Consider the following 466,509-nt stretch of genomic DNA (forward strand, 5'->3'; position numbering starts at 1 on the left):
GCGCGGCCGCTCCCGCGCTCCGTGCCCCGGCGGCGGAACCCGGCCCCGGCGCGCCAGGCGCCGCGCGAGAGAGACCACACTTTTCGCAAACTTGATCCTCCGCTCCCCTTCCTCTTTCTTCTTTTCTTCTTTTCTTCCTCTCTCCCTCCTCCCCCGTCCCCGCCCCTTCCCTGCCGGCCTCCTCTTCCTCCTCCCCCCCGCGCCGTGGGATGTTTATTCGGGCGGCTGCGTGAGGCGCGGGCGGCGGCGCTGAGTTTCTCTCCCCCGGCCTGAGGAGTTGCAGGCGCGCACACGCTCGCCCGGCTCCGGGGGAGAGAAGGAAACAAAATGTCTGCCAGGGCCGCGGCGGCTTCCACGAAGGTAAGGCTCAGCCCCGGGGCGGCCGCGTTCCCTGCCCGTTCTGATCCTGCGGTACCCCCGGCGCGGTTTTCCCATTACCTCGCCGAGCCCGCACCGCGGCGGCCGCGGCTTTACCCCCGCCCGTCCCGGCGGCACGGGCTAGCGCGGACCGAGGTGGTGGGCGAGGCGGGCCGGAGCCTCCCGGCCGCGTTCCCTGCAGAGCTTCCCCCTCTGGCTGCCGGGAGGGGCGCGCAGGTGGCCCGCACCCCCACACCCCGGGCCGGCCCCGCTGCCCCGGCCGGCCGCCCACCTGTTGGACTGTGGGCCCCGGGCCCCCGCGGCGGGACGGGCCCTGCCCCCGGGAGAAGCCCCCGCGCTCCCGCCGGTGCGCTGGCCGTGCCCTTTTGTTCCAGGCTGGAGCCGGGTAGCAATTAGGAAAGGTTCAACCGGGAGAGTCCAGTACTGCAGGATTTTTTCTGTGGCCGCTGAATCAGTCGGGGATGATTGTTGCTGACATAGGGTAAACAGCTTTGGGGCGGCAGTAATCCGTCAGAAACTTGTGCCGGTCCTCCACCTGATCCGTAGGTGTTGCCGGTGCAGGTGCACGTTGCGGGGTGTGTACTCTGACCTCCCCCGGCACTGCGCGGCCGTGAGTAATGCCGAGCGGCCCCGAGGGAGAGAGGTGGAGTTAGGAACGCTCAACAGGTTATTTCTCCTTCGTGTAAAATTAAAGGTTTGCTTTGCAACTTGTTTGAATTTGAATTTCGAACTAATTTTTAGCTTGTGGCGCCTGAGTAGTTGCTCCGGCTTCAGCGGGACGAGTTCCCGTCGTGTGTGTTAGCTGGTGTTACCGGAGCTCGGCTTAGTGGTGTTTGCTTTCGAGTGAAACTGTGTGGTTTCGGTCTGATGACACTTGCTGGTATGCACTTACTCAGAAGTGGTATTCTACAGGCTAAAGTGAAGTGTACACCTTACTGTATTACTAACGAAAGACTTCAGTACTTGAGCTACTAAGTAACAAACTTACTAGAGTTGTAAGATACTGTGAGCCGGCGATTTTACCAACTCGAGAGTCTTGCTTTCGAGGTGTGTTCAAGCCAACCTCGGTTTCCAGTGTGGAATTTACAAAACTTAAAAGCTAATGTTGTCTACTGAGTTTCATACTTCGTTTTAAGTATGCTTCCAGAGGTATTAAATTGCATTTTAACATATACACAAGCACTTTTCAACAATAAATGTTTGTTGTTGGACGAGTAACTTACTTTGAAAAATGTTTCACACTTGTGTTGTCACTTAGCTCTTTTTAGCCCTTTTCAAATGCATTTATATTAGCAACAAATAGGAATTGAAGATAAATCTTGTCTTGAATAGTGTTCTGTTAGAATTCTGCTGTGAGAAATTGCATCAACTAAAATTTAGCAGATTTTTTTTTTGGTGTAAAATCAGGGTATAAAATTCTCACTTCTGGTTCAAAACACTGTCTTAAAATACAGCTATTTTGTGAGGCCATGGACAAATTTTGCCTTTCACACATGCATGTACTGTCTTGAAGTGTTTTTCTATTTTTAAATATGGAAGTTTATTTAAAGTTGCAGAAGTGTACAGAAAGTGTTTCTGTTTTGGCTGTAGACTGGTGTACAGAGTGTGTTAATTGGAAGTTGTATCTTGCCATAGCAGTTATTTGAAACTCCTGCTCACGGTCATATCACATTGGCTCTTGGAGCTTGCATACATGCATACAGTATCAGCCAAACTAATTATACTGAAAGGTATGTTAATTTAGGAATGTTGCAAAATATAGTCTCACTAGAGTTTAACTCTTCACTGGGGTGCTTTCAGATTTATGGAAGTCATGTAATTGAAATAGCGTATCTTTCTTGGGGGAAAAAAAGTCATTTTATAAGTCCTGTGACTGTCAGTGAAAATTCTTAATCTGTGATAGCTTTTTATCAAAATTATTTTTTCTTTTTATCTTGATCATAGAGATGCCTTTGGAGACTAGAATCTGATGCATACAGTTCATATGAGTTTCACTGTCAAAACAGAATTGCTTTCAGTCAATGGATGACGTTACTTTTATTTCAACCGTTAGTTCCTGGGCTGCTCTCCATGTAGTTTTAATAGTTATAGACAAGGAGATTTAAAAATATTTTAGAAATACTAGAATATTGGGGGATTTCTGTGCTCACATTCTGGATCTTGTTTCCTTTAGTTACCTCTTTGGACATGGTATCTGGTTTCTCATTTTTGGGGTTGTAATGCATTACAAAAGCCTCTGTGAGTGGTTTTCTCTTAACATTTACTTAATATACTTCTGAGCTTTATGTCCATATCCACAAATATCTTGGCACACTTGACCAGACAAAACCTAAAAAAGAAAAAGAAAAAAAAATATTTTTGATTAGTTGAATAATTCTTATTTGTACATGAGATAATCTAGGCTGCTGTGATTGATTGTGTTACGCCCTACTATCAACAGTCTTTAACAAACAGTTTCACTGCCCTTCACTTTTGATTACTTAGCTTTTTCCCCTGCTGTGCTGTAAAAGAATGTGGTTTTATTAAGGTGTTACGTGATTGTTGTAGCTGTTGGTACTATACAATAGAAAATGGTGGAGAAATGAAAACTTGCTGGAAGTTTAATCTGGTTGTGGCTGTTACTGCAATATTTAAGGTACCTAATCTCTTCTGATGTCTTTTTGAACAGTATTGATGGATGATATGGGAATGACTGTGTCAGGGTCTTAGTAATGGGATGTAAACTTTCTTTTTGCCTTTAAGTTGGAAATTCGAATACAGTCCACATTGGTAAAAAAATCAAGCCAAACAAACAAACACAACACCCCAAAAAGCTTTTAAATTGTAAATGTGGGGACAGAACTTATTGAATCCCTGAGCCGTTTTGAATGTTGAACCTAAGTTCTTGAGACTTTATTTTTAAGTACATTCATGAAGAGTATTTCAGTCTTTCACCTCAGTCCTGTAACTAATTGAATTTTGGTTATTCTTACTGGCTTTCTAGCTGCAGGCATGTATCTGTTAACTGCCCCTTGAATCAGAAGATGGGAACAGGGCTGTGTTAATGGTTCAAGACATGCTGATTGCAAGGACTCCTTGGTTTTCTGTTTTAGAGGCAGTGACCTGTGGTTTTCCTTAGTGTGGGTTAGCATTGGACCCAAAATCGTACTTGGAAACACAAATGGATTTGTTTCTTGTGGAACATATATGTGCAAATATTTTTAGAGTGGTTTTTAATTCAGTCTGTGAGATAGCTAAATTTGGAGCAGTATTTTATTTTTCCCATGTTAGTCTATATATAGGCGCTATAAAGTTAGATCAGTTCTTCTTTGGTTGTTTGTGAAATTCTTCAACATAACAACAAAGAAATAAATTTATAGAAAACTTAAATGGGAAAGTAACCAAGAATTCGGTTTAATATAAGAATCTACCTCCTATATGGAAAATAGGCCTTTAAAATACTACATTTAATTTTGCTAGTGTTTCTGTAAGTTGTATTTGGACCTTAGGAAATATTCATTTTAATGTTCTGATAGGTAATTTTCCAAGAATAATTTATATGAGTAACTTGTATTTCAGGCTTGGATTTTCTTGAATTCATTGCTCCAGTTAGGACTGTCAGCAACTTCAACTACCAGATGATACTTCAGGTGCATTTTTCAGTATGACTTTGGCTGCAATGTGGAAGAGCTGTAAGCTCCACACTCTGTAGGTCATTATGGAGTGTGTTCTGGAGTTTGCTTCTGGTTCAACGTGCAGCGTAAAGATTACTGTAATGTAAACAGAGCTTGAAATCTGACGGTGCCTGGCAACTGGCTCCACCTTTATAGAGTGGAAAATCAGTAAGACCTTATCAGTGACCAGCTAGCTAATCTTTGTGTCAAGGAAAACATCCAGAAATGGGTTATTGTACTTCATAGGTATTCTAACATATACGTTGTGCTACTACTTAGGTTCTATGGGAATAGATACTGGGCTTCTTCTGTGCTCAAAAAAAGCTCACAAAGAGTATTTTGAATTTGTGCTTGAAGTCGAGTGGTTATTGAGCTTGAATATATGTCAGTATTGACACTGCAGTGTACCATTGTTGTCAAAACCTTCTGGGTTCTCATGAAAATACTTGGTTTTTAACTACTCAGTATAAAGCTACTGAGTTGGAAACAGAACCGTAACTAGTCGACTACTTAAGCTCTGAATTGTGCTAAATATGTTGTGTTTATTACTTGAAATGCTATGCAAAGTGTTGTCTATCTCAGGTCAAAGCGCTTATCCAAAAGCTTTGTATCAAAGTTGAAGTTCTTACCAAGGACTGAAGTGTTCACCCATTTTTTTTTTTGCCAATAAGCTTTCAGTGTGAAATAGGATCCTCCTTTCTGTTTTCTTCTCCTGTCCTCTATACCCAGTGGAAAGGCCATGTCTTATGTACACAATGGAGTGGCAGGGGAAAATCTGATTAGTCACAGTGTGGGGGGAGTAAAGCCATGTACATTTCCATTTCAAAATTAATAGTCCCAATATTTGGTTTGTAACACTGTCAAATTCTAAGTGTCAGTTTGAGTTAGGGGATAGTATTTGAAACAAAGCCTTTAATTGTTTTTCTTCTGGGTTAAGAAAGGCATTTGTCGTTTATATACCCACAAATATTTCCATGTTATCATGGTATAAGTACAACAGAAATAATTATCAAACTATGCCCAGTGTTTTCTCAGGCAAATATATTACTAGTGACTTCTTCACTGAATGTACTGATTAAGCAAACAGCCGTAGGGAAGTCTTAAAATGAATTCCATGAGTCTGTGCAGTGTATTTATGCTGAGTCCAAAAAGTCCTGAAATGAAAACACTGTCTTGTCTTATAATTATGCTATTTTAGGGACAGATTATTCAAATATGCGCTATACAGTCATAAATAGTAGGGGTGCTCTTGTTTCAAGGGGCTGTGACGTTCTTGAGTGAAGGAGCTGAGAAAATGGAGGGACACATTCAGCTGAATATTTAAGGTCCAGCGTGGATCCCTCAGAGGCTGCAGAGTAACAAGTGCTGCTGAGGCCACAAGTGTGGTGACTTGTCCAGGGACCATGGTGTCTGCTTGGTTATCCATGGGATTTTCCTGCTGTGGTTGCTCTTAGACAGCTCCTTAAGCCCCAAGCTCTGTGGGCTGTTTGGGTTATGTAGATGGGCTACTGCAGAGTTGGAGAACTGCCCCAGTGTGTGCAGGACTGGGCATTTGGCTTATGTTTACTATTCCTGACTCTGCAGGGTCTTCAGTAGTTCTTTAGAGGTCTTTCCTGCATTTGCACATCAGGATTTATTTGGATACTTGGAAAAACTTGCTGTTTTGTTGGTGCTAAAAATTTAAATATTGGCTGTACATTAAAAAAGTATTTATTTTCTCAAGAGTATTTGGTAATCTCTAATAGGATTCTTGTTTCCTAATCCATTATAAACAGATGTTCTTCCCTTTTGTGGTGGGGGAGGGCAGCCTAAATTCAGTAAGATGATAGCAGTAGGGAGTGTTGTGTTGGAGAAGTTCATGTTCTTAGGAGAAGTGGGAAAATGTGACCTTTTTGGCCTACGTAACTCGTCATAAGGTGTATGGTTAACTTCCCATACCAGAGGAAGCAACAACAGGGCTTGGTATGGCTCTGATGGGCTTTTTGTCTCCCCACCCCCACACATACAGAGTACTGATATGCTGAAAATAGAAATTGAGCAAAAGTAGGCAGTTTGTTTGATTTGTAGTTCCCAAGGCTTTTTCCAGTAAGTACTGCACTGCAGAGCAGCCTTCTGTCTTCCTCACATTTGCCTTTTGCATTTGACTTTTTCTTAGGAACTTAATTATAAAATATTCCCCCACCCCTCCTGAAAAGGCAGTAATTAGTTTTCAACTTGTGATCCTTTGGGACTGTATGGGCAGTTCCTTGCCTAGTTTGAATGGGGTCCAGTAACAGTGTTTTCCCCTCTGCCCCACTGGGTCAGCAATCACTTTAACAGATGGCCCCCTTCTCTGTATCCAGCTTAAAAATTTTCTTGTAAATATTAAATGGACCCATTCCAGTTATTTACACTCTGGGCTGGTGACTGTTTCTTAGGATGTATCCAGATGGGAGATAGAATGAGCAAGGTGCTTGGAGACTTGTTAATACACTTCAGAACATATGGTCAAGCGTTTGGACATGGCTCTGGGAGGCGAGTTTGCTCAGCTGAAATAACATCCACTACCCTTTCCTGCAAACCTTCTTGGGTCTTTTTCTTTAGACAGCCATGGCGCCCTTGCAGTGGCATTAATGACTTAATTATATTCACCATGAATTCAATAATGCAAAAATTACTAAGAAGTAACTTGTGGCTGAAGAGACACTGCTCAATTTTTCAAGTTAATTAAAAGGAAGTAATAACCTTAAATTATAACCAGAAGCAGTAGCATAGTGAAACAGGACAGATTGTGAAATTTGAGCAATGATGTCAGTTTTTCTATTAGTTAAATTACGGCAGTGGTGATATAACTTTGACAAAGGACTGATCTGGCACATGTTGCTATAAAAAGGTATATAAAAACATATTTAAAAGTGTAAAAAAAAAACCAAAAAACAAAACAAAGAATATGTACACAGATACTTTCAGCTTCATTGAAAATATAATAGGCGTAAATTATGCAATCTAGAGATTTATTGGTTTTTATAGAAAGTAACAATTCAATGACTGTGGCTCTAAAGCTCTAGAAGTAACTTTGAGGTGCTACTTGACAATGTGGTATCAATTAATTAGTTAGTTGTAATTTGCATGGAATCAGGATAGTACCTGGGGCTAATTCTACCAATTATTGTTTATCTGAACAAATTCCAAGACTTGTAATAAATACGTAGTTCATGTTCATTTTGGATGACTGCCTTCCCCAGAATTACTTCTGGGAGAAAGCCAGATCATGTTAACCCTCTCATCACAGGATGCTTGTTTAAAAACTTTTTCGTGTCACTTGACCCAGGATTGTTCCTACATGATATTTGAGAAAAATGTTCCTTTGCCCATGAATGCCTTCACATGAATTAATTTCTCAGCACAGTGTTAGGTGATGGGGTACTGGCTTTTCATGTAAGCCTGGACTCCTGAAATAATTTTTTTTGGTGGGTATTAGATCTTTAAACCAAGCTTAAAGGCATGGCTTTCTGACAAAAGAACTTGTGTTTCCTTCAGAATTGAAATTAAGTTGTGGAAAGTGATTGGCCATTGCATACAGGATAAACCCCTCTGTTAATAACCCAGCTATGTAAGAATGGAAATTCCTGGAGTGTAATCTCATATGAGAGAACTAAATGCACTTGCATTTTGATTGGGTTTTGCTCTCTGGATAATCTAGGCTGGATTAATATTCCTAAAGCAGGGAGCATTTAGCTAGGAAGTACAAGGAAGGTATACAGGTTTACAGAAACAATGTTGATGGCTTGAATGAAGAACATGTTTCATCTGCATCAGATACAGTGCTATAAAAGCACTCTGGGGTTATTTTTTCCTATGCTCATGTAGTTTATTGTGGTTTGTTTATTGCTGGTAGTTCAATGGTAAATCCACCCTAGAACTGCCCAGGAGAGTGCTGAGTTTTAAATGAGGGGATCTGTCATTTCAATTGTTTGAATACCAATGCTAACATTAAAGTTTTCTTTTTTGTGTTTATTTGCAGTCAGTAAATGTCTCTGTCTTGGGAAGGTGTGTAAGGAATAGCAAGGAGCCAGTGGTTGAGAGTTACTGAGATTAGCTTCTCCTTTAGAATGACTAGTGGTTTACACAAGTCATTCTAGTGGTAATGTTGTTTTTTGGTTTTTTCCTTCCTGCATGATGAGGGCACCTTTTAAGTCAGTTGCATTATCGGTAATACTAGGATTGTCTTTCTAGCTGTAAACTTAGTTTGGTTTACAATAATGTGAGATTTATGTCCTGCACTTAAAGTTGTGCTAGCATTGTAGTTTAAACAGGCAGGAGATGCCTTTTAAATATGAATGTGATATTTCTGCAGCATGTGTTTTGCTAGCCTGAACTTCTGACTGCATTTATTTTCTCCATTAAAAAAAAAATCAGCCATGCCTTAAAAGGACTTTAAACAAAATCAAGGAGTCAGAAAAAATATTGCATAGGCTTTTATTCTTTCTTCTTTATGATAGAATTAAAATTGAGAATTTCTGCCTTGTTCTTTGTATTTGGTTTTTCTCCCTCCTGTGTGAATGATGGATGTTGGAATTTGCCACTAGTGAAGTAGAACTAGATTTATTGGTGACGTGGTGGCAGTGGAAGCAGAAGGTGCTGGTGGTGTGCAGTGAAAGGGCTGCACAGGACAGGGTGAAGGAACGTGGGGAGCTGCCAGGACAGATCCTGTGCAGGGAGCTTTGGCTTGGTGACTGCATTCTGTGCTTTGGGGCACCACAGGAGCACCAATCAATAGTGGATTGAGATAGTTCTGACTGTGCCTGATTAGGCTGTTGGCAACTAAATGCTACATTTTTAATCTTGTGAGGTAGATTGACTGTTAGATCTAATTTTGCTTTTCTGTTTCTTGAAAAATCTGTTAAAGTCAATGACTGGCCTTGCTTAGCTATGAGTAAATTACTTGGGGTGTTTATAGCTGGCAAGAATAATTTTTATTTTCTCTGCTAGAAAGCACTAGTTTTCAACTGGAACTAAATTCTTACTATGTAAATTGCATTTTGCTTGCTCTACCTTTTAATTTCCAGAACAGGACCTTTTAATTTACTCAGTAGTAGTTGCAGTCTTGCTGTATTTAAAAATCAGTTTTGTAGGAAGTAACTTCAAACACTTTGGATCACTTGTTAAGAAATAAAAAAAGAGAAATCTTCAAAGATATTTCTACTTCATAAACTACTATAGACAGTTACAAAACTTTGTCAATAATTTTCCCTCTATCTGAGGAGCAGACTTTGATGTTTCAATGTTCCTTTTTTAAATTTGCACATTATTCTGAGTTTCCTGCATATGCTTACAGTGTAGAGGTTAGTGACCAAAACATAATACCTAAAATCTGTCTTTACTATCCTAGCCCTTCAAGCAATGTAATTATGTTGCTCCCAAGTGATAAGCCAAGGCAATTTACAGATTATTGGAATGCTTGAAAACACTGACCTTTCAGGTCACCCAGAGCACTCCTATTATGCAGAGATTGCTGTGGCACTGTTGTAATGTGCTGGCCTGTCACATGCTGACTAACTTGCAGAAAGCTTTGATGCAGCTGTTTTAAAAATGCTTTTGCTGACTGATAGGCACTTAGGCTACTGCCTGTGAACAAAGCCGGCTCTCATTCCATGCTTTTAGCCCCCATTTTCTATAACAACACTCCTTCCCTGCTGACTACACACACAGTTCTTATCTGGGCCCAATTGTTGACTTGTCTCCATTTAAATTGTATTTGTGTTAATTTTCACTTCAAAAATAGCCATGTGTGTGAGAGAGATGCTGTTTGTGGGGTTTATTCAGAGCTGCTGCAAACAAGCAGCCTTGAGAAGTTCATGCGGTGGCTTTAAAGAGTGGGTGGATTAGGGAGAAGAAAGTATGACCGGGCAGAGCAGGGGAGAGGAGGGATTAAAAAACAATGCTCCTTTATTGATGAAGAGTACAGTGGAAAGTAGTTTACTGCAATGTAGCATATATTCTATAGTTTGAGCTCTAATGTCTTTTCTTGAATTGGTTTGAAGAATAAGAAGGATTTCACAAATGTTTCCTTTTTAGTGTCTGATGCTTAATGGACATCATACATGGAAATTACGTCAGTACCTTCTTCCTGTGTATCAGACACAGGACTAGAGCATGAATAGAGATTAGGCTGACTTGATTTTTTATTTACTATCTTTACTTTTATTTAGTTCTATTAATAGTTGTTAGATCAGGTAGTGCCTGAATTGCAGGGATCATGGAAAGAGGGGAAATAAGTACAAAAGAATAAGATCTTTAATTCCAGTAGCCTGGTGTGACTGTTGAAAGGATAAATTGGGGGTTTTTTTCTTCTGCAAAACACAGAATCCATATTCTCTCTAAAAATAAGGTGCTGAGTGTTTGGGAGAAGTAGACATCTAATTCAAGTAAGAATCTACTTAAGAAGCATGATAGCCTATTACCTATGAAGAGCAAGTTTAGCAATTTACAATTTAATCTTTGTTTCCAGGGAATATGTTTATATTTAATATAGTCTATAAGTTGTCTGCATCTCACATTCTAAGCCTGTTAGAGTTCAGTGCATTTGCATCAAAAACTAAGCATCTCTGTTCTATTCTGCTGAGAAGTGGAAAATAAAGAGGTAACATCTGATTGATACTGTATGTATCATGTATGGCACTTTATATAATTCTGAGCTTCTGTTGTACAGCATGGCAGCATTGTCTCCTTGTTTGGGGGAAGTGTGACATCAGGAATTCACTGTTTACTGCAATTTCAGTAACTGCAAAATGTGCACAACCTGTGCCTAAAATATCTTGAAGCAGTAGGGTTATGTATGCAAGGGTACGCACTGGTTTACTTAAAACTGCCTTTGCTCTTTGACCACCTACTGTACAGTGACAATGCACTAAAACATGAATTTCAAGTTGTAAAATAATGTAAAATATATTTTTCCTGCTATAGCAATGCAATGAAGAGAATAGAATGAGTGATGATTTTACAGCAGGAAACTGAATGATGTAGTTACATAGTGAGTGTTTTCTTTTTTGGATATGAACTCTGTGGTGATTGGTAGGACAAAAATATTAGGGTTTGTATTTATTTTCTTATGCACTTCATAGTTGCACCTTAACTTTCCTAGAAGAAAACAGTTTCCACAGCTCAGTTCAACATGTGTTAATCTGGATCAATTTAAATGGCACAGTGAGGCAAAAAGGATGCATAACTTACGTGTGTTGATAACATTACGGTATCTTTGAGAGGATTACATTTCAGAAGAAGTGACTTCTGGAGGTGAAGCTACAAAAATGAGTAGAAAATATGCAACTAAATCAAAATATTGCTACAAGTGGTACAGATTTAGATATTGTCACTGCACTTAATTTTCTCCTGCAAATCATTAGAAGTTGCATGATGTGAAGATATGGCTATTATCAGTCAATCTTTGAAAGCATTCCGGCAGTAAGTTTTGTTTTGCTGTTCAATTCTCCCTTTAATGATAAAATTGTACTACAGCTATCTTGGCTGGAACTACTCTTCCATGTCTCACCTTTCTGATGAAGTTTTTCACTGTTTTTTATTCTCATTTATTTAGTCTTCAGGATTTTTTTTCCCAAAGAATACTCTAGATTGAATGGTTGCTCTGCAAGCTGTGGTCTCCTGATAGGTTTTTCCATTGAACTGACTCATCAGATAGATTTGTCTGTCCTGAAGCTAAACTCTTCTGGTTTCTTACTCATTTAAGGGGATGCTCCTTTGAAAAGACTATGGCTTGCTGAATATGCAGGTGTGTAGATAACTCAGTTGCTTTCTTCCACAATATCTCATTCTCAGTGACAGGAAACTTGATAGTTTTTTGGGTCACCAGTTGAATGAACTGGAGCTATAATCTGGGATAAACAGGTAATTCACCAAAATTGTAGTGTCTTTTCAGCTGTTAACCAAGTGCTTACCGAGTTTCTTCTCCAGCTGGTTGGACAAACAACTCGAATGTCATTCATACTTTTCCATTTCAAAAAATGTGCTGAGTAAACCAAAAAGACATCTGCCCATTAAGCACAGATGGGAAATACTTGCTAAGAGGTGGATTTGATGGGTAGCATCTCTCAGTAATTATGTATAGACTTTTATTTTTAGTCTTTGTGTTCAGAGTTCCTCTTCTGAAATACTCTACATGCTTCTCATCTTCACCATAGCTTGGCTTGCAATCAGGGATTAATCTTGATGAAATGATGATGACTGAGAGAGAGAGCAGCTTCTCAAGCTGCTCTGCTTGAGTTACTGCATTAGCTGATTCATTTCAAAGTTGAATTGAAGCCATGCCATCCACTATTGCATTGTGGACACATCTTGGTGTAGTGATTAGTTTGGGATTCTTCACTTGCTGTGTTTTATCTGTGCAATGTACTTGAACATAATTCATTTTTCTGTTTCCGTTTCTAAAAGGTACCGAACTGACTGCTCTAGTAAATAATTTATGATGTGTCTCTGTATTAGGTACCTAGGACTGAGAGTAAAGGTAGTTCTCCAGGCCTGCACAGGCAGGGAGACCACCAGCAGTTTAGCTGTATAGGCAATTCTAAAAATGCCACAACATTCTCCTATTCAACCTGCCCACAGAAAGCTTTCGGTATTACCGTGCTGCCGTGTCTAGATTATCATTGTTGGATATACATGATGGCTGTCAAACTTCTGCCAGTATTTACTGGGCTTTATTTATAGCTTTCTTTGATACCTCAGTTTTTATTTTTTGTTAGTGAGTGCTTCTAAAGTATGCAACTTTTTTCTTCCTCTTCTCAATATTGAAAACAAATCCATGAAAGTAATGGACACACATTCAAATATACTTTTGGTCATGTTGAATGATGTTTTTTGTGGACTGGTGTAATTGATTTAGACTAAATGTTCTTTTAACTTGCACTGGAGTAGACTAATTTGTTTGATGGTAGGGAAAAGACCCTCTAAAATGTATTATGGAACAAATGTAAAGTTCACTAAAAAGTAAAAATGCTTTGCAATTTAACTTTACCATTCTATCTGCCTTGTTTAGGCTGAGTTCCAAGTGCAAGCTTCAGATACTACAGTTCTCTGTGTGTTTTGATGCTTATCTCTTGCTTACATGAGAAGCTCAGATTTCATCATGTAAGAAGTGTGTATCTAGCGCTAATAGCAGTAGCAAAAGAAAAACCAAACTGCAAATATGCTTGTATTGTATCCTACAAATAAAGAAAACCTAAAATACTGCTTTTGAAGATTATTTCAAAGTAGTACTGATGTTTGCATTTAGTAGTACAGATGCAATCATGTGTTCTATGTAGGTATGAGGGGCTGTAGGTTATTTGAAGTAATGATGTTAATCTATTCCATACCTAATGCTTTACTAACAGCCTTCCCTCCAGTTTGGAGAGAGGAGCTGAAACTTTCCACTTCTGTGAAGTGTCGCTGCCACTGGTCTCAATATTTAAGTCAGTAAAGTATGTGCGTCAATAATCCGCACTATTGTTATGGTAAAGCATGCCTTGTCTTTGATCTTTTGAGGGTAAACATGGCTTGGAAGCACTGACTCCTAAGCTGACAATGCACTGTCAAGGAAAATGTTACCAGTCTGATAAATGCATGCAAACTGATAATTGGTATGTGCTTGTGGAACCTTAGTGTGTTTAATTTGCCAGAACTGAGCAGCTAAAATCCTTAGTTTACTGTGTAGTTGCAAGATGTAAAGCAGAGATGGAATGGGAAAAGAGCTTTTAAGCACTTTTTTTTTTCCCTGTATCACCTTGTAATAACTTAGTTCCTCTTAAAAAGGTCATGAAGCAATCATAAAAATATGTTGCTGTTTTATCCAAGGCCCATGTTGTCACAAAATTGGCCTTTCACATCCTCTATTTGTAGGTGTCAATATACACCTGATGAGTGGGGTGCTGGTGGTAACATCCAAGGGCAAGAGTGTGGTACAAGTGAAGTTCTTAAGAGAATTTGTTTAGCTGTAAAATTAAATGACATTGTTTTATGTGCACCTTCCCTCATGAGTCAAGGTGCTGACTCACATCAGGCAAGAGTAGAGAAGCTCTTCTGTCATTGATTTCCTTTTTTGTGGAACTGATTGGAGTTAATGCACAGCAATGTGAGTGAATATTTGCAGAGGCGGAAAATACAGCTAAATGGGATTTCTGTTCCTGCTTCTTTTTCAACTTTGTCACTCTTGAAGTGAATTTGTTCCCGTTGTCAATTGAAGTCTTAACTTGCTCTAGAATGTAAAACTTAAGGTAACAGATGGGGCAAGACTTAAATGTCTACACTAGTTTTTTCTCTTGGTCTGTAACCTATTTGTTATTTTCCTATAATTTATTGCATTCAGAATGCTGAAGCTCAGTAGAGCTGCTTTCTGTAGCACAAGGAGTGCTGGGGCTATCCAGGGATGAGGTAAAGGTTGTATAAACTTGACTGTTTTCAGGTTGCAAACTGGAATGTCAGGTTATAGTTTTGCAGCTTTTCCTTCTTGCACTTTTTGATGTGAAGTATAATCTGAACAACTTCAAAAAAATAGAGAAATTTGTTCTTGTTTAAGGGCTTTGGGTTTGCCAACTCCATTTTTAAATATGGTTCAAGGTAGCTAGGAGATGCAATTCTGTAAAGCCGAAGGCATATTTTAAAATAGCTTTTCTATTAAATAGATAATTTCTGCCTGCATAGTTGACTTGCATACTTGAGAATGTGCATTCCAGAGTGATGATGAATGGACATAATGCAGTTTTGGTCAAGAACATAATCTTGTATCATGGATGTACTTGCAGCTGTGGGAATAGAAGTTAGTGGCATGTGGCTAAAGCTGTTGGTGAGGCAGTTTGTTCCACTGAAATTAGTTTAAATTGCTGATGTAAATACAAAAGTAGCTTTTTGACCATTTTTATATAGTTAACCTTTGGCTTTCTAGGTGTGGCTCTTTTTTTCCCCTTTGAAGGGACTGTGTTTTTAGGTCTGAATGGGCTTTCTGTCACCTTAAAACTGAATTGGGGGAGTGGAAGGTCAAGTTGAAACTGCAAAAATCAGGCCTTGAAGCTATTTGATCTGCAATATTGTAATTTTAAGTAATTTAAGCTTTCTGGATTTACATACTGGGTTTTATGTAAAATTCAGTGTTAGTTCATCTACAATGGTGGAAATAATTGTAAGTCTACCAAATGGATTTTCATGAGAAGAATTGCTTTTGAAGTGTGCTGTTCTTCATGGTATGCATAAGGCAACTTGCTGCTAGGAAGTTCTAATCTGGTCAACAATTATTGCTCTTGAACATGTTAGTGAATTCCCTTGTTCCATTCCTCTACTTTGATGTGCAAACAGAATAGAAAGAAATCCCAGCTGCATGTCTGTAGGGTGGGATGGGAAATGTGATGGTTGTGTAAATCGGAATACCTGCAGAGGCCAGATTGAAGCCTTTGTACAGCCTCTTGTCCAGTAATTACTGTGCCATTTTTTCCCAGTGACTGTAGCCAATGTCTGTTCTGCCCTTGCTTCATGAGGGGTGGGAAGGAGACTGGGTGTTGGCTTCTGACTCAGTGAGTGAGAAATGGCTGGGATAATTTTTCAGCCTGAGGTTTATAGGAATTCAGCTATTTGGAGTGGGGTAGGGATGCAGTCTACAAAAGAGAAAATCCAACCCTCAAAAAACAAGAACATGGTGTTTCTAAAAAGTGCTTTTCTTAAGTTAGTGTGTAGTGGTTTGTATCCAGCTTTTCTGGAGGGGTCTGATCGTGAACAACTGGTATAGTGAAAGGCAGTGGTGGGACTGCTGCCAGTAGTAAATCAAAGAGGAGAATTGTGATCAGGGCAGCTGATGGTGCTGGGCAGTGTCTCAGGCCTGCTTTTCGTGCCTCTTGTCCAGTCTTGGCTCCCTGATGGAGCTGGTTTCATTGCTGCTCTTCAAGAACATGAGTTATGATTGAAATAAGATGTTTTGGGTGGCAGGGTCATCCTTGCTGCTGCGTGTCCTTTTAAGGAAAGGGAAGAAAGTGTGGACATGTCTTACTGGTTCTTCCTGCTTGCTGATTCTTCTGGAGCTGCTGTTATATTCTCTTGTGCTTGTTAGTGGCCTTGGCTTCTAAAGAGAAGGGAATAGACCACTTAAAAAAGGAAAACATTAATAAATTGTAAGGTAGAAAAATGTGTATGTGTTTTTTATGAAGCATGCTTATAAGTCTTTGGTAAAAATGAGGTTTCTTTTGCCTTCTAAAATGAAACATCCACATTTCGCAAATACCTTAATAGCATAGTCAGGATTAAGAGTAAAAAAAAAAAAAATCCCACTCTAACTGGCTGTGAATAAGCAATTGTGTTACCCATGAAAGCAGCAGAGAGGGTTATCATCAAAGTGTCTGCAGGTATGTTGTTATATGGGCAGTATTTCTGTGTTCATAGTCAATGAATAACCCACCTGAGTAGTTTCTTCTTTTTATTTTGCTAGCTTCTCTTCTTGGTTGGTCCTTTTCCATCCCAAGAAAGCCATCATCAGTGCCAGGCTGATTTCTTGTTTCAGTTCAGAGTAGTTTTTTGAGTAGAGGAGATCCTCTGTGCTGAGTATGAAAGTAGCCTTAAGCTTTAGGCTGTTGCTGCTCCTTAACTCTTTGTATTGCAGAGTAATGGCTTTGAGGTGCTGTTTTAAGGAGATATTCGATGTACTTGGTCTGACAGCAGACTTTGCTCCAAGTCCCCCTGGCTGCTGTGCCTTGCCTCAACCTCTGCACTTGGTTCACACAACTGACCTGCTTTTCCTTACACCCCATTCACCCCTTTGCACCACTCTTTGGAAACTGAACCTTCACAATCACTTTGATTTTTCCTAGCAGTAGTATAAAGGTATAAGGGATACAAAGGACTGAAGAAAATGAATTGAACAGCTGACTGAACTGTAGGAAGATGCTCTTTGGGATATGAGAGTTCTTCTGCAGGTCTGTGGGCTGCTGAATGCAATGGAACAGCTTAGCTTGAAAAAGCAAAGGACTTTTTTCCCCCATCTCTCCTCCTGCATTATATTGTTCAGAGTTTAAATACTGGTTTCACTGACTAATACATCTCAGTGTTTTTTTCATTCTACACCTTCAACTTATTACCTGGTTTTGAGTTCTGTCAGAGCTATGTTACTCAGTTTTGAGATTGAATGCAAGGGCAATTGTAGCATGCTATTTTTTTTCTGTAACACTTACTGATAATGTGTTAGCTTTAGAAACAGTTTTTTCAGCAGGAAAATCTTGGAACAGACCAATGTGCATATAAGCAAGCAGAGACTGACACTTCACTACTGTCTTTCAAAGTGTAGTAGATTGTCTGCTTAAACAGATACTTCTTCAAGGTAGGTGTTTTCAAAAAATGGGAAAATCCATTTCATGGTGAAGTAATATGAAAGCTAGATGCTCCTTTTTGCTGAGGACAAATTAGGTGTTTTCTGCTTTCCACACTTGCCTGATAAGAAGGTTTAGGTATGTTTACCTTGCTGATAGCTGAATAAGCCTTTTGAATGCTGTGGTGATGTTTGTTAGCTCATCCTCCCAATCCAAGTCTCATATCCATCTCCTGCCAGGGGGGAATGGCTGCTCTAGTTCTCATTCTCTTCTCTCCCAGTGACTTCCTGGACTTGTTTCTCTTCCTCTCTCAATTCACAAGCACTGCATTTGAAAGTAAAACAGAACCCTGCTGTGTTCCCTGTAACAGTGCTTTTTAAACCAAACTATTTCTTACCATTGTGTCCTTACTCCAAAGTCACTAACAACTTCTAACACAAGAAGTTACTCTTTTTCAAGAAGCTGTAAGACTTAACATTATTTACCCTCTTTTCCTTTTTAAACTCCTGTATTTCTGTATCCTTGATTTGAGACTTGCTTTCTTTGGATGTGTGAAGTTAATGTGAGCTCAGAGTTGTACTGTGTTCTGAAGATGCTGTAGTAGCCATGTGACTGCTAAAATTGAATCTTCTTAACTGACAGTTACTCAGGTTGAGGGTGGGAAGATGCCATCTGGGTGTGTGGTTGTTCGGGGTAGAGAAGGACACTTTTCCTGAAATTTCTTACTAAGATTGGTTGGTTGAGATTCAGAGGAAGAAATTCTGTACCTACAAGCAGGGCAGGGGTGAAAGTCTTACTGCCCAGTGACATATTTCTTCATACTGAGATTTGAGGAATAAAACATCAGGGAAACAAACTCCCACTCTGCCGATCCTGCTACTACAAAAATAGTTGTAAACTTCTTCCATGAGGCAAAATGTAGTGTGTGTGTTTGTGTGCATGTTCAGAACACCCGCATTTCAAATGTTAATTTTATAAGAATTTGGTAAATTAACTGTAGAATGTATAGTTTTGCTGTGGCTATGTTGGCTGTAAAAAACAAAAACAAAACAAGCAACACCCTCCTCCCCCCCTTCCCCCCAAATTTTAAAGATAAATTAACCTATGTAGGTTGCTCTTTTATTGTCACAATGGAAGATGTCAAGGCCTTTACTGTGCACCTGTAACTGGAATTGTAATGCAAGCCTCTTAAACATTTATTCATACTTGTAAGCTCTGATCTTGGAAAATCAACCCACCTCTGTCTTGGTGAGATACTGTTGCCTGTCCTGAGGCACTCATTTGACAGATCTTCAGACTACAACGATCTAAAATTTATATGGTGCAGTGCTTGGTAACTGGATTATGATGCTCTTGATTAAAAACAAGGTGAGAGGCAGTCTATCTTCAGGTGAAGTGCTTGAATGCTTTGATTGCTGCTCTGATGTCTACATTCATGTTGGTGATTTCTTGGTGGATGTATCTTTTACTTGTGTGCATTTTGGCTTTGTATTTTTTAAATAAGAAGCCACAGTCAGAGAAAATATATTTAGGCTTATATAAAGCTAATACAGTATCATTTCACTTTCTTTGATACTGATACTGTGTTTTTCTACTCTCCCAAGGGAAAAATCAAATTGGAATAACTCCAGTTAATGTTCTTTATGAGTGATAAAACACTAATGCCAAGCTGTGTATAAGAGTAGAGGTGGAGGTTGTGTCTGCAATTGGATGATTTGATTTGCTTTCAGAAATGCGCTGGAAATGTGACTTACATAGAATCACACAGCAATTAAGGTTGGAAGGGACTCTAGGGATCAGCTAGTCCAAGTCTATGCTCAAAACAGTTCTCACCAAATGTGATTTATAGAAAAATTGCAGAACAGTGAGCTCAGATTGACACAGCTCAACAGAGCTCTGGAGATCATCTAGTCTAGCCCCATACTCAGAGGCAGCTACAGGGCAGCCCAGGATCTCATCCAGATCAGTTCTGATCACCTCCAAGGATGATATTCCATGGCCTTCCTGGGCAGTCTGCACCACCATTTGAGCACCACTGTGGTTTAAAACAAACCCCCCAGGTAGGTATTATGTGACTGGAATTTGCTGCTCTGTGCTCTTGCTGTGAAACTGGTCCCAGCTGTGCACACTCTGAGCTCCACTGGTGCACTTCAGTAGGGTTTATTTTACCTTGGTGGGAGGCTGTAGTTTCCAAACTGTACCAGGAACAGTTGCTGTCATTGGAGTTGAGATGAAGTGGTGGGGATACAGGTAACAATGGCCACATAAATGTGTGTAACACTTGCACAAGATATGAGGGAGGGGATGTTTTTGACGATGGAAACTATTAGGAGGGCAGTGTGTACTGCCTAAGCTGCTTTTATTACAGTAAAATAATTGCTTTTAAATCCCAAGAGTTAAACAATTGAAATATTACATGAGTTCCTTGAAGATCTTGGTTTTGAAATGACAAAAAAAAAAAAATCTGAGGTAAATAATGAGAGAATAAATCCTTACATGTTAAAATTTATACTCTAAATTAGGAATCTCTAGGTCCTGATAATAGTGACCTAGGTCGTATGGTAGAGAAATGACATAAAGCAAAAGCAAAGTGCAAGTGGTCTGTGCTTCTCTGTGGCAACGTCCCTTTCCAGGGGGAGAAATGTGGCTTGCCTCTTTGCTTTTTTAGCCTCTCTTGTTCTGTGTGATTTTGCTATGTTTTGCTAGTGTACTGGCCTGGAGTAGTGATCTGTGAAACACTGCTGCCAGCACTTCAGGGTTTGTGATCCTACGTGGTTTCACTGCCAGCTGGAAAGCAAAATGGAAAGAAGCAAAACAGACAAGGAACCCAAATTCTGAAGCGAAGTTTTCCCACACCTTAGCCATCAGGACCTAGCAAGCTTTGCTTAGCTGCTGGCTGATACTGTTACCAGGGTGTTTGAGTGGTATTCTTCATCTGAAGTAACTTGACCTGAGATCATTTGAGATGCATCTGTATGCAGGTCTTGCACTCTGGTTTGTTTTGCCTTATTCCTGAGTGTCAGCCTTCTGCCTTTCATGGATAATGTGATTTACTAGGCCTGTGTCATAAACACTTCTATAAATACTCAGATTTAACTGGATCTGTAATCCAGTATTTAATTATTTAACTAAAATGCAGCATCCTTCCAAATTTGTGCATACTGTTCTTGATTAGGGCTTTTTTGGGAGAGAGGTCTAACATTTTTTGCGTTGAGCAGCAGTACCACCAAGCGAAAGGTTTTATGATCCTGTCTGTGATGTGTGAAGCTCAGACTTGAGAGGCCATTCTGGAAAAGTGAGTCATGCTGAACAAGCTGGGTAGTACATGGATGTGGTGAGTTAAATACTGAGCTACTTTTTTTAGTTTGGAGACAACAGCACCCAGAAGTCAAAGCAAAAATGTCCCTTGTAGAAAATTTTGTCAAGAAAACTAGTGATTAGGGAATGTTTTTAGATAGATGCAGTATCTTTCTGTTCAAAAGGTAGCCATTAACCTTTGGAATTCTAGATCAGGAGGCACTGGAAATTGTGTTTAGTAAGGTAGTGTCTTGCAGAGTGGATTGTGGTTTTGGAAGTACAGTGAGAATTGAGTGGAATGGTTAAACAGCCTAGTTATTGTTAAAATGTGTATGTACATATTTAGTCCTAATTTTTCCTTTCAAGGTTGATTTTTATGATGTAAAGATGACTTGTATTGTTCAAACTGTCCATGTATTGTATACTGTTGTAGAGACTTTGTACTTCCAGAGTGACCTCTGTAGCTTCATTTTACTGACATGCAGTGTTGAAGTCTGTATTTTTTAAAAACTTGGATTGTGCATTGTCATCTGAAGAGCAGTTTTAATCATGGTTTTCCTCATACAGACTTTTCATGAGGTGGGCTGTTTAATATAGGTGAATGTTTGGGAGGAGTGGAACTCTTCACTAGAGCTTGGAACCCAGGATATCAAATGGAAGGGAATTACAATGAGCACTGCTTTACTTTTCGGTGGTTAGTACATATGCTTTGGAGAATAAGGTTATTATTTCTGTTTTAAGAGATGGTTGATGTCACTTCTGTGGATGTACTCAGACAGAAGGTGAGACTAAAGACTGGCTTCTCAGCTTCAGTGATTCTGTGAAGTTTTTTTTTATACACATCTCTAAAGAGTTGTTTAGTGGGTGTTTTCTCCTGCATTTCCCACTGCTATATAAAAGAGATAATAAAATAGACAAACAACATGCATCTGATGCTCTGTGGCAATCCCTGAGTCCCTAGTCTGATCTCTTGAATCTTGTCTCAAAAATATGTTCAGATCCTTCTCCTTGGAAGGAATGATGATGAGTTGAAAAACTGAAGATACAGGCTGTTTGCAGAGTGTAGAACAGACATTGCAGGGCTGTGGGTGGGAATGTAGCTGTAGCAGTGTGCAGCTTGCTGTGCTGACCCTGCCTTAGTGCTCTCCTCCTCCTGACTGCCTGCACTTGCTCCAGGAGTTGGCTTGCCAGTATTAGGAATATCTCAAGTAACTCTAAGGCTCCCTGTAGAGAGGCTGTGGTGCATTGTGTATGTGTTAGACTATGGAAGACAAAGCTCTCCTTTCAGTTGATAAAATCAGTCAGATAATGGGATTCTGACCTCATTGCACTAATTACTGGGGAACAACTGTTAAAAAATGGGTCCCCTGCCTCCAGTCAGCTGCAGGCTTTTATGATAAGACAATTGGAGGGAATCTGTTGGAATTTAAGGTGGCTGTAGTTTAACTAGGCAAGGACAAAGGTGAGTATCTGTAGGAAGTCATCCTGGTCAGTGTTGGAAACAACACTGCTGCATCTGAGTGCTGAAAGATGCTGTGTGTAGGGAAATGACCTCTTCATTCCTTGTTCTGGGCTGGCTGAGGAAGATTCTGTTTTCTTATACTTCCTCAGGAAGTTGTGTGTTTTGGATATTGACTTTGATCATGTCGATTTTTTTTGAAGTGAATGATAAATATCACCCCCTAGATACATAACAAACTGCAGAAATTCTTATAAGAGTTTCAAATTCTGATTGTTCTGATAAGCAGATTTCAATTTTTAATTCTTGCTCCCACAAGTGCAATCAAAATGTATTGATTCTGCATTTAGCCTTTAGAACTTGAAGTTCAATAACATCCTACTGCTGAACTAGACTTCCCCAAGAATAACGGAAAATTAATTTTAGAAGCTAAGTAGAAATGCAGCAAGGTGGGTGAGGTGTATGTATGTCTGGTGTGTCATTCTAAAGAGTAACTCTCACTCTAAGTATAAAATTACAGATAATACTATCTGTAATATAGTATTCTATAGTATATAGAGAGTAAATATAGTCTTTTTTCCCTTTTTTGACATGGCCCAGTACTAGTTCTTCCTTCTCATTTTTTGTGTCGTGAATAAGAACACTGTCACAGTTGTTATGGTTTTTCCAGGATACATAGGAATGTTTTTTGACATGAACATTTTATTATAAGTATGGTAAATACAAGACTGCAAGCTTGAAGCAAAGCGGGTGTTCTTTACATGGGTGAGTTTGTGATCTGACCATTCCCTTCCTGTTGTTTGCTTGCTGTGGATGAAAGAGCTCACAGCTGTCAGACACCTTTCCTCTCCCCACTGTGTTCTGTGGAGAATAGGAGCAATATGCCCCCTGAGGTAGCAGAAGCAGTTGCTTCATTTAATTGTCTGTACGACAGCTGTCAATGCTGATCTGCGAAACCAGGCTGGTAAAGATGCTAAATGCAACTTAGTGCTTCCCACAGGAGGTTCCTCTTGTGTAGTCCAGAGGAAAATCTGTTTTAGATGGATATCTAGATATTACATTCTCTGAAAATGGAATAATCTCCTTGACCTTAATGAAGAAGGTATGGAAACGGATAGCAACTGTAGATATTTAACACTTATATTTCTTTATCAAAAATTACTGTTACATTTTACTAAGAGGTAACATGGTTAAAAACTCATTTGACCTTGTGTCAAAATTTGATCACAATTGAGGAAACAATTCCTTAAAATTGATCTTGTCATTCAGAACACAATTCACTTCCTATGGAAAGAGTTGAGTTAAAAAGGGAACAATAATTCCTCTACTAAATCCCCCTAGACTTGGAAAGAAACATTGGGAAACTTTTTTCTGGCTTGGATTTCAAGAATGTGTAGGAGCTCTGGCTTTAGTCTGAGCTGAGGTGTAGAAGTCTAAAAAGTGTTAATCTGCAAGAAACCTGCCCTTGGGAACTTGCATTATTTTAAGGTAGATTACTAATTTCTGTGGCTGTTGTTTGAAGCTTTCCAAATGTGAACTGGAACTGTCTTCTCAAGCCTGTGGATGGCTTCCAGTGCTGCTGCTGGCAACAGCTTTTTCACCTGCAGTGCAGGTAAACTGAGTAATGCTGTTTGCAGCATCACTGAATTGCTCAGTTCAGTAGTAGCCAGTGTTTTGTTAGTTTTTTTTCCTTCAGAATGCTTGAAAGAAAAGCATATGTGTGCATGTGCACACACACCCAGATGTATATGAGAAGGTAAAAGTTGGATGAAAAAAGGCATGGTATTAAAAAAACCCAAAACAAAACACCCAACCAAAACCAAAAAACAGCCCTTGAGAAAAAGCAAAGAAATATGTTGAGAAGGGGGAGGAAAAAATGTTGCTTGAAGGAGCCTTATAAGCCCACAGAAGGAGCTTTCTGAAAATATATATACTTTGAAATGTTTATTTCTTAGGTCAATTCCAAAGATGAAGGCGTTGAACCAAATTTGATGTTTCCAAGATTTTGAGCAAATTATAGTTCCATATTGATGAATTGCAACGTCATGTATGACTCCATCCTTTAAACAGTAATAAATCACTCAACCCACAAACACATACATTTTCCATATAGTATTCCCATAGCTGGGAATACTAATTGTCTCTAAAAAGGTGTTTAGCATGAGCTTAAGGAAACTTTTCACTTTAATAAAGCAAAAGTGTAAAATAAATCACTGGTGTCATAATGTCATCATTCTTTCTATTATTTTTATTCTTAATATATGTGCTCAATTCTGGGCTCCTCAGTACAAGAAAGACAAGGAGCTGCTGGAGAGGGTCTAGCATTGGCCAGATAAGATATGATAAAGGGTCTGGAGCATCTCTTATGAGGGAAAAACTGAACCTGTTGAGTCTGGAGAAGAGAAGACTGAGAGGGGAATCTCATTAATGCATATAAATAATCTCCAGGCAGGTGCCAAGAGGATGGTGCCAAATTCTTCAGTGGTGCCCAGTGACAGGCCGAGGAGCAGTGGCCATAAACTGAAACACAAGAACTTTCACCTCAGCATGAGGAAGAACTTCTTTCCATGGAGGATGGCAGAACACTGGGAGAGCTGCCCAGTGAGGGTGTGGAGTCTCCCTCTCTGGAGACATTCCGAACCCACTGGACACATACCTGTGTCACCTGCTCCAGGTGACCCTGCCTTGGCAAGGCTCTTGGACTGGATGATCTTCAGAAGTCCCTTCCAGCCTTAAAAATTATGTGGTTCTGTGTGATTCTGTGTTGTAAAGTCATTGGTAATATATCAACGTTGTCCATGTGCATTTCAAAGGTATTAAATTCTAGGCTGGAGCGTCTTAGTATTCTCCTATATTCCTAGCTTCTGGGTGTTAGGCTGCATATATTTCTCAGTTCCTGCTGAGTCACCTTGACTTCCCTTAAATTAGTGCTGGATAGCATGAAAAATAGAACACTTTGAGTACAGCCTAAGAGCAGCATCACAACAGGGACCTTGGCTCATGGTCCCATGATGATCACAGGCTCATTCTTCTGTCTCAGTTGTCAGTGCTCAGTGGGGTGAGTACCTTCACAGGTCTTCTTCAAACTTCTCTTGGTCTTTTGTGAGTGAATGCAGTTCTTTGCAGTTCAGAAACTAACCCAAGTAAGCAGTTTGTGTCAAAGCCAACACTCACCTCAGACTGCCTTTGAACTGTTTTCACTGTTCTTGATTGGACTGTTTGGGCATGCAGAAAGAATGAAAATAACATATTACTTGCTTTGCTGTGTAACTAATGGATATTTGATGTTTCCAAGTCTTGTGCATTTGAAATGGTGTATCAGTAAAATCTAGGGGAGGTGATAGCAATAGTGTGAGCAAAGAAAGAGAGAACAAAGTGGAAAGACTGAGTTTCTGCAGAAAGGAGAAAGGCTTTAAAAAGGACAGCCTCAGTCTGACTGAGCAGCGACTGCCATGTCCAGTTTTAGAAAGGCTGGTGAGTTTGTGAGGTTGGTTTGGTTTTTTTACATTTGTCTTGGTTTTTTTTTGTGAGGTAGTAAGTCTTCTCACAGTTCTCAGAAGCATTTTACATAGAGAATTTCTTTTCTTACTCGAGGCTTAGCTCTTATCTTGCCCCGCTGCAACTCTGGGTTTGCCAGCTCTCCGAGACCCAGTGGGAGCAGTGCTGAGCTGGTTAAACTGGGTTTCATCAGTTCATGCCATATCCAGAGCCACTGGTGTTGTTTGCCCTGTGCACCGAGCTCCAGCAGGGAGGCACAAGGACTCAGAGCCATGGAAATCAGGCACCCTGTGAGCCAAGGAGCTCAGGCTGTGCTGGCTGCCATGGGGCTGCACCTCCAGAGCGCTGCCAGGACAAGCGCAGTAAATGAGCAGGGTTAACTTCTCTTGCTAATTGCAGGTAGAAGAGGCAGCCTGTTTCAATTACAATATAAATTACAACTTTTCCAGTCGTTTATTGGATTCCTGTTGCACTTTCTTCAGCTACTTAGAGCTTTTTTGCTGTAAAAATTTACTTGCAGAGATAAGTCTTCACTTGTTGATGAGATGTTTAGCCTAAGAAGCTCTTGCCAAAACTGAGACAGAATGAGAACATCAGAAATAGGGAAGAAAATCAGTATTCCTTGACCGTTTAGCAAGCAAAACGTTTTGTTTCAAAGCTGGCTTTGTGTGTGTAAATTGTTACTGTTTTAGTATATATTTGGTATGAGTTGAAAAAGCTGGAGAGAAATAATCTAATTCTGAGGTAGAGTTGAATCAATTTTTAATGCAAAGGAGCAACATTTGGTACTGAATTGAGGAGAATTGCAGCTGTTTGAATGAAATGCATCCCAATTAAGTCACAACAGCACTTTGAAGAGAAGTGAACCCTGAAAGAGAAATGAGCAGTAATGTGGCACATCCTAGTGCTTGAAATTCAAGCACAAAATGCAGAGCTTTTTGGCATTATGAGAAGAACTCACTATTTGAATCCAATGGCAAATTCCAATGTTCTGAAATTAGATAAAGTTTTCAGAGGTATTGTTTGTGAGAGTAAACACTCCTACTGCTGTTCCTTGTGATACAGGACTGGATTAAAAGTTCTGAGTACTTTTTGTTGTAGTGTCTGAATTACTGTAACTGAAACAAATTGAAAGCAAAGTAGATTTTCAGAAAAACAGCACCACCGTGTTGCAGAGATGTTTGTGTTCTGATTCTATTCTTTAATTAGTGGATTGCATGCCTATGGAGGAGGGGCAGGTATAGAGCAAAACACGGGACACTCCCTCTGGAAAGGTAGAAAATGTAGCAGCAGGATGTTCTCTATGCATTTCCTGCTGCCTTCCTGCCGTTTTCGGGCCTTGGGCTCTGCTGCATTTTCCTCCCTCATGCTATTTTCTACTTTCTAAATGTTTGCTTGTCAGGGCACACTAAGTAGTGCTCTTTTAAGCAGAAATGCAGGTATGTCAATATTGTCATAATGTTACTGTTTAATCTAGTAACCTTAGAGAGGACCTTGTTATTTCTGCAGTGCTACTGTTCACCAAAATAATTAGCCAGCACTAAACTGAAGTCCATTAAATGTGACCTGTGTGCATAACACAGTAGCACAGGTACTGTAATCTGTAGCTGGGTGTTCATGAATTAGTGCTAATCTGCATGCAGTTAAAACAAGCCAAAGGAGAGTGTAAGTGCAAATGTTAGGATATAAATACAACTGACTGGACGAGCTACACCTACTACAATCTTAACAAGCAACCAAGAGAGCCTATATCACAAATGCTGCTTGTGTATAGTAAATGCTTTTAAGTGTTGTCTGCTCTTGAAACTTCTTTATAACTTCAAACTCTGTAATCTATTTTGCCTATTCTTCCCCCTGCTCCCTTCACGAGGAGCACAGGAAGTTCAGCCGTGACATATAAAGGCAGGAAATGTGTAATGAATGAGCCAGGCCAACTCCTTCTGTAGCTATTCTATATGAATATTAATGTTACTTTTGAATCTAAGTTTCTGTTTGTGGTATTATACAACTATTGAAAGTGAAGTCTAATCTTTGGGTTTTTTTTTTCCTCCTTAGAGCACAACAATGGAAGAAACAGCTATATGGGAACAGCACACAGTGACTCTTCACAGGGTGAGTTCATACAATTGGCTGTGTGTGCCTAACGCAGGATACTGGTAGTTTTTGAAAACAATAGGAAAAAGCCAGATGTCAGGAAGTAAAAGGAAAGGAAACTGTCATATTCCCTTGTTTAAATTTAGAAGTGTTGTAAAAGCTTCATGTGATAGCTCTATTTGTTTGTTGGGCTTCAGAGATAAGCCTGCCTACGAATAACCACGCTAGAAACAAAGCTTTAGATTACATCTGTACCTAACTGAAGGGAGGTAGAAATCTGTGTTCATTCATGGTAGGGCTGTAACTATGCTTGAAAGTTTTAAAACTTTATTTTCAGTGACATAGAACAATGTAATTGCATATAAATAAATGTATTCAAAGCTGTCTTACTTGCTTGCTGCTTTCTCAAACCACTGGCTGGAAGCAGTGATTCTGGGTGGTCAGAATGTGTACCCTGCACAAAGGAATGTGTGCTGGGAACCAGTGAATAGCAAGACCGCTTTTGCATTTAGACTCCTCTTGTTTGAGTTACTCCTAAATTGAGTTCTGATGTAGCTATCATGAAGCTGTACAAGAGAGTCAGAAAGGAATTAATTGCTTAGGAAAAGTCAGAGTGTGATGCCATTTCTGGCAGCAATTTAGTATTAAAGCAGCCACGGAAACATGGTCCAAATAGCTGCATTCATCCCAAAACCAGGGAGATGTGGAAGTGTTGTCTCAAGGGAGCAAGTTATACAATTTGCCTTCAGTTCATCATAGAATAAAGGCGTTTTAAAATTGTGGCATTGGTGGGATGAATGGACCTTGGACAAAAATGCCCATGTGTAGGTCAGCTGGTCAGATAAAATGTTAATTCTCTGTCAGACCTGTTAACTGTTGATTCTAAAGGCTTTAATGTTGTTGATTCAAAGTAACTGTTCGGGTAGGTGCCCTTTTGTGAACACTCAGTTTGACCAGAAGGCTGACAAAGTGTCCCATCTCTGTCTGTAGCCACATGATGAAAGGGAAGTATAAGAAAAAATTACAATGTGTAGTGATGTTTATCTAATTTATCTAATATCTAATATTCTTAATATTAGATATTTTTAAGTCAACAAGTTGTTGAGCAAGAAGTGTTATTTCTATATATATAATTAACTGCCCTTTATATTTTCATCTTGAAGCTGTCCAGTCATCCCTGTAATCTCTGTAAACTTCAGGTTTTTTACTCATATTACTGATTAAATAAGTACTGTTTTATAGTCAAACAAAAAATGCCATGGTAATATAAGGATGGCTCGTAGGCTTGGTGATAGCTCACTTTCCCTTGAAGGGCACCTTTTCCTGGTCAATTGGAGCAGTAATTTCAGTGACACCAGAAGTGAGATGTTTAGTGCATGCACAAAGAAATAATGAAATGCTGTTACTTATATGGTGTTATGTTGAACAAAATTTTAAATAATTGGAAGGAACCAGAGATCTCATTTTTGGTTGGACTTGCAGCATAGTCAGAGGTTCTTTTATAGCACTGATGTGAAAGTATAAGTGTAATTACAATTTCAGTTGTGATCTTTTATGTGCCAAAATTCTGCCAACTTTTCTGGTATGACTGTTTTGTTACCTGATTAAGTAGCTCTTACTTAGGTGTTGAAAGCTGATGATACGTACTGTTAATAACTTCAATAGCATTAATTTAGTCAGTTAAAAACAGTTATTTCCATCTGCCAGAAAACAAAACTAAACCCCTTATGCTAATATGAAACAAATATGTGCTTAGAATTACCCTTAACACTGGGAAGAGGGTTTACTGCTGAACTCCAGCACTACTGTCAAAAGGCTCATTAGAAAGTTTTTTGAGAAGTAGAGGCTAGAATTTCTCACCAAGAGGTTTTGTTGCCTTTCTTTACCACCCTTCCAGCTTCCTGGACTGGACTGCTACTTAACTCTTAAGAGACTGCTACTTAACTCTTAATTGAGACTTAATCTTAACAGTCTCAAACTCAGTTAAAGCTTATCAGATAGCTACAGTTACCTTTTTTTGAGAGATCTTCTGATACTTAATTGCAAAGTACTTGAGGGAGGAACCACGCACTTTGTTTATCACTTGGTTTTTTTTCCTACTTGGAGCTAAGCTCTGTGGGAGATGTGTGTCCTTCCCCCAAAACACACAAACCATGTACCTGCCTTTTTGACTGTCCCACTCTGCATTACTGTGAGAAAGTTGAATAGTACAGCTCTTTTTTTTTGTGTTTTTTCTGCAACATCTGAATACTTTTTGTTGTAGTGACTGAATTATTGTTATGACTGAATGACAGGTGAAGTTCTGATACAAGGATTTTTTTTTTAATGCTGTTTTACTTAAAGTATATATTAGTATCTCGTCTAACCTGTAGTGATCGACATCTTGCTTTTTCCAGACATGTCTAGGAGCTAGGCTCAGTTTTCAGAGAGCAGTTCTGATAATCAGTTGTCTCTCAAGATGATGGTAGGCAGCAGGATAAAATGGAAAGTAGGTAGGCTGTATTTTACTGGAAGGTTTTTTGTGACCTTTTAAATTTTCAGAAGAATTTAGGATTTCATTCTTGACTTTGGAGTGTTTCTGAAGACCTTGATTTATCTTATTAGAAACTCTGTATCTGACTTGTAGGGCCTTTTAAGTGTTGTCTGTATATGAGACTGCATTGTTTCAGGGCTTCTGGAAGAGAGCATTAAAGTATGAAATGTAGTCATCACCATACTGCTGATTTGATTTGCAAATACACTTTTAAAATGCAGTATGGCAATCAGCAAGATAAGATTTGCAGTGAGTTTCTGCCCCCCTTAGCTTGATTTTTGTATTTCTTACCATGAGTGGAGAATTTAAAAAATATTTTTATTTATGGTGAAGGAAAGATAGAGAATATTTAAATTAAATTTGACATAAATGTCTTTGGTATTATCTCTTTTCTCCCTTTCCTTCCCCACCCAAATATGGTGCAAATTAAGTTGTGGTTGTTAAAATAATGGAAAACTAAAAGCAGGAGTGTCATGAGAGGGGAAATATTATGTTTTGATAGGGGTTTTAGTAACATTTTTGTGTAGGCTATATATATTCTCTTTGACTTTAAAAAATAAAACTGAAAAAAACCCTCAGCTCTGGTCATGAGTGGACATTTGAGATCCTCCTTCATGGCACCAAGTTTCACATAATTCTTGAATCCCAGCCATGATTTCTGGTTGATCTGTCTGGGATGTATTTTGAAAAGAAGTCCATTCATTCTCTAATGAATTAAAATGGATATAAAAGAAGCAGTAAGGTGTGCCCTTCCCCAATCCCCCACACTTAGACTGACTTACTTCTTGGCAACAGCATGGACCAACTACTCAACTCCATTTCTGAACACTGAATCTCCAAATCTGTGTTTTAATGCTGTTCCTATTCACTTCTCACAGGCAAAACTGAAAATCTTTTTGTGACCTCTGTTTTGGGAGGAAATAGGAAACAAGTGGGTTTTGGGCAGTAATTGATGTCCAAAAAGCTGAACGTCATGTGTCTTGAAGCCAGATGCGGACTGCCATGTTGCCTCTGCTGTCACTCTTGGGTTATGAAACTCTCTGCTAAAGCTGGGTCATGTTTGTTAAAAAGTCTGGAAAAGAGAAAGTGAAGTCTGCCAGCACAAAGTGTGTCCTCTCTGAAATAGAGGAGTGAGATTGACCCAAACCTGATCTTTTCCATCCAGTGACTGCATTTTGCATAGTTGAAAATTGCAGAATAAATTCTTGAGCAAAAGACAGCATTTAAATAGTAATATCCTCAAAATGTTTTCTGGGCAGTGATGAAAGAGCTAGATGGTTTGCAGATCAGTTATATTTAGAAAGCTTATTTCCCACCCTTGCTGCTTCCAGGCAGAAATGTAAGCATCATTGTTGTATCTTGAAATATCTAACAGGAATAACTTTTCAGAGGCACTGACCTTGCTGTAGTGGCAGGTCACCCTAGAGGGAAAAGATTGAAGCAAATTACTTTTGTTAAGATGCAGATGATTTGCAAGTGCTGACAAGGTTTTGATGTATTTAATGGTACAAGTGATCTTGGTATTATTTGTAAGAACTGAGCCTGCAGTCATACTACTGTGTGCAGCAATCCTGTCAGTTCCTGAGCGAAGTGAGGTCGAGCTGGGTAAATACCATCATGGGAAAACTCAAAGAAAGTGTTGCAGGCAATGATATAAGGGTTTGAGTTAGAGTTGCAGCTCAGTGGAATGGTTTGTTGTGCCTACTGAAGATTGAGGTCTTGCTGATGACCACCTGAGGTCTAGGCCATAAAAATGCAAATGAGAACTCTAGTGTCTCGGGTAAGACTGAGTAGTTACTCCAAAAACCTCTGCCTTCTGAAAGTGTTTATTTTTAATCTATCCCCTCTTACTGGATTGCATAGCATTGATTGGTTCATTGATCCTGCTTTTCTTTCAAAAACTTGTATTCATCTCATGGGACCTTTTTGCGTTTGACATGGGAATGCAAATTGTGGCCATTAGATGTTGGAAAGTGAAAATCTTTCTCTTGTTACATTATAGGCCCCTGGATTTGGATTTGGTATTGCAATATCTGGAGGAAGAGATAATCCTCACTTTCAGAGTGGTGAGACATCAATAGTTATTTCTGATGTGCTGAAAGGAGGCCCAGCAGAAGGACTGCTACAGTAAGTGCCAAACTATACCTGGGTTCTGATTCAGGGGCATTCATTCATCTTTGCCCGTAGTAGCTTAACCTCCTGATTGCTTTGGGCTCAAGTTGTCTGTAACTGTTGGTGTAGTAGGTTTGTAATACAGGCACTTTGCTCAGGGGCACCTATTCACCAATATTTTCTTCTTGGCATAAGATATTTATACTGTACATTGTGATGTTTTTCATGTAGAGAAAATGACCGTGTTGCAATGGTTAATGGAGTTTCAATGGATAATGTCGAGCATGCATTTGCTGTTCAGCAGCTGAGGAAAAGTGGGAAGAATGCCAAAATTGTAAGTGAATGTCTTGAAGATTTAAAGTTCCATTACAGAGTAAAAGTACAATAATGTAATGTCTGCTATAAAATATGGGCATGATGCAAGGTACTTGAATAACACCTGTGTGATGTTTCAGGTTTAAGTGATAATTATGGCATGTTTATCAAGTGGGTCACTCAGAATGTTTTTTGAAATGTGAATGATGATGATTGCATAGTGTAGCATGGGATAATTCAGACTCCTTTTCTTTATGGTAAAGGTCCTCTCAGATTGCCAAATTGTGGCAAGTCAGCTTTGTTTAAAATTTGTTTGCTTTGTTGGATGCACTTTTACTGAGTTTTTCAAAGGCTGGCGTATGCTAAAGGACAAGCTGTTCAGGCACTTAACACAGTTCTTTTTGTGTTCAGTAAACAGTTTGCCAAAATAAAGTATAATTAACTTAATTCCTATAATTTTGTAGGCTTATTCTAAGTGGTTGGTATTTGAACTTTTGCAAAACAGAACAGGTCATCACCAAAGGGTAATCCAGCTTTCTGTAGAAGTTTGGGGGTTATGTTACAGAAAAATAGCACCAAAAATGCACAATGTTTAGAAGTTTCTTAATGAAAACAGACTTCTGGGGCTTGTAGAAAAGCTTTTCTGCTGACAGATTTTTAGTGCATTTGTGTGCTTTAATGCAGTTGCAAAAAAAGTGTGATGTTCTGCGTTTGTAGATTTGGCAGCAGTTCTTCAAAGCTTACAGAAAGCAATGTGTGGCAAGCTGTGCAGGGCTTTCAGTGTGTTAAATATTTGGTGTGTAGATTTATATTTTAAAAAAAAAGTAATTAATGAAAACTTTATGGTAGGACTTGGTTTGGTTCTGTAATGCATAGCAAAGAAATCTCTGAGCAAGGCCTGGCTCATATTCTGGAACCAGCTAAGTTGTACAAACCAACTTTGAACTTCCAGAGTGACTGCTCCCCTTCCTCTATGTCTTGCATAAACATTTCTTTGGAAGACTGGGAGACTTCAAAGTTGAGGAGAATTGCTGTCAAGAGCATACTGAGTATACACTAGATTACATGTTAGCAAAGAAAGGGTTTTAGCAGTGCCAGTAACTGATTTTGTGGTTTTAAGCAAAGAGGGCATTCAAATATGTAGCTCTGAAGACAGAATATTGCGTTGTGCTACAAAGTCTGTTGGTTGTTACCCTTTTGCCACTTGTACAAAAACATTAAGAAGTACTCAAAGAACTGTAAAAACAGGTTTCTAGTTTCTAGTAATCTGTATTGATTGGTCTCCTGTATTAATTTGATATAATTTTATAATGCAGATGCAACCATTCAGAGCATCCACAAATGCATCTGCATGTTTTGAATGCTGGGATTATCTTGGCTTCTGACATTTAGTAGCACCATTAGCATTACACAGCCAGAGGCTGATATCTGCTGTTGGGTTGTAGACTATCCGAAGGATGAAGAAAATTCAGATTCCAGTGACTCGACCAGACCCTGAACCAGTGTCTGAAAACGAGGACGACAGCTACGATGAGGAAATCCGGGATCCAAGGAGCAGCCGTGCTGGTCCCAGTGCCAGCAGGAGGCACGAGAAGAGCTGGGTCAGAGATCGCAGCGCGAGCAGGGAGAGGAGCTTGTCTCCAAGGTCAGACAGGAGGTCTGTCACCTCCAGCCAGCCTGCAAAGCCCACCAAAGTCACTCTGGTTAAATCCAGGAAAAATGAAGGTAACTTGTGTGTACATCTCTTGCTAAAACTTTTGCTGGTGTTTAAAGGCCAGCTGCTTCACTTGGTGTTGGGTTAAAGGCTGTGTGGGCCGAATGAACTGTGCTGTTACCAGTTTTCCCATTTTACCAGTAGCTGGCTCAAAACTTATAAAGTGCTATTTTATTCCAAAATCTGTGTGCTTAGTTAAGGGTGAAGTATTATATAGTGTAAACAAATCCCAACTGCAGCCAACATCTGGTAGTCAGCAGCTACATAGCTACACGTTAGCTGTGTCTTCAGTGGGTGTCTTGTTTGGAAGAGGGAAATTTGTAGATAGCATCTAAGTGAAGCTGTTGAACAGCAGTTCTGATTATAGGCAGTGTTAGAAAAAGATTGATATAATGGTAAAGCTATAACATATTCTGCTACAGCTCTTTGTGTGCCAAGTTCACTCTCCTCTTTGTGTTGCCTGTGTAAATACTGTATAAAGCAGTCTGTGAATCTCCAGATACCTCCCTCTTTTCTACTTTAACTTCATCGGTTTTCTTTTTTCTTTCATTATACAGAGTATGGTCTGCGGTTGGCAAGTCACATATTTGTGAAAGAAATATCACAGGATAGCCTGGCAGCAAGAGATGGCAATATCCAGGAAGGAGATGTTGTACTGAAGGTACAGTATATGGTGGTGGTGGTTGTTCAAAGGCAAAACTCACTGATACAACTCTGCCTAGAACTGGCAGTAACATGATTGGACAAAGAACAAAGATAAGTAACATGATTATAGTTAATAAAAGGTGTGTCACTTTTCATTACAAAGATCAAATTTAATATGAATCCACTTCCCTAAGGAGAGGAAAACTACGATGCCTTTTTGGTATTATTCCTTAAGTTATTCAGACAAATAATGCCCACTGTAAATACATAATAAAGATTATTTGAAAAAGTATGAAGCTTTACTTAGTTATAAGTAAAATGTTGTGGAACATTAATACTTGCCTTCAGGTAAATTTTTTTGTTTGGTTGGGGGTTTTTTTAGAAATAAATATACCCAGGGGTTAATTTTTTATGCCCCACCTCTAGCAGTATCCAAGGCAAGTGGATGGGGCTTTAAGCATCCTGGTCTAGTGGGAGGTGTCCCTGCCCATGGCAAGGTGGTTGGAACTGGATGGTCTTTGAGGTCCCTTCCAAATGAGGTCATTCCATGATTTTTTAATTTATACTAACAGTTTTTATTTCAAGGTAGTGCTGTGAATGTGTTGGTGCAAATAAATGGACCGTTCTTAGCTCAGTTGTGTATAGCAGTGCTGGTTCAAAAAACATAACTAATCTTTTACAAGTTTTCTATTAGTGTTAGAAGCTTTGACTTTGAAAACTGAAAATAATTTTCTATATTATGCAATATTTTGGATGAGCCTAATGGTCTTCCATTGTATTATGGTAATTTGATATTTTAACTATTTCTAAATATCATCAGACAGAACACCATTCTTTATGCTGGAGATTCATTGGGGTTTTTTTATGAAGTTTATATCTGTTCTTTTTTCCTGCTCTATTCCAGATAAATGGCACAGTGACGGAAAATATGTCCTTAGCAGATGCCAAAACATTAATAGAAAGGTCAAAAGGCAAATTGAAGATGGTTGTTCAGCGAGATGAACGAGCCACGCTGTTGAATGTCCCTGATCTTTCTGACAGTATTCATTCTGCTAATGCTTCAGAAAGAGATGGTGAGTATAAAAATTTGATTTCTAAAGAGGAAAAAAACTCCCTGTGTTGTCAAGATGAGAAATACCTAAGTGGGATGAGAGGGTGGGAAGGAGAAGAGTTAGGAGTAAGATTGTAATGTGGGTAAATTTTTGTTTGAATGTGATTGAAATCCACACCTTCAAAAACTGTAAAGAAAATGATACAGTCCCTATTCTTGTGGCTGTTCTTTCAGGAATATTAAATTTGATTTTTGTGTAATAATAAGCATATAGATTTAACATCTTCATAAAAATTCTCTGCAAAAGCTTATTCCCATTTAAGCAGGTCATGCCACCATTTAAATTACAGTCATTTCATGAAAAACAACTTTTATTTAACAGACATTTCAGAAATTCAGTCGCTGGCATCAGATCATTCCAACCGATCACATGACAGGCCCCGCCGCAGTCGTTCACGATCTCCTGACCAGAGGTCAGAGCCTTCAGACCATTCCAGACATTCTCCACAGCAGCCCAGCAACGGCAGGTGATGGCAGCATTGTATTATTTTTAAATCAACTATTTAATGTAACATATAAGTTGTAGGAGTGCTTGGATTTAAATGGTGTAACAAATGTGAAGCAGAGCTATGAGGCAGTAATATGACGTTCTTTGTCTCAAGAGATGCAGATAATAATGATCCAAATACTTTAGACTTGAGGAGAAACCGAACCTTTCTTTATTGTTACATCTTTTTTTAAACATTATCATAGAGCATGGTTGTATGAATGGCAATGTAAGTTTGATAGCAATATGTGTTGCTGAATAATGTGTAGTTGCATTTTGGTTTTGGAAAGCAGTTAGCTGTGAGGAGATTTGAGATGACCTGTAGCACAGTTCCTGTTGCATGTCCAGTCTGGGTAAACTTGTTGATATTTTGCTTTCTTTAGGCATAGGAGTTATCTTATGTCTCTGAATACATTTAATTCCTACAAAACAAGGTGTATTGCACAGCAGATTTAACTTTTGCAGTCTACTTTTTAATATTTGAACTTGGTAAAGGAACACTAATCATAATTCTTCAGTATGTGAGTCTAATTTTATATGAATTCAGAGACAAGTAATGTACTGTATGGTTTGGAATTTTTTCTTCTGCCATATGAAACTTTAGTCCTGAATAACAAATCTGGCCAGTTTTGCATTTCCACAGTTTGGAAACAGACATTCTAATTTCTTGAAATAGCATTTCAGGGTTGTATTTCAAATTCTACTAAATATCTAAAAGAGAAAATTTCTCTTGTGACTGCTGATAATATGCTAGAGCAGTAATTACAGTTGATCTGTGCAAATTCCAAAATCAGAGCCTCTATCTGAAGGTTTTTAGATTCTGTTCAAAAACTCTGAAAAAACAAATTGCAACTGGCCATTTCATTAAAGATATATACCTGATTGCTTATTAATAAAATTGGCTTCCCCAAGGGGAAAATAACAGACCTTCAAGGCTCTTAGAGGCTTTTAAAGGTCAATACAACTGCAAGAGAGATTGTACCTGCGCATACACCTGCTTGGGGTTACGGGTTACAGACATTTTTGCTTTTCTTTCGTGTGCATTGTTCAGAGGGACCACAAGGCATGAAAACTTGTTTTCAAGCAGGAGCTGCATTCATGGAAAAAACTTAAAAGCAGGGTCCCAGAGGCAGGATTTTGATTGTGAAGGTTGTGAGATCTCTGTTATATTTCAAAACTGTATGTCTTGACATGCATTTCTAGTGCAGTCTGATAGGGCTTGCTGGAGGGAGGAACAAAAAAAGAAAATCTATCAGAACTGTGACTGACTTAGCTTAGTGTTAGTGCTTTCCTGTCCTACTGCAGTGGTTTAGGTAGATGGTCACTTCCTGTAGACCAAACTGTTGGAAGAATCAAATCCTCCCCGAGAGAGAACTTTGAAGTTATCTCAACTCTGAATGCATCCGTTATATCTTCTTTATGAGCAAGAGCTACTTTGGCATGGCTTGACTTCCTGTGCAACATGTCCCTTTCAAGATCAGAAAATCTGGGCCCTGGGCCATGTAAAGAAAAACATGTTGAGAGCAACTTCTCTTTGTGATGGTTGTTTGTGTAAGTTTAAATCTACTGTAAGATCAAATTAGTTGTTAACTACTTATTCTTTTTTGAGTTTGGTGGAAAATCTGGAGGAAGAAAAAGGCTTGAGAAAGGGCTGAGGAAGAAATGTGCAAAAAGTCTTCCAACTAAGCTTAAGGAGGATGTTAAAAATGTATTGATGATAATGAGTCTTTATTTAGATACTGTTCTGCCAAGTGTTTGTATGTTAATGAGGAGGGAAGTTCCAGGGGAATCCTCTTAGTCCTTTCATACAAGCTTAAGTGCAGACTGACATTTGTGCCTGTGCACCAGAGTACAGAAATCTACTAACAGAGCTGCCTTAGTATTGCTTTGGGGTCTGGCAGGGTCTTCAATGCTGTCCACCTTTCAGTATTTGTCACTGGGATGTGCACCAGCCTGCTTGCAATGTTCCTGGATATAGGCTTTCCATAACAATTGGTGTTTGATCATTCCGTCAAAGCATTAAATAGAGCTTTAGTTTTCTTTAGTCTAAAGAAAGTTCATAGATGTCTCTTGAACCGTCTTTTAAAAACTCAAATTCTAAAGCATTTTTCTTAGTAACAGAAAGGGCTAATTGTGCTTTCTGTATAACCTCTGAAGAGTTGTACTTAAAATGTTAGAATGAACAAAAGAGGTCTCTGCACTTAAGCTGGAGAGTACCTCAGGACAAGTTTCACACATCCTTTCTTAGCTATCTGGTCTTACTGCTGGCACTAAGAAGCTGCTGAGCTGGGTAAGCTTTTGGTGTGACCCATCCTAAAGACTGGCATTTAAAGCCAGGTGCTGCCAAACCTGCCAGATGGTATCTCTGGGCTGCCCTTTACTAGTTGAATGAACCCCTGCTTAGGAACTCTGTCTCCTGTGCTGACTTCCTCACATTGGTATTGGAATAGCAAAAACATCCCCTGGTGTGTTTAACACTTCAACCTCAGCAAGAAAGATGTGTAGTTTGAAGAAATCACTGTAGAGATCATCATTATTTGTGGAAGGATGAGGCTGACTACTGTAATACCATTGACAATTTATATGTAGCACAAGAGATTGGTTATTCTGTCCATTTTCAAAACAAGCTGAAAAATTAGAATGTAAGATAAAAATCAGCTCTATTTTGAATGTCTCTAGGAAGGTGCTATTTTGCTCTTACCCTTCTTGTGCTAAAGGGTTTGAGATATGCTAAAAATACATTTGGAAAGATCCTGCATGTTCATATTTTCCATTATTTTCTGTAGAGACAAACATTGTGTGTTGCAGGTCATCTCTTGTTCTGCAGTAATAGCACTAACATGTCGCTGATTGTATTTTGTAATTTAAAATTGTTTCTGTTAAACACACTTTGAAAAAACGTCAGGGAGAGGAAGTGAGGTAAAGGGGGCCCTGACACAGCACAGATGTTAAACAATAGTGTCACAGTGCACACAGTGAACAACACTTCTGTCTCTTGGGAAGTGCAGCTGTCAGTTTTTAACAAGTTTCCCTCACCTAGAACCAGTGGTGGCATCAAGTTGTTTCCTTTATCATCCTGAAATGTGCAATATTCAGAGCTTACTGGACAGTTTAAGCAAAGTCAAGGAAAAAAATCTATTCCCTTGCTTTTCTGGTGTTTCTTTTTTGTTCTATCAGCTTTTTCCCATTTAAACTTTCACGTCTTAGGTGGAGTAGACCTGACCTTTTGCAGGCTTTTAAGTTGGCAGGGTCTATTTGCCTGCACACATAGCAGCAGCCCAGGAGCCTGTTGCTTCAGATACTCACCTGACTATTTTGTGCTGTGCCCTCAGTGTCTGTATTTTAGTTATTGTTCTTGAGAGCTTCCACATTTGCATTCTCTTGATTTGTGCGGGACTCAAAGCAGAATAAAATTGCATTGGGTTTGGATTGTGTAGAGGAAATGTAAAATGAATTTTGTCTTTGTGTAGTAACTATAGTATTTTTCGCCTCATTTTTAGAGCAAAACAGATATTCTTACTTAGGAATAATGCTCCTTTCAAATGTTAGGAGATGCTTGGAAACAGGTAGAGAGGGCTCATGGGGAAATGTATCTTATTAACTAATGCACATTGTCCAGAAATCTCTGGGGAATGGAATTGTTTGCAGCTTACAACACTACAGAACTTTTTTTTTGTTTTAAGGACACTTACCATGCATTTAAATAGCTAAATATATGTATCTGTTTTTAACAAGCCAGGAACTATTTTCAAGGGAATGACCAGTCCAGTCATGTTTTAGTCTGGTACTGTCTAGCTTATGCACCTAAACTGGAAATTCAAGAGTAGCAGGAAAACATCTATCAGTGATGTTTGGGAATGAAGTAGAAGGATAAATGCTTGCTGTTCACTTTCTTACACATAGTGGTTTTAGAATCCTTTTAATTAGCTGTGGGAGTCTCCAAAAGGGACTTTATCTGGATAAAAGGAGGCATAAATAGGGATTTTAAAAATTAAACTACTGTGCTTGTTTTTATCAATGACTTAAAATAAGATGACTTTATAATGCGAAAGTGCTTCTCTTCACAGTTTGTTGTGGTGATTGGAGTAATTTTCTGTATTCTGTTTGGCTGCCTTTGGGCACATGGTTTTAAAACTGGCAGAGGAATGCACTGAGAAGTTGTAGTAGGTCTTGGCTGAATAGCTAAGCTTTGTTTCTTACGTATCAAAACTTTGTTTTGCTTCAGGAAAGCACTTTCTATTTGTGTTTTGATTTTTGTGATTTCTTTTATTCTTTTCTGTATGTCTTGGATGAGAAGACTTGCTGGGATCTGTTTTCTGAAGTGATATTTCCATTTCTTGAAGCATTATTTCTGATTAGGATCTTAACAATCTTAACCCCGATGATGGGGATTAGATCCATTTGTGCTTTATGGGCAGTGATGCTCATTATTACCCAGTAGCACCACCTAGCTGTTGGTAGTGCAGAACTTCTCTCTTTTTTTCCCTCCAGTACAGATCTCTCCTTTATGAGAGCAAATGGGCTTGCATCTACTGACCAAGCCCTTGTTATCCTTGAGAAAATACCTTTTTGCCCCCCACTTGGCAAGTCAGTCTGGTGTTATATGAAAGGTTGCTATTTGTGTCTGTCATATTTCAAATATTCAAATATTTAATATATATTAAATCCTTGCTTATTTGCCAACTCCCAGGAAGAAAACTTTCTTCTTTTAACTCATTATTAATATTCATCTGTTCCAACCCTATTAAATTATTCAGTGTTCATCAGATAGCAGCGTAGTGGTTAACATTTCAACATGCAGCACATGTTCAGTTCTGCTGTGGTACAACTGCTAGCTGTATCTCAATACGACAATGTAAGAATACCTGATTTTTTGAGCTCAAGGAATAGAAGTTACCTTCTGTAGAATTTTCCTTGCTTTCATCATTTGAAAGCAAGAAGTTACTTTAACTCATCCTAAATTACTTCAGTTTGCACTCAAAGTGTGCATAAGAAATGCATAAGGAGCCACAAATTGTCTTTTGACTAAAATGTGAGGATGAGAAGCGCTTCCCTGTTGTCAAAGCTGTGGATTGAAGGTCTTATCCTCTCTGAGGAGATGAGAAATGAGGAACGTATTTCTGTGGGCCTTGGCAGGACTTTGCAAAGATAAAAAATGCCACACCAGCAGCACTTGTGTTTCAGGGCAGCTGACAAACAAAGGAGCAGATAATTTAGCTTGGTCACAGCAAAACCTAAGAATTAAGTCTAAAAATCTATTATTTCTATAGGAAGGGGTGAGGAAAATACCATTGTAGTGGATTTTCTTCCTTTCTTCCCTTTGCTTCTCTATTCTTTATATATCTATCAATATCCAGCAGGTGCGTGTGACTTGTGTTTGAAGCAGAGAGGGGTCTGTGTCTGCTGCTCTCTTAACTGCCATTCCTAGGGAACTCCTTTGTTAATGTGCTATTAGGGACAAAACACTAGGATTTAGAAATGGTAAAAACTATTAATAATGTGATAGTCTAAGAACAAAACCTTCCTCAATAGTAATGGTGATAGCTTACCCTGAACTTGATGAATGAAAGTATTTATCCTTTAGTCTTAATAGACTGAGATCATAGAAGCGGTTCTGTATGCAGAGTGGAATTTTTTTCTCTAATATAGTCATCGAAGCAGAGAAGATGAGAGAATAACTAAACCAGGAGCTGTCTCTACACCTGTAAAGAATGCAGATGATATTTCTAAAACTGTGGAAGAGGTGACAGTTGAAAGAACTGAAAAACAAACTCCACCACTCCCAGGTAAAAATACTTAAATATATTAATTATGCATGTCATTAAGAATGGATGACCGGTAAAGACTTAATGCTCTTGCATATTTGTGGAATGACTTTCAAGTCTTAAAACAAACCAAGTCCTAATTATTTGTATTTCTGAATACAAATAGTCTTTGTAACCATAATCCCATTTATATCTTAAAAGTTTTGTCCTGAAAACCTAAGTTGTGGGGTCTGTCTTTATATGGGAGTCAGATTTCCGTGTTTAGGATTGTAGTTGTAAGTGATGGTTGTAGTTTTGTGCTGATTTCTCAGGCAAGGTTAAAATCTATCATTTCTGAGTGTTCAATAGTGAATGTGTTCTTATAGGTTACTGTAGCAGTCTATAGCAATGGTGTAGTTCAGCCTGTTTAGAGCTACTGTTCCCAAGATACAACTCAAAAACACTCCCAAATGCTTTGTTCATGTAGCACTTAACTACAGTCATGGACCAAGAAGGGAGTTTAAGAAATGCAGTACAGCTAATCAAACCAGAACAAAATCTCATTCCTTTTCCCAAAAGGGAAGGATAAGCTAAATGGCAGCAAATAAAAGCCAGATGGTGTAAAAAATAAAACAAACAAACAAACAAAAGATGCTACAGGACACTGTTCTGGGCAGGCTGGCACTTACAAGATTTTTGTTTACACAATGAGGCACTTCAGTGAAGTTACAAGTGGAGAAAGGAGCTGTGCAGATGGTTTAGAGGGAGCTGTTACTGAAGGGCTGGGTGCAATGAGAGAAAGCACATTCAAGCTTGAAAATATTTGAGGACCTAAGGGATGAGCAGTGACACTTCTGCATGTAGTAGTCAGTAGATTAGTAAAGAACTGGAAGAGTTGTGATGTTGATAGATTCTGAAAGATCTTGAAAATAAGAACAGTAGGTTTTCTGATGCAGCAGACATTATTACAAAGATGGTTATAGGAGGTGACCTTTTACAGGAGTGTTATGAAGAGAGGCAAATGAAGTAGTTTTTATTTGCCAAGTTGGAAAAGGATGTGGTAGTGAGATTAGAAAGTTGAATTCTGCATTTCTGTAAGATACTGAAGATTAATAATTGGCATAATACCAATCAAGCCAGATCAGTGACCCTTAAGATGGTTCTTAATCCAAAATAATGTACTGATAATTGGTCTGAGGGGCTAGCAAATGAGTGATAGTGTGGGGGTTTTGTTGGTTGATGGGGAAGGAGAAATGTTCTATTCTTACATGAATGGGAAGAGACACATGGAAATACTTAGTTTAGGCGGAAGGAGCTGTAGGCCAGTACATAAAGCTAATATTTAAATTAATGTCTGCAGATACAATTCACTTGCCCAAGATAAAAAAGTGTACTAAAGGGCATAATCCTTTAACAGCCTCATGAAAGTTCTAGGGAAATGAGGATCCTTCCAAGACTGTAATAAAAATGTTAGAGAAGTGATTGGAAGAATCTGTGATGGTTTGCTGCTTAGACAAAAGGCAAGGGCAAGATGACTGTCATAGCTGATTGTGTCAAAGAAGGGTGAGAGGAAATTATTTGTTGGGAGGAATCATCAGAGGCTTAGCCTAGGAAGGGTTAATTATACACTTAAAGAAAAATGTTGTGCTACAGTATGGGAAGGACCAGAGTTACATTAGAAAAAGGCATAATTACCCAACTGTTGCCTGAAATTCCCAATTTCAAACTAGTCTGTTCTGTGATTTAAAAGGAAGATGGTGCAGTTGTAATATCAGGAATATTAGACTAGTTTAAAGTCAGCCTTGTTTGAAATCAAAATTTTTCCAGTGTGCAAAAATGAGCCTTACATAGAAATTCTTATAACACGGCCAAGCCTTTATCAGAGAAGAGCCCCTGCCAGTGCTCGCTGCTGAGGGAAGCCTGCAGTGGCAGTTTCCTCACAGGAACTCCAGAGAAGCTCTACAGCAAAGCCATAGTAAGTGCATAGCCCCAAGGACCAGCAGCTGGACCTCAAGGCATGTATATTAGATTGAAGATTTATGCTATTTTCATTTCAAAAATTGAATTCTTGAGTGAAGAGAACCAATGAAAAATTAAGAAGTTAGGGAAGAGAAATCAAGGTTAGAAACAGAAGGATTGAAAGTGATCTTGGGAGCATGAAGCCTTCTAGTTCTTGCCATTTTGCAGTGTACAAAGTACTTGATGAAGTGCAAAGAAAGTTTGGGAACCTTTACAATTAGTAAAGTACTAATTAGGCCAGTAACCACAGTGCTCTGAGTGGCATGATGAGAATGTCTTCTGTTGTAAGTTTTCTAGTATTTTACTTTGAATTTGAGTCTAAGTGGTATGGAGGGAAGGCTACTGAAGAAGTCATTAACTAAGTTAAACTTCACATTTTCATCTTAAAATGACCAAATGGACGTTGGAAATCTTTGGTATTTTAATAGAACCAAAGCCAGTGTATGCACAAGGAGGTCAGCCAGATGTGGATTTACCAGTCAGTCCATCTGATGGTCCTTTACCCAATTCAACCCATGAAGATGGAATGCTTCGGTAATGTATCTCTGAACTCTCTTTGAACCTGCCTGGTCCTTAAGCAAACCAAAATTTTATCCAGGGTGGTCAGTAACTTCTATCTGTGCTCTGATATCATGTCCAGTATCCTGTCCTGACCCTTCTGTTTACAAATGATTAAGATGTGAGATTTATTCCTGAGCCTTGTTGGCACTTACACTGTGTAATATACCATTTTAAAATCTATTCATTTCTATGGAAAGTAGTCCTTAGAATAATCAACAGGTAAAAGGGATTTGCTGGGTTTGTCTCTCCCTGGGCACTCTGACTCCTCCTTTCCTGTCTCCATCTCCAAAGAGAGGAAAGTTACTGTAGTATATTCTTTACCTTTCATAGTGATTGGAGAGCAGTGAATAAAGGTTACTGCAGAAATGTGCAATGTCCCAGCATGCAAATAAGTCAATTTCAGCTGGGATCTCCTTGATGGACATTAGTGTACATGAGAATAGATTCTAGTTTGGTTTGACCTCAAATTCATTTTGATCTCTTCAGAGCCAAAATAGATCTGTATGCCAGCAGAGCTCTTTAAAAGGAAGAATGTTTTTGGAAGAGAGTGTCAGTGTCTCACATAAACACTATGAGTGTAAGACAAACAAGCCATACTAAACATGTACATGCAGGTGGGTTTTTAGAGTGCTGCTGTTGAGCATGTTGTAATGCTGCAGCTGATAAGCAGTTAAGGGTATGTATAGCAAAATAGCCACTAATTGACTAACAAGCAGATTATTTCTTTGCATGTTTCAAATTTACCAGGATATTTTATGCTATTACATGAGTAAGTAGGATATTTTCTAAATTTCTAGGCCAAGCATGAAACTGGTAAAATTCAGAAAAGGAGATAGTGTGGGCTTGCGACTAGCGGGTGGCAATGATGTTGGCATATTTGTAGCTGGTGTTCTGGAAGACAGCCCTGCAGCAAAAGAAGGATTAGAGGAAGGGGACCAGATTCTCAGGGTATGTCAAAACTGTTAACATTACAAATATTTTGTTGTGCCAAAGTAGATTTTCTTTATGTAGGATTGAGTATTTTGCCCTTGTAGTTCATACGTGGTTTCTTCTGTACGTATTTATTAGATTACTTACTAGGAGAAAAATCTCTTTTTACTGTACTGTTGCTAGAAGTTTAGTAAGGTTTTTACATTAAATGTTGTAGACAAAATTCAGTTGATAAAGTTGTTTCATTTCATGCTGGGTGACTAAGTTGTCAGAGTGCTTTGTGGGCTACTGATATATATATATATATACTGATATATATAGGTGTTCCATAATGCGTATAACATGAACAGCTACCTAGTATCCTGGAAGCTGTGCTTTTATTGAGAAATAAAGTGTGACTCTTTAGAGGGACAAGAGGCATTTTGAAATACATGCACTTGGTATGTATGAAATTGAGTAAGAAAAAAATCATAGCAATAGATTCAGATTACCTATTGTATAATTATATCTCTGTAATAATATCATATGCTAAATCAAACTGATTGCTTCATTGATACCAGGTAAATAACGTAGATTTCACAAATATCATCAGAGAAGAAGCTGTCCTTTTTTTGCTGGATCTTCCTAAAGGCGAAGAAGTAACCATTTTGGCACAGAAGAAAAAAGACGGTAAATATTTGTGTATTGGAAGTGATGTAGTAGACTGCTTAGAACAGCATTAAAAAGTCCAGTGACCAATAACTAACTGCTAGCTTGCAGGAAATTGGCACTTTAAACTATTAACTCCTTTTGGCTTTGGGGTAGGTGGCCACTACAAATGGAATAGAGACTGATGGTGTGCCAGTATGCACACACACACACACCCTAAACAAACAAAATGCCAAACAAAAAAAATCCTCTTCAGAAATAACCCCTACCACCTAAGTAATGTCTTGGCATTATCCTTAGAGGAACTAGAGGAGTCAGTTGTAGTGATGCCATTGAAAATGAGTGATTATGCTGATGTGTTTGTACATACAAACTTTTCTCAAGATTAATTCCTTCTGGGGCGAATTAAGTAAGCTTGCACTAGGCCCAAACTTTTGACTATAAAAGTTGAATTTATGTTAGGAGAGTTTACTATAAATAGTTATGCTGCTTAAAATAGATCATCTGTGAGACATTAAGGCTTCTCAAAGTAATGTACATTTAGAACAAGGAGAATTAAGGTGAGGCATTGCTTTGTGTAATTCTTGTGAGCATTATAACATCACTTGAATTTATGTAACACTTGATATTTTGGGGGTTTTTTCCTTCTTTCAGTTTATCGTCGCATTGTTGAGTCTGATGTAGGGGATTCTTTCTATATCAGAACTCATTTTGAATATGAGAAGGAATCTCCTTATGGACTAAGTTTCAATAAAGGTGAAGTGTTCCGGGTGGTGGACACTCTGTACAATGGCAAACTGGGCTCGTGGCTGGCCATTCGAATTGGGAAGAATCATAAGGAAGTGGAAAGAGGTATCATACCTAACAAAAACAGGTACGATTCTGCAGTAGTTAAATTGCTGGTTCAAACCCACAGTTTTAAATGGTATCTGTATAATGAATGACTGGACTTCCTTTCAGGTTTATAAAATTGGTTCAGTTAGAAAAAGCGACAAACTGTAAAACATACTGAATTAACATATCTGTGGATTTGCTTTTGACTTTGCACAGTCCTTGAATAAATTTTCTTGTCAATACAAGAGACAAGGATATAATAAGTTTTAGAAATGTGATACCAGGCTTAGTAGTTGTCTTGTAGTTCATAGTACAACAAAATCTTGGCTCAGCCAGTGGCAGAGATTTTTTGAGAGCATAAGCTTGTTAGTCAGGCTTTACTTCAGAAGCTGACTTCTTGGTAACTGGGATTTGTTGTCACCTCAGAGCTGAGCAGCTGGCTAGTGTACAGTACACACTTCCAAAGACAGCAGGAGGAGATCGAGCAGACTTTTGGAGATTCCGAGGCTTACGAAGCTCAAAAAGAAATCTCCGGAAAAGTAGAGAAGATCTTTCTGCCCAACCTGTTCAGACAAAGTTTCCTGCCTATGAAAGAGTTGTTCTTCGGGAAGGTATGGCTGTACTCTTAACTGCACATTACAGGTTTGTGTGGTTTGGTTTGGAAAACCAAATGTAGTTAAGCATATCTTCCATTTGGTTTAAGCAAACAATATATATTGACTTTTCTTTTTCCTTCAATTCTAGCTGGGTTTCTCAGACCTGTAACCATTTTTGGTCCAATAGCTGATGTTGCACGGGAGAAACTTGCTAGAGAAGAACCAGATATCTTTCAAATTGCAAGTAAGTGTGAGATCAGGTTTTTCTGCAGTTAGGAAATAGTCAGGTTTTTTTGTCTAGATTGTTTCCACATTATTTCTTTAGTTAGCATATTTAACAAGACATTGACAATGTAAAGGAACAGACTAAATGTAAATGCTTCTACTACAGTGCTGCTGATAAGTCTCTGAAGAAATATTAGTTCTATTTATAGCACCTCAAATTTCATTTTAATTCTGTATTTTATCCTGTTTCTACGTGCTTTTGTAAAGATATGATTTTTATGGCCATACTGTATTCATGTATGATGTGTAATCAGAAGTGTCTTCAAGTTTGAGCTATGAAATGGTTTGTTTTATCTTAATAAGGGAATGTAGAATATGTTGTAAATTTACAGTAGATTTTTACTGTGTCCTCTTTACCAGAAAGTGAACCAAGAGATGCTGGTACTGACCAACGTAGTTCTGGCATTATTCGTCTCCACACTATAAAGCAGATAATCGATAGAGTAAGTCTTCTACTGTCACTGGACTTTTAACACAAGAAAAGTAAAACTGATAACATGAGGTAGTGTTGGGTGTTTTAAATGTAGAATGGTAATTTACTGTGTTTGCTTTAAAAGTAACTTTCTCATTACTCTGTTGGCTAATAAGAGAAGTCCCACCAGCCTTCTTCTCCATATTAATAACTTCAGCCTGGATGTACTTCTAGGCCTTGTTCCAGAGTTGTCCTCTCTCCATTAAGGCTCTTTTAAGCTGTTTCCTCTTTCATTTAAAGCCATGGTGTGACATTATAGCTAGAGATGGTTACTTTGTGTGGAGTTGTCTGTTTTGCAGCACCTGGGTGTACAAACTGATCACTTGACTTAATTCTTTTGTGTGAGGATTGGAAAAGGTTCTTCCACCTCCCTTCATTAATATACTTAAAACCTCTACTATTAGTGCATTATATGAGGCTTACCTATTTATTTCCTTACTTAAAAACAAACTGGAAGAGTTTCAGATGCTGAAGTATGAGAGGGGAAGAAAGCTATTAAAGCAGCAAAGTCAGTATGCTTCATGCTGTGTGCCTGATTGCATTGAATGAAAGCTGGCCAAGTTCTGCATTCACAGTGTTGGGGTTTTTTGGTAAAAAGGAAGATAAAAGTGTGTAATGTCTTGTGTTTCAGTTTTTGGTTTTTTCCTATTTACAGAATGCTGACAGGAAACTGCTTATTTTTATTTCAGCATCTGCTTACTTTGAGGAAATTTTTCAAAAATAGAATTAAATATAAAAAATCCTAGAGTTATACAGTGGTCCTACAGTTCAAAATGTATATGCCTATTTAGGCTGGTATTGGAATTGGTTTGGTTTTTATTAAAATAGGAGAGGGATTTATGTCAATACTTTGAAACAATGAATTCTGTAAAAGTAATGCAAAATCAGTTTGTGAAGTATGTTTGAAAATTTTCATGTAGGACACAAATAATTCACTTTCTTGCCTCTATCCTTTTTGTCACTACAGGACAAACATGCTTTATTAGATGTCACTCCCAATGCAGTGGACCGTCTGAATTATGCCCAGTGGTATCCAATTGTAGTGTTCCTAAATCCTGATTCTAAGCAGGGAGTAAAGACCATGAGAATGAGGTTGTGCCCAGAATCACGAAAAAGTGCCAGGAAGCTGTATGAAAGAGCTCACAAGCTCCGCAAAAATAATCACCATCTCTTCACAAGTAAGTAATTAGACAGACTGGATTAGACTTTCTGACAGAGAAGGGGAGGCAAGATGAGAAAAGCTTCTACCTCCAGAATTTTCTGCAAATGGAGCAGGTCAAGCAGTGATGGACTTGTTCAGGCTTCCCCATTCAATAACCAGTAGTTAATTGGTGTGTGCATCATTTGCACATGACTGCACAAATGTGAAGCAATCTGAAACATCAAAATGACATTTCTAATAGGTCTTGTGGCTTTGCAGGATCATCAGCCAAAATCAAAACTTGAATAAATAGGAAAATGATGTAACTTTATTGTTTTAGTCTGGCTAAACTCAAGCCTCTCTTTATTCTAAGCTACTGTTAATTTAGCATTTCCTGTGCTAATTTCCACGTCCGAAACCACATCAGGCCTTAAGGTTGCTTGGATACTAATGTTTACATTACTATTTAAATCTCATAGTTTTAACCTACCAGTTTATATTGCTTTTATTACTCATGGTATAAATCCTTGTAGTTCTGCAGAAATCATAAGTCAAACTAATCTGCTGTACTTCTAGCTACCATTAACTTGAATTCAATGAATGAAGGATGGTATGGAGCTCTTAAGGAAGCAATTCAGCAACAGCAGAACCAGCTAGTGTGGGTTTCAGAAGGAAAGGTAAGAAATAATGTTTGGGGGGAAATGGCAAAACAATGCTCATGAGAGGTTTTCTGTGAAGATCTAAAGCAGTAATGCTTCCTGGCTGTGGGAGCTGCCTAAAGCTGATTTCTCTCTACATTAATGCACTTACTCTGTTAATGAGAGCTGTACATTTGTCCTTATGCATGTAGCAGTGTAGTAAGGGAGCATTTCCTCACTGGCATTGTTAACTGGAGGATATATTAATGCTGTCAAGATTTTGCAGGGATTGGATGGGTTTTTGTCAAAGAACATCTGGGAATTTCACTGCATGGGTACTCGGGGCTAGGATTGCCTGATGATGGAATGAGTTTTTCATTATTATAAAATCAAGTGGCATATTCATGTTCTTTCTGAGAACAGTTGTGAGAAAACACATGTGAAACCACAAGTTAGTATTCTACGTTCCCCACTAAAACTCCACTTACCTTCTTGAGCTGCATGTTACTCTATGCACATTAGATCCATCCTCTTGAAGAACTATTATCAAGTCTCGTGCCAACTAAAAGTAAGCAAATGATGAATCACCTATCGCTATGGGTTTCTTAATTAGATCTGGATTAGACCCTAGCTCCTTATATGTACCTGCAAAGTGATGATTCCGAAAGCATAATACCGCTTTAAAGTGCAGCTCTGTATTTTTGCAAGCACTTTGATCTCTGTGGACACTGCACTGTCCCCTGCTCCCTTACACTGACAGTCATCTGGTCCCTTAGTAAAATGATTCAAAGAGCTAGGCTGCAGATAAGTCTTTTAGGACTAAGCTTAACATATTCAGTGGTGGAAACCAGATTTCTTGTCCCCTGTGATGATAATAATACTGAATTTGATAAAACTCCCACATTCTACATTGCAAGAGAAGGGTGTTCTTGAAAAGGTATTTCAATAAATGTGTACCCTAATTTTGTTTGCCACAGGCAGATGGTGCTACAAGTGATGATCTTGATTTACACGATGACCGCCTTTCTTACCTCTCCGCTCCCGGCAGTGAGTATTCCATGTACAGCACAGACAGCAGACACACGTCTGACTATGAAGACACAGACACAGAAGGGGGTGCTTACACTGATCAAGAACTGGATGAAACTCTGAATGATGAGGTTGGGACTCCTCCTGAATCTGCTATTACACGCTCCTCTGAACCCGTTCGAGAGGATTCTTCTGGAATGCATCATGAGACTCAGACTTACCCTGCTTATGCATCTCAAGCTCAGCCACAGCCAAATCTCAGAATAGACTCTTCAGGATTTAAACCAACTACTACTCAGCCGGTAAGAAAGTCATTTTATACACTGACCACTGTACACTGACTTCAGGTTGCAAGTTCTCTTGAATAAGAAATGTCCATTTATATTCTGCTTACCAGTGTTGTGTGTGCATACAAGAATCTGTCAGCAGCAACAGTACATTACAGTGAATTGGAGAATCACCTTGCCCTGCCTGTTTTAGTGACTCATTGACAGGAGGGGGATTGAAGTACCATTCTACTTTGATTAAATGTTTTGCTTTTATAATCCTCAACCTAATGAGTTTCTGGAAGTGCTAGTGCATGATACTATCAGTACATTTCATTCTACATCTAGCTGCATTGGTCAGAGCATCACTTAAATTATTTTAATATAAATCAAAAAGTCATACATTGATTCAATAGCAGTATATTTAAAATATTTTAAACACTTCACAGAAAGCAGAAGCCTCACCTGCAGTCCCTTACCTTTCCCCGTCGCCTGAATCAAACCCTGCAACCTCATCAGCCTCTGCAGTAAATGCTAATGTAAACCTAAGTAATGTCAGACTGGAGGAGCCTACTGCTGCTCCTTACAACTCTTACCAACCACAAGCGGGCCCCTTAAGAGCACCGAGTACTGAGGGAGCTCATGTAGTGCTAAGAGACCAAGAGCCATCATCCTTATCGCCGCATATAGATCCAGCAAAGGTACCTGTGCCACATTGTTGTGCTGATTTCCTGCTATACATCAAGCTAGCATATGATCTTTGTTTTGCCCTTATTTGAAGAATTCCTTCTAATTTTTTGTTCGTCTAAGAGAATCATGCAGGTTACAAAAACCAGTTCATCTGAATTGCTGAGCATCATTTAATGTTTTGTGTGCATGGCTTCAAACTCTGTCCTTTTCACTTCTCAAACACCTGACCTTTTAAAAAAGGCTGCATTCTGTATTTTGATTTTACTTTACATGTGACTTCCTTAGACTGTCAACGTTCTCCTGTTAATGAGGCCTCGACAAAAATCTTATTTCCCTAAAATTTAAATCGTGCCATATCGTTGATCATGAGGTTGAGCACTATTTGTTGAGTGACTTTATATACTACTTCAGCAATGCTAGAACTATCCTAGTGTATTTATATATTTCACTTCCACTCTTTCCACATTCTGAAAAAAAGCGTGCTTTTTTTTCCCCTGACCACCAAAACCCAGACATGAAGCTATTACCTTGGTCTTTCTCTTTAATCTACTCTTCTAATCTAGGCTTCTTAAAAACATGACTAAAAGGGATATCTTGAATCATCAAGTTCAGCTTCCTCTGGTTGCAAACCATCTGCATCAAATTACTCTGCTTTTAAACAAAATTAAAGCTAATATTTAAAACTTGTGTTTGTTTCAAATACTACCTTTCAACTGCAGCTGAAGTTACTCTTCATTTTAGCTGAGAAGTGTCTCTCTCTAACAGGTGTACCGGAAGGATCCATACATTAATGAAGAAGCATCCAGACAAAGCTATGTCTTAAAACAGCCAGCAATTAATCACCCAGTACAGAGACAGGAAAGAGACCCAAATCTGATCTATGAATCCCAGGCTCAATATGCAGAAAAACAACCGAGTAGGGATTATGAACAGTCAACATACAGGTATGACTCTACAAACTATGTAGATCAATTTTCTCGTGCTTATGACCCTCGCCTACATTATGATGACCGTGTGCCTCCCTATGAGGATCACTGGACATATTATGAGGACAAGCAGCCCTATAACCAAACAAGAACAGCTTATGAAAACCAGCCTCCTAGGGATCTCGATTCCAGACAAAATCTAGAAGAGAGCACAGAACGCAGCTATTACCCAGCACAACCTCGTTTTGAGGAGCCCCCTGCAATGAGCTACGACAGCAGACCTCGCTACGAGCATGCACCCAAAAACTTCAGCTTGCCACAAGTGCGATACGAGGATCAACACACGGTTGGCTACGACACCCACGGTCGATACAAACCAGAAGCTCAGCCATACCAGTCAGCCATATCTCGGTCTCCTGAACCCAAGCAGTACTTTGATCCACACATAAGAGGCTATGAACAAGGACCTCCTCAAGCTTATAATGCTAAAGCTGGACAGTATGAGCCTTCTCATAGCACTTCAGGTGTTTCTCTTCCTCCTCCCCCTTCATCACAAACCAAACCAGAAGTTTTGCCTTCCAACAGTAAACCACTGCCTACACCACCATCCCTAGCTGAGGAAGAGGAAGATCCAGCCATGAAACCACAGTCTGTGCGAAGTAGGGTTAAGATATTTGAAAGGAGAAGATCCCCATCTTTGGAAAAAATGAAGGATACAAGTGATACATCAGCTGTCAAGGTAAGTCATTTGAGTATTTTAGTTCCTGCTTTTTTGCTAATGAAACTGCACTGCAAGAAGTAAAATATTGTTTCAGAAACAAAGCTTCACTGCTTGTGAAATATTGCCTTTTAACAACCTAAATGGGGTATGTTTTAAAAGCAGAACCTGAGCACTTCTTGTGAAAACACTGCCAGGGGTCTTGCTATGCTGGAAACTCCTCTAATTCTTCTTTTGCTAGTAGTTGTTTTTTCTTTTGGAGGAAGGGAAGGTACTCTTAGTTTTCTTAATCGTAAAGTGCTTTATCTTTCTAAATGTTAGAATTTAAGCGAATATGCTGTGTTTTTCTTTACAGCCTCCAGAACTAGCACCTAAGCCTGCACTCACAAGTGTGAGTGGTCCAAAACCAACTACTCAAAGCCAGTATGAGCACGAGAAAACAACCTACAGGTAGATGCACAACTGATAAAATTTAGTTTTCATGATGAGTTTAGAATATTCAAAAACACATCTTAGTGCTTCAAATTGGAAACTGCAGAGGAGTCAGAGTATGTCAGTATGGTTTGTGTATCAATAGTAAAGCAGGGCATGAAATCAGTTCTCATGGGTGTGACTGCTGGGAGGTGGGGGAAAAATACTCAGTTTCTTCCTCAAAAATGCTGAGAAATCATTGTATCTCTGTTCTACTTTCTTCTATCTTTAATTGAGCTAATTAGAAAGCAAAACAAAAGGGAAAAGGTAAGATATAAGGGAAATAAGGATTTTCTTTCCTTATGGTATGTCACAACTTCTAATTTCCATGCAATATAGGTAGAAAGGCAAGGTATGCAATTATAAGAATTACGTATTCATTGCTTTATTACTAGCTAGGTTAAAAAATAGAATTGTAATTTGGGCATTTACGCTGGTTCAACTGGGCAAGGCAACTGTATATTATTCTTCTTGGTTAGGGCCCCAGAACCACAGAGACCTCAAGTGAAGCCACCTGAAGATATTGTGCGTTCCAATCATTATGATCCTGAGGAAGATGAGGAGTACTACCGGAAGCAGCTCTCCTACTTCGATCGCAGGAGTTTTGAAAATAAGCCATCGGCGCAGGTTCCTGCCAGCCATCATTCTGAGCCCACCAAACCAATACATTCACAGAATCAGCTGAATTTCAGCAATTATTCTAAGTAAGTTTGGGTTCTTTGTTTTTTTAAATTTGAAAAAGGAGGGGGGCATCTGGGACTAAAACTGAAATTCTGCCCGTGTTCAGTGGAGTCAGGGACTTGTGGTACTGAAATGAAATTTTGTATTCATGAAGTCCTGAGTTTCTGTTTAGGTGTAGCATTACTTTAAAAACACATACCTCTATAACTCCTAATTTTGGTAAATAAATCACTTTTGCAGGTATCAGGACCTTCAACATGTTACTTTTACTTACTGCTTAACTAGCATACAATCCTAGAATTGTTTAGGTTGGAAAAGACCACTAAGATCAAGTCCAACCATAATCTAGCACTGCCAAGGCCTACAACTTATGTCAGTCCCTAAGTGCCACATCTACACATCTTTTCACCTCCAGGGATGGTGACTCCACGACTTCCCTGGGCAGCCTGTTTCAATGTCTGATAGCCCCTTCAGTGAAGAAATATTTCCCAATATCTGACCTAAACTCCTCCAGCACAATTTGAGGTCACTTCCTCTTGTCCTGTCCCACCTGGCTATGATCTTCTTTTAGTGAGCTGTGGACTGATAATGTTTCTCCTGAGCCTCCTCCAGGCTGAGCTCCCCAAGCTCCCTCAGCTGCACCTCACATGATTTGTGCTCCAGACCCTTCCCCAGCCCTGTTTCCCTTTTCTGGACCTGCTCAATGTCCTTCTTGCTGCCAGGGGCCCAGAACTGGACACAGCACTCAAGGTGTGGCCTCAGCAGTGGCCAGCACAGAGGGATGGTCACTGCATGGATCCTGCTGGACACACCATGGCTGGTCCAGGCCAGGTGCCTTTGGCCTCCTTGGCCACCTGGGCACACCTGGCTCATGTTCAGCTGCTGTTGAGCAGCACCCCCAGGGCCTTTTGCAGCTTTCCAGCCCCTCTGCCCCAGCCTGTGGCACTGCAGGGGTTGGTGTGAGCCAAGGGCAGGACCCAGCCCTGGGCCTTGCTGAACCTCACACAGTTGGCCTCAGCCACTGATCCAGCCTGTCCAGACCCCTCTGCAGAGCTTTCCTACCCTCCAGCAAATCAACACTCCTTAATTTGGAATCACCTGTGAACTTATCAGGGGGGTGCTCTCAATCCCCTCATCAAGATCATTGATTGTGGTCTGTTTATTATCATAAGCAGGACATAATAAAGCATTTTCTTAGTCTAGTAGTAGTGCTTACGCATCCTTCAAAACAAAGGTTTTGATTTATTCCAGTTCTGAATGCATTTGCTCTTGTGCATGTTAGCCATGTTTGACATTAGGAAACTGAGCCTTTAGGGAATATTGCTGAGGCCAGAATTTAATCTGTTGATGGAAACATCTGTTTCCTGTATAGTTTTGTTTCCTTGAATTGGAACATTTTGATACAGAAATTGTGTGAAAGCTCATACAGAGATTTTGCTCAGGTAAAGAGCTGGCTATTTTGCAGGATAGTTTCACAAACTTTTTTAATACTATCCACAGTTTAAATTTGTTTTGAAACAACAAGTTTTGTTTTGAAATAACAAGATATTTGTAGCTGTTACTGTGAAAAGCCACCTTGGCTTGCTGCATGCAGCCTGAAAATTGGGTGGTTTTGAGGGCTTTGGTTGTATTCCTGCTTGAAACATGGACTATTCAGGTCAAGCTGAAAATATGGCAGCCTTAATGTAAATGAGATCTTTAGAATGAAATAATAAAAAAACTATCTGTAGTTTTACAATGTTGAGCGTATGTGCAAGGTATCTTCCATGTACTTGATACACCATGTTCCAGTGCTTGTCTTAAAGGATTTGAGCTGGGACTTGGGAATCCAGTTATTATTTGTTTGGTCATTGTGATCTTCCACTGTCTGTCTTTGTGACCTGAGAATGTTGGAATGCTCCAAAAAGCTTGATAGGTTTTAAAGGTTTCACTTTTTTTCTCCCTAATGATGTGTATATTGGGTGTCTGTAACCAGTCCTGATTCTCAGGCAAGGATGCTTCATATCCTTCCTTTTCACTTGCCCAGTGTCTTCTGGTGGAAAGATTAGAGCTTAGCTGTTCTGCTCTCTGGGCATCATAGGCACAGACCTAAGAAAGCTGTCCTGACTGGCCTCATAGCAGTAATTTTCTCAATTCCACTCTCACATAAAAAACCCAGTGTTACCCACAGATGATCCATTTTGGTGTTGCCATTGAAAATGCAAGTCATGCATTGGGAGAAGTGTTGTGAGCGTTCATCAAGTAATTGTGAGGATTGTAAAATTTTTCAGGTGGAGAGTGTCAAAAGCTTTCATTGTACATTTGTTATTCTTCAGTGTTGTCATGGTGAAAAGCATGAGAGACAAACACAACCTCTGAATTTTTGGTGCAGAACAGCTCATGGTTGAGAGAGATTCTTCCATATTTCTACCTACTGCTTCTGTCTGCAGTGTCCATTGTATTCTTTGGCTGCTCAGTTGTGGTTTTGTTTTGATCATGAGTTAGTGTATAACTTCAGGGCTTGTATGTATGGGAAGGTGACCTCTTACTGCCACAGAGGAGTAAGATAATACTGGTTTTAAGGCTGACAATTTCATGTATCATGTGGGACAAACATGTGTTGTGTTTTTGCTTTGTGAAAGAATGTAACCCTTAACAGGAAGGGCCAGACATGGGAAAGAAAATTTACCCAGCGTAGTCCAGTGCAAATAGACAAATACTAAAATATTAATGTAAGTGGAAAGAGATAAACAAGAATGCTGCTCAGTTGGACAGTACTGCCTCTAGTACACTGCAGTGTCCTTGTGTGGAAACACAAACCCATTGCTATCTTGAGAAAGCGTTCATGTTTAGGACTTTCCTTTAACCAGCTTCCACGTTGTTCCTGTTACTTGCTCAGTATTAATCTTTTTTCCCAGTGAATTTATATGGTAATTGCTATTCTGTGAATAACTCTTCTAAAAATAAACAGGACTAAATTTGGATTATACAGGAACTGTTGATTATGCAATCTCTTTCTTCTGAATAATCCATATAATGTATTCTGGGTACAGAGGACAGATTTTATTTATTCATGAGCAATAGCTACAACTTTCTTGATGTTAAATATTAATGTGAAACATCAAATTACGTAAAGTTCTTTGCCACTGAGTAAAGATGGTGACAATCCATATTTTTCCCACTACAAATTATTTTACTGTTCTATTTTGTTGGGGGTTTATTTTCATAAATTAAGAAATTTATGCCATTGCTAAAGCTGCTTTGTAGGGATAATGCCACATCTGCATGTTGCAGTTGTCAGGAACTGCAGAATAAGGGATAGTTTCTCTTGCTGTGAGAAAATAGTAGAACCTGTAAATGGGTGTGTTTCAGTGGATCTAGTTGAAGCAATTTGAGGCAGATATCCCCATGGCTGAGACTAGTGGATTTGTTGCTGCTTGGATCAATGGCGTTACCTGCTTTAGCTGCTTGACATGCTGCAGAGTCAGGTAACTTTGTGGATGTCTGTTCTGAGCAGGGTTAAGAGTGCTCACAGAAGCAGCTGCAGCCTCAGCTGGGGAGGCAGTGAGGAGCAGCATCCAGACTCCTGAGTGTCATAGCTGGAGTCTATGGAGCACCAGCAAAGCAGTTGCTGTTGCACCCATAGGCTTATAACCTGGGTCCCACTGGTTCATTCTAGGGGTTTATTTCTGCTTCCTTTCAAATTAAAGTAGTAAATTTGTAATGAAGGTGAAGTGGGAGATGGGTTAGAAAGCAGCCTATCTATAATTAGGGAAATTTTGATTTAGGAGCTGCAAGGGATCACTTTGGCTGCATACAGGTTCTGAGAAGTGAGGATGGGATTGTGTCTGACACTTGGTCAGGAGCCTGTGACAGAATGTGCTTCATACTAAACACAACTTTGTGTTCTCCTCCCTTCATCAAAAGGTGTACTACCCTTCCCCATTTGTTTGTCCCCTGGGACGCTGATATGCACTTCTGATCAGTGTGGAGTGTGTTGGGCTTTTTCTGTGGGCTTTTGCAGGGCTGCCCTCCCCTGGTTGCTGTCTCCCTCTGGGAAGCAGTGATTTCAGGTGGGCACTTTCTTGAGAGAGCAGCTGTTACCCACCTGTAGTAAAGGCAACAGGGAGTGAGCATGCAGTAATGGCTCCTGTTGCTGGATAAATGGCTTTAGATAAAATCAGTGGGAATGGAAGCTTTGAGATAGATCTAAAATAATCTCTTCTTTGCAACTCTGGTTTTAGAGGTATGTTCATACAAATGCTGTTTAGATCACTGATCCTCTCATTCATGTGATGATCAAGCAGACTTTCAAAAGTTTCCAGCCTTTTTATAGTTTCATAGCATACTCCTCTAAAGTGCCAAGATGGTTGGTGTCTAGAATTGTTGCCTGTTAAGTATTTGTGACCATAAGAAAGTGAAGGAATGAGGGAAAGCTGTCCTCATGTACAAGTACATGTATTTTCTTGCTACATGTAAGCAAGGTAAGTGTTAAAAATCTAGGGAAGTCATCAGTATACTTATGGTTCTCTGTCTCTCCTAGTATTTGGAAACAGTTCTAAGATGTCCTTTTAGATACTGTTGAACACAACCAGAAACATTTTATGGTGTGGGCTCTCTACTGTGTGAGCTGATAGTGCTGGAGAAACAGTTGCTGTGAAAATACCCTGCGTACATGATCTGCAGTACAGTACAAAGCTACTGTCATTCTGTCAGTGTTACGACTGAAGAAGTTGTTTCAAACTGGACTATGTGAGAGGTTGTTCATTTCTTTCAATGTATTGAATAATTTTGTTTGTTCAGATTGTAACAAATGGCTTAGTGTAATCTCATTCTTACTTTTAATACCTGCCAATACAATATCTTGACTACCTTCTAATTCACTGACCAAATCTCATACTGAATATAGTATGTGATGATTGTAAACATGCATATGGTAAAGGTTTTATCAGAAATATCTCTGTGAATAGTGTCTCTGTTTCAACAACCTTGTCATATGACAGCTGCTAGGACTAACATAAAAAGTGTGAAGAAATAATATGCTCAAGATAGAATGACTATTTTCTTTCATTCTTCTATTGCTGTTTGCTTTGCCATCACCTAGATTTCTTGGCTCTTACACTAGCTATGACTACTTGAAAAGGAACATCAAGTGGTAAGACTGTTGTTGATGTGAGGATGTTTTCAGGTGTCCTCTCACTGTTACATTTCATCACAGGCATTATGTGCACTTAAAATTTGAAACACACAAATTCTGGAAGTGCAATAAATACTATTGCGGTCCAAAATTACAAAGGTGTTTGTGAAATCAATCATTTTTTGAAGTAAACCTGTGGATAAGCATTTCTAGCATAAGAAAAATGCTTTGAAAATAAGATTTTTAAAGTTACATACACTATGCACATAAAGCTAGTGAAGCTTAAGCTGATTACATTTCTAATTAAGATGGCATTGTTCAAATACTAGGTGTATTTAAAGAAGTTATACTAGAATCCATTGTCCTTTTGGCTAATTATGCTTTTCAAAAAAAAAAAACCTAAAAAGAAGTGGGTTTACTTTTTTTTCACAAGACCCATGAAATTAGAGAACACTCTTTCATTGAAATTACTCCAAATGAAGTTTAAAAATTAATAAAATTAATAGGCAATTATGCAAATACACCTGAAATGTCATCTGCCTTTTGTTTGCCTTGGTTTGTGTTACTAATCTTCTAAGGGTCAATGTTGTCTGAATCTCTTGTGCTTATCAATAAATGTTTTTATACTTGAGACAGGCTATTCAAGAAAATAATGTTTTGATGTTTATAGGAAGAGATGGAAATCAGGTGATCATAGAAGACAAAAAATATCAGTGAATGCAGGAGCTGTGAGATAACCAAACCGTCAAATGTTTGTTTTTTAATTCTATTTCAACAGGGGGAAACCAACTGATACTGAATCACTGGATAGACCTGTTGGTGAAAAACGCTATGAGCCAATCCCTCAAGTTACAACTCCTCCTCCTGCTCCTTCAGTCCAGTACACACAGCCACAGTCAATTAACAGTCCTGTCCTGTCTCTCCCAGCACACCACAAGCCTGCACTTTCTGAAGGTGAGCAGTTACAAAGCTGACCTTTGTGGGAACAGCTATTGCGTGTCAGGTGCTAATGGGGTTGCTTCAGCACATCTACATGGGTGACTATGTTGTTCTCTAACTGAAATGTGGAATAATTATTGTTGAAAATAGTTTTTTTTGTAGTGAGATTGAATTTTATGAAATTATTTTGTGATTCTCTCTGAAACCAGGTAGCTTCCAGGTATTAGTAATACCTGTAACTGTCGCGCTTGTCTCAGCAAAGATGAAGTAAAACTCCCTGTGCTTTGGACCAGAATTCTTCTGACATGAGTAATAGTTGTAGGCTTCTACAAACAAAAGAAAAAGTTGTTTTCACTTTCACATTGAGGGGATTACGCAGTTCAGTTGAATTTTCTGGTTTGTTCAGCTACACAGTGATATTTCAGTACTGCTTTTCTGGAGGTTTGATCATGATATAAATTAGTCTAACCTTTTCATTGAAAGGTCATACCATTGTCTCTAACATTTATAATGAAATGTTAGATAACTTGCCCATATGTACAAAATGCAGTAAGAGGAGAGATGATCTAAGAGAGCTAAGCTGAACCTGTATATATTTTATACTGATGATTAAGAATTGACTAAAATGTGTTCATGTGCCTCGGTGTACGTGACCAGACATTTTTGGTGGTTACTGACAAGTTTGGGTATTTTCATTTTCATTGCAGTTAACTCTGTGTCTGATCCTCCTCCACCTCAGAACAAGTCAGCAATTTTCAGATCCTCTAGAGAGGACACTGTGCAGTCCACTTTTTACCCTCAGAAAAGCTTCCCTGACAAAGGCCCTGTTAATGGAACTGAGCAGATTCAGAAAACAGTCACTCCTTCCTACAACCGCTTCTCAACCAAACCTTACACGAGTGCTGCACGGCCCTTTGAGCGCAAGTTTGAAAGTCCGAAATTCAACCACAATCTCTTGCCAAATGAAGCTCAGCATAAACCAGAGTTGCCATCAAAATCTTCAAATTCTCCTCAACCAATTTTGAAAGCACACAGCTCATCGCAGCCTCCTGACTTTGAGAGTGGAACGGACACCTATGCTGTACAGGTCGACAAGCCTAAATATCAACCAAATAACGTTAATGCTGTGCCTAAAGCCATTCCTGTAAGGTAAGCTGCAGCTCCTTCCCTTTCCACGTGTACATCTACAGGTCATCTGAAAATGAAAAATAAAGTTGTTCTTAAATTCTCCTTTGAATTTCTGTTGGTATTATAGTTGAATATACTACTGTTTGCAGTAGTTACTGTTTTGCATTCTGTTACTAGGAAGTGGCATGGCTTTACTTCCTATTTCTCATACTAAATTTTAAATTTTCTAGTAGATAGTAATAATTTGTCCTCACAATTCTTTCCAGAAGATGGAATTAATTTCTAAAGATAGCTATTGCAGCAAATTGTATTCATTTTGTGCTTAGAGAGACCTCATGGGACCTGTGAATAAGGGATACTTTAAAAATACTTGTTAAAAGAGAAAGTAACTTTTGCAGTTTCATATTGGTATTCTTTACTGCGATGCAAACCAGCAGCTGCTTATTTGCAGCTCATACTTGCATAATATGCTTTAACCTGTAAGAACTATGTCAAGAGTAACAGATACTGTTACAATCTTAAGCTATTTGCTTTTGCAGAACAGTGTTTTATTAATATTTTATTTCAACATAATAATAACACGTGAACCTTAAGACTTAAAATTTTGCTGTTTGTCTTATATGTTCTTAAGCACCTGAAAAGTGTTTTATGCTAGGTAGTTCTGTAGACTGCTACACTTTGGAGTTACTGGCTCTTTGAGTGAAATTCTTTTGAAACTGTTCTGAAAACTTCATCAAGGTACCTTGAAGTTACAAGTTTCTCTTTAGTTATAGCCTGGCAACCTGGAAAAACGTGTGTAATTTTTTTTTCTTGCAAGCTTTGTTTTCCATATATATGTTTGTAAAAGGGCTCACTATCACTTGAATAAGGATTAGTAATTCTTCTGGTAAAAGATTCAGAATGGGGTTTTGGGACAAAAAATAAACTTTCTGTTGCATTCACTTTTATGAAGCTGAATGTGTAGCTGGGGTAAGATCTTCCTGTATAATGCCAGAAGCAGGCAGTTGGAAACACAAGATTCAGGTGGTTTGAATTCTTGCTTTAACTACTTGCTGAATTGTCGACACTGAATGCTTTCAGAGTTGGTGAGAGTTGGTGGGGGGTTTTTTTTTGTTGTGTTGTTTTGTTTTTTGTCGGGGGGTTTCTTTCTTTGTTTTGGGGTTCTTTTAGGGTGGAGCTGGGCTTTTTGCCACAGAGTTTCAGGAGGAAATATTGATAAAACTGCTAGGCTTTCTGTCTTTTCAGCCCTACAGCACTTGAGGATGAGGAGGAGGAAGATGGACACACTGTTGTAGCCACAGCAAGAGGTGTATTTAACAGCAATGGTGGTGTATTGAGCTCCATAGAGACTGGAGTTAGTATTATTATACCACAAGGAGCCATTCCAGAGGGAATAGAGCAAGAAATATATTTCAAAGTCTGCAGAGACAACAGTATACTTCCACCTTTGGATAAAGAGAAAGGTAACAGCTGGAACTGTACACTGTATTTAATACAATTATTTTCTAACATGAACAAAACAGAATATGAAAGTAACCTTGATATGCTCCAATAGTTTTCATTTTGAGATTGTGGTGTGTCCTACTGAAAAGCCAATTGAGTGAGAAACGCTCTTGTGCCTTTCTATACTGAGAGGTCTAAACGTTTGTATTTTTCTCTAAATTGAGTTACTGAGTAGCTCTGCAGTGTAATTGTGTAATACTTTGAATGTGTTTCATGAAAAGTAACAGATTTTTCATTCTCTTAACTCTAGGTGAAACACTTCTTAGCCCCTTGGTAATGTGTGGGCCTCATGGACTAAAATTCCTGAAGCCAGTGGAGCTGCGCCTGCCACACTGTGCGTCTATGACCCCTGATGGTTGGTCTTTTGCTCTAAAATCCTCCGATTCCTCGTCGGGTATGCTGTCCTCCCTCTGTCCTTTTGGGGCTTTTGGGTGCTATCGTATAATTTAAGTTATTTTGGCTAAAGGTGATGCTGTGTAATATAAAAACTCAATCATTGTATTTGTGTCAAACTCTCCCATTTCACTTTCATTACAAATGTCTTTCTTACATTTACTCATGGTGCAAATTCATAGCTAGAACCATGATAGCAGAAAAAGAGTAATATCTCTAGTCTATTAAATATTACCGTATTTTTCTATTCTGTCTTCTTTCTTGAGGACTGCTACAGCTGAATACACTTGAAATGATAGTCGCACTAAAATTGAGAGGAAATGAATATGTACCTCTGATTGGCCTTTGTAACATAACTGGTGTTTGTCTGTTGCTTAATTAACCATATAGGACTCTGGCAAATCTTAACAATCTGCATGCTCATAAATCATGATTTAACGCTTGTTAACTGTTTCCATGTGTGCAAGTTGATGCTAACAATTGGGTCATTTAAGAAAACTATAGTGTTCAGTAAAAGCATTTACAATTTATTCTAATGTAGCTGGTTTTTCCAAAAGACTTTTCTTGCTTGCTCCTACCTATCTCTCCTCTACTGCCTTTATCCAGAAGTCTCTGGTTGATAGTAAAAGTTGCAACTAGGTTGCAATTTTATTTACCTGTTCATTTTTACCTCACTGTGGCTTTCTGGGATGAGGGAGAGAATGTATTGGCTGAAATTGTCAGCGAGGAGCCTAATTGAGAATTCTGGGCAAGTTTCAAGCAATTTCATGAAACGGCTGTGAGGTTACAGAGATTTAAAAAGGAACGTTTGCACATCTGGGGAAAAAGTCTTAAGGTTTTATTCAGCTACTTTCAAAATTTATGGTGGAAGATTCAAGCCATTAATGTGCACATGTGATCTGAGTACTGAGTGAAAAATGTATTTCTGTATACAGCATTTAAGCCACCATGTATGCATATCTTCTTTCACCAATGTATCTATCACTGTCAACACCAAAGCACTGATGCTTTGAAAAATTAAAGCATCAATCCCCTTCATGGGGAATCAATAATCTAGAGGTATTAATGGCAATAATTTTTAGTTGTTTTTTATAAGCTATTCTATGCATGTGTTGCATGCATCTATTTAACAATGTGTGTATACATGGCAGTGTTAAAACACGGGCTCAGAAACTATAGGGTCCCAAAAGATATGACAACTATGTACAAAACCAACACAGCACTTCCTTTGTAACTAATAGCACCTGTTCATGAACTTACTTGAAGTGAAGGGAGAGGACTCAAATGATCTAAACAATAACTGAAGTTACTGAGACATTTTCCTCCCTTTCCAAAGTGGGATGTGTGTGTGCGCGCATGTGTGGGTGAAAGCAAGAGCGTGTATATTTAAACCCTAACACTTTCTGTACTGTAAATATAACACCACATTCTGTTAATCTGAAATGGGATGTATATCATAACATTGCTCTTTTGAGACAAACTTAAAAATTAGGCAATTCTGTCTTATGATATGTAAGTAGACCATACTGTGTCTTAAATAAATTATTGTTTTCTCTCTTTCTAAATTAGTTGGTTATGGGACTCTGATTCTTGGGGTGGCTTTATTATAACAATTTATACAATTCTGGGGTTTTTCTCTCTTCAGTCGTCTGCTCTACCTCATCTTTTCTCAGTGTATCCATGTTCTGTCCTAAAAGTGACATTCATTTGCACTTACTAACATCTTTTCTGCCACATTTAAGCCTCATACATTGGTATTTTACTCTTCAACCCCTGCAAAAGCTTAACTGATTCTGGTATTAAAGCTGACTGGGAGAAAAAGTTGCCTTTTATGGCCATACTGATTAGAACATAAAAAATACTGAGTGATATCTTTATTTTCCTTTTCAAAGCAGTTGTATGGGAAAATATGGGAAAAACATCCTGTATCTTTACTATGTATTTAGAAGGAAAGGTTGGAAACAAGTCTGCCTGTCTCATGTGCAAGACTAGGACCCGACCGGCTTACAGTTTTGTTCTACTCTTTTAATACATTTGGTCATATGAGTTTGGAATGGAATTTCCTGAATCTGTAAAAGGAAAAATTCTCCAGCATTATTGAGGTTTTTGACTGAAATAAGCAGTCTCAGCTGGTTGCAGTAAATTTGTTTGTTTTCTCTGACTATACACCAGCCACTTCTATTCTTTGTCACTACGTTAGATGTTGCCATCTCTCAGTGCATTGTGTACTTCATTTTGTTTTCATGAGTTCAAGAAAACTACATGGAATTTGTATCATTCTCACTTAATACTGAGGTGTCAGATGTTTGCTCAGGTGTGTGACTGGGTTCTTTATCTTGTTACCCCTTTCTCCTCAAGGCAGATTTATTTGGCCAAGCTATTTAATGTCATTTATCTGAAAGACTTAAGAGAACTTCAGTGCATTTTTCACTTGCTACCATAGTGGGATGATCACACCTTTTGTGTAGTGGCAACACTTGGTAGTTATTTTAGGTGGGTAAGTGAAGAATACTGTCTACACTTAAGAGACAATTGACTGTGCAGAGGGAATGTAACCTTTGATCTGGTGAGACAGCAGCTGATGACATTCTGTTGTAACAGATTGTTACCCAGAACCTTTGACCATGAGTAGATAAGATTTGTTGTAAGGATTTTTATGTACCAGTTAACTGGAATACCTTTTAGTATTTCAGGCTTTTAAACACATATACTGGATGTAGCTGCAAAATGACTACAATCCTGTCTACAATTATTTTCATCATAGAAAATAAAACTACCAATGTGTCATAGCGCTTAGTTACAACATGACTTCTGATTTGCCTCATCTATGCTCAGAACTGTTCCAAGACACTTCAAATGCATCTTACCCACATTAGCTTCTAAAATTTTTAATTTTTTTTTTTTTTTTTGGTCAATGGCAGTTTAGGAAGGAGCCGGTGACCACCTGATTCACTGTTAACAAGTCTCAAATGGGAAGCACTATGTTGGTGCTGTAGAGTAGTGTGAGTTATATTTACCAGTTCCTGAGTGCCACAGCATCTGTTTTGAATAACTGACCTATCCTGTGTTATATGAAAATGAAGGGGTATTTTTTTATTAATAACATGCAAACTGCAGGGTTTTTTAAACCATCAAACAAAACAGCAACAAAGAAAAGAAAAAAAAAACCAACAAAAGAGGTGTAGCTTCAAAACTTAAAAGCTCCTGTCCAAAAGCTTGGTTGTTTCAAGATGTACACTGTGTGACAGCAGATACTAAACACCAGCATTGTGTTTTCCTCCCACAGGTGACCCCAAAACCTGGCAGAACAAGTCTCTTCCTGGGGATCCAAACTATCTTGTTGGAGCAAACTGTGTCTCAGTCCTAATTGACCACTTCTAAATATTAAGTTAGCTGACTGAGTAAATAATATGAAACTGAGATGGACCTTACATATAAACTGAAACACTCTATCAAGTATTAACTGTTCTATAAGTGATAATGGATCTTAGTGTTTAAGCATCTTGCTTTAACTAACAATGAATTAGCAAGTACATTCTTTGAACCATGGTCACAATACATGCCACAAGCAGGGAGTGTACAGGGGGAACAAGGGTTTTGCAGGTCCTGTATGCTTTGGTTTGGTTGTTCTTGTGTGTTGGGTTGGGTTTTTTTGTTTTGTTTTTGGGTTTTTTTGTTCATTTGTTTTTTGGGGTTTTTTTTGTTTTTGTTTTTTTCTGTTAAATGACACTACTAGTATTTTGCTGTTATCTGAAAGTACCAATGAAACTATACACAGAGGAACTAACTTGGTTTCATACTTCAGTGTCGAAAACGCAGATTTTGGCCTGCATTTTTGCGACTGTGTGTTTTTAACTCACAAGACTACCTTTTGGTCTCTGGTTTTTAAATTACTTTTGGTGTACATGTCCAGTGAAATGGCAGTCAGCTTGGGGTAGCACAGTTCAGGTGTTTTCCTCTGCTGGGAGGTAATGCAAACACATCTACTTGCTGTATATGGAAACATTGTCCTGAGAACAAGAGGGAGGGGGAAAAGCATGTGGGATGACTATGGTTCAGATGCCTCTGTGGATTTGTAAATTAACCACATTATTACAGACCTATTAACCAGCAGGGATGCCTTACCCTCATGTTTTTAATAGTCTTAGCTCTCATAGTTCTCTGTATTAAGTTTGTATGGCTTTTGTGCTTACTTAGATATTATTATATCATGAGAGACTGGGGGGGGGGGGGAACAACAACAAAAAATTGTGAGTTTGGTTTTGAGAACGAGCATTGTTTGTGTTCATCAGCCAGAAGAGAACCAGAAGAAAATGATGGTATGTTTTCTGCTATGCATTTGAAAATTTATAGATGTTATAGACCGCTTGTATATAATGCGTGCATACCACTTTTGTTTTTGGTTTGTAAATTAACTTTTATAAGCTTTACCTTTTTATATATATAAATATATATAAAAACAAACGAAGTTTCTTAAGGATATCTTTGTATTCTCATACCTTTTGAGCCTTGAACTTTGACATCTGCAGCAATAAAGCAGCATTTCTACAATATACGAACGAGGACATTTTTTAAAAATGCACAAAGTTGTTACCTTTTAAAGTGCTGCATTTAAAGAATATAACTCGGAATTCTCTACTTTGATTAAATTCTTGAAAAGTATCCCTACTGTAATTTGTCATAAGGATGCTGTACTATGTGCCCTGAAATGTATTTTTTTACTAATAGACAATTTATTACGGCACAATGGCACTACTACTGTTTAGATAATATACCACTGCATTCTGTTAATGAGTTATTAGCTATTCAGGTGTGGCTGATTTTTTTTCTCTGCAGTTATTAAAATTACACGTTTCTAAATATACAGAATAAAACTGTTTTTAAAATAATAAAGATGATTGTAGTATCTTATTGTTTCTGAAATGCATTTATGTGTACATAACACAATTTTGATTTTATTTTTTCTATGTAAGTAGAGAGCTGGAACTGCCATACATGTTCATACGTGTAGCAGAACTCCATTGTGTGGAGTCAGTTGGAGCTGTGTACAGCAGGGCTTCTGAAATGATGAGCTCCAGTGTGGATCCATTGGAATTACTCAGTACAAGAGTAGGAATGGTAGACTTCCCTCTTGGCTCATGACGTTAGGCTAGTTTACCTGGGACACCTAATCTTCCAAAATCCTTGGTAGTGTTCTAGCATGTAGATGTACACACAGTATAGCTCTACTATTTTAAAGTTATTCTTACAGAATCCCATTACCTGCTTGGAATATTCCATGGCTGACTAGTATTATCCTATCAGGGAAAATAAGTTCTTAAAGATAATTTTTTTTTTAATGCTGGGAAACAGTGTGTAACCTTAATGTTTCCTTTCTGTACTTCTACTTACAAGTAAGCTTTGTTTCTCAGGCATGACTTAGCCCAGAAGATGCACTTACTATTGTTACAATTCCTCCTCATGCCTTATCTCACTCACCAGCAGAGCATGAAACACTGAAAAGTCCTTGGCTTAGGGTAAGCACTACTTGTGAAAACGAAAACGTCAGTGTTACCAGCAGTGATGTAATGAAGTTCAAAGCACAGCACAGTACTATCTGCTAAGGAGAAAATAAGGAGATCTATCCCACCAAAACCAGGACCCTGTGAAGCACTGCAAAAGGAGTCAGTCAGTCACACTTGAGGCACCCTGGTATTGCACTGCATGGACTGTTTACAGTTTGTGTCGTGGGCATCTGGAGTCCAGCATGCTTTAAGATTTAACTGTCCTGTGTTGATTTTACTGAAGTGATCCAGAAAACATCTCTCTGCTCTTCTGTTTTTAAAGAGTGTAGGGTTATGTCTTTCTATCAAAACAACAAAAAAAAATTAACAGCTTTTGCTCTGTTGTCATTTCATAAGTGAGATGAGAAACTGATCCTGTTCAAAAATGTGGCAACTCTCTACTGTAAAACAGCCTGTTGGAGAAATTGTCTTTTGCTGTCTCTCTGTAGGAATGTTTGTCAAAGTGCCTAATGTGAGCCAAGTGCATGCCTTCTTTCTCGTTAAATCCCATTATTTTAGGTTAAAACATGACTAGTGAGAATAACTAGGCTAAAATAACAAATTTATTTTAAATTAATAGTGGTTTTGAAATCTTTATCCTTGCAAGTGGTTGCATTCCTTATATGTTTTATATAGGCTAGGCTCTGCAGGAGGTAAGTTCACCTGTAACACTGTAATATTGTTTCTATTTACTGTTTAATGTGAAGTTCAAAAACTGGATCTCTTAATTCTTCCTGTTTGTCTCAGAGGTGTCGTGGTCAGCTTCGGCCCTACAAATTATGCAGAAGTGTTAAAAATGTAAATCTCAAGTCTTGTGTTCATTTTTAATAAGGACCTTCAGTGCTGGAAACAGGCAGGGGATACAGAATTGCTGTTTCTATCTGATTCAGGATTTTTATAAAGATATTTTTTATTATTATTTTTTCAAGAAAATTAGCAATACATATTCAGTGATACATACACAAATACACAAATAGTTACATTTGTAAATGTAATCCATTCCTACAAGCCTGGGTTAGGTGAAGCAAATCAGCAATGGTGGGGTATGGCTGAAGATTCTCTGCTGCAATGTAACCTGGAGCAGGTGGTGGAAATTAAAGCCATACAGCTTGGAGAATGGATTTGGTAAGCATATTTGAAAAATATGTTCTTAGTATCTAAGTCACTTGAGGAAGGCAGTGTATGGACTTCTCTGGCTACTGGCTCCATCCACTGGCAATATCAAATGATTGGGTAAAAATATTTTTCATTATCTCCAAACTGTGCCTTAAGATCTTGTAAGCAAGGATCTGAGAATAAATACACTTACTATTACATTGTCTTTACAGAATTTGCACCACTTGTCTGTTTTATGCAAAAGTTGATGAGCACAGTAGATAGGCTGGGAGAATCAATTACAGCCTGTTAAGGTAAGTGTTGGTTGAAAACATTTTAGTTAAGGTATTAGTTTCTAAATTATATTAAAAATAATCAGCATTTTCTCAGAAATATTTTGGCCTGCTTCCGTTTCAGCTTTGGGGCTTAGAATCTGGGGGAAGATCTAGGAAAAAGGCTGTAGAATTAAAGGAAAATGAGATCAGGTATTTGGTCTGATAGGTTCTTTTATATCTTTGCATACTAACGGTGATACTAAATTACATACATCTAAAAACCTTGCCAAAGATTTCGATGATCTTACCAGAGTGAAACCTGGCATTGGAAATTATTCCTTGCAGAAAGAAGATGAGAAACATCTTTGCTAGAAGGATCATTCATAGTGCAGAGCCTGACAGAGAATTTCCAGTCTAGATGGTGTAACAGTGAAACTGACTGCAGTGATTTCCCTCCTGATTTTACTCTTGTCCTCCCTGAATTCATGACCAAATATTTCACATTGCAAAATAAAAAGGTAAGGTAGAATTAACATTAACTAATTACATTAGTGATACAGAAGTTTACATATTTGTTTACTGAAGTAGCATGTTAGTAAAGCACTACATCAGGGAAATCAGCTTAGTGCTCAGGAAATAATTGCTTAAAATTAAGCTTTAACAGTATTGGCACCACTTCTTTTATTTCTGTCAGCAACACACTGAGGGCTTTTATAGCCCTTCACATGTCTTCTGAGAATTCAGGAGTGATGAGAGTGGGCTTGTGTATCTTTCAGATACATTTCATATACAGACTTTCCTTTTTTCTTAATAATTGACATCTTCATGCTTCTAGGCAGTTTCAGAAGGTGATTCAGACAAGCTATTGCAGTAATATCTATGCAGCTGTGTCAGTCCCACTGAAATAAAGCTGACTCATCCCCCAGTCCCTCATCCTTATGTGGGCTCTGGTTTAGAAGCCTGTGGGGTTGGTTTGGTTTCAAGAGACTGGGGACTTTTTGTTTTCTGTTTTGGTGGCATTTAAATATAATTTCCATAAATGTAATTTCTATTATTTAATGGGCATAAATGGTAAGGAGTCTTGGCCTGTGATAGTAACAGCTGCCCAGTTTTAAACCATGCCACTAAGAGGAGAGAGCAGTTTTTCACAAATGCTGAAAACTGTCACTAAGCAGGAAGAGTTTCCTGAGAGCCCATACAGCTGCTGCTGCTGCAGTGTTCTGTTTAACAACACCCTCAACTCCAAAAAACACTGGCAAAGTTCCCCGAGAAACTTTGTGTTTTCTGATGAATTTGTGTATAGGATGCAAAACTGTCTATCCCCCCATGAAGGTGAGGGAGGCTGGCATTGCTCTGGGAGCAAGAAATTCAGAATTCACCTTTCTGCAATGTGAGAGTAGGTGATGAGTAAGCACAGAGTCTGTACACAAAGGTACTACATTTTGTTTAAATGAATAGCAAGCACTGTCCTGGCATACCCATAACTTTCACAATGTTTTCTGTTTCTTTCTTTTGATGAGATAGTTCTCTTTGCTGATGACCTTGCTCCCCTGGTCTGTAGGCAGTAGCTCTCTAAAGTGTAGCATGGTAGGTAGTGAGCTGTGAGGCCAGCATGCTTTGTACTGCTCTCTGTATGTGGTAGTGTCTCTCTGTATGTGTCTCTTCATTTCTTCTAGACGTGATCCTTTGGGTTTTTAATATCAAAAATAAAAAGCACCTTGCTGAGGCTTTCTAGTGATTGAGCCATGTATAGAAAATACACCATAAATAATGTCATGCAAAAATACCTGCATGGAGTTCAGGCCAAAATGACAGAAATGGAGATGGAGGAGTGCAAGTCCTTGTGTGCATTGGTCCTTCAATTCCATCCTATTTTAAGAGAAAAAGGTATTGTTTTATCATAGACAAGTAGTTCTACAATGGTAGAAACTGTCAGTAAGAACCACTCTGAAAACCCTTCAAGAAAAGAGAAAATGTATCTGAATATAAATAACTGAAAACTAGAAAACTATCCTACCTATCCAGTGAATATTTCAGTCTGGTTTTATGTATACACACGTACACACCTGCCACTGGTGCAAAGTCTGAGCTTTGCAGGTAACAGGGGAGGTGTGCTTGTGTATCTAAGTCTTGTTCACCTCCCATAGGATCCATTGGACATTCTGGGGTGGTCAGAATTCAAATCTGGAATGTGTACACTTTGAACTTTTACTGGATTTTCATAGCAATTAGAAGTAGTTTTACCATATTGTTGAGGGTCTTGAAGCTGTTGATCACATTATACTAATAATGTGTATGTAATTGGACTACTCTTGGCAAACAGGAAAAACAAAAGTAATGACCTGTTTGTGAACAAAAAATTTCTTCTTAAATAAGAAGTTTGCTTTCTCATACCGTGAAAGAAAATGAATATATTATTAAAAACACTTCAGTTAAAAAGGAGTAATTCAGATCAGCAATTTGTGTTAGATTGATTCCCTTTGTGCAGGCTTCTGCACAAAGGGAACTCCATCTGAGCTCCTGTGCAGTGTATGCACAACACAGATTGGTTAATACAAAATCACAACTTCTGATAGCCTCTTACCACTCTTTTGGTTCATCAAGCTTAATACTGGGCAAGTGCTACTGGTTTTTTTCTGCAGGCTGAAGAGCTGTGGCAGCCTTTGAGCTCACATGTGAGTGAAAATAATAACCACTGGGGGGGAGTCTTACCTAAGAAACAGCACACAGCTTTAGAGGGGGAAGGTGTTGGGGTTTTTATTGAGTGCCAAAAGATGCTGCTTAAGTGTGGTGGCCCTTCCTTTTTATTCTTTCTCCAGGCATTTTCACATCAGACTGTACCAGTGGCATATATTCAAACTTACTAACAAAGAGTTCATTGTGTAATTGGTCTTTTCAAACTTGTGTGGCTGCTTAGAATGCTGCAGCCCTGCCCAAATTTGCCTTCTCTGAGCCTCAGGAATCCATTAGAGGTCTGATGTCAAGCACTGACTGGGCTGTGAATCCAGCTGTGCACAGATGTGTGGCAGCTGTGCCAGTGCTGTGCCCACCATGTGAGCCCCGGGTGCCCAGAGCTGCTGGCTGCAGGCAGCCGTGCCCTGCTCGGGAACAGAGGAGCTCCATGGAATTGCTTCTGTTTTATAGGGAAAGGGACATCAATGCAGGACTTCAGATGCCTCAGCTGTCATTTAAACCTTCTGTCAGAGCTCGTGAACAAGGGGCATGTTCTTACAAAGGTGGCCAAGGGGAAGAAGTTGAGAGTATTCATTCAGTCATCAGAAAGCCTGCCATGGCCTTCAGTGGTGTGGCAATTGGGAGCCCAGAGCTGCTCATACAGCTAAAGGATGTCCATGTTCCCTTCAGTGTAAAGGACACTTGCAGAAATAGTCCTTTATCATCTTCCTTCTGCAGAGCAGATTGGCTTAATTTTTTTGAGACTTGCTGCTGCTTTCAGAAAATAGTGGTTGCTTGAAGACTGCTTTTGTAGTTACAAAACAGATGTTCTTATTTAGAAAGCTATGGAAGCAAAGAGACAGTGCAACAGGAGTCTCAAATTCACTGTGGCCAGCTGCGTTTGTGCCATCTCACTTTGCTACAGCACAGTATTTTTGTCATTTTTCCAGGACTGGGTTTTCTTTATAGACTAATAAACTGAAAGGGGAAGTGTCTGAAGGATGTCTGATGTAATATACCCAGCAAAAGATTATGAACTTTTATAGACTTTTTTAGTCTGCAGTTAATCCATTTTTCATGTTCTCTTTGCATAAACTGTTATCTCTTTCTAACCAAATTGCAAACGAGCCTTAGGAAAGAATTCTGTGTAGTACAGAATAATTTCCTAAAGAACAGTCTATGTAAACTGTACTGCTAGGGGTTTTTTTACTATCTCAAAATGTTTTTTTCATAGCAGTGTGATGTCTGTGTAACAGTCTGGAGGGTGTAATCTGGATCAAATTCTGAAATAAAAGGATTTTCTATGTCTTGAGCTTTTTTCCAAACTGTTTTTCTTCAGGAGAAGGAGATGACCTTTGTGCCATGGGAATATATAACAGAATTAATGTTTAGACTGTTGGGTAATTATGTATATGGAGTTAAGAAAATTAAATTTTTAAAGGCCTTCCCAGCATTTGAGACTTTTGCTATAAATAGATGATTCATTATTAAGCCCTTTTTAACTCCTTGCTTTCTTAATTGTCGTAAGAAAATAGTTATTTGGACTATAGATGATAATTTTTCTACTAACAAACTAGAAGTTAAATGCCAAATGATGTATGAATACCTTCATGTAACTTCACGGACTTTGGAAAAATCTGCATGAAATTAAAAAAAATATTTTAATGCAAGAAGATCAAAGATTTACTTATCTCTAGTTTTCTGTCAAAAAGTACTAATTTTGGGTGGTGAGATCAGGCACTTCTTTCAGCAATCACAACTGAGTAAGAAATCTTTCTGTTAAGCAAAAAAATTGATGTTCCAAAAATGCTTCTGCTCTTGACTAGAATGAACAGATATTTTAAGGGTTTAGTGAGGCAATGAAATCCAGGGATCCATCTGTGCATCATTTTATTCTTAGTGAATGTTAAGTTCTAAAAATACATAGGAAAGGATTCTGGGGTTCTGATGCAGAGTTATGTAAGGATAAATATAACTATGTAGAATAGTATTTGCTTATGGCATGTGTAGAATTCCAGAATGCTATGCCCCTGTGTTTATGGGCATGGCATTTGCTAAGTAGTTTTGTTTGGATGTTTACTTTACATTCAGAACAGCTATTTTGGGACCAGTGAGTGAGGAGAGAGACCCAAAAGAAAGGTGGTGTAAGTAATTTCTTCTGTATGTCTTAATAGATAATGAGCTTAAATACAAAGTGACTCTTCATAGTAAAACTTTAAATTTGTGGACAAGTTTTTAGGTGAATCACTTGACACGTAACTAAAGGTAATTTCAGGAGGAGAAAACAAGTCCACAACAAAGTTACCTCCAAAACCTCCACAATGGTCCAGGTCTTGCATGTAGTAGATGCTCCAGGTTTTCTTCAGTGTCAGTTCAAATATGCTCCCAGGAATATCCTCAATGCATTTGAGAAAGGAAAAGCAAATTAAAAAGAGGTGGATCAAAAATGTATCCTGTGCAGTCATAGCTCTTGTGGAGCAGTAGTGCTGCTCTGCTGCAGTGTAGCTGAATTGAGCTAAGTGCAGAAGTGAAACCAGGACTAATTTTCAATCCCACTAATAGGAGTTGCACTGCATACCTTTATTCAACATCTTAATTTTTTATTTTAGTGCACATTGTTTGTGATCCTTATGTAGAAATTGTTTCCCTCAGCATTAACAGAAGGCAAATTGCTGTGGTAAGGAAAGGTTTCACTGTGGGTACGTGACCTCATGAAATGCTGTGTGTCTCTTCACTCTTTGGTGCTGGGGCACGTGGAAACCTCCCTGCTCTGCTGTGTGTTGCCATCACATCAGAGCATCTTGTGAAGGTCTTGGCAGGAATCACTGCGATTCACTGAACTTCAGCTCCCATTCTGGCAGAGTGCCCTTGCAGCAAAGGCATCTGCAGTGCTCTCCTGGGCTGCATCAGGCAAACTATTGCCAGCTGCCCCAGGAGGGGATCCTTCCCCTTGGCTCAGCACTGCTGAAGCCAGGCCTGGAGGTCTCCTCAGTACAGGAGAGGTGTGGATGTGTTGGAGAGAGTGGAGCCAAGGGGCCCAGAGTGGTGCAGGGAGTGGGGCAGCTCTGCTATGAGTAAAGGCTGAGAAAGCTGGGGCAGTTTAGCCTGCAGTGAAGGCTTGGGGAGTATCTTTTATTTTAAATATATGCAGAAACCAGCTACCACAAGGAAGGGTGCAAAGAAGGTGGAGCCGGGCTCTTTTTAGTGGTGTCTGGAGGCACACCTGGAGAGAGAGTGGGCACAGAATGGAATCCAGAGGGTTCCTTCTGAACATCACAAAACACTTATTTGCTATGAGGTTGCCCCTGGAGGTCATGGACTCTCCATCCTTGGAGCTATTCAAAAGCCACCTGGCTTTGGGTAACCCTGCTTGGACAGTGAGGGCTGGACAAGAGTGACCTCTGGACATTCCTTCCAACCTTAACCATCCTATGACTCTGCTGACCAGATAGCATAACCTTTGTGCCAGCCCCAGTGCAGCTGTTCCCTCAGTTTTAAGAATTTAGGTGACTTCTAATCTGTGAACTGCTCTGTCCTACTTATTTATGGAGCATCTGATTGTGTCCAAAAGAAGTGGTGACAACAATACCATACTTCATAAAGACCCATCTCTAAGACACCAGTGTGGTTTAAAAATTAGCTAAGAAAATTGCTCAGTTGCTGTTACTCCTCTGTTCTGCTGTCATACTGTTTATGGAAGAAGATTGGAAGCAAATAAACATAACAGATCTAGCTCAAAATCCCTATGTGTGGGTTACATATTTTTGTTGTTAATTGAATAAAATGTACTTGTAGCTGTCCATAGCTTTACTTTAATCCAGCTGAATTGTTTGTGTTCAGTGAGGCTTCCTGAATGAAATGCCTGCAAAGTTGCCACAGTATAGTATGGATGTTGCTGCTAGTGCTTTTATCCTATAGTGTGATCTTCTCATGTAATACTTTGAAATTTTCACTCTGCAGACATTAATGCTGTAAAGCTTTCCTTATTTACACAGTATTTGCCATATTTATAAGGTAAATTAACTCACCTGTGTTTGGTGCCCAATGTCAAGAAATATTAAAAGCTTCCAATACTAGAATTGATGTTTTTTGCAGCAGTAGTAGCCCTGCTGGCATCAGTTGTTTCCAGCTGGATAATGCTGTAGCTGCCTCTGTCTGCCTTGGAAGTCATTGGTTTTGTGCCTGCAAGCAGCAAGGGCACCGTGCCACGTCGTGGCTTGGGGGATAGGCACAGTCAGAACACCGTGGGTCATGAAGGTCTTCAGCTGCTCTGGTCTCTAACTTCAAGGTTCAAGCTACAGCTCTGTTCTGAGTTCCATTGTTCATTTCTCACCTGAGTAGTTTCTCACTGAACATTCCCAGGAAGGTTTCGTGTTTGACAATGAAATCTGTTCTTGCCATCCAATGAACCTTGGAATGCCTTTGAAAATAGAATGAGGCTAATGGAGGAGGTAACACTTTATTCTTACTACAATCTAGAGCCTCCTTTGTCTCAGTTAAATATTTACAACCCATGCTCTATAATTCAACAGGAAAAGGTTAGAGAATTCAGACATTAGAGTGTATTGCTGTAGTACTTCTAAGATTCAGCACATGACAAAAATTATTTTAGCTTCTAGAATATTGCTTTATTTATGAGCTGTCCCTGTCAGGGATGTTCATTTGCACTTTGGTCACAGTGCAAAAGCTGCCAGGCCAGCTGTTGGATGCTGAAGCAACCTATTTATATGTAGACCTCCAGAGTAGAAACTTTTCCTGGTTGTACACAGTTAAGATTTAATTTGCCTCTTCAGTTTTTGTGTGGGATCACAATTGTGGACTGTTTGGCTTCAAGTGATGACTGAAGTTGGATTTTATTTGCATTTCTTTAAGAAATAGTTTTCATTCTGATTTAGGAAGTGACTTGTGTTTTCATTTCAACTGTTCCCCAGCACTTGGGATGGCAGTTTAGAGCTAATAAATGCTGCAGATGTGTGTTTGTAGCCATCACTCCATTTAAATGACAGATCCTTCATAACATGTAACACGCTGCCCACTGTGTCTGACTAATAATTGTTAATGTGATCCTCTGTTGAAGCAGAGAAAAGCTACAGCCAGCAATTTGAAAAGTGTGTGCACATACTGCTAATCCAGCCTTTGTGTACACAGGACTGGTGTTGAGTGGTGTAAAATTTACATGATGTGTGAGGAGTCATGGTTTTCAGTAAAAGAAAGGAAAATCAGGCTTTGGGTTTTTTCCTGGGGGTCACAGGAGGGTTTTGTTATGAACGTAATGTAGACATTGGGATACTATCAGAAGTGACTACAGTAAGAGACTAGAAGTAACAGTAATAGCAACATAATAAGTACAAATAGTTCTTTATAAGCTGGATATGAAAAAAAAAACCCACAAAAAACAAACAAACCCAAAACCATACTTTTTTTCTACCCTTTCCAGCCTCAGGTTTCTAACAGGTGTCCAAAACCTACAACAGAAACTAGCTTTACTTCGCTCAGAGATCACAACAAAGCCTATTGTGGACTTGGAATGAGCATTAGGAACAGGTGGGAAACAATAGCTCTATTGCCTGAATGTAGCAATTTTTTACATGTCTAGCTTCAACTTTTTAAAATCTGCTCTTAATTTGACACTGCAGTTGGTGAAATTTTCAGCAATTCTATATCTACAGACTTTTTTTGGAATACCACAGATGAGCCACACTTACTCAAAAGAGAAGGACAGTGAAGGCAACAGACCAGAAAATGGCAGACTGATGTGCATAGAAGTATTATCATACATTGCGGGTGTGAGTTCAGCAGTTCTGAAATGCTGTGCTATGGGCACATATGGTGTGAGCTGTGTGATCAAGTTGTTATGCCTGGGTAAAGATTGCTTAGGAGAGGAATGATGGATGCTGCAAATAAGCTCTTGCCTGATAATCCATGCAGTTGTTGAAGGATCCATGTTGCTCTGACTTGTGCCTGGCACACACAGCCCCACCTCCCAGCACTTGGTCACTGCTGCTCTGGCTGCTCACTGAGGAATGCTGTGGGAAACAGAAATCATGCTTAGGAGTTCAATTTGCTGTAAGACACCACAGGAGGGGAAAAACGAGCTATAAATGACCATGGCAGATACCAGCCAAAAGTTTTATTTATTGTTTCAAGCATTGCTTCAAAAGGGTTTCAAGCAACATTTTTTGCTGAATCTTCCCCTGTTAATGACTCTTCCCCTCCACAGAGAGTCATGAAGACACCCAGATCTGAAGATAGCGACTTCTGAGAGAGATTAATGATTTTTGTTCCATTTAATATTTGTAGGAATGTCAGCAGTTGACTCTCAAAAGGATAATTACTTCATTACCAAATGTAAAAATTATAAACAGGAACTTGTTTAAACTGTCTGTCAGGGAACTAAAATGTCCAATAGTCTGTGTAGAGCCCATTACCTCTGCAAACCTGCTGTGTCTAATAACTGTTGTATGAAGGACATGTAGGGAAACAGAGCTCAGTAACAAAGACCAGCAAATCTCCTGCACTTTGTGGCAGTGATTAATTTTGTTTCAAGTCCTTCATCAGAGTCTCTTTGAATATACCCTTTCATGTGGAGATGATCAGGAGACTGCTCTGTTGGAAACCTTCCCATGTGTGAAGAAGGGCTCATAAGAGCCCTGAACTTGGGTTGAGGAGGACTGGAGTGGCTGTGCTGTACTGAAATGAAATTGCTCTCTGATGCTGGCCAAGAGGATTTGTTCAAATAAACACACTTATGGAGTTGGGTAAGCTTTTGTATGTGGTAGCTTTGTACACATTGCCTTCATCAGGTGGTGTACTTCATAAGCAAGCTGCAATCTACTAACAGACTAAACATAGTTAGGAACAGTTCCAATTCAGGAGGGGTAACTTAATGGGTACCATAATAAGATCAGCTCCTAGGATATTAAAAATACTGGTTTGTACTGTGTTTTGGTTAGTGGCAGCCCAAAGCTTTATTATGGGGTTAAGTTTGCTCATCTTCCACCTTTCACTAATATCAGGGTCTTCTCAAAACCCAGGAAATGGAGGAGTTGAGAGTCATTCCCATATATATGGCTTTGGTCCACTGTGTTAACTATGTTTTTTACCCTACACAGTCCCATTTTGTATGGGGGAATCATTTGTTGGTTGTTTTGAATGGAGTATCATTCATTTGTGGGTATTTTTAATTCCAGAGTTTAAATATCCAGGCTGATTTCCAAGCTCCCAGCACCACCCTTCCCAGCTCCCTGGATGGCAGCTCCCAGTGCCATGGTCTCAGGCTGTGGTGGAGAGACAGCTTCTCTCCTGTTTTGTGTGTCTTGAAATGAAGGCTGCAGATGTGCTCTGGATTCAGCCTCTTAATTCTTCCTGCTCCATACAACAGCTTGAATCTTTCACCTCTGTTTCTTCTTAGTCCCTTGTAGTCTTTCCCTAAATAATTTTAAAAATGATCAGTCCATCTCCTGTTACAGAATGGAGATCACCTCTTCAGGGAGCCTATTGCAGTGTTTTACTACCCTCCTAGTAAAAGTAAAAAATTTGAAAGAAATACTAAGAAGGTCATATACTCATTGTTGACCAATAATAAATGCTCTGAATATTTACTGTATCCTGTTCTATACCCCTATTTTGGTAAAGCCAAATCATCCTCATTCCTTCAAATCTGTTCTCTTCAGTTACAGCATTTCCTCTTGCACAGAACCATCTGATGCCTGCTATTGTTCCTCAATGGTTGTAATGTCCTAAGATCTGGAAAAAGAATCAGAGCAGGTGAGGAAATGGAAGCTGTCAGGCCATGAGCCCAGTAATGTAAAGGCTACCAACCATAGCATTTTATATTGTGAATCAAAGAATCAAGTCCTACTCTTGTTGGATCATAAAATGTTATTTTTATGGGATAGAAAATATTAAAAAAAAAATATTTTTTTTAGTATATCAAACCTGTTCTTTACTAATGAGACTTCTGTGTCTTTAATATTGCTATTAAAACAGACTTAATTAAATAAAATGCTCTGTGATTTATTGAAATAGCCTGTAGTAGCTCCATGTGCTTATACCTTCTTGAAATGCCCCAAACACATTGTGCTAATGCAGCTAATGGCAAGTCCATCACTGCACCACCTGTCTATTTGTGATTTGCAAGGCCTATTAAGTCTACTTATCATTGAGCTGATACGAGGCAGAGAAGAAAGAATGAGGTTAGAACAATTTTCGTAGAGGAAAACGGCAAGAGGAGGTGGGCAAGGTGAAATAATTCTTAAAAAGAGTGCACAACTTGTTAAGTCATGGCTCTCTAATTCTTCAAATTAGAATGTTTCCTGAGAAGTTGATCAAAGAAGCAGTTTTAATGGGTTTCTAAAGGAAAAATACTGTGGTAGGCTCTTTGAGGGTACCCTGACAGACATCCTTCCCTTTGAGTTGTGATAACCAAAAGGAGGATCTGGCATTTACCAAAGTTCTGAGTTACACAGAGTAGGTATCTGTTTTGGATGATTTTTTGTCTTCTTACAAGTGTAGTATAGATTTTAGTTTAATTTCGAGTTTACTTTCCTCCAGGGTAACACCTGAAGCTTTTAAGCAAGTTCCACAGTGGTCTAGGCTACATATTTAATTCTATACTTACTAGCAATCAACTGAAAATATAAAAAATAGATTTGTATACACACACAGCAGAAAGCAAAGTAGCTTGTAATATACGGAAATAAGAAGAAATTAGAGAATGTTATAAAATCTCATTAAAAATGATATATTGTTCCAGTAGCTTTATCTGGGGGAGGGAGTGGGGAGCTGTAATTGTTTTTCAGTTGCACAGATCATATTGGAAACATTATTTAATATTTGTATGCCAGAATGGTTTTATTTCAGTCCTGCCTTATGTGAACAATATGTTATTTTATCAGCTTCTATCTCTACATTTCAAGTAAAAATGTTCCTTATCTTTAATAGCAGCAGAACACTTACAGTAATGCTTTTCTTAAAAACAAACACTGAGTATAGCCATAGCCTCCCCTGACAGGAAGCACATTAAACACAGTTTTCTGAGGATGCCAAGTGTGGTGCCCCAGAGCAGCAAAATGCCTAGGGATGAACTTTATTGACAGTGTCTGTAAGTCCTGTGGGAATTAAAGGGATGACTTTCCAACAGGTACCAACCTCCTTAGCTGGTAATGCAGAGCATCACTAAAGAAAAAGGATTGAGAGGTACCTGTAGCCTTCAGAACTCTGAATGGCTGTAAGAATTCATCAGGGTAAGAACACAAGCAGAATAGCAGATTTCCCTCCATTGTTTCTCAATTTTTGAAGCTAATAAAGTTACTTTTCCAAAGCCAGGAATGTTTCACCCTCGTAATGATTAGAGACTGTGTGATACTACTCAGAAACTGTTCAGGCAGAAATGTGAGGAGAACAGGGAGCATTAAGTGGTTGTTAGGTTGAAACAAAATCTTCTGAATTACTAAGAGATAATTAGGCTTTCAGTGGGGAAAGAAAAATATAATTTAAAGGCCTTTACTAAACTTGGTTTTTCCTGAAGTGTTTACCTAACATCTGTTCTCCTAAGGGACTCCCTTCTGAATTATTCAGTTCCACAGTACAACATAGACTCCTACCCAGGGGCCTGAAATACTCAAAGAATAACTTGAAATAATAATCCAGCTCTCTCATATTCTGTGTAATGGAGCAATTGCCTCCAAATTGCTCTTGCTGACTCAGGCCCTGATGCCCTTTCAGCAGCATCTCTTTATTGCAGGAGTTCTGTGTGAAATGGTACCGGTTTGAGCAAGGGGTGACTCTGGGCCTGCCTCTGCTGGTGCCAGGGGGAGCAATGCTTTTTGCTGCAGGGTGAGCAGGAGGGCACTGAACAGGCTGGCAACCATCAAACGGCCCTTTGGGAAGAAATGCTTTAATAAGAGGGACATTTAAAAAAAAAAAAGTATTAAGAATTGTGCTAAAATACCGGCTGAAGAGTAATCCTAGCTGTACTCAAGCTGACCTTGTTAATTTTCCTGGTTCTTAGAGAAAGAAGCACAAAGCCTGAATGAATTTTCTCACTAATTCTTTTGTTTGAAGGGTAGTGAGACAATCTGCTTAATTATTTTTGGCAGTTGAGATAAGTCTGTTTTTCAAACACTTGTCATAGTAACTAATATTCTGTTAGAGTAATTGCTTTTTCTGTATGTACACCTCTCTGTTCATTGCTTTTGTATTATTGTTTTTATTATAAATCCTGCAGGGAATTTTTCTCACTGCCAAACCATTTTATATCTTTGGTTTACATTCCACCTATATAGTTTTTGCCAAATTTCCCTGTATTAGTCACTAACAACCACCATAATATAAGAGGGATGTGTAAGATTTTTGTTTGTTTGTTTTTTAAGTTATTACCAAAAATTACAATTAAGATATTAGAAAAATAGAGATTGGCATCAGCATACAATTCTTCAGCACATCAAATCCTTCTCATCTTGGCATTGCCAAAGCCAAAGAAAGACTTTCATTCCACCTGTCATTTCCACAGACCTCAGGCCACTGTGGTGAGTGATGCTGCCAGTGCTGTTCCCTAGGCAGCCGCAACAGCACTCTGCTCATTATGCACTGATATTCCACAGGGATGTGTTTTATTTCCCCTCGGGCCAACAGTAAGCTGCTTTGGAAAATACACAGGCAGTATTCCTTTAAAAAGAGCAAGTGCCTGTCTTTCAGAAGAAACACTGTATGGGAAATTATAGAAAATATTTATTTTCCTTTTGAGGAAACCATCTTCTAGAAATGTCACTGAGTGCAGTCACTTGCGTGGGTAAGATTTACTGTTTGTAGAACCTTCTAAATGCACAAATAATCAGCCAGTATCTGTCCCATTGCCTTGGCCACAGCTAGCCTGTGTATTTTAGGAATCCTCCTTGGGGTGATCTGTTCCTTCTGAGCTGGAGATCTGCTGAATCATAGGTCTCATCATCTTCTTTTTTTGCACCTTCCGACACAAGAGTCTTAATTCTGATAGAAATTTGGCCGTGTACTTTCTGACCAAATAAAAACTGTTTTAGGGAGTGCCACCTATCTTGAATGAATGCCCTATTTTAAAAGCACTTTAAAGAGCAATGAAAGCTTTGCATGCTGTTAAATAAAAGCAAACCCAACCTTCAGAACACTGTCAAAAATGGAGTATTGCATTTTTATACCGATTTAAGTAGACAGTTAAGAGTAGCTTTTCACAGAACAAATGTAATTTCTTGACTTGCTCCATATTTTTCTATGTTGAAAGGGAGGTTATAGTTTTGTGCATAAATGAGCCATGTAGACTTAGAACAATAAAGATCGAGATTCTTGGTACATATTATAACAAATTTATAAAGGCTTTTCCATATATTGATTGTACCTGAATCATACATATATAATAAATAATTATGCAGAAGTTATCTCTTCCTGAACATGTTTTTTCTGAAAGTGTACAGTAAGAATTGTCTCAACTTAGTTTCTTTTATAGTAAATATATGTATATATATTTTTGCCATTCTGTTATCAAGAAAGGAGTCCATATAATGCCTAAGAACTCCAAATACCTCAGAATTTTATTCAGGTATAATATTCTACATGGGTGATGCATTTCAGAAGAAATAGCTTCTCTTCAGAGATATTTATTTTAAGGAAATTGTATTCTGTTCTACCTCAGAAAAAAATCCACTTCTTTCCAGCCAGTGTGTTGAAGATAGAAAAACTTCATTTGCAATGCCTGGACAGAGATGACCAGTAAGTTTGACTTAAAAAATAAATCTTAAACACATGTGTGTTGTAAAATGCAAGTATTTTTTTAAAAGTCAAACAACTAAAATTCAAAAGAGATTCAAGGGGTTTAGTTAATGACTATGAAATCTGATTCTCTAAACTTTTTAATCCTTAGTCATCCTCAGCAGCAGATTTGGCCATGCCATTCTGCAGAGGGGAATGTTGTGTGTCTGGTTGACTGTCCTCAGGGCAGTGGGTTTTCAACCTTGCTTAATTTAGGGCAGCTATCTTGGGTTTGATCCTAAATACATTCTGTATTTCATCAGCATTTAAAACAAATGGATGCTACAGTAGTGTGTGATGCTCAAATAAATGAATGGCAGCATTTTCTTTCCTGAAGTCTTCTGCTTTCAAAATGGACTTGGCCAGAAAAAAAAAAAAAAAAGAAGAGCAGAAAGGTTATAATAGCCTAATAAAATTTCCAGTATACTCTGCAAATATAGATTGCTGGAGAATTATGTAGTTTTTCTCCTTTTATTCTGCATGTTGTTGCTCTGAAAACCTAATACAGAACTCTATGTGGAGTTACTTAGGGAAGGCTAGAGGTATTTAGGAAGATTAGAGAAATGCAGAGGATTATGAAGGCTAGGTAACCAAAAAGGAGAGTGAGGAGAATTTGTAAATGTCTGCAGAAATACAGCTGTGCTGGTGGAAAATACGAGACTGGAGAAGAGGGTATGGATTAAAACCTGTTATCCCAATATATTATATAAGTATACTTCTATCTGCAGGTTTCTGCTTGCAGTACAGCCCTGCTGGCTCCCTGTCTGGAGCAAGGGGACAAAGTGGTGCAGGGGCTTGCGTGTCACCAGAAAGTTCCTTCTGCTTGAGGTCATTTAGTGGCCAGGGGAGGGGATGAGTTTCACAGACACCTTTCAGGCTGCAGCTGGATTGGACAGGGGTGGGTGGATGGTTCTGTGGAGCAAGATGCTTCTGTGGCCTTTGGGCATGGAAGGACAAGCCCTGAGGGCTGTTGCAGCTTACCCATGGAAGTGTTCCACCAAGGGGACAAAACCATACCACTTCTGAGTTGTTTCTGCTCAATACAGTCCTTTTGGTGTGTTAGTGTGCAGTTGAATCCTTTTACACCTGGAAAAACTGCTGCAGTTCACATATCTAACCATGCATGGTCAGTTACTGCAAAAAATACTTAACTATGCCTTCCATTAATTTGAATGTGTTTCAGATACATCCAGACAGCCATTTTTGCTTTCTGATTTGCAGCTGCATTTCACAAAACAAAAGCTTGAAAAAATTATCCAATATGTTGGAGACTTATTTCATAAATCTCAGTAGCAACTTCGTATAAAATAAATTCCCTATATGAATTATAATTTCATCTAAGAACCAGAGTCTCTTTAATAATCCTTAACTTTGGCTCACCTGAGTTCCATGATGAATAGGTCTTTCTAATCCCCTCAGTTATGCAAAGTAAAAAAGCTGTGTTCATCTATCAGGTTTTAACTAAATTGCTAAGAGCAGGTAAGCTAGCTTTGAATTATTCAAATGCCTACCCAATACTTCTGCAGAAAACTGGAATGTCTCTGCCACCAAACACCAATTCCTGATTCTCCAGGGAAGATCCTTTTGCCCCATTTTACAGCTTTTCTCATCTACTGATGACAACTGGAAAGACTGTGTGCTTTTAATAAGCTATTTCCTAGAAAGTGTCTATCTAAGTTTTATTTCCAATTATTTTGATGGTTTTTGCTTGGTGAAATTTGGATTGGAAATATTTTTGCTTTTCTCCTTTATCGTCTCACGAATACGTTCATGTCTAAGAAGAATAGGTAGAATTCCACAAGCAGATTCTATGTGCTTTACTGGAAAATCCACAATCTCAGCAAGATACTTAGGGAGGGACTATGGATATCTTTCTTTTTCATTCTAAATACTTTAAATTACTTGCCTGTCAATCAAACGAATTATTTTATTGAAAATTTTATTTTTTGAATCATGTAAGAAGTTAAGAGGTGCTTTCCTCAGAAAACTTAGTCTTTGACTTACAGTTTTTAAACTGTAACTCACTTATCCTTCAGTAAAGAAAATAAAAACCTACTTGAGAATGCACAAAATGATTCTTCATTTAATATTATATCTGGATTTTAGTGGTTTATCTAAAAGGTTGATTTTGTGCACTATTAAAAGTGATTCTGTTAAGTTTTATTGGGGAATTTCAGCTACTTAATTTCTACAGTAGAAACTATTTTTCTAGTAGCTTCTGGCCTTGTAAAGTCTAGTTATTTTAAAAGATGGTATGAACTGGCTAATTCTACCACTTTTTTTTTACTCTTGGCAGTGGGATCAATAAGGAATCTGATCACTGTTATTTTATATACGGAAGTGTTGAACATTTTAAAGTTTTACAGAAGAAAAGTGATATGATTTAATGCACCAAAAAACTGCTGTCTAAAACTTCTTGCATAATATATATATATATATTATGCAAGATTATATAATTTTTCTATGTTTTAATTTCTTAGACTGAAGTCCTGATTAAAATAGTTTCATTTTTGCTAAGGCTTGGACAGAAAATACCAGGTACTTTGGTTTATGCTTTTTGGGGTTTTTTTTTGCAGGGATTGCATTTTATGCCAGGCCAAGGGTAATCATCTGGGAAAGAAATCTGTCTCATTTTAAAAAATCTGGGTTCTAGGTGGCCTTTTGTGAAACCACAGGGCAATCTGCTTTTCAGATCCAATCACATGTACCCAATGTGAACTTTTAAGCAGCCATAAAATGCAGAGCAATTAGCTTGATTTCAGTGGTGTCTGTAGCACTCCAGGACACTCAAGTGGAAGAAGTCATTCTGAGGTAGGTATTTCTGAAGAGCAGGCACACACTCTTTTCAGATTAAAGCATGAAAATTGAGGTTTCTTTCATTGTTTTATCTGCAAAGCTTTCTTGTTTAAAACCCTTTTAGCTTACATACAGAAGTAGATCCTATGGTTTTATAAATGCTTAGATCATGTTGTTAAAGGATGCTATTTTTGTGAAACCAAGTAATCTGTGGTTATGCTCTATGTAAAAACATGAGGAACCACAATAATGGCTGTAAAGTAATGGCAGATACTTTTCTTTGTCTCCTTCGTGTCGATGACTGGTTGGGGTAAGAGAGCAATTCATAGGTAGTAGATGTTGCAGAAAAGCTGAGATATTCAGGGATCCACACAAAACTCCAAGTCCTGAAAGAGAAAAGTGGGAGAAAGGTTCCTCTGTGCACAGTCACCCCACCATGGATAGTGTTTTGCAGCCTACAGGGGTGATGTGACCATTCCCTTTATTTGAACCAGGCATCGATTCTTTACAGGGCTCCTGATGATTGTGAGGTAGATGCTCCTTTTTAATATATTCTTTTAAAAGCTTTCATAAATAGGCACTAAGGTGTCAAGCACAGAAGCAGGGCTTAGTCAAACTCTGCTGATCTTTACAGTAATTTTTCAAGTTTTTATTAATAATATTTTTGTAGACAGAATTGGTGTGCTTTGTGAGCTCTTCATTCACTTCCACAGAAAAATTGCTGTCAAAGATGGGATTGGGAGTGTCATAGTGCATCTGATTTACCAAATGAAAACACGGAGGATACTTTTATTAATATAAAAGTAGGGAGGTGGAAAGAGGATTTTTATTTTTGAGGTTCATTGATTAACTACTAGACTGTCAGAGGCAGTTATCCTATTTTAAGAAAATTGTTGAGTCATCAGGAAGCAAAATAATACCAAAGATAGCAGTGCCGCCATAATGTTTTAAGTCTACAAATTTAACTTTATGATCCCTTCTTATACTGGTGGGCACTGGCATGTATTGTTTTGTTGTCTTTGACACATTTTGGTATCTGCTACTATGAGGGTTTTTTTATATTTTCAAAGCCTAAGGCTAGTAAAGCAGGTACTTCCTGCAAGATGTTGATTACAATTGGATGTGGCATATAGATAAAAAAAATCTTTATTATTTGCTGTCTTGAGCTCCTTTCTGTCCCTGCCCAGTACAATTTTTGGAATTTGACTGTCAAGTGTGAGAAAATGTAAATTTCTTTTTAAATGAACTGAAATAACAGCTTCTGTTGCTTTTGGAATCAAATATCCTTATATGCTTAGAAGTTGGCATGTGAGAATAAGTTGCTCTTCAGTTCTGCCAATGATACAGACTTTATATTTAGGTAATTATATCTGTAAACAAATTTCATTACTTCTGTAAAAATTAGATATACTGGGGATGGTTTGTGGTAAACTGAGATAAAGTACTTTGGAGTGCCTTACAAGTTATTTTTAGAACAGGGCAAAGTGAAGCCATGGAAAAAGAGAATTAATTTTTTTATATACATGCCAAGAAATTATTATATGCTTCAATTGAACTTATCCTGATGTTGTGGTCTGGATACTTGATTCCCTTTGAGGAATCAATGAGCAAGACAAAGGAAGTGGAATTACTACTGCCGGTGTTGTAGGGATGCAACGACATCTGAAAGGCTGAGGAATGACTTGTTAAATATTAGACTAATAAATCTATTTAAAGTCAAGATATCAAAATGAATGATGAAGGTTGCATGTGGAAGAAGGTAAGTTTTGTGGAGTTTTCTCATTTTGTGTGTATGTGTAGATAAATTTTACATTTTATTTTTCAGGACTGATATCACATTTGACAATTGTGATATCACAATTTCCACTGCATCTTTAGGATGTACATTGTGTGGAACAGCCTGGTTTGTTAAGTCCTTAAAGCTGCATACATAGAGAGGGGCTGCTTCAAATAATGAGCTCCTGAAGGGATGCAGATTTGAGCCATGCTGTATGTAAGTGGCAGTGGCAGGGCCCTTGGACATGCTTTCAATATCTATACCCTGTAGGGCACCTTTGTAATAGCAAGAGTTGCTTTACTGTAACTGTGAATTTATGTCTCTTTGCTCCTTTTCCAGTTCTGTCATACTTGAAAATGCCATTTTCTTCATTTCAAGTAACAGTTGAAGAGACAGATGCATTAAATTCACTTGAGTATAAAGTGAGGTGGAATAAATACAAACTTCTATCCACTAATACAGTCCTGAGTATGAAGCTGCCTTCTGAACTGGTGTTAGCCAGTAAAGGCTGACAGTACTGACACAGTTACCATAGAAGTGGCATCATTATCATACTGGCTGCTGAGTTTTGATGGGTTTTAGCAGGCTAATAATAAGGTCTGATATGTAATGCCCTTTCTTGCTGCCTTTAGGAAATAAGTTATTTGCTAAATTAAAAATTAGTAGTTTATAGTGTTCCCATAGAGACACGGCTATTCCAAAGGTTTTGTGGCCACAGTTCTGGAAGAAATTTCAGTACCATATCCCACTTACAGTTACACTCAGTGGTCTGGCATTGAAAAATTCCAGTGGAAGTATTGTGAAAAGATCTCTCCAGCAAAATAACTTTAAATTAGGGACAATACTTCTTCCCAAATTGCTCTCAAATACTTCTCAAACAAATCCAGCAACTAAGACTCTTCAAAGAAAACTAAGAATTGTATCTAGAGCAAATTCAGATCTTGAACACTATCTGTCTACATCTAAATGCTTACAAATATTGAAGTGACAAAATGTGATATAAAGTCCTGTGAAATCCTACTGGAAGCCAAAATAATTGTTTTCTGGCAGCCTTGGAAAGCCATATTGGAAGTGGTGGAAGTACTGATTACCTGAGAGCTTACCCACACATGAGGTTCATGGACAGCAGATGAGCATGTGGATTTGCAGATTCTTTTCTGGGTTACCCACAAACGTGGATTATTAAATTTTTAAAAATTTTTTTCTTTTTTTTACATACAAGTTAGAAAGTCCTTGGAAATGAAGGTAAATTGCTTTGCATGTAATGCATACAATAATATCAGCACAGGGAATTAGTGAGATGTAAATTCACACCCCAGTGTAATGTGTCCTAATTTCTGCAAGCCCTAGAGCCATCTTGCTCCTGAATGAGAGCACCCAGATAGAGGTTTAAATGCATTTATTAAGGTTTCTAATTGTCCTGCTGTTGAATAACCTAAAGCACTTCTACCTTGTTGGAGAATGAGCTACTTAATCATGGAGACTGCACAGGTTCAGTTTGCATCTGGCTTTGGTTTTGTTTCTTTTTGCTAGAGCCTTCCACTCTATTTGTTGGAACACTGGAACACAGACTCTTCCTTGACTTTGAAAGGGGTATTTTGAGGTAATATTTCCAGTGCTAGACAGCAAATAGTTCTACTTAAATAAATACAAGTTAAGGAAGTTAGTTTTAGTGTGAACTGATATAAGCAAAAATTCGGTGTGATCTATAACCATATATTCCCATCTGCCTTCATTTATCTGTTCTGCCTGGGCTTTCAGATGAGAGGTAGCACACCTGTGCCAGCAGTCAATTTGGGAATATCAGTTGGGAATGTGTAGTGGTGTGTTATTTCTAGCTGCCTCACATTTGTTATCAGGTCCAGTCTAACTATGTCATTGTAAGCTAACTCTTCTTTTGATTATGAGCAACGTTAATGTAATATAATTCTGCATTTGACTAAAAACTTCTAGCAAAACAGCTGTTTTTCCAGTTAGAGTCTTGTCAGGTGCTTTTGTCTCTGATTAAAATATTGCTTGCACATGTGCTGGAGCAGTATTTCAGCCATGTTGGGGTGACAGCAGCTGTTATCCTGTGATGTTTTGTGACACAGACAGTGAATTAGGCTGAAAGCAAAAAGCTTTTTTGTTTTCTTCTGTTAGAGTAAAATATCTGGATGTTGTATGAAAAGAGGGGAACAATTCTCTGACACTTTCCTGTCAAGGCACACTTCCTCACTACTACCTCCCCAGGAAACTATTTAACGCTAAGAAAAGTTCTTGAAAGAAAAGAGCCTCAAACACAAAGATTTAAGCATGGTGTACATGTGATGTTCAGGTTTGGTTTTTTTATATGATGGTCACAGAATTACAGATATGTAGACTACATGTACCAATTCCTGTATTTAAAAAATACTGTTTTAGCAGATTATGTTACTACAAACATGTTAATCTTGGCATAGTTTTACTACCTAAACTATCCTGCAATAGAGTGAGATGATTATCTGGGGTTTGGGTTCTGTTTGTGTGTTTTTCATGAGTAGGCCAAGTGGTTTGCAGTTGATACCTAATCAGTGTGATTTCAGTTCTGCAGAAAAGCGGCTTCAGGTGCTGTGGGCAGCCTTGCCATGCTAGACCCTGTTGGCAGCAGCAGCAGGGCTGGGAAGTTTCTATAATTGGAAGCTTGATACGTTTCTGCTGCTGGGGATGCTGTGCCTGAGACTTCGTTATGGTTTGCTGTGAGGAAAAAAACCCTAAAAAATAAAAAAAACGTTTAAGATGTCTTTTGCACAGCGCTGAGACCCAGCCGTGCCCTTCCTCCGCCGCTGGACGAGAGCACACAGAGCGAGGGGGGAGGCTGCCAGGTGCCGCTGCTGCACAAAGCCCAGGTGGGAGCGATTTTGCCCTCAGGGCCCTGGCGGCAGGAGCGGGGCCGGCTCGGGGCGCTGCCCGGGTGCTGGGGATCCTCGGGCCGGGCCCCTCGCCCAGCGCTCGCCTCGCACACGGCGCTGAGCCCGCAGGGCCGGCGGCCGCCGCTGATGCTCCGGCCGCTGCCTCCGCCCGCCATTGGCCGCACGCCGCCCTCCCCCACTCCCCTCCCCTCCCGGAGCGGCAGGCGCCGGGCGGCGGGGCTCGGGCGCTCCCCGGCAGCGGCGGCAGCCGCGGCGAGCCGGGCGGCGGGGCTCGGGCTCTCCCTGAGCGAGTGCGCCCGGCCGGGGCCGGGCCGGACCGGGGCCGCCCCCGCCGGCGGCTGAGGTTGAGCCGCGCCCGCGCGCTGCAGCCCCGCAGCCCCCCCCGCCCCGCGCCTGCAGCGGGGACAGGAGGCGGCGGCGGCGGCCGCCCCTCGCCCGCCGTGTCCCGGCCGGGGCCGCGCGGGTCGCCCCGGGCGCAGGGCGGCTCCTCCTCCATGCGCCGCGGCTGCCCGCAGCGCCCGCTGCCCCGCGGAGCGCGGGGGCGGCCGGAGGCGGAGCGGGGCCGCGCGGAGGATGCCGGCGGGCGGCGCGGCAGTGCGGGCCCCCGGCGGGGCGCGCTCCCTCAGCCCCACCGCGCTGTCCCGCAGCCTGTCCCGCCTGCGCGAGCAGCGCGCCCGCTCGCGGGCCATGCTGGCCCTGGGGGTCACGCAGATGGTGCTCGGCTGCCTCATCGTGGCCGTCAGCTTCGCCGCCCTGGCGCTCACCACCTCGGCCCGCGTCCGCCACTCCTGCCCCTTCTGGGCCGGCTTCTCGGTGAGTCGGGGGGCGCGGGAGGGGCCGGGCGGGACCGCCGCTGCCGCCTCAGGGATGCGCGGCCGCCCGACAGGTGGGAGGCGGGCGGCGACTCCGGGCCTCGGCGCCCTCCCCGCCGTGAGGCGGGCAGGTGAGCTCCGAGATCGGCCGAGCCGTGTCCCCCGGCCCCGCAGCAGCGCGGTGGCACTTCCACCCTTGGAAGGGTTGGCCGAGGTGGATTGGCTCTTATCAACAGCGTCGGGTCAAAGTTGGGACGACAAATGAGCCTCTGGTGTTGCCTCAGCCGCTGACACCCGTTCCATCGGCGCTGGCTTGGGCTCACCTTGAGATGCGGCCGCCGCTCAGGGTCCGGCGCGGTTGCAAATTCAGCTGCGAGCCGTGTGGTGCTGGAGGTGACCAAACGAGCATAGTAGAAGTGGGATTTAAGGGATTTAAAAGAGGGCATGGAAGAGTTCTGCCGAGGAGAGCGCGAGTGCGCCGGGAGGGCTGGAAAGGCCGTGGCTTTGGGGCACCCAAAGAGAGTCCTGCCCTGAGAGAGGCTGGGGCTCGCCCGCTGCTCTGAGGGAAAACTTGTTTGTTCTGAACAAACAAACAAATTGGGGTCCTCTTGATTCCTTTGTGATAGTCTTGTTCACTTTCCATTGTGTCCTGCCAGCACAAATTAGAAGAAAGAAAAAAAAGTTGATAGTCTGATTCAGGTGGTCTCATTTAGTGCTGATTATGAGTGGCTGCATCTGTGTGTGGGCGCAGTGCACACATGGACACGTTAGGATAATACTGCTTCATGAAAGCTTTTCTCATAAGCGGTGAAATGGGGCTTGACATTTATGAAGAATTAGGCATTTCTAAGGGCACTGGTAACAGACTCTGTGTTATTGGTGAAGGTTTGCTCCATTTAATTTAATGCGTTACTGGTTTCAATTATGTCTCTTCAGCTCTTTTAACGGACCAGAGGGTTTTCAACTTCAAACATGCTTGTTAGAAACCAGAACAGTTAGATAAAATATTTTGGGTTATTTATTTCTGAGCATGTGGTGGAAATGGTGTAATTTTTAATAAACCTTAAACTATTTAGTATGTTCTTATGCAGATTATTTTTTTTTTTTCCCTGAGTCCTTCAGAGCAGAAGAATCATTCTGGATAAATTATTTAGATACTTTCTCTTGAACTTGTTGTATTTTATTCTAGTCTTGAAAAGAAATATGAGTTTACAGTAATAGCATTGATGTTATAATAGTCATTCTATTGAATTTGATCCTCTGCAACATAATATGCAATTATTTGTTGATGAGGTGTGAATTTTAGGTTCAGAATCTGGCTGCTTACATTTTCATGTGCTACTAAACCAACACGGCTTAGGCAGCCTTTGTTTCTTACCTTGACAGAGTGAACAGGAATATGCATGACTGCTTGTGGATTCCAGTAAGCAGAACTTTTTCAGTAGTACCTTTTCCCCCACCTCCTGTGTTCTGCCAAGACACTTCTGGTGGTTGTTATGCTCCAAGACAGGCTGCTTTCCTTACTGTGGATACTTTCTACTCTTCTCTCCGTGCACTGTATTTCACAGAAAATGTTTCCCACTTGGATTTCATGCATGTCAGTTGCTCACCAGAGATACCAAACGTGTGATTCCAACCTGTGGTAGAAGGGATGGAAGGCTCAGAGAGTTGCAAGGCTGTTGACTAGAAGGCCTTGTTTTCCTGTGTTATCAGAATGAGGCAGGTGTACATTGCTTCCTAAAATAAGAGTTTACTTTTTGAGAAAATAATTCTGCCTTTTAAATGAGCATTAGAATAAACTTCGTTTCCTCCTATTACCTTTACCTCTGAGTCTCAAGACCTAAGATAAAATAGAGCAGTTTTTGATCAGCCCTAAAGAATTGTTTGAAGTTAGTTGATTACACAGCCTTTTCTAAAAACCTTTTGAGGTGTTTAGTGAATTCAACAAACACTAGATAGATCGTCACTCACAGCTGAAAAATGCTTCTGTGGAAGAGTAACAGTCTTTAGCTTGCTTCTGTAAGATACAAATAAAGAGGTGGGTTTAAGAGACATGAGAGAAAAATAATGGAACTATCCTTCCCCTCTTTATTTGGTGCCAAAATCAGACATAGATATTCATTGCCTTCACACTACTTCCCCCTCACTTCTTGGAAGTAAATAACTGAGTTGTTTGATATAAAAGTAGCAATTCTGAGTCTATTTTTTTGTGTATATTTATGTAATATACCGTAGTTTTTAGTCATTTAGAAATGCACATCCTAAAAGAGAGTAGTCTTGGTGTTGGTATTTTTCAGCAGTTTTTGACACCAAACACCCTGTCAATATAAATGAAGGTGGCAAAAATTCACTAAGAGTATTTCAAATGTTTCTGAAAATAATTTCCTAGTATTTGAAACAGTCTAGCTGGTTGAAAAATATTAAAAAATAGATCAGGCTACATATTAGACTCACAGAGTTCTGTAATCAAATGCAAGGAAAGGTTCTGATTTCCCACTTTCTTTTTGAAATCTAATCAAGTGACCATATAAGTGAGAGCTTATTTAAAGAACAAGGCACCATAATTTCCATAAAACTTTGAAGAGTTCAGAGCTTATTTAAATATCATCCCATACCTTAAACAGTTTATCTTTCATAGCATCATATTAGGAAGATAAAAAGTATCTTCATATATTTCGTTGTAAGAAATTTTTGAGGTAATTATTCAGATTCAACCTCACACTGAGCAGAAGGAAATTTGAGGTTTAGATAAACCGGTACTAGTTAATTCTCTGCATAGGCAGCAGTCATTGGCAAGACCTTGCAATCTGTGTGCTGAAATGCTTGGCAGCTTGTTCCCATTGCAGTTTCCTGAGAAAATGGTTGTTTCTTCTTCACATTCTCTCAAGTGGATAAAAAAAATGTTTTTTCATATAAGGGAGATGAGCATAAGTGTCTTTGATCCTGTTAAGAACATCAAGAACAGAGTACTAGCCTCCTTTTAATCATGGAAGGATAGGTCTCAAAATAAGGCTGTTCTGGTAGCTCACTGAAAGTGTAAGCAGTGACAGGGTCATTTGTCTCTCCTGTAGGTCCATAGTCGCTTGAATATGAGAAAATATTTGTACTCCCTTTGCCCTTTAGAATGCAAACCCTACACCAGTTTGTAGTGTGTTGGTTCTGTACATGCCCAGATGGAAGGAAATGCTTCTGCTCAGTGTGCCTGATGTTCATTGCTCCTGCCAGTGTTGGGACAGTAGCAAACCACAGGCTGATGGAGCTGTGGTTGTGTGGCTGCAAAAGCAAAACTTGCTTTGTGAAGTCATTTCATGAAATTATTTAGAAGTTTGCAGAAAGTTGTTTATCTTGCTACCCCCCATCTTGGTCCCAGCAATTTAATAAAATTACCAGGCTTAGAGACCAGAGTTCTCTCTAGTAGAGCAAAGTATTAATAAAATAGTAAATTAAATAATAAGATTACCCAGGTTTCTAAAATTACTCTGGCATTAGAAATCTTAGCATGTACATGCTGTGTGTTCTTCTATCTCCTTTTTTATGTATAGTTACTTGACAGTCCTGCTCTTGTGTAGAAGTCTGTTGCTGGAAGATCTCGTGCTGCCTTTCCTTTCTATTAAGTTTCTTCTCAGTTTTGCCTCTTTTCATCCATATCCCATGATCAGAGGAGATCAGTTCTGGCTTAAAAGCATCTTTAAGTAGAATGTTTTCAAGGTTCATGACATACATGCTTTTTTGTGTCCTTTGAAAAAGGAAACAGATATATAGGGAGATTGTTGGTGTGAACTCAAACACAGCTTTTATGGAAAATGGGAAATAAGTTACACACTTGTCTACGTTATTAACTGAAAAAGCTGAATCTAAGAGTCTTTTCTGTGTTCTTCTATGACATTGTTCAAGATAGGTTAAAAAACCTCAGGTGATGCTTAAAGGAGTTAACTTTCAAAAACTTCTACTTGTCTGTGACCATGGCTTTTCCTCACATGCAGCAGGTTGTCCTGGCATGTTCCTATACAGAATCATTGTGGAGGTGAAGGGGAGATGACAATAAAGATGATTTGTTAGCAGTTGTGGCTTTCCCTTCTTCTCCATTTCAACTGAAGGTTTTGGGGTTTTTTTCCTTCCTCCTTTCCTCTGTTCTGTCCTCTTCTGGTATTTTCCTTTATTGCCTGTGGATAGACAGGAGGAATAGAGCAATAGCTGTAGCTTGGGGCGAGGAACTTTAGTTTGCCAGCAGTGTGACTGTGAAAGCAAAGCAAAGCTCCTAGAGAGAAAGTGACCTTACTGCTCTTGTTGTGTGATACAGGTTCACTGAACAGGGACAACCTGTAATTTATTTATTTATTTGTCTTGGAGATGATAATTTCCTGTGTAGGACTCAAAAGGCAGCTTTCTTGTCCACCTGCTGTAGTGAAACTCTAACTCTATGGTTATCAGATAGTTTTTCTCAGAACTGTAGTTCTGAGTGTTCTCTATGAGAGCTCTAGAGACTCTCTGAGAATATGAGAAGCCATAGGAGGGGCTGCTTGGTTGAGTACTCCTGGTTAACACACACAGCCTGAGAGCTGAGCCTACAACTTTCTTGGAGGAAGCACTGTTTTGGTGAGGGTATGTGACCAGATCCCTTCTCTGCAGAGGATTGTTCTAATAGCAGATTTCAAATCTGTGGACTCACAGCCATGATGATTAGTTTTATTGTGGACAATTTGTTATCCTGTGAAGTTGGCTGCTGGTTCAGACAATGTTCTATATCTCTAAATATTCACTTTCAGGCTTCTTTTGGAGGAGCTTGTATTGCTGGTTTGGGAGTTGGGTAGGTAAATTTCCACACAGAAAAAGTTTTCAGGAAACTTTCCAAACCTCTAATGCAGATTATCCAATAGTCAGGCCCAGGGAACAAATGAAACTGATTTCTCTATGTGGCTCTTGAAGATCCTATGTCATTCCTGAAAGATGTATCCACACACTAGCGCAGTTACTTTGATGTTCCTTGCTTCAATTTGAAGTAATTTAGAACACCAGGAAATGGATCACTTCAAAAATCCTACAGGTGACTTGGTAATCTTTTGCCTCTTCTGGCTAATAAGTCATGGTAGGTTTTTGCCAGTATGATAGTCACAAAATAAAGGCAGCTCAATGGGATGATACATTTGAGAAAGTAGTACCGTCACATTTGACTGATTGCTGTTAACTCCTCTGTTATGAATTACAAGATGCAGTCACAATTTTAGTTACAAATAGTGGAACCTTCAGTTACATGTGCTTGCAGAAGAATTACATTCACTCTGATTCTTTAAGACATTGTCTGTTACTGTCTCCTGCTGTATCCTTTATTAATTACCATTCCTGCTTTTTTTCTGACTTCCTTTTGGATTTGCTAACTCCTCAGGCACATCTTTCCTTTCCTTTGCAAGTTTGTCAGGGCTTTGAAATGTGAGCAGTCTGTGGAAGGAAGTCAACTGTCTGGAACTTGGTGTCTCAGGAAGCCTGCTAGGGATGGATGTGTGTTACTGGTACCCAGTGTTGGTAAAAAAATACCAAGGTCACCTGCACAGGCTTGCTTCTCACCCTCATAACATGCATGAGGATTGCAGTGTGTCTTGTCTAGGTAATGGATCATTATTAATTTTATTAGCATTCTTGGTTTTTACATCCTGGCAATATTGTGTGACAGACAAAAACCTGAAAACATCCAACCCAGAAAACCCATGAGGCTGTTAAAAGATGTCAGTTAAAACCTGTGGCACTGGTGCACAAGAAGAGGTCATACACATCACAGAACATAAAGAAGCCTTGGGTGCATCCTCTGTGCTTTATGGAGTCTGTGGTCAGACAGGGCATTGATGGGTGAAAATGTTGTTTCCATATCCTGATGGAATCATAGCAAATCAGACAGCTGGACAGAGGAACAATTAGAAAGATGACAGTGTTCCTTTTTAATTCTTTGAACTTTGGATGGTAAAATAACTGCTTGTAATTTCCTGAGGATTTGGGGCTAAGTACAACCTTGTGGTCTTTTCATCTCCAATGCACTGGAGAATAGCAGACCCATGGACAGAAACATTATTTGCTTTATGAGGCACATCAGCTTTTATTGCTTCTGAGCTATATATTCTGTTGCCTTAGCCTCAAGAGCAATTTAATTAAAAAACTTCCTGTGTTACAGGAAGGAGTAGTGGAAGAAAGCAAAGATAATTATGATAAGAAGCAGCAGGTGTCCAGTCTGTAGAGAAGAAATGGCATCATTTTTACTAATCCCATATTATAAGTGACCTGTATTCTGAAGTCTTTATTTTTTGTAGGCAGCCAGACTGCAGAACAAAAATATTATTTTGAGTATGTCTCTTACTGTTAGCATACAATTTTTAGTTAGTTTGGGTTTATTTTTGGTTTTGTCTGTAGCAGAAAGATAGGTGTATGTTTCAGTCTCTTTAGGAATGAAATATTTCTCCTGGATGCTGGTTGTCTTTTCCAGCCATTTTTTATGCTGGACATGTAGGAGCATTTCCTGTAAAAGACAGCAAATACTGCTCAGGAACTTATGAGAACTAGCTGTGAGGGTAAAATCTACTGAGAAACTTGGACAGAGGTAAGTACCTTGTTGGAAGTGGGAATTTCTAAGGCAAATTTAGTTATTTGCAGCTGCTGAACTTATTACACCTTCATTTTAGTTGTATGTTGTGACTTACTAAAGGAATGAGTTGTGAATTATCATGTTTAATTAGCTATTCTTTCACAATTCATTTTTCTGCTCACTCCTGCGCCTTCTGGGATCCAAGGGCAGAAGAGATAATGGGACTCTGTAAGGTGTGAACTGTCTGAAAATATGTAACTTACAGGAATATAATTATTTCAGTGGTGTGTTTAGAGAAAGCTACTCTTCTAGGAGCAGGTGGTGTGGTCATTACCTCATCTCTTTGGGAGCAATCACATTGCTTTAAAGGAGTGTTATGCAAATGTGACGAACCTGGGGAATTTATAATTGAGGAATATTTATACATTGAGCATCCTAGCTTACATCAGACAACCTTTTAAGATCAAAATGCCCTAAAGCTTTGTCTTCCATCTTTGGCAAAGTCGCAGATTCACTGTTGTCTACGTCATAAACAGAAGCTACAATCTGTTTGTAAGGACACTATGTTGATAATTCCTTCAAAGGTTCTTGCTTGTGCTTTTTGAGACTTCAGTCCTGCCCCAATTTCATCATTGTTATTTTTGGTGGCCTGTGGATGTAGCCATATCAGTGTTCTAGTTCTGGTCATGTGTGTGCTCCCACTCACTCTTCCTGCACACCAGGGAGCGTTCTCAGAGCACACAGACTCGACTCCTGGGGGATAAAATGAAGCCAAAAGATGAGCTGCAAGAACACAGTAAGTGGAATCTGACTGCTGGGAGAAATGAAGTCTCTGGGCCAGACCAGAATGGTCTGAATAATCATTCATCCATTGAGTGCATGGTGTGGAAGCTCCCAACACCAGATTCTTTTGCAAACAGATTTGCTCATGTTCTGTTTACTCATGTTCTATTTGCTCTTTGGTAATCCAGGTAAAACCTGTAAGGCCAATCTGAAAGCTCCTGTATTGTGCAGAGGGTGTGAACTCCCTTCAAATTACTGGAAATGCTTTGTGCTGGGCAGAATTTTCCTCCATCCTGGTTACATCTAGACTGGTAATTTGATGCAGGTCTGCAGATTAAAATAGCCAGTTCTGAGGAGCAGATGCCAGTGCTTGGTGTGTTACTTTTAAGGGCCTTGAGTAGGTGGAGTACTTCTGAGCTAATTTGCAGTAAATGAGAAATACTTACTTGAATTACTGCTGCATCACTTATAATGAGACATTGTTTTCCAATTGATTGTGATTAAGAAACAACAAAGGAATAATTTCACAATATTCTAAAAAGTTTAGACTTGCTTGGTTTTATTACTTTATATTCTGATAAAAATAAGAAAATGTAAGCACTTTGAAGAATATGTATTTTTTGCTTAAAGAAGGCAAACTGAATTTAACTCTTGGATTTCTGATCTTTATAACAGCTTGATTTAAACATGGATAGTTGAAACAGCAGCACAGTTTTAAACTTTTGGGTCTAATTTACAAAATAGGAGTTACCCTACTTTGCAAACTTGCTTTGAGTTTTGTGTATAGACTTTCCTCCTTTCTAGAAGCCATCATCATGGGTAACTTCTGTTCTGCAGAACCAGGAAATAATGTTCTGTCTGATCACTATACAGGTTTGTTATTTCTCTCACTTAAAAAGAGTCAGTCTCAGCAGAATTATTTTCATGTGTGGGGTATAATGTACTTATGAGATTTTTCTTTTTTTTTTTTGCTACTGTTTTACCAGGAAAGAACATGGATTAATCTGAAGATTTTAGATAAGCCTTCAGTGCCAGGCGAGATGAAAATAGGTGGTTTTAAACTGAACACACTTAATCCAGAGGCACTGAGAGTTAATAAACATGTAGCTTTATGCTGTCTCTTTTGTATTCACTCTCTCCAGAGAAGAAACTTTTTTTCGTATGTGAAAAATTGTTTGCAGCTATTTTTCAGATTTGTGACAGATTTTATTGTCTGCTAAAGAAATTAAGATTACTCTCTAGTTTAAAAAAAAAACAAAACAACAAACCAAACAAGCACTGAGCATTCAATGTAAAGAGCCAAGGGACAGCATAATTTATCAATAATAAACACAAGTCATTATCTCACTATTATGCATTCTAGTGAGTGTGATTCTATCAGAACAGTTAAACTCAATGGTTTTCCTTTGTTAAAGCAATGAAAGCATTTGTTGACTAATGCTACTAAAATAAGAGGTTTTCAAGTTCTGACTCTAAACAGTCATCAAGAACTTCGGTGCTGTGAACATGTGTGACACTGCTATGTCATTCTGAAAATAACATTGGTAGAAAGCAGTTTTTTCATACCTTGAAAGTAGCTGTAATTCAAACAAATTTTATCTTTCTGGAGGCTAAATACAAAACCTTTTGAAAACTTGTGAAATATATGGCTAAAAAAAAAATTACACTCTCCACTGCAAAGGCTCCTGTCCTGTGTTTGTGTTGATGTAAAGGGAGCTCAGTCTGTTTTATGTGTCTCAGGTCACCCAGAGTATCAAACTATAGACATGACTCTTTACATGCTCCTACTTAAACAGAAATTTTCTGGGGGGGGTGTAAGACAACTTACTCATTCTTTTGGCAAATTTCAGTTTTTATGTTTGTGAGCTGAAAGTAAAAAATGCATTTAGAAAACTCCTAATGAAAGTGTGGGATCTTTAGATGAAGAACAGATGAGCTTCCTCTTGCTTGCCTACACAGACATGATTTGTATCTGAAAAGTTACTGTGTCTGTTGCAAATGGGAATAAAGCAAATGGATGCTGCTGTAGTCCTTTCTGCCTTGAAAATTGCTTTCCAAAAACAATGTTAATTCAAGAGGTGCTAGATTCGTGTTTTCATTTTGCAGTGGTTTTAAACATAATTGAGTTTTCATGTGAAATAAATTTTCATTATACATAAAGAGTAAAAGGGAGGATCAAAAAAGAATATTTCTGAGTTTGTCACAAGTACTTGACTATAAAGGATACTTGAAAAATGTTGACTTAGGGAATGGAGATTTATTTAGATACATCAGAGCATTATAAATAATTTTCATGTTCAAAATAAATAAGTTTTCATGTTCAAAGTTCAGAACAAAGCAAGCCACAAAACACCACTGGAGTGGGGGGGTGGGGAAGGAAGGAAGATACATGTAGGATAATGGCTCATGCCCTTGAGACACATTATCATTGTGTCTGTAATTGCAGGACTCCCTTACAGCTGCACCACATGATTTCTCTGATGCATCTCTGCCACTCCTACTGCAGAACTTGCTGCATGGAACCAGGGAGAATAGTGAGGGCAGGACAGATGGGGTGGCAGGTGCAGTTTGTCTGCCTGAAAATGCTGCACACTTCGGGTATGATGTTAACAGCTCATCCATGTTGCCTTTTACCCATAAACCAGCAATGGTTTTCCTCTCAGAAGGACAGAAGTCATGTTATGGGAGGTAGGAGTCAGATTTAATGTATAGACTTAAGTCCTTCACATAAGCAATTCTTCACATTTGTTCTGGTACAAGAGGAGACATTAGCTTTGTTGAGGAGCCCCTGACAGGTACACCTCTTGTCCTGCTTACTCTCATGTGACATACATTGTTCTGGGCTTAAGGAATTTATAATAATTTAAAATTAGTTCTTTTTGTCCCTTAAAAGTTTTCCTTCATTCCATGTGAAATTTGGAATAAAGCTTCACAGTCAGACCATACTTTGAGATCCTGTGAAATATCACAGTAAGTAGTAACTAGCAACAATACTAAAACAGTGCTCTCTGTTTTTGAAGTTCATGTTAATTCAGTAAACATTTTGTTTCCTACCTAAATAGCTTAAATCTTCAATGCAGCTTTTCCTTTGAGCTTTTCAAATACTCACACTGTGATTTGACAGACTCATTTCTCTTGGCATGTAATATTTGCCTTTTGAGTGGAGAAGAACCTTTACTGTAAAAGCAATAATGACAGTACAAACAATGAAGTGTTGTACTAGATGGTAAGGATAACCAATATCAGAGCAGTATCTGATGGCATTTGGTGTCCACCAGAGACCATGTGCTCATCTTCCTTCACTAACCTTCCTGTGAATCAAGTGTCTGAAAGGCCAGCTATTAGGAAAAGTGGTCCCCAGTGACAGCACCTGTCAGTCCTAGGTGAGGATTGTCTGAAGAGTTCAATCATACCCATCATTGGTTTGTCAGCCTAAAGTAATAGGCAGGAAGGCAGGAGGAAGCAAAACCATTTTCTACTTCTGACCCTGCAGCAATGCCCTTTTTGCTTGTGGGACTAGAATTCATTATTAGGCAAATTGTAATGTCTTTCCTCTTGTTAGTTCCTTCTCGTGTCCTGACAGTTTAAAAATTTGCCTTCCAGTATGAATTGTTTGGGGTTAGCTTGAGGTTTTGCCTCAATCAGCTGTTTTGGTTCCTAACTATGGAAGTAATTATCTTGTTAATTAACCTATTTTGAAAAATTTGAGAAGATAAGAAATAATGGGAGGAAAAGGAGTCAATTTGAGAGTTACAGTTACTTTTCAATCTTGAATATTTCTGCAACAACCAATTTTTTTATTTTTTTTTTTTTTGGATGTTAGTTACTTTGGGATTCTGAAGATTTCTTCCCTTCATCAGTGTCTGATTTGATTTTTATAACATCAATGAAACAAGATAGATCTGTGAAGAATGGAAAAGTAATTTTATATGCACTAACATTTAGAGCTCATGGAAAATAGAAATCAATTGGATTTTTTTTTGTTTATAGTTAGGTATATTATATTTTGGAACTGTATGGGAGTCCCCAAACAATATATTTCCTTGGAACTGCTGTATTTCACTTAATCAAGAAAAAGAATCTGATACCAAATTGAATGATCTAGTAATGAGCTATAGCCCAAATTCTTGAAAACTAGATTGTTTAGAAATTAGAGCAATTTTTTAAACAATATTTCCTGGATTCAGAAAGGTCTAAAAATGCTTCTGGTGTCTTGTGTCTGTCTGTTAACCATATAACATCAAAAATTTTAGACCTTCTTTGTCTCCAGCCTAAGTGCCTCAGGAGTCAGTGTTTTAGGCACTTTAGCTGTTATTGATGTAAATCTTGTGTAGAGTTCGAGAAGGTGAACGAGACCAATGTAAGGAACGGCTTTTTTGCAGCTTGTTTTGGTTTTGGGTAAAACATTAGAGAATTCAGCACTGAAACTGATCTGTTTCAGCCAGCTGGCCAGGAAGTTCCACCTGTAAGCCAGGAGTGTGAGGGAACATCTCGGGAGTGGCAGCTGCTGCAGAGGTGTCCCACAGCCTCAGTGGCCAGCACGGCCACGTCCAGCCCTGCCCCTGCTCCCTCAGCACCCTGCAGGAGCAGCCAGAGATGGGCTCTGGGGGAATTATCTCAGATCCTGCCTCACTGGAGCTCAGCAGCACGGAACAAAGCTGATGGATGTGGAGTTCTGACTTACGGCACAGAACGTGCCAAAGGTGAATAGGATGTGGAAAGCTTACACTTAAAAATAATACGAGGCTTTGTGAAGTGTTCTGTTTTCTGAAAGCAGAAAATTCAACAGTCAGTGTAATTATATTTGTTAGAAGCCCACAAGAAGCCTGTGGATTAACAATAATGCACAGTGATTACATTAATCAGTAGACTCTTGTGGAAATCAGAGGTTTAATGGTATAAATACATATAATGATACTTTGGATGAAGTAAAAAATACTTTCTGAAGAGATCATCCTGAAGAAGATGAGAAATTATAATTTTACAAACAGATCTGCAAAAAAGAATTCCTTTCTTTTCCGATGAAATTGCCAGTGAATAGCTTGAGAAAGAAAAGGTAGGCTTGTATATTAAAGAAGGTGGTTTCTCTAGCATGGAAAAGATAGCTCATATAGCTATTGCAGTTAGTAAAGTTATAGTTGGCTGGAGTGTGGTTTACTGGAGTTCTACCTCTAATGCCAGTGTAAGGCAATAAAATGTATCAAAAATCAATGTATTTGGTGTCTGCTAAAGAATACCTTGGTCATTGTACTGGGAGAAATGTTTACTTCCCCAGTTGCCACTTGAAATGCCTGAGGAGTGGGAAGATGAGAATAAGCAAGTAGTGTGTTCTCAGACAAGATTCACACCTCCTCAAGCCCCAAAGAACTTTCTTAAGAAATGTGCTATTTGTTCCCTCTGTGTTTCCACATCTGACAAGTGATGATCTGTTACTTCAGTAAGCTCTAAATATGCCCTACCATTGGATAACAAGGTTGTACAAACACGCTGAGGGAACTCTAATAAACATAATAGTGATGAATAGTTCTTGCCCTTCTTTGCCTGAGAAATTAAAACTTTTTTTAACATTTAACCCACCAATGTTTTTAAGAAATAACTGGAGCATGTTGTGGGGACAATGAATTCTGTCATTTCACTGACCCAGTGGGCTGTAGCAAGGCTTTAAGGAATGTTTCCTAGAAATCTAAGATTGTAATAGTAGCATTAGTCAAGGTATAGATTCACAGTTTATAACCCCCTAAACATAGAGAAGTAACCCTCTAAAATATAAATGGAAATTCTGCACAGATATATACTTTTTGTTGTTGGTTTGGTTTTTTGTTAATTTGTTTGGGGATTTTTTTTTTTGCTTAGTGGGGATTTTTTTGTCTTTTTTTTTTTATTTGGTTGCTGGGATTTTATGTTTTGTTGTTCAAGCTGGGTTTTTTAATATCTATTGTGGGGATTTCATAATATGGTGTTGAAACAAACTAGAACAGAGTAAGCTGGCAGCTGATCTTTCAAGGATGTACTGCCTGTAGGGGTTTGTTTGTTTGTTTGTTTGTTTTCCTACAAAATTGAGGTCAGTTATTCAGGAGAAAAAAAGTGAGAGCCAGAAAATCATTTTGCTTGATGAGGTAATGATATCACAGTTTTGACAGTGACCTTTCTGTCTGTGTGAGGGTCTCCAATTCCTGTATTGAGCAGCTGGGAGCTGTGCCATGGTGCTTTTGTCAGGTTGCCTTGGTTCCCAGCTCACAAAAACCTTTGTGCTTGAATGCAGCTACCGCGTGTCCCTCCCATCAGTAAATTAAACACTGCCTGGCTTTCTGCCGTGTTCTGTAGGCCTGGGATCTCTTCCTCTGCTCTCTCTCATTTAGCTCCTGAGTAGAAAGTATTGATCAGAGGAAAGTTTGCAGAATCCAGTTGATTCTTGACTGAAAGCAAAAACATGGTTAAATGTGATTCTGTGTGGTTTATTAACTGGTTAGACATTCACCATAGGGAAACAATCAAAACCCACCAAAAATCCCCTTAAGTTAGAAAGCATTACATTTGTAATAGATCTTAATAATGTTCCTCCTAGTTGAATTGTTTGAGGAAGAAACAGCACTTAGTGCTTACAGTGTATGATGGAAAGGGCAGGATTATTTAGTGGTCAAAATTGTCTTCTACCAATAGAATTATCTCCTTCTGCACCAACACAAGTGAAAGGCTGACTTCTAAATGACATGGATTTGCTAAGGGTGTAAAAGTAATGTCCTAAGTAAAAACGGAATCAAGCTGGAGAAAACACACTGTGGAGATGATGTTTGTGGTTAGGAAGGTATTTAGAGTCTTCTCCAAGTTTGTTAAATAGTATAATGGTGCTACTTGGGCTGGCTGGGCTGCCCAAGAGTAAGTACAGGTTTGGCTTTGAAAGCTGCAAATCACAAGTGTGATCAGTGATGAAAGAATTAGGAAAAGGCTGCTACTATAAGAAATTCATAAAAAACTTTTTGAACAGTGATCACATACTAAATAATATTATCTTCATAGGCTCTAAATAACTGCCAGATAAGTGACTTTCTGGATAAATGTCCTTTCTGACAGTTTTTTTCATTTACCTGTGTTGACCCACAGAAGCAGAATATCCTTCTGATTCTTATCAAGAATTTCATTTTACAAAAGTAAAAATTCACTCATCAAAGTGTAGGTATATAGCAAAAACTTACTTCCACTATAGCAAAACAATAAAAACTTAGCTGTGATATAGCAAAAGGAGGTTGAAGTAAATTAACAGGACAAGTAAGACGACATGGATTCTAAAATAGCACCAAAGGCTGATTGTTTTTCTCAGTTTATCATTTTGTCAGGGGCACAAGCTATATTGCACTTCATAGACTCAGATGGTAGGATTTGACTCATGAGTTTTACTGGTGTAAGGCTACATTTTGAGTGTGTTTTTTGCTCCTCTTTTTTTGTTTGGGGTTTTGGTTTGCTTTTTTTGTTTTCTTTTCCTGCAGCCTAGTGGCCTGCATGAATTTAATACCTGATCGTGTGTAACTAACTGGGCAGCAGCAGTAGCTTAGCAACATCAGCTAGTGCTGGTGCCAAAGAACAGTGTTGGCTTTCATCATTTTAAAATGCCAGCTGGTCCTTTAATAGTCTTTCTATATTTAGAGATTAATTGACAGTTGTGTTTTAACTTGTAGACCTAGGCTGGATTTCACCATTAAATTGTTTGATAAAGAATTTGGGAGTCTCAGAAGTTTTAACTGTAGGCATTGATATAAGATTTAGGAAGGGCATGGTAATAACTAAATCCCTGAGTGAGATACTTGGTGATGGAGAGTACACAGAAACCTTTCTTGCTTCCAATTCACTTTGCACAAGCAAACCTGCCCAAACGTACCAAAGGAGTGGTAAACTGCGCTCTCTGAGAATTATTATGTTCTCTTAATAAATACTAATATCCAATAAATATATGCACATTTTTAATATAAGTAAATTAGAAAATAAATTAGTATTACAAACATATTCTGATTCTGTGCTTATATGTATGCACACGCTAAAAATAAAATATCAATAATGTACTTTTTTACAGAAATCATAAAATAATAGAAATGTGCATTGGTCTTAACAGCTCATCTACTCTGTTTTCACTGTGAGATCCATCTATAAAAATCAGCATCTCCAGCTGAGTGTGTTTAGATGTTCCTAAAGCTAGGTAATAAAAGAAACTCTCTAACCTTTATTACATCTTCCAGCACTTAACTACTCCTGTGCTACTATGAATCTCATACATTAACTCTATATGTCCTAATACGGAATGTAAATTTTTTTCTGCAAGTTAAGCTTCTGATATTTTTATATGCATATATGGTGGACACAAGGGCAAGTGATTTTGTTGCTATTCATTTGCTGAGGTTTTTTACCTACCAGAAAAATGCCACTGTTCTTTAGCCTGGGTAAAGCATACAGAACTTTCTAACTTCACTTATAAGTAGTTTTCTAAATCTCTTTGCATCTTTATTTCTGACTTAGATTCTGTACAGTAGTTGGGTATTTTTTATGAAATGTGGGCAAGCTGGGCAGAGCATTCTTGCTGAGATTCTTCACCAGTGCTTATTGCAGCAGAACAGACACTGTGCAATCTGTATGTATGACACTCCTGCTAATTTATTCCCAGATGCTGTGTCCCTGTGTTCCTCTGTCACTTTCTTATTTATACTTTGATTCCTGGTTAAACTAATCCACAAGTCCTTTTTTGCAGTTTTCCCATTTTCTGACAGTTAGGGCCCCTTATGTACTGAAGTATTAATTCCTTACTACTCTTGAGTTTGTTACTTTTCAGCAGTGTTAGAGCATCCTCATTTGCAAACATTTTTTTAATTTCCTGTTTGAAATCCTTGCTTTTCATTTTTCCAGGTTCTTAGGTTGGTTGTGGTAGCAGCATGTCTCCCAGCCTCAGGTCATGTGTGGATGGTTATCTCAGCGTGTCTCCACAGAACTGTATGGATTCGGCTGTGCACTTTCAGAATGAATTATACACTGGGCTTTGATTCATCTTCTGGAGCTCTCTGAGCTTGCAGACTGGATAACACTAAACTGGAAGTGTGCATCTCTAATGCTGTCTGGCTCTGGATGGGCATTTAAATCCATGGGCTCAGACTAGAGCTAGATCTTGTTTCTAAAGGCTCAACAAAACAACCAGAATGTCCCCCAACTAACAACAAAAAACCAAACCAAACCCCCACACTCTACCACAAAAAAAACCCCAACAAAACAAAATGAAACAAGCAAGCAAAAAACACAAACAAACAAACAAACCCCCACAACACCCAACCAAAACAAACCTTGCCAAAGAAATACTCCAGAACCGTGGATGGTGTGGATGTCAGCTTCCCAACAGCATCTGTTCCCTCGGCAGCTCAGTTCCTGTTGGCCTGCACTGCCTGTGGGTGTAGACACTGTTGTTACAAACACCTTGTTTTGGTAAGCTGCACATACTCCCTGTGCTAATCCCACATCACAGGCTTTTTGAGGGGTAGGAACTCTTAGGTGATAACTGAGACTTGGGTGGGTTTGGTGCCTCTGTATGGTGCTGTGTGTTTCAATGGGCCATGCCTAGTTGAAGGATTTTTTAGTAATTCTGATTTGCATCCATACCCTGGAACTTTTATAAGTAGTGAATAAAAAATGGTCATAAGTACCATTTTTTGAAAAAGCCCAAAGTGTATTTTCTGTGGAGCAGACTGGAGAATTTTTCATGGCAGGAGCTTTCCTGATAGCAAATGGACAAATCCTGGGACTTTGTGTTGCTAAAGCAAGCTTTACATGTCCTTCTTTGGCTTCAGCCACTTTTGTCTTTCTGGTTTAGTTATATGATCCTCTTGCCACTCTGTAATAATCTGACAGCCTCTGGTTCATTAGAGCTGCTTTTGGTAGTAGGTGTAATAGCTGTCATTGAAATGATTTTTTAATAAGTATGTAGGATGTTTCATGTTTGTAAATCTGCCAGTTATTACTACTTGCACGTGTTTTCTGCTTCTATTCTCTCTCTTATTGTTCCTCAGAGGAATTCTGTAAAATACTTGGGGGAAAATTACTTTCTGTTATGTTTATATAACACTGCTAAAAGGATTTATAAAGTGGAAGCCAGCACTATACAACTCAAGTCATGTTTGACTCGAGCTATAGCAGAAAATTACTTGGAATATTTAATTGTTTTCTAGTTAAAAGTCTTCTGCTTTGATTTTAAAGGTATTTGGTGTGCAACAGAGAACAAATTATAGCCTTTTACTGACAGGTAAGTGGTATTGTAAAATTATAAATGGATATCGTTTGTCATTTTCAGGAGAATGAAAAATGAAGATGCAAATTTTGAGTAGTTTAGAAGCATTAATTACTGTGATTTTCTTTCAGTGTTGAATCTTATTTACTTCATCTGCTTTGAAAATTCTAGGCTAGGACTATATTCCAACTAATATCAAGGTTTGATATGTTAGTGATTTCTTTTCATGTATAAGGTGGAGATGGATTTTATAGCTCAAAAATGACAGTTTACTGCCTCCCTGTTAAACACTAAATACACAATAAAAACCAAGGTTTTAGTTTCCAGATACTGACAGTGAGTTCTAGGAAAGCAGTGTGGTATCCTGCACAGACTGGCTCGCTAAAATGCTCAGTATGAAGGCTTCCCTAGAGCTCAGGATTTCTTTACTGTTAAAAGCACATCCTGCAGACTGCAAAGAAGTAAGACAAGGTGAGAAGTTAGGGGGAAAGTATCATTGAGATGTTGTATATGTGAGGAAAATCTCAAATCAGTCACTTGCATGATTTTAAAGCTTCTCTTGCTGATCACCTCTCTTTGAGATCTTGAGGTAGAAAAAGACAGTGTTTCTTTGGCTTACTCAAGATGTAAATCAATTTGAACAGAAAATTTCTGTTCTGTTCCTACTATTTACGGAATTGTTTGATTGATTAGAGAGTATTTATGAATGTGGCAAACTGCTTTTTCTTTGAGTATTTAGAAACCAGCACCATCACGTTTTTGTGCCCTGGGTTACAATTGCTAAATAGATAGTTTATTGCCAATTCCAAAACTGTACATATGATTTTATTAACTTTTTTTGAGTACTCATAACCTTTCTGTCAGGAAGGGAGACAAGAACTTCGGTGAATGCAAGAGTAACTGTGATATATAGGAACAGAGTACCAGATCCCAGCTTGTAACTCTCTTATTTCAGGAAGATACTTGAATGAAATTGATGACTTTTTATGTGAGTCTGCTATCAGTGGAATAGTGAGAATCATGGATTCTGGAGCACAGTGTATGTAGTGGAATTACAGAATGGCCTGGGCTGGAAGGGACCTTAAAGCTCATCTCATTCCATCCTCCCTGCCATGGGCAGGGACCCCTTCCACTGTCCCAGGTTGCTCCAAGCCTCGTCCAACCTATCCTTGAACACTTCCAGGGATGGGGCAGCCACAGCTGCTCTGGGCACCTGTGCCAGGGCCTGCCCACCCTCACAGGGAACCACTCTACCCAACCTAAGCCTGTTCTCTGCCAGTTTGGGGATTTCATTTTGATAGCCATCTTCTAAACCTATGGTGTCTGTAGTTAGTGGAAGGTCCAAAAGTGTCTTATAAATTTTAAAATGGCTCATTATCTTTGAATGTGCAGTATTTTGATGTGTAAAATAAAGGTTCAGAATGCCCTTTATTGTATTTAGTAATAACCTGAGTAACAAACTGTGTTCACTTCTATCATATTTTGAGATATAGCAAGGGATTTTTTCTGTGTTTTAAGACCATCGATCACTGAATTTTTTTCTCTGCTGAGACAATTAAATAAGATGTTAATTGGGCAGGCAGCAGCACAACGTTTCATTGAGCATGGTCTGCAGAACTGCTGGAGCAGGAATGAGAAAGTTTTGTAGTCTGCATCACTTGGCATCAATTATTCCTCTGTGAATGGTGCATTTGTCATGCAGCATCTCTGTTGCTTCTCCGTAGTTTCATTGATCCTTCAGACATTTTCAGAAGTTTATAGAATATATCTGCAAAAGAAACAGCTTAGTTTTCATGAGTATTAAACTTAAAGGGGATAAATTATCAGCTCCATAACAGAGTATTTTTAATTTTGCTATCATATTTTTATATCTCAAGTGCTTTATTTCTTTTTTGGCTGCTTGCTAGAGAAAAATTATACACTAGTCTGCACTTATATTAATAGTTACAGTATTGCTTTTGGTTTCAATGTTTTTAAATTTGGTTTTCATTACATTTTTCTGACTTTACTACTGACTTCTGACAGTTTTCTGACTTCATTTCTCTGGCCCTTTCTTTTTCATATCCCATTTCCCCAGTGCCTGCCTGCTGCAGAGCTCCCTGTTTAGCAGTTATCTGATTTTACTCTTTGTGTGTGTGAATTTAAAATCAAACAAACAGTAAAGTACTAAAACAAAACCAAACCCCACTGAGGACTGACAATGCTCTCTACCTCCTGTCTTGATAATCCACTTGATGCTGCTACTGATTTCCGAGTCTCAAGATGGGAAATAGCATGTCTAGAGGGAAGAGACAGGACAGATTTTGTATTTTTTCCTTCTTGTTATGAACAGCAGTAATCATTTTACTGTCTCTCCTGCAGTTTTTTGGTGCTCTAACCCAGCTGTTCTGCAAAATAATTGTTAATATTTCTCAGTACTGTTTCTTGTGAAGCTGTACTGGAACTCTGGAACAAGTTGGGTTTGAGGAATTTCTGTAAAATAAAGACAGAAAAAAATGAAGGATGCTTCTCTGTCGCTTTCACTTGTTGTGGATAAAGAAGTCTTGTGTCCTTCAAAGCAGTTATTAGCAGTGTAAGAAGTTAATGACAGCAATTAGAACATGAGTGAGGGTCCCTATGTCACCCCCAAATTTCTGGGGCAGTTTCTGTAGGGGTGATATCAGGAGAGAGAGATTAAGAGGTAACTTCTGAGGTAACTACAACAGGGGTGAATTCGGGCTGTCTAAGGGTGACTTTTCTGAAATGATTTTGTAAAAGTACAGTAGAACTTGTTTATTACAATATATTACAGGCAGAAGCTGACATGCTGTATAAGATGTTCTGAGTTCATTAAATTTTGCAACATTACAGTGAATTAACAAAGAGCTGTCTTAATTTGCAGAGTCTGAAGCATTGAAAGATGAGATGACCTACTTAAGTGAAGAAGATTTGTGCTTTCCAGAATCAAGAAACCTCTTCTTTTCAAAAAGACCCAAGCTCTCCAGCTTTTTCCTTTGTGTCTTCTTTCTGAGTCTGTTACTTTTTGTTCTATTGATGTCATTAGACTTGCCTTAGGTGATGTCTTTAGCCATTGGGAGTCTGAGTGTTTGTAACCCTAAAAAAACATTCGTGGTACTATGGTGTGTGGTAGTGGTCTGAAGCACGCCTCAGTGCTGTGTGTGTTACGAAGGATCTGTAATGTCTGGGAAGTTTTACAATGAGTAGGAAGAAAATTCTGAAGGAAGTGGGATGAGAAGACGTAGATGAAAGTTCCTTTATAGATGAAAGTTCCTTTATATGCTGAAAGACAAAAATGACTGAGAATATGATGATTACTTTCTATCCCAGGGTACAAAATCAGTGTCATTTTAAGAGAGTAATTGAAGTTTTTTGCAAGAATTATTTATCGAGAGAATTGTTAAAATGAAAAAGATTCCCAATCCACATTAATACTTACTGAATGCTGGATATTATTGTCTTTTGTTTTTGACATCCCTCATCGTGCCTTCCTATTCAGTTTCTTTCTTCTTCTTTCTTTAAGGAGTGAAGCAGAAGCTGTGATTAATTGATGTTCATGCCACCTTCGAGATCAGAATGAATTTCTGTTATAATTCCCTGTTTTTGTGTGTCTCAGGTCTCTTCTCCTGATCCCTTTGACTCCAGAATCAGCAAAAGTGTGTTTTGTTTGATACTCTGATCTCATTTTCTGGGCTAATGTTGTATCCAGTCCTGCAGCTGAGAAGTGCTGGTGCTGCTGGACTGGCTTGGGATAACAAGGCTCTGAATCCGTGCAGGTGCTGTCCAGCTCTGGCTTGACTCCTCAGCTGGGACTCAAGACACTGCAGTTTGGGTTGCTGTGAATTGTGCTGGATCCTTTAAAGTGATTTTGCACTGAGACATTTAAAATCTCCTAATGTTCCACTGGCACTCTGCTGGGGTGTTTCAGCAAGACTGACATATGCCAGGTTTAGATGCTCTGGTGAAATTCACTCCTCTTTTTTCCCCTTTATTTGTTCTTGCAGAATGAGTCACTTGGTATTCAGGACTGTCTTATATTCAGGCCAATTTAGCACTTGTCAGCTTTGCAAAATGCACTTAACAAAAACTAAATACAAATGCCAAATTATGCCTGTGCACCCATGGACTGGTTTAAGGCTCATTTATTGGAATTTTCTGTAGACTCATTTTGATTCTTTGGAATCAGGAGCTGGATGAGTTTTTTAAAAACTGATTTACAGATTGGTTTGCAGTTGCTATGTTTTATTCCTGCAGCAAGATAATTTCCCTGGGAAACTATACAGTGTGCTGTATAAATAAAGGTGAGCTCTAAAGGGAAAATATCTCAGAGAAATATACTGTACAAGTTACTCATTTTCTAGCTCTAGGATGATGCTGACAAATGCTGTCATGGTGCTGTTTGTTAGGATCTCTGCTCTCCTTTCTGTAGATTAGCTCTGTGGTTTTGATTGGATAGGAATGTAGCTGTAGTTGTATATAACTTGGCATATAGTCAGCAAAAATTTTTGATAAGATGAACTCAAATTAACTGACTCAGAACTCAGGAACTCAGAAGTTCCTCTCATTTTTAAATTTTTCTAGTTTTAGATTTGGTCATAACTTTTTTTTGGTGTAGAATATTTTTCCTTGAAGTATCAGTTAAGTTCCTTATTTTGGTGTTTAACTTCATTATGAAAAGAATACTGTAGTTGGGAATGAGTTTGCTTTCACAGTGAGAACATTGTTCTCACCTGCATTGCCAAGAGAAAAAGGCTGCTGAAAGATTCATCCTGTTGGGACTACTGAGTTACCCTAAAATCAGTCAAAGAGAAGGTTTCTTTTTCCTTTGTTAAAGTTTACATAAAAGAAGAAAAAGCTTTTTTTTTTTTTTTTGTGTTATAATTAGATATTTTATATCTTCTTTGAACTTCTTGATCCAACAAGCAGCTAAGGGAGGAGGGGAGAGAGGAGACAGGATGTTCTGGCTGTGCAGACTTTTCCTTTCTGGTGCCTGTGTGGTCTGAGTGATGTGGCTGCATCTCCTTGGTGTCTGACCTGGAGCCATTGGGTCCCCTGAGCAGTGTGGGCACACAGGGCACGCTGTCACCCCAGCTGTGTGCATGCACAGCACACAAACCCTTGCATGTGCAGGTCCATCAGTGTGAGACTCACCTTCTGCTGGGGTCTGTGTCAGGAGAGCAGGAGAGTTCCAGCTCTGGATTCCTGATCTAGCTGGTACGTGTGAGCTACCTCAGGTAGCTGAGGCTGATTTGAACTGGGATCTCTTGGATACCTCTGTATGGAAAAGCTGTGGAAGCACTACGAAAACAGAATCCCATTTAGCAAGCTTTGAATCTTTTAACTGGCTTTTTTTCTGATGAAAATCAGTGGTATTCTAGATGCTTTCTAACATCTATGTTTCCCAAGTTAATGAATGAAACAGGAATAGCAAACTATTTGCATAATGCAGTTTCTATTAATGTGACTTGCACATTTTTCAGTGCCTTTTTTTGTGTGTGTAGAGCTATTCTTTTTATTGCCGTACTGTTTTCTCTTCCCTTGTCCTTTCTGTCAGCTTCCTTGATACTTGCATTGATTTTTTTTTTTTCCTATTAAAAAGAAAAAAACCCCACAACAACAAGCAAAGAAAACGCAACCCTAAAACAAAGAAACTGACCCCCTCTTCCCAACCTCCTAATTTTGTAGGGGATTGCCAAAGTTCTGTGGTCTTTATGTTTAGTTGTGATGTGTTTACTGAGGTACAAGATAGTGTGGAATTGCTACTACAGATTGTCCTGTAGAGAATATTTCCCAGTTAAGTCACCAGAATCTGATATATCCCCTAACCAGAGGCTCCTTGAAGCACCACACAGGTCATCATGTTCCTACAAATCAATAGCAATAACTTGAGAGAGTCTTCCTTGGCAGCTCTGAAGTACTGAGGCTGATTTTCTTCACATCAGCTGCCAGCTCGGTGTTTGAGGTGAACTCAATTTGAATTTCTCCTACCCATTAATCAGCAAGCTTCAGTGTGGCCCTTGGTTTGTTCAATATGGCTAGAAAGCCAAGTTTCTCTGTCACAAGTTTGATACTTGTGTCAGAACAACCATTGTTGTCGTTGTTTTCCTCTCAACTTTCTGCGTGTGTACAAAATAAAAGCTCCTGGCCAGAGCAGAAGTCTATCTGTCTGCATTCTTCAGCTTAAAAATAAAACTTTTGCTTCTCAGATGGTGATTCTGAAAAGTTAACGTGGAAAGATAGTGAGTAGATGGTTCTAAAACCTGATATTGTGTGCAAAGTCACTATCCCATTCTATTATAAGCCTAAATTCCATAAAATCAAGCATGTTTTTTGAAAAGACAAGTGACACCTCATATTCTGGAATACCATCCCACTCTCTCGGGTTTTGAGAACTAATTTTCAAAATAATTTAATTAAGATTGAATCTAAATGCCAAAGTTACAACTTAAAACTTTTTAGGCTGTTAGTGTGCATAAAATGTAACAGCCCTAAATAATTTGGAAGTAAGTACTAGTCTCTCTGTCTTGTTTTTAGTTTATCCTGTCTTAATGAATAAAGTATCTCCAGCTGAAGAAGGGATATAACTGCTTTTATGAAAATCAATATGTTAGGCTTTTGTTGAGTCTGTGGTCAGCCAGGCTGCAGTAACACAAACATTGAGAGTGTGGGAATCTTACTGGGATGGTTATTTGAAAGATTCTTTGTGAGCTTTTTGCAGGCAATCAGAGACAAGTAGAACAAACTAAAGAGGCCCTGTCTTTGAAATATAATTGAGTTTGATGTACTGGTTACTCAGTTTTCTTTGCCTTTGACTCTGTGGAATTTTTTTAAATGAAGACATCTGACTGTGTGAAGTGGGAAAATGGTCATATTTGAGCTTAGCCATTTAATATTAGATAAGGTTATAGTGATTTCTTTGGTGGTATTTAAGAAGGTGTTTTAAAGAGAACAAAACACTACTCAGTCTAATGCCTGTATGTGAATAGCTCTACCATATGAAATTAACATTTAATTAATTTTTGGTCATGATGGTGGATCCACCTCTAAAGGTCAGACATAACACTGGTTAATCAGTAGTCCTTGTTAAACAAGCATGCTTCACATGGCAGTGGGAATCCCTTTTTCTGGATTTTTACTTCCTCCACAGGTGACAAATCACATGTATCTTGTACAATGCAGGTTTTATTTGATGCAGTAAGGAACCAGTTTCTGCAGGTCAGAGTTCTTCTGATGATGAATGATTCTGCAAAACCCCAGGAATAAATTTTTAGAGTAAAGTGTTTCGATCTAGCAGTAATGTAAAAATGGAAAACCACTCTTTTAAGACCATGATGCTTTTCCTCTTAATCTTGACACAAAGTTCCCATTATATTAACCAGAAATACTGACCTTAGCATAACGTGGAGTAAGTCCAAGCCTTTGGACTCCTTCAGCTTAATTTTTCTGTGGGAAAAGGTTTTCTGTAGAGTGAGTGTGATTTGTGGATGAATGGCCATTAAATAGTCCTAGAAAGCAGACCACCAGGATCTGACAAATGGGTCTGGTGTGAGATGAGGACTCTTAGGAAGGTTGTTTTTTTTATTCTCACTTATTTCCAAATCAATATGGAAAGCATTTCAATTTGATGATCCAGCTTGGTTTTGTCACAGGTATTACACAGGATGTTTTTCTGTCTGCAGTGTTTCAGAGTTTGTCTATTTTGACCGTATTTATTATAAATTACAACTTGCTGTGCAAATGAGTTTAGTGTTACACATCAGTAATCTCCTTGAATCTCTCATGAAGACAAAATAGACATTTTAGTTGCTCTGTAATGTTTATAGAATTCCCTCTTTTGCATTCTCCTTGCACTTGAAATAGCTCTGGGCTTTGATTTGAGAGCTAAGGTTATGCTTTCATTCAGTTGGTGTTTGGACAATTATTGCCCAAATAATCAATTGTATTAAAATTACTGAAAGAGCATGTCATGTGCTCCCAAACCTATTGCCTGCTGACAGGTTAAGAAGATTCTACAGTAGGGTTAGACTTTGATTACAGAGGTTTTGGTGCTTTTACTTCTTGCCCTGTGCTTGGCTTGAATTCTGGGGGCATGTCACTTACCAGATTTCACTAGAAACCAACTATGCTTTGGCCAAGAAGTTCTGCAGTCTTAAGCTACAAGTCCATGCCACTGTGCTGCCCAGGAGCTTGATGTGAGAAAAGCTGCTGCCTGTTCCCTAGATCATTCCAGTAATGTGCCTTCTTTAAAGCTTGATGGCTTTCATTGCTCCATGGGATGGCATTGAAAACTCATTTTCTTGTGGGTGCATTGTACCAAACTTCATGTTTGGTTTGTGGTGCTGGAGTGATACACTCTTTTCTTCTTGCCCGAGTCCCTTGCTCTTTCTTTCCAAACCAATTGGAGATGTTTATAAGTTATTCTCAAGGGTTGTCAAAAACAGGTATCTTATGACTTGTATGCAGCATGTCCGAAATAATGTATTTTATGTTTTTAATAGTAACTAATGAGATTATTATAATTAAGAATAGAGGTAATGCTGTAAATTATTTTAAACACACAGTGTTCTTTGTTCAGTCTGTTTTGACTCTGTATCAGCATGATGTTAATTTTTGCATTTTGCTGCTGACAGGCATTAAGTGTCTGGAGTTCAGGCCTGTGAGCATCGTGAGCAGGGAAAAGGCTGAAATGTGGTACAGGGGCTACTGGCTGCTGATGGCACCTGGATTTCCATTCTGTGCCATTGAGGCTGGAGAGGACCAGGTGAAGGTATTTTCCTCATCTTCTCTGAGTAGAAAATGGTTCAGATAGATTTAGTATTGGTGTTGAGAAGGGACATCAGGATCATCAAGTCCAACTCCTGGCCCTTTGCAGGACACCGCTAAGGTCACACCCTGTGCCTGAGAGCACTGTCCAAACGCTCCTGGAGCTCTGTCAGGCTGGTGCTGTGACCTCTGCCCTGGGGAGCTGTTCCAGTGCCCAACCATCCTCTGGGGGAAAAGCTTTCCTGAACTCTAACCTAAGCCTCCCCTGACTCAGCCTCATGCTGCTTCCTCAAGTCCCATCCGTGGTGAAGAGATCAGTGCCTGCCCCTCCTCCTCCTCTCTTGAGGATGTTGTAGACTGCAACGAGATCTCCCCTTGGTCTCTTTCTCCCAGCTGAGCAGACCAAGTGATTTCAGCCACTCCTGGTGTGGCATCCCCTCCAGATCCTTCACCATATTCATTGTCCTCTTTTGGACACTCTCTAGCAGCTTAATGTGTTTTATATGTTGTGGGTGCCCAGAACTGCCCCAAGCACTGGAGATGAGGCTGCCCCAGTCCAGAGCAGAGCAGGACAATTCCCCCCTGCCTGGCTGGCCATGCTGGGCCTGGTGCCCCCAGGACACACCTGGCCCTCACAGCTGCCAGGGCACTGCTGACTCATGTTCAGTTTGCCATGAAATTCATCTTCAGAACCCCTGGTTTGTTGGCATGTTTGGAAGGCATCTCTCCATCCTTAAATTAAACCTGTGTTTATCCAAATTAATTTGTCCTTTCCCTCTGAAGTCCTGTTTTGGATGACCAGCAGTCTGTAGTGGTTACAGCTGCCTGGGAGGGGTTATCTCAGAAGAGATGGTGAATGCAGTGGTGGAGGTGGCTTTCACCAGGAGTGTGGTGACAGAAGTCAGTAGGCTGAGGACAGTGTTTATGTGATTTGGCCATTTAATATTTACTCTGTTCCTTTCTTTCTCTCATGGCCGCCTCTGCATCTTTAACCTTTTCATTTTTCTGGTAGCATGGCCTGGAGGCAAATCACTAATCATGCTCATTTGAGTATGAGGTCTAGTGCTTTTTGATTAATCTCTCCCCATGTGCCCTGTGGCACTGCAGTTTGAAATACAGCTCCAAAAGATCTATGGAACTGGAGCAGTGGAGCTTACTCTGTACTAGTGATGTGCAGAGGAATTGCATTTTATGTGCACTTGGAAGCCCTTCTGAGTTTGAGGCAAAGAAAATGCTCTTGTTATTGATACTTAGATCACTTTATAATACACCTCAGCTTTCATCCCCTGAGAAATTGTGTCGGTAATTGAAAGAGCCATTGTCTCATTTCAGTTATCTAAACAATCTCAGTCTTCATTCTTATAATTATTGGAAGAGCCCAGCAGCAAAAATCTTATTAGTAATTTCCTAATGCTACTGGGAAACAATATTTCTAGAATAATTTTCTGTACTGAGTCAATGATACAAGTCAAGATTGGTGTGAAAACAGATTAGGGAATGTCTAAAGAAATTTATCTCTTTTCTATTTTTTTTTTGTTTTGTTTTGTCACAATAACATGATGGATTTTTTTTTTTTTTTTTAAATATAGTGAACCTAAAATGAAAATTCTGGAAGTGAAGTTCTGCTAGCTGGGTGATACCTTTGCCTTAGTAATGGAAAAATATGGAATCCTTCATTACTGGAGTTAAGATAAAGTTTTCACATTTTCTGCCCTTGAAGGAATGTAACTATTATAAAAGAAATAAACGATGATTTATTTTATAGACCTGTAATAGCTTTCCAATGATTTTAAGTGCATTATTTCTTTCATTACAAACAATTAAAAATGTGTCAGTAGTGTTGGAAAGGAAATTCAGCATACTTTTAGGTGTGGAGGTTTCATTCCTGTTAGAAATCATCTTTGTAAATCTATTGTATGGAATGTACATAAAGACCAAGAAAATAAATATTCAGATGATGAAAGAATTGACACTTGAGTTTACAACACCTGCATACAGATCTATCATATTGGACAAACTGCTTCTAATTTCACTGATTTCTTTGGTTCAGTGCATTTTAATTAAGCTTTTGACTGCTGCTTCAGTAAACCCTTCCTGATTCAAAGAATCAATGAGCTATCCACACTTGCTCTGAGCTACTGTGGAGATGCTGAATAACATGTATGGGCAGCACATTTTCAGTCCATTATTTGTGAAAGGATTGCTTGGTCTGGCTTTCATTTTGAGCGCTGTGGGACACAGCAGCTGGTTCTGCAGCAGTGTTTCTGCTGGTGATACTCTAAGCACTTGTGTTCCTTTGGTTCATTCATGGGTCATTCTGGAGAAGGAAGTTACCTGGGCTGTGAGGGAGCTTCATTTTAATTTGAGAGAATTGTTCAAGAGCCGCAAAATCTTGGGTTATCTCTTACAGTATGTCAGTAGACTTTATTCTGAGTTCAAACTCTTCCCCTATGAAATAGCAGGTATTGAGCTTACTCTTCAGTCATCTGTTCATTTCAGGTTTGTTCATAAATAATCTAATACATTTGAAAGCTTGGAGGTTTGGTTCCAAACTGCTTAGTTACCTTTCTGTTTAAATACTCTTATGCTAATGGCTGTGTGCCTTATTAATGCTCATGGATTACATTATGGGGCATAGAAGATAATGTAATAGCGTGTTCTGTGAGTATGTTTAATAAAAACCAGATTAGAATTAAGACTGTATTGTGAGTCACTGACATATCAGCTCTGTGCTTAATATCTTATCTAAATCCCTGTCCATAGCTTTTAATGCAGTTTGCATATTTTAGTGAAGTTGAGCGTAACAGTTCTGAACCAGTCAAAAGAGTAACAAATACAGATCATATGAAGTTTTTGATGATTGAAAAATATATTATTGTGATGGATATGTGCTCCATCAATGTCTGTTTTTCTCTGTATGTCAAATTGTTTCCTTCTAGAAACAAATTATAGATGTGTAATGAGCAGATTTCTGATGTGTAATGAGCAGATTTCTGATGTGTATGAAGAATATTTGATAGGAATACAAAGATAAAACCAAAAAAAACCTCACCCTAGCTTACAGCATAAAATGAGATCAAAACTGTGTGTTTATATGTTCTGGTAGCTGTGTCAATGTATAGGTAATTTTACTGTCCTGTTCTTGTGGGGCACCAAGGGATTTTGTTTCTCTGCTCCTGTTTCCATGGCAATTAGAATTAGATTAGTTTTAGGTTCACAGTGGATAAATGAGAGCGACTAAGCTATGATGTAGTGCTTGTGAGTCAGGAACACACCGAGTCTTTTTATAAAGTAGCCCAAAACTGTGTTTAAATCATTGTGGTTTTCTGGTTGCTGTTGACTTGCTGTATTTGTCTTTCAGTGTCTGGATCTTTTGCTTGTGGTTGCAGTCTGGTGGCACTTGTGCTTTTTGTGTTTATAGGGATATAGCCTTTAAATGAGAGAGCAGTCCCTGGATTCTAGTGATAGCTGCATGTTGAACAGCCAGTCTGCATATTTGCTAATAAATATTTATATTAACTATTTTAGAATCTCTTTAGCCCATGACTGATTTTTGCAGTGTTTTGAATGTGGTGTAATGGTATGATTTTTATCAGCACCCACTCTTTGGGATGACTTTCTTGGAAGACATCCCAAAACCAAGCCACTGTTCTGTATTTGTCCATACAGTTTTTGTGTCTGTGTGTGTATGCATATAGAAATATATAAACCTTTCTTTTCTTCTGGTACTTGTTAATATATTCATACCAGCCTCACCCCAAGAGATTTTCATCATTTCCAGGAATTGGAATGGAGAGCAATATTACTGGTGGACTATTCCAGTCACTTTTCAGCTAATTCCCATGCATCACAGTTCTTTTTCCTATAGTGTGTATTTAACTTTACCAGCATTTTGCACTAATGGATTGCAGATGCTGCAGAGTGTTATTATAAGAAGATTTCATGCTCTGGTAGTAATGTGTCATGCTTTTATAGTCTCTGAGTATGTGATAGTTGTGACATTACTCACACCCTATTTAAAGCTTGCATTTTGTTTAATAATTATCTACCTTTTACAAGGGCTGTGCTAGATTTCACAGAAACATCATCCTGGAAGATATTTCAGCTGTTGTTTTACACTCTCTGAGGTACACCTAGACCTAAAGACATTTTGGGGATATTATTTGTTGAGATACAATTGAGCTGCACCCTTCCAGGAACATTTGAGTTGACAAAATTAATCCTTGCAGTAGCCTGTGCTCCTGTAGCCTGGAGAGGGGAGCCTTGGGAAGCGTCAGTGGCTTCAGGCCCTCTGCAGGAGCACAGCTTTGTTGTGTTTTGCTGGCAGAAACTCTGGTGATGGTGATGCTGTGGATTTCCCTTTGGCAGCCCAGTCACTGCCCTGCCCTCTCCACTCCTGTTGCTGCTGTGCCTGTTCTGCCTGGCCCACCCTGACAGGGTTTGTCTGGTGTGTTACAAACAGGCTCTTTGGTTTCTGGGTTATCCACCTGCCTTCACAACACATGGTTCTGGAAACATGTGCACTCATATCTGTAAACACATAAATCTAGTTCTTAGAAGGGGCCTGAGAAGCAATTTCTGCAATTACTGTGAAGAACTTGTATGCTTATTTTCATGAGACTGAATCCATTGATTAGAGAATTAGTCTTGTATTTACAAGCTGAAAATGGGACTAACCCCTAAATTGGTAGAAAATAACCAAATTACTTGATATATATACAAGGCTGAGCAAGGAAGCAGGAATAAGAATAGAGAATAAAACATAGAGTTTTCTATAACTCATGCCCTATATTAGACTAGAAAACCATTTTTAGATTCCAAGTCAAACTAAGGAAAAAAAATTAATTTTATTAAACAAATTAATGCATAGATGTCAGTAATTCTAAATTCCTATAGATTGTTTTGTACCTTGATAGTGTCTCACTACACTTAATGTGGCTTTAGTTAATATTTATATAAATTTAGGGTTTGTGTAGTTCAGAAAAGAAGTTTGAAGGAACCACAGTAGAGAATGTATTACATACAAGAGCCATTTTGGCTCTTTGGGCTTGTAGACTTGGAAAGCAGATGATTTCAGATACATCAAGAGACTGCCTCATCTGTCCCATATTCAAAGTCAGAGCCCTTTAAATTTCTAGGGATTCACCAGACTGTGGAGGCAAAATGCTGGAAAAGACACTATCAAGGACTAATCCTTTGTTTGCAGTACCTGTACTGGAAAGTAATTTTACCTTCTGGTTTTGTCCTGCCTCAATATGTGCCTGTTAAAGTAAATGCATCTTTGTCATGCATGAGCACCACTTGCATTAATGATAATGGAGTTTTCATATGCATGTTGAGCTGCTGCATTTCTAATGCTGCAGAAGTCAGCACTGATGTACTCTGTTTTTGCCTCTGTGCATCGGCGTTGTGACAATCAGCAGATACATATATCTACACATCATATGGGAATTCTCCTTAATCCAGCAAAGCTACTTTTTTGAGTGTTTTTAGTAGCTGTCAATTATTTCAATTATTATGTGATGGGGAAGTTCACTACAATTCAGCCAAAGGGAGTTGGGTCCAAGGTATTAGATAAATGTACTCTGCGGGTTCTGAAATCAAAACACATTGCTAAGGTTAAGGGATTGTTAAAATCCTCAAACTCCAATTTACTTTTTATTGAAGAAAGAAAAAAGCTGTGCACAGAATACATGTGCTGTAGTGATTTTTGAAAAGCATAAGAAGCTGTATGTGTTGCAATGCAGAGCCATTGAATATTCTGAGTGATTATTGTAAGATATTTTGGGCCTGTAAATTACATACTACTTTTCAAATAATTGCTACTTTCGTACAGAAACAAAGTGGGGTTTCTACTCTCTGTATTTAATGTTAGGGTTGTATTTATAAGGAGCATAATCTGGAAACAAAACAAAACCTTAAGACTGGGGGCTTTTTGGGTTTTCATTAGTTGAGGCTTGGTTTGTTTTGTGGGGTTTTTTACTTGTTTGTTTGTTTGGGTTTCTGGAGGCTTGTTTGGTTTAGTTTTGTTCTTAAATTCCTGGTCATCTTCAATATCAAGAGAAATCTGTAGATTCCTATTTTGATAATAATTTGGTGTATTCTAACTAAATGTCTCTGTGTCCTCTGTGTGCTTTTTTCCTAGTTATGTAGCTGTGCACATTGTGGATTAATGTGAGTGCTTGGTGCTGGAAGTAGCTGCATCTCAAAGTAAAATAAGTTTTTGGGTAACCAGTGACTGACACAAGGGGCTAATGGGGGTTGGAAAATTACATGATGGTTTTGTTCAGATGACCTCTTGTAATGCCAGTATTAAAGACACAGGTGGAGCACTGAGCTCTTGTGTCTATTATCAGTGTAAATTTATCAAGTGCCCTGGCTGTGCTTGACCTTTTGCATGGAGAGCAAGTACAGTGAGTGCCACAAAACTCCTTTTCCAAACCAAAACACATGCACCTCTTTCATCTTACAAGGCTTCTGTGAAGGTCAAACACAGTTGTAGTTCAGCTAAACAAAAGGGTTCAACTTCCTTCTTACACCCTGTGCAATATCACAAATAAGACAAGAGGGGTAGAGGTTTAATTCATGGGAGGGAGGTCACACCATAAATGAAAGATTTGCTACTTGCACTGCAGTATCTTGGCTCTGACCATATGACTTGGTTACTGAGAAAAATTGATCTACGTACAAATATTTTATGTATCAATACATGCTCTGGTTTGGAATGCAATTTCTTCCTTTTCCTAAAGGGTTTTCTTTAATAACCTCACAATTTCAGCCAGCCCATTTATTTAATTGAGAGCATGTTGCTGTCTAGCCAGCAGATAAACTAGCTAACCTTGTCATTTTACCTTCTGAGTGCAGTTTCACATTACAGGATTATCAGCCCAGAGCCAAGTTATCATACAGTAATAATAAGCTAACATAGCTGTGTGAGCACATTTAATTAACTGCAAAGATGGAATTCTCAGCTTTTCCTTCACTTGGCTAATATCCAGAAGTATGGAACTTCTCTGCTGTAGGAAACGCTGTAGAATACAAACTATGCACATTTGCATGTAGGCATTATCTGGACAGTCTTTGATATCCATATTCTGGTCTTGGTTCTATTTTACTGTGCAAATGCAACATTGCATTTTACTTCACTTAGACACTAACACTGAGATTTTACTAAAAAACCTCATTTGAGGGGTCTTTTTTTAATGCCATAGCTACTAAAGAAAATACCAAAAGGCACATTTTCCACATGTTGTCTTTCTGAATAATGTTTTCAACAGCTGCTGAAGCTGTGGGTACTGCCAGATTGTGAAATATGCTTTAAACATGCTCACACTGTGAATGTCCACAGACTAGACTTTGTGAAAGCCTAAACTGGGCACTCCACAGTGCAGCTGCTCCAGATAAGCAACAGCTCCTTCCCCCATGTTCACACCAAGCATCACTAGACTGGATTGTGTCCAGCCTGGCTCCCAGTACAGTGTACATTGCTTCTGCAGTGGCTAGGTAGAGATGCATTTTTGTTTATTATGCTCTACTGTTTTTTCACCCAAAAGATTGTTAGGAAAGCAGGGTGGAGTGGGAATGGAGACTAGCTAAATATATAAGTTATTATTAAACAGACTCTGCATGAGCTGAGGTGAAAAAATGACACTATGGACTTCTGATTTGGGGTTTTTTTACACTTCTGATTTGGGTTCTACTTTACTGTTCTTGTAATTCAATGTTCTAATGAAAATGATCCTCTCCACTTTTTCCTCCAGCACCAGGGTTGATATCCCTCACTCCATTTCTTGTTTCTTTCTCCATTTTTAACTACATGTCAAGCTTATGGTATCTCATCTGTAACTTGCATGTTATTTTAAGATTAGCTTAGATGTATAAAGGTCTGAATGCTGCTTGCTTTTGGTTTGTAGTATAGGGAGTAATGTATCTGTATGCTAAATCCAATTTTTAATGAATGTATGTGTCCTCTCAAACATAAGATCAAGTGGGGAGGTTGTTTGGGTGGGTAAAACAGAACAAAAAACCCTTTTGCTAATTTATCAGGATACCTGGATGATTTTGTGATTGTTCTGTCATTTCTCCCCCCTTTTTAGCTAATTTGTGCTAAGAGACCACAAGAAAATTTGCCCTAAACATTTATTCTCCTTTAGTATTGATAACATTTGGGATTGGGAGAGAAGAAATGTTTTAATGACTTTTTCTAATCTGATCAGAACTGAATGAATCTGGCAGCTGGATTGAAATTTGTTTAAAAACAGCTTGGTACTATTTCTGTTTATTTTTTTATTGAGAATAAAAGGAAAGCATTCAATTTTTAGCATTTGGTTTCTATCATTATGGAAATACAATATCATGACTGTGTATTAACTTCATCTTATTACCTACTGTGTTTTTAATGACACTGATTCATGCCTCTTTAGTAACTCTGCTCTGTGTTCCAGGTGCTGTTGTCAGGATTGATCGGTGTTGTTTCATGGAAGAGGCCCCTGTCCCTTGTGGTGAGCAGCTCCCAGTGCTTTTGTCTTTATAGAGAAGCCTGATAGTCTGTGGGGATGATTTGCATTGCTATTGTGTATCCTGATATCTAGAAACACTTAGTACAGAAAGTGAAAGGCCTTTGGAGTTGTAATGTATAAACTACCTGTGTGAAAATAATATTTTTCTACTGTCTCACAGACCATGGGTCTGTTTGTACCTTTGCATTTAACTTCATTTGCCTAAAAATGCACTGCAGAGCAATCTTTTTAGCAGGTATCTGGATGGGAAAAAGCCCATTCCAAGTTGGTAGTTGTTTGTCTTCATCTGCAGGAAGATTTTCAGCTACATTATTATTTCTGTTGTGAGATTCATGTAGTTACTTAATAATGAACAGTAATCCATTCTCTGTGTGTGCATGCTAATAGAGTTTCAGTTAGCCTATTAATGTAAAGCAGTATTAGATGGAAATCAATCTTATTAAAAACACGTGATGACTGTGTCAATAAGGATGTGTTAGCAGGTAAAGCTTGCCTTTGAAACAATGGCATGTGTAACAGAGTGATGTGAAACCTTTGTCACATAGCACTAAAGGTAGTCCCCAGAATAAAGAATAAAATGGACAGTATGAAATTTAAAGTCTTGTAGTAGTAAGAATAAGCTTAATTAGAACTTCAGGTATATCTCTCAGTATTATGAATTCGGACAGTAGGCATAGAGCTCACATCATTGGAATAAATAATATTCACACATCAGAAGTGTTATCCAGGCCTGTTGAGACTTGGCTTCTCTGATTCCTGAATGCTCTCTTGCATGTTGTAAATTCAGCTGGGCTTTCTAATATCAACTCATTCAGTGAAATAGAAATAGGCATTCATGGTCAATGTAATTCAAGGAAATAAAGACAAAAGGGAGGAAACAGTAGTTGTGACAGTGGTGGCATCTTCCTAAAATCTGCTCTAGGAAATTATTTGTTTCCAAGAGCAAGCTTAATGCTCTTGAGTTAGATCCTGATCTTCTGCATTGCACCTTGGTGGTGATACAATAATCAGCTGAAGAATGGGGACAGGGATGGTGTTTTTCACTTCTGTGTGTGATTAAGCTGTGTAGTGGTTTTACAGTGGCTACATAATGTTCTGTTTTCCTTGCTGAGTTGTAAATACCTTTGAGCAGTTGGACCCCACGTGTGCAGGGTGACTGCTCTGATTAGCAATCAGTAATGTCTAACTTTACAACCTCACAGCACAAAGTACCACCAACATGCTAATGAGCCATGTTTCTCCTGATCTGTTTATACAACACATATGCCAAATACATATGGTCAATAATTACCTTTTAACCTATTTTATAGTATTATAAGCAGCTAGATAATTGATTACAATAAGTGTCTTTTTTGCTGCAGTGTGTTATAAAATCTGGCATTGCCGAGAGTGATAGCAGAAAAACAGATAACTTTATTCATAGCTTCAAATGATAAGGCTATATAAAATTAAACCATGCACCATCTGTGACGTCCTGAAAAGTGGTGAAACTGTGATAATATTTTAAGGTGCCAGTTTTCTGCATATCTTGGATTGTGACTAAAACTGGTTTATAATAACCAGTGTTTTGACTATTGCTGAGCAGTATTTGTGCAGTATCAAGGCTTTCTGGTTTTCCCACACAGCATCACTTGCTTTGGCTTTTTCCTTCCTTTTTCCTTTGCTTTTAAACTATCTTTACCTCCATCCACAAGATTTTTTCACTTGGGCTTTTCCAATTCTCTTCTAGCCCTGCTGCAAGGGGCAGTGAGTGGGTGACTGTGTGGTGCTTTCCTGCTGGCCAGGCTCAGCCCCCCACACTGCTGGATGAGCCTTGCTCAGCCCTGTAATCATTCAGGGCTTTTCCACAGAATGCAGTGGCTTTTCTGTGCAAATGTATTCTTTTCTGCAGGCAAAAAGAGGAAGTTGAAGAAGCATTAAACAGAGATAGTTCATCAGCAATTAATTTCTGGCTCTATTATACTAGAAGTGTATTATATAAGTGTAGTGTTGGTGTAGAAATGAGCACGTTGTTGCATAGTTTAACACTTTGGAACCAAAGTCAAAACTGGGAGTGTGTATTGTGTATTTATAAGCTATTAGTATGAATGCTGTTTTGTATTCTGCATTCAGTCAAAGATTTACAAATGTGTATGTACTAAGGACATTTTACTGCAATATTAATGTGCAGAAATTTAGAAGTTCTCCTGCTGAAGTGCCTTTGCAAAGATTAATTATCTGGAAAATTCACCAGATTTTTTGTTACTTTATCTGAATTTTCTTGATCACCTCCTAACCATCAGTTGCTTATGTTGCCAAAAGGCTTTATGCATGCAAGGAATCAGTGTCTGTTATCAAACCTGTATTTACATTTACCAGAGGAAACACGCAGACAAAGGAGGTATTTAAATTGCTCACACAATGATTTTGAACAGTGCTTTCTGTATATTTCAGGTGTTTCCTCATTAAGCTTTCTCTGTTTTCATTTTGAAATCTCAGAGTATTGGTAGTGCTTTGGGAAAATTTCTCAAGAGTCCCTTTTTCAGAAACCAAGTGTTGGCTTTGTCACTACTACTGCTTAGTGTTAAAATGCAGTGTTAAAGTAGGAATTTGTTTCCTCGTGGCTTATGGAAGTGTCTGAAAACTGGAAGAGAGCTTATAGAGCTCCTGAGGCTGAATTACCTTGTAATAAAACTTTAAATTGTACAGTCAGATTATTTTTCTGTTACAATCTAATCTATTGTAATTGCAAATCTATTTGTGCTAAGAAGATTAATTCAGCCTCTGAATTGAGTTGAAAGCTTCTCTGTTGCCATCTGGCATTTGGGTGACCCCAAAAAAACATTTTTATATTTCTAACTGAAAGTTTTTACAATAAACTGATAGATTTAATATTTTTTTCAATGAACAGAAATGCGGGGTTTCTTAATGTCTGTGAACGTCAGTGAGCACAAGATAATACTGCTTATTAATAAATGATCTTGATTACTCAGAATAGCTGTTTAAAAGCATTTGCTATGAAATGTGCATTCCAGATCCAGTTCTGTGCACCAGTGAACATGCAAATCAGTGCATGTATAACTCAATGTGTTGTCCCTTCAAATGAACCATTATTCCATTCCTTTTTTGTTTTTGATAAGCATATAGGCTTTTCTTCATTTAAGAAAAATAAGAGAAGCCACCCTAAATAGCTGCAGTTCCACCTGCATATCAGGCAAGAGGATGAACTGCTGTGCAAAGTCTCAGGCTGCACCCCTGGTAAGACTCAGTTAAATACAAAACCTGACTTTTTAAGAAAATACTCATCTTGGGTCAGCATAGTAGTTTTTTGCAAAATGAGAGATTTCCTTTCTAGAATTCCAGTGAAAAACTTTAATTATTTGAAATTCAGATGAATATTTTTCTTTTTTTCAGTAAAAATAATTGGAAAAATATCTAAGTTGAAAAAGGAAATTACTAATAATTTTAAATTGATACACCCACATAATCTTTTTCCCCATGAGACGCATGAACATGTAAAACTGGTCCAAATGTTTTTCCTCATTGGTTATCTCCTCTCACTAAATATCATTGAAGACTACAGCAGGCATAAACAAACTTCAGGAAACAGATGAAACAAGAAATGTACAGAAATAGTGTATTAGTATTATATACATAGTGTATTATATAATAGTAAGTTTCCTATAGTCTGCTTGGTGAGGTGGAGTGTTGACATGTTCCTGGCTGCTGAACCTGAGGTCCTACAGTAGCTTAAGGGATGAGACAAGTCTTTTTAAAATCTTGGAAGAGAATTTACAGCTTCCTTTCAGATGAAATCTGAGTGAAATCTTTGAATATAAAAAAAAAATAAAAAAATGGTTGTCCTCCCTGCAATACCCTCCCTTGAGCAGAGATTTGGTGTTTGGTTCCTGGAATAAAAAGATGATCTGTGCAGTGGAGAGACAGTGTCAGCATAAACAGGTCAAGACTGCAGGAGAAAAGCAAGTGAACGAATGCACAGCATGGGAGAGCAGCAGAGTCTGAGGCACCCATCACCTCGTGTGTCACCACTGACTTTGATACCTGTGTGATGTTGAGAGGAGCTGCAGAACACCCCATTGCCTTAACAGATCCCTTGATCACTCTGCAGTATCATTTCAGCATGAGTATTCTTTGAATTCCTTGATCAAAATGTTTGTTAGGAACCCTGCTATTAGACAAACGCTTGTCTTTGAGGCTGAAGCATTAGTTTAAAGGTGAACAAAACACTGGGTGAAAACAAGTGCATCTTGCATAGGTGTGTTTTTCAGTTTCTGATGAACTGGGCAGGGATTGAATACTGGGTATTGCTAGTTTCAAGAAGAAACTTGAGAGGCTGTAATAACTTCTGTTTGGAAAGCAAATCCAGTGCTGGTTCGCAAAGTAGCTCTTCAGATGTAAAGCTGTACATTTTGCTCAGAGCTGATGTAAACCAGGCTTTGGAATTGAGAGGAGAGTGTTTTTCTTTGACCTCTTTTCTGGGAGCATGGAAGGAAACTAACCTGAATTCAGAGGAGCTGAATGCTAAATCAGAGGTAAGAGAATTGTGGAGGACTGGGACAGGAAGGAGAAATTGAAATGTGAGTCTGGTAGCACAAGGCAGATAGACATCAAAAGACTTGGGAAGAACAGGACCTAGATGACCAGAAAGAAGTGAACCAAAACCATGTCAGTAAGAAATCATACAGTGGGATCTCTGATGTTTCAGAGGTTCAGTGCCACAAGCACCATAAGTAACTGAATTGCAATAGATTTGTATCTTTTACCTGAATTATTTCAGTGAAGAAAGTGTAGGCTGTAAATAGTATTTTCCTGTACATGGGACACAGTGAAGTTTTCTTTGCCTCTTGCCTTCCTGTTCTCCCTTTGCTGAGGGTTAGTTGTATAAAGTACTGACGTGGCTGTACTGCCCTGGTCACCAAAGTGCAGCATCTGTCTCTGCACACTGTTGCAGCATGGCTGGGGTTGTGCTAAAAGTCTGTGAGACAGGATCGAGAAATGAGGTTAATGTATTCAGTGATAACTGTATTCCAGGTTACTTCAGTTTGAAAGTAGATTTAAAATATATTTATGTTTCATTGAAGCTGCTTCTGTTTTATGTTTATTTCAAACTGATGCCCTGAGAAGTCTGTTCCCAATGTACGAATTGTTGGTTTAGGCCATGAGATAATGTCTCTTGTTGGATTGAGTAGGTGATCTGAAAAGTGTGATCTTCAAAACCTGCAATTTGAGTTTGTGTAAACTGTGATTACATTCATGTTCCAAATTTTTTTTGTAGGTAAATTAATATATCCTTTTAGCTTTTAAAATGTGCACTACCTATTGCTGTTTTTGTTTTTTAACTTAGTCTGCTGATTCCCTTCCTTCTTCTTTCATTTCATGAAACAGCTGGCAGAAAAACCTACCCCCAGTGCCTTTTCATTAGAATGGACCTGATGGAAGAGGGGAAAAATGGAGAATGACCCAATAAAGTTGTGAACTGGGTGAGAAAGAAACAGCACTTGATATGGAAACAGAAGTGAATCAGGGAAATGTTTGCAGCAGTGGAGAAAAGATGGCGCAGGGTGAAGCATCTCTTTAGAATGAACATTCTAAGTCCTCTTTTACAGCTGAACACTTCTTAAAGCTTTCTCTTGCCCAGGTCTCTGTCTGTGCCTCTCTGATACCCTTTTGACCAAGGCTGCCTGTTCCTGGGCCCAGCTGCCACCAGCTGTCACTCATATCTGGAGAATCCAGACTCCTCTGCTGAGCATCCATGTGCTAATTAGTTATCCCCAGTGGCAGGGTTTAAAAAGACCACAAGCAGCTTTTCCTGAAGAGCAGGAAAACCCTGCTGGGGCATAACACTTGCCCCTTCCTAAACAAGCACTTCATAATTCCCCTTAAACAGCCCCTACTCCTCCCCGTCTGCTGCCATCGCTTGGTGTTGCCATGGCAGCAGCTCCTGCTGGCGCATCCCTGCCGTAGGAAACTGTCACAGTTCCAGCCCCAGGGCTGCTGCTTGCAATGAGGAGTGTGCTGTGGGTGCTACATTCACCTCCCTTCAGTCCATCAGTAATTCCCTTGTTCTCACACGCTTTCTAAATATATCTGCTGATGGTTCTTTCATCTCATCTGCTCCTTCTTTTAGAAATGCAGGCTGCATCCCATCTGCTCCTGGAGTTCTTGGCAGCCTTTGCAAGGTCTAATTTCTTCAACTCTTTCTTGGTGTGAGTCTGGTTTGCTTCAGCATTTCTTCTTCCTCCTTGGTAAATTAATCTCGTGTCACACATCACTGGGGCTGGCAACATGGGAACTATTTGTTAAACTTTGTATTTTGTTTTCAAATGGTGAGGAAACACTAGCTTCAAAAATTTTTTCGAGACAAGATGAGCTGCATTTGAAATGTTTTTAAAAGTAGAATAAATATTTGTATGAACTAATACGAAGTATTTTCAGGTGTGCTGGAGTTGGGAATGGATGCCTCACTCTTTGTACTCATGTACTCAATCAAAACTCATGTGATTTTAGATTTATTTAGTGTGACAGATGGAAGGAAATGCATTGTTACCCAAAGAGAATCTAATTATCCTGTGCTTGTTGAAGAAAAATACTTGCATTTCAGTAGGATTTGCTTGCTAGGTAAATTACAGTGTAGATCTTGAGCTGGACATGTGTGTGATTGCGTGTTTGGATTTCCTTATTACAAACACCATAAAACCTCCAACAGCATTATGGACTAAGTTCAACTTCAGATGTGTGAGGAAAGGTCTTTAAAATATTGAAGTTCATTTACTGATGGATCTCTATCAAATTATTCACGTGAGTCTTCTTTGGAGATGTGTGTGCAATTTTTCTTTAAATGGCCAAAACTACAGTGAGTTTACGTTCCAATCAAGTTGGAAAGAGCTGCTGTCCACGTTGAAGCCTTGCCTCACAAACTGATACTGAAAATGCTCGTGTGCTCTTGATGGAGATCAGCAGTTGTGGCTCCTGACCCTGCTCACCTGGCAGAATTTTCCTCCTCAGGGATGAGAGTCAGAGTTGTGGTGTGCGAGGGCTCAGAGAGACCACGCTGTTGTTAATTAATGAGAATAATTGCAAGTGAGTAGTTAATTGCTATTAATAAGTTGGGAAAGACAGATGCAAAATATCTGTGTATGTGACCTTTACATCCTGCTTCTGTCTCATTACGCTTCTGCCAGGAAGGGCTGCTCACAGAGCTTTTGATGCCTGTCCTTGTCAGCAGGACAACACGAGCCTTTATTTCCTCAGGGAATCCTGCTACAGATGTTATGGAAGGTTAATTTATATGGAGCAGCATTTCACTGACACGTGCATGGAGGTGAATCCTTCCTGCAATGTGACACTTGCAAAAATAATGTATTGTTTAGGTGGATGAACCCATTAGGCAGTTGCTATGGAAGTATAAATTCAGTCTTATGTAGATTTTCTTAAAAGTTATTAGACTGCTCACATTATTGAAAAAATGTATTCATTTTTATTTACTGATTTAACTGTTTTGTTTAAATATGGATTGTTGTATGCAAAGCTAATTTAGAAAAATGTTGTCTTTTCTAATGTCCTAAATGTCTTCTTTTCCTATTCTGCTGTTGTTGTGGAACATTTTTGACAACACAGTGTCTTATATGTTAATTTTTAAAAAGTTTAAATTTTTACTTCCTTGGAGAGTATGTTGGAAGGAAAATTAATATGGCTGAGGTAGTTGAAATTTTAGATCTGGCTTATGTGGTCAAAATTCTATTCAGAAAGCATTATATTTGAAGTTTTTATTATCAACTCCTCTTTTTCCACCTGACTACAGCTGAAGGAGTAATTTTTGAAGCATTTTAAATTGGCAACATTTTGAGTAGCATTAAAATAGGTTAGTGCTGTTTGATGTCTTTCTCTTTCAAAATTACACTTTAAGTTAAATTTCATGTGCATGGATTTTTTATTTAGGGGAGCAGTGGTGTATAAATGGAAGTGTCAGTGATAAAAATTAGACAATACAACTACTATTAAAAAAAAATTGTCCAAATGACTTCTTTTGACTGCACATATAGTAAAAATTATATGATTATTTTTGTTGCAGTATTAGCTGCAGGTCATTGAAGGATTCCTTTGAGTGCTTATTTTCATGTACCAAACTTTGAATGAGCCTCTTTAGCATATCAGCTGGCAACTCCCCATTGTCCTTTTAATAGATTATAAGGCAAAACTTCAGCTAGTTCTCTGCTACAAAACTAATTACCTGCAAACTTTTTTTGTTACTATTATTGTTAGAAGTGTGTCATATCATATGAATACTTCAAGAGGTCATATTATATGAATTCTTCAAGAGATAGCTTCAATTTTATCAGAAAAAAAAAAGGGTGTAGCTCCTCTTGTTTCTCTTTTATATGGCAGTAGTCTGCAGGCCTTTTTTTGGTCCTTTTGGGTCCCTTCCAACTCAGAATATTCTGTGATTCAGAAAGCTGTAGAGGCTAAAAGAGTTAATTGGGATCAAAAGAGCAGAAAATCAGTAGATGTTGAAATATCTAGTTTTGACAAATTTCTGGTTACTGTTTCTGAGCTGAGAGCACAAGGTCTTTATTCCTAAATCAAGCCCCCTCTTACACTTTCCTAAAAAACACTACAATAAATAGTGTAATCGCTGGAGCTGTAACAGAGCATTAGAGAAACCACAAACACTTATTGCTGTGTGTAAAATGTGACACTGCTACACTCACTGTTGCCTCAGTCTTTTAATCTGATCATACTTGAGGAAATTATCAGTATGGCCATTGTTTCTACTGACAGGGAATTTCTTGGAGGTATTGAATATCTCTTATTGTGAGATCTTAGGAGATTTGTTTTGATATAAATGCATCTTTGCATTTGTCTGTCACTCAGCTCCTGTATACAGAGCCAAGGCTGGATTTTGGATCCCAGGGCTCTTGAAAAGCCTTGGCAGCAACTACCAAATCCCCCACTTTGTTGATGTTGTTGTTTGCTGCACAGTGAAACAGGAGGAAACCAGACTCCTCCTTCTGTTCTTTAAATAGATGTTATTTTGTGTGATGCCAATTCTGCTGCAAACACCCGGTGCCCCTCTCTGTTGCACACGGGGCTGGTACCAACATTCACATCATTCTCCAGAGGTGCTGACTCTTCTGGAGGCTGATTGCTACTCTGGCAATAAATCAAATACAGTCAGAGGGAAGCACAGTTTTTTCTTGTAAATCAAAACCAGTATCATTGTTTATAATCTTAAACAGAATCATATTTGAAGTTGGAGTTTTCCACAGAATATTTTAATAAATATATAGAAATTAAGATACAACCAAGCAACAAATAATTAATTAAATTCCAAGATCTATCTGAATGAAAACAAGTTAATAGGGCCATAAGCAGGTCAGTAAAATCACATGCACCAAGTTCAAGTGCAGAAGTTTTCATCTGAACTTTTTAGCTTTGAAATTAGAAATAGTTGCATGGATTTAAATATTTAAAATATTCCTTTCCAAAGTTAAATAGTCTCATGGAGTCAAAAAGATTTTAATCTGGAGAAAATGTAATTTAATTTAATAATGACTGGAATTGAAGAGTCTGATATAATTGAGGATAAAACAAGATACAATATATGGTTCCTAGCATAAAAACGTTAAAATCTTTAGCCTGATGCTGTGCCACACAACAGGGAATATTTCTGCCTATTTGATATAGAACATTGCTTTAGACGTAGAGAAAACATTTTTGCTCAAATCTTTAATTTAAATTTTAATTTAGGCAAATGACATGGAATACTGAATTAAACAGGTCTGAAATGGCAACACTTTTCATCCTGTCTCTTCTTGGCAAGCATTGAGAAATCATGAAAAAGAAATTATTTGCCTATTATGGGGCAAATAATGAGAAGATAAATTTTGTTGTTTCTTGTACACTTGCAAACCGTGAGTCAGGAGTGTTGGTTTGAGTGCCATTTCTGTTCAGTAAGTTTTTTTAATGGACTAATTTAAAAATTATATGTTTTATCTATTTAAACCTATCATGTGTAATGAGCATTCAGCATCTGGCTGATCCAACAGGTGGCTTGTGGCTGTACCCCAGATAATCTTGCATTAACTCAGTCCTGGCACAGTTGCTGATCTCACTGCTTCATAGCTCTTGGTGGTGATAAATTTTCAGGTTTGCTTCTGGTGTTTAACCTTCTGCACCTCTGTCAGGGAAACGATAAATTCTGTAACACGAATAACAATAAATGTTACTGTCTGCAGTTCATGTAAGACAAAGTTCTGTGAGCAAAACACCTTGGGGCAAATTTTTAATCTACTTATACAGTGGTTTACAGAGACAAGCACGTTTACCTATGGCTGTTCTTGCTGCTTCACAAATGAGAAGTATGTGTTTTAAAATGAATATATTTGAAATCCCATGGAACATACCCACACATATTTAATGTGATTGGAAAGAAGCCTGTAGGATCTCTTGTCAAACTACAGTGTCTCAAAAAATTGCTTTCTGCAAATGATTTCAGGGTAAACTAAAGTTCATTCAAGGAGATTTTCTGACCTTTCAGGAGCTGCAGGACAGGAATTAACAGGAAAAAGCATGTAGACACAATATTACAGCTACAGATTTACAGAAGCCAGTTTACCATGGCAGTGCCTGGTTTTATTCAAAGTATCCTGCACAGGAGAGTTGATTAATATGTTTCATCAGCACAGAGGGTAATGTTTTGTCTAAGTGTTCATGGCTTGACTATCAAACCACTGCAAACCACCAGGGGAAGAAGTGGTCGAAATGCCAGCAAATGAAAAAGCAATCCTGTTTTGTACATATCTCCAAAATGAAAGTGTAAGGCATCCTAATTCTAAAATGTCGCTTTTAGAAATATGGTTTTATGTGATGCAATATCTACATCTCTTTTTGCTGGACAGCCCCATCCCAGTCTGTGTCCATATCAGAGGTGCTCCAGCCTTCTGGGCATCTTTATGGCCTCCTCTGGGCTTGCTCCAACAGGTTCACATCCTGCCTGATCCGGGACATCCCATCCCAGAGCTGAACACAGCATTCCAGGTCTCCCACAAGGGTGGAATAGATGGGGAAAGTCCTCTCCCTTGACCTCCTGTCCACGCTGCTCGTGACACTGCCCAGGACACAGCCCAGGACACAGGTGGCCTTCTGGGCTTGTCAGGTCGTGTTGTGCTTCTAATCCACCAACACCCCCAAGTCCTGCTCAGAGCTGCTCTCACTGCATGTTTTGGTAGAAAGCTGTATATGGAAAGAAAATCTAAATTGTTAATGTCTTCTGTTGCACATCACAAACTGTACTGTGTGCTAAAGTTGGTTCATTTGTTTTTCCCCTTTTTACCTCCTATCAATTCAAGAACAAATTGTGAAAGACACAGTAAGGGCAAGAAGGTGCTTTGAGACAGCTATCTCAAGGATTAAAGTTTTCAGGTTTTCAGGTAATAAATACAGTTTTAACAGTGCCTGTGGGAAAAAAGATGAAAGGAAGTCTAAAGCTTATGGTAAAAACAAAAGAGAATAAATTACTTGAGGCCAGTTGTGAAGAAAAGAGAAATAGTAAGAGGCAAAAATGAAAGTGATGAAAAAGAATGGAGGGCAGAGAATATGTCAGCTTCTGTAAATCACTTTTATTTTTTTGGTGGTATCCATAAAATTAATCTATAAAATTAAGATGATCGATGATCTACTTTAGGACATTCTGAAGCCAGGTCTATGCTTGTATCTACATGGTTGTATCTACATTGAAGAAATGTGAAGGAAAAAATGTTCACAAACAATCTGAGAATACTAATAATTTTCTAAAAGGTCAAGTTATACTCAGGGGAGAACTCCAAACATCTTCCTTCATAGTGGAAAGATAATATAACCTGTTAGTGCTAAAGTTTTTGGTTTGGTTGTTTTTTTTCAGTATGGAAAGACATTTCTTCTGGGCTCTGCCTTGCAAGGCATGGGGAGTACTGATATTTTCATTCCATGCAGATGTGTGTGGTATGGTCTGTTAGGACTGCAGAGATGCAAACTCACTCTTGATATGCTCTGCAGGTTTATACTTTCAGTAGTTTCCAGAAATGGAGTAAAAAGGGGAGCCTTCTGTGGGTCCATGTGCAAGATGACATCTCACATTGTGAGTTGTTATATAATTTTAAATCACTGCATCCAAACTGTTTAGTTTTGTAGAATTAGTTTAGGACTGTGGTAACATTTACATAGGAAATTAACATTTCTTCTATAGAGTCCTTAGTATAGAATATAAGCTTTGACTTCTCCACTTAGTTCTGCTACCACCGTAATAAATTGTAATAAATCCATTTGCTTTGCTTTTTGTTCATGTATTACTTCTTGGTGACTTTTGGAGCTTAGTGGCATTAGTGCTTCTTGCTGGTTTCTAGGAATATTTTATCTTGTTTATATGTTGTAACTAGAAATGTGAAGAACATAATATTATGTCGCTAAAGGGCACAGAATAATTCACACGACCACTTTCAGTGTCAGAACAAAAACACCTCACTTTATTCTCTGACTCCAGTATTTATATTCTTGACAATGACCAGAGATTGGATAATTAAATTACCACCTTCCCAAGCACACTGGTCATGAGAAACGCCCATCAAAAGACGTTTCTTAGAAGGAATGTGATAAACAACTTATGTTTACAGGAATTTCATGGGAAAGGAACTAAAACTACAAAAACATTATCAGAAGGCTCAATTTTCAGGGTGACAATATTGTAGTTTTAAATCAACATTAAGATGTCATAGCCTGTCAGTATCTGACAATTCTGTATTTCAGTGTAAGTTTTTGCCCTTGATTACTGGGTTACCTGTGTTTTATAATCTTTCCACATAGTTTCATACTGCTCCTTCAAGTATGTCACACTGAGCTCTCAGGGCAAATATTTGGTAGCTCTCTTTCTGAGGAAAATTTTAATGTGGAAATTAGGCATACTTGATTTCATAAATAATGTGTATCTAACTTCATCTACAGTGTTTCATAGTGTAATGTTGGGTCTCCATCATAATCCACAATGGCCACTCTTTCAAAAGGCTGCAGATGTGTTTATTTTTATTGCTGCACCTGTGCCAGTGTTAGAAAAGACTGATTTTTGATAAAAATATGGAACACACTGAGCATGTCTGTAACATGCCTGTAAATGTGGTAATTGATACTTTTGTGCCTCCTTTTCTCTGTTGTGGCTTCCAGCATGGTGGTAAACTTTACCTCTGAAGCTGTGATAACAGAGAACCAGGTGTGTCCCACTCCATCAAGAGATGGGTTTTTAGCTGAGAAGCATTAAGGGGATTGGAAATTCTACCGTTCCTTTTATTAGGATCTTTGTGTTCTGCAGCAGGCCAGGTAGTTCCATAAGACTTGCAAAGGACATGAATTTCCCCCTTTAGCTCCATGTCCAGATTAGGTGGTTCCTTGTCTGGGACATTAAGAAAAGCATGAGGCACAAAAGAGCAAAATTGTGAAGACAAGTGTGACAGAGAACTTCAGTGTTTGATATCATGTGGCGGCTGCCACTGAAATGCAACTCCTAAACAGAATGTGAGACTTAGACCCATGAGATGAACAGGAATTCTAAGAGCCTGTTTCATGATTTTGACAGTGCTGGCTCCTTCCCTCTCGTCTTTGCCAGTGACAAAAGGAAGAGGTTACCTTGGAAACACCAATAGAGTTTTCTTCATTAATGAATGCTGATATGGAGAAAATACTGCAAATATAGATAAACCTGACGTAGGTTACAGCCCTTGTTGTCAGCTGTGATGTTTGTAAGAATCTGGAGCTGGCAACTAAAATTTGTAGCACAGCTTCTGTCCTTTGGTTAATACTGTAGAGGTTATGGGGTTGTCCAAAAGCACCAGAAAAAAATATACAGCCATTTTGGATTTAAGGTTGTCAAAAATATTCCTAACACGTGCACTGACAAAAAATAACATCTTGTGAGAACAGTGGAGGGCTGTAAACTGTGAGCATGCATATGGAAAAAGTTCCAACAGAATTTCTTACTAATTTCAGCTGATACACTCACACTCCTATTGAGTTGTAGCAATGTCAGCACGGAATATTTAAGGTGGCCACACATCAGGCACACATTTGTTCTTGGCCTCTTACTGCTTGTATCATTGCATACTGAATATGTTGAGATTTGTTTGCCCTGACTGGACCTGGTTTTTTACATTTAAAGCAATAAAATGATAAACTGATGGAACCAGGTTAATGATTGTTTTGACACATTTTGAGATGAGAAAAACGGAGTAATTAACACCATGAGTAGTTCTTATGGAGAATGCTGCTTAAATCGTGATTGTTGTTTAAAAACCTAGTAGTTATATATATCCAGAATTTTATCCACTCTTTTTCCCCAACTTGTAGGCACTCATGGTATGTGATATTCACAAATACTTTTCCTGTTTAAGATACCCATATCCCCATCAAAAGGATTTAAATTGTTTCAAGACTACATCTGTTTATGATAAAACATTTTTTGAATCTTACTTTCTAGTAATGCTTGGTAATAAAACCCATTAAATTTTCAGAGTATGTGATAAAAGTGGGAGATAAATGGATTATTTTGAAATGGCTGGAGGAAAACATATAGTAGTCATGCCTAGTTTTGATTTAGCTTTCTCTTACAGTGCAAGACTGAGGATGCTGTCAGATTAAGTACCCTCCTCTCTTTAAAATACATAAAATGTTGCCATCCATGTAATTGTGTGACAGGCTGGAAGTTCTTGAACATCGAAATTATATTTTTTCCTTGTTTGCCTCTTGAAGTGAGTAATAATAGGGTGCTTGGGGTTTTTTCCAGATAACCTTTTTCATGCTGCTCTCTGCAGTGTGTGTGATGCTGAACTTGGCCGGGTCCATTCTCTCCTGTCAGAATGCTCAGCTGGTGAAATCCCTGGAAGGATGTCAGTTGGTGAGTGATGGAAAACACATTTCTTACCAAGGGCAATGATTCTATTTTTCATCTGTTAGGGTTTTATACACGCATTCCTGTAATTTCCAAACCAGCAGGTATTACTAGAGCAATCTATATGTGTTACAACCTGAAAAAAACAGTTTGGGAAAAGTTTGGATTAAAGTGTTAATGGATTTAATGTTTTGCCACCTCAAAAAGTAACTTTGAATATCATAAGGATTGATTCCTTACTGTCATGGTAAGAATGATGCTTCAGCAGAATAGGTGGAATACAGGCCACATCAGAGCAGTGTGGTGGTTAGGATTTCATGTCAGCAGGATCAGGATTCCTCCATCCAATACTTGTCCAGGCAGTGGATTTCACAATAGGAATGCCTTGGTGTGTGTGAGCTGATATTTTGTTTGCCAACCTGAATTGTTTTTCTTTTTAATTTCCAAAGTGAATGAATGTTACTTGTGTTAAATAAAATACAGAACAATACAAATTATCATGATATGGCATGCTCTAAATTACAAGGTACAACTTGCCTAAAGCCTTTGTGGTTTTATCTCAGGAAAAAAAAGTACATACACATTAAATTCTAGCATATTTTCTGACTTCAACTTGCAAAGATGACTACAGAAGTTAACTCATGACTGAAATATTTGGGTTTAAATAATAAGTGTTCAAACTGTAGTTTTGATTTTCAGACCACGAAGAAACGCTAAGTAGTTTTACCACAGTGTGTTGTACTCTGTAAGGGTAAGTTAATTTCATTGTGGCTGCTTATCATAATGTAATTGTTTTAAAAAAAAAGTTAAAATAATAATAAAAAAACACAGCACAAAACCAACCCCAAAAAAGCAACAGTTTCTTCTACCCAGACCTTGCTCTTTAGGTTTTCCTTGCTCAAAATCCCATTTCAGTCAGGCTGGGGACTTACACATGAATATATTGCATTGCCATGTTGCAGGACTCATATATATGGAATTTCAGAGTTCTTTTCTCATAGACCACCCTCTGGGAGTGATGCACTGTAGTGAACAGCACTGCTTTGTGATTAAGCACAGGATTTGACTCAGAAGGTGGTGATATATTATGCTGAGCATATTTAATTACTTTATTACCATTTTTCACTCAAAAAGGAAAAATCCCAGTTTCTTAACAACTGTTCCAACTGTATATTTAATTTTAATTCCTTAGATGGCTCTCTTTAGTGCTGCAGATCTCTGCAATCCTGCACTATGTGCCTTGTGTACATTATCAAATCTAAATCCTATACTTGCCTCCTAGGATACAAATGTACTCTCTGGGGATGCAGCTCTAGGAGTCAAAATCCAGCTCTTGCAGACATGTGGTTTGAAATGTAGTTAACATCCCATATAACTGAGCCAGTAAATTCCCAAGCACAGTATAGTAAAAAAGTCAAATTCAAAATAAATTCTGTTTTAATTCTGGTATTTCTGTCAAACTCATTCATGGTGAGTTCATGGCTTTAAAAGTGATAATAGTATCTACTGTATTATGGAGTTTAAATTCAACAGTGTTTCACATGTAGTGTTATTTGAAGAAAAGGAACAAGACACAGTGGTCTTATTTTGCTTTAAACACTGGGGATTTATTGTAGATTCCATAATATGTATTTTTGTGTGAATATGAGAAATGTGCTTGCCATATGTTAGCATTTCAAATGTGTAATTTGTGAAGTTGGTATTTGTGCCCTTTATCCTGCAGCTTAGCAACACACAACACTAGGGGGAAAAAAGGGCAGTAGCTTTAACGCCTTGTTACAAAAAATTAATGGGAATTTTTTTCCCCCATAATTAGCTGCAGATCCTGTTGCCAAAACCTCAAGATACTGCTTTAAATCAGTGAGAGTAGGACTTGTACAGAGAAGTTTCACACTCAAGATGTTCATTAATGTGTACAGGAGAAACATTTCTGTATAGGAATTCCTTTTTCAAATAGTGGTTCTCTAAAAATTGTTCTTAAAATATATGGGTTAAGCAATTAATATATTTTAATTTATGTTCTATTACTGCACAAGACAGAATACATTTTATTTTTTCTATGTTTGTTTTTATTGAGTTTACCTGTCTTTTAAGTCACTTATTCATTTAAAAATAACTGCTGTAGTTTTAATCAAATTTGCAGGTGATTATTATTCAGAAAAGTAGAGATGGTGTCAATCTCTCTATTGAAAGATTACTTATAATTTTTTTTTTTTTTTTTTTTTTTTGGTTGTACAGCTGAAATTGGCCAGTGGTTACAGTAACATGTAAAGGAAAACTCTTCCTTTCCCTGAATGGTCTTAAACTGGAATAGACAAAGCAAGGAGAAGTGAAGCAGGTACAGGTTCAGAATGAATAACAGAGCCCAGGTCCAGAACTGAGGTTTATTTGTATTCCATTTTGCAGTGCAGCTAAACTCAGGTCTGTGCATATCAAAAACCAATTTTTAAAATTCCAGGAAAAAGAATATACTCTGGTTTTGTTCTTATTCATCTATCAGCTTTTAATCTTGATATTTCCCTACAATGCAGCTTTATCCTTACTGGATCCTCCCGTCTTTCCCTCTGCATAAGGTCCTAGAATTGACTGAAGTTCCTTCCCCTAAGCACACCAGTGGAGCTTTCTTGTCATTCACTGCCTTGTTAACAACTCTGGGACTGCTGTATTTCATTTTGAAATTTTTCCTTCCCTTTTTTATGTTTTCTACAAAAAACCTGAATGTTAATTTAGAAGAATAAGAAGTAAAATCTATTACTACTTTTACCAGAAGACTTACATTTATAAGTCTTCCGTCTCTTAAGGAGATGGTAGAATGCAAAGCAGCCCTGTTAACTAATTCCTAATTTGCCCTATTAGGGGAGAATATGTGTGCACTTAGCAGCCAAACAAGCAAAAAAGCTTTTCAGTGGCATTGACAGAACCTCATGAACTGATACAGATGAAAAAAGTAACATAAGGCCTCAGAGTATGCATGTATTTGTAATAAATCTGGAAGGTCCTTTTCTTTTTTGATTCTCTGCTATATAAAAATCAGGTTTTGATGGGTTTTATGACTTTTGAAGTAATAATACTGCTTTTTGACAAAATGAACGTACTAGACAATTCATGTATATAGGGCTGAAGTTTGAAATCTCAAATATGGTTTGGATGAGGGTGTACTGTGCAACTGTCATAAATATGAAATCACACAAACTCTACTGTGAGTACTGACTAGCATGAGTAAGAATCACGAAGTGGAACACAAATATGCACAGGATGGTGGGGGTATGTGCAGGGGATGAAGTGAATGATGCTTTATTCTTGAGCTCTGCCAGCCAAAAAGAGATTGAAACACAGTTTTGGAGGCACTGCTGAAGTAATTGTGTCTGAGGTTGGCCAACACCAGCCCAGCAGCTGAAAGGAGTGATCCCAACCCCTTCTCCCTGTACCAATGCAGATTTATTGTCAGTGCTACTGCCTCTGTTTATGAAGTCACACAGTTGGTGGCGTTTGAGATGTGATTTGGGCTAACAATAAACCACTTCTCCTCCTTCCTTCCAAGTGAAAAAAAAAAGCTGATTTTGGCACTGTTTAGGACACAGAATAGCTGCATGAACTCTTGATCCTGTCTGCACAAGTGTGAGACTGCAGCAGGGCAGGGAAGGGCACTCTGGAGCAGGGGGCTCAGCTCTCAGCTATCTTGCTGTGAACACAAGTGCAGTGACACCTTCAGCCTTTTGTCCTGGTCCCCATTGCAGAAACACACCTCAGCAAAGGTGTCACTTCACAAACATGGAAGGAAAAGGTGCACAACAAGGAAAATTGATGAAAATTCTCAAAAAATAATATGCTTCCAATCTGGTAGTGAATCTTGGGTTGTTTTGAATATGCTGCTGTTCTTAAGATGGCCCTGTGTTCTGCAAGATCTGTCCTGAAAACAAGTAGCTTTTAACTCATTTTAAGGATTAAATGAAAAGAAGAGCTACTGGGCAGTACAAAGTTATAGAACAACTTTCAGAATGAATTGAGAATGTCTCATAAATGGGAAATCTTGACCCAGCCTTTTGAGCCTTATCTTTGTGACACCTGTTCATTACATGTGATACAGGTAGCCCTGGGATGTGTATTTCACATTAGAAATGCCAGATACATGGCTTGAGTCAATGCCTGTTCTTTATTAAACAGGGGCAGCAAGAATCAGAACAGATAATCTTGCAGTGGAAAGCTTTGTCTCAGGTCCATTTTCCTCATTACAAAAGCTTTCTAGCGGCTGAAGCTTAGATTGATTTTCCAGGTGTAGCCTTCTTGCCCCTGGCCTTGGCATAGCTCTAAACTCAAAGTGTCAGTTCCAAACTTCCTCAGCAGCATTTCTCAATCCCTGAACCATTTCCAGAGAGGTTTGGGAGCAAGATTTCCCCCAGTGACATCCAGTACTTTGATTTTACATCACCTTGAGGAGCTGAGGTCAGCTGATCATAAACCATTTAATTTGGTTTTGCTCAGATCTTTCACCTTTTCAAAGAAAGTATTAAAAGATTACAGGCATTGGAAAATAACTATTCTGAAATTGTTCAAGCTGCTTTGTAGTTAAATAGTATGCTAATGAGAAATAAAACCCACAACTATCACAACTAGAGGTGAGCAAAGTATGTTTTTTCTTTATTTCTTTGCAGTGTCTATGGCATAGGGTATGACCAGTCTCTGTGAGTTGCCACAGACAATTATTTCCAGTTTTGCCTTGGAGAATATGGGAAATGGTGGAATTTACATAGCCAGTTTTTTCTAAAGCCTTTTACAAATTATGCTGGCTAGAGGGCAATGTGGACTCTCAGGAGCTGAAGTCCCCTGAGACAGCTCCTGCTCTGAGCGTGCTTTCATCACAGTAAGCAAGCATTCAGTCATCTGTACCTCATCTGGAGAAGTTTATTATGTTCTTTTAATTGACTCTTATTTTCGCTCTTCCATCTGCTGTCCTGGTCACCAGCATGTAAGGAGAGAGTCTGACAGGAGTAGCACGAAAAAATACATATATTTAAACATATACTTTTTAAAAATCATATGAACAATTTAAACATTCTTTGAGGTCTAATAAGTAAGTAAATATTCTGTTGAAATGATTCTATGTATAAGGCTGTGCAAGGTAATTCCACAAGGAATGCTGGTACCTGTTTTTGTTCAGAAAATTGGCAACATCCTAGGGAGAATTTGAATTTAAAATAACAAATATATATTTCCATTAGGAATTTTTTTGTGCATTTGTGTCTGGAAATTTTGGGGTTTTTTTAATGAAGAAGAGTAAGTAACAGGGTGATTCAGATCTCACCACCCAGCCACTGTGCTTCCATCTTTACTCTGGGGAATAAAGGACTGATTTGTGGTCTTGACTCCTTCACATATTTTCTGACCTTTTTCTATTATTTTTGGTTTTCCCACATTGGGTATGATTTTATGTTTATTCTGTTGAGTTACTCTGGTTTCACCTGCCCCTGGAAAGCAAATTTTTTTTAAAAAGAGGCATGAAAGGTAATATTCTTTGACATTGAATCCTCTTTCTGTATTTCATCTGTTTTTATAGCTTATATTAACCAGTGGAAAACATTCTGCTCCAAGGGTTCTGCACAGAGATTTTCATTTTGCATTTAGTAGTCATTACTTTAACTGTAAATACCACTTTGGGCAAGTGTGTTTCTGTTGATTTATACTTCTTCTGACCTTTTCTCCACAGATTAAATTTGACAGTGACGGTGTCTGTGTTTGCTGTGAAATGCAGCATCAAACATCAGGCTGCAGTAACCTGGGAGAAACACTGAAACTGAACCCTCTGCAGGAGTGCAATGCAGTGAGGCTGACCCTAAAGGTGCGTTAGGAGGGAATGAACTGTTTATTGCACTTTCAACTTAGCAAGACAAAGTGTGTGATGAAGGCAGCAGCAGCTGCTCTTCTCTGTCTTCATCCACCCTTATGTGCAAAACACATCTTCATCACAACATCAGCATTTGTGTGGGCAACTGGTTTGTTAAAGATTATTCAGAATACAGAAGTTAAAACTGACTGATGCTGGAAGGTGCAAGAACAGGTGTCTTCCACTTTGCTGTTCTGAGGTGGTGTTTCTTGATGTTATGGTAAACTGCAAACACAAAGTATTGCAGAATGATGAGGTATTTTGTGATGTGCTGCTACCATGAAGGTTACCTGGGGAGAGGAGAGTGACTGTTCTTTCTGGGTAATGCTGGAAATGTGCTTGTAAACTGCCCTGCAACACTGTAAGAAGTGTAAATCTTGTAGAGTTTTGTGGTACAACTACCCAGATGAAAAATAGAGAGCAAATTGATTATCAATTGATTATTGATTCATTCTAGGTTTAGTTTCATGATCAGCAGAACTCTGCATCTGTGATTCTCAGTTTCAAAGTATGTATTTTAATAAAACTAATAGAAAATAATGGATTAAAATAGAGAAATTCATTGTGAGAAGGATCTTAGGGAGGCAGATCTTAGGGTAGGTCCTGAGAAAGCTATAAAAGTTTTATTGATATTTGAAAATATATTTTTAAACTCAGAATGGGTAGAAATCCTGTACAAGGTACGTAGTAAATATATAAATGTTCTTCAGCCTTGTTAAGAAAAAGAAAAAAAAAGCTACCACCAAGTAATATGGATTATTAAAGTAGAAGGTTAAAATATTTTTTATGGTCCTGAAATTATGTAAGAACTCTGGCTCAGGTTTTAATGATGATGATTGAGGTAATAGAGCAAAAACCTACTGAGCTTAGTAAGTGGAAAAGAAGCATAACTTGACATTGCTGGTCAAAACAACAATCTTCAGTGGAATGTATTACAAGAAGGTAACTTCTGAGGACATTCCTCAAAGTATGACAGATGCAGAGACATGAACCTGTCATCCAGGAAAAGCTGACTTGCTAATCCCATAAAAATAAAGATTGAGGGAGCATATGTTTGCTTCCTGTAAATATGTCAGTAAGGTAAACTTTAATGAGAGGGAAAACAGCTGTTTATCTTTGGAGGCCACTGTCAGCATATGAAGTGAGTAGAAGTGACATATGCTGAAAATCAAGACAAGGATTCTAACCACTACAGCAATCAGAATGCAAGCACAAAATTTAATTTCTTGCAAGGTATAATTCAATCATTTATAAAGGGAATTGACATATCAACTTGCACTACAAGAAAATGGGTTTAAACACAGGAGTTCCCATAAGTATAGTCTGAGTGCAGTTTTAATTATGTTCAGAACTTTTCATCTAACAAAGGGTAGTTAGGAAAATAACTTGTTCAGAAAGTTTTTTACATCTTTTCCAGTTTTAATTCTACATTTGCTTTCTATTTGGCTTGGCTCTGATTCCTGGCTGTAAATTCAAGAACAGCATTCTACTAAGCCCATAAGAAAAAAAGTTATGGCTCATTAGATAACAGCTGAACGTGATAAGGCTCATCCTCTTTAATTACAATTAACAACTACAATGTGATTTTAAAGAAACAGATGTTTTAGTACCCAAAGCTCAATTGTATTCATTGTTTGAGGAGCCAGAGGGAGAGAAAATATAGAGAACCATAGTTAAGAATATACATCTTCATGTGTAACATTCTCCTCCTCTTTGCACGTGGGGTAAAAATCTCGTGTTTGCACTAAATTACCTGTGGGTTTCAGTGGTAGCAGCTGTGGAGCTCCTCTGAGAACAGAACAGTGGAGCACCTGTCAGTCTGAGCCTGTTCCCAGGCAGTCAAACAGGACAAGGAAAACCAGCAGTGGCTCCTGGTCCTGTGTATGTTAACTGTGCCTTGCGTGATTTTGAGTGCAGGGTTTATAATTGCTTTGGAAAAATCTCTTAATTTGTTGTTGCTTCTGCAATGAACCATCTCTATGTTCTTTTTTGTAAATCAATCATCCTTCTTTTTTCATTTCAAGCCCTGAATAAACTACTCAAACATTTTAATGGGGACATACCACTGCAGCATGTATGGTCCCTCATATGTATTTTTATGGATATGAGTATTGATTGCAAATGCTGACTGCTCTATAAGTGCTGATTTCTGGGATTAGTTGAATAGTGGGATTTCAGCACAAAATTATATGTTGCAGTGAAATGGACAAAAATACTGTGCCATTTCACTGTTGTAATGGGGTCTCAGCCCACTCAAGGGTGGTGAATTGGTAGGGCTAAAATTATATTTATAAGATATTGTACTTGTAGTCTTGTCTGCACACGTCAGTAAAAATAGCACAGTTGCATGATGTGATGAGCTGCCATTAAGATGTGCAAGCACCCAAGTGTGATCCATCTACCCTGTTTTACAATTGAGACACTTCCTGGTTTCTGTATTTCACTAGAAGATGTGGGTCCTTTACACTTGCCTGCTTTAGTAACTCCTAAACTGCCCCTGAAAATAAGATTCCTTCCTTTCCTCTGGATACTCAGGATCAATAATCTGTGCTTCTAAAGGATGTCAGTGTCCCAGTTCTTGATTTTTTTATAATAACCACATTTCTAGAGCAGCTTTATCTTGTATTAGGAAGTTACTTGGCTTAATTAAAGTCAAATGAAGGCACAAGCAAATCCCACCTATTAACAAAAGTAGTTAAAAGAGTTTAAAAAGTTTATTAAGAATCAGGTGTCCAAAAAAGAAATTATGACCACAGATAGGATGGATTTGGCATGTAATTTCAATAACATCAACTTAATCTTTTTTTCCACAGGAGGTGTGTTGGTTTGTGGAGGAAATTTTAAGGAACTGAGTTTTTCGTAATGTTAATTAAAGTACAAAGGCTGAATTTCCCTGACATCTTTCATTTGTGAAAATTATGTCTTCTTTCTAAATTCAGAGTATTCTGAACTTAAGATGCACATTTTGGAAGGATGAAGTTAGGTATTTAGAAGTTTGAATTATTTTGTATCATATTACTGCTGTCTGATATTGACATGCGAGAGGAGAATGTTTTGATTTAGTTATGATCCAACTGAGTATTTTTAATTACACAGTCCAGAATACCTGCAGACATGTATATGAATTTATAGATTTGCTAATTTCATAATTGCTTCCTACTTTACTTAAGGTGCATCTGGTAGAATGCTTTTGTGACTACCAGGCAAGGAGAGAAGCTGATTCCCTCCTCTGTCTTCAGCATAAATATTTAGTTTGGAGCTGCTAGAGTTCAAGTACAGTAGAAATAGTAAATGGTTTTTTCAGGTTTCTAATTCCATTCATTAGTTTGGCATCTCTATTAGAGATTTATGTAGCTCTGCAGTCTTCTGTGTGAATACTTTTTTTCCTTACCTCTCCTTTGAATCCAAATTTATTGTTACTGAGTTTCCTGGTGACCAAGTCTACTCATATGTTTAGATTTTTTTTTCATTCAGAAGAAGATGTTTCCACTTGCAAAACAGAGGAGGATGGCTCCTAACACATTCTTTAGAGTTATGAGAACAGTCTTTCCTCAGGTTTACTGTAAGATCAAATGCAGTATTGTTAATTTTACTGAATTTTATCTGAAAGGCTTCAAAAGCTACTTAAAATAGGATAAAGCTCAGCACAGAATAAGTAATTTCAGATCAAATTTTTAAATGCTGGACTTGTTTCCCATTCCTTTACAGGCACCTGAAAATATTCCCCACATTCAGAGTGTATTTACTACACCAAGACCATCAAAAATAGGGCAGATCAGGGTGGGCTTTGTAGTCTGAATAATTGAGCTACTTTTCCTTTCTCATACTTTTTTCTGTTCCTAGCTTGGACAATGAGTGAATATGGCTGTAAAGTTTTCTCATGGCTGAAGAGGTGCCTCTTTGAATGACTGGAATCTTTTTATTCTATCCTTGTCCAGTTAGGTTATGAAACCTTAGCCTTTCAGGAGTCTCTGACTGTCATATGCCAGTACTAAATTTAATGCAGACACCTGACTTGGAAGGGATGCAAACTTGTCTGCAAGCAGAGAAGACCTATTTGAGTTTAAGTAGCATCTGTGCACTGCTTCTTAAAAGTATGGTAAAATAGTGAATTATACTGTATTTCAAACCTTAAATCTGTTTTATGAAGTGTTGACCATCTCTCCATTTACAATGCAATGTGTGTTTGAGACCTGTTAGACTCAGAATTAATTCTTGAGCCTTCCTTGTAGTAGGGCAGATAGTTTTCCTGGTGTTTTTCCAGATATATCCAGTGAGAACAGCTGAAGTCATATTTTGAGTTTAAAAGGATTGTTGTCCTTGAATCCTTGAATAAAAGAGGTATATTGACACCAATTTAATGGGTGAAAAAGCTTTGCTGCTCATTATCTCTTTTCAGGATACAGTAGTGTAAGAAATGAAGCACGCTATAATTGAAGTCAATCAGGGAGAAAAGAAATCATCTCCACTGCTTTGCAGCCGTGGAGCTGCTTTTAGCCATTGATCGCTGGGGATGTTGAGATCTGCGTGTTCAGGGCTGCTGCTTACAGAGTGTTCTTTTTACACATCAGCAAGCTGATTTTGCTTCTTTCATTGTATATTGACTAAGGTCTCAAAAGTGCCAAGAACTTAAGAACCTCAAAGACTACAAATCTTTTCTTTCCACAGGAAAATAATCTATTCAGGCAGCAAAATGTGAGTGTATTGTAAAAAGAGCTGTCAGTTCAATACTGTTGAGCAGACTGGAACTCATAAAATGAAATGGATGTACTTTGTTTCCTTCTAGAGCAAAACAGGATTAAATACAGTTTCTCAATTCTGTGTAAGCAGCACAGCTGATAAATTTTCTGTATAATACTTGGCAGAGTGAATATTTTGAGGTAATAGTGCTTCATCTGTATGGTATGGCCTATACTGAGCAATAAATTCTCTGCTTTGATGTTCATGCACATAACTTAATTTACAGTATAGTTTATTGCTATGATAGGAAGAAGCAAGAGAGTGACTAAATATTTACCAAAGTCTGCATTTGAGTTGAGTTTTGAACATGTCCAGACATTCCTCTTTCAGTCTGGCTTCCTTGACGGTTTTGAAAGATAACTGATATTATAGACAAATTCAATTGTAAATTGGTTTCTAAGCTGGAGGAGCTCTATGGGTATGGCTCACCATTACATGAAGTGATACTAGTCCAGTTTTGCTTTATGTTTGCTGCGATAGGAGGTACAAATGATGTTCTGAAGGACAAAATTTCAGGAGGGTGAACACGCATGCAGTGAGTGTTCATTGGTTATACAGGACCCAGCCCTGCCAGTGCACCCATCACTGGGTGATGGGATTCGTGCCATTGTCATTTTTCATTTTAGATTCTATCTCATCTCTTTGCTTCTGTCAGGTAATTTCATGTGCTAACACCTGTTCTGAATTGCTTTGTTAAATGATTGTTTCTACAGTTGAGTTATCGATGTGACAATCACCAATTTTTTACTTATTCCAGTTTGATACCATCTGACTGCTTTATCACTCAGCAGTTTGATGGAAAACAAAGAAAATCAGTTTTTAGGACAAATTACTTTTCAAGCATATGACAGTATGAGTTTTTTATATGATATTCTCAATTAATTTTATCTGTATTTTTTGAATACAGAATATTAAAAAAGATTGCAATTTAACATTCATATTTTAAATAATATTGAGGTTTTGTAATACATTTCCTATTTTATTGTGTTCTGTAGGGTTTTGGACTACACATTTCTAGAACATGCTTTTTTATACATTTATGAATTAATTTAATTATGCTAGTAAAGAAAGAACTGAGGTGCAGTAGCACAAAAACAGTGTCAAAAGAATAATAGTGAAAACAGCTTGAATTAGGAAAAATAAAAAATAGATGTTCTGTCCTTAAGTTAGACATATGGAAGATGATAGTATGAGGAAGATTTGAGAATGCACAGGTATTGTTTGGGACCACATCATAAGTCAAAGGTGGCTGTTATTATGGAGGGAAAGCATGATGAACAGTTTTGCAAGTGCATTAGTTTGGTAATTGTTCAAGTTGTTATATAAATGGATTACTGCAACCACAAAATCTTGTTTTTTTCACTGTCAGTATTAAATTTTAGTTCAGCCTTTGAGATTTAGTGAGGGACCTACTTGGGAAAATAAGTGGCCGCAGAGAAACAGCTTGTAATGCTGTCTGACTCCTGTGGGTGAGTATCTGGACTGATTTAGGCACAGTTCCAGGCAGTTCTGACAGCTGATTCCACTCTGAAGGGGAATGTCCTCTGTCCTCTGCAGTTAGTGAGCTAGGGTGCATGAAGAAAATTGTATATGTAAGCTGCAGAAGAATAATTCTACCTAGTACATTATACTCATCAAAGCATTAATTATCATATAAACCTGCTGAAGAATCATTTTTGTCTTAAAAAGACAAAGACAGCATCTAAGAAAAAATTGGTTCAGCCATTTCTGAGGAGCAGAGAATTGTATTTCATACCATTAGAGATTCACGTGTTGTGTGTTCTGATTTGTGTTCTGGTAGATGTCAACTAACGAGCTGTGACTAAAGCTCCCTGATTTTGTATTTAATACAGATTTCCTGCTCCTTTAGCCACCTATAAATGTAGCTGGCTGGGGCTGTGGGAAGTTACGACTGGCCCTGTTGTGGTCACTGCTTTTTTCACAGACATTTCCTAAAGGACATCTTAATTGTCATTGTTTGTTCCAGCTGCCATCTGTAAGCACCTACCCTGTCCTTCTGGCATCGTATTTGGCCATGGAGGACTTTAGTTCCTGCTCACTTTTTATCTATACCTGAATAAATGAGTGTCATGGATTATCGAATTATTTTTTCTACAGGGTACAGGGAGTGAATTTCCTGAAAATGGTAAATTTCCTGAGGCTGATTGATGTTTAGGGAGGATGGGGGGAGTGGGGAGCAGAGGAGAAGGGTGGGTTGCGGTTTGATTCCTGTTAGAGTTGAAACAGATTAAGATAAGAAAGCCAAAACAAATAAAGAAGTAGTCTTGCTTTAAGAAATACTTAGTGGTGGTGAGGATTTCACAGTCATTGCTCAGTTATTACTCTCTCTGTTAAAATTTTAACATATTTTCCATTTCTTCATTTAATTTTGCTGCCTTTTACTGGTTACTGCCAGGTCTGCTCCTGATTGATCTTTATGAAATACATAAAAACTCTGCATTCTTGCATTTGTAATTTTCTAGTTGTACCTTCACCTTCAAAGAGACTGTAGCAGGAATTAGCCTGGAAAGGAGTGTGTGGAAAGAGGCAGCTGTTCCTGTGGGCAGTAACCCCCAAGACCATAATGCCAAATAACAAAAGGAGTGCAGCTGTCCCAGCGTGCCAAGGAAAGGCTCAGGGTGGATCAGGGTGAGCCTGCAAGGCACAAGAAATAATCCTCTAACTAGAGTTGGTGTTTGCAAGGCCTTCAGTTGTGCCTAGTTTAGGATTCTGCATTTAAGGAAAATGTGGACCCAGGTGAGGTGAAGCAAATGAAATTAATTAAAATGTTCAGAGGGGCCTAGAAAGTTGATTTCAGTTGAGACTTGGAGAAAATGGTGTTAATATGTCATGTAGTAAAGGGGGGAAAGGCTTCAAGAGTGATAATAGGGTTCAAAGGTATAAAAGTCTGCTCGGTTTTCAAGAGCTATGGAAGGAAAGAAGCCATGAGTTTCATCTGTGGGACCAGGACACTGATGGTAAAAATAAATACTGCAATAGTGGGATGAAGCTGTGGGATCTTTAGGAACAGATCAAAGAAACATCTGTCATGAGACTTAGAGGTACAGTTAAGTCTGTCCTGGGACATGTGAAATTGTATGAGTGTCTTGGAGATGCTTTGCATCTTAATTTAGAACTTTGATTTTACTATTTAGTATAAATGGTATTAAGTTATGCACTCAGGTTGGCTAAGTTTTTTGTATTTAAATGGCTGCAGTAGGCAATGAATGAAGTTTCTTCCTGCTAGGAAATTGTTCCATTTTCTACCCTAGATCTTGTCTGTGTCTCAGTGTTCTTTATCTAGGTTTGCATGTGGAAAGCAGAACATGAAGGATCTCAATCTCCTTCTTTTGCCACTGCTAACTAATTAACTCTCCAGGGATCACTTTGCCTGTTTACCTCCATTTGAATGCTCTAAGTAGGTCTGTATGACTTTGAGTGAGTCCTCCATATCACCTTCTATAAGTGAGTTAGTGATTGGCCCTCCCAGTATTTTGCTGTTAATGCTGATGATTCATTATTCCCTGGCTGAGGGGCTGGCCAAGAAGACAGAAAACTCCTGACCAGATCAGCAAGAGCATATCTGGCTCAGTGTAAGTTATTAAATGACTAAAACTTGTTGGCCCATTTACTGTCTGCCTGGTTCCCATGGCTGGCATTTCTGTCTTCCAATGAAGGTCACTTGAGGAGCGAGCAATTACAGTGGCAGGAATAAATCTGCCCCTTTCTATCATTTGTTTCAGAACTGTTGGGGAAAACAAAGCAATTTATAGCATGGAAGTTATTTCATGCACTGGCAATGAATGAAATACTCCCTTAAACTTAGATCCTATGGAATGTTCTTTATACAGTGAGTGTTTTTTACTCATGGTACTGTAGCAATTTTGATTTAGTTTTCCATCTGTTCTCTCTGCTGCTTTTTCTCAAGTGCTTTTACTGTCTTTTCAGAGAACTGAGCCACACAACAGCCACAGCAGCCACGCAGTTGCTGTACAAGGATTGTAGTAGTTTTGAAATGTTGCCAACACACTACATTCTTCTCTTTTCTCTGGCTATGGAGAAGGAAAATACAAATCCAGTGACTAGGATTGAGATGGATGCTTTATTTTTAATGGCATCATTGCTATAAAAATGCTTCATTTTAATTCAAATATATCTTTTCTTTTATTCTACTTGTTAAACCAATACTGTGTGTTATATTTTAAACTTCTTTTTCTTTAAAAATAACCAAGCCAACAATATGGCCACAGGCACTCAATTCATCAGTAGAAGGTGAAATGTCTGGGTGTGTAATCACTGCGTTTCTCTCATGTATAAAAATATTTCAGATTCATCGAGTTTCTGACACAGGATAAGTCTCTATTTCATACTTGAATTTTTTTAACACACAACCATAAGTTGTAGATTTCAACTACTCAACGCAATAATATTTCTGCATGTCGTTTTTAATCAGAAGTGTCTTTCATAGTATCTTTCTTGTGATAGCTGCTGCTTGGAGTCGACTGTGAAAGAGTAATTTGTCTTTTGGGGGAACTAGGAAATTTGAATATCAATATTTCTGAGGAAATATCTAATAGCAAATGTGTTGTGAGAAGTGGGAAAGGGAAGATGTTTGTTTCTGTAATTGCTGCCTTTGTGGATTGCTACCCAAAAATGATTACAAGCTAAATGAGTTCTACCCAGTTATTTGAGACCATATTAATCAATAGCAGTGTTTGTTATCAAATTGCTCAAGCATTTCCTGTCCTTTGTGTCCCTGAGGTAAGAGATGATATTCTGCTGATGTCTCTTCGCAGGACCTGTTGTTCAGTGTGTGCGCTCTCAATATCATCTCCACCATTGTCTGTGCTTTGGCAACAGCAATGTGTTGCATGCAGATGGTTTCTTCTGATCTTCTGCAAATGGTGAGTACGTTTCAGTGACAACACAGGGTTTGTCCAGCATAACACAGTGTCCTTCTGTGTGGATATTCATTTGCACATACTCTTCGCTTATAAACTTAAGCTTATTTGTGTGTCCCTGTGTAGTGTTAGAATATGTGTGTACATGGGTGTGTTTTTTTATCTGCATACATCTATATAAATATAGCATAAAGATGTATGCAGTGTCAGGAGCTGCTGTGTTGTAATGTTTCTGTATTATGGTAGAGTGTTAGGATCAGGATTTTGCCATTGGGAGTTGGTATTTTTGTTAACGAGGTTATTAACAAGGCTCAGTTACAAATGCACGTTACATTTGCTGTCATCACTTGTATATTATCTCCAGTTTCCACACTCCCCAGAGCAATTACTTAGCTTTAAGAGCTCAGTTTTCACTACTAGTCTGGTTTGAGAGCTATGGAGTTGGAGAAGTATAAGCTCAAAACTGGAACTTTTCACAGCCCTGTGCCAATAACTGTGTTTTCATAAGGAAAACATGTTCAGTCTCAGAGTAGCATTTGTGTTCAAAACAAGAGGGAAAAGGATCATTAGTCTTCTGCACAGTCAGTTGCATCACAGGATGCTGTCTTGTTTTGGTTGGACAAAGGGAGCTTTCCTATTCCAAATGAGTGTTGGTATTTACAAGGTTTCAATGTAAAAAAAAAAAAAAAAAGAAACCTTTAAAAACCTTTGTATTTTTCAGGCCAGCTACACTGCTTGTAACCTTGCTCTATTGCTAATTAATCTAGGAAATGTCCTGTTTGATAAGGGAGGGCAAACACACAAATCTAACACAGGCCATTTGTACTTTGAAAAGTTTGCTGGATGGAAGACTGACCTAACCTAATATTAAGTTAGATGCAAACCAGTTAAGCAACACAGAAATGGTGTATAGCCTGCAATGCAGGCATACTTGTTTTAAAAATAAATGAATAATTAGAAATACACTGGGTGCCATGGATATTGATATTGACTGTCATTTCTAGACAAGTGTTCCAGTCACTGGGTTTCAAACCCACTTAAAGAATATCTTCAGGCCAGGGTCTGGTGTTTGTTTCACATAGTAATGGGTATAATAAGTTAGGCTCATATGTTTGGGTAATTACTACAAATAGTACATAAATGCATTTTTGCTATAGGGCTCTGTGTATGCATATTGTGCAGGCTTGTAGAGGCTCATAAACACTGCTTATTTAATAACACTAGTATGGATGTGAAACAACAGAAATAATAATTTCAGCTGAAGACACTTATATTTTAAATGTTAAAGGGTTTTTATCATTTTCTGGGTATTCTTTCTTTTCACACACTTTCCCCCTCCATATTTGCTTCAAGAATGCCCATTGACTAAAGAACTTTTTCACCTTGCAGTGATGATGGGGAGATGAAGAGATTATCACACCTTGAAAAATCTGTCTGTCTAGCGGAAAAATAGTAACAGTGATCCAGAAATGTATAATCCAGGAATCTTGATCTACATATAATGGTATTTAGCAGTGTCAGAGGCATAAAAACAAATAAATAACAATGAACCAAGAACAATATTAAAGTGCTTCTGATGGGTATATGCAGGAAGCAGTAACCTCAGTAGGAAGTCAAATTCCTTAAAAACACATAATTTTTCTCTCTGCCACCTCATTTTTGATGTCTTTAAGATTCTTTCTTTCCCACCTGGCAATGCTGCCATTATGTTAATTTCTTTTTGCTTCCTATGCTTTGTGTTTCCAGCTGTCTTCCTGCTTAGTTGTCCATTCTCCCACCCTTTCAGCTCCATCGACAAGAATTTTCTTCCCTCTCCCCAGAAGAAGGGAAATATATATATGTATATATATCTATATACATATATATATATCTATTTCTGCTCAATCCCAGTCTTTTCTTGTTTATCAGTTTTTCCCTTTCTTTTTTCAGGTTGCTGAGCCAGATTCCTGCCGGGCCTAAGTGAGCGTAACTTCCCTGGGGCTACGCTGACTTAGACCAGCTGAACTCTCACCTGAGGATTTCTTTTTCTTTCACTACTTTCAGCCTATTGTCCCATGATCTGCAGTCCCCCTTTGCTCTACTACATCCAGAAATCTGATTAACTTCCTTTTTTCTTGCTTGCTAATGCTGGATTTGTGTTCTTTCCTTTAACTTTTCACTGATGCGTGCATCTTCTCTTAGCTGTGCCATGTTGGAAATTTGACAGCAGCAGCAAGAGATCCAATCCTCATAGCTGAAAATGTTTTAATTATTGTGCTGATTGTTTTACTCTGTTCTACAGTATTCAAGAGCTCTGTAGGCTCTCTTGTAGCAAGAGGAGGCAGGAGGGAACACCCTCCTTGGATGTCATTAGGTTATTATTAGAGCAATCAGTTCTGTGACTCCTGTGCTCTGTTAGTGTTTTTGTCTCAGAAATTAGTCCATTGGAATGGTAATTTTTGCAAGTTCAAAGAATTCCAATTTATTACTTACTGACATAAAGCAGGTGCAACAGCCTCAAGAAAATCTTCAGCAGTGACTCTGTGATTTTGTCATTTGTTGATGACTTTTGCATAGAGCAAGTGTTTTGATTCATACGGGCCAACTGATGTATTTTACTGGAAACTGCTGTCTTCTGAAGATCCCAACCTTTAGGAAAAACATCCTAAAAACACAAGCTGCCTGCTAGTAAGCACAGTTTAAATTTTCCAGTGAATTTGAAGAGGATTTCTTATTTTATTTCAAGTTCTAAGGAAAAAAAAATATTGCAAAATACCTCAGAGTGGTTTTATTGCATTGTATTTTATTTTATATTTTTTCAAGATTGTTCCTTATTTGAGTTGGCTGTTTCAGAAAGTACCCCAAAATTTTCATTTCACTTTAACCTTTCTCACTGTGTTAAGTATATCCATTTGCTCAGAGAAAGAAACCGTACCAATTGTACTAAAGCTGCAAGAGAAAATGATACCATAGCTAAAGATCAAAAAGGCATTTGTTGTGTTTCACTAGAGAGTTTAAGGCTGCACTCCATTACAGGGCTTCCTACAATTGTTCTTTCTGTGTCCACACCCCTCCAGGAGATACATGTGAATCAAATCAGATCATATCAAGGCTCTGTAATGTGAAGAAACCTCTCTTAATAACCAAACTGTCACTTCCATGATATCTCATTTGTTCCCTGAGGCAGTTTCAGTTTGCATCTTGTCTGATGAGTGGCTACTGGGAAAATGCACCCTGTTTTCTTCAGGAGGTAGCTGCCTGGATTAAAGTAAGAAATATAAGATATTGCACCCACTGTGGCCGAGCTAAAGCATAAATTACACCTATTCCAGTCCTCCTTCCACTCCAGATATGTTTATACAGTTCTTATCCTAGAAGTGCTGGCACTGATATCAAGTGTGTTCTGATTTTATCACTATCACTGTTAGTAGCTGTTCATGTTGTGTGATACCTAAAACCATCTGTTGTTTTGTAAAGAAAATAAGGTAATGATGACACATGCAAGCTGTAACATTTAATTACTGTTTTCATCAGTCCTAATGATAATTCAGCATGTCATTATCTTAATAGGCTGTAGTTAATATTTCTACTCAAGCACCTTGCAGAAAGCACCTCTGTATGAGGGTAATATCTCGCTGGCATTGTTTAACCCCCACATTCTGGTGAAATAGTAATTTTAAAAACCTGCAGGGTGAAGCTTCAGGGTGAGAATTGATCTTATGTTATTACATATAATTTATTATTTAATCTAATTACATCAAAACCTAAATAATCCTTTTTTGGGCACAAAGCTCACTTACAGGTACTGTAAAACCCATCTGACAGTCCCTTTAGAAATATGCATTGGGAGTGACGTACATCTATAGAAAGATCCTAAATGTAAATATGGTTGCATAAATACTCCCCCTCACACCCACCATAAATGCAAACTTTAGGTCAGAAAATCTTTTAACATTTTTCAAAAATGTACCATTTTTCATCAAACATTTTATTGGTAGAATAAGAATATTTAGTATTTAAGACTAAAATATGGTCAGTACTTCAAAAAAAGATACCGCAGAGCAATGCACATGAGGCTACAGAGCCAATGGCTTGTGACAGCTGCAGGAATAGCAACTGGAAATAACTGAGCAGAAAAATCTGAATGTGTTTTCCTTATCAAAATATCTTCTGTATCATAATTTCCCTTTAAGATCAGGGACAAATTAGAAGAGTCAGCCATGGTCCTGTTCTTGTAGACAGTTGGAGTCTACATTTCCCTTCAGCAGATACTGATTCCAGTGTTTCAGAAAAGGAAAACAACTTGTCCAAGAGGGCAGTTAATTGAAGACAGAATTATAGACCTGAGTGTATTGCACAGAGCTTTTACTCAGAATAACATGCCACTATTTAATTATATGCAATTAGAAATTTTATTTCCCATTCTCAAAAACCAGCAGATTTTTATAAATGACTGGAATGAGAATAATGAACTCTGGAGTCTCCAAAGGACTGATTTTGATGTTATACAGTATGTTTAACAAACATGATATGGAAGGCAGAGGTAATTACATGCAGATATAGGAAAAACTCCAGATAAGTTTCCCTTAGAGCACCAGGCACACACTGATAGATGTCACTTGTGGTTTAGGTAAGCTGTAATTGCTGAGCAGTGACTCCCAGCAGTGGCATTTACTTGGGGTCAGTGGTGCTGAGCAGCTGCAGGATACACAGAGCAGAGGATGTCTTTGCTGATGTTCAGTGGGGAGGTCCCAGAGCTGGGAATCCTGCTGCAGAGTTGGTAGTCTCACGTACCTTGGGCAGAAGGATGGACCACATGGTATCACATGAGGAATTATTTCAATGCATAATTATATTGACAGGTATTACCTGCTGTTTCTTCAGTTCCTTAAGTCGGTCTCCTTCATCAGCTTTTACCTCAGTGTACTCAAAATATTCAGAACATGAATAATATCTTCTGATCACTTCAGTGACCAACTTACAGACAACCTTTCAGAGAAGAGCTGGAAATTTGGGCTGAAAAAAAGAGAATGGGTTTTACAATTTTACACATATTTATGTAAAGGTGTTTATTTCACCTGAAAAAGTTAATCACTGAGAGATGTATTATTCTTCACTGGGCAGGGATAGCTGATGTGTCTGGCTGCAGCCTGTGAGCTGGCAGAGGAGGTCACTGGTGTTCAGCCCGTTGTTGGCTGTGTGGAATTCTCAGTGCTATGGCAATGGACCCTTGAGCATAACTGCATTTTCAAAAACTTTTACCTCTTCTGGAAGTGGGGTACTTCTAGCATTTGTGTTTCTAATTCTCTGCTTCCTAACGATTTGCTGCTACTGCCATGGCAAACTTCTATATTGAATGTGGGTCCAAGCATTTTACAGCTTTCTTGTTTACCCTGCTGCAACCAGACAGAGAACATTCCCTCATAACTGCAGACAAAATAAAAAAATTAAGTAGTTTTTAGTATGAGGGCTGTTTAAATCAGGCTGTTCAACTCTGTCCAAGTCAGATGTGCCAAGTGAAAACACAATGAGTTCTGTGGTCAATGTGGGCTCTGTGTTGCACATCCCTTCAGCACATGCACTGGGCTGTGTAATGCCCACCTGGTATCAGACACATTTCACACACTAAACTAAGGCCAAGGATGAGAAAACACCTGTGTGAGTGTAATAATTCGAATGCCAAGCTTCAGACACAAGCTCAACTGTTTCCTAAAAGCAGAGCATGAATTCCAGATCTGTATTTCATTGCCTGTCAGATTTCTGACAGCTCCCAGTATCCAGGAGCTCCAGAAGGGTAACAGAAATGGTTGAGTCTTTTGGATTTCCACAGCCATGGGCTTTCTCTTTCTTTCAAGTAAATATGTTTGAAGTATCTGTTGATAGCTAGAAAATTTTGCTAAGCTTTTAACGCAATTGGGTTTAGAGTGTATGCTGTTCATCTTTGTCTGCAACCATTTCTATCCATTGCTTCTCCAGTGGCCATTAGTTTAATCCCAAGGCTGGCTGGGAGTTGTTCCGTAGTGTGAGCTGTAGTTTTTGACATGACATTGAGTGCAACTTGATCCTGTTTATCCTGGTGACTGAACAGACCACCCCCATTTTCTGCTTGGCAGTTCTTGTTGCCTGTCCCACTTGCCATCAGTATCTTGAGACTGGTTATTTGATAACAGCTGTCTTCTAATACCAGAAATGGGTGTTTCTGTGTGAAAGTATTTGTCAGTGTTTCTTCAGCTTTCTCAGCTTTTTGTGTTTTATTACTGTCTTTTTTTAACCTATGAAATTTGTATTAAGCCTTTGCTGAAACCCTGCCAGACTTCACTATTTGAGACTAACTCTTGAAGATTTTTAAAATAAATTTTCCCGTAGAAAGAATAAGCTTTTACAGGCTAGCAGAGATCAGTAGATAACGTAATATGGAATAAAATATGACTTAATTCCCACTTACTAGCTTTCAATTGTTTTCTCAAGGATATCTGCTCTTTGTGGTAATCCCTTATATTTGCTATGGTTTCATTTCCTGCTAGTTTCCCTCTTACAGCCTTTTTCACTTTAATTTCTGTGCCTTCCAGCAGGATGATATCACACAGGTAAACTGTTGTTTATAAACACCCCCCAAACGTGTATTTTCATGTCCATTCTGCTGCTTGTTGTCAAGTGCTGGTCACAGTCCGTTGCCATGGTTTGTACTGGATGGTTTGGATCTTGAAAGGGATGCAGATATTTCTGCTTTTCAACTGAATTTCATCCAAGCATTAGGTCTTTTCCTCCTGAAACCACAGCCCCTTCTGCCCTGTGTGAAACCTCTCCCTTCTGTCATGTCCCACAAAGTGTGTGCTGATGGTTCTGCTGCTGTGAAAGTGCCGTGTGTTTAATTGCCCTGTTCTGACAGTGGTAAGAGCATCACTCCCAACATGAGGCTCAATGGATCCAGCTCCAGGGAACTCCAGGACTGAGGGAATGGAGCTGCAAGTTCTCTGGTGCAAACCAAAGCTCGGGGTCCATGGCAGTATGGAAACAGTCTGGGAGAAGGTCAAGGAAGTTGTAAATTAAAATTGCTTTCTTTCCAAACTGTAAAAATGACCCGAATTATCAACTCTTTAAGGAAAATGAGGGCAGCCTTGAGATTGGTGGAGTCTAATAGTGTACAAAATGTGACCCAGAGTATTCAGATATTTGTTTTCATTATGATAAATGTTTACAGGTTTTAGATAATCATGTTGAGGTTTTTCTTGTTTCCTTTTTTCCTAGAAGATTCTTCCATGTGTTTGAGATGGTTACAGACCGATGACTGCTTATGATTGCTTAGGGCAGAAATTTGGAGTTTAATGGTTGATATTAATGTAATGTTATACTTTGGGAAATGGCTGTTGAAAGATCAGATGAGTTTAGACCAAGTGACAGGAAGAAAATTGTTGGGTTTTTTTCTGTAAGTCAAATAGAGAAATGTCTGATAGTACCTGGGATAACAGCATCCCACCTCACATGGAGGATAAAGAGCATCAGACATTTCACATAATGAAGAGTAAATGGAGCTGATGCCCTGTCTGTTTCTATGCTGTACTGTGAGTAGAGCACAATGGCTGAAAGTCCTTGCTTGGCTGTTGGATGTAAGGAAATAACACATCCTGCAGAGGAGGTTCTCTATTAATAGTTACACATGGAAATATCTCTGGGGAGCCGATCAGTGAGCAGCTAATACTTCATTTTCACAACCTGTTGATATTGGTCCCCCTGACCCTCTGCTGTGCTGCATTATTACAGCTCTGACCTTTGAAACAACAAGCATAGGGTGAGTTTATTAGAACTAAGAAGTTCTAAGAAAAGCTTTAAAACACAGATGACCAGTATCATTTCTGTGATAATGTAAATTATCACAGTTCAGCAGAACTAGACCAAGTTAAATTTCAAAAAGTGATAAATATAGAACTGTGATATTAAAAATGAAGGTTTTTACTTTCTACTTGTTGGATCTCCTAAGCATAAACTTATTTTGCTGCTTCCCAAATCTTTATCATGGCTTTAAACAAACAATAATGTAATGAGCCAACAGTACAAAAACATATGTTGTCTTGTTCCAGTCTAAAAAATAAATGTGCCTTCAGCAGAATTTCTCAGCTGGCTTGTTTTAGGAAGCAGGAGCTAAAGATCAAGTCATCTACTGATCCAAGAAAAGTGATATGACAGCAGAAGTTTGCCTGGAGAAGAAAAAATTCTGTGATTTTGGATTGTCTTTTAGTCCCCTTTGAACCATGGGGACCAAATAGAGCCAGGTGTGGGTTGTGGGATCTTGAGGATGCTCCATATTTGATCTTGAATTAGTTCAGGCCTTTCCCAGAACACTTGTGAGTGTTCCTGATATCAGTGGTATTGGAATGGCTTCTTTAAATTCCTGCTCCACTCAAAGCTGATGAGGTTCCTGTCATAAATGTTGATGTGGTTCTCAGTATTATTGGCTTTTTTTGTGCAGTGTAGTTATTTTCTTTTGGGTTTTGAGATGTGTACATGGAATAAATGTTTTTCTTACTTTCATGCCAGCACTTATAACCTTTATACCACATTCAAGTGTGCAGTGTCTGTATCACCAAACCACAAACAGCTATTAAGAATATTTCATTTTACAAGAATAATAACGAATAGTTATAAATGGCCCCTTCGTTGGAAGTGGAAAATGGGTGGGATATTTCGAGTTGTTTTATTCAAAGGATAATGTCTATGTAGTAGCATTTTGGGGGTTGGCATTGGGTTTTTTTTTCCTCTGTAAGTGCAAGGCAGTTCAGATTGGAAACAAAAATGTGCAAATACTTATTTTAGTAGTTATATCTGTTTTTCATCAGTTACTAAAATAGAACTGATTATGTGGGGCAACAATAAACAATATACAATTATTCAAGAAATATTTCTTGAAAAGCCATTCAATTGTAGATATCTGTCCTGCAACCTAAGAGTGACTGACTTGGAGGCCCATGGCCTCTCTGACTTTAGTAAAACTTTGTGCTGTATTTTGGCAGTCTGACTCACCTTCCTCACTGGTCACAAGTATTCTTACACTCCCAGAAGTGCCTTTTTCATTACTTAATTAATTTGGTATTAATTAATTTGGTATTGGTCAGGGTCGCTAATATTGATCTTTTGTTAAAATTTTTGATATTGGTGATGATGTTTTTTTACCATCTGAAGGAACTTTACCTGTTCATTTTCAGTTTCTGCCACAGAGGCCACATTCTGCTAATCCTGACTGCATGACTCCACATGGAACTGTCCTGCACCAAACCTTGGATTTTGATGAGTTCATCCCACCAATCCCCCCTCCTCCGTACTACCCACCGGAATACACCTGCACGCCCGTGGGGGAGGCACAGAGGTGATTCTCCTTCCCTGTTCTTGCAGTCAGCACTTGGTTCTGAGCTGTGGACTAAGGATCTCTTTCAAAGAGGATGAAGCCAAATGTTCCTCACTTACATTAGGCTCTTCTTTTCCAGAGAGATTACAAACTTGTTAGGCTACATCTGGAAATATTTGTGTTAAAGCACTGCTGCAATAGAGAAATGATTGAACTTAGCTAAGACAAAGATAACAATGTCTGAGCTTTGAGCAAAGATCTCTTTGTAAGTGATCCTTTCACAGTTATTAACATTATATAATTGGAGTTGAGTATGAGATTTAATTTTTAAGGAAATAATTGCAATTAATGTGTATTAATTTGAAAAGGAAATTAGTAGTGGCAAAACAGGCTGGTAAAGATAGCTGGCATCCTAGATAAAAAGTTGTTGATGCTACCCTGTGAACAAGGGCTTCATTTTGGATGTGTAATACATTTCTTGAATGTAATTCTTTGTAGTGAATTGGCTTTGAACTCAGAGAAGTCTTTACATCACTGTGGTGTAGGTAGTAAATCTAATGCCATTTCTTAATTGTTTGCTTCTTTATGTTTTTATGTAGAAGTCTCCATCTGGACTTCCCTCATTCCCCATTTGGTGCTTTATATGAAGTAACCATCAATAGCCCAGGAATGCTGTATCCAAGTGAGCTGCCCCCTCCTTATGAGGCAGTGATTGGAGAGATGCCTGCCAGTCAGGTGAGGAAAAACAAAGGAAATTCTTTGTGTGATCTTCAAATTTTCATGGTGCAAAACAATTCTAGATAAATTTTAAAGAAAACCATTAGAAAATACTTACATTCTTTAAAAACATTTTCCAGACCATTTTCTTTATAAAGGTTTAGCTAACAAATTTTACTTCCTATGCAATAGCAGTGAGTAGTTCTCTATTGCTTAACCTTCTGATTGTTACAGTGTTTAGTAATCAGCTTCTGCTGTTATGTGGTAAGAAAGTGCTGTTTCTCAGAGTGCAGAACACCTTTACCCTGAACTTACAGAAAGGACCAGTGTACTTGAGACAAATATTTATGTTACACTTTTTGCTTTATTCTGTACTGTACAGTATTGACTGAGCTGAAACTGGAATTATAATGTATCTGCATGTACAGCCAGAGCTGATTCAAGCATTTGCTTGAAGGGGTTTGTGGTAATTGAATCAGCTGTCACAAAGGGAAAATACCAACAATTGCTTTTAGAAGTTCTAATTTCTTTCAGGCTTCAGTAAAAGCTCCAGAAGTCAAACATTCTAGGTATTCTTTATCAGTTGCTAACAGCACACTGAAGAAATAGTGTTCAGGTTGCCAAATTGCACCCACATTACAGAGGAGACTACTTTGCCTTTCCCCAAAATACATTGAAATATTTCCTAGTGACTTTTTTCCCCTTAGGGAAAACCAGAATTAAAACCACAAAAAAGAAATTATACTATTTTTTACTCTTATACACAAGAAGATTATTAAGATAGTTAATAAGACAAATGTCTGAGAAAAAAAGAACATTGAAATGCAAAATCTCCAACAAAAATGCAATTAAATCTCTCCAATATATGCCGAACTTTGTAGCTTCTGTGGCTGACAAAGCAACTTCTGACAGATCTTCTGATCCCTGCCTTGTACTATACCCTTCACCCAACACAACAAACAGGCCAAACATGGCATTACTTTTGATTTGTTTGGCTATAATAAAATGAGTCTGTATTAGCTGCTTGTGAGTGAAGTTCCCTGCTGAACAGCAAATTTGGAGTTTTCAAGGCCAGCTCCTTCTAGAATATTTCTTTATCCAAATTCCATCCTTTTTCTTTGGCAGTAACACAAATGAACCTGCAGGCCTTGGAGAAGCCAATATCTTTCAGTGATAAAAAACATGGATAAAAGTAATATGAATCATGCATGGTTTGGGGGGAAAGAGAAGGCTCCTATCTGTGATAAGAATTCATGTGTGGTACTAAGTAAGGATTAGTAAAGTGTCTGTTTTTAGTAAAGCACAAAATCATTTTGAGCACTCTTGTAACTGGTACTACTCTTGGTGTGAGCATCATGCAGCAGCACAATAGCACCAGCATGTAACAAAAATATAATTTAACAAGATGTGACTTAAAGCTGCAGTCATGCTCTTGCAAGAAGGGCTTGGCTTTAATAAGTAGATGCATTTACTGTTAATTTTTGGCATCTGGGGTCAGATCCAGCACCTTGCCTGTTCACCTCTGGCCACTTGAGCTCCAGAGGTGTTTGTTCTAATCCCCAGTGAAGATGAGTGGTGATTCATTTCTAATAGTGACGATTATATACTTTCTTACCAGGAGTTTATATGAACCTGGTAGTTGCTGTTCAGGGAGCTTGTGCCAGGCTCTGTGTCTCAGCACTGGAGCTCACTGGCAGGGATAACCAAAGCCTACAGTGACACTGTAGCCACAGATTTTTCTTGACAACAAAAGCCTTTATGCATTTTTTGCAATTAGTGTCCCAGCTGAACTGTAAATGGAGGATGGAGCCAAAGTCGAGACAATTTTGGGTCTACAAGAAGAACAAAATGAAGACCTGAGCTCTTACATGTTGGAAACGCTCCCATAGAGCACAGTACAGTAGGAACTGAAATAATGAGATTTATAAATCCCTCAAAGGCAGACTTGGCAATGGAAATCATGGCAGGGATTTAGCTACAAAAGTGCTTCTGGGAACCATTATGTAATAATGTCATAATTATAAAACCTTTTACTGTGCATCAAGCAATAGGTTTTATTTGTTTTTAAATGGATTGAGGTCCTTAGAATTTTATTAAATTGTACCAAATTAGACTGGATATTTCATGCATTTTATGGGCAACAAATGTCAGTGCTAATTTTCAAGTGGTTGCATCCATGTAGAAATTGCTATTGTCATCTGTACTGATTAGGAATTCCCATTTCATGACTATAAAAAGAAGTTGTTTTCACACTGTATTCTGTGCAAAGTATTGACTGGGATATAGAAGAGATAAGAACAGACAGATCAGGATTCTGTGTGAACTAAATCAATGATGGTGTTTTGTAAGGTTTTCTAACCTTTAGGCTGTGTGGACTTGTTAAAAGCACAGGTTTTCTTCCTTTTTTCTATTGATGGCTTAGTGACTGTCTGAGGATGTGGAATTCAATAAGGTTTTGTTACCCTTGGCTGTGCAGGAACCTGCATGAAACCATGTTCTGTGCCTGTGTGAACCAAAACTCTGACCTGGCTTCAAAATTGTCAGTATTATTTCCTACAATTAAAACCCTGGTTCTCCTTCCCCCAAGCAAGAAGGTTAATCAATTCCAAATGTATATAAAATGCATTCAGCAATTATTCAGACAATGTAGAGTGTCAATAAATGTTTCAGCACAATTTTCCAGCAGATATTTTCCAGTCAGTGATTAAGAAATTAAGTCAGTGATTATGAAAGCACCTAGATTAAGAATTTATGAAAGCCCCTAAAATCCCTAGATTTTAAAAAAGAAACAAACACCCTTAAAACATTTCCCAATTTCTTCCAAAAGGTGGTCAGCCTGAATTTTCTACAACAACAAAGACCATTTGTGAACATTTCTTACTTTTCTAGTTAGATTCCAGAACTTCCACAGTTAGATCCCAGGAACAATCTGTGACTTCAAGTGACACCACATTTTACTTTATACCACATATGTGATACTCTGCTACAATCAAGAAAGAATCAGAAATTTCCAAGGGAATTGTTTAAAAATATGAGTGATTTCACTTTTGCTTCCCAGTCCTTTACCCATCTCTCACTGAGTTAAAGTATTTCTGGTACTGTTCTTTGTTTGGAGATGTATTTGCTAACCTTTAAAATAATTTTTAAAAGCTAAATTTGTTCCAAAAGAAGTTTTCTGGTCACTTGCTCATAGTAAGAGACAGACAGATAGAAAAAAAAAACAGCACAGTAAGTTATGCACAAATACGTGTACTTTAATCTACACTGGCGTGTGAAATGGAAGCTCTTTCCCTAATAGCTTCAGACTAAATTGTGTCACATCTAATGTTTTAGAAGGCCAGACACAGATAAAATGCTTGACAAAAAGGTTTGCACAGAGGTGACTGATGCTGATTTCTAGGCTGTCACCAACCATAATAAGCTCTACTAGTTAATTGTGGCCCTACAGACAGAAGCACATAAGATGCTTTCTGCTCAGGATGGTATCAATCTCGTTCCTTTCAACCTTTTTTGTATTTTTTCTCATTTGTTGTTACCAGCTATTTATTGGAATAATTTTTTTTATAATCACATTCCCAAAAAACCTGCTAAAAGTCTATTGATATTGGCAACAAAGCCCAATCTAAAGTCTATTCAAATCAGTAGAAAGAAAATTTCCTAAATTTCAGGTATTTATGGATCCAGTCTTTCCAGCAGGAATGATTTTATATTTTGTTCACATGACTCTCAAAAGTGAAGGGAAGCTACCCCCTTAGACCTACCCTTTTAAGAAAAGGTGAGTGATAACACTATCTCCATTCAGCAATCTGCAATGGGCTGGAGAGCACCTGATGGAAATGATGTTATAGGGCTTCAGAACACATTAAGAGTTAACATCCTCACAAATAACTAAAGGAAAATACTGTCTTGTGCTTGGTTTTGTGGTCTCTGTTTTTCCCTCTCCTATTTTAGGGTGATATGGTGTGGTGAACAAAAAACCGAGGACAATATGAGAAATGCAGACTAGAAAGAGAGATTGCTTTTACTGAACCCACTGGTGTTAAGCATTGCAGACATTAAGTTTGATGTCTGCAGCCCCAAGTGCCTGTGAATTCAAGATGAATTTTGTAGATTCTGGAAAAATGAAAAGTTGCATTAAGCATGTGCCTTTGCCCAGCATTTGCTCCTGACACAAAGATGTAAAGTACTTTAAAAAGCTTTCAATCTGAATATCTAGCTGCTCATATGAAAGTGACTTGGCATTGTCAGGTGTGTCCTTCAGATCCTGAGCACTAGGCTTTGTGTGGTAAGTTGCAGGTTAATGAGCTCTTTCATTCCAAATGTTTGTTTAGGTCACTGGTGCTGCTCAGCAAGTGTCTGAATCGAGCCTGGGGGAGAGGAACACGACTCCAGACTTCAGCACGCAAGGTGATTGTGGCTTTGCATTTGTCTCCTTAAAGATGGAGTGGGAGTTTTGAGCAGACCTTCTCTCTTCTCTCTTCTCTTTTCTCTCCCCTCTCCCCTCCTCTCCCCTCTCCCCTCCCCACCCCTGCCCCTCCTTCCCAAAGGAGTTTTCACAGTCAGAGGTTGGGGCTGGAAATGCAGAAGAGAATTTTGCTAGACAAAGCAAGCTCTCATTAAGCCCTTTGAGGTGGATCTGGTGACTTTTGTTTCTCTTCCAAGAGTCCTGCACATTCCTTGCAGCTTGTGTCTCATTGTCAGCAACCATGGGTGGCTTCCTGAACCCCACGCTCCTTCTCCAGAATAGTTTCTTCCATGGCTTCCAGGAGCCTGAATAGGAAGCTTGCTGCCTGAACACAGATGTTGAGATGCAAGTAGAGGAGTAGCAGTGTGGAGCCTGTTTATTTCAAGTTGAAAAGTCAGTATCAAGAACAAAAATGTTTTTGCTGAAGGACACTAGAAAAAAGTAAATTACTTCAGTGTTTTTTGCTTTGGCATTCTTCATCTGAGAGCTTTTGAATTCTTATTGAAAAAAGGACTTGCAGATTGCTAAATTTAAATCAGTCTACACAACATGAGGAGGGAGAAGATTGTGAGGGCAGGCAAGAAGTTTTTATTTTTCTCTGAATCTCTTGTTTTGCAGTTTCTGTTGAGAGCACCTCTTTGATGGTCTCTGAGGCTGTTGATATCCCAGAGCGTAGCTACTCCTCTGAAGATCTCTGCTCGCTGGAAGTTCAAGGATCTCTCCACTCTGCAGACCTTTCTCCCTACTGCATAACCCCCAAGGGGGCTGCAGACCAGAGCAGCAGTGCCCTGGATTGCCACACTCACTGCAGGTTTCACAGAACTCGCTCACAGGGCTTCCCTGATGAGGATGACAGTTCCCACAGCCGAGCCTCTACAGACAGGTCTCAAGGACAGGAAAAGAACTGTGCCCACAGCAGGTCCTTGGACTGTTCCTCAGGGAATTACAGCCCCTCAGAAAGAGAACTGCAGAGTTCTGCTCAAGAGAGCAGTGCCACGCCACCTTTGAAGCAAAAGAAAACCTGCTGTGTGGACTTTAGCCAGCCTCCCGCCCCTTCCCAAACCTCTCCCTGTTTTGGGCCTGCAAATGCTTCACCATGTGCAAGTGGCCACGAGGCTGCTGTCCTGCAGCAGCACGGTACAGAACAGCCAGCCTCAAACATCGTCCGATCCAGCAGTGCCCCTGTGTCCTGTTCCTCTGAAGGTAGGTGTGGGACCACAGCGCAGCAAACCTGGAGCAAATTACTAATATTGATTTGTGCAGCAATTGGTGCTTCTGGAAATTATATGCAGTGTTCCAAGGAGAGATGTCTCAGGTGGGAAGGCTTTAGCTCCATGCATATTTTCTAAATTTGAAAGTTTTTAAAAATGGAGATGGAATAATTGACAGAGTGAAATTAATTTGGGCTTTTCTAAATTTCACCATTCTTCTGCACTGCTCAGAAAACCACGTGTTGAATAGCTGTTTTTACCTCTCTATTACTGTTCTACTGAGAGGCTAAACTAAGAAGTGCAATGGCACTGGGTTTATTTAGGAAATGGGATTTATTTAGGAAACTATTACTGGAGCTGTCACGTTTCCTGTACAGCAGGATGTTTTTCCTCAAGGTGACACTGACACTGGCAGTACTGGGGCATGTCACAGGCAGTCACTGACTAGTGGCAACTTGGGGTGTATGGTGCGAAGTTTTGTTGGACAAAGAAATGAACATGAGGCACATGACAAGATGATAAAGGAAAGCTTTTGGCTGTCGTGGATAAGTGTCTTCTGCTATAAATCTCCTTTTAGAAAAGTAGGGAAGAGAAGAGGAGATGTTAGCTGAACAGTCTATCTTCATAAAAAATCAGATGGTTAGTGAAAAATAAAGGGTTCATTTAGCAGAGAATAATGGCAGGAATGAAGGACAGTCTAAACCATTTGAAAGGGATCTAAGCTGTTCAGAGAGATTCACAAGGGTAACCCAGAGAAGTGGCTTGAAACTAAAGATTAAAAGTTTTTTAAGATGTCATGGGTTGTGCTGTTACAAGAGCTGTTCACCAGACTTTCTAAGGGATCTAAAAGCAGAATTACATGACTAGCTCAGAGCAAAAGGAGACAAAATATTGAAATAACTCTTTTCATTTAGGATGATGTTTGGGGGTCTATTGTACTTCCTGCATTTTTATAAATTTCAGAGACTTCATACTTAGCTCAATAATTAATTGAATTCTTAGCTCAAAAATTGAATCTTTTACGTTTGCAAGTGTAGCCTCTGCATCTGGGCCAGGAAAAGTGAATCTTTAATCTGGAAGTCTGCATTTATTTTGTGACATTTACTCTGCTAGGACATACGTGCTATGGAGCTGCCATGCAGACAGTAAGTAGGACGTTTTGAATCCTTTCTACTGTGTGAAAGTCAAGAAGAACAACCCTTGCTCTTCTGGATCATGCTGTGCAACTTTCCAGAACCATGCTCCATATGCTCGTTGAGCAGCGTTTGCCGTGGGCAGCCATGCCCACGTGTTCCAGATGGCTCTGGACACCTGGTGGAACAGATGCTTTGCCTTCTTTTTTAACGTGTCCTAAATACATTCATCATCTCTTCTGGAAAAGTGGCGTGGAGGGACACGAGCTGGACGTTACTGAGATGAAACTGGGCTTAGCAAAGACTGGAGTAAAGAGGCAGAGAAAGTTCTAGAGATACTGACACAGGGGAGGGGAGCAAGAGCAGTGACTCAGAGGGGCTGGGTGCTGACCTACTTTGCCATCTTTTGCTGCCTACAGGAGACACTTCCCAATGAAATCCTTAAGGGAAGCATTGAGTCTAGTTAAGCCTAACATTCATATGTTTGGCAAATTAGTTTGTAAAATTTTACTCTGTGAAGGTTTACATTGCATCCCCTTCCTCTAATTTTTATTGAACCTGATTTGGAAATCATACATAGGTTAGAAGGAGCCCAATTCTAGTAACACACTCTGGTGTGTGTAGCAGCCCTGAAGTGTATTTTTCCTAAGCTGTGACAAACAGCTGAAGCTCTTTACAGTCTTTGTGAGTTTAAAAAGGCATTTGATCTGGATTTTTCATGACTGACTGTTGATATTCACTGCAGAATTTTCAAATATACCCATGGAATTTAATAATAGGCAAAGATAAAGGGAACCAACTGAGCTCCCTTAACCAACACACAAGAAAAAGTGCTTTCACCTACTTTTAAAAATTGTCCTGGAGTAAAAGAACTGGTCAAGTGTACTTGACTTTATGCAAAACAGAGCTGTAACTACACATTGTTAATACTAATAACTGTGGATTCTGGAGAACTGGGGCTGGGGGAGCTTTAGCCATGTTCACAAAAGGGAAAATACAGTGGTCATATTGCAGCTGGGGCTTGGGTTTTTCTTAGGACACTGCATTTCTACTATAGGAAAAAAATCCTAATTTATCTTCTCCTTCACAAGCCAATGTGAAGAAGTTTAGAAACACAACTTTGACATTTACTGTGTAGATTTTTGTGAAATGGGTTTTGAATGTTACTGTGCATATGCTCTGCCCATAGTTTGGAACATAAATTATTTGACATGGGGGTGGTGCATATGTGCAACAGGACAGTGACACAACAGCAGTGAGATCTAATTAGTTACCAGTCCTTTAGGACAATGAAACACAATTCATTTACTTCAAGTACATCTTGACCTGATAGGGTCTATATGGTATAGTCAAATAATTCTCCCATTAAACCTTTAATGAAGGTGAACTTGTTTGTTTTGAAATGCCTGTCATTCCTACTGGAGAAATTATAAATGAAGGTTTGGTTTAATAGGTGCCTTTATACTCACTGTATACTTCCTGAACAACATTAAAATGGGGGGTTCACATACCACTGTCAGACATAGTTCCCTCCTAAAAAAAATTACTTAAAAGTTAATAGTTTGCACATTTTTTCTGCCTTGTCCCTGTAAAGCTTATCATGGCAAAGGTGGACAAAATCAACTCCTAGCACAGATGTTTATTACAATAAACTTCATTTATAATCATCTATAATAGACTATGTGGCTGTATCAGTTAAGTGCCTGAGTGATTATTGTAGTGTTTGTGTTCCAGATAATTTAGGGTCATGGCCAGTGGTGTAGTTTTTGACTTGCTGCAAGTGTGTTAAACAGTTTAGAAATGGATGGGAAAACAGAACCTCTGAAGAGTCTCCTCTTAATAACCATGCCATGATTCATGTGCTGCAGTACTTAAGCATAATAGAACAAATTAAAGACAGAATAGAAGCTGTCTCTCTTAATTTCTTACAGATTTTCTATGTTTGTAGCGTCTTACATTTGTTTCCTTCATTTAATTATTCACTCTACCAGAGAGGATTGTGCCAGCTTTTCATTAGAAACTGTCTCTGGAGACATGGAGGAAAACATCTCCTAAGCTACCTAGAAGTTCAAAACCATTTTCAATCTTGGAAACAGATAAACAACCAAATGTGAGAGTTTATTCCATCTTGTCACAAATGAAAAAGACTGCAGTGGTAGTTAATGTACAGTGTGATCATTGATCCTCATGCTGGAATCCCAGAAACTCAGTAGGTGGCATCCAAAGCTGTTTGTAGGTGCTTCATAACCACTTGCTATTGATTGGCTCATCACCTACCCGTTAATTTAAACAGTGTACTATTTAAATTTACAGCTTACATTTTTACTGAAAATAATAATATATTTTTTAAAAGGATGAGAAATATTGAATAAAATGCTGGTTTTGTAGAAATAAGAGGGATTAATCTTTCTTGGTTTTCCCATTTTCCAATATAAACTCTGTCCACCCAGGAAATACGGGAAAGTTCTGAGGTCTGCCTCTATAGGGAGCTTTATAGTTTAAGTATTTAGGCTTGAAATATTTAGGATTACAGAGGAAACCATAAAACATGAGCTCTGTCTTCCTATTTGTATCTGTGTGACAACTCATAGGGCATTTCTGGGTGTAGTAGCTTCTCTTTATGAATGAACATCTTGAAAGCAGTATTTCTTCTGAGTAGTTTCATTCTGTAAAGGAGATAATAAAAGGTTCCAGTGTATTTTACCTTGCTTTGGGCAGAGGACAGCAGGGGTTGACTTTGCTCTTTCTGTCTGCCTTTGGTTAAAGGTGATAATTGTGCCTGGACTCCTGTGTGCAGGCAGTGTCATGATGCAGGATTATCTCCAGCTACAGGAGAAACAGGTGAGAATTGGTTTTCTAAAGCAGAATATGGGTTTCTTTATTTTCTTTTAAAAATAATGAAAAGCTTCTGAGAGAAAAAAGAACTTTGAAAAATCTGGGTCAGAAAAGTCAGCTAACAGCACACATGTATGGTGTACAATGCTGATGGTACCTGCCTTGAATGAAAAGAAATGCTGTGAATTAGGTCCTCTGGTTTAGATCAGCATTTTTGTGTCTTTCTCTGTGTTTCTCACTAATTTCTCTTGCATATAGTTTCAAAGGCCTAGAAATCGGCAGAACTTTAGTCTTTAAGTTGGGGCAAAGGGCTGGCCCTAAAACTTTTATGAGTTACATGTAATACAGAGTAGCTGGTGGGTTTCCTTATTGTTAATGTTAACTGAAGTCCTTGAAGGTGGAGGTAACAAAAATGTCTGGTTTGTGAAGTACTTTAATTACCCACCCACTCATTCTCAAGGCAGTCCTTCTTGGCCATGGGAAGGTCTTAATCCTGACCCTGGTTAAAATTACGCATTTTGTAGTGTTTCCCTGACTGCACGTTTTTGCTACTCTTCAAACAAAACAGACACTTTATGACAAAGTAAAAAGTTTGTGACAATTTTTGTTTTGCCTTTTTTTTTCTTTTCTCTTTTTCTTTTTTTAAACTATTACTTTAAAGATATTCTTCCCCCCCTTTTTTAGTTCCTGTCTCTGGTTGTCATATGGCTGCCTCTGCTTGCCAGCATTCTTTGAGCAGTTTCCTACCAACTGGAAAACAGAGGGATACAAGGAAAATTGATCTGCACCTAAAGCCAAAGGCTTTTCACACAGTCTCAAAAGAGCGGCCACACTCCTTAGTGGACCTTAAGGCCTATAAAGACACAAAAATTCTAGTGGCAAAATTTTTGGAACATTCAAACTGTAATCTCCCTCCAGAAGTGCGTCACGTAGTGAACAGCATACGGTCAGTCATTAAATCTGATGAGAGACACATGGAAGAAGCCATCTTCAGTGCCAATATCATAGACCAGGTAGGCCACTGATGTTCTAAAGATGTGTCCAATTTCCATAGACAAATACCTTATTTAAGTGTTTTTACAGTTCAAGTTCTTCAGACAAATCCTACAGAAGGTCTTTTATGGTAACGTGGTGTTAGTAAGAAATAATTTGTGTTTATTGGGCAGCAATACATTTTACACTGCAGTTCAGACAAAAAGCCTGGCTGTGCTTTTCTAGGTGCCCAGTTCTGAGCTCTGACCAAGAGAAGCTGGAGGGGTTCTGGAGGGACTGCACCTCCTTTGGAAGAGTTTCAGTGTTGAATAGCTTAAACGAAATATTATTCAGAGACTGAGCCTTTTAAATGAGAACTTTCCTTACTCTGTTTTCCCCATTTTTTCCTTCTCCACTCCTGCCTTTTTCCGCAGGTAATTACGAGTTCCCAGCAGAATGTGAACAGCTGCAGGAAGCGGCTGCAGGGAGATCTGCACCTGCAGAGCTGTGGAGCTCTGAGCTCCCCCGCTGCCCTCGTGCGCCGGCCCCGGCTCAGCCGCGGTTTGGAGCGGGAGAGGCCGCACAGTTTAATCGGAGTCTGCCGGGAGACCATCCTTTGAGACTATCCACAGGTATGTCATGCCAGCAGAGACACTTATGGAAGAAACCAGGACTGGGAGAAATACAAGTAGTGGATGACTTTAAAAGGAAAAAGTGTCTTCCTTTGGAATTCCACTTTTTTCCCCACAGCAGGATGAGAACAGCTGTTTTTCTGAATGTAAATTTCAGCCTTGATTTTTGCAAACTTTTAATTGATTTATTAATTCAGTCATAACAAATGTTTTCCCAATGAAAAATGCATTTATTTCACTGTACTTACAGAAATGCTACTGATGCTGCCCAGCATTTCTGGAAAACCATTGCAAACCCACCAGAGACTGGCTGTACAACTTAAAAGTTGTATTTATTTAATGTACCTCAAAGTGTTTTAACTATCGTCAGTGTTTTAATAAAAAAGTATTTCTGGACTTTGCCTTTTCAACAACTGATTTGGATACAAACATAAAGGTGATTTATACACACATACAGAGCCGCTTCTAATCCATTCTTCCAGTGTCTTTCATTCCAGACTAACTGATCTGTCCAATTAAAAGCGCTGCCCCCTCCCAGTGCTGCCCTTTTAAACTCCAGTACTGGCTGCAGTGTGGTTTATTCCTGCTTTCTTATGAATGTTCATGAGTTCAGTCCTGCACTAGTGTGAGCGACCAAGAAATGATGTTTAATCCTCTGCAGTGTGTGACTAAAAGATGCATTAGGGAAGAAGATTGAAGTTCTGCATTTCCAAAAAGCATCTTTCACAAACGTTTTACCAACACCAACCGATAGGAAGTTAGAGGAATTTTTATCTAGCAGAGCCTTCAATATTTTCAAAAAGAACTGTTACTCCAATTCACAGTATTAACAGTTTTATTACTAAAACACGTTATTGTGGTTCTGCTGTGTTTATGATTTATTAACATTGATCTTTAAAAAAATATCAAAAAGTAAATATTGACACTGATTTCATTACCAGCATAAACACAGGTCTGCCAGCAAAGTCTTCCAGTGCAAGCTTCATCCTGGCTCTTTCAGAGGAAATTGGAAAGGCTTTAAGCAGAAGGTTCTCATAAAGAACCTACCACAGGTTGATGTTTCGGGGTTTTAATTTTTTTGCAGCAGTGCTTGTCAGTAGGCTTAGTTTCCATTTGAGGTTTAATCATATACTGGTTTCATTTGTGTCACTCTGAGCTGGGCAGACATCCTGTGAAAAGGTCACAAAGGAACGTAGCTGAAGATGGGTAGTTTAAGTTTTACAGATTCATCCATTTTAATGTATTTTAATTATAGCATGCTTCTGTATTGATGTGAAGTTACAGTGACATCCAGTGGCAACAAGGTATGCTAATTGAAAGCTTCTACTCTCAAGATTATAATGATACACAATTCCTAATTCAAGAGAATATTTCCTTTCTAAGAAATAATCTGTGACCTTTGCAACTGCACTTAGATGAAGAATTAAATGATCTTCTACTTGGAATTTTTTACTATGTAAAGTTACACAACAAACAAAATAAGCAAGCTTCCTTTCTTATTTCAGATTTATTTGTGATAGGTTAATTCTTTCCTAAGGTCAGTTGCATGCAACACACTACTCCTTGAAGTACAGTCATCTAAAGCTCTTTAGTTACTGCATGGTAAGGCTTCTTAAGTCACAGTGTATTTTCTTCAAGGCCTTGGCCAAAAGAAAAAAATTAGACAAAGTTACACCGATTAACATTTATCTCATAAAGAATACAACTTTACTACTAGGTTTTTTTATCTACACACATTCTAATACTGCTGATGGTGCTAGGTTATTTGTCAAAACAATTTACATTCAGAACACATTGCCTTAGGAATAAGAATGCTTTATAAAAGACAGAAACAGGTAAGCATGGCTTTCCCATTTTTAGTTAATATGAACAAAAAGGTAATATGCAAAAATTAAAGAAAAAAAAAAACCCAGCCCAACACATACATTACACAACCTGTGCAATAAGTTATCCATGAAATAACTCTGTTAAATCATAAAAATCACAAGCATTAAAAATAAATATGTATCTAAATAAATATTTTGATTTTAATCTTGTGGCAATTATTCTTTATTTAGCATATGAAACACTTGTTACATGTTTATGTTCACACCTTGCCAAACAGGTTACACTTGTCATAACAATACCAAGTACTACAGTGGTTTTCTTTACAGTAGAATCTAAAAGTTTGAACTGCACACATTCCGTTCCACTGAAATACCATCGATTCAGCACCAGTTTTAAAATTATGCAAAGTCATCAGTATTGGACCACTTCATGGGACTGGGATTTTTTTTTAACTTGAGGCAGCCAGAACTTTCTCTAATTGCTTCTCTTTGCCATTTCCTGCAGTCTCATTCATCAAATATTCACATTCACTGTGTTATCAAACAAGACAGACATACATCACTCCACATAAAGGTTACAAATAAATATGTGTTAAGTTCTATGAGAAAAGAGTTTAGAAGATGTTCAAAATACTTAAATGTTTACAAAGATTTTTGTCAGTGATTATTGTCCTTGACCATCCTTCTCAACACTTTTTGTCAAAGAAATAGAAATGAAGGAGAGAAAAGGCAGAGACACCTGTCTGTTCCTTGTTCTGGAGTCCTCAGGTCAGCTTCCAGGCCTTTCATTCATACAAAATACAAAATTCTCTTCAGCTGTGACAGCTTCAGCTTGGATGGAAGATGTTAGATGTACAGAGGGGTCTCTTGACCTGTTAGAAGCCTGAACATGGCAGCTGGCATAGTCTTCATGTGAATCTGTCAATTGATTACACAAACATTAATAGAGCTGGTACTAGTTTAAAATAACCCAGAAGGCCCCGTCTGTCTCTCCCTGTGTCGAAATGCATTTTTTGTCCTGGCTTCTATAGATTAGTTACTACATTTTCTAGTTCAAAGTTCTATGGTTTTAAGATGTTGGTTTGCTGTCTTTGCTTTTTTGTGTGTGGTTTGGAGTTTTTTGTTTTGGTTTGTTTTTTAATTATTTATTAATGACAATTACGTGATGTGACATCATATAGTTTCCAAAGCCACCTAAACACTTTCTGTTGATATGGCCTATTCCAATTACAGTAAAATTTACATATGTTAAATAAGAAGTAGCACAAACCTCTCTGAAAATGCATTCTGCTGTTCTGGTATTAACAGAACTTAGATTTGTATTCTGTCTTTCTTCTCTGTGGGACTGTCATTTCATATTTTCACCTAATTACAGTGTGATCCTCTGCACACAAAACTTGGACTTTGCCACCTGATGTTTAAATGCCAATCAAGAGTTTGGTGGAACAGTTTCTCTCATGGCTAATGTACTTAAATTCCTTCCTCAAGGAGTCCTGAGAATGCAGTCCCCAGTGCCAGAGGGATTTCACAGTAACAGAGTCCAAGGCTCAGGTAATCAGGGCTCCACCAGAACTGCACTTACAGCTCTAAGTACCTACTGGACAACACAAGAGGAAGGAAGGGAAACTTTACTGACTGATAATACAGACCCTCACCACCTGCCTTGGTATCTTCTCTTCACGCCGTACCGTAAAGCAAAGTTCCCTGCTGTATTCCTGTGTTAGGTGAGAGGTTACACAGCAAAGAGGGACCATAAAGGCATGGAGGGGCTGTTGGAATCTACAGCTCTGCTCCTGACAAAGTGCACGTACTCTGTCATGACTTGTCAAGTATCATTTTCCAGAAGGAAACCAGGTGTCTTTGATTTTTGTCAGAGGAAGTGGGACAGTAGTGGGACATCTGGCCGGGGTTCTGTTTTAGACTACCATTAAATTCAGGAGGCATTTTGAAAAACTGGACAATCTTGCTTATTCATTACTGATCTCTCTAGAAGTACTGGAGAGAGGTGTCTTAACTTATTCACAAGGTAAGTTGGAAATTAAATTATTAAAATGTATATCAGTTTGCATCTCTCAGACATAGCAATTCATTTCTGTGGCAGATGCTGTGGTGATAAGCCAAGAGACATTTTCACAGCCAACACACCTGAGTGATTTCTTCCTTTAATCACTCGATTTAAATCAGACAGTAGGTTGAAGGTAAAGGATTATTCCAGGAACTCTTAAAAATTAATGGAAAAATGCAGTGAATGTGCATCATTAGTTGTTAAAATAATATTTCTGTTACTTGTTTCATATTAATGCCAAACTCAATTTAATGAATTGGTGGCTTTAATGCTGTGTTGAGACTCTTTTCAGCTGAAACATACATTTTTTCAACTATTTTGCTTCCTTTCTAAACAGTTTCCTTACCTCTCCCACTGAATTGGACAATGCTTGTACTATCTTCTCATGAGCAGTAGCCACAACGCTCTGCCCGTTGATCTCGATAATCCGGTGTCCCACTCTTACCCCTCCCCTCTCTGCTATTCCACCTCGCATCAAGCTGCAAATCTGCCAAGAGAAAGCAATGTTTAGTGAACTTTAGAAATATCACAGTGCAACACTTACTGGGGTTTAAAGCACAATAATGAGTGGTGACACTGGACAGACTCCAGAAGATGCTTGTCAAAAATATTAATCAATGAGCTTTTAAATGTTGCTTTAGTGGTTTGTTAGAGGGAGTTTTTCCTGACATTTCTGCCTATTATAATTTTCATTTTCAGTCTCTGACTGGGAACATATAAATACCTTTCACAGTGATACAGGTAGTAGCCAGACAAAACTGGAGATGGGGGAAGAGAGTTTAATCCACTGTTGGGACACAACTTCCTGTGCCCCTGCAGAGGAGGAGAGGGCTCTGCTCTCCAGGGTCACAGCTTCCCTCCACGTTGTTCAATGCTGCTGGCCACAAGGAGCTCAGGATGAAGAAGGCAAAATAGGCCACTCTTCTTTAACTGGCAGCTGAGGTTCCAGTAAAGAAACCAGGCACAAGTTTTGAATGTTATGACTCCTACAACAGGGTAATAATTCTACAGGAAGAGCTACATTCAGCAGACACAGTCCCAGCAGCCACTGCTACCTGAAGTATTCTGAGGTTGCCACTGTAGAGTCCAGGCAGAAAGAGAAATCTCAATCCAGTGCGGGATTGAGAATGTTTCCTCCTTAGCAACAGTATCTGTGCTGCAAGGGGATCCTCCCTGGCAGACTAGACTGCATTAAATAGGAATTGCTGGTAAATTTTTTCAAAAGACTAAGCCCATGAATCACACAAGGCAGATAATGTATAGCTGAATCTCTGAAACTAGGCAGACTTCAGCAGGGTTGGGATTTACCTTTTGTTTACTGAGGAAAACCAATTCTTGGAGGAAAAGAAATGAGTGCTGGAGCATCAGCTAATGCTTGTTTCTGTAGATACTGTCAGTGGTTAGAATGATATGCCAAGAATCATTATTTGCTGCAATCTGGTCATTTGCTCAGAGCTAAATACAAATATGATGAGATGTGGCTTGTGCCCCAGTGAGTTTGTGATCTAATTCAGAAGCACAGTGTGTGGGGAGATGGCCAGCCTGGAACGCCTTGAAGGTAAAACATTGTGGTTGACTGGAATCTTTTCCTGTATGGCATTAGCAGCTTCCTTTAAACTCCTCTCCACAAATAACAGTGCTATAAAACAAGAAATCCCTTCTCATTTGAAGTTCAGACTGCTTGATATGAGGAGTCAGAATATATTGTTAGTCTTTGTTCATAAAAGGCCTTTCTCAGCCTTCAGAAAAAAACCCCAAAACAACACATTCCTCCTGCAGTGAGGAATCTCCCACCATGCTCTCTCCAGTGGTTGAATGTTACCTCCTGTGGTCCTTAAAGTATTTCTGATGGGCTTCAATGGAAAGAAGCACTACCTCTTCACAGAATTGTCTTGAAATTCAGTCATGTACAATATATTGTTTTGCAGGTAGTCTACCTTCTAATGACACAGCTCACAAGATAAACTGTACTACACAGATCTCTTTTACAGAAAGCTTCTCAGTTCAACTCACTGTTAGAATAAGTTTGCTCCTTGTTGTTGGGGTGCAATAATAAGAACAGACAAAAAGCAGCATGTACCAAAAGAAACCCTGTAAATATATGTTTTATGGTGTAAAGGAAAGTAGAGAGACAGTAGAGCTGAAATAACAGCTTTTGTAGCAAATGGAAATGTGATCCCTCATCCCACCAGCATAAAAGATAATGGCTTGCAAATCTATCCAGAGCCCTCTCACTGTGTGGCTCTCAAACCACTTTTAGCACTTTTAATACCATCAGTGAGTTTCTTTATTCGAACAGCCCCAGACATAAAAAGTGGTCTCTTCATTCAGGAATCCTCTCCAGGGAAGGCAGGCAGCTTCCTTTTGTGAGCATTAAGTGTTTTAATGAGGTAGAAAGAGAAGTAGACACAGAGGCTGAGTGGCTTGCCCAGGCTCCCAGATTCTGCTAAACCAGAGACAGAACACACAGAGAAAAAAATATTCTGCATTTACAGCACACATTTAGTGACTCCTGTATTTGCAAGGGCTGATTCAAAACAGCTTTAAGTGTTTTGTCTCCAGCCAGTGGAGCTATAACAGCTGAAGCTGGTGAGTTTAAACTGAACAGTATTTCTAAGTAAATATGATTTTATTCACCCAGGACTCTTTAACGTGTTGTATTTGTTGAACATGGCAACAACTATAATATTATTAGATAAAGCAAGACAGATCTGCTTCTTGTAAGCAAGAGTCCATTCTATTGACTCTGTAAACTGAAGGGAAAAAAATAAAGAAAAAAAAAAAGGTGTAAACCACACTGGTTCAATCCACTCAGCTGTGACAGGTTTGCAATGCCTGACAAGCTGCAGCACATCAGATGTGAAACTTCAGTAGCTTCACAATCAGTTTTATTGCAACTGTCCATAGGGTAGCAAAGCATTAAGGATAAAATAGTGCCAGACAAACTTTATTTTGTGTAAATGCCTTAATCATAACCTATTAAAACCAGATTTCTCCTCATCTCACTTTTATATTATACTGTTGAAACCCTGCAAATTTTTTGCCAGTTTAAATGACAGTAAACAAAGGCATGGAAGAAAAAATAAAATATTCTGTAAAATTTTAGTGTATTTTTAGATAGCTTGTGCTAGGCTAGGGACAGGGTAGAAGTCTCAGAGAAAGTGAGATCTAGACTGAGAAGTGGTGTTTTATCAGCAGTAAAAATATAACTGGTAATATACGGATTTTTAATAATCTAGAAAAAATAATTTGATACACAAGGACAAAATCTAGAAAGCAATAATGTGATACAAAAAGACCACTTGTGTTTAAATAATATCATTTAAAAAGAATTCTAGCATAATGACTTTCAGAAAGTGGCTGATAGGTCATCTAATGCTCACCTCCCCATCACACAACATTCATACTTATTTCTGGTGCATCTCAACAATGTTACATTACAACATCCTTTTTTTTCAGCTGCAGCAGGGCAGAGCCTGTGCAGGCAAACCCAGCTCAGAAGGTGCCTCTGTGTGGCCAGAAGCTATTCTGTTTATGGGTTATTCCCACTATAATGGCTGTGCATCCTGCACAGCTGAGATAGGCAGGGTGAGGAGGAGCCACTGCAAAGCTGCAATCGGAGGATGCACAGAAATAAGTCCCAGCTGCATGGGAGGTAATGAGGCAATGAGGCTACAGAAGGAGACATTTCATTGTATCTGTTCTGACAAGCCATTTATTTCTTTGCTGTGCTAATGCTGAGCCAACAAAGAGTAACAATATTACTTCTGGATCCTATCATAATTTGTAACAATTGCTGGCAATTATAAAACTACTTTTAAAGAGTACAGTGTCAAACTACCAGAGAGATATATTTTGCAGCCATGTTTTCAAATGCTGAGCAAGCTTTTCAGAGAAAAGGATTTCACAGGCCCAGAGGTTTGTATCCATAGCAGCCTAACAAAAGATGTTAATCTCATCTTTTTGTTCACTGGCTTTCATATTCAAACAGACTTTTCAGAAATGAAATGCACTGCCAGGGCTTTTTTTTTTTTTTTTCTATATGAAAAGGATTTTTTTGCTGAATTTGGTGAACTTTATATCTGATGTCATCTGAATGTTGTTCATTTGACTGGAAGGAATGATGATCTGCCAGTGTGACAAATGGCCAGTAGATGGAAGGAGCACACTGTGACTGAAAACAAGCAAAGCCTGCAGAATTTACTGAGAACTGAGGCTCCAGTCATGAAGGAGATGATTAGCAGGGACCAGATGAATAGATTGTCACAGACTCCCTGTCCATGTGAGGGCATGGGATGCTCCTAATCCACCTCAGCCTGATTCTTTTCCCCAGGCTTGATCCCACCCCCACCAAAGCTGTGAATGGGCTCCTGAAAACTTGATAATCACACCACAGTGATGTTTACTGGTCCTTAAATGCATTCTCTTCTTTGGATCATAGCACCAGTGGAACATACAAGATTTACAAAGGTGAGCAATTAGGAAAGAGCTCAGTCCTTCAGACAGGGCACCCTCTGTGAGATGGGGTCAAACCAGATCCTGGGGTAGGAATCACTTTAGAGTGCATCCACTGGGCCAGGGCATGCAGCAGTGTCCTTTATATGTGATCTTAGGTAGGAACATTTTAAACTTGGGTGGAGTAGTAACTGAGAGATGGCCAGGAGAGCTGCAAACTCACTCCTGAGCCTTCTGTTTGCCCAAGTACAGGAAGGCCTATGAGCCACATCCTACAGCCACCTGCTACTCTTCCAGCTCTTCAAAGGGTGCCAAACAGAGATCTGGCAACTTCAATCAATGCATTTCACAAAACGGGACAGAGCCCACAGCCTTTGTGATGTAGTTTTCTGTGTGAGCAGCCTGATTATTTTTTTTCCTAGACTGGAGGAAGAGGAAATGGTGATGGTCCTGCACTACAGCCAGTCTCTAATGCTAGTGTCAGCCCCCAGAAAGGCCAGTGACTACCTGAGCTAGTTGTGTGGGGAGTTTGCTTTGGAAGGGTGTCAGAGAACGGCTTGGGAAGGAGGAACGGCAAGAGGAGGACCCTGAGCTGCCTGGGGTAAGTGTTCCCTGCCACATTTGCTCTCCTCTTTGCTGCTGTTATTACAGGGAAACTGCAGCACACAGAGAAGGGTACCTGAGCCACAACCTATTACTTTGTAATGAGAGGTTTAGTTTTTATAGGAGTTTAGTTTTAAGAAGAGGAGGTCACAATTTTATTCCTTTGCCTACTACTACCAAGTGGTCAACATATATTATGCACAGCAGAAGGAAAATTAAAAGTCCTAGTGAGTGTGTAATGAAATGTTAAAAAGAGAAACAGAATCAGACCTAAGATTAAAGTGCTATGATTGTAAAAACCTTTTTCAGCATAACTTTTCCTTGCAACTCTGGCACTAATGACAGTTTTACATGATCAGTCTATTGCACCAAATAATCTGGGCTACAAATCTTGTTGCTGTATTATGTAGAAAAATCCCTCAAGAATTTCTCTCAGAGTCATCCATTTGCATTATATTATTCAGAGGCTATAAGGTTTTAATAAACAGTAGAAAAAGTGAAGTCATGCAAGATTCTTTCAGTACTTCCATATGTTTTTTGAAAAACCCCAAAACAATCAATGAACACAGAAACTTACGATTCCATTCTGTACACTGAAGCCCAGCTGGTATTTTAAGTCTGGCCGTTTTATGAGGACAGTAGTAACAGGAGGACAGCTGACAATGTTCAGTTTGACTTGTGTCTGATTCTTGAGTCCCTGTAAGATATTCCAAAAGTCAGTATTTCTGAAATTAATCTTACTGTGCCCTCATCTGTGATTTCTTAATTGTGAGAGTGTTCAGCAGCTAATCTGAGAAAGAGCAGTTAGAGTCAACAGAAATTGGTTGTTAACTTAGGGATACATTTCTCTTATTTATTTCCCAAGATATTTGGCTCAACACAACATTAAAATTTTGCCTTTAATTCCTACAGAAATTTAAATAAATCTTTCAATAAAAACTAAAACTGCTTGCCCTTTTCCAGCATCTGGCTAATTAATCTCCTGCTTCTGCTGCTCTTGGTAAATCTGCACAGACATCAGATTCAGTCTCTGTGACTAAAGATAATGCATTCTGAGATTCCATCATGTCTTCAGATTCTTCATCTGCTCACTTGGTCTGCCCTGCAGTCTACCAGCCTCCCTCCATTTTATCTGCATGGAGCTCAAAAAAGCATAGGAGATTTTAATCCTCATATTTTATTCTGGAGGCTGTGAGGAAGCTTGAAACTTTGAAGACAGCTTACTAACTTCATTTAGGCAACTTTTACAGACCTGCTCTCATTTGTTATAGCCCAGTAACAAAACTGTAGTTGTGTTCTCCAGCCCTAAATTTCTGTGCATTATCAGTCCTGAATCTCCAATTCTGCTTTTTGTTAATGACAGATTACTGGGTTTTTTTGCAGTGATATGAAAAATTGTATCTGCTGGAAATCTACAGGATCACTTGTCAGAAGATCACACCTCTGTTGGCTTACAAACTACAGCATAGAGTTGTAAGTTGGGGGTACCTTTATGATCCCTTGGCATGTTGCAAGAGGTAGACCAACTAAACTGGTACCATTAATGGACATAATTTGGTCTCCAATGCTCAGTTTTCCTGAACGTGCTGCAGGGCCTCCATTCATCATGTTGGCCAGGATAACGGTGGGTAGAATGGATCCCCATCCAGATTCCACAATCACTACCCCAAGAATTTCTCCCTTCAGTTTTTCTAGCTGGAGCTGCAATTAAAAAAGAAAAACATTTTTTTGCTTTGATTTTTCTGACTTTGAGCATGAGTATCTCATTTGTTCCCAAATAACATCTACAAACCACAAACCAAATTCTATTCTTTGCCATTAGGTAGTAGCATGACTTCAGTGTTAACTGTGGAACACACAGCTGTTTGTTTTCAGGGGCATCCTCCACTTGTTTGTTGAAGGTCATAGAGATTTAATAAGCAGAACACAAACCCATGGTTAACTCTGCAGGAAGTGGTGGAACTGGATGCCAAGGGAATGAATGCCAAGGAAGTTTCTGTCCATGGAACCTGGCAGCCAGAGGGGGAGGCTCTAACATTTTGTGGCTATGGCAGTGCCTGCAGCCCAGGCTTTATTCAGCTCCACTCCTGCCAGCACTGCTCAGGTTGTCTCTTGATCTCAGGACTTGTCTGTCCTTCTTTTCAGGCAAGGATCTCTTAATGGTTATTAAAGTTATTATTATTAATATTGTTAAATATGGAATATTTTCATGCCTAGCATGTTCAGGTAAGATCTCTGATGTTATGTAAATGATGCCTTCTCCTGAACTGTCAGTAACCACAGCACAGCTAACATCTATGAAGTGGAGCAAGGGTTTAAAAGTATAGAACATGCTCTTGAAGCAAATACAGGGGATTATTTTCTCTCAAATGTGGAAGGGCAGGGAATGCTGATGGCCAGCTGACTTCTGCAGAGGTTATCTATTGCAGAAAGCCCCAACTCTGTCAGCTCTTTCTGTGTCAGTACTTAGGTGAAACATAAAATCACCTTACAGTGTGTACTGTGAATAGCACAGAGCTTATCTAGCTCAGATGGAAATGTACTTTATTACTGTTCTGATCAAAGGAAACAGACCCTGAACATGAAAACAAGAAATCCTAATAATCCATAAAGCTTGTTTCAGTACACAGGACTGACAAAGGACACATCTTGAAATTGTAACGTCATCCTTACAAATGCCAAAAAATATTTCTGAAAACTACATTACTCTGAAAAAATAAAGGATGGATCACTCTGAAATGAAAATCCAAAACCAGTTTACCTCTTTGCAGTTTTCTGAATTGGAGAAGTGTATGAGATCATCATTGTACATCTCTTGGGTATTGATGATGTCACTGTATTCTTTCTGACTGAGATCCTCTGGGTTAATTCCATTGGCTCTTAAAAACTCTTGGTAAGCCACACTGAAAGCCTGACCAATTGACTGAGCTATGAGCTGTGCCTAGAATGTGGAAAAAAAACAGCTCAGAGAAAGGACAGATTAACAGTTTACCAGAGAAACCACAAGAAACCAAGAGAGAGATTGGATTTTTAGACAGAATCAAAATAAGGACCCTGCAAAGTTTCTGCATTAGCATGGATATAAAGTCACTTTAAGGTCTATTGCACAGAAAGAAACCATTACATCCAAAATCAAATTGCAAACTCCATTAAAATCCCCTGCTGCTCTCCCCTCCTCAGTATGTTTCAGTAGCAAGCAGCCATATGCTGCTCATGTACCCGTTCCAACAAACACTAGAGAGTCCTGGCTTCTGCCCAACATGGAGCAGAGCTGATGGAAGAGTGCCACAAGCCCTGCCTCTGAACACAGTCTGTCTGCAGGGGTGAGGAGAGGAGGGATGCTCTGCTTGCACATGCTTCAACAGACGTATGTGCACTGATGATTCTGGTTGTGGTGTCACCTGCTGCTTCTCCACCCTGGTTTTCCAGGACTGAAAACACTGCTTCAACACAGCCATCTGCTCCCCTATTACTGCCACGATGCCTGTCCCACATTCCCAGCAAACCAGTAATACCCCTGCTTACCCACTGCACATCTAGGACAGCTATTCCCATTAACACCTCGACTAGCAGTGTCAGGGATCATTTCAGGAATGCAGCCAGAGCCACGATTAAAGCTTGCTAATGTTGGGAACACCCATTCAAAATCCTGTCTTTCTTAAAATCTGGAGCACTTATCTGCACATTCCACTAGATGGCAAGGGAACACAGAGAAACAGAGATCAGTAAAAGGAATGTAGTCCACGTTTTCTACATTTGAATTATTTTTTTTCCTATTCTGAGTTTACTGCAGCTCATAGGAGAATGACATGTTGAGTTGTATTTCTGTGGGTCATCATTTCTGGGGTCATTGGGGCATATGTGTAACTCCTACGATATGAGATGTTAATTGCACCTTACACTGCCTAAAAATGTTGCTAATTAAACCTGTATTCTGGAAATGCAACACAACTTCTTAAATAGTCAGTACTGTTTAAATGCATTTAAATGTATTTCAAATGCATAGGGTTTTCTGGAGATTATAAATCTATGTATCTTCTTACAATCTACTGATCAAGTGTTTTCTTTGATGCTAAAAGGTTGTTTCCTTATTTGATTTGTGCTGCTGTACACAAAAGCACCAATCTGCTTGACTGGAAAATGACTTTAGAAAATCAAGGACATAAGTAGCCTAGCCAGTCACAAATTGTTTCTTCATATTTTAAAGCATATTTTCAAGTCTTTGCTTGATACCAGGAGGTTTATACAGAATCACAGAATATGCTGAGTTGGAAAGGACCCATCAGGATCCTGATGGGATCAGGTCCAATTCCTGACTCTGCACAAGACATCCCCAAAATTCCACTCTGTGCACCTGAGAGTGTTGTCTGAACGCTTCTTGAACTGGGTCAGGCTTGGTGCCATGGCCACTGCCCTGGGCAGTATGGTAATACAGAATTCACTCAGGACATTGTCACATCATTCCATTATTAAAGTTCATCACCAGTCCTTACTGAGTCCTTCTGATCTCCACTGCCACTGCTTTCTCTGTAGCTCATCTTCTGCTTTTGCCTTCATTCTACATTCCCAAAACCAACATCTCCAGATGTCATGCCCTATTCTATTTCTGCCAGTAACAGCCAGTTCTCACATCTTAATTTCATCTCTATCTCTGAGGTCTTGTGAATGTTTATGAAAGTCTTCAGCATTATGCACAACTTAGAGATAATGTAATTAAGTTGCATGAAAAGGTCACCCAAGCAAAGGTGTGAGAGAGCTGAGCTAACTGGGTCTCAGAACAACCCCAGTCTAGCACTCTAACCTTTGACAATGTCCTTTCTCCTTCACAGGCTTAATTGCTTTAAAATAATGAAAATGGATTGTTTAGCTCAAAATATATGCAACCTCTGAGTTATGACTGTCTGACCCAAAGAACTCCATTATTTTTTAATTGGTATTATATCTATATATGTACCTAGAAAATATATCAATAGCTGTTCCTATGATAACAGTGATGAGAAATAGTATTGCCTCTTACTGTCAAGTTAGAAAAAGACAAAAATTTTGCTTTTTCTGTTTTACTGTCTTGGTACATTTTTCCATAAATGTTTTAGGTTGAAGTCCCTTGGTCTGCCACTTCAGACATGAGTACCTAATTCATTAAAATCCCAAACCTGGCTATAAAACAGCAGTAAAGCAAGGTTAACTTTTTCTGTCACCAGAGGTATGGGATGGTACATCAGCACAATGGACAGAACTCCTATGATTCTATATAAAAATTCTAATTTGTAATCTTTGCTAGGGATGAAAAAAGAGAACTGAAAAATACATAGCTGAATGTGTTCCTAAATACCAAAGGATCAAGTGGCATGTTTAAGAGTACATACAACTACAGGTCAGGAGCCCCAGGGAACCAGGACTGGGTAAAAAGCAGCCTTGTGCAGCCCTGCTAAGGCAGTAGAAGCAACTTGGCTTCAGTTAAAAAGAGCTCCACAACAGTTCCAAGTGCCTGGAGGCACATGTGTATCATTTTGTGCCAACCTGCTGGACTAAAGGATATAATCCAGAATGAATGATCAATTTGATATCCCACAGGTTAATTTTGCCTATGAATGGCCATTGACTTCAGAGATCTCTACATGACCTATGTTGTTGAAATAAATTGATTCCATTTACTTACATCCTCTGATTCAAAGACATGGCAGATCATTTTGTACTGCTTCTTGCCCTCCTGGGCACCAGGAGTGGTTTCAATGCAGTCCTGGGAGGCGGATCTGGGCATGCGGCGCCGCGCCATCAGCACCACGATGTTCCCGATGTCTGCGATGTAGGAGATGGTGCGCAGCGCGTGGTCCATCATTGTTTCCTGCACAAAGCAAGGACAAACAAAGCAGTTCTCCATGCCTGCTGCTCTCCTACAAATACTGCATCTGCTTTCTCTTTGACAGCCTGGTGCTTGAGAAGCACAAAAGCTACAGAAGCACTTCCTATGTGCCTAGACAGGACATTCCCTCCGCAGTTGATGGGCCCCAATTCCCAAGGGAAGCAGAGTGGCTGTTCAAGACATTGGCTTGAATGAAATATTGCCTGAGCAAATACAGCCTGGTTGCTACTATAAAGCAAGAATGAAGAGCTATGCTACTGTTTTACATTTATTTTCATGCTGTTGGAAAATTATGTTATTTCTTTACATATTTTGCTGTTGTTAGGATGAACTGTTCTTAAAGAAATGGAAAGGGCACACACAGAAAACTGCTTCTGGCTGGGGTCACTGGTCAGTTTGGAGAGTTTTTCCAGGCTTTTATCTATTGCTCAAACTAGAAACAACCAGAAGTGTAATAGTTGTACTGATCAAACTAGTGGAGGATGTGTCCTGACCATCCCTGTGCCTCACCCTGAACAGCTAAAAGCATCAAGCAAACTCCATCTTAATCAGAAAAAAAAATGTGGTACAAGATAATTCACAATTTTAATAATTTATATAAGCAGTTGCTCTCTTTATGTAAACAGCTTGGCACTAGTTTAGTATTAGTTGAAAAATATTCTAAGGCCTAAGGAAGAAGGATTGTTCTTCAAGTCAACAAAAGTAATTGTTTTAAGAATTTCAGTACAATTTAACTTGACAGACAAAATATAAATTATCATTGTTTCTTAGAACCACTTGTCTTGCTGAAGATAATCACTGCCCATAAAATTATTGTAATGATTCTTCTCAGGCTTGAAATAATGCTTCTCCCTAACCTGTGAAAAGTAATGATGGTTAAGAGGTGGTTTGGGGGAGTGTCTCTAAGCACTGTGGGGGCTCAGGAGGATTTACAGCACTTCTGTCAGAATGGAGAAATGTTTTATAATGGACATCTCTCAGCAGGATGTTGGGAGCTCTGCAGAGATAATTGCTTTTCAGCAGTGTGCACCGAGTATTGTGTAAGGGTGTAATCATACATGCAGTGTGCACAAGAGTGAATGCATTGGGAAAATGAAGGCATTTCATCTCACCTGCCAGGAAAGGCTTTCTGCCCATATCATCACACAGAGATTACTCAAAGGGTTTGAGGTTTTTTTATTTTCCCCTTGTAGGGGGTGAAAGCAATCATTCCCCCCATCCCTTCCACATTTTTCCTGTTAAGGATGAGGCAAATACTGTCTAGTGACTGTAAACATGAGTTTATTTTTGAGTTACTTGTGACTTGACTTTTTCCTTTCTCTCTCCATATTCCATTGTACTCAATTTTCCATTACCAGTATCTCTTTTTCACACCTCTCATTTATTACTTTCCCATAAATCCCTCCATCTCTGCCCATTTGCCTCTCAGTTCTTTCCCTTATCCCTTTTCTAGTCCCATCCATTCCATCCTTGTTGCCCTTATATTTGTCCTTAGAAATTCAGCCTCTCCCAGGCCTTTCTGAAGCTATTGTTCTGTTCTGTCTGGATTGCCCTTTCTCAGATTCTCCCTTCCTTTCAATGGAATTCTTTCAGAGTCTTGTTTGTTGTTTCTCTTGAAACCCAAAGAACAGCAGAAGGAAAAAAACCCTAAGAATTCCTCCAAGCTTTACAGTGCTGTAGTCCTGTGGGAGTGTGAATTAGACAGCCTAATGAGTCAGGCGGTTTTATGGAGGCGATCATGCACCAGAGGCTCTGTACATACACATTTGTGAGCTCTACATCTTTATTTTTCTTTCTTCATTTTCCTAGTTGCTTCACTCCCAGCTCCACTGACTGAGCAAGAAGCTGGGAGAAGCTGCTGTGGCTTCTGCTGGTTTGGGGCGCAGAGTGCAACCCCCACAAAGCTGTGGCACAGGTAAGAATTCCACTCCCATCCACAAGGCACGTGGCCAAACATAAGGTGCTCCTACTTCATTCCTACTGAACAGGTGCTCAACTTGGGCTAAATGTATTCAGCAACTAAATGCATAAGCAACCAGAAAGTGGCAGGGGTGCCATTTCCTAGAGCTGTTCAGGGCAACAGAATCACCGCTGCTGGCTCTATTCCAGCCTGGGAATGCGCCTCACTGGTGCTGCCCAGCATTTTGAACCTTGCTGCATGTCATTTTCTGAATGGGAATTTTACATTTTCGTTCAGCTGTTACCTCATGTGAGCTAAACAACACTACAAATGGATTAAAACACATGGCATACTGTAGAAATAGGGTTTTATGTAATTGACAAAGTCATGAAAGTACAGATTGTCTCTGCCAGCTGCCCCAGCTGAATAGACCCGTGGTAATTACACCAGCCAGGAACTTCACCAGCACTGAAAAGTGTTACCAAGCCAAAAATGCTAAAAAGTCATGGGAATAATTCTGTTATCGCTCTCTGAAAGACACACTGCAAAAAAAAAAAAAAAAAAACAGTGTGCAAACAAAAACAAAACCAAACCAAAAAAACTACAAAAACTCCAGGGCAAACACTAGGGAGCTTGGAATTAGAACAATTTTCACTGTTACTATTTCCATCTGGTTGAACAGCTCAGATATTAGACACCACTCATGATGGAGCATTGCATTTTGCATCACTACAAATCTCAGGGGATCATCAGAGTAAGATGCCAGTTCCTTTGACATTGTTTATGGGCTACTTCAAAGGACCTTCCCTTTCTATTTTTAAAAAGATTGGCGTTCAGCTGAAATGCTGAACTATTTAAAGAAGTAAGAAGAGTGGCTTCCACTAAGACTAATCCTTATTCAACAAAGACATCATACCTTTTAACTGCCATACATTCCAACTATAAACTGTAGCTGTTCATTTATCAGTAACTGTCTGTAAGCATCTTTACACTGATAATTATGAGCACGTTATTTTCTGTTAATGCAAAAAGTAGTTATCAGCTTTGATAATATAATCTCTGGATGATGCACAAGTTACCATGAGGTCAAGACAAGGCTGAGTCACAAGCAATAGTGGTATTGTTTATGGTTGATAAAATGCAGTTTCAGGATGATTTGTGGGTGGCAGGTTGTAAATATTGCTGCCCATGTTAGATGGGCTATTCCACTCATGTGGCTCATCTCATGGGAGTTCTAGTGGCATGTTAAGGATGTTTGCTTATATTAAAAAAAAAGAATCCATTTCTTGGAGATACTATCATTACCCTCACATTAAAGGATGTTCTAAATTTCAGGAAGAAGAAGGTGCTTGATAGTTTCCATTGTTGGAAAAACAATTATAATTAAAACCAAAACTCTATATGTAGAGTGCTACATTTATCTTTGTTCAAGTGTTTCCTATAGTTCTAGCTCATTTCCTCATTTAGCCATTATTTCTGAACTCTGATCCGATTCACCGAAGTACAAGAACCATTTTCTCTTTCTATTTTCCCATGTGTTTATGAAAATACTAAACAGTGCTACATTAGAGAAACATGCTTATGAGTCTTGCTCTGCCCTTATTCTCTTTACATTGCCCCATAGCAATATATCAGACATAACTACACTGAAGTTTTTATAAGCCTTCTATCTCTAGCTATATATCTAGATCATATAATCTAGAAAATATTATATTATATTAAAGCCTTATCTAAGTACAGAGATGACATGTGCTGCTTCTGTGTCATGGACAAATATATCCCCTAAACAAAAGAAAACAATTGACTTGACATGGTTTACTTCTGACAAAACATTGCTAAAATTGCCCTTTTCAATGCCTCTCATAAGAATGAAAATGTGGACTTCCTGTATGTATGACCAAAGTTAAGAGATCTTGTGAGATTACTAAATATTGGGATCCATGTATAAATTATATGTATTTAGTTGTAAATTCCTCAAAAACTCCTTTTTATGAAGATCACCTCTTGTTGAATATATAAGCATTCCTAGAAGATGAGGCTGATCATTGCTGGGTCTCCAGATGCTGCTTTGATATGAATGATTAATAATTTACCTTAGGCAAGAGGATGGTGGCTCAGTGTGATTCATGGAAAAAAATTGAGATTGAATGTTAAAAATGGCAGGATATGAATGGCTTAGTCAAAGCAGCAAATGACTTCCCTGTTGGACTGTAAATCTGGGTTCTGAAGCTGTACCAGAGGAGTGGTGTTCATGCATTCTCAAAGGCTTTTGAATCTTTTTTTGAATTGAATTATAGCTCAATTATAGCAACATATCTTCCAGTACATCAAATAAGCAAAACAGGTTTCAGTCTTACTATATTAGCAAGTATTAGAACAATAGAAACTCTTTCTGAATACTCTGAATACCTGAATTTATCAAGGTTCAATGAAGTGTCCCACTAACTGTATAAGACCACAATCTAACAACATTATTCTCCAAGAGTTTAAATCCAACTTACCTGTGTGTCTGCGTTTAGAACTTTGATTCTCTGTGTGGAGATGAACAGATCCACTTCAGTCAAGGCCTGGGAATCTCCCTCTGAGGTCTAAAAGACAGATGCTTTGTTACAAGGGGATTTTTAATTTTCAGAATGACAAATTCACTGACTGCTTCAAGCATAATGTGATGTGAGGCAGCTGCACTTTAAACCATTACAGAGCTGGCTATTCAAAGGTGTTTCTAAAGACATGCAAAGAGTACATTTATTGCATAGACAGTGAAGCCTACTCTGATCTTCTGGGTAAGAGGGAATTTTTGGAGCCTGTGGGATTGACAGCTCAAGGATTAAAATTCTCTATTTATAGCCAAAACAGGAGAAAAAGTATGGCTGTTTTTTCCTCACTTTCTCACTGGTGCAATTCGGTACTTGAGGCACCAGACTTGAGAAAGCAGGAGAACTGAGAAGGTGACTTAGCCCCCGTCAGCTGTTTAGCCCTTGCCACCTTCAGTGAGCTCACCAAAAAAAGTGCACACTGATACTCAGTACTGTGGTGGGGTTTAGGACTTTTTTTTTTGCTTTTGTTTTTTCCCTAGAAAATAAAGAACTGAGCACTGAACTAATGTTTCTCTCATATCACAGAAGGCAATCAAGGGATTTTTAGACCACAATTTCTTCTGGGCACTGCTCACTAAGGAAACACTTCCATACCCCATCAGAGGGCACGGCCACAGAGCAACAGGCATTACAATGCAACACTGCACTCCAATGGGGGTCCTGGCTCTGCCCACTTGAGAAAATGGGAGAAGAGGTGGCTAAGCAGCTGCTGCCTTCACTGAAGCATTGTCCAAGAGCTTCCCTAACTCTCTAGTCCAGCAGGAACATCTGGGTTCCTCCAGGCTGCTGGGCCAAGGGCACTACTGCAGCTGCTACTGAGCAGCACCCGTGGCAGCGCCTCAGAATAAAATGGCCACAGATTGTCTCAGCCTGGGCTAAAGGCAGGCACCAGTCTCCAGGTCAGACACTGGCTCATGATGAGAATTATGTATTTGCTAATCTTTTTTGGAGTTGTAAAGGCTTAGCTATGCCTATAATTAATTTAGATTAATTTTATTCAAATTATTTTCCAGTAAAATACAAAGCAAGCACATACTTTGGCAGAGACTTCTTGTATTGCTTCCATCCTTATGCTGATATTTTTGTCAACTGTATTTAGTTATCTGAAGTATTGTTTTTAACTGAGTGCAATGTTTCCTGTATGACTTGTTCCAGCTACTATGTGGTGAATTTATTTTGATTTTAAATATCAACAATACTTCAATAAATATACAGTAAGTCACAGGCACAGGAAGTATGTCTTACTGCTTTGGTTTGTAAAATCAAAATAAGCATTACATTCAAAAACAACTCCCAGATAACAATGGTTGTACATCTGGAGTAAACAAATCACAGTTATTCAACAGGAGAAGGGCAGCAGACAGGCACTCCAGCAAATGAACAATGAAGAAAATGGGTTAATTTTATTCCATTCACTATTCTACTGCAGACCAAAGAAGAAACCAAAATGACAAGTTTATGAGGATCTGTAATGAAAGACGTGACACTCCATGGAAAACAAGGACAACAAAAATGTAAGTAAACATTAGCATTCAAGAAAAACAGTTTACACACCGCTTTTTTCTTGATTTTAGCCGCCTTTTGCATCCTCTGAGGAGTAGCATAAAAAAAAGAATGCAGACAGATGTACACACAGGGAAAGAGAAAAGACAGTGTGGGAAGTCAGGGAAACTTTGACTGTGAATCCAGACTGCAGAAAATTAAAAAACTGGGAGCAGTGGGGGAAGGATGTGCAAGAGAGAAAGATTTGTTTATACCTTATGCAGTTCTCAAGCATAATTGGATTTCATGGCATTATACACACTGACAATCTATTACAGAAGAATTGGTACCAAAGTGTTGTGTGTTATCTGCCGCTCCCAACACTTATCCTGCCAAATCAGTCAAAAATTGCAGCACATGCATCTTAAACCCAAGGTTTTGTCTCCATGTTCATCACATACCTACATGTAACTGTTGAAAAAAACACAGCTCAAGCTCCCTGCCATGACTGTCTGGAGTATTCCAGTACCCCAACAAACTGGGGTTGGTATTAATACATAAAACAGGTTTTAGAAAGTTAACTGAAATCAACAATTACTTACTGTAGCTTGAGATATCACAATATACTAAACAGAAACAGGTTTGGAAAGTATGAAAGAACTGGACCTTTCTTGCATTCCATTTCTTTCTAAATGCTAAATCAATCATCAATCATGACAATCTCTTGTAAGTGGCCTTTCCAAACTCATTTCCTTCAAAATCATGCAAATTTTATCAATTAAATATTTCATTGACTATGCACATACTTTTTCTCCTAGTATTTAAATCTGCCTTTAACAGTGTGTTTATTCAGATGAGATATTTACATCAGAGATAAAATAACTTCTAAAATAAAAATCTCCTGTGTAGATTCTTAACCAAAAAACTATTTTCTTTACGCAGCTTTATGAAGCAGTCTATGATACATTATTTACAAAGAAATTTTTCACTGTAAATAACACCAAACCCAAACACAATAGAAATTAATATTCTTCTCCTTTAAAAGTCATAAGTAATAATATTGAGACTAATTTTCTCAATTTGTAGTAAGTTAAAGTAAGTCATAACAGAAGAGTAAAACCACAGCCAAACAAATATCCCAGTGCTTTGCCACTGGAATATTTTCTAATTGCACTCTGTCTCTCATACTTGAATTTGTTAAACAGCCTCCAAAAATTTTGAATAGACTCTGGAATAATTTATATTTTGCTGTATGTATTTTTACAGCAAGCACTGTAAACTAATGGTATTTACAATACTGATCTGTACTTACCTAACTGCACCTCAGGAGAGGTTTGAGGCTGCAGATCCTGTTAAAGGGCTGGGATCAGCTGTTAAAGGATCAAAGAGTATTCTACAGCCCATAAAGATCCCCTACCTTGACACGACTCACTGCCTCCTGGGCCTGCATCATTCGGATGTTTTTGGAAGGGTTGCGCTCAGACAGCAGCTGGGTGGAGCCCAGGTAATTGGCTGCAAAGATGATTCCATCAATGAGGTCCTCAGGTTCACAGGGTCCTGGAACTGACAGGAGGCATTTACAGTTACTGCCTTTCTAAGGAGTGGGGAAATGAGAAATTGAATAAAGAATACTGAGGCTTGAACAACCTTTCTAAGATTGGGACTGTGCTCACCATCCTCTTTATTCAGCTGTTTACCTTTACATCCAACTTGATTGGATGGACAGTAAAGAATGGCTATTCCAGAGTATGGCTGAAATCTCTTGATAGTGAACATTTTTAATTCCTCAACAGTTTTATAAAAGAAATGTGCTTTGAGCTAGATCCACTTGATGACCTTCTAATGTATTTTTTTAAAAGTATAAAAATCTTGTGTGAGGAGAAAAAGGACACTGAAGGGGAATGTTAATTTTAAAAAAAGGTTTATTGTTCAGTGTTCAATTTATTTATACTCAAGCCAATGTGAAAGATCATTATGTGGAAAAGAAAAAAATATATAGCATGCTATGCTGATTAAATGTACTGAAATAGTGGTTTGCACATACATCTTCTAGTGAGATTTGCTGTCCTTTGTATTCCCATTCTAATTTAGCAAAAGTCTTCCAACAGAATATAAACATGATTACAAAGCAGTGACTTTCCTCTTTAGGCAGTGTTGCTGACACTTTTTCATCCCTGCAGATCTCAAATCCTCCTGCCAGAAATCTCAACCCCCAGCAAAGACCCACAGTCTTTGTAATTCAGTACTCAAGGTATACAAACACGTAGATATACATTTATACCAGTCCTGTACTCTTCAGAGACCTGAGATTAACTAACAATGCTCACACAAATTGGAGTTATTTGGTTTGCTATCGAACACCATAGTTTTAATCTTCAAAAGGATAATTATATACCACAGAACACATTTGATTTAGCTCACATCTGTACAAATCCAGTAATGGTTTAGATCTCCATTATAACTCACAATAGAATTCTGTGGAATTTAATTTTTTTTAAGTATTGGGAAAGCATAAAAAAAATATCTTTACAATCTTCACTAGAAGTATGAAAACCCTCAAAGAAATCCTTGAGAAGCTAGTAGTGTAGAAGTCACTGGAACTCTTCATAAAGGCCAAGTGTTTCAATATCTCAAAAAACAATCCTTGTTCTTGCAGCTTTAATTCACTAGAAGAAATCAAAGAAAATGAAAATTCCACAAGAACTTGGTTCCTGTATCACATCTCTGTACCAGTATGTTTTTCAGCAGATGGATGGTGTATTTTGTAAGGCGCCTCTTCTGATGGTGTTATTAATTTGTTTTAGGTTTAAAACTCAGTCTCTCATACACCTGTACTTCTTCCAGCATGCAACAAAATACTAACGTTGCATGATATTGACATCTTGTTTCAAGGGCAGCAGAGAGGGAAATTAATTTATGACGTGAATGTAATGTTAAGGTAGCAAAACTTCATTAGATACCTGCATCAACATGCTTACTCAAAATTAAAGTAGCTTTAATTTGTTTTCTTTCATTCACTTCGGGCTAAGTAAATGAGACTAAATTGAATCAAGATTGCTTTAACTCTGAAATAGGCTTACCCACATGTTTAAATCAGTTTAAGTAAACTCCCTTAGTAGATAATTTAGATTAATTTTCTTGAAATGTTTGTGTATGAAGACAAGTAAAACTGCAATTCTTCGTGCAAATTCTCATACAGTCATTAGTACATCGAGCAAAATGCCCAGGGTATCTCTGGGGTCTGTGCAACCTATGGATGCTACAAAGGAAACAAACTCTCCTCATGTCTTGGCTGTTTGTCACAACAATGGTTTTTAATTTCTATGAAAAAAATTATTGAGCTTGGAAATAATCTAGGGTGTTAAGCAATTTTATAATCCTAATGTTACTTATTTGGATTCCTTAAACACTGGGGGCTTTTTTGGTTGGATGTCATTGCATTGTGTCTTCACAGCTTTAAAAAATGATGTTTTGCAGAATCACTGTACTAGCAACAAAGTCAGCTACATCATGTATAAATCAACAGCAAGCAGCAAATGCTTACAGCAGTAGATAATACAGAAAAAAAAGAGACAGAAAAAAAAGAAAAGACACCTTGGGCAGAAAATATTTCCCATGATGAAGGCAATGTAAGCAACTGTCAGGTAAAACAAGACATGTCTTGGAAGGATGGAATGGTGCTGAAAATTGCCAGGGTCAAATTGGGTCACCTGGGTGTTTTCTTCCCTTATCTCTGTCTGCTTTAAATAATGCAAAAATGCAGACTTGGCTGAAATCCCAGCTCATCGGAGCACTTAAGCATGCCCTTGACTGCAAGCATGTGTAAAGTCTTACTGATGAGGAAGGGAAAAAGAAACAGGTTTCAAACGGGTGAAGGTTAGTTTGATGTGAGGAAAGATTGGAATTTTATGTAGAATATTGGTGCTTAAACATTAGATAAGTATTTCTGAAAATATTTCTGCACTTGTCAAGGCGATAGAGATTACTTGGTTTTCTGCTGATCTGCTAATGTAACGGGTATAAAGCTATTTCTAGACTAAGTAGACTAGGTCCAAACATTTTTAAATTAACATTTGTATTCATAAAATAAGAAAAAAAACCCTCAACCAAAAAAAATAAAAATCTATAATTTAGCATAACTGAATTCATTAATTTGTTAGGAATGCATTTTTATGTCTACTTAACATCATGTAAGCCAAGGGCTCAGTATTTAGAGACTGCAGTCTGAGCACAGAAGTTAAGCTTCCCGCTGAAATATCAGACTCCATGAAGTCACTGAGACCTTGGGATGTGTGGCACTGCAGCAGATATTTCATAAGCAGTAAATGGACACAGGGCATAAGTCACCTTCCAGAATGTCTATCTACAACTCCCATTTTCGGACTAACTTCTTTATTTCATCATGCTTGTTACTGTGTAAGGGAATAAGATTCATGGTGATAAGACAGAGTGAAGAAAAGCCAGAACCACTGGACATTCAACTCCTATGAGCATGTAGTGGTGCTACTACTGAAACAATTCTAACAGCAAAGGACATTGAGATATGATAGATTAAAAGGTATTTTTTATGTTCATGTGGCATATGAAATATATATCAACAGAAACATGGATATAGCTACTCTAGTTAAGGAGTCATGCTGAAAGTACTTTAAAACTGAATAGGAATATAACCAGAATATGGTTGTGGTATTGCTGTCAAAGTTCAGGGAACAACAGCAGTGTTAGCTGGCAGAATCTTTTCTTATGTGCAGAAGGGTCCTGAAGAAGGTCCCTTTTGGGGACTCTGCATACAAATTAATAATAAAAACTGTGTTTTTCTCTGAGTTCAGAGAGCCGTCATGTAAGCTATCATAAGTTCTTAGTGAGCCATGTATTTATTTGTATTAGACAATGTCATATAATACCTGCAACAGAAAAAGCCTAATAGAAAGCTTATCCTCACATACTGTGCCACTACAGAAAAAAATCAGAGCAAGCAAAATGATTGAACTAAAAAAAGGTATTACATTATGTAAAGGGTATCCTGACCCCTTTCCAGCAGAGTAGTGAGCTGACTGGTATGTAAAGAAAAAGACATAACCTTTTTATCCCAGTAAAATTAACATGTGCAGTTGTATCTGCAGCGCTGTGAGGGGGGAATTGTCTCGCCTGCTTTAAAGTTCTGTGCATGCTGGCCTTGCTTTATGCTTGTCCACTATACAATCAGCAGATGCTTATTACAAAGCATCAGCTTGCTTTCTTGTCTCTGCTACCCTCAGGGAATGCATTTAAATGTACCTCTATTTAAGGCCTGTTAGCCAGTATGTGCCAAGTGTTCCATGTAATATCCCTCAGATGTCAACCTGAAGGGACAATCTTTGAACTTTCCGTTTGTTCTAGTTCTTTAAGTAAATTACTGAAACAGAAAATGCTTGTCAAGATGGTGAGATCAGGGAATAAAAGAAAAATGTGTTAGACATCTTAATATTATTCTAAATTGCATTAAGTTTTCCCTGAGTTGAGAATGGCATTACAAATTTTTTCACATTCTTTTAAGGCTTCTATTGTGTATGTCCATGGCAGATCTAAGGTATTGGTGTCTTGAAAGTATCCTACTGTCTTTTCTCACTTTACAGTGTAGTCATTTGCTTTGCAGGAAGAGCTGTGTGCATTTTCCCTATAAAAAGTGCTTCCTTCATCTGTCTGTGAATCAGAGAATGGTAATGTTTTTCAGTACAATCCTGTTTTATTTCTGTTCATCTACTTTGGTTATTAAATTGACTTATTTTTCTTCAAACAGAATATATGTAATAGCACTTCAGAAGAAGTTGAAGAAACATGTGAAAGCTCCTGAACAGAGGGCTGGATTACTATTGTTTGGTCATTTCAGGAGAACCTTTCAACCTCAGTGCTGACAACTGAGGTTCCCAGAGTGCAATAATGGGCCCTGAAGAACACAGTGCTCTTACACATTCATAAATCTCCTGCTGGGGCCCACTGTTACACCCTTTTCAACCCCTTCTGGATTTGTAGCCATTCTTCATTTTCACCTGAATCCTTCTGGGAGCTCTACCTGCTCCTCCTTTTTGTCACCACTAGGCACCCATTGCCTAGTGGTGACATTTCCATAAGGAGGGTGAAAATGTTAAATACTTCCATGCTTAAACTTCTCAGCTGTGTTCTCTTGGGTTTGACTGGTTTTTAGAACTGTGATATATTTATTAAAGTATTTGCTTCCACTTTATCCTGCTTTAAGTATGGATGTCAAACTTACCATCAACAAAACTTGGAAAGGAAGACACTTTCTTTGTCTGTTGAGAAATAAAAATGGTATAGCTGTAACAAAATAACTTTCACACAATGAAGTGAATTGTAATTATATTTAAACAGCTGACCACTGTCACATAGGCTACATCACAGTCATTAACCCAACCTGTTACACAGTGCTCTGTACTCAGGAGTCTCAAAGTATTTTAAGGTCCCACCAGACAAAAAAACAAGGGAGGCATGGGGGAGACCATAAAAATGGCCTGGGAAGTCAGATATCAAATGAACAATACAAACCAGCAATTCCCAATACGATCAGTTGCCTACTAGATCACATTGCCCATTAGTGATATCCCAAATTTCCAATAAAGAATGTTTAACAATGTTTTACAAAGCAAGATTCTGGGTCAGTGAAGGAAAAGAACTGTCCTTGACTGCTCAGTCCATAGAATTACACTTAATCTTAGCAGGGGACATAACAGTGCTCTTCTTAGGCTACTGTCCCTAGTCTCAATGAACAGATACAGTCCTTCCATTCTTTGTCTTTTGCCAGCCTCCTCAATCATTCCCATTTCCAGGAAAGAGGCTGATTTCTCCATTATGGGGAAAGGCTTTAGAAATGTGCCTGTTCGTTAATTTAACGGGCTACAGGCTAAATACGTTATGGTTTTGAGATAAGAGAGTTCTGCTTTTAAGTCTCAATTTCATTTCATTGTGTCTAGCCCCAAGCATAACTCATTCTTGCTTTCTCAGATGTCTTTGCTCCAGTCTTCAGTGACAAGAGCAGGTCTGTCTATCACTGTGTCTCTTCACAGCTGACTAAGCCAGGATTGACATTGGGAGAGGGTGGGGGAGGAATGGAAGCAGAACACGATTTCTTTTGGATGCCACTTTTGCACTCCAATAATCCAAAAAGAGAACTTTTGAAGTGTTCTCCCTACTCTGTGTGTCGTCAGAAAATTTTAGGCTTGAGTACATGCCATAGACACTTACATAAAATGGATGAGGCAGCAAAAATTCATGGGTATAGTTCAAAGCCTTTACAGAGTAGGCAGACATGATATTTATTGTCAGTTCAGGAAAAGAAAAGGAGCCTAGGTTTGTGTAGATGAGAGGGAGAAGGCTGACAGTGTGAGGGCTGCTTTTCCTGCTGGGAGCCTGGCTGCAGGAAGGCAGGCAGCACCACTGGCAGCCCCAGGTACCTACCTCAGGGGGATTGTTATTGTCAACTGGGCCATTGAGGTCTGAACGCTGCTGCTTCCTGGGCTGCTCTAAACCATTGCACACCTGCAAGAAAAAAGAAAGGACTTAAGACTATTTTCTAGAAAGCTTTAAAACAAACCAGAGATTTCAGTGGAAGTCAATGATACAAAGATGATAAGAACATTTTGACCAGATTAAATAAATAAAAATTCACAAAACTCTAACATATGAAAATCTATTTATCATGTTCTCCATTAGTTATCTTAAATTATTTATGCACAATCAATATTCATTACTGGTACCATGTATACATATATACCAATATTCAGTACTGGTACATCTATAATGTGATAGAGCAGTTGAAATTTCCTACTGTAATTTAGCAAATATCAGTTTCACATAAAAATGTTCAGCTGTTTAATTATAATAAAATATCTACTTTGATATAAATAATAGGACATTTCAATGATCATTAAGTAGCAGTTACAGTACTGACTTAAATTTAAATTACTTTATGTCAATGAAAATTTTTCACATGAAATTAAGTCAAATGCTATCATGTCCAAATAAATCAGAAAGCAAAGGCAGAATTTTTAAATGTGTTTATTCTCAATATTGTACAAAATCAAAACAGCCCTAATGGCCATCTCTAATCTGAAAAACAGAATTCTAGCACTGAATGTAGGATCTTGTCTGTAGGAGATACTTCATGGCATGTCCTTCCTCATGGGCCAAGCAAATCTACAGGATGCTGGCAGTACAGCCTCAGGCTTCAGAAGGAATGTGAAAGAGAAAACATAAAATCAGGCACAAAGAAAACACTATTTTATACTACCCTTTTTTTCCTGTTCTAGTAGTCTCAGGGGCAGAATTTCTTTTCCAGACTTGACCTAAGTCATACAACACCAGCACCCAGCATGGAGAGTGCCCATGTCCTGCAAGTACCGAGAAAGTGAAGTTTTCATGGCTCAGATTTTCAGTGTTACACATCTGGAAAACCAAGATGATTTCTGGAACAAATTTGTATGGTTTAGGGTATTTCATTTTCTCTCTTTTCTTAGTTTCCCTATAGTGTATAAAAATGAGGGCCAAAATGCCACTGCCATTGTAAAGCTTCAGAAATAAAAACTTGTATTGACAATTGTGCAAATGGAAATCACTGAGGATTATTTGAAAGGGTCAGCCTGAATGTCAACTGGGAATGTAACTCCTTGGCTTCTGACTTTCAAATGCAGTATGTAGCTGTAGGCAAAGCAAGTCTTTATGTTCACCTCTAGACAAATTATTCCCCATGACTAAGATATAGTCAACAGGACAAATTATTCTAATGAAGCAGACATATCAGAGCTCAGTAATGACAATTTTCAGGTAAGACAACATACACAAAGATTTTCCCAAATAGTAAGCAGGACTTCAAGAACGAAACAACTAGCTGAGACTGAAGTCTGAGATACACCTAGACTTGGGAAACCCACCATATCCCTGCTTATAAACACAATTCTGTTTGAGACAAGACAAATCTAATTATGTTGCGTGGCTAAACTAATAGGGAGCAATCTGTATTGATGTGCAGTGAAATATATTAATAAGGTAAACAAATATCTAGAGGACTTTAATAAAACAAGCATAATAATCATACATGATTCCCTAAAGTAGCAAGATTTAGACCAAGTATCCTTTAAGCAGGGATTATGACATGGCCACAATGAAGATACATTAAACAGCAAATACATTAATTTGTACAACAGAATGTCAGTACTTTTAAAGCTCTGTCAGTTCTGATTACCACACACTTGACTGAACTGAAAATGCACCTGCATGTAAAGAAAGAATTGTCTGCATTTGTAAGCATCACCTGGGTGCTGTAACATTGAAATAGGTCTGTGTCTCAAATCTGCCACCTCAGTGGATTCAGTCAGCCCTGGGGATCGTAATACCAATCATGCTCTGTGGTAATTGTTGCACATGTAATCCCACACAGTCCTAATAGAAAATCTGGCCAAACATTTGCATAGCTTCTCAGTTTTGATTTATTCAAAGGTGTGATTTACTGGATCTCCTATTTTCAGGATCTCAGGAACATGAACAAAGCTTACTTGCTCCCAGTCACATATGTAGTCTGTATGTGGTTATTATGCACTTCCTGGTTCCAAAGAGAAGCCCACGCAGAATTCACAAAAAGTGGGATCAATCACATCACCTCTACAAGGAACATAACCAATGGTTTTTCTTATTATTTGGTGTCCAAAAATGAAGGCCATTATTTTTCTCACAGAGTTTTGTCTGTGTGTTGAGCAGCCCTAGATTAATTAGGCAGAAACTCAGGTAGAAAGAATTCATCCATTCCTTTTAGGCACATCTGTCCAAACAGTATGTTCCTCCTCTGGCTGATCTATTAACACTTTGCTATTTAAAAAGGTTGTGATGGAGAGGGCTGGGTGTCACTGTGAGCACTTCCTGCAAACAAAAGTGACTGTAACATGACATTACTGAGATCCTCCCAGCTTTGGAGGTAGCACAGCCTTCAGCAGCAGCCCATGTAAGGGAGCTGTGCCTCTCTCAGACTTTCTGTGCCCAACAACTGCCTGCAGAAGCAAGCACAGGGAGAAGGGCTTCCCTTTCACTCCAGACGACTTACAGAGTTGAGGAACAGAACTATGCAGAGTAGGCAAGGCTGCATCCACAGCTACAAACAATGTAGTGTTGGACATTTGGAAGGAGATGCCTCTAGACCAAGGGACTGTTTTGGAGCTTCTTTGTGGAATAATTTTTAGAAAATATAAATTCTAACATTTGGAAGGAGATGCCTCTAGACCAAGGGACTGTTTTGGAGCTTCTTTGTGGAATAATTTTTAGAAAATATAAATTCTAATATTCATTGGGGCTGGCAGGTGGTTCATACTTGTGTCATAGTGATCTGACTAACGTGAAGTAAATTATCATACTTGATACTTGCTTTCTTCATGTTTCTTACAGAATTTCAAATGTTGCTGGTTTGAGCTGAAAAATCACATTTGAGGGAAACACAAAGTATTATAATTAATTTATACCCTGGTTTGTAATTTAGATTAGGACCTAAAATGAAAACAGAAATTTTGAATTGACTGCATACTAGCACAGGGGCACAACTACATTAAAAGTCTGTCACCCTAGGATAAGATTCTGATAAAAGATTCTACAATGCAAAGATGAAAAAATATTATGTAGTGTAGGTGTAGTGTTTTCAATACTTTTGCCTCTGAGGAAGTACTGAGGCAGTGTCCAGCATGTGAAGGAACACGAAGCAGCAGAAAATGTCATTTTTAGGCTGAGAGGAAAATCACTCTACTTATTTGAGATCACTGAAGCACCTGTGGAGATCTTTCCATAGCAAGCCCAAAACTCCACCCATGCCCTGGCCAGCCCTGTCCTGGTGGTTAATTACCAGGCCTGGTAATTCCTTGGGGCCCCTCCCAGCAACCCAGACCCTTTATAACCCTTTTCTGCAGCATAAAGTCTCTTGTAGCTGGAGGCTGGTGAGGAGTGAGTTCTGCTCTTCTGTAACACCTGGCTGTTTGCTCCAGTGTGAGCTGCTTGGCTTGTCAGTCAAACACTCATCTCACCAACACTGGTCCTCCTCACAGCTGCTGCCTGTGATCCTGAGAACTGCTGTGGTGCTCAGCACTGATGAAGCACTTTCCTGCTGGGGATCGTTCTCCTGCAAAGCAGCAGGTTACTCGCTTCCCTGATTTATCCACAATTTGTCTGAGAGAAAAGCTCAAAGGTATGGCAATGCTTTGTTAGTATGTTTAAACATTTAAATAATGAGCCATATCTTCCACACCTGCCCATATCTTTAGCAGCAATGCTGTTTGACATTAGCAAATAATGTGTTCAGAGAGCAGTGTACTAGCTTATACATTATGAAACTCATCTTGAAGATGACTAAGCTCTTCGGAAAAGAGATGTTGTGTAGTGGGTTCCAGTTGAAAAAGATTCCTTGTGGTAGGCTCTAAGGAGAAAAAAATATCTATTGGGAAAGATATGTTTTGTGGTGAATGGATAGAATTGTTGTTACTTGTTGAACAAGTAAACCTATAGACCTGACTAACCTTTCAGCCAGGTTTGTTGTCTCTCTAGAACAAAAGCAAAGCAGATGAATCTTATATTTGCCATGTAAGGACAAAACTTCCATTACTACTTTCTGTAATGTGTTGTTTCCTGCTGACAGTTTATCATTGGGTGATGTGTCCTCACCTCAAGGTGCATCTAAAATATCCTTTAAAAGAAGAGGTGGTAGCCTAGTATCAAGTCTGTTATGGCAGTCCTATTCCTGTTAAACTGGACAAGTGAAATAACCTCCCTCCTGAAGGCTGCTGCTGTGGAATGGGATGGCCTAATGTACCTCCCTGAGCCCTGCCTTAGCTACCCTTAACACTGGTAACATTGTCAGCAGGAGCTGCTTGGCCCAGCAGGGTACTCCTGCCAAGACAGACTGAATGAGGCAGTTCTTGACTAGCTGAAGGTTTTCTGATCGTGATCACAGGAAAAAGGTCAGACTTCACACTCTCCTCTCACAAAGATTACATTACTTATGTGTTAATTTAGTGGTGGTGCTAGTACATGTCAGGAGTGAGGAGAAAAAAATTTCTGATGAGTAATTTCAAGTTTGCAAGTCAAGTTTAGGAAAAGAGTCAGAATAAGTTGAGCGATCTAAACGTTTCACAACATTATTTCAGTACTCTATCAAATTTCAATAGACATTAAAATAATTGCCAATTTATTTTTACCACCTCAAAGAAACATTTTTTTTTTCCTTTGTCCTTGCATATATTTAAAATTGAGAACCAGCCATGAGTTCAGAGAAACAGCTCTGCTGAATTCTTAGGGAGATGTAATTAGGAGCTCATGCTGCCTTCTGATTTAAACTTCCTGAGAAGGCTTTGTCGCTAATGCATCTTTAGGCAACAGACATTGATTTTGCTGTCGACTGGTATCAGGAGCTGACTGCTACCAGTCTGTGGCTTGGCCAATTAGCACAGAGAAACTGTCTGAGATGTTTGGACTGTTTAGCACTTTCCAGTAAATACTTGGTAGGTTTGGGAACTGTCACTTGGTAACAGTTATTTATTAGTTCTGCCCCACAGCTGCCTAGAACACACAGGAGAATGCAGAAGCCTTCTTTAATACTTTTTATCTACACCCATTTGTGCTTTCTACAAACTGTTCTCAAATGCATCCCATAATACTCAGACTGACTTCCAGCAAGATATTCCTAAGACACACATTTTCTAAACTGTCCATCATTTTAGTTTCTTCACGCTGTTCTAAAGGTGAAATCTTTTATGGACAAAAGACTCTTGGATTTGGACTCTGCAGCAGCAGAGCACTGTCCCCATGCTGAGAGAAGGAAATAAATGTTTGTGTCAATACTGAGCTCTACCAGCACAGGCAAAGGAAGCACAGTAGCAGCATTGATGTGTGCAAAGCTGTTGGAGGGGGGAAAAGAGAATGGTTTCGTTAAATTTTCTTTCACAAATTTTTGTAGGGATCTTTTGTCTGTTTCTGGTTGTCCATGTTGAGGAAGTATAAGGACACAGCCTGTATGGAAGTTGTGAAAGCAGACTGACACTGCAGGAGCTCATGGTGTCCCTGCTAGGGCAGTTTGTATAAGCATATTTGGTTAGGTTCTCAAAGGTAAAAATATAATAATAATAATCATAAAAGAATGATTGAGATAGGAGAAGCAGTACGATTTAGTATCATAGGTAGCACCATTAAATAGCAGACTTCCCTCTGAGGTCCTCCTTTGTAAAGGAGGCAAATTTCATGGCAAATTCCTGTTTCTTCAAAAGGGTAGAGGTGAGGTAGGGTGTTGTTCCTGTTAAAAACATTTTATTTTACTGTTGGTAAAGAAGATTTGCTTGAATAAGGTAGGAGAGGACACATTCTCAGGAGTCTGGAATCTACCTAGAGCAGACATTAGGAACAAAGGCTGATTAAACTGTCAGTGCTCAAGTGTTGAGTTCCACAGTCATCTTCAGCCTCTCCCCAGCAGAAATAGCTCTCAGCCATGCCAATGCCAGTGTTTCAAGGGCAGGATCATAGCTGGGATGAACAGAGTAAACTCTGCCACATAGGAGGTTCCAGAGGAGCAGTTACTTGAGTTGATTAGTGCAAAAGATGTCTTCACTGTTTATTATTTCAGCTGCTTTCCAATGTTTTGCTTTTTTCTTCATTGCTTCTACAGTTCTTTAATGATGCTAATTCTGCACATGCAACAGGAGAAACTGAAATTCCAAATGCAGTTGGGGGTGGCAGGGTGGGGCTGGGACTGCCCCATGCCATCCTGCTGTGGGGGCAGGAAGCAGGACAGGGCTATGCTGCACTGAACTGGAGAAAAGCTTTTTTGTGGTTTCAGCTTTGGTTTAGATTAGACCATTGCTCATATTTTGTTCAGTACAAGCACACATTTACAGGAGATTACTCACATTTTTCACCTGGTAAAGCCATTCCTGTGTTGAATATTGTTAATGTGCCAAGCCAACAGTTACTGTAGCTAACTACTACAATTGTAGTAATATTTGTGTTGAAGCAAATCTAAGAGCATTCCAAAAAGCAACTACTTTTTCACAGGAATACCACATATTTAAAATTTCTGGTTGTACTGTATGCTACTGCCAGTTGAAGGAGTCATTCAGTTCATCCTCTTCCATACAAAGATACACCTGTCAGCTAATTCATGTTTGTCACATTAAAAACCATGGTAATTCAGGAGAATTACATCAGTGGCACGTCTGACCAGACTCAATTTCTCTGCTAAAGGTAAAACATATGAAATTAAATTAGAAATAGAAAAAGAAAATTTCTTCATGTGATACTTTAACAATTAGCTGGGAGATGACCAAGATATCAAATGGATGTGCAGAAAATTCCTAGCTGGAGGGAGCAGTTAAATTTGAGTTGTTATAAAATACCAAAAATAGTCAGTTTAACTTCATAGATGTGATGCCTTTCTTAAATAACATAAGCATGGAAAACCTGCGAGGAATAGGGATGGTGCTAAGCAGTGAGTTAGAACAAATATATACTCTAAATGTATTCTAGGTTTCCCTCAGACTTGTCTAGTGCTGATCATCCCCTTCAGTGCCTCCCTAGAAGTATTTACAAATAAAGGTTAATCAAGCCAAGCTCATATATCCCTGAACTTTTCAAGCCTGAGAATGTGTATTTAAGACATGAGACTGGCCCACACTGAAAGTCAAACAAGATGCTTACTTTATTTTTCCTTCTCTGTAAATTGTTGGGTCTTTCTTAAAAAGTGACCATTTTCTGGGGCAAACCTAGCGACAAGAACCTTTAAAATCCCATTTTTCACTTGGTATTTAGCATGCAGAACAAACAGAATGTTAGCACCTATCATGAGCTAAGAATTAATAGCTGTGTATTTAAAGGAATGTAAATGTTGTAATAGGCAGTAATTCTACCTATGTGAGGCAGGAAAGGAGAGGAGCAGACACAGAAAAAAGCTAAGGATAGCATACTACATGCATAAAACAACAAATGCACCTTCCTGCTTGCTCATTGTTTACAAAAACTGACATACACGTAGTATATCTTGATTTAACCTAGAAGCATTCAAATCTACATTTTTTAAAGTTAACTGAGGCCAAAAAAAGTGCTCTATATGTAATATGTCATCTCTGTCATCTCTTTCAGCATGATATTTTGTACTGTGAGATGCACACTTCTAATAACAGATCTTTTAGCAAGGTAACAAAACCAAGGCTCTTCTAAGCAGCTTCTCTGCAAACAGTAAGTTTAGCAGGCAGATACTGACAATAGCCTTGCATTTTTTCCTTTCACTCTGGAAGAAACTGAATTATTGTAGATGGTTTAAATACTGTAGTTAAAGTTATGGCTGTCTTGGTTTCACAAATGAGACACAGGTTCATCTAATTCCATCCATCCCTTTGAGGTTTCATAGTAAATATTAAAAGAATTGAATGCCCCAGAAGAAAAACAAAATCCTCTGCACTTTATCTAAATTCTTTGAGGTCCACTATTAATGCTAAACATCCAACCACACCTTGTGCTAAGGACTTTTAAGGAGCTATTAAGAAAAAATCTCAGTTGAGCAGAAATGGGTACTGAACTCTTATTCTAATGCCCTCATCCTGAGCCTGATTTGTAAATCTGGCTAAAGCTGAGAATGATTACCTGCAGTAGGTGAGAAGAACACAGCAAGGTAAGACCAGTCTTGTCATGACACACACATTCAAATAATGCTTGCCAAAGGTTATTGAACTTGTTTCTCACTCTTTCTTTTACATCCCTGAAGGCTTGGGGAGGGTAGGGGGAGAATTACCTCATGCCTCCAATTGGGAGCCTCTGTATCTCTGTACCACTTCACAGCTTTTTGCCTTGGAGGCTTGTGCTCTTCTCTTCAGTGAAGTTCCCACAGCAGCCATGCCTTGTTGCCTTCCTTATAAAAGAAATGTATGCCTTGCCACCCATTTTGTTTAGCCTGGAGTAGATACACCCGTACTGCTGTATCTCTAATCTCCTGTCTCCATGTTTGAAGGAATGAAACACTGTGTACAGTCCAGTGTTCTCTATGCATTAAGACAGGAGTTTGTGGTTGCTATTAAAAGTGATGGTATAACCCCAGCCTGGGGTTACCTATCACAGCAATGCTTCCCTCGTTATTAAATAAGATGAAGGCACTGGTCCAAGACAGACAGGAAATAACAATCAAAGTTCAGAAATGCAGTTCAGAAATGCTTAGGTGCTTTTGGGTTTTTTCAGAGCAGGGCAGTTCAATCAATACCCAGGTGTTACACAACCCTCAGCTGTTAGGAGTCTATTGAGAATGACAAAGGTATAATGCAGTTCAGCTCAGCTTCTGATAAATAAACTTCAAAACAGCAAAAAGCTGTCGAAATGGAAGTCTATTTAGAATACTGTTTAGAATGGGCAATCATCTGGGGTGGGGGTGGACCCAACAATTACTTAGTCAAGCACTGAGGAATTCTTTCTTATTCAGGAACTCCTTTTGTCATTTGTTCTGCAAATATTATGAAAACTTGCAAGGAACAACTTTCCCAGTAGTAGCTACTGGGAGAAAGACCATCACTAAAGCATGCTACCTCAACCTCTGTGCTCCCAGCTAACACCTAGTAGCTGTTCATTCAACATCAGCAAGCTTATTCACCAAGGGACTTTTATGCTGGCAGTAGGGCACTGAATATAGTAAGTTGCACAATTTGGTTGTAATTATACTTCTGGAAATAGAATGTAGTAATGAATATTAAAAACTTGCTGCAGATATGGGAAATCTGAAAATATCCCCCTAAGACTTTTTTTTGTTCACAATTATAATGAAGGTCGACCTGTTTCATCACCATATACTTAAACATTTGATTTCCTTTAACTGTTTTTCAGAGGAATTAATATATTTTAATGGAATCACCTACACTAAATTGTTTAACTGTGGGGCACTTAATTATAGAAAAACCTATTTAGAGAGTTTATATAGCTGAAAGAGGAAACATATGCATGCAAAGTTTAACAAGGCATTTTAATTAAAGATAAGACAAAATAATTCATTTATCCTTACTAGTTTGTTATCCAAGCACATGTTATGTTTCAACTCTTTTAGGTATATCTATTCATGGCAGATGAAAGATAACTAATATTCAACTGCATATAATTTTAGAGATGCAAAGTTAAGGCTTTAAAATGACATTAGGGAATGAGGTATGTCTCTCTAAGAAGTAACCACATTCAATTTGAGACTTCAGGGAAAAAAGGCACATCTCTCTTCCTTTAGAAAAGCTTGAGCTTCATTCTTAGCCTCTTTTTCTGCCACTCAGCATTAGAACAAGAAAAGATCATGCACAGTTTAAATTAACTTCTACAGCATTCTTTTGATAAAACTGCTTAACAGCATTTTTGGTAAGAGTAAAGCTCCTATTTCTTCTTTCTTGTCAAGGTCAAGATATGTCCAGCTAGTAAAAATACCGCAGCAATATGCAGGCACTTCTTGAAGGGTTTTTTTAACTTATACAGTATATCTAGATTCAACATTCATTCTCTCAAAAACAGAAAGTTATCAACCACTAAGGCAATGGCACAGAAGCCATTAATGGAAAAAAAAATTCAACTATTTCAATGCTGACCCCAGTTTTAAGTTTCTCCAGACTGTCCCTGCAGAATGAAAATAGTGTAAAGAAACTGGTTTTGCCCCATGCATCTGGAGTACCTTTGTTTGAATTCTCTTCTCTGTGCAAAAGCTCTTTGCTAGCTCTCTATATATGCAGATTACATTTAACACCTCTCTCTAAACACACAGTATGATTATGTGAATATAGTTACAGTAAAATTTAAAATATTTCTAATAATATACAGATTAATACATAAAAATATTTCTAATTTTATTTGAAATAACTAATGTAACATTTGCATAATGCCTGTGACAGTCTGGTTAAAAAAAGCACCTCATACCTGCTCCTGTGGCCACTTCTGTCTGTCCTCTGGGGATCTTGACTTTGCTTTAAAACCTCGATGCACATCTCCACTGTGCTTAGAGGCAGATGGGATATTCAGTGATTTTGGCCTCCCCTCATGCCTGTTAGCACTGTGAACAGCTTCTCCCTTTGAACAAGTCTCTTTGTAGTCATGTGCCATGTTTTCAGTCCCAGTGTGCTCTGGACTCATTTCTGTTGTACTGTTAATACTGCTCATGCTCATACTCATTTTGATTTCTGCTACAATCTGGTCAATGTCCTCTTCCTGCTCTTCCAGGTCTGCATCCTCTTTTCTAGAATGGTATGGTGATATTCCCTGTGAATTTCCATTAGCCTCTGCTGGGTAATAGTCCGGATAGTCACCTTCACTTTGACAGTACTGTATGTTTTCTTCTTGGTCTTGTATCTCCAAAGATGATGCTTCATCCTCCAAAATCTGAATGCCATTATCTTGACCTTCCTGCCACTCTTGCCTGTCCATCACCTCATTTTCATCTTGGTGCTGAATTTTACTTTCAGCCCATTCTTCTACAGCTTCCTGACATTCATCTGTTTCAACATGGTGTTCCTCATGGGGAGCATACTCCTCCCCATTGCAGTCCATTCCTTCCAGGTAACTGTCATCCTCTGGACAGTATCTGATGTAGTATGTGATCCCCTCCTCTTCTTCTGGCAAGCCTTCATCGTAGTCCTCCTCCTCAGAAGTGTTGTTTACATAGTCAGAGCTGGAGTCACCATCTCCACTATGGTCATTGCACTCATGTTCCACAGGGGTAGGACTACCTGGTCTGACAGTTGCTAGTTCTGCCTCCTTTGCTGCATAATCTTCAATGGGAAGGTCACTTTCTTCATTTTCAGGCTCCCTGGTGTGAGATGAAGTCGGGCAAGCTCTGGCTCTGTGATCCAACATGCTGGCTGTAGTGCTTTGATGTTTCCTGTTTGCCATAGCCAGCTCCTTACATGACAATCATTTCCAGCAATTACTGCAGGGAAGATGGAAAAACACACATTCAGGAAAAGGTCATCAGCAGAGAACAGTGATGTTAATAGGAAGCAAACTGATGGATTCATTTGGTAAAAAAGCCTGTGTTTGTAGAGATTTCACCAAATTCAGACAGCTAACATTTAAAATGCTTATGCTATGGAACCATGAAATCAAAGTAATAAGTTGCACTCTGAAAGGAACAGATAAAGAGAAGGTTCTACATTTATGCTAAATGTATTCTAGTGTAGACTCTCTTCTGTCAGTTTGACAGAGAATTAATCCTGAACCTTGAAATTAGTTTTCAATTTTTCTTTCTTGCCAGTAAGGGGTCATGCTTTGATCACTATGCAGTAAATGGGACCTCTTTTCAATTTTCAGCTTAGGCATTTCTTTAACGTGTACTGAAAGCAAACATTTAGAATCTGACCTGCTCTTACCAAAACTAAAGGAAAATAATTCTATTAACTTAGCAGTCACATAGTGCACTAAAAGATAATGCATTGGTATTAAAAGTTATTTTTTTAAAGGCACTTGCTGGTTTATTAGCCCTTTCTATCTGGATGCCATGAAGTATCTCCCATTGTTAAACCAAATATTGCTTTTAGAATAGATTATTTCTGTTGGAAGGGACCTACAAAAATCACCCAGTGCTGACCAAGTTAAAGCATGCTATAAGGGCCTGGTCCAAATGCCTCTTAAAACAGACAGGCTTGGGCAATGACTGCCACTGGAAGCCTGTTCCAGCACCAGACCATGCTCCTAGTAAAGAAATGCTCCCTAATGTCCAGTCTGAACCCATCGTGATACAGCTTTGAACCATTCCCAAGCATCTTGTCACTGGATACCTTCTCTGGGGAGAAGTTCTGCACCTCCCTGCCCACCTCCCCTCTGGAGGATGCTGTAGAGGGCAATGAGATCACCTAAACCTCCTTTCTACAAATCAGACCAGCTCAAAACCCTTTGCTACCCCTCAAAGGACACCTCCTTCCAGCCCTTCCACCAGCTCTGCTGCCATTCTGTGCACACATACAAGGACCTTCACATCTTTCTTTAGATGATGGGGTTCAAAAGTACACACAGCACCCAGGTGATTCTAAATAAGCAGAGGTTATATGAACTATATAAAAAATAGTTAAAGAAAATAGCTAATTCTAGACAGGCTTGACAAGTGTGATCTGCTGCATGATTTGGAAGGGGGAAATAACATATTCTCAGTATCCGTGTTTCTCTGCATTTCATTGTTGTATCCTTTTGATAAACTTGACCTGTGCAGTTACTTCATTGGCATGAAGTGAGCTCAGGCTCCTCACCTGCATGACACAACTGGGAGAACAGTTTGATTTAACCAGGCTTGAGCAATAAAACTGGCATGAAGCTAAAGGATTAGAGGAGCTATATAGGGAGTAATTTCTTAGGCATTATGAACATATAAAAAAAAAAATCCTGCCACTGTAACCTAGAACCTTATAGAATCCCTGTAGAATTTCTGACACCACAAGAAAACTCTCAATCCTTAGTTTTTTGACAAATCCAGGGATGTAATGTATCTATGAATTATTGCAAAGATATCATGTGGTAAATCTAACCCTGAAACATGGATTCTAGATTCTGAGAAACAAAGCAGAGGTGATGTTAGTCATAGCAGGAGATATGAAAGGAACACAGCATATGGAGCCCTTTTTGGTTATTGTTACCTTAAATAATTAGTCTTGACATAATAAAGCTTTAAAGTAAATAGTATATCTGAAGAGAAGTTTTAAAGGAGAAGATCAGAGAAGGCAAAACTTTCTCAGTGATTACTTGCCCCTGCTCACTGTTGGAAGAACTAGGAGACTCGCAAGGTTTTCTCAGTGCAATCTGTATGCCCATTATCCCTTTAATAATAATGATACTTATTTACTATGTAGTCAGTTAGAAGAAACTCAGAACAACAAGCCATCCATCCCCTGGGGTTACCCCTGATTTAGTCAGCTCTTACTGCAAACTAAAGATGTTTCTATACTGTGACTGCAGTATAAAAAAAATATATTTTACATTGGATTAAAATAGTAATCTAAGTTACAACACTGCAATGCTCTGCACAGGCTGCAAAAAACTGCCCACAAGCAAGACAAATTGCTTGTCTGACCATTTCAGGCATGAGTATACTCCATATACATGTCTAAAATGAGTTAAGATGGAGAGCTATAATAATTCTGAATGGCACCGCAAGAAAACAACAGAGATCTCATCTGGTTTGACCAAAAATATTTTTTGTCAAGAACAGAACAAATTGCCTCTTATTGACAGAAAAGTTCTCATCTGCAATGGCCTCAATCTTCTAGTGGAAACATTATCCATATTAAATAATACTTAAATATATTTACAGTGCACTTGACCCTGCTTATAAGTCACTACAGTGTAGCTGAAGATACAGAAGCACAGAGCCTGTAACAAGCACAGTTTGAAACCCATGACTCAGATTTTCCTAAAGCATATGGAGATGAGAACCCTTTTTTTAGCCAGTGTAATGGAGTTTTTCCACCCACATCTAAGACTCTTCATTTAGTATCCAGGCCCTAAAACTGCCATAAGTGGTATCTCTACAGCAATAGCCTTTTATAAATTCCATGAGTGAATGCTCAAAGATGTCACTTACCTGCAGGAAAATCCAGTGCATTCTAGATATTCTGGAACACATTGCAGGAAGCCACCTGAATGTGATTTGAGAGACAAAAGGCAGGAGCCTAGGGAGGGAGGGGTGGCTGATGAGAGGAGCTCCATCAGCTGTGGGTGCCAGGTGAGGGCTCTCAGCAGGGTAATGCAGTCCTGTCCCACCTGTTATTGTGCAGCAGCTGCACTGTGGTGGGAAGAACTTTAAAAAAAATAGTGGCAGACTGGAAATTTTTTAGAGCATAGGTGGTAAGAAATAGAGAAAATAATTCTTCTCAAGCATGTCTAGCACTGATATACTGGGAAATGGGTTTTCAGTTAATTCAGCCTGAGCAATGATTGAGGACAGTGCTTAACCCCTGTATGCTGGAACTGAGGCAAAATAAGCCGGATTTTTTGGTGAGAGGCAATGCTGATCTTAATGCTATGGAAACTGAAGTTACAAAGCAATCTCTGCACAGCAATTACAATTCTAGTTGGCCTCCTTTGCAATCTTCTCAGGCACTACTCTTAAGGTGACAAAGTACTGAAATAAAAAAGGCAGAATTTATTATTTTCAGCCCATGAATTGCAGACTGAATGTGCACTGATTACAGCATCTTCAAGTATAAAATGTAACTTCTCCAACTGTACCAACACATCAGAATTACTGAGCTGAGTTTTCAAACACCAGTCTGAGAACTGCTCTTTATGGAGCTGCAGATACATTTCTGTCAAGGAAACACACAGCTGTATTTTAACTCAAATATTAGAACAGCCAGGGCAGCCTAGTTTTCTTCCCCTGTATCAAAATATCTCCCAAGCTTCCTAGCAAAATGCTACCTAATCACTGATTAGGTTTAGCATAACCTGAATATTTTAAGCTGTTTCATGTCACAGCAATGTTCTTGAGGGCCACAGGTCTGAACTCTTCTGTCTTCTCACCTACAGAGACATTAATCTTACAGGTTTTAAAAGTACAAAATCAGAATTTTGACATTTTTTTTTAGAAATGCAGCAGATACCAAGCTTTTACCATGTGTTCTGCTATTCAGACTACTGTACAAAGCCTTGTGAGTCACTGACTGCATGGATTAGTACTTTAGCTAACATTCATATCAGTTACTGTAACATTCTAACACCATAGGTATCAAGAAAATTAGAAATTGGAGAAAATACTGTATTTCTATCTAATATTACTGAATGTTGTAGTGAAGAGAGGAGTAAAGATTTGCTGGATCCAGAGGCACTTTATCAATAAAGGCTCCAATGGAGCCCACAGATCATTTCCTCTGCTTGGTGTAAGACTCCCTCCTACTTCTTATATCTCACCTCCCTCCTTGATAGCAGAGTTAAGTCAAACTTCTGCATCACTCCAAGCACATTTTTACACTTCTGGCTGCAGTTGGGATGAAGTGTTCCTGGGAACATGGATCAGTGCTGGATCCCTGTTTACATTCCTTGGGATTCAGTAATTTTATCTTGCTGAGACAATCAAACCCTGACTTCAGTTGTACAGTGCATCACTAAATCTCCATCAGTACTGTCAGGATCAGTGAATAAGGGACAAGTAACACATGGTTCTCAGTAAAAATGCTTCTCTTTCAATAATGATTTTACTTTATTTTTCTTAATTTTCCCTGGCTCAGCTCAGTGTTGAAAGGAAAATCAATCTCCAGGAAACACATGCTGCATTTCCATGTAAGAATAAAAAGGAGTATACATAGGAGAACGAATTTCTTCTGCTCCCAGAAACAGGACTACTGGCTTACAGCTGGAATTTATTCCAATCAGTACTCATTATACTCATTAGCTTTCTCCTGAGTTTGCTGCACCTAATCCCAGACAGCTGTAGGGAGGGATTTATCAACCTTAACACTTTAACATCTTTCACCTGTGTAGAAAGATCTCTTTACTGTCCTCCCAGTAAAAGAGACAAATTAAATTAGCATTAAAAATGGGAAATTTTACACAATTCTAAACAGGGTGAAATACCCAGTATCGTAATGCTGGCTGTGGTTAAAGAACTGCATTGCATCTATACTTCATTCACAAATTGAATAGATTTTAGTGGGAGCAAAACAAGTTAATGACATTTAACATCCACAGTGACCTGAGGGGGCAGGGGAGCACTGTTAGGTTCTTCTGGCGACAAATATACTGTTGCATGCTTGTCTACAGCCAAATTATTTTGGAGCCCTGCTGTTTCAACTTACAGGTGAACTAAGAATTTTACTGGCCTGAATTTGATATATTCACTTTATTTTGCAAGGCCTCTTTCCTGTGCCTTCTCTTCCCCAGGTTTGTTTTTCCATCTACTCCTCAGTCTTTCTCCCATACTTTAGATATCTGCATCCTTTGTCAGTTTTGACAGAACTGACAGTCAAGTTTTGCTTCCCTGGAATTGTTCAGTACCTCCTATTTTCTGTAGTTATCCTCTGCAATCTCACTGCTATTAAACTGGTTCTACTCTTTATAAGTCATCTTCAGATGTAAGTTATAAGCACTGCCACAGAATTTACTTCCAGGCGAGATCATAGCACATGCAGCCCACAGCCCTGCTTCTCTCTGCTGAGCTGTGCCGTGCATGCACTGCAGACTGAAGCTATTCCATATGTTGGCCCTATACATTCATAATCCAGAAATGATGTGAAAAAGAAAAAACAACACCCAACCCTCTCAACACAGACATGTTTAGATCTGCTACATTCATCTACTTACTCAGTACCTCTGTAACTGAGATAACAGTATTTTTCAACAGAACTGCATCAGAAAATTCATGATTTTAAGGCTTTATGATAATGATACCAGTCTCTTCTCCAATAAAGAGATAAGTTAAAGTGGAAAAGAATCTAACTTCATTCAAAACAATTTTTAATATTAAACTTATAGTATTTCTCAGTAAGCTTTCATTACAGAAGACTTAATAGGCTCCCATCTGCTAAGCTGGTTGAGAGGAATTATGACTGATCCTAGACTGGGAACTGGAATTTTTAATAAGCTGATAACAGAACATGAGCCTGCTGTGACTATGTCAGATTCTGTAGCCATTTGATTCCCCAAGGCCAAATGCATTAACTTCATTTTTCAGTGGTGCTGACTCTCCAGACCATGAGAATTGATTACACAAAGCTCCAGAAGCAGAGTGCAGGTGACTGCCAGCTCTTCTAAAAGCAGGTGGAACTGGGATCCTGACTCTCACTGGAGCCCTAATCCAGCAGTGTCAGTGCCAGCAGTCTGAACATGTGACATGGGATTTTGGAAGAGCACAGTCTCTGACAAAGGGAAGGGAGGAGAGGACACAGCAGAGGAAGAAGGGGCATGCTGGTTCTCCCTGCACAGAGTGAGCCTGGGTAACACTGACCTTCTAATACTGGGGATGAAAAGAGTCTCCAGCAATGAGGACTACCACAACACAATTAAATTAGGGTCATGTCATGACGCTCCAAGTGCCACCTCAATGTTACTGAAGTTCTCTCACTCAGGCTGGCATAGCCTGATATAGGACTTATTTATTTATGTTAGGCTGGTTCAATTCCTTTCCTCTGAGGCTTTTGAATTTAAAACAAAAACACTCTATAAAACACCAATGCATTGTTTCAGAGAGGGGAAAGGCCTAGGACAGAACCTTCCATTATTAGGACATAATCAAACTGGTCCTTTTATGTCCAGGCTGTTAGATCTGCATGGCAGTAAATACCTACAAGCACAGTCTTAAGCATGCATATCTCTTCCTCAATGCAAGCTCAGCGGGTCCAGCATAGCCCAAAACACCTTTTTCTTTGGGATTTTTGTGGCCATATACAATTCAGGGGTGCTGCTGGAACCTGCATGTCTCAGAGGTGGCCAAGTTCCTCTGTTCCCTCCAAAAAACCTTCAAGGAGCAGGGGAAAAAACTGGCAAAGACACCTGAAAAATCTTGACAATGGTAGTGCTAAACTCCAGTCTTTGTGATTTGATGCCTCATTTGGAGATGGTTTGATATTTATAAAATGAAAAAATGGCTTTATTCACCTATTTATAAAAACATACCATAAAGACTACATAGAAGTAAGTGCTTGCATAGAAAAATTATTAATTTTTAGCAACTGAGTTCTGATTTTTTTTACTGTGAAAAGGTTTTTAACTGAAAACTGGGCTGAGGTCTAGATTTTCCTTCTGTATAGAACTCCAGTATGAGTACAGAGAGCAGTGGAGTTGGTCTTGGGAAGGCCACTTCTGCCTTTTACAGTGTATGTGAGTTATCTTTGCTCATAAAGCATCCTGCATGCTTTACTAAAACCTCCATGAATACAAGTATTTAGGTAAGCCACACTAAAGCAGCTTTGCAGATATATGACATTTCAATGGTGCTATTGACAGTCTAAAAAAAACCAAACAGGCAAACTCAAAGAGAATTAGAGAGGATGCTGAATTTATGAGAAGTATGTTTCTTTCTATGAGTTTTTGTGAATAAACAATACACCTGATGAAGAATTTTTTAATTGCTAAGTTTAATTTTTGCGGGAAGTGTCTGAAAATAGCCAGAAGCTATTTAGAAAATTAGCTTTGACAAATAGATACTATGTATGAAATAAACCTGAAGTGTTTTGTCCATGTTGTTGACAACTGAGGACATTTCCAGGAAGTTTAAAGCTTAACTCTTGGAACTTCCAGTTTCTCTTGGTTCTTGCAAAATGACCTAAATAACCCTTTAATTTCTTCTTTCATCTTGGAGAATATTCTTCTCAACCCACAACAAAAATTAGAGGGCTGAGAGAAGACAAGTCTTAAATGAGCTCTCTTACTATTTTTTTTAAGGTATTTCTACTCTCACATGCTTGACCTCTTCTAGATAGTCTATATAGACTAGACTTGTAGTTATAAAAATAAGAGTAGCAAACATAAAATGGGGATAGAACTAACAGCAACTTGCTATCTAAGATTTTCATATTTATCCTTCATCTTTCCTTCACATTTCCTTCATTCAAATCCAACAAAATACAAGTAAGGAAATACATTTTAAAACACTGTTGTCTGCACCAGGCAGAAACCTCTTGGGATTCAGGAATACATTTTCTTTTGTCCTGTGAAATTCTATTCAAAATTAGCTTGCTTTAATCTGACTTTTTCTTTTCCATGAGTGCCTTTAGAAAATGATGACGATTTGTCAAAAAACTTTATAAAATCAACACTGAAGTTAGACATCTTTCAACATTTCTTTATTTTCTCAGTCTCTTCTATCAAGACCCAGTTTCCTATTTCCCTGCTGGGCTGCTGTCAGGCTGGGACTGCCTCAGGTCCAAAAGAAAACAAAGCACTTTACACACTCTGAATAGACAAACCAGAAAACCATCAAACACGCCGTGTGTGATTTGAGGAGGGAAGAAAGAGATGGTCTGTGTTCCCCCAGTGCCTCTGGCTCACACAGTAAATGCTGTGAGTTTTGCAGCTCACCTGCAGAGCCTGAGTGCAGCTGAGGTTCATCTAATGCTGACCCTGTGTCTGGTTGTACACAGTCCCTTGTTTTCAGGAAGGGCAGAAATAAAACCAGAAGATACAAATTTACAATATCAACAAAAGTTATTTAAATTTGTTAATTGTAGCAACAACATGGTGAAGTCCAGATTCAAGGTCTTCCTTTTAACCTAAACTCCCCATCCTCACACAGTGCATATCTGTGTCACAATTTTATGATTACACATTATTTTATACCACCTGCCTCTGATTTTTAAAAGCACAGTTGGGATAGGCCAGGAGGAAAAACAGCTAAAGACAACTCCTAGATTTGGTGCTACTCAGTGTTTCAGAGCTTCAATCAATCATCTAAATATTATTTTAATATGCTTAATATAATTGAAATAGAGACTTAGAAAACAGCAAGAGATTTGCATGGGAAGCAGAGCAAGAATGATTCTTAAAGAAGCGAGGGAAATGTGTGGGGGAAGTGAAAATGAGCAGCAGCTAAAAATAGATGGCATTAAAATACATGACTTGCCAGTTATCTCAAGAGTAGCCACTAGGGTCTTCCTGTGTAGCTAAGACCAAAGAAAAATTCTCTTATCCAATTTCTCTGCTTCCTCTAATGTGACTACTGTGAATCTGAGGTAGTCACAAAAAAATCACTGAATAGGCAAACAAAGAAAATATTATGTCCATTATTAATCATCATTATGCTTATTTTATTAGTTTAACGATTGACAGCAGACTGAGAAATTCAAGTTGTGAGATAACAAATGCTCATTTCTGTATGTCAGGATTGTTTCATTTGCAGTTTTGCAGAAATTCTGCCTAAAGCAACAATGGCTGCAGTGAATTAGATACTGCAAATACACATCCCTGTATCCACAGGCAATGCTCTTAAAATGGAGCAGCCTGTCCTGAGTTACTACTGAGCTATAACGAAATGTTGGCAGTGTGCAGGTTGCATTCTCAGTAGAATATGAACTGTGAGTGCACTAAAGACATGAACAGCATCTATTGACCTGCCATACCTATTGTACCTCTCCTCACCCTGAAACCACCAACCAACAAGAGATGACTGCAGTGGAATGTCTGCTAAACCACATCAACATGAACAAGTACATTTGAGATGTTTGATTACCTCACCTGAGAGTAAAATCTCTAAAATTACTTTTCTATGGGTTTGAAAATCTTCCCTTTTGAGATATTCACCAGGTGATATCACGGGGTCTTTGAGCTGATTTAATTAATTTTCCTATTTTTAAAAGATTTTACATTCTGAATTGTGTTCTTGCATTTCTTTTCATGGTATATAATATTTGTTCTGTTTGATTCAATCTAGTAAGCTTTTAAAATTCAATAATTACCTTTTAAAAGTAATTCTAACAATTCTCTATAACTGGCACCCACCAATAGAAATTAAAAGTAGAACAGAAAAAGAAATGCTAAAGACAGTGTAAAATTCAATGGCACTGCAGAGATGGCATTCTTGAGCATATATCCCAGATGAGTGTAGCTTTTATAGTTAAAAAGATTAGCTGTTTTCTGCTGCAGCAATAAAAATGTGTAATCACATATTTAATTATCATTTATTGTTGATGTGGCTTTATCAGTCTTTAGGGTTTAATTCCCCAGCTCAAAGAGTGATACTGAACCTGTGGTGCTGCATCCATACAGTTGTGAGAGTTGGGATAAACATCAGTTTTGCAGTGTTAAGCCTGCTATAGAGAAAAAGCCACCCAAACCAGAACCTTATTTAAGGCCCCTTAAACAGGGGGAAGCACAGAGGCAGGATATTTGTATTCAATAGAATAAGATGAAACTCCAAAATTAAGGCAATGAGATTTTATGGCTTTTTCTTGTGACTGCTCTGCTGCAAGAGATCAATTTCAAATAATGAAAAAGTACCCCTCAAGCACACAAAGTTCCAGTGATAGCTATGCAGAGGCATCAATTTTGAATTTTATTCCATAATAAATACAAATTTTAGTAACTTCTTATGATTATTGTATCTCTTAAGTTACTGAGAATAAGGGAAAAGTATAAGATGTATAGGAATAAGGGAAGGAGATACAGGAGTAAGGGAAAAATATATTTTAATATTACCATGCATAAAGAATATATGCCATTCAATTAAAACACATTCAGCCACTCTGAGACAATCTGCAATCCATCCAGAGCTCTGGTAGAATTTTCAGTCTGTCTTAGAATAGATTATACAAAGTTTTCCGAGGCTTTGCAGAGCAAGTTTCTGCTGACTATGGAGGCTACACCAAAGTCTGGCAATCTTTCTATCTCTTGCTAATCTGTATGCTTCTTGTCATCTTGCAATTTCCTGGGTAACACTTTTATCTCAATAACAAGGTTGGTTTCTAGACTGACTCACACTAAATGATAACAGATCCCTCTAAGCATAACATGAGGCAGTGCTGGTGTAACAATGAGGAGCCGTGGGGCTGGAATTCAACAATGGAACAGACACTGGAGCTGGAGGCAGCTGTGGGAAACCTCCAATTGCACACATCTGTATTAGCAGAACCTGGCCTCGCACGACCGACATGCAAAACCATCACCTACTGCAAGCTCTCCTAGTCTAACACAGCATTTTTTTGGTCAAAATGTTCATAAAAACCAGCCAACTGAAATACATTTCCTTCTTATCTCTATTTATTGGTGTACTTTGGAAAAGATTGTTCACTGGAAAACCACTAAAGAAAAACTTCTGCATTTGGCTGCTAATGTCAATTTAAATACCACTTTAGGAATAAAACTGATTCCACATAAAATGTCAATATATGGAATTATTCCTTTCTGTCTACAAAAATTCAGTGTTTTGAAATGGATTGAACAATGACTGTAAAGTGTATTATGCAGTCAGAAATGTGGTATAAGGGTCAGACAAAATTTACTTTGTCTGGAATATAGAAAATAATAATATTCTGCCATGACAAATTCCTAGAAAAGCCTTTTAAGCCATCAAATCTATCTATACAATGATGGGTGACTTGGGGATAAAGGGGAAAGGTGAGGCAGGATTCGGGTACTTCATCCAAGGATCAGTACTTTTGACAAGATGTGTAAATTCTAAATTTCAACGCTACTAGAGGAAAAAAATGAAACTGCAATAAAAACATCTTCACAGTAAGAAGAAATATAACATCTCTTGGTTCCTTGAGATTCTGTTGCACAAGAATACAAGACTGTGATGTAAATTTGACCATTTCCCTTCTCAGAAACGTCCCTGTTGCTGTGGTGCAGCCACACTGACTGCTGTGAGCCTGGCAATCCAACACAGCCCTGGCACCCAGTTCCAGCCTCCTGAGCACACTCAGCTGGACCTGACATTACTGCTGGCTACAACAAAAATAGGTTTTATTGAACCTGACATGCAGTTAGAAGGGAAAGGAAATTGGTTAAATTTAAGCTGTTTGAGCAAGCTTTGCACTCTGCTATCACACAGCTATAAAAGAACCCAATGGGTGTTGGCGAAATAGGTTTACACACACGCAAGAATAATTTTAGCTCATCACGAATTCGAAACCTTTAATTTTTGGAACTGTGTGTCAGACACACACACTCCCACTTGCTGCAGATGGAAGTAAGGCTTCTCTAACAGGTCATGCATATTACACAACAAATACACAAGCAAGTACATCTCTTAAAGACGTTTATATAATATTAATATCTACATAGGTATAAGTGGTAAATCTATAATTTCATCTCCTTCAGTTCCTTCTCCCGCTAGAAAAAAAAGCTAGGAATCTCTCTAGAAAAGTTATGGGGCTATTCTAATATTAAAATAATTTGGAAAGATGGGTAACCTTATCAAAGAATGTTTGAGGAATGCCAAGACAATAATATGGGTTGGGACAATACTTCAAAAAATGCAATCTTGCCATTTAAACATCATCATTTAAGTACTTTGAGGATTTATAGAATGGGATTTATCCATTAACAATATCAGATAACTATAAGGCAGAGTTATTTAATTCAACATCACCATTAAAAAGACATAATGAAAATACTGCATTTTGGTCACATCCAGTTTCACCTGAAATACATTGACCACATATATTCCTGCTATTTGTGTCTTGGAAATCAGTTTTTTCTTGACAGTTTTTAGAAAGCTATGGCTGTTTAAGAATAAGCTCTTCAGGGTGGATGCAAATATTCCAAAAGCATTTGTGGCAACCCTTTTTATCATATTTTTGTCTTTCAAAAGCCAGGCACATGGAAATGCACCTTGTGCATTTCCACATGCACAAGGAAACCACACAGACTTGGTGCACCTGAACTCCACAAAACATTACTCTCACCAATACAGCTGTATTCCACTCCCTTTATTCTTTGTTGTGGCTTCACAGAAATCCTGCCAACTTCATCCTGGCTCAATTTAATTTACAGAGAGGTTGCTTTATTATTTTAATAAATAATAAATTATGCCTGTAATATGTTTTTAACTGTTTTGCTTTTACTGCCATCAACTTTCTTCATTCAAATAAATGTCCTCAGCAAAGTCCTTATATTAGAGTATCCCTTCATGCAAAGAGGTGATGTCATACCAAAGTAAAACATAATGGCACTGGGAAAGAGGGGATATTTTAGCATGTCATTATTTAATTTTTTTTTCATTTTTCCATTCAAAAGGAGAAGAAATTCTTAAACTTGATACTTAAAAATGCATGGTCTACAAGAAATTAATGTTTCAAAAGTTACTTATTAGTATTTTATACTTCAGTTTACTGTTTACCAAGTAAAGCTCCTTTGAATTTTTTCTATATGCATCTGTTCAAAATTTTAATACAATGAAATTGGAAATGCTTACCACAGGCAATTAATTAATCATTGTGAAATGATTTCATGTATGTGCTTCTCCAGCCTTGTAAAGAAAAGAAAAAAGTTGGCTTTCCTTCAATAAATACTAATTTCAGGTTAAGTAGAGGTAAATTATGTATACCATTTGAATAATAATGCAGAAGTGAATAATGAAGAATAGGTCACTTTAAATAAAGCCTGGAGATTGAACAAAACATTTCAAACTGTACCATTTAAGGCAAACATTTTCAACTCTACTCCAAGAGCATCCATGGTGAATGGTAAGAGGGCTGGAGGAGGGTGTTTGGAATCCTGAGACTGGCAATTGAGGAGAGCTGCAGAGGGAGGTCACTGGAAAGGCCTCATTTGTAGGAGAAAATGGAGATGCTCACCTTTCCCATAACTCAGGGTTTAAGTGCTGGGTTAGAGGTTCACACCCAACCATTTACACTCATATTTTACAGCTTCTTGATTCTGAGTGTGTAATAACTCCTCAAAAAGGTTTCTCTTTATCATTATTGACCTTAAAATCCTGTGAATGGTTTCACAGACTCACTTAACATAACCATAGGGAAAAAATGAATTTTTCTTTAAAATGTTACAGGAAATGGACTGACAGCCTCATTTTAATGAGTTGAACCTCACCCAAAATTAGATTTTTCAGGCTTTGACAATTGACACTTTCCTCATTAACACTCTTCCCATTTAATTAGTATAAGAGGATTAGGTAGCATTTTTCTCCTTAATAGAACATTGTGGTTTTTAAAGTCATACAAATACTTGCATGCTGGCAGATTTAGTAAATAAGTAAAAAAAAATCTTTTGAAAGAATAAAACAAGGGTAAAGAATATTGTGTTAGCTCTTTTCAAGATAAAATCTTCCACCTTTTTTCAGCAGAATTAGCAAATTGAAGGGTTAATTTATGAGACCTGTTACAAAATAAAGATTTAACAAGAGTAGTAGATAATGAAGATAACCAGAGACTTTAACTGTGAATTATACTGCGGGATTTTGCATTTTCCACCTTTGAAAAAATATCTGTAGCTTGCAGCTGGTTGTGTTTCAGGCACACTGCTCTTTAGTAGATGATCACCTCATTTGAAAAACAAGATTAGAAAGATTTTTCCTCTCAGTTTCTAAGGCACAAACTGCACATCAGTAAAATCCTCTCCAATTTATAAAAACTGGGTAGAAGATAAAGACTCTGTCAATCACTGCAGCAGATCCTCAGGATGGCTTGAAACCTTACACCCACCAGCTTTGATTTGTATATATATACTTTATGGAAATGAGACCTTTCCTTCTAAATAAGTATTTTGAATGCAAAGTTATTTAACTGCTCTGAATGACACAGTTACAGCTTAACAGGTTTACATGTAAATAGTCACTGAAAACAAAGCACTAACCACAATGCCTTAAACTCTTATTTGGTATTGGAGACACGCAGTGACCTGACAGGAGAATGCTGTGCTCAATGCCATGTGAGCAGTGAAGGATGTGCTCTGAACTAAGTCTGCAATTTAAATGGGTATTGACAGATGGATTATTGGTCCTTCCTGTTGTCTGCTGTTCCCTATGGCAATGGGGACTAGGACATGCTGCATAAAGGGAAAACAATTGATGCTTTGGCTTCTGTACTTGAATTGATTTTCACTAAGCCACTACAGGTCCAGCAGGGCCACCTGTAAGGCAAATATTAAATCAAATCCCACACTCACTGCTTTCAAGCCTGCCCAAGAAACAGAATGCAGAGGCACAACTGGTGGGCCTGGCAGAACTAAGCCTTGTATCTGTTGGGCATAGATGACCTGAAAGGCTGTTTCAGATGCTGGACAGCAAAGAAGGTGCAGAATCATTTAACTTTGAGCATGGGAGCAGCTCATCAGCGTAAAACCCATATCCCTGTAATATGGAGCCACGTGTCTGATTTCATAAATGCATATTTACCACCACTGAGGACCAAAACTAAAGTACCCGAAATATGTGAACTGCTCCTTTATTTCCTGGTTCCCAAATCAGCACTTTAGCCACAAACATCTTCTTGAATTGCAATTTATTTTTTTTTAAACAGGTTAGAGTAATGTGTTCTCTGCATTAGTACCTTAGGAAAAAACACTGAATGCAGTGTTGCACTCCAATTGCAGAATTGTGGAATTTGGTTACCAAACATTAAGGCCTCACAGAAATTAACATCAGCCACAGCAACTCTTTGTCATTGCTCAGTAAAGCACAACACAGGAGAAATCTTAATACTGATTTGGGATCTCATGTCCTTTTCCACAAGAGGTATTTCATTAACATGCCTTCTCTCCAAGAAGCATTTACCAAGGACAAATTAAATGCTTCTCAGGGAGAAGTCCTGCATCTACTACCATAGTTACACCTAAACCATCTTTTCCTTTCTAACTAGGATTGACTACATAACCAGAAAAATAAGCAGATTTCATTTTTGTTTAAAAGCCAAACTTATTTTTCAAGAGTTTCCCAGAAGTACCAATTGCCAGCTTACAGAGACCTAATTTCATGTGTGCAGTAATTGCATTGGTATGTAGGAGTGATTAGGAGCCTTTGAAGGAAGTTTCTAAAGAAAACCTAGAGACTGTTAGATTGCCACACAATGACCATACAGTTGTCTTGCACCCTAAAACAATTATCTCTGTGTATGAAGACTGCTGTCTAAAAGACAAAGGCTTATTTCAAGTCCTTGCACTAAATCTATTGTGGATGTCTGAGTATTTCAGTCTCCAGGTACTGCACCAGGAGCCTTCCAAAAGCTCTGAAATTCCATTTCCTCAGTAGATGATACCCAAATCTAATCAAGCTCAGTGCAAATCCTTTCTCACATTCACAATTTCTATTCTGAATTAGTGACTGAAAAAGGGAGTATTTTGATTTCACATTGTAAAGATAAAAAATGAATGCCACATCTTTACTGGTCTGGGGTATTTTTGCTGCATATTTGAGTCTTCTCCCATCCTTCATTCCATTCTTTTCAATGTCAAATTCATTATCAGGCCACGTAAGTGGGTCATACTGCAAAATAATTGAACTCTGAATGTTTGAATTGTGAATGTTTGAATTATGAATATTGTATCACACTTTTCTTGCATAAGAGTACCTGCTGATAAGTTATGGACTTTATATTTTTCACTTTCAGATTTTAGATTTTTACATCTTATTCTATCACATTTTCCTTTTCTCTACTTCTGTTTTTTATTATTTCAATAGTTGTTTAAAGTTATGTCTCTGTCTCCAAATGTAATTCTCCAAAGTAAGGACCATCCTTTTTTTTTTTTTTTTTTCCTTTTCACATGATTAAGCTATTCAAAACAGGCCTCAAGGCAGTGATTTAATATTTGGTAACAAAAAGATAATGAGATTTTCTGGCTCAAAGTAAATCATAGCTGTTGCATATCTTGACAATTTTGTGCTTGGATATTTAACTTAGGGATCAAAACCATTAATCTAGAATGCATCTATAAATTTATAGAATGTTGTACCAATAGATAAAACTTCTTCCTGACTCACTTAAAAAATGTGTTTACTAATTCATGTATATTAAATGGCAAAGGAGCAAATGTGTTCAGAGTATGCTGCCTGCTGCCGAGCGATAGGGATGTCTGAAAGAGATGTCACAATTCACCTTTTACCAAAGAGCTAACTTTATTTTTATCATGTTATTTAGAAGGATTTCAGTTAAATAAACCCCCCCAAATCTGTGGCTGTTACAAGTGCCACCCTGTAAGAATACTGTAACCAAAAAGGATTGACAAAAAATTGTTCCTCCAGTGTGTTTGGTTTATCTTTGCAGCCTTGGGTCACTTCAATTTCATTATTTCCAAAGCATATGCAATTTCTGCTTGGCCTTTCCTAGAGCTGCTAAGAGGAGATTATCACTGGAGGTGGTGGGGAGGCAGCTACATGTTCAAAACTATGAGCCTTACAGAGGGAAGTAACAACAATTTGGTAGCTTTCAGGTTACTTTAAATTTTTTAAATTAGCTACAAGCTTTTTCCTTTTATTGTTTTTTAAAATATTTTTCAAACATGTATCCAAAATTTTCTAAATCTGGTTTCAGTAGTAACCTTATTCAGAATGTCAGCCCTGCTCAGTCAAACACTACCCTAAACATCTGCTGAGGAAAGATTAAAATTTCACTAGCTAAACACAATACATGGAAATACTCTCAGAGCAGGTACTGCTGAATGAAATTCACATATGCATCTAAAAAAGTGGAATAAAAAGAAATTAGAAATACATATAAAATTGGAAATATTTACTTATGATTCAACCAAATTTCCAGTTTAATTTTTTTGCCACAGAAGCAAATTTCCATGGTTTTGGATATATAAGATATCCGTAAGACCAGACTACCACTGTGACTCTCCTTGAATTATCACTGAAAGGGCTGGTGAAAAGCAAAATGCACTTGCAATTTAATGCTGTTTCTCAGTTTGCATGATGTAAATCCTGCTTGTCCCATTTTCCCAGTGGTGGTCTCCATGTACAGCAGGCTGGAGACACCCAGGGTGAGTTTCCAGGAGCAGCTCAGGCTGGGCTGTGCTGTGGCAGCAGAACAGGGTGTGCCAGCTGTGCCAAGCCACTCTGGTACCTCCTTGCTTGGGTGACCTGCAGTACAGTCAGAGAACTGGAGCTAACAATGTTAATTTTAAATGGGAAGTCTGCATTTATCTTTTATCTCCTCTAATTTACCCATATCCATGGCACAGACATTTTATTTTTTTAAGATCATGCATAAGATCTTTAAAATCTTTGGTAGTACTTGCAGATAGTAATTGGCTTGAGTCTTAATTCTGCAATACCAACCAAGAGACAACACTGAAAAGTAGGAAGGAGGCACTTTACTAATCCATGTGTGCTCTAATAGAAGATTCTGAAATTCTTCCTGGCCAGTTTAAACCACCTGTAGTCATGACCCTTGGTCTTGCACATATTGGCTAGCAGCCACAATTATTTCTGAGAGCAGCATTTTTTTCAATTTTTAAATTTTAATTATTTGCAAGGGCTTCTTGAAAAGAACATGTGCAAGAAGAATTGGAGTTGTATGTTCCCACCGTAGGAGGTAGGAGAAAGGACGCATTCTCATCTGGCTCATGAAGTTGCATCTGTGAGGCTGGTTAGTACAAAATCTAGAAATGCATGCTGACAATCAAGAACTTGCTAAAAGAGAATCTTTGTATTTAAAAAAACCCTGAACTTTTGTGGGTTTTTTATTCTATTTAATGCAGTAATCCATAACTGTTGTATGGTCCTACTGAGGAAATATTCTTTGGAGGAGAAAAGAGAAAAATATTTGCTGCATTTGTAGGCTGGCATGGGATCACTTTAATGCTGCAGTCACAAATGCAGCTAAGCACACACTGAATGCCTTGTATTTCTATTTCTCCACTTCAAAAGAATTTCTTCCTGCTGACACAGCAAAGCTGACAACATGCTACAGTAATCAATGCTGTCTGTGTCTCAGACAAACCCAAGTAATGTGGGCTTTGAATGCCTGCAGATACGCTGTCAGTAACAAGCTGTCCTGAACAACCTGAGGAACAGCAAACAGAGCATCTCCACATCACCTGCTGCCTGAAAACCTCTGCCATGTCTTTAGGACAAGCTTCATAAAAACATAGCAAGGAAAAACCTGTCCTTATTGGTTATTCCAAGATAATGAAAGCACAAAAGGCCTCCTTCTCATAATAACATTTTTATCTTTGCAAACAATCTGCATCATACAGATGATACAGAACTTGAACGTTATGAGCTGAGGCAGGGGCACAAGCACACAAGGCAGATCAGGATATGTGTGAACAACCCTCAGTTCAGTATCAGGTGCCTGCCAGGCTGACCTGCTAACACAGAACAGCAGCAGTGCTTTACTTCTGCTGTAATTAAAGGAGTCTGCACAAGAAAGGATGCTGCACAGGGACTCCAAGAGTATTAACGAGCTCCAGATCACTGAGGTAAATTAAAAGCTGGAAATTAAAGATGCTCAAGCATTGTCTCCTATTAAAAGGGATTGTGCTTCATAGTTGTACTGGATATACTTAAATATGTATTTTCTTCAAGCTTTTATATTACAGGTCTCATGCAGTTTCCTAACTGCCAGTGTAAATTGCAAGATACTTTAGAAAAGTGAATACAATTCCTTTTCTCAGCATTCCTATAATTTTATATCAATGGCTCAAGGACATATTTCCATATGTACTCACATAAATGAAAAAACATAGTCTGTTTAAAAACTTCAGTCCATGCACTAAATTTAACCTTAACATTTCTTATTCAATTTTTCATCTACCAATCTCTTTTCCCCTTTTCAAAATAAGAGATGGACAGAATTTAATGTAATTAATACCCAGTGACTCTAAGGAAAAAATGAAACTTTTTCATTTGAAAACAGGATATTTTAAATGGTGCTGTAAGAAAATGCCTTCAATTGACACTGGATTCCTTTGCCATCATACTTTTTACTGTCAGATGTCCTCACACACAGCCCTTTTGGATAGTTTCCTGTATGTCCACAGAGACAAAGTCCCACACACATATATCCATGCATAAGCATAAATGAAAGTGAAAAATAAATGCATACATTATCCTTTCTTTTTAGATAGTGAGCATATGTTCACTGTCAACAGCTACAGGACATGAAGTTTCAATTTCTGAATAATTCAGGATTCAACAAAAAGATAAAAAAAATACATTCAACCAGCTCAATGACCACAATTTTAAAAAATCGAGCCTCCAAAATGGAATTCTAAAATGAAACTCTTTCTAAACTTCAGCATGTTAGGATGTCATGTCGAATTGTAGCAGAACTAAATTCTAGCCATTTGCGAAGACAAATAGGTTGCATTTATTTCAAATCAGAATTACTTTTAAGGACATTTCCTGACATTTTCTGTCAAGCTGATGTTTCTACAGGATATTGGGACATTTTATTTTTATGCCTGTGCAGATAAAGGAAGAATTCTCCCCCAGGTTAGAATAACAAAGAATTTCTGTTTCTTTTCTGATTCTGTAGAAAAGAATCTACTTCCTGGCATCTCTTGCCTGTTTTCATTTATAAAATTCTCTAGCATGCTGGTAATCCCTTTGACTCCCCCTGTCTCTAGGCAGCACTTTATAACCTACATATCTTGATTAGTTTGTTCTATAGATTTTACACTGTTACAAAAAAATTAGTTAGTGGTTGCTGGTAGAGGGTCAATCTCTACCCAGTTGTATTAAAAAAAGTCTGTATCCAGTTGACTTGTTACAAAAGAACCAAGTGAAAATGGTGACCCTTCCACCCTTGACAGGAACATAAACTGTATTCCAACAGAAAATTCAGATTCTTCTTCATAAGACTCTGGTTCTCTGCCAAGTTTGTTTCTTGTTCAGCCTCAGCAAACCATAAAATATCAATTACATTTTTTCCACTCTATTTTACTATTTTCTGCACTGTATTGCTAAAGATATCCTGTACTTTCCAGACTACTTGGATGATAGCTGTGCTCCTTGGACACAAATCTAACTCTCTGATGATTCCCCTCTTTCACACTGAGATTCTTCTGCATCACATAACTACCACACTTACCACTTTCAAGGCCAAACAAATACTAAGAGCTAAACTGCTAAACCAAAATAAGATATTGTGTATGAAGGCTAAAAGAGATTATTTATCTTCTTTATTTTCCTTAAGTGCAGGATAAAGGATGGTACAGACTGCACCACTAAATGTCAGGTGGTACCACAGCAGTTAATGCTAACACTCATCTCATGTGTTGGACACAGCTCCAGCTGGCACAGCCTTGCAGCTGACCAAGGAACAGAGATGCCTCATGCAGGGAGAAGAATTCAGGGTTTTTGTTGTACTGTACACTCAAGACATCCTTTGCTTCTCCCACATAAACACTAATAAGTGTCACTTGTAGCATTTTTTGCTGTCTTAGGTCATTTTTGACTTGATCGTGTGAGCATTATAAATTACTCAATTTTTTTTTCTTAAAAATAGCTTCTCCTTTTTACCTTCTCCAGTGAGGATACACTGCTTGGAACAACAGTTGTAGCAGGCACTGTGCACACATACAGCGTGCATAGCATCTAGACAGACAAGGGGAATAAAATGCAAGAAAGCAGAGAAAAATATGCTTGTCCACAGTCTTGATTTTTAGCAAGTCATTATCAAAACAAAATACTTCCATTCTCCCAATTATTCTTTAAAAATATGTTTTACACTACATACTCTCCCACTGAAACAGTTATTGAAAAATACTTTTTACCAAGAAGTTCAATTTCAGATGTGAGCAGCTTGCTCTGAATTGCGTAGGCAGCACGAGAACACTGCAGAAGTGTTAGTGTAGAAGTAACATATAAGTGCATGAATAACATCTTACTGATTTAACTGTGAAATATGTTCTTTTGGCATTCATAATTAGGGGCAGAACAGATGGTGAAAGCTTAATATGTCCATTAAAATAAATTATGTTGAAAGTGTTTCCTTAGTCTATAAAACTTTGATTGGGTTGGCTATTCCAAATTGGTATTTTTTGTTCTCTTTGGAATGGTTCCTGTGCATATGCTGGAGAGTATTTTGTATTGGAACTGCAACAGAAAGGGGGGAAAAACAGCAATTTAATGGGGAATTCAGTGTAAGACTAACAACATTTTTAAATGGAAGAACTCTGACTTAATTTTCTCCTCCCTCCCTTACAATCCTGTTCTTCACTAAAAGAAGGCCTAGTTGTATTCTCCTTACTCTCTCACTTTCAGCATGCCAAAGGGTTAGAAACAGTGCATGTTTCTTTGTTTTCCTTCTTTAAGTGATCAGTAAAACCCCAGGTCTGTTTAATGTATTGCTGAGTTGCATCTCTGAAGTACAGCACATGTATTGTCTAGGCCAGTATTTGCAAGATCTGAAATATATTTACTTACTCTTTAAGAACCAACAAGGGGTTACATAAAATAAGCATATGCTGTATTATTTAGAGTATTTTAATAATATTCTGAAATAAAGAAATAAAATGAGAGCAATATCAGAATGTTAAGTTGCAACTAACTTCTTTCTGTGTCTGGAAATAACTTTTAAGAGTTTAAAGCAATTTTAGGATATGCAATAAAATATTTTGCAAGTAAGAAACCAGTAGAGTGAAAATGGCTTTGAAACCTGAGCCATTTGGTGCCTGGCACCTGGAAAGCCACTTAATTGCTATGCTCAGGGCTCCCCTGAGCAGTGGGATCCAGGGACAGCCGAGTTGCAGTGCCTTCTGTTCTGCTGCCCCTGCACCAAACAGGGGAAGGAGAGGCAGCTTGAGGAAAGAGTCATAGCTACTAAGTTTGATCTATTCTTGATTTTCAAATGAACCTTTTAGGGCAGAAACATGGATAGTCACAGGTTAGGATAAACTTCCAAAAGTAGAGTACAAGTGTGAAAGTCACAAATCAGCATAACTTCGCCACAAGATCATTAACACCATTCTTTGGGCTGACCCCCATATATTTGAAAAAAACACGTCATTTTTATTTTTGGTGGCTTTCTGTTACTTGGAATATAAACAGCAGGCATGTCTGAGATTTAGATTAGATGGGGTTCACTTTAAATGCATAAATTATGTTAGATATGTCAACTGCCATTTCTACCTTTAAAAACCTTCCTTCAGTCTTTGCCATCTGTAACTTCTTTCCACTGCCTGGAGACCTGCTGCTCCTCTTATCTCTTTGCATGCCTGTGTTGTGCCTGATAAAAGATTCTGCTTTGTGAAGTGCAGATTAGTTCACTGCTTGCATTAATAGAAGCCATCACTGCTAACTACATTCTAAAATAACCTTTCCCAGAAAAATCAACTAGGGAAAATACTTCTACAGACTTCATATGAATACTTTGAAAATATACTTTAAGATACGTTTAAAAACATAAACTAAACCTCACTAAACTATATTACATATTCAAAACTGAAATACCATAGCTAGATATATAATAAAAAAGAGTAAATAAACCATTCTAAATAAAAACAAAAAATACATTTCTTTATTAGTGGGCAAAAAAATCAACTAACTGGAAACTAACATATTTCAAAACTCTTTATCAAACCTTCTAGTTAAGCCTAATTAAAATTTCCATTCAAAGCCAATTTTCAATAAGGCAACAACAGGTAGACAGTGTAACTTTTACTAGGAGGTTAGAATTTCAAAATTTAAACTACTGTTGACTCTGGGAGATGAAGTGACAGTAATGGGGAAATGGGAAAATGAGACTACATTATCCATTAGAGTGAGAAGAGGGGATATAGTCCATTAGCACTGCACATGATGAGAGTCTGTGCATCTTCTGGTATTACTTTAAAGAGTAAGAACATTTTAGTAATTAAGGGCTCTATCTTAGACACCAAGCTGAGAGGGACTCAGTTTTCATCTCCACCTTAGACTTCCTTTACACTCTTGACCAAGTCTTGTGCCTATTAATAATCTTCAGATCCACAGAGGTAGAGCTTTTCAAAAAAAGAATAAGCAACTTTATACAAATGTATGTGAAATAGCACAGGAAGATGGATCTTGATAAAGTTTTTACTATCTCTTTGATAGGCCCATTAATTTTTATATTACTGCTTACTGGAAAACTGTAGCAGAGAATCCAAGGCAGAAGTACCACAAATTGAACTCTTTTCACAGAGATGGGAGGGAAAATGAGCAGTGGGAGGTCAGAACTATATTCGTATTATACATCATTCCACAATTATAAACAACTTTAGTTCAGGTCCTTCAGTAGGATCATTCAGAAGTAAAGACACTTATTCAGTAAAAATTTCTGCATGATTAAATTTGAATGAATCTCATAGCTGCAGATCAAAGTATTCATGCTGCTTTACCTTTGGTTCTAGGCTGCATCATTATACAATGCAAACAAATGTTTGTCAGTATTACAATGTTTCACTACAAGGACGGAGTAATTCACTTCAGTTTGGTATCCCCACACAGCCACTGCAGCTGGGGAAACCATTACCTAACTAGAAAACAACATGAGTTCACAAAGCAAGCCAATTAGTTTTGGCAAATTTTAATCTCAGTGTATTCCATAAAGCAGCATTTATTAAGAGGAACACCCCTCCCCTTCTCCATCAACCTGTTAACAAAAGAGTATCTCTAACTGCTTCTATTCTATGGTCATTATGTTTCAGATAAAGGTAATACGATATATGCTTTGGGAAGATGCACTGCAGGCAGGCAGAAAATGAGACAAGAAAATGTTCTCAGATCCCTCTTTGTGTGTCTGCCTAAGCAGGACCCAAACCTTTCTGAAGAGCTATAGATACATATGATACGGTTTTCCATATCTTTTAATTTCAACAGAAGTGAAATGTTAGTAGTCCTCTAAGGTGAAGTCCTCTTAAAAGGGCTTTAAAAGGCTCTAAGTCCTCTTAAAAGGGACCAAACCAAAATAATCAAACAACCAAAAAAATCCACAGCAATTTTAAGGTGAATACAACCAATAAATGAAAACCAAGCAGGCATTTTGAATCAAGTTCAGTTTTTTAGTCCTATGTCTCAAAAAATAGTCAGTACAGTGATTAAACCACTATTGCTTTGTGTGGGGCAGTGAAATCTACTTCAGAAAACATGACACCTTCTGAATTTCAGGCCTCTAAGAATCTACAGTATCTGAAAAGTGGTAAATTGATGTATTTCAGAAATGTGCTCTGCCACCAGCATGTCCTGTGCATCAGCTTCGGCCCGTTGCCTTATCCTAAAGAAAGTATAAAGCTGGGATAGGCAAGGGATAGGGTGCAAGAGGATATCAGCACCCTGCTTCTTTCACAGGGTTTGTAGAATTAGTAGCTGCTGAATTTTCATGGCTCTCTTGTCTATATATTTGCCTCAGGGCACCTCTCTATGCTTATCAAATCCCTACCTGTAAGATCTTAAAGGCTTTAGTATTATTTTAAAGTCATTCTTCAACAGCATTTTCTCATTCTTCAACTGTGTTTTCACACCTCAGCTGAAATTTGTCCAAACAGCTGAGCACAAAATGTACTCAAGAACAGGAAAACCCCAAGTACACAGTAATTTCCTTCAAATGTCTCCAAAGCTTTACAGGAACTTAAAAATCACAGAAAAGTATAAAGTAGGAATACATTATTTGAAATTACAGTATACATAGGAAGAGGCCTTAAGTAATTTCTACTAACTGTTTTTCTACAGCATAGCTCCATTTTAATGTATTGAATCATGCCTGGAGTTTTTAGAAGATTATTCTTTATAGTATTATTTCACAAATGGAAGAACTGTGTATTCATCCATTAGTTCTGAGGCCTTAAGTCCTCCCAAGAGCATCACAAAAGGAACATAATGTTCCAAGACCTGGATCACTGGTTGAGCTGATGGATGTGAAAACTCCTGTAGCTAGATAGTAAGCTATTGGCTGCAGTTCTAAGATTGAAAAAATTATTTTAAGCTTGGTAGTAATTCATGCTCACAAAATGAGTAAGGGTACCATCTGTTCAAGGACAGACAATAAAAATTCTTTTAATTTGATATTAAATTGCTCACTTTTGACATAGCTGTGTCACTGGTAAATCGTCCTTATATTGAAGTCCTATATAAGAAGAAACTTACCTTTTCTGAACAATGGCAAGAAATTGTGGATATTAAATGCAAAAAGCAAGCAGGGAACAGAGCCTGTGTGAAACTAAGTCACACAGGACTCTCACTCTGGCCTGAGGAAGCATAAGAAAGAATACAAACAGTCTTTGCAGGTGGTGTTTAGGAAACAGTCACAGTTAGGGCTCAACTTAACCAGTGCTGGTGATGTGTTGCTTTAATGACCAATGAGAGTTTTACCTCTTGGACCTTCTCGAATATGTGTATAAAAGAAGATCAAGAATAATAAACTTTGCTCTCTTGGACAATGCAGCTGAGAGTCTTGTCATGCTTATCATCATTCCTAATATAGTGTGACAAGAAATCACTTAGGCCTATAAGCAAGGTAGATGAAAATGTAATAAATAATATTGGAGTAATATATTGGGGAAAATTTGAGCTCTTAAAGGGGAAGAAATGGAAAAGGAGGAAAGAAAGTAGTAAAACTACTTGAGAGTTTGGAATAGTTTCAGGTTATCTCACCTGTTCTCCAGTGGTGCTGAAAGTTTGAATAAGCAGGGTATCCTGCACCAGGAAACACAGGTATACTCTGTGCCCAACTTACTTCATTTCCATGTTTCTAATAAAAGCCTTAACTAACTCCTGAAATTCTCATTCATCTCCCTAGAGACCTTACACTCATACCTCCAAAGTAATTTAAATAGTTTAAGGCAACGAACATGATGTGCATACCAAAGCTGAAAATTTGAGTAGAATCAGAATTTGAGTTTTAATATATTTTTTATTTTATAGCCTATCTATGATATTATCTAAAAGTAATTAATTTGTGCTGCTTCTAGAGAAAGTGGGATCATTTCCTATGCTCCATAAATATTTTTACTAATTCCTATTGGAGAAAGATAGAAATTTAGTTTTAATGACATTATTGCATTGGACAAAAGAAATTATTAGTATAATAAGATCTGAGAAAAATGACCTGAAGTAGATTTGAAGAGCTATATCATACTTCTTCCTCTTCTCTCTCACAAGAAGGATAGGGAATCTATGCATTCCTCCTCCCTGTGCTGGTAGTTTGCCAAGTCAGAGGAAGTTAGTTGAGTCTACTACGGTTTACTATTCATATTACACAGTACAAGACAGGATAGCTGCAGTGGATAGTCAAACACACAACAGGCAGGTTTTCCTTGGCCAAGCAAGTTCCTGGTTCAGCTCCAAAGTAAAAGCCAACAGCCTCTCCTGCAGAGGAGAACATAAAGACACTGATACAAAGTCAATCACAATGAGCACCAGTATCAGCACTTCAGTTGCCTTTTCTTTTTCTTTGGTGGGGGGCAGGGGGTGGGTAGGTAGTAGGAAAATAAAATTTTCCTAATTTATATGCAGGATATAGATCTTTTCAAGAGTTTCCTAACACCTTCTCCTACATGCAAGAGCCAGCATGGGAAGAGATCTAACCTGTTTACTAGATACAATAACAAATGGATGATCAAATCCGGTGACTCTAGTTGGCTGCCAGATAATAAATAAAATAGGAAACTAAGAATATTTAAGGTTTTCACTTTAAAAATCAGATTTTAAAAATTATTATTGTTACCACTACTGTTATGGAAAAGGATGCAGTGCTTTGATGATGTGGTCACACCAGAGGTGGAAGAACATGATCTTTGTAGTGATATGCTGAGTGGCTATAAGAAAAGAGAAATTGCATTCACAAAGGTCAGAGCAAATTAGACACAACTTAATTAGAACTGTAAAAGAAGATTACTTCCCTGTATATGATACAGAAAAGTATGTTACATATAAGAAGGGATATGAAAAGGTACATGCTAATTGCAAGTCTGAAAGAGAAGCAAAAAAGTGTTCTTTTCTACAGTGGCTTTGAAAGGAAATAACAAGGTATAAATAGGGTATAAAGACTTCTGGTTTAGAGGTGTGTTGGTCAGATATTTCTGTTTTAGGAACACTGAGAAAACATCTAAAGTCCTGAGCAAAGGCAATGTCTGAAATAGAGGTAAAAGTATAAATCATCCATCAATTAAATATGAGATTACTGAAACAAAGGGTATAGAGGGAAATAAGATAGAACAATGGACACTGTTGTACAGACTTCTACAGGAAAATAAAGACTCCTTGGGAAGGCATCTTGAAAAAATATCCAGGACCACAGGAAACAGTACAGCCATGAAAGATTGACAGCAGAGAGCACAATTCAGGAAGAAAATCATACTGGCAGTGTCAAAGACCCTTGAGAACAGAGCAATGGTTTTGATCTTTGACCACCAGAATGAAAAAAAATCAAAAAGCGGTTCTAAAGCAGTGTCGTCTGAAGACTGCATTTTGGTCTCATAGCTCAGAGAAGAGAAGAATAGAGCTGGGTTGGAAGGGACCTTAAAGATCATCTTGTTCCAACCCCACTGCCATTGACAAGGACACCTTCCACTAAAACAGGCTCAAAGCCCCATGATACAAAAAACAAACTGAGGTGATAGTGGTTTGGCAGATTAAATCAGGTACTTTTATTTGCAATGCTACTTTTAATCTAAGTTTTCCATGCATAGCTCCCTTTTTGGTTAGCAGCTTAATATCTTATATCAGGAATTATGTCACAATTTGGATATTTTTTTCCCTCTTTTTTAGGATGTAGTCCAGACTCTAAAAATATTTCTGCTGAAGGGTGGTGGAAGCACCACATTTCCGGGAAACACAGACAATATTTCTGCACAAGCTGGATAAGATTATGAAGAATTTTCATCTACAGTGACATCATTAATATTCTAAGTGCTTTGTGAATAATCAGGCAACTACTACCATGCCAATGTTTAATAACCTCCCAGTGTAGAGCTCTCCACTGTGACACAAGTGGGTTCTCAGAATCCCAGCAGCTGCTGGGCTCCTCCAGTACTGGAGGTACAGCAGTGCACAGAGGCACAGAACACCTCCTGAACTCCCTGCTGGGATTCCTCCCAGCCCTGAGGGAACAGCTGAAGCTCTTTCAGTGTTTGGGTGCTGTCTTGCCTTACCAAAAGGGACTGAGAGGTGACAGGGTGTAGTCACAGCCACTTTTCAGGACCTGCAGGTGTGTTTGAACATGTCTGAGCTGACTTGCCCCAAGCCTACATGGCTGAGATCAAAATTCTCACTAGGACCAGAAAACTTTTCCAACTTGTTTTGTAGCTCTGTTGAACCCTTCATCTCTGCAAGGAAAAAAGAAAACTTTTTCTTTTTTTCTTTTTCTTCCCTTACCACTCTTGCAAAGAGATAGAACTCCTCAAAAAATGGTGAAACTGGGCTACAAAGGTGTTATGTAGGACATCTACATGTAGAGCAAAATACTCTCTCTTATCACACACTACAAGCAACTTGATGTTAACTCTGAACTTTCTATAACAAAAATAGCTGAAAATATTGCAGCAGGAAGCAAGGAAAGGAAAGTTCTTTGTATTTCAGTAAGCCTGTTTTTTCTATCTGCAAGTTTTGTAATACTGGTCTCCCTCCTGTTCTACAATTGCTGCTGCAGTCATGCAAATAAAGAGTTTTTAAGCAACTAAAATAAGAAATTAAAGTCTTCTAAAAATTTAAGAAGTGGCTTGGGTTAGACATGAAAAAACTTCTAGTGCTGTGTTAAAAACGGAATTTTTTCAACAGTTAATACTCTATTTAATTATTTTGCTTTAAGATATGCAGTCTTTTATAACACAGTCAGTAAATTATCTGTTCAGTTATTAGAAGTCTGTAAAAGAAAGTTACAGCTAATACAGCACATTTCCTAGAAGCTGTACTCAAGATATTAATGCTTCCTACTAAAGTAATTTAAATAGGTCTCCAAGTTCAATCACCTCTAATTGATCTTGTGATAACTTGGTTCCATAGCATTCCAAACACATTCTCTCTGCTTATTGAGATGCATTTCTTGTACAATGGGATTATACAAGCTACCATTTATACTTCACTGTACATTTTTATATTACTACATTATTTTGTTATAATGTCCTTGAGATCTACAGTTAGAGATCAGTTAATTTTCTCAAGTCCTTTACACAGTAGGACTTAAAAGTACTGCAAAACTTGGCTGTGATAAGATCCAACCCTTGGGAATAATGCCAAGAGGTGGCAGTGAGCTGCTGTACCACTGCACCACACTGCAGCAATTTTCCTAGGCTAACCCACAAACCCATGTATGCACTCTGAATGAATAAGCAGCATTCCAACGCAAGCATTTACAGAAATACTTCAGGTTTCCTAGCAAGTCTGATCTGAGGAACAACCCCACACATTTCAGTCAAGTAAGGCTTTAGCAAGTATGTATTTTAAAGGTCAAGGTGGGAGTAACTTCCTTTTTGGAATAAGAAGGGCCTGTGCCATACTCTGTTTTGGCAGAACTGTTCATCCTCATGGTGAGGCATGAAGTTATAAAGGAACCACAAAAATAGAGGACTAATGCTCCTACAAACAGGAGATCAATAGTGGGCAAACAGAAGCTGCCATGCTGAGATGATGCACAAGGGACATACTCCTCAAAAAGACTCAAAAAACCTGTGCCTACTGGATAATAGTAATAATGAGGACATGGTACTTGTTCTTTAAAAAACATTCAACACCTTCAGAGGTTACACAATCATCCTGAGTAACCTGGAACTCATACATGTGCAAATATATCTCAAGTTGGTTATGGGTAATAAATTATGGGTTTATTATCATGATTAACTTGGGGAGCAGAGGGCTTCAGGAAGAGACAACTCATTGTTTAGTTATTCTACAGAAAGAGCAGACATTTCATTTCTGATCAGTTACTCCACTGGAGTTGAAAGACAGAGCACAAAAACAAAGTATACTTTTAAGGCCTTATGAATTACAGTTCCTAGTTGTTGGGGCTTTTTTATTTCACTGCAATTATTTTGAGATACATTTCAGCAGGGACTCAGCCATAAAATTCTGTATTGCCAAATAAGACACACACAGGAACAAAAGAAACAAAAATGAACTTTACCATAGTAGATACTATACACCCTAGTAAATAAACACTGTCTACTAGATTATATGCTGGTGATAATAATATTTTTTCTAACATCTAATAGATATTTTACCTATTGTTAGGAAAATCTATGTGTGATTTGACTTAGTCCATTGCAAGTGTTAAATTAATGTTAATTTTTAATGTACAAAAATCCTGATCAATCTCTTATTTTCTCTGATCACTACACTTGAATATTTGTTACACTCCTGGAGAATACATCTAGTAGTGGGCTGCATTTCCTCAACAGAGCTGCTATTTTCCACTACACAAAGCATTAAGACAATCTCTGGAGGCTGTCAAGAATATAATGCTTTTATAATAACATTATTATATCAACTAGGAGGATTTTTAAAAATACCAGTAGCATAAAAACATTTGGGGAAGTATGTATTTTGCCATTAACTCTTTCCTTACTTGAACATTTCTAATTTTAGGATCAAAATACTTTGAAGTTAAAAGTGACATAGTTGGAACATAGAGTATTCTTCTAACCCTTTAGGCATCACATTTAGCTAGCTAGTCACATTTACTGCCAGCTTTATTCTACTTTCAGTTTAGTGTTTTTCTTCCAAAATCGTGGACTCCACCTCCCTAGAGTTAGAGCAGCAGCCTTGCCTGTACCAGAGATCTCTTGATTCATTTTTCTTAGGCAATTCATCCATCTATTCTTTTATCATCAGTTTTAGAACAGAGTTCTGAAAACACATACAAAGTTATACAGAAAAGGATATTTAAAGTCAACATATAATTTAACTTAGATTAAATTTTAAGAGAAATTAATTAGTCTTCTTAATATTTTCCAAAAATCAATTATATCATCAGTGATGCTGGGGTATGGATTCAAAGTGTAATTCAAGAGAAAGGGATTGGTATGAACACCAAGAGATCGTAGAAATAAACTGAAATAAGAAATAAACCTTCCACACATCATGCAAGTATTAGTAAGTAAATGATGCCTGTGTACATTAGGTGGAAGAACAGAAATTAAATACCTGTGATTCTCGTATATCCTCAGTTCTTTTTAGCCTATTAGGATCATGATGAGATGTCTCTCAAAATCCCTTCCAAAGTGTTCTGATTTGCCTCTAATACATATTACTGTGGTCACTGCAAATTAAAAAAGCTAGACAAAGATAATTCAGTTTCATCAGCTCAGCTTCAAACCATAGTGACAAGCCATCTATTCATATTTATTTTCATTTTCCTATTCAGCTTCAGCTGCAGCCCAAATACACCACTATAAACTGTGAAACAGGAGTGTGGGGAACAAACAGTTCATAGTCTGCACAAAAGGACTAGAGCACCTTATTAAAAATAAATGCTAGTGCTTCAGTAATAAAAACACCTTTGATTGTATCAATAGTGTCACCTTTACTACATGAGTGGTGAAACTTGAAGGCTCTAAAATTGCTCTGAGGGATAATGATTAACACCTAGGTAGGTCTTAAACTATCAAACCCAGTGTTTTCTATTCTTGAATTGTTAGTTGCCATCTTGAGAAAGATTTTCTTGGCATCCAGAAATACAGGTATGGCAAGCAGTTAAAAGAAAATAAACCAGCTGCTGCCCTGCATAGAAAATCACTGATGTCACTAGTTACAGATAATAAAGGAAACACTGGCAAAAATCCACTACATTATACCCCAAACCACTACTGTTTACACTCTGTGCAGTGCAAAAATAACAGATGACATCCAATCATTGTTGTCCAGGTCTGCAAATCTGCATCCAATTTGATTATAGTGGATGACAAATGAGGATGCTACTTCCAATTTCAGCCAGCCTGATAGATTACAACTGCACTCCTGCAGCCCCAAAGCAGCATATTTTGTTTGTTCAGGACAAGCCTGATCTGAGATTTTTTTTTTTTTTCTCTATTTTTTCACCTTTCATTTAAGCTCAGGTGAATTTAAGCCTTTTCCTCAATATTCTGTAGCACCGAATGATGATATGATGCAGAGGAACTAGCTGAATAACGCAGTGAACGCTCTTCTCAACATGACTGTTGTATTTTCATCTGTCAGAAGTGAAGAAGTTGAGGAAGTTGAGGAAGGAGGCTTAGAACAATTGAGTAAAGAGAAGCAGAAATGGAGCATATGTATAAAGCAGTGTATCAGGAACAAGCAACACAGCCAGCTATGTCTTTAAAACCTATTTGCAACAGATCAATTAAGGAATTAATGCTTTTTTTTTGTGGAATTAGGAAGCTAATAGAGGAGGATGACTGACTAGAAAATTATAGGACACAAAAACACAGCAGTACAAAACATCAATGTGTAAACCAAATGAAAAAACTTTGTTCCAAAGCAGGAGCGCACACTGCAGGTACCTAACTCCTATTCTTACTATAAAATCAAAGTGTATCTTAAGGAAATCTGTTATTAATAGTGTCTTCCATGAAACTACACTAAATAAAAGCTAGTCAGAAGAGCAGAAAGTGACACATGATCAGTCCTTCATGGAAAATGTTCCTGTTCCAAAGATATATGAGCTGTTTATTAAAGGGAGATGCAAAGTCATGCAGGACAATCTAGTTCCTCTTGTCTCTCTGAGAAGATTTAAAGGACTTTTTCCATTTAAATGTAAAGGTGCTTCTGCAGTAACAATACTAAATGCTGCAGAATTAGCTTGTCTGGATCCACTGATCTGCACAGTAAATCCTAACTGGTGGAACAATGACAAAGCACAAGCCAAATTTGTGCAATGTTTTGTGAATCAACTGTGGCATTTTATCCCTTCTGAGATTACATGGGACATGCCCAAAGCTGCTTTCTTTCACAAGCACTGATCACCTGGATAGGTTTACAGTTTAGTACTCCTGAATCACTGAATTCCTAAATCATTTGATACACTGTTTAAGTCACTATTCTTCATCATATTTCTCCCACAAATAGCAAACTCTAAGAATAGTCTTGGCTAAAGATTATGGCAGTGAAACTGGATTAAAGGACTGTCAGTTTTTTCTGCCATCATCTCTATTAGATCCACAATGTCTGACAGAGATTTGCAGAATTAACTGCTGGCTGTGTCCATGCCTCATCCCAAAGCTAAGAGCCAATCCTAAGCCACCCTGTCCTTCACACAACTGTATGTCTCTGCTGCAGACATCAATTAAGGATGACACATTTACATCAGGCTATGTATGGCCCTATGACACTGCACAAGAATTCATTAGGAAGGAAAGTCTTATATTCTTATTTTTAAATTATGATTGTTTTAAAATAAAATCTAAAACCTAAAAGGAGTTTTAATGCAGAGCAGGCATGTTTTCACAAACGTAATTGGAGATATTCCTGGGGCAGAGATATTTGAAGCCCAGGTGAAAAGGCTCAAGAAGATCTCCTTTGGTGGAACACACACACCCCCAAATAGCAGAGATTCACTCATTCATTTTTTATCTTAAGAGGGCACATTCTTGTGTTTTTCTAGACTGCATTTGATAACTACATATAAGGCAATTATTGAAATCCATTAGTATTTCCTTATGGTCTTTTTCTGAAGCTTCTTCCTAGGAAGCAAGCCACAATTATTCTTAGGATGATCACTGGATGCAATTGCACCTACCAGTCTCTCAGAGCTATCACAGTATTATTTCAGATGTTCTTCCTGGCTGCAGTTACTGGGTTCTCTTTCCATTTCTTTTTAGTGAAGAATAAATTATAAGTCTGTTTTGTTTTAAATCAGACAGAGTTGGAAACAACATAATAAGATATGACAGGTTATAGCAGAAGTCAACTCCTGAGAATTCTCTTATTTCCCCATGCCAAATCTGAAGATGCCATAAACTCAAATCCTCTATGCCAGTCATAAAATTTTAATTAGCGAAACTAAAAATACTGGTACTATTTACCACTGTTCTTATTTATTTCTTAAACTGCTAGACTTAATAGTACTGAAACAGGTTGCCTATTGCAAAGGCTGCCACTAGTACAATTATAGTTTGTTTCAGCATACACGTGAGCATCCTGTTCAGCTTCATTACAATTAATCAGTAATCCAGTCTCTTGTTTCTCACTGCCAAATGATAAATTAACTACTAGCTACATTCATGGATGGAATATTAATTTATACAGTGCCCTGGGGTACTTCTGTGTGTAGTACAAGATGCCTCATGAACAAATCTCATTGAAAGCTTTAGTAGAACTATGAAACAAAACAAGAGTAAATCTAGTCAGGATCAGCTGCAACTATATGAAAACAGTAGAGATCTGTATCAGCAATTGTAGTAAACACCACGGAGACATAAAAAATGAAACATGGGCATTGCATGGAATAATGAATTCTTCTCTTAAATGCAAAAAATTGAGTACCTTTCCATGCAAAGAATACTTTCTGGAGGTTTGTGAAGAACACTTCATCTTTTTCAAGGTGAAATTATGTTGTCAGAGTATAGCACTGTATGTGTGTTGTGTAATGGGGAAATTTGCCAGTTCTGGAAGTGATTTTCTTCCCCAGTTGCTCTGCATTATCTGCTCAAGCTTCCCATTACATGCATGAGGACAGCAGATGGATCCAGAGGTTCTGCCTCCGGCCTTTCTTGTTTCAACATTCCTTACATGCTGCAGGCTTTATCTTGCAGAGTTTTTCAGCTTTCTAGTGCATGAAAATGACCTTTCCACAGGTGCAGAACTGATACACAACCGTTTGCCACTTCCATAGTCTTCTTTCTGGTTTATCTGCATTTTTCTAGTCTTTGAATATCAGAGAAGACTAAATATTAATTTCTGAATGGCAGAAGAAAGTTACATAAAATGCTATTAATCTGATGGTACTCCATAATACCAAACCATGCTTAAGATGCATTATATTACAAAATTACAGTATAACAGGATATACAATTTTTATTTAGTAGCTCTGAAAACATAATAATACTTCAATGGGGAAATTCTGTCCTCTGTTGGTTTTTCACAGTCCAAAGAAAACTGAATACAGGATGAGCTCTTGATAAGACTGTAGTGGAGCCTGCAGCCCCCTATAAAATGCTAGACTGCATTTTGAAAGCTCACAGCATCCCAGCTCAAAATTATCAGATCAAGGCATTTGGTCATTTGAGCACAAACTGCTTGAGTTTTGAGTGTACCAGCAATCCAGAATGACTCTCATAACACAAGAAATACAGCACAGGAAAATGCTTGCCAAAGAACAGGATGAAAACCACTGAGAAAGAAGCAGGGTTATTTTCAAATTTCTAGCATAATAATATTAATTATTATGAAGCTTTCTCTCACAGGGATTTTTTAATTCATCATTCTGAAGTCAATCACTGCACTATAAAAAAAACAATTTTAAGCTTTAATTGTAAAAGAATAGGCAACATATTTGAAAGCAGAATAGAGATTTAGCTAACTCAGGCATTTCAAGCAAGGCTCACATTTTGATGTCACCTTCTGTTCTCACATTTTAATGTTTCGAGCGTCCTGCTTTATGAGTGAGTTATCATTTATTGCACAGCAAATGTCCAAGAGCTCCTGTTCTCCCTGGACCTGGCAGTTCTGTCCCAGGTACGACAGGATTGGAAACTGGTACAATCTCCAGATCTAGACTTCTACAGGGAATAAAGGATTTATTTATCAAGCATAGTGCATGGAGCTGCTCCTGCAGGAGTATGAGTAGTTGGTCTGCATGAAGTGCAAGACTCCATATGAACCACAGCAAACACATTTACAGGCATTTGTCTGAGGTATCATGAGACAAACTTGATATGAGGCCCAGCCACTTCTTTGTTTACCACCTTTTCAAAGACTTATGGTCTTATTAGGCACACAGAGCACAGGTTTGACTTCTTCATTCCAGATGCAAGGTTTTTGGAAGGAAAAAGCATTGATATGGGCTTTTGAGCTTCTGCTGTTGTCCTTTTGGAAAGTTAATCACCAAACTTATCAGTGAAGGGCACAAGAAAACAGCATTCTTCATCAAACATGCATCAAACTAAGGGAGGGCTCCCAAGGTGACTCCTCCAACCTACCAGGTTAGCATTACCTATTCTATTTAAATTTAAAAACAAAACAAAACCCTGGACCTATCATATATCATATTGGTTGAATAAACACTGTTAGTTCATCTCAGACAAAATTAATTAAATTAATAACTGCTGGATGTTTCAAACATCCAGCCATCTGAAAACCAGTCTGAAGATGAGGATTTATAAATTGCAAATGAAAGAGCTAGTCCCCCGTGATATCAGGCAAATGAACAGCATGTTGGTAGATGTTAAATCCTAAAGCATAAATAATCTCCTTAAACCTACATCTGTGAAACCCAACAGTGAACTTACAAAAATATCTGTCCTTTATGCTCAACAGAATATCATTTAAGCAAACAAAAGATGAAAAACAGGATAGCCAAAATGCTCTTCACTATTGGATTGTTGGATATAGAGGACCTGGGTGGAATTGACCTGATTTGGCTGGAAAATAAAATAGCCTACCATCCTACAATTTGCAATGCAAATTATTTAATGCCATTAAAAAGAAGCAATCAGCTATGGATGGATCATCCACAGTAACCAGTATAATTTAAGTAATGATATCATCATTTATCCTCAGTTGGGGTCGGTGGAGTTTTACATTTAGGATGTTACAGTTCCTTTGAAGTCTAGCTCTCTTCAGCTTGGTTTTATGGTTGTACCAACAGAACTTTTGCTTTCCAAGAAAGTACCAAGCATTTACACAGCTGTTTAAATCTTCCAGCTGTAACATGCTCTGTATACTGAAAGACTAGGATCTTACAGGATCAGGAAGAGTAAGTTAGTAAGGTGAATATTTAAATAAAGCGTATTTCCTGTTCAATTTAAGGATCTATTTCCAGATGTTACTGTAGTGGCACACTAGGAAAGATGTAAATTGGGCTGATCCAGATTGAGTTTTCTGAGATGTAAACTGTCTCTACTATTGTACTGTCAATGCAAAGAATAACATTTGAAGAAAGTCTTCTCTTCACCAAGTCAGTGAAAAACACTTAACAAAATTTGTTACCTAATTTGACCTTTTCATGTAACAATCTGTATTTGGTTTGATATGATTTATGCACTCACATCTGTCTACCAAATCAATTTCCATCATTCTATTTTAAAGGAACCAAAGAGGTTATCTGCTTCATATTTATACCAGCATCCACAGATGTATGGCATTAAGGGTGGGGGGTTTCTGTTATCAAGTTGAAGAGCCAGAATGTCTTCATGTCCATATTTCTGTTCACATACATCCAGGACTGTAGCTCTATTTATATGCAAAGCAGCAAAACCTATGCTTGGTTACTCAGACACTCCAGCAATGACTGCCTATAATTTATAGACAGAAGATGACAAAGTGTCAGTTATGTAAAGAGCTTTGAGCAGATAAACAGACTAGTTGGTGCAGATTTCTATCTGTGAAATTGCAATACCAAAGACAGAGTTCTTTCATTTTGGAGAACTGAGCTAATTTTTTTCTTTCTTTTTCCCCTCAATATCTTCATTGCCTAAACAGAAGATTTCAAAGTTTCATTTCTTTTCTGATGCTACATAAAGTACAAACAATATCCATCTTGGATGAAATAAAATATGCAATAAGCCCACAGTTAAAGGATTCTTAGAAAAAATGTGACTTTGGCTATCTCAACTGTCTACTCTCTAGTTTGAAAAAGTTTTTCGGTAAAGGTGGAAAAACCCTTTCCAAGAAATCTGCAGGCAAAGTTCAAGTGAAATTCTCGGTTTAACAGACTTTCCTGTGCTGAAACAGGTGTCAACTGTGTTGTTTAAATTGCTCCATTTACAGCTAGGAAGGGAGGCATCATTAGATGTCTAGGCTCTAACGCAGAAGTCTTATCCCATTAGGTCCTAATGGCATGTAAAGAAGAAAAGAGGCATGTGGATCTTGTCTAATTGGAGAAGTTGCTGAAAACTGAAGAACTGAGCTTCATCAGACAAAGCAGGGGAACAAAGCAATCCCTTTGTTTACCCCTTATGTTTATTCCCTATCTTGAATGTTTCCAGTAACAAAATCAAGGGACCGAATATTTCTTAAAGGCTCTGACCATCTTTGGAAAAATGCATCTTGATTTTAGGTGAGTTCTGTAACAATGCAATAGAATCTGTAGGATTCAAACCTGATGCTGGAAGATGATACCCCATAAATTAATCACTTCTGAGCATAGTTCCCCTTACACATCAGCCTGCTGAATGTCTTAGGAAGGATTCATTTCCCCTTTGGACCTTCATGATGATAACTGAATGTTCATCTCACTTTTGCCAAGTCATTATAGGCAAGAGCAACTGTTATAAACGAAATGGTAGATCCTGCTCTCTACAGGTGTCTGATAAAGCTGAAGCATTGTCATTATGAAAATAAAAGTAAACAGAAATATTCCAGCAGAAATGGTAGAACAGATTGGCTTGAGCCTTTGGCAGCTCATACTATGTTATTTGTATTTTTTAGACTCTTGAATAATCTTGGACTGTGTGCATGCACTCCTTCGTGCTCATTAGCTTAATGAAAGCACAGGAAATGATAGCTGGCTATCTCTTCTTTGTCTTCTCTGCTTCTCCTGTGCTCTGCCAGAGAAAGGAACATTGAGAGTTCTAAGGTTCTATCAAAATCCTACCTATGTGGAGAGTTTAGCTGGCATTTGGGCTGATTTTGTTTTCCTTTTCCTCACACACAGGTACATAGACTTTCCCTATCAGTAACTGACAGGCTAAGCAGGCAGCAGTGCAGCACACAACAGGCAGAACACTAAAAACTTACTGTTAGACAGTATTCTAAAAAGTATTAATACAGCTTCAGCCATTCTCTTGGAGGAAGTGTACTCTGTGATTGAATAAGATGCAGTGTCAGCAGAGTTAATTAGAACTACAGTTGGCCTAAACAAGAGATTAGCTTTTGACTACATCTGGCTTAACTGCAGCATGTAAAATAATGCATCACACAGAAAAAACACTCTATGGAGCAGATCTGTTGGAGAAAAGGCACTAATCCTGCAGTGCAAGGTTGCTGTATGGCAAGGTTATAGCTGGGCAGCAATATGTAAAACACCTACACACAAGAAGCTTCATGCTCCATACCTGACACATTGACTAGCAAAGGACTAGGGGAATATTAATGAAATAAAATTCTCTAATATTCTAATACCTCTAGAAATAGATACATAAAAAAAACTAGTATGAAAACAAGAATTTCATTTCAGCATTTTATTTCATTTGTTGTAAGATAAAGTTTTGCATAATGTATTTAAATAAGTATGCATTTCCTAGGTTCTCAGTAAATGTACCTACGCACTTGGCTAACACTTTCAAGAATTAGCATTTTTCCTTTAAATATAAAATGGTTGAAAAATCACTAAGGCATCACATTAGTACATTGTGGGTCAGTCTATCTTGTAGTTATCTGTGAATTTTCCAATTCAGAACTCTGCATCTCTTATCACTAAACATGCAGTAAGTAGTTACTGAGGCAAGAATGTAAATGGCAGTATGAGTCTTGCCAATTTATTCAGTAATTTCATTATTTGTCCATAAATAGACTGGCTTGTCTTCAACTGATGCTCAAGGCAATAGGTATATAAATTTTGATATCTGGTTTAAAGTAATGTCTACAGTTGCATAAATATATAGATATATGACACGAAGTATTATGGCTGGCAGAATATGATGCTAATAATACTAATTACGTAACTGTCGTGCTCATCAGGAAAGTGAAATGTAGAGTAATTCATCTAACAACTGGAACAATGTCTATTTTTCTATCATTAGGGTAACTCTGTTTCACCTTTCTAAACTTATTATCAACAACATTAACTGAATTAACTGAACAACTACCCCACAACAGTCTCCTGGTGGTAACTAGAAGTTCCTGTGTTGCAGCAACAGGCAGCCACAGTCCTGCTGGGGCTGTGGGACATTCCCAGGGACAGGAGCACCGCAGGGAAGGCTGCAGCTTGCAGCAAAACTGAAGTCGAAAGATGCTTGAGCTGCTACCAGTCGAAATCAAAGGTCAACTTCCAGCCACTTAAAGATATGTCACAGTCCCTTAATAATAGAAATTGCCCACACTGTAAAACAACAACTATGTAAGGGTGTGTGAACCTCTCCTGAGCTCTCCCAATGGATTGACAGGCTCCTAAAAGGCTTCCCTGCAGGATCCAACTTTTTCCCATCCTATGTAGCCTAGCATTGCAGGGGTATCATCAACTCCTGATAGCAGCCCCTTTACCAGATGCAAACCCTGAACAGTCACATTATATATTCATTTCCATTCAATTCTTCATCTTGTATTTGCTATAGTAACAACTTTAAACTGGGGGCAAATAAATCCTAAATTATGTATGTTGTGGAAAAGTCCATTAACCAATATTTCATCATGTTAAATATTCTGTAGACACTCCTGCCACAAAGAGGTTAAAAATCTGTAAGTCTACATCTGAAAAATTAATAAAGAAGACTTTGGAGAGTTTGCTTAAAAAACAAACACCCCCCCACTCCCACCCTCAGTGACACAATACTAATAAAGAAAACAACAATGAAAATCATGTAATAACTGAAAAGCCATCCTTTTATAGTCTCCAAAGCAAAGAACTTTTTATCCACATGCAATTTATATTTATATATGCAAAATATTTAATATGTTAATCTACAAAGGTAATTATTTTTATCTTTATAGTTTAACCCAGCAAGAAGGTTAACAGCAAAATTCAACTAAATAACAGAACCAAATTAAGATTTTCCAGTTAGGTACATTTAAGTTATATTTTCCAAAAATTACAGACGTACCTATAATTCAGGTTTTCAATAGATGTTTGGTCTGCGCGCTATTGATTAAATCCAGTGTTTCACAATCTTTTGCTACCGTAATATGAGGTTATATTGGCCTGGTACCACTTTTTGACACTATTCTTTTCTTCTGTCAGATTAATTTAAACAGAAGATACCAAACTGTGAAGTCTATTTAGACAGGTCAGTCTTTTGAGCAAAGACAGTCTACTGCCGTCTTCTAAGTGCCTTCCACTGAGGGGTCCTAGACACTTGGTTGGCTCATAGGCTCCACTAAAATAGATTTTTTATTTTTTTTTTTTCCAATCACCTCCATTTCATTCAGGATGCCACTGTGTATGGTAAACTTCAAACCTTACTATTTAGGAATTTCTGTTTGAATTTGCCCCTTTTCTTGTCCTTACAATGCTTGAGGGTCCCTCAGGATGATCCTGTGACAAGGAGCTGGCATGCAGCTCAGGCACAGGAACCATCCCGGAGGAAGGAGGGACAAGGGCTGCCACAGGGTCAGCCTGAGGAGCTGCCAGTCAATGTGTCAGTGTGACAAACGTGGTGCAAGCTGTCAACCAGTCCGTGAGGGTCAACCTCCACTGGCAGCCAGTTAGTCACGAGTTTATCCAATGAGGACAGAGATAACATCTTAAATACAATATGGATTTCATCCTGTCAAGAAACAAGACTCATTGTGCCAAGGCATGGAGAGGGTAAGAAACTTAGAGCAGTAATAAACAGCTTTTGTTTCCTAACCTTCCAGTGGGATTTACCAACACTGTAACAGGTTACTGCATTAGTTAATTCCTATTTTAAACAGGAATATCATTGAACAGAGGAAAGTACGTGGACTGTTCACTGATAAAACAGCTGGTTCAGAAACTCTGGATGACATTTGGCTTGTTTATATTTATCATGAGTGGTTATAACAATGTTAAGTATCATCAGAAAGAAAACTGTTAACTCAAGCTTAGTTCATTCAAACAGATGCTGGTTGATATTAAGAAACATTTCTACTACAATTGCTGTAGCACTGCAAATCACAAGAACTCCAGAATTAAAGGTATCATATTGTCCACAAATATTTAAAGTGCAATACACTCATAGTTTCTTCATTCCTGGAGCCTGTTTGAGTTCAAAGCTGTGATTCTCACACACCAACAGCTGGAGCCTAAACCAAACCATGAAATACCATAAGAGTCCCAACACTAAAAAATGTTAACACATCTAAGTTAAATCAGTGTTGGCTCAAGTATAAGACCGGTATTTTACTGAATTGTGACTAAAAACTTTAAAACAATTATAGATATATGCACAGGAAGGAAAATAATACTGTTGCAAAGGTATAGTAGTGCTGTAATATATAATTCCCCTCCATTTTCCCCCCAAATCATTATTTGTTAGTTGGTGGGTCAGTTATAATGCATACAAATTGAATAATGGTGGACAAATACCAAATTAAACACATGCTGTACAGATCATTTAGTATCACTGCAGATGGGTGTGGAATAGATATGGAAAAACCTTAAGGTGGTCTCTTTCCAAGTACTGAAAACAAGCAGTATCACAACAGGTATCTTTTACTTGGTGAAAACTGAGACTTCTACCTACCACTGAAAATATAAAGGAAACCCCTTAATTATTAAAAATAAAAAACACACGAAAGCCAATCAACCAAACAACAAAATAAGCAAAACAAAAATTCCCATCAACACAACTGAATTAAAGGCACGTTCCTGATACTACACAAATATTTTCAAGGCAACTCTTCAATCAACAAAGCCAGTTAACCAGAAATTAAAAATTCTGCCACCAAGAACCATCATAATCCTGGAATCAGCAATACAATGCAAATCACTATTTAGTAGGAAGCATTCCGTTCCAGTGCTCATTTTATGTCTCTAATGCAGCTCTGAGCATGGAATTTCTAGTCACCAACAGAATTCCTTCCCTTTCATTCATCTAGTATGCAACAGCTCTTATCTCCTGGGCCATAACATGTCAAATACTTCTACATAATTAAAGCCACACTGATTGACTGGCTAAGAATATCACAGGGATAAGTTTCTTTTTAAAGCTGCCTTATCTGTAATCAAGAGTTGTCTTCCAGTAACACAAGATTTTGTTCCTAAAGGACATTTCATATATATCTACACACATACATATATAGAAATAATGTTCCTTTCTCCTCCACAATACATCAGTAACAAGAAAATATCATCATACTCTGATTCCCCTTTGTTGTGTTAAATTGGAAAGGACAAAAGATGACAAGAGGCACTTAGTAAGGTAGGCAAAATGCATATTTTTTAAGTATGGAAACTATAATCAATATTTCTCCTTTGAGATAAACCTTTATTGCACTCCCAAACAGAAGCTTTTCATATTTCATTGGTTCATGCATATCTTAGATTTGTTGTGATGATGTGGTTTATTTTAGGAAAAAAAATTAAAATCTGTAGAGGCCAAAAAACCATGAACAAATTGATGATGAGGCTTATGTCTTGTCAGGTTATTTTATATTTTAATGTACTGTTAACAGTTCATTTTTTTTAAATACAAATCTGACGGCAAATTTAAATATCAAGGCAAGCAATCTGGTAGCATGGCAACAACGTGCTATGCTGCATAGTAAGAATTTGGAGCCATGCAAGTCTGCTTCTTTCCTATACTGGATCATTTTATAAGAGCAGAAATATTTCTGTTCTTTGTGAAAATGCCTTCACGATTATTCATCTATCAGTAGCTGTAGTGGTCTTTGAAACTCAAGATAGCACAGCAACCCTGTGAAACCTGGTACCAGTCAGAATGGCCATCCTTACCAGACACAAAAGTTGTAGGTTAGAGGAAGAACAAAAAAACAAAAAACAAAAACCAACCAACCAACCAAAACAACAACAACAACAACAAAGTTATGCTTAGTAACAGTGTTTAAATACAAGATTTCATTCCCAGGTGAGAGATTTAGTATGGATTTGAAGACCATAGCAGTTCTGAAGCAATCTTGCTTCTGGCATGAGAAACAAGCAACACTCCCCCTGATGTGTTGAAAAGGCATCTCTCGGCTTTCAGAATATGAGTTTTGAGATTTATTTTAAGATTTGACTAAACCAAAAGGGTGCACTTGCCCTTGCACTGAAATAATTTTTTGTGGTAGCTTGTATCAACGCTTCTTGAGAGGAACATCAATTTATTGATACCATTTCACTCTTGGCAACTGGGAAAAAAATTAAAATCCTATGTCACTCTTGAACAGAATCTGGTCTGTGGAACACTCATTCTCTTCAGTTAATTCAGTAACTCAGGCATATTTTACCATGTTTCTGGAGCAGGAAAAGTCAAAGTTAACTAACACTTCTGTTCTTCTGATCTTGAAGGGCACACTGGGTGACAGAGTCCACCCAAGCACCTTTGTTTCTGGGTAATGGATGAAGGCAGTAAAGATGTGGATGGCATTGAGGGAATATTTTCTTTATTATTCTTCCCATAAAGATCAGCTACTTCACTGAACCTGAACAGTGAATGCCAAACACAGCTACTCCTTCTCCAAGGTTCTTACAATACTGCTTAGTTTGATGCAGTCCCTATGGAAGTTGTGCTTCTCACCACACATTCCCATGTTACATAATGTCCCTTGGCATTTTGGACACCAGTGGTCAAATCTAGGCTTGCACCCTCACCAGAACACTCATGGTCAGTACTACAGAACTATTATTTGGGTGAGCTGCGTGTTGCTGGTTTTGTACATTTAAGATAGAAAGAAGTAAACGTGCCTGCTATGACCATATTACGAATTCTTAGCTATCTCTAACCTCTGTACTCAGGTGAAAGACTTCTAAATCTTTCTTTCTTACACTTAATCTTCATTAAATTAATAAATAAAATAAATCTTACACTAAATCTTCAAGAGTCAGATCCTGTGAACACTTAACAAAAAGGTAGAATATATACACAAGAAAAATTTGCAAGGTCAGGTCTCTCTTGGAGAATATTTCAGAAATAAAATGGATTTCCAAATCCTCTGCAAAATGATAAGGGTTACTGTACAATTGACTTGGGAAGTGGAATTTATGCAAAGGTTGTAGATGAGAAGTGCATCTGTGAAAAGCATCTCTCAGAAAGTAAAGGGTACGACAGCAATCTGGAAATAATGCAAACTGGTGATATGCTCACAAATATTCCTAATAACAATGCACAAAACAAAGCTCAAAAACTCCATTCAATTAATATAATGGAAGTATTCAATTTGCCTTTTAAGAAACAAAGAAATAACAAATTTCTATGTGGCTGAATCTTCATTATTAAGCCTGTAACTAGGAGGACTATTTTCTGAAGGAAACTTCATCTTAGTAATTCAAACCAGACAACTATCCCAAGATACTCCTCATGCAGCTCCCACTGGAAGCCTGGGTTGGTATCAGTGCATGTCTGCATTGCAGAAGTACTATTTGAAAATCCTTATCTAGACTGCAAACCTCTCATTGTTATAACTGAAGTATATTTTGTCAACTTTGCCTACTTTCCTTTCCTCTTCATTTCCTTCTATTTCAAAAGAAAATGGTCCCTTCATGCATGAATATACTTCAGAGTATGCATCTCCAGCAGTATTTCACTAAACCTTGTTATCTGAGAACAACAACATTTTTCCCTTGTCATCCCTACCTACAGGGCTTCTAGTTCTTCCTCTTTAGCTTAGGTGGAAGCACCTATTAATCCCAGAGTTTTCCATACCAGTCTTTCCTCAGCTCTAATTTACTCCTCTTGAAGTGCAAATCACCTTCCTCTGCTGCAGCATGTGAATGAAGACAGTAAGTACTGCAATAGAAAAGGAGAGAAATGTCATGTACTCAAGTGACAGTGCATTTGCCTACCAACATCAGAAATAAACAGTTCAATCCATACATTTTTTACCAGCTGTGCAAGGCCTTCCTTCCAATAAATAGTATTGTTAGCCAAGATAAGACCTAAGACCTTCAAACAAAACTGAGAATTTGAATGGAAGTCCTCTTCTCATGGATGCCATGACAAAGCTTAAGTGGTGCATGTTCAGCTCCTGCAGACAGCAAAAGCCTAAAGCACTACACACTTCACCAATCACATGGTGCTGTCTTGAGATGCTTTTCATGCAGCTCTCGTGGGTCCTCAGGAAAAAAAAATCATACATGTAATACTCTTACCAGTAGACTAAAAGCTTTTGCAAGTACTTATAATGAGCATTTGACTCAGCAACTTCAGGTTTTTTGAGTGTCTAAAAAATCGGTGAATTCTGATTCTGCTTTCAGTTCTTCCTCTCAACTTGTGAAGCTCATGTGACTGCATCAGTGCTTTATTTTCTCTAAATGTAACAACTACCATTACATATCTTGCACAAATGTTGCAAGGCTTTAATTGCATCACAGTAGTGCCAAAAGATACCTCCTAGTAAAAGCTCTTGCTTGCAAGTATGCACTTCTTTTTGTTTATTTCAAGCAAATATCTCTTCCTTGGGATGTTTACAGTAAGGTATTAGTTTGTATTAATGTAATGTTCTGTTTCACAGATAATAGAGGTTAATGTATCATACTGATACTGTGTTCCATCTTTGCTGAGATGCGTGGATTAGTCCTAGAATGGAAACTCTAAATCTTTCTTAAAAAATCTGACTTCTGGAAACATGTCTGCTTCTTCCATCATATATGGGTAGGCACAAACATAACAGGTGTTAAGAGTGATCAGTAGGATCATAACACTTCAGGTTGTTAAGAATGTCAGAGATCTCTTGTCCAGCATTCTGCTCAAACCAAGGTCATCAGTGAGCCCTGATCAGTTTGCTGCGGGAATTATTGAGTCTGGTCTCTAAAACCTTCAAGAACAGAGACCATACAATCTCCCTGGGCTACCTGTCTCCATGTGTGATTATCCTTGTGGGGCAAAGTATATTGCTTGTATCCAGTCTGAACCTTTGTTTTGGCTTTTTGTCTCTCATTCTCTGGCCCATGCCTCTGTGTTGAGTCTGGCTCTGGTTCCCTGGGGAGCTCTTCACAAGGACTGGAAGGCTGCTGTTAGGTCCCCCCATAGCCTCCTTTTCTGCAGGCTGATCAAGCCCCACTCCCTCACCCTCTGCTCAGAGCTCATCCTCCAGCCCCAACCACTTCAGTGGCCTCTGCTGAACCCCAGGTCTTTAATAAATTCCAAAACTGGACACAGGGTTGTAAACGTGACCTACTGGGTGCTGAGCAGAAGGGAATAATCACTTCCCTTGATGTCCTGGCTGCACTGTTGTTCATAGCGACCAGGATGCTCCTGGCTATCTTTGTTGCCAGTGGATGTGGCTGGTTTATGTCCAGTTTGCTGTTCACCAGGCCCTCTGGGCCTTTTTGGCAGGGCTGCTCCTCGGTCTCTACCACTGCACTGCTTAAAGCATGAAATAATTGCCTTGTTTATTTAAACACAGATTACAAGGGAAATGGATGTAAAAGTCTGCAGAAGTACCTAAACCCTGATGTGTTCAAAGGCTACAATCAAGATTTGCTCTGAACCAGAATCCTCCATATGCCTCTCTGTGAGCTGGTAGCTTGGAACAGGTCACTTGCTCTAATTTCTCCACCCTCAACACAGGAATATTAACTGAAAGATGTTTAAACCATGGTACTTTCACAAATTATTTCCTAGCAAATATTCTTATCAGAACAAGCTGGAGAGATGGTAAAATTATGCTTCTTGAAGTGGTTTCTTGTGCTCACAGCCTTAAGCGAAGGTCACTCTTTAAAGACCTAGCTTGTTTAAATTCATGTCCAGTCCCCAGCCTGAACTGGCATTAATCAAGTAACTGCACAAAACATGCTTTTAGAGATTTCTCCTTAGAACTCTAATACTTTGACCAAAAGAGCTGAGCATCTATGGCCTTTGCAAGAATACTACTATCAGGGGACCAAGAGGGAGCAATAATGTAGCTGCTGATGCATTTTTAAAAACAGCTTCAGATATTTCCAAGTACAGATAAGGGCTAAACTATCAGAGAATATAGAAACTCTGACAATCAGGATTATAAGCACAGTTCTGCAGCACGAATCCTATGAGCCCCAAGTGTTCTAAGGACAGCAGCTTTGACTTTGGCAGTTTAGTTCTCACAGAACAACATATGAACGAAAAGCTCTATCCTCTTGTCTGTCCCATATGGAGAAGAACCAGGATAATACAATGATAAATTGCCATTTATGTTTTAACATAAATGTCAATCTTTTGCTTCTCAAACACATAACCTGCACATACTGTATTTTACCTTAAGTGGCAATAAGGACTTACACTAGAATTCCTCCCCTTTTAAACTATGTTATATTGGAAACACTGTGGCTTACACAGAACCACAAAAAACTATGACAGCAGTTGTTTCTCTTTTTCAGTTCTACTCATTAAGTAATGAGGGATTCTTGGGTAACAGACATAATAGATAAATATCTTTTCTGCAAACAGATTTCTCAGCCCCTCCTGGGAGATTATAGGGCGGTAATGCAACTGAAATAGGGTCAGGTAATGCAACTGAAAACACTACTTGCATTTTTCAAACTAGTCACAGTAATTTCAGACTTTTCTTAAACATCACTGCAATGCACATTATCTCTGTACTATGCACGTTGATCTCTTGTCTTTATTTAAATTTGCATTCTTGTATGTCCTCACTAGCATGCAACAAGCACCAAAATGACACTGAGGATGCAAAGTACGTAAATCTGAAAGCACAGACTGCCAACTGAGGCAAAATAAGGCAGTCTGACTTTCCAAGATGCAGCTCTAAATGCAGTATTCCCTTCCTTTCCCCCACCCCCATCCCTTTTGTTACGGCAATACAAGGCACCACACACACATTCAAAAAACTGTTCAATAAGAGGCAAACAGACTATGCTATAATATCTCATGCTGTTTATCCCAAGAAAAATCAGGTATTCTTAATTGAGCACCCTTTTCCCTCCAGACCTCATGATGAAGGGAACGGGAAAAGAGCGGATCAAAGGCTCTGATCCTTTTGCTACAGTGGAGGCATGAAATCAGAACCAAATGCAAACTCCGAGCTGTGCTGCATTACAGGAGGGCTCCTCTCGCATTTCTTTTCACTCTTACTGAGACAAACGGACTTAAGCCTCCCGCCCTCCCACAAAACGCTGACATGATGCGGATGCTGCACGGCCGGTCCCCGCGTTACCCGGAGCCGCCGTCCCGCCACAGCAGGGCTGAGGCGGCCGGGCCGGACTCGGAGCTGGCACCGTCCCGGGGGACCCGAGCGGAGCCGCAGCCCAGCCCCGGAGGAGCCGAGCGGAGCCGCAGCCCGGCCCGGGAGATCGCCGCCGGTTCTCCCTCGCTTGGCGGGGGGCGGTGGCGGCGCCTCCCCGGGCACAGCGGGGACAAGCGGGCGTGCGGCAGCCCCCGGTGCCGGAGCCCCGCGCCGCCGATCGCGACAGCGCCGGCCGCTCCGCCATGCCGCAGGGGCTTCCCTTCACCCTGGCTCCCCGTCCGCTTGCGGGCAGCTCGGTTGCCAGGGGATGGGGATGGGGATGGGATGAGGATGAGGATGGGGATAGGATGAGGCGGAGGCAGCCGCTCGCGGAGAAAGCAGCCCCCAGCCCCGATTTGAAGGGAGCACCGTCCGTGCTGGCGCGGGGCGGGGGCGCGCCCGGGGGCTCCCCGCTTCCCTGAGGGGACCCGCGGGATGCTGCCGCCCCACCCACGACGGAGCCGCCGGTGCCCGCGACGACCCCGGCCGGCGATCAGTAGGTCTGTCGGTCGGTCAGCCAGCCCCCCACCCTGCGCCCCCAGCCCTTACCTTGCAGCGGCGGGGCCGGTCCCGGGCAGCGGGGCAGCCGCAGCCGCAGCCGCTCTTTTGTGTGGCTGCTGAGCGCCGCACACCGCGGTGGGCCCGCCCGGGAACCTGCCTGCGCCAGCGCCCGGGAACCTGCATGGCGCATAGCGCCCGCGCCGCCTCACGGCCCCGGGGGAGCGGGGGCGGCCCCGGGCCCGCACAGCCCGGGGGCTCGGCGGGACACACTGACCTGTCCGCGATCCACCTCCAGACCGGGAGGCCGGGCACTGTGCCAGCTCCGCGTGTGCCACACTCGTCAGCCGTGTCCGGCGACAGGACGAGGAGCAATGGCCATAAACTGAAACACAAGTTTCACCTCAGTATGAGGGAGAACTTCTCCACACTGAGGGTGGTAGAGCCCTGGAAGATCTGCCCAGGGACGGTGTGGCGTCTCCGTCTCTGAAGACATTCCGAACCCACCTGGACGCGTTCCCGTGTAACCTGCTCCAGTTAAGGAGCCCGAACAGTTGTGTGGTTCAGAGATGGTGTCCAGAGGCTCTGGGAAGAGCAGGCCGCGGCCCCCGGCCCCGGCTCCGTTCCCGAGCCCCTGAGCAGCGCTGCCGACGGCGATGTTTGCTGGACGCCCGCATCCCGCTCTGACACTCCGCAAGGCCACTCCGTATCCCCAGGGACCTCCTCTGGTGCAGCTGAGGGTGTTTTCTGTGAGTCTCCACAGCATCCCTCTGCGAATTACATTCCTGAATGCCACGTAGTCACCTGCCAGGTAATGACCTCACCTTTCCCTGTTGCTTGAGGTGCTCCAGTGCAATAAAAATCCAAACATCCAAAGTTTGCACATTACAGCAGGGGACAGCACTGGACTCGCTCACGTTCCATCATACAGCCAGATTTATGAGAACAAATCATGACTTTTGTGCCCTTGTACAAATAATACATAGATCCACCCCTAAAGTTTAAAAATGTAGGATTCAATGTGTACTATTTAGAAGTTCACTGAAGAGGGTTTCTCCAAGAACATTTCTCATGGTGAATGATAAACACAGTTGGTTCCTCAGGCCTTTTATTAGAAACCTCTAGATCCTTCTAGGGCAGCTACTCATAGTGACTACTTTGTATATAAAAAATGCGTATCTTCGAGCAATTAAGACTTTAAGGCTTTGCTCACAATTACGCAAATTTGAGATAATAACTAATCTTTCTCACTATAGAAAAAGTGAAAAGCTGTCCTGATGTAATTTATACTGCATTGCAATCAGTTAGGTATCAGTGTTTAGTGTAATAGCTGTGTGTTCAGCCCGGTGTGTGTTTATTTGCCCTGGGGCAGCTATACCCCAGCTGTTAGCATCAAGGCACCCTCCATGTACATGCAAAGGCCCTTCATGGAAACACCCTTTTTTGGGGAGAGGAGTTAGTTTTTAGTTTAGTTGTTAGGATTTTTGTTAAGACTCTCCATTTGCTACTAAGAGGCTATTTTCTGTCATGGTTTGCTATGGTGGCTTTTCCCATCTGTCCCTTTCTACATCCCAATTACTCGACTGATTTTGGTTTTCTTTTGAACATACTAAAAACTCAAAACATTACCCGAACTGTAATGCATGTATGTTTTACACAGAAGTGCAGTGTATCTGCAGATATGATCTGTAGACAGGTTGTTTAAACATTTGGCAAATGATGTTTTAATTAATATTATTAATTCTCAAAATCTAATTATTATTATTATTAATAATTATTTAATTACTTAATTTCATTATTATTAATTTGATGAAACAGCCTCATATACATAACTAAGTCTCACTTTATCAACATAATAAAAGCAGTATTTCCAGGCCAATAGGGCTGGTGGTTTCTTCTTGAAGTTACTGCAGCTGTGAGTATTGTACCACAACTGACCTCTCAAAGACTTCAGAAGTCCCAAAGGGAGTGGGATATATTTTTTAACTTTTTTAAATTTCTAACTTTTTTAAGTTTCTAACAAGCATTCTCCCTCCATGTCAGAGGAGACAGTGACTCAGACAGATGGTTATTATAGAAAATTACATACCAAAATGGAAGGTAAAAATAAGGTGCATGATACCAGTCCATGAATGTACCTCTCTTACTCTTCAATTTCTGGAAATAATGATTTCCATAAAAGCCAGCCATGGGTGCAGAGTTGGATATTCCCCTTATTTAATGCAAATTGTGCATCATCACCTATGCTTTCAGGGTACCTGCAGTTACAAATTACTTCAGATCTTAAAAACATGTTTTGAACCTGTCTTTATTTAAAAAAAAAAAGGGTTAAAAATAAGGAAATATCTTCATTAAAGATCTACTTCATAGAAGATTTTAGTACCTATTTGCTGTTTTTGTGCTAGCAGTAACAGTTGAAAAGCCACTTTAGATTAGATCTACAAAAGTCATTAAATGCTTCAAAATGTATCATTACTTTAAAATGTCTCAGAGAACTCTTTTTCATTTGTGAATCTATGCTACGAACTTTGCAGTTAGCAATGCTTTTTAACAATATACAAGACAGTGCAAATGAACATTAAAATTGACAACATGATTTTATAGATATTTAAGGATTATACAGTGTACAAACATCCCTCCTTCATAAAAGGTAAATATTTATTTCATAATTTGTTCAAAGTGCTTTGAAAATGCTTATCAAAGGTGACAGATTTGGCATTCCTAGGTGGTTGAGGTCTTCTATTGTAAAATGTCAGCCCTAGGTCGATTAATTTATACATTGTTGTTAGTTTCCATTTTCACATTAATTAATTAGTTGAACTTGATGATCTTATTCTGTTTGACAGCCTCATAATTTGGGCAACATGGCAACTGCTTTGGTAAAAGAACTGAGTATTGAAACAATTAATTCAGAGTTTTTCTCTTAATTAAGGGTTCTTATGTCCAACAAACCCATGTCACATCACTACAGGAAGAATTCCTTGTAAGGACAGAATCAAATGAAGGGCCAAAGATACCATTCAAAGCTCATACTGTAACTACCTCAATCAGATAACATAAACATCTCCATGTTCATGGTCTTTCTGAGACTTCAGCTTGCTATGGTAATAATGAAAGCAACAGAATACAGAATGAAATTCGGGTGCATTAACTGCAGAATAAGCATGACAGGAATGGAGTTTTTGCAGAACTGCAAACCTGTAAGGTTAGCTTTTAAAAAGCATGCAGTTAATTATTTTCTCAGCTTTTAAAATTTGCTTCTAGGTTTGTCTCATCATAAGGAAAGGGATTCATTCTGCAGCCAGTTCACCTCCTCCCACCTAGGAGTGATTTGAGGGTTGCAGAGAGGAAGTAAAAAAAGGTATTTTGCATCATTTAATTATGAGCTCTTTAGCTGCCTGAGTAATGCTGATGGGAGTCCAGAAAAATGTGTCTTGTCTGCCTTAGGCAGCATAAAATAGGAACACGCTTCAGCTCAGAGGGGAAAAAAGGCACATGGAGAGATTGTAATAGGGAACTCACACTTGACAAATGGCACGAGCATGAGAAAATTTACTGGCAAAATATTAACACTCTGTCTTCTGAGAAGCTTGACATTATCAGAGAAGAAGATTTTGCTGTTTTAAAAAAGCCCCAAAAAACATACAAAAAACAAAAAGAAGAAATACTGTCAAAACCTAATTCCCTTCCAAGATAATCAGTCTCCAGTTATTTGACTCACTGTTGTTCTTCCCAGAAGTTGTATAATGGTTCAACAGGGGTGTGTGTATTGTTAAATGTCCCTCCACTGAAAGGAGTAAATCACAGTTCTCTCATTCCCCGGTTTCCATCCCTGAATTTCCACTGTTTTTCTTGATGTTACTTCCCTCTTACAATCATGGCAGTGACTAAGAGTAAAGCCCACATACATAAGTCCTGTTCCAATCCTTGGTAAGTCAGAACAACAACTTGGGGAGGCTGCCTGCCTTAAGGTAAAGGACTACACAGTTTATAGGGGCTGATTCTGCTCCTACTGAATCAGCAAGTTAAATTTATGGATAGGAAACTTCTCTCAGTTGTAGCTCTCTTCAGATCCTGTAGCTGTCTAGCTCCCTTGGCTGTTCATTAAGTCTGCAGCTCCAGAAGGGGAAATTCTCCTCTCCTGTAGTGCACACTCAGACGAGTAAGGGGGTCTGACCCCATCAAATTATAAGAGGTTGTAAGAACATGATCCAGTTTTGGGTACTGACTAATTTGCAGACCTAAACTCTAAACGATCTTTTTCAGGGCTGGGGTTTTGCGTGTGTGTGTGTTGCTGTTTTCTTGACTTCCACCTTAGCAGTAGTCAGAAGAAAGGTATAAACTGGGAGTGAGATGGGGCACGACTTAGATGCAAGGAATAATATACATCAGGCTGACTTAGAGCTGGGCAACCCCACATCAGTCTGTCAGGAGAATTGCTGGTTACTAGCTAATAAGTATTACAAGCCTCTTTCTGCCAATAGGATAGGGAGCACAATCAGCAGGTGGAGCAAGTGTTGTTTACTTAAAAACCTCTGTTCTCTAGCGCTACCTAAAGCTACTACTCTGAGTGTATGGACAGATGTTATACACAAAAGTTGACCTCCTTCAGACAGGACAAAGAAATGGAAAAAGAACCATGGGAGGACTGTTTCTGCTGCACCAAACTAAGGGTATTTGGTTTAAAGACTTCTGTTCAATTATCTTAATCAGTGAGGCTTTTAGTATTGGCATTCCTGTGCTGGTTTTGCAGAAAAGGTACCTCCTTGTCTTTGACAGAAAGAAAATACAAAAGCAGCTCTGCTCATAGAATGTCTCCTAGAATGGCTGAATCATATTTCAGGAATATGAAATCATTCTGCATTTCTATCATAGGCCTTAGGATTTCTAAATTTAAACAGTTTTGAATTTAGATCACAAACTACCCTCTAAACAGTGATTTGATGAAATGTAGGAACCCCGTGGAAGGCTGTGTTTTTCTTAAAATATGACAGGAGTATTTATTTTGAGTACAAAACTATCTTCTTAAAAAAAAAAAGTCATGGCTTTGTAGAGGTTTTTTCAGAAGCAAAATTTATGAGGAAGTGTCAATGCTTTTAAAAACATTTTTAAATCTCAGGTCAACATTATATTTATATTTTGTTGCTGCAAACATGACACACATTGCAAATAATTCCACTAAGTAAAAAGTTGCTTAGACAAAAAAATGATCCTCGCATCAAGCTGAAGGTTTTTACTGTATATGCAGAGATGCAGGAAAATTTAAAATTCAGATTCTAGTTAAGCTAGGAAAGTATGACTTTTTGAGGCTTAAGAAAACTAAAGAAATAGAAAGTCTTCTATTTCTACACTGAAATCAAAACAAACCTATGAAAGAAAGTATCAGGAAAAGACTGCTTGGGTAATATATACCAATAAAGTGAAGTCTGTCCATAAATAAGTCAATAAAACTGTGTCTGCAGCCTGTGACATCAGGATGCTGGCACAGTCTTTAATGTTAACAACCTTGTACAGAAGCAAGACTTAGGTGGTGCATGTTTGCCACTGATTTTCTAAGTTCTTCTGCACAGGAAAACTGTATTTGTAAAGTAAGTGAAAAGGTTAATCACTGCTTGTTATGTCTCTTCAGTATGTCCTTCTGTGGAAAAAGCTTGGGAAAAAAATATTAAAAAAACCCTAAAAATGAAAAAACTAAAATGTCACAACTGCATTACAGTCTGAAATATATACCAAGCAAATAATTTTCATGTTCTCTTCTTGCATTGCCTGCATATCCACAAAGTTTGTAAAACAACTAAATGATGATTTATGCATGATAAATTCCTTGGCAGTAATTGTTATGCCAAGAAAAACTTATTTACCGGTTGCAGACACTCAAACAATAATATATGTTTTTTTATTGCATGAACCAATCAATCACTGTGAAGCACAGATGGTGAATGGTGAGAACAGAAAACACGTTTGTTTTCCTTTATTTCTAACAAAAACGTCTAAGCTATATTGTTGTTACTGAGAAGTGGGTCTCTGCTCTGAAATGTGGAGCAAAATAACGCAGCTTGACCTAGAAACTGTACAGTTTCTGTGGCTACAGAGGTAAAATCATGCTGCAAACAGGCAACAAAAGATAAATTACTATGGCACATATGTAACTTAGCTCATGTATTTGTGTTTAGAATCACAGAGAATTCAAGAAATGACAACATATTAATTCTGAAAATCAGATCAGCAACAACAACATAGACCCTAAATCTGTAGCACCATTTCAGTACTCAAAAGCTGTACTTCATCCATGGGAACTACACTGAACTAGTAAAGACTGAATACCACATCAATATTCCCAGCAGCAGCTCAGGAACTTCACAACTCTTCTATTGTTTTATTTATGAATATTGCAGCTCAAGCTTGCTCAAGTTCCACAAGGACTCCATGGCAATCTTTAGGGTGAAGAAAAATCACAGGTTTTCCATGTGCACCTATTTTTGGCTCTTCACTCAATATTCGTATCTTTTTTTCCTTCAGTTCTGTCATAGCCGCTTTTATGTCATCAACCTTATAAAAAAGATACAGTTCACACAAATTAACATATTGCACTGTATTATGCAGATTTTACATTTAGAAGCAATAATGTAATTCCGTACTGAAATGCTATTTCTAAGTTCTAATACAATTCTGAAAATAAATTAGGTTTTAAAATGTTTTAAAAACCATTTAAAATGTTTTAAAAAACATTTTTAAACATCTCGTCTTAAAAATAAAAATACTACAGAAATTTGCATTTGTTATTTGAAGATTTTATAAAATACCATTTAAACAGATTGTGCTATATTTAAGAAATTAATAAACCAAAATTATTCATGCACAAAGCCCATTGATTTTTTTTTTGTTGTTACTTTATAAGGACTCCATAAATACTCTAAATTCTGCATTACTTTTACTAAGGAGATTATATTGTTATCTAGCTCTCAATAACTAAAGAATATACCTGCCTTTATAAGTGATGACAGAGCACTGACTCATTAAATGCTGGTAAAAAGGAGGGCAGTGGACAGAAGGTAAAAGTCCCTTTTATATTTATGTATTCTCCTTCTGAGTAGGTTAAGGTTTATAAAGTTTCCTAATGAAAAGAGCTTGGAATTATGAAAAATATATCCAGATGTGGTCATCCAATTGAAATTAACTACAATAACAGCCATTAATACAGTATTTCAGTAGAGTTTCCTATGGAAATATGCAAATAACAAAAACATGCCTATACTGCATGCTGTGATCTGAAGTTCTGATGTCATGTCATCCAATGAAATCTGAATTTTCCTAAAACTTAAATGCATTCATTTTTTGAAATAATAATATTAACACTCAGTTTAGAAAATTCAACAGTTAATAATCAACAAAGACCGAGAATTAAAATAATATTGTTATTTTTCAAGACTGAGGTGTCTGGACATAATTTGGTGAATAAACTTTCCCGATGCCATTGTAGGGAAGAAGGAAATTCCCAGCTTTGATTCAGAGGAACAGACATCACCTAATTCCTACCCATTTGCAGCATTTTTGTTCATGAATATTCCAAATTCACTACCGCTCTTCCTACACACAACTACCAGTCTGCAAAACAAAAAGAAATGACTGTCAAATTATCTAAACTAGAAAGGCTCCATGTGACATGTGCCATGGCCCCCTCATTCTTTCCCTGAGCAGAAAAGCCACAGCAGCTGCTGCTCCTGTCCTGCAGAGATGGCCTGAAGAGGAACTGAGTCTGGGCTCAGCTGGAATGAATTCCTGCATCCCCAAGGATGAGTGACAGTAAACAGTGGAAATCCTTTGGGTGCATCCATGTTAGGAGAGTACCAGGCTTGGATTTCTCTCTTACTCTAGTGTGTCCACCATGGTTTTCACTGCAGGTACTACATTTTAACTGGTCAGGAATAATTTAATTTCTTCCTAAAATACTTATGTTTTTTGAAACAAGTTGCCTATCAAAACATCTGTCTAAATTTTCCTTTGTGTAAGAGAGAAGAAATATGACAGCCTTATTATGTTAGTTCTTGACACAGGTCAATCCTATTAAAATACACATACTTTAATGTATCTATCTTATTACATTAAATATTTTGTTAAAATACCTCAATGCAGATATGATGCATTCCTCCAGTCTTGTTTTTTTGTAGGAAGCTTGCAATGGGACTTTTCTCTCCTAATGGATGTAGAAGTTCCAGCTTGGTATTTCCCAGCTCCACAAAAACAGTGTAGACACCATGTTCAGGAAGAGCAACAATCTCACTCACCTGGGCTCCTAACACATCTTTATACAAGGACTGAGCTTTCTCCAAATCAGGCACTGCAATTGCCACATGATTAAGTCGGCCCAGTTTCCATAAACAGTTTGGAATGTTTTGTGAAAAGGACTTTGATGATGATAGAGTTGGTACTGTGGGAGCTGAAGTCTGCAATCTGCTAAGAAGCCCTGAAAGAAAAGTGAATATCACTGACACAATGCTTTTGAGAAAGTCTCAGTGCCTGCTCTTTCCCCTATAAACGCCCACAGAGCCGCCAAATCATTGGCACACCCTTGTGCAATGCTCAGGGTAGACCGAGAGCAAGGAAACACCCATTTTCAGAGCAAGTAAATATTCAGAAGTATTAAAAAAAAATTTAAAAAAACCACAAAGCTGACTCAAATTTGGTGTAAATCCTTACATATGCCTGGTGCAAAGAGGAAAACATGACCAATTGTAAAAGCAAACTGTATAATGCGCTTAAAAGTGACTTTTGAAATTTTCAGAGACTCTTACAAAATAAAGAAATAAGGATATGCCTATACATCTCAAAATTTTAGCAAACAAATAAAAAGGTTGAGAAGAAAAAGAAAGATACTAACTGAGGGTACTTACAAATTGATTACATAAAAAATTAATCTGTCAGCACTAGAATCTAGAGAGGTTGGGGGTGGGGAGAAATTGTGATAGTATCGGTTGTTTCTAGAACCAAAATTAGAATTAGATTAAAGGATATATTCATAAAAGCCACATTTTAATTCCATGCCTGTTTGCTTTAGGCCAAGTCAGAGCTCCCACTGCCTCAAGGCCAAGCTGGAGGCATCTTAGCATTTTGGGAGTCTTAGAGGCATTCTTTGCTTTAAAGTCACAAATGTGCTATTCTGCTTAGAGACTGTGCCAGTGATGCTCTGAGATTCTGGATGCTTTGCAACACACTGAGGACAGTTAGCCTGGCTAGGCTCTTGGTGCTCTGTAAGGTCAGTAATAGCTGTAATTAATTAAATCACTATATTTGCTTCACTATATGGAACTGAGAACCACCATTCCACAGGAATTCAAGATTCTACAGCTACCAGTTAATTCTTCTTCAAAAAGATAACGGATAAATCCTTAAACCTAAGCCTTTCTGAGCATGGTGCTGTGATGGAGGAAGAAATGTTTGCATATATTTGACACTTAAAATTACAGCATGCAATGTGCATATCAGGAAGGGCTTAGTGTCACAAAAGTCTGTTCACAATCTTTTGATGGTACTGAATCAACATCCTATATTAAGTATTTCCAGAAACTTGTCCAGTGCTGCAAGTAACTGCCCTGCAGTATTTCTCGCCAGGCTTTCACACAGTCCGTCCTGTCATCTCCTTCATCACAGCCAGAAGTTCTGGACAATGCTTTCACTTGTTACCTTTAGGCTATCATACTGGTATACAACAGCAACTGCTTTTCAACTTTTTATATGTTAAAAAAATCCCCTAGAAACTTCCACACAAAGAAAAATTCTTGTTTTTCAAATGCTTGTGCAGAAACTATTTTGTAGAAGCACTTGCCATGTCAATGCAGCTGAGTCAGGGTGAACCAAGTAATTCTGTGAGGGAGCAGTACTTTGCAATGCCTAAAATGCACGAGGTACAAAATGCAGCAACTAGGTGGCATGATTAAAAGCATGGATACTTAACTAGTGTAGGGTTTAACAGTTAACCAGAGTAAATAAATGTGTTACAAAAAGTAACAACCCCCCCAACATCTGCTATACAGTCTTTCCTGCCCACCTAAGCTTCTACTGAAGTTGCTCTGTTTTGTACTGTAATTTCTTAAGACATTATTCAATTCTTGCTAAAGCAAGAGATGTTTTTCCACTTGGAGGAAGGCAGTATTCTCTAAATAAGCAAAATCCTTTGAAAGAGAAGGATCCCTTACTATATTATTTATTAAATTTTCCAGAGCCTTTTACTGTTTTATTCTTTCTTCCAAATATTAATAGACAGTGGTTCAATAGAAATACTACTAATGTAGATCTTTTTTTCAAGGAGTCTTTACTAATGGAAAGGCAGTAATTTTCCCATTCTTTTACATCTGACATCTATAGTTCTTGCTGCACTTCACAGGGCATATGACTACATAGTTATTGTAATTCAATTTGTATTTTTTCTATTTCAAGTAAATTGACAAAGACACAAATTGTTTGTTACTCAGTTATTTCTGAAGCACTAGAACAATAATAGAAAATGCTCCTTCTTCTGGGTTCTGCCACAGAAATATTTGATGTCTTGTGTTTCCTGGGAAGACAATAGACTGAAAAAGTGAAGTATATTCCTAGGATTCTTGTAAAGTCAAAGATACTTATATGCTCACTCATATAAGCATTTATTCTATGAAGTCTTGTGAATTTATCCAGGCTCTAGTCAGATGCATACAGAGTATTAATTTTAAATCCTTAATTGAATTGACTGAGATTAAACAAAAAGCATTTGTGTTTTTCTTTCATTATCTAGATTAGTAATTATATAGATTACTTAAAATTCTAATCTTCTAACCCAATAATCAAAAAATTTCCCTGCAGTGAAAAAGAAAGCTTTTCAGCAAATTTCAGATTGAAACCCTAGGAAAGAAACACTTATACATCTACATCAAAAAACTAGTTTTATAGTATATAGCCTTCTTCAGCTTCATTTGAAGAATATTTTTAAATTGATCTATTTGGGGATCATTCTATTGATAGTTGACTGATCTACCAGTAGTATGCACATCAGAGTTTAAATATGCAGTTGTACGAAGTAAGGGTTACATTTTTTAATTGAGCAGATTATGAAGTAACGAGTCTGAAGTACCCCGTAAACTGAGATCCTCACCCTTCAAATGTTTATTCATAGGCTTGTTTGTTGCTTCTGATGTGGAGCAGTGTTCATGGACTTAATCAAGGAAACTAAGGAATCAAACACAAGCCAAATCCAACCGAACTCGGTCATGTTCTCTATGGGAAGGTTTTACAACAGTGGGTTGCAGTAAGAACCTTGTCACTGGGCACTGCTCTGTTAGTGCACCTTGTCACTCATTTCAGGAGGAGACTCCCAAAGCATGGAGAGGATGCTGTTACCAAAGGGAATCTGGCACACAGCGGCTGTGTGTTCACTCTCTGGATCAAACGGAGAAAGGGCGTAGTGTGGTCATTCTTAAATTCCAGCAATTTCAAGGTGGTGTGAGCATCTTGGGAACTCTGAAAGCTAACTCGGCTCACAGTGCTGCTCTGCTCTGTGCTGGACGGGGCTTTTAGGAATCAGAGGGGCTTCACTGCTCATGGAAACAGTTTCAGTGTGATGCAGCTCTGGTTCCCTCCATCCAAGTGCAGTCATACAAAGGTGTTTCCATTCCCAGTATCCTACTGATCAATCACTGACAGCACTGAGCTTCTCCTTCACTTTCCTATTGGCCTGTGGCTACCAAATAACATGGTGTAGTTTAGGCATTGTTTGTTTAACCTGCCCTACCAGAGCGAGCACTACAGGTTATTATCATGAAATCATTTTGAGTTTGACCTCCAAACCACACTTGAAAAAATGACAGGCTCCTCCTTGCGCCTTAAGTTTGGAGTTTGCTCTGTAAATTTACCTTATGCCACCTAATGTCAGTTGCTAATGTGTCCGTCAGTTGGATCGGGAGACCGTTTTTATTTACAGAAGAGGCAGTTTCTTTCGGCCTGCGAGGCTCTCACGGGGAGATCCGCCAGGCCAGAGCGGGCACCGAGATCCGCGACCGCCCCGTGCCGGCCCCACCGCCGCCCGCCTTCCCTCCGCCTTTCTCGCTGCCGGCCGCGTTACCGGCCCGGGTCACCGCCCCTCGTTACAGCCCCGCGTTACCGGCCCGGGTCACCGCCCCCCGTTACAGCCCCGCGTTACCGGCCCGGGTCACCGCCCCCCGTTACAGTCCCCCGTTACAGCCCCGAGTTACAGCCCCCCGTTACCGGCCGCTCCGCGCCACAGCACCGCCGCCATCTCACCGCCCGACCGGCAGCGGGGCAGCGCCGCCCCCCCGGCAGCGCTCCAGCGCGGCGTGTCGGCAGCGGCGTGTCACAGCGAGGGGCCGTGCCCGGCAGCGCTACGCGCCATTGGAGCTGCAGCCGTGCCCTCCCTCGGGCCGTGCTGGCCACTGCGCAGAACTGGGAGAGGAGCATTTGACGAGGAAGTTTTCTGAGCAGATCCCACAAAATCAGTTGGGTTTTGTGAAAAAGGACGTTCACTGTTCTGGTAAATTTGAAAAGGTTTAATAAAAAAGACAGTAGGAGACAAAGACAATAAAGCAAAGGGTTAAAACGGCCGGGTGCTTGGCACTCTGCCAAGAGCACACCTGGTGTTTTGGAAACACCCTTTATATACCATTTCTACTGCATCAACTTGATGCATATTCATAGACTTTATGCATATTCAAACTTTTCTAATAACCAGTTTGCCTTTTCCAGGAACTGTTTAGTATGGCCACTCCTTGGGCCCACCTTTTTAGAGCATGCTTGTTTCTTGGCTTGTGACTTTAATTCTCTTCTTATCACCTTTTAATTTGGGCCTTGGCTCGCTCTTTCCACAGAGTGAGTGTTGATAATCAGCAGGGTCCCCATCATCTGTTCGTTGAATGTTATCCTAGCTAAGCAGACAGTTCGAACATATTATATCGACTCTAATATCGACTATTACAGCAAAGCTGTAATATATTTTAACATTATACATATAGCATTCATCTTAATACTTGCGAAAAGCCAATATTATAATATGTATCTATAACAGTTTGAAAAGACCTCCGAGATCACGGAGGCCAAGCTACGACTGAAACGACCTTGTCAACTAAACCAGAGTTCTAAGTGCCTGTCGGGTGTTAGCTGTCCTTCCTTCTGTTCTGGCTCACCTGTGGAATTTTTACCCATTAGTTGCGGGGAAACCTGATTGCTGGTACTCAGTGGGTGCTTGAGAAACCCAAAGAGTTCGGCTGGACCCTGGGGGGAAGGAGGGCAGGAAAAAGAGAGGGCGGAGGCAGCTGGGGCCTGAATGGTTTCTTCAGCTTCAGAGCAGAACACTCGCTGGGAGCTGTTGCGGGGGGAGAAGGGAATTCGCCATCACCCAGACGGAGCTACTGCTGCTTCTTCTCCTTCTTCCTTCTTCTTTTGTGGACCTCGCAGCCCCTGTCCTGCCAGGACGTGCCAGTGCCAGGTATCGCCACAGAGCTGCTGATCCACCTCAGCCACCGGCCCGGGATCTCTGCTCATCCCTGCCTTTCCAGCTGGGTGTTCCTCAGAGCCCTGCAGGAGCACCGGGACTGACAGCCCGGGGGGTTTGTGGAGCAAAGCCTCTCCTCCATCCCTTCCCGTCCCGGCCGAGAAGGGATCACGGGGTCCCTGGTTCTGTTTTATTGTTAATGCTGTAGTTATTGTTGTTTGTTTGCCTTGTTATGCACACTAGTAAAGAACTGTTATTCCTATCCCCAGATCTCTGCCTGAGAGCCTCTTGATTTCAAAATTATGATAATTCCGAGCGAGAGAGTCTACATTTCCATTCCAAGGGAGACTTCTGCCCTCCCAAGCAGACACCTGTCTTCCAAACCAAAGCAGTGCCACATCCAGACTTCCCTTAAACACCTCCAGGAGCAGTAACTCCACCACCTCCCTAGGCAGCCCATTCAAATATTTAATCACCCCTTCTGTGAAGAAATTTATTCTGATGTCCAGCCTAAATGTCCCCTGGAACAGCTTGAGGCTGTGTCCTCTCGTCCTGTCGCTGTTGCCTGGGAGAAGAGACCAACCCTCACCTGGCTACACCTCCTGGTGTAGGGAGTTCTAGAGGGCAATAAGGTCATCCCAAGCCTCCTTTTCTCCAGTCTGAGACCCCCCAGCTTCCTCAGCCGCTCCTCATCTCACTTGTGCTCCAGTTACTTTTCCAGTTCTGTTGCCATACTTGCTCCAGCACCTCCATGTCCTTCCCGAATTGAGGGGCCCAGAACTCAAGGTGTGGTCTTATCAGGGTGGAATAGAGGGGAAGAATCACTTCCCTGGTCCTGCTGGCCACACTATTCCTGATACAGGCCAGGATGCCATGAAGCATTGTGCCAGAGAGACTCAGGACAGTGAGCAGGCTGTCTGCTGATGCTGCACTCTTGTTGTGTCAGGCATAGCACACTTCGAGCTGCTGACATATAGCCTAAATAGATAAAGTTTGTGCCACTTCAAATCTGATTAAATGTGATTAGTTAGAAGTGCAGATCAAAATCAGAGGTCAAAATGGGTATTTGAAAGTCCTGATATATGACACTTTCAATTTCCAGCCCAGGTTGTGTGTCAGGTGTGTTTCTGATGTTTAGAGAATTGCAGGTACCGGTCACAGTCACAGCTCTGCTGGCTGGGCCCTGCTCCACACCATGGTTTTTAGAGTGTGCAAAGTGACAGTGAGGGGACACAGAAGTGGCATTGCAGGGCATTCTTTTCTCTGCACTGAAAATAATTCATTTTTTGGTAGGAAGGAAACATAAAAGCAGCAGAGGCAGGAGCAGTACTGAAGTTAAAAGGTTAGTCACAGTTTTGGATCAAGTTGCAGAAAGTCTGTGTGGGTGGCTGGAAACACAAGGGTCTGTGGATGTAGGCCTTAATTTGACTTTATAAAATAAACTTTAAGATAACTGCATGGTGTAAGAGGGGAGTTGAAGAGCACTGGGCAGTGCTGTGCTGATGGTGAAGGGGCGTGTGCATGCCTGGCTAGCCTGAACTTGTAGATACCAGGTAAAATCAGGTTGTGCCCACAGAATCAGCTGGAGATGTGCGGTTCCAAAATAGCCCTTGTATCTAGGTCAGAGACTCCAAATGGTGAAGTAAGATGACTGTAACTTCACTATACTTACAGCAGCTTTCCCAGTGCTTATGCAGATCTCAGCCTACAGGAACACCGCGCCCTTCCCAGGGGCGAAGCAGCAGCCACGGGGCGTGACTGCCACACCCTCCCTACTTGGGGCTCTGGGAGAACGAGGCGCTTCTAACTGAGGGCAGGGCCAGGAGGCGGGGATGCTTTAGTTCGGGAGGCGGGGATGCTTTAGTTCGGGAGGCGGGGATGGCACGGCTCGGGCAGCGGGGCGGGGCAGAGCTCCGCGGGCGGAACCAGTGTGTGCGGAACCTTGGCGGCGGGCGCGGGAGCCGGCCGGGCCGGAGCGCTGTGCTGCGCGGCGGAGGCGGTGCCGGGTAGCCGCGTGTGCGCGGGGCGATGGCGGCGCTGCCGGGAGCCCCGGGTGTCCCGGCGATCCAGAGGATCCAGACCTGCCTCAGGGTGGCGGGAGCGGCGGCGGCGCGCCCCGAGTGCTTCCTCAGGTACCGCGGGGCGGCGGGGGGAGGCACTGGTAGCCCTAGCGAAAACCTGGAGGACAGTACCCAGGTGTAAAAGTTGAGGAGCGAGGCGGTGGAGAATGGCAGTTACCTTGTGAAACCTGGGGTCTGGACCATTGAGGTCTTTACTTCCCAAAAATGTCTGGAGTGCTTAAATAAGATCAACATATTGTAAGATGCAGCTGTAGAAAGCTGGAATTTTCTGTCCAGTTGCTACTTCATACACAAAATACAATAAAGCTGAAAGGATTAAGAAGTTTGTCTTTTTGTTTCTATGAATGTGTAGTAGTAGTACTCCAAAAGATGTGTGGAAAGTTAAGCCATAGCAGTAACTATTGAAAGGTGTTGTTCTGTAGCACCAGAGTACCACAGCACTTACAGGAGAAGCAGTGTGACCGTGTGATTGAATTAATGGAAAGTGTTAAAAGGTGTTAAACTCTTTTATTTTTCTGCTCTTAGTGTGCAGGATGGATTGGCTGCCGAGTTTAGAGCAATGACAAAGACTCTCTATGATCTGAATAAAGGAAGTAACATAGTTCGTGGGGGCCCTCTAAAAGAGCTGGTGATAGAAAATTTTGATGAAGAACAGATTTGGCAGCAATTAGAGCTCCAGAACAATGCAGTTCTCGATTTCTTCAAGAAATCCATTGCAAGGGATGCTGAGGATGAAGATCTTTGCCTTCTCTCAGACCAGGAAGAGGATGGCTCTGATGCAGAGACCAACAGTGACAAGGAGCTGGAAGACAACATAATGGAAGCAGAAACTGAACAGATGGATGTTTATACAAAAGATAAAGATAAAACTAAAACTAAAGAAAAGCAAAGTAAACTCAATAAAAGCATAATGCAGAAATACAGTGATGAGGATTCTGATATTGACTTTGATATTGAAGCATTGGAGCAACAAGCTAAAACAGCCAAGGAAACCACATTGAGAAAAAAGGGAAGAAAATCGGTCGTGGATGACAAGTTTTTCAAGCTGGCTGAGATGGAAGCTTTTTTAGAACATGTAGAGAAGGAAGACAAGGAAGAAGAAGAAGAAGAAGATGATATTAATTTTTTTGAAGACATTATCTCAGATGATGAGGAAGACTCTGAAGAAGCTAAAGTCAAAGTAAGAATATCAGTAAAATAATTTTCTGATATCTCTTTTCCTTTAAGTCAAAATCTGATATCTGTTAGGATGACCATAAAGTGTTTAACCCTATGTAGAAACTGCCAAATTACATTTGTTTAGGTGACTGCTGATTACTTCTGAAGCTTTACTTTAACAATGAATATCTGGTAAGAAAATTTCCTGGTGTAGAAGGACATAGCATCCTGCTACTCCAGTCTCTCCTTACATGGGCCTTGGGCTTTTACATAAATAAAGGAAGAGATAGTACCCACAGGAAACCAGGGATCTTGAAGAATTGCAGAATAGGTGACCCAGCAAATTAAAAAGATTTGTCACTCAGCATCTGGCAATTAGAGATATCACTGAGTTGCTGATGCAGAGCAAAGGGTTTTTTCTAGGGACATGCCTTGTAACTCTGATACAACTTAAATTGATGAGTAATTGATTCAAAAAGAAGTATTTTATTATTTAATATTACCAGACATTCTTACTAGCAAGTAAGAGATATACCCAGGGAATTAGTGTCCATTCCAACACAACACTGGAAAATCTACAGCTCCTTGATTTCTGTATATGTGAGTGGTAGAGAACTGTAAATACCAGGAAAATAAATCAGTTTTACTATGATGCCCTGCCTCAGGTTAATGCATCACTAAACTGAATTACTGTTACACAAGTAGTACTGTTCTTCAGGCACTAAAAACTTTAAAAGACAGATACCTTTTGATTTCTGTCAGTCTTAACAGCTGTGGTTTGTTTTCTTTCTTTCCCTCTCGCCTTTTTAGCCAATTAAAAGTTCCAGAGATATGACATACAAAGATTTCTTTGATCCAGTTGATGATGATGATGACGATGATGTAGGTAATGATGCTGAAGAGGATCAGGAAGAGGAAGCAGAGAGTGCTATTGAAGAGCAAAATGAAGAAAGTATGTCTGAGTAAGTAAAATGTCCTCGTAATTTTACACAAAAGTAAAGCAGAAAATACTGAGAATGCCACACTCACTCTGGTCATAGTTTGCCATTCTCAGTTAACTGTTGTATGTTCATGGTTTGTGTTGTCACCTTATGTAAAATCAGCTTATTTAATTTTTTAAAATATTGTCCCTTGATCTTTATTTGAATAAAGTATTTTAGAGTTGCTCAAGGTTATTTTTATTATCCAGAAGTTTCCCTAGTGTCCTGTACCTTTAGGGAGGTCTTTGAGACCTGTTTTAAACTGTAAGTTAGTTGTAACATCTAAGGGCTGAAATATCTTCATGTGAAAAATTACAAAGGCTCCTCAACTTTTATTTGATATTAAATGTTATTGTTACAGGTTTGAGAATGTGGATGAAATGGTAGAGCACATGAGAAGTAAAGAAGCTTCTAAAAAAGTAACTTTTAGTTTGCCAGATGACAGTGAAACAGAAAATGTAACTGAGATGCAATTAGAGAAGGGCATCAGTCCCAGTGAAATAAAGTCATCATTTGAGAAGAGACAGGAAAAGGTAATTTTGGTTTAGTTTTCTTTCAGTTTTGTTCATACTTTATTTGGATAATACTTTGAAACAGTGGCAAATATTTTTTTTTTTACTGGTTCTGTCAATTTTTCCAGAGTCCAGCAAATACAAAGAGGGTGTGTAAAATGTAAGGTAAACATCTGGTTTATCTACATAGATACATCTACAATCATATATATTCCCTCATGTAACTGAAATAAATATTAATTTCTTGCTGTGAGTTTACGTGTGAGCTCTGTTTTAAACTTCCTAGGTAATTGTGTTTTTCAGATGAGCAAAAAAATAAAAAGCTTGGAAGAAGCACTGTTGGAGGAGAAACCTTGGCAGCTTAAAGGAGAAGTGACTGGACAGAAACGCCCTGAGAACAGCCTTTTGGAAGAAACAGTGCTTTTTGACCATGCAGTGCGAATGGGTAAGGAGAGGGACAGGGCTTTGCTCACTGCATAGTGCAGACCATGTTGGGTGGTCTGCTATTTGACATTGCTGGAAACACCTATGACTCAAAAGCAGGGTAGCAGGACACCAGGTTAAACTTCTTGATGTGATTTTGTGGTGGTACATTTTCACAGTGGAAACTACAGGAAATTATATTTTATTTTTGGTTAGTTTTTAATTTACCTGGAAGTTCATGACTTTGGTGGCAGACCTGGTAATTTATCAGCCTTACATAATATGACTTACTTATATTTACTTCACCTTCAATTGCTATATTTTTGTGAAGGCTTTACTTTCTTTATCTGTAGTTTATTCTTTATAGAACAAGAACTATTTATTGCTGGAGAAACATTAATCTTAGAATTCTTTGTTTTTCCTTTCAGCACCTGTGATCACAGAAGAAACTACTTTTCAGCTTGAAGATATTATTAAACAGAGAATATTGGATGAGGTTAATATTATCTTACCTGTTCCTCCTAACATTCTTCATAGACTTGATTGACAGTGCACATTTCAGGGATGGGTTTGAAGTACTTCCAATGCTAGGTGTAAAACGATGTTAATTTCTGCAACTGATTGTTTTATTCTTTTGTCTTGATGAATGTGTCTTTAGATTTCTAAGTAGCCCTATTTTTATATCCCTGTTACATGCCAAGTTTTATTGCACTTCAAAACATGAGTGTGTGCAGATAAAACTGTAAGGAGTTTGGAATATAAAGCCAGCCTGTAAGTGTTGGCTGTTACCGTAACTAGTGCTCTGAGCATTCTGAACACTGAAGAAAACTCAGTTGTTTACTTCATTTTGCTTCAAAGCCACTGATAAAAAATTTGTATCTCGCAGCTTGTTGAGCCTTACTGTCCATTGAATTAAAAAAGATGGGGAAGAGTTTGTAACTTGTTATAGTTTTTGCCTTCATTTTCTAAAACCAAGGAGACAAGTAGAGCTATAACTTTTTTTTAGTGAAAGTGCAAAACTTGGTGAGTCCTGGGAAGCTACATGCATAAACTAATTAATGTGCCAGATAAATAATTGAAAAATGTTCAAAGTAAGATGTACCTGGTACTTGACTGTAATTGCATTTGGTCATTCCTTTATGACTTTCTCAGGCATGGGATGATGTAGTACCAAAAGAAAAACCCAAAGAGGAAGCTTTTGAGTACAAGAAGCGGATCAGTTTGGATCATGAAAAGAGTAAGCTGAGTCTCGCTGAAATCTACGAGCAAGAATACATGAAACTTCACCAGGTAACATAAACAATGCCTTTCCTTGGGGTTTCAGGTTCACACCATGTACTCTTCTGTGTCCATTTACACACTTTCAAAGTGGAAGTAATTTAGTCTTTTTCTGAGTGTTCACCCATGAAAGTGCTCTGAATTGTAAGTTGTGTTGTTACCAGCCTTGCTAAAGTAAAATAGCCAATGTTACAGTTACATTGCATTTTTAATGCAGCAAAAGACTGAAGAGGAAGAAAATCCTGAACACAAAGAAATTCAGGAAATGATGGATTCACTCTTCCAGAAGCTAGATGCACTTTGCAATTTCCACTTCACACCCAAACCAGTAAGTGCATAAGTTTCATAAAGTTGGGAGCCTTCTCCCTTTTTTTACCTGGATACTTTAAAATATATTCCAGAAATGGAAAGCAAAGTAAGCATTGGTGTTTACTGGGCTCATTCTTATTTCATATTAAATGCACTGTGCTTGCTTCTAAACAAATCCAAATACTTGTGATTTTCAGTTGTCTGTCAGCTGCTGAGATGCTGTGCTCAGTCCTGAATATGTCTCCTTATTTCTAGCCGGTGCCAGAAGTTAAAATCGTTTCCAACCTTCCAGCTATAAGTATGGAAGAAGTAGCACCAGTTGCTGTTAGTGATGCTGCTCTCTTAGCACCAGAGGAGATCAAGGTAAATATAAAATGGCATAAAGATTGGGAGAGGATCTGTCTGGTTTATTGAAGGATGTACTGTCTGTCACATCTGAGAATACTGCCCTTCCCATCCTGGTGGGAGGAAAGCTCCTCACCTTGTGGACTTTCTTGCCTAGAATTTTAGCACTGGTGGTAGCTGGGAGGTTTTGGGGGCTGAGGTGTTTTTTTTGTTTGTTTGTTTTTTATTTTCCTAACTGGGGAAAGAGTAAATTTTATTTGGCTCCAGTAGGCCATAATATTATGCTTTGTTTTCGATCTTGACTGTTACATGATGGTCATTGTTGTCCCAACATTTATATGGATATTGAGAGGGGTAAAGCTAATGACACTCCAGAGCAGAGCAATTAGCATGTCCTGGATCAGTTGTACAAATCTCATTTCCCAGCTTTTGTCAGTTTTTGGCCTTTGCCATATCCTGAGCTGGCACTTTATATAATGGAAACGCTGAGACAGATTTAAGTTCTGTGAAGTGAGTCTTTTGCAATGTTATGGATCTATTTAGGAAAAGAACAAAGCTGGTGATGTAAAAACAGACGCAGAAAAGACTCCCACAGACAAAAAACGAGAACTAAGAAGGAAAAAGCTCCGTAAACGTATGAGGCGAAAGGAAAAGGAGAAACGTCAAAAGCTTCTTGAAAAGATGAAACCAGAACAAGGCACAAAACTCAGCAAGAAAGCTGCTGCAGCAAAATTAAAAAGGCTTGCCAAAGAAGGCAAAGCATCTCTGCTAAAGGTAAGACTGAAATCCCAAGGATAGATAATTTTTCCCTAGAGATGAAAGGAAACTTTATCCCGAAGAATTACAAGTATAAGGTTGGAAAAATATGAAAAAGCTGTATGATACAATTACTCTATATAAAAGTATGTTCATCAGGCAGAAATTATTTGTGTGAGGTGCAACTTTTCTATTTATTTCAAAGTTCACAAGGTGATATTCCTACAAATACTAAGACATGTTCTTTATTTCCTGCATTTAAGCCATTCCACTTCATCAGGTGGGACTACTTGAATGCACATTGAGGTTTCTATGTTCTGTCTAAGCTTTGGGTAACTTAAGCTGTTTTGTAACACAATATTCCTGTTTAACTTTTTCTTTACTGTGGAGCCTTCCCTATAATCTGATCAGACTGATATTGTTTTGCACGCTATAAAACAGTAAACTTGTGCACCACTTATGATGACTTTGAAATAAAATTCTAAAAGTCTCTGAAATTTTGAAGTATTAGAAACTAATAGGACAAGTAACTTCTTTACTTCCAGATGTTTGTACTTACCTTTTCAGAAGGCAAGTAGAACACAAAATAGAGATACCCAGTTGTATTTCATGATGTGCAAGGATCTGTTCTTGATGCCTGCTCTTACCTATCATGCTAATTGCTACTTAGGAAGAGAACGTAATCTTAATTTCTTTACACAGCAGGAGTGGAATAAAAATGTGGTGAACAATATTCTTTGAAAATCAGTTACCAGATCTTTCTTAGGTCAAATACCATCATGCTTGGGTAACTAGTAAGCAATATAATGGAACTGTTTGTACATTTCTTGGTTATAACAAATGTTTTGTCCAATTACAGGATGAAGGTAAAGACAAGGCCTTGAAATCATCCCAGGCCTTCTTTTCTCAGCTACAAGATCAAGTGCGAATGCAAATCAAAGATGCCAGCAAATTAAAGAAGAAACAAAAGAAGGAGAAATCAATATCTGTTCATAAACTGAAGTTGTAATTTGCACCTTGTACAGATTAAATTTTTTTTCCACATTTGAGTAGGGTTTATTCTGTGTTGATCTTTAAAATACTTTGTGAACTTCTGAGGTGATGTTCAGACAGTTTTCTCTAGATTTTACTCTTATTTTCTACCATAGAACTCTGATTTATTGCAAAAAGAAAGGTTTTTGGTGAGGGGAGATACATAACAGTCTACAACACTTGACATGTGCTGTGACTGTACAGTCTCTTTAATCTATAGCCCAGAGCTTCGTATCTGCTGTTGTAATAGCTCTGGATCTATAGCAGGAGGAACTGCATTTATTGAAACTTAAGATGTATCCAGGCATTTAAATTACAGAAATTATCTTTTGAAGTTGTGATTGGCAAAGAGGGAGGACAAAAGATTTTTAAGCCTTCCAGAGCTAGGAAATGGCATCTTTTAACTTACACTGAGTCCAAGAATGGTTTGGGTTGGGAGGGACCTCAGTGGGGTCGTCTGGTGTAATCTCCCTGCTCAAGCAGGGCCATCCCAGAGGCACATGGCACAGGATTGTTGTGGAATAGCTCCAGTGAGAGAGGCTCCAACCTCTGGGCAGCCGCATCCAGTGCTCAGTCACCTGCACAGTAAAGAAGTTGTTCCTCATGCTCAGTTGGAAGTTCTGTCTCAGTTTCTGCCCGTGGGGCCGTGTCCCATTGCTGGGCAGCCCCGAGCAGAGCCTGGGCCCTGCTCTGGCGCCTCCCTGCACACACCAGCGATCAGATCCCTTCTCTTCCTGCTTATTTTAACACTCAGAGGAATAAGCTCCCGTACCAGCACCGTTCTCAGGGTGAAAATATTTCACTATTTGATCTTTCCTTGCCTGAACGAAAACACAAAAACAAAACAAAAGCAAAACCCCACCAAAAACACACCAAAAAACTCACATCAAAAGAAACCGCCAGTTGCTGCTCCTGTGGACCTCAGCTGTTTTCCACACGTTGTCGTAAAAGGAAGTTTTAAATCTGCGCAGGGCCCGGTGTTTGCAGTAGACCCCGCTCTGCGTGAGGGAGCGCGCGGAGCGCGGCGCAGCCATCGGCGCTCCATTGCTCAGGCCTGGCGGCGGGCGGGAGCGGCGGCGGCCCCGCCCGGCCCTCACGGCGCGGCCTGGCCCCGCACGGCCCCGGGAACGACGCGCGGCTGCGGTGCCGGTGCGTGGGGAAGGGCGGACGGCCGGGCCGAGCCGGGCCGGGCCGGGCCGGGCCGGGCGGGCTGCGGGGGGCTCCGGCTGGGTCCCTTTCCTCAGGGGTATTGGCGGCCGAGGGGGTCCCAGGGCGGGGAAGGGCGGTGGCGGCAGCGGGGCGGGTCGGTGAGGGGCGGGCACGTCAGAATGGCAGCACCGGGAGTCCCTCGGGAACCTGGGTCCCGCCATTCAGAGCACCTGCACAGCGGTCTGGAACCGTCGGCAGCTCCTGATCCCCGGCCCTGGCAGAGATAGGCCCGGGCACGACGCGGGCTCGGGCTCGCACGGCAGCCGTGAGGGTGAGGGCTGCAGGGCAGCCCGGTGAGTGCTCTGGGAACGGGTGCTTGGCACCGAAAATGGTCTATCAGCAGCAAACAAGATAGATGATCCCAGCGACAGGGCGAGGAGCCGTGGCCATAAACTAAAACACGAGAAGTTTCACCTTATCATGAGGAAGAACTTCACTCTGAGGGTGGCAGAGCGCTGGGAGAGCTGCCCAGGATGGTGATGGAGTCCCTCTGTGGAGACATTCCAAACCCACCTGGGTGCGTTCCTGTGCTACCTGCTCCAGGTGACCCTGCCTGGGCAGGGGGGTTGGACTGGATGATCTCCAGAGGTGCCTTCCAACCCTGACTCTTCTGTGAAAATTAGAGGACTTGCCTATTTGAATTCCAGATTCACTTGCTGATGTAAATGCAAATTTGACATTAAATTTCCATTTATTAAGTCATTTAAAGGCAGCTGCAGTGCTCAGCTTGCCTGTGGTGTGCTTCCCTGCCTGGTAAGGCAGGCTAAAGGACAGTAGCATTTTAAGTTAAGGATTGCTTGATTTCTGTGCTTCTGTTCATCTTGGTTACATCTGGTACTTTAGAAGACCACTCATTCGATGTATTTTTTTTTTCAAGGCATGTCAGAGGATTACAGATGGAAAAGGAAAAGCTAAGGGAAGTCTTTTAAGTACTACAGAATAAAGAAATATGGCCTAAATGGTGTTGTCTGTGCCATGTAATCACTGTGAAATTTTGTAATGGCAGAAACTAGGTCGTCAGGAATCAAAAGATCCCAAATAAGTTTGTCATTCAGTAAAAATAAGAAGAGAAAAGAAACAACAAAAAAAGTGGAAGTTACAGGAACACCATCTGCACCTTCAGCATCATCCTCTATTACTTCCTTTTTTAACAATGTCCCTCCTGCCAAAATTAGCTGTCCCATGTGTGGGCAATTGGTGCCAAGATATGGAATAAATAAGCACATTGATGAAACATGTCAGAGAAACCATGGTGAGATTGGTGCCATTGATGCTACACTGAATTCTTTTAGGAGTAAGAATCTCCCAGCTGCAAATCTGAGCAATAATTCCAGCTCATATTTTTCAAAAAACCTCTTAAATCTAGAAACAAGTGCTTCCAAAAGTAATTTATTGAAAGCAGGAGGGAGTGCAGCACAGCAGACTAGTCCTTATTTTAGCAATAATAGTTCAGTCTGTAGTGTTAACAATGAATCCCAGGCTCGAACAGTTAGAACAGTCTCCTTGGGAAGCTTGTCTTCTAAACTGTCCAGAAGACGCTGTCTGCAGGGAGGAAAACAGGTCTTGTATGAAGAAATCAACTCTTCACCTCCAGCTGTTCACAGTGCCTGTGGAAGTGCTGCAGCACCGGATGGTGATGATGATGGTGATGAGACTGATGCTGGGCAGAGCTCTCAGAAAGAAAATCAGCCTGCTCAGAGAGAGCACCAGGAACAAAATTTTTCAAAGAGGGAACCTGAATTTCAAAATGAAATAAACAAATGTAATCGAGAAGACCTTGTGGATATGGTTCAAATACCTTTACTGGCTGATAACAGTAATGACAAAAAGTTCCCATCTGGTACAAGGAGCACCAAAGCAGAAAGCAGGTCTGAAGGTGGTGTACTTAGTCCTGATAAATTTGAAACATCTCTAGCTATCCATACTTCAGCAGAGCTGAGCAGTAATTTGGGAGCTGAGACTCAGCCTCACTCTGAGGTTACTCCTTCAAAGACAGAAGTGAACTGTGGGACAGAAAATTGCTTTAGCAAGGATGATGCAGAGGTACTTCCTGTGGAAGTTCTTGAAGACTTTAAGAATGATATGAACCACACTTTGTTAGAAACTGTGGAAAAGGCAGAACCTCAGGATTCCACTGGGGACATGCTGGACAAAATAGATGAGGTCCTCTCTGTGCCCAGCTCTCCTGGTCACCCATACTACCTCCAGAATTTTTTACTAGTGCTGCGAGCAGTATTGGAGAATGAAGATGATGTCAGACTATTTAATGAACAAGATTTGAACATTATAACCAAGTTCTACAAATTGTCAGGTATCTTTTCTTTTTTTAAAATATATTTCCACATTCCGTCTTATAGAGAGCATTGTTACATAGTTTTATGTGAGAAGTACCATATCAGTTGAGAATTTAACTTGATGAATTTTTTAGGGGAAGAAGCTCCATTTTCTCAGGAGATGTACCCCTCAGTGTCTTTTTGTAAATAAACTCTCCTAATGTTCTTAGCTACAGATCCTGAGAGAATTGGGGGACACAGCCTTATGCAGACCTGGGAGGGGTCTGTAGAACCCATTGGTGCACTCCAGACCATAAGAGTATTACAGTAGTGACATCTTGGAGCTTGGTAATGCCTTGTTCATCTTGTGGTAGTTAAAGGGGAATAGAAAAAGAAAGAAAGCAACAGAAGTCTTGTTTCTGCCTCTCTGAGGCAAGCAGTAGATGCACATCATTTGCATCCAAAGATCCAGGAATAAACTCACAGGCCAGTAGTGTATGCAGGCATTGGCTACTTTGACAAACACTAGAAGAGATGTTCAGGATACACCTTCCCCATTTCCACACTCTGTTCCCTGGACATCAAAAACACTGATCAGTAACAGGAGCTTGTTCTGTTAGATAAAAAACTTGTTGTTTCTCTTTCAGTGGTATGATTTCAGAATTCCCCTCTCATGTGAGTTGGGAATACAGAAAGAATTACTGCAAAGTGGTGCTGATAAATCCATGTCTGCACTGGATGTGAGGGTCACAGGTGAAACAATCTCTCTTTGCAGGGTAGGAAAAATGCAGCAGTTGAGCTGTGAGAAGTGAGAGGATAGCACTAAGTCAGTAGATAACAAATCCTGGACAACTGACAGATGGATGTCATTGCCTTCAAGAAATACCAGGCAAGATACTTTAAAAGTTCAGGTAGATGAGTTATCTGTCCCACATGAGAAGTTTCTACTCAAGCATCATCTTTCAGTTATCATAACACAAAAAAGCCCACACACCTTAGTACTATGGAGTTGCTTGAATATATATATTTTCCAGTATTTAATTATTTTCTGCTGAAATGTCTACTGTTCTTCAGTGAGTTGTCTCTAACTCCAACTTCTTAAGTTTATGAAGCTTATTATGAAATTATTATTGCAGCTCTAGTTTGGTTAGTTCCATGGTCTGGAGAAAAAGTCCACATGTTAACCTTTTTCCTTTCTCCAGAAAGATAAAAACTGGGGACAGACTTTAAAGGAGTTATAACCTCACAGAGAAAATGACAAGCCTATATATCTGAATGTAGTTCTCCCATGAACTGATACTGGAAAGATTCTAATAAAGAAAAGGCTGGAAAAGTCTTATAAGGACAGGAGAATTGATAAATAAACTTCTAATGTTTATCTGCCATTTCTTAAGTATATCTAAGTCTGGTAGTATTGCAGTGTTATTTCATTGATGATGAGTTTCAGTTGAGCAGCAGCAGCAGACAGGGGCAAAACATTTAGAAGTTAGTGGGGGTTGAATTAAGTATTCTAAAGGTTGTGGAATATAGTAATAATAGCTAGACTATTTTCAGCTAAAAGTTAATCAAGTATTTTGTTGAATTTCAGCATTGTTAGTATTTTAAAAGTCTTTTTTAAAGGCACTTTAAAAGAATACTTCCCTGATAAAAATAAAATTAATAGCAGTTTTTTATCATTGTTTTCAGTAGATATATTAGTATAATTTGGTTTATCTTTGGAAAAATAAAAACCTGAAGAATGCTGCATGAAGAGGTATTCTGTGGTTATGAAATTATTCTGTCAGACTGCAGCTTCTTTTGTTCCCTAGCATGAAATATTTGGTTATTGAATGACTGTTTAAGAAACCAAAAAGACCTATTTAACAACACAAAATGCAGGGTTGAAAAATGAAGTTCTCTTTTTCTATAAAACTAAATATTTCTTGAAGGGTAAGCATGTCAAAATGCATTTTAGTAATGTACATTACCTACAAAATACGTTGTAACGCTTTTCCACCTACAAAACTTAAAGATTGTAATAAACTTATTAATTACCTGGAAGGGTAAGTCTGGTATTTTACCAAGTCTGCTGGTAGAACACAGGGAGATTTAAAATGTGTTTCAGAGAGTACCTGCATCAAAGTAATTTTTCTGGTTAATGTGGTTATTGTTCCTAGTACTGTGTTTAGGATTTACTCTTCTTTTTGTCCTTCCCTATTTTAAATAAAATTTGCAGTTGGTGGGCAGAAGTTGTATGTGAGACTTTTTCAACGCAAACTGAACTGGTTAAAGGTGAACAAAATAGAGTATGGGGAGATAAGTGTGGATTTGTCACCAATAATTGAAGAACTAGCTGAAGCCAGATTTCTACAAACAGGTAAGGCTTATAAAACAGGTATTTCTACAAACAGGTAAAGTTAATAAATCTTTAAAATACTACAAATAAAATCTGAAGTTGTGTCATGTTAGAGATCAATGCACTGTATGCTTGACTGTGCCTTGGGAAGAGAATAGAGGAGCAGAATAAAGGCTTCAGGTAGATGAGTGGTCTTGTGAAAATACAAATAGTGCAAATTAAATAATAGAGAAGATCAGTTTTTCTGAACAGCATTATTTTTATAACTCAAGAGAATTTTTAAATCTTTGCAGTTGTTTTGAAGTTGTAAAGGGTGTTCTTTTCCTGATTATTCCGTTCCTTCAAAGTAGACCTGTGTCCAGTAGTTCTGTGATCCAGAAGAAGGTGCAGAAGAATTTCAGGGTGATCCAGATAGCATTGTTAATACATTTTTTAAGAGCCTGATGCCTATATAACTTAGGTCAAAGTTACAAGGTGATAATATAGCTTGAATTATAAGGTATCAATGTACCTGATATATCTATATAACCTAATATCAGTATTATATCAACCTGATATCAATATAACCTGAATCATAGCTTTTTATACCTATGCAACCTGAATTATAACTTTCCTACCTATATAACCTGATATAAATAACTTTCTATACAATGTAAGGTATGTATATGTATATGGTTAACTAGTTGCTTAAGGTTGAATAGACAAATAAAAAGAAAAGACTCACCAGGCGGATAGTTTCAGAGATCTGTAAGTATAGTACTAATGAGAAATTGGCAAATGTAAAGCAAATTAGCCACAAAATAAAGAATTTAGGCTGCTTAGGACCAGACAGACCCAGGAACGCTGTAACTGCTCCAAAGACAAAGTTGAAAAGTTCAGATGAGAAGAAGACCTTGGAAGCCTTCATCAAAGACCCCGATGACCCCCGAACTAGGGAGGTGCAGGCACAGTGCATAAGAACTCTGTAACAACCATGAGCTTATAGAATGTGAATTAGTTCCCCCGGGTATGTGCTGATGTTGTAGTAACACAGTCAGCAATACTTGATGTGAAAATATACCACAGCACTTGACAAGAGTGGGTGAGTTAGGAGGAGATATCCCCTCACCACCAGCACTGCAATAAACAAATACCTGCTCTATAGACACTGGTCTATCAAGTTTTATTTCCAGCCTATCTTTCGGGCATCAAACCTAAATCCTTAGATTAGTACTTGGTTGTATGAATGTCCAAGCTGTTGCTTGAGTTATGTGTATAACACAATGAATATATATGGATAATTTTACTTTTAGAATCTGAATTGGAAGACCTGTGTGAAGGGTTGGATTTGCTTTCAGCCCCTGAGCTAAAAACTCTGGCAAAAATCTTTCACTTGCCAAACCCAAATGGTCAGAAACAGCAACTTGTGGATGATCTTCTGAAGTTGTCGAAGCAGCGTTCGATCTTCAGCAGGAGTCAGGCTGGTATTGGGACAGTGATTTTAAAAAGGTAAATCTTTACAGCTAAATTTTGCAGGTGAATAGAAGTTGTGCTTTAAGTGACTGAAATCTAGATGCCTTTTCAAGAAAGGAATGCATTTAGTAAATTTATTAATAAAAGGGTGGCATTATATTTCAATTCACAATGAGTCAAAGAGAAGGGTAAATACTAACTTGCATAATCTCTCTCTGCTTCTTTCAAGGAAAATCAAGTTTATGAATTAATTGTCTTGAAAAAAAGTTATACTTCTTTCAGTATATTTTAGTTTTTACAAGTCACAGTAAAAACCATTTTTATTTGTCCTTCCAGGGTGAAGGACCTGGCTGGAAAATGTGTCAGAGTCTGCAAAGGTGCTCGGGCTGTCTTTTCCCGAATCCTGCTGCTGTTTTCACTGCCTGAATCACTGGAGGAGGAAGAAGCTGGCAGTGCTGGGCAAGGCCTGCTCTCCACAGTCCTGAGGGCAAACATGGGGCATATGGTGTTCCCCAGTTACACAGTAAACAGGAAAACACAGGTCTTCCAGGACAGAGAGGATCTCATCAGGTAGCGAGAGCTTTGGAAACTTGGAAATCTGTTCATTTCTAGAAAAGCTTTACTGCAGCTCTTGTGCAGGCAAATAAGAATTCAATATAGAACTCCAGATATAAATTTGTAGAAGTGTTAATTTTGCAATTATTTTAAGTACATTTTTGTATCAAGGTAGGACTTGTAATTCACAGTGGCTTGCACTTGGAAACAAAATAGCTTATTTATTTGCTTTATGATCATGTGATGAAAGCTATTTCTTCATTTGCTGTGCTGATTTTGAGCTAAACAAAAATCATATTCTCTAGTGTTAAGTAAATTTAAACATAATGTGCCCTGCTAGTTTAAACTTTGCTAATCCTACAAGATTAAGAGTAAAGATGGCTTCACGATTCCATGTCTTTGGAGACTGGAAGGGAACCAACTTATTTCTTTCAATTGTAGATGCTTTTTAAGCATAATAAAGTTGTAGTTTTTTACCATAGGTATGCAGCTGCTGTTCATCTGTCAAATGATATAGCCACTGCAATGGTAAATGGGAACTGGGAAGAAGCTAATCATCTCTATTTGTGTGCTAAAGAAACCTGGAACAAACTGAAGAATCATGCATCTTTGAGGTAGTGAACTGTAAACTTAAGTATATTATCTTACCTTGGGTACTTTTCCTTTGGAGAGAGGCCTATCAGCTAGGGATGTTATTTAAACTGGATAAAGCAAGAGACTTTAATGTTCTTGAAACTTGTAACTTCCTGATTGTTTAGCTTGTAAGTTACAATATGAAAAGATGTTTTTTATAAAATCTTGGGAAAGAGTTGGTAGACTCTATGGATATAGCACTAAAACAGTCTATTCCTATGTGCCAGTACAGGAGAACAAGAACCTTATTTTTCCCTTGTTATAGCTTTTTTTTTTTTTTTAATGGCTTCAAAACAAATGGCAGTAAGCAGAAATTAAAATTGACTGTGAGCAAAAGGATGTTGCAAATGTTATGGGAAAACATGCTGGGTTATTCATGTCTTTAGATTTCCAAGTGGGTGTTGCTCAGGAAATGTTACTGAAAATCTGAGAACTGAAATAATGTATATTGGGTTTGAAGTGTTCTTCATCAGTTTTTCTTATAATTATTTTGTTTTCTGGCTTAATGATAGACCACAAGTTAAAGCCTTATGTTTGGCATTATATTTAATTCCATAGCAACTGATTTAAAATAATATCCATGGAGGGTCATTTGAAGGTTGTTCCATTTTACACTGAAGACAGTGGAAAAATCTACTTTGATTTTAGTAAGACATTCAAAAGACTTTGTCCTGAAACACAGAGGTGCCTACTGAAAAGATGTTAGTCTTCTTTTATGGCAGGAAATTCCTGTTCAAAACTCCTCCTTTTGTTCAGCTTTGTTTCTGAAGTTAAACTGCTGACTTATTAGAATGAGTTAGTAACAAAATATAATGCAATAAGTTACTGTTTTGCATCTGTTGTAGAAGTGATTAACTGATAATTCTACTGGTGTTGAAACTAAAATATGCTGTGCAAGTGCAGCTTTCACCTGCTCCCTAAGCCAAACTATGGCCTTACCTTTTGGTTCTTGACTTTGCAGCTGGGATACTCATTTCAGATCAATTTGGATATATAAGGCATTTAATTTGGTAAATACTTTAGGTATAAGGATTCTTAGTAAAACTGACACAATTAAATTGATCTGAACTGCTCTTATTTTTCAGCTATCACAGAATTTTACCTGATTACCTGCGACGTTTCACAGTTGGCTGGGTGTACACAAGAATCCTTTCTCAAGGAGTTGAAATTCTGCAGAGACTTCACAAGTATAAGGTAAAGTGGTGAGCTGAATAGAAATATGTGCCTGATTTTTGTACATCAATTTACATTTCTGATATGCCTGGAAAATGGTGGTAATGTTTGCCAGGGCTTGCTATGATTCTAGTAACATGTTACTTTTAAGGGAAAAGAGCTGTTTTTTTGTGCTGCTTTAGAAAGTTTTAAATTGTTTTGATTTCTGCTTATGCTTTGAAGATTTACCATATGTAATGCACCATAAAACTATTGCTGAGATATGCTTGTTTCATTATTTAAAGATATCTGTGTTTCACTAGATTTGGCTATTGATTTTAAATAAGAATAATCTTGAAAGAGAAATCTTCTGGAAATCCCTGGGTCTTCCTTAGGGAATTAACATCTCCAAAGGCCTCTGACTTCCATTAATCAGATTATTTTGAAAAAGACGTCACCTCTGAAAGAAAGCAACAAGTAATACTTAAGATATTTTTCATATACATTAAGGGATACAGAAAGGATTAAAATACTGTATTTTTGGCAGTTAACCTTTAAGTTTACATAAAAATACCTCTATTCTAGAGTTTTTAAGATACATGCATGGATCTGAAATGGCTGTATTGGGTAGTAGAGTAAAAAGTAGGTTTGGATTGTCCAGCGACAAAGTTTCTGTAGTATTCATTAATTAGAGGGGAAAGTGACAAGCTAACTTGAACTTGGTTTTGTAACGCAGTTAATAAAGGTTCAATCCCATTGCTACAGGAAGCAGTGCAGCAGCTGCAGAGCCTCCTGGCCCAGGATGTGTATTGTACTGACAGCAGAGGGAGATGGTGGGATCGACTGGCTCTGAATTTACATCAGCACTTGAAAAACACTAAGAAGGTATCTTCACAACTGCAGCTGGAAGGCTGAAAACACTGCGGGCATTGTCTGAAAACATTTTAAAAAGTATTTTTTATGGAAAGAACAGTGGAGTAGAGTCTCCTAAAAATGCAGATTTTGTTAGGAATCCTAAGGTCATACAACCATTTTCAACTAAGAAAATGAATCCACTTCCTTAATCTTATACTGATCAGTAGAAATTGAGAGGAATGTCTTTTTACTGTACTAGTGTAAATTTGAATCCAGAAGCCTCATTGTGCAAAATGTTACTCATTGGTTACAACTTCACCACATCAGTTAGCAAGGTGTCCTTGTCCTGTACTCTCGTTCTTACACTCACATTTGTCCTTCAGTCAATTGCTCCTGAACAGAGGTGTGCAGAGGTCTCTGTAAATTGTTGTTTGTCCCCTTGCTGTTTGCCAGGCCATCGGCTGCATCCGGAGGGGGCTGGCAGACCCAGCCGTGCGCACCGGGCACCGCCTGTCCCTGTGCCAGCGCGCCCTGCGCATCAGGGACTCCCCCAGCTGCAAGCAGTTCCAGGGCCTGCTGCAGGACCTGCCCATCCTCACCGTGCAGGATGTGACACACGTAAGGGAGCAGCAGCTCATGAGCTCTTTTTACTTCTGACGAATAAAAGTAATCTGGGAGACTTTAATGTTAAATGTTAAATGCTGTCCACCAGCCTCTGACTGAAGTGGTGCAGGAAAAAGAATGCAAATGTGTTTCTAAAACAAAGCCCTCTTGTAATCAAATACTTCTATTGGTTTGTCAGCTTCTTATTTGAAGTTAGTCAGCTGTACACTGATCTAATTTGGATTGCTTTATATTTGTTATGGATGTGATCAGCCATAAACTCTACTAATTTATCAGTAATGCCCTCAGAGCCTTCATTTCTGGCTGAAGAGTCTGATCAGATCAGTGCACTGCCTCTGGTGGCTGCAGGCCAAGCATTCTGTGTGCTAGAAAATAGACACCTTAGCATGTTGTCAGCATTAGATTAATGGCTAAAAAAAAATGCCACTGTTCTTTTAGGAACCTTTAGAAGTTACACACTGTAAATAAATGTTATGCAAATATCCAGTGTGGGGCGCTTGCATGATATTTGAATGGATTTAAAAAAAAAATCTATCTTTTCCATACCATTGTAAAGATAATTCTGTCTGGGCAGAATCAGAGCAGTCTCACTTTCTCTCTCAGTGTCCTCACCATGTCTTCCTGCAGCCCTTCTTTGTCTCAGCCCAGTCTGTCTACTCAGTTTTCTGTGTCTTTGCTCCTTGTGCTGCATAGAGAAAGGCTACATTCCCATCTGCACAGAATTTTTGCTAGACATTTGTTTTCTTTAAAACGTTCTGGTTTATAAAAGCTAAACTGGATGATTTCACAGGAATGACAGGTTAAATTATATTCAGTTGATTTTTGGAAACAAATCTAGTTCTGATTTTGAGAAAATTGAAAAGGGGATTTTGGGCTAAAGCTTTTTAAATGTGATGCTGGAAAGTAACCAAATGTTTTAATATGCTCAGGTTACAATCAATGGAAAGATGTGTCCTCAGACAGGAATGGGAAAATCTGTGTTTCTCATGGAGGATATTGGTGATGGAGAAGGAGGCGAAGACTGCAGTGTATCCACAGTCATGTGCTCGGTTGAGGAGCTGGCATTAACTCATTACAGGAGGAATGGTTTTGATCAGGGTAACAGTACTGTTGGTTTGGGGATATTTCACAGTAAAATAACTGTGGGAGTAAGTAAAGAAACTGTTTACTAATCCATTTAGGTAATAGACCAGTTGTAGCTGATTTCATTAGACCAGATTTTAGGCTGATTCTGTTTCCTTCCCAACCACCTCTAATACATCACTTCCTTACCAAAGTTCTCTAACATGAATTTTCAACCTGACCTGCTTCCTGGCCTTTAATGATTTGCTGCCTTCATTTACCAAAGGTGGTTTTGAAATGTATTAGGAAAACCCCAGTGTTTTTTCTTCATCTACACAGAAAATCACTTAATTCGCCTTCCTTACCATTGAACAGCTAAGGATAAAACAGTTTAGGGTAAAATGCTAGCATTATTATTTAAGGGAGTGTCACTAAGGAAATGTAAATCTCCACTGATTTTTGGTAGTAGTGATTTTTGTGTATACATGCATGAACACATATGTATTTACATATATTAATATGTATACATATATAAATATGTATACATATAAAAGGCATAATAGATAATACTTACAATAAAATAAAACAGGTATATAGAATAATATTTTATACAAGATCTAATTATATACTATAAATATATGTCATGTTTTGAATATATTATATATTATTATCATCCCCATTGTATCTTTTTTTAATGTTAAAAAAATACTTAAAAATTGTCAGTTAGCCCAGTAAGCTTTGTGGGGGCCAGACAAGGATGGGAACTGTGCTGCAGCTGAAGGAACATGGCAAATTCCTGCTTTGGGTCATGATGGCTCAGTATCTCTTCATATGACATTGCTGTAGAAATTAATGTTTCCATTTTTATTAAATTCTGCCCTTTAGGCATTCATGGGGAAGGCTCAACATTTATAACGCTGTATGGGATTCTGATGTGGGATATCATTTTCATGGATGACATACCTGACGTGTTCAGAAATTCCTATCAGGTAATTTTGAAAGGCTTTCTTTAGTTAATTTATTTCTCCATTGCTGTAGTCTCAGTAACCATGTTAAAATCTTATTTAGGATTAGATTAGCATTTTATTCTTTGTGTTTCCTTCATTTTATTATTTCTTATATTTGGTTGATTGCCAAGGGCCTCCTCAGTAACCAGTTGCTGTACCAGACTGGATTCACAGTCAGAGAATGTGGGATTGATCTGATTAAATGTTTGTGTCCTGTAGCTGAGCTCACTGGGCAAGGTGAAAGAAACAGTGGAGAAACACTGCTATGTCCCAGCCTAGTTCCTCTTGTTGGAAAAGGACACATTCCATTGGGGGGAAAAAAAATAAAAGTCAGTTTCTTTTCAATATCTTTATTTATCAACCTACCCACCCCACCATTCTTTTTGGATCATCCCTCCTTTTCGACAAAGGAAGCAAGCAAACAACATTACACAGCCCTCTCCAACAGCTCCCTGTTGTTCCGGGATTCCGGAATGATCCAGGTGAACTTGTGGCTTTATTTTTCTTCACCATCTGAAGCAGGAGTCCTTGTGGCTGAGCTGAACAGGCCAACAAGTGGGACAGGAAGGGGGCAGCTGTAACTCCAAAGGCCATACAAAACTGTGAAATGGAATTCATATAAATAGCTCCTCTTGTTGTCCTTATTAATGCAGAGCAAAGCTATCCATGATCCTCAGGCATCACCAATGATGAGCTGACAGCTCACACCTGATTCTCTTCTCACTCCTAGGCTGTATTTTGTGTGATTGTGTGTGGCTGCCGTCTGTGTAAGGCCCTAAGCGAGAGCTCTGCATTTGCTTTTGAAAAGCTGGTGGCTCTCGGGCCCTGCCTGTTCCACAGCATCAAAGCTGAATTGCTGCAGGGGCTTTTTACGTGCTGAGTGTTCAGCTCTGTCTTGGGGCTCTTCCTGTGGGCACTGGAGGATCCTCCCCAGCTCCATGATGGCTTTGTTCTTTCACCTCAAACTGCTCACTGTGCCTGAGTAGTTTTGATCCCGGTTCCAGATCCTGCCTGGAACATTACTGCTCAGAGCGCTGGGAATGCACGGAATTCTTTGTCTGTTAAAGGAAACCTCTGTCTAGAGTTCAAAACAACTGAGCAGAGGCCGACATGTGGCCAGCGTTTGTTGCACTGGCACTGGGTGTTAAAACAAATGCAAATTTTTTCCCATTTACTAAATACTTATGTGGTGGGCATGTTCAAGATAAATCAGCTCAATGTTTGAGTTACTTTGTAGTTAAGAAAAATATGAAGTAGAACATTATCATTCTGGGAATAGCTGTTGCAGTGGCAGTTCCTGAGAGCTGTATTTACCTTTTCATCCAGACATCCCCCCTGGATTTATACACTGACAGCTTCTATGAGAGCAGGAGGGCTGTCATTGAGGCCAGACTCCAGCAGCTTCACACAGCTTCTTCAGAGACACTGGCAAAGTTGGTTGCTGATGTCTGGACCTCTCAGGAGGGAAAAGCAGCAGCCCTGGTTAACTGGGGACGTTTTATTTCCCTCCAGCAAGTCCAGGTAAGTAACTGTTGCCCAGCATGGGCACTCCAATTAGGTCTGACATTCAATTTCTCATAGCCCTAGTGTGCTGATAAGAAGGTTGTATTGAGGCCTGAGCCATGGCAGGTGGAGAGTGGTGGGAGGGGAGGAATTGAGATTAGGTATTATTGCCCTGAAGTTCCTGCACAGGTAGTGTTACAATTTTCTCAGATGGTCACTTTTTGCTGCAACAGTAGCTGGGAACACAGCAGGGAAATCGATGTAAAAAACATCTACTTAGTTTCTTGTTACACGAGACTAAACAAAGAGCTGAGCTGAGCCATCCAGTACTCTTGTGAGGGTTGGGAAATGGTTCTGCAGGAAATTAAAACCAATCCAAACCAATTACCAAACCTTCTCTTGCAGAGCCTGGTCTCTTGCCTTGGAGGAGCGTTTCTGAGCGGTGTTTTCCGGCGGCTTTCCAGGGACCTGCGGCACTGCCGGGGGGGACTGCCCGACCTGCTCGTGTGGCGCTCCCACAGCCGGCACTTCAAGGTGTGTGGGGAGGACGGGAATACTCAGCACTCAGTTGCCTTCCCTGGTGTAAAACCCTGCACTTGTCAGCCCACACAAATGGTAATTTCCTGTGGCGGTGGAGTCAGACTCGGCTGCCCTGCCCCCACGGAGCAGTGGGTGATTATCCGCTCCTCCAGCAGCTGCGCTGGAGCTTTAATGGGCGTAGGGAGCAGCAACGATCTGCGCTGGCTGAGGTTGGTGTAGAAAACGGCTTTATTTAATCGTAATGTAAAGCACCTGGTACCAGTCAGCCACCCATTGACTGTTGTTAGCAAGGACTTCTACTGGCACCACTTAGACAAAATCTGGATTATTTGAGTCTACAACTGTGTCTATGTCTGCTACAGAGATTGAGTAAACAGTCATGGATGGTGCCTTGCATGGTAGTGGAATAGCTACTAGAAAACTATTAGACATCTCATCTGTTGGAGCAACTTGTTGTGTGTTTATGATACAGAGCTGAATAACAGAAATTAGTTCTCTAGAATACCTGAGTAAGTTGCTGTCAGTATCAGCTGGAACAGCTGAGGGTGCAGACACTCAATTTTCAGTATGAGAGATGTTCATTCACCAGGGCTTCTGTCTGTATTTTGGTGGATATTTAATATATAAAATTTAATTCTCTTACAGTTAGATTTTGAAATATGGGATAGTAATTCAGCACACACTAAACCTTCCATTATGCTATAATTTCTCATATTTTTCTTGCAAATAACAGCTATAAAAACCCACTTCTTGCGTGGGAGCTAATGATCCTTCAGTTCCTCCAGGGACACACTTCTAACCATCCGCCTTTCCTTGTAGCTGGTGGAGGTGAAGGGCCCCAATGACCGCCTGTCTCCCAAGCAGATGCTGTGGCTGAGTGAGCTGCACAAGCTGGGGGCTGCAGTGGAGGTTTGTCACGTGCAGGACGTTGGAGGCAAGAGCAAACGCTTCAGCTGACAGAGGTTGGATGATGTGGGGAACTCGGGTGTTCTCAAAGGAACCACACACCAGTGGCTGTTGCTGATTATTAAAAATAGTTTCTCCTGAAATTCTGGTTTCTTGGAACATTACCACAGTCCTTTTTAGCACAAAACATATAATTTGAGAAAACTGTCAGTATGATTTACTGCATGTCACTTTGTGTTCAGAAGGGCAGAGCCCTTCCCTTCTCTCCACAACCCCTGACTTATTCTCTGAGGTAATCTGGGGTTCGCCCAGTGAAGAGGAAGAGCTGCCTTCAGACTGGTACACCCCGAGAGCATTTCTACAATACAGAAACTGGACCATCAGGTCCTGCTCATTTCCGTGGTGCCCTTGTGGCCTAAATTCATTATGTTGGGCAAGTCTCCTTGCAAGGTGTGAGTTCAGCCCCTTGCCAGGATTGTCAGGTCCAGTGTGGTTCTCTGCCTGTCCCCACTTACCATTATGTATTTGAATTTTGCACTTGTACAGAAACAGATACAGGTGTTCAAGGATGGCATAAAGCATTAATGCTGTTCTAATGTGCTGCTGTGTATGAAAGGATAATTTAACAGCCCCTTCTGTTGTATCTATATTGCCTGTATAAAGGGAAATATTCCTGGTAGTAGACAGGAGCGGGTCAGTGCCAAGATGACCACACTCAGTATAGTCATTTCTGCCCCACATAAATGGATGTGTTTGCTCATTCAGTAGTATGTCAGTCAACTGCAACTAAAAAGATTAATTCCCTCTTAAGATGCCAAAACCCCATGGATTTCTCTTAATTTTAACACACCACCATCTTTGCTCTGGAGTCTTCATTCTCATATTGTGTAAGTTCCCTGCTATCAGAAATTCTGATCACCATGCAAACTGCAAACACTATAATAGAATATAGCAAGAAATAAGATAATTTGCATATCATTTTTATTAATCATCTTACTATAGCACAGTATCCATGCTATCCCTGGAAAAAACCACATACACACAATTTTTTTTTTTTTGTTAGGGGAAGGGAAAGAAAACCACCCGAAGTTCACTGTGGAAAGGTATGAACTTTTATTCACTCTAATTTACTTCACATTCACAACTCAGCATCAGGATTTTATAATCTTCCTGCCACTGCTACTTTACTCAGTAAATCATTATCAGGCACAAAGGTTTTAGTTTTAGTGAAATGGTGAACTCTAAACCATCACAGCAACAGCATCAGAAACCTACTGCCTAGAGCAATTTGAGGTACAGATTTCTGTCTCTTGGTTAGAGGCAAATTTAAGATTTCGTCCTTTGCTTAAATACACGTTAGGATTTTTTTGGTTTTAATATCTTTCCATCTGAGAATAAGCCAAAAGGTTTGCCCAGCTTGCTACATTGTCATTAAAACACAAGGCAGTTAGTTAATTGATCAGAGTGGTATTGCAGGCAGGTGCGCAGAAGCACACGTGCAGGCCTGGGCAGACACGCACAGTTGTCAGTGCATTTCTGGAGGCAGGACAGGTGTGACACAGGGCTGTGCCTGGAGGCTGAGGTGCCAGCGCAGTCCCAGCCCTGCACTGAGCCCAGCTGCTGCACTGGGGCTCCCCCTGTGTGGTACGAAGTCATGACTCAGCCAGGAACAGCTGCAGTAATGCACATTTTCTACAAACACAGAAGGATGAGATGCTTGGTAGCTTTTCTACTCTTGCAACACAGAAATGGCATTTAACAGTATCTTGTTTTATGGTGAAGAGAAATTAAAATTTGAAAACACGTGTACATATATATACACAGACATATATATACACACTTGCATGTCAGTATTCTGTACACAGAAGTTAGATACATACTCACACCCCAAAATTGCTTTTGAAAGCTATTAAAGATATTCAGAACAGTCCCTACTGACTTGATAAGGCAACTGTGCAGAGTGGAGAATATTTCACAATCAACACTTGGTACCTGTCTTTCAAAAGTGAATCAGAAAGCATTGAGCTGTTTAACTCAGAGGAAGCAGCAGCATCCACAGGCTCACTCCCACAGACACAGCAGCTGCTCAGACTCCTCAGCAAGGCTGTGCAACACAAGGAAGCAGAACTTTGTCTTCAAGTCTAGGGAAAGGTGGCTCCCTTCCCTTCCTCTCTGCAGGAGGTGCCCGCTCAGCCTCTCTGACTCCCTTTTTGGAATGGTATAAAATTTCTAACTCTGTTTGGCAAATAGATATTTCGACAGGTTTTGTTTATTATAAAGGCATATTAATTTTAACCCTCTCCCATGCTATATATATAAAATACAAAGACCTTCTGCAGCATCTGTACACATCTTAGAACTGAAATGTAAAAATGTCTGAAACCTCATTATAAAAGACAATTCTGTTTAAATATAGTACCCATTTTTCCCCCAAAGGGTACTAGCCTAAAGATTTTTTAATTCCACCAGCTGCTTTTGTGGAGTAACTTATTTACATATTTTTGGTACCTTTAAACTGAAAAACTTACACTTTTAAGGAAAGAAAAAAAAAAAAAAAAAAGACACTATAGTTTTAACTGTCATTTTAAAAGAAAATAAACTGGTACCAAAAGACACTAAGCACACAGGTTGAGGTCTTTATGTCAAGTATCAGGCCAGGGAAAGCAGAAAGCTAATGGGAAAAGAGGAATGGCAAAAGCAAACTAATACAAATGTTTGAATAATGAACAAGTGAGATGACTGCTCCAGCAAGCCTGGAAATAAACACAACTGGTTTGTGGACCATTTAACATGCTCAGCTCATCTTGCAGCATAATCAGGCAATTGAGGTGAATACACGTTTTTTCCTCACAAACAGTTGCCCAGAAGCACCTGGCATTGTGTCACAACAGCCTGTGCCTGCCCACATTGTGCACAGCACACACACAACAGCTGCTTTGCATAGGAACAAGGTTTGGAAGTTTTGGAAGGTAAAAAAGGAAGTCCTCCTCCCCTGACATTGTTCACCCTTGCATTTGCCTTGCCTTGCTTCCCTCTCCCAACCCCAGCAGTGCAAGCAAGGCACAGCCTTGGAGGTCAGGGAACAGCCTGGTAGCCAAACCCCACTTTGTGATTTAGGCTGTGCTGAAGATCAGTTTGTATTTACAAAGATCTCCAAATCCTATCCCCTCCCCTTTTTTTAAACTCAAATACACTGCATAATCCCATCCTGCAGCTTTCTTTTTTCCCCATTGAGAAAACAGAACAGCTGAGTCCATCATATATAAGGCCTTTAGTGCCTTAACTGGTGAGGCAGCACTGGACGGATGGATAGAGGCTCAGTGTCAGTTCAACAGCGTTGGTGTTTATACAGAAATAATTCAATACACAGTACAGCCTCACTGCTCAGAGAAGGCAGCTGACAGGAGCCTTATCCTATGAGAATGACACATCACTGTTTGTCCAGCCTCCTGGAATTCTTCACACTGCTGCCTTTCTCCCTGTGAGTCCTCTTATGGACAGCATCCAAGGAGAGGCAACATTTAAAAACGTTTCAGAACAACGAGGAGGCTGCTACATTAAGCAGAGGGAGGCTGTTGGATGTAATTCCCTCAGGGAGTGCCTGTTCATTGCACTGGCCCTATGGATGTGCAGTCTGCAAAAAGAAGGCACCACTCACTGCTCTTCTTGCAGCACCTGCCTACCAGTGACTGCAGCACCTGCACCCCTCCTGGACCTGGCAACGAGGAGCCAGTGCTGCTTTCTGGAAGCCAGCAGGGCTCAGGTACGAGTTCTGCTGAAAGCTACTTCATCCTGCAAAAAAATGAGAAGGGGGTTGGCAGGGATCGGGATCTGTGCAGGGATACTGAGTAGTCAAGGTGCTCTTATAAAAAGGTGACTTATAAACAAGTTTAACCTTAAAAAGAGAACACCTGTTGTTTCTTTTGGATGCCTGTTGTTTCCAGAAATGGAGAGGGGGAAGCAGGGGATGGAACAGGAACTTGCCACAACAATCTGTTTTGAAAAGTTGGGGGGGTGTCAGCTGCATAAGAGTAATCCTGCTACTGTTTCCTCCCAATTAAAGGCACTTCTAAAGCTACTACAATACCGTATCTACAGTAAATGTTATAAGGTTAACAGTGCATTGTCCTGATGTGGATTCCTATAGTCTAAAGTCAAGCTCATGACAAAGAGCACAAATCTGACTAATTGTTAATGAATGTATTTTGGGGAGAGAAAGAAAAGGGAACAACCCCTTCCATGGATACACTGCGTTAGCACAATGTAGGGTGATCGGTCATGGAACCTTAGTATGTTTGTATCTATGCAAGTAAGTATTACTCCTGAAGAGGCAATCTGATAAAATAGTATATTCCCAGATTTCAGCTGTCAGTTCATCTCCACTGCATTACTTTGGCTTTCCAAGCTGTTTTATCAAAGGGTCACTTCAGTCACTATCTGGGAAAACAAAGGCATTTCAAGCAGAACCCTTACTAATGACCACACCGAGCCTTTCAGTTAGATAATGAAACACTCTATCACTTGTAGTGAGCCAAACCCCCAAGAACAGGAGGAATTGGGGAGCAGAAGCCCCAGCAGATGAGAACTACTGAAGACAAAATTGTGCGATCTGAAGCATGACTTGCCTTGCTTTTAAATATTTGTGCAAATCTTACGTAACGTTTGTATATAAAAATTATTACAGCTTTCAATGCCGCATTTAGCAGTGTTAAGTTAGGAAAGACAAAACGATATGCTGTATTCTCCCCAAACCTTTAAACCTCCACATCACCTCAGTCTTCATTTGCAAGTGTCTCGGTGGATAGCCAGATTTTGGCACCACTTAAAAATTTGCTTAAAGGTGTTCCCAAAATGCTCCGTCTGCATAGGTTCCCTACAGGAGAAAATGGGAATGAGGAGGAGAGAAAGTCTGGGGTGCCTGAGGTGTCATTTAAACCATTTGCTCTGAAGTACATCCTGCTTTGATCCAGTTCTGAACAGTGGCCTTGCAAGGAGGAGTTGCTCTTGTACTGCCGCAGGCTGCGGTTTAACATGTCCACCTCGTCCGCCAGCAAAGAAACTCTGTGGAAAGCAGTGATGGAGCCCCCGTGGTTGATCTGGGCCTCGGGAACCCATCGGAAGTAGCAGAGTTTCCACAGTTTTATTTGTGTTCCAGAGAGATGGGGCAGAATGACACCGTGCAAATCAATGGGCTTTGCAAACCAGTCTCTGAAGTACTGCTCCATACTGTGGCTCTGCCCCTCTGCTGGCTGGAAAAAGTCTGGCTTCAGTTTTAGTATCAGAGAGTTTCTTCTTGGAAGGAACTCCTGCTCACCAATGACTCCGTTTTTTAGTGCTGGGGGGACACCTCGCAATGTGGAGCTGTAGTTTTTCTGCAGAAAATAAACACTGGTAATTTTCCAGTTCTGCATTCATTGGAATAAAAAATTTCCCTGAACTGCCAGGGTGCATCATCCAGAGAAATGCTGTAACCTTTAAATAGGTCTGAGTCACTACTGCGGGGCTCACAGGGCAAACTGTGGCCTTTAGAAAGAAATACATACGGTTTTTTGTAGCAACAAATGATTGACTTATAATCAGTATTTACTGAAAATACTGACAACCCAGGGGAAAAAGCAGCCTGTCATCACTTTTCCAAAGGTGAAATAATGCAAATGTTGGCAATGACTCAGCCACATTGGAAAATGTCCTAAAACACAAAGCTCAACAATTTACATCTTTACTTCTACAGAAAATAATTTCTTTAGGCTGGGAAGCCAAGAAAATGAAGGCTCCTACTGCTAATCCAAGGGCACCTGCAGCCTCCCCAGCACAACCCCTGAGAGTGAGCACAGCCTCAGCCACAGGCACAGCCCCTCAGAGCCCCCCCAGTTACCTTGGAGCGCTTGAAGGTGCGGGGAGCCCCATTGTGCACGCTGGGCGTGCTCTTCCCGATGTACAGCGGGTTGTGGAACAGCAGCCGGTCCCGGCTCGTGAACTGAAGGGACCAGTCCCAAACACACGGGAACCTGAGGCCTTTCTCATCACCCAGCTGAATATTTTTGCTTATAGCAAATTCCTGCAAGAATTTAACATTCAGGCAGATTAAAATCAAAGAAAATGGGCTTATTCATCAATCTTAAAGCCAGCATGTAACTACTGGGCAAAGAGGAGCAGGGTAGCACAACAGAGCAGCAAGGCAACTGAAGAAAACAGTTGTTCTGCATTTGTGCAGTTACTTTTCAATTATATTAAATTGTTTGTTGGTTTACTCTTAACCCCCAAACTGGCATTTTGAGAGTTCACCAATAGTTTCTCAATGTTCTACTTCCTTGTAAGGTTGCTACTTAAAATTTTAAAGGGAAAATATTTAACAAAATAAGTAAGTTTCACTTTTATCAGCCATCAAATGTTTTCTACATACAGTTCTGATAAGCTCCAGTTTTCAAAATCAAATTTAAGTTTTCAGTTTTCTAAATGTCCCATTGTGCATTACAATTGGAACTTCATGCAGCATCTCCAACTCTTTCAACCATTTAAACAATTATGTCGATTTCAAAGTTTGCCTGAAGCATGAAATTCTATTTATTGCCTGTCATTCATGTTCCAGATACAGATTTGCTTCCTAGAGGAGTACAAATAACTATGTAGAGTAGCAATGTTTTCCTAGGAAAACAACAAAGAAATTCAATTGACTTTCTTCTTGAATAGTTACTCACATAGTAACTATGTGTCTAACAGTAACACTGTGGAGTGTGGTGATCTCCACAGATCACCTGAAAGTCATGATGACTGTATTCACCTGGGGACCTGAGTGTTTTGCCCCAAAAAGAGTGTGACAATCTGAAGGACACACAGGAAGCCTTTAGCTGGGATGCTGTTATTTCCAGGGGGCCAGGCTGCAATCTCCTGCTGGACAAGCAGGTGCAGCCCCTCCTACTCACAGTGCTTTCCTTGACTCGCTGGTGAGGGCAGTTGAAGAGGAAGGTGCCGAACAAGGAGATGCGGGCGCTGTCGTACAGGATGGTCAGGTACACTTCAGAGAACTCAAAGGCTGCTGGGTATTGTTCCAGCAGCTGCCAAACACAGTCAAGGAACATCAAAAACAAAGGAGACTGGGAAAAGAAACAAGGAATTACCAGATTTAACATAAGCTTTTCCCAAATCATACCAATTTCTTTGCAGTTATGGTATGTGGTGGTACCATTGAGTAAACCATAGGGTAAACTATTTGGAGTCTTGCATTTTTCATGATTCTATGCAACTGTCACATCTGTATTCCTGCTTAGCCACTTCCTTCTCAGCACTGCCTTTGCACAGCTTTCCCTTCTGTGTAAGTCAGTCAGTTCTTTCCTGGGCTCCCCTCATACTCATGCAGCTACAAAAATCCTTTCTGCCATCTATATGTCCCTCATCATTTCCAAATTAGTGCTTCCTTACCACTTGGCCTTGTTTTTACAATGTATTTACTTCCTTGTTTGAAATGACTGGAGAGTTTATGATTCAGCCACGTTCATTTCTCACCACATTTTCTAGCTCTTTTCCATAGCAGCCCATGAATGGCAAAAGTATAAACAATCATTTATGTAAAGTTTTAGGAAATTTTCCCCTTCCCATTTCACTCTTCAGTTTATCCTCTCCTAGGGCCAAAATAGCTGTTTTTCATTATTTCCCTCTTGGCATCTCATTTCTTAATCCCTTCATGTATTTTCTCTGCTTGCTGCTCAGTGCCCTTGATTCCTCTGTGGGTTCCACGCCCTGGGGATGTTCCTGTTCTGTGACTCTGAGGTTCCTAACCTGGGTCCTCTATGCTTCCACCTGCAGTTAGCAGTCCCTCCTTTGCCATGAAGAGGCCAAACAGGATGAGCTGGCAGTGCTGGAAGCTGAGCCCTGTGCTCCCCTCCTTCCACCTCCTGACAGCTCATGCAGCTGTGGGGCTTCTCCAGCAGCTCCCTGCTCTGAAAGCACTGCAGAGTGCAAACACTACAGGGATGGAAACAGGGATTGGTAAAACACACAGCAAAACTACCCCCTCCAAGCCCACTCCTCACCTCCTTCTGTTTCAAACTGAAATGTGAGCTGTGCTATTGTTTGTACCAGTGAGACGCTTTCATGTGTAACCCTGAAGCAACATAAAATCCCATTGGATTGCACCTGGTATTTCACAGATTCTCACATGGCTACAGAGGGTAAAGAAAAGATATCTCTACCCTGGAAGAAGACTTACTTCCTCTGATACTATTTCAATGAGATTTCAAAGTATTAAAAACATATTTTTACTTTTAGATTTCTGTACGAATAAATGTTCAGGATGATATCAACCAGATACTGTGCTCATATGCAAATACAATTAATTTTTACCTCTTTGTCAGATCTCTTTAAGTGGTTACACCTATCTAAAAATTGATATCCTGCCATGACCCATTCTTTCTGTATTAAGCTTTGAAATCCAACAATTGTTCGAAAATAGGGATCCAGCATGACTTGAATGAGAGAAGCAGCAAGACAGCTCAGGTCTCGTCCCTCTTCCTCTGCAAGTAACACAGAATGTACAGAATTAGATTTCAAAGAGCAAAAAGGTGCAACTAGGTCCTGTGTTTTTCTTACAATGTCCTTTAAAATATACTTTTATAGTTGTTTTAATTGTTCTCACAATTAAAAAAACCCAACAAACTAGAAGAAAATCACACTTTTTTCTTATCTGAGACTTATACTATAGAAAGGGCTCCTGCAGCATCCAGCACAGCACTGCATTCATCAAGAACAAAATACCCACTCAACTGCCTAGTACTTAAACCAAGATGTGCTGAGGAGAAGGGTGTTCATACTGCTAGAATTTTTCAACGTTTTTCCACCCTGAAGCAATTTTTGGAAGGCCACTATATGGGAAGAGTGGGATATTCCAGCTGGACAGTTCTTGTAAAAACTAAGGAAACTACAGAATTACAGATATGAGCAAGTTTTCCAGTGTCTTTTCTTCTAAAATACCTGTTTGCACAGACACAAGGAGTGGGCACTGAGTGAAATAGTTTTGTCTGTAGAACCTCTGAATTAAACTGATATTGTTTATGCAGGGACTATTTGCCCAATTAACTCAGTACAAAGGTTCACCCTAAGGTTTTGATTCTATCATCATTGTCAGAACAAAACCCACAAAGACTCAAAGCAAAATATTCCTTTGATGCTAAGGACTATACTGCAGTTCAGATACATAACAAAATTATTTTTCCTTATAGTTCCCCAGATGCCTGAGATATTCAGGAGCCATGGGTTTATGTATAAAGATTACAGTTGATTTTATCTAAATCTGTTTATCTACATTATCACAGTAATGCAAATAATTACAGTATGCTCTGTGTAGTATTACCTTGAAGAACTACAGAAACGTGCTTACACTCCATCATATAGACAAGCTCAGCAGAATGCTTAAGAAAGGCTCTAGACAGGAAAAGAAAGTGATTTAACAATTAACAGAAATTCACACTCTACAAGAAAAAAATATTTGAGTTATCTATATTTACCTAACTTATATATTAAAACAAACAATCCTTCAACTGATGCACTGCTCATTTACAGTGCTGAAGGCTTTGAACATTCCACTGAACATTGTTTTATTAATGGTACCAACCTAATGTACTCTAACCAGCGAGTGTTTTCCAGTGAGGACAGCCACTTCTCTTCGGTTTCATCAAAAGGCTCTGCAACAGGGACAGTAATTACATTGCAGAACAACTTCCAGTAACAGTCCCTATCACCCAGGTCAATTAAAATTCACTGCATGTCAGGAAAACAATCCCCAGAAAAGAAGGAAAGCCCAGCGTACCATTGACACAGAGCTGTTTGAGTTTGATGTGTGCAGCCTGGATTTCCTGGATGTTTGGGAGACACTTGTCCAGGTCAGATTTGTAAACATCACTTCTCAGGGGATGGCTTCGAGTTATGGCATTACAAATCCTGCAGGAGAAGAATCAGCAGGTTTATTGTTGGAAAAGAAAGAAACAGTCTTTCAAGAAACGTGCCACTGTCTAACTCCAAACAATTAAACCCACATAAAGCATGCACCTTGTTCTAAAAAAATGTTTACTGGTTCATTACTGGAGATACATTTCTCCTGCCATAAAGGTATTGACTCAAACATTTTAGGTCTGAATGGGTTTCAGCTAAAACTCAGAGCTCCAGCCTAACACAATGCAGGTGTTTGCACTACTAAAAAAAGTCACACTACGAATTAAACCAAAAAACAAAAACCACTAAGCTTGTAAACTACCTACAAGGCACTAAATGGCTTCAGTCTTTCATTAAGGACAGTGCATGACAAATACATCACAGAAATACCGTGTGCATTGTGACACTAAATCTATTGAATTGTATTTCCCAATGCCACAAATGAAGGGGTTTTTATTACAGTCTTGCTGAAGGAGGTAAGAAAATCTCCACCAATGTTAAGTCTGATCCTCTTACCAATAAATTCTGTCATCTGAATGATTAGCCCCCTAAAAAATAAACATACCTTAAAACCTGAAAAGTTATTCAGTATTTGAAACTGGAATGGCCTTGAATAAAAACTGTGCCAGAAGCAGATCCAGAGAACAGTCTGTTCAAAGTTGTCACATGGCAACACTGCGTGTCACACAGGGTCACCTCCACTGCCACCCACTGCTGTGTCACACAGTCATCGCTGGTGTTATCCTAATCCCCTGACTGAAGAGTGACACAACAAATCATTTACCTTTGATCAATTCTTCGCTGCTGCAATACATCTTTAATGTTGGCCATTCTCACAAGGGCACTCCCGTTAGGGTGATTCCAGGACCATACCTAACATGGGGAAAAAACACAAGAAACAACAAAACCTTGCAGGTTAGAGCTATTCTGTACAATTTCTTTCCTTACTGCTATGCACAGAACTCTGTTAATTGGCATGTGCAGCCCCAAGTTGAATACTGTGCCATGACCAGGAGCAGGACCAGAACAAAGAGGGCACTTACAGGCATTCGCCTCCCAATGAAGGAGTAGGAGTACAGCTTCAGGTCTTGATCTGCTAAGGAAGATGGAACCACAAAATATTCTGGAAGGCTTGTGGAAAAAAAAAAAGATAAAAAAAGGTTACTTTTCCCTGTGTTTTTCACCATCTTCCCTCTTGCTGCAGTGCAGTGTCACCAGCTCGGTGAGGCTGTCCCAGAGCAGCCCCTGGGCGTGGCTGCTGCTGTGAGGGCTCAGCCACAGCACCAGCACAGCCCCGAGGGAACTGAGAAACTGCATGTCCCACATGGAAGTACAGAAGCACCAAAGCAATGCATGCCAAAACATGACATTTCCTTTAGGAACACGACATTGCCTTTAGGGAAGAGACTTGCAGCATCTTTCACTTGGGGGCCTCTCCAGAGAGCAGCACAATTGAGAGGTGCAGTGCCCAGCTGGGTGCAACAGAGGCTGTGGGACACACAGGACAAGACAGCCCAATTCCCTCCTGCTGGTGTCCCAAGAGACACTTACCAAGTGGAGATCATATAACCTTCATTGACTGAGCACACTCTCCACTCGGATGCACCTGTCCTTTTGATTTCTCTATCCCAATCCGAGTAAGTTTCAAACAAAGGAGTCTGCTGAGCACTGACACTGCCGATGCCACTGCCACCACCTCCTGGGTCTATGCCATTCACCTTCTTTGCTAGGAAAAAGAAAGTCATCAATGCCCATTAAAAAAAAATAAAAATCAAACTCTTCACCTTCCTAAGTACAAAAATAAGCCATTAGCATCAGGACTAGTATTATCTATATTACCTACTGCTGGATTACAAGAAAGTGGTGATTTAATGGCAGCTTGCTGATACATGAAGATGTCAATGTATATTTTCCCTGCAGTTTCATTAGAAAGCAACATAAAATTGGCCTGCTGTGCTGCTTGATAGAAGCCAAGGCATACTAATACTCAGGAAAAAAATGTTATCTCTAGTCACAGGCTTTCTTTCTTCAATATGCCAAAGTTTGCAACATTTTAAATACGTGAACCCTTTATAGGCTACCCATTAATAGCTACCATGTCAAGAAAGCAAAATAAAACTTATATAATTTCAGCAACTTTAAATAACTGCTGTATTAACAGCAAATAAAAGAAATGGAAGGCCATGTTAAAATACTGGGGTTTCTATATAGATTTATATCCACACAAAAAGATATCATTTTGTGTCATTAAGCGTATCATTTTGTGTCTTGGGACCAGGAGCTTAGAGAAGCTGTTACTACACAGAAGGATCTGACTCTGCTGATCATTCTTTAGATGCCAAGAGGACAGTCAGCTGTGTCAAAAAGAAATTACATTTTGTTTCTTGACACTTGAGGTACATTTTCAGATGGAAGTGGAATAAACTGAAAGTCAGCCCTGTGGCATCCCCCATGAAAGCTCTGAGCCTTAGCAAGAGCCTGCCCAAAGGAAGCAGAACAGCCTCACAGCTCTGCTGACGTCCCATAACTTGTGTGGTTTCTGCTTTCTGCAGCTGCCAACTTCATTCTTGCACTGGCACTCTGGCTAATTAGGACTTTCAGAAGAGAACAGGACTAAAATCAGACTGAAGTAGTTCTTCAAAGATGGTAAACAGAGAGATACAATCATTACAAAAAGAGTGAATTTTCCTGTTTAATGGCAGGATATATATTTGATATAACTATCAAATATAGCCTGGGAAAAAAACAATGTACAAATACACCAGAGCAATGCAGGCTTTTTATGTTCCTCAGGAAGCACAAAGACAGCATTTCACCTTTACTTTACTGGGAGTAGCAGGGATAATCATTAAATAGCACTGGAATTGCAAGAGCAAAGCCAGAGATGTACGGGACAAACACCAGGGCTCACAACAAGAACACCCCAACCCAACCCAAAAGAATTTCAAATTCTCTTAGGAACTGCAGCATGGCAGAACAACTCTCCTTTGCCATTCTGGTCTGCTGCTCCAGAGAAACATTTTTACCCACCTTATGTAATTCTTCCACTAGGTATTTTTCCATATAGCAAATGGTATTTTAAAGACAGAGTAAAGGCAACTTTGTGACAGCCTGACATTTTATTGCAATTTTATCCACAAATTGGCTTCCTCCCTAGTACTTTATAACATGAAAATACATGGACCTTAATAATTGCCCAAGCTTTATGAGGTAAGAAATTCCATGTGTAATCATGTGTGCAACATAATCACATGCACACTTATTCTCGTGCATGCACAGGGCAGTCATAGAGGCACCTGGATGAAAACCATGCATTGTTTTGCAAATTTGAAGGCCTGATCTCATATTTCCACAAGGTTCATGTTTTGTAACAGGCAGATCAGTGGTTTCTAGTGGCAGCTGCTGAGTTGAGATGTCAGTAGCACAGCTCTGCAGCAGCAGCATGCTCTGTGGGGAGGCCTGTCACCCTACAGCTGATGGCTCTCGGCTGTGTCTCGGCTGGGGAACACTCAGCAGTGACCGCACAGCATTACGCTAGAAATCAAGTTCCAAAGGCATCTTTGCAGGCTTACCTAACTGACAAGGTTCAGTTGGAGATTGGCCTTGAGCAGAGAGGGTGTGCTCCAACTCAGCAGGGGTGGTGGAGGTTTTGAGTGGTAAGAACTGCCTAGTAAGCCTCTAGGAAAGAAGGTATGGAGTCCCAAGTTGCACAAATCCTCCTGCAATACCACCAGAAGAGAAACTTATTCCCAAAAGAAGGGCAGGTGAGCAAGCCTGCCTGATGGGACACTCACTGGGTACCCAGAGTACCAACACATACAACAGGAGGATGGAAGCGTGAACTGAGAAACAGGAGTATTCATGCTGGCACAGTTTGGCTTTGTTTCAGACAGGAAAGACATTGCTTTGGATTTTGGTCATTAATGTCTATCCCAATGAATGACTTACAACCGTAAGAGGTTGGGTGCAGAACAAGCCGATTTTGTTACCTTTGGAGAAAGCCTTAAATGCTTTTTGCCACTGCTTCTGGACTGAAATCTTACTAAGAGTACATATTACAAAACAGGAAGAAAAGCACAGTCCAAGTACTTTCATCCTTACCTGGATTATGATATATTTCCCCAACGTACTCAAATGCAAAGAGAAGCTGAAGATCCGTTGGCTGAGAATAATGAGCTATTGCAAGGCACACCTAGGAAAGAGACATTTATTACTGTTATTTATATATCTATATAGACAAAAAAAATATTGCCCTTAATTGCCAACAGTGTCAAATATGCAGAGCTGTGAAAATGCTAAAAATCAGTCTTTTGATATTTTCTTTAATGCAAAGAGTACTTCTCAATCCAGAAGAAGAACCTAAGAGCACACAGGGTCAGTTCAAAAGGTCCAATCTAGCACTGTTCTGACAGCAGCCAGCAATCAGTGCTTGGGGAAGAGGGGAAAAACACAAAAATACCATAATGGAATTTTACCAAGACAATTTTTAATGATTAGCAGTTCAAGCATGTCCTGAACTAAAATCTAGTATCAGTATTTAACAGCATTTGACAGATATTTCAGCTACAATGTTGTCAGTTGGGCCAGTAGGTTTTTCATGGGTGACTTCCTTCTAAAAAATCTTATTGGTTCTTTCCCTAAGATTATTAAGATTAAGAGTGCAGCACATGATTTAGGATTAGATCCTAGACTTAAAATTTCATCAAGCATTTCCAGTCAGTCTCTTTGAATGTAGATACTCACTAATCAATACAAAAGATTTGACAAAAACCCTAATGTCTAGAAGAATCAAATTCAAGAAGAAAAAAGAAAATACTAAGTAGACATTGGTGCTATTATTCTTCAAATTTCAGGACATGAATGGAGTCATTAACTTTGTCCTCTTCCCTCAGTATCTGCATTTTACTAAATTGTACCTTTTAACCAGAGACAAAGACAGCGTAAGCCCACATTCTTACCACCCAAGTTTTTTTTATTTTCTGTCTTTCCATCAATTTTTCCCAACTTTTCATATTTAGAAACACATTTACAAGATTTATTAAGTGTTTAGCAGTTTTAAATATTATTTTTGAAAAACATCCTGTGCATCCAAGAAATTGTTTTCTGTTAGTGAAGGAAAGCGTCTTTATTGTGATAGAACAGAAAGATTTGCACCACAGAACTGAAGGAACACCAGTGCTGGCAGCACTGGCAGTGGGAACAAAGCTCAAAAGCTCAGTTATGCTGAGATCTGCATGGAGAAAATTGCTGTATTTTTATTGTTTGTATGCAACACACATGGTATCATGGTGTACATATTTTTATATACTTTGGCTTTTGATGGGGACAGTCCTCATTATTTATAAGACCAGTAATGACAGTAGACTAACTTGAGCTGAAAATGTTGTTTCACAAACACTCAACATAAAAATTCCAGTCGAGTCTTAGAACAACGGTTTCTTTAACTGTTCTCCCCACACTTTCAGTTCTACAGTGAAACTGCAAAGGAAAATAGAGGACAGAACATTCCAGGGGTGACCACCCCCCAAAAAACCCAAACAGTACAAGTGTCCCTGGAGAACAGGACATCAGGACTTTCCTAATGAACATTTACAAGTTCATTTCCAGGATTTGATAAAAGTTTTAATGACATAACTGGAAGTCACGCACATTTTACTAAATCTTGTGATTTCAGTGTACAAACCAAAGCAGAAGCAGCCAGCTATTGAACAATATTTGGCTAATTCTAACAGATTACTTTTGGCTATCATTCACAATGAAACAAAATGGAAATCTGTGTATATGCACATTTTGACTTCCATTTTTCTATGTAGCTTTTCACTACAGTAACTGATGCTAGCAGAGCTACACCTCATCTTCATTTATGGAGTACAAGTTGAAAGCCTTTTACTATGCTAATCTACTCTCAAGGCTTCAGGACAAACTGCAGGGAAAAAAAATCCATCATGCTGCCAAATAACACAACAAATACAGTAAAACCTATTTTAAAATAGGCAGCAGCTGAAGTCTCTGTCATTTGCTTGCCACATTTGAAAAAGGGAGTGTGTGTGCACTGTGTGAAGAGGGATAAAATGGTGGTGGTGGGGAGACAGTAACCATCCAGATCTAGTTCCCCACAAAAAATATGAGACCACAGTTGTGCTTTTAAATAAAGCAGGAGCTGGGAAATGCTCTGGGTGTTCCATGGAATAGATGTAACTCACACCATGTATTGCATGGGTGAAACAGTCCATCCACAGGTTCAGGACCTCTATTTCTCTTATTTTAAAAAGTGATGGATTTATCCTGCTATTGCCTCTGTTGTTACATTTTAGAAAAATTCCACTCATACACTAAGCAAGTACTAAAGACATACTAATTTTCCATTTATTCCTCATTAAATCCCTATAATAGCTTTATTGTCTCAGAGATTCAGAAGACAAGCACATTCCACAGATCTCAGCAGATTATGGCCATAAGTAAAAGGCTCTAAATTGGAAGACAAACATGTTTTACAGGAAGCGTTCTCATATCAAACTTAAAAATGTTTGGTATTCTTGCCAATTTACAATTGTGTAAAGCCAAAGATATTTAGGCTCAGACAAAAAACAAGAGAATAGGCTGCTTGTTGGAAAGTTCATTTATTAAAAGCAGTAAACACAATGGCTGTAGTTATTTCATAGTACAAAAGCCATTTCCCTATGTCAGTGTCCCCTGTTCAACCCCTATCTGAGAAAAATAAATTATACTTTCAGGGCACACCCTCCTCTTCAACAGGAATTTTACCAAGGGCAAGAGCTTCAAAGTATTGCTAATTCTCTTGCAGAAGAGTTGTGAACAGCAACATTTCAGATGTGCTAAATTAGCACAGCCCTGCATTTTCCTTCCTTCCTTAAACCAGGCTACCTGGCTTGTGAAGGCTGGAAAAATACTGTTTTCCATTGCTACTGCAATTCCTAGCCCAAGCAGACACCTGTGGTAGAAAGTCATACAGGCAGGACTACATCAAGTTGCACAAAAAGGTTTTGTTCATTTTCCTAGGTTGGAAAAGCTATTGGGAAAATAAGCATTCAGCCTTAAGAGAATTATTAAAATTCATCTGTATATTTTAAAATACCTTTTATCTTTGCCCAGGGAAGTTGTGGCTGTGGCATCCCTGAAGTGTTCAAGACCAGGACAGGGCTTTGAAAAACCTGGTGTAGTGGAAGGTGTCCCTACCCATGGCAGGGGGGTGTGGAATGAGATGAGCTTTAAGGTCCTTACAACCCAAACCATTCTGAATCTGTGATTCTGTAAGTTTACTTCTAAAATAGTTGTCTTCATTCCCTCCAAAACCAGTATCTTATGCATTCCCAGTTCCTTGAAACAGTACCAATTTTGTGATCTGTATAAACAATTAGAACAATTAGAACAAGGTAATAGAGTTGGGGAGGCAGGAGGAACACATTAGAACGGGTCAGGACTGTTTGTCCAAAACTCTTAAGAGTTTCATATTATTGTTCATAACAATTAGGGAAATAAAATGTTCCCCTCCATCCCAAGTGTTATGACGTAGGAAAGGCTACTTTTGATTGCACAGGAAACAAGATTTGAGATAAAAAATTTTCCTTCTGTTTTGATTGAGCATGTGATTCTGAAACAGCTCTTATTCAAAAAAGCCTCCTGAAGGAAAAGAACGGAGAGAGTTGCAGAAGATAAGGGGATAAGAAGATGGAGCTACACTCATGAAGGCACAGGGGGTGTGCCACTCTGGGGCACTGCCAAGATCCATGTGCATGGTGAGGCAATCAACACTGGCCATCACCTAACAGTCAGAAGATCTACAGCCTCACCTTTTAATACATTTTATTTTCTCAGTCTAATGTGAAATGCTGCAGTGCCTAAAAAATAGCAGGAGTTTTCAGTTTGACTGTTTGCTGTCATTTTTGGAACAAAATAATTCCTTTCCTCTAAGGAATGTGAAATGCTCCTTTTTTTTGCACCACCTAACTTAAGACTTCCCCAACTTGCTTACCCTTGCTTCCCCATCCTCCACTTCCTCCCACACCCATCTGGCTTTCCTTCCTTTGGAGGCTCTATTGCTTTATTTTAGAGACAAAACAAAATTAAACTGCTAAACAGTGGTGAGTGCAAATTTCCATTCCTTCTGTTTTTCCTTAACGCTTGTTTCCCAAATATCCACTAATAAAAATGAGGAAGAAAATATTTACCTGGCTGGCTAATGCTGAGACAGTATTTTATTAGCATGTCTTGGCTGCAACAAGTACTGAGGGTATTTTTCTAACAGAACTGATTTTTAAGCTTCTCCATAATAAATTACCTGAAAATAAATGAATGTGTTCTCATAATTTTTATGCTTAGATGCAAAGAAAAACGCCTCTGAGAGTTCTGCCAACATTAGCCACGTATCTACGTGTAGTCAGGTCTGTCAGATTGTCCACATCAGAAGCCTGCTTTCAAACTTGGATCCTTCTTTCCACAGCATCCAAAGAGATCCTTGGAAAGAGGATCTTTCTGAGATCTCAAGGAGAGACTTGGAATAATCTAGTAAGGAAGCTTAATTGGTTATTCTCCCGTATGTCCTGCTCAGCAAATAGAGACACTTCCTCAGGAACAGATTACACTCTCTTTGCCAAAACCAATTTATGTCACTGGATGCTGCTGAGTATTTCCAGTACGTGCAAAGAACTATGTTTGAAACAAATTACTTAACTGCATAAAGTTAGCATCTGTTGTCCTAACTATTCCATATAATTAAAGCTTGTTTTGAAACATTAATTGCCATGGGTACTGTTTTATGTAACTATTGCTATAAACGGAACATTTGCAATCATCTTGCAACAAGCAGAGACATTTATACTCCTGTATTTTAAAATACAGGTAGATATTTTGTTTTGACCTACCAGGGCTTTATTTATTTACAGAGTGCTACTCCTGTGTATTACTAAGATGACATTTAATTACAGCCTGATCTAATCTTGGTACGTCTGAAGAGAAAGGTATCCAGAGCCCCAGTTCCATGGTCAGTCCTCTCCTACAGTATTCTCCCAGTCTGACAGCAATGCACCCTCAGCCCAAGAGCAGGCCTCCCCTCACATCACTACTCAGTTGCACTTTAAGTCTTGCTCTTCCCTACTAAAGTTATGCACACACAGCTATTTTGAAGTAGACAGCTATCAGAATTTTCTTGTACAAACAGTTGGATGTAAATACAGATTAAAGAGGCCTTTCAGAACTTCAGCCTGATCACTGTCTTCTGTTTTTAAACATCAGGACAGTCTTGCTAATATGTACTACCTGGAGGGCAGGAACAGAAACCAGATAAAATCTTTCCATACTGTGATGCCAGCATGCCATCAGAAAGAACAAAACAACTCCATTCAATATGCTGTGTAAGACCCTCTAGATGTGTTCACCAGCATCCCAAAACAATTTAATCAAAATCCTGATACAGGAAAACTGATCTATGGATCTCATGGTTCTATACATTTATATTTTAATGTTAACAGAATAATGTTATGGAAACATTAGATTAGACTAGCTGAACCTGATTTCCCTTCAGCAACAGAGCTTCTGTGCTACACCCACACAAAGCTGTGTGCATTGAAACCTACCTGATGCATTGAAACTGCAACAGTAACCACACAGCTGATATTTGTACAAGCTTTCTTCCTCTCCACTAATGAGCACATTCTGGTATTTGAAAATGGCAGTTGTTACATTTTTGGTCATCACCAGCAAAAGCTCTATAACCACACAAGCTCTGCTTCTCTAGACCTAGCTCTTCTTCCTGTCAAAAGAAACCACCTAAGACCATGTAATTATAAATGCCTAATGTAAAGGCCTTGATAAAAGGGTTTCACTGTTTACTCTCACATAAGAAAATGCAGCACAAAGAATGTTAATGAGATGCTGAGTTTATTCTCTCCTCCTCCAGGCTAATCACTCTTCTTTGCTGTGACAGCCGATTAGGAACAGTTGCTGTAAAGATATCGTAGGAGACGGCTGCTCCAGGGGGGTTTTGGAGGAGCTGTGCAGGTGAATGTTCAGACTGCCAAACGTGGAAGGCTCCAAGCAGCACAGGCAGCAGGCAGGGGGGCAGCCAGAACAGGAGCAAGGCCAGAGCAGGGTGGCTCATGACGGGCTCCTGCCCGCGCATCTCTGCGAGGGTAAAGGGGCTGAGCCGGTTCAGCAGCTCTCGGGCACTAACTGCACACAGAATTATGCCTGGGCAGATGGTCCTTGGGACTTACAGGGCTAAACTCAAACCTGATCCTACTGAGGAGGGGAATTGTTAAGCTCTCAGAGCAAAGTGGGTCACTCCTTACGAAACGGAGGTCAGGGGAGCGGAGCACTGGGAACGCCGGGCACCAGAGCCCCACTGTGCTGTGATCTGCGGCCGCACGGGAGGAAACCCCCAGGAACCTACAGACCCAACCACTCCTCCCAACAAGAGGGGAACGAGCCTTTGCTAACAAAACATTGAGAAAGAGCCCAGGCTCGTGTAAATTGGACAAAATGGTGACTCCAAGAGGAGAACTTGCTGTGTGACACCATTAAGGATATCCATAAAGCAGTACAGTCAACCTCTGGATAAATTAAGCTTATGACTTTCATAAAATGTATCAAAGCTTGAAACATTTTCCATAAAAATGCAAACATCTGTTGTACAGATGTAATGCAACATTCTGATTCCAGTCCTTAAAAATATTTCTTTAATAAATTAATAACTTTTATAAGTACAACAGATATGACAATAAATACTGGTTTATCTTACATGATACTAAACAGTTAATACATCACATTAAATTTTTCCCCTAATAGATTTGACTCTAAATGTCTGGATATTCTCCTGTAACAGAATATGAATAATTTGCAATTCTTCCCCCCACTTCTCCATCAAAACACAATAATATAGAATGTGCTTATCAGCACAGCAGCTGCTATATGTAATGACAAGGCAGGAATTCATAACAGGATAATAATACCTTTTTTGCACTTTCAGGACCTGCTTCATCAAAACGAAATCTGACGATACGAAAGTCTTTGCAATAAATTATTAATTCAGTTGGATTAAATTTAAGTTTTTGGTTGGGACCCAGGACCTTCTGCTTCCTCTTGGTGTCATTCACTGCAAAGAAGAGACAAAGTTATTGTTCTGCAAGGAAATACAAGATTGGCTCAAACAGATACAGTAATGTTGCTATCAGAATTATTTTTTTTTTATTGGCACATTTTGATTCAGGTAGAAAATCTGTTAAATCCTGTTAGTAAAAGCTTATGTTTCACTAAACTTAGGCTAAACCTCATGTTTTAGAAAAGGGGCAACAAATGTGGGCTAGTGCAAGACAATATAACAGGTCAATAGGATCTCTGTTGTAAAAAAAATATATAATTTCTTCATTGTGTTCTTCCTCAGAAACACATTAATATTTTCACAGTGATCATAACCAACTTTGGGCATTGAAAACTTATAACCAATAATTCAATTACTTACAGTCAGAAAACCAAGTGTTTAGCAGCCCATGCCATAAACAAAAATTGAAAAAATATCACTTTTATGGAATTTTACAATTACAAGACGAAAAACATTCTTAACAAATAGGTTAATCTAAAGAATCCAACAAATCAAAACCTGGTTCTACACAAGAAGTATTCTGTTTCTTCAGATTAAGTTGTTGATTGCCATTTGCAGAGTTTTGGAGGTCACCAGCTATTGACTTGCTAAGAATTACAGAAGATTGAAAACGACAGCATTTCTCTTGTCAGAGATCCCAGCTGTGTCTGTGTGCTTTTTGCGATCTAGTGTATTTCAGTGGCAGAGATTCAGTTGATTCAATGTAAAAATGTTGCTCACAAAGTTCTGAACTGCTATAACTGCTATATACTGTCTCACCTACAACATCTGTTGATTCAGAATGGCAGTTATAAATAAAAGACCCAACTGAGTCTCCTGCACGGTGCCTCAAGATTTATTCAGCATTTGAGGTTTTCATCCTAATTTTAAATAAACCAAATACTTCAAATCAGGGAAGATTAATGACATAAAACCTCAATTGTCAACAATTCTGCAGAACTTAACAGTTTTGTACTGAATAAGAACAAAGCCTGTTCTTACACTTAACTATTTTTGACATACCTGTGACAATCTGCTCAATGCATGTGAGTGGGACATCGTGTTCACCAAGGAGGAGGTTTTTATAATGGAATTTCTGAAACACATGAACTCACAGCCATTAATTGCAGTTCTGCAGTTTGCAACCAGATATACAGAACAACTTTGAAGAAACTACGATAAATATCAGGCATGCCTAGGCTTTTCTGACAGGTACCACCCATGCCTATTCCCAGGTAATTAGAAGCTGCTGAACTGCACACACAGCAGTTTAGAAACCCCAGTGGAATATGCAAAATAATCTCCCTATTTGCACTGAATTTACTGAATTAGTATCAAAAATTACTCTCAGAAATTCAATACAATTTGAAGTATAATATATACATATGTATATATGGAATATAAGAAATCTCCAATTATTATTACTTTCATAAGCATAAAAAGAAAAAATATTAGTTCTACTTTCAGGAAGAAGTTTTAACAACTACTTTGTGCTAAAAATTAACTTTTTGAAGTAGCGTTGGTCAAACTTTGTAACCATTATTGACTAAGCATCTATCTACTTTCAGAGCTTTACATATCTTTAGTTAATAGAACATTTCCTTTAAAAACCCCAAATGAAAGTGTAAACTCTACTGAAAATAACATACAGCTCATTACTTGGATTTCCAGTGTTGTGTGCTTTGCTATTCAAAAACTGATCATAGTTTTGAATGCCAGGAATTCTGCTTTGACAAAGCAGAAGAGTTCTCCTCCCCACTTCTTGTTGCTTCATCTTCAATGAAAACTCATTTCACTGTTACTTTGCCCCCCATCAGTAAGAGCAGTAAAACTCCATCACAGAAGAGCTTTGCTGATCTGACACTTGTCTAGTTCAAGGGACATTTGTGAACAGCTCCTTCGAGGAGGAGCATATCTGTGTATAGCCTTGTAGAAACACTTCCCAGGAAAGCCTCCACACACGGAGGTGAATGGAGCCAGATGTACTTCCGCACAGATTCGCTCTTGTTCTGATACAAATGGATGGAATAGCAACACATTCAGAACAGGACAGTGGAACCTCATCCTGTAGCCTGCTTAGAAGGCATCCATTAATATCAGATATGAGACAGAATGACTGTGTGAAGAATTTCACTTTTCACATTCATGATGCACCCATGTGAGCAATAACCAACCTGCAGTGGCATCAGGTCATCCGTAATAAAGGAAATCTTGAAGTTAGTGCAAACCAACTTGCCCCACAGATCATACTGGCTTGTGTCTGTTGCAATGCATTTTCTTACAAAATTTACTTCGTTCACCACAATTTCACCTAAAACAGAATAAAGGGAGGGGAAGGGAGAAGCCTATATAAATCCTGTAGGTACAACAATTCTAAGTCTGTAGTACCAAGGAAGCCCTAACTCTTTACCAGTTTCAAGTTCTCCACCTCTTCTGGGTAAACGTGGAGTTTAACTCCCACCACTCCAGGGGAAAGAGAAAACTACCATTCCAAAATGGACAATATTGTGCAGTAGTTAAAACAAAACCCAAATCCAAAAAAAACAACCAACCAATTTAAAGCCAAAACCAAAATAAACCTCAAACAAGAAAAACCAAAAGAAACCCCACAAGAAATGCAACCCACGGTCAAAACTACACACCACTTCCCTTAGATGGAGAGATCAAGATCTGCAACTCTCCACTATTAAAAATTCATTGGTTTGAACAACAGTGTCCTTTAAGCAAGCATACATTCCTGTACTTCAGCTAGTATTTATTTTAAAAGCTGAAATTAGCTGGCTATTGTTAAGTGCTCCAGAGAGTTTTATGAACTTCCTAAATTCAGAATCATCAGGCCACATCAAATTTTCCATTTATAGAGACATTTTCAGGTGAATTCAAAAAACAGAACACAAACACATTTCCAGCTTTTTACTGTGACTGTCTAATGAAGGAGACATTTTCTCCGTTTCCTTAATAAAACAGAAAATTCAAATGAAGAAAAAAATAAATTATGCTAGTTTGTCTGGCATAAGCTATAAAATAGAAAAAAACCATACAGACAAATGAGACTGAGGACCATTTAAAAGGAAAAAGTAAATCACTACACAAAATGATACTTTTCAGTTTCACAGCCAAAATTTCTGAAAGGTAAACAGTAACTCTTCCTTCAGTAATCTAATTTGGTAATTCCTTTTATTCCCAAACAGGGTTTTTACTTCTGTCATCAGATCAACCACCTCCTGCTGCTGCTGTCTACCATAAATAGTGTGGGAGTACAAGAGTGTTCCAAGAAAAGTGTAATTTCATATTGGCGCTGAGATTTTGCTTAGAAGAAACTAAGGATTAAAGATTGCTGGAGCCGAATTTGCTCGTAATAGGTTTGGCATGTTTAGTTCCAGTTGTCTGAAATGCCATCTCAGAGTCATGCTTTGCAAGGGAACAGCAGCTCTTTGGGCAGCTGTGCTGGCAGCAATCAGTGACTGCACGTCCAAGATGTATAACCACAGTCTGGAATAAATTCCCCATTTATCTCCTGCTGTTGAGCAGGTCTTTTCCTCAGGTTGTTATCACTGCAGGCAAGTAACTGTACCTTGAAGTGTCCCAGACACTTGAGAGAAATGCACCTTTTGCTGTCTCAAGGCCCAGTCCCTGCACATGCTCCTCATCCTGAGCTATTTCACCCAGCTGTCCTACCGGTCCCACTGGATCTCTTGCTCCTGATCAGGGATCTGCCTGGAAGTCACTAAGAGCAGCAGCAGCATCTCTGCTTTTGGCTCAGTTCTTCAGCTATAAAATTGTCTTGGTCTAAGTCTGTAGCCTTGAGCTGTTAGAATTATGATCTGTGTTCTGGGACTGCCTGAAGATATGAGGAAACACAGGTCAATGAAACTTGTCATCATATACATGAATATTCTATGTCAGATGTGGCAGGAACTGTGAAAATATCTATTAACAGATCTGGAGCTTTAAAGTCTTTCCTCAAACAGTGTTAAAATGTGCTTAAATAAGCTTTTGAATGAAAAAATAAAAAATGTGATTCTGACAGCTTCAGTACAAATAGTTAAAAGCTCATCCAAGTCCACAGGAGCTGAAAACAATATCTTATAATGGGGTACATGAGAATGACAATCCCTACTTCTGTTAAATATTGTAATGAAAATGTTTCAATACTTAGCATGGTCTGGCTTGAAACTTCTTGATGCCCAGCATTTCTTCAAATAATCTATTTACTTAAGTAACTGCAAAAGCCTAAACCATTTATTAAAGCAATTTTTCCTCACTGTGGGTATTAAGTCTTCAACTATTCAGTGTGAAGCTCTAGGTCACCCCCTGTGTAAGAAGAAAAACAACCTCCTCATAAACTGAGTTCTAAGTAATTTTTATTCCTCTCTCTCCATACTGTCAGTGTATCACTGCATTTCTAATAAAAAAATATGGAGAGCTAAATACACCATGAGGTGAAATGCAGCTTCCATAGTTTGTTTTTTTTGGTAACATTCATTTATCTGTTACAAAGTATAATACTTTTTTACTGTGCCATAGGAGACATTTCTAAAAACAAATTACTATTATCAAACTATTTCAGTACTTCATTACTTTGACATAACCAAACAGTAAAGAAATTAAATACATTCACACATCTTCAGTGTGAATTTCCTACAATTTAAAACATGCCTGCTACATAATTCTCTTTCCAAAGCCAGTCCTTTTTACTCCCCTTCTTAATTCCTCATAATTTTGTGGCTATACTGCAACATGTTAATTCTAATCTTATTTTAGTGCAACTGCACTTAGTTTCATTTCATCCAACAGAATACATTCTGGATTTTCTGGCCTAGCTTGTCTTCTGCTCTCAGGTTTACAGCCCTAACACAGAACTGTCTGTTTTCAACATAAGGATTAAAGTATGGCAGGACAGAGAATGCGTGCACACCAACTTCAGCCAAAGCACATGAAAGTTTGCTAATTTAATAGATGCAGTTTCCAAACACCTCTAGAAATTGTTTTGTGTTTTTTTGAGATGCAGGCTTTGAATTTTATGTGGCCCATCATTTGGACATCTATAATGAGCAATATAAAAAGGAGCAAAGCTTTCAGAATAAAAATTTATGAAAGTAGATAAACAATGTGAGTAGTAAGTGCAGAACTTGCACAATGAACCCTTCTGTAGTCGAGTAGGTGATTTCTTCTACACAAGACAACAACAGAGCTATTCAGAGATATTACACTGCACATTTCTACAACATAGCTGCTGCTTTTTTCCAGTAAACAGCCACAAGCTCTTCCAGACACAGAAAAGCAGTCAACACTTCCATGTGACTCCAAGAGTCAAAGTATGATCTCAGGAGACAAGAGCAGTTTGTTTAAACTTTGACAGGAAACCAGAAGAGAAATTACAGGTTGCCATCCTTACATAGAAAGCCTAATCATCTTTAATGAAAATATTTCTACACTGAACACAAGCATCACAAAAATAACAGGAGATATTGGAAGATCTATCTAGCTAATACACCCTCCACCTAATTAACACACAGCCTCAAAAACTGTTAAACTTCAGAAAAAATCTGCTAAATTTCCCAAAAGCACATGCAATCTACTGCTTCATATTTTGGATGCTATGAGAATTCACGGTATGTATCTAATCCACCATAATGCATAACCCACAATCAAAATAAAGAGCTGGGAACACGTGGAGCTGGGAGAGGAGGACTAACCCTGCTGAGCAGAGGATGAGCAGGAGGGAGCACTGGACAGAACAGGTGTGCTCTGCCCCAGCCTGCAGCCACACCTCTCTGCACCCGGCTGTGCGGCAATTTGCTTCCTCCAGATTTGAAACGCAATCCCTAACCACTAACCTCCTAAAATAAAGGATGTTCTACACCATCTCCACTACAATATTTTTGTAACTTTTAGTGGCCTGCCTCACAGGATCAAGTTTAATTTTTTTTTTGTTTATCTTATAAAGGTAGCAATTTGTAACTTTTCAGTGAAGAAGGCTGATTTGGGTAGCATCAAGGACCACAACCTTATTAATGGAGAAGTTTTCAACAACTCTAACCGAACACAACAGTGCTGTACAATTAAAGGAACTGAACAGTATTTTATAAATACAGACACATACACAGATGAACACATAGCGAGATGGAGCATGGCACACATACATATATACCCACCTTAAAATGCTAACAGAGAGTATTTTTATCACATTAAAAACCTGATACTTGCTAGATGCAATGAATGGCTGAAATCATACTCCATAAATTAATAATGCAAATCCTACAAGCTCAGAAAGTTTGCAGCTACCCTACATACTGCTAAGGCAACTTTCTCAATGCTGTACAAGAGTAGATTTATCAGCATAAACTTCCTTTAATGAGCACTGAAGCTCTATGGATATGTTTACTGTCTAACAGACATAAGCATAACAGAGGTTATTAAGTACTTTGTGCAGTCATGTAATTTCTACTTAAATCCATAAAAAACTAGCACCTGAATGCACTTAGGAAACTCCTGTTTCCCATTTACAATGCTGATAGTGATTATACCCAAGTAAGACAACAGAAAACCAGCTTGTTTACATGAAAGATAGTCTTAGAAGTTCACAATAGAAAAGCTCAAGTTAATTCAAGTAGCCATTTAACTGTTAAGAATGCACAATAATGAGTTCACTTGTAAAATATTTGGCAAATAATTAACTTTTGGAAATTCCCAAGTAAGAATTTCCAATAAAAACTTCATTAATAAGTAACTGAAATCTACAACATTTTTGTCCCTTTATCTGCTCTCTTGTAGAGAGAATACCAAAATTGTAAGAGTTTATTAGTATGCGCCAAGCATTTAGATGTAAATGTCTCTAATCCACTTCTAAATGAATCTTCTGTTCAGTGTGCTCAGGCACTTCCAAACTTAAGAAAAAAAAGTATTTGTAAGCTCATGAAATAATTGTCTTTCATCTATTTTCTGATTTTCATGAGCTCTTGCAAGGTTGTTCCAAAAAGAGAGCTCAATTCTGTAATTATTGGGGAACAAAAAGCAATTTGCATTAATTTTTAATAAAAGAACCTGAGATTTTTACCAAAGAACAACTCTGACCACTGCTTGGAGAGTAGTGTGTTATAAATGCACAATACAAAAGGAGCTTGCTTTGCCAGACTTATTAGAAAATTGTTATTAAAATACCATATATGAATATTTTAGTTTCTCTAATATGCTAAGAGAAAAAAGCTTAGATGATTTTTTTTAAGTGCTCAGTAAGGAAAAGTAGCAAAAAAATAAATGCTTCCCAGTAACTCTTCAAAGATTATCTTTGTGTTTCCCCTGCACAATATCAGGACTAAAATCAGTATTTGCCCAGTAATGGCTAATCTTTATGAACATTGAAAAAACAAACAAACAAACCAACCCTCAGCTGGGACCTGAGAAGATAATTGCTTTTCTGAACTAGGATGGGATGCTCCACGAAAGCTTTCCCCACACCTCAGAACTGCAGAGAAGGACACAAGAACGTAGAGTAGGCAACAAACAACAGGAGTGCAGATGGCAAGAAGGGAACATCTATCAGGAGCAAAGGCCTCATTATCAAACAGATATTTGCAGCAAATTAAAAAACTGCTTACAGAGTTGCTTTAATCCAGGAACTTGTATTACTGCTAAAATAGAAATAGTTCCATATTCAAAATTCATTTCCACCTCAAGCCTTGTGCTGGCACTGCCATTTATGACAGACATTGTTAGTCATATCAGAGAACTGATCCAGTTGGAAATGGATTTTTTGTTCCTTTTTCATCAGTTCAAATTTCACCTGAATTAGCTCTGATCTGGCTTGTTCTTTGGTTGCACAAAGAACATAAAGAAGTTAATAAGAATACACCTGTGTGTGAGAAGAATAGAATAATAAACAACTCCTGTTGGCATCTGTATATTAAAATAAACTCTTATCTCCAGAAGCCCTCCATTAAGAGTTTTAGCAATGATTTGATCAGAGTTCTGTAATGTGAACAGACAAACCAGTGAGGAGGGAGTGTGTTTGGTGTTTGCATATTTTTAAGTCTGGCTACATAAACTACAGATTCCCAAACCCTGACTTTGCCCAAACAATATAATCAGTAACAATTTGAGAAGACTGAGGTTTTCAGCTTGTTATTTTATAACTACGTTACCAATACAAGTTACAGATGCTGAACTTCTAGTGTACTACTGACTCTTGTAGCTCATATTATATTGTACAGGTTTGATTTAAAAAAGAAATTTATACGGAAACATTTGTCTAGCGATTACTTGGGAATCAGTTCACTGAAGACTTGCTTCATTAGAATAAAATATAATTGCCAAGAGACAAAAGCCCCTGTTTTGGACAGATGACAATTCAGAATCTACTGGATTTTAATGGCTTTCAGCATCAAACACACATGGGACAGAGCAGGCAGAAACCAAATAGTTTGCAACTACTTTTCAAAATGCACATGTGAAAACATTAAAATACTTGATTTTAAAACAGGGTCACCCTTTAGCTTCAAGGAATTATTCCCATATTGGCCGATGGCTAATCTGTTGCATATAGGAAATTATTTTTGCAGATGTTTACAAATACTAAAATATATTACTAGTCAGAGGCTTTAAGAAAAGCCTTGTATAACAAAAGGCAGGACAAAATTACTCCATCCAGTAAAATCTACTTCTAAAATTGTATCTGGTACTTAGATTCTGAATTCAGACTGCCTTGGTTGTACTTATGTCCTGCCAATCCTTAAAAAAATCAAACCCAAACACAGAACAAGCAGTTAACTGAACCCAAACCACGCCTGAAAATTTATTTTGAGCCAAACAAACAAAAAAGCTGTAACAGAAGAGTACTTAGTATATACTTAATGTAAGTGACATCTCATTCTAAATCGAAGTCAAAGGTTTGGTTCATTTTTAAACTTCTTGCAGTATGAAAAACTAGCTTGCAGAAACCTTGTTTCAGATTTCAAATCCAGGATTTGAAACTCTCAAAACTTATATAAAACTTCTGGCAAGCTGTGTATAGACAACAAAAAAACTGAAACATCTACTTTAAAAAAGCTTCAGGGAATTGCATTATTTTTTTATTATAAATTGCCGTTCTGATCTTCTAATTTGGCCATTCTTAAATGTTGAAAATAATTTCATGTTCTTGTATGACACTGATTCCTGAAAACAAGTTGCTGCTACAAAGCTTTTTTGCTTCCTTTTTTATATCACATACTAATTTTAAAAACAACCAAATGAACTTTCACAGTAACATTTCAGTTTCAAATAAAAAACTCGATGCAGGGAAAAAGCCCTAACCCTGCAATATGATACCTTACTCAGCCGCACAAGGAGGGAGCAAGCCTTGGCGAGCATGTCACAACACTGGAAATGAGAATCAACAGCTCGGAGTGCTTTGGAACAGTGAGGAGCTGCCTTCAGGGCAAGTTCTGTACAGGTGCTATCAGCACTCACCAGCAACACATGCACATGCTTAACAGATCAGGCACTGCCTTCCTGAATATCCATACCTCATTCCAGAAATATCCGCAGGAAAAGGCACCGACAGTTACAGCACAGCACTTGGACCACCTAAACAGCCTCAGTTTTCCCTTGGAGGCATTAGGGAAAAATGATTACTGACAACCAAGCAGGGCAGACCCGACTGATCTCGGGGATTACTCATTAACCTCATTAACCTGGGCCCCGGCTCACCCAATCCCTGCCCAGCGAGCACTCACTGCACATCGTGGCCTCTGCCACACCACAGACAAAACGAAAATGCCAAGGAAGAGGTGCAGGGGTCCAAAGCAGTGAGAAAAGAACGTACCTGGGGCACTAATGCACAAGGTTGCCTCAATGAACAGTGGATTTCCCTCTCCTATCACATGATGTGTTGCAGCTGCTCTGGAACACATGACTCAGTGTAATAAGGAATTGCAGAAAGCAGAAAAAAACAAAAGAGCTGGGAGCTAATTTGCGAGAGAAACAGACTCTTCTAAAAGATTAAATCTTTCCATGATACAGTCTTAAAAACCTCCCGAAATTAAATTTTTATAGTCATCTGCCTTTCTAAAGCACAGGTACTTTAAAAAGCCAACAAAAATCAAAAAAGCGGGTGGCAAAGTCAATCAGCATTATTAAATAAAAAGCCAAATATATGCAATGGCAAAAATCTTGAACGTGATACATAATTCCACCTCAGCAAAAACCAGAAACTCAGTACAACCAAAAAATGTTCAGAATTAATCAAAAAGTTGATTAAAGATATGGGAAACTTCATTTTTAGGACCAACTAAGACAATTAAGTTAAAGGGAAGCAAAACAAAGTGGACGTATAACACATGTCTGAAGATCACAGCTTGCATGAAATGGAGGAATATGGCTTGATGTTTGCCGTGTCCTGTAAGAAGTAGGATTTATCCAAAGGAATCGGATGGTGGAAATTTCAGAAAAAAAACAATTAAAAGGAGTTGTAACAATTAAAAGGAGCATGTAATTGAACTGCGGAACTTGTATCCGTACCATGTGAGGCTGTGGGTGATAAATGTTTACACAGCCAGAGAAAGCAACTGCATCAAATCAGGTAAGACAAATCCAATAGGAGGAACTGAACACGGTAGCACTGTTCTGTGGTATCCTGACACTGCTCACTTGGGTGTCCCCATCAGGTTCCTGCAAGAGGAACGTGCCCGTGCCACACTGTGCAGGGAGGGCAGAGGGGCAGCTGGAGCGCTGCTTGCCCTGCTCCCCTCTCCCTCGGCCCCTCCACAGTCACCGGCAGCGAGAGGTGACACCTGCCCTGCTGGTCACCCACGGGCACGGTGTGACCACACCAGTGACGGCTCCAAGGCTCACTTCTGCCGTCTGACCATGAAACGGGGCAGACACAACAGCCTGAGTGCTTTCAACAGCACCTCACCACCACTGCCCCTTTAACTTGCCCTAGCAAGATACTATTCTAATTCAGTTTAGTCTATGATTTTATAACCATTTCTAGCCTTTTTGTAAAAACTTACAGGTAACAGCTACCATCTTGATCTACTAGCAAATTAGCATAGTGAGCAACAATTTAACTAATTCAAGCATACACTAAGATCCGGGAGGTGCTACCCTCACACTCAGTCAGATGCTCCACTGGTTACATAATCTGCTGCAGAATGCCCCGTGTGAGCAACAGGGAGGATCTCGTTGCCTGGTCTTGCCTAAACCGCAGCGTGGCACTGGTTCCAGTACAGACACCGGACTGGTCTGTTGTCCATCCCTGTACTGGATTTCTGCACACTTCTTTGCCATTCACATCACAGAGACACACTGCAGTCACAGTCCACTTGTGCTGGACAGGTTTTTTGAATGCTCAAGTTGATGATTTGAGAACACCACAGACACAGTTGTGGAAAATAGGCCACAGCTGATCACTAGAACAAAACACACCTTCAGGCTTAACAACCTGAAGTCCACACTCCCCTAAGGAACATACACTAATTTCCTACCAGCCAGGAAAGGCACTTTAACAGACTGACTTGGTAGACTACCTGCTATTTCTGTAATTTTCCTCTTTGACACACTTATAAAACCAGCAATGCACATAAACAAAGGGGAAAAAAGTGAAACTGTTACAGAGGCCAACTCTTAACTAATTCTGCAGAAACTCTCACTCACAGAGCTAACACTAGGAAAACAGAACTGCAGAAAGAAAAAGAAAACATTTTTATAACTCCATCTCAAACCTGTATCACATGTTTTGCAATGAAATTATACCAAATTCTATAAAATCACTTGCTTTTCCCTACTGCAGTATCAGTGTTGCCTCTTACAACCAAGGTTTTAATTTGTTTTAAATGATACTTGTTCTTTTTACCAGTAAACACCCTCCTCAGAGCATACAGTTCCATGAGAATACAGGCTTTTGCTCCAAATTCTGATGAGATGCAGGCTCTGGGCTCCAGAGGAAACTTTTAAAACAAACTCTACAGGTTGAAAGTTGGTTCCAATTATTTTTTTTTTTAATTTTTTTTATTTTTTAGTAAAAACCACTACATTTTCTAACCAGATGTATTATTTCCTAGCTTGTAACTCCTTGTCCGAACCTCCTCTGCACAGAAATACAAGTTAGACTGCAGGGTATTTAGCTCCTTTGGAATCAGTAAGCAAGCCACTCCCACAGAGTCCCTATATTTTAGGAATCAAAAGCTTAATACAGCCATTTGCAGGTTTTGAAGATTACTAAAGCCAGTACCTGCTTGTGCTAATGTAACTTATTTCCAAAAGAACTCCTTAAAAACTCCACTACTTAAAAAATTGTAACAAACATTCAGCCACTCAGGTTTATCTCTGTTCCTGAGAGCAAAAGAGCAATTTCACACAACTGTTAAGGATAGCACATTACGAATGCCATTCTGAAACTGTATTTACAAGGAAGTGCAAGTCAGCCTTAATATAATTAAATGAGTTGGAATTTGGCCAGTAACTTGGGTTATGACAAATCCAAAAGCCAGTCTATCCAACAGTACAAAGTGTACTTGTTTATACACTTTTCTACAGCACGGTTGATGACAGAAACAAAAAAATGTGTTTAGGCTGGTGCTTAACTTCAAACAGGAAGAGTAGCATTTAAGTAATTTAAAATAAGTCACTTCTAACACCCTCCCAACTCTCATACAAAGTCATGAACAGATTTTGTCAAAGTACTCTGTGGCTATACAGAGCAGTGAATCCTATTGTGAAATAATTCAAAATAATACCATAGAATGATATGGAGGTGGAAATTCTAAGTCTGTGGTGCATCATACTGTGGCTTCTATATAACTTGGGGCAACTTACTACAAATGTCCCAAAAGCCATCAAATGCTGACTTCAAAGAAAGTGCAGACAAGGAAAATAATGCAAAGAGGGAATAAATACAAGCCAGTTGAGAAAAACAAACCCAGTCAGCACCATTTTAAGAGTACTTGAGAGTTTCACAAATACAGAATGAGCCACACTGCAAAAAGTGACAGCACAGGAATTACTTTTTGTAACTGCTTATGGCCAGGTCCCACAGCAAAGGCAAGATGTGCTACATTTTGGGCAAAACACTTGCATACTGTGGTGTGTTTGCTGTGGAATGTCCCAGGGAAGAGCATGCAGTCACTTCCTTGTGAGTCAAAGGCCTTGGATGAATATCAACTGCAACATAATCAGTGAGATGCCAAGTGGTAAGCAGAAGTTTTACAAGCACAAAAATATAACTTTTTCAAATATCAAGCAATCTCAGCAAAGTATTTTAAGGTATTTATGCCTCAAGCAAACTCTGCATTGTTTTATTCCATTCTTCATTTCATGAAGAATGTCAGGCAGTTGAATGAAGAGCATTTACTCTTTCAGTTGAATCTCTTCCACAGTATTTCAGCCTCTTAGGTACCTCACTGGACCATATCACATATCAACTAGTACTGCTTAATTAGCAACAGGCCTATGTAAAGCAGTGACAGAAATAATTTTTAAGAGCTGTTTATACCTACATCAGTGTGTGTGTAAATTCATACCTTTTAATATTCAATCTGAATGCTAAGAAAAAACTGTAATATGACATTGTCTTAAGCTCAAAATTATCCTTAGAAACTCCAAGTGAAATTTATTACTGTGATATACAGTTTGCTGTACATTACTTTGAAAGTAATCTTGAGAACAGTAGATTGTTCCTTCCATATCTGAAAAAAGGCTTTTAGAAATCCTCATTGATCAAACTGTCATTTACCAGAGATTATTTCTCATTTAAAATATGGATGTCATTAATACCCTACATTTTTATAAATATGTAATGATGAACAGTAACAAAAGTGGCGATCTATTTCACCCACACCCCAAAAAGGTTATTCTGTAGAGGTCTGAAGACACAAATTCCAAACTTACCTAACAGCACCATATTCAATAAGAGTAAATTAATAAAGATGACATTAGAAGTTTTCCAATACAGAAGTCAATCACATACTGGAAATACTATTTTCCTTTAAAATAAAGGAAGACTCTGACACAGGCTTTGGAACTGGGTTCTGCACACAGGTAAATAGCTATTTGATGAAAGTGTAATTACCAGTAGTCTTCCAAAAGGTGTCAAGAATGTAAAAACACTTAACAGTGGTTTCATTTCCAATATTCACAATAAAACCAAGACATTATTCTTTATTTAGCAAAGTATCACACAGGCAAAATTGCCTATGCATTTATTTAGTACTTCAGGTGGGTTAGAATAACCTTCTACAAACACAAATATCATTATCTTTTCCTGCTCAAAAGCAATATTCCCTCAATATGCAATGCTAAAAGTAAAATATACCAAAATCAATACCAACAGAGGTATTTTTCAAATTCCTGATTCATGCCTACCTGGTAAAAGTACTGGTTCTAGTTTTTTAATCCTTGGTTCTGACGCTATATTGTCGTCAGCCTGAAGAAAAAAAAAGAAAGGTAATTTACTTAAGGCTCAGAACTTTACCGTCAGACACAAGCCTGATCTGCTTGTACAGAAGAGAAAGTTGTTATAACTTAAAAAGTTCATCTTAAGGAGCTAGAATCCAATCATAACAAGAGGTTTTAACAATTTTGAGGGCATTTAGATTTGTACCAAAAGAATAATAAAATATTTAAAATACTCATGTTAAACAAATTGGGTAACCCAAGCAATCACAAGTCACAGGATGAACAAAAAATCATTTTGGCTTGGCATTCCATAATGGCTCGAGATCTTCAACAAGTTTTAGAGATACAGACACTCAAGTTCACAGAAACTCTCTACTAACTTCTAACATGCACAACTTTCCAACATAGGAAAGATTTAAAAAAAAAAAAAACCCAAGGCCTAGAATACACATATACCTACTTGCACTTCAATTTCAAGCCTTAAAAATGAAAATCTTCTATAAAAATACTGGAACCTTTGGTGAAATAACCCACGGTTCTTACAGTGATACCAATATAACCATTTCCCAGGACTAGGAATATCCAGAACTGTGTTACATCGACATCTCACTTTTACTACGAAATCGTGAAAAAACCGAATCAGTCAACATGTCAAATATGTTGCTAGAAGAGGTCCTGTTTTGTCTAAAGTAAATAAATACCACTGTCAAGCGCAAATCCAGATGACACAAAAAATCCTAGTAGTTCTCGACATACTCAGTACTACAGGTGCTATATTTATTTGATAGATATACTTGGTTTTCTTATTTATGCCATCAGACCCGTTCTAAACGTGAAACGATGGCTACAAGTGAGAGTTTCATTATCTGCACAGCAGAGTAGCGCCCGCTGCTTTCTCCTCATCCCGCCCAGCGCTGCGAGCAAAGCGAGCCCAAACACCTGAAGCGTAACTCACAACTTTCCAAAATAATCTCGCCCGGGCCAGTTTTAATGAACACAAGACTTCAATTTGATACAAGTCCTGCTTCCTGACCACAGAGCGGGCTCTGTCCGTGCCCGACGCGGAGACCCGGAGGCCAAGGGGCTGCACCCCGAGCCGGCTGCGCAGCTTTTGTTTCCCGGTGCCCCGGAGAGCTCGGGGGCCCGGGCAGTCCCTGCACAGGTGCTGTTCGCCATCCCCGGGGCCAGCGGGCACAGCCCCGGGGCCAGCGGGCACAGCCCCGGGGCGGCACCTCGGCCAGGGACAGCGGCGGCCCGGGGCAGGCAGGGCAGGGAGGGCAAGTCGGTAATGGCAGTAAAAGGCGATTACCTGAGGCAGAAGGTACGACTTGAAGGTGGGTTTGGGCTGCTTGAGGGAGAACATTGTGGCGGCCGACGGGCGGGCGGGCCGGGCCGGGCCCCGGAGGTGGTGCCGACGCCCGCCGGCTCAGGCCCGGCGCCCGCGGCCGCTCGGGCTCCGCTCCCCGTCACACCGCGGGGGCGGCCCCGGCGCACCCTCCTTCCCCAAGGGAGGAGCCAGCGGCCTGGGCAGGCCCGGGCTGGGGCCGCCGCCGCCGCCGCCCCGCATGGAGCCCCCGCGGCTCCCTCCGCCTCCCCGGGCCGGCCCAGCGGCTCCTTGGGCGGGCGGCGGCCCCGGCGGGCCGGGCCGGGCCGTGAGGGGCGGGAGCGGCCGCGTACGGCGGCGCGGAGGGAACAAGCGGCCCGGCGGTGATGGGCGGCACCGCGGGGCCCGGCACGGCCGCACTGCTGGGGACCCCGGCCTGCCCGGGCCGGGCCTGCCCCGGGGAGCAGCCAAACGCGGGGCCTGCGGCGGGCGGGGCCGGCTACCGAGGCACAGGATTGCCACAGTTTGGCCTCAGAGCCCCGTGGGAACTGAAACCCCCGTTCGGGGGCCTGCAGGAGTTAATGCTACCCAGGGCTGTCTCGTAAGCCAGAGGTAAAATCCAGCTCCAGCATGGTGGAGAGAGAGGGTGGTGAGACACTGGCACAGGCTGCCCAGGAGGTCGTGGCAGTGTTCACAGCCAGGTTCTGTAAGGCCTTGAGCAATCCGTTCTAGTGCAAGGTGCCCCTGCCCATGGCAGGGTTTTAGACTGGATGATCTATGCTCCATCCCAACCCCTTGGCATTCTGTGATTCTGTAAATCACTTACTGCTATGGAGTTCTTCTCCTGTCACACTTTACACACGATGTGTACACATTACACCTGTGGGGTGTACACAACCCTCTCAGGCACATGGTGTGACTCTTGGGGATGGTTCTGTGCAGGGCCAGGAGCTGGATTCTGTGATGCTTGTGGGTCCCTTCCAACTGGCTGCATGACGCCCCAGGAAGCTGCTGCAGTCACCCTCCCACTCTGCAGCCCTGCTGACTGTGGGAGCTGCATGTTGATCCATGTAAGCTTTCCAGGCACTCATGTGTTGCTCATCTGAGTTTCTCCAGGACACGGAAATAACACAGGCACCTATCTAAAATACATCCCTGATACCTCTTTTAAGTAGGAAACTGAGTAACTGTTCACGTTTGCTTAGTGGCCTACAGCATCCGTAGAGGTCTGTATGACTGCTCTGAACTTGGTCTCCACAGTGGAAATATCTCCTACATGAAGCAAAAGTTTGGGTGGAAATGTGGTATAATGGAGAACCCTAGATCAGGAATACATGGCCTGTCAGCTGTGAGATCTAAGGAAGGCGGAGAGTCTGAGTTCTCCTTCTGGTGATCCAGTCACAAGGGAACTGGGTCAAACCACCAGGTCTCTCCAGATTTTGGAGCCAGGACTGATGTGTTCAGTAGGGTAAGAAGGGCTGGCCCCTGGCTGCCGGTTCACCACAGTCCTGGTTCCAGCTATGAGCCAAGCAGAGTTCACAGCAAGGACCATGGTTTAGAAGTGAGAGCTGAAGGCCAGGACCTGACAAACTGTTGGTGTTTTGCAGCCTCACCATATTAAAAAGCATGATTTTGGTCAGCATACTGGCATGAAAATGGAAGAGCTCACGTGCAAGGTAACTTTAGTAAAGGCCTGCTACAGCATAGTAGTGAAGACTCCAGAAAAATGGACACATTTCCAGATGCAAAATGACACATGCAGCACTCAACATCAGCTGCAAGGTCAAGATCTTCCCTCATTAATAGAAAGTATATTATATTGCATTATAGACCCTGGGAGTTTTTGTGAAGTCTGAGGGTGTGTGTTCAATGAAAGAACAGGCTTTAGGGCACAATGTGGATTCCACAATTTAGAGGAGATGCCCCAGTGGTTGCAGCAGAAAGGCTGGATTGAACAGTGGTGAGGGAAACAATTCAATGGCACCTGCCTAGACTGAGGAAAGCTCACGTGCATACATTTAATGCCTTTCAACAGCCCAGGAGGGAGCACCCTGCTCTTGGACTTGTAGATAGAGAAGATAAAATCAAGCTCAGTGAACTTTTCAAAACAAGTGTACCTCCTTGCACAAAGGTCCCAACTTATTGCTGTTGGCAGACAATGCCCTTCATTTTATCCTCTATTTTCACCTATACTTTTATTTTATGCTGCAAACATCGTTGTCTAAGGGGGATTATTCAGCCTGGCATGATCTCATGCCCCAGTCCATTTTAGGGAGTGCACTGTGCTGCAGATGCTGCTGATGGTGTAAAGTTGAGTGCTGTGAGAGCAAACCACAGTTCCTCTTTCATAACCAAAATCCTTTGGATGTTTGATAAGTGAGAAATACTGTGGGACAGCCCTTATCTTTATCCTTCTGTAAAGTCGTTTTTTTTTTCATATTCAGAACACTGGTGAAAGGGAATTTAATTCAAAAAGGGGGGAAGAGAAAATGAGAGGATAAGGAAGGCAGAAATTGCCCAGACTTGAAATTGCACATAATGAATTTGTCAGTGGTATTAAAATTTATGATTATTTACACCACATCAGAATTACAAGAGTGTTTCTGCATCAGCACAGAGACTTTTTAGGAGTAGCTGCAAAAGCAATCTTACTCATGAGAGGATGATTACAGGATAGCAAAAACTTCCATTAAGGACTCCACTGACACATTGAAATTGTGGTGCTGTTCTGAAAATGAGCAAACAAAATCAAAACTAAGCTCTCACAAGATTTGTAAGGATTGTTACTGGAACTGGCTACAAGTTTCCACTGGAAGAGTTCTATGGCAGTAGGAGAAAAAGGCTGTTTTGGCAGAATTGAGTACTTTGGAGAAGCAAGTTAATTGTCACAACTTGCAATGAGATGCAGGCACGCAGAACAGGACAGGCAAGTAGAGCAAGGTAGGCAGGCAGGGCAGGGCAGACAAGGCAAAAGGGCAAGCAGGACAGGCAGAGAAATCCTCTGGCTTTATGGCAATGAACTCAACTGTCTGCCCATCTCTGGCCATCCCAGCTCTTCCTCACTCACTCACTTTCTTCAAACAGTACTGCTAAATCTGAGATTTTTGAATGTTGTTCTATGAGATCAGTCTTGAAATAATGGTGGGAAGACAGCTATGCAACAGACAGCTGAACTGAAAAGACTGTCTGGTGTTACTCTCATTACTTAAAACATAATTTTTTTTTTTACTCAACACAGTTATCTTCCTTGCCTGTACCTTGTTATTCAGTGGTATCTCCTGTGTGCTAGCCTGAGCAGGACCCTTTCACTTGGCCAGTCTCTCTGAGAAGCAGCCTGGCCTGCTGTCCCAGTGGCATGACCCCCAACACTGTGTGGTTGTCTCCTGGGGCTCGTTTGTGACAGTGCTGGCAATTACCTGTTAGCTATGGCTGGGCTGCATAACCTGCTGTGTGCAGTGCACACTCAGATTAGGCACCTTCCAGAAAGCTTTGGTGCAACCTCCCAGGGCAGCTCTGTGGCTGGGGAAGTGCTTTGGCTTGTGCAATGCATGAGGGCTGGGGTTAAGTCAGAACAGATTTTCACAATGGTCCCTTTTGATCTCTCAGCAGATTAGAGGATGGCTTTCATTAGACGTGTTCAAGAACAGGTTAGACCACCATCTGCCACTGATGCTATTGACATAACTGAACTTGCCTAGTGCAGATGATCTCTTCCAGGCCTGTATTTCTATGGTAACTTAAATGTTTTCATAGCTCTCTGAAGACTGGTTCAATTGCTGGTTTGAACTCCAAGACAGAAAGACACAAGTGTTGTCTGATTTCACAGCTGAGCTATGTGCCCAGAGCTATAGCAAATGTGCGGCAAGTCTGTGAAGTCAGGGATTCACTGATGAAAGTCAGTTCTATTTTTCACTGAAAGTGGTACAGTTTATTACTTTACCTGGACAGCTGTCTACTTGTGCACTCAACAGTTTGTGCACCCAAGTTGTCTCAGCCTGCACTCAGAAGTGTGGGAGTCTGACTGGGGACCTGTGGGAGAGCCAGCCCTACAGATCTGTATTAGCTCTTACAGAATAAAAACATAACGCCTTAAGTTTATTAAGCAGTTGGTAAAAAAAGCCCCAGTCATTCCTGAATGTCCTTGATGAAGGTCTAGGAGAAGAATATTTAAAATGTGCTTACTTACATAACACAGTAACTTTGACAGTCTTGGCCAAATACATACAAAAGACATAAAAACTATGCAGAGGTTTTAGCTTGTTGAGGTATCTCGGGAAAGAAGCCTCCTCTGCAGGGCACATCCTGTGAAGTGGAACCGTGGAGGTGTAATGATATGGAACATTGCTATGTCAGGTAAGGGTACTTTCCTTGTTAATCACTGTGTAGGTATTACTTGCCTGGAGTTATTGGGTATTCTGTTCATGCTATTCATGGCACAGTGTTGGACCTTGGCTTGGACTATTTCACACAGATATTCTGATAGTGACTATTGGATTAACAGTTTCTTAAACTACAATCTAATCTTTTTCCATGGCCCTTTTTGAAGGCTGTTGGTTTGCTCAGGTGATAGCTTGCTGAGCACAGCAATCCAGTTAGGACAAGCAAAGGGAGATGCTCGCATCTAGAGTCATGAAGGATGAAGCACTGTGGTTTTATTGGGGGTTTTGTGTTGCAGAGACAAAAGAGGAGCAGGCACATAAAATTATGCACCCTCTTTTTCATTACTCCAACACCAAGCACTAGGTGCATACCAGCACTTAAACATTTCAGGTGAACATCTGCAAAGAATCATTTAAAGCCTGTTATGAAGACATACCTTATATCCATTGTAAAGATAGAGGGCATCAACCATAAAGCACCACTTTGCCATATGAAACTCTGAAGATCAAGCTAAAAGTTGAAAAAAGCAAAATAAAATTGCAGTTTTAAGACAGTCTGTAGTCTTTGTCTCACTTCTCCCAAGGCTTGTGATTTGTCAGCCTACAATGGAAAGTACTGCTGGGTACTGTTTTATGACTACCCCAAACCCCCATGCCTGGCACCATTTGAAATGGTCTTTAAATGGCCACATCAACCAGGTCCTTACATTGCTTTTGCCTTCCTGTCTGAAGCTGGATCACAATAGGGGATCAAAATCCACAATTTGGCTGAATTTTCAGCTTAGGTGACTGCTGCATGTGGTAGAGTATTTATCTGTAACGGCTGGAGTGAGAAGACATCCCTAGGGCTAATGTAGCCTCATAACCCAGCAAGCAGAGGCTATTTGTCACTGCTAGTAACAGACCACAGGCCTTATGCTGGCTTTGTAAGGCCTCAGGACTGAGGCTTGACAGGACTGCTTTGTCTGAACTTGCCTTAACCTGCTTCAAGCTGTCCCTCATTTGTTTAGCTGTGAAAGCAATTTTTCTAATCATAAGGAAATTCAGGTTTATTTGTAGGATTTAAAGGCCAGTGATGAAAAACAAGATATAACTATAAAAATCACATAAAAATGCCCCTAAATTAGCAAAAAATAAGGACAAAGAAACAACATGAACATCATGCTCTACAAAGGACCTGGGATGCTGACAGCTGGCAGTATGTCCTCACTATCCTCACTGTAGCCACTGACCATTAGACCCAGAGGATCAGACCTGGTGTCAATAAACATCAAAATAAGGGGTAGATAGTAGGAAGTGTGCATGGAATAACTTTAGCTTTTTCTGTTTTTCCATCAGTAGCATAGTAGTATTCTTTTCTGTTCTCTGTTCTTGTCTCTTCTCTAATTAGATAAATCTAAACTAATAACAAGTCTTGTATTAGACTGTTAAAACTTTTTACACTAACAATAAATTCTCATCTTGACATTCAAGGCTCCCAACAGCTTTTGAGTGCACACTAATTCAGGCAGAAGTGACCTGCTGGACAGGACAGTACTGCAGAAGCATCTGTGGGACCCCAGCACTGTCCAAGCAAGGGCAACTGTCATTTGGAAAACTCACCTGCTCCACATAAAGGGCTCCAGCAGCACACTGGCTTTGTGTCAGCCCAGAACACCTGTAACAGGGCACAGTCCTGTCATTCATCAGAGCTAATGAAATGATCCTGTTAACACTCCTGGTCATGCACCTTCCTCATGTTCCTGTTTCCTGACAAGGCCTTGAAGATGTGTTCTTTTTATTTTTATTTAGAAGAACAGATAAATATTTTGCCAAAGATGATAGTCAAGCACAGAACCTTGGAAAGTATCCAAATAAGCAGCATGGAGAAACCATAGTTGGAAGGTTTCAGTGGCTACTTTAATGGATTAGTAAATAATATGGAAAATGGACTTTCTTGATTCTCAGGTATCAAACTCTAGCTTCTAAAATGGATAGAGTGACTCTGCAACAGGAGAGGCTTGTGAGGACAAAGTTAAGCTAGTCCCTGAATGATGCAGTGTAAAAAGGGGTAATTCATGGAATCAGGTGGTAGAGTCATGAACCTGCCTTTGCAAATATGACCATTAATCACTGTGTTGAAAACATTTGCCTTGAGGGAAAGGGAAAAGTCTGTATTGCAAGACACTATAAGATGAACAAATTTAAATTACCTCAGAGTTGTATCTCTGCATAGACATAGCCCTAGAGTACACACCCTTTCAGCTTGACTTGCTTCACTACAGGTCAAGCTCATAATAAATCATGGCAATGGAATTGACAGTGACATAGCTGTGAAGTCACCACATGCTTAGCAGTGAAGGGGGACACATCTTCCTGAAAAGCAGTATTAAACATGCCTCTTCAGAAATGCAAATTCGCTGCCTGAATCCTTTCAGCCAGTATTCAAGAAAGCATGGAGGCAGACATGCAAATGTGTTGGTCATTATTCTGCTTAATGAGCTCCAAATCTATTATTTGTCTTCTATGCACATACAAAACCATATTTAAATCTTATTTAAATGGCTCTATGTCTAAAATGACTCTGCCAAAGCCAGTGTGATCACTTCACAGGAAATGGCAGAGAGCTTGTCATTCAGTTCATGCTGTGTGAGAGCACAGGAAAAATCCAAACCTCTTAAAATCATCCCTATATAGAAAATTTTATGGAAAATTACTGGCAAGTGTTAAGAAAGAAACTTTGCTTAGAAAATGTTTGGCCCATGTACTGCATAAGAAGAAACAGATTAGGGAAGTGTTTTGACATTATAGAGGAAAAAAAAAAGGTATATTGAATTAATTTGCCGTATTTTTCATGTGTTTCTTTATAAATATTTTTACACAAAGGAAGTATATAAATACAAAGGAAAAATATTTTCGTTTGAAATCTACATGCTATCAGATAAATTTTCAATGTAAATGCTAAAAAATTAATTGGTCAAAAGCATGATTAACACACATGTTATAAAGACAATGTTACAAGAGGTATGCAACACACTGTATTCCATTCCACAATGCATACTGCTTGTTTAGCACAGTGCTGAAAAGCTGCATCCCTTTGTGTTTGTTAATGAATCCATTTCTGGTGAATGTGCAGGCAAACAATAAAAAGGCATTGGCAAACTGGAGGCTATTTTAACCACATATACACAATGGCTATGTAGTTGCACAGAATGGTAACACAGAAGTAAACATGGAAGTGAAACAATTTCAAATGTCATTCTGTTCTTACAAAATGTCAAGTTCCCTAAAATTGAAGAAAAGAGAAGCCCACATAAAAAGCAAAATGTCAACAGTGTTCCAACAGCAGTGAAACCAGTAAACCTGCTGCTCAGAACCAAGATAGTAAAAATCCAAAAGAAAGGATGACTGAACTTTGTGAAATGTCTATGCACTTTCCACAATCATTCCATTTGGTAACAGTACTTCAGAGCATAAGTATGGATGGAGAATGAAAATATAATGCAAACAATACAAATCAGATACCATTAATGCATTTGTAGAGTCTTCCATCAATCTCTGCATTTCAAAACGCTGTAAGCATCATTGTCAAGGAGGACATTGAGACCTGCCTGTGGGACTGATGGTGAGTGAAAAAAGAAATGAGGTCTTTTCAAAATAGCATATGAATGAGTCCTGATGGGTAATGAGTTAAGCATAAACCTTTGAGCAGTATTCTGTGAATAAGTAACATGCCTTTAACTCATTTTCAAAATTACCTGCTCAGTGGTAAGCATCCCCTGCAAAGAGAGGTGCTGAATATTTGGGAAATCAAAGTTCCCAAAACTTAACGGGGAGGAATGATGTGAATAACACCCTGCTATTATGAAGAAAAATTATCAAAACTCAGTACTTAGAATGCCACTGCGGAGACAAGTGCTCTGGAAACATCTAACTACGGGTGTTGATTTCCACTCTTACTCCTCAAAACACTTTTGCTGTAGAAACTTTTTTCTCCTTTGACATTTGTTTTTGAAATTTACTCAAGAAAATGTACAGAATTTCTGTTCTCATCTGGAAAATCTATATTTTGTTTAGACAGACTCTCAGAAACCGTTCCTTGTTCCTCATGTGTCATAATGAAATTGCAAAATGGAAGATGAATTTGTCACAGTATATTTGCTTCAAGCAAAGATCAGGTGTATTTTGATCTCACCTGATTAGAACACCTTTCCTGTTCTGTTTTGTTTCCCTTGCAGGCATCTAAAAGAAGTCAGAATCTTATCCTAAGTCTACAAGGACTTCTGTTGTAATCCTCATTTATATAAAGCACTAATGCAGATCTTGGATTTCTATTATTACGATCTCCCAAAACATTTTGAAACAATGATCACTGTTTTTCAACAGTTTAAGGCTGTCAGCATGCTTTGGGCTGGGGACAGATGTGATCCTGAAAGCAAAATGATGCCACTAAAGTTCAAGGACAGATTAAGAATATGTCCGCACGTGGCTTTCCAGGTCAGATTTCTCCAAACACAACTGTATTTTACCACTCTGACCAATTTTAGTGGATGAAAACTGCTATGTCATGCCATTCTGAAAGAGAAGCTAAGCAGCATGCATGAACTCAGAAGTGAAAGAGGGGACTGCATAATTTTTCCTTGCCTCCAACAATTTTGTTTTGATCTGAAAAACACCATGGCCACAAAGAAACCAGCTGCATAAGTAAGGATAGAACTAAGGCTGGTTAAAAATTGTTCTGTTTGAGAAATCTTCTGATAACCTTATTACATTATAATATTGCTCTTCCTCTAAGAGCTTTTATAAAGAGCTTGTTAGTAAATGAGCTTATGAGGGAGGCTGAAATGGAATAAAGGAAGAGCTATATGGTCGGCATCTGTGAACCATACCTACTTTTTATCTGCCCCTGAGAGAACATCTCCCTTTCACCCAACCCAGCAAGCATTTAAGAACAGAACATGTATCTATTAAGTTTAAAATAAATACATATATTCAAAATTCTTCTTTAGAAATTAATTTTAAAATGGCTAATTTGTTCAATTAGTCACTCTGCTTTCTTGACTATTGGTAAAACAGGGGCCATAAGCCACTTTAACATTCAGTTTCTGTGGATGCATTTTCTTGCCTGGTTTTCTGTTCCTCTGTTGCACTGCCAAAAGCTACCACCAAATTAGTTACACTGCTGGCATGTCCTGGTCTATTTAATTTGTCCTTCACAGACTTGGCTTTCCGGGAATGGCTGTGCAAGCTCTTGGAGCGTACTGATGGGAACCCAGAAGTCCTTTCTGGCTTTACTGACAGTAAATTCTCCTTCTCAGCCTTGACAGTGGCAGGCATAGAGGTGTAAGAGGCACTCATACCTGCTTCAACAACATTACTATCGTCATCTGTGTCCATCTGCTTCTCCTCTGCTTGCCTTTCTGCTTCAGAGATCAGCCCGGGGTATTCTGGAGGACGCTCTTGAGAAAGCTGCTGCTCAACTTCGTATTTCCACTCAGTGGCCCACTGTTCAATTGTAGAAGGGCACACCTGATCCATAATGGTACTATATTCCGAGGTCCAGTTGTTAACTCCTCCAACCAGTTTTCCACCTTGTGCAAATATAAAGCTCCTTGACTTCATCATAGTGGTTTGACAAGCACTGAAAGTTTCAGGGGGAAAATAGCGCATTGCTTTGGATTTGTCCAAGGGATAAGAGATGGTTGCTTCTAACTTGGTACGTTCTACTTTTAACTGAGTGTTCTGAAAATCTGGCCCTGCTACTGACTGACTGTTTGTAACAGCATTCATCTGGTTTACACTTTGAGGAATCATTCCATCACTACTGAAAACCCCCTGCTTCTCACTCCCCAAACCGCCTGAACCAGAACGGGGGCTGGAAACATTCTGTGCAATTTCTAATGTGGATTTACTATGATCTGCTGTAGTGACTGCATTAGCACTCGAGGTATGGAGTCCAGTTTGGTGTTCTGGAACCAGCATCCTTGGGTCTGCTCCATCTTCTTTGGTACCAATAGAGTGGGCTTTTTTACGCATGGCTGGTGACATAGGCGTGGTGCTGTCATCATAGGTCAGCTCATCGCCACTGACGTGGTATTTGTACATGCTGTAGCCATCAGAGCTATTCACACTGCTCTGCCTCAGGAGATAAGCAGCGTCACACTCTGACGAAGCCCGCGAGCGTGTGTACGTCAGCTCGGATTTGTCGATGCCCGCCAGCTTCTCCAGAGCATTCACCATCCGACCAGAGAGCTCTTCCAGCTGAGAGAGCCGGAGGTCGACTGTCTGGAGAGAAGCTTTCATAAAATGTTCTCTTTCATTCACTTCTTCCAGCCTCATAGACATATTTTCAACTCTGTGGAGTATAAAAAAGGAAGCAGAGAACAGAACCTGTAGAATGGTCCAGTAACCCATTAGAGGCACCCAGCTCCTGATTTCTTCCTAAGGCAGAATTTTGTGGTGTATCATGCCTTGTTCTTTTTTTCCAATGTGTAGCAACAAAAGCACGAGCATTTTCTTGTTACCTATGCTTTCTGTACACCGTATTAGAGGGGTATTTGAACTTTGCCCTTATATTCATGGTAGAAGAGCCCTTAGGGACAGACTACTGTTAACATTTCTGTGTGTGCCACCCACTGTGTGCTCAGTTGTTCTCTTTCACTGTGAAGAATCAAATTAATTACATGAAAAGTACTTTCTAATGACATGCTCACAGGGTGACTTAAAATAGCATCAAAGCATGCTGTAAAACAGGTTTTGCAGCTGTATGAGAGAGAAGCACATGCTGGTGTTGATGGGATTGCTTTAGCTCTTGAAATAACTTTCTGTTTTGTATCAGCTGAAGGGAGTGGAACTATCATCTAATTCAATTAAAATAATACTTTTTCCCATTTTCTTCTTATTTATATCATAATGGATGTGATAGTACCAGAAAAATGTACTTAAAGGTAATTAATTGGAATGTGGCTTAGAGATCATATACTAGTAAATCTACTGTGGAAATTAAATTAATGTTTTATTGCTCCCATACACAGAGGATGACGAAGCATCTGGAGCAAGGAGCCATGAGAAATAAGCAAATCTGCTTTGTGGCCATAGACCACAGTGAATCAGTGAGGCTTATCAGCCCTGCATTATTCTCTACCACAATACCTAGGATTTTGACAAATTGCCAGGGATAACCAGTGTGATAGAAACTACTTGAATATATGTAGCAGGTTTAGTTTACTTTTCTATTCTCAAATTTCAAATATAATAATGCAAGATGTTCAGGTCCTCTCTCAAGGGAAAGAAGTTTATTTATTAAAGAATTATTATTCATTAAAGAATTACACAGAGATAATTAATAACAAATGTTAAAATGAAGATGCATATAGATATATAGATAAATATGTATGTGGAGTACCTCATCAATAGAATACTGTGAGATAGATTAAGGTGAAAGAGTGTTTAAAATGCATATAATTTTCATTACAGGGAGAATTTTTTTTTAATTTCAAGGAAGTGACAGAAGACCCCATCTCTTGACTTACTTAGATCTACTGACAGAATGTCCTGCCAAGTGACCTGGTAAAAAGGCTGCTGCCACTAGCACTGTGTGCTTACACAGCAATCTGCAAACATTACCTAGTCCTCAGAACAAGCATAATGATTTACATGTGAATATTCCCCATATTTTAAATAGGGAATTTCATACTGAAAAGCTAAATGCCTTGTTCAAAGCCTGCAACAGAATCTGTGGCAGAGATTAAAATTCAGCAGTTGTGAGTCCCAGGCCCTAGTGTTCCATGGGAAGAACCTCATTGCTTTTGTCATTAAGCTCCAACATGTTTCTCATGGTTGGATGAACTGCTGGAACTCAACAAGCAGCAGTTTTCTCAAATGGATAAAAAGCATGACTGTGATTCTCAGATGGATAAGAGATATAAAATTCATCATAAGCGAAGATGTTTTCATAACAAAGCTAGCCAAACCAGCAGATTTAGTGACATAACAGAAGGAATAACAAGAAGTTTGCTCTTTTAAGAGATGCACCTGCTCAGATAGTTATTTGGGTTTCAGATCAGCTTCTGACTTGGTGGTGGTTTTCTTCAAGATCAAAATCTTTTGTATTTTAACTCAACCGTGGGTATAAAGAAGCTATTAAAAAGACTGTTCCTGACAAATGGTGTGGATTATTTTGTTACAATAGGTACCTTTCAGAGGTAACTCTGATGCGTTCATCATTAGATGACTGCTGCTCGTCCTCTTTCTCCTGGAAGTATTCTTCTACACACTGCTCTTCAAACTCATACAATTTTTTTAGCTCTTCATCATTCAGAAATAATTCTGTGCAAAAGAGAAGAACAGAAGAGGAGTTTCCTTTTTCTGAACTTCTGGCAGACAATTTAAATCCAAATTAGCAGTTTATTTTGGACGTACTGCAGGATTCTACTCCTGCACTAAATGAAGGAATGATTCTTTAAAACAGGCAATGAGCACTTAGCTAAGGATGGCTGGAGCTGTGAAGGCAGTGGAATGCATTATGACCATCATCTGTTTCCATGGCCATCCACGGGAGGGCTCAATGTTCTGAATGACTTTGGCACTGTTTAACAGCTGTGCATTGAATAAACTGAGCAGTTTTTACAAGAAAAAGACCTGGGCAATCTCTGCCAGTTTGACTGTTTCTTTATTCAAGTGTTATTCTAAAAAGGATGCCAGTTATAGGCAACAGATTGTTCACAGATATTCTTTGGATAAGAAGTTAAGAAATTTCCAATTGCATAAGAAAAATCCAGGGGAAACACAAGCTTTTGGGAACAATTCATCCTATATCTGGATTTCTCTCTTTGCATTTTGAAGGAGTGTTACATTTCCTTTTTTCATTTTCCTTTTTCCTATTGTGCAAAAATGTTTCCTGTGAAATGTAGAAACGGGGATGTTGTGAGCCTCTGATTATTTTCATGATCCATATAATGAAAATATTAATTAACAGTTACAGAGTATGTTAGGAGAAGAATGCTCAGTTTCCCTGTGAAATGACAGACAAATCTCTAAATGATAGTGGGGATACTTGCAGTCACAGATTGCTCACAATCACAGAGCTGACACTATAGCTGACATTTGAAACTGAGATCCCTTCTTCTGAAATTCCTATTTGCCCCTCCCGACATATGGGCATCACCAGAACTTGGTAAATCCCTGGACTGAGTAGATACCATCCCGCTGTTTTAAGAAAGCATTTTAAAGGAGATCTTTATTAGCATCAGAGAGCTGCAAATTCTCAGGCACCCACAGAGCCCAAGAGCTCTTAACTTGATACTAATATTGGCCCATACTGTCTTCTGCAAATACACTAGATGGTCAAGGTGAACAAAACAGTTCATTGTAGAAGCTGCTGCTTTCTGCTAATATGGTACAAAGAGCTCAATTTAGAGAAGATTTCTTGCATACTCAGTCCCCTGTCCCGCTCATCCTGGTCTCCATCACCCTTCTTGCAGCGGCAGCAGATCCGCTTGATGATTATGTAGATGTGGCTGAAGATAATCATTGGTGGTGGCAGGACAGGTCTGTCATGGAATGTCATGATCAGCTGGTACCGCTGGAACTTCCACACTTGGTTGGATATTGATTTTACCTCAAAGAAGGTATTGCTGAAAGGAAACATAGGTACAGTTGCTACAAGGTCCCTAATCTTACTTATTGAACAATACTATGTTGAAAAAAGCAGCAGCTACAGAGCCTCATGGAGCCACACGATTTGCTTGGTTCAGCTCTCTATTGGTGCTACTGAACAGGATTAAACTGAACTCATGATTTCACTGCTCCTTTTGAAGGTAGAAAACAGAAAGTGCTCTGCATCCCTCAGGCACCACTCAGAACAGGCCTCTCAGACCATTTGCTCCTACTGTACAAATCCCTTGGGTGCCGGTGAAAAGAAACTCACACAATTTATGCATCACATAATTGGCATTTTGGGGCTTGGTTATAAACTATTTCTTTTAACACATGCCAGTATTTGATGCTACACAAAGTATTAAATCCATGAAAAGTATTTTGTATGCTAAACTCAGAAGCTTCACATAGTCTGCCTTTAATATGCTAATCAGCTTGACCTACATAGAAGACTTTTCAAGTTTTCACAGAATGTCCTAAATTCAAACTTTACTCCCTCATACTTCTGATTTGGAAACATGATGCATATTCTTGTAAAGGGATTTATTTTTGGAAGCTTCATCATTTTTACAGCAATGTAAGGTGTGTTTTAAAGATGTTTAATTTTGAAATTCAGTTGATATGAAGTGATAGTAGTCAATCCAGATAAAACAACAGTCACAGTTATGAACTAAGAGAAAGCAGACTTGATATTCTGTCTTAGAAAACACTTTCCAAGCTATTTTAAAGTATCTTCAGAGAGCTCACTTGACTTCTATAATGGTGGTGATACTGGAACTTCTTCTTTATATTTTCTGTCCACTTATCTCCTAACTTTATGTGCTTTAGAATATCTACATTCATAAAACCAGTTAAAACATCACTTCAAAACCAAAGAATGCCTGTGTACCCATAGCTTTTGCTTTCTTTAGGTTAAGTACACAGGAGACTATGATCCATAATAAGTAACAATCTGCCTTTATTCCATTCCTTGTCTCCTTTATGGCAGGAATTCCCCAGGCAGATGTCAACCCTATGCAAGCAGGCTGGGATGGCAGGAGTTAATAGCATGACCTACTTCCCAAACTGCTGATTCCTTGGTCCTTCAGCCAATAATAGCTACCATTGTAAGATTCTTCCCCTTCTCCCCAGCTATGTGACTGGCATTTGAGTACTTTAAATTCATGACCTTTTAAGCTACATAGATCAAATGAAAGACAGGCTTTGTGAGCTGCAGATTTCTGGGCACACAAAGTACTATTTTTGCATTTGTGACACAGGCTACCTACGCTGACAAGTTCTCCAAAACTACATGTTTGAAGGCAACAAAAATGGATCACCTGCTTTTCTCAGGTGCTCTGTTCAGAAAGCATTATCAGCAAGTAATTATTCTTTTCTTTTAATCCCTTCATCATGAGAGGAAAATCATGCAACCTAAGTGCAGCTAGGAAGAATAAGCAACAGAAATTCATTTAGTTTTACTCCAGATAAGTCCAAATATAGATATGTGCATACTGCACACTGCTTGGATTGGCCACAGACCTTGGCAACACACAGCCATCCTTCCTGTTGGTTCAAGGCAATACAGATTTTTTTGGGTCAAAAAAGGACTCTGCAAGGCTCTAATTTCTTTTTCTAAATGGAAAACAAAACAAGATTAAAAAAAAGCCAGATGATGTAGTGGAAATGCCTTGGGCTTTTGACACTCTGAGTTTTGTTCTGCTGTTCTCCCGCAGAGCTGTGACTGCCAATGGCTACGTGAGTTTCTGTCAGGTGTGTGCCAGGTTTCATGGATCCTATTTCTCATCTTTCCAGAGCAACCTTGAGGCCTGTCACTGTCCATTAAAGGGTAATTTGAAGTAGCCATATTCTCTCACATACATTGCTGCAATCGCTGGCAAATTCAAAGGCACCTTTCCTCACTCTTCTCCACGGTACACCCTGTTGCCAGTATTTGCCAGTCACATCCATGGAATAATGAGATTCTGAGAGTGAATGCAAAATTCTGATTCCTTGCAGAATCAGTTGATGGACTCGAACAGAAACTTTAACTTGACAATAAGACAAAGATGAATGATCATTTACATACTTGAAGACAGCAATCAGCAGGTTTACCAACAGGATATTTGCTACCAAAAGGTAACAGGCCATAATAGCAGGAGTGAGCCAGGCCCCTGGGATGCAGGGAGGGAGGCGTTTACCATCGTCATCATAAAGATTGTCCCCACAAGGAGCTGAAGGAAAAATGGGAAAGGTATTTTTCACAAATTGCCCAATATTTAAAAATACTACTCACATTTATTTAATGATGACACATGCGTTTTTGTATGCAAAATTTTTACTTCAAATTCTGCTTCTAGCTACATATTCCATATAAATGAACAGAGGCAACCCCGTACTGTACAGTATGGCTTTCTATTCACATGGATTTTCTTTCTCTCACAGTAACAGTCAAAGACCAGATCTAAATGTGTATACGTACATATTAATAGTGGAATTACAAATGAATTATTAAACCTTGCTTGTGAGCATAACTTGCCAAAGAGATAAAAGCATTGCCTTAGTGGTACCAGATTGCTGAGCATAAATTCAACATGTATGGGGGCACAGTGTATTAAATATATTCAATATATTTTATTTTATATATTTATGTATTTATGTATATTTTAATGGCCCTGACCAGCTTCACTGGGGGTTTACAGCTACATCCCCTCTGCACACTTGGTCCCTGCCTGAGCTATGTCTCCCCCTGCCTCCAGGATGGACCTTGGACCAGTGTTAGTCCCCTGGATGAACCCTTCTGTCTCTAACCATGTCTCTTTCGCCCCTTACTGGATTCCCTAGATAGATCCCAGACTATTACTTGACCTGTCTGGGGCTGGTAATGTTACCAGCAGGTTAATGCTACCAAAAAAATCAAATTCTAAAATGAAAATTATATAGTAACAGCAAAACAAGACTACTGAAGATGGGACAAAAATTGAGAATATTGATGAAACCAATAAAAAATAATTGCCCAAAGTAATTCTAAGATTACACAGGTTGTCTTGGGTAAGAGATGTCTTGGAGTTGTAAATGCAGCAAGTTTGTTCTGTATGTAAGCGCAGTGCCAACATATCTGATTTCAAATGTAAGGCTAACTTTTGGAGCCATTTAGTAGCAGGTAAAGTTTTTGTCAGCCACAGGTTCTTTAGCTGTAATCTAAGCAAATGCAAAGTCTGACAAAGTTCATAACAGATTTAGTTTATGTGAATAGAAAACCTAGTATTCCTAAACATTTTGCAAAAAACCCCAATGCTTCAATCTCACTTGAAAAATACTTCAAAATATTTGAAAACAAACTAAGCTTATTTACTGAGGTATCAAAGAGCTATTTGGACTATAATTAAAAACATTTATTTTACTTGCTTTCAAACATCAGACCTACATTTTCCTCTGGTTTTCCTAAGAAAAGTATAGCAAGCAAGTTAAGTGAATCCTAATTTTATTCAAATGTACCAATGAAAATACTGCCAAAACCACAGTAATATTTTATCTATGTAATCAAAGGGAATTAATTCTACAATGCCACTTACACATCATGTTTTAAAAAAAACCTAATATTTTACTGGTGGTGTACTGGAAACAAGTCTTAGCAACAACTTAAACTCAGTTAAAACTTCTGATCTGCATTTTGTATTAAAATATTTTTCCTCTGCTTATTTTCAAATGAAACTATTACAGTAGAAAAACAACATTCACACCTGAATATTGGATGAGTGCTGTAATTAAAATATGAGTAACTAGTCAAGAAAAATATTAAATAAGCACATTCAGCTAAATGAGATAATCAGCTCTCCACAGAGACTTACGATTGATTTCCATGGCATAGACTGAACATCATTCCAAAGGAATGGAATATTAAAGGAAGCAGGGAGAGAAAAAAGAAAACAACAGAATAATAAAGAAACAGAACCCAAAAAAAGATGATTGGAAATACAGTTCTGCTGCCAAGAAAAGATAAACAATTCAAATGTCAGAAGAGACATATGCTGAGAAGAAACGTCTTTGTTAAAAATGCATTGCATTCTGCAATTTCCTTTCCATGCTGTTTTCCCCAAATGTTACATATGGCAGCAAACTAATGATAATAATATATCACAAAATGCTTCTGGCAGATGATCATTTATATACATGATACTTCTGGCAAGTAAACAAAACTGGCCGTCAACACGAAGCAACTCAAAATTATCACACAAATATCATTCTTTTAGCTATTATGGAAACATTTTCTCCTTTTTGGTTTTTTTTTTTCCCTTTTTTTTTTTTTTTTTTAACCACCCTGGCTTTGAATCTGTCAGCTGTTTCTTTTGAATAGCTACAATTCCATTAATAGACATGCTAATATGTGCTGTAATGACATCAGTATCATTAATACCCATTTTGACTACCAGTCTGGCTACTTGCTTGCCAATTCCTAAATGCTGGTAAGAAAAGTCATGCTATTGAAAGAAACTCAACCAGGCTTCTCTATTTTTTAAGAATATGATGCTGTTGTGTACAAGATACTGGTAACTTCTTGCTTGTGCACATCTTCTAAAGAGTGAACCACACAAGAGCTTCCTGGGTGCATTAGGAAAAGTGTTACCAGCAAATTAAGGGAGGTAATTATTCCTCTCTACTCAGCTCTGGTGAAACCACACCTGGACTTGTGTGTCTGGTTCTGGGCTCCCCCATAGAAATTAGGCATGGACATACATATCAGAATAGTCCAGTCATGGGCCACAGAGATTACTAAGGTGATTGGACTGTCTGAAAAGTGAGGCAAGACTGAGAAAGCTGCAATAATTTAGTCTGCAGAAGGTGAAGGAGATCTTACCAATGTTATAAATACCTGATGATGTGTGGGAGAAAAGAACACAGGGACAGACTCTTCTCAGTGAAAGAAGCAGCAGTGGGCAGTGAGCAAATGTTACAGCATGTGCCACAACACGATCCCAGAGAGCGACCTGCGTCTCTGAGCCCGGAGCATGCCGTAGAAAACGCTGAGGATTTAACACGAAGGGGTGGGTTCTCGTTTGGTGACCAACAAGTGCTTTATTGAACACAGCCTCGAATAGGTTCAGGGACGAGAACAAGAGTTGGTCTGAGGGCTCAGGGTTAAATGGGCAAAAGGTGCAGCTCTGAGGGTCAAGGGCCAATAGGGATAAAGGAAAGTGGTGCATGGGAGCAGCTAAGGGTTGGGAGAACCAACAGGACAACAGGAGTGGAGTACACTGTGGCAAAAACAAGCCAGTGAGAGAGGGAAGGGATTGAGGGAGGAAAGAACATTCTGGAAAGGGTACATAAATGGTCAATAGGGGCTGCACTGGGGTGACATAACTGACAAACCAATGAGGGAACAAACTTAATGAGACATTAACATATGACTGCAAAGGCACATGGGAGGGATGCCTTTTCTAGAGGGGCGTCTCTCTCCATTTGCCTTTGCCCCACCAGGGTTGGGGCATGACCCCTGGGCCTCCACAGGCAAAGGTGGAAAGATGGGCAATTCCATTTAAACTGGGTTGTCCAGAGAGGCTGCACAGTCTTCATCCTTCAAGATACTGTAAACATGACTGGACAGTCCCTAAGCAATCTGGGATAAATCTAATTTACTCTGTTTTGAGCAGGAAAGTTCAACTGGATGATCTCCAAAGATGCCTTCCAAGCCCAGCAAATTCTGTGACTTGTGATCTCCAGAGGACAACCTATCCTCAAAGAAGCTACTGACAAAGTCCAACTGCCTTCTTTCAGAGGGAAAATTTGATGTAATACTCCTTCCATAAATTATTTACACCCCTGGGCCTTGCCAAAACCAGCCATTAGCAATTGAGTCAAGAGTCATATTAGAGTGCCCATAGCCATTACTCTTGACTCCAGAGGCTGTTTTGGTGGTGTACAGAGAACCACAGACAGATTAGAGTGAAAACTTCTAATTGAAAGCAAGAAGATCTTCATGTGTCAGTCCATAGACTTCTACACAGGAGAAATGTAGAGAACAATTGTAAGGCAGTGTAGAAGAATGTCCTGCATAGCCTGAATCATTTTAATATTAAAACAACACAAACCCACAAATTTCCAAGTTAGTTTATGCTTAGGCTACCCACACAGAAAAGCTTCTGACCTGGAAAGGACCAAGTAGCTGAACTTGTACAACCAAAAAAGAAAGACCAAACCTTTTGTCCCCCAAATCTTTTGAACTTCTGAAGAACGATTTCCAATCCAAAGCATCCTGAGTATATGACTGAGAAATGACTGGAAGCATGACAGAAGCCTGGGACACCTCTTATGCTAAAGAGATGGCTGGCAGGGTTATGTGTTTTGATTTTTAAAGAAATCAAACTCTTTACACTGGCAAACATTCTTTGTTCAAACTGAAGTAGGATTTGAATGCACATGGTGAGATAAGGGATAGCCCATTACAGTCGCTTCCTCTCCACAGGAGAATTGTCCCACTTGTGAACCAGGATAAGCTCAGGATCTCTCATGTGCACCAAAACTGCACTATCAGACAGCAGATGACTGGTTTGACCCTTCACTTGTCGAGGATAACTTACTGTACTAAGTTACATTAATGAAACAAGCATTCACCAGGAAAATGAAGTTGATCTGATTGTACACTGTTCAGAAACAGATGAATGATACTTTATTCCTTTCTAAACAGTTAAAGCACACTTTAATGACATTTAGAATAGAAGCTTCTCATGATGATGAATCTTAATGGTTTTTGAACTTAGACCTTCAGGTTCTTTGGCCTTCCACTTTCCCTACCTGTCAGTATATGCAGGTGACTGAAGTGACACAAACACAAAGCTGAAACAGCAGCTTGTATTATTTCAGATAAAGTGCAAACTACATGATACACACTAGAGGAGGCCAGCTGCACATTGGACTGTCCTACAAATTTCAAATATTAACACAAAATTAGCAGTAACAGGACATCTTACATCTCCTTGAAAATACTGGCAGCTATTTTTTAAAAGTGTGCAGGTTTCCTGTAAGAAAGGTGATTTCCAAATCCAAAGCTAATCAAGTGGAGTTTTCTTTTTTTGTTTTGTTTTCCCATAGGTGTAGAAAAGAACAACATGAGTGATTCATGAAATGAAAACATTTCTGAAAGCAGACAGATGTATGACTGGGAGTAAAAATGCATGAGCTCATTCTTGTGAGTTGGAGATGAAAGGATATGTGTATTTTAACCTCCTGTGCAAGGGATTTATTTCTTTTCTTCTTCTGTTAGAACTGACTCTTAGTAAACCTTTGAATGAAAAGAACATTTCAGAACAATGTCTGTTGATCCCTGCAAGTAAACAGAACACTTAACACTGCCACACTCTTGGACAGGAGAACATTCTGGACTACATCACTTTCTGTGTTAACTGAATTTGAAAAAACCAAGAGAGCAGTCATGCAGGTGGGGAACAGAAAATCGTCTGCCACAAGAAAACAAGAACAATATCATCATAAAGCAAAAACACTACTTCCAAATTAAAAGCAGTCTTTAATTTGGATCTGATCATCTGCCTCAGAAACAGGAAACAGACTCTTACTATGAATTCTACTCTTACGGTCTATCTGGTCAGCGAACACCTCTCCGTAGATCATCCAGTAGGGCATGTAGAAGATGTTGCGAGCCAGTCTCCAGGAGGGCTCCTCGTCTGGGTGCAGGATAGCCTGGCGAGCTACTCCAAAGCTCATCAGAACCACAAGCATGATGACCACAAAGTACAGCATATCAATCATCTGCATGGAGAGACCACAGAGAGGCTCTTAGCACCACCAGGGAGCACAGGGGCAGCAGCAGGTCTGTCTACCAGCACGCATTACAGCAAAGATGAAAACAGCAAGAGAATCTTCTTGACATCATTCTTTAAGTGCTACTCAGCTATTAAGCATACATACAAATGCAGCAAAAGTAGCTACTTAAAGGAATACAGATTATATTTAAAAATACTTAAAATGCTAAAATCTTTGCTATCCCTGTTCCCCTCTGCAACAAATGTACTATGCTGTGGTTTCAGCACAGACCTCCTCTGTGGTTGCAAAGACATGATATAATCATTGCTGTACCATCTCCTGTGTACCTGCATGATCCTGGTGTACCTGCCATCTGTTATTGCATGAGTATAATATCTTATGTGAGTGTGTGAAATTGATACAGCTACTTTTCACAGGCTGTATTCAGTCCTACTTGATAGAAAATCTCTTTTTAAAGCAGAATGGAATTTAATTTCCCACAAAGTTCTTAAAAACATAATTTATAGCAAATTAGGCACTAACCATCTTTCCAATCATCATGACGTAAGGTCCCAGATATTTGTTCACACCAAAGATATCTAGTACTCTAATGTACCAGAAAATGATATCTACGCAGTAAATCACTCTTCCATAACCCATGTAAGGCTGGTTCTGCAGGCGAAGAATTGCTCCTATGATAAATACTGAAATAGCCACCAAGTCAGTAATATTCCAGTATTCCTGGAGCCAAACTTTGATTTTTTGGCTCAGCTTGCCAGGCTCTGACATCAGAATCTGAAATGAAAAAACAAACAAACGAATGAACATGCAACAATGAAACAATTGGAAAAAGCTCCAAGTTACATTTTTGAAGTAATGGTGGTGAAAAAAAACCAATCTTGTCATATTCAACAGGTGTCTGAGGCCCCCCTCCACTGTCAGCAAAATTTGTTTCAAGCAAGAATACTTTCAGTTATTAGTATATCTCAGAATATGAGACTCTTCTCTCTCCTGTGTGCCTCTCAACCCTGTGCACAAGTCCACGCCACTATAATCTTTAAGAGCGAGCTTATGGTTGTTGGTATGGTCAGACTTCACCTCTCTGACTTTCTCCAAGGCCAACGTCACAATGTATGAGATGACAATCCATTCCTGGACTGATGGCCACCGTTCCATCCGCACCAAGATGATGTAATTAAATAACATCAAGTAGCCAAGGTATGATATCTGCCAAAAAAGAGGAAAATCCTTTATGGACTCTAGATGATGTATCCTAGGATCATTCCAAATTAGGCAGTATTCAATTACTTAAGATGGCTTACACACACACACACACACACACAAAACAACCCCAGTCTACACTAATTTCCATTACAAAGTCCTGGATTATTAGTGTAAGCCAAAAGAGCTACTCCATTTTCTATAACCACTTGTGTAAACATCAAACTGGTGATGATGGTGTCTCCAAGCTGCAAAGCAGCCTTTGGTGACCAGCCAAACTAAAAAATTCTGAGACCTTGGAAATCCAAAGCTAAGAAATCAAAAAGGATTCAATGACTTTGCAGGGAAAAAATCCTGGAAGCAAAACAGTAACAAACCAAAAGATATTTCAGGGAGAAAATGAAATTTTCTAAAGAATGGAATTTTCAGTGTGAAATGTTTACCCACCATCTAAAGGCAGAACAGAGAGTAAAGCTGTGAGCAGCACCTGCCTGGAAGGGGAAGGGAAAATAAAGAGCCATACAGCCTACTTGCTTTCTCCACTCTGTAATGATGTGGCCGAGTCCATCTGGGCAGAATATGCTTTTCAGCTGAAGCCAGAGGCATACAAACTTCATTTATCAGTTCCTCTTCCTACACTCGTTACTTAAACCCATCCACATGGACAGTTTGCAGGTGTTTTGATTACTGTAAGTAGCTCCCAGTCTCAGGAGCAAGTTTCTTGCTGAAGTCTAATTCAGTAAGAGCAGAGAAGGCTGCATCACCAGAGAAGAAACATCAGGCAGAAGGCAGTCAAATCCTCTTAGCTAAGGAGCCTGATAATGCAGGAAAGCACAGCCCCCTTTTACTCAGTTCCCTAATAACTTTGCTAATTAGGACATTCATATGAACCTGTGTGTTGAGGCTAAGTGTGAAATATTCAGCTGCTGAAGACCCTTACTTGCACAAGAAAAAATATTTCCTTCTCTGCAGGAAGCAGGCTTGCTGCAAAGCCCTCCACACTGGCACAGCCACGGGCCTCCAGCAGCTAAAGGAATCACAGAGGCTGTGGAATATATGATCGAGACAGCTGAATTATCTCATTTGTTGAAAGAAGGAAAACAGCAATTCTAAAGCACTCTAAACCAGGCCCTTTATATCTGGGGCTTTTTTAGTCTACTAACATTTCTTTGCACTGTAAAACCCTGTTGACTACTTTTCTTTGAAATTAAATAGGAGTTTCATTTTTAAATTATTAACTCAGGTGGCAGAAAAGGATCAATGTAGTTTTTTTGTGATTAAAATGTGCTAAAACTAAAAATCTACGTATTACTATGAACTATCAGGTATCAGGCATCTTAATCTTGAACACATAAGAAACCAGTATCCATTTTACAGGGCACACATAAAATTTATGAGCAGTGGCACAAATAGATATTCTATTATAATAGTTTAACACCAGACAATTCTTGATGCAATAAACAGAAAATTAGATGCTTGTCGAAAGTAAGTATTTTAGTTTAGATTGGTTTTGTTTTAATAAAAGTTCCTATGAAGTCTTAGCAGACTAGGATCTGTGCTCCCATCTAGGCTGCACCCATCAGAGCAAATGGAAATGATACTATGGAGTTACTTCTTGGGTCCTAAAGGATATTTCAATGCACAACAGGAGGCAGGTCCTTTAGAAAGCAGGAGAATCAGCCTAGCTTGGATTGAGTGACTGGATTGTGGTGCTTGCAGTTAGTTTGGTATATTCTACACAGAGCCTCCTTCACAGCATGTAAGAGCTTTAGAGGCTGACAATGTAAGCTTCAGTTATTCATTCTGTTTTACTGCCTGTGCATTTTCCTCTGAATAAAGAGAGTGCTTTACTCATCAGATTCCACAAAAGTCAGTAAAAAATTTATTTATTACATGGTTATTACTTTTACATCGGAATCTTTTGCACTTCACAGGTGTGAGAACAACGATCAGTATCAGTTTAATCATCATGACTTACTGTGTAGAACCAAAATTTGACAATAGGTGCATTATAGAATTCATAGATCTTTGTTCCAATTGGAAGGCTCTGTTGTTTTTTCTTTCCATTCTCTTCATCTCCCTTTCGGGAGCCTGTATCTGCATTTGCATCCTGGAAGACCAAAGTTGTCAGATTTTATCAATACACAGCAGTAAAAATAGTAGTTTTCCTCAACCACGGCCCCAGCCAACTGTTAACTGCACAGGGATTCCCCTGAGCAACAGACCTCTTCTTTAAAGTATATAAACAGAATTCTGTAAATCTGTGGAACTACACAGGCACTTCCTGTGCCCTGAGAATCCAGTCTACACACTCCCATAATTCTTCACTGATTTTACCCCCCAGAGGCAGTTGAGATTTTAACCTGAGTGAGCTACAGCATAATCAGAGAAGTCAGAAAAATGAGTAGTCCTGAGATATTAGAACTTTCTAATAATTTCAATTACTGACCGCATTTTCCTCCTCTTTTTCTTTTCCTTCCTCATTTTCTTTTGATGTCTGGTAGGAATAGTCATCATAACTCCGGTACTCTAGGAAAAGGATGGTGGGAGGGAAAAGAATTCCCATTATAACCTGTAAACAAGAAAGAACTCAACTCAGTATTTGTTTATATTATGAGTTTTGTAACAAGGTAGGTCCCAGCCCAAAATTTTCCTTTAAATAGTATTCAAGATATTCTGCCATCCTCAAGCCTATATAAATGAGAAAGTACTTAAGAAGCATTAGCCATAAGGTACTGCATGAAATATGGTATCCTGAAAAGCCTCCCATCTCCACAAATACCCTGCAATTTTTGCTATATAAACAGTATGTATAACAAAGTGCTCCATCCAACGAACTCTGTTTGGAAATAATGCAGAACAGAAATACCTTAAGGCCAGGGTTTTTCCGCATGCGCAGTCGCCCCATCCACATGTCTGTTAGGAGCATCTGGCTGCAGGTGTGAGCAATGAAGTCCCTGTGTTTAGCTGCCACAGCCAACTTCAGGCAGGTAGAATTACTCCAGTTTTTCAGTTCATACGTCAGCAGTTTCATGGCAATCTGCTCATCATGTTTATAGGACTGATCCAAGAGTTCAACAGCCAGCTGGCCAAAATCTCTGGAAGATACAAAATAAGATCAGTGAAGCTTGACTTCACTGAAATCAGTCTCCTTTGGGGTTTTAGCTCTCTTCACTGGGCATCATGTTTATCCACACATGTATAGTGACAAGAACAACTAATCTCAAGCTTGATTTGGGACAGTCTACAAAAGTTCCAAACAAACTGTTAGTGAACAGAGGGAATTTGCTTAGACCAAGAACATCTTCAAGGCAGTTTAGATATATCATCACATACTCAATTTGCAGGAGTAAATTCTGAAAATAACTTTGTGGAATAAAACTAGCTAGTTTTACAGAGAGAAGCTGAAGAAAGAATGCATTCTGTTGGAAAAAATGCAAGTCTTCTCCTTGCCTAGTGTTGCCTTAAGATCCTGAGACCACATTTTGCCTTGTCTGTAGTTGATAAATTTGCTCCAAAATGGCATTCTGTGAAAGTACATTTAGAAATGAATTGTACTGAACTAAAAAGTAAAATTTCTCAGCAAGCTTCTAGCAAGTAGCTATGAAATCTGCTCTGCATCTACTAACTTTGAGTTGTTGTCCAGATCCTGAGAGATGTCATCCACCAGCTCACTCTCTGAAGATTCATGGGCCATAGACTTGTAGAGTTTACAAGCCACAAGTGCCTTGGCCATGGATTCCTCCCCTCGTTGCCAAAGGAACAGGGCCATCTTCTGCCGTTTCATGAGCACAGCCCACACCATCAGCTCATGAAAGGGGTACTGAAAGCGGCTCACTTCTGGGTCATCCACATCAATATCAATCTCTTCCTCCTTTTTTTTCTTTTTCTTCTTCCCTTTGGTGGGAGGCTCATCATCCTGGGAAGAAAAATTGTTCCTATCAGCTTTTAACAGCTCACCTGACAACAGCACCATGCAAGGAACAAGTACTGAGAGGACACATTAATACTCAAAGTTCTAATTTGGTTTTGTTGTTCGCTACCATTCATGAAATAGGACAGAGCATGCACTGGGCAAGCACACACAGATTTTATTCAGGGTGCTGTTTCTTGTACACATAATTACAAGTCACCCATCTTGGAAAAGTGCAGTAGAATGCCTTGAAGGCATCTCTTCACACTGCATTGGAATTGCAGTGTGAATTGCAGATATCTACTGCACATGGAATTGCATAGCTGGTTTGCAACAAATTACGACTTAATGAATTCCTCTGCAGTGTCAGTGGAACTCTAACAAAGCTGAATTCCCTACAGATAGGCTCCACTGCCATTTCCAATTCCATATCTCTGTGTCTATCCCTGCAGAGCAGTGCTGCACATCTTCCAGGTACCAGAGCACTTTTCTGACTGACATGCAGGCCATGGCAACATGCAAAAGGCAAAGACAGGCACACAGCACCCTTAAGAACAGCAAGATACCAAAGGGAATCTTCACCTTGGAATAAGCAATCTCCTCTTATGTATGCAGTGCACATGGTAGGTATTAAGTATCCCATTTCTTAAAGGGATAGGGAGGATAGGCCATTACTACAGGAACCAACATGGAAGTAACTGAAGGGAAGTAGTGACAATGAAGCAGGATCCTGAAGGGAGAAAAGCCATGATTGGGAAAATTAGGGTTTAAAAAATGTAGGAAGAACATTGCATATATAAGTGTAGACAGAGCTCATCATCATTGGAGACCTAGTCCAATCTCAGAAGTAGATTGCAAGTAAAAGAAATTGCTATTCTACAAAATCAGTTCTTGTTCAATCAAGTTCAGCATAATGCACTATTTTTCAACAAAATGTGAATTTAAATCCAAATTCAGAGTTCAGCCTCCCACACCATTTCCAAAGATGACTCCTCAGCTCAGTAACTGAGCATAAACTTCTCCTTCAGCAGTTTTAAGAACTGCAAGTGGTGACCTCTGTCTTCTATGGAAAATTCAGGGGTCATCAATTGCACAAAGTATTTCCTATCTCTGAGGCAGAGGACATAAAATCTCAAATGGAGGACAAAAAATTAGGTCCTCTACACCCTAGGAAAATCAAATAAAAACAAAACCCTGTCTAAGACAGAAAGTGCTGAGGAGTCTAACCTTCCTGTTTTAGAGCTGCTAACACTGGAAATTAAAAAAACCTAACCACACAGAGTCACAGCAATTTATTGATCAATTCAGCAAAAGAAATGTAAATGCTCTTTGAACTTTTTCTTTCTCTTGGAAGAAGGAGCAGGCTCTACCTGCTGTCAAGTGGAAAGAACACTTCAGCTTGTGCCACATGAAACATTTCTCACTGAAAGAAACAGGAAGATCAAAATGTTCTTTTGGAGAAGCACTGTGATCGATGCTAATCAAAAAGAGTCAGAGCTCTGAGGGGCTGAGCTTTTGGTCTTGATCCAGCAGGAAATAGGAAGCTGATCAGATAGATTAAACACAACCTCTTTCAGAGGTTCTCTACAGATTTCTCAGTTGAGAAATGAGCTGCTTCTCTGGCTGGGAAAAGAGGGGCATTTATGTGTGGGTATGGTTCACATCATCTGTAACACAAGCAGCATGAACACTTACTGTGCTTGAGCACTATCACAGCATTAGTAAAATCCCACTTCCCAGAGAAATGCACCTCCCTCTTGCTTTCCTGGTCTATAGTGATATTTCTTTTTTCAGAAACAAAAGCAACTACCTCTAAAACAGAGTTTTCAGGTCTCATCCCAGATTTGTTTCTGCTTAATTACATATTTCTACAGGTACACAAGCAATTGAGGTAGGGGCTGGACCCAAAATTCTGGATCAGCATCACTGTTTACAAAACGTGGTGCCATGACAGTAGCAAGGATGTTTTATGGTGGAGGGCAGCACCTGACCTCCTTGGTTTACACTCAAATTAAATATTTTCTCTATGGTAAAACATCATTAAGCACAGAAATTGTTATTTCATGGTTAAAGGAGATTTTGCCATAAGTAGCACTGCTGGATTATATTCTCTTTTCAATGTTGTTAATGTGTACACATGAAAAATTAGATCTACAGTATCTTCCACCATGAAGCATGTTATTACATAATAGTGCTAAAAAATGCCTGAAAACCATTAAGCAGAGCTTTAGGAAGTTTGAAAGATGTAACCCTTAAAAAAAATGGTCAGAAGCATTTAATACTATATTTGGAAAATGGAATGTCCTGTCTAGTTGAAATTATCTGTAAATCACAGTAATAATGAAAAAGCTAAGAGTAAGAACAGAACTGTACCAAGAAATGTTTTGATAAAACCAGTATTTTAAATAAATCCACTTACCTCCATCCCCAGTAGTTTAAGAGCTTTTGGCTGAATATTAAAAAGTAGAAATAAAATCAGTTAGATGGGAGGAAAATTTGAAAGACCAAACAATACTAAGCAAACCCATTTTCATTTGCAAATGTACAGCATTTATTATGAAACTTACTGTCCTAAATAATTGTACCAATAATGCTGCAATTAGTTATTCTTAATTTAAATTGTATTAGCAGGAATGCAATGGGTTAGGATATATCCTGCACTCAAAGGAAATATTTTAGTTCAGACAAGAGTTAAATGAATCTTTTGATAAATAATCCTTTGAGAATTAAAATGACCGCATGGTCACAAAAGCTCAAGAAAAAAAAAAAAAATGCTTCTAAGCACACCACAGTTAGGAATATCTGGATTGCAAACTACTGGAATAGGAGGAAATTCACCTCCAGGTCAGTGTATTCACCATGTCTCATGTCCTCACATCCTTAAACACAGATGTCTTAAAACTTTCTTATGTAACTTCACTCTTGGAGTTTCAACCTCTACCTTGCATTTCTTTAGAATTTAATATGAAGTTAACATGAAGAATTTGATAGAAAAGATTTTTTGCCATCAGCACAATGGCTGCATCCTGAATGAACTCATTCTTACCCTCTTTGGTCCAAATAAATTATTATAAAGTGTCCGAAAACTTTTCCGAGTATAGTTGCAGCGGTAAGCTCCACCCATGAGATATTCCAGGACAAGACCAATATCAATTAGGCTGATATGATAATCTGGTGGAAGATTTCCCTACAAAAAAAAACCCCCACAACTTAATAAGGACTTAGGATAAGAAAACATGACATAGATTAAATTTACTGGCAAGACATATGTCACAATTAAATTGGCACATAGGTATTATTTACAGCCACTGGGTTCAGTCTTTTGTATGAAATTAACTTATTCACATAGTGAAAAATTTTGTGTCATAGATTTTTTTGGTTTTGTTGTTAGCAGAATTCATATTTCTGAACAAATTTTCATTTGATTTACTCATATATCAGTGTCCATACAAGTTTATGTTGTTTACAAGAGTTATATTAATGAACTTAAGAAACTCTGTACCGATTACCATTAATCCAGTATAAAAGCATGACAATTTCATAGTGAATATCCCTGATAATCATACTTTACATACTTTTTTAATGGAAACTTATATTTCATCATATTATCTACAGTTGAGACTAAATGCAGACCATAACTAATGTGCAGCCCAGAATCAAAGCAAACTCTAATTTCAGCGGTTACAGCTAAAACTGGATAATTGTATTGACTTCACTGGAAAAAAAACCAGTGCTTCATTGTCCAAGCTACATCCTACAGCAATGACTGATTGTACAGCACCACTGAGCAGCTGCTATGATGGAACAACTACAGCCTAAGGAAGCACATCACCTCCAGGTTAACCCAACTGAATCCCCGGGACTGCCGCTGAGGGAGGGAGCATGGAAATGCAATGGAATAGAGGAGAGACAGACACAGAACACAGAGGAACATTAGTGACACTCATAGTGACAACACTGAATGAGAAAAGTGTTAAACTGTGAAGCAGATGAATATGAATTATACATTAACACATTACTGCATAATCCCCACATTTGAACCTCCCTGGAATAACTGGGTTTTTTTTCTTGCAGAAATGAATACAGGCGATTAGCTGAATTTTACTGAATAAAAGCTTCAAAACCTCTATGAGAGAAAATACATCAAATCTCACAATGACCCTGCCTATTGACATATAATGAACAAATTTTCACATCATGGAAACAAATGAATAAGAAATTCAGGACAGAAGAGACTTTCTCCCAGGTAAAAGTTGAACTAGTGGGGGAAAAGTAACTGGAAAACACACAAGGAAACAAACAAAAGGCAACAAATTCTGCAGTCATGACTGGGGATTCCAGTTAACCTAGCAGGCCTTTCCATCCACTCCTCCCTTTTAATGCTGCATTGGGAGCCTCTTATAGAGAAGAAACAGTATCAACCTAAATCTCAAATGCCATATTACACTATAGGAGCTTAATTTAATTAACTCCTTAGTTTTAAAATTACTATCACTACCATATCCAATTTAGACTGACGTCATTGTTTGCCACAGAGAGACATTTAACTTTTCTTAACAGCTGTCATCCAATTTCAAATGCCTGCTTGGCCCCATGCTATGCTTGCTTTTACTGTTGATTCACATGGCTAATGCAATCACACAAATGTAACACTGCTTACCTTTTTCACATCTCTGACTAGCAAATGAAGTGTATTTGGTGGACCCAGCCTCTGAAACAAAAATAATTCATGGTCCATTAGAGCTTCAGTTCTTCAGATTTTTTGCAAACACAAAGACAGTGATCTGGCACCTTAAGTAGAACTTCAGACAACAACCATGTGCCATCTCATCCCAGAGGTGTGAAAAGATGGAACTGGGCTACAGTGACAAACACCTGTCTATCAAGAGCAACATCCCTATTTTATAAACCTTTCTGTGGTCAATCAAGTCACATACAATACAGTGGCAAAATATCACAGGGCTTTTTAGTATTTCTGCTCACTCACAGTATTATAAAGTTCCTCCAGTCGAGGAATAGTCAGGAAGTGCTGCATGTTCACTCCATTCTCAATAAGCAGTTTCACAAAGTCCACTCGATCCAGGACCAGTGCATCCAGCATAGCCTGCTCCAGAGAGTTCACCTGAATTGCAGGGTGGAGAATGTGACACCACATGAGTACAAACTAGTCGGCTGGGTAGCAACCATAGCCATTTTCACTACTTAGGTTATGGATTGAGTTCCCACATATGTTGATTAGTCTGTAAGTAAAAAGGAATTTAGAAAATAACATTTTAACCACATGAAGTGAATAGAGATAGCAGAGTTTCCTAAATCTCTAGCAATACAACTGTAGCTTTCAGTCTTTCAACATGTAGCTTTCAATCATTTTGTTCAGTATTTTTAACTAAGCCAGGCATACCATGCTTGACACATTATGTGAAAAAGGGGATTTACTTGCTCAGCATGATAGGAACAAGTTAAACTAACACAGAAAGAAGATGTTTGCTGCTGGTCTTATTTCCTTCTGACAAGTGCAGAGAAGAAGATGCTGCAGCTCAGTATTGACTTGTACTGTTGAGATATGGCTGCATGTGGTGCACATGGGATGAGGGACGGATGCTTGGCTCAAACACTAAACAGCAATCCTGCAGAATCTACAGCTGATCTAGTGCGAATGTGCAAAAGAGCATTCTACAGAATGAGTGTGTATCTTCCTTCTGTCTTTGTACCTCAGAATGAAAAAAAAATCTTCAGCAGTTTTTTATACAAACACTTTCATCTCACCCAGTTCAGGAGTTCAAGTTTTCTTGGGTCTGTTTCTTCTTCTGGTTCTTCTTTTGCTTTTCCTCCCTTTTTCTTCCCTTTTCCTTTCCCTCTGCCTGCTTTAGTCTGAGGTGCTGGAGATTTCTTTTCCTTCTCAGGAGCTGTACCATCAGGAGCTGTAAGGCTTCCTAAAGGCTGTATTTATAATGCATTAAAGTATTAGGAATCTAATTGATCTTACAAATAACTATTTGAGTACACTTCTACCAAGCTCACCCTCCAGTCACCACTTCTCACATTGAGTCAAATAAAAATGATCATTTCTCTAAGTTTAAGGGTCTTTCTGCATAGTCACAGCTTTACCCTTTTTAAAAAGCTGTTATGTCTAACTTAGTAACATTGAAAGTCAAAGCAGTGAAGGAGATTGACTGGGGAGGATTGTTCTCAAAAAATAAAATTAGTGTGAGAAGACTGGGACACTTCAGTTCCTTTGCTCTCTCTGAAAGCAATAGTTGTCAAAATAAATAGCAACAAGAGCTGGACAGAAAGAATTCTTAATAAGAATGCTGCATCCAAATAGCATCCATACTGCAGAGCAGAGAGGAGAGGACAGAGAGCCACTCACTGGTTCATTTCAGCTCTGCAGAGAGTATTTCTATTTATACTTCTCAAGATACATTTATTCTTCAGCTAAAGTCCTTCTCCCTTCCAACCTATCTGCCCAGGGAAGAGGCACACATACACCACACTACTTGTCTGTGATTTGGAGGCTTAACTTGCTCCAGATAATGCTTAGATTACATAAACCCCACAGAGAAGAAAACTGCATTGTAACTACCTGTGCCCTGCACTGACAACGAGAGGATCAAGCCTTTAACAAGGCTTCTTTCCTGGGCTTTTATTAGTCCAAAAAAACTCTCCTCTGCCCAGTTACCACAAATCCATTCAAAAGCCTGGACTAAATTGCAATTGCCAAGTGGCAGCACAGGCTGGTCTGAAAGCAATCTCTGTGAACCTAGAATGACAGTGAATCCCAACTGGCTGGTACTGCTTCCACAACCTGCAGTGCAGAAGTATTGACCAGGCCAAAACAATAACAGTCTTCACTTCTTAGTGGAATCTCTGAATCTAACCACAATAACAGGGAGATTGGGACATTCCATCCAATGAAGTAAGTCTCTCCATTATGCACAGCATGCACATGAATGGTATTCATTTGAGTGTCATTTTATTGCATAGTTTCAACTAAGTTTCAACTCAAGTTTCAACTAAGCAAAAACACCATCAAAATTCTTTCCCCTTCAATCTTACAGCCTTCAGGCTGCTCTCCTCATGACACTTTGGAGTAATTCACTATCAGATGGTCCACACAGTAAAGCAAAAAGCATCAATACAGTGAGACATGAAAATAGTTTAAATAAAGGACTTTAGTTAACCTAGGTGAACTGCAGTGCTTCACCATTGCTGCTAGTGCAGCACCAAAATCCAAGGTATAAATATTACACAACTTAACTTAAACTACATACAAACAAAATGACAAAGAAAATTTGCCTTACTGGCCAGTGGTGTCCAAAGACAAAGATTTGGCTGCGTGCAATGTCTACACGATTCCAGGCCAAAGCCAGGCTGAGCTGATCTGGAGCAGATGCATTGGTACCTAAAGAGAAACACACAGATTTTTCATATTTCACACATGATGAAACAAGACTGAACAATCTCCTGCAATAACTAGAAAACAGCAAGTCTGGCTCCATATCATACTACCATTAGAATAACTCTGACACAAAGCAGTGGATTCATCCAATCAATTTATAGCATCTTCCATTTAACCCCGTAATACTAATTTCCAAAGGATTAATGAGATTACCTCCCTTTTTTTAATAAAAGCTTCCACATTGACTTTTATTCTGATGCTAAAGACAGATATTTAACTCTCCTAAAAGACCCCTCTCAGCTCCTCTGGCTGATACTGTACATAAAAGTGTAAAAATTTCCCCTCTTAATTCCTTTGGGGATTAGCTCTTAATTAGCTTTGGGGACTCCAGAGATCCCATATAGAGCCTGTATCAACTACTGTATACCCACAGACAGAAAACAGTTGTTTCAGCAAATATAACAAATAAATAAGGAACCAATCCTATTGCTCTAAGGTTTAAATGGCACAATCTGAGATCTGGAAAACCCAGACAGCCTTTCATCTTCTCACTTTTTTTTCTAACTTTATGAATGTATGCTTGAACTGCAGTAAAATGAGCTGCAATATCAGCAGTACAGTTGTTGCAGCACTCCCATCCCACACTTTCAAGGGAGGAAAGCTACACAAAACTTTCAATCTAGATTTTAAGCTTCATGCTAATCTGAACATGAACCAAACACATTCAGGTACTTGTTAGAATTCAAGTGAAGAAATCAAAGAGTTGAACACGAAGAGTGAATGCCAGACAGTGCATAGGAACGTCCTCTTGGGATGCTGTTGTGCATCCTTCCTGATGCCTGGAAAACCCACCTTTGAGGAGAGCAGTTAGGATGGACATCTCAATGTCATGCTGCCCTTCCGAGCCCATGCGGAACACGGTGATCTAAAGGGCAGCACAAAACCAAACACACGAAATTACAACACAGGAAAGACACTAAATATGTGGATAGAAAATAGAGCAGAATGGTGCAGCTTTATTATTTCCTACGATTTATGATTTTTCAAAAAGTACAGTTCCACTAAATTTTTCTTGGAAATTTAATTTTCACAGAAGTTTTTAATTAAATTCTTTCACTGAAGTTATCCTAAAATATCCCTGCATCGATGACCATGACAAACTTGATGAAAAATCTTCACCAAATCCATGAATTCTAAAAAGCAGTGACAAAACTGCCATGCAAAACTGACTGTTTTCTGATGGTTCTATTACTTCCCAGTAGAATGGAAAAGGAAATGTTAGTTACCCAAGATAATTATCACAGCATCCCTTTTATTGATGATAACACTCAAATACTTTTTAGCTGCAGGATGTGTTACATATGACAATCAAATACGCAGAACTAAGTAAAAAAAGCAATTATTTCTAGTCACATTTGCTTAGTTCAGTCCATTGCAATTCAATAATCTTAAAAATAGTAATTAATGTAAAGCTTAGCCATTTAACTACATATTAGAAGGCTAATAATTCAGAAATAGAATAACCAAATATTCTATGTTAACAAGCTTAATACCAAATGCAGACAAAAAAAAAAAACAAAAAAACAAACCAAATTCTTCATTTTCCAAAAGCAGCTATTCATATTAACTACTGAGAATAGCAATTTTCTCAACAGTTAGAATATATTTTGCAGGAATGCAAAGATACATGACAATAGAAAAAGAAGAACTACAGAAAAAATATTACTAATTAACAAGAACAGAGAAAACTATCAACAGAAAACCATAACCGTAAGTCTGCTTAGGCTGCACAGCCACTGTCTGAATTTTGCTGAGTAAACCAGACCTGCTCTGATGCACATTTTAAATTCAAAACAGTCTGACTAAGGCAGCTGTGGGCCCTCTTCTCTCAACCAATTTTTTAGGAAGGCTGATTCTCTGTCAGTCAGAGAGACTCATCAGAGTCATGTTTACTATCAATTTTACAGCCAGCAAAGGTGTATGTATGGAACTCATCTTGGCATCATATTTACAAAAATTCACTGAAACAATTACTCAAAGGCAAACACTCAGGGATTCATTCTGCCTGCAAAGACACAGGGAATGCAGTTTCAATACACTGCTTCCAGACCACAGATGTGAATGGCAAAGATTTTCTTTTCCTGAGCACACTTTTCTCTGCAGCTGGGATGCAGGAGATAGGCAGGGCAGGAACCTGAGTGAGTGGTACAGCACGTAGAGCAGACCTGCAGCAAACCAGGAGCAAGAAAGGGTGGGATCTTCAGGAGCACAATGTTTCAGCTTCTTTTGACAGGCCTGCCAAGTCCCTTTTCCTGGAATGAAAGGCTGTTAAAGAGTGAATGTGTCAGAAAACAAAAAGCTGTGTTGATGTACTCTGAATGCTTTTTGCTGCTAGGAACCCTTTCTTCAATTATCTTTCCTCCACTTTTGGCATTGGATCCTGGGTTTAGTGAATTTCTCTCGATGTCTTGCTCTGACTTGCTGAAGTCTATAGAAAAAGATTCTTATCAATTTACACAGGAGAAGAATCTGAAATTTGTTTTTGAGGCTTTCCAGAAGATATAATCCCTGGTTGGCCTATGCTTGTGAATGAATGTGTACATTTAATGCAGCTATATGAGGGAAAAAAAGTTTAAACTTTAACACTGGGAAAATGGCACTTGAAAGTACTCCATGAAGTTTGGTCACAGAAATCACCTTCATGAACTACTTTTAGGATACTTACAAGTTCTTTTTTTTTCATGCACTCCATAAGAATGACAAACAGCTGATGAGCTTGATTCCTGTTGTAGTTAAAGGTTTTCTGGATGGTAACTAGAAGCTGATCCCTAAGGGATTCATTTATTATCCTAAATGAAAAATGAGACATAAAAGAAGACATTACCAGAATGAATATATATTCAGAAGGTCTGCTGTTTAAGAAACTATAACATCCAGGTATTCCTGTCATATATCATAGATATACTTCTGTTAACAAGTTCAGTCTTCAGGATTTTATCATTAGGCTTACAGGACCCCTACCTTTGCTTCTAAATGTTCCAAGTCCCTTTGCATATAGCTAAAAACCCCAAAATACTTCACATTTCTGATATGTCACCTTGGTTATGGTCTTAAACAGAGGACTGAACTTGCTAATCATCTGAAACCTTGTAATACCCAAATAAGAAACAAATGAACAATCCAAAAGATAATTTAGAAAGGTCAGAAATATTTGATCTCCCAAAGCAATGTGAAACAGCCCTTCCATCTTCATCCATTTCCCAATACAACACATGTATTTTCAGGTAATGGCAAACATTACCAGCAGGTGCCTGAGAGATGCAGTAAAATTCAAAGTTCACAGTGAGAAAATGATTGGACTGACAAAAAATTCTTATTATAGATCTGCCTTACTAGACAACCACATTTATCATAATTATTGGATACGAAAATTGGACACTGTATCATATGCACTGGGAGGGAAAGCCATGCAGCGAGCACATCTCAGAGAGACTTATTCTGATAAGCTCTTTCAATTACCCATGAACTGACAGGAAGAATGAATAAGGAAAAAAAAATCAAGCCAAGTTTGATTTAAACTAAGGAAGCTTGTTAGACAGAAAAGACAGTTGCATCATAAATACTTTTGGTGCAATTAAGTATGTGCTATGTCTAAACACCAGCAAAATCCAGCATAAGAGCCACTCTCCTAATACAGCAAGTAACATCCACACTGCTAGCAGCACTACTTGTCTGCTTAATACTTAATCCAAGCTAACCTTCAACTTCAGTCAAGGAAATACGTTCTATCTTCAGTACTAGACAGCTATGCCATACCCTAATTAATTATGAGGTGTTTGCCTGGAAGGCAGAAAGTAGATAATGAAGGAAGCCCAAAATTTTCACAGCTGGTCTGGCACTTTTGGACAAGGAAGTTCATTCACACAACACAGCAGAATCAGGCAGTACAAATTTTGCAAATCCATGCACTAATTAACCTCAGCCCTGGCCTGAAGGAAAGAGTTACTCCTGGGAACTTGTCCTTGCTTCTCCCATGCCCAACCCAGCACCACGTATAGTGCAGCAAGCCCTGATGGAGCTTGTACAACAGTGTGCTGTACTGAGAGCAAGCACATTTCAAAGGACCAGAACATGCATTCAAAGTGGTAACAACTCCTACTATTTAACTTCAGGGCTAAGACCAAACGTGCAACATAAGCTGACTGACAGCAGAATGCCTCTGTTTGCAGTGTTTTGTCCCCGAGGGTTTTTTTTAAAATGAAGCTCTATGAAAGCAAGGCATATAGTCCTACATAGGTTTGGTGAAGATCTTGAAACCTTACCCTCCCTCTTCAGAATACTTGTGTGCAAATGACAGAATGTCGGATGCTCGCCCACTGCCATCACAGATCACAACTGGGAGAGGGGGGTCTTCCCGCAGACACTCCAAGACAATGGAGATCACATTGGGACCTCCTTCCACTATGAGCCCAACTACAGGAACACCTTGCCCCAGTCCTGCAAAAACCAGAAGAACAGAAACAAGAAAAAAAAGAAGTGTCATTGAAACCTAGTTTAAGAAATTGAGATAAATGGATGTGATTTCTGCATTAGAGCACCGCTTCAATCAGAGCCTTTAGGAAAAATGATTGCCATTTCATGGCCAATGTGAGAAAAAATGTCCATATGCTGTTCCTCAAGCCCAAAAGGAAAAAAGTAAGATGCCTCTTTGCCCTTGCTTTTGCATCAGCTCCATACTTATAATTTATCCACTCAGAGCTGGCGGATGCTTGCTGCTCTCTCGACAGACATCAGGTACAGAAAAAAGCAGCTAACATGACTGTCCTATTGCTTCATCAGCTTCACTGTTACTTGGATGGCTCCCAGCCTTTGATGCTTTACCTCTTCATTGGTTACCTATGGGAAGTCTTCAGTAGGGTGACATACCTATGCTTATTCCTAAGATAAAAAAATGAAATTAGTGTTTTTATCATGAGGCTGAAATGGTTTGCCGATGGAAGAGACGACAGCTGAGCATCCCTTTGCTGTCCCTGCCTCACTGTGATCTCCAGGCATAGGATGACAAAGGGAAGCCCACAGGTCACATGGTCTCAGTAGCCTTGGTCACAAGAAACTTGGGGAAATGAAGGACAAAACATTACCTGAATGCTGACTAATTCCACTATCATAAACATTTGAATTCAGTTCTTAATCTGTGAAATGACCAGCACTTTATAAAGATGCACTTTTTTTGTTTGGCTGAGAATGCGTGAAAGACTTCATATTTTCAACCTTGATTCCTCTCTGAAGAACAGGAACACCATGCACAGTAACAGCAGAAACTTCCTGACATCCTCCTGTCAGTACACCCCAGCTCTGATAAGGAGGAGTCGCAGAGCATGGGTCGGCCTGTGTGTCCATGAAATCTTTAGTGATTCCTCCTGAGATTTCCTGAAGAGGTGCCTGTGCTTGGAGTGATGAAGAAGAAACAAAACAACTCCCTGTATGTTGTAACTAGCAGGTGTACTGCAGCCCTTCACAGAACAGGTTTCTGTACGTATTCCAACTTTGCCCTTCTCGTGACAAAAATCATCAAACACTACCTACGTCAGAGTTGACATCCCCAAGCCCCAGTGGTATTAAAAGGAATGATAGAGAACATCTTGTCTCTGGGCCCTGAATTCCTGATCTTCCAAGCCAATGCTCCCTTTTACAACCTTCCAGCTCTGGCAGCACTTCTGCAGAAGACAAAGATGACAAAAGCAGGCTGAGCTGTTTCCATCTGCAGGCAGCAGTAGCTGGCACTGCCTCCATGCTCAAAGGCAAGGGGCAGCATTTCCCTGAGCTGTTTCACCACAGGCACAGGGCACTACTTTGAGACTTCCCAGAACATTAGGATACCTCAAGGCTGATCTCTAATTCCACCTTTTGGCTTTACCTGGCACTCTACTTGATTTTTAGCTCTACCCATAAGAGCACTTAGACCCTATAAGAAACTACTGTGGAGTTCAGTGTAATTGCCATTCTGGATGCTTCTTCTCTCTTATTCTTACAGGTCTACACAGTTTACAGGGGCACCAGTAAGAGATAAGAAAAGCAACTGGTAGAACTGATGTTGATCCTTCAGTAGTTCTTAACTGATGTGTGAATTTGAAGACTATTAACATTTGTTTGACCATTTTTAATTAGGGTTGTGGGGTTATTTTTAAACAGTTTATATATTTTATTTCACCTTTTAAAAATAATTTTTTTACATGCTAATGAAAATATGTCTTTTAAAATATTTTTTAAAAAATAACAACAAGAAAAGCTCTAGAAAATTATTTTAGTGAGGCCATATTAACTGGAAGAAATTTTAAAACTCCACAAAACTCTAAATATGAAAGCATTAAGGTGAAATTGTCTTAATTGTCATTAAAAATCAAAATGACTGCTAAGTTTATCAGGAAGATCAAAGAATTTTGAGTGTCATATTTCAGATGAAACAAATCCATACATAAAAGAAAATAAAATGCTCATGTAAACATTCAGAATCAGAAATCACTAAGCTGCACAGGATTGCTGTAAACAGAAACTGTAAAAAATCCCCCCATTCTGTGTGTTTACTGATGCTTATGAATTCTAGCCTAGAAGTGCACAAATTCTTTGCATTTCCTTTTCCTTAGATTCTCACTGATTTGAAGCTTCTCCTCACTATTATTTGTCAATTTCTTTTCATCCCTTTGCAATCCTTACTCCATGGTTTTTCTGCCTGGTTCGATGTGGGCTCTTTCACCACTTATCAGACAGCACGTGCTCTAGTCCAGTCACACAGTCCTGATCACATTTCCACTGGAAAGAGCTGGAAGAAGCCTTTAATTTCCAAACTTTCAAGTACTTCAAGCCCTCCTTCCTCCCCTTCAAGACATTATAGTTACAGTTTGCCCCACTCGTACTTACGTGTGTTAATTTTCTGGAGGGAAATGTGTTTTTCCAACTGACGCCGTAGCTTTACTTCAGCTCCATATTTACCTAATGTGCCGTTGTCTGCCAGAATGAAGTGGGTGTGGGAACTGTTGAGCACAGAAAGCTTACTTAGAGGGTTTGACATTGTTTGGTAAACTCGTGTTACCTGTGTGTCAAGAGGAGAGAGGCACCTAGATTAGAACTAAGAATCAAATGGGAAAATGCCCCACACCACCCAACAGAGGCACACTCAGGGTCTTTTCTGAGAGGAAACAAACCAAGGAAAGCTGTATAACCAAAACTAGAGGAGAATCAGAAATGGAGTTTGCTTTTACACTCCAAATCTGTACTCCTGGCAGCGCTGTTTTCTTTGGAGGATAACAGTTAGATTGTGCACTCCCCTTCATGTTCCCCTAAGCTCATTACTGTGCTCTCCTTGTTCACACACTGTGCTGTTACATAATCCTCTTAGTGCATTAGAAAATACATTCTCATTTGGAGTTCCTAATAATTCATATGCCACTCCACAGTACCCACCTATAATAAACACCAGCCTTGCACACTTAAAGGCCCTTATGTGACTGAGCCTTAGAGAAGGCTCAGTGTGCCACACTGAACTTAGGACATAAAACTGTCACCGCAAAGAGGTCTTTACTAATGAAAGCAATGGAAACCTCACTAATTCCATATTTACTTTGAGGTCATATATGACAATATGAGAAATATACTTAAACAACACGTTTTTTTCAATAAATGGTTCAATTTCACCTCCTAGGCATGCTTTAGAATGGGTAAAAAGTCCATTTCAGAAATATTAACAATGTATTTTTCACACAGCTGTTTCCTAAAACACTTACATCTTTTCCTATTAGATCTTCTTTGTTTTCTACAATGCCCCATGGTGCAATTCCTATGGCACATATTCGTCCTCTGGATTTGGAAGAATGGTCTTTCAAGGCATCTCCCACATGACGAATGACACCTATAGATACAATTAATTTAATTCATTTTTGGCATTTTAGATTGATCACTAAACAAAAGAATTTTCTTCTTGCCTCTCACAGAGGTACTGGGTTGCTTTCACTACTAAACTGGTACTGGTTCTTTATAGTAGAACATGCAATGCAGACAACCATGGTTTTATTTTGTGATGGTTGTGTGTAATTCCCATTATCTCATTGTGCTGAATTCAGTGAAGTCTGTGGAAGACTTATCCTGTTTCTAACTTCCACAGCATAACCTGTACCCTTGTCCATCTCGATGTATGTTATTCATTGGACACAAACCATGACATCAGGAAATACACTTTTAGTAATAAAAAGATCTTTGTACAAAAAAAACACTCTAAAGGTAAAACTTGGCAAATTTGGAGTAGAAAACTTCTTAACTACAAGGATAACCAAGCACTAAAAGAAGTGTATTAGAACTAATGTTAGATTCCTTGCTACTGAAACCAAGGCTGAAATTTGTTTTCAGGGGAAACACTAAGTAATGCAAATCAATACTGACCCAGGAAAATGGTCTGGGCTGGGTAGGAGATTAACACAAATGATTACAATGCTCCTTTTTTGGTTTAGTGGATAATGACTTGTTCATGTAGGCTTAAATCTTCTGCCTGTGGGGAAGATTAGTGAATGGACATCACTGAATTCTTAAGTAAACTAAAAGTGATGGCAAATGCTTACCTGTACTAACACCACCAGTGAAAATCCAAGCTCCTGTGGTCATGGCAGCCTTTATCAGACCTTTTCCAAACACTTGCTTTAATTTTGGTTGCATTTCAAAGTTCTGGAGGCCTCCATGGACAGAGATTAAGAGTTTGGGCAGTTCCAGCTGCCAGTCTTTCACCATGAGATGCAGCAGGGAATCTGGCTTAGTGTCATATGACACACGGATGTACTGCAAAGAGCAATGTGTAATGTTATCACACAACCTGTTCTGTAAATTTTCTGAGCAAAGAATGGTTACTTTTTGCCCTTCAGAATCCTGAAGAGAGAGTTTTACAATTTTCAAACAAAGAAACAAATCTAAGTTTGTATTTCTTCAGAAGAGAGGAAAAACAAAGAGAATTTTTGCAGAAGTTGAGCTGCTGTTACTTTTACTGCTAAGAAAACTCAAGAGTCTGTTCAACACCAGATGAACAAATACCTTAGAGTACCCTATGCCCCTTACCATGGCCTTATTTGAATGTCCTCCTCCCTGGAATTCCAGGTTTCCATAGGCATCAGTTGGGTATGCTTGGGTGTGTTTACTGACAGACCATTTCTCTGGCTGAGCTTCCACTTGCTTTGTTTCTTCTTCATTTTTATTAGCTGTTATACTTGGAGGAGGTGGAATATGTTGGTTAATGAGCTGGCCACAGCAGCACCTAGAGGTTAAAATTTGAAGTGACTTTGATTATAGTATCTTCAAAATAAAAAAAAAAAAATACAGCAGACATTAGATTTTCAACTGCCCAAGCCTTGCTGTACATTTATCATAGAAACACCTCTCACATACACACATATGCCAGACATGCAAAGATAAAAAAATTCACTTCATTTGTGTTATGCACTGGAGAGCTGTTCTAGGTAAAAGGCCAGGCAAGGAGGAAGAACCCAGAACAGGAGCACTGACCCTCTGTTTCTTACTTATAGGTGACAGCTCACATGTGACATTGACTCTTCTGTTATCCACACAAGCTGGACCACATTATGCAGCTAGCCCATGGACTAATATTAACATTTAGACTAAGAAATCAAATCCCTTTGGTAATATAATACGAACTGTGAAGGATAGCACCACATTACTACACCCGTGCTTTCAGAATTCAGTATGCATCTATTATGGTTTGCAAAGCTAGGAACTAACAGCTCACTGCCTCTCCTGCTCCCAGCCTTCTCATCTCTGTGTGATGTCCCATGGCTCTGTGCAGAGTGGAGTGCAAGCATGACTTGTGCTTTTGTTCCCCTGTCATCTCCCTTTAAGGGCAGTGACTAAACCGGTTTCGCACGTCCAAACCCAAATCAAGTTGAGTTTCTGTTATTAAGCTTTTCTGTTGAAACAAAATTTTCAAGTGTTACCTGGTACCATCTTTGCTGTTGGCAATTATATAGATGCATTCTCTTTTAGAAAAGGTCTTCTCTATCCAAGCCTTCTGACCCTTAAAAGAGAGAAAAAAAAAATAAATAAAAAAAGAAGTACAGATACATTTCTGTGTGGCAGATACAGTAACATTCACCTTCTATTTTCAGCTACTAAACTCATTACATCATTGTAAACACCAGATACATGAAGTGATGAACACCACTACTCATGAGGCGATGTGAATTTCTATGACTTGGATAAAATTCAAACCTTGACGTGGGTAAGAGCCCTTATGTAGAAAGATGAGTGCCTTGAAGTTTCAAGGCCTACCAAAAAATGCACCTGCTCCTTCCTACTGCAGTAAACAGTAAATAGACTCAATGTAGGACAGAAAATCAGCATAAACTGTGAAATAAATAGATAATAGTATTTACTCCAAAAAACGCTTTAGTATCATTCTTTATATGCAGAGAGCACTCCTCAGTAACTTTCCCTTCATAATTAACTATCTTCTCAAATAATTTTTTCCAATTGTAAATCAAGTTCCAGTCTTTCCTAAGGCATCTTAGTCTGAATGAGATGTGTCTCAGAAGGAGGCATTTTTAAATTGAAAGACCATGTGACAGTAAAAACACAAACTCTGGGTATCTGTGAAACAGGAGGAAGAAAATGACCTTCTAAGTGTGTTGGCCTATTATTCTGCTTGTAAACCAGTTTTAAAAAGTGAATTCAAAGGAGCCTTTTAATTTTATAGAAATAAAAAATGTTAAAAAAACACTCACAATTTGATGACACTGATACCTTTGCTTTGCTGATAAAAGTTGTCTCTTCTGAGTTTGAATTATGAAACTATTTTTTTAAGTTGCAAGCAAATGTTGCTTTAGTTTCTGCTGTGGAAGTGTAATTTTTGCAGACACAGAAGCTAAAAATGACATAAGAACTTTCAGGCTGACTTAAAAAAAAAAAGGAAAGGGACTTTTCCTAAAGAAAGAAGGAAAAATCTTGCTGATTTTGACTTAAGAAAGTCAGCTGCAGATGCCTGTCAGCAGCTTCGAGACCAGGCAAGCTCCCTGAGTGCTGCATAGGCTACAGTGTGATGAACAGAGGGCTTCATAGCTCATCTTTCTTTCTCATGCAAGGCAAGAGCTGTCTCTGAAGCTCCCTTCTTTGCTGACTTGTTACTTCCCACCTGGCTTCCTCATTTACTCCCCTATGTCTAAAATGATAGGGGACTACTTCAAATTCCCTAATCTCAAGTAACTGCAAGGAAGTTGCCAAACCAAGCTTCTACTTCTTTAAAAAGGTGCCCACAATTGCTCAGGTACATGAACATTCACTTATTCACTTCTCTCAGGTGCCTCTGAGGCAGTCTGGGCAGTCAGTGGCCTGGGAGATCCTGCAGTTCTTCACTCTCATCTTGCTGATTTACCAAGGCAGAACCATCTTGTGACGTTTCAGAAGGAGCTGTTTGGGACCTCACAGCACAACAGTGAGGAAGAACCAAGAATTCATAGACAAAACTTCCTGTAGCTTACAATTTACTTGCTTTCTGAATGACAAGGCATATATCTCAGGCATTTAGCATAAAGCGCTTGGTCATGTAGCAAAAATAAGAAGGAAAAGAGTATTAAATTTAATATCAAAAGCCCATGTGACCTGGTCAGCTTTTCTGTCTTGTCTCCACAGAGTCTTTCTTTAAGTGAAACTAAAGAGACTTTCTTCCAAAATTATTGAAAAGGTTCTTTTCATACACCTTCTAGCAAGGCTTTTACAACATGACAAATTTTCTCAATAGTATTATTTGAAGTGGAGATTAGAAAATGCTTTTGTTATGCAGCATCAGAGTCCAGTTCTAGAAAAATCCAGAAAAAACATCCCTGACAGTGAGATCCATGAGGCTCTGTGGTATGTGGAGGTGGATGATTAAATCAAAGAAATGCCATTTACCTGCTCAGAATGAGATTTTGCTACTTCACAGATATTCAGGCAGTTCAAAATATTCAGAGACCCAAAACCACTCCATCTGATTTCAATTACAGTAATTTTTCAAAATTAATCCAAAACCACAGAAATGTACAAAGTGTACAAATTCACTGCTGTTTAACGATTATATCCTATGTTGTTACTTCTCATATTCACCATATTAGTTAATGAACTATAACATTATAAAATGAGCTTAACATGAACCTGTTACAGCGCTTACATAATTCCTGTACTTCTAAAATTGTATATATTTAATTTTTAAATTAATTTGGTTTTATTATTTTATATATTCTAAACATATTCACTTTTCCCCCCAATAAAAACTTCCATCTTCTGTGTAGTCCCTGATAACTCCTTGACTAAGCAACACAAAAGCCCAAATCAATCCCACAGTGCAGGAAACATTCTTCAAAATAAAAACTCTAACAGATGCTGCACACTTAACTGTTCTGTAGAGAATACTGGAAAATGCAACCTAGAAATATCAAATCAGTTTGGATTGTTACACCATGCCAGTGAATACTGCTTTACCTTGTTCCTTATAGCGAACCAAAGCACAGAATTTCTTTTGCTGTTTGAGCATGTAAAAATAGTTAATTAACCATTGGATTAAGTCACAGACTTAACATCTGTGTTTGGAAAGAAGCTTTTGCATCTTGGTATCTAAAAGGAGCTCTACAAACAGCTGAACTCTCAGCTGTGTAGTTGCTCTTAAAAGCCCTCTCATAGGAGATGTATTATCTACTGCTACATTGGAAAAAACCTTCCATACTCACCCCTAGAACCCCGTTAGGAATCAGTCGCTGCAGGCGACTACAGACAGGACTACAGAGGGACTGCACATTATGCTCTACTGGCTTATTTTTCTGTGCTAATGAGAGGAAGGCAAAAGCAGGCATTACAGACTGGGGAAATAAAAACCTCAGCACATTTGGTTAGCCTTTGAAGTTTCACTGCTTTTGTCTGTTTAATCTGCTTAACCAAAGCTTCATTATAATCCAGTGCAAATACTTGAGCAGAACATTTACTGTCAGAAAATGGGCACTTTCTCTACTTACTTTATACAGATTCTGTACATTTCTCTCTCTGGATTGAAAAGCTCTTGGGCTTTCAAGGAAAAATGTAAGTAGACATACTGTCTCTTGTGAGTTTGATAAAAAATAAGCACTTTTTAACAGCCTCGGAATGGATGAATTGTTAAAGGACTATGATAGATCAGCTACAGTTTTCAGACCAATAGCCAGTGGGGGTTTTCCATACACCTCTGAAGAAAACAAAAAAAAGCAAATCCCAACTTGTTGACATTAGTGAAGTTCAAACTTGCTCGTTATTGCAAAACCTGAATGTATTAATTAGAACCTAGTTTTGAAAAAAAAACTTATTTCAGGTGTTCAGCGGTCTATTTGTTCTCCATTATGTAAACTGGCAACAGGTCTCCTAAACTATGATTAAACCAAACCACTGCTAATTCTTGTACTTCAGCCTAGAAACCAATATGTTGCTGAGAAACAGCATTAATTAATACTGGATTTATATTAATACTGGATTTATATTATTCCACTATATGGTTTTGCTAGTTGTCTTTAAACATAAAAAGGTATCCTGCAGAAACGAAAGGAAATCAGGTAACTGGTTTGTAAATCACAGAGTAACAAAATCAAGACCCTAAACCACTAGTCACCTTTTCAATACAGGAACTAATTAACACAAGAACTAGTTCTACAAAGACCAATTATCCTTTGACTATTGCAAATGAATTACACTATTTGCTGAGAAAAAACCGTGTCTATGGCTGCAGCAACTGAAGAGAATTTTCTCTCACTCTCACACATAGAAAAATTCAGTTTTCTACTAAATTAACATGAAATTTAATGTATTTCACTTCTTATATAAACAAGCATTCAGTGAAAAAGTATTGGGCCTGAATTTCAGGCTGTACCAAAACAAAGTCTGCAGCCCTGTTTCACTGCAGCTTTATTCAAAAGCAACAGAAGGGCTATGGACCAATAAATACATCCTTGGTGAACCTCCAGGGTAGGAACCCAGACAGAGAGAAATGTCATGCTACCAACTCTTACATGACATTGTGTCACCAGAAGCTGTGAATTCCAGTAAAGATATACCCCTGCAGGATGGCACAATATTTAGTGATTGTGATGAACTCAATGACCAGCAAAGGAAGTGAAAGAATGTGGGGAGTGAAAGGGGGGCAGGGATGAGAGTCAGTCATGTCACTGGAGCACATCTAAAGCCCACACTTAAGCAGATCTAAAAGCAGCAGTGAACTCCAATGACCCCCAGGGTGCTGCTTCTTGGAACAGGGACTCGTGTCCTTGCTCGATGGCTTGGCTTGCTTGTCTTGGGGACAGGATGGGACAGGGCTCCGGCCTCACCTTGGAACTGCGGAGCAGCTGCTGTCACACAGCTCGGAGGCACCTGGGGCGCAAGGAAGGAGCACATATCCCACAGCTGCTGCACTCCAGAGAGGCTTTGCCTGGCACAGCCGCTCAGCAGGCAAGCAGGCATGTGAACAGCAGGGCCTGGTGCATGGAGCATGGACAGGGATTGGACAGAGCTGACAGTGCCTGGCGTACAAACGGACTGAGGGAGTAAGCAGGGGACCAAACAAATGTATGTCATGAATAATACAGGGTTTGACAGAACTGTTCAGGTTAAATCAAGCACAGAATTGTGCACAGAATAATACAGAAATGCACCTGGCTGGGCAGCAGAGCTTACGTCTGTGGACTAATACAAATTACTTTGACCAACATCTTGTTAAGATGTGGATTGATTGTTGTCATTTATGGAAACCTTCAGCCCTGTTAAAACCATCTGAGCAACTTTTCAGGTAATCCTGCAGAAAAGGTGGAATTACCAGGGAAAGCAGATCTCAACTGTATTGCCCAACTATAAAATTAGAATGCCCTACAGAATTAAACTGGGATATTTATGCTAGATTTGAGCCCAGGGATGTTTGTTTTGCTGAGATAGTGAGAGAAAGAAGTAATCTGAATGTGAAATGACATTCATATCAAGACATGTGCACTCTTACTTAAAAGAAAGCAAATAAGAACAAACAGTTGGGAGGAAAAAGAAATCATTATATTAGCAGAATCTCTGTTCTCTAGAACTTAAATCCTGACATGAGAACAATTTCCAATTACACTATCCATCATTCTTCTTCACTTTGAAGGAACAGTTTTTCCAAGTGCCCAACTAATTAATCTTTCAGCTGATTAGTTCTACCTAGAAATTACTTTCCTCCTAATAACAGGGTCTTGCTTGGAGAAAAATCCTCCAAACTATGTGATGGATATTAATAGCCAATTCTGTAGCCACTCACAAACTGGTAAGATTTTACAGAAAAATTCTTCATTGCTAAATAAGTATAGGGCATAAAACCATAATGTTGTTTTAAATTTGCGTTACACCACAAAGCAGCCAGAGCCACGAACAATGAATGTCCCCAACTACAGAACACAGCAAAAGCCTATGAAGCTACTAAATTTCCAAAATTCTTGTTAGCTTGAGTTCTAGCAGAAATCTATCTGTAGAACCGATAGCTTTAGTAATTAGTAGAATATGAAGTACCAAACAACACCCAACAGAAAGAGGATCTCTTATATTTTTCGCTAATAAAAAGAGCATCAAGAAGGGATTTCTAACAGTTTTAAGATTCTTTCAAATAAAATCCTATTTGCTCAAGACAATTCTTACTCTTAGTGATAGAGAGTTCTATCAAATCTTATATATGATCTTGAAACAGATCAGTCAGCCCACTGTGTTTTTCATATTGTTCAGTTTTAACCCATGCTCTTGTAGCAACTTTGTGAGGGAGCCACTTGTTCTGTGGTAAAGACTAACTCACACCAGCAGGATGGCAGTGTCTGTTAGCAAGGCAAGTGATGTTGTTATTTCAAACTGAGGCCAGAAATCCCTCCTGCTGCTGGTGTGCAAACCAGAAAATGGTGCTAAACTGCATAGAGAGCTGTAAGGAGCTTTCATGGCTTCATTAAACTCTGTGTTCTTGGAGAGGCACAGCAAACATCTGCTGAAACAAGAAAATTACTCCATTTTCTCTCCACGTTCATTAACTGAGGGACACAGTTTGCAAAGTATGCAAGTAAGAAGTAACAAGCTCTTTTTTCAAGGCTAAGATGAACCTGCTGCATCCCAGAGAGATACACAGCACTTCCCAGGGGCTTTGCAATGTGAAAAACAGCTACAGCCTCAATGCCACCCTGAAATGGTGGAGATCCCCAACTCCAGCACAAAGTCCATGGAGGCACAGGAGCAAAGTGTGTTGGATGAGCTCCTACAGAGAGACAGGCACAGCTGCCTGGGCACAGCCCAGCACTAATGTAACTATACATTATACATAATGAAACTATAAGAAAGCAACTTAAAGAACCATTTGGAGTGTACTGCAGCACAGCCTGGCTCAGTGCACTCCTGGGAAGAGCATACCCTGTGTAGTTCTGCAACACGCAATTTGTCTGTGTGGAATACAGGAAGAAATTCACTGACAACCTTACACACCACATCTACCACATTTTAAGGAAGCAAAGGCATTCCTACAACATTTTGTCCTTTCCATTACTGTACCAAATTTCAGAGAAGACATGTTAACAATAATATTAATCTCCATTTGTTACTTATTCCAGTTCTGTTAACACCCTGCTAAATCCTCCTCTTGCCTTTAGCCCTTCTGTCTGGATGCCTGGGAGATGGGGAACACAAACACCGACCTGTACTGAGCCTCTGCACTTTTCTCCCCAAAGAACCTTCAACCTGTCAACATGCCAGAGGCCAGCTTTACTCTCAGATCTTACACACAAACCAAGACACTAAGATGGGAAGTGGTGAGCGACTTTACCTCTATATCAGAGTCCTATTTACCTGCAAGTGACCGTTCTCAAGAGGTCTGATAGAGCAGAATGGATGAGGAGAGAGAGACAGTAAGCAGCCTCTAACATTATATTAGCCAAAGTAGCCTGGTAATTACTAGTTTCTTCTGTAACATAATTTTGTTGATAATTCTTACCTGAAGATTTAAGATGACCCCGGTATCTAGTGCTGACAAGACTCAGGAATGTTTTTTGCTCTATAACTATAACCTGCCTTGGCTAATGTAAAGACTCTGCTAGATAATGGTTTTAAAGGAAGCCAGGGTGTTTCCAGATTATTTGTATGTGGGCTATTTATCTTAAATTATTCTAAATTATGAGCCTTTAGTACAGGCCATTCTAACCTAAAATATAAAACTGCTATTATAATGAAAACTCCTGGAGTTCAACACCCTCAACAGCAAATCTTCCTCTGTGCAATTCATCAACACTGAGGAAATCATAATCAACATGACAAGGTACTTCCCTCAATACAAAACTAAGCCTGAGAATAGTTCTCACTAAAACTACCCATGTACTTCATTCTCCTGGCTATTTGTGGTTTAGAAAATTGTGTCAACAGATGTTTATCAGGCATGCAGAAATGACTAGCCCACACTTACATGCAGATGCAAAATGACATGGATTTGGACTAGAATATTGCCTCCATCAGAGAGATCTGGATCTCTGATCTGGACCATTTGAGTCCACATTATTCAGAATAATGGCTTTTAGAGTAGAAATAATAAAAAATGTGCTTGCTGTTTGGAAAAGGGGCTAAAAGTATAAGCACTTCTTTGATATATGAGATTACAAGTTCCTAGTTCAGAGAGAACTATACAGCTTCTAACAAGCCATGACATAACAGTATGGTTTGAGACCTTTTTCTTTATGAAATAGGGCAAACCAAAAATATAAAACATCTGAAGAAAACAATTACACATTACATGGAATATTGCTCATCTATGAGAGTTTGTTCTAAATGCACAGATGTAATTAGTACTACTTGAAGTGCAAAGCACCCTGAACAGCTGGGTTTGAAGAATTCGTTTCACTGACATTTTCAAAATGTGGTGACAAAAATCCAGTACGTAAGGCATACTGAGATGCACATTAATAAAGCACACTTCAAAACTGTTACAAAGTAACACTTCTATATTTACAATAAAAAGAATATATGCATAGCTCGGAAGTCTCTGAATTCTGGAGATGTTGAATAAATATATATTTTGAGAAAAGATACTATAAACATTTTGTTCTCCTGCCTACTGAAAATATGCACCCTTTTTGCAAATACGTATATAATACACTAATTAGCCAATCTGACTCAGAAGAAATTAACATTAGTTTGCAGCACACAGAGTTTTCCTGACAGCAAGATTCTTCAGGTAGAATTCTGTTAAAGAGTTTGAGCAGTTGAAAATTTGCAGCTTTCCATGGCTAATTTCACACTCAGTAGAGCAATTCTTTTCTGGGCACTTGCTAAGACCTAACACCTTTCATAAAATATGCCACAATCAGATGTGTTTTATTCCCTGCTGCTTTCTGTTATTTTCAAAAAAGAATTTCCAGGCATTTAAACTCTCGGGCTGCAGGGTTTGCACAAAATTATTTCTCATAATCTTTCAGAAACCCTTACAAAAGCATTGGAATTAAAGGTTTATATTATTTCCAGTAGACTCTAAATACTTATGTTTGAAATACTGCATTATGTACACAGGAGAGTTGCCAACATTCATTGGGAACGTCCCAAAAACCTGAAATAATTACAAAGGGCGAGCGCAATGGGGGATTGCAGAGCTTACAGGTAAGATAGTTTTCAGAAAATCTGGTCAATCTTTTCAGTCCTTATGCATCTAAACCCATGAAGAGGTGAGTGAAGAGAATTAACAGGTGCCATAGAACAGAAAACTATGCCCAGTGATGTTCCTGCACTTTTTTATCACGGTGTGCAGCACATTGTTCCTTCTCTTTAAAATGCTGGCCACAGTCTATCCTTGATTTGGATTAAGGTGATAGCGGGGAAAAACTGTAACAAAAGTTTCCATTTTCTGGATTTAATCCGATATCAAAAATGGAAAAGGAAACTTTAAAATCCTGAATGAGAGGAGCTAAAGGAGACTGGAACAGGCCACAAGCTGTTCCCATGGCTGTCTCTGGCTCAGCAGGGGGTAGGTGCCTGCTCAGGGCCCCAGTGGGAACACAGAAAGGGCAGGAAGGACACAACAGTGGATGGGAGCTTCTCTGGAGCCATGGTTTGAAGAGCTGGGGGTAACAAGGGCCAAACCTGACCTTCCTTGGCTCCTCAATCTCTTGAAAGATTGGAATGTGAATACTCAGAGATCACAGGTAGGCTGGGGCTCCAAGACCTCTCACCCCACAGCCCAGTGAGCTTTATGGCAGGAATGCATTTCCTCACACGACAGCAGCAGCACTGCAGGTACAAAGGTGACAGGGCTGCTGATGTTTGTTAAATGTCTTTCACTGGGGAACCTCCTGTATTACCAACACCCACTGAGGTGGGGAAAACCACCATAAATTCTGCCCTTTTCCGTTCTAAGACTTCCATAATACCTTGACCTACCATCAGACCTTAATAAACTCTCCTGGAAACAAATACACTTTGTGACAGAAAGAAATTCGCTTATAAGAAAGTATTGCCACAGTAGAGCTCCAGAAAGTAATATTAGTGGCTAATTTTGAAAACTCAAAACAGCCCCCCAAAAATGAAAAGTCACAACCTACAAAACAAAGAAAACCCCAGAACTCCATCCCCATTTTCCGCAGAGGTAGCTAGAAATTAACATTCAAAATATTGAAATATGTAAGGTACATGATATTTCTTTGCCAGCATTTCTACATCACATTACAGTCACACTCAAACAATTTTTAAATTTTTAAGTTTTGAGACACCATTTTTGGACCTGAAAACTCATTTTGTCTTCTTTCAGCTAGTATTTTATGTTTCACATTCTTCAAAATGAGAAATCTAAGAAGTCTAATCAGAACCCTGTCATTTCAACAGAATTATCTTTCTCCCATCAACTGCAGGTCACTATGCAGCTCTTCAGCGCAAATTTCAGTTGTGCATATCGCTGTTACAAAAGAAGACTATCAGGAATGAAACGAAAAAGGATTTGAAATCATGTCCTACCTGCTCGTCCCTGGAAGTGTTTCAGAGTTTAGAAAGATGAATTACAGCTAGAATAAATAAAGTGCATTTAATTCTGCACTTCTGTCCCATCTTTCTGTTTATTGTTCAGACTTTTCATTCATCTTACTGTTAGGACTTCCAGTCTCTCTGAAGTTCATGAGAATTCCCAAGGAGATGGGTTTCCACCACTTTAAGAAGAGAATCTCATATGATAAGCATGTGAGCAGCTTCTTTGTTCAAACCAATCTCATGACTCTCTTTGAAGGTAATCCTTTAGAAGTCTCATGACCCATCTCTCTGCCCAGAGGGTATTTTCATCTCATGGTGGAACAAGGCACAACAAATCTACTTTGATAGTGCCCAAATCTCCAATTTGTTAAACCTCCTTTCCTCTCTTCAAACAGTGGATGTACTTGCTGTAAAAATGCCGGCACTGCAGAAAGGCTAAAGCAGGAGCTAAAACTTTTAATTTGAAGTATCCCCTCCCTTCTGCTAAAATATCAACGCTATTTGCATAATTGAGACAATTGGACATAATAGTCCTTTCAGGGGTCCTCATTAGATGTACAGCTCTACATTCTTTGAAAAGAAGAAAAAAGGAGGTCATACAGCATTAATTATATCTAATCCTTTTTAGAACAATTTGAAGTTGGGCAAAATGCAGTACTAAAACAGCTGAAGTCGTAAATAAGCCATTAGTTTTGTAACTTTATATATCACATGCATTTTCGTACTCTGTTGCCTTTGTCAATATAATTAATTCCTTTGCAGACAAGGCCTTTTTTTGCATCTTCTAATACTTTAAAACTACCAGTAGCACAGGACACTGTGTGTTGCAGGAAGTTCTTTGTTCTAACTTTCAACATTTGCCTTGCTGAGCCAGGGGCCAAAATAATTGCCATAATGGAACAGATAAGGGTGAGATCCAGAATCACATCTAAGGATCCTGCTGTCCGGAGCTAAAGGCTGCCTGCCTGCTCCTGCTGCACTGCACTGACTCTAAACTTATTTCCCTGTTCCTATAACTTATCTCCAGTGTAGTGAACACATATGCACCTGTGGCAGGCAACAAAGTATTTTACAGATGTAATTTCAATTTCTGTCTGCCCTGAACGGCAAAGTGTGCAGCTGAAACAGCTTTGGTTTAGAATCAGACCCTGGGCTTCCTAGTGAGACAACGTTCCTGCTGGCTTCATGAGAAAAATGATGGAGTATGGAAGATTCTAGAAAGGTCACCACAGAAACTGAGGGAGGACTTACAGTGAAGTCCAGAGATGTTTCTTTTTCCACTGAAAATCCAATTTGAGAGGCCTTTACAGATACCTCTGTTATCTAGAATGTGGGGTACTCTATGAGCTAGTAAAAGATGACCTATTGGACAAGAAATATTATCAAAGATATATCCAAAAAATTCATACAAAAAGGTGATTTGGGCATTTAACTCCCTTCTGAAAATGGAATGTGGACATGGAATGTCATATGGTTTTTTGGCTAGGTACTCTATAGCAATGGAAGTTAAAAAGGAATTAATTTCTCTCTGCTCCTGAACAAGTTCTCCTTGGCCAGCTATTATGTAAGAATGGGAGTTGTATCTACAGTACTTGCATTTGGAAGGCACAACACATTTTAAGAACAAATATTGGAAACATCACCTCTGTGTATTTTGTTCTTCCATTTGTTAGCCCAAACTGCAGTGACAGAAATGCACACCTGAGAAAGTACAGCATTCATAAAAATCAAACACAAGTTTTTCAGACTCTTTCCTTATCAAAAATTTGATGGACATGCAACCTGCTAGCATTTCCCTTTGGCAACACCATAACTGCTCTGGCACCTCAGTTTAAGACTCAAGAAAGGCAACCAAGACATGCATTTATCCAAAAAGAGCAAAATTGTAACTGTTAAAGACTTCAGTTTAAGGTGACTGAGATCAAAGACCCCTCTACAGGCAATAAGAACATTTTCCTCACTTGCTATTGCAAATAAAGAACAAGTTTTAATAAAGTTGAAAACCACGCTTTTCAGACTTAGCATTTTAAGCAGTGCCACAGCTTGTCAGGCTGCCTACAATGAATGTTCTGAACAGTACCTCAGATAACACATAACTCTCTCTCTCAAAATATATAATGATAATAACACAATAGTTATAGAATACAATAGGAATTAGCCAGCATGTTCCAGGGGTGGGCTGGGGAACAGCCCTGTAAAAGCAAAGGGCCTTATACACAATGTGTCTAAAACAAACTGTAACCAAGTTGGCTAAAAACCTAATAAACGTGCACTTCTGTTGTTAAGGGCAAACAGCCCTCTGTCTGCTGTGCTTACTGTCTGAAAAGCCTATGACAAAATTCTGCATGCTAAGAGGAAGAAACTGCTGGCATTTAATTCTAAATGTATAATTCTGCCAAGTTCAGCCAAAGTGCTCATTCAGAGTTCAAAGGAATAACACACATGAGTGAAAAAAATGACATTCTCAGAGAAAAGGCCTCTAGACAAAGGATAGTTTTCATGGATGCCTGCACTCATACTATGGGAAGGCTCACAGCACTTGGAGTTTGTTTTGTGACATGGCTTGATATAAATGCACTGTGAAGGAAAGGGATAAAGATATGCATCTCTGCTGCCCTCACTGTGACTGTCTCAGAAAAAAATTCCCTTGGTTTCCAACAGTACCCATATGCTTAGAGGGAGTAAGCAGCAAGGAAGAACTCATTATTTTGGTTTAATTGATTTAAACAGTATTTTCATATACAATAAAGAGTCCACACCAAAAAAAGTTTTAATTACATCCTTCATTGTGAAACCACACCACTATTACTCCCACCACCAAAAGAAAAATATTCTTGCTTTGCTGATAGCAAACAACTTACTTATTTTCAAGAATTAACAAGTTTTATTACAAGTGCTGCAAATCCAATACCTGGGTAATCGGTTATCTATGTAGGAATAATGGACAGTTCACATAACTTTTCCCAAGTGGAAAGTTTTGTTTGGTATGTTTGATAGCTCACTTACTGAATGCAGCTAATGGCCTTTCTAACAAGATAAAAGCCTCTAGAATGCCAACAAAACCTGAATTCATTCATAAAAGCCAAAATGTAATCCCAAAGAAGAAACAGTTTGATAACAAAATGGCCATATACCCTCTTCCTACCAGCAATGAATTACCCAGGAGTTCTGGGTATAGAACAGCTGATACAAACAACAACTCAACGGCCTTGAAGTGTAATTAATTAACAGTATAAGCCATGAACAGAAGTGGTGAGGAATGGCTTAATTCCCAATCTGATTCCTATAACTGAAGCTACTTTTATTGAAACGTGATAACCTCTGCACAAAATGGGTTTGGATAGAATGGAATTATCTGTCTAGTCTGAAGTACAGGCTATTATCCCCAACAAATGTATTATGACCTTAAGTAGGATCTGATGAAACCACACAGTGCAGCAGCAATAAAAAATGCGTTCCCCTTATTCTCTCCTTTATACAATCCACTCCCTCCCAATGTACAATCCATTGAAAACACCTGGTTCCTGGAAAATACATACTGCTGATTATGCAGGAAATAAGTGCTTTCAGGTGGACAGGACTATAAAATAAAATGGATTGCTTCTTTCAGCTTTGTGATATTATCACTGCAATTCTTCTCTAGATGACAGAGATGTATAACTAAATTAAATAATTGCCTTCTTTACTGCCCAGGTTCAACTCTAGATTCATCTGCATCCTGTTGAGTCATGTCAAGTGATTGGAATTGGAAGGACTATTTTTAAAGCAGAACAGACAAGAATTGACAGCTTTTTTAAATCTGGCGCTAATGTAAGAAAGGCTGTTCGATCCTGTGAGGGAAATGAGTTATTTTTGGCAAGGTTTCACCCACTGATATGTGTTTCTGTAATACAGTCAAGTGCCACAAGTACTACTTCTCCCTAATGGAAAGCTTTTAAACTTCACATAGCAACAGTGGCAATTGCCTACGTTTCACTATTCTCCTTCCTCCACCCCCTTTTTTTGATGTTTGAAGAGGCTTTGTACAGAAAAAACAGCAATGAACTGTATGTTGTGCTTAAGCACAACTGACATCAAAGATGAGCTGTGACAAAGGAGAAAAAAGTGCTGATCACTCAGGGCAGCAACACACCAGTGCAATCCATGCCAGCAGCTCCTTGGGGGACTGAGCATTTGAATTCCTCTCCTACCTGGACTGCTCACATCCAGCTTTTGACACAAAGGCATTTGCTTAACTCTCAACTCTGTAAATGTTTAACTCTTGATTCTGTTAATGCTTACACACATGCTTAATTTACAGTCATGATGAACCCACAGACTGCCACAAACTTATGCCATACCCAGAAAGCTGTTCACAGTCAATGATACATCTACCTGTGCACAAACCAGTGTCTTTATTGTAAAGAGAACAAACACCCTGTGCTTCACCAGCTGTGTTCATCTGAAGAGTTTAATGTACAAACTCCCACTAGCCTTACACAGTAGGCAGCTATTTACCTGCTGACTAAAGTCTGTAAAGTTAGTGTTAGTCCCAAGCCAAACAGCTTGGAAGCATTCTGGAATCATGGAACATTTAACTGGAAATCTGCTGCCATAAATTCAGGTCCCACTGATCAATATGGGTTAAGATAAATTAAAACCATAGTATGTTGCTGAAACAGTATGAGGCATTGCAGCTTTCAGCTTTGTCAAACACATTATGTTCCCCCCAGTAATTAAAACAGAAATGCCAGCAAGCAGCAAATGCTCTTGTTAGAGAGATTCTGAAGTTAATAATTCTTCTAAGAATTACTGGGAAGGGAAGGAAATCTCTAAATCTTATTTAGTTTGAATAATCTTCAGCTGTATAACTGCTAAAAGGGAATTTAGGAATTTTCTCCCTAGTGTATTTAGTTTTACATTTTTATGCAAGTATTTTCTCTGCTACCAAATGTAGTAGTGGCTGAAAAAAATGCAAGTGTTTCTGATTAAATGCTCAATTTCATTAGATGCCATGACACGTGTATAATTTACCCTTTAAACTTGCATTTCCAACTTTCTCCTCAGACTAGCACTTAGAGAAAAGAAACACATGGGTTATAATAGCATCATTTCACTTTGATATGCCATAGAGTGTGCAAGTCAGCAGGTAAATTTATATAGACAATCTTCTATCCTTATATTCAAGATAATCTTCAAGTTCTCTTTGACTGAGAATAGCATGTTCAAATATGGCAGCTCCAAGCTTTATTTTATCCCTCTATAAAGACTGTGATAATTTAACCAACTTGTGATTCTGTACAGCAGCACCAGGCACAAAAACAGATCTGACAGCACACCTAAAATTAACCCTAAATGCCGTTCTACAGATGCATTAATTTTCTGAGCTTAAGATTTGCTACCAGTCCACCTGAGAGCTGTGCAGGACACACATCGAGCCCCTTGCACCTTCACAAAAACAGCTGGAGAGGAACTGGCATTGGTGGCCAATTGAGCAGTGTAAGCCACGAGCTTCTTCAGCACTGAGGTTAAATAGCAAAATATTTATCAAGGTTAGAGTACAACAGCTGATGTTTGTTGGAACAACAACTGAGAGTGATACTTGATACCGAACAAATGTAAACTTTACAACAAATTAATTTATTCTTAACGGAAGGCTGTCAAACTAATTACTTGTTATGTTTCTTACAGCAAAAGAAAAAAAATAATGAGTTCAAAGACAAGATGTTGCTGTTTATTCTCCTACCCTGTGCTACTGCTGTACTCATCACAAGACTGCTTTTCTAACTTGTCCAGTGTGAGGAAGTTCATCAAACATGAACAGTTTTAGAGCAAAGCAGGAGTTCTTTAATTAAAAATAAATATTTAATTGAATTTAAAATAAACTTAAAATAAGTAAACAGAGTTTCTAATGAAATTTGATAACAGGCTCTATATGGAAAGACTTGACCATATCTCTATGCCTATTTCCATGCTGACTCATCTGAATAGATTACAAGGAATATAAATTCACTACAAAAGGTCTGGTATCCTCCTGGATCTGAGATGTGAATACTGGAGTTGTGGAAGTACAAAATACATGATCAAAAGCATCTAGGCTTCCAATCATGCCCTGCCAGTGAGACTGAGAGCTTGCTAAGTCAGACACAGATCATTTTGTTTGGTTAAGTGCAAAACATAAATACAGACCTCATATATAAGGATGTACATGCACAACATATCATACACACCTTTGAAAACATTCAGCAGTCCTTTGGTAATTTAGCTGTAATTTAGCAATTGCATCTATTCTGCTTTTATGTGGCTGACCAAAAACTGGGGCATTATCTCCTTTCCAAGACCTGTTCTGTAATAATCCTGATGAAATGTACATTGTGTATCAACCTCCTCAGCCTGCACTTTAAGAGTCAATGTTCCTCATATTTCATCAGAGCTATACCACAAGTAATACAGAATTACAGTGCCCTGGTTAATCAGGATATTTGCAGTGCTTTTCTTTCCAATATTCTTTGGCTGGAACTCATGAGAATTTCTCTTAGGTGGCTTCCCTGTTTGATTTCCCTTTCATTTGGGAAGGGGACCATAACTGTGATTGTGGGTGCACTCTTTGGACCTACACTTACCAGTTAATATAGTTACATTAACTCTCATGGTATCTATTGATTCAGCAAAATTGTAGCACTCCACTTAGCAGGGGTGGCAGGGAAAAAAAAAAAGGAAGAAAAGGAGGGAGGGGAGATGGGGAGAAGTGCCTATTTCTGATCTAAACTTTTTGCTACCTGGGCCTGTTTAGGACCACCTGTCTCTCTTTCACTGAAAGTCATACAAAAGTTTTGCATACTGGCTTCTTAATAAATTCCACTAGGCCTGAACAGAGCTCTCTTATCCTACAGCTCTAAAAGCCACTATTACAAAAAGTACTTCCACAGATCCCACTGCATTTATCTCATTGTCCTTGGAAATTCTTGCCACTCCCTTCCTAGGTTAGTTGGTAGTAAGACTGTGGTTTGACAGATACAGGCTGAAGTCTATTGTCTTGAATCCTCTTCTGTCCCCAAACTATCACTGCTCTGAAAAATCCTGGAATGATGCACTCCTTCTCTTCTTGAATGGCTTCCTGAAGAAGTCCAAGAAAGTACTGGATCCTTGTGAAGGGGCATCCAGCCTCACTGAGGAGTTTAATAAAAGCCACTATAAAGGTACTGACCGTGTACTATTCACCGCACAGAATAATTTAGATTCTTCCTGCATGTGTATGACTCTCTTTACTACATTCATTACTTTGTTTATCCTTTTGATAGAGGCATCTATCCAAATTGTATACGTATACTTAAATAATACCTAAAGCCAAAAGAATGCCTTTTCAGGGAATGATAGAAAGCATCAGTCTGCTTATTTTATTGGCTTTGCGGGCTGGAAGTTCCCATGAAAGATTAAGTAAGATGATTTGTGCCTTTCAGTTGCAAAGCTCAGGATAAGCTGGACATTCTCAGGACATGTTCTCAGCACTGTTCAACTTTGCTGAATGTGCAGTTCCATTGAACTCTGATTACTACAGAGTTCCAGCTCACTGGCATAAAGCATTAGCATGATATTTTACTTTTTCTCCCCCAGCAGCCATTCAAGAATGGTACAGGGGAAAGAAAACAGCATTCTGAAACAAGAATCACAGAGGAAATAGGCACTTTATTTAAAGTACTGCCAGCAAACTTAATTTTATCAAAATGCTATTTCAGGACTTTCAGTAAGCAAACCTGTGCACAACAGCATGGGTTTGCTTTGTCTGGGAAAAAGACCCATGAAACATACAGTACTTTGGACTTTTTATGAACAAGAAAGCAATAACCTTGATTTACAGTTACAGGCTGCAGGTTAAAGGAGTCCTTCCAAAAGGAAAGGCTTATGATCAATGCTTTCAAGCACTGAAATGTACAACTGAATAAAACAGATGCAGAACCCAAAGCTATGAGCAGGAGTTGATGAAAGCACATTGTAATTCTACATGCTCTGCTGCACAGCCAAATTACACAGACCAAACACCTCCTCACTTTTCCAGCACAGAAAGGTGGGAATTGAAAGATGGCTTTTCAGACTGGTCTGGTGAAGAACTTTAAATGTTCCAGTTACTTTGTGTTTCTTCGAGAAAGAACTGTTTTGTATGAGAAAGAGAATAGTGTGAAAATGTCACCTGAGAACTTCTTGAGAATAAATCTTTTTACTGCTGTAAATGAATCCAAACAGGGGCCAAGAGTCAAGCAACTCAACCATCAAACTAAGATTTGCATTGAGCAGACATATCTACACAGAGAATAAGGTTTAGAGTACCTTGTAATATACTTCCATATGTATAATATACATATAATATACTTACTAGACATTTTAGAAATCACTAGCATTCTTCATAATTCACCCCATCTATTTTATTGCTTTTAAGTGCAAAAATGGTCATTCTTGCAAATACTCATCTTAGTCCTTCAGAGAACAGAGGCTGGTGATGACAACTGCTGCAGAAATGACTGAGGTGCTGTTTTTACATTCATGGAGCAATTATCACCCCTATTAAAACACGCATTAGGTTTCATTTAGTGTCTCTAACAGATTACTGCTGGTGAAGGGAACTAGTCACAGAGCTGGGATTCTGACAGCACTGGCACTGACTGAACAGAATGAATCTATGGACAGAGAACTCTAAAATGGATCTGTCCACTTCAACTGTTTCTATAACTTTCTACAATTACCTGTAACAACAGTACCATGACTGAAAAATCTGCAAATAAAAATGGTGAATTTGCATGTTCTGATGGTTGAGGCGCAATTACTTGTTAAGTCGGGGCTGCTTTTATTCTTCAGTCCTGTTTTTTACATGGGGAACAAAACAACATTTGATACAACAAACATTGACAAGTGCTGTGCCAAATCTGTGCAAAACTAACAGACATGGAAGGCTGAAAAAGACATTACAGTATTTTATGACACGCTATGGAATCAAATCCTTCCCTAAATTCATTATTACAGATTTCTTATTCAGATAAAAATGAAACTTGAAGCCCCCTCATGCAGCGGGAGATGTGAAGGATTCATAGCTTCCCAAACCAAGGTTCACTTGAACAGGTTCCTCCACATGTATTCAAAAGCCTACATACATGGATCTGAATGAATTATGTATCTGAATGAATTTGCCTTTACCCTCTACAGCAGATATAAAATGGAGTGAGCTGAGTACGACTTCTAAAGTTGTAAGAAAAATAAAATCATGAATATATGTCTCTACTTCAGTCTCCTACCCCGAATGCTGTGTGCTGCTGTGTGTGGAAAGGCATCTGGCATGAGCCAAACACAGCAGGGCTTGCTGGGTTAAGCTTTAATGGCCAGCTCAGAAGGCAAGTTTTAGCTTTTACCCTGGTTGGTCCCATCTTTGGCAGAGGGGAAGCTGGGTAAGCTTGTAACCATGGGAGGCAGTAAAAAACAAAACAACTCCACACCATATCTTCAATACTAAACATTTTATTATAAGATACTCAGAAACTCTGATAGTTTAATATTTCTACCATCATGAGAGAGCTTCCTCATCTGCAATTTTAATGAAAGGTGGATATGGAATACAAGTCTTGAGCTGCAGTAAAAGTATTACATTACAGCTCTGGCTGCTACCATGTGGCTCTGTAGATGAAAAAATCTTTATCAGACAGAAGTTTCATTAATTCTGCTTCTCAAGAACTCGTACACTAGTGTATACCATCCTCAGGGTAAGATCACTGGCATTTTAGACCAGCAGCTTCACTCACTACTGAGTTAGACTCCTTAAAAAAGAATATTCCTTGTTAAACTAAACAAAGAACATCTCTTTCAATTCACCTTTTGGTAAAGTGTTACTTGGGCAATTCCTGTTTGCTCAGTCTCATTAACATACAGTTTGATAAAAGATGAAGTTTACTACCACACAAGACAAAATCCCGAGAAAAGGCAAAGAGGCAGGATTTATTTCGAGAAGGACATTAAAAATAAAAAAAAAAAGTGCCCAAACAACTTGGCGTGAGAAACACACCAGCTGCACTTCACTAATCCACAGCTGATCCTTGGAAAGAATCACAAATCCACTCAACCAGCCGGCTGAGTGCCATTTTATTGGCAAGAATGGAGAACAAAATGGAATCAAATACACACTCATAACACTGGCTATTAAAATTTTTGCTTGTGTTCGACAAAGTGCGTATTATGGACTCTGCTTAATTCAACTATGGAATATAAAAATTGAAAGTAGAATAATTAAATGTGTGAATTTTCTAGAAAACTGTTTGATTGTTATGACCTCATGGCTGCAAGACATTCACCCACTGAACTGGCCGCAAGTCCTGTGCTTTGGAACTGTTCCAACGAGGGCCACTAAGAAACACCCAGAGGTATTTCTTTCTGTTCATGGCTGAATACACTCCCAGAACACACATGGAATAATCTGTACAATGTCTGGGCCTGCACCTGCTGAAGCTACAGGATGCCATTGGTAGTTTTTGCTGAAGCCAGGCTGTTTTTATCCTGTTCTTACAGCAGTACTCGCTGCCAGAAGAAGCTGTCAAATCCACACATTTTCAACTTTCATACAGCTTTTGCAAATCTTTCAGTATGACTTATACTGTATTCAGCAGCCTCAAGCACACAGTGTAGTTTAGTACCAGTTCAATACAAATTTGATAAATAACATCTTAAACACAGTCAAAAGACTAAACCTATGACTAGTTGTTTTGCTAATATTTTATTATAATAAACAAATCTCAGAAGTTTTATACTATAAATTACATAAATTAGAATAAAAATACGTAAAGTAGTAAATAGAGCAATCTTATTCAGAGTTTTATTAGATAATTTTGCAGGTAATTCCTTTTTCTCATGTTTATTGCCCTTTGATCCATATGTGAGCATTTCTCAGCACTGGAAAGGAGAGAAAGGGAGAAGGGGAAAATGGGAAATAAAAAATCAAAAAGGTAATACAAACTTTGCTTTCAAAGTTCCTGTCCACAGTCATAATAAAACAGCTCTATGATGACTGCTTGATTAAAAATTAATTGCTGTGGTAATTTAAAGATATGCCTTATTTAATAATTAATGTATAGGAATTAAATTGGACTATTCACTGAAGTCTTATCATAAGGTACAATTGGAAAAGATCCATGATCTTATTGTATAATTGGGGATAGAGGGGGAATTTACTGCATCTTGGAAAAAGAATACTGTAATATCTGATATCTGTCCTGTGCAACAACTGATCCATTTTTCTGGCTCACTACTAGGGTATACCAAATTTTAATGTAATACTGCAGAGCGAGGTCCTTTCTATATAACACAGCTCTATCTAGCGGCTGACTAATCCAAGTGCATCTGGCTGTTGAAAGAAGACTAAATCAGTAACGTGATGAAGGCCAGGAAAACCTTAGGAAGGTGACACTTTCTTATTGTGACTTACTGTTAATCACCTTGCATAAGCCTGGAAACACACCAGCAAAGGTTGTACCGGCACTCAACATCCTGCCTTTCCATACACTGATAAACATGATTTGGTAGAGTTCTCTCGGTACTGAACACTTTTTCCAATACAATTTGCAGGAACAAACCAGGGGCTCAAATACCTATTCAGGCAGAGCACTAAATATTGGCCTGAAGATAACCCCAGAGAAGCTGGATGGACAGCCCCTGTGCTTCATTCTATGCTGTTACACACATGTGCTTACCCCTTATATTGGGAATTTGCCAGAATGGCAATGTCAGAGACAGCTGGGAAGCCTCTGTCTGTCCATGTGATTGCTGCTGTGGGAGACAGGAAGGTCTGGAGCTGTTCCCCAGCCTCAGCACTGGATGGCCCAGAGGCAAACACTGTGGGGTAATACACATTCCTCAGCAGGCTGAGCTGGGTGCCTGTCCCTGCAAGCAGGACACACTGAATGCACAAATGCAGAAAATGCAAGCGGCTGCTGCGGTTATTCCCAATCCCATCATCCATCCAGGGGATATATGGGACATTAATCTGTGTTATCTTTTAATTGAACATAGCAGAAGGAGAGCTGCTAACTTCTGTCCTGAGTAATGGATTCCATCAGCATGGGGGAAAGGTCCAGCTTTTTGCTGGTAATTACAAAAGCTTCACAGAAGTGTGCCTACATTTTCCCCAAGCTCGTCAGGCCACTTATCCAGTGGAGACTTAAGAAAATAATGGGTATTCACATAGCAGTTATTTGATTAATGCTCTAACGATAATTCTGGTTAGTATAAGTAAGTATAGTTTCATTTAAACTAAAGCAATCCTGCTGCAGATACCAGTAGAGCAAAATTAAAATAGCAATGTAAAATCATTGCAGCTGGGGAAAAGGACTCATACCTGCTGCATACAGCCAACAACAAAATATAATGTGGATTTCAAACACCACTTAAGGTTAAGCCCACATTACAGTTCAAAGAAATCAGTTTTGAATGTTGTGTAACTTTGCCAGAAAGCCTGGAAATCATGTCTCTTTTAGAATTATTAGAATACATGATCTGGGAGCCTGTCAATACTGCTGGAACTGGTGTTAGGTAATTCTGACCACTGAAAGCTTCAACTGCAAACACACTCTCATACAAGCTTCAACTGTTTCTCTACATATTGCTCCAGAAAGCAACTTAAGCAACACAGCTTCCTTATTTTGTGTACAGGAATTAAACAGGTTTGCAGCCCAGTTTTTATGTCCTTTTCAACTCACATTTTATTTAGCGTTTCTGCAACCATAACACAGTTTGACATAGAAATGTTTTACCAGTATATTTTCATTCTAAATTACTCAAATCTACTCTAAATCAAGTAGTATTCTAGAAAAACAGTAAAATGAATTTGATGTTTTGTATGCCTGTGCATAGAAAACAAAAGCACTAAACCGATTGAACACTTTGAAGAGCAGTAGAATCATTCAAGCACGTATAAGCTAGTGAAAATTTAATATCAGTAGAATATTTTACCTTCTCAACATGACAATTATTTGAAAATCAAAGCAATCTGACCACGTTAAATACCATCCCCCATATCTTCATTCCATGAAATTTTCATAGCTTCTGTTTCCTTTCAGAGAAAAAAATCAAGGTGACAACAAGATGACTTGCTCTAGCTCTTGATTCAGGCAGAGTTTGGTAATTAGACCCATAAGATTAATAGGGCTTTGTGGCACCAGCTCACATAATTTTCTTACAAAAGAATTTTTAAATGCTTCATCAGGTGCCTGAACCCACACCTGGCACCAGTTCAGATTCCTGATGTCTCTAAGGAATAGAGATACCCAGGGCTTGTATCCCAAAGGGCCTAACGGAGACTCCTCAGCAGCTAGAGGCCAGAGAGGATGGAAAATGGCACTAACAGCTTAAATTCAAGTAGTTGCAAGTAAATTCAAGTGCCCTTGTGCCTTCCTCCTAATATGCTGTTATACAAAATAAAGGCAACAAGGCTCTCCCCTTAGTACTTGAAAAAACATTACTTCAGAACATCTGTAATTCAAATGAAAAAACATTTGGAAATCCTACTGAGTGACACAGGTGAATAACAGAAGGATCAGAGACTGCATTAGTGGGTTTATTTATTCCAACTACTAAAGCTTTATCAACAGGAAAACGTTAATACCATAGGATTTATAATGGGAGAGGGAAGTAATGATTAAAATTAACTAGGCCACAGACTGGAGTGGGACACTAATGACAAATATGCTGGGCCAGCCATTTCCAACAAGCCAGTTATTTCCTTTCCTCTATTTCCTGAATGAAATACACAAATGCAACAGTAATCCTGAGCTCCTGGAACACAGCCTCTCTCGGGGTCTCTGGAGGTATCTGTACTTCCAAAGGCCCAGAAAGATCAGGATCCAGATACACTCAAGGCTAATCTCCACTGCCAACCTGCCTCAGCTGTTCACAGCCCTCATACCTTACAGCAGGTAACAAGAGGCAACAGCAGAGATCAGGCACTGGGCTATGGGGGTCATCACTGTGGTTGTGTGCCTGGGGGGAACCAAAAGCAAAGAATGCTTTTACATGAGCTCAGTGTGGTACTGAGCCTGGCTGCCCCTGGGTCCTGAGAGGATCCTCCTCCTCCCAGCTTTTTGGTTTACCAGAAGATCTACATGCAGCACTATTTACCGGCAGAACTATCATTAAAACAGAATAAAAATTAGTGTTACTTGATGTCAAGATCCTTCTAAGAAGGTGGAGGCATTTTTCTGGTAATTTAACTATTCTGAAGACAGAAAGCTGATATAACAGTTCAGGACTGTCTAAGGATGAAAGACACTGCTGAACAGCCAGACTTACTCGTGTTTGGTGAAGGCAGGTCATCTCGTGTCAGTGTTTCAATGCTCAGAGCTAGTGGTTTAGGAAAACACTGACTTTTCATCTTTCAACTGCTCTGTTCAAACCTAAGCCTAACAAATACAAAGTCTGATCTGCTTCTGGGAATGAGAAGAATCAGGATTTTGTAAGGATGGCTCAACAGAATTGTGACATGAAATCAGAACTAAATACAAAACCATTTATAAAATTCAACAGCAAAATCCAAAGATTCTCAACTTGGGATACTAAGGCTAAAAAACCCCGTAATAGATAAAAACCTATTTTCCAAAACTAATGAGCTCAAGCTGACTTGCACACTTGTGTACAACTTGCAGCTTAGCTGAAGAACATCTTGGTGAAGGATACTGTGCTGACTAAAAGGGAACAACATAATTTCACCTAAATCCCCCCAATACTACCTCTGGCCCACACAGTCCCTACCTGAAATATCTCTGTCTGGGAGCAAACTCCGAGGGAGAGGTACTACATCTTTTCCTGTTCTGCAGCACTCCCTTGACAGTGCTATTCTAGCTCTGGGCAGCACAGATTTCTGGACTGACCCAGAACAGCCTCACAGATGACCTCTGAATTTAATAGACATTAAATGGAAACAAAACTTGTCAGCTCATGAGCTGTACACACCTGATTCCCACCTGGATTTGCAATCTTCAGTTTCATGAGCAAATCCACATCTATAATTGAAAATATTTAGGGGACTCCTGACAATAAAACTTAGGTAAATTATTAAGTGATTAAGATGTAATTTCAAAACAGCAAACCCTAGGCTCTGAGCACTGATCCAGCTAATCACATGCTGAATAAATCTTTCAAAAAGCTTTGGAATTTACGCTTTACTCTTCAGTTCTAAACTGAAAAAGATTTTACATTTGCAAGAATACAACATAAAAATTGCCACCAACAATGTAGAACTGGACAAAGGTATCTGTTACTTATTGTGAACATCAAATCTAAAGCCAAATGCATTCCTCTTCAGCCATCAAATTCCGTAAAAGACATTAAGAAATAAACCAACATAGATGTTAATGATCGTATTGTATTAGAATGATTGTACTAATGATCATATTGGGAATACTCTTGGGTACTGTGTATCAGAAACAATAGAGGATGAGCCCCTGAACAACTCATTGCTCCCTTTTTGTGTGAAAGAAAATTTTTAATACGTGACCTGCAAAAGGAAGATTGGGAAGGAGAGAAACTAAAACCACCGGAAATAAAAACTGGAAAACATTTTAATGTCTATTCTGTTAAAAAAATTGCAAACAGTACATTTAGTAAAGCTTAGTAACCACTGCTTGCTTTCAACTAGTAGGAGCTTAAGCAGCTATTAATCACATGAAAGTAGATATTAAGGAATATTAATCCATACCAGCTGTTACATCTTTTACTGTGCTATTATTAGAGATTAATCTTTATAAAACAAGCCTGCCTTTTCATGTCATTTCCAACAGGACATCATACAGGCTGATACTGCTTTACAGCACTTCTTCACAAAGAGTTGAAACAAGCAGGTGCTAATGATGACATGGTGAAATTTTATATCCTCAAAATCTAAGCCATTTATGCTTAGAGGAGACACTGTCGCTGTAATCAGTTGATTAGTTAATTTTTATTGTGACTGTAAAAAATTGCATTTATAGCTTCCTATTTAAATCAAAAGAAACAGGATATTCTCCTAGTGATAGTGAATCTTATCTTACGGAAAGTTCATGGCCATGCAATTTTATATCTTCAGTACCTGGGAATTAATCCAGTTTAAGAATTCTAACATGATCTAGCTGATGGAGCCTTAATGAGGAACATCTAGGATTTTAACAGACTTTTAACAAAACAGAATCAACACTGCGAGCATAGAATTCTCTAATGAAGCATAAACCCCTGTCAGGTGAGCCAGGCTGTTGGAAGAGCAATTGCTTTAATTATTGGATATATTTCAAAGGTGACTGCATCTGCACACTCCAGAGAAATTGCTATTGGATGTTGATGGAATGCTATTAAAATCACTAAAAGCACCATATTCCTCCAAAATAGTAAAGTTACTGGCAGAAAAGGCCAGCATTATCCATTAAAGATTATGAGATTAGCATGAAAAATAAGCTTCTAATCAGTTTCTTGAGTTTTGGATAAGATACTACCAGCTGCACTAACGAAATCAGTTGTCATAGTTACAGAAAAAAACCAACATTCTTTATACCTGCAGTCTCCTCATTTTCTTAAATGCAAGACTCTTATCTAATTATTCCACAATTAATTATCAGTGTATCTCTGGTTTTTTACCCATTTGACATTAGATTGATGTTCCATACTGAATGGCGGTTTTCTAGCATAGCCTAAATGGTGAGGAGGCAGCTCTTTAGTCTGGGTCACTGCTCTCCCACTCTTCCTGCAATTCTCTCAGCATCTGCTCAGCAACCAGCCCCCGTTTGCTCAAGTCCTGCAGAGGCTCCCTTTTCTCACTGCCCATGTTCTGCCTGGGCAAGCTGATCTGCTCCAGCTGCTGCCTCCAGCCTTGGCAATCTGGCACGTACAGCTGCCTTTCACAGCCCCTGCTACCTGGCTTTAATCCTCTCCACCCTCCTTTTCATCTGCTGATGAACCAGCTGTTGGTTATGTAACATTGGTTTCCAGGCCTTTTCCACTCCTCACAAATAAGACCATTCAAATTTTGCTATTTCCTCTCAGCTTCATGACACTTTCCAAGACCAGCTGGCTTTCCGATTCCACCCTGCTAAGGCCTGTCTACAGAACTTCTCCCTTCTCCAAACTGGATTAAGTGCTAACCCTACAATGACACTTCTGCTGCTTAATATCAATAATTTGCCTGCTAACAGCTGGCAAAAGCACAGGGCAGAAAAAGGTACTGACAACACAAAACATACATACTAGAAGGTAAAACTGGGGCCCAAATATAAGCCCTTAAGCAGGTTATCTCATGGCTTACTTTTTATTTAAAAAGAGGCTTGAAGTAGGGGGGGTGTATGATCAGAGGAACATTAATCAGTTTTAAATAGCTTTGGCTTTTCTAACTTTTACATCAACGCAGATCATAGAAGTTGCACTGGAAATTGGAACCCACATACAAGAGAAAACTGTTTCTGTGGACAAGACACCTAAAAAAGACAAAGGAAAAGGGAGATGCCCAATTTCACTCAGCAGCAACAAAACAGTGAAGTTCAACTGCTGATTACAATCCACCACATTGCCCATGAGAAGTCCCTTTTTCAATGCTTTCTGAGACTTGCTTTACTCCGCTGCCTTTGTTTTTCATCTCATTTTTAAGTCTTTAGATTAAAAGAACCTCAATCACTTGTAGAAGTGATTCTAGTTATGCAGAGTCTGAAATGAAAAAGCACCAGAAAGTTTTTGTTCTCTAAGGCAGTGGCTGATTCTTCAAACTTAGGACTGGAAGGCAGTAAATACCCCAATCCACATCCTTCATAGCAAGATCAACTAACCTACTATTGCTACAGGAGACATGAACTAATATCACTTTCCAGACAAATTATTTTATCCTTTGTTTATCCATGCTTGTGTTTTCTAGGCCTCTTACAGTCACATTCTGCATCTCCTGCTACTGTAAGATGATCTACCTCAGAAGCACTTTAACATGCATTTTTTTGTTCTCTGTGTTTGAAAGTCAGAGATTTTTCAGTATTCATGAGCATTTGTTTCAGTTTGTAGTAAGTATCCACCCTTGACAGATTGCTTCAACAAAACTACACTCAAAGTGAAAACTGCTCAAGGCTTTCTGCTCTGATTTTTCTCTATTCAGAGCTGTGTTAGGCTTATTTGAGTCTGCCACTGAATAGATGCTGTAAGCAAGAACTAGCAAGAGGGGCAGCATGAACCAAGCAACTATGGCAGATTTTTTTTGTGTGAGAGTAGGTGGAATTCATGTCGGGAAACTGGCAGCAAAGCACAGCTGCAAAAGACACAAATACATGCAAGTCCCACAGTTGCCAGAAGTGAATATAATCTGCTGAACAGAACAGCAGCAAATTGCTGAAAAGTAAAAAACATTATCCCGTAACTCACAAGGTGACTCTGACAGTCCATGCCATGAGTCCTGTACAGAAGTCATGTTATGTACATATCCAGCTGGGGGACAGGCTGCACTGGCTGTAAATTCTGGGGGTTATATGCACTATTTGCCCAGACATACAGATGTTCTATGAGATGCTCCTTTGTAAGTAACAGCTACCATCAGTTTTAAGAATTTGCTGAACATTTGGGCTTAAAGTAGAAAATCTCCCACAAAACTCATGCCATTCACCTTGCTGACAGCCACCATGACATACCAATTGTCTGTAGGCAGCACCTTGGGTAGAGGTACAGGAGGCTTTAACAGCAACATAGTGCAAGAGGTCTTGTCACTGATTCCATGCTCCTATCCTGTCTTAAGCAGCAAGCTTCCATGTCTTTGTGGAAACCTTTCCTTCGTGCTCCAGATCAGCTATAACTGAGTGCACCCAGCAGCTGCTTCTGTTGGATGTCTGCAATGCACTGACTTGTAGGGACAGGGATTACTGCAATGCCGCGTGCCTGACTATGCTGCATGAGTCATTCCTGCAGAATAGACACGAGTCCTTGGGAACCTGACAACAGACACATTCCTAAAAGCCATACATTGCAGTGTCTGTCTTGAGAAGAACCAGGATGTCAACAAAAAGGTCACTGACATGCCAAGGAGAACCTTTTGGTTCTACATCTCAAATTGGACAAGTCCTCTCCTATACTGATATTCTTCCTTTGGAGGGTGTTTCACAGCAAAACAAAAGCCTTATAACTCACTTGGCCAATTGTGCATCCTGCTTAGGGCATTAAAGGATTTATTTCCAATTCCTATTCAGATCAGCTGGTGCTGTTTAACACATACTCTATTACAGATGTTTTTCACAATGCTCTAAATCCAGGCTGTTGAAGGGCATTGTGATATCCAATCAACACTAAAGCACCTCAGTGTTGATCCAGCAGGGCAGGGAAGTAACAGAGCCTGCAGAATGCTCTCTGTAGAAAAGATTTGTCATAACTGGACCAAGTTATACACCCAACTATAACATATTTCAGTTTCTCTTAAGAAAATGGCTACTCTGATAGAAATTATTGCAATTTGATATTTCCTGCTGTCATTACAGAGAGGAGCACAGGCTGTGTTGCTGTGTCTCACTTTGGGAGCTTGCACAGGCTGTTAAGTACAGTCTTTGTCCATTTGAAAAGGGGCAACTGATAACTTGCTGCCCTGTTCTTCAGACATAAGTCTACTTCTATTTACCCTTATGGCCATGAAAGTCTACCTGTGAAAACAGTTGCATTTGCATTTCATTGCTCTGTTATTTTTTTTTAACATTAAGGAAGATATAGAACCTATTCTGACATACTCAGAAATTAATTTTATTATGCCCCAGTTATTTTCTCACTTCCATCACTCAACTGACTGCTCAAAATGTAGAATATACAGCACTTTTATCTCTTGAGACATTGACTAAAATATTGGCATGTCTTAATCACAGCAGAAGTTTTGGAGGAAAAATTTGAAACTATCCAAAGGAATGAGTATGAAAATTATTTTACAGTTACCAAAGGATCTGTTTAACCATAACTGCAATATTAACTAGTTGCAGAAAACTTCCAAGTATACCTATAACCATCCTACACCTAAACCATCAAAAGATACACAATTTGAAGCAATCTCAGCTGCTTGACTAATAGTTTAGGAGCAGAAAGTGAATTCATCCTATTAGTCTTTTTTTTCCTATTTGAAGTTTAATATTAATGATAAGAACACACATGAAACATACAATTTAATATTAACAACTGCAACTCACTTCAAGGGATTTCACACCAATTTTCAAGTTTCATTAACAAATGGTAAGACAGATCAAAACAGTGACTTAAAGAGGAGACAAAATTGGTTTTCTGCCAAGAAGTTACATTCTCTCTGATCTAAGCGAATGTATTCATCACTGGTTTGTCTGGTCATTTACAAAACATAGGACAAGTTATGTGCCTTAGCCTGAAGATCTAATAATATTTTCTCCTTTGTAATTCATGGAAGTTCTTCCAATAAACCACTGGGTAATACTGCACTACCTTAAAAATATTACAAAGATCCATTATACTTTCTATAGTAGTGCTGTTGAGATTTTTGAAGTTTTTTATTACATTTAGATAAAATATTCTTTAAATCTTTTGTTAGGCATTACTGTAATTTCTTGTACCACATTTGATAGCCAAGAAGGAGACAGTGATACAATACATTAGTGACTCTATAAAAGCTTAAATATGAGCATCTGAAAGGCTTGTACTGGACATACCCTTATATTAAAAAATCACAGAGAATTTACAAGCATAGGAGAATTACAGGCAAAGAGAAATAAATGCAGAGTGTAAAGCTGTTTCAATAAAATGATTTTCTCTTCAGAGGAAAAGAAAATGAGTCATAGTAGGTACATCTTCAAGACATTTTGATCAAGTCAATGAAGAGAGCAAGCAGAGATTAAAGCATTGTTTAGTACTAGAAAAGTAATTTGAAGTAATTCCCATTAGTGGGAAAGACAGACCAGGGATGTGCATCCAGATAAGCTGCTTCTTTTGTTAATAAACTGAGATATTTACAAGACACAAAACCAAAACACAGGCACACAAGGACACTCCTTTCTTCAACATTATGGGTTTCACATTTCATTTAGGGAGCATTCTCTGTTGAGGTAGAGAATTACACCTTTAATTGCACAGCAAGCAGCAACAGCTGATCTTGTAAAACTGCTCAGGAAATAAAATTTTATCTTCCTCTGCAGCACTGTTGTCAAAACTGGGGGACTACACAGGAAAGCTAAGCAGAGTAAAGAGCTAAGCAGGATACATTTTTAGTAGCCTTGGTATCCAGCACTACTGCAGTAAAAACTGGAAGTTAAAATCATGGGCCAGGACCACACACTGTTACACATTCCTCAGAAAAAAGCAAGAGTGAGAATGGCAAAAGGGAAAAAGATTAGAGTAGCAGGTGAAATTTTCATTATAAACCTCAATGCTTGGCTACATCACATGGCTTTAACCATTTCCTGCATAGGTTTTCCAGACATATGCCAAAGCACTACACCCCTACAAGAAACACACATTCAAGACCAGTTTCAATTCCCGTTTTCAACTGTATCATTAGCAAAAATTAACATTCAATATTAAACACTCTCAAGCACAACAGTGCCCAGTGTCCTGCCTTGAGATGTCCTGACTCCCAGAGATGAGAACTTCACCTGCCTGGAGGAAGACAGTGTGCTAACGGTGTCAGAGAGCCAGCCCACATAACGTCTGGCAGAAGTAACACTCACAGCCTGTTAAATAAGCATAAAAATCTACTTTTTTACTCAACTCTAATAACTTTTTTCCACAAAAGGTAAAGTTTCTGAAATGAACATTAAAGCAAATAAACACCAAAAGAATTAGGAAGACTAAAATAAGCAAGCCACAAAAGGAATTTTCAGCTTTTGAAAGACAACATTTTCTTATAGTAAGAAGTCAAGAAAAACAAAATCTGTGTTCCTTCTACCTTTACTTGACTTGTCTCTCCCATGGGAATAGTGGGACAAAATTAAGCTTTCTTTTTGCCTGGGTATTTTACTGTGACTTTATTCCATTCAAGAAGTAAAATGCTGTATGCTTTGCAGTATCAAAGCAGGCCTGGGGACATTTTAAAGGTGAAATACTTTTCAACTTCCTTTATCATTATTTCTTTGTATTATTTGATAAATAAAGTTAATACTACCAGCCTATGAAGCTGGGAGTCATCTGGGGGATAAAGCAAGCAACACACAGTTATTCATGAAACTCAAGATTCTTGGAAGACAGCCTGGTTTGTCATGAGGCATATCCAGGACACAACTGTGCAAGTAATGGGCAAAGTTACCCAAACTAACACTAGCTAAGCATTAGCTGGCATTTCATTTTGCCACTTTGCCATACAACCATCAGAGGAGATAAAAAAATGAACCCATTGCAAACACCTTCTGTTTTAATTCCAAATGTTTGGCTTGGCCCTAGTGCCAAGGATATTACAGCTGAAGCATTTATTTTTTTTCCATGTAGCACTCATTGTCTGTAATCAGGCCTGTAATACAGGTATTACATGCAGCCTGACAATCCCTAGCAGAGAGAAGAGTCAGGGTCCACAGTCAGTGCATAAAAACCATCACTGTAAATCTGTAAATTACTTTATACTGAGACGAGATGGTGCTTGGAATTCCCCTGGTGATGACCATCAGTCTCTGCTGAAGAAGTCCCCCAAACACAGACACATTCTCCCTTGCAATCACAGATGACAGTGACCAATATTGCACATAGTATAGAACAATCCTCTTAGAGAAGGAAACATTTTATTACACTCTTAGTTGCCTGTGTGGCATTTTTCTCTCAGTTTATATTCCTTCAAACTTCCTTTCACCCCTTTAGTTAGAATCTGACTCTAACGCTGAGATGACAACCAGCAGAAATTAGAAGTAAGAGGGTTGCAGAGGTTCAAAGACTAGAGAAAAACTATTTCTCATTATTTCAGTGGAATCAGTTTGAAAAAAACCAGTTGAGCTGGAATGTAAGTAATCCTGAGCTGAAGTTAATCTATATTTGTTGCAGAAAGAATCTATCCATCTATGGACAAAATACGTACACAAATTCTCTTAATAGCTTGATAACAGTTAAGAAATTAATTCTTAGTATTCATTTACTACATGCAAGCTTACAATAACAACAGTGAGCTCATACATTATAAAGCAGTCACTTGTCTTCTTTCTCCTGCCCTGCCTTTTCATTCATAACCTATACAGCAAATATTCTAACCACAGACTGTATTTCTCATAGAATCTGTCATCTGTAGTTCAGTGAATCACATCAAAATCTTATATACATCCTACCAGTCTTTGCATTTACTGCATGTAAACTGGTAATGAACATTGAGTATCAATAGTGATCAAAACGTGATTTTGAGTATGGATAGGAATAATTACAGGCTAGCCCTGTATAGTGACATTTAACTCAAAGGTCCTTAAGACAGGAACTTGTGAAACAACTCCCCTAACAGGAATAAGATTCATTGCTCGAACCAGTGCAATGAACATGACTGATACCTCTGAGTATCAATCTTTATTAAACAAGCACAAAGGCAATAGTTCTCATTTATAACCGCACCAGCTGTTAAAAGCAAGTGGGCCAAACAGTGCCTCCAGCTGTTTCCCTCTGGCTGTACTATTTGTGTAATTGCAGACTTACCCTCTGTGATCCAGATGCTGAGCCTTTAAATGAAGTGCGTTTGAAGGAGCCACTCATCCTCCGTAAGGAACCTGTGAACTTTCCTTTCTTAATCCCCTCCATAATGGAACTGGTACCCCAGCATCAAAGAAAACCCTGATTTCAGTCACGTAGTCTGAGCAGACTTTTTCCTGAAGCCAACAATCACTAAGTTACAGCTTAAATAAAAAACCAAATGCATAGAACAAAATCAAAGCCAAATGATGAGACTCCTGTTCTGATATGGACCCTGTCACAAGTGTTACCAGCAGCCAGCCAAGCAGAAAAAAAGGCAATCCACTGATAGCAACTGCTGGCCCCCTCCTTCTCTACTGACTCTATAATCAGGCTTAATGCACACAGCTTCTGCAAGCTATGGTTTTTAATGGACAGAGATTTAATAAATGGTGATTGAAGGTAAATCTACTTTAGAAGCAGCAGCCCAAAAGGTTTTTATTTGTGCAAAGCACAGGGCAGTCAGATGGAAATTGTTTTGGTATCAGTAGAAAGGCACATGAAAAGAACAGATGGTCCTCAGCAGACAATGGGTTAGAGGCCTGGTAGAACCCTAAAGGATAACTGCTGATGACAAGTGTGCCCACACCAGGCCCCAGGATGAGAGTGACAGGGTTTTAAAAGCAAACAACCCATAAGATCACCAGTTAGATTCTAACTAATTAGGGAATGAGGGTAGATAAGGTGTGGTATGTATTATGCTCATGAATTCTCACTAATATCTCACTGCATCTGCTCTGTACTATTCTGCCTAAAATGTGAAGAGTGAAAACAAAAGGAGGTAGTTAGGAGAGGTCAAACAAGAAATGAGGAAGAGACAAGGTACTTTAAAAGAACAACAATGAAATTATTGATTAGGAAATATCTAGTTGACTCCAGAAGACATCAGCCAGAAATTTGTTACAGAGTCTGGTTTAGAAAATGGATGAGAGTGTTGAGAAAACAGAGATCCACAGGGGCAGCAGATTTGTAGCTGAACCACTAGCTTAGAGGATTTGCTTAAAGAAACATACTTTTCTCTTTATTGTATTTTTTTAGGTTCATCCTTTTGTGCCTCAGTAAAGTTGGCATAGGTGTCTCCCTGCAGCTGGTTAGAGGAGGCACAAAAAACTGCTGGAAAACTAAAACAAAACAACATGGAAGAGACTGATACACAGAGATGCACCAAGTTTGTTGGTTAGCAAAGAACAAAAATAGGAACATACTCTTCAGAAATCAGAAATTTAGAAAAGCATTTTTCAAAACACAATGTAGAGTGGAAGTAAGGAATTAACTCAATTAACTCAGCCCCTTTGGATCTGTGACTCTAAGAAGTCTGAACACCCTGTAACTGCTCTTGGTGCATTTTAAGGACCACTCTGGATTTTTACAAGTCATCAATACCAAAGTGACATTTGCATTCAAGAGCCAGATGACAGCACTCAGTGCAACAGAGGCTGCTGACTACTAACCCCAGCTGAAAAATCAGACAGCTAAGCTGATGTTCTTGCCCCCACTGTGTTTATGTAACACTTCATGGGCCATTTCCACTAGATTAGGGAACAGAGACAAGCACCATGCTGGCACTTTCAACAGCTCTGTGACTGAGAAGCACAAGTTTAATAGATTTTCCAAAAGAGCTTGTGGTTTTAGGAGTGTAGTCTCACATTAGGAAACCTTTCAAACAAATGTTATTATGAAGGTTCCTGTCTCATGTTGGAGTTTGCTGCTTCATCAGTTGAGCTGATTCAATGGTTTGTGTGGCCTAGATCAGATCTGTGTAACCACGTGGTCTAAATCAGCACAGAGGGAGGAAAGCACAGTAATCTCTTGCCACAGGATACTGTTGGACAACAAATGAATATCTGGCACAGCATGGAAGTGAAAGACTTTTAAACTGGTTCATGACATGAAATGACGCACCTGTCCACACCTGTCCACCATCTTCTATGTTCTGTAATGAAACCAAATTGGTCACCCTCTGATTATGAAAAAAGCAAGAGCATACACCCCATAAAAGAGCAAGCAGAGTGCAGGCAACACTCTATTTGCAAGGTCTTTGACAGCCTGCTCTCTGGGAAAAGCAGGATGCACCCATTTCGAAGTGCACAGAAATAACACACTAAGACATAATAAGCAGTTGTACATCTTATTGATACCACTCCACAGGAATTGAACATCTGCAATCATGAACACATCCATGTCCCAGAGATCCTACCACAATGTATTTTTAAAAAGTGAATGGCTGTAGTTGTTTCAGCCCATAGGAAAAAAAACAACAAAAACATTGCTCTTGCTGTTCATAGGGCTGTATTCTATGACATCACATCAGAGATGTTTGGTGCTAGTTTAAAACAAAAAGCAATAGATTTAAAGCTTTGATCTGTAGTCTATCATGTCAGCTAAAATGTTTCCACTCACCCTAGTAGTCAAACTAAATATGGAAAGCAACAATCCATAATCCAATGAACTTTATTTACACTGACAGGAAGGGGTAAGATAGGCTTAGACCTCTGTAAAGACCTACATGTACAAGACATGTAGAATTAGGCCTTCCTTCACTTTGCATTTAATATGAGTAGCAAACTAAACACCAGTTTCTTTCATAGGTAATGTATTACAAAAAAAACCCAAACCTTAAAGCACTTTTTTAAAATGGGATTAAAAAAAGAAATCTTAAAAGAATGTTTTCTGTAAAAAAAGCATGCTGCTTTGATGTCCTTTGACATTTGTGATACAATATAAAAATTTCAAGAGTCATGTGCTTACCTGAAAACCAGCCTAGGGTCCATTATACGCATAACTGTTCTTGACTCTTTATTTTGCCTCCCTGAAGCAAAGCACAGACAGAATATTGCTCAGTGCTGGTTACCTACCATGAGAATAAGCACTCTGGAGGTCACTGGGGACTGCTGGGTGAAGAGTCAACTTCTTCTGTAAACTACATATCCTCAAAGCACTGCTGCAGCAACCTAGGTAAGAGCATAATTGGATTAAAAGCATAACACTTTACACAAAAACTCAGAAAGTGACTGGCACCTAGAGGGAAGAAGTTCCATGTAGTCAACTCTACACCTGAACTCAGAGGAAGACTGTGGGCCACTGTGGTACTTTTACTTCAGCATTGTCTGCTTCTCCATTTTAAAAGCCTCTCTTATTTAGCAACTGTCTGCCCCCTTGGGAGCAGTCTGACAAATCAGGCCCTTGTCTCATCCTAGGACTCTGCAAATGGATAGGTCTTCCAAGCTAAGAAAAGAAAATTGATTTGCTCACTTGTGGTTCTTTGAAACATGGAGGAGGTAAAACCTGAATTCTAAAAAACAGGACTATGAATGTAATAATAATAATAAATTGTATGGAGACTGAACTTCATAACTGTGTTAGGTACACTAAAACAGAAGAAGTAAATTGTTACTCTGGATACCAAGCTAAGCTTGTAAAACATTTCTATGATTTCACTTCTACTTTCAAGATAATGACAACAAATTAATTACAATGATGTTTAGTCTCAGCACCCTCAGAAGTGACTTTCCTTTTAGATACATAGAAAACCATAACTCTCTCCTCATAGTCATAGTCATAAAATAAATTAGATGACAGAAAGGATTACACTGCACTTTATGTGATTATTTTACAAACAAGCTTTGCTGAATCTTTTTTCATTTTCTGTGCATCATCAGCCCTGAGAAAGGACTTTTCACTGGTCCCAGATTTGTCTATGTGACAAGGCACCTCCTTTGTCCTAAAGTAAAACACCTGTTAGCCTACACTGACAAATGATATAAAGTATCAACAGATTATTCATGCTGCATGACCATTATGATCACTTTGTCTGAATCATCAGGTCAAGATTTTTTCTTCATTTTCCCAGTATTTTCATTATTTTCCAAGCACTCTGTTTTTATTCAAATAATTTGATGTCGCAAATAAAATGCCTTTCCTGTTAAATGTTTTTTCCTATGTCTAAAACAGTCTGAAACTGTCATACATCCATAGAGTTGCTTTTCCTCTGTAATAAAAACAGAATGCTAACTCTGTTATTGGAACCACAAACTGGAGCTAGAGGGGAGCACCAAGAGTTTGTTGGGCTGGGCAGACTGGAAAGATGCCGGGGGCTCCTGGGTGTGAGCAGGATCTAAACCTAGACCCAAAATGCAAAGCAGACTGATTTCAGAGGTAGAACCATTGTCACTGATGGTGGCCACCCACTGAATATGGGGTTCAGGCCAGGTGACTTTAACACATACTGCACAAACACAGGCAGAAATCAGCTTCAGCCTCACAATGGTAAAAGCAAGTGGTGTTTTGACACAGATTTCAGTGAGAGCAGGATCTCAGAAGAATTACACAAACTTTTGCTTTCATTTCATTTGAGTAAAATCATTGTTTCAGTATTCAATACACCACTTGTGTCAATGCATTACCATGTCTCAAACTAAGCTAGTTAAATAAATCCATTTCCATATCTATGAGCAACTAAAGGCTGCAAGAAAGATTGTTTCTTACTAAGCTAGTCACAGAGGACTTGAAAGGGTAGTGAAGAAAAAGAGAGAACTGAAAAATTAGATCATAAGTAAAATGAGTACTTTAATGACAAGTAAGCATGGAAGCCTTGAACTTCGCCACTGGATACCAATCCACAAAACTCCACTGATCTGAGAACTGGAAGAATGAAGTTGTAGCTCTGGAAGTTGTTTATTTCTGCTTCCCACCACCACTATCTGCAACTGGTGACAAAAAACCTGCTTCCTGCTTGAGTAACCAAGGAATGTCTGAAGAGCAGATGTGCTGGAAACTCTGCTAATATTCAACATACTAAATGAAGAAACAAGGCTTCCTACTGTGCTTCATCATTCCTGAGGCAGAAGAAGCAATTGGTTCTTACTAGGAAATAACTTAATGGTTATCAATTCTGAAAACTGAGAAGGACAGACTTCCCCGAGATGCTTTGGTAATGTATCAATTCTCTAATTCATAGCACTGGGTTCGGCTGCAAAGTTCCAAGCACAGAAATCCCAGTCCTGCATCCAGCGGCTGGGATTCCCGGGAAGTGCTCCCACTCCCCAAAACCCGGCCCTTCCCACTCACCGCCTTTCGGGCGCCACCAGCGCCACCTGGTGCTGCTCTGCAGCGCGTCATTCCTTGGGAAAGCACAGGATTTTCTCATGGAATATTGTCCATCCTTCCTCCAGAAATACAACCGTGGCTAATATTTAATACACTGGCATGTGGGAAAGGTCAAATATGTTCATCGTTATGCACTATTAATTTTCTAGAATAGGTTTAAAAACCTTTCTGTACGAAAAAAGGAATTTAATTGATCATTAACCTTTCCCAAACCCTGATGTACCGGTATTGTACACCATGATGTTGGCTCTGATTATGAAAAAAGCTTTTCAAATTAAAAAAAAAAAAAAAAAAAAGGTAAATAAAATACACAAAATAAATTTGGAACAGTTAGCAGTAATGGTAACTGAAACCTATAAAAGACCTAGAAATGTGCATATGAATACATTTTGGTGCCAGAAGAACAAGACAGTATGAAGGATGAGTTAGCTGCAAGATAACTATAAAGATAAGATGTAGAACAGGTTTCAATGTAAAGTAAGGGACTGAAAATCAGATATTCTCTTCCTGCCCCTGATTTTCTATGGGACCACATGCAAGTCACCCCATAACTTGATTATCTTTGTTTCCTCTACCTGAATAAAAGAAGCAATCATATAGACCTATGCAAAGGCACTAAATTCCATTATATTTGTAAAATCAGTTGGAGTTCTTTGACAGATACAAGTATGATTATGGTTTGCTAAGTGCTTGAGCAAAACATCCCTGTATTTTTAAAGAACGTTCTCAGCTCTACTGACAAGCCCACAGTTCTTTATGGCAATAGGTTCAAAGTTTTGCAAGATGTTTTAAGTGCTTTCCCAAAATTAACAAAACTTTTTACAGAAGAGAAGAGAAAGGGAAACCTCAACTGAAATCCAAAGGATGTCAGTTTAAAAGGGATGGCTACAAAATTCTAACATCTCATTTCACAGTTCATCACCAAAAGAAAGAAAAGGGAGGATAAATACAAATATAATACTATGATCTCCCTTCTCTGCATTATAATTCTTATCATTTAGAGGTTTCTTTATTTCAGTTAAATTTACCCATGACAGATGATGCAGTCCAGAAACAACTCTAGCACAGCTCAGCAAGCAGTGAATCAGCATGTTCTAGGTGGCCTTGTCTGACAGAGCTTAGCACCTGCCAGTGTATTGCTGGTCCCTGTTTATTGTCATTGCATAACTCACCGAGTCCTGTGACATTCCAGTGACTTTTGCCATTATGCTGGATGTTTTCTGCCTGTAGAGTTTTACCTTCTGTTGACTGCTATTTGTTAAGAAAGGTGCATTAAAGCAGTGAAACCTAATTAAATTAGAGAATATCTGAAAACATCAATTAGGAGAAAAATCCATTGCTCCCATCTGCCTATCAGGCACTAGATGAAAAAGCAACTGTGCTTTTTGCCACCAATCTCTGTAGAAGAAGGTGCAACCCCTGAAAGTTTTCCCTGATTTCATTGGGATTTCCAATAGGAGCTGCTGCTGTGGTGTTTATGCCAGAGAAAGACACCACATACTCTCACTCACAGGCTGTCAGAAGCACCTCATCCCTCTTATCTGTTGATCATGACATCAGCTGCAGTTCATGCTCAGTGGTGAGATGTGCCAAATTAATCACTGGAAACAAACAGCTTCTGGGCAGCTACAGATCAATCCTCTACCAACAACACCCAGACCTGAGAGCCACCAGCCTGCTGTGCTGAGAGGCAAAGAGAAGTTACCTGTGACAGAGCCATCAGCCAGATGTTGGTCCAGGGGCAATTTTAAAATTCCCACCTTTACCAGCTCCATCAGTGGCAGGCTCTCCATTTCTGCTGGGAACATTTATCACTGCAATACCTCCCAGATGACCAACCCCTGCCACACAGATCTTCAGAAATCTGAAAAATGATGGTGGATTTCCTTTGCTATGACTTAAATTTCAAAAAGTAATGCTGATGAGGGGATACACCAGGAGACAAGGACCTCCCTTTTCTCCCTTTACAATCTCCTAACCTTTTCAAAGTTGGGATCATATGAGTCAGCTCTCTCCCTCTCTTCTGACTACAAAGTCTCCACGATACCAACAAAGACAAAAACTGCTCCAAACCAGAAATGCTGTAATCAAATGAGCAAAGCAAGACAATCAAACGCTACAATCCCAGCTGACCTTGCAGTAATAGGATCACACCAAGATTAGTCTATGTCATAGATTAAGCCCACTGAAGTAAACTAATCTTTTTGCAGTCAGCTAAGACTATATGTTTACTCACTAAGCTGGGAAAAACTCAGGAGTGTAAAATGTGTATCAGCTGGAACAGACAATCTAGACTGCAGCTACATGTATGCTTAGCACAATTCTTGCTGCAATAATGACTTTAAGATGCCTTCAGAAAGGAAAAATTCTTTAAACAGGTTTTTAAACTATATTGCTTGACTTATGAAACTCTTAGACTCTACCACTTCACATTTTGACAGTCAACTTTTTGTCTGAGCAAAGCAACACAAAGAGTTTCCAGAAGAGACATCCTGCACACCACCAAAAAGAAGCCTTGCAGGCAGTGGGATGGCTTTCCTTTGGCTGGCAGAGCAATATTCCATTCTGGCTGCAAACAACAGGAAGCTCTGTGCTGTGGCAGGTCTGAGAAGGGGCAGCATCACCACTGTGCTTCCCTTCCCACGAGCACAGCAGCAGTGACTGCTTAACTGCACTGTCCCAGGCACTCCACTGCCCTGCCCTGCCCCACATCAACTCCTGAGCGCTGCGATCACACCTCACTGCACCACAAATGTTTGGGGTTTGCTTCCTGCCAAGCACCACTGAACCACAACTTGTCCAACCAGTACGAGTCATGGCATTTGTCCATATGTGCCCAGGCACTGAGGTAGAACTGGAGACATCTTCTTCCTCACAGGAAGCCCCTTTCTGGTGCGTACATCACACCTCTTTAGAAAATGTGTTTATGAATCTGCACATCTTTAGGAACTACCCATGCTGCCATCTCAGTCCAGGCTGCTCACACTCAATTTTGCAGACTTCTCTCCTTCACTTCTCTTAATTAAAATGTATTTCAGGGTTTCTAGTTTGAAGTTTCATCAAAATATCAACATATGACTGAAAGAGGGGAACTGGGGGAATTACATAGAAATAAACCATATTTTGGCTGGGTTTCCTCACATTCCTTTGTTTTTCTACTCATGGAAACAATAACAAGCACAGCTCAGTGTCCCCTGATAAGCTGGCTGACAGCTGTACCTGGGAAAACTGGGTAACCCAGGTGTTGAGCTGACAGACACTGTTTTACTGAAGGCACAGTGTAAGTGTCAACCCCTAGACAGTCACCACAGCAGAAGCACCAGAACAGCAATGTTCCTACCTGCATGGCAGAGTTCCACACGTCACCATCATACTCTGCTACTGCTGCTGAACTTACCAAGTTGTCTCAACAGATTAAAGTGCAAAATTTCAAATTAACACATCCATTTAGTTGCAAACATACATACACATCTATACAGTCAATATATACCTGATTATTAATGCACCAAAGTAGATTTCCCCAGATATCCTAAAAAAATTTCATCTTCACATGCTCCAGAACAACAGAATTACAATGAAGGCTTCATGAAATATTTTATAAGTAGGTACTACCTTGAATATTTGTAAACAATGAACTCCAAGAGTAGTATGACAGAAGATGAAGTCTTGACTATGAAAACAAATTTTAATTTATCAAGAAGCTCTTTTGTACTGTGTAATAGAACATTTAAGATTTTTTTTCCCTTAGCAATTACTACGGCTTTTGGGGCCCAATCCGTACAGGTGTTAAATTCTCCACATAAAATTTACCATAGTTCAGAAACAAAAGCAGTGCATATTTTAGGACTTAGGGAGAGTTAAGCATAGATTGGCTTTATGCCAGCCCTCAGCAGTAGGCTGAATTCCACCTTTAATGAAGGTGATATGAACTAGGCTTTTCCAGGATCTGTAAGTTTGGAGCTACTGTTAAATTAGAAAACTGTTGTTATACTGTTTCACTGCAGCCAACTAATTCTCAACATACACACATTTGAATCAGAATTTTGACATCTGTTTTTGGAGGCAATAAGCAGATTAAACAGAACTCAGTGAACACTGAAGACCTATTTTATCAGGACACAACTAGTTGTAACTGTGAATGAGAAAAATTCCCAAACTGAACAAGGAAGAAATATAGTGATAAGGCAACTTGAACCACTGGTATTTTTCAGATGAAATCTTGGTCTTTTGATGCAAAAAGGTTTTAAATTAGTTGTGATGGCAAATAGTTTCAAGCAAGTCTGATAACTGGCTTCAGTGGAGAAAAGAATGAAAGAAAGCATTTGTAGCTTTGAACTCACACATGCAGTTAGTCCTGATGACTGTATCCCCAATGGACTCAATCTGCAGACACTTTCCTTGATAATGCATTACTCTTGCACAGCTTCACCCATATTTTATCCAAGTTGTCCTTGCAAGATGGATTCTTGAAAGAACTGTTTGCCCAAAACTTACTTTTGAACTTTTAATTTCCAAACTTGTGTGGTCCAATGAGAGGGTGAAGGCACATGTTGGTATCATTCAGCTTTGTATGACTAGCAGAAAATTGTTTATCAAGTAAGACTTCTGCAGCAAAATTAATAAGAAATTTCAAATAGAAAGGTACTTTGAAGAATTTCCCACTTACACCCCTGAAACTGGCAGCTAGGGCTGCAAAGAGAATGTCTGAGCTGGAGTTTATATTTAGGACACACATGGTTGCAATGAATACCCAGCAAGAGTGAGTCCTCAAAAACAAAAGCAGATGACCATAAGACCGAGGTTTTCATTGCTGCCACTGAGCTCTCCTTGGAGTTGTTAAATCCATATTCACCAGTGCTTCCCAGCTGCTGCGCACCAAGTCCCTGAAAAACTCCCAAGCTCTCATCCCATGAACAGCTAGGGCTAGGAAATTTCTCCCCTCAGCCACTCAAGGCTCAGCTGATGACTAAGTCCATGCCAAGCTCCATTCCAGCAGCCACATAATCAATACAGATATGAAGAAAGCTACTCTATTGATCTAATTTGACTTTCTGTTATGTGTTCATCTCAAAGTAACTGTGACCGAGATTCCAGTGTGGTTGGTAAATTAAGACAAACTGCAAACATTCAGAGCTCTAGCTCTTTGCTTCAGATCAAGGAACACTGGAGAGAAAATCATGACAGTGAAACAAAAACAATGCCAGTTTGAAAAATCAGTTAATTTGGAATCTTTGCCTTGCATCATGTTTACAGAATCAAGCATGCTTCATTGATCATCTATTTCTTCTACTGTTCTGTGTATCAGCCATGTTTTGTCCTACAAGCATAACGAGTACTAAACCCCCTGAATGTTCAATAATGCATTTAACAAGATGTAACAAAACATTTCTCCTCAAGCATCCATCAGACAGCTAAAAATTTGCTTTCATTATTTATTTTGAAAAAAAAGAATCCCTCTCTTCTATTAAAGACAAAATAGAAAATGTCCTGATACAGAAAAATATTACTGTATTAAAAGAAGTGCTCATATTCAAACTCCTTTGGATGAAAGAGTATCAGAAGACACACCAGAAGAGAAAACCACCTCTTGGGGGGAAAACACAAGCAGCTCTCATCTCCCTGAAGGCAGAATGAGCCTTATTTAGCTTTCTGCTTTGCAAAAGATCTCTGACCCAAGCAAATGGCTACTAGAACAGTGGTAGAAAAGACAACCACATTTATTTTCTCACCTGCACCCAATCTACACTCATTTATCTTGTTTCCTTAACATAGAGAAATGAGAAGCACCTACCTTGTCAGGCTTGAAGAAAGCACCACATCCTTGGGGTGTGTGTTAGTTAGACGTAGCAAGATAATGTTCCATCTAAAATCAAAGCAATCCCCATAGCCCTCAGAATGCAGAGGTTCTTTTAGCTCTAGAGGATGTGCAAACGTCCACTCAAGGTATTACTAAAGGCTAATTCCTAATTCCCTTGAGTAAGCCTGCTTGCTGCTATGGACTACTACAGGCTTTATTCCTATTAGAGACTTACCGGTTGCCAAAGGTGACAGTGCTGTGTCACAGATAATCATGAAAGTGATATGGTAAAGGGTTTCTGAAAGCTTAGCTTTGAGTAAAAAGATCCAAATTATAAGTCTGTAGCTGTTTAAGCCTGAGAACCAAGCAGGTATTTATGTTTCACTTTTCCACTACTAGCTGATAGGCAATAAGGTCATGTACCCCTTCCACTCACAAGCCAAACTGCCACTCGAAGAATCAATGCCAGCAGATGGGAGCAGGCTGATACCACTCCCCAGCTGGCAGCAATTATGAGAAGGTCAAGTCATGTCAAAAAAAGCAGTGTTTGTATTCAGTGTTCAATTTTGGGTGTAGGCCACCTAATCTTTTCTAACTATGTAACTTAACAGCCAAGGCTGGTTACCAAACAAGGGAACAAATCCCAGGAGGAGTTAACAGCTGTAACTCCACCCAGAGCGGGAACAAGAACAGTGGTTCTGACTGGAGACACTGCTTGATGCTCCAGATACTTCAAAAGAAACCAATACCTTGCAACCCAGCTGTAACCAGTATGAAATTCACAAACTACCCGGAAATGCCACTAGTCAGTAAAACATTGTCCAAGGCATATGTGAACACAGGCATGAATTTAATGACATTCTGCAACACAACCTGTGTTTCTGTGGGGGAAATTCTGTATTTTATGTAAATTTTGACAAAAAACCTAAATGAGGCATTTTTGGTGTAGGCTGACCTCTTCCATGGTGGAGTATGTTGTTTAAACAAACTATTTTGTGACATTTAGCTTAGGTAACACAAAGCAATCTTTGCAGGACAGAGGGCCAGATAAGAAGCTGTCTTGCAAATAAACCTTTCATTTCGTTTTTATTTGAAAGAAAAAAAAAATCAATGTAATGGGCAGGTAAGTTTTCAATGAGGTGACAAGAGAGGCATAGAAATTCTCAAAGTCTATCAGTAGCCACTGTTCTTATCCAAAATGAATAACACCCTTGTATATCTGAAATTACTCTGTGGCCTGCTATTTCTGAAACAATGCTTTAGTTCCCATAACTTTTTTAACTTAAAACCATTTTAAGTTAATCCACTTAGTAATTATCTTATTTAGCTTTCACTAAACTACTTTCCGAGTCCTATTTTCTGCGCAGCAGCACATGCCATAAAAGACAGCATTATACAGATTTGTACACTGTTCTAAATATAACTGGCTTCAGTAGTTTTGTGTGTCCTAAAAACAACCAGAAAGGTCGTAATTAATGCAGCCACAAGCAAACCTTTAATTATTCTTTACACTCTGTGCTTCCTGGAGATGGTTGTTCCCACCTTGTTTCTCGCAGTCTGATGACACACACCGAGTCCTTCTGGTTGAGGCACGTTTCCTGTTTCTCCCGCACCGTGCAGTGTGTGCAGCCAAGCTTTCCCCCAGCATTCCCAGCAGGAGGCTCCGGCAGATGGCGCAGGCAAGCCGCCTGCGAGCAAGGAGAGGCAGCTCTGCAGACGGCCTGCGAGCTGGCTCTCCACACCACTCTGGTTTTCTTTCCACCGTCACAGTTTGCCAGGGGTATGAATTCCCTACTTAAGTATTTACCAGTCCCAGATGTTACTAAACTGCAAAACCATGGATCTATCTTCATCCAAAAGGAAGGTGAAGTGACATATTTCACTGAGGCCAGTCTGGCAGCAACTCCCAAAGACAAAGGAACGGGTCAGAACACATCTGGTTCGCAGCCCAGAACGAGACTCAAGGACATTAGGATTATAGAGAGAGAAGAGGATCAATAATCCAAATTTCCAGAGGATGCTGAACGTTTTATTGCAGAATGAAACAAAGCTTCCCACAGCAAAGAGGAAGTAACACGTTCTCTGAAAGTTTTAGTTCCTTGGTTGCATCCTCAGCTACAGTGATCCTTTTCTTAGGATGCTGGATTACCAGAGCAGTATGTGCCAAATGCAATCGTAATTTCCAGTCTGCTTTTCCTCAGAGTCTTTAATAAAGATCACAAATGGAAAAAAATTATTCCTGAACACTGGCCTTTAAGGTGAGTCTCTGAAAACGGGAATTAACATCAGTCAAAAATATTATGTCCTTCTACCTAGCTAAAGTTGAGACTGTGTAATAGGTTCAGTCAGGTAACATGAGCCCAAAAGATGTATTTTCATCTCCCTGTACAGAACTGACTATAGCCCTGCCCTTCATACTGTAATTTTACTTCCCTTTTAGACCTGTTGGGCCATGCACCAGTGACTGCCCAAGAGCAACTGTGAATGCTGGAAGGTCACAAGCAAGATGTGGCAAACAGACTAAACACTACTTGCCTCAAAACCTCCTACGGCTGAAGGCAGATTCTGACATGTGCATTTATTTTTCACAGCAGCAGACTATGAAAGAGACTCTTGGGGATAGTTTTCCAAATTAATTTTCAGGTAATGTAATGTTTTGAGAATTTTACTTTTAATACAAGCAAAATTCTACCAGCTGGTGAGGAGAATGCTGTACTCACTGAGATTAATGTAATTACGTTCAGTTGAGACAGTATGTGGATACTGATCTATTTATACTACATACAGTTAGCATACTGTCAGCAATGCAAAAGTAATTGATGTAACAAAATCTAGACAATAAAAAATTAATAAAGCAGATAAAAATTATTAAGAACAAGCTACTATTACAGCAAAACTACATTTTACAGGATCAAAACAAGAGCTCTGGCTAAGAATCTACTGCCCCTCTAAGGGACTCTGACAAAGAAAACTGCTGAAGCCAGAGTAATACAATTAGCAGAGTCTTGTTAGAAAATCAGACTTACAGCTGGTAATAAGAGAGCCTTAAAACTATTATTATTACATTAACTTCTGTAAAATAAGATTTATAGCTACCATAAAAGACAATTGCTTCTCTGCTATTGTAAGCAGTATCAAACCCAGGCATTAATGCTGAACTACAACTAACCTGAAAAATACAAGATTTTAACTAAGGCTTTGATTTTAATTAGTTCAACTGAAAAAAACAACCAATCAAAAAAAATTTAAAAAACTTAAAAGAGAATGAGATGAGCATTCATTTTTGCATTTGGTTAGACTCAGAGAATGCCCATCCACTGCTTAGGATACTGGGCAAAAGGTAATTGAATAGATTAATATACTTAGGCCCTCAAAGTCCCAGAGTATTTGCCAATTCCCAGAAAAAGCTTTCAGAATGTTCTAGCTCACGCTCTGGCCCATCAACCTCCCCCCAACTATTCCTCCTCCTTACCAGAAGGGAAGCAGGTGCTTCACTGCATCGGGTGATTCCTAAGCCAGAGCCATCTCTGTGAGCAAACCCTTCTGATACAACCACATGATCCTACTTCTGAAACCCAGGGCTACCTTCTAGGCAGCCAGCCCACATACCAGCTCTCCTGCTCAGTGCTCTGGTTCTTAAGCTTGATTAGAGGAGAAGAATTTTTAAGTCCCTGTCTTCCTCATCTGCTGTGAACAAACCCTGTGAAGGTTCAGGGTGTTCCAAGCAGAAGGGAGCCAGAGCACACTGTGTTCATACCACCTCCAGTGGGGCCCATGTCACAGCATAGTCTGGCAGATCTGCTAGCACAGAGCTAACTTTTTTAACAGGGTGCATGGAAAAATCAGACAAAGGCAAATAAATGCTTTCCTTCTATAAAGGGTCTTCCTAAGGGACAGTTTCCATTTATCCTTTTATGCTGCCAGCATGGTACAGTGGAAGAACACATATAAGGAAAGCTGATCTCACAGTCACTTTCTGTGATGCCTTTGTTGGAAATGGGGTGGGGTGAGGATTCTGAGATGTTCTGAGGGGTTTTGGGGAGCTTGGGCAATAAGTGATGCCTTTTTCATAAGCACTGAGTCAATTTCTTAACACTGAACTTGAATAGGGTGGGCCTCTCCTATGGTGACACAGCTTGGCCATCTCAAAATGCTGACACAGGAAACAGAGACGCAGGCAATAGATTGTTTGCTCCTTTTCCTCCCTGTAAGATCCCTCCCCCACCCATCATGTGTAGCACTGCTGCAGGACAGCTTTCCCTACCATCCTGAGCAGAGCCCAGTGACACAGGTAAGCCTGTGCCTACATATAGGATGTATGGTGTGATGCTTGTCCTCATCTCCTCTAGTTGCTCATGATTGAGCTCAAAAGTAGTAGTGTAAACCAGAGAGGAAAAAATAGCTCTGCCACCTACACATTAATTAGCTTTCAAATCTCCAGTTTCTCTCTTTGGACAACTCCAGAGGTGTTAATCTATGTTAGGAGCTAATGAAGTTGAGAGGAAAGATTGTCACCCATTTACCCAAGGAAAAGGTGCATGAGAAGAATGAAGTCAAGTAATGCACAATACATTGGTGGCTTCTGAGCAACCCAGTGACAGTTCAGAGGCCAGAGGTCTGCCAGGGCCAGTACTACAGGACACATGTCATACATGAGATATTCTCTATAAATCTGTAAATACTGTACGTACTGTACATCTCCCTAGCTGCTGAAGATGTCTAGAATCAAAGAAGCAGAAAAGTGTACCTTAAGTCATCTTCCTCCTTGCTGGATTGTGGGTCTTGTGCTCTGCTTTTCATAGCTACGTCACAGTATGGGCCAAAACTGACATTCTACAAAACATGACTATCAATTAAAGGCAAAGAGAAAAGAGAAGGTAATCCCACTGACAATCTGTTGGCTTTTTTTCTAAGATGACACTTTTTTTTTAACAGTGCTAAACAGAAGTTTCTGCTATAAAGAAGTTTTACTGTTACTACTACTAGAATTAGAAGAAGAAAAAAAGCATCCTCATTTGAAGTGGGCTAGACTCATTATTTTATGAATTCAGCTATACAACTAACTAACTGACTATTTTAGTCATGAGCTGTGGCTGAAATGGGTAATTATAAATGCTGGCAGCCCCACTTTATATATATATATAGAGGAAACAGACTTCTGCACCTTTTTGTGTATAGTTTGTAATCCAGAAATGAACAGACGACTGTGTGCAAAGTCTGGTTCTCCTGATCTCACACTGATGTCAGTTCCAAAACCAACATTTCCTTCTTTCAAATTCCTTGAACACGGGCCTACTTTCCATATTTACACTCAGAACAAAAAAAAATTGGAACATAAGAATACTGTACAGCAGGTGTTGTGCAGCTCAAGATCTTTGTTCCTACTGGGATAGGTGGGGGTTGGTACTTCAATTGTGCTGTTGAGAAGTTTACATGAGTCATTGCCTCACTGCTTTCCTGCCTTATACTACACCAACAGGCATGTGGGGGTTGGACTATGTGTGTAGTTAAAAGAAACTTGAAGAGTCCCTGCAGAGATCCAAGTGTAGCTGGAGACATTTCTAATCTTGATTTTGAATAACAATATAGAGAGAAAACCAGCTAACACTAACGAATCCCAGAAAAACCAAATGAGGAACTAACCAAAAGTACTCTAGCTACTCTGAGTGCTGGCATTCCCACAGTTACTCGATAGCCAAGGCAGAATAAATAATCAGCCAATTTTTTTATTTTTTTTTGTACATTAATCTCCTGGGAGGGGGAAACAGGAAGGGAATGTAAGTTGTCTTCGTGGAATGTTGTCAGATGAGAATTAAAATTCCAGTCTTTACTGAGGCCTCTGCTGGAATGCACAAAACACTGGGTACATTCCCCCCTGCACATACATACTTTGTGTTTCATTTTTCCATGGCATGCTGCTTTAAAGGCTCACAGCTGCATTCTTACTTGGTTTCTCAGTAATCTGGGTACATAAACACAGTGACACTCAAAGCTGCCCTCCTCACCCTGGTACCTTGGCTGAAATACAAACTGTTTCACCAGGAGTGAGACACATCTGAAAGTTCATGCTTGGACAAGGAGAAGCTGATGTATAGAGTCACCCTGAGGTTTAGTCTGCTGCCTCCATCAAAAGCTTCTCAAACATGCTACCAACAATGACTTAGCAAATCTTCAGTGGTCAGCAACGGGACAGTGAGACCTGACAGCTCTAATTTCACTTTCAAATAGTTGGCTTATGCAGTAAACCACCACTGTTAATATTTACCATCTATCACACCATTGATTGCAGCTGTTACACAAAGCACTTACCTTTCACAAATAATAGGATATTCTTTGCAGAGAGAGGAGGAGGAGAGGAGAGATGCAATTTTTCTTGTCATGGCAATTTCCTAGAAAATGTCTCAACATTACAGAGAAGGCAGGCCTGTAGAGGGGACAAACACATCCCTTCAGAAGAGGAGAGTTCATAACAGAATTATATAAATATTTTTCTAATATCAAATAAATAAACTATACAGGCTACTAAACTATCTAGGTGACTATACAATAAATCATAAAACCACACTGTGCAGTAATGAAATCAGATGCCAATTACTTAAGTCTTTTTACAATCCTTTCCCATTCAAGTCAGAGGCAAATTTCTAAGACAATTATAAATGGACACTTGGAGCCAGATTTGTTCTAGTACTTTTTCTCAATATGCAGACATCTCACGAGGCAGCCAATACTTTAAAAAAATCACTGTATACCTTAATACCATTTACTTTGCAGTAGATGTTTGAGATATGCAACTCTGAAAATCCCACTAAATACTGCCTGAACTTCTAAGGGCTTAAATAGCTTTGAAGAAATGCATTCCTGCATGAAATTCACCCTGTGCTAGGGCCAGAAGAGGATTGTGCCACACCTCTGTTGAGAGCTATAGTATACTTGAATATTGAGGCCTTGTGATGTACTGTGTTGGAGTCAAAGAGGCACAGAGTGTGTGCCCTTATCTCTGATACCTGGCTCTGACATCTAAGAAAGCACTGAATTTCACTTCACACCATGAAAACAACTGTTAAAGCTAAATAGAAAAACTAAGACTGTGAGTGTGTAAATTAAAGTTTTCTTCAGTCACTGGGTGAAAAAGTTAGTTTGAACTAGTTTAGAGAACAAAACACAAGATGGAGGATTTGGGGTGTTGTCTCTTCCTCCTTCTTCATCTTCTTCTAGAGGTTTCTGGGTAGTAGTAAGTGATTGGATAGAGAATGCCGCAGTGCAGCACAAAGGTGTTGGGTCATTGGGTCACTAACAAAAATAATTTACTTGGCATTTGTTAATTGGATGAATGGACATATAAAAGACCTTGAAAAAGTTCTTTGTTAGCCATTTTGCACCTTTCTATCTTAGTACACATAACTCTTTGTACTTTGTATGCACATAATGTAGATCAAAGAAGAATAAACAACCAAGTCCAAACAAGAGAAAACTGCCTCTCTCATCAATCTTCAGTCCAAGGAGGAAAAAGAACCCAACTGCAAATGTCCCATCAGGACAGTACTGAGCAGTGGATCTCATCCTGATTACTCTCTTTGAAGTTGCATGTGCCATGCTCTCAATTAGTGCTAAAACTCAGATCACAGAGTATAACTTCTATACGTGAGAGGAACAGAACAGCTCACAGTACAGAGCCAGGCTGTACATAACAAACAGCAACTCCTCCTCATGACACTGTCAAACATTGTATTTCTGGAAGCCCCACAGTGCCAAAAGAGATTCCCCTTGCATGGGATCTTTCCAGAGACCTCAAGCAAGGTCCAGTTAGCAAGGGCTGGTGACATAGAGTCCTACCCATGTACCTTATCACCGGCTGAAATGAGTCCTTAGTCACTACCTGCAGTTTCTGTTGAACTCACTGATGTCAATTAGGCCAACAGTTGAGTTAAAATTTAAACTCATACATAATAAACATTTCTTTTCTAGGAGTAGTTGAAGTACAGTCCAAATTCCATAAGAAAATCTCTATTTTCCAATGGCCAAAAAGCTTCTTGGGTTGGACAGCACTGAGTACGTTCAAGACAGCACTGTGCCCCACATGACTCACAAATAACATCAATCAGTGAACTCCACAAGCACAGACACTGACAGGCAGTTTTCTGTGGACCTCACTGCTGCACAGCTCATGATACAATCTCCCTGTCACAGAATTATTTGGTCTCTTCCAGCCTAGCCAGGGAAATCCACGTTACTCAGACAAACAGCAAGGTTCTATTGGGTCTCTCACGGATTTAGGAATCTAGGCTAAAAATAACCTATCCTCTGCACAACTATGGTTAAATTACTGTTAGGACAGATCAGGAAGAAAAAAATCCTAGCATTCTGAGCATGTTTACTTTTACTTTCTCAATACAGAAATCAGAGTGAATTCTTTTCTGGAGGCCAAACTCCAGTCAGCCTAGGAAAATACAGAATTCCCCAGACCTCATACTGCCCAGTTAGCAGAACAGTGCTTGAGTCACAGGCTTACCCAAGTATTTGGAAAATTCATATTTAACAGTTCTGACCTCATTTACCAGGACAGCCTGTGTTTCTTCAACCCATCAGGGAGAAAATCAACTTGCTTCATTGGAAGACACAGTGGAATGATGAGCCCACTGTGTTCACAAAATTCACCCAGGTTCCCTTTGGCCGTGTTTCCATCCAGACCTTAAAAAAAAAGCCAGGAAGAAGATAAGCTTTAAATATTAAAAAGAACATATAGTCAGCTGTCCACAACATGCCCACTAACAAAGCAGCACTGCTACTAAGTTACTTTAGACCTGAGCAAAATCATATTATGTTTCCATCATCCTTTGCTTGTTAAAAGAGACAACTATACATACCATTCTTTACTGCAATATATTTTTTAAAGATTGTGTGTTATCTATAGAATTTTGAACATGCAACTGGCCAGAGTGAACTAAACATTATTGTATCTTGAAGAGAAGGAAAATGAGTATATTTGACAGATAATTTGAAGTGCATGTGGGCAGATATTTTCTAGTCCACGTATTCACTTCCATTAGATGTTTTGGGTTTTTATCTTAACTGTTTCAACAAAATTACTTACATTTTTCTAGGACAAATAGGATATTTAAAAAGGCATTTGTTCTCAAAACTGTCCAAATCTAACTGCAGTCTCATATATACTAAAGAAAAAAACAAAAAAATTAAAAATCCACAGTATGAAGCCAACCTTTCCTAACTGGTATAACCAGCTTTAAAAAAAAAAAAAAATTCCTTCCCATTTCTCTCTTGCCTATATAAAAAAAGTCAAATACTAACAGACACTGTTAAAATGTATCCCTTCCTTCTGTGGTTCTAAACATGTTTAAAAAGGAGTCTGACACAGATTTTACTTATCTCCTGAATTGGGATTAAAAGGACATATGGCCCATTTTACCATCAGCTGTGAACTTCTGACCTCTTACTGCTTTTTTCTAACTATAATCTTCTTTCTTTTGTTTTTTTCATTAGATATTTTCAGCTATGACTCTGAAAAACTTCTGCAGTCCTAAAGCTTCAGATTGTAAATTTCAAATAAAACACATTATAAAGGGCAATTATTTGCAGTGAAACATGCATCAAAGTTTGATCAACACAAATGAAACTGTGGTTCAATTAGATTGAATTTGGTGGGACTGCTTGACTGAGGACTTACCATTATGACACAAAAGCATTTGAGCAATGATGTCTTTAGATCATCTATTATATAAAGAGCAGAACTAAGTGACAGCTAAAGTATTTTTCATAGTACACAAAATAATAATCAGCCAAATAGTCCAAAAGCAAAGATTACAAAATGAGTTCAAGAACACAAAGTGAGAGTGTAAGCTGTTGAAAGGGAGTTCCGAAAGTGCCAGAATATTGCTGTCCTTTGAAGAATTACTATTTGGTTTACTGTGTTTCCTCTGTTAGTTCACTGGTAATTCTCTTTGGTGTTTTGGTGTGATGACATCAAGCCTGTACCTGACTGATGATCCACACACAGTTGCCTGCACTGACTGCTCTGTGAGAAGCTTTGGCACCACTAAGCCTCAGCAACCCAATAATACCAAAGGCCAAACCTCCTGTCTACCTGCCAAAATGTACCAACTGAGCAAAAAGTGTTGCCCATCTCCCCTGCAGTGTGGTACCAACTGGCACCAGGGAGAAGCCCAAAAGAGGAACATGCTGAACATAGTAAGCCAAAGCCAAGGGAAAACAGAAGACTCCTCATATTTTGAAGCCCCCAATACTATGATTTTCAGCACAGCTACATGAAAGAAAGTTACTGTTACTCTGCTGAAGCCAAAGGCAGAATGTGGGTATGCAAAGAGCCGAGGTCCAGCAGATCAATCAGGCCTGCAGCACAGTTATTGACACATGAAGCTGCACTAAGCATTTAAGCTCTTTTTACATTCATAAATATAATTGTGTATTTCAGCTTTACAACAGACAGGCTATAAACTCCAGATCAAAATTCCCCATGCTACAAATTTAATTGGGAAAATCCCCTCTGGCAACATACTGAGATGACCAGTCTCAGTGCAGCGACTGCTACTACCCAGCAAAATATAAAGATCTGTGGATACATAGCCCTCAGTTTATTTGGTTCAGCTGTGCTCGATTTGTCAGCTATTCAAAGAAAAGGTGACACCACAGCACACACAGCACACAAACAAGGCTACCCTTGAAGGACTTACTAATTTTGTTTGTCCATTTCAGAACACACCGGGCACTCAGCTCTCTCGCTATTTTCATACATCATTGATCAATTTATTGTGTCTTGGCTGTTTTTGTGTGTGATTCTACCATGCACACAGACCTGTATTTTATGGAGACAGCATTTGCCTACGGTTATTTAACATGTTATGACAGAAGCCCATGCTCTAATCCAGGGGGAATTTACTAGCGGACACTTTTGAAGAATAACATGGTGCCACAGTCTCAAGAGGTTCATGAAGTATTTGTGGAGCAAATCAACCCTCTAAAGAGCAAAGGGCAAAAGCATTACAAATGCACACTTGAGACTCCTGTTCTAATGCTGTGGTTTAAAGTGCTGAGGGCGTTCCTGCACTTAAGAGATTACTTTTTCTCTCTTCACCCTAGATACCTCCAAGGTAAATGCTCCCTGCCACTGGTTGATTTGCTTTATATTAAAGGAGGTGATAGCAAAAGGTATGGGAAGGAACACAGTATTTGTCCTGAAAAGCAAGCAAATCCCCCAATACCCAGGGAAAACTATAAAATGAGTGTCTCAGATTTTCCTAACCCACTCCAACTGGGTGACTCATGCTCATTGCTCTCACATGGCTTTGCTGGCAGAGGCATTAAAGCAATTGGCCTTATTTTCAATGCCTGTCACACTCGGGCAGTTGCTGATCACAGAGATACCATTCCTGCCAAAGGGCTGGGTGGCCGAGTGCATCCAGTTGTGCTCCAGGGTAAAGCTGGAGGAAAGCTGCTCTACAAAGTGGTAACAACCTGCTGCTTTTCAGATGAAGACTTGTAGGGAAGGTGCAAAATTGAAAGCATCAAATGTGGACACCTGCTCCCTCATCTCTGCTACTACTGACAGAAATGGAGTCTTTCTCACTAGATTTATCCTTTGTTAAAAACAGTGGCAATACAAAAGTAACTTGGGGGAAGGGAAACCGTTGCCACACTCCAATGGACTTGGATTGAAATAACGCCATTTTTAAATGACTAACATGAGTATTTATCATTGTATAGAAATAAAAAGCAAATAGAAATTAAGGTTCCAAGCTGCATGCTAACTATTGAAGTAATTTTTGTAATATGCAGCAACATACTGCAATATTTTTGAAGTTTTTTTTTTAAAAAAGAGATTTACATTCCCTTCCTTAACAGTGCTTTTTTTTCTGGCTGGGTTCACACAGGATACTGAAGCAGATGGCTCTAATCCAGTATGGCAATTCCTATGTCTCATTCAGCACAGCCTCTTTTTCTCTTTGATTACAGGGGATATACAAATACATTACACAGTTACACAGCCTCTACAGCGAGACAAAGGCTCTTCACTGGTTTTACAAAGTACAGTTTGTGTGTAGTAAATGATATCCTCTGCAGAAGGAAAGCATTCCATTCCTTTCTCCACAGCTCAGAGCGTGGGTGGACTGCTCAGTGAGGACACGTCGGCCTTTTTCTTGCATGCTTACCATCGACCAGAAAGAAGGGGAAAATCCAGCACTTGCAGCTAGAACAGGTGGAGATTTCTGTGCCAAACTGCGGGAGAAAGAAACACGGGGGAAGGGAAGAAGAGAGTGTTCTCTCCTCAGGGGACAATGGAGAGGTCAGAAGCCTTCGCTACCTGGCTGCTCGCTCTCCCTCCCCTGCTCAGCCGGAGCTGCGCAAGCCTCTGCAGCTGGGAGGGAGGCCCCACCCGTCCCCTCTGTGGGCACACACGCAGTCCCTAGGAGAAGGGGCACACACGCTGTTCCACACCGGGGGAAGGGGCACACACGCCGTTCCCCGCGGGGGAAGGGGCACACACGCCGTTCCCCGAGGGGGAAGGGGCACACACGCCGTTCCCCGCGGGGGAAGGGGCACACACGCCGTTCCCCGCGGGGGAAGGGGCACACACGCCGTTCCCCGCGGGAGAAGGGCACACAGGCAGTCCCACGGGCCGGGCCGGCGCTCGCGTGTCGCGCCGGCGCTGCCCCCGCCTCTCTCTCTCTCTCTATAAATAGCGCGGCGCGGGCGGGGCCCTCCGGGGCACGCGAGGACAGCGCGGCCGCCGCTTAAACGGGCAACGCCGGCGGGCCCGCACGAGCCGCCGCCCGCTCGGTACCAGCGCGGCCCCGCCTCCCCCGCGTCCCCCCTGCCCTGGGTGTCCACCGGACCCCTGACTCCTCCTCCGGGTCCTCCCGCTCTGTGGCTTTGACATCACATTCCAGGCAATCCTTGAGTTTGAGCCTAGTAAACAAGGATATGCCGGGTATCGCGATCACTCACATTTTGCATACTCCTCATTTTTAGCAACAGGAAACGTAAAAGACAACGTATTTGAAGACCAAGAAGCAAAAGTTTCTGAGGCTTAACCTTTCCTACACCAGTACTTCTGCCTAAACTTGCCTAGAGCTGATCCTGACTGACAGAATACCACTTGTAGTAAGGTCCATACATCAGGAGTGGAAATTTGCATTTCACAGGGTGACGATCTTGTCAGGAAGAAAGCGGCTGAAGAGAGAGCCTGCCCCTCCTTATGTGATCCTCACTGTAATTTAAACGGTTGGGATAACCCAAACAATGCCCTTCAAAGCCTCTCAACTTCTGCTAAGATCAGAAAGACATTGCCCTGTATCTTCTGAATGTAAAACACGCGCTCTAACCAAGGTAAAAGCCTTACCCGACAGGACTTTGATCTTATCAGGCCCTACCTGCAAAACAACAGCACCCAGCACATTTCTAATGCCTGAATCTGCAGTTCAGCAATACTTTCAGCACACGGTCACTGAAAGCTGGAATCCACGTTCCATGAAAGGGACCGTAGAGTTATACTTGGCTGTGCACCTCACTTACCAGGAAACTACATTAATTGCCGATTTCCACCTCTCCCTCACTCTCAACAAGCCACAAAACTCGGTACACTACATTCAATCTTTAGGGCTTAAACAGAAATTACTGGCTTGGCCCTCTGCCTGCCTGAACTAAGTCAACCTTGAACTTTGCAAGATGACTAAATTTATAATGCAGTCAGCAGCATTTGTGTTTCCCTAAGTCCTCACTTTGTGGCCTGGACACAGCACTTTGACACAAGCTTCTGACTACTCTCCTTCCTACTCACTCAAGCCCAATCGTGTAGAAGTCAAAATAAGAACAGAATGAACTCCATGTGCCCACCAGCTGGAAATCTGTCTCTTGCATCAGGACTGCTTGACTATTTTACACCTAGAAGGATTACTGCTAACATTCTGAGAAATTAACTTAATCACAACAGCAGTAAAACCCTCATCCTAATTTTTCTGTAGTAATTATGCCATCTTTTACTCATTTTTCTTGCTGCTATCACCATGCTTGTCACAGATGAAAATCTGAACTTGCCTGTTTTGACCCAGCTGAAGGGAGCAGACATAATTCCAATACCAACAGCTCTTTTTCTGTATCTCCACCTCCTTGACCACGCAGAGATACATACATCTCACTTTTTATGGATTTGGGATTATTTCTCACATTGAAATTTCTATGCAGGAAGGAAAAAAAACAATCACATATACAGTTAAATCAAGCTGCCCCTTGTGTTTTACATCATGCAGTTACAATAAGGATACACACAGATGCACAGTTTGCAACTGCTATTGTAATTATTGCCATCTCACAGCCTTTTAAGTGTTTAGCTGACCAGCTACACTGAATAATGGCACAATCACATGAGATTTGCCAATACCATGATTTTTCTACAGGCCAAACTCTTCATCCACCAAGTGTTGAAGCACACTTCAGAACCAGAGGCAAACGTGATATTCTACCCCCTGCCCCTACTTGCCAGAATACTGTTATGGCACATTTTGGTAAGCTTATTTGCTGCATGTGATTTTCTGGCAAGTTATGGTATATTTAGTCAACCAGACCTGGAACTAATACCTTTGATTTTCCAGTTTTCTATGCCATACACAAGCTGGAATGCTGTTACCAGTTTTTTAATGAATCTGCACCTTTGCACCAACGTGAAATGAAACCCCACGGGGCTGGGATGGTGGGAGTACAGGAGCTAATTTATTTAAAACTCTACAAACAAGAAGAGAATTATAGTGTGTCTGTCTGGATTAATACACATTTAATTTGAAAGTTTTCAAAACTGTTGTTTTTCCTGAAAAAAACAGCTTGTTCTGGCCAACAATCTTTAAGAGGTCTTTGCCAAGTTACGAACAATGCTTCATCAAAACACAGTATTGTGCAAAGCATGTAAACATATGCCATAAAGGTTATGCTATTATTCTTTCCAGCCACAGATTATGCTTGTTTTCATAAAGATGTTTCACAAGGAACATCTAATTCAACTAATATGATTCTTTTGGTTTTGAAATTACATACATACTTTTCAGAGGCATCACCAAAGTTTAATCTCCAGCATGCTGAAAATAACGTACCACAGTTCCCAGAGTGGAAATTTATATGCACTTAAATTACTTATTCATGGTGAACCCAACAGCAGACAGACTGCTGAGAAAGGAAGTCTCAATCAAGTCAAAAACCAAAACAATCTACTTAGTTCAAATAAATTCAGAGATAAACTAACTTTCTTACTTGGGGATAACATGAAATTTTGATTACTAAACTTTAGTCACATGTATAAGCATGCAAAGGTAACAGAAAAAGAGGGGAAAAATCTTTAAAAGAGAAGGAAAACAGAAGATAAAATAACAGGACAGAGAGGAGGTGTTATGACTGGCAGAAAGCATTCAGCATTTCTACAAGAACAGGAATGATTTTCAACAAACACACAATAACAAGGTTAATAGGAACAGTGGAAGAAAACTTTGAATGGGAGGCCAACAGGAAAAAATAACTGAAGAATCCGAGGCAATTTAGTGAGAGAAACAGACGTGTGCATCATATTTATAAATAAATGAGCTGCATGAGCTTTGGAGTCTGTTAAAACGATAGGAAATGGCTGACATTGAACTAAAATCTAGCAGAGAATTTAATTCCTTAGAATATTAAGGAATATGCACAATCTTAATTCTTCGTTCTTCAGCTTTTTGGTATCTATAAGTAGCAGCTTGTACTGCAGTAACATCAAGCTCAAAAAGTCTCTCTGCCTACCAGGGCTCAGTTCTCAGAATGGCCTGGGACCATGTGGCAGCAGGGTTAGAGGTGGTGGTGTGACCCTGCTGTCGTAGGTGAGGCTGTGGAGGCCGGGATGAAAAACCCAACATTTGGCAGAATGTTCTTTAGTTTTAGACTGTGCAGTTTTGGATAAGCTAAGCACTTAAGCACTGGCCGTGCAGACCACCTCAGGTCCAGCTGGAAGCTGTGGAAGTTTTGTACTTGATTTAGCAGCCTCCAAGCTGGCATCCAAAAGAAAAAGTCCAAAATAACTGGAAAGTTTTGAAATAGTTGAGATTAATGGCTTGCCAAAGGCCACACAGGAGATCTGGCATCTTACTGGCTTTACTCAGAAAAGCAAACATGGCACATATGAACTTCAGTGGGACTTTATTATTTCAGTGGCACATTTCCTAAATTCAAACAATATAACAGACAAGATATATCTATGAGCAAATTTACATTTACAATTAAAAACGTTCCTTAAGAAGGAAATAATTTTGACTATTCTGAAAACATAACCTGTGAGACAGTATAAGATGTTGCTGAATGCAAGAGTTTTTGAAAATTTAACTTCTGCAGTTTTGGACCAAAGTAGTCCGTTAGTCTTCCCATGTTAAATGTAATTTAGAATAGAAACTGAACATCTAAAACTAGAATTGCAACAGCTTTCACCCAATGCAGGAAGGTTGGCTGCACTTTCCTGAACTGCACCAAAGGAGCAAGTGATAGTGATAGAGCCTGCAAGTGAGGACAGGCACAACACAACCTCCAGCAGCTGCCACCTGGAACTAGAACACACCCCCATGGAAGCAGCCAGGAAGAACAACTTATAAAGAAACACCTGGCTGTATCAACACACTGCCTGCCTAAATAGGCATGGGCTAGGAAGGAATCACTGTCTGCAATACAGGACATCCTACACCAACATAATTCTTACTTGTGCACCGAAACTTAATCCTAAAGAAAAGTAAAATGTCACCTGGAGCTAGCGTAAACACTTGGAAGACATTTTTGCCATGAATGCTGATTTCCAGCTCCCAAAGATGGGATATGTCATTAGGATTATGCATAGCAGAGGTTAAGCCACTAGAGAGATATCTAGTTGCTAAATTTAAAATAGAATTAAATTGTTTTAAATGCAACTTTTTTTAAAAATGCAATGTTTCCAGCCTTGTTCCTCCAAAGTCTGAATTAAGTCTTATTAAATACTTCTCCAGCCTTGTTTGGGACTTGGGACAAAGTGAATCAAGGAGAAATAGAAGTAACACGAGTTCAAGCAATTTCAGTAACACAAGCAGAAGGTAACACAAGTTCATAGGAATCCCTGGAGGATCTGTAGCACAAAATACACTTAAGCAGATCCAAGGCTTGAGCATTATTTACTTTTGCACAGCATAGGGTCATTGCATAGACTGAGACTGCTGAGGGAAATTCCCATAACAAGTCCGAACCAGGACACGTCCTATTAGGAAAACATTTCAGAGTTGTGGGTAAACCCTGAATCACAGGCATTAAACTTCATATTTTGCTTAGGCATTGTTCCAGGCAGCGAGATCAGACAGACACAGTATGAAACCCTCACTAAGTATTTCTTAATCACTTCATACTACAGCTGCTGACAAACAAATGCATAATACTTAGTCAGGGTTTCTGCCTGTCCCGTGCCATGAAACCCTTGGAAGAGTATGCAGATTAACCAATGTATTTTTTTGTAATATGCCATTTCTTTCCCACAAGCTCCATATCCCACAGGGGTTAAATGGCACAGTAACAGAGTTAAAATAGATGCAGGAAAGAACATAAGACTTAAAAATAGATGAGGAATCCAGGAGGCAAAGATACAGGAAGAGATCTTCAATATAGGCTGCAACAAACGCATAAGGGGCTTTGAAAAAAACACCACAAAACATGAAATCATTTTCCTCCTTTAAGTCAATGTGGGTTTGCCAGTGCTGTTTTACTGAGACAGCACTTCATGCAGAGAGAAAAATTGGATTTGATCACGAAGTGAATGAAAAGCCAGTGTAGTAGGAGACAGTGACAGACACAAACATTTCACTGTTTATGTGGAGTGCAGAGTCTGGTGGCCCTTGAAAGAGAGAGATTAGCTTCTAGTCTGCCTTTATGCAAACAAGTCTGTTAGCTTTTACATGAAATATTAGAACAAGATATGCTTTTGTTCTGCAAGGACATGACACACTACCCCACCCACTCACCCCCCAGCCTTGTTTTGTAAGGAAAAGCAAGGCTGGAAGAAGCCTCACTGGGTTTGAAACTATATAAGTTATTAATTCACAAATCTTTCACCTTAATGCAGCAGTGCAGCAGACTGTTTCCAGTAGTAAGTACAGTGCATGCTTGAACACAAAGACTAACTACATAGCTGAGTTTATGTATTTTATAGTGACATTCTTGAGGTTCTTTAACCTACAACATAAAAGTAACTAATCTTAAAAAACCAACAGTGTAACTAGTAGGTACTGCAGCAGCAGTTCCTCAAACACCTATTAGCATGTGTTGACAGTTCTGAAAGGAAGGCTGTTGAGCAGTTATGCTGGGAAATAAACATTGCCTAACCCTGAAGAGTAACCACAAGAACAGAAAAACAACTGTTACTGCAGCTCGTGTCTACCTCCCACAGTAATGATCCCTGACTACTGAAATAAAAAGACTGAAAGCCACCTGAGGATCTAACTGATATTTAAATAATTTTCTTATATCTATATAGTCTGCAGTTCGAAAGTCTGGAAACCACTTCCACCTCATTACTCTCCACCCCTCCAGAAAGTCTGGTAACCACTTCCACCTCATTACTCTCCACCCCTCCAGAAAGTCTGGTTACTAGCAAAACAAAATATGCTGTCTCTCAAAAACTTAATACTAGGTGTACAAGTAATATGGGTATGATTTCAGAGTCAACCACAAATAATTGCTTATTCTAATGTTTGGATTCATGAGCCTGTTAGACACAAACACGTGGCCCAAAATGGACAGCAGCTAGAATCTATTTGGAAAATTCTGATGAAGATCACGGAATTTTGAAACACTTTATCAGAGGAAACCACCAAGTCTCATACTAATTAGCATCCTTTACCATTATGATGTTATGCTGGAGGATAAATGGTTTGGCTTGAGGGGAATGGAGAGGGCCAGAAACCAAGAAAATATTTCTTTGCCCTGGTTATTTTTCAAGGCTTGGGATCAGTTTGTCTTGTCACTTTCAATGTGTTGAATAATCTCAAGAGTCATCCTCCTTGGGAAGAGAACAGTTAGGTGTGAGGCATCTGGAAAGGAACTCATCTGCTATATGTAGATGAAGGATCAGTAAATCACATGTGGTGCTTTGTAGAAACACTGGACATAGTGTGTGACATGGCCTCAGAACATTTCTGCTTGGAATTCTCAATTAGAAATAAACACCAAATGTGTTGCAGCGGCCTCAGGGAGACAAAGAGTTACATTGTCCCACCCCAAACCCCTTGTGAAAGGCGGCCCAGGAGTTCTGATTGGGTTTGAGTCCCTGGGGGGTTCTCCCTTGGTGTGTTTCTAATGGTCCCTGACCCTGAACTCCACCCTCAAAGGTGTAAACCCTCGGTTCTGTCCCTCAAAAACCCCTGCTGTGCCTCTGTTCGGGGCTCTCTGTTCTGGACCTGACTTTGTTCCTATGCTGAATAAATGGTTTCATGAACCGGGAGCCCGTCTCGTTGGTGTTTCATGCTGGTCCCCAGAATCCTGCTGCTTCCCTGGACGAGATCCTGAGGTTGCAGGCTGCAACAAATGGTGAGAGAATGCGTGGCATCCAGCGAAGCACCAGGATAACAGCAGGACCCGGCTCCATGGACACCTCGTAAGTCCCCGGCTGATGGCTTGAGAGCCGGCGAGACCCCCGCCTTGGAAAGGAGGACTCGAGAGTACCTGGCAGGGAGACTGGGTTGGGAGTGCCTCGGGCATGGGGAAGAAAAGGGATTACGGAGGTGTGGGAGCCGAGACCAGACACTGAGACAAGCATCTAACATCACCCAACGAGACGTATTATGGACGATATCAACACTATGGACGATTATGGACGATATTAACACTATGGACGATATCAACATTATGGACGATTAACATTATGGACGATTATGTACGGTATGGCTCTTCCAGTGGACTGTTTTTGTCTTCTGTGGAGTTCCTTTTTTGGTGTATACCTTCCTGTACCTTCCCCTTTCCTCTGTTCCTAAGGGCAGGACAAAGGGTGAAAAAAGCTAAGATGGCTCGGGGTTGCTGCCGTCTGCCCGCCGTTCCGTGTCCTCCTTCACCCCCTGTCTCTCCATATTCCCCGTTCCCTGGCCGGGAAAGCCTGTCCCGGCCTCCCCCCCCATCCCAAGATGGCGCCGGCCACGCGGTCTGGGATCCCTGGTTTCCCGCCTTGCTCCTTCTTTTCCGGTCCCAAACCTTCCCTTCCCGAACCTCCCAGTAACTCCTGCTTGGCCCCATCCCTTTGTTCGGTGCTCCACCCCTGGGGGCTGTGCCTTCTCCATCGTGGGCAACACCTCCTCCGGGGAAATCGAAACTGTAACCGAGCTCCGAAAGCCAGTGTTACACCGAGATCATCTAAAGCGGTGACGCCCACATGGGAGCCGGAGCCGAAGCTGGAGATCGAAGAATTCTGCCCCTCGTGAGAGGAGATCTAAGAGCTGCACCCTTCCTAACAAAGAATCCTAAACTGGAAGAGACTGAACAAAAAAAAATATTATGTTTGTATTAAGTACCATCACCGTTTAATTTGCCCGGCGTAGTCCGAGATTTAAGTGTTTGTTTTCAATTTTGTTTTTTCTGTTTGCTTAATGTGTTTTGTTATTGAGCTATTGGTGTCCCACAAAGCAAAGTGGGTGCTCTGTGGAAGAGGTGAGATTTTAAGGTGTATGTTTGGAAACGTTTTAAGCTCCTAATTAAAATTTGAAAAAAAAAAAAAAAAAAAAAAAAATAAAAAAGGAGCAGATGTTGCAGCGGCCTCAGGGAGACAAAGAGTTACATTGTCCCACCCCAAACCCCTTGTGAAAGGCAGCCCAGGAGTTCTGATTGGGTTTGAGTCCCTGGGGGGTTCTCCCTTGGTGTGTTTCTAATGGTCCCTGACCCTGAACTCCACCCTCAAAGGTGTAAACCCTCGGTTCTGTCCCTCAAAAACCCCTGCTGTGCCTCTGTTCGGGGCTCTCTGTTCTGGACCTGACTTTGTTCCTATGCTGAATAAATGGTTTCATGAACCGGGAGCCCGTCTCGTTGGTGTTTCATGCTGGTCCCCAGAATCCTGCTGCTTCCCTGGACGAGATCCTGAGGTTGCAGGCTGCAACACAAATGTAACAAGGGAGACTCACAGAAATTCCTTTCTACCTGAGTATTATGCAAGCTCTTCAGAGATTAAGATTTACTTACTCTCAAACCATACAGTGAGATGGTAAGCCTGAGATTCACCAGCAGATCTTGCTCTTGCCAGTAAAAAAGAAAACATGGCATGGGTTGAGCAGCTCTTCTTTCATTCGTGCTTCTATTTTTCAGATTGTGGAGAAGGATCATGCCCCAGATCCTACAACAGTTTAAATCCCAAGCACCTTCTGGCCAAACAGAAGTCTATGGACATGCAATCCCCCCAAGCTGTCAGGGGCCAGATTCATTAAACCCACCATAGCATTGTAGTGTCTGCAAGAGAAGAAAGAAATCACACAAAATGCTGCACCCCTCTACTCCTAACAACAGCAGCAGCCTCACACTGCCAGCTTAGCCTTTATTAGGAGGGAACAATTTCCACTGCCTATGGCTCATGCATAGATGAGATGTGAGCACCATGCATGCAACCAGCTTGCACACTTCCACCACCCAGCACACAAAAATTATCCAATGGTGAGGATAATCCTCCATAATGAGACCAGCCTGTGGGAGAAAAAGAAACGTGAAATGACCCTGTGCTGTATGTTCAAATTTCAGCCAAGAGTAAAACTGAAGCAAATGGCAGGAATTACATGTTTGCTATGAGGCATGAAGCCAGAGCTAGAAGAATTGCCTCTATTCAGTGTCTCAGCTTTAGAAACCAGGAGTAGATAAACAATTAAACAACGGGTTTGGTGTACAGTTTCACTGCACTGAGTCAGAGGTGGTGGGGATGTATAGACTAGCACTCTTGGAGAACCCACATTTGCACAAGGATGAACTGTAGCACCATTAGTGCTGATCCATGAGAAACAAAGAAACCTGGCAGAGACTGCAAAGCACACCTTCCCCAAGCCATGGATACCACTTACTTTAAACAACCAGGAATGCTTGCTACAGTTCTCCAATGCCAGCATTAGACTAAACTGTATGGAGTAGTAAACACATGGAAAACATTCCAAAGCCCTCTGATGGGCTTTGGGGTAGGGGTAAGGGTGGCCAAAGAAGATTTCTGTACTTTACGGCCTTAGCAATACAGTCTTCCAGGTTTCACTGCAATTGTGACAGACTACTTTATTTGTCAATTTCAGTAGACACTGGCCTTCCTCCAGGTACTGATGGGGATTTTTAAGAACTTTGCCCTTTCCAGCCACACCCCTCATATGCCTCCAGCAGCCATCCTGGGCCTGTGCAACAGCAGTGCCGGCCCACTGCCCTATCACAGCAGTGCCAGCTGAGTACTCCTGTTTTATCAAAATGCCAGGACTTTGGCCAAAGCTTTTAGTTGCTCCTTAAACAAACCCTCAGCTTCAGGTCTCACAACCCAATAGCACATGCTATAAAAGGTAATACCCCTTAAAGCTGGAGTTTGCAGCACCTCTAGGTTCTATTTTTTTCTCCAGTAATGGGAAAACACTGGTGTATGTACAATCTATCTCATAACACCACCGTTCCCTGAAGAACAAGTTCTGGTTTGAAGCTGTATTCTACCAGCAGACAACTGTCAATAGTGGATACCCACTGCATGATTTAATCCACCTCCCAGTTACTAAAGTCAGCCCACTTCTTTTCACTGGCTGAGTGTCCTTAAGCCTAGATACAGATATTCATATATAGCCCTGAGCCTATTGCTGCTTGCTGAGCAGTGCTCACAGGATTTCACACAAGATATAAAAAAGTTTCCTAAATTTGTTCTGTGAGTGGCAATAGGAGATGGGGGAGAAGAATGCAAATACTTTATACAATTAATTCAGTGTTACACAGAGTCAGAGCCATGTGTCTGAACACCTGATTCAATTACAGACTTTGAAACCCATTTAGCTTGTCTTGTATCCCTCATTAGCTATTTGCTATCTGCTCAGGGGACAGAAGGAAAAAGGACAAACCACACATCCATTCAATAGTGCAATACTCAAACAATAATCTCCCAAATCCTTCACTTTGTGTGCCATTTTCTGCTTCTTACCTCTTGGCTCTGCTCTGTTACAGATACTCTCATGTCTTCATTCACTTTTTTACTCCTTCCCAGGAGAGCTGAAGTGCCCTCCTGCTGGCTTGTCTGCACTCATCTGACTGCCATCACACCTGCTCCTGATGAAGCACGTCACAGATGGAAAGAGCTCAACTCCTCATGACCAAGTGGCCTGAAATGCATTGCACAAAGCTGCTGTACTGACTGGCAGCCCCTCCCACAACATCTCATCCTCCTCTCTTCTCCCTGCACGTGCCACTTTTCAGATCCCGATAAGAATTGCTTGCTCTCACTTGCAGCACAAGTAGCAAAATGCATCACAACCCATAGGTACAAAGTTGATTAGAAATAGCAGTTCTTGTTTTTGTTGTTTCTCTTAAGTCTATGAATCCTACAAAAAATTTATAAAAATTAAGAATCATTCCCTGTAACCCTCTATTAGTCTAGAATAGAAATTATTTCTGAAAATAACTAAACTTGAGGGTTTAATCTCAGTGGAAGTCCCAAGATATTATATCAAAAGGGAAAGTAAAGAATTACTTTGATGTTTTAAAAAATTTTACCCTGTATACAAAAAGGAAAAAAAGGTCCAATTATGTAGGTTGTGGTCCCAGCCTTACTAAAGGACAAGGAATGGAGGACCCCAGACTCAAAGGCTCTGCATTCACATGTGTCCTATTACAGAAGCAAGGACTCAATGGGCTGTCACTATTAAATTTCAATTTCTAGCAAACATATTCAAAATCAGCAGAAGAATACACAACAATCAACATTATTTAGTACAGGAATGCAGCAAGCTTTTACCTAAAGATAGCAAGTTTTGTCCCACACCACCCACTTCTTTATTCATTTCACCATTTTAATGTTGGTTTCCTAAAATACTTTGGGATGGGTGTCATGGCAATGAGCACAACAAATTATTCCTCTTTTGCTGCCCTGTGAAATGTTCCTTTTCCCCTGACTAATGGCAACAAGCTAAAATTAGGTAATGAACAGAAGGTTGATAAAATGAAAGACATTTGTTCCACTTTTCCAAGCCTTTGACTCATCCCCTCCGCTCACTACAGGTAAGCCAAGCACCTTAGCAAAGAGCTAAGCAAAGAGCCCTGCTCCAAAAGGAGCAAGAACTATGGCAGAAGGGCAAGAGGGGTGTTAAAAAGAAACTGGAGAATTCAAGAAAGGTGACATGGTGAGCCTATTCTAGCAGCGAGAGAGATGAGATTTTTTCTAGCAGTTTCCCCACTGAATACAAAACTGTAGGACTTTCCTATTCTTAATATTGCAAAAACTATTCACAGGAAATATTCCTACAAGGTAGATGCAGTCTTTGCTTAAGCAAAATTTGCAGTCAAGCTTTCACAGCCTTCCCTCTCTTGATTATCAGAGCATCTTTATTTACTACATGGAACATGCAAATTAAGAGTGTGATGATTTATTGCTCAAATCCTCTCCAAGACATCCTCCATAGGCTTTGTCTGTAATTGTGCCATTTACTTCCTACAGTGCATTACGTCTCTGGAAATGTACAGGAACCGTGTGTGTGCAGAATACAATGGGCACTTTGTACAGCAGAGCTAATCCTCTGGGTTACAAACAGTGAGCTCTAGGGTTGGAAAAGGCCTCCTTGGAACCCTGTATCCTTGCCCCATGGTTCACTCAGATTAAGAATGCTTTTTGTGTTTTTAATTATGTCATTCACTACTTACATAAAGTCCTTCTAGTAATCTTGACAAAAGATGGTGCATAGTCCACCATATACATGATGTATCTCCTGAAGACAGCTTTGAGAAATTCAGAGAGGGTTTCCAAACCTAGGATAGTGTTTGGACTAAGTATCTCAAAGTGACTCTTTGCTGTTGCTATTGTCTTTTAATACTCTGCCTCCCCCTTTGTTTCCTTGTGTTTTCTCACTACTTGAATTTATTTGTCTTAGTTTTTCTTATTAAACATTTCTGTTCTCTGGATGCTCTCTATTTGAGCTGTACCCATGCAGTGCAGCACCACCAGCTCTGCTCCCTGCCTGTGTGAGAAACTCCAAGGTTCTACTTCAGAAAAATATTGTTGATTTTGGTGGACCTTAAGGACACAATTAGGCAGCCCTTACTGAATACAGCTCTTTCCAAACCAGGCATGTTTTGGAAACATGTGCTGGAGCACAGCTTCAAGTAAAAAAGTTAGACCTGAGAGGTAAAAAGGTCTCACCGATGGCAGGCAGAAGAGTTGGAAAGCAGAGCCCAAATTAAGGCGAACACCTGGTGGATTCCTTCCTGCCCAAAGGAAACCACAAGTCATCTGCCCTTTCACTAAGGGTCAGCTGCTGTTAACTGTCTCATTATGTTTGCTGCTTCCTCATCTGCAGGTTTCTCACCTGGAGAATCCCCTAGCCCAAAGAAAATTTGTTGTTTAGAGATGAGCTATAGAGGCAACACAATCTTTGTGCAGCTACTCTGAAATACAAAGGCATCTTCTGTACTTCTGTGGGTTCTGTGAGCTCCAGCTAGAGGGTGTGTGCTGTGACTCACAATACTGTAATGTACACGTTAACACTTTTCACCCAAACAATGGCATCAAGTTTATTATTTAATATTTTCACCATATATAATCAGTAAAGCATTTCCATATGTTATTAAGTATCATCACATTCCAATCTGAACAGCCTGTATGGGATTATTTCTGAAAGGTATTGCAAGCTATGACATTGAAACACAAAGAATGAAAATAAGATTTACCTTACTTATTAAAGGAAGGTTTATGTGCTGTCATGGCACTGTATTAACTACTGTAACAAGCAATTAAGCCTGCATCCTTATTTTGTCTGTACAAGATTTCTGTTGCAAGCCTCAGCTTTCATAATATAGCTGAAAAAGTAGACAGTTATGGGAGAAGGACACAAACACATCCAAAGTGACTGAATGAGATTATATAATGATGTTATTTCTCTTATTCTGAGACACAGCATGGCAGTTCTGCACTATGGAATAAATACACTGTTATCAGAAAGGCCCAGTTGGTTCCCCAAACAGCATCCCACTCACTGAAGACATTTATATGAATTTTTTAGTATCTAAGTTTTCTTGGAAAATGACATCATGTCACTCACTCACTGTGCTTTGTTCAGCACTTGTGCTATGCAAAATCATGAAAAACTGTTAAGCAGTCAGCCCTACCCCGTGGCGTTTTGCTGTCACCACTGTGGGACAAGCAGTCCCTTGTTCTGGGCTGTTGTTGACCACAGTCATGGTTCAGATGAGCCCTGACATGCTCAGCTGGACAGAAGAGCACTGGCAGCTGTGGGACAAACACACAATCAGCCAGCACCTGCCATGCACAGCACTCACAAGCCTCATTCAGAACATTAAAGCTGTCCCCTGATAGATAAGGAGGCTACTAAAGACAGAGTAACTACACTGGAGAGAACACTACAAATTAGACAAGCAACTGCTGCATTGCCTAGATTTTGTTAGTGAAGCACAGTATACCCCAGAAATTAAATGTAATGTTACTAAGGGGAAATCTCCTGCTCCTCCCAGGTACAGGCAGGACTAACAGCAGAGATGCTGTGGCTACTGCTGCAGGTGTTTGACAGGGGGAAGACAAGATGGGGTTTGAGAAGAGCTACTCACAGATTGCACCAAAAAGCTAAGGTGGTTACTGTTACACAGACCACTAATCCTTCCATTCCTTCCAGCTCCAGCAGGGATCCTAAGTTCATTGTCCACTTGAAGCACACAGGTAAGGCTTTGTCCTAAATCCAAATGACTACCAGCATGTTATGTACTCTGCTGTGTATCACTGAACTCATCCTCTTACTGAACAAGGTTTTGCTTTTTTGTTTTTTTTTTTTTTTAAATATACAAACCACCAAAAAGGAAATGAATCTTCTCAGGCAGGCAATGAATATTCCCACTGCAGAATGCATTGAACCACTTAACTGCACAGAACACTGCAGCCCATTGCCTAGCAGACCTAGCCAGACCACATTTTCCACTACATTTTTATTTTGAAAACAGCTGAATGCACAAAACAAAAGTCAGTTTCATTGCCCAGGTAAATAATCTGGGCTAAGAGTAAATCAACCAATGCACTTGGAAAACTATCAGTCTGTATTCTAAATACATTCCAGCTAATGCTATTTGAGCCCTTCTGTGTTTGTTTCCTTTGAATCTGAGTGAATGCACTTGATTCTGGTGAATGATAAGTCCTCTGAAGAGCTAACTAAGTCCACATTTATTTTTTCAGCATTTACTCAAAGTAAATTCTGGATTACATAATTACTCTGAAGCAATATAAAAAGATGCATTGAAAATCCATGTTGTCAGTGCTCTCCTTGGGCAGTTACATTCAGGAAATGGAACTACTGCATGAATTGGGAAACTAACCAATAAAACAAATGGTAAATTTTCAGTTACCTGTCTGCAAACCATCTGCATCCCCAGAATTCCCCAAGACAATGTGTGCATACTGCTAAACAGCAAACCATGTTTATGATATATCCACAAACAATTCAATAATAAGCAAATAGTTCTGTAAGCAGATGAATTGAAGAAAAATTATTTCCTAGGCTAATCAGCATGGGATAACTTATGCCCCAAAAGGGGAAAATTCTGCTGCAGCTTCCCATCACAGACAGGGATCTGTGATTACCTCTTTTAAAAGGATACCTATGACATTACTTGTTTTTATCACTTGAACTTGCACAACAAGATGAAAATGTATTAAGCAGAAAACAGACATGAAATTGAGTAAGCCTGGCTTCCACAACAAAAAACCTACAACAACCAACCAACTAAGAGGAAGCAGGATCATGCAAAGGAGACTCCAAAAATTTGGCTCTGGATTTTTATGTTTTTCCATGAGTAAAATTTATGTGGTGACTGCACTGGTTCCTCTGTAGTCTAATGAGGTCCAGATTTTCTTTCCTTTAATTCAAAAATATGTGCTTTAATAGTTGATGCTAAGTCTGAAGTGTTACAAGCCAGGTACCTTTGATTTCAGTCATGTAGAAACCAGGATTGTACACTAAGGACTCCATTACTGTAGCTTTTGTAAATCTTCAATCTCACCAGTCACTTAAGGAATGAGAAGAAGAAGTAGTTTTATGGCTCATCTTTACTGTACATAGCCATATGTATCAAGAAGCTATTTGGCAAGTCTGACTTTGCAGAAAGATGGCCCTCCTCTTCAAATGTGGGATGATCAGCTTGAACGACAAATGCTGGAGATTTAGGATAACTCCTAAGGAAAACCATTAGCATGAAAAATCACTCCTGATCCTGAAAAGGCCTATTTAAGTCTGAGCTAGTGAGATAATTACTGATAATGGTAAGCCTTTCCTGAAGGATATTAGGTGATTTCAAATGTCTACAGTATGTGGATCAGTGCACAAGTCATAGAATCACAGCATCATCTATGCTGGAAAAGACCTTTAGGATCATCCATTCCAATCTTTAACCCAGCACTGTCAAGCCCACTATTTAATCATGTCCCTAAGCACCACATCAACACATCCTTTAAATGCCTCTAGAGGTGGTGACTTAAAAACTTCCCTGGGCAGCCTGTTCCAATGTATAACCCTTCCAGTGAAGAAATTTTTCCTAATATCTAGTCTGAACCCCCTGTGCAACTTGCAAGTGCAACTTGAGGCCATTTCCTCTTGTCCTTTTGCTTGTTATTTGGGAGGCTGACACTGGCTACACCCTCCTTTCATGGAGTTGTAGAGGGCAATAAGGTCACCCCTGAGCCTCTTTCTCCTCAGGTGGAAAACTAAACACCCCCAGATCCCTCAGCTGCTCCTCATCAGACTTGTGCTCCAGACCCTTCCCCACCTCTTTGCCCTTCTCTGGACTCACTCCAGCCTCAAGGTCCTTCTTGTAACAAGGGGCCCAAAACTGGATACAATTTCAAGGTGCAGCAGTGCTGCTCACCACTGCTGAGTGAAGGGCCCTGCTCACTGCACACTGTACTCAGGTAATGTGTTCTGGGAAACAAATATTTCCAAAGCTCAAAGGGTATTACTCTCACATAGCTCAATACAGCACATAGGCCCACTTCAGAACAAGTTTTCAGGTAGTAAACTAAACCACTCTTAGCTTAAAAAGAAGAAACCACAGCCAGAATTAGATAAAAATGGATGTCAAAGGTCTCTGAAACTACACTAAAGGAGCCCAGTTTTCAAAATGTCTTTGAGCCCAGTGCTCTCAGAAATGGAGAGCATTGATATGGCTTTGCAGGGACATACTAGATGCTGGGGAAATTTGTGAGCCAGCTCCTAGAGCACCAGCTAGTAGAGCTCATGCTTCTGTGCCATATGACATGCCCAGCTTTCCCCCTTTGCCTGGCTTTCCTGGAAATATCTCTAAGTTTCTGCACAGTGCTTAGTCACATGTGTGATCACTTCTCCACTCTACAAACTGAGCCTTTTTTTGTAGCTCGATGACATATTTCTGCAACTGTCCTCCTCTACTATAGATGTATTATCAGGAACTGACTCAGGAGAGGAGAACATACTGTAATGTCAAATGATGTCACTGTCACCTAGTGTTCCTGAAAAAAGCCCCAAGAGAACTCTCTGAAGTCTGTCTGCATATGACACATAGCATCTAAATTGTGTGTCTAGCATGTAATCCATTTATTGGCATAAACTATGCTGGGAAAAAGTAATTGCTTTTAGAGTGTTAGCAAAACTGTGCCTGGGCATTTCTGAAAATGCAAGATCAGATTCTCAATCAAAACACAAAGGTATCGCATTTCTCATTCTATAAGAAAGTTGCTTGGTTGGACTTGAGAGTGAGTGCCTTTTTCTAGTTTAAATTACCTTCCCATATGGATTAAGTTTGTGCATCTAAGAGTTATCATGGGGTAACTTATCCTATCTCCATCAAAGTAGCTGGATTTTAGGCATCTGTAGGGTTGATACTCAGGTGTCATTCAGCATGGGGGTATCAAGGTTATTGTAAAGATGACATCTTAACACTGTCATGAAAGATGCCAGCACAGTGGAGCTGGAGACATAGGCCAGATGCAGGTCTTGTGCTGACAGTGGATATAGGGCAAACATGGGCAGTAAACAAGAGGAGGAGAGAAGAGTGAATCACTGCTTCATAAACAGTTTCTGTTCATAAGGAATCATACAAACACTGCACTTAAGAGACTACATATGTTAAATACATAGGAGACAATGAATCATGGAGTTCACAGTAATAAGGCAGTGAAGCAGTGTGTGTTCACAGATGAGAAAGGCTGGCTTACCTTTTCAGGCCCTGTTTCTGGGAGCAGAATTATCTGCTGGCTAAATCTCCTTCACAGAGGAGGCAATAAAAGTTCTTGGCTGTAGAAGAACTGACAGCAGTTCCAAAAAAAATCAACTCAGGCAAATCTCTCATTGCTGCCAAGAAATCCCCAGCACAGCAGGAGTCACTAAAAGCTGTGGGCTGGAACAGGTTAAACAGAAAGCCAGGACACTCCCCAGGGGAGGCAGAACCAGGAAAAGGGACTGGTTTTCATAGAGAGGAAACTAAGAGCAGTAGGAAACTAAGTCCCAAAACAGGTGCTCCCTAACTCTCCCCACAGTGGGATGAGTGAGAGAACTGGAAGGACAAAAGTGAGAAAATTTGTGTATCAAGATAAAGACAGTTTAATCAGGAGAGAAGGAAAGAAAAAAAACAAAACACAACAAAAAGAAAAACAAGTGATACAAAAGCAATCACTTAACAGCAGCTACAACAATACCCAGCTAGTTCCCAAGCAATGGCAATCCCTGAAAAACTCACCCCAGACTCTTTGCTGAGCATGATGTTGTAGAGTACAGGATATGCTTTTGGTCACCTGGGCTCAGCTGTCGTGGCTGTGTCCCCTCCCAGCCTCTTGCCCACCCCCAGCCTCCTCACTGCAGGGGCAGAGTGAGAAACGGAGAAAGCCTGGACAATGCGTAGGCTCTGCTCAGCAGTAGCTAAAACATCTGTGTGATATCAGCACTCTTTGGTGACAAACCCAAAGCACAGCACTGCACAGCTGCTGTGAAGTAAATTACCCCCATCTCTGGCAAACCCAGTACAGGGACCCACTCGCACCCAGTTAAAGCTGACTGAACCTTGTCAACAGCCATTATCCCATGTTCAGCCTCCAGCTGCACTTGAGTAATGGCTTCCAGAGGAGTGCAATTCAGGCTTGGGTGCCTCACTCTCTTTAATGAATCAGTAACAGACAGATTCACTCATTTTACACAAAACACAGGGAGCTGACTTGCATAGCTTATACAGGAGGCTGTGTGGATGGACAGACCACACACCTAGGCTAGTGACCTAGATGCAGACTAAAGACAGGGATAAAAGGAAGTTCCACTGCACAAAGGCCAGTGAAGCTGAAATCTGTGCTGACAAACCTTCTAAAAAAGGACACACTTAAAAACTCTTCGTTCCTGCCACAGACCTGGGTAACACTTTTGGACACACTGCAAACTCTGCTGGATTTAGTTTTCACAGGGCACTCCTACCCTGGGGAACAAATTTTGCAGAGGTGGGATCTCCTAGACTCATTTACATTCAGACTCTTGAAATGGGTCAAAGTCTCCCAGTGAAGTGGACAATTTGGATTAACAGTTTATTCCTTCAGTAGCCATCTTCAGGGAAAGCAAATATACAGGTCACATGAGCCTGCTGAAAACCACTTTTGCTTTACATATCACAAGTTCCAGGCTCATACAGACCAAATTACCACACACATGCACTTGCCCACTTTTTCAGCAACCTCACAGCAACTCTCTAACATCAGGGGTTTCTGAGTAACCCAGTTCAGTGTCATTCAGTCTCTGATTCTTTCTCTTTAGCTGACCTTTGAATCAAGCAGCAACAAAACAGATTTCTCTCCCCATGTCCTATCTTTCCTCCACCAGCAGTATGCTTATAATCTCCTTAAAAAGGCTAAGCAGAGGTGCTTTTATGTATATTGTGTAGCTACTTTGCTAAGCTCCCATCAGCCTCATCACATAATCACTGCTCTTGAATCTCCATGACACTCTCACCTTTATGTCCAGATTCAGATTATAAATA

General features: G+C 39.2%; 9 protein-coding genes and 1 long non-coding RNA gene across 23 annotated transcripts; 5 read left to right on the forward strand and 5 right to left on the reverse strand.

The window, feature by feature from the left end:
• The first annotated feature begins 218 nt into the window (after nt 1-218).
• TJP1 (tight junction protein 1) lies at nt 219-69,233 on the forward strand. Of its 5 annotated transcripts, none has more exons than XM_058846558.1 (28): nt 219-360; nt 27,657-27,713; nt 32,231-32,355; nt 32,572-32,674; nt 34,101-34,380; nt 34,927-35,030; nt 35,919-36,087; nt 36,448-36,592; nt 42,262-42,398; nt 44,804-44,909; nt 45,734-45,884; nt 46,427-46,535; nt 47,169-47,388; nt 47,775-47,959; nt 48,093-48,188; nt 48,590-48,672; nt 49,669-49,879; nt 50,419-50,519; nt 51,458-51,811; nt 52,225-52,476; nt 53,231-54,130; nt 54,465-54,559; nt 55,060-55,284; nt 61,156-61,331; nt 62,024-62,465; nt 63,690-63,907; nt 64,198-64,341; nt 67,627-69,233. In XM_058846558.1, exons 1-28 carry the CDS (start codon nt 328-330, stop codon nt 67,719-67,721), a joined length of 5,316 nt encoding a protein of 1,771 aa, XP_058702541.1. In that variant the 5' UTR covers nt 219-327; the 3' UTR covers nt 67,722-69,233. The 5 variants fall into 5 exon arrangements, with proteins under 5 accessions (XP_058702541.1, XP_058702542.1, XP_058702544.1 ...); XM_058846559.1 differs by having other exon boundaries at nt 64,198-64,302; XM_058846561.1 differs by having other exon boundaries at nt 64,198-64,281.
• Nucleotides 69,234-93,619: 24,386 nt separating this feature from the next.
• ENTREP2 (endosomal transmembrane epsin interactor 2) lies at nt 93,620-207,596 on the forward strand. 5 transcript variants are annotated; one of them, XR_009278430.1, is made up of 18 exons: nt 93,620-93,984; nt 128,794-128,850; nt 143,672-143,782; nt 149,481-149,612; nt 159,194-159,301; nt 168,478-168,638; nt 169,217-169,352; nt 173,666-173,741; nt 174,418-175,002; nt 178,910-178,984; nt 179,663-179,991; nt 180,385-180,582; nt 189,351-189,529; nt 190,915-191,004; nt 197,204-197,309; nt 201,321-201,405; nt 204,030-204,137; nt 204,851-207,596. XR_009278430.1 is itself a non-coding variant. In XM_058846768.1 (12 exons), exons 1-12 carry the CDS (start codon nt 93,745-93,747, stop codon nt 180,568-180,570), a joined length of 2,196 nt encoding a protein of 731 aa, XP_058702751.1. In that variant the 5' UTR covers nt 93,621-93,744; the 3' UTR covers nt 180,571-180,978. The 5 variants fall into 5 exon arrangements, 2 of the variants coding, with proteins under 2 accessions (XP_058702751.1, XP_058702752.1); XR_009278431.1 differs by having other exon boundaries at nt 207,009-207,596; XR_009278429.1 differs by having other exon boundaries at nt 204,030-207,596.
• APBA2 (amyloid beta precursor protein binding family A member 2) lies at nt 181,405-270,493 on the reverse strand. Of its 3 annotated transcripts, XR_009278428.1 has the most exons (15): nt 270,333-270,493; nt 266,267-266,350; nt 219,308-220,313; nt 208,826-208,906; nt 207,627-207,663; nt 202,791-202,936; nt 201,446-201,481; nt 199,796-199,882; nt 195,191-195,376; nt 192,293-192,472; nt 191,020-191,232; nt 190,109-190,228; nt 184,820-184,960; nt 183,148-183,326; nt 181,405-181,751 (listed from the first exon to the last, which is right to left on the reverse strand). XR_009278428.1 is itself a non-coding variant. In XM_058846765.1 (14 exons), exons 3-14 carry the CDS (start codon nt 220,274-220,276, stop codon nt 183,255-183,257), a joined length of 2,268 nt encoding a protein of 755 aa, XP_058702748.1. In that variant the 5' UTR covers nt 220,277-220,313; nt 266,267-266,350; nt 270,333-270,493; the 3' UTR covers nt 181,405-183,254. The 3 variants fall into 3 exon arrangements, 2 of the variants coding, with proteins under 2 accessions (XP_058702748.1, XP_058702749.1); XM_058846765.1 differs by having other exon boundaries at nt 181,405-183,326; XM_058846766.1 differs by lacking the exon at nt 201,446-201,481 and having other exon boundaries at nt 181,405-183,326.
• Nucleotides 270,494-276,158: 5,665 nt separating this feature from the next.
• MCEE (methylmalonyl-CoA epimerase) lies at nt 276,159-282,650 on the reverse strand. Its single transcript, XM_058847001.1, has 3 exons — nt 282,516-282,650; nt 278,405-278,745; nt 276,159-276,830 (listed from the first exon to the last, which is right to left on the reverse strand). The coding sequence occupies exons 1-3, from the start codon at nt 282,544-282,546 to the stop codon at nt 276,678-276,680; spliced, it is 525 nt and encodes a 174-aa protein (XP_058702984.1). The 5' UTR covers nt 282,547-282,650; the 3' UTR covers nt 276,159-276,677.
• Nucleotides 282,651-285,695: 3,045 nt separating this feature from the next.
• MPHOSPH10 (M-phase phosphoprotein 10) lies at nt 285,696-293,007 on the forward strand. Its single transcript, XM_058847000.1, has 11 exons — nt 285,696-285,887; nt 286,362-287,016; nt 287,805-287,956; nt 288,336-288,507; nt 288,790-288,931; nt 289,338-289,405; nt 290,062-290,199; nt 290,405-290,515; nt 290,752-290,859; nt 291,385-291,615; nt 292,457-293,007. The coding sequence occupies exons 1-11, from the start codon at nt 285,784-285,786 to the stop codon at nt 292,604-292,606; spliced, it is 2,031 nt and encodes a 676-aa protein (XP_058702983.1). The 5' UTR covers nt 285,696-285,783; the 3' UTR covers nt 292,607-293,007.
• Nucleotides 286,506-293,652, reverse strand: LOC131583161 (uncharacterized). The gene is made up of 3 exons (XR_009278463.1): nt 293,515-293,652; nt 293,039-293,207; nt 286,506-286,638 (listed from the first exon to the last, which is right to left on the reverse strand). It is a non-coding gene; the product is annotated as an uncharacterized LOC131583161 (long non-coding RNA).
• A 26-nt stretch (nt 293,653-293,678) lies between these two features.
• Nucleotides 293,679-315,635, forward strand: FAN1 (FANCD2 and FANCI associated nuclease 1). 4 transcript variants are annotated; one of them, XM_058846998.1, is made up of 15 exons: nt 293,679-293,778; nt 294,716-296,149; nt 298,327-298,467; nt 299,739-299,934; nt 300,235-300,468; nt 300,936-301,067; nt 302,172-302,280; nt 303,004-303,123; nt 303,547-303,711; nt 304,647-304,815; nt 305,665-305,768; nt 307,113-307,307; nt 307,695-307,823; nt 308,649-308,791; nt 315,486-315,635. In XM_058846998.1, exons 2-14 carry the CDS (start codon nt 294,838-294,840, stop codon nt 308,784-308,786), a joined length of 3,144 nt encoding a protein of 1,047 aa, XP_058702981.1. In that variant the 5' UTR covers nt 293,679-293,778; nt 294,716-294,837; the 3' UTR covers nt 308,787-308,791; nt 315,486-315,635. The 4 variants fall into 4 exon arrangements, with proteins under 4 accessions (XP_058702981.1, XP_058702978.1, XP_058702979.1 ...); XM_058846995.1 differs by lacking the exon at nt 315,486-315,635 and having other exon boundaries at nt 308,649-311,348; XM_058846996.1 differs by lacking the exons at nt 293,679-293,778; nt 315,486-315,635 and adding an exon at nt 293,835-294,499 and having other exon boundaries at nt 308,649-311,348.
• On the reverse strand, nt 309,825-345,633 carry MTMR10 (myotubularin related protein 10). The gene is made up of 16 exons (XM_058846999.1): nt 345,440-345,633; nt 344,098-344,158; nt 331,929-332,065; nt 330,778-330,850; nt 329,627-329,769; nt 322,761-322,851; nt 320,211-320,385; nt 319,703-319,790; nt 319,444-319,532; nt 318,538-318,668; nt 318,343-318,412; nt 318,082-318,152; nt 317,076-317,245; nt 315,659-315,829; nt 314,611-314,793; nt 309,825-314,107 (listed from the first exon to the last, which is right to left on the reverse strand). Exons 1-16 carry the CDS (start codon nt 345,491-345,493, stop codon nt 313,508-313,510), a joined length of 2,307 nt encoding a protein of 768 aa, XP_058702982.1. The 5' UTR covers nt 345,494-345,633; the 3' UTR covers nt 309,825-313,507.
• LOC131583160 (serine/threonine-protein phosphatase 1 regulatory subunit 10-like) lies at nt 345,501-352,059 on the forward strand. The gene is made up of 2 exons (XM_058847002.1): nt 345,501-346,066; nt 351,307-352,059. The coding sequence occupies exons 1-2, from the start codon at nt 345,696-345,698 to the stop codon at nt 351,446-351,448; spliced, it is 513 nt and encodes a 170-aa protein (XP_058702985.1). The 5' UTR covers nt 345,501-345,695; the 3' UTR covers nt 351,449-352,059.
• A 726-nt stretch (nt 352,060-352,785) lies between these two features.
• On the reverse strand, nt 352,786-435,898 carry TRPM1 (transient receptor potential cation channel subfamily M member 1). The gene is made up of 27 exons (XM_058847246.1): nt 435,832-435,898; nt 426,242-426,337; nt 389,726-389,805; nt 388,836-389,031; nt 388,349-388,562; nt 387,521-387,645; nt 386,658-386,829; nt 384,062-384,236; nt 382,465-382,588; nt 380,592-380,664; nt 379,642-379,742; nt 378,107-378,280; nt 377,328-377,462; nt 377,001-377,051; nt 375,387-375,527; nt 374,760-374,789; nt 372,057-372,346; nt 371,297-371,525; nt 370,877-370,999; nt 370,406-370,537; nt 368,305-368,433; nt 367,750-368,001; nt 367,038-367,212; nt 361,538-361,682; nt 359,248-359,447; nt 358,008-358,140; nt 352,786-356,167 (listed from the first exon to the last, which is right to left on the reverse strand). Exons 2-27 carry the CDS (start codon nt 426,242-426,244, stop codon nt 354,904-354,906), a joined length of 4,866 nt encoding a protein of 1,621 aa, XP_058703229.1. The 5' UTR covers nt 426,245-426,337; nt 435,832-435,898; the 3' UTR covers nt 352,786-354,903.
• Between the last annotated feature and the right edge of the window lie 30,611 nt (nt 435,899-466,509).

Source organism: Poecile atricapillus, chromosome 11 (genome assembly GCF_030490865.1).
Source record: "Poecile atricapillus isolate bPoeAtr1 chromosome 11, bPoeAtr1.hap1, whole genome shotgun sequence".
In the NCBI taxonomy this organism is placed as follows: Eukaryota; Metazoa; Chordata; class Aves; order Passeriformes; family Paridae; genus Poecile; species Poecile atricapillus.

Excerpts from the sequence above, each read along its gene's own strand:
- TJP1 (XM_058846558.1), top strand. The coding sequence starts at position 328 with ATGTCTGCCAGGGCCGCGGCGGCTTCCACGAAG. Across the intron at positions 34,381-34,926 it reads TAAATCCAGGAAAAATGAAG|AGTATGGTCTGCGGTTGGCA; the intron begins GTAACTTGTGTG and ends TTCATTATACAG. Across the intron at positions 47,389-47,774 it reads ATCATACCTAACAAAAACAG|AGCTGAGCAGCTGGCTAGTG; the intron begins GTACGATTCTGC and ends TTGTCACCTCAG.
- ENTREP2 (XM_058846768.1), top strand. The coding sequence starts at position 93,745 with ATGCCGGCGGGCGGCGCGGCAGTGCGGGCCCCCGGCGGGGCGCGCTCC. Across the intron at positions 149,613-159,193 it reads CAGTGAGGCTGACCCTAAAG|GACCTGTTGTTCAGTGTGTG; the intron begins GTGCGTTAGGAG and ends GTCTCTTCGCAG. Across the intron at positions 168,639-169,216 it reads CCCGTGGGGGAGGCACAGAG|AAGTCTCCATCTGGACTTCC; the intron begins GTGATTCTCCTT and ends GTTTTTATGTAG.
- APBA2 (XM_058846765.1), bottom strand. The coding sequence starts at position 220,276 with ATGGCAAACAGGAAACATCAAAGCACTACAGCCAGCATGTTGGATCAC. Across the intron at positions 195,377-199,795 it reads TTCTAAACGCAGACACACAG|GAAACAATGATGGACCACGC; the intron begins GTAAGTTGGATT and ends TGCTTTGTGCAG. Across the intron at positions 191,233-192,292 it reads ATTCAGAAAACTGCAAAGAG|CTCCAGCTAGAAAAACTGAA; the intron begins GTAAACTGGTTT and ends TTTTAATTGCAG.
- MCEE (XM_058847001.1), bottom strand. The coding sequence starts at position 282,546 with ATGGCGGCGGTGCTGTGGCGCGGAGCGGCCG. Across the intron at positions 278,746-282,515 it reads GCTGTGGCGCGGAGCGGCCG|GGCTTCTTAGCAGATTGCAG; the intron begins GTAACGGGGGGC and ends CTTTTCTTTCAG. Across the intron at positions 276,831-278,404 it reads TGCATCATATCTGCATTGAG|GTTGATGACATAAAAGCGGC; the intron begins GTATTTTAACAA and ends CTTTTTTATAAG.
- MPHOSPH10 (XM_058847000.1), top strand. The coding sequence starts at position 285,784 with ATGGCGGCGCTGCCGGGAGCCCCGGGTGTCCCGGCGATCCAGAGGATC. Across the intron at positions 288,508-288,789 it reads TTGAGAAGAGACAGGAAAAG|ATGAGCAAAAAAATAAAAAG; the intron begins GTAATTTTGGTT and ends TGTGTTTTTCAG. Across the intron at positions 289,406-290,061 it reads AACAGAGAATATTGGATGAG|GCATGGGATGATGTAGTACC; the intron begins GTTAATATTATC and ends TGACTTTCTCAG.
- FAN1 (XM_058846998.1), top strand. The coding sequence starts at position 294,838 with ATGGCAGAAACTAGGTCGTCAGGAATCAAAAGATCCCAAATAAGTTTG. Across the intron at positions 300,469-300,935 it reads GACAGAGAGGATCTCATCAG|GTATGCAGCTGCTGTTCATC; the intron begins GTAGCGAGAGCT and ends TTTTTACCATAG. Across the intron at positions 303,124-303,546 it reads ACTTGAAAAACACTAAGAAG|GCCATCGGCTGCATCCGGAG; the intron begins GTATCTTCACAA and ends GCTGTTTGCCAG.
- MTMR10 (XM_058846999.1), bottom strand. The coding sequence starts at position 345,493 with ATGTTCTCCCTCAAGCAGCCCAAACCCACCTTCAAGTCGTACCTTCTG. Across the intron at positions 332,066-344,097 it reads AGAACCAGTACTTTTACCAG|GTGAAATTGTGGTGAACGAA; the intron begins GTAGGCATGAAT and ends ATTCTGTTTTAG. Across the intron at positions 319,533-319,702 it reads TCATTGGGAGGCGAATGCCT|GTATGGTCCTGGAATCACCC; the intron begins GTAAGTGCCCTC and ends TCCCCATGTTAG.
- LOC131583160 (XM_058847002.1), top strand. The coding sequence starts at position 345,696 with ATGGAGCCCCCGCGGCTCCCTCCGCCTCCCCGGGCCGGCCCAGCGGCT. Across the intron at positions 346,067-351,306 it reads GGCTGTCTCGTAAGCCAGAG|GCTCCCAACAGCTTTTGAGT; the intron begins GTAAAATCCAGC and ends TTGACATTCAAG.
- TRPM1 (XM_058847246.1), bottom strand. Across the intron at positions 371,526-372,056 it reads GATCTGGACAACAACTCAAA|AGATTTTGGCCAGCTGGCTG; the intron begins GTTAGTAGATGC and ends TGTATCTTCCAG. Across the intron at positions 356,168-358,007 it reads ATCAGAGTTACCTCTGAAAG|AGTTGAAAATATGTCTATGA; the intron begins GTACCTATTGTA and ends TATACTCCACAG.